We start from the raw sequence: 576716 nt of genomic DNA on the forward strand, positions 1-576716 counted from the left end.
ATAAAAGAAAGTTGTAAATCTTTGTTTTAAAACACTCACGAACTTAATAAATATACCTGGACGCTAATGCGTATGGCCACCATACCCAAAATGATCGCTGCCTAGTGGCCGCTATTTTTATAGTGGTTGTGTCCTCTTGAACGGTAATGACACGAACTTAATAAATATACCTGGACTGCCAATTCAATGAAAAGTAAATTACCACTATTAGGGGGCCGCCACTTTGCGTGATTGTGTCCTTTCGATGTTGGTCACTCTGACAAATTTTAGTTGTGCCAATTGTAGGGAAACAAAACAATTACAGTTTTTGAGAGGTTTTGTTCACAAAAATACAAAACAGAAAGTTACATATAGGTAAGAATTTAAGATAGTTGCGTTAGATCTGTAATTTTTCTTGTAATTCTTTAAGAAATCGTTAAAATTTATGAAAGAAAGTACTTCTCACCTAAAATGAGACAAAGTTTCAATCAACTTGGAATAGATGCATGGCACTTTAAAATATTTGTTTTATTATTCTATATATTCTATTCTATTTTAAGATTCCAGATTATTTTGATAATCTTGAATCTTATAAATCCAAATACCATGAAAATGATGATTTTCATTTAAATTTTTGCTTGTACTTACTTAATAAATTCAGTTAAAAACACTTTTATTTTCTTTCTATTTTTACTATTACGAGTTTTACTTTTCTTCCATGTACAGCGTGTTTCCACATTAATAGGGGAGAAGGGGGCACTTTTGAACATATTTACTAAAATTCAAGTCCTGAAAAAATCTAAATTCCAATATAAAAGTGAGAAACAGCTTTTCCAGATGTAGAATATATTTACTTTAAGCTCGGACTGAAAAAACTATTGAAATTTTAGTGTGTTTTGTTTGACACGCAAATGAACAATAAATGTCATACTGTTCAAATGTACCCCAGCTGTGGGGTATATTTGAACAGGCAAAGGGGCACGAATAAACACTACATATATATTGGTTTAAGTTTTATTGATTTTTATTACAAAAAATCTATCGTAAATTAAATTTATTAAATTGCAGCTTAAACAGCATTTGCAGTACCTTTTTGATGCGGAATAGGTAATTTCTTAATTAGACGCTAATCTTGACAGATAGTTACTCATCATGTGATAATGCCATATCCCTACAAGATGTAAAGACGATTCTAAAAATGAGTTGGAGCTGTCAAGGTCATCTGAGGAAAATGCAGATTCGTTAAATTTGTCGTCGGATGTACAAATTGACGATTATGTTGTAGTCCGATTTTGCACTAAGAAAACATTGGTTCACTACGTAGGAAAAATTATGGGACAAAAAGAATATGAATATATCATTAAATTTTTAAGGAAAAAAGGACGGAAATTTTATTATCCCGCAGTCGAAGATATAAGCACAAGAAGCTAGGCACACCGTCTACACCAGATATTAACTTATTTTTGAGTTTTTTACTCTCTTTTCTTAGCTTCCCGAGCAACTGCTTCGGCTTCAATGGCATCTTTAATCAGTGTGTAAGAAACAGAGACTTTTTTGTTTTGCGACTTTGGCGACGCTTTTTTGGAAGTCGAACAAATATCGGGAAATGGGTCTGACCACCTCAGGAGATATTACTTCAGGTTTAGTTAATAAGGTCGTGGAAGCTGATGCTACAGAAGTGATCGGAGCTGCAGATGAAGTAGATGGTACAGAGTCATTTTGTTCCTTTGGTATTTCAGCAACATCATTAGTAGATGCTTTTCCTGCTGCAACAAAGTCACTATCTGAAAAAATATTACTATTTAACGGCCAGATCCCTGTTTTTTGAAAACCAGATATTATGTTTTTTGGAGTGAATGATGCTTGAATAGCTATATTTGCCAGCCCAGCCAGGTCATGGATTGTTATGGTTTTTCCGGGATTCGAAATTAAATAATCATGTTGCGCTATTTTTAATTTAGCCTTAAAAGGAGCCATTATTAAAACGTCCAGTGGCTGAAGGCGATGACTACAATGAGGCGGTATAGTAACCACCTCCAAACCATTTTCTTTTGCAAATTTAATGGCATTTAGCGAGCAGTGTGATTCATGGTTGTCCATTATTATTAAAATTTTTTCATTTTGGGTGCATTTTGTAAAAGATTTTATATGTTCCAGAACTTTTATAAATAACGTTTTTGTCATCCAACCTCTAGGAGGATTGTTTATTAGTCCTGTGCTTCCAGCTGGAGCACCTGTAAAGAAACTGTCGTGATATCTAGCTCGTGGGAATAGAATAGAAACTGGTGGTAAACTATTTCCATCTGCACTCACGATGGCACACATAGTTAAAAGAGTGCCTCTTTCCACGGAAGTAACTTGTCCCACTTGCTTAGTTCCCTTTTCAGCAATAATGTTGGGCGCATCTACAATAGTGGTTATACCCGTTTCATCCAAGTTAAACATTTTATGTGCAGGAAAATTGTATTTTTCGTAACAGCGCACAAGATTATCTTGAAACTCTGTTAATGCAGTTTGGTTAAATGCCGTAACACGTGACATACTCGTGTTTTCAGGCCTTCGGAGACTAAGATTTTGATGGCGTTTCATAAACCCTTGAACCCAATCTAACCCTGCCATTTTGTTAGTATCCCAACTAGGTGGATATTTTATAGACATAGCTTTTGCATAATCAAATGCCAATACCCTCAGATTTTTATACGATAAGCCATATTGTAGTTTAGAACACGTTAAAATATATTTTACCAACATAAGTTCTTGATCATTATTAAACACTTGTCTGAATGTATGCTTAGAGGAAAATACCTGTTCCCTGGGTTGTTTTTTCAAGCGGTAAAACAAAGCAGTATGTTTTAGGCCGTAAACTTCTGCAGCTTTTCTTAAAGACATTTCTTTTTCTTTTACAGCCGCTATCGCCTTCTCCATGTCTTCCTCAGCAAACCCAATTTCCTTCTTCCTCTTATATTGTATTACCATCGTGATTTGCAAATCTGGAAAAACAATGCTACTTAGAAAAATTTTTTACTACTAATCTTTGAACAATGTTCAACAGTGTCCCATTTTAAAGTTCAAAGACACCCCTTGTGCTTACACTCGAATTCAACCACGTTTGCTAAAACTATCCTAACCTCAAAAGTCACATATTTTCACAAAACGATCTACATACCTAGTCTAGTTGACGACCTTGCAGATTAAATGTCCTCTTTGTAGTTTCGTGTTGAGCCTAATTTGTTTAAGTAGGAAATATTACAAGAAAAAAGTTGAAAAACAAGGTTTATTCGTATTTGCGATACAACAAGTCGTGGACGTTCAAACGTGCCCCCTTCTCCCCTAGGTACAACCATCTATAAAAATCAAAATATAGATGATTTTATGAGGGTTTGTAATTAACAAGGGTTTATATGTATAGTAAAAATATATTATTCTATCATCTAACAACACAGACAGACAATTTACAATAATTCGGTTTTGAGAATTGAGAAACAGTAAATAAAAAGGAAGATACATCGCCTGTTCCAGACGATCAAAGAGTAATTAAAAGTATTTTAATATTCATTTTTCTATGCAGACGATATACCTAAGCATCACAGAACACAAATATAGAGAAATGCGTGTAGCCTTATGAACAGACAGAAATTCTGTTGACAGCTTTATTGACGTTGTTGACAAAGACGGCGGCAACCATCTTGGGTGGCGTATGGCGGGAAATTTAAGCTTGATCTATTGCCTGATATTATAGGCTAACGAGAGAACAACAAACTCAAAACTACAAACTCCGCTGTATGAAGGCCTACTTTTTTAGGTATCAATCCCTTATCCACGCAAGTTTTTAAGGCAGCCGCCATAGTTTTGGAAAATACTTGTAGAGCCAATGAGCAAGACATTTTCTCGAAAGCATTGGGGTTTATATGCCTGTCCGTAATTTTGGGAAGTGTTCTAGCAGTCAGGGAACATTTGTCAATTTTGTACGTTTTTCTAATTACGTTAAAAGCTATGCTTTTTTGTGATGGCAATTTAAAAGTCCCTGATAGCAAATTATTTCTTACGCTTTTAAAAAGATGTTTGATGCCCAACAAAGCAAAAATTTTAGAATCATTAAAATGGAAATAGAGTTGTTCTCTCCTAACCTTCAATAATTTATATGCTGCCCTGTTCGGAGTACCTTGGTCACAGACTAACGCTTTTGGTATAAATCCTATTTCAGTTAATGTTTTAAGAATATACAAAATTAAAAGCTGTAAAAAAGGTAAAAGAGTAAAAACTGTGAATTTTGACTGGCGTACTTTTTCTTATGAACGTCTCAATTTTCGCGCATATTATAAATTTCTCTCTTTTGACATGATATTTTTTTTTAAGCTTCAAGGTAATGGAGAAGTTTTACTAGATTGAAGGTCGATATTTTCATCTATAAAATCAGATTCCTCATGTTCAAATATGATAGAGCTATTGCACGGAGTAGCGCAAGGACTATTTGATGTTATTGTCGGTCCATCATAATTCCTTGCGTTAGAATAAGTCTTTTTAGGAGTCAAAACGTGTAAAGTGCCATCATTATTTAATAAAGATTTATAATGGACAGGGACCGCATTATCTTTTAACCTATGTTTTTTTAAAGTTTTAAAGTCATGGTCAGTAAAATGATTTGCGCAAATATGCTTGTTTTTTAACAAGTCTTCGGTTAGACCCACTAGTTGTGAATTTCCTAAAAAAAATAGATCTAAACAAAGCAAGAAGTATCATCTTTCAAATAAAACTGCAAATAAAAAGTTTCTCTACATCACTTCAGATATTTTTTAACTGTTAGCAAAATTGATAAAATAAAGTATGTACCTACATATCGTTGCATTTAGAAGAATACCATGTTACTTCATTTCTAAAATTCTTAAGAGTCATCACATAAAAAAAAAGTTGAAAATTACCATAATATTTTTACAGGCTATTTTCGACACTTACCGCCACTTGTAACACGTAACATCTTCTGTAAAAGCTCGTCAAAAAAGAAAATTGTTGGTGTATCTGTTTTTGACATCTGCCAAGTACGTCAGAATTTTGCTTCAAATTTATTTAATTTTGTTTTTAAAGAAAGAAATTGATGTTTAATTAATCAATTTATTTTAGTTTTGTCTCTAACTAAACTTTTATTTAAAATTATTTGTAATAAACCATTTTAATTATTAAAAGGAAGGCAACCCTAAAATAAAGTTACCAATCGGCCAAAAACTATGTTTTAAAAAGATTAAAAATTATAAAAAATGCTTGTTTAAGGAGACACGGTACAGATTTATTTTCTTATATTTACTTATCTGATTTAACTTTTTTGGACCACCTTGTATAAAAAAAATTGTAAGATAAAATTTGCACCTAACGTATAATAAGAATAAAATACAAGGCTGTCCAATTTAAATATTTTTTTTATTTTTTTTTTTAACTTTTTACAATATTTTGTATATATCTAAAACTATGTGTAATAAAGACTATAAAAGAAATATGTCACCCCCTACATCTTTTACCTTTACATTTTTTTTACACGGTGACCAAAAATACGAATATTTCAAAAGCTGAAGATTTTTTTTAAAATCGTTAAGACACGTCAAATTAGTTATTGAAGAGTACAACTTTTTAATGAAAATTATGCCGTTTTTTCTTTTACACCAGGTGTTACGGTGTTTTACGGCCAGGTGTAAAAACTTTTTTTAATTAGTAAAAACCTTTTTTTTGGGAAAAAAATGTAAACGGCAACATAAAGACATACCTATGTATATTATAAGGGCCTTTCAAATAAAGTATGTCCTGATAAATTATAAGTATTTCTTTTATCCAGACTTTATGTCAGTTATATGAATACTATAGTTTTATTTATTTGATTTTTTATTTGTTTTTTTTTTTGAGTTTATATTTTGTTTTTATACATTATTTTAACAATTATATTTTTTATTATTTGTTGTTACCATATGTTAATTATTTTTAAAGAATTTTAGGTTTTATTTATTATATTATTTTATTTTGATAAACTACATTTCACTTAATACTTTTTTTATGTTTCACTCAAGAAGAAAACATTTAAATAGAATTTTGGGTTTTTCATACTCATTGTTCTATTTATAAGTTCGGATAAGTTTACTTATTACGAACTTTTTTATTATCGAACTAATTATTTATTTATTACAGTCTTTGGGATACAAACAAAACATGTTTATTAGTATACTACAATTTGTATTATATTATAAATTAACCATGTTAATTATATATTGTGGTAGAATACTTGAAATCTTGTATTTTTATTTTCCAGATGAATAAATAATATATTTTTGTTTACATAAAAGTTGTGTGTTTTATTTTTATACCCATAATCAAAATAAACTTTATTACTCATGAAATATTCTTTTTTGCATATGACATGTGTGTCAATATTACTCGACGACATTCTTTGAAGTAAAAAAAGAGTAAAAATATTTAATGGTACAGAGGTTTTGGTTCCAAAAGTTAAATTTACAAATTATATTACTTGCTCACTTATATTACTTGCTTTACTTATAAATACTTACCCAATTTAGGAAACTATATCAAATTGCACAGTCAACCGGTGTTCTACTTGATTGAAATAGATTTGTATAAGGGAAATTTGTTTTTTTTTTAATTCTTTTTATATTTTTTTGGAACTTAAAAAATAATAATGGAATATAAAAATATAAAAAAATATAGATGGATGTGTTGGAAAGAACAAGTATTGATGACAATTTGTTTTAATTGAGTGGAGTACCCGTAGGTTGTGACATTAAATAGTTTTCTTAACTTGGACTCGTCTTAGAATTCGAATTTTCCGCGCTATATTCAAATTTGGTAACGGATTTGATCACGCCTTCTTTCAAATTCGATTGGTTACAGGGGTTGTCAATATAGCTTATAAACGTCAAAATTAGTTACAAATTATTGCACCTTCAGTAGAGGGCCAAAATTTCTTCGCGTTAACACGGCAATCCGCACTTCTCTATATATTCTGTGATTGTTAGAAATATCTGGTAGTGACACACTGATTTTTCTTCATTTTTTTACGCGTTATAAGGGTAAAAAGAACTTGGGCCTCATGAGCTTTCATGAGCATCAAGTAGCTATTGTAGGATCCTACCTTCATGGATTTCAAAGACAGAAATAAAAAAAAAACGATGCATGGACTGAACTAAGTGCAGAATTAAGTCATAAATTCGAAAAAAGAATGCGTACGATTATTGGGCAATTCCAGCGGATGTTGAAAAAAGGGACGAGTGACGATGGAGCTCATACTTCGAACATTGAATGCCTACGTGTATTCAATGTTCTAAGAGCTTATAGTAACCTCCATATAAAACAAAATAGACTTTTTTTTAAAGACAATAATGAACATGAGTGACACTAAATTAAATTTATTTCCTCCAATCGAAACGTCCTGTTTTTTTCTACTTTCAATTCAATGAATAAAAAGGTTTAGAAGTCTATATACTTACTTTGATTTTTCCTTTTAAACAACTTCTGACACACTATTCGAAATACTCTGTTTAGAAAATTTGAGTAAACAGGTTACTCTTTGGTACGAATCTCCACTATTGCTAAGAATCTCAACGTAACCGCCAATCATTTTTTTACTGGTAGTGCATCTCGAAATGTCGTGTCTTTTTTTTTATTTTATGGCTAATTTGATTTAAAGGGTATTTGAAATCAGAACTTGTCATCCTTAGGAAGTTTTTGAATCTACCATCACATTTGTCTTGTCATGTTAATCGTGTCAATGCTAAATCCTTTAAAAGAGTTGTTCCCAAAATCTTCGGTTAGACTCGTCATAAATAAGCTGCTGCTGCTGCCCAAATTACAACTACGTTCAAGGACATTTGAAATACTACAAGTACAGCTGCCACGTAGTAAAATGTACACTCATTTTGTTTAGATTAGCTTTGTTTTACAGTCTGGACCCGGCTTTAGGTTTTTTTTGCGGCGAAGAAATTCTATATGAACAGTAGTAGTTCTTGAACCTCCATGGGACTCTGTGCCCATGGAGTCTGTGCCCAGTAACCCACAAAAACTTCCCAGTTGGGTGGTATCAGTTGGTACCCTACACTGCGGTCTGCTCTGTTGTAGTTTATACTGGCGTCTATTATTTGTTTTAAAACACATTGATAAAGCGACTTATGAGCATTTTCTGTTGCTTTATTTTGCTACTCTACTACTTTATCTTTTAAACCTCACCTTGAAAAATTTGGATGTAATGTTATAAAGCAATTGCTTGACTGTTTCATGACCCTCTCAAAAAGTTTGTATGGAATAGAGTTTTCATTTTACAATGTTCATGTTTTGTGTTATTTAAGTGTGAAGGCTGAACAGTTTGGTACTTTAGACCAGATATATATCGGCGTTTCCATTTGAAAACTTCTTAAGATAAATAAAAGGTTTAGAACAGTTATTTCGTCGCATATCAGAGGCTAATAATGACTTTCTTTTAACGAATCATGGCACAAATGAATATAAATATCATTTGCTACATAGTAATGGCCCTCTGTTCTACTTACCTGGCAATATTCATGAGTATAAGAAATTGGAGTACAGTGATTTTTTATTTATACTATCTCAGACTATTCCACCGTCGATTGCTCCTCTAGAGTCTAGACAGACAAGCTACGAAATGTATGTTTATTTCCTATTGACTCACCTGATACTACAAAATGGTTATCATTTACTTTGTTGAACTAATATGGAAGTATTGCTCCTACAATTTCAATTTAATCTTTTTTTCAATTTTCCTAATGTATATATTATACATTAGAAAAAACCAAATATATTATAAACTTTGAATTAATTAATTGATTGAAACTTTTGAATAGGTACTCGCTCATTAGTTAATTTAATAGATAATATTAATAAGGCATATATAGATTTATAGTTTATTAATATTATTGCCTAACTCTCAATTCCTTTAAAGGAGCATTTAATTAATTATGGTTAAGAAGCTCCTACAAGTTTGAGTCCCCTTACTGTTGCAATATACAGGTTTTATTTTTTTTCAATTTTTAAGGTTTTACTCTTATCCTTTTTAAATAAATTTTAATGTCACTGACACAAGTAGCAATTATATATTTCTGCTGGTTTCATGGTTTGAAAAAATTAATTGTTTGTACATAATACAATTAAATTCTCCTAGACATTGATTGACTATCGGCATCCAGTGTAAGTTAAGTTATACAACACTTTTTTGTTTTATCTTATACTATATTTTATTTTTGTTATTTTAAGGTAGAAAAAGATTGTTTTATGTTAAAATTTTTGTACCTTTGGCTTTTACACTTGTCTTCTCCCATTAAATTGGCATGGAGATTTAGATAAGTTAGGGTTTTTTAATGTCATTCAATTTTGTTTTATGAATATTAGTGTGATAGTGTGTGAATAGTTACAAATAAACAATATTATGTATTTTAGTAATTTGATTTCAATTCAAAATCTTATAAAAAAACTTCAGGTTAAAAGTCATATTTAAAATAAGGTATATGATTTTATTTTTAGACGACTTATTTAATTTTCCACTGGAATTAGCATTTTAAGTAATTAAATATAGTAACGCCAATTGTAAAAAATATGTTAACTGTTAACAAATTATGTCATGTTCATTTGATAAATAATCAAAAACTAGTAAGAGTATCAAAACTTAATAGTTTAAAACTAAAGAGTTTCAACTTCTAGCTATATTACCATTGGAATCTTGGTTGATATATACGGTGATACAAGAATGGTTTAATTGGAGTGAAGTGACTTAATTATTTGTACCATTTTATATAATATGTACTCAACCAGAGACAGTGTAGTGCAGGCGTAACTTTGCTTCAATTTGACAACCTTACTATATCCCATTTTTGAGAAAAACGGAATGGTGAGAATCATTTTGTATACGTAGATCAACCCTGACATCAACAACGCATCTATTCAACGTTGAATTAAAGGTTGAGATAAAAAAAATACGACGCTGTTGATTTACCAAACAGAAACAACGTTGACTCAATTATGACATTTTGCCGTCATATCAACGTAGATTCAACTGTTGTTACAACGTAAATCATCGTCGAAAAGTTTCGGACATTCAACGTTGATTCAACTATACTTTGCTACTTGGGGTGTGCCCCCATACATTTACTCTCACATATATTATTCAGTTCTGTTGCTTCTAGGAAGACCAGCATTTTGCTCAGTGTGATAGTTTTTATCCTTTCTGGTGAACGTGGGTTTGGCTTCTCCCTTCTAGGACTGTCACCTTCGTCTGGTTGAATGCTTCGCGGAAGCAAAGAATGTGAAGAGTGGTTCCTTCCTCTTCCTTCACAAGCTCTACATAGCGGTGCATCTACTTTCCCGAGTCTATGTAAGTGTTTCCTGCAGGGTGCGTGGCCTGCTGGACAGACCTGCTGCAGCTGTTGACTGAAGTGGCCCAGTATGTCCCTCCCCCTTCAGCTGAAGGGCGGGCTGCCCAAAAGTCGTTTGGAGAGTTCCAGCTTTGGCAGTTGTTCCCAGCAGTTTTTAAGCTCAAGTTCCAACCAGTGTCTGAAATGCATGTTGGTTCTGGGCCTATGAGTCTGTTGCTGGCACCCTTCATTGCATGTTGCACATATTCTGTGTTACGATTATCTCAGGCTTGTTTTGTTTTTTGGCTGGATTCGCGAGATCCTCCCAGCAGTTTTGTTTACTCTTTGACCTAGTCTGAAACTGTCGTAAAGTGTTTGTTACTGCTTCGTCTCCTGTAATAATTGCAAAGGTTTGCAATAATCTCTTCTCTCATCTGCTGGACACAGGTCTCGATACCTATTATATTTCTTTGTAAATATGTTGCCTTCCCCGTTGTCCATCCTCTAGGACGCCTACAGTTACCCCGATCTTCGATCGTATGGATGCAGTATAGACGCCTTGCCTAAGCAGGGTAACTTTTCTGTGCCCAGTGACCCTTATCACTCTTTAACTCCAAACGGTTTGTCTGGCTATGTGACCTTGGTTTTCTTATCGTTCTTAGTTATACGCCCAAGGTCCTGTATCTTGTTAAATAGGGCATTGTGTCCAACTTTTGTTAGGATCTCCTTGCACCATTCTACAGTAGCCTTTTTGCTCTTGATATTGCTTTAGCCCCTAGGAGTAGTGGGCTTAGCCCTGTCAGGTTTTTTTAGGGCAGCAGTTAGTCTCGTTGACATCGGTCCTGCTATTTTTTTTTTATGATAAACACAAGCACAAGAGGAAAGTCCTATGTCACTCTTGGAGTGGTGCTTGCGCGAAGATATTTGTGGGCATTTATCTTGAATAGCTGCAGGTTGTATGCGTCGGGAAATATGTTAGGTGGAAGCCCGTTCCACAAAGAAGATGTTCTCCAGATGAATGAGTCCCGATACAGCGACGTCCTTGGGGTAGGCAGGTGGACTCGATGTTGATGAGCCGCAACTGCTAGACGCGTCCTTCTTGCCGGAACAGCCCTGGGTGGAATCAAGTCTGCCAGCTCAGAGGAGCACTTACCGTGATAATAACGGTAGAATAAACAGAGATCAGCCACCTTTCTCCTGTGCTCCAGACTATCCAGACTCTTTGTCAGTTCTGGATTGTCGATAAGACGAATAGCTCTCTTCTGTATAGAATCTAGCAGCATTAAACTATGCTTGGGTGCAGAGCTCCAGACATGCGAGCAATACTCGAGGGAAGGGCGTATTTGAGCCTTATAAAGAGTCAGCAGCTGTTCTGGTGTATACAGTTTTTTCGCTTTGAAAAACACTCCGAGTTTTTTGGAAGCTGCCCTGGCGATCTCGGCAACGTGGTCATGCCAGGACACACTGTTGACATACTGTTTATTGATATCCAGACATACTGTTTTATTGAGTATCTGAATTCTGAAAGTCCTCCTTTCGGCCACATGCCATAATGATGATGGGTCGCTAAATGATGATGGTCACCTTCCTATGGTTTAGGATGAATATACCTCTTATAATAATAATAATAATAATAATAATAATAATAATAATAACTTCCAAAAGTAAACTCTTCAAAAAAACTAGGTCAAATTATGGAACTTTTAAACACCAAAATTCTTCCACCTTATCTTTTAAAGATTAATAACATGCAATCTCTTCACCTTTTAGTTTATAGCGCAGCAACTGCCGTTGCTAAAACCATGAAGATTAAGGTAAGGATCAACAATGACTCTGCAAGAACCGAGCTCCCGATATCGCCATGGGAGACCAGACTTCAACGAAAAATTCAGAGGTTTCGAAAAGATATCGGCCAACTAACATCTGTGGGGTACACGAACAAATAGACTAAAACAGAAAATTGATGAAATCTTGCAGAGAAACAACATCCACACTCGGCATGAACCAGAAAATAATACAGCTCAACAATGCCTGGATACTCTAAAACAGAAACTTTCCTTATTTTCAGGGCGCCTACGAAGATACAAGACCAGTAATAACCAAAAACGTGACAATCTTCGTTTTGAAAAGGCCGAAAAACAATTTTATAGAGAGCTAAATTCAAAATCAGATGGCTGTAAAGAACAACTTATTATCGACTCTGTCATCAAAACCAGGCATATCACAACAAGAAAAATATTTTTACTGCCTACGTCGACTATAAGAAAGCCTTCGACTCAGTACCACACGAATGGCTTATAAACATATTAAAAGTGTATAAAGTTGATGGTAATACTTTGTCTTTTCTACAGAGCGCTATGACAAGTTGGAGTAAGTACAAACAACATTCCAATTCGAACAGGAATCTTCCAAGGGGACTCACTGAGTCCATTATGGTTCTGCCTTGCTATGAATCCTCTTTCGAACCGTCTTAACTCTACCAACTATGGGTTTAGCATCCGAGATAATAACACCGAGATTGCAAAGTTAAATCACTTACTGTATATGGATGATTTAAAAATAATGGCTGCAACTAGGAACCAACTAAACCAAATGCTGCATATAGTAGAAGAGTTCTCCAACGACATCGGCATGCAATTTGGACTAGATAAATTCCGTACTCTCAATATAATCCGAGGAAAAATTCAGCCAGGAGAATATCAGATGCAGAATGTCCAGACCATCGAGGCCATGGGCGAACACGACATTTACAAATACTTGGGCATGAAACAATCACAAACGATTGAACAACAAACAATGAAATGCGAACTGACTAACGAGTTTGTGAAAAGGGTAAGACAAGTTTTGAGAACCAATCTCAACAGCAAAAATATGTTTAAGGCACTTAACTCCTACGCATGTTCAGCTCTTAGTTATTCTTTTGGGGTAATTAATTGGAGTAGGATAGACATAGAAAGGCTACAAAGAAAAGTGAGGACCCTACTTACTAAAAACGCACAACCACCACCCTCGAAGTGCCACTGAAAGAACAATGCTTCCCCGCCACCTTGGAGGAAGAGGATTAATAGATCTGGGTAAACAACTTAAAAAACAAATCACTAACTTAAGATCCTATTTTTACAGACAAGGAGAAAATTCCACGCTGCATCGCGCAATAAATCAAATAGACGATTCCACTTTTCTACAACTTAAGAGCGAGGAAGCGCGCAGCTACCATCATACGGACTAGCAGAAACTCCGCATCTGGATGGAGAAGCCCCTTCATGGGCGGCATCCTAATGAGATCAGCCAAAATCATGTCGACACTGCTTCGTCGAACTATTGGTTGGTATCAGGTTTCATGTTTCCAGAAGCCGAGGGCTTTCTACTCGCCATTCAAGATCAGGTTATACCAACAAGAAATTATCTCAAGCACATTGTCAGAGATCCGTCCGTACAAAACGACAAATGCCGGTATGGATGCCAAACATCAGAGACAATCCAGCACATAACAGGAGGATGTCAGGCTTTTGCTGCGACAGAATACAAAGAACGGCACGACTCAGTTGGGAAAATTTTACATCAAGAGCTGGCAATGAAGTTGGAACTTATTACAACAGAGAAGGTTCCGTATTATAAATATACTCCAGAACCCGTAGTGGAAAATGACCGATATAAGTTATATTGGGACCGCAGTGTACTTACCAATCAACATGTAAGGCATAATAGACCAGATCTTATTTTAATAGATAAAATTTCCAGGAAAACAACTGTAATTGACGTAGCCATACCGAACAACAATAATCTGCAAGAGAAACACACTGAGAAAATCGCCAAATACAGAGATCTAGAAATTCAAATCGGAAGGCAATGGAGAATGGATAATGTTCAGACCATCCCAATTGTCATATCGACAACGGGTGTAATACCAAAGAGTCTACTGGAATACCTTAAACAGCTAGGAACTGGCGAACATCTATATAAGCACATGCAAAAGGCAGTACTACTGGCCACTGCTCGCAGCACCCGAAAATTCCTACGAGAAAACTCTACATTTCGGGTCACTTTATTATTATTATTATTATTATTATTATTATAATCCAACAGGCAACTTGCCCAATAACAGGAAACAGTTGCAAAACAATGAAAAATATAGTTTAAAGAAAAAAAAACAAACCTAAAAGAATGAAAAGAAAAGAAAAAAGTAAAGTCACAATCTCAAAAGTTATCCAAAAAATTAGGACAAATAACTATTAATATGATATAAAAACCCAGTTATAAAAGTTTAACAAGATAATCACATATTCAACAAAATTGAATTAACTGCAATATACCTACTAACCATGATACTATTACTGAAAAGACAAACTCACTCGGCGACGTATATTTGTACGGCTTTGCGCATGACGTCACTCAATGACAAAAAGTCTGTTTGTCAGTTGGAAAAGCAGTGTTTTAAAACCTTTTTTACATTTTTTATTTGATATTACATACTTATTATTATTATATTTTGGTATATGATTTATATGAAATATGCTATGATTATTATAATAGTATGTAAAATATTTCCTTAATAGTATGTAGGATTCGTCGATCCGTACTAGGATAGTAAGCCTTTAAAAATTAGGTAAGTATTATAGAAAAGTTGATATAAATGCCCATTTGGTTTTGGAGAAGGTTTAAAAAACGATTTTTATTATTCAAGGTATTTCAATTTGAAAGTAAATACATATACACAATATGAAAAGTTTGAAGGCTTGATAATTAATAATAAATTAATAATAGTTTATAGCAAAAAAAACGGATGGTTTTTATTTAACTTTTTTTTACTTTAGATGAATGCCTTTGCCGAAAAATATCAGTGATCAGTGCGGTAATATGTACATATATTTAGTTATGTTGTAAAAAAACTAGAACCAAAAAAATAAAGGATTGACAGATATACAGCATATTGTGAGAATTAATTTTCATAAAATTGTATGCGCTAAGTATACATGAGTATCCAGAGTACCCATTTGTTGCTAGTAATAATAGTGTTGCGAGTAAATGCCAAAAGAAAACTCATTGTGCCATTGATGACATACAACCAAAGTTTTATTAATTCCACTTTAGTACCTATATACAGGGTGATTCGACTAAATTGAGTGCAAAGATTTTAAGGGCATATTTACCAGATAAAAATGCGATTTTTTTTTCATATAATCGTATATTCTAACCTAATTCGTTTCCTAGATACAGGGTGTATTTTTTTTTTAAATCTGTATTAAATTTGTATTTTCCGCTTGAAGCATTTTTATTTTTTGCTGAAGATCATCATCACTAAAAAAATGTTTTGTAAATATTATTATACTTCATTTTTATTAATTTATTTCCTACCTTGTTGTCTGAGTAGAAACAGTTCTTGTTTTCTCACAGAATTTGTCACCTCCAGTCTCAATATTTGGATATTTCAAGTTCTGTTTCTTTTTCAATATGAGAAATTCCAGGTTCTTGCTGGCTACAATAAATAAGAGATTACTTACAATAGCAATAGTCAAATTCAAGAAAGCTTTATTGTTATAAAACATAAATGTTGTTAACAAAGCTAAGTAATAAACAAAGCTAAATATAATCTGGCGACAATAGCAAAATCGAGAATTACAGAAGTGTTTGTATACAATCAGCCATTCTGAAGCTCCTGGACAGTCTTATCTATGATCAATTATATTTTTATTGTAAAGAGTTGTTACTTAGCGAACAACATGGATTTATTTCTGGAAAGTCTACTGTGACTAATTTGTTAGTGTTTCAGGAGAATCTGTTGAATGCCTTGGAGAGGGGATGTCAGATGGATGTAATCTACACCGACTTCTCCAGGGCGTTCGACAGAGTTGACCATAGTATTTTGGCAAAAAAATTGGATATTTTTGGATTTTCTAATCTTATGGTGAATTGGTTTGTAAATTCCCTGTCAGGGAGGACCCAGCAGGCACGAATAGGTAATGCAAGATCAAGCTATATTAATGTCACTTCAGGTGTTCCACAAGGTGGGCACTGTTCACCGTTGCTCTTTAATATTTTTGTGAATGATATTGGTGCCTGTTTTGAGAACAGTGACTTCCTTTTATTTGCTGATGATTTGAAGTTTTTTAGAGAGATTTTATCAATACTTGATCAGATTTTGTTGCAAAGTGATTAGGATAGATTGAATGAGTGGTGTGTTAACAACAATTTGTTTTTGAATGTAAGCAAATGCAATTATATAAGTTTTCTCAAGCGAACTAAAAAGGTTGTCACTTCATATAACATTCAAGGAAGTACACTTCAATATTGCAGCATAGTTAAAGATCTTGGTATCTCGTTTGATGATCATTTAAACTTTAATGCACACATAAACAATATTGTTCTCAAATCCTCTAAGAATCTGGGTTTTGTACTAAGGAACTGTAAAGAATTTTCTATAGAGACCTGTAAGAGGTTATACATGTCATTGGTTGTTTCATTGCTGGAATATGGCTCAGTGATATGGTTGCCCTTTTACATGAATAATTGCTTGTCCTTGGAAAGAGTTCAGAACAAATTTATTAGGTTTTGTCTCTATAAACTTCGAATAAGAATTCTGGATGATCATGTTTATGATATTGTTTTAGAAATGCTTGATATGAAGACATTGAGACAAAGACGGATATATGCAGATTTAATTTTTTTGTATAAATTATTGAATGGTCAGATAATTTGTCCAGAACTTCTGATGACAATACAATTTAATATTCCATCTAGGAATTTAAGGCAGTATCGTGTCTTTTCATTACCATTTCATAGCGCCAATCATGCATTACATGCTCCTATTGAAAGAACTCTAAGAATTGAGAGGAGGTTGAAATTTTGGGCATTTCCTTATCTAGATTTAAGAGTCAAATAAGAGAAATTGTTTAATTTTTTTTTTTTTTTTTAGTACAATACTGAATATTATACTTTAGTTGGGTATGTTTTTAGTATTTTTAGAATTCTGTTATATTGATTTAAGTTATAAAACTATTTTCGGTATTTTACATTTATAAGTAGGCTTTATTACTGCTTAATAGTTAGTATTTTACTGTTAAGTATGGTTAGGTTCAATTGATTTTTGTATTTAATTTACTGTTGTAATGGGGTTGATCCCGTAAAATAAATAAAATAAAATAAAATAAAATAAAATAAAATAAAATAAATAAATAAATAAACTGCGGTAAAGTAGCTTTACTGCCCTAGTGCAAAACATGCAAAATTTACACATATAAATGCGTGCTGTAAACGGCCTTTACTGCCCATGAATAGGTGGAACTACATATGAACGCCTCTTAACTTATTAATAATAAAAAAGGTAGCGACAAGCCTTATTTGGCAAACACCCTGTAGGTATCTACTTAAAGTACTTACGAATCTTTTATTAACTGCCTATTTTGCTCTTTCTTTATTTTCATATTACGATTTTGCTGAGTAGATGTTTGCACAGTTGGGGACTTTTCCAAATTTAAGGAAGGCACTGCATCTTTTTTCAATTTCCATTTATTTTGTGGTAATTCCAAAAGTTTTTCTTTAAAACAGTAATCGCTTTCTGCGAAATGTTTTGAACATATTGTTGCTGTTTTTACATTAAATTTACGTTGCTGGTAACATTTTAAAACCCATTGTCCACAAACTTGTTTGTCCTTTGGAAATCTAAAGAATCGGCAATCCGAAACTACCTTACTTTTTTTGTTGTTGTTGTTTGAACAACCCATTACTGCACAGTACACCATGATAAAAATGTTTAATTATTATAATTTAATAAACTCTGCCACATTTGTCACTAAAAGCAAACACAAAACAAATAAACCATGCCCTAACCCTAAATCCATCCAACATCTAAAGCACAGAACACAAATATATAGAGAAGTGGTGGTTGCATACAAACTGAAAGAAATTCTTCTGACAAATCAGCTAGCGGCCTCTCGCTTGGCAGCGGAAACTGTTGTAACTAACTTGACAGTTTTACGTGTCTAATTGGACCAATTGAAATGGTAGAAAGGCGTGGCCAAATTAAGGCGGGAAATCACATTCTATTTAATCTGACAATCTTATCATTTAATCGTAATATCTAAAGCAAACGCCTAATCAAAAAGGTTACTCATAGAGAAAAGAGCCTTTTTGTTTAGGTGTTAGCATCAGATATTGATCTGAACAAAAATAAAACTTTTCAGCTTTATTTTACATATCTAAATAGGTTAATTTACTGCAATAATCTACGAAAGTGTACTAACAATAGTGTATGACATATCACCAATTAGACAAATGGAAATAAAACAATGTTTTTTTTGCTTTAATACATTTATTATTTAATTTTCCTGGAAAAAAAAATACTTAAAATGATATACATAATATTCAATAATTCATTATAACAGACTTTATATAAATTAGAATTAATCTAAAAATGTTTAAAATTATTTTGTTAGCACTGAACTACCCTAATTTTATACAGATTAAAAAAGGTCAACATTTTTGTGCTATTTTCTCATAATACATCTAAAGGCATTCCCATTAGGTTAATAATATCCTCATTTTATTAACACATAGAGTCAATAGAGGATGAATTATTCTTATTTAATATGTACTTGTATCTGTTTCCTAAAGAAAAATTAAACAGATTTTAAAATTATTTAAATTATAATCTAAATATTAATTTTAAAAATTAATTAAAAATTCTATAACAGAGTATTATCGAAAGAAACAATATATCCATCGACAAAACAAAATAAACTCTTTCAAAATGAAAACAACTTTTTAGTATAAACATACAGGGTGATTGATGGTTGATGGTACCTTAGACGTTTACGGAAAACGGAAAATATTTTTTTTTGAAAATTTGGCAACATAGGTTTTAGCTGATGATCTAACGATTAAAAATATTTTTAGCGATGTAGCATTGCCGCTTATACCAAAAAGTAGTAGCAACTTTGTTATTTTAAATGGAATACCCTATATATTTTTTTATTTTCCGATCCGCTATCACTTTATGATTGGTTCTGTATAAGGTATTCCTATACCTATCTTTAGTGGTCTTCGAGAAATTAATTATTTTCTTTATTTTTTGACGAAAACATAGATCCAAATAAATTTGTATTACTACGGCACTGGAACGCGCAGAACCTTGAAATTATAAACGTAATTTATGGAAGTGTTGTACATTATTTTTCACTATGAAAATTTGTTCTACGTTATACAGGGTTGCTCTAAATTAGTGATTTTACTGCTAGATACAAAAATGGTAAAAAGTGTATTTTTTTAAATGGAACACCCTGTATATTATAACATATTCTAAAAGGAAATTAAAATCCCTGTCTAAAGAGGTATTATGTACCTGTATCGAAGTAGTTCGGTTTCGGAAATAAAAGCAATTTTCTGTAAAAATCGGAATATTTTGACATATTTGCTTTAGTTGGCCATGAAAGGTCATGATAAAACAATGCTATGCTATTGATGTTTGACAGTGACATTTAGTTGATTAATAGTAAATACGCTTGGGTGTTTTTTTAAAATAGTGACCTAAAAATTCATTAAAATGGAAAGAAATAGTTATTCAAATGAAGTTTTTATTAATCTATTTATTATTCATGGACAATGTGACAAAATTGTAGCAAAAACATGCAGAAAGTTCAAAGAAATGTACCCGAATTTACAAAAAATGGATAAAAGAGAATTTGTGCGAATACAAAATAACTTTATACAATTTGGTTCACAACTTAAAAATGATACAAGTTTGCCCAAGCCTGTAACGTCTGATGAGGACAACATCGTGAATGTTTTAGCCTACTTCCACGCATATCCACAAGCTTCCATCCGGAGTGCAGCAGATGATTTAGGCCTAACTTATTATTCTGTGCAAAGAACTCTGAACGACAATAATATGCATCCCTTTAAATATTCAAAAGTTCATCAGCTGAAACTGGATGATTACCAACGTCGCATTCAATATTGTGAGATACTTCTGACACGCACTCAAGAGGATCCAAACTTTCTAGAAAAAATAATATGGACAGACGAAGCAAAGTTTTCTAGAGAAGGTATTTTTAATAGAAGAAATCAACATTTTTGGACTAATCAAACCCACACATGGTTAAAATGGGGTTTCAAGAAAAATTTAGTTTTAATGTTTTTTGTTTACTAAAAGACAATCAAATATCTTTTTTTATTTACGACGGGTCATTAAACTCCCATAAATACATTCAGATTTTGCGCTCAGTAGTAGAACATTTTCTGGAAAATTTAACGCTTGAAGATTATCGCACTTGCTGGTTCACCTGCAATGCCTTGCTGGCACCTGCTCATTGCACTGAGGAGGTGACACGTGAGTTATTTGAGAAATTCGATGACCGCTGGTTTAGGCGTTTGGGACCATGGGACTGGCCTGCGAGATCACCTGATCTTACACCACTTGGTTTTTACTTTTGGGGTAATTTGAAGCAAATGGTATACAAGACACCGGTAAACAGTAAACAGGAACTACGTCAACGAGTTATCAATTGCATTGGTCAACTAGATCCTTCTGAAATACAAGCAGCGACAACACATGCTGTACAACGCAGGCTTTTGAATTGCTTAGAAGTCAATGGCAATCATTTTGAAAATTTATTGTAAATTGCTTATAATCTTGTATCATTTTTAAGTTGTGAACCAAATTGTATAAAGTTATTTTGTATTCGCACAAATTTTCTTTAATCCATTTTTTGTAAATTCGGGTACATTTCTTTGAACTTTCTGCATGTTCTTGCTACAATTTTGTCACATTGTCCATGAATAATAAATAGATTCATCAAAACTTCATTTAAATAACTATTTCTTTCCATTTGAATGAATTTTTACGTCACTATTTTAAAAAAACACCCAAGCGTATTTACTATTAATCAACTAAATGTCACTGTCAAACATCAATAGCATAGCATTGTTTCATCATGACCTGTCATGGCCAACTAAAGCAAATATGTCAAAATATTCCGATTTTTACAGAAAATTGCTTTTATTTCCTAAACCGAACTACTTCGATATAGAAACATAATATCTCTTTAGACAGGGATTTTAATTTATTTTAATATGTTATAATATACAGGGTGTTCCATTTAAAAAAATGCACTTTTTACCATTTTTGTATCTCGCGGTAAAATCACTAATTTTGAGCAACCCTGTATAACGTAGAACAAATTTTCATAGTGAAAAATAATGTACAATACTTCCATAAATTACTTATATAATTTCAAGATTCTGCGCGTTCCAGTGCCGTAGTAATATAAATGTATTTGGATCTATGTTTTCGTCAAAAAATAAAGAAAATAATTAATTTCTCGAAAACCACTAAAGAAAGGTATAGGAATACCTTATACAGAACCAATCATAAAGTGATAGCGGATCGGAAAATAAAAAAATATATAGGGTATTCCATTTAAAATAACAAAGTTGCTACTACTTTTTGGTATAAGCGTCAACGCTGCATCGCTAAAAATATTTTTAATCGTTAGAACATCAGCTAAAACCCATGTTGCCAAATGTTCAAAAAAAAATTATTTTCCGTTCTCCGTAAACGTCTAAGGTACCATCAACCATCAATCACCCTGTATGTCACTTACATAGAATATATTTGTTGGTCTCTTATAATACTAACAACATATCTTGGAACTATAATATTACTAAAAACTTAATTCAAGGATAGATGTTTACATAAAATAAAAAGAAACTCTTAAAAAAACATGTTGTAAGAAAAACATTAATTCTGATCCATTCCGGGTGCTCAGGTCTCTTAGCCGCTATACCTATGTCTTGTCTCAGTGAACACAGGAAGTGGTATGATACGAGCAGGAAATAAAATAAAAAAATAGACAGTGCAAACCTTATAAATCAATTTACTAAATGATTCATGTAAAAAAAGACAAAATAAATGTTTAAATAAATATGTATTGTAGTGTAAAGCCAGGGGTATCAGCATTATTAAAATTTGTGGAGAACTGATCAGAAGAAATTTTATAGCTCAAAGACTTAATAATATTTACATTGCATATCCCTCTCCATGTTTTTCTTGTAATATGAACTGAAGGAAATTAAAAAAATCTTTTATTACTGTTTCTCAGAAACATTTAAAATATACATACTCTTACATCAAGGTCAGGAAAATTGTAATCAATTGAATAGAATTGAATAGAAAATGAGAGGCCAGACATTTTGTAATATGTATTTATTATAATCAAGTTAAAAATTAAATACTTGAAAAGTGAAACTTCTTCATTGAAATCAACTGAATTTGATTTTATTAAAGACTAAATTAAATTTATCATCGACTGACGTCAGGCGTGCGAGGGAGATAGGCTCATCTCATGCGCGTGGGTTTATCTTCTCGAGTATTAGTATCATGCCTATACTAACTATAACTTTAAACACATGGGTCTTAATCCCAAGAGTAATGATCTACCAAGATATCGACAATCACATGAACCGGAGAGAAATTTATATCGCACATGTGACAGATCCGATTAAATATAGCGCATATTGTAAAAAACAGGATGTTAGTATAAGACCTTGGCAGAAAGAATATTAGGGGATATCTAGCATTAAGCCTAGGCACCATGAAACAAACACCAGAAAGAAGTACAGGACTATCAATTAATCCATTCAGTAACCCATGCAGGAATTTTACAGAGAAGATCATTCTTCAGAGATGTAATGGATGTAGATTGAAGCGTTCCAATAGTTACCGATGATCAAACTCTCTAACTGGATATATGTCATTCTGCCTGAAGGCCAAAAACTTAGCAAATCTACGCTGAACAGATTCAAGGAGACCAACATGATTCTGATAGAGCGGGTTCCATATAATGCAGCCAAACTCCAGTTTTGATCACACAAAGTAACAGAAAAGTAGTCTTAATGTAGATTCCAAAGTAAAACTCTGAGAACTTCTAATTATGAACCCAAGCCTTCTCAGGGCTGACTTGACTATGTTGTTGAAGTGTGGAGCGAATGCAAATTCAGAGTCAAAGGTGATACCAAGATCAGTAATTTGCTCTAATCTACTCAAAATAGTATCATTAATAAAGAAATCAAAATTTAAGGGTGTTTTTGATCTAGAGTAACTGACCACACTACATTTAGCCGCATTCAAGCCTAACCTGTTAACAGCGCACCATACCTCCAATGTATTTAGGCAGTTCTGAAGAATAACACAATCCTCCAAACTATATATATTTAAATATAGCTTCAAAGTTCAAATTATCATCAGTGAGTGACTCGATCAAGTAATTTATAAATAAACTAAACAGGAGCGGACCCACGTTCGAGCCGTGTGGCACACCCGACGTTACGTTAAAAAGTTTCGATTTAAAGCCCTCATATTCGACATATTGAGATCTACCAATCAAGTAGGAATAAAATAAATTAAATAATCTCCCTGAAAAACCATACTGAGTTAATTTATTCAGCAAAATATAGTTTTCTATCCGATCAAAGGCTTTTTGGAAGTCGGTATAAATAACATCGACTTGAGTATTAACATCAAGTGATTCACAGATGTGGCTAGACAGACAGGATAAGTTAGTAACACAAGATTGGCCGCTAAAAAATCCATGCTGGTCTACAGAGATGAGTTCTTTTGCGTGACTAAATAGCGACCGAGTAATGAGATTGGCCTGTAGTTCACGATTTGATCAGAGTCCCCAGCTTTTATAATAGGTATTATTTTAGCAGTCGTCCAAATTTCAGGAATCTGTTCTGTTGACAGTATTAAGTTGAAAATGTAGGTCAGCGGATCAGCCAGGACACCAATGCAATCTTTAACCAAGAAGCTAGGTACACCATCTACACTAGATGTTAACTTATTTTTGAGTTTTTTACTAGCCAAAATAATCTGGTAAGCATCAACGTTGGCAATGTCAAAGTGGAGCACATTATCAGAAGTCGACGAATGGTTAATGAAATTTGATTGCATAAATGCCTCACCAAAGAACAGTGCAAAAGCATCAACTATGTCTTGTGGGTCTTTAATTACCACGTCATCGGGTAGCCTCATCATACCAGGAATCCTGGTGCCAGCCTTCTTAGAACCAAAAAAATTCCAAAAGCTAGATGGATCCAAAGAAATATTCCTTTCGATGTTTGATATATACAACTTATATTCAATGCGAATTTGTACTTTGATAAGGCGTCTAAGAGAATGGAATTTATTTTGAAAGAATTGTACATTTTAAAGTCCTTGAAAGCCTTTTCTTTCCTATAAATATTCTTAATCAATTCTCGAGAATAATAATTTGGAAATCTTTTACGTTGCTGCGGAATTACGGAAATTACGTTGTTGCTGAGGAATGTGTGCGGCAAATATGCCATTCAATATATCATATAGGGCTCCACATGCATCATTAACGTTAGAGGGTAAATACACAGTAGACCTTCACAGTCATAGCTTCAAGGATCGAGTCATAAAGGAGATGGAAGTTGGCCTTTCTAAAGTTAAAAGAATGAGATAAGTTTTTATTAAGCTGAAAATTATGGACACGTTGCACAGTGTTGCGTAAGATAGGAGTTTTGGAACAAAAGTAATATACAACCTATGTTTTAAACATATTTATGTCTTAATGTATTAATATTAAAGAACAACCAAAATGCATTACAGAGACATGGCTAGCATATTTTTGGAAATTGCACAGGGTTTTTTTAATACGGGACCTCTCTTATCTTTTTTAATATGTAAGTTAGTGAGATGCCATAAAAACTAGAATAATTGTGGTTGTGTTAAGAAAATGTTTAGAACATAAACAAACCATATCTGGCTATCATGTAGGTGTAGGTATTTGTTTGAGCAAAATAAAGTTGAATTTATGTTTATTATAAAACCTATAGTATGTAAATACCTATATCTATAGATATAGATACAGCTTCATTTATACCTTTATATTTTTAAAAAGGTGTTTTTATAGGATTTTAAAAAGGTATGGAGTATAGGCGGGTAATTGAAATTATTTAATAATAAATACGTAGTTAAAAAAACTGTATTTTCGATATTTTTGAAAAAATGTATCTAGGTAATAAAATATATAAAAAATCAAATTATTTATTAACAAAAATAAAAATTACATATACCTATATAAAAACTTAAAGGATATTATTCTAAATCATTTTCCACTTAAAATTTAGTCTGAATTATCAGTTTCTGTTTTGGTATCAGTATCTAAAGCTTCCTTTAAATCTAAAAATGAATGAGAATCGTGGGATTCTTCATTTATCAGATATTTTTTAATTTCATCGTCACAGGCAGTTTTTTTGTTTTTAATTAAACATTGTCTATATGTAGATAAATGAGGATCCGAAGTTAGTAAAAGAGTTTTTATAATGTCAGTATTGGCATCTGCTTTTGAAGTTTTACGACTGTTACACAGCCGGATTTTTCGAAATTCCTTATGCCTAGCCTCTAACGCGTTCTCTGAAAGCTGGGCAATAGGTAATTCAAAAAAGTCAATAATGTCGAATGCGTGGACTAAGACTTTATGAGCTGAACTATAGGCATGTAATACCAGCTATAAAGGCTTAAGTACTAAAGGCGGGCCTCATTAAGCAAAACCCTAAATTTAGTTACATCAATTTTACGACCAGATGCCAATATTCTTAATATTAAATGAAACTTTTCAATTAAGCCTTTATCAATGCCTGTTATTTCGGCGCTTAAATCAGAATTCTGAAAGAAGCGCCTGGCAGTATTTCCATCATTTGTGGAGCCATACCCAGGTTTTGGTTTATCTACTATCAGACCCATTTTGCTTTTAACATTAGCTTGGATAACTTTTTTGGTGTTTTCTATTTTTTTTTTATTTTCGTCACCTTTAACTTGCCATACTTTCATTTGCAAATGGTGCAGCAAACACTCAAAAAATCTTATCCAACAGTGGAGAGTTGATATACCAAAGCGATAATTTTGTTCTTTGGGAGGTTTTTCCAGAACATTATCGGTGTTCATTTCTTTGGGACTAGCTCCACAAATGATACATTTTGCAGTGGAGTTTGTATCGGACAAAATATTTGCAACACTGCCGTCAAGCATTGTTAAAATCATTTCAAAGGAAACAAGAATAGTGTTTCCTTGAACGGGAACTCTATATTCTTTAAGCTCTCTTACTAACTTGGATATTTTTTCTTCTTCCTTACGAACAACTTCCGAGTTTTCTTTGGCAAACATAAATTTTATCGGCCGAAAGCTTAGAACATTGAAAGGCCTTTCAATGTTCTAAAAGGCCGACAGTAAAATGTAGATGACGGTTTTGGATTCTCCCAAATCACATTGCCGTGGTTGTCAAGGTCAAGTGACTTTAGCGGAACCATTGCTGTCAAAAACATATATTCATCCGTGTCTGTTGCCGATGAAAATTTTTGTTTGTAGAGACTGTGTCCCGAGCTACCCCACTTACAAACAAGTTTGAGGTGGTGGTCTTGAATATTATTAAAATTTAAAGTTTTGAAAATGCTATCCGTGGTTATTTCCAAAAGTTGTTGAAGGTCGAATTCAGCGGAGCTTTTAGTTACTTTAATTTTGTCTTGTAAATATTCTTTTTTCATTATTAGCACTGAATAGTAGCTCGGGAAACAGTCTGAATGAAGCGCATTTACAACTGACCGCAAAATGTTGTATTTTCTGACAGAAAGATTAATGTCGTAAAAAAGCGCCAAAGCCTGTGAGGTTGTAAGACATTTTTTATTGGCTAAATTTTGAGTGGAATATTTATTGTCTGATAAATGCATTGACCTATTAATAGCAAAAGATAATTCTTCCATGGAATAGCTTTTAAGTAGCGGTTCTACTTGTTTTCTTTTGTTTTTTGGACATAACTCTGCGAACGATTTTCTAGGTCTGCCCATCAACTTGGAGTCGTCACTCGAAGTTTTGGCTTCTTCTGAAGTTGAAGTTGTGGTTTTGAGAGTTCCCGTAATATTTCCATTAAGCCACTTTTCCTGATTTTTTTCTACTCTACTACGTGTTCGATTATATCTTTCCCAAAATTCCTTAAGCTTTAAACAAAAAATATGGCTTTTCTGCTGTATATAGCTCTCATTTTGCTTTAGAATGTCTTCGGAAACCTTTTCTTGAATTAAGAATTACTTAATTTTCGAAAAAATATTATGTTCCTTTTCGTTTGAAGGGCTTATTAGCCACTCTTCAAATAGGATCTTTCTTGGTATATTGTAGGACACATCTAAAAAAATTATTTACTAAGAGGGCGGCAAATTGGGGCAAGATTTTAATGTTTTATAATAAGGTAGAGTAGTGGGGCTATCATATTCCAAAAAATCGTATGGGTCATTTTTGCACATTTTTTAAAAAACATAATTGAATTTTGTCAAACTATTAATGTAATAGGGAAAGGAAGGAATACATACCTGTTAAATTACAATCCATGTTTGGGCACACTACTAATATAAATTGCACTTGCTGAAAACTTATAAAGAACCTGCTGCACACACAAATATTTATGTATTTAAAAATAAAAATTCTCGCTTTTATCAGTTTAAAACTATACAGTTTTTTGTATGAGCATTGGAATTTAAAATATTTGGCTTTTTTGTTCTTCAATCATTATACTTACCATTAATGGCTTTTCTTGTTTTAAATTGCGCGTTATTATTTTTGTGACTTTTGTACATTGGGGCACAGTAAATACTGTGCGTTGGCCTGAGACAGTAAAATTAATTTCCAGTGCAGGGTGATGCAAATCCTCCAAGACAAAAGGCACGTCTCTTGCAGCTATAGCATGATTGATTGAATCATATGACCCGTTGTCAAACAGGAATGACTAAGAAGGCTCCTAGGGAGGTTTCATGGTTCAAAGATTGCTCGACCCTCTGAATTATCTCGTGGATCGCTTATTCACAAGATTTACCTGTTTGGTAGGCATATTATAGTGTCGATGTATAGGAGGCTAGCCCGTAGTATGTACATCGTTCCTGTTATATACTTTTAGGAATTATAAACACAAGTTTTATTTTTTGACAAAACGATGTGTACTTAATATACAGGGTGTTTCCTAACTACGGTACGAAACTATACAGGGTGAATCGTTAGGTCGTTTTATGAAAAAAAGTTCCTATGAACGTATGTCGGGAGTTGCTTTGTTTCTGAGATACAGGGCGATGAAAGTTCATAAAAATAACGGTATTTTAAAAATACTATAACTATCCTTGCCGATGCCGGGTTAATTCCATAAGGTTGGTGAATATAATAATATTGTATTGTCATAAGACAATAACCCAATGTTTGTGTAAAATGTTGTTACAATCGGTTAAGTAGAAGTAGTTCAAAAGTCAAAAAGTTAGTGCAATATTTGAAACAATCAAAATGTACATATATTTTAGATACGGGCCAAAGATGAATAAAACTGTTAAAAAACAGATTTTATTAATACTAATATACCTAAAATAACTCAATTAACGTGTCACCAGTAAATCTATCTAAATCAAAACAACCATTTCAGCTTTCAGCCTCGAAAAACGTTTTATTTATTATACAGGTAATACAATTTCAGCGATGGCTTGATGGGGCCACGGGGCGATAAGGCGACGGGGCAATACCAGTGCGCTCTATCTGAAAAGTTGTTACGTAGACTCTTGTCTAATTGACAGCTGAATTTTACTTATAGTAATTCTATCACTGTCAGCTGGTCTCCAAAGCAGGTAGGTACAAAGGAGGTACTTGAATGGACTTGCCAATTATTTGTCATAAGAAGCAATGTATTTGCTATTTTGCAGTGGCGGCTCCTTCTTAGGGTCAATTGGTCAATGACCCCCCTAAAATAATCTCATAAAAATACCAATTTTATTAAAAATATCTTATCTAAAACTTCACTGTGAATTATAAAATTCTCTAAGCAGTCTGCATTGGCAAAACAAATAAATATATTACCAACGTCGCGCCTCGCGCTCATCACACAAGCCCGTGGTTGGGCCGTATTTTAAATTGTCCCTATACAGTTCTTATGGCTTATGGAGAAATGCATGTAAAATAGAACAAAGAGGGCAGATTCGCATTTCGTGAGCGGGAGTGAGAGTCACCTTTCAGTCCTATATCTCTAATGTAGTCGACGGCCCGACTGGATGAATGTTTTGTTTGCCGCCCGCACTTTGACGGTATTGCATATATCGTGGCGCGTGTACATTTCGTAATTTATTTTTGTAACTATTATCGGATTTTTTTTCTGATTGAAAAAAAAACAAGATGAGTGTGAGTGTTGTTGACGAAATAATTGCCTTAAAATCTGCTGGAACATTAAATTATGAACGGCGCCTTGAGAAAAAGGAAAGTGGTCGACCAAAACCAAATATGAATTTAAAACAAACAACAAAGGATAGGGGTAAAGATATTCAAAGATATTTTAAAGAATCAATGTACAATTTGTGTGATTGGATTTGTGGCTGCAGTGTGAGAAATGCATTTTTTTGCTACCCGTGTTTATTGTTTTCGAATGACGCTGTATGGGCGAAAAATGGAGTAACTGACATTAAGCATTTAAAAGTGAAAATTACAAAGCATGCTTCTTCCACTACTTATATAAATTCATCAATGAGTTACGCAAGTTTAGGACGTGTTAACATAAGATTGCAACTTGATAGTGTATATCGTAAATCTGTACATGACTTTAATGAGTCGGTTTCTAAAAATAGGTATATCTTAAACAAACTAATCGACTGTGTAAAATTTTGCTAAGTTTTCGAAATTGCATTGCGCGGTCATGACGAAAGTAACAGCTCCAATAATCCTGGAATTTTTCTGGGCCTTATCGATTTTGTTTCTGAACTGGATTTAATGTTTAAAGAACATATTGAAAAAAGTACAGTATTTAAAGGAATATCAAAAATAATTCAGAACGATATTTTAGAATCAATGTTAGCCATTGTACATACTCATATAATTAAGGAGATTGGCCAGACAAATTTTGTGGCAATTCAAGTAGATGAGACCACAGACAGCTCCAATAAAACGCAGATGATTGTCATATTGCGATATGTATTAACTGGTATTGTACATGAAAGATTTTGGAAATTTGTTAACCCTCCAGGTACCACAGCACAACATTTAACTAATGTAATATTGAAAGAACTTCAATTATTAAAAATTAATGAAGCACCTGAAAAATTGATTGCCCAAAGTTACGATGGTGCATCAGTCATGAGCGGTAAACTGGGAGGAGTACAAACAAAAATTAAAGAAATATACCCAAATGCACACTTTATTCACTGCCATGTCCATCAACTTAATCTTATCCTGCAAAAAGCGGCGAGTCAATATAAACCGATAAAAATATTTTTTGCAAATTTACACGCATTTTCGTCCTTTTTCGGCCGATCTCCAAAACGTACGATGGTTCTGGATAGAGTGGTTAAAGTAAGGCTACCTAAAGCTGCACCCACTCGATGGGCTTTCAATACAAAATGTGTTGAAATTGTATACACTTATAAAGATGATTTGAAATCTTGCTTAGAGGAAATTATTGATGAGGAGCAAGATGGTAACAATATAAATCAAGCAACTGGTTTAAAAAGACATTTGGAAGATGAGCTTTTTTTATTTTGGTTAAATTTTTTCCATAAAATAATGCCCCATGTTGATATATTGTTTAAACAATTGCAAATGCGAGATATTGATGTCATATCTGTCAAAAATTATATACTGTCTTTTAACAACAATATCCAAATAATTAGAAATACTATATTGGAATCAGAAGAACCAAGCACATCAACAGCAAAAAAAAGAAAAACTACTACAGCTACAGAAGATCCAAAGCGACGAACTGCACTGGAAATTTGTGATATTATTATATCTGAAATAAATCACAGGTTTGGTTTCAATGATCATCTCATGATTTCACAGTTATTTTACACAGAGAAATTTGAAGCATACACTACCAACTTTCCGCAAAATATTTTAAATATGGTGAAGGCTCATTATCCCACAGTAAATATTTCCAAACTAAAATCTGAACTTGAAGTCATATATTGTCGTGAGGTTTTTCGCAATAGTGCCGGTGCAGTAGCCATACTTCAGCTTTTTATTAACATGAATTTGTCTGAAACATTTTCTGAAGCAGTGAAATTATTAAATATTTTGTGCACACTCCCTATGACAACCGTGGAAAGTGAGAGATGTTTTTCTACTTTAAAAAGAGTAAAAACATTCCTGCGTAATACGATGGGACAATCTAGACTTAGTGCCTTGTCTATGTTGAGCATCGCAAGAAAACGCTTGTCAAAAGCATTCCAAATTTCAATGAGAAGGTCATAGACTATTTTACAGAACTAAAGGATAGGAGAATTGACTTAAAATATAAAAATATTTAATATAAGTTTCATTTTAATAAATTTACAATTTATTATATATGTAAGAAGTACCGACGTGACGACGACGTGACGCTAGGTCATCATCATAGATCGTCGCCCCAATATTTATGTTTTGGGATACTTATGTCGGCGGGGCAATAACTTATTATAAGTTATTTGTTAATTAATAACTATAGTTTATTATTAGTAACCTAAGAGTTATTTTTCTTTAGAATTTAAATTATGGTTACGTTAGTGTTTTTATATTTTTTTTACTTTTTTGTTTACTTTTTGGGACTGAACCGAGTTAGAGGGGACTCACTCTTTGCCTTTCTTTAGGAAAGCATGTATTTTTGTTGTTCGTAACGTCGCAGTTTTATTATTAATATAATTTTTAATTTAATTATCGAGTTTTCTCACATATAAATATTCCTTTATATCAGTCGATAACCTGTTTATACTCTTTTTCCTATATTTTTATTTAAAATATTTACTTTAATAAAAAGGCAAAGTTAATTTTCGGAAAACGATTAAAGCATTTAAAGTTATTTTTACCCTCTTAATAGGGTAAATATCTCGATAAATATTATTGAATTTTATCTAAGTCTGTATTTTCTATCTAAAATATAAATGCTAAAAGATCTTTCAAATACTTTAAAAAATCAATAGTTTGATTTGTTTTTTTTTTACTAGAGTAAACTAAGTTTTCAAACCAAAATGACCCCCCCGAATAATGACCCACGAGCCGCCACTGCTATTTTGTTGTATTTCAAAAATCTGATAATAAAAATCGTAGAAGTGGAATGTTTATTATCATAGTAAACAAGACACAAGAGACCAAAAAGTCGTGCATTGCAGGATGGACATTTTGCTCATGTACTTTAAGGTCGAAATTGTTTATCAAATTAATTGGTTTTTATTTCATGTTGTCGTCCATGGATAATTTTTAGAATGAGTTAAAGATACTTTAAATTTTTTTTTCGAAAACAAAGCCAGATATGAAGATAATATAAGATACGAAAAAGTTGTATTTTTAGTTGCTTAAATACAAAAATAAATAAAAAGCTGCAAAACAATTATTGGCTTTGTTTTTTTCTCAACAATAAGCATGTGGTGCCCACTGATACGCCACTGGACCTAATAATTGCAATCTAGTTACAGCTAAATAAGCGTCTTATAACTTCAAATAACTGCACCAAATCGGTTTAAGGATAGTTATAGTATTTTTAAAATACCGTTATTTTTTTGAACCTTCATCACCCTGTATCTCAGAAACAAAGCAACTCCCGACATACGTTCATAGGAACTTTTTTTCATAAAACGACCTAACGATTCACCCTGTATAGTTTCGTACCGTAGTTAGGAAACACCCTGTATACATACATACTTACAAATAAACATTCATTTAAATATAGAAAATGCCATATCTAATTATTTCAATTTTACATATTTGAAGACATGAAAAATCTCCAGATCTGGGGAAATTTATTCAGAAATGACAAGAGTAATGATCTTTTATTCGTACAGAGTTGTCAAGTTGATCAAATTTTTTAGAAGGTAATTTTAAGGTATTTTTCTCAAGGATTTAAAGTCGACACAATTATCCAGGTTTAAAAACTTGATATGGTCATATATTAACAATGAGAAACTGAATAAAGAAACTCTAACAGTTTCATAAAACCAAGCATATTATCTCACCCTTATCTACAACCTCTTGGGCGAGATCCACCCCTGAAACCATGTACCACATATATAAATAGCTTCGCACTATCCGCGGAGCTATTTACATCTGTGCCCTAGAAAGCCACATTTCCAAAAATTCCTGTTTGTCAAGGAAAATAAACACATTTTTAGATTTTTTAATTAAAAAAAAATTGTTCAAAATGTTTTTTCATTGCTACCGATATCTCTTAGGAAATTCTAAGCATGTCAAGCCCACATAGATACTTTGTATACTAAAAGATCCATCCAAACTTTTCATATACCTTTTTACAGGAAAAACTATGTCAAAAATTAATTAATTTCTCGAAGTAAGCAATGAGTTACATAACCTCGATTTCTTTCAACCTTTATTTATAATCAAAGTTACCAGTTAATGAATTTGTGTATCCTTTTTTTTTGTTACTTGAGCTAGTTTAGTTAGCTTGACCCGTTAATAAATAAATCAGTGGTATAAACCGCAACGCAACATAATTAGAATCTATAACCCAGGGTTGTCAAGCCAATTAGATTATCAAAGTTTTAAGATTTTTTCTAAAATAACTATAGGACAATAAAAAACTAGAAATGTCTTATTTCTAAACTTTATTAAAAACATGTCAAGGTATTTAAACCATCCTCCTGAGAAGCTCGTTGATTTTGTCTTCCCTATTACCAAAGTCACCACCTTCAACGTAGTGGTTGCTCTTCTTGCGCCATCCACCAGTTGGAGTGTTTAGCTAAAAACAATAACAATGATTTATTTTTTTAACAAAAAAAAAACATAAAATTCTTTTTTTATATAAGAAAATGTTGATTGTCCACGTCATAGTCAATAACATTTTCATGTAAATGACAAATATGGTAAGACAACACAATAATTTCCCAACAGTCTTTTAACACCCTACTATGAGTATTTTCAATATTAGTAGCATGCAGATCAAGTTGGAATCAATAGTGATAAATTAAAAAAAAATTAACTCTACCTTAAATGGCCACAAGAAGTTTGAGGCATATTTGAAATTAGGGCCTACAGTGAAGATTTCATGGATCAAATCTTCCACACAGATAATGTTCGATTTTCCCAATCTATCTTCAATGATCTGATTGCTGGTAATTGCTATCCTTTGACCATTAACCTAAAAATACAAATTTCACATGAACGACGTCAAATCATTCTTAAAAAAATCGTCTATAATAAATAAATAGTCTGTCGACATTTAATCTAATTTATATGAAGGGGAAAAAGTGAAGGAGGTTTAGGATATTTCAGCCTATATTTACGGTTCTGAATTGCTTTACATTTAAATATTTATCTATTTATTTAGCACAACTTCTAAAAAGAAAGTTCCAATTACAAAACAGCTACTAATCAACAATAATACTCTTATTTACTAAAACAATATATTATACAGGGTGTCCCGAAATTACATCGCAATATTTTACCAGCCGCATCTTTCTCTAAAAATAAGACAAAAAGTCCATATACAGTATGGTTCAAAAGTGCATCGTTTTTAAGTTACAGGGTGTTTTATGAATCATGTTAAAGATGGTTTTTGTTAATATATCCGGAACGCCTTGTTGTAATCTTTTGAAATTTTCAACATTTACTATTGGTTTTATTAAAAACTGATATTGCAACCATTTTTGCCAAAATGTATACAGGGTCGTGTAAAATAAGTGGTTGGTAAAGTTTAAATTGTTAAAATTTTTTTTTTAGCAACTCCGTGATAATTTTGGTATTAGAATTGAAAAGAACATTTTTACATAAATATGGTGCTCTTGTCTAATTTCGATAGGAGCTTCCGTTTTCCAAAAAAAATCAATTATTAATAAATCATGAATTGGTATATTAAAAAATATCTACAAATAACATCTTGTAAAATAATAGTTGGCTGTGTTTGTTGACAATTAGTTTATTTGTTAAATTTTGTTTAATGTTTTGTTGGTTTAGTTCTTTTTTGTGATTCATTTTTCAAAAATTATGAATAGATTTATAAATCAAGAGTTAGCTGACATGCATTTTGTTTATGGTTTGTGTAATGGCAGTTCTTTAGCGGCTGTCCGTGAGTATCGCCGAAGATTTCCCCTAAGACATGTTCCAGATCGTCAAGTTTTTATAAACACTCACCGAAATTTATGCAATAACGGAAGTTTTCAAAGAGCTCATGGACAAGGCAGACCACAAGAAGATTATAATTTAGAAAATGTTTTAATTGTTTTTGAAGAAAATCCGGGGGCAAGTATAAGAAATGTGTCAAGAGCCACACATATCCCTCGCTCTATAGTAAGTAATTAAAAAAATTACTTATTGTTACGATAGAAATTTAATTTTTATTAGATTGGAAGAATGCTAAGATTCCAATGGTTACATCCGTTTCATTACCAGCGGGTCCAAGATTTAGAGCCAGACGATTTTCCGTTGAGGATCCAATTTTGTAATTGATAATTGGTTGAATGGGTAATTAATAATCCAAACTTAATTCCTTCCATTTTATTGACGGACGAAGCCACTTTCACATGAAATGGTTCATTTAACATGCATAATATACATTTTTGGGCAGATCAAAATCCAAGAGCCATAAGGCGTAGTAATTTTCAAAGAAGGTTTTCGGTAAATTTGTGGGCGGGATTAATCGGGGACCAACTTATTGGCCCGATAGAATTACCCAATCGGCTAACTTCGGAGAATTATCTTCATATGCTGGAAAATAATCTTGTGGAGCTTCTGGAAGAGGTTCCTCTTATCTTACGCCAAAACATGATTTTTCAACAAGACGGAGCCACCTGCTCATTTTGGTCGCAATGTGCGTGAGTGGATGAATAACCATTTTCCTGAACGTTGGATTGGTCGAGGTGGTCCTACAAATTGGCCTCCTCGATCTCCAGATCTAACTTCGTTAGATTATTATTAATGGGGACACTTAAATGAGTTGGTATATGCCGTGGAGATAAATACCCGTGAACAACTGATGCAAAGGATTAATTGGGCTGTTAATGAAATAAAGAGAAATCCATTTTTTGTTTTAAGGGCTACTGCCGCTATAACGCGTAGGGCAAGATTGTGTCTTGAGCAAAATGGAAACCACTTTAAACATTTGTTGTAATTTGTGATTTTTTGTTTGGTGTTTTTATGTTTTTTTTTTAACGTAATAAATTAATTGTTCCTTTTTTTACCTATTCAATTACATTTAAAAAAAAAAAAACAATTGAACTCGAAAAACAATTTTTGATCTTAAATAAAGTATTTGTGATAGTCTTAGGTCATGTTTATCCCCAACGGATTTTTAAGATGCTTTTTAATTTTATTAACTGTTACCAAAATAACTTACGCGTTCTCTTTGCAAAACATTTACATCTAATTTTTTCGAAAACTGAAGCTCCTATCGAAATTAGACAAGAGCACCTTTTTTATGTAAAAATGTTTGTTCTTTTGAATTCTAATACCAAAATTATCACAGAGTTGCTAGAAAAAAAAGTTTTAACAATTTAAACTTTACCGACCACTTCCTGTATACATTTTGGCAAAAATGATTGCAATATCAGGTTTTAATAAAACCAATAGTAAATGTTGAAAATTTCAAAAGATTAGAACTAGGCGTTCCGGATATATTAACAAAAAACCATCTTTAACATGATTCATAAAACACCCTGTAACTTAAAAATTATGCACTTTTGACCCATACTGTATATGGACTTTTTGTCTGTCTTATTTTTAGACAAAGATGCGGCTGGTAAAATATTGCGATGGAATTTCGGGGCACCCTGTATATATGAATATATATTGAGGTTAACTCAACAGTAAAGGAAGTAAAGATCTGAAATAGATGCTTTTTAATTTCTGTAAGGTAGGTATTAAAAATAACAAAACCTCTGCAAACATTGTTATGAGTAGTGCACATGATATAAATAGGAAACTGAAGTCTTGATTGGAGAGGAACTAGGAATTTAATTTTGTTCAATAGCCAGGGACAGTTATTTGTTTAGTTTTTTAAATAAAAATACTTGTGAGAAATATTTTCTTCTGGTAAAAGTGATTGCATATTAAAGAATTTAAGTAAATCTGCTTCTAGGCATCCTTGAGGAGGATTTTTGAGTTTTAATGTAAAGCATCTTTAAAAACCTCTGAACCATCTCAAGGTTTCCAATGTGTTATTATATTCAAGTGACCAGATTATTGAGGCATATTCAAGCCTGGATTTATAAAAGAAAAGAAGACATTCGAGAGTAGGTACTTTAGTCATGGCTCAGCCTGGAGATAAAGCCAAGTGTCTTGGTTGACTTGGATATTATGGATTCAAAGTGCTTGAGGAAGGATAATAAATTATCAAATATAACAAATATCCCATATTAATTCCTAGAAGTTTTGTATTAGAGCATACAATTTTTATAAAGATGACATTGACATTCAGTCTGAAACAAAAAAAAAGTGGTATGATGCCTACATAAATAATTCTAAAAACCCAAAGGTAACTAATTAATGACTAATTCATCTCAATCCCACTCCAAATAGCAATATTCCTAATGCATAGACATATATAACTTAAAATTTTTTTCATTCATATTAACCATCAGAAGTCCACACAGATCAGTATTGTAACTGAGATAATAACTATTGCAAATCCAATGTTTTTTTTTTTTTAAATTGCTTTTGTTCTTTGCAAAGACTCCAATTTTAAGTCATTTAGCAGCATGTTGTACAATGACAGACCCTTATCAAACAGACCAAAAGGAGTTGATGATATTCTTACGTTTACATGAAAGTTATGCTGTTGCATTGACTGATAAGTATTCAAACTGTTGCTTTATTATATTAAAAATTAGTTTTTTTGTAAAGAGAGCCTATACAAACAAGACAAAAACCCAATTTTTTAAACCGCCTTTCCAATGACACACTCAAAATAAACAATTAAATCATTTTAGTACAAACATTTCTAGTAAAGATTTCTTCATCTTTTTTAGATTTTTGAATTATTATACCTTTTGATTTTAACAAATTATTAAATAAAGTTTCAATTTATTGACTCAGACAAGAAAAAACTAATGCTAACTCCTTATTAAGAGTTGTAGAAAGTAGGGTTGAGCAAAATTTCACTACCTGTGAATCATTCACTGTGAATAAAAAATCACATTCACGACTTAATGACAACTTGCAAATAAACTGTGAAATGTCAAAATGTGAATGAGAAAGGCGCGTTCACATAAAGATAAATGAATGCGCGTTAAAATTAGCCGAAAGAAGTAATTCATTCGTCAGCGATTGGCCGTCGTTAAACAGACTATCTCACTTCCATCGTCTATCCATCTCTCTCGTTTGTGGGGAAAAACGAGAGAAGAATTATTTTTTATAAATTACTTTTATTGTACATGCATTATATTTTATATTGTCATGCTTGTTTAATTTTTTTTACTGCATTTTTATTATGATAGAATATCTTAATTAATGTATTTCGGAGGAAGGTCGAGTATTAAAGATGTTTGTTTTCATCATTATTTTAAACTTTTAAAGACAATTATTTCTTATTAGGACATCGTGATATTAGCTTTAAAAATGTCTATGAAAATATATATCTTTCCAAATGTGACAACAATGAATCGTTGTTATTGTCAATGATATTGTCTTTAATTTTTATTTACTTTTAATATTTGTACCCTAAATATACCCTTAATATTTGTATCTGGGTAGGAACTATCCTTAACACAAACACAGAATAGTAATACTTTTCCTATTATTATGCGAATTCACTGCCATGATATTAAACTAAACGATAAGCAAACTCGCCAACCGGCGCTCAATCGTGAATTCACGTTCACAGGTTATATTCACAGTGAATAGAAAATCGTGTTAACAGTTATACCTGTGAATTCAAATTCACGACTTAGCTCAATCCTAGTAGAAAGGGCCTCATGTGACTTAGAGCTAAAAAAGATGACAGTGTCATCAGGAAATTGATGTATTTGTCGAAGTGTCAAGCTTCATATTATTATGTTATTGATATACAAGGCAAACAATGGTGGCTCAAGGATACTCCCTGTGGAACCCAGCAAATAGTTTACCATTACTCAGAAAAAAACATTATTACACTTGACTATTTGATATCTGTCAGATTCAAAAAAAAGATAAGACTATTCCATCAATACCCAGTTGTTTCAAAGGCTCATTTTGGGTCAAGAACACAACTCCAATGGTCTGACCATTATCCTTTATTATTTTTTAACATATTTTCAGTACAAAATTCTGCTAACTCTTCAGAAATAATTCATTCAACTAATTTTTCCATTGCTGGAAGCATATTTATAGGAAAATAATAAGCACTTTAGACATTGGTAAATGCCAATCTTTTGGCATTTTACCAAATTTCAGAATTGAGTTTATAAGATTCAACAATGGATATCCCTTAATATGAAACATAGATTTAAGAAAAATGAAATCTATTTCATCAGAACATTACCTTATTACCCTGTAGAAATACTAAATTTCTCAAGTCTAAGTGTCAAGTGTCTCTTAACAGAAATGACCTAATGACTACAATTTTTAATTTATCTTTAACACAGTCAATTTTTTGTTCATAAAAAAGTTTTTCTTTCTCTCTTAATACACACTTGAACCTATCCATATAAAGCTTATAATGTTCCCATGAATCATGTGTATTTAAAACTTTACATTCATTGCAACTATGGATTTTGAGCTTCTTTAACTTCTTGATCCCTATTATTAAACCATGGAAAGCCTCTGCCTCCCCATACAAGACTGTCATTGCATATTAAAAAAATAGTGGTATTTGGTATTTCACTTTAAGAGCATAAAAATGTATGTTTCCTTTACAATGCTTTAGCCAATCAGCATTACTAAAGCATGAACAAAAAACAACCTAATATTGGACATCATGGAAAGTGGTTTTAAACAAAATTAACTAAAACCACTATGAATATGTCCTTCAAAGAAAAACAAATCTAAATAAATCCTTACCTTAGCAAAACCCCTTTTGTAGATCAGTTCCCTAACTGATTTCAAGTTGGGGTAGCCCCAAGTAATGTAGGGCTCACAAATTCTCAGCATGTTAATGGTGGCCTTGTTCAACCTTACAAACACTCCATTGTTGATTTGAAGTAACCTGAATAGCTGGAGAACTTTACGGACTTTTGGGGCCACTTTGTTGATACCTTTAATACGAATAACAAAAGCTAACTTTGCTTCACCGGGCACATAGAAGTTGCCACGATTTTTCGCTTGTCTGATGAGCCTGATTTCATCGCGTTCCTTCAGCCGGTACTCCTTAACGTATTCTTCGGCCCTCTTGAAGATATCTTTACGTTTCTGGATCTGTTCCTTCTTTTTCTTGATTTCGGACTGAAGTTTCTTGGACCTGGAGGCCTCGCGCCTCTTACGGTGCTTCAACACCGATTCCGGTACTGCTGGCAGTCCCTTTACCGTTTTGGTTTTCTTTTCGACTCTAAAAATTAAAGTGAAAACTTACTGGTTTGTAGGTTACATGTAGGCACTTCAACAAAAGGTAAACACGGCAAGTTTCGAAGGGGATTTTAAGTATTTTTAGGAGCATTTTTAAAAAAATACCCTTTAGCGATTGTAAGCTGGTTTATTCAAAAATTAATTTAAATGTTTTTAAGGGGATTTAATTATTTATAGGGCCGATGAATTAAGATTTGTTTCAACAATTTTGGACACTTACGTCGGCGCCATTTCACGCAACAAAAAGGAAGAGCAACACGTTCGCCACTATTACTAAAATAAATTTCCCCATGTCAACGTCAAAAGGAAGTTTGGGTACTTTTTTTCTGCCCAGGTTGGTAGAAGGACGTTGTGGTGGTTTCTATTTGTTACATTAGGCTGTCTGTGCTTGAAAAAGTTTTGTTATCCACTAGTATTCAAGATTTTAAACTCAAAAATATGACAGTAAGGTACACTTTTATTATAATACTCCTATTATGAGTTGAATTTATATATAAACAGGAATAAACAGTAAAAACAAATAATTTATTAAATGTACAAGGAGAAAACGCTGCATAAATGACAGTGACAGTGACGTTGAGAGTTGACAAGCAATTGGCGGACTGGCGTACTTTCTGGATTCGCATTTAGTCAAATTTGAGATTTTTTGTAAATTTTATTTTTCCTTGAGTTTGTTATTTTGTTTCTTTATTTATTCATTGTCACAGTATACTTTTAATTCATTAGAAGTAGCAAGAAGTAGCTCTTGAGCCTTATGACCTGAATACTTCAAAGAAAATATCAAAATCACCAAACACAGGTAACAGTTAGCTTTTCCTTATACCAAATAAAATTTAACCCACTGTAAAAATAAAAAAAGCATACAGTTGCTTAAAACCATCCACTAACTAAACTGTTACATAGTTTTCTTTTTCAAAATTACTAGGCATTACAAAGGCATGTATCAATATTTGTTACAATTATTCCTTAGACATTGCCATTTATTCACAACACACATTTTAAATTGTTGTATCCAAGTAAGTTACTTTTCAGATCAATGCAAAACCTTTGCCTAAAACTTCTACTCCTGCACCTTGTAATGATCTTTGTAGATCTTTCATGAATTTTAGCATAGCATAGATCATGAAGTTTAGCAACTTCCTGAAAATAAACATAAGCAACTAAAATTATAGGCAAATCACTTAAAATGTGTGGAATTTTACTAGAAACAATATTCAAATGGTGAAAGAAGCTAATTTTAATTTTTTTTTCAAAAAAACATAAAATATACTTTGACTTTATATCTGAAATTATGGAAAAAACCTTAAAATGGGTTCCAGGTCCAATTAAAATGAATATATATTAGATTAAGTCAAATGTAAGATTATTTTTTTTGTTTTTCTTTAAATAATCCATTTGAAAATCCACTACTCCACCATCAGAATATTGTTTCTGTTAAGGTTACATACATTTTAAGCCTTTGCCCATAATTTTAGGTGAGACTCTCAGAAAAGTTGCTAAACTAGACAATATGTACTTAATAGCATTTTCTAATGGTAACTGTTGATATAATATTTAGAGCCTCGGATAAAAATAAGCATAGCATGTTGGTGTTGTTGGATTTTTTAAAAGCATTTGACCATTGCACCATTAACCATAATTTGTTACAAGCAAAGCTTAAATACTATGGTTTAATATTGGTTCATGCTTGCTTTTAAAATTACATTTATCCAACAACTTTTTTGGACAACAGTATGCAAAACTAGTAAGTATTAACCACCATTACAAAATATAATATAATTAGAAGAGAGGCAGTGCAAAAAAAAGTATTTATTTCCAACAGGTTTATTACCTGATGTTATGCATTTTATTAAAAAAAAAATCATCAAACATCTCATGTACTACCTATACAGGGTGTGTTTTTAATATTTTGACAAAATTCAGGGTCCAGCTGAAATCAAGCAAAAAAGTGCCTATGAACATATGTCTTAAATGTCTTAGATTTTACACTACAGGGTGGTAAAGTTGAAAAAAGTGAGTTTTCACTTTTTTAAATTTGATATTGTAGATATTTTTCTGAAAATTAGTACGCTGTTTCAAAGCATTGATAGGGATTTTCCTCTACACAATTTTTATATTGCCATTGGCATTCCTGAGGGGTTTCAACTGAATATCTTTTAAAGGGTAAACCACTGATTTAAGTCATAAATATTTTTGAATTCTTTGTTTCTTTTAAAGCATATCTGATTTTTTGGTAATTTTTCACCTGATGCACCATTTTCACATAAAATAATAGAAAGCTAATCATGCAAGTAACTTTTGATAAGATTTGGTATCATTATTGTAAACACATATATTCGAAATTGATATTTCATTAAGCAATTGAGGTACAATAGACCAAAGTAATCCAACTGAACTTAAATACTGACTGCAATAGGGATTATTTTTTATAGATAAATCCAGTGAAGTTGAAGCTCATTTATCTATTAGTAACCATTCAAAACATTTTAATCAGCAATCAGATTTAGCAGTTTTTTTTAATTTATCAAACTCTTGAAACTTTTCTCTGTAAAATCCGTGATAAAGTGTGATAACTTTCTGTTGGAGAAAGTTTTTGAATTTTCCCTCTATTTTTGTTGACATTTTGATTTATATGGTCTTTGTGTTTATAGGCCACTCATTAGAGATATTGGTATATTCCTGGACAAACTTGACTCTCTATTATCCCACTTGTCCCTACACTTTAAAATTATATTAGGTGGTGACTTTAATATTAACTTCACTTACATAACTTTTCTACATTGTACTTCTCTTTTAGAGTCTTACAACTTAAAACAGCATGTTCTTTCTCCTACACAAATAACATTCTCATGTGCAACTACTGTTGATTATTTGTGTAGAGATTTACATGATGTGTCATGTATCATACTCTCTTCCGGTATTTCTGACTATGAAATTGTTCATACTAAGAATCCATGGTACACTGTATAGACTTAACTCATTATATAGAAAGAATTTACAGCAGAGCAAAAGTCAAAGCTTTTTCTTCTGCTACAGCCTCGGTTAGTTGAAATGGCTCTTGACTCACTTACCTTATTTTTTTATGTGCAATGTGATAAGGTAAATCAGTGTTTTCCTAAAAAAGGCTGGACCAAAAATTAGATCCAAAGATCTACAACGGTCCGTAGAGCAATCATTTGTGAAGAATACATCTAAAAATATGTTTTGGCCGGAACATATTTTTGGATGTGGATATCAATCTTTCAGATTCAGTATATATTACGGTAATTAACCAATTTACAAAATAAATATAGTATATAAAATTATTCAACAAAATCAGATTTTATATCGCAATAAAGCACTTGAAGTATTAGTACTATCATTAAATATCTAGCATAAATAACAGATAACAGGTAACATCAATAAAATTAAATCAAATGTAAGGACAACAATGGTTTAAAACAGAGTAACTGCAATAGAAAAGAAGACACACTTTAAGCAAAGTCAAGATATAAAATTATATTGCACTTAAGCAGACTTTAAAACTCGTTGAAGTGAACTCAGAGAACAATAAAACAAATCTATACTGACACTATTTGAGTTAATCATCATTCTACCTATTGCACAGTTTTCACCATACAGTGTATGATGTTGTTCAAGGTAAAATAATCTAGTCCGTCTGAGCACTGTAGTAGGAGGAACATTTAAATTAAGCTGTCACAACAACTCAGGAGACTGTATTACATTGTTACAAGAATCTTGTATGTTGTGATAATATCGCAGTTTTTACGTCGAGTCTCCAACTTTTCAATGTTCAGCAATCTATACATTTCACTGTAATTAATATCAATGCAAGGAATATTAAGTTTTAAGTTAGTCTGCAATCAAAAAGCACCCCAAGATCATGTATCTCTGATACCTTCTCAATAAGTGAACTCATTAGATGGTACTGATGAAATGGTGGACTAAAACTCCTGGTAAATTGAATATATTTGCATTTTTTAGCATTTAGGACCATTCTATTGTTCTTGCACCATAATTCAAATTTGTGAAGATCAGAACAAAGTTCATGATGTGCCAAGTTACTGTCTATAATTCTAAAAATCTTAACATCATCAGCAAAAAGCAACACATTACAATAATCAAAACAATGAACAACATCATTAATAAAAAGATTAAATAAAAAAGGGGCAAGATGGGCACCCTGACGAACCCCAGAAGTCACTGGAAAAGGACTAGAAAGAATAAAAGTTATTTATCTTAATCTTATTTATCTTAATTAATCTTTTGGTACGTGCTATAAAAACCATACATTTGAGCCAGTTGTAAAGCCACAACTATCATCACAACAACTATAATGAAGCTGAGTTACTTATGAATGAGGATCTAGACTCATTTATAAGTAACTTGAGACAATTGAGATTTCAAGAGCCCTATACTGTATAATAACTGAACTATTTAACTGTTGAGTTACATAAGCAATTGTGTGAATCTTTTTTTTTCTTGTTTTAATTATATTGATTCAGGTTACAGGTTTTCTTCAGGTTTGAAAAGCCAATGTATCTATGAATGCACTTGTGATCACTCAAAAAGCATTGCTAAATATTTGTCTATTTAAAGATAAATATCCTGTTTGAAGAGGAAAGGAATTTTTAAAATTCAACGTCTCTATATAAAGCTTGTTAAAAACAAATATTTGTTCACAACAATAAAGCTTATTTTGATAAATTTAGTGATAACACTTATATGCAGTAATAAAATTAGCTAAAGTAGACCTGAGGTACTTACAGCAACAAGATATCAAACTATTAATCCTCCTTTCGCTTTTCTTTTTTTTAGGCTTTCTTACTTTTTTGTGTTTATCATTGTTCTCCTGTATGTTTATGTAAGTAGTTTATATTAAGTACTATTATTAACTAAGTTTAATAATATTTGAACACATGTTATTTTGTCTGAACTAGATATATGCATATTTTTTCAATGTAATCACACACACATTTACAAATTCATCATATTTCCAATTATGTTTATAACATTTTGTAAAATTAATTTTGAAATAAATAGGACTCTATTATTATTAACTTAAAGTAAACCATTAAAATATTGTCTAACTATTGAAGCTAGACTGTGTCAGTTTTCTACACTAAGTTTTCCTTTCTTTTTACAGCTTTGTATAAAACTTGTATTGAAAATAGAAGGCATTATTTATTTATTTTAACAAAATGTTTAATTTTAGGAAAGAAATGCCTGCAAATGTACGACCGAAATCCTCGAGTAGTAGCACAAGAGGTCCCCTGGTAGCCCCGATGTCGGAACGTCAACAGATGGCGCTCCTGATGCAAATGACCTCGTCGGGAGAGGGAGGATCCCGGAGTCCCAGCTCGGGCGGCTCAAAAACCAGAGACCGTAACGAAAGAGGTGAAACCCCCTTGCATTTAGCGGCCATTAAAGGCGATGTAGAACAAGTCTGTAGGTTGCTAGGGAATCGCGCTGACCCTAACGTAGCGGATTTTGCCGGTAAATTTACCGTTTAATTTGATTTCCCAGTTTAAAAAAGAATAATGAAACAAAAAACAAATCCTTTGCTTTAATATGTTTTGCAAAACTGGGGTAAGATTGACGATTTCAGTGTTGTTATTTGTCCGCCATGTTAAATTTCAGCTTTAGTTGTAGTGCTCTGATCCTCTAGTTTAATTTAATTAGTAGTTATTCCCTTAAGAATAAGCAACAATGAAAAGTTAAACAGGGTGTGACAACATTCAATACAAAATACAGGGTGTTTCGGGAGGAAGGGGAAAATATTTTGAGAACATGTTCAGAAGGCCAAAATAAAATGAATTAAACCATATGTTCGGTTCTGAAGTTTTTTGTAAGATTTTTTATTTTAAAAGCAAATAATATAAACAAAAAATGTTTTCGAAAATACCTTTTGTTAAGCGCTCATATTGAACGCTTAATTGCTTGGGGATTGTTTTTATTAATATTTGAAGGATTCAAAATTTGATTCTAGGGTCCTTTTACTGTTTCTACTGGTGTTTCGTACACTAGAGCTTTCATCCACCCCCAGAGGCAATAAATAATCCAGTGGATTTAAGTCTGGTGACCTTGGTGGCCAAACTTGAGGTCCTCCTCTGCCAATCCAATGATCAGGAAACCGATTGTCTAAGAAATTACGCACTTGGCGACTAAAATAAGGCGGAGCTCCATCGTGTTGAAAATCCATTCGGTGTCAAACAATTAGCAGAACATCATCCAACATGTGTATTTAATGGTCTTCCAAGAAGCGTAAATCTTCTTCTCCGGTAAGACGATCATTAAATACAAAAGGACCAAACAACTTCAGCATTCCACACCACACGTTAACACTGAATCAGTGTTGAAAGTTTCGTTCAAACGTGGCATGAGGATTTTCATCTGACCACCGATGTTTATTATGTCGGTTATTAATTCCATTCCGTGTAAAATGAGCTTCATCGCTAAATAAAATGTATTTATGTAGGCTTCGATTTTGTTGGATCCATTCGCAAAATTGATCCCTTAAGCCATAATCAGCCTCTTGAAGATGTTGAACCGGTTGCATATGGAAAGGCTTAAGACCGTTTTTTCTAAGTGTCTTCCAAACGTCCACATGGGGTCCGGTAAAGTTAAAGGGACGTCTAAAAAAGATTTTTTTTTTTGAAAATTTTTACATAGAATGTTGAGTTTATTATAAAGGATTTTCTACTTACGTATAATGCACAATTTCAGCCCGTTTAACTGCACTCTTTTAGCGACTAACCATCACGTTGATCATTATATACGCTATTAATTCAAATTTAAAGCCTTAATTAACCAAATTCTATAACTTAGAAGAATTTACATCACTTCTTTAGGTCATAACCACAAATTTATACAGGCGAATTCGGAATATCAAATATGTAAATACGGATTAATTCATAAATAAACAAAGACTGTCAAATGTCACGTCAACAAAATATTATTTTATTATTTATTGGGAGTGGCTACTGTACAAGTACGATTTAAAAAAAAAAAAACGTGTTTTATTTTGTATGTACACACGCATATACAAGCACACCCCTAATTGTGTATACACAGGCACAAACACGATAGTTCCTCTTTTCCTAACTATTATCCCAGTCCCTAAATAGGGCTCAAACGATTACCTAACCCACTATTTAGCGCCAACCCAAGGTTCTAATCCCTTTTTGCAATCCCAACTCCACATGTGCGCCAACCACATAGTCCTTACTATCTTACTTCATCCTCACTTTTTTATCAATAAAATGTTCAAACTCAATATTCTATGTAAAAATTTTCAAAAAAAAATCGTTTTTTAGACGTCCCTTTAACTTTAACGGACCCCAGAACATTTTCCTAATTTTCCACATTTAGTCCCGCCTCTCGTTCAGAATTAATTCTTACGCTTGGAAACATTCCTGTTTCCTGAGCATTTGCAAAAACTGGGAAAAAAAACTTTGGTGAGGGATTATGTAATGGAAACTTTGCTCTTTTCAAATTGAAACGCTCAGAATCAATCAAACTGACAACCATGCTTGTCAAAACTACCAAATCAGTCTGTTAATATCTTAAAATAGGTATTAACAGACAATAATGAAATACCTGCAACGTGAGTTAGAAATACAGAGAACGTAATTATTATTAAAAAACTTTAAAGCCGATTATTTCAGAAACAGTTAAGAATCGGATTAAAACATATGGGTTAATTTATCTTATTTTGACGTTCTGAATATGTTTCCAAAATATTTCCCTTTCCTCCTGAAACACCCTGTATAAGATGTGTTTATGGGGTCAAAACAAGACATTTTTCTAAACAATTTACTACTTCCAAGCTACAACCAACCTAAGTTGTGTAAAAAAGAATTATGTATTTAATTATTTAATTTTTTTATTTACACATCACTATAAATTACGCATTGGTTTTATTAATGTAATATGAGGATCAAAGGCTTCTGGTTTATTTGAAGAGCTTTTTTTTTAGGTGGTGCGCACGCTGCAAGATTCAATAATTCAATATGTGGGTCCCACTGTGCTTCCCTTTTATTTATTTTATTAAATACAAACTACAGAACATACGGCATAGAAACAATTTAAATTTTTATAGCCGGTTGGGAAGGGCGGGAAGACTTATCTCCACAAATAAAAATGCCAATCTTTCGTTAAGAGTTATGCATTTCGATGAGTTCATTCATCATCATCAAACTCTAACCCTACATAGCTGTGTAGATAACTGTGTACAACAAGCGAAAAAAGTCCTATTTTAGCCACATGAATATTTGCATTGCAATTTTGTTATGCCCTGTAGCCTTAGCATCAGTAATAACTATATTTTTAAATTATACTTTTATACAGATCTGTTCTGATCTCATCTGCCAGTCTTATATATATTTATCCATTCTCTTTTTATCCATAGACTCTGCCGCTCTAAGAAATTATATAAAACTCATTGTCTCTTTCTTAAATAAAATCACAAATGTGTAGTAGAGAACAATCAAATAAATATAATAATTTGAACTTACAGGCTGGACGCCTCTGCACGAAGCGTGTAACCATGGATGGTACGAAGTCGCTTTTCGTTTAGTGCAGGCTGGTGCAAACATTAATGCCAAAGGTGGTAAATTACCCTTAAATTAATTAAATACTTAAAAAAAACTCCTTATAAATGTGTTTTTAAAAGGTTTGGATAACGATACACCGTTGCACGACGCAGTCATCAACGGCCATCTGAAGTTAATCAAATTATTAATAGATAAAGGAGCGGACATCCACGCGAAAAACGCCAAAGGAAAATCACCCTTAGAGTTGGCGGCGCCCAGCGTACAACCATTTTTACTCAACACCAATTTGCCTATGCCTGGTAAGTAACTCATATAAGAAATTAAATCAAATGAAAAAAAATGCTTTATAATAATAATAATAAAACATCGTTTATTTGCCCAATTTACAATAAAATTTTATATCTTAACTAGATACAAAGATAATAAATATCATATGCTTTAAAATTTAAAAAAAATCTTAACCATAATATAGGCAAAAAGGAGGCTAAAGGCAATTTAAAAAAGTTTCGTGTTTAACCTTCCTCATTAAATAAGTTATAATTTCTTTTTTGTTTCTTTTGTTGCATCCAAAATAAATTACTAGGTATCCCCCAACAAGTGCCAAACATCCAATAAGCTTTAACATACCCAATACATACATATTTAATAAACGCGACGATCGCCAGATATACCCATTCTACCGCAATAAATATTTTTTGTATTTATGTTTAAATACGCTTGGTGATACATTTTTAAAGTCCTCCGGAATCTGGTTGTAAATTGAATAAATATTATAAAAAAATGACCTCTGATAAAACGTGGTATGCAAAGGCGGAGAAATTAGACCTCTATGTCGGAGATTCAAAGAATGTACACTGTGTCCCATTTTGGATGAGACTGCAGGGTATCTCTGTCATTTTTTAAGATAGAGCTTTGCGGTTTTCGCGACCCTGTATCACTTTTTTGTAAAACTTTTAAAGCCACAAACAGAAATATTCTAACTACTTTTGTTCCTGAAATACAGGGCGAAAACGAAAATGTTCACTTTTGGAGATGTTATTATTTCTCAGGCCCTGTATAAGATAGAATAAAAATGAAAACTGCTTATAATAGATATTTTTACATAAAAGTCAGTGGCGTATTTAATTTTTTTTCCCAATGCACTGTTTTTAAGATTAGGCACAAACTTGGTATTTTTTAAATGGAACCCTGAATTTTAACGTCAAATTTTTGCATTTTTTTTTTCTGAATACATTGATGTATCACAACCTAATCTTTGATAAATTTTAGCTCAAAGAATTAGAAAAATCCATATTTATGTTTATTTTTTTAATAGTAGGCCATGAATTCTTTGACACATGCATAAAAAAATGTTTTGTTTATTGCATTCATGGAAACTAAGTCACAAACAGACTCAATACAAATCAATAATGATGGCTGACGGTGAAAATATGGAATTCCAAAATTTTGAAAAGTATGATATTATAAAATGTTTAAACCTTTCTAACGAAAATGTCGAAGCGGCGCAGCAATTATATTTAAATAGGTAAAGCTCTAGCTTATTTTATTTTGTTACAAAATTCAAAAAATAAAAAAGATCTTATTAGGTTTCCAGAAAGACGTCAGCCATCTCGGGCTACGGTATTCCGGTTAAAATCTAATCTTTTAAATTATGGCTGCTATTCAAAACCTAGGCAACCCCATGTTGATAGAAATGAAGCTGGCGAAATTAATGTTTTAGCGTGTGTGGAAGCAAGACCCCAAATTTCCTGTAGAAAGATAGAGGAAGAGATAGGAGTTTCCAAAACAAAAGTGCAAAAAATTTTAAAAAAGCATAAATTTAAACCGTATAAGATAAATATTATTCAAGAATTGCATCCTGACGATCCGTTTAAACGACTGGAATTTTCTAATTGGTTTTTAACCAAAACTAATGAAGATCCGGATTTTGTAAAAAAGGTAATATGGTCTGACGAATCCCATATAAGCAGTAGTGGCATATTTAATAGGCAAAATACCAGACATTGGTATCAAGAAAACCAACATATTACTTTTGAACGACAGCAACAAGGCCGATTTGGTTTTAGTGTTTCCTGTTTTGTATTGGGCACTAAAATTGTATATACCATTTTTGAGGGTAGGTTAACTGCCCAACGATATCTAAATATATTGCAAAATAATTTGCCAGAGTTGCTGGAGGACATACCTTTAGCCCACCGACATCAAATATATTTCCAGCAAGATGGAGCGCCCGCTCATAATTCAAGGGTAGTTAGAGAATATTTAAGTGCCCATTTTGATAGACGTTGGATTGGCACACACGGGCCAATCAGATGGCCCCCGAGTTCACCGGACTTAAGTGTTTTGGACTTTTTTGTATGGTCGTACTTAAAAAATAAAATTTATGCCAATCGGCATAATAATATAAATGAACTCCGAGCGACAACTGAAGAAGCATTCATAAACTTACAAAGGCAACCCTTTATAATTTTAAATGCCTTAAGACGAATACAGATGGAATACGATACAGACAGAAATGGTTTTTGTATAAGACAAAATGGACAGCAGTTTGTACAGTTTTATTAAATTTATATTTGTTGTTTTTTTTTTGGTTTTTGTAATTAATTTTCTAATTTGATTCTTGTAATTACTAATTAGTTTTTAATGTTAAACCTGGTCCGATATATTTTTTTTGTTTTTAACATTTTTATGTTTATATTAATATTTTAAGTTAATGTTTAAAATATAGTTAAATAAACAGGTTTAAATCACATGGCGTTTTAAAAAAGTAATAATTAAATGCATGTGTGTAAGAATTCATGGCCTACTATTAAAAACAAAAATAAATATGGATTTTTCTGATTTTTGAAGCTAATATTTACTAAAGAATAGGTTGTGATACATCAATGTATTCAGAAAAAAAAATGCAAAAATTTGACGTTAAAATATACAGGGTGTTCCATTTAAAAAATACCAAGTTTGTGTCCAATCTTAAAAACAGTGCATTGGGAAAAAAAATTAAATACGCCACTGACTTTTATGTAAAAATATCTATTATAAGCAGTTTTCATTTTTATTCTATCTTATACAGGGCCTGAGAAATAATAACATCTCCAAAAGTGAACATTTTCGTCCCTGTATTTCAGGAACAAAAGTAGTTAGAATATTTCTGTTTGTGGCTTTAAAAGTTTTACAAAAAAGTGATACAGGGTCGCGAAAACCGCAAAGCTCTATCTTAAAAAATGACAGAGATACCCTGCAGTCTCATCCAAAATGGGACACAGTGTACGTCAGTTCTATAGCGTATTTTATTTAATAGATACGTCATTTATAAAGTCATTTAAAGGCTCTTATTGACAAAGCGGAAAAATCAAAATATGCCGATTACTATAAAAAAAGGTATTATCGAAAAGAAAACAATAAAAAAAGTTTATATTCAAGCACAATAGAATTTCGTCAGTTGTACGCTCTATTTGACTAGCGGGGAAGTCAAATAGAATTATAAACGTATTCAGCCTAAGAAATATAATAATATGTGGCCATCATCAGAGCTATGACTACAAAGCCAGCTGCTAGCTATACATTCGGATCTTATTAATCAGTGGGCGACGTACATTCTGGTTAGTGGATTTTTCCTGGAGTAAATTGGTTCTTTAAAAACAATAGACTTTTTATATATTTTTAGTTTTCTTTGTGAGCATCTCCAGAATTTGGTTTACGAATAGACGCCAAGGTAGTTCTAAATGTATTTCTTAAATCTTTCTATTTGTTTCTGACTAAAGTTCCTAAGACAACGAAAATGTATCTATGCAGATACTATAAAAAATATACTAATATTATACCATTAAAAATATCAAATATAAATTGAAACTAAACAGTCTATTTCACCTTACAGGTATTTATCAACTGGTCAATTGTTCAGAAGTTTGGCGTTTACTTTCCATATGTGAGTTACTATACAGGGTGTCATTGAAATGGTGTAAAAAAATTCGGGGGGTGATAGTACTCCTAAAAATTTTAAAAAAAGTTCCTATAACTATAGGGCGGAAAATGCATATTAAGGGAGTTAGGGGCACTGAAAGGGTAAATTTAAAAAACGGTTTTTTGAAATTGTAGGCTTAAAAAACGAGATAAAATTTCGAAAAAAAATCCTCTGCCATAAATTTTGACCCAAAATCAAATGGTGATACTGAAAAATAATTTGGAAAATCGGAAAGGGTAGTTTTTGCAAGGGTAGGGGGTTAATTCGTGAATAACTTTTTTTAGGTTATTTATTTCGCAACGTGGGTTCATTTTTTAAAAACTACATACTTTTTCCTACAAAAAAGGTACTCTTGTTGCACATCGCCCAGAACGATGGTTTTCGAGAAAATTGAAGGCAAAAAGTTTGCTCTGATGGGTTGCTAACTGGTTAAACAACATAAACCTATGAAAGTTATGGGGTTTCAAAAGTAAACACGTAGTTATTAAATAATTAATTGAAAAATCTAAATTTTATGATTTTTAAAACATCTTATTGCTTTAAAAAACGAAATAAACCAATTACCAAAATTCCTTATTAAAATAATGCATTTCTTAATTCATTCATAGTAAATGTTCAAAGTGACCACCATTCATTTCAATGCAGACATCTGCTCTTCTTCTCCATGATTTGCGTACCCTGTGGAATATCCCTATAAGGAATTTTGGTAATTGGTTTATTTCGTTTTTTTAAAGCAATACGATGTTTTAAAAATCATGAAATTTAGATTTTTCAATTAATTATTTAATAACTACTTGTTTACTTTTGAAACCCCATAACTTTCATAAGTTTATGTTGTTTAACCAGTTAGCAGCCCATCAGAGCAAACTTTTTGCCTTCAATTTTCTCGAAAACCATCGTTCTGGGCGATGTGCAACAAGAGTACCTTTTTTGTAGGAAAAAGTATGTAGTTTTTAAAAAATGAACCCACGTTGCGAAGAAAATAACCTAAAAAAAGTTATTCACGAATTAACCCCCTACCCTTGCAAAAACTACCCTTTCCGATTTTCCAAATTATTTTTCAGTATCACCATTTGATTTTGGGTCAAAATTTATGGCAGAGGATTTTTTTTCGAAATTTTATCTCGTTTTTTAAGCCTACAATTTCAAAAAACCGTTTTTTAAATTTACCCTTTCAGTGCCCCTAACTCCCTTAATATGCATTTTCCGCCCTATAGTTATAGGAACTTTTTTTAAAATTTTTAGGAGTACTATCACCCCCCGAATTTTTTTACACCATTTCAATGACACCCTGTATAATCAAAAATTGTTTCGTAGGTGGTTAAATCTATCTGGGAAATATTGCAATTATTACACATGAAAATTCCTAAAGAAGATGATTTAAGAAAAATAGCAGATGATTTTTATAATATTTGGAACTTTTCTAACTATCAACGGGAAACATATTAGATTAACTCACATAGCCAACATATATTATGTAAATGCTATACAGTGCTTTCATTTCAAAACGATCCACCTTTAATAAAGAAAAAAAAACACGTCAAATTAGATATACAGGGGGACGTTTAATTATGCATTTACTGAAGTTCTGTCAATCACCTCCTCACCTCCAGCTAACCTCACTTTAATATGTCAAATCGGAACGCCCATCGTGTGATACATCATAGTAAGAAGCGTAAAATTCTCTATTCAGCGGTACCAAAAAAAATGAAATCGGTAAATGTGTAAGCAAATAGTTAGCGAAAATTTCTAGAAATAATGAATATTTTATTTACGCCAAACTTTGGTATTTTAAATGAATACTTTTAGTGTGGTACCTACATCATTTTAAATTCTTACATTTTTTATAATAGATCATCAAAAAGAAATACAAACAATTTAGAAGTTAAAATGTGTGGTAACAAACAGCACATTTAGTTCAAGCAAATTATTTTTTTTTTAAGTAAAGAATGTGTACCGTTATTTGCGAAGAGTGTCTTCAAATTTTTTGCAAAAATCTTTGCAGTCTTATAACTTTGTATGTGTATTTATTTCACTTATATTTTTTGCGAAACCTACCTAATAGGTACAAAAAAGACTGCAATACCTTACATTTTTAAGGCGTTTAAAAAGCAGGCGGTTTATTATTGTTAAAACTGTCAGTTTGACGCGTGCAATTTTTCAATTTTAGTTAAAACAGTGAGTTAATAAAATGGTGTATACGCTAGCCGAAAGAATAGAAATAATTTTTCTTTATGGAGCTCAAGATCGGTGTGCTCGCAGAACCGCGAGAGCATTTAATGAAAGGTATCAAGATAAAAACGTGAGCCATAAATACGTATTAGAATTGATACGAAAATTTGAATAGACGGGATCGATTTGCAATAAGAAAAAATATGAAAATAGAGTTGTCGATGAAGCATGCCAAGTTGAAGTACTAGGACAATTTGCTATGGATCCAACTTTGTCTATACCAAAGGCCGCAAAACTAACAAATATTTCCACTGGTTCCGTACATAAAGTTTAAAAAAAAATAAGTCCTTTCCTTATAAAATTCACATTCTTCATGAACTCGGAGAAGATGATTTTGATAGGAGAATTCAATTTTGTGAAGTGATGTGCCAACGAATTGACGACGATCCCCGTTTGTTGAAGAACATTTGCTTCAGTGACGAATCGACCTTTTTTTTAAATGGCCTGGTGAACAGACATAACTGTAGATATTGGGATAATGAAAATCCGCATGTTTTTCGGGAAGGCCATACCCAATATCCCCAAAAAATTAATGTTTGGGCAGGAATTTATGGAAATGAAATAATTGGGCCATTTTTTTTGGAAGAAAATTTGACTGGCGAAATTTATTTAAACCTTTTAGAAAATGCAATATACCCTTCCATCATCCAATCTATGGAAAATCAAGTAGATCAACATGGTGCTATATTATTGAATGAATTTTTTTTTTTTTTTTTTGGGTCGGTGGAGAAATTCTTTATGAACACTGGTTACGCGTTTTATTAAATATACTAGATATTTAAACTATAATCAAGGGTTATATTCTATGGATGTTTCATAAACATCTATTATATTTTATGTATCTGTTACATGTATCTTATAAAATATACAAATACTTTTTTAATATTTCAGAATATGAAAATTTCCCTATATAGGTAAATATTTTTTCCATCCATGAAACATGTTCTGGATATACCATATATACATCATTTCCTAGGTAGCAAAATGACGTCTTGGCGACGTCGTTTTTCGTACATTTTGGTCTAAATGAAGAGTGATTTTGACGTTTTTACGATCTTAAAATGACGTGCAAATATCACATCCAATGGAAAATTAAATTCGTTGGACAGGGAAACCTTAAAGGAGGAAGAAGTAACATGAGGAAACATTCGGTACAAAAATACTGATAACTTTTAATCTTAATAAAAGGAAATGCGCGTCCATAAAATATGCCATGTTTTCCTATAATTTTTTTAAAATTTATAAACAAGGTTAGATCAAGATGACATGCTGAAAATGCTTTGTTTAAAAGTATACAGGGTGTTTCAGAACTATGGGATCAAACTTCTAAGGGTTGTTCAGTGCAACAGCAGAATCCATTTGAGTATAGGAACCCATGTCCGGAAATGTGTCACTACGCCACTACGGCCCTAAGACGCGTTTAAATTTAGAAAAATATTAATAACTGAAATAGGATCTGATGCATTTATTTTTACCTTTTGTATATGATACCATCACAACAATTGTTCAAAATGTCTTCCTCCAACCTCAATACACCGATTTAAACGCAGCACATGCTTTCGGCGGACTACACTAAAAATTTGATCCTCGTTTTGAATGATTTCAAATGCTGCTATTATTCGTCCAATTAAGTCTAGCTCTGATTGCACCTCTTCTTCAAATTCGACCGTTCTTACGATTCGAGCAACACCAGTATCATGCATCTTGGTCTTAAACATGCCTGTCTCAGCGAGTCGCCGGTGAACCGCAATAAACTTTTTGTATCCAGGATGCTGTCGTTCGGGATAACGTTCATGCTTAGAACATTGAAAGGCTAGAATTAGTAAACAACAACTTTGTTTGAGTCCAACATGTGCACAGGGGCAAGAGGGGTGTTTTGTTTACAAACATATTTGCCGATTCTCTGTTGTCAAGTCGACGCAAATTTCCAACGGAGGAAATTTTTAGCTATATTTTAACAACCATTATAACGTTAATTTAACTTATTTGTGTTGTATTTTATAGGAAAATTTAAAATAAAAAGTATAAATACTACAATTAACCTATTTTAAGAATAAATATAATATCCTTAAGCAAAAAAAAAACAAAATTACTAACATTGTTATCCCTAAAACTGCTTCTAAAAAATTTGAAGCGACAACATCGGAGCTTAAGCGTCTGAGCCATACGCGTAGTGTCATCTGTCAAACGGCTTTTTGTTTATTTTCGGGATTCGTGTATTTTCTTTAATTTTCGGTTTCAAAAGGAAAAAGGCCACATTTTAGTGTTTTTTTAAATTGCTAGGATGGGAAAAACTTGTGTCGTTTGTGTCGCATCATGATAAAAAGGTGATTCAAGCCGATCTTTTCACAAGTAAGTACCGATACTTTCATAACATCACATCATGGGGTAACCATCATCATAAACGTAGAATAGGGGATCTTATAGATAAACCTAATAAAAACTTGAATGTGAAAGTGTGGGTAAAATACCAAAATATTTATATTTTTAAATCTAAATATTTTTTTGAACATATTCATCTATCAATAGGCTATAAAAATATAAAACTAGAATTTTGTCCCTGGTTTTATTACAGGATTTTATGTTTTTTTGTTGTTGTTTTGGCAGAAAGAAGGCATACCTAATAACCATGTACCTATCTATGTATAGTTATGTTTTTTTAATATAGACATTAGGTAGATAGATGAAATTACTAATTTTTTATTGCCGTTAAAGAATTTTGAAAATTATTTAGATATTGATATCTATGTATAAAGTTAATTTTGTCTTTCCCTAAAATTTGGTCAATATTTTTTTTTTGTTTTACCATATTGCAACTTACAATAATATATATAGAAATTGGCACCACATATTAATTCATTACTGTAATTTTTTTTTGCTTTTTGATTAAATATCAAATACTTATTATAGATTGCCTAATATATGCCCAAAGGGAACAATGGATTTCATTAATGGAAATCAACAAAATTAAACAGAACATATTTGTTTGTTCAGATCACATCCTTAGAAGTGATTTCTTATATAAAAAAGATAATATTATCAGTAGCCAGACTTAGACCAAACAGATTAAAAAAATCAGCTCTACCTCAAAGGTAATTTTTTTTTAAATATATTTTTCTAGTATAAAAAAATTGTCACAAAAAGGATTAGTGTTACTCATATAAGCTTTATTTATACCTAATACTTATTAAATTAGGTATGTATGTAAAACTATTTCTTTACTAGGATTTCTGATGCACTGGTTAAAAACACAGCAGCTGATAATTCAGTTAATTTACCAAGTGATTTACCCTTCAAAGCTGCAGGAATAGCTTTCCTGAAGAGTGCAAAAACTTCTTTAGCTTCCAAAATAGTATATAGTACAAACAGTGAAGCTGATATAGACAAGTATGGATAATTAAAATAGATTAATATTCTAGATACACCAAATTTTGTATAATTATAGATCTGATCATTCATCATCAACAATAACTGCATCTGAGATTAATAGTTCTACAGTAACCGTGGGGTCTTGGTCAACAATTACTATTTCTCATCCAAGCCGTTTTTGTTTAACTGCTACATATTCCCTGACTCTGCCAAGGAAAAGGTAAAAATACACTCAAAATAGACTACTAGTTTTATGCCATGTATCATCCTATTCTATATATCTTATTTAAAAGTGATATAGTATTTTATTGTGTTATATTTGTTTAATTAAATGCAATTAATTGGTAATACTATATTTTTATGTATATTATTCTAGGGTAAAATCAAAATGATATCCTGAGGACCTAAGCACTGATGATTCCACCATTTCAAAAGCTAAATCACTTGTTACCAAATTATGGAAAAAAAATAAAGAGCAAAAAATTAATATTCGAAGATTGCAATAAACAAATTTGCCCCAAAGAAATTGAATTAGATGTCTCAAGTCATTATTAAAATACTTAAGAAATAATAACGTGATTTTTGAAAAAGCCCGACATACTACATATTTTATTTGACTTGTAAAAGTACTTGTTTGTATATTTTTACTAATAAACTATTTAATCTAATCTATTGTACATAGTCTTTATTCTTAGGTAAGCTTTGTTTTTTAGTATAAATTAATATGATATAATATTTGGTATTAGGTATTATACAGGTCACTGTTAAATGTCTCAAAACCATTGTACAGGCTAAATACTCATAATAAAAATCTTATAACCTATAAAAAACCTGCAACTCCTTCACAATTTAAACCTCCTTGTAGTTTTAACTCTTTCCGCTGAATCAATACTGTCCCTTTGAAAAAGTCAGCAGTATAGAAGTATATATTATGTGATGTAAGTAAGTGATGTAAAACTGAGTTTTGTCCAATATAACAATAACAATAAAATTTTGCAAAATGTTAATAATTTGTGTCTTAAAACATGATTTATTAAGAAATCTATAATTTTATATTAAAATATTTAATTTCCATAAAAATGCTTTGACAAAAATGGTGCCTTTTATTAGGACCTTCCTCTAACGAAGTCCGTTAAAAAAACACATAAATAGCTCATAAATGGTAATATTACTTATACTCAAACTCTATAATAATTAATAAAAATTTATCAGGTAAATATTTGTTGACGACGTCACTGGTAGAGAGTGCTTGTATGAGTGGCATAAACAATGGGATCGAGCGGCGTTGCGATGCCATTACCGTTTTCTCGTTTCTTCGTACTTTATTTTCATTTATTTAAAGTTAATATTGACTTCGATATAGAGTATTTTATCAAATTTATTTTTAAAAAATGCTTGATATTTTATTAAAGGGGAGCAGTAGTATTGTTTTGAGCCTTTGGAAACAACTGAAAATTTTTATGATATTATAAAGTGATTTTTGCCATTTCTGTATAAGCATTTGGCATCATTGCATCAGAGATGTTGCAAGCAAACAAACCTGTCCATAGTTCCACGGCATGCTACTTCTAGCCTTTCAATGTTCTAAGCGTTCATGATACAACCGCGATGCTGCTCGTGCATTGCAGTTTGTTGCTCCGTATGCCAAATGCATATCCGCCAATTCTTGATTGGTAAAGTTTTCCATTAGCAATAAATGTTTAAAAGTTGTAAGCTATAAAATTTTTAAACATGACATTGGGAATTGACATTGATATGCGTTGATTTTAAACAATTGTTGTTATGGTATCATGTACAAAAGGTAAAAATAAATGCAGCAGATCCTATTTAGGTAATTAATGTTTTTTATACATTTTAACGCCTCTTAGGGCCGTAGTGGCGTAGTGACGCTTTTCCGGACATGGGTTCCTATACTCAAATGGATTCTTCTGTTGCACTGAACAACCCCCAGAAGTTTGATCCCATAGTTCTGAAACACCCTGTACATTTCGGGCGGATTACTTCTTGACAAGATGTTTACATTAAAAATAGAAGTAAATATCACACTTTTTATAAACAGTAGTTTTTTACATACACTTTATACAAATCTTTAAAATTATATATTGTTCGTAAGGCCTACTAATAAAAATTAATGATTTTATTCCTTAACTTCAAATTCCAAACTGTCCAAAGTGTTATTAAATCAAATAACACACCGTGAAAAGGATGACTAAAGTTAATTGGTTTTGTTTTAAAAATCAAGCCCCCTTGGGTGCAATTTTACTTTAAAATTTTGATTTTTTTTGGTTAATGATTTACAAAACAAAAGAAATAAATTGATAGAATTAGATTAAAAAAAAATTCGATATTTAATAATATTAATACTAATAATAATGACTTTTATTAATCACATAACATTTTTACAATATTTTAAACAACTTGTTTAGTCGCCATTTGGCGCCGTCTAGCTAAAAGCTAATCTACTGAACCAAGTAAAGACCATGCGTAGAAAATTAAACTAAATATATTATGGCGCAAGTATAAAAAATCATATAATATCCTCTCTACCTGAGCCAATTAAAAAAAACAAATCACCAAATTATATAGAAAATTACAGTAATAAGAAATTCCTCAGCAAAAATTGTTTATATTTAGCCCCAAACTGTCTATCAGAAAGAGAGGCAAGATCAGCGGACAGGGCATTGTAGTATTTGACACCGTTATATGAAAGACTTCTTTGAAACATGGCCGTTCGGTGAAGAGGCATAGACCACTCAGAGCTATTCCACAGAATCCTATTATAAACTAAGTACAAGAAATTCACAATAACGTTTTTATTAAAAAATATGCCTTTTGAAATAAAATTTTAAGATGTTCTTTAAAACGTAAATTAGTATAGTAGCTTAAACGTAAGTTAGTTAGTATATCAATCTTATATCCATCAAAAAAATTTTCAAATGATGTTTCAAAACTTCTACTAGGTTTTTATTACCAAAAAACATAAGAAAAGACTTTGTAGGATTTAAAATTAAATTGTGGCCCTTAGATAATAAATTAAAAGTCATAAGATCTATATAAGAGCTTGAGTTTCTACAAACATACCAGCATCAAAACAACAGTATAACTGAATGTCATCAGCAAAAGCTTGAACTTTGCAATACTTCAGAGATCCTAAAATATCAAACCTATATACGAAAAAAAGTAAAGGTCCCAATATCGAGCCTTGTTATACTCTTTTGAGTTCTATTACACATAGTGTCGAAAGCCTTAGTAAAATCATTTGTCTGGGCTACGAATAATATTATCGAATACATTTACAAGAGCAACGTACCAAATTTTTTTCTAAAACCGCATTGTGCAATACGAATAATGTTATTAGAAATAAAGTAGTACAGTGTGACATACATTTGTGAATAGAGAACCTTTTCGAAAATTTTTGACAGTGCGGGAAGTATGCTGATTATTCTTAAGTTATTAAAAGTTTTTGGGAGTATCTACTTCTCCCAAAGGCTTTCCAATAAGTAACCAACTTTAAGGCAACAGTTGATAATATGAGTCATATACTTGTGTATGAAGGGGCCACAATATTTAAGCATAAATGGTGATATACTTAGAACATTGAAAGGCTAGAATTAGTAAACAACAACTTTGTTTGAGTTTAACCTGTGCCCAGGGGCAAGGAGAGTGTTTTGTTTACAAACATATTCATCGATTTTTTGTTGTCAAGTTTACCCGCATTTTCAAAAGAGGAAATTTTCAGCTATATTCAACACATATAAAAATGTTAATTTAACTTATTGATCTTAGATTTTGGATTAAAAATATAAACTACGAGGGTGGTCCCAAGTACCCGGCCTGACCTAGAGATGTCGGTAGTAGTTTGAAAAATATCTGTGTATTAGAAAGTATACAATCTATAAAGCATATGTTTCAAGTTTGAAGACGCTACGTTGTTTAGTATTTGTTTGGCAGCCATCAATAGTGAACGTTTTCAGTAAATTTGTGAAAATTGAGAAAATTGGTCATCGTTATGTGATGCAATACTTTTATTTGAAAGGCCTCAGCCCAACCAATATAAAAGCTGAACTGGATTCTACTCTGGGTGAGTCTGCTCCTTCGGTAACAACAGTAAAATATTGGGTAGCAGAGTTTAAACGAGGCCGTACGAGGTGCCAAGACGAGCATCGCAGTGGTCGACCAAATGAGCTGACGACTCCAGAAATTTTAAAGAAAATTCACAAAGTGGTACTGGATGATCGCCGACTAAAAGTTCGCGAGCTAGCGGACATAGTAGGCATTTCAAAAAGTGCGGTACATCGCATATTAGCTGAGAATTTTGACATGAGAAAGCTGTGTGCAAGATGGATGCCGCGTTTGCTCACACTCGAGCAAAAACAGTGTCGTGAAGATGTTTCAATTGAGTGTTTAGCGAAATTTTATAGCAACGAAGCAAAATTTTTGCGTCGTTTCATAACCATGGATGAAACATGGGTCCATCACTTCACACCTGAGACAAAAGAACAATCAGAGCAATGGACTCAAAAGGGAGAACCGGCTCCAAAGAAGGCGGAAACCGTTTCGTCTGCAGGCAAGGTCATGGCGTCGGTTTTTTGGGATGCGCGAGGGATAATTTTTATTGACTATCTTGAAAAAGGTAAAACTATCAACGGCGAGTATTATGTGAACTTACTGCAACGTTTGAGCGAAGCAATAAGTTCAAGCAAAACGAAATCAAGCAAAAACGGCCGCATTTGGTTAAGAAGAAAGTGTTGTTTCATCAAGACAATGCACCAGCTCACAAATCCGTTATTGCAATGGCCAAAATTAACGATTTAAAGTTTGAATTGCTACCTCATGCACCCTATTCGCCAGATTTAGCCCCCTCAGATTATTTTCTGTTTCCAAACTTAAAAAACTGGCTCAGTGGTCAAAGATTTTCCAACGATGAAGAAGATATTTCGAGGCGCAAAACAGTTCTTATTATAAAAAGGGTATCGAACTTATAAAACATCGCTGGGAAAAGTGTATAGAGCTGAAAGGAGATTATGTTGAAAAATAAATACATTTTTTTCCAAAATTTTCGTGTTTTCTTTCTTGGGTCGGGTACTTCTGGGACCACCCTCGTAGAAATAGATATATGTTATTCTAAGCGCAAAAATAACATCTTCAAAGCAAAAAAAAATTAACATTCTTATTCCTAAAAACCGCTTCTAAAAAATTTTAAATGGCAACACCGCAGGCAAAAGCTGATGTCATCTTGACAAACGGCTTTGTGTTTACATTCGGCATTTATCAAGTTCTGTGTTTTTTTCTTTAGTTTTTGGTTGAAAATTGAGACATTTCAGGGTTTTTGTGAATAGTGAAAACTTGTGTCGTTTGTGTCGCATCATGGAAAAAAAAGCGATTTAAGCCGATTTTTTCACAATTAAGTATCGATATTATCATAACATTATTCAAGGGACAACCGTCGTCATAAACGTTGAATAAGAAAAATCTATAATAAATATAAAATATTTAATTTCCATAAAAATGATTTTTATTAGATAGGTACCTTAACCCTAATGAAGTACTTAAAAAAACGCATAAAGAGTTCATAAACCGTAATATTTTTTATAATTTAAAGCATAATCTGTTATTAATAAATATTTATCATGTAAATATTTTTTGACGACGTCACTGGTAAAGATTACTTGTGTCGGTGCAATCAACAATGCGATCGAGCGGCGTTGCGATGTTGCCTTTTTCTCTAATATATGTTATCTAGATTCATTAAATGTTGACTGCTTTATACAGTATCTTATTATATTTTATGAAAAAAATGCTTCATACAGGGTGTTCATTTAAAAACTTCCCACCACGGATTTATCGAAAACCACTGTTTAAAAAAAACGCCAAAAAAGTCAAAAGGTTTGTCAAGGGGGACAACTTTCTAACCTAAAATTACTTCACTCTCTGCCCCCCAGGGTCATCCACTTAAAAATTTTAAACGGCAAGGGGTATCGAGTAATAGCTTGTTTAAAAGCTTTTTCGAAGTCTTTTGTTTTGACGTTTGATTTTTTTAAATAGGTCGATTTGTTTTCGAGAAAATTAGAAAAATCTTTGTTTATCTTAATTTGTTCAGATAGAAAACAAAAACATGAAAATATCAGTTTTTATTTCAATAAGTGTTCAAAATGTTGCCCGTTTTTGGCCAAACAATGATATAGGCGATGTTCAAATTCCTGACGGACATTTTCAAAAACATGTGGGATATCATGGCAGCTGTCGATGATGCGTTGACGAAGTTCATCCATACTTTCAGGTTGGGGAGTAAACACAATAGATTTCAAATTTTTTTTTTTTTTTTTTTTTTTCAAGTACTTTATTGTCGAAAATTTGGTACATGTACACGAATTTTATTGACAAAGCTTCAGAAAATAAATACAATCAAATCAGATTTTACAAAACAAATATATAAAAAATTTTATACAACATATAAAATGCCTAAAAAAAAAATGCAAGAGAAAATGTTACAAACAAAATCTTTATAAAATAAAATACATGCATGTAGACAAAGGTAGCAGAGATAAAGGGACACATAAAGATATGTTCAAAATTAAAATTAACAGATTAAAAGCTTAGCATCTACTACACAACATCCTCAGCCTTAAAAAAGTCTTCAATCGAATAAAAGGCTTTTAGAAGCAAATATGACTTCAGTTTACAACGAAACTGGCGCAAAGACTGAACACTTCTTAATTCCACGCTAATGTGATTATAAATCATTAAACCGCGATATATAAATGAATCTTTGATAGATGTAAAATGAGGAATAGGAAGGGGAATATTATTAATCTGTCTGGTAGGATAACTGTGATGTCGGATTGGAAAACTGTTCTTATTTTTGAATATTAAACATGCAGTTTCCAAAATAAATAATGATGGTAGGGTCAAAATACGGCTCTCTTTGAAAAGATTACCACAATGCATTTTAGAATGGGCCCTAAATAAACTTCTGACAGCCCTCTTTTGCAGCACAAAAACAGACTGAAACAGATAATTTGAACATGCACCCCAAAATGGAAGAGCATACCTTAAATGCGACTCGAACAAAGCAAAGTACACATCACGAGCAACATCTCTCCCCAGTTCATGAACGGTTGCCCTAACAGAGAAGCAGCCAGAAGCAAGTTTTTTATTTAACTTTATTATATGGTCAGAAAACTTTAAATCTTTATCAATGACTAAACCAAGAAATGCAGAATTGTCTACCATGTCCAATGCGTTTTCACCAAAATCAAGACTCTCAGCTTGAAAATTGAAACCAATAATGTGGGACTTTGACATATTTAAGCAAAGTTGATTGGAATCACACCATTGCTTTAATTTCAGGAGATCGGCTGCAACATCTCTGACAAGCTGCTTGGGATCTTTATTCGACCATAAAACCGTTGTGTCGTCAGCAAACAATGTAAAATGTCCACATATGCTAAGAGTAATAAGATCATTAATGTATACAAGAAATAGAAGGGGACCAAGAACTGACCCCTGTGGAACACCACAATCCACAGACTCCCTACCAGAAAAGTCACCATTAAGGTACACAGACTGCTCGCGACCAGACAAATAGCACTCAAACCACTTAAGTGCAACACCCCTAACTCCATAAGCAGAAAGCTTCTGAAGCAGTATCCTATGACTCACACAATCAAAAGCTTTGGACAAGTCACAGAACACCGCCGCAGTCGCCTCTCTTCCATTAACACCCTGGAGAAGTTTGGACAAGAAATCAAACATAGCGTCAGAGGTGCTTTTCCCTGATAGAAAACCAAATTGTTCACCTCGAAGAACCCCTTCCCCCAGAAGAAACTTTAAAAGACGATCCTTCATAAGTCTTTCAATTAACTTAGATAAAGTAGACAAAATTGAAATTGGCCTATAGTTGGATGGACTAGAACGATCACCACCCTTATAAAGAGGCAAAATTTTTGCTAATTTTAGGCAAAGAGGAAATGTGCCCAACTGAAATGAAATATTAATAGCATCAGAAAGAGCCTGAATAGCACTCAAAGGAAGTTTTCCCAATAAATTCACTGAAATACCATCGTCACTAGATGCCCTTTTCTTTTTCATCGATCCTATAGTGCAAAAAATCTCCCTGGGAGTAGTGGGGCTGAGGTAAAATGAGTTTCCACTAGTGGTAGGTAAAAATTTGAGAGGGTCATAAGTGGAAGAGAGACCCTTTGTGAGGATATCAGCAACCGAACAAAAGTACTTATTTAATATGTCAGAATCAATCCGCACTTCTTGAGAGCCATTACTCTTGGACACAACCTCATTAACAATTGACCACGCTTCGCGTTGCTCATTGGAGGAATATTTCAAACGTTTGGAATAATAGAGTCTTTTCGCTTCACACACAACTTTCCGGTAAACTTTTCGATATCTCGAGAATAGCGACAATACAAAATTATTTATCGGGTAGAACTTTTTTAAAATACCAAAAAATCTAAGATTACGACCGGAAATGCGAATACCAGGAGTTAACCATCTTTTCCGGTCCCTAAATCGATTTTTTAATGGGTGAACGGGAAAGTATCTATCAACTAACTTTGAAAGAGATGCGTGAAATGAAGCAAGAGCATCCTGCTCACAAAATATTGAGTCCCAATTAAAAGACCGACATCCTGCATCAAAAGACCGGAAGTTCCTTGTGCTGTAAATTCTACCCAAACCTCTGGATTTGTATCTTTTTCTGAATGGCACCTGAGTCAGGATGGCATTATGATCAGACAAAGCTGGATCAAATACATTACAAATTACATTCTCCTGTATATTGGAGGCAACATAGTCAATGGTTAGTTACTTATTATATTGGGTATTACGTCACTTATAGCAAAAATCAATTTAGAAATTTTTTATCTCACACGCTCAACAATTATTGAAAAGAAGAAGAAAATAGACTTATTCACGTATTTAAAAGAAATATGAACTTAAATCTGTAACGATACCGTTCGATATATTTAATTTAATTTAAGTTCAATAAGTTTTAAATACAATAATTTACTTGAGGTATAATAGATTTTTTTATATACCTAGGAGCTGAGGTTCAATCTATTAATCTCTGAGCTCGTTTCTTCTTTTCAATATCCTACCTAACTTCGTTATGAATATTATAATTAAAAAACGATAAAATACAATAAGAAGACCTACTTTTTTTAAAAAATACCTAATTTGAACCAACGTTTCGGTAGTTATATCTACTACCGTTATCAAGGTAATTAAAGTAAAATTAAATTAAATTAAAAATAAAATATACTTATCTTTCAAATTTTCAGTAATCCAGTCTCATCAAAATTTCTTCCTAATTCGAAAATACTTTATATACTTTTTTATATGATTTGACGGTTTATTAATAGTTTGACAAACTATTTTGAAAGATAACAAAAATTTTCAAAGGTTACTTTTTTTAAAAATTAAAGGGGTGTGATCTTAATTTAAATTAATCATAGAAAATACATGAATATCAAATATTTTAAATCATTAATTAATTTTGAGAATACCCTGATCTACCTCTCTCTTTAGCAAAGGAATCCATGTATTATGAAAATCAACCGAACAAGTAGCTAAGCATTTATCTTCATTTAACATTATAAATGCACTTTCCTTTATCTTACGTAATTTTGAAATTGGTTCCTTTGCTAAAATTGAGGAAGCATTCCAGTCTATTCTGTGGTTATTGTCGAATGCATGTTGTGTAATTTTTGATTTTTGAAATTCATTGTTTTTTATGTAAGATTTATGTTCATTAATTCTTTTTGGTAATGGTCTACAGGTTTCACCTATGTAAAATTTACCACAAATACAAGGAATTTTATAGATTACATTTTTATTAAATTCATTTTCATTGAAAGGTTTAGTTTTTGTTAATAAGTATCGTAATGTGTTTTGTGATTTAAAAATAGTTCTTATATTAAATTTTTTAGCAATTCTTTTTATCTTATCAGAAAAACCTGGAATAAATGGTAAAATAAGATTTGTCGTAAAAAGTGGTTGATTCAATTTTATACGTGGATTATCAAACTCTTTAAAGCAATTTTCTAAAAATTCTTTGGGATAATTATTTTGAATTAAGATATTTTTAATAAAATCTTTTTCAGTTGTTAAATATTGATTATTACAAATAATGTGTGCACGATCATATAAACTTTTTACCACTCCTTTCTTTACCATTATTGGATGATTAGAATTAAAATTAAGATATCTATTAGTATGAGTTGGTTTACGGTAAATTCTAGTTTCAAAATTTTGTAAATCCTTTTTAATTAAAATATCAAGAAAAGGAAGCTGACCATCAGCCTCCTTTTCAAGAGTAAATTTTATAGTAGATTCTTTTGAGTTAATGTAATTTAAAAAATTTATAAGATCTATTTCGTTATGGTGATATATTGAAAAAATATCATCAATATATCGCCACCATATTTTAGGTTTTTTATCAAATGTATTAATAATTTCAGATTCAAAATTTTCCATAAATATATTACTTAAAATTGGTGAAAGAGGAGAACCCATAGCCATACCAAAGTTTTGTTGATAAAATTCATTATTGTATTGAAAATAAGTAGTTTTGACACAATAGGTTAAAAGTTCTAAAATTGTATTAACGCTTAATGTTGTACGTTCTGCCAAATTATTATCATTCTCTAATTTATTTTTAACAATATTTAAAGTTTTGTCAACAGGAACATTAGTAAAAAGACTTACAACATCAAAACTTACCAATAGATCATGAGGGTTAAAAGAAATTGTAGAAAGTTTTTCTAAAAAATGTTGAGAATTTTTAATGTAAGAATCAGAATTATTAGTGTATGGAGTTAAGATATTTAAAAGATATTTTGCAAGAGGATGAGTAGGTGAATTTATGCTACTAACTATAGGTCTTAAAGGAACATTTATTTTATGTATTTTTGGTAAACCATAAAAATGTGGTGATTTACTATTATGTGGAGTTAATTTAAATCTATCAATATTAGAAAATTGGTTTTTATGCTTTTTAAGTAAATTATAAATTTGTCTTTCAATTTTTTCTGTAGGATCTTTAGATAATTTAGAATAATTGCCATCATTAATTATTAAATTTAATTTATTTTCATAAGTGTTAATATTTAAAAGAACAGTAGCATTACCTTTATCGGCTGGAAGTATTTTAATATTATTATCGGTTTTAAGTGTCTTTAAAGCTTTTAATTCTAAAGAGTTTAGATTTTGTTTAATTTTAATTGGTTTTTCAATTTCTATCTTTGCCCTAATTCTAAATTCATCTTGTTGATCCCTTGGTAAGTCTTTCGTTGCGTTTTCTATAGCTGAAATGATATTTAATTTTGGCAGAATTTTTGGAGTAATTGAGTAATTAAGACCTTTAGAAAGAACAAGTTTTTCTGTATCAGATAAAACTCTATCTGACAAATTAATAACAGTTTTATTTATAAAATCATTATTATTTGTGTTTAAAAGTTCTTGATTTATATTTTCATTATAAAGTAGATTTATTTTATTTATGTGAATTTGTTTTTGTTTTTGAAAATTATTTAAATAACTATTATTTATACAGAAACATATATGATTGAAATCATTTTGATTAACTAAATTAAATAAGTTATTTTTTAATTTTTGTATTTCATTATTTAAATTAATTTTATTATATCTATGAAATTGAATTCTTTCTCTTAATAACGCTTTACTTGCTCTTTCTAAGATTTTATATGTTTTATTATTTTTGTATGATGTGTGTAATCTTAAGCATTTTGGTATTAAATTATTAATTTTGCATTTATGTAAAAATGTTATACTATTTTCACTGTGAGATAGTTTAATATACATTTTTTCTAAACGTCTAAAAATATCTAAACAATTAGGCCCATACCTTTGATTTAAGTAAAATCTGTATTGTTGTGACGAATTCATAATGAGTTACTTATTATATTGGGTATTACGTCACTTATAGCAAAAATCAATTTAGAAATTTTTTATCTCACACGCTCAAATAAATAAATTTTAATAAATAATTATAAATTTATAAATAAATTATAAATTAATATTATAAATTTTTTAAATTACATTAACTCAAAAGAATCTACTATAAAATTTACTCTTGAAAAGGAGGCTGATGGTCAGCTTCCTTTTCTTGATATTTTAATTAAAAAGGATTTACAAAATTTTGAAACTAGAATTTACCGTAAACCAACTCATACTAATAGATATCTTAATTTTAATTCTAATCATCCAATAATGGTAAAGAAAGGAGTGGTAAAAAGTTTATATGATCGTGCACACATTATTTGTAATAATCAATATTTAACAACTGAAAAAGATTTTATTAAAAATATCTTAATTCAAAATAATTATCCCAAAGAATTTTTAGAAAATTGCTTTAAAGAGTTTGATAATCCACGTATAAAATTGAATCAACCACTTTTTACGACAAATCTTATTTTACCATTTATTCCAGGTTTTTCTGATAAGATAAAAAGAATTGCTAAAAAATTTAATATAAGAACTATTTTTAAATCACAAAACACATTACGATACTTATTAACAAAAACTAAACCTTTCAATGAAAATGAATTTAATAAAAATGTAATCTATAAAATTCCTTGTATTTGTGGTAAATTTTACATAGGTGAAACCTGTAGACCATTACCAAAAAGAATTAATGAACATAAATCTTACATAAAAAACAATGAATTTCAAAAATCAAAAATTACACAACATGCATTCGACAATAACCACAGAATAGACTGGAATGCTTCCTCAATTTTAGCAAAGGAACCAATTTCAAAATTACGTAAGATAAAGGAAAGTGCATTTATAATGTTAAATGAAGATAAATGCTTAGCTACTTGTTCGGTTGATTTTCATAATACATGGATTCCTTTGCTAAAGAGAGAGGTAGATCAGGGTATTCTCAAAATTAATTAATGATTTAAAATATTTGATATTCATGTATTTTCTATGATTAATTTAAATTAAGATCACACCCCTTTAATTTTTAAAAAAAGTAACCTTTGAAAATTTTGTTATCTTTCAAAATAGTTTGTCAAACTATTAATAAACCGTCAAATCATATAAAAAAGTATATAAAGTATTTTCGAATTAGGAAGAAATTTTGATGAGACTGGATTACTGAAAATTTGAAAGATAAGTATATTTTATTTTTAATTTAATTTAATTTTACTTTAATTACCTTGATAACGGTAGTAGATATAACTACCGAAACGTTGGTTCAAATTAGGTATTTTTTAAAAAAAGTAGGTCTTCTTATTGTATTTTATCGTTTTTTAATTATAATATTCATAACGAAGTTAGGTAGGATATTGAAAAGAAGAAACGAGCTCAGAGATTAATAGATTGAACCTCAGCTCCTAGGTATATAAAAAAATCTATTATACCTCAAGTAAATTATTGTATTTAAAACTTATTGAACTTAAATTAAATTAAATATATCGAACGGTATCGTTACAGATTTAAGTTCATATTTCTTTTAAATACGTGAATAAGTCTATTTTCTTCTTCTTTTCAATAATTGTTGAGCGTGTGAGATAAAAAATTTCTAAATTGATTTTTGCTATAAGTGACGTAATACCCAATATAATAAGTAACTCATTATGAATTCGTCACAACAATACAGATTTTACTTATAGTCAATGGTTGTTGATGTGGTACCTGTTACACGCGTAGGGCTGTTAACATGCATAGAAATATTAAAAAAGGAAAGCAAATTAATTAAATCCAATGTAGCCCTATTCTCCCCATCTTCAAAATCTATATTAAGATCGCCAGCAAGAATTATAGTATTTTTAGGAGAAAATTTTAAAAGGAATTGTTCAAGCCTATCTAAAAAAGTACTTATACTACTATTTGGGGAACGATACATACACACAATATAATAATTGGCTTTACCAGAATAAACAATTGAGAATTCAAACTCCTTTTCGACACTAAGATCATCAAAATCACCAAAACCAACAAAGCCGTCGCAAAAACATTGATGCACAAGAGCCACAGTGCCACCATATCCAAGGCCAGCCCTACAGAATTTGGAAGCTACAGAGTAGCCAGGAAGGGAAATTGGTTCCTCATTTCTCAACCAGTGCTCAGTAAGTAAGACAATGTTTGGAAAATTTAAACTGTCTAAAAGTATATACAAATCATCAGATTTACCGCGCAGTGATTGAATATTCAAAAGCATAATAGAAATGCATGCGTCAGAGTTGCCTACCCTAAAAAAGAAGAATTAACCAAGGTATCAGCTGAAGTAGAGTTAAGAGTAAGAGGAGAACTATCAGAGTTAGAGCCACTGGAATACTTATCAAAATTAATATTAGATAATGGAACGGGGGACAGTACAAAATTTCTTTTTAACGCATAACTAACAGTAACAAACAAAACCAGACGCACACAAAGAGCACTTTTACTAATTCTAAATTTATTATTTTGAGAGTTATTGCTGAAAATTCTTACTGAAGCCCTTTGGGACTTAATAAATCTCTTACAAATAGATACCACATGAAAATAATTAAACTTATTTGTATCATCGTAAGTTAAGCTTAAAGTTAAATTAGTGAATTTACCCAAACAAAGTAAACCATAAAAGGAGTGACAGTCAAAATAAGTTGATCCTAAATCTAAGCAAACAATAATATTATCCGTACTAACATAGTCAGTGGTTAATTCAAATATACGGTTTGCCATCTGGGATAAAGTATAGTTGGAGTGAACTTCACCGTAAATAGAATAGATCTTAGAGTCCAAAGAATGTGTCATCCCAGAGGCTACACCTCTTGCAGTCTGATCACCAAACACCAGGACCTGCTTTCTGCATACATTGACATCAGGATTACTTGTCACAAAAAACTCTTTAACATCAGGTACTGTTAAATTCTTGGTACTAGAAGGATTGTCAAGTTCTGTACTAAGTGTACAATGAGTGTCAAATTCGATATCCGAAGAATCCTCGATAACTTCCTCGCGTGAGTTAGAGGCTTTAAATACCTCCATGTCATTTTTGAGAGAAGCTATTTCACAAGAGTATGATTGATTTTCAGCTTCAAGAAGTCTAATTGAAGTAATCATTTTTTTGCATATCGAATTAGCTTCTTCTAGATCTTTCTGGAGTAAAGATATTTTTTCCTTCTGATCAGAAATAGAAATTTTCAAAAGCTCTTCATTCAGCATTAACTTATCAATCTCAGATCGCAACTTAATAACCTCTTCTCTTTTGTTATTTAATTCCTCAACCATTTTGCGCTCTGCTTCCAATATATCCTCCTCGAAGTCCTGAGTTAGTTTGCGTTCTTTTCGAAAACATTATCCCTAGATTCTAGTTCCTTATGCAAATCAGTCACCCTATCCTGTAGAAAACTAATTTCATCATTTTTAGATAATTCTAACTGTTCAATAAAGCTGTTCTTTTCATTGAGCGTGGATTGAAGCTCGGCAACCAATTTAAGTGCATTATCATGCTCAACGGATTTTACAGAATTAGGTGAGGAAGCAGTTGATTTGCACACATCAGAACAAAAAATTTTTGTTTGTCCTATTTTTTCATGTGACCGAAAATCCCTTTCCAGACAGCTTGGGTGAAAAACTCCCAAACATTCAATGCATAAATAATTATTAAATGTTTTATTAGCACAGCATTTAAATTTACTTTTTGGCTCCATACCATACATTTTGTGTGATTGTAAATAATTCTCAGAGAATGACCCCAAAACACCAATTTATTTCATGGAAGCAAGAAACATTCTAGTCTCAGAGAATCACCCAATGGTATTTGTACACAAAATCTTTATTTATATGATTGCATTCCAAGTTCTTTTATGGAAATGAAATCACACCAATTTGTCACTTTAATTTACAGTAAGTTAATTTGTTTTTACATCACGATTTAGAGCGCACTTCACGTAACATACCGACCAAAAATTAAAATTTTTCTGACCTTCTGATATCGTGATTATACACGTATTTATGATATAAGAACGCACAAGCTGCGGTACGACCGTTCTCTCATAAGAACAGGACATAATACTGAATTACCCCATAGAAAAAAGTCTAACGGCGTTATGTCAGGAGATCTAGTAGGCCATTCTATACCCTTCGCCCTATCCATTTTTTTAGAATAATATTGTTTTGCGGCTGTCAAAATATTTTTCAAATTTTTATGATATTATAAAGTGTGTTTTTTTGCCTTTTTTACATAAGCGTTTGGCATCATTGCATCAGAGATGTTGCAAGCAAACAAACTGCCCATAGTTCCACGGCAATGCCAATTCTAGCCTTTCAATGTTCTAAGGTGATATATCGTCAATACCAGTTGCATTGGATTTTAATTTTTTTAAAAATAATACCAACTTCCTCCACTGATTGAAACGAAAATAAATTATTATTAAACTTGTGACCTTTATAGAAATTAACCCTTTCACTGCAATCAGAAACATTATGAAAAAAAGAAGAAAAATAGCTATTAAAATCATCTGGATCAGGGAGGTTCTGCGGTATGGCATTATATTTATTTGAGCAAATATGTAAATTTTTTATAGATCTCCAGGTTTTTCTTAAATTTGTTTTTTGACCCATTGAATCTAAGTAGTTTTTTATCGGTGGTAAAAGAAAGTAATTAATTTGAAAGCCGGCAAAGTAGACATCATTATGTATGACGGATATGACAGAATAAACTAAGTAGAAAGTTACCAAATATATAATATATAGTAAAGTTACCAATCAGGACGACATAAAGACGTCAAAGCGACGTTCCCAAAATGACGTCATCTTGCTTCCTGGCTCTATGTACAGGGTGGTGCGATTTCGACTGTTTTAAGAGAAAACTCGTATTTTCCGAACAGATAGAAAAAAATTGACTTAGATGTCATGAGCTCAAATTTTGTAAAAAAAATTTTAAAGTTATCAAAATTTCACTATGTCAAACTGTTTGGCCGCTAGGGGGCGTTTCTTGAATTTGGTCGATTTTGGTAATTAGCCATAACTTTTTTGCTATTAAAGATAATTGACTTCTGAAAACACTTTCTCAAAGTACTTTTTAATGATAAATGAAGATGGGAATGGGAATGATGAGGGTGAAAGGGAAATAAAAGTGATTAGGTCGCAAAATGGTGATCAAATAATAAATCCTATAGAGATCGCTAATCATTTTAACAAGCATTTCATGAATGTTGGTTTAAACCTATCAAAAAGCATTAATACTCCCCCTCACCCCTTCACAATAAACAGGACATTCCCAAATTCCATGTATTTGAAACCCGTTACTCAGAATGAGATAATTAAATATATAAATTCTTTAAAAAATAATGGCTCACCTGGTAAAGATGGAATTTCTGCAAAAATCTTAAAACTGCTCCATATGCACATTTTACCACCACTTGTACATATTATAAACTTAATTTTTAAAACTGGTGTAGTGCCAAGTCATTTTAAAGTATGTTATATTTTTTTTTCTAAAGTGCAATAAAATGGAATGATGGTGGTGAAGCGATGAATGCCAAGTTAATCAAAAGAAAAGAAGTACTAAAAATAGAGAAAGGTTTATGGCCTTAAGAGGGTCTCCAAAAGTTGTTTGATGCCCGGAGGAACTTAACCCCTCTTACCTGAAACGCCCAGAGAAGGAATCCTTCACAATGCTGCTAGCTCAAGCCGATGTGGGTTCTAGCTTCTTTCTCAACCAAATGAACCAAAATTTCTTAGGTAGTAACTACCCAAGAGTTACCCAACTAAATGTCAAAATCAGTATGGCGCCACCAAGTTTTGGATTTTATATAATCCCAAAGGACGCCCAATGTTTATCAAAATTTATTTAGGCAAGTTCAAAACGAAACTTGGAAAACAAAATCAAAGTCAAATCAGTATACACTATTGTTTCCAAATTACCTATGATATTCCAACCTACTCAACTCAAGTGAAAAACAAATTAACAACAGAAAATAACAATTTATTTAAGTCTTGATTATCACAGTATATATAAATAACATAACATAATTCTGTTATGTTATTTATCGTTAAGAGGAATAATTATTTAAGTTGGTAATAAGGAACCACAACATCACACAAAAAATACACAATCAAAGTGTGGTTGTCGAAATAAAACAAACTATGTTACACCCAAACCTTTTGGGGAATGAAGCTTCAATTCAATTAAACTAATAACTTACATGGCCCGGTATATCCCGTCACGGACATTGACCTAAGCAAAAAAAAAATAACAACCCTAACTGTTGAAGCTTCCCCACTTAAAATTACCCTTTTATTAGTTTACTCTAATATTTACTAGCCAATCTGAGAAAAAATTGACATCTTAGGAGTAGTCTGAAAATAAATAATATAACCCAAGTATATACTCGTAGTACTACAAAGCCGGCTGCGTCTTACCTCACAGGAGTCACTTGTCACATATATATGTACTCATATCAGTAATATTCAATAATAAAATAGCATCGATTAAATAATGTCAATAAAATTTTAAATAAGCTTATGTATGTATCTCAACTCAAAAGATAAAAGTTGTGATAATAAAAATAAAATAAGTGAATAAAAAAAATGTTATGTTGTGTCACTTAGCTCCACACACAGCAGACTACTTCAGATTCTCTCCCAGACATCCAATTCCCAGTCAAGAAAAACTGCAGGCTTCCAAGCTTCACCTCTTCCACTTCACAAGCTCTGGTAGTGGTCTAGGTTAGACGTTAGCTCACAGTTGCTTAAAATCTCCTTCTAGATTAGAGCCAGTAGAGTACATAACCCCAAAACGGAAGCACCATGTGGCATGAAGAAATCAGGTCCGTACAAAAAAAATCCGTCCAAAATCCATGTTATGTAGCTTTGCTAATTAAATTGTCCCCTGCCAATGCCAATCAGAACCGCTATTTTGCCGATGTTCGAGGGCACGTGAAAAATTATTAGGTTTTAAATCGCCATAAAGGCCAGTAAATTCAACAAAACAACAAATTATAGCATTACGCCCTAAAAGTTGATTTACTATCACCACATTTAGTCAATTATATCCCCATATGGGTAAAATTCACACGAATTTCAAAAAGAACTAAAGCACTCTTCACTTCATGACGGCGGTCTGGGAAAAAGGAACGACCACAGAGGTCAAACCCGTATTTAAGCAATCACGCACAAAGTGTATTGCCAATCGAAATATATAACAAAATAACTTAACTTTTTTTTATAAGTACCATAAAACCTTTTATAAAAAATAAATAACAAAATTTGTGGCCCAAGGAAGTTGGCAATGAAAATATGTGTCACTATGACAATCAATTTCGATTTTGCCTAGACCAGCAACTTCTTGCTATCTTCCAAGAAAACTAATATTTACATTAGATAAAAAGAGACAAAAATTAGATAGGTCAGTCCGAGTAAAATCAACCAGCATATCTGGTATGGTCAAGCCAAAATCAGATATTGTACTATGAACAGTACAACATACACAATAATTGTACATGCCCAATTAATCATTATTCGTTATAAAATAATTAAATAATCAATATGGGATATAATTTAAATTCTAAAATATTTCTTTAGTCCAGAACCGGGTTTTATAAGAGTATAAATAAAATTTCATTAACAACCAGTACAATATGAAGCTGAAATGTACAAAACTAAATGTGTCCTTAAAAAAAAAGAATACTGTAATTTGAAATGGCTAGAGAACAGAACTATGGGTTACTTGGGAGGCTATTACAGAGAGGGCATTACTAGTATCAATCATTAATATTTGTAAAATATCTATTTTGAAAATATAACTGTAATCAGTGCTTTTAATAAAGAGTATAAAATGCCAATTTTAACCTGTAACAAGTATCTGTGGTGAGTCCAGTTTTTAAGTCCGGAAGTAAGGAATTGATGGATAATTATAGACCAATAAGTGTCATCTCTAACCTGGGAAAAGTTTTCGAAAAATGCTTTAAGGATAGACTGTTATGTTATTTTGACCAAAAAAATGTACTATCAAAAAATCAATTTGGTTTTACTCGAGGAGTCAGTACAATAGATGCTATATATGAGCCTGTTAGTGATTAACTAAAAGTATGGACAAAAATAAAAAGTGTCTTGCGGTGTTTCTCGACCTAACAAAAGCATTCGATACAGTATCACACCAAATATTATTACAAACATTAGAAAAATATGGTATCAGAGGCAAAGTATTACAACTTTTACAGAGTTATCTATCAAACAGAATGCAATACACCAAGATAAAAAATAACCTTAGCGATCCTGATATCATTAAAATTGGAATACCGCAGGGCACTGTACTAGGACCTCTACTTTTCAATGTTTATATAAATGCAGTGAATGATATAAAAACTCCTGGCAAAGTAATATCCTATGCAGATGATACAGGAATTATATTTATTGGAGACACATGGCAAGAGGCAAAAGTTAAGTTTCAAGAAGGTCTATCATTAATCAAAAATTTTTTCGACACCTTTAAATTGTCACTAAATCCAAAAAAATCTAAATATATAGCATTTTCCATAAACAGTTCAAATAGACCAAACTTTCAAAATATTATTGTAAACAATTTTAATGAACCAATTACACACGTAAACTCTATAAAATATTTGGGAGTCCATATAGACAAACATCTAAAATGGGATATACACATTGTTTATTTAACAAAAAATATAAAGGCACTCTTACATAAATTTTATTTATTAAGGGAAATTTTGTGCAGAAAACTCATTGTGTTGATCTATAAAGCTCTCGTGGAACCCCTATTAAGGTATGGGATATTGATTTGGGGTGGGGCATATGAAAACAATCTTAAAACAATACAAAACTCAATAGTAAAGATAATGTTAAAGAGACCTAGGTTATTTTCAACAAAGCAATTATATAATTCTGAAATACAAGATTTGAAAACTCTTTTTATAACAACCTGTTGCTCTTATGTTCATAAATTCTATGGTAAACAAAGTATAATAAACCATAGACACCAAACCCGAGCTAATAAACACCAGCAAATTGTACTACCTTATATGATTCGAGATTTTGGTCAACATTCGGCAGTATTTTTAGCTCCAAAATTTTATAACCTTCTCCCAGAAAATCTCAAACAACAGAAATACTTCAAAAAGTTTAATGAGCATGCCCTAAGTTATATATTAGGAAACAAAAGAAAATTTTTTGATTGATCATAAGTGCTTGTATCAATATTCTGCTTTTCACCAAACTTTTTATTTTCTTACTCGATAGCAATCACAACATAAATACATAAGGGAAAAAGAAAAAATCTCAGTATGGACATTTATTCAATTATTTATTTTGTTTCAAATATTATAGGTTTTAGGTACCAAAGACTAGAAAATTCTGTAAAATACTACATAATACCTTTGTAGGTAAAATGTATATGTGTATATAGTATATGAATCTTTTTTTTTTCTCTTTTTCTCATTTTTATTGTCTGGTTTTTGATTTTTGTTATGTAGTTTTGGGTAAACTTATTTAAAATGTTAAATATTGTGAACTAATTTATATAACGGCTAGTCTGCTAAGGGTAACAACATTGATATATTAGAATTTTTGAATTGTTTCTACCATAGCACATACAGATACTCTGGTATCTAGGTGCTTTATATTCTTAGAATTGTAATATTTTATATTGAAGTTGAATATATTGAACTTGAAATGTTTTTATGTTATATATTTTTATACAGGGTGTTTCATAAAGTTGATATTCCAAAAAAAAATTTTTTTTCTTATGGAACACATTTTTTTATAAATTTTTAAAGCCCTTGAAATCCTCTTTTCAAAAATATATAACACCATATATCTCATTTTAGCTGTTTCCGATATTACATTGTCATTTTTCCATTTCCCAAGTCTTTTAATTTTTATAGAAGTAGGCTTTGGTAAAAAACAGCACGTATGTCATATGTGACTGCCAGATAGAAAATTGTTTATTTCTCCTGTCAGTAACATATTTGAATTTTCTGTATTTAGAGCTGTATGGTCCTCAAATATTTAGAGAATTAAAAAAAAATATGAAAATTACGAAAAAGTTGACATGTTAAAGTGCTATTTTCTGTCTAATGAAAATTCCGAGGCAGCCAGTGAATTATATTTAAATACCTTTCCTGAACGTCGTCAACCAGATAAAAGAATATTTCCAGTGTTAAAATTAAATCTTATGAAGCACGAAAGTTTTAAAAAGCCAAGGCCCAAAACTTATGCTGTTGATGTTGAAGCTGACATTCAGGAACTTAATATAATAGGTGAGGTTTTAGATCATCCTAACAAGTCTCATCAAGCAGTAGCAGAGGAAATAGGTGTTGAGAAAACCAGAAATTTAAAAACGCTTAAAAAGCACAAATTTAAACCCTACAGGGTTAGGAAAGTTCATCACCTTTAGGATCGCGACTTTCAGAGAAGAATTGCATTTTGTGATTGGTATGTCAGTAAGTGCAGATTGGACGAGAATCCATAATAACATTATTTGGACAGATGAAAACCGAATAGGCACTTCAGGAATATATAATAGGTATAATTCCTATTACTGGACTACAGAAAACCCACATGTTGTAGTACGCGCGAACAGACAGGGACGGCTGGGCTTCAATATTTGGGTTGGAATTTTTGGAGGTAGATTTTTGGGTCCTCATTTTTTTAATGAAATTTTGACTGCCCTAGATTATGTAAATATTTTACAAACATATATTGCACCATTTTTGGAAAATTTACCATTAGCGAGAGTTCGAAACACGTATGATCAGCAAGACGGTTGTCCTTCGCACAACGCACGAATTACGACTGATTTTTTAAATCAGGAATTTTGGGATCATTGGATTGGTACTAGGGGACCTATATTGTGGCCTGCTAGGTCTTGCGACCTAACGCCGTTAGATTTTTTTTTATGGGGGAGATTGAAGGATTTAGTTTTTAAAGGAAGAACTAATGAAACACAAGAGTTGTAAGTAGCGACTAGGCAAGCTTTTCGTGCTAGGCCTCTTGAGTTTATAAACGCTTGTAAATCAGTTAGAAAAACTTTTAACCTATGTCTTCTAATCAGCTTATCAATAATCTTATCCTCATAACCATTGCAACCCGAGCAATTAATTGTTGCTTTTTCTTTATTAAATCTGCTATTACTTAGAGGAAATGAGACCAAACGAGGTACCAAGAAATGCATGCTAGCCATTTTATGTTGAAAACAATGGTTACAGTCAATAGTTATGTATCTAAAAGTATTTGTTCCTTTTCTATAAATATCAAGTTCTAACTTATTATTGTTTTTGATGACAAGAGTATCTAAGAATGTAAATTTAATAGATGGAAAGCAGTTATTGAGTTGTTCTACAAAATTATCAATATTACAATTGTCTCGTAATTTAAGCATCACACCAAAGGTTCCAATCATAGGACTATATAGATTTAGTTCAAATCGACTTTAAGGAGGGAGAAAAATAATAATGTCAAAATAGAAATAAACAATAAATAATAATAATATCAATAGAGGTCCGTTCGACTTGGTCAGAGTGACATCGGATCATAGATTTTTAGTGTATCGTGTTAAACAAAGTAATAGTAAAAATGGTTTATACCCCACAAGAGAGAAGAGAGATAGTGGAGTTATTTTTTGCTAAAAATCAAAATGCATTTCGAACAGCGGAACCACAACTTTCCGATGCACGTGAAGAAAACAGAAATGATGTACGAGAAAGTATGTCATAGAACTAATTACAAAATTCAGTGAAACTGGATCGGCGGCCAATAAAAAAAGGAATGTTGAGAAACCGGTAAGAAACGAAGCTGTAGGTATGGTTTTGGAACATGTTAATATGGATCCTACACTAAGCACTCGACGGGGAACTATGCAAGGGATTTTAAAAACTCATGATTTCCCCCCTCCCCATTAAAATAAAGCTGGTACATAAAATAAATGAAGACGATGAGGATCGGCGCTTGGATTTCTGTGACAGAGCGTCAAATAATCCCAATTATGTGTTTAACATTTGTTTCTCAGATGAATGTTCGGTTTTCTTAAAAGGCACTGTAAACCGTCACAATTTACCCAAGACGGACCTATTGTGGTGGTATTTGTTTTTTTGATCCCACAAGAGGGGTTTAACAAAAATCTCACCTATTAAAATATCCATATGACCTTAGAACATTGAAAGGCTAGAAGTAGCATGCCGTGGAACTATGGGCGGGTTTGTTTGCTTGCAACATCTCTGATGCAATGATGCCAAATGTTCATAGAGAAATGGCAAAAATTACTTTATAATATCATAAAAATTTTCAGTTGTTTCCGAAGGCTCAAAACAATACTACTGCTCCCCTTTAATAAAATATCAAGCATTTTTTTAAAATAAATTTAATAAGATACTCTATATCGAAGTCAATATACGTTAAATAAATGAAAATAAAGTACGAAGCAACGAGAAAACGGTAATGGCATCGCAACGCCGCTCGATCGCATTGTTGATCCCACCGATACAAGCACTCTCTACCAGTGACGTCGTCAACAAATATTTACCTGATAAATTTTTATTAATTTATATAGAGTTTGAGTATAAGTAATATTACCATTTACGAGCTATTTTTGTGTTTTTTAACGGACTTCGTTAGAGGAAGGTCCTAATAAAAGGCAGCATTTTTGTCAAAGCATTTTTATGGAAATTAAATATTTTATTAATATAATATTATAGATTGCTTAATAAATCATGTTTTAAGATACAAATTTTTATTATTTTGCATAATTTTATTGTTATTGTTATATTGGACAAAACTCAGTTTTACATCACTTACTTTATATCACATAATATATACTTCTATGGTGCTGACTTTTTCAAAGGGACAGTATTGCTTCAGCGGAAAGAGTTAAAACTACAAGAATGTTCAAATTGTGAAGGAGTTGCAGGTTTTTTATAGGTTATGAGATTTTTATTATAAGTATTTAGCCTGTACAATGGTTTTGAGACATTTAACAGTGACCTATATAATACCTAATACCAATTATTATATCATATTAATTTATACTAAAAAACAAAGCTGACCTAAGAATAAAGACTATGTACAATAGATTAGATAGTTTATTAGTAGTAATATACAAACAAGTACTTTTACAAGTCAAATAAAATATGTAGTATGTTGGGCTTTTTCGAAAATCATGTTATTATTTCATAATATATATTATAATTTCTTATATTTTAATAATGGCTTGAGAAATCTAATTCAATTTCTTTGGCGCAAATTTGTTTGGTGCAATCTTTGAATTTTAATTTTTTGTTCTTTTTTTTCCATAATTTGGTGACAAGTGATTTAGCTTTTGAAACGGTGGAATCATCAGTGCTTAAGTCCTCAGGATATCATTTTGATTTTACCCTAGAATAATATACATACAAATATAGTAATATCAAAATTAAAAAGAAAAAATTAAAAAAATGTATTATGACAATCCAATTGATCAATAAAATGTATGTTATTATAAAGAATCTTTGTAATATCATACATTTAATTAATTGCATTTAATTAAACAAATATAACACAATAAAATACTATATCACTTTTAAATAAGATATATAGAATAGGATGATACATGGCATAAAACTAGTAGTCTATTTTGAGTGTATTTTTACCTTTTGATGATTTTTTCATATTGGAGATTTTTTATATTTTGATGCACGGGTTGGTGATGAGAATGCAACATTTTTTAACACATCTGTTTCATCCAGTTTACCTTCGGACCTAAACTTCATTTGAGCAGCAAATGTTAGTTCTTCAGGGCTTCGATCTGCTCGCATCTGTTCAGTTCTTCTTCTTTTTGATCGGTCACTTAAATCTAAAAATCCAGTGAATGGCCTCCCTTTACTCGATAGAGTTGTATCCTGCATTTCGGCTGGTTGAGCTTCATTCATTGCAGAAGAAAATTCCAACTCAATATTTAACCAATCTCGATTTTTATTTTCAAATGCAGTTTTATTACTTGATGCTGATGACCATTTTGTGTCATATTTCTTGATGAATTTATATATGACTTTTGAAGACTCTTCTGACAAGCGTTCAACTCGCATGGTAGAGGTCACTTTTTCTGCCAAATAACGGCACTGCTCCATTCTTTTCTTGGACTGAAAATTCCTAACCAACTGACAAGTTGGCTTCTTTTAAACCAAGCAGATTTTGTTGCTGTCCCTGAAATAATAAGTAATTTAGTTAATTATTTTTCATAAGATTTTGCCATTTAAAATTGGTTGCCATATTGAATTTTAAACCCATATGGCAATTTTTTTATTTCTATATAAAATTTTCTATTAAATGATGTTTTATTTTATAAAAATTAATTTATTCTTCAAGTTAGTAGCAGAAAATTATTTCTTGCGTTTTGGACCTACAATAGCATTTTATACGAATTTGGACCCGGACTACAAATCTTTAAAAATATTTTTTCGTCAAGATCGCAAATTATCGCAGCAACTTAAGATTGGATCTTACAAAGGACTGATTAAGCAATAATTTAAAACTAATTTAAATTCGGGAAATTACGCGAAATCATACTTTTAGTTTAGCAGAAGATCAGAAATTTAAATTTTTTAAAAAAATTAACTGTTAACTTTTCAAAAAATCAGTAATAAAAAAAGTAAAGAAATAGTTTTAATTAATATAATTTTTAATATTCTTCTACCACTAGCAATAGGCTCCATTGCTGCTTTACAAAATTTTCACCCACACTTTGCCGAAAAACTAAATTTAAATTACTACTTTTTACAGGCGCTTTTGAATCACAATGAAATAGTCTCCACGAACATCAACTTTCAACTAAAATATTTCTGCAAGTGACAAGACGAAAAACAAAGGGGTAATTGTTTATTATACCCAGGTAACTAGATAATTGAATTATACTCAGAATAGGCCTTAATTGGGAAGTTGGTATTTCCGATTTATGGCCGGCTTTTCCCCGAATTTCGCCTGTTATTCGGGGAAAAGCCGGCCATAACGGCCTGTGACGTATCATCCCGGCCGCGCTGGTACAAGGAAAAAATTAAACATAGCGTATTTATTCGAACTTTGAAAATTAATTGTGAAGTAACTATAAATGCTAGAGAACTGAAATAAATTGCTAAATTTAAGTTGGAGCCTGCTCTTTTTTACTAAAAAATAATCGAATTGTCGTTTCCAAGCTCATTAATAATAAAAGTCCAAACAGAATATCTGATATGCGCTTCTGCTGCTAATAATTTGACAAATAATAAATCACTTCTGGAAAAGAAGGTTTTCCGCGTGCTCCACCCTGTTTTTTTTGCATTTTCATCAAAAACTTTTCCTGCCCCAACACACAGCTCATTAATCAATAGCGGGCATATGCTTGCTGGCCGCGACTCGATCGTCGCCGTCGAACTCTCCTTGGAAACGCACGCAGCAGGAGGCGGGAGGGAGAGGAAGGGAGACCGCGTTGCATTTTCTGTTTCGTTTTGTCGCGGCCGCGATTGTAACCTTGGATGGTTTCACTCTGTAGTTCCGCTTAAGGTTGTTTGTTGTTTGTGTAATTGTACTGAGGTTAGTACAATTGTTTTAATTTAATAGTATAGTTAGTTGTTTTAGTAAAGGTAGTATAATAGTTTTACACTATTAAAACTATTAAAAACAGTTTTATTTTGAGTGAACATAAATCCGTTATAAACGTGAAACAAAACTTAAAATAAAGTAAATCAAAGGTGTTCTTTTTTCGGAAATAGGCTCGATTAGTATTTAAAATTGCCTTTATTTTCATGTAAAAAAATATGTTATACAAGGATTCTCAAATGTGCGATATGACGTGATCGATTTTTTTTAATGGCTATAAGTTTAAAAAGTTATTTCGTTCCAAATTTCTACTTTTCACTACATTTTTTTAAAAGATATTTAAGAAACATTATACAGTGCATCCGTAAAGTAGCAAATAAATTCAATAAAAATGAAATGGAACGTTTCTGAAAAAAATGCCCGAACTCGTCGATTTTAATATTGGGTTTAGGGTTTTTCTACGTAAAAATTAAATATGCAGGGTGACTCAAAAAAAAAAATGATGTGATCAATGTGTTTTTTAAATGGAAACCACCATTTTTTAATGTAGAATCAGAAAGAACGCATTTTTTTACAAATGAATGAATGAAACAAATGAATACATAAGCAATTTTGAACGAAAAATTATGATAAAATGTAAAATTAAAGAAATACCTATCTAAATTAAATGTTGGTTTTTGGTTTTTTAGTTGTTGTTGTTATCAATGTGTAAAAAGTGAATGTATTTTGGTGCAACTATTTGAAGTATTTTTACATTTGCAAGTGGTGTTTATTCTTTTTGAGAGGCGAAAGCAGTGTCATCCTGCGATTTATTAGTAACTACACTTTATTATACCTACTGCTATTGTATGAAATATGGGAAAATGAACCGAACGTGAAAGAATCGAAATCTTGTACATGATTGGTTTCGCAGATATGTCGCGTACTCAAAAGGAGATGGTTCAGTTATTTAGTGAAACACATCCTGATCGGTCGCCTATTAAGCAAAGCATCGTAAGCAGAGTTGAAGCTAAGGGTAAATTCCGTAACCTAACCTTGGTGAATCGTCGATTACAAGCGGTATTTTTACGGTTCCTGAAAATATCGGTTTGAAATGAAACGCTCTGCTGCAGCGGTACTCTCTAACTCGATAAACATAGAAATAGACAAGAAAAAATATAGAAAGAAAATATCTTTCTATGCGCGATTAGCACTCGATAACCTTTTCTCTATGTCACTCGGCATCGTTGGGCTTTAGACATTCTTATACTACCTAATCTACAAACATTATAGCCTATTTTTATAGCTAATGGTATTTTTCACAGCCCACAATGTCAATTACAAATGTCATTCGACATTATCGATCTTTTAAGTAAGTATGATCTTTTAAGTAAGTAAGTATGCTTTGTTATTGTTTCTGTTTTCATCCTATATCCATAAGGGATGCCGATGAGGGAAAAGTTTTCTTATAGATTTTTGAAGTAATTTTAAGTATCAATAAGACGGCGAATTTTATGATGGATCCTCCTAATTTTCTCTTATCTCTTTCCTAGTGTGTATTTATAATAGCTTAATATATATATATTTTTTTTTATTTAAATATACTTACTATTAAATTTATATTTGTCTTAAAATATAGATTTAAGATAATAATATTATTAATTTTGCCTTAGAAATGGAAGAGAAAGAACAAACGATTGAATTAAGGATAAAAGAATTATATACAGTAGTGGCAGAAAGTAGAGCAACTTTTAAAAAAATAAAATTTCTTGACAACTAACAAAGGAATAACAATGATATTTATCCACAATACTTTTGGTCAAGTAGGTAGTCTTAAATCAGATAAGAATATTTCTGTTTATTTTTAAACTGATAAGAATTTGTGTACCTGGCAAAAAGTAGAGCAATATTTTTCTTAGAACTTACAAATCGAATAATATTAGTTTAATTCCAGCTGTTTACCGGTTGCATTAAAAGCAAAGTTAGTTTACAATGCCTAGAGGATGGCCTTTATCCGTTGATTTAAAAACACGAATTATAGACTGTCACAAAAATGGTGAAAAACGAATCAATATTGCAAGAAGGTTTAGTTTGAATAAATCTATAGTATCGCGAATAATTTCACGTTATGTGAAGCATGGACATGTTTTACCTAGAAAAAAAACAGGAAAACCAAGAAAAACCGATAAATATCAAGATAAACAAATTTTGAAAATATCTCAGAGTGATCCATTTTTGGGTTCAAGTAAAATAAAGCAGCGTTTATCAGAAGAATTAGGCGTTCAGGTATCTTCAAGGACAATAAGAAGTAGATTATGCGAGGCCAAATTATTTGCAAGACGTCCAGCAAAAAAGCCCTTATTATCTGCAAAAAACAGACGATCCCGTCTTCTTTTTGCTCGATGTCATTTGCACTGGACAATTAATGACTGGAAAAAGATAATATTCAGCGACGAATCAAAGTTTAATTTGTTTTAAAGTGATGGAATAGCATATGTTCGACGACCTGCAAACCAAAGGTTAAATCCCAGATACACTTGTCCAACAGTAAAACATGGTGGTGGATCAGTTATGGTGTGGGGCTGCTTTTCCGGTTTCGGAATGGGGCCACTTCATAAAATTGATGGGATAATGGATAGATTTATGTACAAAGATATTCTGGAAAATGAATCCATTCCATATGCAGACGAGAAAATGCCCCTTAGGCACATTTTTCAGCAGGACAGTGATCCAAAGCATTTTCAACATTGTTCTAAATATGTAAAGGCTTGGTTTAGACAGCAATATATTCAACTAATGGACTGGCCAAGTCAATCACCAGATTTAAACCCCATCGAGAACCTATGGGAAATTTTGGATAGGAAAATAAGGGAGAAAACTTACAAAAATAAGAACGAATTGTTCAATGCATTACACGAAGCTTGGATTAATATGGACCCAGTAATAATTTCTAGGTTACTGCAATCTATGCGCCACCGTTGTGAGGAAGTTATCAAAAATGATGGATATTTTACAAAATACTAAAATTGTAATTGTATTTCAGTTTTTACTAAAAGAAAAACATCAATTCTTAAAAAGTTGCTCTACTTTTTTCCGCCCCAGAATTAATTTTTGTACATAAAAAATATAAACAAAGAATATTAAGTTAAGTTGTTGATAGATTTATAATGCTTAGATCTTATTGGTATTATATTTCCAATATGATTGTATTTTCTTACTAAATAAAATAGATGTGTTTAAAGTAAAGAAGTTGCTCTACTTTCTGCCACTACTGTATATATAATATTTTCAAAATTTGTGAAGAGTAATAAAACCCATTTTATTCCCTTCTGTGGAATCACTGGGAATTTCCCAATTTCGGGGCGTAAATAAGCGTGGATAAACTATATGACCTTATAAGCTTAATGATCGTTTTAAACCTGAAAAAAGTAGTTAACAAATTATAGGTCACTCAAAGATATACTGTTGATCTTTTGACCGCAATAAAACCCTAATTATCTGTTGTAACCAAGTGATTTAAGTAAGTTATTTTTTTGTGGACTTTTATGGTTTAACATTTTCTAATAAAATACTATTCTTTATTTAATTAGTAAGTTTCATTTAGAATCACTTTCAAGCTGACCCTATTCCCTTTATCACTTCTTAAAAACGTTGGTCTTTGCACAATGGGGCTTAATGGTCTAATATGAAAATATGAGAATTCGTTGATTTTCAAATAATCTGCTACAAAAACATCCCCACAACAAAGATAAATACAACTTTTTTTCGATGTACTAAAAAGAGACGAAAGTAATAGCAAGACCATACAACCTCTTTCTATATTTCTATTCCGAAGGTTCTATTCTAACCCGAACTCTACCCGATCGAAGCCAGTTGAGATTGAGAGTAGAGTTTAGACTTTTTTCCTATAATAGAAAGAAATTTTCAGAGACAACCAAAGAGACGCGCAACTGTGTGTTAATAAAACATCCTATTATTTTCCATCTTTGTCTCTCTTCGTGAAAGGTAAACGTAGATGGCGCAGATAGCGTTTGCCGCCATAATTCAAACCTCGGCTGTTAAGCATTTAATGATTTATTAAAATCATTAAATTATTATTAAAATCATTCAATCAAACAAAAATTATTAATTAAAATCAGCCGTTATATCTCAGAACCTCATAATTATGTTCTGAGACAAAACGGCTGATTTTTAAATTGGGGAACTAAATAAACTAAATATAATTATGAAACATTTTCTATTGTGTTTTCAGTATTTGGTATAACTATAATACGTACATGCATTTTATTAATTATTTTCATAATTTATAATTTAAGACGGTAACAGTAACATACATATACAAAATGCAATTAAAATTCAGTAAGATTTTAATTATCACGGTACTATAATATTATTCCAAAAAATAGATCCTTTGGTGTAACACTTAAAATAAAAAAAGTTTTATGTTTTGCTGAAGGTGCTAATATCGTTAGCGAAACAGGTATCCAGAATAAATGAAATTGATTTGGTAAAGTGGTAAAACTGTTTTTTTACTAATTAGTAAAGAATAGATAAGTCTGTTCTATTCTATAATAATAAATATACTGTTAAATTTGTATGTGTATGAAATACATATACACATGTTTCATAATTTATGATGCAGTATTTTTTTAATCAATAAAAATTAATTAAAAGAATAAAACAGAAAGATTACAGCTAAATTAAAAATGGCAGCAAATAGTCAGCACAGATAGTTCTAACAAATGTTATTTGTTCGAACTTGTAATTATATTAAGTTTTATTATTATATTTAAATTCATTCATGACTATTTATGTTAGTTTTTTATTTTTTTTTAAATGTTTTTTTTTGCAAATCTCTTAATTTTTCCTTTTGAACCACCATGGAATAACCTATTTTAACTATAGCCTTAACAATTACCTTAATGAACATATTTCTGTTCCTAACACAAGTCAAAACACTAAAATCTGTATCCTACAAAAAACTACAACTACTAACTACTGTTATCAAGTTCATCTAAATCCGGTGGGTAATAAAATACGTAAAATTTAAGCACTCGTTCAAAATCTCAACTAATGATGTAAAACAAAACAAAATTAATCGGCAACAACAACTATTCAGCCATATTGAAATTCACGTGTTCATGTTGAGCAAGGATTGCACTGTTGCCGTACTTAATTATAATTTTAGAAATACTAGAGAATTGGACACAAGCTATCCCGTATTTTTGCATTCATTTAGACGGAGATGGAAGAATGTTTTCTCTTGAGTGCTCTGATAATTAAATACATATAGCATTGCGAAAGATTAGTATTGTGACGCCACCTTAGCTCGCCTTCCATAAGGGAAGAGAAAGACAACGAAATACAGTATATACAGATTAAAGAGAGCAACAACAATAGGATAAAAATTTAAATCTAGTTGCACGTCTCTTTGGTTGTCTCTGAAATTTTCTTTCTTCGAGTTAGAGAGTTCGTTCGCTGGTTTCTTGTTTTCGTTGGTTGATATTAGGTTATAAATTCCATTTTTGTGTTATAGGTATCTATTATTATTTATAATATCATTAATGAATGCAAATGTTGGTATATTTAAGCTGCTGCTCCTAAGCAGTGGTGAAAGCGCTAGTAATAGCAATGATGAATAAATGGGTCCTGTGCGTAGTGTTTTTTCAAATTTGAGGGTTTGTACTTTTTCAAAAAAATATATAAATACATAGCTCCATTACATCAAGATCAAGTCCTGGATATGAATTTTAGTCAACTGTATTAAATGCAATGAATTGAATGAAATAATCAAATGATCAAATTTCATAAACAGGAAAAAACCACGAAAAAATCAAACCAAAACTTCATAACATTACCACATGATTCCCGGATGTCGTAGATTAAACTCAGAATATAAGAACTTTAATCTATGACATCCGTAGGAATAATAGTACAGTCAATCTGTAACATTTAAAAAAATATATCCGATTCTCTGATTTTTGGAGGGTCAATAGTGGTTCATGAGAGAAGCTTAAATTCCAAAAGTTGAGAGTCCCTCCCTCCCTCCCCACCTGTTTTTTGGAAAACTCAAAAAAATTTGGATTCGCTTTTCTGGCTAAACCGTAGGTCGGACAGAAAAATTAATCAGACATAAAATGAAGAGAATCTTATTCTCTACCATTCATCTCATAGGCTCAAGCTTTTCAATGACAAATTGACTGTACTATGTAGATTTCTTAATAAGTTTTAAAGTAAACGTTATTATGACAGTATTGATATTTACTTGTAAAAAGATCGGTTTAAATCGCCTTTTTTCCATGGTGAGGCACAAACGGCACAAGTTTTTACTATCGTAACAGTTCACAAAACCACTGAAATGACTCAACTTCTCCTCTTTTAACCAAGAATTAAAGAAAAACCATAGAACTTCACAAATGCCGAATGTAAATACAAAACCGTTTGTCAAGATGACATTTCGCAAACTGACACTAGCTTTTGCCTGCAGTGTTGCATTTCAAATTTTTTAGGAGTAAGAATATTTATAATTTTTCTTTGCTTTGAATATGTTATCTTTGGTTTAGAATAACATATATCTATTTCTACTCTTTATTTTGGTAATTCTGCAGTTTAGCGGCTTTTGTCTAAACTAACGAAAAATGATGGGACTTTTTGTAAAATGGGTAGATTTAGATATATATTTTTCACTAAGAGTGGCGGAAAGCCAAATTTTATCACGACAAGGGTGTTATGACGCACTAAATCACTCACTATGGGACGTGATTAATCATTAGAATAACCCTCTATTCGATTCGTTTTGTCAACAAATAGGTGACAACTGAGGTGAGGTTAGGTGTGGTGTTGCCAGTTCTGTCGTTAACTGCGTTTTGTCACTCCGCAGCTTCAGCCTTGTCCCCAGTGTGGCTGACTCATGACTGCCTTCTCTGAAGTGGAGAATTCACTCTGTATTTTTTTAGTCACGTGAAATGTTAGATATTATGCGTAATTTGACAAAAACTGTTTTTACCTTTTCTTTTAACTAAATCTATTATTTTCGTGCAACATACATACCGAAGACACCCATAATGTATTATTATTTTGGTAATTTTTAGAATTTGATCCGAATTAAAAATAATATGATTCCGCAGTTTAGCGGCTTTTGTCAAATTTAGCGTATTTTCACCGGTTTTCTTTTTTAAATAGCTTAATTTTACCTGAAAAAAAAATTAAGTGGCCGAAGGTGTATTTTGCAAATAGTTTCTTTATAAACAATGTGAAGTACTCACAAATGGAGGTAAACTGTTTTTTTGCATTCAATGACAGTCACTATCTGTCAAATGGGTTGTCGACTCTAGGAGTGTGTGCAGTGTTTCGGTTTGTTCCGTTCCTCTATCACTGCGAGGGGAACATAAGGCTCTGCGCACAGACCATAGATACACCCAACCCAATCCAATCTAACCCAACCCTTTTTTTTGGGAGGAAAAATCTGTTAACAGACACCCCAGGCCTTGATGATCGGTCGCCTGAGGTAGCGTGGGGATGGGTAGCCATACCCGACCCACTAAAAAAACCCCTCTTCTTTTCTCTGGAACCGCCCAAAGGGCATTACATCAGAGAGCAACAATGTTCTCTAATTTTCGACCTGAGCCGCCTCAGTCTCTAACTCTATTTCTTTTTTTACTTTTTCTTTCATTTTATTTTTAAGTAGGCTCGATATAACGTTAAGAGTGTTTTCATCTTTTAGCCAGAGCTGAACCCAACCCATCCCGTCCCATCAACACCAAACGGGGGGCGTAAGCTCCCTGTGTGCTTAACATTGGGACATTAGTTGCCTAACAAGCAGACGGGAGGCGTAAGCCCCCCCGTGTGCTTAACATTTACGAGGGGTTGGGTTGGATTAGGTTGGGTTGGGTTGTCAATAATTTATTTGGTCAATAAATTGTCTTGAGTTGGGACGTCGAGCACATGGGCTTGCTAAACTACAGAATTACCTTTATTTTTTATTCTAAATCTAACATCAATAAGTTAAATTAACATTATTATGTGTTGATATATAGCTAAAAATTTTTGAAAAGGCGTGTACACTTGACAACAGAGAATCGATGAATATGTTTGTAAATAAAACACCCCCTTGCCCCTGTGCACATGTTGAACTCAAACCAACTTGTTATTTACTAATTCTAGCCCCTTAATGTTCTGAGGATAGAGCATTGTCTGTTATCATGGCTACCAAATTTTCAGAAAAATGCTACGTTCCGTTTTACAAATAGGGCGAACGTACCATCGCCGTCAATTACCCTGTATAGAAGGTCCGTTATAAACGAGTTTTACGGTACTGTCAAATTTTGCTAATGTCAAATGAATCAAGTTTCATGGGGCTAGTATTTTCTTTAAATTAGCCTGGACTCTCTAATATTCATTTTTCTCTCGAAACAAATAGTACAATTCCAAAAATATTCTTGTACAATTCAACATCCCTCGCGTACAATAAATAATAAACTCGGCTCACGCACCTCGATTCCTGCTTGCCTGCCCGACCCCGAGAGTTTCGCCGTCGTGTGTCGGCCTCTCCAACGACCGATTTACTTTCCATTTGAACACGAAAAATAAATAAATAAACAAAATCTCAGGTTATCGATAAAAAACCACTTTGCAAAAAAAAAACCCACCGGAGGTGGCAGTAAGTGCGAAAGGAAAACGATGAGACGAGCCACCCAATCGTCTCATAAAGGTGAGATCATCGTATTAAAATGCCCTTTAACGTTGAGTAGGGGGGAACTAACTCACTGTTCGGTATTGCAGTTGAAATTAAAAATAAAGCCAAAAGGCAAGAGAGTGAAGAACTTTGGTCGTTGGGTTTTCCTGTTTCGCTTCGGATATTATGCGATATCATTGGCGGAGGACCGCCGGCTAATCACAGATGGTTCAATGCCCTTATTCAGTGCGCTATTCCGCTACTTTATATTGTTATTGTTCTAGTCTTTAGGTGTGTGCTATGTCATGGTATACGCGAACGGGTTTCCTTGTTTTCTTATCTCGTCGGTCGTCACCTTCTTAATCGAGTGCTTTTTGTGTTTATATAGGTAATTAGTTTGTTTGATTTTCTGTTAATTATTTTATAAGGGGGTTTGATGGGATTTTTTTATTATAAGATTATATGTTGAACTGTTTAGAATATCTTGAAGTTATATTGGATCTAACTGAAAATAATGATGTTAATTTCCACCAGACATTTTAAAACGATAGCTACGTTTACAACGCGCGGATCTATTAGATTAGATCCATAGATCAAATGATAGACTATTTTTATTTAGTACAGCCCTGTTTACAAGGATTGGTTTTGAGTGAGTTTATCAGTTTAGACGAAGAATTATAGGACATAACCTTTAAATCTCTAAAAGTGTTATTGTTATTTAAAAATAATAAAAATAAACTAAATTGTTTTTTAAAGGCTTAAGCTTGTCCTTGTTTTGTGAACAAAAATAAAAACCTCCTAAGTTAACATCCAATAAAATGTCAAACTTGTCATTTTCGTACTTCAAAATAGGTCCCAGGTGTTTACACCGAAAAAAAATTAATCTACCCTGTTTGGGAAGCATTAAATTCACGTATCAAATTTTAAAGCGCTGCTATTTACACTGAAAAAAATATTCCTTATGACGTCATTTGATCCAAGTATTCAAATTTGGTACACGTGTTGTAAACGTAGCTATTGACGTGTTATTTGATAACCCGCATACAACTTGGCTATTCCTTATCAGTTTTCCTACCTTGGACTGATAAATTATTGCTTCATTTGTTTTCAACTGAACGAAACAATTTAAATATTAATTTTTTGCCTAATGAGAGATAACTTCCTGGTCATTCTCTCTCGCAAGCTGTTTACCACTTTTTATTTATTTTTAGACCCCCTATTTTATTTTTAGAAATTGTGACATTTAAAATTGGGGTTAAGCCATATTATGAGAGGAATTTCAACTTAATTATAATAGCTACGTTTACAACGGGGGTACCAAAAAGTTTGTTCTAGCAGGAAATTTGGGATGGTTTGAAATTAGTTTGATGTATATCGCAGTTGCGCATGACCAGACTGAAACCTCGTTGCAAACGGTTTCGGACTTATATGTGCTAGAACCACGAACTTAATAAATGTACCTGGACTGCTAATGCATATGGCCACGATACCCAAAAATGCCCACTGCCTGGTGGCCGCCATTTTTATAGTGGTTGTGTCCTTTTTATTTTTTGGTCACTCTGAACATTTTTAGTGTTGCCAACAAAAAAAATATTGAATAACGGTAATGAAGTTGACGACGCTGACGTTTGACGTCTGAGTATAGCGGATTGCCTAGTTTTTGGCGATTTGTAAACGACGCTTGGGTATATCGTCTGCAACAGGTGATAATTGTCCGTCTGTATTTATGATAGAATAATATATAGAGTTGTTTATTTTTTACTATATAAACCCTTACTAATTACAAACCCTCATAAAATCAACTATATTTTGAATTTTATAGATGGTTGTACGAGCCCTAACAACTATATGTTGGAACAAGCAGTTATTTTGAAATAAAATGCCCATTTAGCGAAAATATGTTTTTATAATTTATTTATATATTTTAAGTTATTTAGTATTTAATTACTTGGTAAATAATTGAAAAATGCTGACAACTAAATATTGGAAAAAGTGAGTTTTAAAAAAGGAAAATACAAATTAGTAAGGCGTAACGTCGCCCTTAGCTTGAATAACAGCCTGAACTCTATGAGGCATTGTACCAACTAGACCTTCACAAAATTCAGGGGTGAAACTATCCCATATTTCCTGTAGTTTAGCACGTAGTTGTGGCAAAGTACGCTACGGACTATTTCTTAGGCGTTGCTTCATTTTGTGCCAAAGTGTTTCGATTGGATTGAGATCCGGGCTGCTAGAGGGGTGTGACAAAACTTTCATATTATGTTCCCCCATCCATTTTTTGGTAGATTTAGCAGTATGACATGAGGCACCGTCCTGTTGAAAGATAAAATCTCCATCAGATGGATATAAATTTGCTGCACTTGGTAAAAGCGAATGTTCGAGAATGTCTTGATATTTTTCTGCATTTACTATGCCATCAATAAAGTGTAACGTTCCCAACCCTTTAGCTGACATACAACCTCACACCATGATGCCCTGTGGAAACTTTACAGTCCTTTTAAGACAATCCTTATGGAATGCTTCTGTTTTGTCCCGAATCACACGCTTTCAATAATCTCCGACACAGACATCAAATTTGCTTTCGTCGCTATAAATAACTTTGCTCCAATTTTCTTTGGTCTACGAGAGTTTTGATTTGCCCCAAATGTAACGATTCCTTTTTTGAGTCTCCGTTAACAATGGTTTTTCTTTGGCCTAGGCGAAAAAATGAGAAAAATGAAAATAATATAGCACAGAACAGCCTATTAAACATACCTTATAAAAACTAAGACCGCTCTTGTGGATATATTTGCGGCAGCATTCTCTGGAAACATTTATCCCACTTTCTCTATTCCACCTTGCAGTTACTTTGTAGCGTTTTATTTTTCCATTTCTTATGTTCATTAACGCTCCATTGATATTTCATTAATTTCAATAATTATATTAATAATTTCAGTCAACTTCTTTTATCGATATTTCTTTAAATTCACACTGTCAATGACACATTACTACTGTAACGCATCACTCTCCTGGTTTAATTATTCATGCTTTCTGTTGACGGTCCGTCACTCTTCTGGTTGATCTTGATTGATGTTTTCTCTGATTGGATTGACATTGACAGCTCAGGCGAGAGGTGGGGTCGTTACTTATTTAGTCGGTACCGCATCCATTTTTCGAGGACTTGTTCCCGTGTTGCAGGTAGAAGCACACGTAAAAGGCCAGTTTTTTTTATTTCCGAAGATTGTGAAGCAGGAAGTGGCCAATATGGTTTATAATTTATAGTCCTTAATCTTGTTCTTTTAGGGAACTGTTTATTGTTCATAATTCTGGTGCAGGATGCTTAAGATTTTAATGGATAGATAATGAAACTTAGCAAGGTGTGTTTGTCACATTTTGAGGGCCCTTCATTTTTATCGACAGTGAATACAATGGCAATCGTTGTTTTAGGGTTTTACTTTTTCGTTTTCCTCTTTATTCTTCTTCAATTGTTGATGGCTGCAGGATTTTGATTTCCCCGAGAAATTGCTGTAAGCTGTGGAGCTGGAGCCAGAGTTAGAGCTAGTATTAGAGATTCCCAGTCCAGATAGCTAAGCTACAAATGGCATACATTCACAGCCTCGGTTTTGAAGGCCAGCCGTTCATTTCTTGGAGGAATATACAGGCTAGTCTATTCCATTTATTTTCCATTCATTTCTAACCATAGATTTGTCGCACTTATTTACATTTTTATTAATGTATCTTTAAAATCAATTTATTGCTACAAATATTTAATCAATATCATAATTTAATACGTCGATTTCTTATCTGTAATTTTAGTTATTTTTTGTTCAGTATTTTTCAGTACCTTTTTTAGTAGTTAAGTAGATATAACTCGGTTAAGGCTAATATGCCTTAGGTAAAAAGGTTCATGAACTTTCCCTTGCCTACTAGAAATATATACTAAAAACTGTAATAATTGCAATTTACTTTCCAAGTGCTGAAATCTACCTAGTAGTGAAATCATAATTTAATTGTTACTTTTGTCAAATTTATTTTAATCATGTCAACATTATTCATATTTCAATTCATAATAAATTATTAACATTTAACAGATTAGAAAATGAGGTGGATACATATCTTTGGTGTAAATATAATTTGGTTGTATTGTTAAGATATTTTTTTTTGCCTCTTTAAATCTACTTTATCCAGGGTCATTTAATTGTTAATTTAAACCTATATACCAAGTGTTTTTCTTAGTTTTCTTTCATTTATAAAAAAAAAAAAACTAAGTGGCGCCCTCTTATTTAATAGTTATAATCAAGTTTATATTCTTCAATAGCCAGTCATAAGTGAACCTTCGAACAATCCCAAGCCTCCAATAATTCTGAGCTACCGTCTGCAAACTCTTGGCAAAATAGTAACACTGTAAAGTTAACGCCACAACTTCTCGTAGAGTATGTCTTCTTCCCGACTTATAAACTTTAATCAAGTTTCTTACATTTCTTTGAGAAACAACTTTTGGACGTCCTGAACTTTTGCCGCGAACACCAATACGGGTTCACCATATTTTTTTAATTATATTAAATATAGTAGTTGTTGCAACATTTAATTCACTGGAGATTTCTCGCATTGTTTTCCCTTTATGGTACTGCCGGATAATAATTTCTCGCACTTTTAGATCAGTAGGTTTTCCACAAGCCATTATTGTATTTTACTCGTAATAAAAATGACAGTAATTGATTATTAATGGTCAAGTGACGCATCAAAATTTTTATTGTTGACAACGCACTACTTACTTTTGTTTATTCAAAGCCATCTTCGCGTCATGCTAATAAAATTGGAAAAAATTGAGCAAAAGCAACCCATGTTCCAACATTTAGTTATCAACATTTTTTGGTTATCAAACAATTAAATAAATATTATTTAACAACCAAATTTTTATTAAACCTTAAAAATAATTCTCTAAAATATAAAAAATGTTATTAATTTATTATTTTTAAATAAAAAAAAAATAAATTAAAAGAATTACGGTAAACTGGAATTTTATTTGTAAAATGACTACTTGTTCCAATATATAGTTGTTAGGGCTCGTACCTATTAATGTGGAAACACTGTAGAGAGAAGGAAAGTAAAAGTCGCAATAGTAAAAATAGAAAGAAAATAAAAAGTGTTTTTAACTGAATTTGTTAAGTAAATACAAGCAAAAATTTAAATGAAGATCATCATTTCCATGGTATTAGGATTTATAAGATTCAAGATTATCAGAATAATAAAACAAATATTTTAAAGTGCATGCATCTATCTCAAGTATTTGTTTGTTAAGAGGTTATGTTTACAAATTTTGTATTTGTAAACATAACCTTTCAAAAACTTTAATTGTTTTGTTTCCCTACAATTGGCACAACTGAAATTTGTCAGAATGACCAACATCGAAAGGACACAATCACGCAAAATGGCAGCCCCCTAGTAGTAGACCATAAGACATGACGATGACATTTCGCAACTCAAAACCGTTATGTAATATGTTTGTTGGTTAGGCTTTGTGTTATTTATTTTGAACATCTAAATATTTTTCAATAAAAGTAATTATTTTATTATAAGCGTCATAAATATTATTTTTTAAAATGCATACCATTGATGCTAATGGTAATTTTACTACTTTGCTGTAGGAACCTTCTCTAAATAGCCAATATTTTTATTTGAGCCAAAAATTTATTATTTCACCATCGACAACAGTTTCTAACCAAGAAAACACTCAAACATCAATTCCTATACAACAGTCCCAGCAGTGTTCTTTTATCAACCCACAGCTAGGAAGTTCGCGACTTTCAGTAAATAAAATATCTTCATTATATAATAAAGATGACACAAACATTTTTCATGGGGTACCTATGCCAAGTTTGCTGATTCACCACCCACATTATTTTAATGCCAAGGCCGCCTTAAAACTTGTCTAGCAACAAAATTTCTGTGGTCACCAACATCCCTATTATCAATAATTAATCATTAATATCTTGATTATCGTCATCTTGTCCGGCATCATAGGGGGGGGTAAAGGTAGTTCTATGTTTATTTCAGCTTCGGCAATTAATTTTTTTCCCATTAGAGATAAATTGTATAGTACACAGCAGGCCAGAATAAAATGCACTATATTATCAATTTTGCCTAATTTGATATGGTACAATTGTCGCCATTTTTGCTTCAGGAAGCCTAAACAATGACATATCGATTTGTTGATAGCTTTAAATTAAAGATTCCTCTATCTTTATATGGAGTTAAAAGATTTCTTAAACACGGATAGCCACTGTCTCCCAGTAAATAAAAATCTTGACACCTCTCTACCAATTCCGCACATAGAGGAGAATTTTTAAAAACTCTGCTATCATGAACAGAGCTAGGATATCCAACCGGTATTAACAAATCATGATCACAAACCACTTGAATTTGAAAATAATGTTAAAAGGTTGAGTGAACAAAATAGTTGTTTAGGTCAAAAAATAGAATCTTCAGACTCAATATTCTAAAATTATATTAATCAAAAAATGAGGTTTAAGTGGTAAAACTCAGTAAAAACTATAAATAGGTATTTCTTATTTAACTGACCTGGATGGAGTAAAAATTCTTTCTATTTAAATGTCTGGATCATTCTCAGGCTTATCAGTCTTTATATGAGTACCATCAATAGCCCCAATGGCCCCTGGGAATCCATTTTCTCTAAAATGTTGCTCAATAGTTTTTCTTTAGTCTTTTCAAGATCAGATGGCCATTTGGTGACATTCTACTTAGGAAATGTATCATCCTTTTAAGAACGGAAAAAAGGCAGCTAATTGTGATGTCAAATCTGTCTCCAACATCTCTAAATGAAGAAGCTTCAGGGCCAGCAAACCACAAAAACATTTATGTTTGTTCAAAGGGCTGATAGCTTGCCATTTCCACCAGATTAAAAAACTCACTTTCTTCAAATTTATGGCCAATATCTTGAGCCACTTGTCTGCTAACTCGAAAATGCTCAACAAATTCCTGGTTATTGTACAGTGGTACAGTAACTTCGAGGTAGCCTTCGTTTTTTGGTCTCTTGTGGCCTTGGAACAGGATATCTACTGGTTCATCATCACTCGATACATTAGAATCAAATCCATGATTTGAATCCGAACTTGAAGAGTCTGATGACATTCTGGACTCTCTTAAAACCCGTAATAATAAAAATTTGGATATATTTATATACCCAATATATAATGTAAAATTACACAGAATTTTATTGAATTTTTTATATACCTACCTTTAGATATTTAATAGGGTAAAAGGAGGAGAGATAATCCACATTTAAAAAAATTAAACGTGCTTCTTTAATAAAAAAAATAACAAAATTGGAAAAAATATATATAACAGAACATAACATTGGTATTTCTTTTGGTATAATTAGGAATTAAAAATATGAATTCTAGGCACTAAAAAATATACATAATGACAGGTATGCCACAGGTATGACCACTAGGGGTAGGATAGACGGACCATGTTATACTTTCTTTTTTTTGGTGGCTTCAGTCTTTCCACACTTATTGCAAAGGTTAACGAAGCCAGAACAAGTTTCATGTAACCAACGTTTACAAATGATACATTGCAGCCATTCGTCTTTTTAGACGTATTGTTATAGTCACATTCATATTGTTATAGACACATTCATTTTCTAAATTACTAAAGTTTTCTTCACCACTGGAACTGTCATCAAGAGTAACGTCATCTTCAGACACTGAAGATTCACTCACCTTTCTCTTACTTTTTAATTTTCTTACAGTTTTTACGTTCTTTTTGAGTTGTGCATCTTTCTTATTTTTATAAATTCCTTAGCTGTTATCTCTCCGGATATTTTTTTACGAACTCTTTTCACTGCTGCAGATAAAAAAGCCTTTCCGGGAGTTATATCTTCATCAGGTACTGATGACTTGTTAGGGTTGATGGGTAAGGCTTTTAGGTTTTGAATTCCGGAGGGGCCTGGTTAAGGAGACTCAGCTCTAACTGATAAGTTAGTGTGTAATGTTTCTGTTTCAGGACTTTCAAGGGGTGTCTGTGTTAAAAAAGCATATTCCGGGATAATTAACGGATTAAATGGATAAATCCCAGTGGATTTAAATGCAGAGGCCGCATTTTGAACAGTTGCCGAGTTTTCCCATGCTTGACCTAACGGCTTACCAAATTGAAGATGATTAAGGACCCTGTTTGGGTTATTTTGAACCATAAAACGGCATTCAGCGTAGAAGTTGCTTTTAAGAGATTTAAAGAAGGCGCGATCAAGAGGCTGCAGGTAGTGAGTGGTATGCGATGGTAAACAAAACAAAATTATATCATTTTGCTCAGCAAATTCTAGTAGGTCCAGGTTAGTCGTATGGGACGTGTGGCCATCTACTATTAGTAAAGTTTTAACCCCAGGGCTTTCTTGGTAGAAAATGTGTTCGTAACCATTCTAAAAAAATCTCGCTATTAACGTAAGCAGATTTTTTCGACATTCTAATTTTAGAACCCGGTGGCATACCTTCATGCCAGTCTTCTTTTTTATTTTTTCCTTTGAAAATACAATATGGGGGGATAAAAGTGCCTTCTGCGCTACAACATGCTATGACACTAATTGTCTCACCCTTTTCCCTAGGGCTTACGCTTTGAACACATTTTGATCCTTTTTCGGCTAGTACCTGACCAGCCCTAGTGTTCAGCTGTAATCCTGTTTCGTCTGTATTGAATATATGCCCGGGCTTATCATAAAAATTGTGTTAAGTCATAATTCTCTGTAGATCCGAAAAGTAATTATTAACGGTTTCTCTTGACATTCCCAAAGCTCGCGCAATTGAGGTGTTCTCGGATTTTCTGATTGAAATTTCAGGTCTTCGCTTTAAAAACAGTTCTAACCATTTTTGGCCAGCTTTACCTAAAAAAGACGATAATAAATTAGCAATGTGGTTTTAATTTTTTTTAATATACCTTCTTTTTTATTAAATTTATTTGGAATTCCCAATCGTTCAGTTAAATTAAACGCCATGATTCTTACTTCTGTTCTGGTGGGTGCAAAGCCTGCCTTTTGCAGTTTTTTTATGTGACTGATTATTTTTGTTTCGATGTTCAAGCCCAAAGAACAATCTGGCCCCAGACGATTACAGCTATCTTCTTTCAGTGGTTTGAAACCAATTTCCAAATTGAACTTTGTTGTTGGTAGTTGACTAACAGCTGACAGGCAGTCAGAATCCCGGATTAGTTTTGCTAGAATGCGTACTTTCGTCTGCGCAGATTCCGGACCGCTTGTATATTGGTCAAACTTCTGCTAGAACAAACCTTTGAATACTTGGATCAAATGACGTCACGAGGACTATTTTTTTCGGTGTAAACGACAGCGCACTAAAATTTGATACGCGAATTTAAAAGAAATTATTAGTTTATTTTTATTTTATTATTTTTAAACAATAACACTTTTAAAGATTTAGAGGTTATGACCTATAATTCTTCGTCTAAACTCACTTAAACTGACATTTTGATCCTAGAGATAATCCTGCACTAATTTAACTCTCAAAATCAATCCTTGTAAACAGGGCTGTATTAAATAAAAATAGTCTATCATTTGATCTATGGATCTAATAGATCCGCGCGTTGTAAACCTAGCTAATGATTCTTGCAATAACTCTCTCCAGCTGTGAAATTTTGTTACAGTTATTTCATATTGAAAAAGTAGACCATTATTGCGATGGACTCATGAATACAACATGAGTAAGTTGTTATGCCCTACATGTTCCAAACATTAATTGTTGAAAAATCAGCATACATATTTATAAGCGAAAAAAAATTCAATAATAGTATGAACATTATTTTTGAAGGTCAATCTCTTAAGAATATTAACACTGATAAATACTTGTGACTTTTAATAGACAGCAGATTATTATGATCTGCACACATTGACATTTTAAGGAAAACAACTTCAGCTTTTATTGGCTTTTTATATAGGATTGGGTAGGTATCTGTTAAACCTGAATTTAAGAAAACTACTACATTATGCTCACACATATAGTCATTTGCATTCTCTTATTTTTCTATGAGGTACAGCTGCAGGAATGTTTATAAATCCGCTCAATAGACTTTTCTATATCCTGTGTTAAATTCCGGGATTCCCTTAAATATTTATGAACACCGCCTTTTATCAAAAAGTGTCCTAGATAAAAATTATAGATTTTTTTCTCTACATTAGGAAGTTAACTTTACATATACAGGATGCATCACAATAGTAGTAGAGACCAAAGTTAGCTTTTTTTAAAGGAAATTGTATATTTTTTATCCAATTTTATGCAGAATTTTAACACAACTTCACGTAACTTATGCTATACCTAACTTCACCACATTAAAAGATGCAATAGTTTAAAAAATTATTATGTAAAATTTATTATGAATAAAACATGCAAATACTAACTCATAAAAAAGAAACAATACAAAAAAGTATTCACTTAATAAACCTATTTAATTAAATATTGAAAATAGGCAATAATAGCTCCCTTGAGAGGTTTGACAATGTCCCAAATTGTAGTAAAAAGCATTTGATACGTTCTCTAACATATCGAGAGTTATCAATTTACATTTTGCTTTAATTCTGTAATACGTTAATATTTTCCGTCTTTGTCGAATAAGCTTGACTTTTTAAATGTCCTCCAGAGAAAGTCTAGGGGCGTAAGATGAGGTCTTCTTACTGGTCATACTTTGACCTCAAGTTTAAATACACACGTCTAAATGTAAACTTTTCCACTTTTTCTGATTTCGGAATAAAAAATAGGCGCATCCATTAAAAAAACCAAAGTTGACTTTGAAATGGTCTTGAAAAACTACCTTTTTTTTTTAAATGTTTTCTTGGAAAATGCGATCCTAGGATGTTACAGGGGGTAATGTTACTTTTGTTACACTCTATATAACAAAACCTCTCTTAATACCCTACTAGTTAAGTCGAGTATATATTTACCAATTTTTCCTTATATGTCACAGTTTAAATTCATTTACTGTTCAGATTAGGGAATGACGGGGTGAGCGAGCTTATAAATTTACACAACAGAAAACAGCAAGGAATAAGTACTGAACCTGTTTGTAAGAAATCAGAATATAACTCCAATTAAAGTTTATCTTATAATTGGGTAAAGATAGTATATCTTCTCAAAAATAATAGAACCTTGCATATTTATCTTCTTGAACCACTTGTACATAAATCAAATTTTTAAAACTGTAAAATTTAAAGCAGTTTCCCTGCTTAGTCATTTAAAGTTTTAGTGCTAAGCTACAAATCAGGTGGAAAATTGCATATGGATAATTCTAGACCAATTAGTGTAATTTTAAATCTTGGAATATTTTTTGAGAAACGCTTAAAAGATAGATTACCTCCATAATTAAATGAAAACATGATTTTATCAATAATCAATATTTATATATAATCAATTTTTTGTTACTACTGGGCTAAGCATACTGGTTGCCATGAGGTGGTTGGTGATGTAAATAATCATCTTGATACGGGTGCTGGTATACCTAGACTCCTAGTCAAAGGCATTTAACATCTTTTCATATGTAAATCTTGTTGAAGATACTTAAGAAATGTGGTATAAGAAGTGTTGAATCGAAAATGTTTAGTGATTATCTCATTCAAATAATAAAATCCTAAGTGAACCTTCTCGTCAAGATGGGAGTGCCAAAGGGCACTATATTTTAGGTCCTACACTGTTTAACCTACATATAAAGTCAATAAATTATTTCTCAAAGTTAAGGGCGTAAAATGATGTTGTATGCTGATGATACTGTCCTGATATCTTGTGGACCAATATGGGAAGCAGCAAATTACAAACTTCAACAAGACCTAAGTAAAATAAAAACTTTGTTGATACTTAGAACTGTTACGTGTTTAATAATCATGTAACAGTTCTATAGAGACAAGTGCCCAATTAATTTAAAGAAAATGGATTCTCCAATTTTAAGTTATTGAACTATATAATCTAAATACCATTTTCAGAGATCCTTTGGTAATCCACTAATAGGTATCATTTGGTTCAAGTCTATCCAGCAAGAGGTGATGTGGAACAGTGTCAAAGACCTTGGCAAAAAATAAAAACACTGTCATACACTTCACTTGTGCATTAAAACCTGTAACACTGTTATCCACTACACTGATAAGTGCACCTTCAGTTTCGCAGTTTTTTATTAAAGCCAAATTGCTTTAAGCTCCACTATTTATTTTTACAACTAAAATAGGTTCGTTTTAAATTTAAACATTTTTCAACATTTTTGCTTATACAGTGCGAGTCTGTAACTTGAAATATATTCGATAATAAATAAATGGGGGCGTGTTCGGAAAAACGCTCGGACACGTCAATTGAGACTGTTGCGCATTTTTTACAATAAAAACGTGATTATATTTTTGGATTCCCTACAAAATTTCAAATATTTTGATGTATCACATGCCATACCTTTATTCGATTGTTTTTAAGATACAGGGCGTTAAAGAAAACGTATTTCATAAACTTAAGCAGGGTCCTTTTAAATCTTTTTCTTTAATAAGTGTTCAAAATGTAAACCATTTACTATTTGGCAAAGCCCTAAACGTACTACAAATTCATTTTGAACGTTTCTTATGCATACTGGCGAAATGTTTCGACACTCTTGCCTTATTCTAGTTTTCAACTTCTCAATATTTGCCGGCTTGGAAAAAATCCAGCGGAGTCAAATCGGGCGATCTTGGTGGCTACTTAAAAAGGTCCTCTACAGATAGTTTCGAACAGGTCTTGCAAAATGGGAAGGCGCACCATCTTGCTTGATGTTTCTATTCGGCATATCAGCTTCTATTGGATCAGGCAATAGAACAGCTAGATTTGGAACTAGTTTTTGTAAAAACTGTAAGTACCTTGCTCCATTTGAGTTTTCTTCGAAGAAAATTGTGCCTATAACTTGCTGACCTAAAGTTCCTGTCCAAACATTTACTTTTTCTGGGTGTTGAGTGTGGCCTTGCCTCATCCAACATGGATTTTCTTGTGCCCAATAACGGCAATTTTGACGATTTATTTCTCCGTTCAGCATAAATATCGACTCATTGGAAAAGAGAATGTTTCCTGTAATAAGATTATCATTCCGTATTAGTTTCATAAATTATTCACAAAATTCAATTTTTCTACCTGCATCCTCCTCATTAAATTCCTGGAGAATTGTTAGTTTATAGGGATGACATTTTTTTGCTTCAAGAACCCTTACTACTGAAGACTGGCTCACTTCCAATTCGCGCGCTACCTGCCTAGTGGGAATATTTGTATTTTCTTCAATGGCTAATAACGCATTAATTTTGGTGTCTTCATTAAGCGCAGATTGACGCTAGTTTCTGTTCTTACGTGACCATTTTACCGAAACTGTTTTTCAATCCTGCTTATAGTACTTTGAGATATGGGTGGTAAATCAGGATACTTCGGACTGAATAAATGCAACACTTAATTTTGGATTCTTGTTCTATCTCCGTACCCAATCATCATTTAGATTTCAATCTTGTGCTTTTCACTTAAATCGCCCATTTCGTAATAAAATTAAAAGAAACTTAAATCTGATTATTCACAGTAAAGGCACGTCTTGTAGCAATGTCAAAATTTATAAAATGTCAAAATTATAAAAAATATCCCATTTTTATAGGACATTCATAATATACATTACGAAAAAAACTGTTTTCTGAAACGCATATTTTTTTAACTTAAAACATTTTAAAAATAACGAAACAAAACTTGCGTAAAAAATGCGCAACTTACAGTCTCAATTGACATGTCCGAGCGTTTTCCGAACACGCTTTCATTTATTTATTTATTATCGAATTTATTCCAAGTTACATACTCTCACTGTATTATTTGTCAGTGCAATAATAGGCCTATACTTCTGCAAAATATTTCTGGAGGAATCTCTCAGACGCACATTGTTAAATGACCCATAAAGACAATACTAGGTTGAATATTAAGCACACAGCAAATATGTTTGCTGAATACTTTTTCATTGATATACTCAGATGAACAATTGAGGCGTCAAGTTGCAAAACCCGCCTTATCCCACAAACTTGATTTAGAGATAATCGACAAAAACTATTTTACACAAAGTTACTAGCGGTACTTAAAAATATATAAGTTCATTGTGTGGAGTGTTCTATTTTGTTCAGAAATAATCGTATTTTTTTTAATTTTCAAGAAAAAACAAATGAACAAACCTGGATAAGGCGAGTTTTGTTGCAGTAGGATGCATATTGCGGGTTTTGCTACAGCAAGATGCGAATATAGCTGCTTTTGCTTCCGAAATTTTATATTTCTGTTTTTTAAATAAAATTAAATAAACAGCATTAAGCAATGGTTTATTAACAAAAATAGTTTTCCCTGGTTACATATTGTTATTAATTATAAAAATAATAAAAATTAAATGTTATTTAGGTATTAAATAAAAATAAACAATATAACAAATAAATCTAAATTCTTAAATCAGTTTCTTCTTCTTTTGCGATTGCACCTTCATTATTATCAGAATCTTCTTGAAAGTTTTCTGGGGCTGCCTGAATTCCATCTAGTAATTCTCGGTAGTACACTAGGATATTCTGATCTCGCCACTCTTGCCCATAGTGCTTATGTAGAAGATTTTCCACATCTTTGATTTTTTCTGGCTTAACAGGAATTCCAATAGGTAAACGTTCCAGTTCCATATTTCTATAACACTGGCCTTTTTTTAGTAAACTTCTATAGGTTGAAAGATCAGACTTATAATTAACTTCCCCTTTAACAACAATGTCACCTTTAATGTTTTTTTTTCAGTGACAATCTTTTACACTGGGAAAGTTTAAAGTGCCAGCTAGAAGTATTTTTCATGATTCACTTTTCCAATCACTCACAACACATTCTCTGTCACCTAGTTTTTGGAGCTTTCCTTGCTCTTCAAATAACAAGTAATAACCTTCTGGTTTAACAATTACTTCTTTTCTACGAACTTCCTTTTCGATTCTTCCAAACGACTCGATCCGGGGGTAGGTAAGAATGCCCAACTGGAAATGTTAGTTTTACTTCAGTAATAATAGGTGGTGCTTGCGTCTGTAACCAGTATCCTAACATGCAAATAGTCGTGGAATTCTTGTTTTGTCCAGGGCACCCATCACAAAACATTTCAACTACATTAATGTCGTCGCTGAAGGTATATATCGTTAGGAGATGATTTATCATTGAAGTTATCTCATTGGATCCCTTAGGCCCTTCATTTTCCAACCATGTATATATCCGTACAGAATTGCGTGTCTGTGTAGATTTTGAGGCTCCAATGCAAACGGTAAAGTTATAGCAGTACAGTTGCCTAGAATAATACGCTGCTTGATCTGGTATTTTTGGTAAAATCATGTTCTTTTGGCAATCAAAGGAGAACTTTACTGTGTTTGGTAATTCTTTTTGAATCATTTTGGTAAAGCACTGTGCTTTTAACTTATGCACTCTCAGTCTAACCATAAGTAGATTTTTTTTGTACCTCCGGCAATTTAGTTTTTAACATTTCTTTAAGGGACTGACATTCAGAGCAAACATCGGTGCTGGGGATTTTAAAACTAATATTATAGTCAGAAATAAGAACCACTCGAAAATAGAAAGAAAGAAAGAAAGAAAATGTGCTATATTACGTAAGAATAATCTTGTGTACAAGTATCCTACAAGCTAAAAAAAAACAAAACAAAAATACAATTTCAAAAATTGACAAAACAATGAACAAAATTAAACACAAGAAGACTAAACTTTTTGAACATACTTGAAATACTTTAATATATGACTATATTAAATACTTTACAAGATTATATATAGTCATATTATACATAATCTTGCAGTGAAAGATTTGGTTCAACAGAAGCACAGTACATCTTTCACAGCTTTCTGATGCTTAGTTCTGAAGGAATATATTTCCTAGTCGACTTATGTCTGCTGTAGTGGGATTCAACAGGCTGCAGTTTTTCAATAAAAGCTGTAACGGACTTTCTTCTATCCTCATATTTTTCTGGATGTCTATTTCCACCCCTTTTTTCTACTGGACCGTAGCCTGTTTCCAGATGTCTTTTGCAAATTAACTGTACCCTATCTTTTTTGATACCTAATATCGACAAAAATGATTTTTGACATACTTGAATCTTCTTATTGCCTGTACGAACTCTTACAAAGTATCTGACTGTCATTCCTTTTCTGGAACTTCCTACTTTCAGCTCTTGATCGTTGTGGTTGTTCCTGAGTTGTATAGCGCAGAATAAACTCGTCTTGTTGCATTTTCGTTTTGTTTTCATAAAATTGCTCCTGGAAGCGCCGAATATCTTGCATTCCTAATTCATTGCATTTTAAGGCATTTGGTTTCTTGTGTTTACATGTTGGTTTGGTTGGTAATGTTTTTGCAGCATACCGATTCTGCTTTGCTCGCTCACGTTTCCAGTTTTCTACATTACGTTTACGTTTTCTGCTAATGATGACTGTAGTTTCATCCATTATAAATATTATGGAACACACTTTCTACCCCGAATAAGAATAAACGATACTTAAAATGCTTTTAAAAAGCTAAAGACGACTGCTTTAAAATAATAAACGGATAATTCGGCGCCGGGCGGTTTATCTGCACGTGGCTGAAACAAATCTGTTTGAATTGGTTGGAAATTCTCCGTTTTCATGCAATAAGTACAGAATTGCCAAAATTATCAAATAATTTATCGCACACGTTATGGATAAGGCGGCAATAACATCATACTTGGGTAAGTTACCTATGGTATAAAGTGGGTATTGCAACCGTAATCATAGTGAAAGTATATAAATGGATAAGACGGATTCTGCCGCAGTAATCGATTTTTACACTTAATTTTAAATAGGAAGGAGCGACTTTTGCTGCATTTTGTGGCTATTTTGAAAATAGACAAGGCGAGTTTTGCAACTTGACGCCTCAATTCAATACTGTGTCATTTTTATTTTAAAAATTTAATTTGCTTGAGTCCTGTATCTTTGCTGGTAACAGAAGTATATGATCTTGCTGATCATTGATTATTTATTTAATGATGGAATCCATTTACATTGTAGTTATAAAAATAAAATAAGTTACATCTACATTTAGTAAAAAGTATAACTTATCATATTACATCTAGTTGGTTCATTCATGCATTTATTACTTTATGTAGAAAAATAGATCCAGTAGACTTTTTCTTGACGCTAGTGTATGCAAATTCAGACCATTCCTTAGCCACTGATATTCATATTCGTTCCTGTGATATCCACTTCTAAATGCAGCATAAATGTATTCTGGACTTCGGGCTAATGTAAAATAGCGATCAAACAACCGTACCATACTCCAAAATTGGCCGAACAAAGAGAGCAATAAAGCATTCTTTTTACATTGTTACATGATTGAGATGAAGATTTTGAGTCCATCTATCAGATTCCCAACACAGAAACTTAAATCACACCAATTAAAAAATTATTGAAGATCTACCCTCTTCTAGAAGAACAGCATTAGTCAAGGATACTTCTAAAGAGTTTGAAATCATCGGCAAACACTAGAATATTGCCATTTTTTAAATTTACACACAATCAATTGAGAAGAGGCAAAACAAAACAGGGCTACTTAATTGAAAACTTGTGATATCCCTAATGGTACACATATTTGATTAGATAATGGGTCTATTTACTGAAAAAAGATTAGCCTTTAGTTTTTCTAAGAGAACTCATGATGGACTAATCAAAAGACTTTACAGAAACCTGTATAGATCAAGTCAACCTAGAATCCACCATCTAAATTATTTTATATGTGATTATAATACAAAAGCAAATAGACATCAGCAGATCTATCCTTTATAAATCCAAATTGTTCCAGATTGAAAACGGTTCTAAAACTCCCAGTTTATTTTCCTTGTTAGTAGAAAAATAAGCTGGAGTTTTCGACAATCGAGTGATTTTGGTAACTGTTTAGGAAGTTTGAGCAGTATTTTTAAGAATCATGAGCCCAATACGGCTATACCTTCCAGGGAATTAAAGAATTTTCAGGAAGAGTGTTTTTGTCCAGAAATAATCTTTTGAGTAATGTTAAAAAAATTTTTGCCTATTAAAGATAACCAACGGATTTAAGACACAAAAAAAGGACAATCTTTACGTGGTTATGCCTTGGCAATACTTGAAACAAATTCTATTCTATAACATTATCAAATGTTCACTCTAATAGTAAAACCTAAAATAAACTTTTGAATCTCAGCCCAGTGAGTAAGAATTGACGGTTAACGATAAAGAATTAGGACGGTTTGAGGAGCTTTTTCAGGCATCTGAGCCATTGTATATCAATTTTCTGGCCAAGTCATAAACTTTCCAGAATAAATTTTCTTTAGGAATCCGAATCAGTTTAAGTACCTAGTTTTGCCTCATTTTAAATTTCTTCCAGTCCAAGGAAAAGAAAGGAAACTGAGTACATGGAATAATCTTGTTAGTATTCTGTGCAGTTTATTGAAGAAAATTGATGAATCAAGTTGTATTTTTGAATTTATTTGTCCCAAGATTGGGACAAATAAAAAAAAAGACATTTGACTTCTTATTCCAGGAAGTTGAGTTGCTGCATACTGAATTATATTGTTTATAGGAATTAATATTACTTATTTTTTACACACAAATTTTATTATATCCAGGTGTGGCACCTGTTCGCTTCAAAATTATTATGTGCTAATTAATAATTAATTATTGTATTAGTAGGTTTTCTATGTACTTTAATGTAACTTTTTGTAATTTATTGAATATTGAATTAAAAGAAATTAAAAATGACTAGACATAAGTGCCTGGATAAGATAAGAAATGAGGTATTAATAACTTCAACTACCTGAAAGGACTAGCATGGCTCTAATTGTCTATAAAAAAAGAGTGCTTATTAAAACGCCCTTTTAAAAATTCAAAAGTGCTGAATACTTTCGAAGATATTTGGAAGAAAACGAATATTCGCAAGTATTCGGAATTTTTGAAATGTCAAAAGGGCGTTTTAATAAGGACCAAATTGTGCAACTTTGCCTCAATTTAACCGATCTCTTCTACTTTACGAGATCCCAATGGTGAGGCTCGAATTTAGGACACCCAGTACTTACACACCAAGCCACGAAATAATTATTTTTTAAATAGAATTATCATAATGTTTCACCAAAGTTATCTTCGGTAATAAGTAATCACGTACAAGTAATATATTGCTACTTTTGTGAATATTTATATACATTTCTTTTAAGAATTGTATTGGAGTTAATAGTTCTAAAAAAAATGATCATAATTAATGAAAGACCTTTTAAGAATATTATAATTATTTTGTAAACATGTGTTAAGAATATATGAACCAAACGGATATATTTCTGATGTATGCTGAAATACTAAATATACCAAACATTCCATTTATTGGAAGCCAGAAGCTTCGTATATTATGAATAATTGAATAATTCGTTTCCTGAACGATCTGAATTTTTAAAATCACTAGTGAAATAATACTTTTATATTTCCAAGCTGACAGAAACTTTGTTTTTTTACACTAATGATTCTCTTACAATCTGGCATTTAATAAGCTGTAGACATCAACAAGGCGACGTGCTATTTCCCGAACTGTATCTGGAATAAGGAACATCCCAAAGAAGTTCAGGTGCACCAGGGACTTATCTACGCGTTTATGATTTTAGAGAAATCATTTATTTTCTACCAGTTTGTGACCTAGATATTTTTTATATGCCTTACTATTTATGAGATAATGATCTAATATCTTCTGAAAAGCAGAAACCATATTAATAGTCATCCTGTAAAAATATAAAATAATCCCACGCAAAGGTAATAGGGTCATCTCAACAATTTGCATTTAGAGCTTGAAACTAAAAGGAATACTGGTGAACATCCTTTTCATTATGTAAAGATTTTTTTTTAACTATATTTTTTATCTTCAATTAAAATTAAAAGGCCGTTTTTAGTACAATTTGTACTATTTACCACCCAGTTGTATATTTTTTTACATACTGATTACTGTCACTTTTCAAAAACCTTTATCCTAGTAGCCAAATTCGCAAGGAAAATAGAGATAGTTTGCTTCCAGGTAATCATAAAAAAAACTATAATTATATTGAGTTTCTATAATTAATGATGATAATTCCCAAAAGAACATATCAGCTATTTTAAAACAATTAACCCACATATGCCTTGGCTATTCCTTATCAGTACTTTGGAACAATTTAAATAGTAATTATGTGCTTGACAAGAACAACTTTCCTGGTGGATTCTCTGTCTCTCTCTCTCTCTCTCTCTCAACTAGTACTTAGCACTTTTTTTTATTTATTTTTAGATCCTCTTAGTTTATTTTTAGAAAATGTGACATTTGAAAATAAATCGGTTTAAGCCATATTACGAGGCAAATTTCAACTTTATTGCAATAATTCTCGACTCGCAGTTATCGCAAGGCATATAAACATAATATATTTGATGTTAATAATGGTATTTTTTTTCAGAAGGCAATTAGAATAAATATAGCTGCCGGTAATAAACGCGCAAACCTGTTATGTTTTATTTAATATCCTCATTAATAATGCGATTTGTTTGTTATATAAGCCAAACACTTTTAAAACCTCGGTTCAATAAGTATTATCGGTAATTTTTTTAATTCAGTTAGCCATATAACTGTTATTGTTATGAGCATTCCTCACGATTTCGCCATTAAAGTGATGGATATGGCACCTAAAAATAAACTGTAACAATTACAAGTTCAAACACATTTTAAATAGTAATTTTATTCTCTCAGAAACGAGTAGTTCCTCAACCAACCGTGTGCCTTTGCGATCGAGGGATGATAAGAAAGTATCTTCCGGTGGATCAGGGGATAAACAGAAAAGCAGCTCTTCCACCTCGTCCAATAGTAGCTCGGATAACATGGACCCCAAATCTAGTACAACCCCTGAAGATGTTTACGAATTCAAAACTGTGAAGGTATAGTATTATTATGAAAACGTTAATTATTTTCATAGGTTTTATAATATTTTTCTTGTATTTGGGAGTTTCAAGTTGGGGTCCGGTAAAGTTAAAGGGACGTCTAAAAACCAATTTTTTTTGAAAATATTTACATAGAATGTTGATTGTGGTTAAAATATTGGTAAAAAAGTGAGGATGATTGGAAAAAATACAAAACTTTGCAAATTATGAAGATTTTTCTGCATACGTTAAATACGTAATTATTGCCCGCTTGCACAAGGTATTTTAGCTCTTGATTTTGCTATAATTAAAAAATATATATATTGGGGCAATTTTGGAATTTTTTGGGGGCAAAAATTGTAAATGTATAGGTTTCTTTATCGCTTTGGACCCCTATAATTATATATTTTTTAATTTACACTCAAGAAAAATAAAACGACAACCTTATTGACAAAAATGGGGGTGGCTTCACTATGTCTCCAGTAGAATTTTTTGCTTTTGTCTGGAACACTTTTTAGTTGGATGGGTTGGCTGTGCAATACACGCTTGGCAAAATTGGCTTGGCAATACACGAGGCAGCCTCGTGTTTGTGCCTCTAATTCCCATTTCCTAACTATTTCCTAATATCCTAATATCCCCATTCCCTAAATAGGGCTCAAACAACTACCTTACTACCCGACTATTTAGCGCCAACCCAAGGTTCCAATCCCTTTTTGCAATCCCAACTCCACATGTGCGCCAACCACACAGTCCCATGTGCATATATAGGGTCTACCAATAATAATGATATAAGTTTAAATTGCTAAAAAATAAAAACGAATTGGTTAATTTCTATGATTGATGTTTCATGTTGTAGTTTATTATGTAACATTATGTTTTAAACAAAATATCGTTAAGATGTCCACCTCGGCTACGGCGGCAGACGTTTAGACGATGAACCCAATTTTCAATCACTTTTTCTAACAAGTTGGGCTGAATTTCGCGAATAACCCTAGTTATGTTAACTTTCAACTCATTGATGGTTTGAGGATTGTTAGAATACACCTTCGAATTCACATATCCCCAAAGAAAAAAGTCCAGGGGAGTAAGATCACAGGACCTTGGTGGACAGTTGATATTGCCATGTCGCGAAATTATTCGATCTTCAAAACGCTCTCTTAATAAATTAATTGTGGCTCGGGCGGTCTGTGATGTTGCTCCGTCCCGTTGAAACCAATTCTGTTCGTCCATCAATTGCAGGCCAAATAAAGTTTGTTATCATGTCGCGGTAGCGCTCTCCGTTGAATGTCACAGTACGCCCCCCTGCATCCTCAAAAAAGTATGGACCGATAATTCCACCGACATGCAAACCACACCACACAGTCACTTTTAACGGGTGTAATGGCACCTGTACTAATTTCTGGGGATTGTTCTGACACCAGAAGCGGCAATTTTGCGTATTGACAACGCCACTAAGACAAAAATGGGCTTCATCTGAAAAGATGATTTGTTTCCCAAAATCGGCATTTTGTTCCAACTGCAACAGGGCCCAGTCGGTAAACGTTCTTAGCAAACCATGGTCAGCAGGCTTCAATTCTTGAGTTAGAACCATCTTATATGGATGTAGGCCTAAGTCTTTCTTCAAAATGCGCCACAGAGACATTGGTGAAATGCCTAATTGCTGAGAACGGCGCAAAACAGACACATTGTTATTCGCGTCAACACTTTCTCTTGCAGCGGCGATATTTTCAGCGGTCCTTGCACTTTTTTGTCGCGTTGGTGGCTTATTATCCAGAAGAGTGTACTCCCGTTCAAACTTATTAATTGTGCGTCTTATTGCAACCTCAGAAGGCCGTTCACGATTGCCAAAATCTTCTCTAAGAGCACGATAACAGGCTCTAACCGATTGCGCATTTTCGTAATACCTTTTCACGATAGCTATACGTTGCTCTTGACTTAAAAGATTCATGATGAAATGTCAAAGTATACTTAACACAATTGACGCTTGATCAGCGTTTTGACACATACCATTTTGCGTACATGGCCCACTAAACTTTTATCACTTCTCTTGGAAGACCCATTATTATGATTATATAAATAAACAAATACTTACCTTTAATGAGACACGACAGAAAATTACGATAATCATACTAGTACAGTAGCCACTCCCAATAAATAAAAAAATAATATTTGTTGACGTAAGTGATTTTTGACAGATTTTTTTATTTATGAATTAACCGTATTTACATATTTCATATTCCTGATTTGCGTGTGGAAATTTGTGTTTATGACCTAAAGAAGTGACGTAAATCCTTCTAAGTTACAGAATTTGGTTACTTAAGGCTTTAACTTTAAATTAACAGCATATGTAATGATCAATGTGATGGCTAGTCGCTAAATAGAGTGTAGTTGAGCCGGGTGTAATTGTGAATTATAGTAAGTAGAAAATCCTTTATAATTTTTAAATATTTGCATTTTTTTACTTCATCCTCACTTTTTTATCAATAAAGTGTTTAAACTCAACATTCTATGTAAAAATTTTCAAAAATAAATAGACATTTAAATTCAAAGTCAATAAATTTTTAGACTCCCTTTAACTTTACCGGACCCTCAAGTTGATTAATTAAGTTTATTTAGGGTGCTTCTTACAATTGGTTTACTATTTTCACCTATGGTTTTTGTAGTTTATCTTGTTTGAGGGCCCCGATTTAGGTTATCTTATTGTAAATCCCTGTATTTTAAATTTTCTAGAATTTGCATATTTACTTGCTTTGACTATCAGCATTGTCTTGAAATTATTGGTCTCCATCGGCAAAAAAATGAATAAAATTTTAAACATTTCTAAATTGTTCCTCGGGTCTTTAAAAGGGACTGCGTTTCGTCACAATTCATTCAGTTTTAATTGTTTAGTCAGTTTTCACCTTAGAAATAATTAAACGATAGGTTAGAGTTTTTGACGTTGTCAATAAAAGCATGTTTCTGACTTTCGTTACAGATTATTTCCATAATAGGTATCACCTTGATTATATGATTTTTTTGATATTTTGTTACCTTCCTTTTACAGGAACATACTTGGTGATCTTATGACTTCAGAATTTATATATTGGTCTCCTTTTTTAATTCAGTATTTTTTTTTACAAGTAATTAAACTTCTTTCTCTTTAAGTTGACAAAATTTAGGTTTCCCGTGCTGTCTAAATGGCTATTTATATTTATATATTATGTCATTGCCTGTGATCTTATCCAGCACCTTGTCAGGTGTCGGGAAGTTGTTCAGAATTATTGCATTTTTAATTAACCTTGTTTTGTTATCACAACGATGTAGATTCGTCGACTTATTTAATTATGTTATGATTTCTAGATGATATTAACCAATACTCCCTAAGTGTTTTTCACAAAACAAATAACTGCGCAAATAGTATAGCATTCGATAGTATCATACAGATAGAGAAGAGTTGAACTTGTGGTCCATGGTTGTGTGCTTAGAACATTGAAAGGCTAGAATTAGCATTGCCGTGGAACTATGGGCAGTTTGTTTGCTTGCAACATCTCATGCAAAGATGCTGAATGCTTATGTAGAAATTTAATAAAATATGAAGCATTTTTCGTCATAAAATATGATAAGTTCTCTATAAAGAAGTCAACATTCAAAGTTAAATAAATGTAGATAACGTTCCTATATTAGGGAAAAAGGCAACAACATCGCATTGTTGATTCCACCGACACAAGTAATCTTTTACCAGTGACGTCGTCAAAAAATATTTACATGATAAATATTTATTATTAATAGATTATGCTTTAAATTATAAACATTATTACCGTTTATGAACTCTAAGCGTTTTTTTCAACGTACTTCATTAGCGTAAAGGTACTTATCTAATAAAAAGCATTTTTATGAAAATTAAATATTTTATAATTATTATAGATTTCTTAATAAGTTTTTATTATTCTACGCTTAGGATGACGATTTTCCCTTGATATGATGTTAAAACAATAACGTCATTTACTTGTGAAAACATCGGCTTAAATCGCCTTTTTCCCATGGTGCGGCACAAACGGCACAAGTTTTTACCATCGTAACAGTTCACAAAAACACTAAAATGACTCAACCTTTTTCAACAAAAACTATAGAAAAAAACACAGAACTGCATAAATGCCAAATGTAAATACAAAGTCGTTTGTCAAGATGACATTTTGCAAGATGACATCAGCTTTTGCCTGCTGTGTTGCCATTTTAAATTTTTTAGAAGCGATTTTAGGAATAAGAATGTATTTTTATTTGCTTTTCTATTTCTACTTTTTATTTTTAATCCAAAATCTAACATCAATAAGGTTAATTAACATTAATATATGTATTGAAGAATAGCTGAAAATTGCCTCTTTCGAAAATGGGTGTAAACTTGACAACAGAGAATCGATGAGTATGTTTGTAAACAAAACACCTCCCTGCCCCTGTTCAGATAGTGAACTTAAACAAAGTTGTTTTTTTAATTTTAGATGTTCTAAGATTGTGTGTATTGTATGAGGAGAAATGTTGCTAGTAATGACTGCATTGCATTACAGATGCTTTAACCAGTCTCACATATCTAATCAATTGCTAGGTTGATTATTTCCAGATATTTAAAAGGAAGTTAAGATTTGCCCGGTGCCAAAACTGGCAATCCTGTAGAAGTGACGGATTTGCGTCCAATCAGTCTCCTATCTGTTTTGTTTAAAGTATTGCAGAAGTGGTATCCTATTCACTGCTCAGGTATTCGGAGTGGCCACAGCACATCATCTGCTTTACTGAATATAATCGATAATATAATCAGAGCTCCTGACAACATATTGCTGTACTTTCTGTTTCATTGGATTATTCTAAGGCATTTAAGGTTCTGGATCATGATCATGTTTGGAATTTGACTCTGTGGCCAAACATTTTTTCGAGAGTTTTTTCAAAACAGAACTCACAACCACAACCTTAATTTATAATTTATATAATATTATTTATTTAAGATATGGAACAACTTTGATCCTACTGAGCCAGTAAGTGCAACTTATTTATTGAATTCTAATTTAGAGGGAATTATACAATATTCATAAGGTCAAAATTTGAAGTTAAACTAAAACCGTAGTGTTTTGCTCGAAGCGACAAAGAGCTATCTAGGAGCAGAGCATATGTCTCAATAAGGCCGGTCAAGAGCTACATTTCTCAAAATGTACAGAATGTCCCATTTTCGTATCTCTTATATCGTTTCTCGGTTATGAAAAGAGAGAGAGGGATGCGGTTTTCGTGACAGCGTGCTATTTTTTAATGAAACCACAAGTGCACTAATCAAATTTAGCATAGCTTTCTTCGTTTTTGTGCTACAGGATGATTAAAAAAAAAATAGTATTTTCAGTCATTTCTTGTAACTCTGTTATAGTCAGACATATTAAAAAACTGATATTTGTAGATTTTTTTGCGTCGAATCCATTGGCGTTGTCAAGTTTTCTAGAGGTCACAGTTTTTCAAATATTGACGTTATAATACTATTTTTTTTAATGGGACACCCTATATATTGTTTAGAATTTGTCTCTCTATACTTATTTTTATAAATAACTTGACAAAATGATTTTTGTTCTTTAATTTCCATTAATAATAGAGAATAGCCATGAGTAACCATGGTAATGAAAAAACAACAAAAGGACTAATGTTCTGTTATTAGCTGCATTTGATTTTATAAGTTTCTGCTTCTCGAAAATTTAGTGCTTATATTTATTGTTATTTGTTGTTTTTGCTTATTGTCATCGTTCTTCTTGTTGTTGTTATTGTTTAATTGTTTTTAATATAACTCAAAACCAAAATCTTGAAATTTTTGAAAAACATGATATGAATACCTGCTTCATATTATCTAAGGAAAACGCAGACCAGACATTAGAACTCTATTTGAACTGATCATTTAATCTTTACCTTAGGACTTATACTTTTTCAAATATTCTTATACAATTATAATAATTTATTTTTTATATATTTTTTTAAATATTTCCACTCAATTTGATTCTTAAAGTTCCTTGTTACAATTCTTACAACTTTGAGAATGTCACTTAGTTTTTTAGGGACTTCTGGACTTATTTGAACATGTTTTTCAGCATTCTGCACTTCAAGGAACTTCTGCACTTCTTTATAATGAAATTCCACTAAATTTGACCCTTAGAGTTCCTTGTTACACTTCTTGCAAGTTTAAGAAGATCTCTTAGACTTCTAGGAGCTCCTAGACTTCTTTCAAATGATTTTCCACTTAACTCGATCCTTCAAATTCCTTCTTGGAGCCCTTAGATGATTGAGAAGTTTTGTTACAATCTTTTGGGGACTTCTGAACTTATTTGAACATTTTTTTTAGCATTCTGGACTTTAAGGAACTCCTAGACTTCTCTATAATGATATTCCGCTGAATTTGACCCTTAAAGTTCCTTGTTACACTTCTTGCAAGTTTGAGAAGATCTCTTAGACTTCTAGGAGCTCCTAGACTTCTTTCAAATGATTTTCCACTTAACTCGACCCTTCAAATTCCTGTTTGGAGCCCTTAGATGATTGAGAAATTCTGTTACAGTCTTTTAGGGACTCCTGGAGATATTTGTCACGTTTTCTAGCATTCTGAACTTTATGGGACTCTTGGACTTTAGAACGTAATTCCACTCAATTTGATCTTTATAGATCTTTGTTAGAAGTTTGAGAAGGTCACTTAGGAGCCCCTGGAATCCTTTAAAACGATTTCCCATTAAATTTGACGCTTGAAGTCCCTTCGTGAAGCTCCTAGAAGATTGAGAAGTTCTTTTACAGCTTTTTAGGAACTCCCGGACTTATTTGGATATGTTTTTCACGCGATGTTTGGACAAACCTCGTCCCCAAGTTACAACAAAGATAAAGAGGAATCACAGATCAACGTTTTAACAGTTGTTCAATCCACTTCCGAAACCTCGGGCAGGAAAATAGATTACGATACTGGTGTTTCTAAAATAGAAGTGCAAAGGATTAAAAAAACATAAGTTCAAACCTTACAAGTATAAACGTATTCATCATCTGCATCATGGTGATCCTGAACGCAGGTTGGAGTTCTACTTTTGTTTTATAAATATAAAAATTCAGGAGAAGAATTTTAAAAAGAAAATTATTTGGTCGGACGAGATACATTTCACAAGTTCGGGAATTCTTAACAGACACAATTCGCGATTTTGGAGTCCACCATTTTTCTAGGGAGCGTCAAGGCAGGTTCGGGTTTAATGTCTCCTGCTTCATTTTTAACCAAAAAATAGTTAACAAGATTTATGAAGAAAATCTAAATTCCAATGGGTACCTACTTACAAATTTTACAAGAAAATACTATGAACATTTTATAAAATATTCCACCGGCTCAACTGAATGATATATTCTTCCAGCAGGATGATGCTAAAATAATACAAAACTGACTAAATGAACATTTACCCAGAAGAATGAACAATACTTGTGATTTTTTTAAATTAGGTTGCCATACAATTTTTAAAGTTTTTTTCTATATTATATTGTTATATTTATATAGTTTTTTTAGTATTATTTTCATAAATTTATTTAACGAGTGTTATTTGGCTTTTAAAATGTATTGAAGATTTTCCCAAATTAAATACCTAAGTATTGGCAGAACGTTAATCATTTTGCTTTTTTTGTTTTATTATGGTTACGGCTATCTAATACTATCTATGTAAATTATAAAAAAAATAATTTTGTCACATAAATGAAATACTAATAAAACTATAATTTATCAGTCCTTGCTTTTCTTCATACAGGAATCGGATTCTTCGTCAGAAAAGAACGTTGAAGGAGGCGATTCGGAAATGGAAGCTCCTGATACCTTGACGACGCCTACGAGTGGCGCAACCGACGATTCCAATAAAAGAACTTATTCAGAATTCGAGGGAAACGAGGACAGCGAAAAGGATGAGGAAAATAAAAAGAAGAAGAAAAGGAAGGAGGAAACCGGAAAGGAATCGGGGAAGGCCACACAAAGAGGAACTGGTAAGATATAATTATAGATAGAAAAGAATTTTTATACATTTAAATAGATATAAAAGAATATTTGTAAAAAAAATAGCATCCCTTTCATTATATGTTAATTCGGAGTTAAAATTGTAAAATGAACTCTTAAAAGGTTACATTTTAACTTTAAACAAGTTAGCAAAAATGTATACAAGTAAAGATTTTTTAAACATTTGACAGTTGTGGACGGGACTTGAGAAATCGCTTCCAATTTTATTTTTATTCAAAATTATTTTCGATTTTAAAAACCAGAAAAGGTTCTCAAATTTCGTTTCCATCAAAAAGAAATTAGTTGCTGGTAATCAAGGGTAAGCACTTAGAACATTGAAAGGCTAGAATTAGCACTGTCGTCGAACTATGAGCAGTTTGTTTTCTTGCAACATCTCTAATAAAAGGTAATAAAAATTTTCAGTTATTTCCGAAGGCACAAAACAATACTACTGGTCCCCTTTAATAAAATATCAAGCATTTTTTAAAATAAAATATGATAAGATGCTCTATATCGAAATGAATATACAACGTTAAATAAATGCAAATAAAGTATATTAGAGAGAACGGTAATGGCATCGCAACGCCGCTCGATCGCATTGTTGATGCCACCGATACAAGCACTCTCTACCAGTGACGTCTTTAACAAATATTTACATGATAAATATTTATTATTATAAAGTTTGAGTATAAGTAATATTACCATTTATGAGCTATTTATGTGTTTTTTAACGGACTTCATTAGGGGAAGGTCCTAATAAAAAGCATTTCTATGGGAATTAAATATTTTATTAATATTATAGATTTCTTAATAAATCATGTTTAAAGACAAAAATTTTTAACATTTTACAAAATTTTATTGTATTGAACAAAACTCCGTTTTACATCACTTATTTTATATCAAATAATATATACTTCTATGGTACTGACTTTTTCAAAGGGACAGTATTGCTATAGCGGAAAGAGTTAGAACTACAAGGATGTTCAAATTGTGAAGGAGTTGCAGGTTTTTTACAGGTTATAAGATTTTCATTATGGGTATTTAGCCTGTACCGGGGTACAACTAAGAGAGGTCGCCGGGCATATCTCAGTAACTAGTCATCCCACAGCATAGGGAAAAAAATATTTCTTATAAAAGCGGCAAAGAGAAATCGTTGGAAATTATTTATAAGTTCGTACGATGACCGCAATACAACATTGAAATAGAAAAAAATGGTTTTATTGAAAATATTCAAAGTGTATCCTAGAGAAGAATGATGCCATTTTAAAGCATGATAAATTCTAAACATTTTTTATTTCAAACTTTTTTTTCTAATCTGTCAAATAACAGCTGGGGGAAGGGTTGAATATTTATATCTAAAATTCTTGATAACTTTGGATTGGTCTAACGAATTTCAACGAGCTTACTTTTGTTTTCAAGAATAATTATCAGGCTTTTATGTGGTATAATTACTTAGCCGTTTTAGTTGTTTTGTTGAGCGCTAGAGGGCGGTTTGTGTTATTTTGGACTTTTTCAGTGATTTTCTGGCAAATATTAAATACAACGATATAATTTTTTTTACTTAAGCATGAAAAAACATAAAAACTGGCGCAAACCGCAACTCGATATCTTATTTTATTCCGAAATTATAAATTAAAATGTTTTTGAACAATGAAATATGTCGCCGCGCTGGCATTATTGCGTCACATAGTCAATAGTAAGCTTTGGAAACAAATAAATTTGACAGACCCCTACCTATTATTTGACAGATTAGAAAAAAAAGTTTGAAATAAAAAATGTTGAATTTATAATACTTTTAAATGGCAGCATTCTTTTCTAGGATTTACTTTGAATATTTTTTCAATAAAACCAATTTTTTCTATTTCAATGTTGTATTACGCCCCCTAGCGGTTATCGTACGAACTTGTAAATAATTTCCAGCAATTTCTCTTTGCCGCTTTTATTAAAAATATTTTTTTCCCTACGCTGTGCGATGAGTAGTTACTCAGATATGGCCGGCGACCTCTCTTAGTTGTACACCCGGTACAATGGTTTTAAGACATTTAACACTGACCTATATACCGAATACCAATTCTATCATATTAATTTATACTAAAAAACAAAGCTTATTTAAGAATAAAGACTGTATAATGCATACGATCTTAATCCGAACAATGGCAAAATTGGGGAACAGTCAATATTCCGCATCTATAGGTATTAAAATAAGAAGCGAAATATATGCGATTAGTCCTCATATATTTCGAAGGCGACGAACGCCGGGATTTTTAGCCACCGTTCAACAAGAAAACTTTGTCAGAGAGAGATGTGCGAATGCCGTGTAATAGACGAAGAGGGCAAGTGGCGAGTCAAGAGAGGTTTTGAATTGTGAACGGGCTGGAAGTAAACGCCAGTGTCTTGCTTAAAGGCGATTTTTACTTTTTTATTTATATTTCATATTCGTCTGTATAGCAGGTGTTTTGAAGTGTGCTGGTCGCGTGCCGTTTAATTCTAGTTTATGTATTTGTTGCTTCTCTTTTCATTTAGCGTTTTTTTGTTATTAAATTGTTGCTGCTGTTGTTGTTGTTCTTGTTGTTGTTTTTGTTATTGTTGGTGTTGTTAATACCTAAAATTATACTCTATTTCAGAAGTGTATAGAGCAATAAACTGGGGAATTCCGTTCTGTTTGGCTACATTTCGTGGTAGTTCATAGGCGCAGGTACTTATAATATTTATGAATTTAATTTTCACGGATTAAATGCCTTTATTTTGAAAGAGATTAAATACTAAATAAATACTTTTAATCCTTTTGTATAGGTACCTATCTTTTAACGCTTTGTAACATGCAAAAATGGGGTCAGGTCATATATACAGACTATAAATACTTTTAAATCATATTTTAAACGTTAGTAGTCACTGCTACGCTGTAGTGTAATCACAATATTATTATCCCAATATTTAAAAAATGGAGGTATTCAGTCCAACGAAAAGATGTACTAAAAATTCTCCACTATCGCTGAGTGAAAAAGTTAATATTTTAAATGTACATGATTGCATAAAACACGATTACCCTAGTTTTACTGTGCAAGAAATTGTTGAAAAATGTTCTCGAATGAGTGGAATTGGAAAGTCCACCATTTTCAAATTGTTGCGGGAAAGAAAAGTAGCAGGTCAAGTGGAATCTCCCAAGCAAAAGCCAGGACGACCTACAAAAGTCCTTGATGAAAATGCTAAATGTATAATTCGAAGAAAAGTTCACTCTTTTTATTTTAAAAAGGAAATACCCACCCTAGACAAAATTTTAATGGAGCTTGGCCGAGATGACAGTATTCCGTTGATAAGTAGAAAACTTTTATGGAAAACTTTAAAAAATATGGATTTTGCCTGGGAAGAGCATAACCGCAAAGCACTTTTACTGGAGAGCGACGAAATTGTTTGTTGGAGACGACAATACTTGAGAAGTATTAAGCAGTACCGCAGGGAGCAAAAGAAAGTTTTTTATCTTGATGAGACGAGGATTAACGAAGGTTATATAGTCCAAAAAATGTGGCAAGACAAAAATATAACCAGTTCTCACCAAGCTTTCATAAAAGGCCTGTCTACGGGTATTAAAGTACCTTCGGGAAAAGGAAAAAGACTTATAATCACACATATTGGAAGCGAAGAGGGATTTTTAAACGAAGGTCTGCTAACCTTTGAGTCGACTCGCACAGGAGATTACCATGAAGACATGAACTCAGACGTTTTCGAGGACTATTTTGGTGAAATGATAAAATTTCTTCCGGCTAATTCGGTGGTGGTTATGGATAACGCAAGCTATCATTCACGGCGAATAGAGAAGACGCCAACTTCAAGTTGGAGAAAGCAAGAAATTATCGATTGGCTGACTGCAAAAGGTATTGCGTTTGAAGCAAATTTGATAAAAAAAGAACTGCTGGCAATAGCAAACTTACACAAAACTCGTTTCATGAAATACGCCGTGGAAGATATAGCCGAAAAATATAATATAACTGTACTGCGCTTACCGCCATATCATTGCGAACTAAATCCTATAGAACTGATATGGGCGCAGGTAAAAGGATTTGTAGCAAGACAAAACACGACTTTTAAAATGAAAGATGTTAAGCTACTGTTTGATCAAGCCATTACGGAAGCGACACCAGAGAACTGGCGAAAAGCAGTCCAGCATGTAATTAAGCAAGAGGACAAAATGTGGGATCTTGACAACCTCATCGATCAGACAGTCGATCCTTTAATTATAATGTCAAGAGGTGATGACAGTTCGTCAGATGACGAAGAAGACTACAATCTATTATAATTTCAAATTGTTATACACTGTTCAAAAAGTGCCAGATCCAAAAGTGACATTTTCAACTGTTTTACTCTACATATTATGTTCAATAAATTTGTGAAAAAAATATATTATTCCATTTAAACAAAAGTAACTTTCTAAAGTAAAATAGCATTTAAGTACATTAATTATAAGGTAAAAAACAAGTCCCAGTTGCATGCCTTTGGCGAACCGTTTTCAATGTTTATCAGTGGGTAACAATGGGCAAAACTCATAAATTGACCCAAAACCGGGTGGCACTACCTGCAATCAACGAAAAGAAAGAATTTTACATTGAAACTAATACCCAACTAAGGTAGTGGCATAAAATATTGGTGGATCACCAGGTACCACTTTTGCATACCTAATGAGGTTTTATTGCTCTACACACTTCTGAAATAGAGTATAACAAGATGGCGTTGTGGAGACCTTTTGATGTGTCTGATGATGAAATGGAAAATTTGGATGCCAATATAAACCAAGATCAATCCGAATTTAAAAATAAAGACTTGCATGTTCAAGCCCAAAGACTTATATTAAATATTTTTAATTGTTTAAAAAGTGAAATGAGCGAGGCCTCACAAAATGACATTCTAAAAAGGATTTGTGAGCTCACTAAACTGACTCGTACCACCGTCTACACTATAATAAAAGCAGGGATTGTGATCGATCATTCGGTAAAACGAAAAAAAGCAATAACAAACTGAAGCAAATTGATAATACTGACAGAGATGTTATACGCCGAACTGTTTATCAATTTTATTCTAAAAACGCCGCTTCAACGTTAGAAGCAATTCAAAATAAATTAAATATGGATTATCCTGATTATAAGTATAAATCTCTTGATACTTTATGTAGCGTCTTAATAGATTGTGGTTTTAAATATAAAAAACTAGATAAAAGAATGGTTATTATGGAATCTCCTCGAATTGTGGCCTGGCGGCACGAATATTTAAGTAAAATAAAGGAATATCGTCAATCAAAAAGGGAAATTGTTTACCTTGATGAAACGTGGTATGACACACATGACCTTGTTAAGAGTGGTTGGGTTGATAATACCAAAATGTGCACACTAAGTGGACCTTGTTCTCGCGGCAAACGCGTCATTATTTTACACACCTGTGGTATTAACGGCTTTGTTCCCAATGCCTGCCAGTCTGTTTGAACAATGGTTTACTGAGAAATTGTTGCCAAATTTATCACCAAATTCTGTTGTGATGGATAATGCATCATATCATTCCCGCTTGCATAATAAAATTCCCAATAATTCCACAAAAAGAGAAGAAATTGCGAAATTTATAGAAATTAAATACTTGCAGATTCCTAAAAAGGCGACAAAAAAGGCGTTATTGAAAATAATAAAAAAATAAAATTTAAAAAAAGAATATGTCCTTGACAAAATTTGCGAGGCAAATGGTTATACAATTTTACGTCTTCCTCCGTATTACTGCGTTTTTAATCCTATTGAAATGATTTGGGCTACTCTGAAGGACAAAATACGGAAATATAATCATTCCCCAACTGACAGTGCTTTCGTCTTAGAAACCATAAGAGCAGTTGTTGAAGAAATAAACAAAACTGATATATGGAAGAATTGTGTCCGAAGTGTTGGAAAAAAAGAAGATGAATATGGCATTTTACCCGCTGTTGACCCTATTGTTATAACTCCAAATTTGGACTCAAGTTCAGAAAATTCTGATAGTGAATTTTAAGTCGTAGTATATTTTATATTTTTAAAGAAATGCAAAAAAACCGCATTCTAAGTAAAATTAATGAAAAATTATGTAGCTGTATAATTGCATATTTGAAAACATTTAGTGTTTTATACCAAATTTTTATTAAATTGGTATGTGATGTAAATTAATTATGTCATCGCCATCTATGTTTAGGTTAAGAAGGTTTTGTGACATTTGACCAGTATTTTATCTCTTTTACATACATTTTGTAAAATTTCAATTTATTCGATACATAAATAAAACTCTATTTTAACTGTGAATGTATTGTTCATCTCACCCTCGACATGCGAACCAAATCAAATTTAACCCTGATGATGGACATTTAAATTAGTTGAGAGTGATTGATGATTTTATTTCTAATTTAACTTCTAACTCCATTGCAAGAAGGGACTACACTTCTTTAATACAATTTTTTTATGTAAGTTCTTATTTTTACCCATTTTATAAGTAATAATATTTAAAAAAATTCTACTACACATTATCATGATGAAAATAAAAAAAAATTCAAAGTAGTATTAAAAAAACTATAATTTCGAATTAGCGAGTCTGGGATAATTTTAAAGTAAAAATTTACTGTACCTATTAACTTGTTATAAATTAATATACTAATATTTAATGTAAATTTATTTAAATAAAAAATTTGCCGTTGCACGCCTATGTCTCATAAAGAAGATGCCGCTTATGCCCACAGTTTTGTTTTTTTTGCTGTTCAGATTGATATCCTATTAACTATACAATAGATTAGATTAGATAGTTTATTAGTAGTAATATACAAACAAGTACTTTTAGAAGTCAAATAAAATATGTAATAAAACTTATAAATTACGGATTAAATATTAAAAAAAATAAAGTTGGTAGATATACATATAAAAAATATAAAATAGAAATATCAAAAGTTTAAAATTCAAATTGGCTATCATTAGAGGTAAAATTTGATTCAAAGTACTCCCCAAATAAAAAAAAAGCTTTTTCTAAAAGAAAACATTTCATTTCCTTTTTATATTGCTTCAAATTTAAAACCTTTGCTCTGGCTGGTACACAGTTATAGAACTTTACACATAGGTATCTGGAGCCGCTTCTGGATCTCTCAAATCAGGTACAAGATTGGTGTTCCTTGTAGGATAATTATAGATGATTTCATGAGAATTATATAGGTTGAAATTTTTATATTTTAGGTCCCCAGGATATCGTTTTGATTCTACCCTAGAATAATATACATAAAATATAGTATTACCAAAGTTTAAAATGTGTCAATTTTTTAAATAATTATATATGAACTTATTATATAAAAAAAACTTACTTTTTGTGCTGTGGTGATATTAATGTTATTGAATTAATATCTTTCTCTAAGCGTACCTCTACATCTCTAAGTCTAAAAACAAAGATGAAAAGAAAAAATAAAAAAGTGTATTATAATATTCCAATTGATCAATAAAATGTATAAAATAGACAATCTTTATATCATACATTTTAATAATTAATTGCATGTAATTAAACAAATATAACACAATAAAATACTTTTAAATAAAAAACTGATGATGATCACTCGTAAATATTTGTACAGAGAAAGAATTGAACAATAATTTTTAAATGTGATATATTGTCTATTTTGAGTGTATTTTTACTTTTTCCTTAGCGGAGTCAGGGTATGTGTAGCAGTTGAACTAAAACGGCTTGGATGAGAAATATTAATTGTTGACCTAAACCCCACGGTTACTGTAAAACTATTAATCTCAGAAGCAGTTATTGTTGATGATGAAAGATCAGATCTGTAATTATACAAAATTTGGTGTATCAAGAATATCAATCTATTTTAATTAACCTTACTTGTCTATATTAGCTTTACTGTTTGTACTATATACTGTTTTGGAAGCTAAATAACTTTCCTGAATAGTGCTAGTGCTAATAGAAGCTTTTAGGGGTAAGTCACTTGGTAAATTAACTGAATTATTAGATTTTTATATCAGAACTCCTAGCAAAAAAATTACTTTTACACACATGCCTAATTCAATAAGTATTAGGTATAAATAAAGCTTATATAAGTAAAACTAATACTCTTTGTGCCAAACCTGTATGTTTTACAAGAGAGGCCAAGCACAAGTTTTAAAAGGCTTGTTTTTTAGCTTACATAATTTAGTAAATAAAAGCATTTAAACCTTTATCAATAATTATATGGTAAAATATTGTCATACTCTATAAATATACTAAAAAAATACATTTAAAAAAATTACCTTTGAGGTATAGCTTTGAGGTATTTTTTTTCCTACTTCTTTCCTGATCCTTTAAGTCCTACTGATAATATCATCTCCCTCATATAAGAAATCTTCTAAGGAAGTGATCTGAACAAACAAATATGTTCTTTTTAATCGTGTTGATTTCCAGTAATGAAATGCTTTGTTCCCTTTGGGCATGGTCATTAGTCAATCTATAATAAGTATTTGACATTTAATCAAAAAGCAAAAAAATTACAGTAATAAATTAATATGTGGTGCCAATTACTATATGTATTATTGTAAGTTGCATTAAAGTAAAACAAAAAAAATGAAACGAATTTTAGGGAAAGACAAAATTAACTTTATACATAAAAAAATTAGTAATTTCATCTATCTACCTAATGTCTATATTAAAAAGACATAACTATATATAGATAGTTACATAGGTATTATGCCTTCTTTCTGCCAAAACAACAAAAAAAAAACATAAAATCCTGTTAATAAAACCATGGACCAAACTCTAGTTTCATATTTTTTATAGCCTATTAATAGATGAACATTTTCAAAAAAAATATTTAGATTCATAAATATAAAGATTTTTGTATTTTACGCATACTTTCACATTCAAGTTTTTATTAGGTTTATTTCTATAAGTTCCCTTATTCTACGTTTGTGATGATGGTAGCCCCATGATGTGATGTTATGAAAGTATCGGTACTTGTGAAAAGATCGGCTTGAATCGCCTTTTTATCATGATGCGGCACAAACGACACAAGTTTTTGCCATCCTAGCAATTTAAAAAAAAACACTAAAATGTGATCTTTTTCCTTTTTAAACCAAAAATGAAAGAAAATACACAAATCCCGAATATAAACAAAAAGCCGTTTGACAGATGACACTATGCGTATCGCTCAGGCGCTTGAGCTTCCGGTGTTGTCGCTTCAGTTTTTTTAGAAGCAGTTTTAGGAGTAAGAATGTTAATAATTTTGTTTTTTTTTGTTTAAGTATATTATATTTATTTTTAAAATAGGTTCTTTCTATTTATACTTTTTATTTTAAATTTTCCTCTAAAATACAACACCATCAAGTTAAATAAACGTTATAATGGTTATTAATATATAGGTAAAACTTTCCTCCGTTGGAAATTCGTGTAGACTTGACAACAGAGAATCAGCAAATATGTATGTAAACAAGACACCCCTCTTGCCCGTATGCACATGTTGGACTCAAACAAATTTGTTGTTTACTAATTCTAGCCTTTCATCGTTCTAAGGAGAAAATAAATAAATAAAAAGTCTCGATCTCAAAATATTTTTTATGTCCCGAAGGTTACATGTTTCGCTTAAATTAAAGCATCATCAGACCTTATAAACTAGTAATAATTCGCACGAGATGACTTGCTTAGTACTCTTGAGTCTTGTACTCTCTCTTTTTTTTCTATCAATAAGTTAAATTAACATTATTATATGTTTTGATATATAGCTAGGTTGGACGCGCATGTTGAACTTAAACAAAGTTGTTGTTTACTAATTTTAGCTTTTCAATGTTCTAAGGGTAAACTAGCAAGTCCGAAAAAATGATTTTAAAATAAATATATATTGAAATAAATGTAAGATATATAATATTTTAGGTTGCGGATGGGATCTCGTGGACGGGACACAAAATATTCTAAAAATTTTTAAAAATATATTTTTGTTTACAAATATTTTAAACTATTTTAAAGAGAACAATAATAATGTTTAAGTATTTAGCATATATTTTTTACCCAATTATTTACTCATATCTAATATTAGAAAATTTTTCTTAAATTATGTTGATGTGTTTAATAAATTTCTATTATTTTTTCTGCTAATGGCTTAAAAAATGGCACGATTAAAGACCTCGAATGGCCAAACAATTTTTCCATCGACTGGTTAACATTTCTTTATTTTTTTATCTCTTGGCTGGAGACATATATCAGATTTATAGTGATCTTATCTTTAACTGCATTTAAAAAATCTATTGCATTTTTTATTACCACTTTTCTAGTTTTTACAGTTTCCCAACCTATTCTTCCTACTCCATAGACAGCGCACTTTCCATAAAATTTAGCGAAGAAATTCCAATACCTAAAGATAATATCTTCTTTCATATAGCAAAAATTCGAAAGGGTGTATATATTTTTAGATTGTGCTGCACAGCCATCTATTATCTATTATAGACTATTTTTTAACCAGTGGGTGATTTCTTTTAAGACAATCCATACTGCAAATTTGTCATGAAACAGTTCATCACTAATAATTGCAAAGGAATGATGTGTGCTATTCGACATTGTGTAATGTAATCGCAGTAAAAGTGGTGACCTGTCTGTGACGCCAATGTGCACTTTGAATCTCGTCTTGACTTAAGTTTTTTTCCGGTGCTTGTCTACTTATATCATCTCTCGTATAAGACCCTTCTTTCAAACAGCTTTCTATTTTATTCCACGAAATTATTCTTTCTTTAGTTGTCACTGTGCATACTTTAGGAAATTCAGCTAGAATCATTTTTTTTTAAATTAAAAGTTGAGTCAAATATTAATTTATCGCAGCATGCGTCGCGAAAGGGACAAATAAAATAAATGTATTTTCATTACTTAACTATTATCCAATTTGAATCATATTTGGCTCTTATTACTAAATATCAAATGAACAGAAAATATAATTACAACTACACATACACTACTATTTAATTAGCTGGGCTAATTTTACAATAATTTTGGTTGCGGATGGCACAAATAAGTTTATTAAGGAAATTTGATCAGTTAATCTATTTACTTACCTTTATTTTAAATATAATATTCACTCCAGTCACCTTAAATTGTATGTATAACTGTTGTGACATGACAGTTTAACAACAAACCGTTTGTTTAATCCTTAGCCCACTATGCAAAATAAACAATTTGCCTTAAGGCAAGCACGTACAATATTCCAAAGATTAGCGCATGCATCATTCTCTATAAGAATTCAAATTTAATGATCTATTGAAACTTTCAAAACACTTAAATGACGTTTAATAAATATATGCTCAAAAACACATTTCAGAGAAATTTAATTCTTTATAGGAAAGAATCCAAATCCAAGTATTGAATTAATGCAAAATTAATAAATACTACCGGGTCACACTGAATTGATGTATAAAGTTAAATTGAGATAGTATTGATTTATGTATAAGTTGAAAAAAAATTGAGATTCCATTGACTGTCAGTAGAGTAAAACTTTATATTTATATTATTTTAACTAGAATGTCGTACATACAAAATTAAATTTATATCATTAACTAAATATTGGCTTCTTCATAGCACTTGTAGTACTTCTTCAAGTAATACAACGTTGTGATATAATAAATGATTTAGAAAAACGTAAATATTCACAAAACGTTTAGTAATGTAGAACCATAGATTTCTTGCCGATCTTGCCCTCACAGCAGTGAGATTTTAATTGAAATTGCCAATCCTTACTTTGAACTTAGCCAATAATAAGAAATTATTTTATTTTTATTACATAAATTTGTTATTTAGAAAATTTAAATTAAACGCCAATATCGTGCTACAAAAAGCTCGTTACATCTCGAACTGTTACGCATTCCCACGCTGAATCAATGTTTGTCAAGTATTTGAATCAAAATCTAAAAATAGTTTGCTATAAAAAGCAATATTAATCGGATACCAATTAAGAAGTAATTTAAAGGAATTTTTGTTTGAAATTAATTATTCAATTTTGAATGAAAATATGCAGAAAATATTTAAACAATTTACGTCACATCCCTTGAGTGACGTGGAATGGCGACACGGTTGCTAGCTTGTGATGATAATACAAAAATATAGGTTTTTTTTTAATAGGTTTTTTTTTAATAATAGAAATAGCATATTGCTAACAATTTACAAATCACATTGAATAGAAAAATGTCGTAGTTTGTTTTTTTTTAATTTATTTGCTGATTAAAATAATGACTAAATCAATATAATATATTTTTAGGAAAAATATATTTAAAATGTTTGATTATGTTTGAATTTATTTTAATGAAGAAGTGTATTATTAAGTTATTAGTAGAAGGAAGATTATTCTGACCATGGCTATAAAATACAGAGCAATACAAATAATTTGAGCAACAAACGCACTTAGCTATGTGAATCATTTTCAGAATTACTTGAATCACTATAATTTCAATTAATAATAAGTAATTGAGAATATTCAGCCTGTCAAGTACATGTTCTTTTTCGTACCATTTTCTTATTTCTTCTTCCACATTTATGGAGTAACAGTGCCAAGTGATTCCACATTTCACATATTCAAACAAGCAATCTCTGTACTACCAACTCGGCCAATATGCCTGTTATATAGTAATTCTTTGCAATCCCCCAAATAAGCTCGATTGGATTCAACACACAATGGTATGAAGGCAATTGTAAAACTTTATGGCCATATTTATTAGCCATGTCATCTACAATATATTTTTTTGGTGGTTTGTGTCTAAAAAAGAAAAAAATATTGAGTTAACTTAGACACTTAGAACTTTCGGCTTTTAACAATGTGTGATTGCATTCAATTTCATTATTGATTTACAATTCTTAAATGGAAGACTTATTCCATGAAGAATTGGGTGTTTTTTCTAGCAGCATGCTGTGATGGATAATGTCCCATACATTATCCATTACAATTTCTGAAGGCTGAGTGAGACTCATTAACAATTGGTTTTCGAACCAATTCAAGAAATTTTGCTGATTCATTTCTCCATGGTAATCACTTAATTGAGTTTTTGAACAAAAAATAGTCTCAGCACCCTCAATGAATCCATGTTCATTACCAGCATGAAGTATGTATGCGCAAAAAAAATTCTCTTATCTCTAGTAAGTAGATATAATAGATATGAACTTTTACCTTTTGCTATCCACTTTTGTGGATTTCAAACTCCTTTTGTCATTATCCTGCCAAGAGCGACCTTCAGTACTATTTTGGAAAATCCGAGTTTCATTAAGATAAACAAATTGATAAATGGATTCTTCTTTCTCTGTCATATATTCTTTCAGAAAGAAACAATTCTTTTGAAAGCCAAGTGGGAAAGATCCATAAGACCCCTCCTTCGTTCGTCTTTTTTCCATGGAAAGCCTATTTCATTTATCAAACTTCGTAATGAAGTTTTACAACCTTCAAATAGTTGCTTTTCCCTTAGTTTTATATATAAAGTTGCTATTAAGTAAGTAGTATATAAGTCACGTTTTGCTCTAGAAAAATAATTTCTGTTACTAACAATTATTAATCATTAAATTGTCAATACTTATCGTATTGACAATTAATGATCGCCAAACAATGTATCGCCCCTGTATTCAAAGTTTCCACCTTTGTAACCCTCTTAGCATGAGATCGCTTCTTTTTAGGTGATTTCAACAATTTATTACTTTTAACGGTTTTTGAAATTGCACTAACAGTGGACATATTTAGGTTAAGTGCATCAGCCACCCGCTACAAATTACAAAAAATGACATTAAATTCGAAGTCGCAGGATACGACGCAATTTGACCATCCTGACGATAATAAAATTCAAATTAAATGAAGTTGTGTAAGGTTGATCGAAGGAAAAATTCGCTGTGATTGAATGTGTTAAACAACAACATCAATATGTGTTCAACACATTAATTAAACGGCCAAGTTTTAAATTTTTTTGCAAAAATGTTATTCTGTCAGATTTGTGGACTTGAGCATCAGTTATATCCTGATTAATGACCTAAATTGGAAATTGTTTTGCATTTGCTATACGTCTTATAGGTTTGTAGCATTTTTATTATTTTTTTATTTATAATGTAATAATTTCATATTGTATGAAAATAGTACTGATCGCGACATCTAGTAAGGTGGTTAATGGCATTGTAAAACTAAGAACTCCTAGAAGATTCAGCCTATGTTCGGCCTACTTATAACATATCTAGATGGCATTAGATGTTCTTCGTTTTGAATTGTAAGCAAATTGGCATCAGGTTGTTTTTTCTCTCTCTTTGACTAAAGTGATTTCAATTTCTCGAAGTTGGGATTTGAAATCATGGTTACCTCATGGCAACACTAGCCATGTAATGTGAAAAATTACTTTAATACACTTTATAAAAGACCCTCCAACATTTTTGTGAAACTTTTTCTTATGGTTTTTAAGGCCTTTTTAATTTTGGTGTCTTAAGCCAAGTCTTAGGAGAAGTATTATGACTTTAGGGTCATCCCAAGCCATCTCAGATGTTCCCATTTCCCATCATAATTTAGAGCTTTATCAGGATTTCTGGCTTCTTCAGCTTGATGTCCTATGATTGACATTGGGTTACAACCCTTTAAGCCAGTCATGGCGTTATTGATGGGATCTTCGTCAGCTGCTGCCCTTGAATTTGCACAATGGGTTACCAGGTCAAACCAGATACAATAAATGTGAAAGAAATGTTACGATTTTTGATTTGTTATTGTTATTTGGATTTTGGGACTAGTTATACTCGCTAATTTATATTATTTAATGACTCCTTAATTTATTAATTATAGTCTAGTGATTAAAGTCCTTTCTTGGCAATTTACAATGTAATGTAATTTGCATATCTACCGAAATAATAATTATTTAATCCCTTTTAATTTCACTTTCCTAAATTTCATACAATATTATACAAGTGCGGCAAATGCGTTTATATGCAAATTTTAAATTTGGCCTGCATCATTAACAACCTAAATACTACTTTTTGGCCCATAGTCCATTTTGCAGAACTTCTAGTTTTTCTAAACTAAAATTAAATAAGCTAAATAAAATAAAAATAAAAAAGCTGCCATTGAATGCTTTATAGTCCTAGAATATTAATTCTACTCATAGCAATTCAGTCATTACAGTCAATTTAGTCATTACTTCTACCCATAGCAAAATGGCAGCCTTTCAAGATCTTATTTTTCGCATATTTATTTATTCGCATAAATGTTAATGTCAAAAAACTCTACAAGCAACAACACACCTACACACAAATTACACTAGAACAGGTGATTAGATTATCACATACTAAGTGTATGTGATATGTGGAGTCATCTGAGAAGAAAATACCTTTGGAGCAACGACACTACAACGGGAAGATTCTAAAGATCTGGACTGAGACAACATGCAAGCTTTTATTAAAAGGACGGGCCGTGAAGACCGCGCATTGGGATTTGGTGATTCTAGGGTTGGAAAAAAGGGACGGTTTAGGCCCACTTGCCTACTTCCCCACCCTTCCTGCTATTACTACTACTACTATTATAAAACATAATGGTAATACTATAACTAAAACTATCACTGTCATAACTAAAAATTTCACTGTCATTTATTAAACCATTGTAACATTTTCAAAGCTAACTAAGTAATTTATAAAATAAAAATGTTTAAAATTATCAAATTTCCCGAAAATACGTATTAATTTTTAAAACGCGACTACTTAGGTCTAGGAATGTGTTAATTAAAGATATTATTTTAATTCTTAACAACCCTATATAGTGCTGATTAAATCAAGCTATAGGAAGTTATTCAAGATGGTCTCTTAAGGTGATGTTTAAAATTTCAGCCTTTTAGGAACTCAAATAGCTGAGAAATAAACAATTAGTTATGCTCTGGTTTTTAACAAAAAATACGTAAAATAATTTTTTGTCTCGAAAACCGCTATAGATAGATATAGTGAAGTATGATTAAAAAAGATTCAAAACGAAAAAGGAGGCACTACTCCATAACCTTATATTCCACGTATTTTGTAATAAAACGAAAATATTATTTTACAATCACAATGATCAGCCTCATTTGTAAGCAATTTTTTTTTGTGTTGGTATCCTCAAAAAAAAATTTCAAGATTTTAATGTTAAGAATTAATATACCGGATGACACAGAAAAGAGGGAACACTTAATAACTTTTTTATTGAAATTTAGTTAATTATTATATTATTTATATTATTATTTAATTAATTATTACATGAAATTTGGTATATCGATAGAATAGTTATACGAGCATCTTTTGACGCATTCTATTGTTTTCCATCGCTTCCGGCTTAACAGGAAATGACACTAACTTTCTTATTTTTCAAAAAACTATTACACAAAAAAATTATTTAAATTTTTTCAAGTGGCTCCTTTTTTCGTTGTGAGTAGTTTATATCGGATGTTCCATTTAAAAAATCAAAGCTGTTGCTATTTCCCTTTATAAGCGCCAACGCTGTAGTGCTGAAAATATTTTAATTCGAACTTACCATGAGTACCAAATTTTCAGAAAAATGCTACGTTCCGGTACGGTTAACGTCCCATCGGTCATCAATCACCCTATATAAAGTATATAATTTTAATTATTTGTTTAGATGTAGATATTATTTGTTATGTTCTTTTTAAAGTTAAAAAAAAAAATTACTCTAGACAATATTGATACCGTTCGGTTTTTCTTTCTCTTTCGGTTAAAATACTGCTATTAGATAGATAGATATATATATATATATAACTTTTTTTCTTTAAATTTTGATTTAATAAAGGTTTTATTTATTTGTTATAAATGTATACACTGCTACATACACCCCAGAAAATGACACCCACTACTGTATTTTCTTGGGTCTAAACTTAATATCCGGCGGCGGATAATGTTCATAATAAAAATTGCAGGCTTCAGTGCGAAACGGTAGTCCGACCAGTTGCATGTCAAATTTTCTGCGGCAAGGATCGTCTACTACTACGGCTGTCAGGCATGGTTCCTGTGCCCATCTTCCCGAAAATGTTTGGACGGTTTCTGGCACAGGTATCGCCGGTGTCACTTGTGTTTGCTCGTCGACGGTCTTCCACCAAAATGGTGGAACCGCTTTGCAATCCAGAACCTTCATGGGCGGATGGCTTTCCTCATGCTCTTTTTTCTCCACACTTTTGAACAGTGCCTCGCTAATATTTTCCTCTTTTTCGCATTTGTTCCTTAGCTTTTGTAGTCTGCTCTCCTCAAGACACACTAGCTCGTATTTGTACGAACGATTAAATACTTTCTCCATATGCTTGTGAGCTGGATTGTAGCTGCCCATCGTCACATTATATTTCTTGTACATATCGTGAATGAAAAAATCATCTTTTCCGGGCTTCGGCACCCACCAGGCGCGATCGTCTTTAGCCCATTTTTCCAAGATTTTGGGGTTGGGGCTGGACAATTGCACTTTGGCCGGGGTTTCGCCCTCGGGATATTCCACTGGGGCACAAAATATTCCTAAAGATGTTTGAGTCACCCGGGGTTCAGAATCGGGAGTGAATTGTGCTGAACTTCTTGCGATTTTGGGTTGTTCTTTGAGCACATAGTCTTTTGGGGGGTAAGGGGGATAAGTAAACATTGTTTTTTTGAGAGGGAAATTAAGAGTGTTATTAGGTGAAAATTGTTTGATTTTGACATGTGTAAAATTTGCAAGCGTGTTCCTCTTTTCAAGAATTACCTACATTTCTACAAACATTTTTATTGTTACCAAATCAGAAAAGTGAATCGTTCGAATCAACATTTTTAGGTTCTTGAAAGTGGGTAATTCAATAAGAGTCTTAAAAGAAACTATACTTGAGCGTTAGCCAAACTTGAAAAACATGCTAAAATCTAGTATAGTTTCGCCTCCTTAAATTAATTTCTTCATAAATCGTTAAGGTTTAATTGCAGCTTCCTCACGCAGTAAAATAAAGACATGGATTTAACAAAATAGAAAGTCAGTATGAAAAGATCGATAGTACTTTCATTGCAGGATAACTTTTCGCAAATTTTGAACGCTTTTAAACCACACCTACTTCTGAATATAACTATGTCATTCAACGGTCCCAAGACATGTGTGCTTACATCTAAAATGCTTGTAACCAACCTGTTGTATTAATAATTGATGTACTTTGATTGATGTCATTTAAACTGGTTAAATCTTGTTATAACATTCGGATTTGTACATACATGAAAATTCGCATTACAAGATAGCTATTTTTTTTTTCAATTCCGATTAGTAAGGCTTTATTCTATATATTTTTAAGTATTGGGGTTAAATATAAATGGTGAAATTATATCATATTATGTTGACGATACAACATTAATCTATTCATGGACTTCATGGGATGAGGTCATAAGAAAAGCAATAAGTGGAATGGACGTGGTAAAATAATGGCTAGATTTAAATAAATTATCAATAAATATTGCAAAAACCAATTTTATTCCTTTCACTATAACAAATACCAACAGGCCAAATTTTAACTTTATTAGCCAAATAAGCCCAGAAATTAAAGCGGTATAAAATGTGAAATATCTGGGAATTGTGATTGACCAAAATCTGAAGTGAACAGAACAGATAGATTATTTGGCAAGTAAAATTTAAATTCTATATTCTTCGAAATTTTTTTAAGCAGAATTACTCATAGAACTATATAAATCTTTATTCAATTCAATCATTATTATCAATCTTATTTGAGACCGTTAAAAATAATTCAAAATTATATTTTAAAAATAATCTACAGAGAGAGTAGACTATAACCTACTAGTGAATTGTATAATTAAGAAATCCATAATATAATATATCATTGATATATATATATGGTTAACATGCTTATTTACTCATAAGAATTAAAACTTGTTGCCAGTTACGATAAGACACATAAGAATTCCTTTGTTCAGGTGCTTTGTCAATAATTGTCTCATTCAAGGAATATTGTTTTAGTTTGTTAGTTTTGCGTAAGTGTGTGTAATGTGGTGGCGCGTTTCTGTTAAACCAGGACAGAAAATAAAGACACTATTGCTGTTTCAAACCTCAAGACTACAGAAAGGTACATAAGGTTTCTAGGTACTTAAAAATATTTTTTGACATATAGCAACTGGAAACTGACTAAATAATTTAAAAGTTAAAAAATACAGTTGCCACTGATTTTTTTGGCCCTTTTTAATTTGACTGTGATACTAAATTAACATGTCTTTAATAAAAACTACATAAAAAAAACAACTATAAAATTACCTAATTTTTCTCCCTATAGGGCAAAGCAAGGGCCAAACGGCGAAACAATCGGCAACCTCTGGTGGTAAATATGCAGGATCGAACTCCGGAAAAACTTCCGGTGTTGCCGCTGATAAGAAAAGCCCGGACAGTAGTCCTAAGCCAAACCCCACTACTAGTAGCACAAGTGACGCTGAGGTAAGAGAGAAATTTCTACATTTTTAAATAGTCAAGGTATTTTAAGTATGCATTTACATCACAGATTACACGTGTTTTGCCCATTTGAGCATCACCAGAAAAAAACATAATAAATACTTTGGTTAATGATATATTTATTGATCTGCTGAAGACCAAATGAGCGTAATCTTTGGCACTCCAACTTTCATTTACATACTGATAAGTCTTGTTTTACAGTTTTCTTTATTATTGAATTGGTCCTGTTTTTATACCTTTAATTGATTAAATAAAAACTCTTTTAAGGCGGAAGGATCTTCAAATTCTGCGGACGGTAAAACGGCCGATCTTAAAGTTCCACCCCTCAAGATCGTGATACCGCAAAGTTCAACGAGCGAACAAGATACGGGAACAAGTAGAAATGGTACGTACCGCATTTATTTTGTTTTGTTTTAATATTATTACTCACGATAAGAGTGTCTCGTAATTCGTGGTCCAGATTTCTGACGGAGTGTTTTTGTAAAATCTCTCTTATTTAATAAAAGATTTTGACACACCTTTAGACTACTAAAAATGTACTAAAACCGCCATCACGCAACCCTCTCATTAATATACTCCTTATGCAGTACGAGCACATGCGCATAATTAAATTAAGTAATAAAAAATATCCATTTAATAATTATTTTTGAAATAAAGTGTGAGATTATTTTTATGACCCTTCAATTAACATTTTTCAAACCATACAAATGTAGAATGGCATATGCGATCATGTAGGCCAGACATGCGATTATTATATTTCTCTTCACTATTCTGGTATATCGGGATTATTATAATATTAAGTGGAAAAGTCGCAGACTCTTACTGTGCCTCAGCTTGTTACCCTTGTACTTTCATGCACGGTCATTATTAAGTCGTAATTGAAGTTATGTTCGAATTTCTATGTTTGTAGCAATAAAATAATAAAATAAAAAAAGCGGGAAGACCTACGCTGGAAATTAATTTAACTTAGACTACAAAAGGTAAATCTAGACACTTTGTTAGAAAGTTTAAAATGGAAATATATGCAAAAATAACAGGATTTATTTAGTTTTTCAACACTCGATAAACGCTGTTTACAACGCCAGACGCGTAGCTTTACCAGCGCTTCTACTCTGAGCACTTCTTAAAATATTTATATTTTAACGACCCGATGCGCTCTTCTTTCCCCCTGGGAACATGCCTTAGGGCGTTTTTAGTACAATTTTAATATAAAACTGAGTATTAAATAGTATAAAACATTAGCGGAATGTTTTAAAAAATCTTACGATAAATGACCTTGAGCATAGTCGGAAGTCTCACACCACCACATAATTGAAGACAATTCTCATGTATAAGGTCTTCCTAGTACATTTTTAAGACTGAATTCTTGACTAATTATGGTAAAGGTTCTTCTCAGAAGTTTGAACTACTAAAAATATATTAATACTTTCTCACCATTTTCGAGTATCTAGTAGTTTTGTATAGTCAAAAACAGTGTGAATTTCGACCTTGTTTAATTGATTTTTTTTTAATTAAGGTAAAAACAACTCTCAAAGGTCAAGTGCATTACCGTACGTCGTCCCGAGTTCCAACAGTAACGATGCGGCTGACAAAGAAGCCTCTCCGGCCGCAAATAGCCCCGAAACTGCCGGAAATTCGAAGGAAACCGATAAGAAGGAACCTCCATCTACTCAAGCAGATGAACAGGTAAGATGAAACCGTTTATTAATGATGACCTTAAGTCCGAAACAGCTCTTTCTACTCCAGAATGGTCGTGGTTTTTTATGCGATCAGTGGTCAAACGAATACACAAATTATTACTTTTAATAGCGTTTTAATTCCGTTACTCTCAATCATAATCTCATGATTTACATTGTAAAAAGCCTTAGCTAAATCTAAAAATACAGCCAGAGGCTTCTGACCACTATTTAAGCTCGTTTGCACAAAGTTAGTAACCTTGTAACTTGCATCTGTTGTTGAACACCTTTCTTTAAAACCAAACTGAGACTCAGAAATTATAAGGTGTTTTTTTTAATGTTTAATAAGTTGTATTTTCATAGCTTTTTCTGCAATTTTAGCAAAGTTAGTAATCAATGAAATTGGGCTATAATTATTCATATCCAGTGCGTTACTTTGTTTATGAACTCGGATAGACATCGATTCAGAGAAGTTTGGCCCACGCGCGTCACAACCTACGTCATCGTTGAGAAACGCGGTAGGCGTTTCTAAATGGCATTTTGCCCGATTTTCCAGTGTCGTAGAGTTTCTAGTAGATAATAAAATACGTATCCTATAAAAGGTGTGCTGTTATTTTTTCGTGTTTGAAGTATTTAAATACAGTGTTCATTTGTTACTGATAACGTAAAAACTAATTCAAAGTTCTAAATAGACAAAATGTGTTCAATACCAAAAACTCAATCTATTAGAAAATAGATAGAATGATGCTTAATAGTATTTGCAAATATTTATAATTAAGTAAATAAAAAGTTTGAATAAAGTATATAGATTTATTATAAATAATAGTTTAATATTAAGTGTTGTTCCGAATTTTTAACTAATTATTAAGGTGACTCTTGATTTTAAAAAAACTGCTCGATGAAACACAAATAACAAATTAAACCATCAATTTTCAAACAATAATTTTAGAATATATATTTCCCTATTTTACAGTATTCCCCATTATACCTGTTACCTGATTATCAAAAAACGATACCTAAATGTCTGCCTTTATCAATACTGGGAAATCCGACACTAAATGAAATTATTTGAATATTAAATTGAATATAGGTATATATATTATATAGAATTATTATTAAGAAATATTCTACTTATCCCGCTACCAATCTTGCGGAGAAAAAGGGCTGGTCCCGCTACCTGGCAACCCTGGTTGCTTTTTATAACATTAGCTTTACGGATGTGTACTCGTCATAGGTAGAACATTGTGTCGCAAACATACGGTACCGAGCAAAAGTGGAGAAACAGTTTATTTAATAAATATAAAGCCAGAGTAATCGACTATTGCCAATAAACAAATACTCACATTATTTCTTTAGGTTCAAAGGAATGCAAAAACATATTTCGTATTTATAAATTCTTGCAACAAAAACAATCTATTTGCTTATCTTTATTTTATGAGGAGCAAAATTAGAGAAATATTTTTAAAGTTCTTAGTTTATGTTTGCTTATTGAAAGCAATACACAATAATATTTTGTTAATTAATAAAGAATAACCTGTAAATATGCCTCGAGGTATTACTTTGGCGTTATGTATAAAACAGTTGATAATATCAAAATATCAATCGGATGTTAAGCAAGCAATCATTGCTAAGCACTTAGGATTAAACCGCTCAGTCGTTTCCAAAACCATAAAGTTACACCGCATTAGGAACTCATTAATAAGTCCACCTAAAACTGGTAGGCCTAGAAAAACGACGCCTAGAGTTGACGAGAATATTGAATCCTTAGCTCTTAAAAATCCATTTAACATAGCAGTGGATATAAAATCTCAACTAGACGATGTAAATATTAGTGTCCATACAGTTCAAAGGCGTTTAAGGGACAGTGGCTTGCCGGCAAGAAAACCATCCAAGAAACCCTTCATTTCGAAGAAGAATCGAACCGCCCGACTTCAATTTGCACATGACCATTTTAAGCTGGTCAGAAGCAAGATGGAATACAGTATTATTTTCGGATGAAATTAAGTTTAATTTATTTTCTTCTGATGATGGTATTTTATGGGTCGTGGCGTCCTAAAAATAAAAGAGTTGATCCAAAGTATGCTTTGGGCACTATTAAGCATGGAGGGGGAAATGTGCAAGTGTGGGGTTGTTTCTCTGGTATGGAAATGGGCCCCATTGTCAAAATAGATGGGATTATGGATAGGTTTAAATATTTAGAAATATTAAATAAACTGATAATATGTTGCCATATGCAGAGGAAAACATGCCATTGCAATGGAGGTTTCAACACGACAATGGTCCGAAGCATACAGCTAAAATTTAAAAAAAAAATTTTGAGGACAAAAAAATTACTGTTGTTAAGTGGCCAGCTCAGAGTCGTGACCTTAATAAAGAATCTATGGGATTTAGTAGACAAAAAAATTCGTAAGGTACATCCCGAAAAAATTAAAAATGGAGACGAGTTGTTTAAAGCAGTTGAAGCTACATGGCATTCTGTACCCAAGGCGACCTTAGGGATTCTGATTGGATCTATGAAAAGGAGATGCCTTGCAGTTATTAAAAATAAGGGATATGCAACTAAATATTAATTTGTTGTTATTATATATTTTCTTTAAATATGTGTTTCTCTATTTTTGCTCCCTGTTTTTTTTACATTAATTTACATATGGTTTTATAATAAGTAGAATTATATTGTTTATGTTTTATTTTTATTATCTAGTTTGGTGTAGTATTATAGGATAAAAAAATTTTAGTTAACTTTAATAAAATAAATTTAAAAATAAAAAAAAAAAGTTTCTTTACTTTTGCTCGGTACTGTATATAGATGTTGTTAGCTTATTAAGCATTGTAGTTTGTATGATAATTTGAATGTAATTTAGCTAAAACTAAAGAAGGTAGGCAATACGTGCTATTTCAGTTTAATGTGACGGTCTTGGCCCAAACTTCTCTGAATCGATGTCTAACAGTTGTCTTTTTAAATACGTTAGGAACAATTCCACCTAAAAACATATTATTAACAATGACACAATGACTTTACGATTACACTAGCTTGATTGTTTGGCTGGTTATATTGCCATATACTGGACTATTATGGTTTTTTAAAAAACTTATAATAGTAGTCCTATGGTTGGCACCTTTAGTGTGACACTCAAATTACACATAACACTTCTTAAATCTTCTCCCGAATTTTGTTTCTTTTATTATTTTTTTGTTTATGCGTATTGGTGACTTCATTCATATATTACCATGTTTCTTTGATGTTATTTTTAGAATTATCTAATTTTGTTTATCATATTTTGCTTTTGTATTTTTTATGAATGATTGTACTTGATTTTTGTCAGTTTATATTTATTTTTTAAAACTTGAGTATTTTGTTGTGTTAACTTTAATTTATCCCTTATACATACTAAACTTCTCTTGTTATTTTACATTCTCTATGTAGCAACCTAACAAAACGGGATAACTTTCAACGCGCATGACGTCATAACTCATAAAGGCGCGAAATTCAAATTTTAACGTTAAATACTACACTACACCACTTCGATTTCTTTCATATACATATAAGTTGTTTTTTTTTCAGACGACTAGCAGTACGGAACCGGAATCGAGTGCGCCGACTAACACGTCGTCGACTCCCGCCCCAGCACCACCAACTCCCGCTCAGCCCAGCAACGAACTCCATCCGCGAAAACGCAAAATGAAACAGAATCGGGAACAGCAGCAGCAGCAGGCGCAGCAGCAACAGCAGGCGGACAACGCCGAGTCGTCGACGGAGTCGCGCGAGGTGCATCCCCACGAGCAACCCATAACGAATTGCTACAAGTTGTTCATGAATATTAGGAAACAGGTATGGAAATAAATTGGTTGGAGAGCAATTGCTTAATCAGAGGATTATTGAGGTTGAAAGGCGAATTATAGCTATTTTAGCATTGTAAAACTATGGATTATAGGCAGTGTCGGATTTTATAAAAATGCTGAACTAAATTTTCTTGTGTGTTACTAATATTACACATTAATTGACTTTACGCAATTTAAAAGGATTTCAGGTAATTGCATTCATTTATTGGTAGGAATGGTAGGAAAATAATTAAATATTTTAAATTATATTGCTGTAAAAAATTTCTTAATCAAGTTTATGAGTTTCTTGCTGCAAACTGGTGAATTAAGTACCCCAGCGTTCAAGTAAAGAATATTGAGGTGTCGGATGTTGTTTTGATCATATTAAATATTTTTAATGCTATTAACGATCAGAACACTAAGTTGACATGTCTGTTGGATGAAATTAAGGCTATTCGGACAGGCGGCCTTGGCTCAGTGGTATCTGAGCTTAGATCTGAGGTCCAAGACCTTAAGTATGAGTTGGATCAATTAAAATCTCAGGGGGTAAATAAGACTAACATGGCTGCTGAGCAGACCCCTTCAGAGATTTACGAGGAAATGCACGAAAGAGCTACCAGATCCAAGAATGTTATTTTTTATGATGTCCCTGAGAGTAATGCCGAAGAATCTAAAGTTCGTTTAGATCACAAGAAGAATATAACTGAGTGCTTTCTAAGACTAAATATTACCTGTCCAAGTTTTAAAGCCTATCGTCTAGGCAAATTAAACAAAGACAAATTGAGACAATTGAGAGTGGTTTTCCCTAATAGTGACCTGGCATCCTCTGTTTTAAAAAATCGTAAATCACTTGATAATTTACAAATTAAAATAAAAGCTGACCTAACACCTATTCAACGTAAGCAAATAAAAAATGCTTATGAAAACTTACTTTGGGCTCACTTACAGAACAGAACTTATGCATACAATATTTTAATGGTATTCCTAAGGTGGTCCAACAAAAGAGGAATAATGTTATTAAGCAAACTCCAAGAAACTAAATGTATACTTTCATAATGCGGGTGGTTTGCGAACTAAAATAGCTGATCTGAATGCTGTCAACAGTTGCATATATGATGTTGTAATTTTGGTGGAGTCTTGGCTCAATACAGATTTTCTGGACTCGGAGTTAAGGTTCACTGACTTCAATATTTTCCGTCAGGATCGAAGTTACACAAATACGGGGAGGCAAAGGGGTGGTGGCACTTTGATTGCTGTTCGTAAATGTTTTAAAGCCAGGTTATTACAGACCAGTGATTCAACCCTGGAACACATCTTTGTACTAATATTATGCAGTGGCAAGAATATCATGAATATAAGAGTCTATAACATCTGCAAATGTGGTATGTAGTTGTTGAAACTATCTTAATCTTAAGCAGGTGAATGGCTTGCCAAATTTGTTTGGTACATTTCTTGATTTGTTTTTCTCAAGTTTGTCAAATGTTGAAGTCATATATGCCACTGAAAATTTATCACCGGCATCAAACCACCATTCTGCTTATGAAATAAGTATTGTGATTTTAGTCTTAAGTATGATGTTTATTATTATGATTTTGTAAACTGTGATTTTGTTGTCATTAATTTACCTTGCTTAGATGAATTGGGATATTGCTTTTAATCAGAAGGATATTAATAAATGCATTGATATTTTTTACAATGCTCCCTATTTTGCTATTGAGATGTTTGTTCCAATTAAACATTTTAAATCATCTAATTTTCCCACTTGGTTTAGTAGAAAATTACAGAATCTTGTTATTCAATAAAGGTTGCTCATACAAAATTCAAAAATAGGAAGGATCCCATGGATTATATTAATTTTTCAAATTTGAGGAATAAATGTAAAACTCTTCGTGATGAAGGTTTTAGGTCATATATTGAAAGATTAAATACTGACATTTCTCACGATCATTCTTCATTTTAGAAACACATTAAAAGATTACGTAGGTCTGATTCATACCCCAATAGCATGCATATGGAAGTCGAGGTTGCTGGTAATGGTCATGATATTGTAAAATTATTTGCTAGGTATTTTGAAACTACATACAGGCAACCTGTCCGTAAGGCTCCTGACTATAAATTTGATTACAGTCTGGATTTAAATTGCATCCCTTTTTCTTTATTGGACATATTTGCTGAAATCTTACGCCTTCCTAACAAAAATTCTTTTGGCCCTGATGGTATTCCATCTGTTTTTCTTAAAAACTGTGTGTGCACTCTGAGTAAGCCTCTGCATTACCTTTTCAATCTTTGCTTGACATCAGGCAAATTTCCTGATTATTGGAAGGTAAGCTTTTTAACACCAATTCATAAAAATGGCGATAGAACTGATATTTGTAACTATAGAGGTGTGTGTATTCAGTCTGTAGTTCCTAAGCTGTTTGACAGGTTGTTTTCTGTGCGATTTTCGGGGCACTGTAGGCGATTGCTTAGTGACCATCAGCATGGTTTTTGTCAGGGTAGATCTACGGTGACTAACCTGTTGACTTACCAATATGATTTCATTGGTGCTTTTGAGAGGTCTGTACAGGTCGATAGTGTGTATACAGACTTTTCGAAGGCCTAGGGTTGGTCATGAACATCTGGTTCGGAAGTATGGGTCTTGGTAGGACTTTGGTCGAATTTTGTCACAGTTTTTTGACTGGTCGCACACAGTTGGTCAGGATAAGTAATTATATTTCTAATGGTATTGAAGTACCTTCAGGCGTGCCTCAAGGTTCGCATGTTGGACCGGTCTTTTTTAACTTGTTCATAAGAGATTTGAGTGATGTAATTGTTCATTCAAAACATCTTGCTTTTGCTGATGATTTTGAACTGTATAAAGCCATTGAGTCATATCTTGATGCTGAGCTTCTTCAATTGGATTTAAATAGTGTTGCTGAGTGGTGTAATAGCAATAGTCTGGAACTGAATGTAAAGAAGTGTGTATGTATTTCGTTTGGTCGTTCTAATAAAATTATTAATTATCAATACAGAATCAACAATAACGAACTCAAGTCAGTTGATACCGTTAAAGATTTAGGTGTTCTTTTCGATACTTAGCTAACTTTTTTGCCGCATATTTTGGATATTATTAACAGGAGTATGCGTAGTCTTGGTTTTATCATTAGAAATAGTTTACATCTTTCACCTTACTGTTTCAAATTACTTTAATACTCTTTGGTACGTTCCTTGCTTGAGTATGCGTCTGTAATTTGGTCCCCTTATTATGATTCTCTCATTGATTCTCAACGCCTTGAGGCTGTACAAAGAAGATTCTTAAGATATCTTGCTTATAGAGCTGAAGTTAATATTTTTCGTAATTATTACATCGACTATAATGCTGTCAGTGTCCAGTTTAATATCCCTAATCTTGAAGTCAGACGGCATTATTCTGATGCTTTAACGTTTTATAAGATCTTAAATGGTTTATATCATTGTCCTATTGTCTTGGAAGCAATTCCTTTTAACACCGATCAAAGAAGGATCAACTCTTCTATGTTTCGTTTACCCTTTCATTCGGCCAACTATGGGTTTTTTTCTCCACTGACTAGGACTTTGCGTTTCTTTAATGAAAATAGTCTGGATCCATTTTCCGGCGGCTTACGGTCATTCAAATCAAAAATAAATAATCTTACACTTTAACCTACGTTCCTTGGATAGTGTTAAGTTTTTAGCCCTGTTGATAATTGTTTTTTCAGAGGTTTTATTTTGGTATATTTTCTTTTTGTAATTCTAGTATTGCATTTATATATTTATATTGTTATATTATCTAGTATTTTGTATTATCTATTTTGTTTTTTGTAAACTGGCTCTGCCGTATATTAATAAATAAATAAAAAATAAATAAATATACAATATGCTATTTTCACATTTGGGAATACAATATTTTAATCCATTACATACCCACTTATTAACGGGTTGCCTTACCTCTTGTAATTATCCCAAGAGAAGACAATTTAAGCAATTATGACAAATGAAAATTTAATTAATCATAGCCCCATTTTCGAAACCAAGACAAACAAATTATTAAAAAGTGAATCAATTGGATGAAAGTAATGTTTTGGCATGCATAGCTAATTCCATCTACATCTTATACTAGTCATTGAGTCTGAAGTCGGGGTTAAGAAAAGCAAGCCGCATTTGATTCTAGAAACCCAAATTTCACCCTAACAACGAAATAATTGTTCAACAGTAATTGGTGTATTACTTAAAAACAATTGAACATTCATTAAATTGGGTCGATTTGTAATATGGAGCAATGAAGCCTGTTTGTCATCAGATAGAATTGCCACCAAGAAAATCCTCATATTACTATTGAACGTCAATGGCAAGGAAGGTTCGGGTTTATCGTTGCATGTTTCATTTTGAGTGGACAAATTAGTTTTTAGAATATTTTAAGGAGTGAGGTAACATCAAGTTGGTATATAACATTCCACAAAAAGTAATTCCCGAATTTGTAACCACCTTTTATTAGATTTCTGTGTTTTTTTAAAATTGACTGATGTGGAGAATCTTTAGTAGAGTGGCACATGTGCTAACGGCAGCTTATCAGTCTGGAGAATACTAATTGGGTTAGAATGAATTATTCTAGAGATGCTTACCTTTTAAATTGCGGGCGTCATCCAGTTTGGTGTGTTTGCTAAAGTGCAGCTGTAAGAACCTTTAACTGGAAAATTGGTTCTTACATAAACAAAAGGATGTAAAGAAATATAACACATAGTAAAACACACAATAAGCCTCAGTTAACAACACCATAGTATAAAAAAATCTGCGAATACTGGTCAGTGTTCGTTGTTTAACTTTTCACTTAAATAAAAACTATGCATTTTATAAAACATTGGAAACATCAATAATTCTATAGTATGCAACTACCCTTTGGTCAAGTCAAAGTCAGCAACCTACTGCACAGTACACTCTACAACATGTAGTAGTTAGTGAAATTAAAAGATAATAAATAAATTATTATTTCAGTAGATGTACAAATTACATTACATTAAAGAAGAATGATGATCCAAAATCCAAATAACGATGGCAAATTAGAAATTATAACATTGCTTACATATTCCTCTTACCTGGTAACTCATTATGCAGATTCAAAGGCAGCAGCTGACTAAGATCCAATCAATAACGTCATGAAGAGGCAAAAAAATTCCGATAAAGCTCTAATTTATTTTGGGAAATGGGAACAGCACCTGAAATGACTCGAAATGGTCTTGGGATGGCCCTTAAGACTTAACACTTCTCTTAAGACTCGGCTTAAGAACTGACTTAAGATCTAGCTTAAGACCCTGCATAAGATCCTAAAGTTAACAACGTTTCACTTCAAAATGGCGGCCTTAAAAACCATGACAAAACATTTTACAAAGAATAGGAAACAAGCTTACCTCAAGATGTTCGAGGATCTTTTATAAAGCGGATTAAAATAATCTTTCACATTACATGGCTAGTCTTGCCATGAAGTCATTAAAATTCATGTTGAATTTGATCCTCGAGAAATCGAACTTGTTAACTTGAAGACCACACCATTTAAAAAGAAAACCAAAAGGGAATCTGTGAATACTTCTTCGATAGATAATCTGACGCAGGCCCAGTTTTACAAGAATTATGAATACAACGTTGCCCCACTTAGATTTAAGTTGCAGCGACTACGGAAATCAATGGCTAATCCCAAAAGGAAAAGTATTCAAATTACAGGAAAAACACGCCATCTAGATATGTTAGTTATAAGTAGGCCGAACTTATGCTTACTTATAACACAGTTTACACTAGATGTCGCGATCAGCACTATTTTCATACAATATTAAATTATCACATTATAAAAGCAACCGAAAAAAAAATTAAAAACTTATAAAAATGTTGCTTTGACAAATTAAAAAAAAATATTTTTACAACAAGATGTTGCACCAAAACATAATGCCAATTCGGTCATTCCTAAGAGGTTCGTTTTCCCAAAAATGGATAGGAACCAATGGTCCCGTAAGGCAGTGGCGGCTCGTGGGAAAAAAGTAGGTGAAGATCTGCATGGCCCAGAAAACAGTATTATAGTTAGAGCTGACTTACCTAGTTTATATAAATCAAGTCGATCCTTCGGTCCTTTAGAGAAGCGAATCAGTTAATAATATCCTCGTAAAACGGATGTTGCATTTGCATAAGTTCTTTTAATAGTTCTTTACGTAGTGAAATAATAGCCAAACTGGAAAGTCTTTCTTGTGAAATAGTATTTCTTGTAAATGTTTTTAGCCTTTTTAAACATGAAAAACTTCTTTCTACGGACACGCTTGTCGATGGAATGGTGAAAATTAGACAAAATAAATTATAAGCTTCCGTAAAAATGTCTTTAATTGGTTTTAATTTTATTATTAGTTCTTACAAATTCACATTTTTATAATTTTTATCGGCATACAGAAGGCAAAGTTCATTTTTTAGTATTTGTTGTTTTCTGAACTTTGTGCCATAAAATTCCAGTAAATTTTGGAAAGCGTCCGAAGGAAATGTTAAACTGTACGTTTCAAACTTTGTTGAATCTGCTAAGCATACAAATTTTAATTTCTCACAATCTTAAAAAACGTACATCCATTTCTGATAAAACACGGTCATATATTTCAAAATATAAAGCTCTATATTGTTTGATAATTTCTATTTTGTTCAATCCAGCTTCACATCTTTTCAATGTATTTATGGTAGTCAGGCTGTTGGCTTTATCAAAAATTGTATTAAAAACTTCTTCATTTCTTTTATTGCTTAACAATTGACGCGTTTCTTTTATTTGATTTAAACAATTATTAATTTCCATGGATTTTTTTTGAAGAACATCATATAAAATATCTGTTAAATTGAAAATATCGCTAAACACTGTTGCTAAAAAACTCAAAGTCATTAAACTCTCTTAAAAAGCCTTTAGCCAACTGAACTGATTTACGATCTGACTCTTCAGAATTCATAATATTGTCAAAAGTCTGTTTCAGTTTTTGCCAGTCATCAATAATTACGTTGATTAATTTTGAATTAGAAGTCCATCGTGTCTCTGTAATTGTTGGCATACGTTTAGCTGATGTAGATGCCAGAGCGTATGATCGTTTTGGTGAACTATGGAAAAATGATGGAATTCCTGCAATAGTTGCAAAAAAAATGCAGCATTTTGAAATCTTCCTAAAGCTCTGTTGTAAAACAAGATTAAGTGGGTGTGCTAGACAATGCACAAAAATTGCTTGTGGGGCATGTTCTTTTATTTTTTGCTGAAGTCCATTCAAATGCCCTGACATCACACTCGCTCCATCATAACACTGTCCTATTAGCTTATCTTTGTATTCTAAAGGTTTTAAAACTGTTTCAGCCATAGTGAACAAATGATCAGCAGTTTTCCTAGCACTAACATCATAAAATCCGTAAAACCTTTCTACTAATATCCCTTGAGAATTAATAAATCTTAATATTATTGATGACTGTGAGGTCTGAGTTATGTCAGTAGTGTTATCAATTTGGAGGGAAAAAAATTTGTATCCCTAATTTCAGATCTAATGTAGTCACTAATGTAATTTGAAATACATTCAATTATCTCATTTTGAATTGTTTTTGACTCCCCACTAAAAACAATTTTAATTTTGTTGTAGTGGTTTTTGGTTTCGACAGGGCTTACATCCATTAACAAATTTAATAACTCTTTAAAATTTCCCCTGTTTATTGAGTCAATTTTCTCGTCATGTCCGCGAAACGGCAACTCTTGTTTACTGAGATACAAAACTGCGTCGATAACTGTTTTCATACAAATTCTATTTAATCTAACATTTTCATTAAATTTTAATTTATATAGTGGAGCATTTTCTTTTAAGGCATTGGCAATGGTGTTTTGATTATTTTCAAAGTTTCTGAACATTAATTGGCATTTTAAATGCTCTCGAGAATCTGCATGTTTATGCAAGGACCTATTAATATTATTAAAATCTGTAAAGCCATCCCTATTCCATACAGATTGTTTGTTTGAAAATAGTAAACAGGGCTAGCAATATAATCTTTGCAGCACCGTGCTGCTACACAGCCAATTAAATTCGGTAAACCAAGAAGGCTTAAAATTAATATAAGACTTGCCTCTTTTCTTTGCTTCCTTTTTTAATTCTATGCTTAGAATATTGGTTGGTCGACCATATAACAGCACATCCCTTTTATCTTCATCCATCCAATGCCTGAAGGGAGTTTCCAGTATGTTGCACACTACGTCATTGATCGGATTCATTTTTATTTAGTTTATTATAAATATTGTCTAAAAAAATCTTAAACACGAACCAATCTCCAAATTCAATCTCCACTACCGCAAAAAATCCAACACCCTACTAACTAATATCCAAAATCCGAAAAATCCCAAACTAACCACAAATAAACGCCCGACACCGCGAAAAAACAACAGGTAAATATCAAGCTGATTGATCTGCCCCCGTCTCAGTTTCTTATGGCCGATTATGCGATGCCGCGCGAGGCTGACGTCACGTTGCCATGAACGGTGAAGGCGATCGCGGATATAACACGGGATCTTTACTTGGACATAAATTAGTATATTGGGGTTTTGCGGGTTGCGGCGCGGAACTGATTAATAGAATTTATTGTTTATTGGCTAAACTGATATATTATTTAATAAAAACTAGTTATTTTGGTATTTTTTGATTTTCTTAGATCAAAAAAAATACTCATATGTTGTTTTTATTTATATTTTCTGGTGAAGCTCACCTTCACCTACTTCACCTGACGAGCCGCCCCTGCCGCAAGGTGGCCAGCTAGATCTTCCGATGTTTCCATTTTTGGCTTTTTTGTGGGGCTAGCTAAAAAATAAAGTTTATATGGTGTGGCATATAAATTCTGAACAATTTCTGTAATCAATAATAACAGTAGCTATACAGAATTTGAGTGAGCGTTCCATTTTACTCTGAAATGCGATGAAACGCATTACGAGATTATGTCAATTTGTATAAGAGAAAATGGGAACAATTTTGATGAAATATTTGGACACAATTTTTAAAAAGGAAAAAACAAATAATAATTAATTAAAAATACAACAAATAATTATAGTAACTTTTTGTAAAATTGACAATTATATAATTTGTCATTCTGTCATGTCCATAAAAACAATACGGCATTGTTTCCATAAAGATGCTTGACCATGGCCTACTATTAAACTTAAAATTAGAGGTTAATTTTTTAAATTATCTCTTTATTAGTTATTTTTGGAAATTAAATTTTAGAATTTTTTTTTATTTAAAGCTATACAGGGTATTCCATTAAAGAAAGTATAAGTTTATTTTTTTTATCTCAAAATCCTAAATCATTACAATAAAATCGGAATATTAATCATGTTCTACGAAAAAACCTAACCTATATCAAAACCATTTTTTTAATATGTTAAATAATAACGGAGATACATGGAGTGTCCTAAAATCCAAAATTTTCAAAATTTCTCTGGAAATTAAAAATTATGTCAAATTTTTAACACAGGCCTATTTTGAAAAGTAGCACATTAATGCTAAAACCGCATGGCTCTACTTTCTATAAGAACCGAGATAACCTACAAAGTGTAGTTTAATTGTCTCCATAACCATGAGAGATAAAAAGTTGATTAGATGGAAGATAGAATTTATCGGATTTGGGTGGTCAATAACGTGCCGCTGTAAAAACTAAAAAAATTACAAATACAAAATCGTTTATTTGTCAAAAGAAATAAAAAAGAATACATTTTATGAAAAAAGAAGCATGACAAAAAGGACAGTTCATCGATTATAAAAAAAAACCGCTTCACATGCTCCTTATATTAAGGAAAGCATATGCGAACTATCCTATACATAAGAAACAAAACAGATAAATGATTCTAAATAGAAACTAACCTAAAAAAAAGAATCACTGCATGGCAGATGCAAGCATTTAGTCTATAAAAGAATTTAAAACGACTACACAAAATATAATGTCAAGTTATGAAAAAAAAAAACAAAAAATTAGCAATTAGAGAGGCAGAAGCGTGGGGCGACAGTAAGGGTAGCCTGGCCGCGGGAAAAGCGAAGAAAAAAAAGATTATTATAATATAATATGACGCTCAAGTCAGCATGTCGTGTTATTGATGACATGTATGATTTACTAAGCCTGAGAACCTTGTTCATAGAGTAACTTTAATCTGACATTCTTTGAGAAAGCCTTCTTGCTACGTGTTTTGATCTGTTCCGGCAGTTGGTTCCACAATTACGCAGCAACAAAAGAGAATGAGCGTTGAAATGATGCCGTATGACGCTGAGGGATTAAAAATTTGTGACTAAACCTAGTGTTGCGAATATGACTGGCAGGTCTTAAAATATTTCTTAAATAGGGAGGCTTATTATTATTTATAATGCGGTAAATAAAATTATACATATGAGGTTTTCTCCGGTTTTCCATATTTTAAATATTTGCTCTATTCATATGTAGTGTAATGTGTTCTCTAAAATTTATAGTAAAAGAAAGTCTTAGACAGGTATTTTGAACCTTTTGTATCATTCTTTTTACGTGTGACAGCAAATAATTCTTGTATATACACAATAAGTGTCAGTAATAGGCAGCTTTTAATTTTATTTTAATATAAGGCTCAAAAATAAGGGCATTATCTATAATAATACCGAGATTTTTTTGCTTGGTTAACAACTGGGAATTTATTATCTGAAATGCTAATAGTTAAATTATGTTCAATATCTCTTCTGATGTTTTTACTTCCAAGCACTGTAACTTGCGTTTTCGCGAAATTTAATTTAAGATTGTGGTCTTTTGCGAAGATTTCAATGCTTTTTAGATCGGATATGAGGGAGTTTTATGTCGTTTCAATATTTTCCTTATTTATTGGTATATAGATTTGCGAATCGTCAGCATATTGTTGTAAGGTGGCATGTTTGACTACCTTATACATATCCGCAACATAAATTGAGAATAATAAAGGTGAAATGACTGAGCCTGTGGCATCCCGCAAGAGATCGCCTGAAATTCTGATGCCCGCACCTCCGGGAATGGCCACTTGACACTCTCGACTGTTAAAATAATTTTTGAAAAAATTGTACAGTGTTCGCTGAGAGGCCAAAATAATGCAATTTCGCTACTAACAAGTCGTGATTTACCGTGTCAAAGGCCTTACTACAGTCGAGTAGAGCCATGCAGATGTCAGATTTCTGTTCCTCACTGGAGCGAACATCATTTAATATTTGTATAAGACAAGTACTTGTGCTGTACCCCAAGCGAAATCTTAAAAAATAATAATTTTTGAAAAAAAAAGTTGCCGAGTTGCCTGCCGAGTTTATTACAAAAAAATTTTGAAAATAAATGACACTTTCTCGTAGCCATTTTTCCGTCTATAAGATACTGTTATTAAATTTTAGATCTAACGTTTCGTCTTCAGGCCACTATCATCAATTTTTTGTACAAATACGGACCTGGTTTTTCTATATCAAATATTAAAAGTGCTTTTAATTCTGAATTCAAATGTTTGTTTTAGACCTTTTTTAAGCATTATTAAATATCTTTGATGCCTCAAACGAAAGTAGGCTTTGGAAATAAAATGTCATAGAGATGTTTGAGATTTGACATTAAGCTATGAATTATTTCATTGTACAGGGTGTCCCATTTTGGGTACTTTTGCGGGGTATCTCCGTTATTTTTAACGTTAGCGTGATGCGGTTTTCGCGACAGTGTGCTACTTTTCCGTGAAAATAACGATGCCGTTAACAAAAATTCCAAAGCCCTCTTAGTTTTTAAGATATAGGCCATTTTTGAAAATTCGACATTTTGGGGCCCCCCTTGTATCTCGGTTATTCTTTAACTTATCGAATATGTAAAAAAACAGTTTTATAGATTTTTTTCCGTAGAATGCAGTGGGGTAGATTTTTTTTTTATATTTACGGTTTTTGAGTTATAAGCCAAACAATGTTTTTTTTAATGGAACACCCTGTATATATATGCACTAATAAATTTGTCTTCTTTTTACCTTTTCAAAAATATATAATGGTATGCACTTTTTTTTTAAGAAACATACAAATAAATGGCAATTTTCTAAAATTAAGGACATAAATTTATTAGTCGGCCATGAATAACAATAACAAAGATAAAACTTAGACAAATCACTAACAAAGAATTGGATTCATTGCAAATACATTGGATGCATAATAAAAATATACCTATTGAGACAAAAGCATATTATTAAAAAAAATACACTACAACAGTATAGCTCCAATTTTTACAAGATAAGCTTGTTTTGTAGCATAAAGCAACAAAACAAAAAACTCCACTGTATTTAACAAAAAGAAAAAAAAAATAAAGGTAATGTTCAAAATGATGACCATTCTCTCGAGTGCAAAATTGGCACATTTTTGTGATTCTTTCAATGGCATTAAATAGAACCATTGGTCTCCTTCGCAAATTTTGAAAGGTTAAGTTAATTGCCTCTCGAAGTTCGGCAATTCCATCATAACATGTTTTATACACTTCATTTTGTAGATACCCCCATAAAAAAAATCCAAAATTGAAAGATCTGGAGATCGTGGGGGCCATCTTACAGGTCCATTAGTACCTATCCATCTTTGCGGAAAATTATTCTCAAGAAATTCCCTTACTAGCCTTGAATTATGACTAGGAGCACCATCTTGTTGTAAGTAAATTGCATTATATTGTGCTAGCGGAATATTTTCTAGCAGTTCAGAAATAACTTCCTCAAGGATCTCTAGGTATCTACGTGATGTAAGACCTCCTTCAAAAATCTGATAAATTATTTTTCTGCCCAAAGTAAAACAAGACACTCCAACTCCAAAACGTCCCTGTTGTGCCCTTTCGAACAATAAATACTGATTTTCTGTTTTCCAATTCCTGGTATTGTGACGATTCAAAATGCCCGCACTTGAAAAAAAACATTCATCTGACCAAATAACAAGTCTGCCGAACAAATCATTAGCTTCGATTTGTTGTAGATACCACCGGCAAAACAGTGCTCGGCGCTCAGCATCGCCAGGATGCAACTGTTGCACAATACTAAATTTATACGGATGATACTTGTATTTTTTTAGGATCCTGTGAGCATTAGTTTTTGACACACCAATATCTTTCTCAATTTTTCTGCATGAGGACGAAGGTGTTGCTTCAATATATCCCAAAACATCTATTTCTTTTCTTTCCCTATTCTCCTTGTTATAGGTTTTCGGACGCGGGCGAACAAAGGTTCCGTGTTCAACTAAATTTGCTTTTAAGCGAGCAAATGTCTCAATAAAGGGTTGTCGCCTCTCTGGATATCTAACAAACACAAACTTATAATCGTAATTTAAATTTTAGTACCCATTATCGCTACTTACCTTTGAAAATATAACGCCGAAGCTTCTTCAGAATTTTCGTTACTTTGTATAAAACATACCAACATATCATATTTTTCTTCATTTTCATACGCTGCCATTTTTCAAAGAATTTATTAAATAAAGAAAAAAACAAATACTTACAATACAAATATTTGACTTAAGAAACCGTAAAATATAAATATTTGACATTTAGTTGACTTTTGTTTTGTTATCTACAAGTCATGGCCTACTAATAAATTTATGTCCTTAATTTTAGAAAATTGTCATTTATTTGTATGTTTCTTAAAAAAAGTGCATACCATTATATATTTTTGAAAAGGTAAAAAGAAGACAAATTTATTAGTGCATATATATACAGGGTGTTCCATTAAAAAAAAACACAAGTTTGGCTTATAACTCAAAAACAGTAAATATTTAAAAAAAAAATCTACGCCACTGCATTCTACGGAAAAAAATCTATAAAACTGTTTTTTTACATATTCGATAAGTTAAAGAATAACCGAAATACAAGGGGAGTTCACGAAAAAGTAGCACACTGTCGCGAAAACCGCATCACGCTAACATTAAAAATAACGGAGATACCCCGCAAAAGTACCCAAAATGGGACACCCTGTACACTTTGTAAATATTTTTACTATTTTGTAAAAATATTTTCGAATGAAGAAAAATTTGATATGCTAGCTTGTTACATTTTAATTTATCGACATTTTTATAACGCGGAGCAGATGTATTTGAATACTTTTAATAATATCTTTAGTCTGAAAATTTGGTATATCTCTTATGTAAGATCAATGTTGGAGTATGATGTGTGGTCACCATACTTATTACAACTACGAATCATGTGAATGAACTAGAAAATGTTAAGCGTAAATTCTTAAAGTTTCTTTCATATAAATGTGACGGAGTGCGGTGACAGATTTTGGTCTTCCACACCAAGAAAGGTTTTTCAACATTGTTGTCAAATATTATGGGCATATTTTAGAAAAGATATTCATTGATATTTCTAAAAGAATTAAATTTATTATTAAATATATATATTAAATTTACTTTTACGTATTTTTAGATCGAAAAACGCCGTAAAGGTTTATTCCTAGTACAGCCGAAACCCCCACAGGGTTTCAAGGATTACTTGATGAACCGATGCACATATGTCTTAGCTAATACTTCTCCCACCACCCCGACAATCAATTACCCGGTCACCTTACCGTCGCAGATGAAGGATTTGTTTGGCGAACAGGAAAAGGAACGCTATAGATTGAAAATGCAGGTAATAAGAATTATTTACTTACTCTATGAATGTATGAGTTAATTCTTAATTCTTCTGGCAGCATGTAATAGAAAAGGAAAAACTGGTGCTCTCAGTCGAACAAGAAATATTGAGAGTCCACGGTAGAGCTGCCAGAGCTTTGGCTAATCAGGCTCTTCCCTTTTCTGTGTGCTCGATACTGAGAGACGAGGAAGTTTATAATCTCATTACACCTGAACAGGAGGAAAAGGATAGAAATGCCCGATCCAGATACAACGGTGGGAAAAATCTATTAAAATTAATCTTTTTATGATATTCTGAATTTAATTCGCCCAGGTCGTCTATTTTTAAGTTGGCTCCAAGACGTGGACGATAAATGGGAGCGCATAAAGGAGCACATGCTACTCCGACATCACCACGAGGCCGAGTCGCTACACGCGGTCCAAAAGATGAACTGGGAGTGGAAACTGAAGGAGATGAGCCTGTGCGACAGGAAATCCACCCCGAAGATTGATGAATTTCATGTGCCCGAGGTGCATGTTAGTGATGATTTTGATCTCTTACCTGCCTAAGGTATTTTTAAGATATTTATTGGAGTTCTATTAAAGAAAAAGATGAGAGATTTTGCTCCTACCTAACAATCATTAATTTCCTGAAGAGAGAATACAGTTATGTTAGGATACTGTGATTAATAACACGATTTGTAATAAAGTCTTTTTTTTTAATTTTTTTATTTAAAAAAAGAGTCTACATAAAATGTATATCAGGAATTCAATAATTTAAATGTTAAGAACAAAAATATATGGATATATAATGTACCTTTAACACATTTATTTTTTTACCCATTTTAAAATTAGCTAAATAGTTTTTAAGGTCTGTCGTAAGACTTCCACTGTAAAATCGGCGTCTTCTTTGGTGATGCACATTGGAGGTTTTATCCGGAACACCTTTAAAACATGGAGTAAAGAAAAGAGAATATGGTTAATGATAAAATTAAGGAACAGAGTTTCAACAGTTAGAAAAATCGCAACACAAAACTTACATTTCCATTTATGCCTCCTTTACCAACAATCAAGCCATAATCCAAACAACCTTCCCACACCTTCATAATCTTTTCAGAGCTTAAAGGTTCTTTAGTGACCCTGTCCGATACAAATTCCACCCCAATCATCAACCCTTTACCACGCACATCCCCGATATATAGACTTTCTTCCTTCAGCTTTTTCAATTCCAACAGCAAATAACTGCCCAAGTTATGTGCGTTTTCTTGTAGATTTTCATCCTCGATTATCTACAAACAAATTATTGGTGATTGGACATAAACCGCTTTCAAAATTAATTACGTCTAACACAGTCGATCCGACCACGCATGAAACAGGATTTCCACCAAAAGTGTTAAAATGGGTGGCTTTCGTTAAACTCTGAGCGATTTCCGGTGAAGTGGCCACAGCTGCTAAAGGAAACCCGTTTCCTATGCCTTTGGCCATGGTGACTATATCCGGTTCTATCCCGTGAGATTGAAAACCCCAGAAATGCTCGCCAGTTCTACCAAAACCAGTTTGAACCTGCAAGAAATCTTGTAACATCTTCCAAGTGTTAAGAAATAAGAGTTCAACTGCTATAAAGACAATTACTTTACCTCGTCTGCCACAAACAGTCCTCCCATAGAGTTCACCTTCTCTTTTACACCTTTAATATAATTTTTAGGAAACTGAACAGTTCCGCCCACCCCCTGAATACTTTCAGCAAAAAAAGCTGCGATACCGGTTTTGGGCGCTTCATAAGTGATATCATTTTCGAATTGCTTCAAGTAGTTTATTCCAGCTTCACACTCGTTGGTACAGTCGCAGCTTCGGTCCGCTTGCACGGGGCTATCTCTGCAACAATTTCCTCCCCATAAACCTTTATACACGTCAGGATTCATAGTCTAAAAATAGTAATAGTTGCCATTTTTAACTGTTCAATTTTTCTGACATTAGTGGCATTATTTTAATAGTCATCCATGTACAGAGTGGTCCAGATTTTAACGTAAGAGAGTCACGTGTGTCAGTCAACTGTGGCTGTAATTGATAACGCCCCCTACCACTAAAGACCAGTTAAAAACGCACCAATAATTTTCTCAATGAAAGCGGAAATGCAAAATGGTTACGGCTTAGAGGAATTTGGTATGATAAATCTATGTTAAAGCCACAATTATATAATATAATAAAGCTTCCCAAATCTAAGTATAAATGTTATGAATTAATTGTCATGACGTGTTACGATTACTACCGTATTATCCAGATCTAAAACCAGTTAGTTAGTTTGGGCTGAAGTAAAGGGATATGTGGCAAACAAAAACGTAAACTTTAAGAAATTTACTATTTTGCTCAAAGTCTGAATCACTTCAGAAAGTGATGCAAATTTTTATCAAAATATTGAATTGCCTGGAATAGAGGAATCTTAAAGTAGGAGGATTATGGATCCTAAAACTTAACCATCGAAGAGAACGAAACCTACTTTCCTCAATTTGTAAATTGTTAAATGTATTTCGTTTTTATAACCGGTTTAAGAAAAAATCGTTTTTTCCTGACGCCTAGAAAAGTTCAGCTTATTGACATTATAAAACCTTTGTATTTTATTTACCCCAATAGATAGACCTCCTTTTATTTTTACTTGAAGAAGCCAAATATTAAGCGACCGCAAAAAAATATATTGAACTCTGCCGCCGTCAGAGGCGTGCCGTTAAAATAAAGCGGGTGGGTAATATAATAAGATAATCTTAATATTTTCTATTTAGTTTTTTTTATAAAAATAGTTTTACTAAAAAAATTAACTTCAACTGCTTTGATCTGAATGAATTATTATCATTTCTAAATCTGTTTTTATGGTTGGATTTATTGCTTATGGTTTTGACGTTATACAATGTTTTAAGTTAGGGAGACCAAAAATCAGATATTTTTAAGAAAGAGATCCTTCTCCGGACATAAAGTTTAATTTAATATACAATGTGGTTTAAAAATTCACATAATATACAAGATGTCTCAGAGTTTTGCACTTTTATTTTATTTATAACTTATAAGGCTGTTCATATTAAATTGCCTACTTTTTCGCTACTAGTAGTACCTTTCACGAGATGACCTGCTTGGAACTCAAACTAAAACTCTCTGAGACACCTTGTATTAATATAAAATACTTACATATATACCTACCAATATTTCATATTCTAAAAGACTCTTTTCAGAAGATTGAGAAATATCTTTAGCAGACAAAAGTCACGCATTTTGAAGAAATCCTTCTGTACTGCCAGCATAAAGTATAATGATTCGTTTGTCTCTTGAGCATAGAGTATTCAAAACACAATACGTGCTTTTGTGAATACGTCCCAATATATGTTTCATAATACCTAATCATCATAATAATCCAACCCAAGCCAATAATATTTGATTACGTCATGCGTAAAACCACGTTTCATCTAAATATATTATTATGTCTATTCATAATTCACGATATAACTTAATCCTACGCCACTGTTTGAAATAATCTAAATATTAAAATATTAGAGTCAATTTTTTTACGGCGGCATGGGCATTGATCTGCTATTGAGGACCGATGCCGACGCACACCTGCATCGAGCGGTCTCTCTTTGCAAATCCGCCGCGGCAGAGTATGCTGCCGGTGTACCGCGATCTCAAGATAATTCTGGAAAAAAAAGTAGGTTTAAAACTGGCCTCGGTCTCTAGAAGCTCGGGAGCCACAATGCACTTTTGCTCTTTTGCTTGCGCACGCGTGAACAAGAACAGGCTGATTTTATATAGTTTATTCTGAGTGTCTGCCGAGGAGAAAATCGTATTTTTCGATTTAAAGAAGTTTTATTGCAAGTATTGGAAATTACTCAAATGACTCAATGACTCAAACTTGCCTTAAAACTGGTTGTAGTATTGGGGAATCTCCCTAATTTTCCATTAAAATAAAAACTAACCAAGTTTTTTTACAAAATATTTTTTTTCATAAAAATAATGGACTTTCCCCAATTCTTCAATAAATTTCAAGACATTTTTGTTAAACAGCCTATAGTCTCAAATAATTAGCAAACCTTCTAATCGAAAAATCAATATCGCAGTGTTCCGGAGTTCTCTTAAGTAGGAATCTTACTATTCGCTTACCATTATGGTAAATCAAAACATGCCTCTTATAGTTTGAGTATTTTGAGAATGGTTTAGAACATTCCCTGCAAAATGCCAAAACACCAAATACTTTTTTAGGTGCAATTTCAGTAGTTTTATCTAAAAAGTAAAAAATACATTAATAACCTACTCTATATACAGGGTGTTTTTTAGATATTGCGACAAAATTCAGGAACGTGTTCTTTGGACAAAAATTCGTAAAAAAGTTCCTATAAACATAGGTCCTAAACCTTTTAAATTTTGAAGTACAAAGTTTTAACAAAAAAATGAATTTTTTTCAATAACTTAAATACCCCTGTAGATATTTGTCCAAAGATTGGTATGCAGGGTCTGTGTATCCAGAGCCATTTACCAACATACTTTTAACATTTTTATGTTCTCCAGTGGCGTGTGTGCGGGTTTTTCGCTGAATACTTTTATAAAGAAAAATGGTACGCCACTGGTTTTACTTGTATTAAAAAATATTTTTAAATTCCCCGTTTTATTTGCAACATTTTTGTTCCCTTGTACTTTGTCCGTTAGATGCACGGTTTTCGCACAAAAAATTAAAAAATATTTTTCTACTTTGACTGATCGCTATAATTTAATGTAAATTTATTTTTTTTTGTTTAGGATTTATGTTTATAGGAACTTTTTTACGAATTTTTGTTCAAAGAACACGTTCCTGAATTTTGTCGCAATATCTAAAAAACACCCTGTATACCAGACTAGTGATGTAAAATAATCAAATAACTACAAAGTAATCATTGCTAGTGAAGAATTTAAAAAATGAGTCCCGATTTATGAAATGTAATGTTAATTTGTGTTACTTCTTTACATCAGTAATAACTCAGAATGTATAGGTAAAAATAAAATAAACTTTAGTAAGTTTGAACGATGAACCGCCTCGCCTGAAACTGACTTCCAAGTAACATTAAATAGAAATAAAATTAACGAAACATTTCTACTTACCAGGATGAAATTTTTTTACATGAGCTCGCAAATTAGAATTTTTGGAATAATGTTTATTGCAAACATTGCAAAATGTTTTAGTCTCCATTCTAAACACGTTATTCGACTTTAATACTTTAATCTTTGTATCACTTGCAAAAACGAATAATTAATATACATAAACGAAACGTAAACAATTAACATTAAACAACCGCAATACACAAAAGACAAACTGAGGTTGGGCTCGTGTACGTGCTACGTATGCGCAAGCAAAAGAGCAAAAGTGCATTGTGGCTCCTGAGCTTCTTGTGCCTCGGTCTATCGGTCTTTCGTCGTCATGCTTTCATCGTTTTTATCGTCATTCAAGTGAGAATAAAAGGACTATACTATAGTTATTTTTAAATATTACAAACTTTAATAATATTTAAAAAAACTATTACTAACTCGTAAATTTCACGGCTAAAATATGCCTAGTGTCAACTCAGTAAAAACATGGGAATTTACAATTTTGTATTAATTTTATCGTTTTCTGTCCCTGTTTCACATTGACTCTTTCGTCTGCGCCTCTCATCGGCCACTTAAATATGGTTGAGTTGTACTATAAACTAAACTAACTACCCTATGCTGCAGATTCCTTTTACCCGTAAAAATCCTGGATTTTGTACAACGGGATATCGATAATGACCAGAACAAGTGAGCGCCATAGTCTGATAAGTCATCCCGTGGTAACAATTCTTTAGGGACATGATTTCTTGTTTTTTCGTGTGGCATCTGGCCATCAGGATCGCCAAGTCGTTTGCCTCCGAGCCGCTGTTAACAAAATAAATAACCTAACGTGAAAATATTGGTTAAAAAAATATCATATGATCAATCATTTAAATCACACCTTTAAATTGTTTGGTAGTTTAGCAGCAAGTTTTTCCGAATATTGGTGAATTTGTGGGTGAAGATAAACGTTTGAGCAGTGAACAAGTGTTTTCATTTGCTCGTTTACTGCTTCAGTAATTCTCCTAAAATGTGTGTTTTTTTTAATGTTAATTTAATGTATAATTTTTTTGTTGACTCACGGATGTGAATGACCCACGGAGACTGTACAAATTCCACCGAACATATCCAAGTATCTTTTTCCTTCTAAATCGAACAGCCATTGTTTATAGCCCTGGTGAATGGCCAATGGTTTACCGTAATACGTGGTGATTATTGGGTTTATATGAGTTTTCCTAATTGATTTAATTTTTTCTAAAGAAGGGCCCTGACAAATGAATTTATTTGAATTCGTATTAATTACTTACAAGGGCACTTACTTGATATTTTTCTGGTGTAAACTCACATTTAGGCAGTTTAGGAAACGAACTGTACCTTCTGAAAATGAACATTTTGTTTTTTGATAAAGTGACCGAGATATACTGATAACCTAAAAAAAGTGCGACTGCTTGACCCCTGATTAACATATAATGAGAATAGGTCAATAAGTGTTTATTTGGTTTTTAAATAAACTCATTATATCCAAACTATACGAATACTAAAACAAAAATTCATATTTTCAATTTCTTTATTGAAATAAAATTTCTGTTTAAACGATAATATGTATACAACAATAAATATAATGGAACGAAGAGCGTGACGCTCAATCGCAAAAAAACAAATAATTGTTAAAATAAAAACATAATGGTGAGGATCACAATCATATTTCATTCTTTACTTGATCCTTGTATCGAACATTAACAAGCAATAAACTGGTAAATGTACAAAAAAAACCTTGTTACTTTAGAATAAAAACGATAATACTCTTAACTAATATTTAACTAAGGTAGACTCAGCAGCTCTTCTGTGATGCTGTGGGACCTAAATAGAGCTTTGCCTCCCATTTGGCTTGTGGATGACTGAGCTAATTCCTCCCGCTCCCCATGATATTCCTCAGAATATTCCTAATAAGAAGAGTATTACATTTTAATTATTTTTTTCAATAATGTTTCTTACTCACTTTTATTCTATGCCCCAAAAACACGTTTCTCTCGCGCTTCTTGATCATATAATCTGTCGGAAGTAACCATCGGTTTTCGTGACATTCATCTGGGGTGGGTCGATGGCTACAAGTAAATTTTTAATAACAAACTCTTTTAGCAAAAAGAATTACTTACTTTGGTTGTCTCTTGAATAACAACATAATAAACCTGGTGGCCTCCTGGGACACTTCTTGGTACAAGTGCTCAAACCGGTACCTCACAAATAAGATGTTTTGTCTGGTTTCTTGTTCGTCGGTACCTCTGAAGGGCACAGTACCTGAGAGCATCACGTATGTTAACACGCCTACTGACCAAATGTCAGTTTGGGGGAAGGCTGGTTCTTCTGCCAAAACTTCCGGTGCTGAAAAATAACACGTTCAATTTCGACTGAAAAATACGTAGATATTTTTTTTTGTTTGGAGTCCCCAAGCTTTAAACGATGTCAATTTTCAGGACTAAAAGGCTAACAGAAGATTAAAAAGATGTGTATACTTTTTCAAGAAGATCGAGGGTAAACTACAAATTAACAAAAGTGCGTGAAACAAAAATTCAAAATGCTCCACAGGTTTTCCATGTAATCTTCGGCCCTCTCACTAATAGAATTAACTATTCTTGTTAATTTCATTTAAACTTTTGAGAAATAAGTTGGTATTTTGTATCGAGATCATGATTTAATTGACTGAGAAGAATTTTTAACATCAAAAGGTGAATCCGTTAATAAAACCCTTAAGTATTTGCTGAAAAATTGGAAAAAAACATAAGAAGAGTGCAAAAATTAGAGGCAAGACGATCACTTGTAATTGTGAATTTTATCAGGATCAATGTAACATTAACACACTTAATATAGAATCTTATACTTACCAACATAATCGCGGTGGCCTAATACTGGCACTTTAGATCCCAATTTGGTAACCCGATGGGCCGAACCCAAATCCACCAATTTCACTTGTATAGAACGCACTCCGGCCATAACAACGTTGTCGGGCTGGAGATCCAGGTGACAAAGTCCTCTCCAATGCAGGTATTGAAGACCATCCAGAATCTTAGAACAAAAATATCCAATGTCTTGTTTATATTATTAATGACGTTTATATTTATTAATGCTTCTTGCTAACTCACTTAGCAATAAACATATTTAGATTTTTGCGTCACAAAAAACAAAAATTTATAATTTGGAAACTGACAGAGAACCTTTAATACAATGAATGGAATTTTTGGAAGACGTAAGAAGAAATTATGAAATGGAATAGGTTTTAAAGGAATACAAAACCTTTAAAACCTATGCAAGAACCAACAGTCAACTTGCAAAATATGAAAACCATAAGAAATTTCTGCTTCAATGTAAAAAACATGGGGTAATACTTACCCATATATATTAAGATCAATAAATTATTTACAAAATTTATTAACTGAAGATACTGCATTTAAAGGTTGTAATTTTCAATATAGATTAGTTAATTTAGAAATTTATGCACATTGGAAAAATAATAATCTGGAAAATATCATTAAAAAATGTTTATAACTTTGCCACAAGAACTAACAAATTTGATTTTACCATTATAAAAAAAATGCATTGTACCGGTTGTTACGTTAATATACCAAACGTATCATTTAAAATTAAAAAATTAGTGTCACTTCCTGTTAAACCGAAAGTGATGAAAAATAACAGAATATGTCAAAAGTACTCTTATAACTATTCTATCGATGTACCAATTTTCATTTGTTGATCTTCAAAAGTAAAATAGTTATTAAGTGTTCCCTTTTTACTGTGCCACCCGGTATGTATATGTACAGGGTGTTACAAAATTCGGTGCAAATATTTTGAGAGCGTATTGTAGGAGTTAAAATAAGACTTTTTTTTACTATAAACATGTGTTACTATAACCCGCACAAATTACTTGAAGAAAATCGATTATTATAAAAGTATTATTTTAACTCCAACAATACACTCTTAAAATATTTGCACGGAATTTTGTAACACCCTGTACATATACATACCGGGTGGCACAGTAAAAAGGGAACACTTAATAACTGTTTTACTTTTTAAGATCAACAAATGAAAATCGATAGAATAGTTATAAGAGTACTTTTGACATATTCTGTTATTTTTCATCACTTTCGGTTTAACAGGAAGTGACACTAATTTTTTAATTTTAAATGGGACGTTTGGTATATTAATACGTATTTTGATAGAAAATAATATTCTGAGAACAATGATATTACATTTGCCACTTTTTGTTTTATGTTTGTTTTACTCATAAAAAAAAATATTTTTAAAAATTTTTAATTTTTAATCAAGCAATCACAGAAAAATCATATTCATTGTGTTTTATTACTTAAATCTTTTACACGCCTATTTAAAATTTCCAAACAGTATTTTTGGCATTTACTTTATTATTGAAGAACTCGTCAAAACAATCCTTCTATGCGATTTCTATTAATGAAATGCGTTTATTTAAATGACTTAATTTTTTTCTTCTTATGAGCCTATTTATCAACAGATCTAAAAAAAATGATATCAGATTATTGGGTAAAAAAACTTATTTCAAAACTGGTTGTTCCCAATAACGAGCTATTTAAAAAAATAAAGTAAATGTCAAAATTACTTGGTTGGATATTTTAAATAGACGTGTAAAAGATTTAAGTCATAAAATGCAATGAAAACTATTTTTCCGATTAAAAACTTTCAACGCATTCATGGCACCCTATTTTAAAATTTAATAATTGATTTTTTCTAAGTATAAAATAAAAAGTAGAAAATGTAGTATTATTGTTTTCAGAACATTATATTCTATCGAAATGCTTAATAATATACCAAGTGTCTCATTTAAAATAAGAAAGTTGCTATCATTTCGATTAAACAGGCAGTGATCGAAAACAACTAAATATGTGAAAAGATGCTCTTAACAATTCCATCAATATACCAAATTTCATTAACTAATGAAATTTATTTCAGATCAACTTATCTTGAAAAGTAACAAAGTTATTAAGTATTTCCTTTTTCCTGTGTCACCCGGTATATACATTAAAGATTATTAATATATTTGCACTACTTAAACGGATATAACACACTTATTAAACAATTTTTAAAAATTAAACAAGTCAACTTCACAAAAAAATATATATATATATATATCTGTACCACAGAGCCAGACTATGTTAAGTGCAAATTAACAAAAATCAACCTTAATATGTTAAATCACATAACATTATGCCCCGCATCTTTTGATATTTTTAGATTTAACATATCTTAAAAATTACTCTAAATAGCCGATTTAAAAAAATGTTAAGTCCTCATAGCGCACAAACCCAAACAATGTTAAGTCGCATTAACCTTATTTGGCTTGGGATTTCGTATTTAGTCTAATGTATTAAGTCCGTAAATAATCATTTTTTTCGGGAGTGCTAAAAATTATTGTTCGATTAATATTGTTTTTAAGGGTGTATTTTTTGAGGAAGGTAGTAATGTCATCGACACCGTCAACTTCAACGACCCCATGGTCTTCTAGGACCGCTAAAATATTAGGTAAGGTGATACCTGATGAAGTACCTGGAAAGGATGAAAATCACCAAGGTCCAAACAGAATAAGATCAGGTACGTAAAAAATACTTGTTACTATAGAAGGCACCTATTATTTTAACAAACTAAATAACGTATTGTCCTAATTAATAGTTTTTTTTTTGCATTAATTAAGTCATAGAATTGACTTAGAGGACTCCTACCATTAAATAGCATAATAATTATTAGGACTTAACATATTTGTGTTAAATTTAAAAAAAAAGTGATAGGTGTTTTAGAAAAGAAATATTATTTTTCCAGAATTTGTCGAAGGTAAAAAAGATGATCCTCCTAGTGGGTGTAAACCTGAATATCCAGAGAACCTTCAAATGAATTTAGAGATAGGATTTAATAAAATGGAAACACCTGGTAAGTTTGTAAAGCACTTAAATTTTATAAACTATCTAGCTTAAATAATTTTGACTAATATTTCATAACATTTTATCCAATCAATCCAATAATTTCATCCTATTTATAATAAATTTATGTTTTTATTTTTCAGAAAACACCAGTCGTGAAAACGGGGATTCCCAAATAGGATGTGTACTTCCATCGCAATCAGCACTTAGTTTAAGCGCAGATTCGAATAATTCAGGGAGATTAAAAAAACATGTAACGACAGAAGATGAGGAGCATCAATCGCATAGAACTCCAGACCGAGAATTATTAGATTTTGACAGTGATAACGATGTAGCGGATCCTAATTATTTATCACCAGAATTAGAAGATGAATCTGATGATGAAGCTGAGCAAGATGAAGACGAAGGTGCATCTAATGCTGAACTAGATCAATGCGAAGTACAAGCTAAAGTACTAACCCGAAAAAGAAGACGAGATCCAAAAATTTGGAAAAAAATTTAACAAAAAGGAAACGGTATTCAGGATTAGAATACAAAACGGACAGTGGCAATCGTATTATGAAATCGAAATCTCTTAAGGAACCGTGTGGTGATACTTGCAAACTCTTATGTAGAAATAAAATTTTTCAGGAGCGTCGCCAAATTATTCATAAGAATTTCTGGAGCCCATCAAAAACAATAAATGTAAGAAGGCAATACATAGCATCCAACGTTTCTCAAATACCAATAAAAAGACGTAGGGAGGGAACTGGTCAAAGACGGGCAAAAAGAAATTTTACTAATAACTATAGTTTTGAAACAGCCGGAGTAAAAGAAAAGGTTTGCAAAAAGTTTTTTTTAAATACACTGAGCACCTCTCAGCAAACACTGGATACTGCAATTAAAAAGAAAAAGGATGGAGGCATTGTAACACCTGATAAAAGAGGAAAACACGTACCTGTCAACAAAATCTCAGAGCAGGTTCGAAACGCTGTTCGAGCCCATATTTCGAAATTTCCAGCTTACGAGTCACACTATTCCCGGGAAAAAACAAAAAAGAAATATCTCGGCACTCATTTGAATATAAGTAGGATGTATAATCTTTATTTAGAAGAATCTCAAGAGAATGGTCTTGGAGCAGAAAACATTGCAAAGGAGTGGTTATATTCAGAGATATTTAACTATGAATATAACTACTCCTTTAAGAGTCCTGACAACAACACCTGTGACCTATGCGATGAGCTTCAGCTTAATATCCGTGAAGCGGAATCTCTTGAATTACGGCAAAGCGCGCAAACTGACTATGACAAGCATATTGCAGATACCAACTATAGATCTAAGCTTAAATCTGAAGATAAAAAAAAGTCAAGGGATAATTTACGAGAAACAAAAGTTATAATGATTGATCTCCAGAAATGTCTACCAACACCAGATCTACATAACTCCCAAAGCTTCTATTCTCTTAAGCTGTGGACATATAACTTAACAATACAAGATGTGACAGATGAAAAAAGTTTTTGCATGATGTGGGATGAGAGCGTAGCTGGTCGCGGAGGAAATGAAGTAGCCGTATGCTTAATAAAATGGGTAGAGACACATGTTTCAGATGAGATAAAAGAGATAACAATTTGGTCCGATAACTGTCCCAGCCAAAACAGAAACATTTTAATGGTTATGTCATATTTTTACATCCTTCAGATTAAACCAAACATAAATACCATTAATCATAAGTTTCTAGCGAGAGGATACACTCATTTGGAGGCTGATGTTGTTCATTCTGTGATCGAGCGTGAAAGAAAAAAACTTCTGCAATTTCAGATTATGACTCCTTGGGATTGGCAGCAGGTAATTCGGCTGTGTGGAACAAAGCAGCCCTTTATTGTTGTCAACATGGAAACCTCTGACTTTAAGGAGTTTAAGCAACTTTTTAATAGCTCGACGGCACCATATATTCAGCAGAAAAATAATAACTTGGGAAAAGACTTTTTAATATCGCATGCGGTTCATATGCAAGCTAGAAAAGATAACCCTGAGATTTTATACTATAAAGCAGACTTTGGAAAAGAGTTTATGGAAGTTGACTTTAACAGAAGGACCAGACGAACAAATTGCATACCCATATTGATTGCCCCCATTAGGGCAGGGCCTAAACCACTTTCAGCCAAAAAGTACAACCATTTGCAAAAACTTTTAAAATGGGTGCCAAAAAGATTCCATGATTAATATAAGAATTTAGAATATGGCAAAAATGAAGAAAGTGAATAAAAATCTAAATATTTCTAATACTATAAAATTTTTGTATGTAACCCAACTTTTCTTAATTACAATTATTTGAATATTTAAATAAATATTTGTAGTTTTTTTTTTGAATGAATTATGCATTAACGATAAGTGGACTTAACACGTTCTAAAAATATATTAAGTCCCTTCTTTGGGACTTAAAAAATATAAACTAAATCCAAAAAAAATTAAAATTATCCGAAAAAGACTATGTTAAGTCACAAAAATCAAAAACAATAGGTAAATGCTAAAATCGCTTTTCTACTCTTTATTCTTATCCTTAAAGTAAATTTAAATATTCAATAAAAAATTATATTTTAAAAACTGGGTTTTCGTAATTTAAAATTTTGTAAAATATTTGGAATAAAATTACTCTACTGAAAAATTAACATTTTGGACTTAACATAGTCTGGCTCTGGGGTACAGATATTGATATATGATCCTTTTTTTTAATTTTTTATTGATATAACCGCTTATGTAGTGCAAATGTGTCAATGATGTATCTTGTTGTCTATCTTTAATTTTATTTTATTACAGTTCAGGAAAAAGAAACACTAATTATTTTATAATGTAAATAAGCACCAATTATATCCATTATAACGCCCTGAGGATGACGTGATGAATAATATAGGTCAAAACGTCGGCAGTATTAAAATCTAAAACCTGAGTTTTATTTGACCCCACATCCAACATACTTAGCAGAAAGCATAAATGATTTTTGGGTCACAAAAAAACAACAATGACTTTACTTACTTGTCCAACGATGGTGGCTACAGTTTGTTCGGTGTACTCATGTTTGCTGGCCAGATAAGTCAACACGTCAGCGCCCTGTAGTTTTTCTAAAATAAATACCGCTTTGTCTCCCGAATGGTAGGCGGCCAGCAAACTGGCTATCCTCTCGTGTCTCAGCGATCTCAATGCAGCAAATTCACCCTCGACGTCATCTTTGCGTTTTTGGTTGCCCATATCCAGAACTTTGGCCACTACCACCGAATCGTCTCGTTTATCTACTGCCTTTAACACACACCCAAATTGACCTACAATAAGAAGAGTGAGAACGATTTTTTCTCTTAATTAACGGAATTTTACCTCTGGCAATTTCGGAAATAAAGTTATAATGGTCTTGGATGCTAGAGTGTTCCCACTGAATCGGTTCGTTTTCGATGCTGTAGTTGTTTTTAAACGGTTTGTCTTCTTCTATTTCCCTTCCGCTGTCCGTTATTGACTGAAGGTGAGCCATCGCTTTGCTTAATTGGATTTTAGGGGAACCTACACAGGAGAACCATTTACATGGGGAAATATTTTAGCAAGACTTTAGTACCGTCAACTTTAGTGAGTACGGGAGCGGTTGGTACCCCGGAATCACTCCAACCAATCGCGTTTCTCGCTGCCAACCTAAAAATGTATGTTCTGCTCGGCTCCAGTCCAGTAACCAAATAAAACTCGTGGTCGATATTGTCGGCTTTTTTCGTCCATTCCATATCGTCTGCTAATTTGTATTCCAATCTGCATTAAATCCATAATTAAGAAAACTCCTACTATTTGATTATCGAATGAATACTCAATATTGGTCGGTCAATTTTGGACATCAAATGAATTACGGGTATAAGATATCTATTTGTTTTCTTATTTTCAAACAGCTAATAAGGCTGTTTGACACGACTAAATTTTTATAAGAATGCTCGGGAAGAAAGCTAAATACATTCATATTTTTTGACAAATCGTCTAAAACTTTTAGTTCATTGGGCTGGAATTCAAGCAGTTTTAAAAATGTTTAAAACAACTCGTCATACCAAGGATATTTTATCAAAACCCTATGGAAACTATTTGTTTAATATGTTGTAAATTTTTAGACAGTTGAAATTTTGAAAAATCTTGTCGGATTTGCATGCTCTAAAGCGTTTTTCCTTATTTTTCTCTCTGAAACATACATGAAGCAATTAATATATACTCGTATGTTGGACATTAATCCTAGATTCAAGATTAAGTACGTGCAGTAGTACTTACAGTCCTGCACATACTTGTAAGTAGGTTTTGTAAAACAGCTAACCGTTAACAGCCTTATAAATATCGACCGCCGGTCATTTCCTGCACTAATTATTTAATGAATTAAATTTTAATCAACTTAAACTTCATATAAAGTGTGAATGCCTCTTACAGAAGGAATGATGAAATGGTAGCGCTTTCAGTAATAGCATGAAGAGCTCTTGGAGTATCCTAGAAACCAATAAGGACCACATTTTAGCCCCTGTAAATCAAAATATTCAGTTGTCCATAAGAGACAAATGATTTTATTTTTGCCAGGCACTCCAGTAAGAAAAATATAAATATGATGATTTTTAATGCTTGGATTTCAATAATTATTTCAGGAAACTATAATAGAAATGATGGTATACTAATTTTTGCAAGGTAGATATTAAATGCAGACGAAAGTCTCATAAAATTGAATTTATCACACTTAACAATAAGCAGGATTTATTAAAATTATCATTATCAAAAAATTTTTAAATTTTTACAAGTGATATAAATATAAACACAAGGAATAATGATGTGCGACAGTAAACGAATACCTATTATTACCAAAATGGTTTCATTTCTTATATTAACTGATCAACAAGAGTCACTACGGACACATCATCCTGTATTGATCACTTGCTTATTAAAAGAAAACTAAAACTAAATAAAGTAAGTTTTAAATCATTCATTTTAGACTCAGACATAATAGACCATTACCCGTTAATACTAAATATTAACTTAAATCAAGGGTCGGACATACCAGTAGACAAAACCAAACACCAACATATTATGAAATTATTATCATATTATGACAAAATCGCCTCACAGGCCTGGACTCAAGTTTATGACACTGAAGACTCTGAACTAGCAACCGAGTATTTTATGAACATACTTAAGAAATGTTTACAACAAACCACAACAAAAAAATTAATAGGGAGGCCAAATTTAAGAAAAAGGAAATACTGGATTGCTGAGGATTTAATAGTATCTATTAAACGTAGAGATACATTAAAGAGAAAACTTAGAAATAATATTAGTGACGAGCTCCAAACCGAATATGTTTCATATATGATAAACAAACTAATAAAAAAACAAAAATATAATTTTTATAAAACTCAAATTGAGGAAAAGATGGGGTAACCTGAACAAAATCTATAACATTATAAATGCCGCTACCAATACAAAAAGTAAAAACAAACCCAAACAGCTGCAATTTCTCGATGTAAACAATGAAAACTTCTATGATAACAATGACATGGCTGATTTCTGCAACAATTAGTTTTTAAATGTGGGTTTACAAATGGAGAAAACAATAAAAATCCCGCAAAATAATATTAATTTTTTAGAAAGTATAGAAAATATACAATCATCAATATACTTGAATTCTGTTACAGAAAATGAATTTATTACATACCTCTCTTTATTAAAAAACAGTAAATGGTAAAGATGGCATTCCTGTAAAACTAATTACATGCGTGCATTTAGAGGTAGTTGAGCCTCTTACCTGCATTGCTAATAAAATTTTTAACACAAGTGTTCCCATATACAAAAATAAAATTACCGCTCTAAAAGCCTAATAACTAATTTTAGAAAGATTTTTTTTAAAAGTCTAAAAAGTAGACTAATCTTTGTTTCTTTGAGGGTAACAATGTGTTTTTAGAAAATCAATTTGGCTTTACTGAAGGGTTAAATACTATGGATGCCATGTACTCCTTAACCTCAGATATTACGAACAAACTGAAACGAAAAAGTCTAAACAGTGTAATTAAAACAGTCTTGACGGATCTCGCTAAAGGCTTTTGATAGTGTTTCCCAAGGTTTTCTATGTTTTATCAAAGTATAAATATACAAATAGAACAAAATATATCCATATTTTTTATCACTTACATAAATTCATTACTGAGGCTTAGGATATAGATGGTAAAATTATATCTTACGCCGACGATACAATCCGTGTTTTCACGGGAAATGCATGGAAAAATACAGAGCAAAAATGCATAGAAAAAGTTCTCAAGGGATTTAATATTTTCAGAAACTGGTTGAACTCGAAAATGAAGTAAATGAGATTAATGATGCAATTGTAGGAGTATCCAAGACTAAATAGTTTGGAGTGATTATAGATCAACATATCTAACAAATAAAATTGGTTTTTTGATTTCAAAATTTTATTTACTGAGAGAATTTCTCTGCAGAAAACTACTAACATTAGTTTATACATCTCTAGTGGAGTCGTTACTTAGGTACGGATTACCTTTATGGGGAGGCACTTATACAGGACCAAACCAACCTAAGACCTTTAAAAACCATCCAAAACTCCATTGTGAAAAGTATGTTAAAGAAAGATTTATATAATGCCGACATTTGTAAATGTATATGTTTGTATATAGTGTTTGTTCACACTTTCATAAGAATAATAAATTAAAAAAGGTGGTAAACCATTATCATGTGACACGAACAAATATAAACAGAATCCTAGTTATACCTAACTCCAAGAAAACTACGTACTTAAAATTTGTAGATTTTTTGCCACCTAAATTCTATAATGAATTTTCCAATTACATTAAATCTATAAACAAAGTACACATATTTAAGAAAAAAAGCAAAGCTTACTTAAACGATAATATTAATAGGTTTATGGATTTAATGACATGCTTGATACATAGTGAGTTTTAGTTTTTTTTATAAATTTGAATGTAATTAATTAATTCGGCAAAATTCTGATGGTGCAAAAAAAGTCTTTTAAAAAAAGACATTTAGGTATCATTACAATAGCTTTTAAGTGAAAGTTATCAGTCTTGAAAAATCTATATTCAAAGACATTTATTATTTCCAATAAATTCATTATTAAAAAAAGAGAGCCCTTGGAGAATTCTAGAAATCAATAATTACAACATTTTAGCCACTAGAAATCAAGTTTTTCAATTGCCGATAAGAGGCGAATTATTTTATTTCTTCCTGGCACTCCAGTGAGAAAAATAATCATTTCTTCATTTTTAGTATGGATTTTAGTAACTTTTTTAATAAGTGCTAAAAGTAGAGCTGATGAAAAGCTAACTGAAATTGCCATGAAATGGCGCAGACGTGCACACAATGGATAAAATGTAATAAAAAATAAATTGTACTTACTAATTTAAATGTTTTTCTTTCTTTTTAATTAAATTCTCAGTGTGCAAAATTGGGACAACCTTACAAGTATTATAAGACAAATAATGGATTTCAAATAGAAAAACAAAAATGTGTCTTTTGACTCTCCATTGAATATTCATTGGATATCATTTGAAGAATATTTGGTTTTCCATAGGTTAGCTGGTTTGTCCTAAAGAGGACATCCATTGAATATCCAATGGCTTAAAGGGTGCTATTTCCAGTTCCCAGCATTTGAAGATATTCAATATCTTACAGGTGGTTACATAATTCAACATTATAGCAATTAATTCAACTACCTGCTGTAAGATATTAACAATTACTCTTATAAGGGCTGAAAGGTACAACAAAAGTGCTTTTAAGGGTTCATATGAAATAAATTTTATCAATGCCTGCAAGTTGTTAAAAATGACATAGAATAAGACATAAGAAGTGAGTTTGACGAAGTACAGTAATAGAATATTAACCATTGGGGAAGTTCCTAGGATCGTTTTCACTACTTTTGATATTATAGCTCTATTAGAACTGTTTTACTGACCTATAACATATAACCGGAGAGTTTCCATCATGCTTCGGCTGTTTCCATTGCAGCAAAACTTCAGTATCAGATACGTTAGCAACTTCGGGACTATCGGGTTCATCTGGCACCAATCCCAGTAGGATTCTGGTCCTTGCAATGGTTTGTCCGATTTTATTCCTGGCGACGATTTTGTACAATCCCTGATCGAATGCCAAGGCCGGCGTGAGTCGATAGTGCGATCTGCCTTCTGCGTCCGTAAAGATCTTTATGCGATGTGATTCGGCTACGATGGAATCGTTTCTGCAACAAGTAAGTAAATTACTATTTGTATTAATGTTGCTTATATAGGAGCGCTAGCGAATATACAGGCACAGTCTAACACAGTCAATCACCCTTTTCGACTAACCATCCGCACCTGCCGACGCCGCCCCTCTCGCCTATCGGAGTTTATCGATCCCCCGCATGCGGGGAATTTATACCGGTTCGTCGACGAAATGCGGTTATAGGGTTGACTCGGTTCAGTTTATTTTCGACGTTTACCGAGTGTGCCAATATTTTTTGTTTTTGTGAATTTAATATTCTGTCATTTAGTGCTAGTTTTAGGGACTTTTACTTTAATATAATTTATATTAATAGTAGTTGTTTGGTAATGGCTTCTCACGGACAATACTGCTGTGTTGAATCTTGCAAAAAACATTCGAACGACCCAAGTGTTTATTTTTTTTGTATTCCCAATCATGACATAAACGCCCAGGTTTCTACATACCTACATAGTAAGTAAAGTGAATTTTGGGAAAATCACCAAACAAGTAAAGGATTAAATAAAGGGTGTCTAAATTAAGCGTCTGAGCCAAATGATTCCTCTTAAGTAACCAGGTCAATCAAAAAAATAAAGATAATCGGTACAACCCTACGTTTTTATTATTGAGAATAATAATGCTGGATTGAATAAAATATGAAATAAAATAAGAGTTCAATTTACACAAACCCCCATAAGGTATTTATACAGCAAAATAAAATAAGAAGTTGACCAAAATGCAACTAATATTTTATTTTTATTTGAAAACGAAAGTACGCACGGCGTTTTGGTCAGAAAACCCATTGAAAGACAAAGAGATAAAATTTACCTGGTATGTAATTGGTCAATTTCTTGAAATATACCTGGCATGTGATTGGTAATTCCTTATTTCTTATTTTATTTTGCTGTTTAAATGCATAAATGTCAAATAAGGCCTTATTTTATTCTATTTGTCTGTATAAATTCAGCTTAACTAGTCGGCAATTAAGGTATACATTTAGGTTTACACCCTTTATATTAGGTACACCTTTATTAAGATTAAAGGGTTTTTAGGGGATTCTAGTTTTCTTAACAACATTCCTAAGGTTTTGACTCAAATTTAAGCGTTTTATTAGTATTATAAAAAGAAATAAAAGCAAAGAAAAAATGGCGACTGGATGCATACATAAATATATTACCTATTACCTAGTTGTTGTTTATTTAATGTGTCATAATTAATAAGCGTCAAAACTCATCAAAATATTTTAAAATAAAAAAACCTTGATTTTACCCAATAATATTATTAAACTTAATACTTTCCTGATTGCCCCCCGTAAACGCATTTCTAATGTGAACTTTGTGGACGGACTTGTATCCTGTCATGCGAGGGGTGCCGGCGTAGTTTACAAGTGATTTACGACCGCTTATAAAAAAAGGCGGCATTTTGAGGCGATCAAAGAAGTGATTCTACTTGTTGAACAGTTGAAATGTATATACTTTGATACAGGTATGGCCACAGATGTAAATAGCCGTGCGGAGCAATTTACATCTGTGGTATGGCTTAGCAATGACCGGTCATAGGATTTACATGTAGTTGCGCCCCTCCAAATAATTATCGGGCATGAACGACTCTGATTGGTGCGACAAAAACAAGTTACGCCGGCAAGGCGCGGCGGCTTGATTTTGTCTTTGTCCATAGAGAAATGAATATTAATATTTTATGAATATTAATACTTTTAATTACTCTATGTCTTTGTCGAATCGGGATCATTTTACTTTCTTTCGACCGCTGACTGAGCGTAAGTTAGGTACTGGTTAACTGTGTTGCGTGTTAATAAACAAAACATGTCTACTTATACCGTTAAGCAAAAACACAAATTATTAAATGGTATTACTCGGGTAATTCAGCCGCGGATATTGTCGGTAGATTTGCCAATCAATCAGGCGGCCTTTTTAAGTACCCATTAAAATAGAAAACTTTCGCCGACATTTTTATTTATTTTATTTTTTCAGCAACAACTTCTAAAATAAATAAAAGACTTCATGCAGAATGTTTAATGTTCATTTTATGTAACAGAGTTTTATTTCGTTTTGCGGCAATAAAGATGGCAAAATAAGTTGAGTATTTGACATAGGCTAGCATATCGTAATTTTTCTCTGGTTAAGAAGGCATCAAACTGCACTTCCCCGTTGGTAGCGAGCGACTAAACCAAAGCAAAGCACCAATGCCAAAAATGATAAGATCAACGTCGGTTCTGCCGTCAGGTTTGTAGAGAAAAAGTTACGACTTCCCCTCAACGCGGCGCGATCACTCCCTATCACTGATATTTCCACTTGCCAGCCAGACCTGTGTAAGGGCGCCACATCTGATACCAATTTTCGTGTTTTTGGGCATTGAAAATTCATATTTTTGTCTGTATGGACAACGAAAGGATGAAATTTGGCATGTCGTCTCTCAATACATTGAGAATGATGGAACCGTAAAGAATTTTTTTCTTCGGTAGTTCGAGTTGAAGTAAAAAATTTGCAAAAAAATGGGTAAAATTCCTTTCCCCGACGAGATCTCAAATTTAAAACCTCTAATTGACTTGAAATTTTCAGGACATAAAGGTTCTTGAGAGTCATGTCTGTATACTTAATTTGAAGAAAAAAAGTGTTTGGGCGAAAATGCTTAGTTTTACAGGAGAAATGACATATTTGGAGCTTTTGTTTGAAGAAATCATCGTTACATACGGCCGTATGTAACGATGTCGTGGTCCCATATGTCGAAATGATCTGGAAAGGGTAGTGACGATATGCGGAAACTTTAAATTTTTCGAATATAAGCATATTTTTTTATCGAATCGTCTTTATTAAGTCAGGAAAATTCGCCGCGTTTTGTTTACATAATTCTACACGTTCAAGGGCAATGGGTGAAGTAAGGATAAAGAAGCGACTGAAAATTAATCGAACGTAGTTGGTTTGTACAGAATAATAAGTGGATACAGAATAATAATATGGTAGCGTGGGACCAGGAAGGTGATGTCTAGCAACTTATTAATTATAACTGCGTCGTGTTCGTCTCGTGACGTCATTGATTAATTATTGATATTATGGCGATAATTTTAAATGGGTTTTTTAACAAATTATTAGAATAAATGTAAATATTAATAAATATGTATTTGTAATATACAGAGGGTATTAAAGTTTAGAGACATTTATGAGGATAATAAAAGTATAGTAATAGAATTATACCGGGAGTTTTAAGGTTTAGGGCATTTATAAGGAAAAAATGATTTATAATAATGGTAATAGTTATATCTATGGTATTTTAAAGTTTAAGGGCATTTTTAAATAAATTCATATACTTTTTTACATTTACACTTTTTTTAAGATAAAATTAATTAATTTCCAAAACTGTGAATTTTAGGGTCACGTGACTTTCATAACTCTTGTTATTGATTTGATTGGGTTGAAATTTGGTATTTGGAGTTTATTTAGGATGCAATTAATAAATTGTGACAGATATTTATTAGTCCGCTGAGTCCGCTACCACTCGAGAAAACCGACCTAAGCGCCAGCATTAACTAACCTAGGTAAGCCCCACAGTACCGTACTCCGCCGCCGCCAGCTCCTTCACTCTGCCGCTGTTGCCATCATGTAAGTATAGTAAATAAGAAGGTAGGCAAATCCCTTTTTCGTATTCCTGATTTCCACAGGATATACGCTGTTGCATGCCGGACCGTTACGGGGTAACCCTGTGTATTTCTTAACAAAGTGGTGTGGGCTGCGTGTCGGACCGTTACGAGGTAGCACCCTGCATTGGATATTACCTCCTTATTCCTAATATCCACAGGATACACGGCGTTGCGTGCCGAACCGTTATGGGGTAATGCTGTGGACTCCTTAATAAAGTGCAGAGGGCTACGTGATAGCACCCTGCATTGGATATTATCGCGTTATTCCCAACCCGACAACATTGCCATCTTCTACCTACATAATTAAGACCGCGTCTACAGACATTTTAAACAGAGTTGGCCAAGGTTGCGAGCGACCGCATTTATTTTCTATATTAGACCGCTTACATATTCTGTGGGTGCTTACCAATTCGATTAATACTGACCGTTTCGTGCTTTATTTTCTTTGGGCTGTATCTGATCCGTTTATTCACTGCCATAATTAACATGTATTGAATATGTACCGTATTGAATTTGCCGTATGTAAGGTTTATTAAGAATTGTTAGCAAAGAAATTAGATGCTAGGTTTGGGGATAAAGAAATGTGATTTTGTTAGAATGTTGCCTATTGTTTTACTCACACAGAAGACCTGGATTACTTTCTCCACTGTTTAAAGGCTACCCGATAGGTTGTGGTCTCTCATCCACATTAAATTTGAGGGTGGCGCCCGAGATAATGGTTTGATAGCCAACTACAGACTGTGAATAACCCAGAAGAACGAGAGGGGATTAAAAAAGTTAGTAAGCGCCAGTAATATCATTACAAAACTGTATTTGACATATTGAATTTGAAAGTCACGTGACTTTCATAACTCTTTTGCTATTGGTTTGATTGCTTTGAAATTTGGTATTTGAAGTTTATTTAGGACAAAATTAATACATTTTGACATATAACACATTATATTGACATAGAACGCGACTATATAAATACAATATCGTTCTTTGAAGCATGATACCCCAAGAACTGGTGCTCTCTTTAGTTGGCATATAAACTTTGGCCTCCGACTGACTAGACTTAAGTACACCTGATAATTTGTGTTTTTTTTAAGATTTTTTTTATGGCTCTTCACAGATAAGACCTAAACGTTCTAAACTGGTCACCACAAACCAAAAGTATAGGCGCGAAGCGACGATGTAGTATCCCCTTTGTTTCATTATACCATTTTTAAGGAAAATACCCAAATGCAAGTACACTAAAATAAACATAGTTCACTTACTTGAACCATTGTACGATAGGTGTAGGTTCTCCCACAGCCAAACAGGTCAATTCCAAATCTTTTCCTTCGACCATCGCGGTTAATTGGGGTTTCTCTCGGAAGAACGGACCGCGCCCGTCTTGTTTGCTTTCCAAAAAGGCTTCAGCTTCTACGTAAGTGTCCAGACGGGAGCCCAACTCGTGCTTCAACCTCCTGATGTACGGAGTATCGTGGGCCCCGTACTTATTGATCCTAGCCTTGCGTTCATCGTCGATCTCTTCGTCCATTATATCGGTGAATCTCCGACGTTCACGAATGATTGGAGTCTAAAATATCCCCCATTTTACGATTATTACGTTATTAAAACAGAAAATTATTTCAGTTGAATTCCCACTTACGCTCCAATCATATCCGTTATCATCGGAAAGAATATAAGCGGATCCGGGACTCCGGTTCACAGCGACTTTCATGTATTCGCGAAGGCGAACCGGAAAGTCAACGTCCCTGAGTTGGAGCAAATAAGTGTCCGGACCATTTTGGTAACTAAAATCGGTAGTTTTTTAGAATTAAAAAAAATTGACATATTGTGTGCTTTAAAACTTACTGGCTCTCAGACTTGATAACGCCAATTTCATAATTAAGTGGAGACCTGGACGGAAGCTGGTCCTCCCAAGTTCTAACCCTCGGCGCTTTCTCTCTTATCGGGGATGGCCTTGGAGTATAAGATTCACCTGGGGGATAAACCATCTTGGATGGATGCGTGAAAGCTCCTTCCAAGGGACGACGTCTAAACCAATTCCTGCACGATGCATTGTCATACCTGTCAAGAAGATATAAACTTTACTGGCTGTAGTTTTTATGTTTGACAGTTATAGAGTAAAAGTGGTTTTTAAATATTTCCTGTATTTGTTGTTATTGTCATACCATTCTCTATAAAGAGTCCAGTAGTCTCTAAGGTATCTGCTGCTTATCTGGAATTCATCCTGGTATCTCTTATCGCATCTTTCTAGCCACGAGTGTTTCAACGCTGCTCTCACGTCCATTCTGCCATCTGGATGATAAACGAGCAGCCTGGTGATGAAATCTCTTGCCTCTACACTGATGTTGGTCCACCATTCGTCTTCGAATATCCATTTGCCTTCTCGGATTCTACAAGGAAATAAAATGAAATACCCTATGGTCAAATAGAATTGGTTTAGTGTTTATTTTAACTAATGAAATCTTTTTTTTTATTGGAATAGTTGATTTGTTGGGATCTGTTGATTTTGTGGAATTGTAAGATTCTAAAAAATTAAACATAAATTGTTACTGGTTATAGTGAAGGACCTATAGCGTTCAGAATTTGACAAAATGAAAACCGAGGTCGAATTGAAAATGAAGATAAGACTAAATACTGAAAACTTAATGGATGACAATGGTACCAAGCTGAAAAATGGAATACTATTGGGAATAAGATCAAATTTTGATTTATAGTTGATCTCACTGTTAACGTCTGCAATTTATACAAGGTGTTTTAACACAAAACAATTTTTGGAATTTTAGACAATAGAAAAGAGTTTTAGAACAAAACCCTGAGGTTGGTATTATGAGCAAATATTATTAGCAATTTTTTTAAAACTCCATTCTAAACATTTTAGCTTAGAGAAACATTAGTTATATTCGATAAAATTATACTTGCGTCCAAATCTTGATCTTGACTGTCTTGCGGAAAAGAGTTTATAATGAAGTGTATATTTACCGCTTTAAAGTTAAATTATGAATAATAATAGTTATTAATTTATTATGTATGATTCTAAGGGCATACAGCTTCAAAATAAGTAAGTCGAAATTGTCAATGTATCTCGACGTGTTTTAGAGAAATGGAAAAGATTTTACACAATTCTGTTTTCAATAAAATGCTGCTATAATTTTTCTTTCGTCCAAGATATAAAAAAAAATTATAAATTAACGAATTTTTGAAAATACTCAGTAATGTCTTTAGTAAATAGAAAAAATATCAAAATTTAATTTAGTTTATTTAGAACATGTCTACGTTATTATGTTTAATTTGCACTGTTTTGGCTCTCTCGGTTAGCAATTTTTTATGTCAAATTAAATCAAGAGTTGCAAGAAAAAGTTAATTTTTATTTTATTATGTGAGTTATTTATGATCTTAAAGAATTGTTTTATTGAAAGAGTTTCGAATTGGAAAGTTCGATAGGTTCTTTTCTAAAACTGATATTGATATTTTTTACAAGAATGGGTACACGATTTAGAAGAAACAAATTAAGATTACTTACGGCCATAAATATTTTTACGAAAATCTATCACTGCCATTTCAACACTAGAACGGAAGAGACGCAGTTAACCCAAAGCAAAAATACTAACTGTGCACACCAATTGTATGTTAAAATTGAACGGAGACACTTGTCAAGTCAAAGTCGCAAAATGGCCATGCTTAATAGAATTCAAGAATGATCATAAGCATACCATCCTGTCAGCGGCTGCACTTCGCTATAGACCAACAGGAAATACAGCCAATAAACGTTTTCTTGAATTATTCCAGTATGGTCATAATGCTTCTAGTGCCTACCATACTTACCACCTTAGTTTCGTAATGATGGATTTATATAGAAAACTGTTTAGCCAAATAAGAAAAGGATCATGGGATGTTATATTAAGGTTCTTCTTATTAAGTTGCGTCTATCGTGCAACTTAGTATATAGTAGCGCAATTATTACCTCAGACAAATAAAATTCTCCTCGGGGATTCTTCAGGTAACTGTGACGTAGAAAACCACAGTCTACTTTTTTGTAACACAGTTTTGAAAATTCATTACTATGGCCAAGAATGAAATTTTAAAAAATGATACTTAACTGTATTAAAGATTATATAAAAACATTTTAACGTCAAGAATATTGATGATGCTAGAATAGTATCACAATTTTTGCTGATTGTGTAAAGAATATACTTAATCGGGTTGAAATGTGGTGTTCACTCTATAGAAATGATTTCATAGTTCGAGGATATGACATAAACAATTATATAGAGGTTGTTTCATTAGTGATGTTCCGTTTGTTAAAAGATATGCTTTTGGAAAGATAGAAGATATTTAACTTAACGTTATAGATTTTAATATAACGAATATTGAATATTTCGAGCCTTATCTTTGACAGAGCTTCTAAAACTGTTGCAAAAAAATATTTTCTAAACAAAAGGGACAACGAAGTTTACAACATAACCAATATTGGAAACATGAAGTTTAGAGTGAACAGTTCAAGAGATCTAGAAACTTGGTACGACGTAGATTTGTCTGTTTTTGAATATTCATGCCTAATTGGATATAATAGCCACCATTGCAAGCACCAAGGGATTATTGCAATAAATATGATATATTTACAGCAACTACTATATTATTACTTTCCTCCAAACATATATCCTTTATGAAATGGCGTTGGAAAAAATTGTAAGTTCAATTAATTTTGATATAGTAAAAATTTTTAAAATTACAGCAACGAACTCAAACCAGAGATTCTTCTGTCTAAAAGCAGCAGGACCAGCAGACACATGTTTATGATGAAGCGAACAGTAATGCCATGGAACTTGCTGATAAGAATTTAATTATGTCAAAACTTGCCTTGAATCTTTTGGCCCTAATATTTGGAGAATTATAGTAAATATTAGAGATGAAACGGATAGTTGTTTGGCCGGATACCGGATACCGAATAATCGGCGGGCAGCGAGGCCGGAGGGCCGAATATCTGGCGGCCGGATATCCTGCCATCGAAATCGGGTTTATTCGACGTCTTTCGTTTAAAATTCGATTTTATCGACTGGGGGCATGTCGTGGCGTCGGTTCCATATTAGTTTAGTTTCTGCGTAGTTTGACCGGGCGCGTGTTGTTGGTGACGTTTCAAAATCGGTTTAGTTCCTGCGTAGAGAGTACAGATAGTTTTATTGTTTAGAAGTTCTAAATATGTCGTCGAACACAAAAAGGTCGCCAATATGGCAATATTTTGACATAAATAAGGACAACAATAGGTTGGCTGACTGTTTGCTGTGCCAGCTTCAAATATCTCGGGGCGGAAAAGGAGAAAAGGCTGGTAAGTGTGTGTATGTTTAGTTATTTTCGGCTAAATTTAGAAATTACCTACATATATTCTAGGTACTTCCGCCATAACTATCCACGTAAAATCATCCAAAACATCCCGAGAAGTTTCCTTTGCTTAACAAAGCTAAAGGCAAAGAAGAAACTACCATGCTTGAGACGTCTGGTGCCTCTAGTACAAGTTCGTTTTTGAGAACGACAGAAAAGCAGTTAACTTTATCAGAATGCGTTGAGAGAAAACAAGTTTGGAATGTTAATGATTTAAAGGCAAAAAAATATCATTATTTGATTGCAGAAATGATTGCACTACATAATGAGCCGCTAGGTATCGTAGAAAGAGTTGGATTTAAAAGACTTCTTCTACATGCTTTACCTCGCTATGAATTACCAAGTCGCACATATATAACCCAAAAAATTATTCCAGATATCTACAACAGAATTATTGAAAAAATCAAAGGAAGCATTTCAAATGCTCAAATGTCACTTCTGATATATGGACGTGTGCGCACAATAACTCTAGCTTTCTGAGTTTCACAGCTCATTGGGTGTCTCCGGAATTCCAACTTCAACACGGAGTTCTTGCTATGAAACCATTCTCCGGAGCCCACACAGGGGAAAACATAGCAAATGAACTCAATGCTATTGCAGATCGATGGGATATTCACCAAAACCAAATACATGTACTTGTTCATGACAGCGGTGCAAACATGGTGAAAGGTGTTTGCATGGCAGAGTATAGTTCTGCCAGATGTTTCGTTCATTCGCTTCAGAGGGTTGTTACTGAGTCATTAAAGATACAGCCCGAAGTAATCGAAATGATAAGCAAAGGCAGACGTCTCGTTACACATTTTAATCATTCGGGGTTAGCTCAAGAAAAACTGTTGGCAATTCAAAAGGAGTTGAGTTTACCCGAACATCAATTAGTGCAGGATATCAGCACGAGGTGGAATTCCACGTTTTATATGTCAGAACGCTTGTTAGAACAAAAACGTGCTATATCCCTTTATATTGCCGATTACGACATACTGACTAATTTAACGACTCACGAGTGTTGTCTGACGGAACAATGTGTCAAATTTTTGAAGCCATTCGAAGAGATAACTAAAATCACAAGTGCTGGTCTCTCCTGCATATCCGAAGTAATACCGCATCTAGCAGCATTGAAAAAATACCTATGCAAGGATAAGACTGCGCAACGAACAGCTGATTTACCTCATATGAGAGCTGCTTTAAAATCAGAATTGAATTCTCGTTTTAGCTCATTATCTACAGATCCGAATTATCTTATTGCAACTTTCTTGGACCCCAGATTCAAAACAAACTATTTAGGGACTCTCGAAGCTGAAAGAGCGCGACAAAAGATCTTGTTAGAGTTTTTAAAAATGACTTGCGACGAGTCCTCCAGCAGCAGTGATACATCGCCATCATCCACATGACTCGCGATTCCCACGACACCTTTTGGGATTGTTTCAATGAAATAGCAGATGAAAATAATAGTCAAAGTCATCAAAGTCAAAATCAAGCGAAAAATCCAATTGCAAGAGAGATTGACGGTTATTTGAAGACAGTTCGAATTGATCACAACCGGGATCCGTACGCTTGGTGGTCGGCTAATTTACAAGAGTATCCCAATTTGATGAAGTTTGCCAAAGTATACCTTTCAGCTCCTTGCAGCAGTGTTTTCAGTGAGAGGCTGTTTTCCGAAGCAGGTTTGGTTTACAAAAACAAGCAAAATCGCCTGTTGCCGGCAAACGCTGAAAATTTGGTGTTCATTCACCATAATTTACTACTTCTTAATTTTGACTATTAGGTATATGTATTTTTACTTTTAAAATATTTTTAGGTGTACATTTTAAGAATTCCTTTGCGGTTTTTTTAATATGTGGTTGAGTTGTTCTAGTCTAGTATACTTAAGGATTACAAATAGGGGAAGTCTTTATCTCCAAGAAAAATGCATGTAGGTCACTTAGGTAAATGTATTATGCATTTCGGCTGTGTAAACAGCCATCATCAGATACTAAAATAAAATAAAATACATGTAATTCAGGACAATTTTAAAAAAGAGCTTATTCGCTATAACAATATAGATTTAGAACTTACCAGAACATTACAAAAAACATATACGTTCATCAAATAAACCAAAAAATTACCCGTTATCGGGAAAAAAACAACAATAAATAAAAGAATTAAAATTAAAAACATAGTACAATAAGGACATCTACGATTTAAAATATAAAATTTATACTAAGGACGATACAGATTTCTACATATTAAAAGAAGGTACTATAAGGAACTATTGTATATTAGCGTTGCGTTAAAGAAAATATTTTAAATTTTGACTAATACAAATATTATAAGATAAGATGAAAGAGTTAGAAACAATAAAGGTAAAAGTTATTTTCTAGGGCTAATTGAATCAAAAAAGCGTAAACTGTCAAACTTGGTTTGCTCATTAATGTATGTGCAGTCTGGGGAGTTTATGGCCCTATTTATTTCAAATGCTTCCAACAAGTCCAATTGTAACCCTTACTCACAAACATGCAGAACCTTTGTGTTAGGTCCCGGATCAAAACTATGCCCAGACTCTAATATGTGGTTCGCAAAAGGAGAATTGGTATTGTTAATAAAAGTATTTTTATTTCGCGTGATAAGTCTTAAATGTTCGTTGACTCTGACTTCAGAAGAAAGGGTTACAATTGGACTTGTTGGAAGCATGTGAAATAAATAGGGCCATAAACTCCCCAGACTGCACATACATTAATGAGCAAACCAAGTTTGACAGTTTACGCTTTTTTGATTCAATTAGCCCTAGAAAATAACTTTTACCTTTATTGTTTCTAACTCTTTCATCTTATCTTATAATATTTGTATTAGTCAAAATTTAAAATATTTCCTTTAACGCAACGCTAATATACAATAGTTCCTTATAGTACCTTCTTTTAATATATAGAAATCTGTATCGTCCTTAGTATAAATTTTATATTTTAAATCGTAGATGTCCTTATTGTACTATGTTTTTAATTTTAATTCTTTTATTTATTGTTGTTTTTTTCCCGATAACGGGTAATTTTTTGGTTTATTTGGTGAACGTATATGTTTTTTGTAATGTTCTGGTAAGTTCTAAATCTGTATTGTTAAAGCGAATAAGCTCTTTTTTAAAATTGTCCTGAATTACCTGTATTTTATTTTATTTTAGTATCTGATGATGGCTGTTTACACAGCCGAAATGCATAATACATTTACCTAAGTGACCTACATGCATTTTTCTTGGAGATAAAGACTTCCCCTATTTGTAATCTTTATATACGCATTCTCCTACAAAATATGGACTTCTATTCAACTAGTATACTTAAAACTTTTAAGTAGCTACAATTTTCTTTTTTTAGCTTTTACTATTTTATAACGAATAATTTAGTTTTTCAGATGGTTTCTATTACTTTGTTATCTTCAATAAAAGCTATTACAAGTATAGTTCGACTATTTTTTGTTATTTACGTTACTGTTTAAATATCCGGTATTCGGCCGGATACTGAGCCAATATCCGCCATCCGGCCGGATAGTAAATGTAGACCGGATAGGCCGGATACCGGATAGTTACCGGATATCCGTTTCATCTCTAGTAAATATGCCAAATTAAATCAGTCTTTGATATCAGGCAAGCATTATGGTTTTAATCAGGGTGTTATTGAAATACCGTAAAAAAAATCGGGGGATGATAATACTTCTAAAAATAGGAAAAAAAGTCCCTATAAGTATAGGGAGGAAAATGCATATTAAGGGAGTTGAAAGGTTGAATTTAAATTATAAGATTTCGAAAAAAAACCCTCTGCTATCAATTTTGACTCTAAATCAAATGGTGATACTGAAAAAAAAATGGAAAATCGCAAAGGGTAATTTTTGCAAGAGTAGGGGCTTGTATCGTGAATAATTTAAGGTTATTTTTTTCCAACGTGGGCTCATTTTTTGAAGACCATATACTTTTTCCTACAAAAAAGGTACTCTTATTGCACATCGCTGAGAGCGATAGTTTTCGAGAAAATTGAAGACAAAGAGTTTGCTCTGATGGATTGCTAACTGGTTAATTAACTTAAACTTAATGAAAGTTATGGCTTGAGTTATGGTTTCAGAAGTAACCAAGTAGTTATTAAATAATTAATAAAAAAATCAAAATTTCATGATTTTTAAAACATCTTACTGCTTTAAAAAATGAAATAAACCAAATATCAAAATACCCTATTAAATGCATACTTATTTGATTCATTGAAGGTATGCGGTCTTATCAATTTATTTATTATGCATGTACGCAAAAGACATGTTTTCGTTCACAAGTATTTTTGTCAGTCAGTTATAAATTGTAATAATATAATCAGTATAAATGTATATTATTATGTAGAAACGGTCTTTTGACTAAACGCTTTTTGAAAGTGACTAGGAGAAAAAAAGAGTAAAAGGTTTTTACTTTACCTTGAAGAAGAAGAAGCCAATAAATTTGACACGGAATGTCCTATATATTATTATACTTACTTGGTAAGAGTTTCCCTATCATTGGCCCCTCTAAACGGTGATCTCCCAGAAAGCAAAATATAAGTGATGATGCCGACGCTCCACATATCATGGCCATAACCCACTCCTTCATTGTTGGCACATTCCGGACTGACATACTCGGGCATTCCATATAATAACGGATAGAGATGCGCAATACTGATTTGCCTGGATAAGCTGAAATCGGTGATCTTCAAGTCGTCTCCGCCTGGATGCGCGATCAACAGATCCCCAAGCTAAAAAAGAATCACAGCAAATAACCTTAGGACCTCCTGAATAATTTTTTTTTTTTGATTTTACATTAAGACCCAAGTGTCCGTAACCTCTTCCATGAATGTATTCCAGGCCCTGAAGCAGCTGTCTCATGAATCCGGCGATGTCGCTCTCGGTGTAATAATCCATCTTAAGCAAATAATCGGGAACCAGTTCTCCACCACCTCCCAATTCCATAATGATAGCCAAAGTGTCGTCGGTTTCATAAGCGTCGTGAAGAGAAATCAGCTTTTTGTGACGCAGCTGATTAAGAACGTCCAGTTCATTGTACATCCACGGACGCAGCTCGCCTCTGCCGTGCATCACCTTTGCCGCCCAATTGCGACCTGATAATCAATAAGTAATTGGTTTTTAACATCCAAGACAGAAATCAGACATAAATTATTCTTAAGGTTTGAAATTGAGAATAGACGTGAAGGAATCCCATAATTCCTTTTAGTCCCAAAAACTGACCTTATTAAGTAACTAAATTAAAAAATTAAGCCTTTAATTAAACTTAAATTGATCAAATACTTTTACCGTTAACTCTTTCGACACCGTGGTAAGTTATTCCTTGGGTGCCTCTACCAAGTTCATCTCCCAAGTCATAGTAATCAGTGTAAAGCCTTTTATGGGGTCTAATGGGAGAAATGTTGGTATAAGTTCTAATTCCGTATTCTTGGTCGTTATCCTCCACGTATAACATTGCGCTGGCCGATGCCGATCCGGCAACATTCCTGGCAGCCACGGAATAAAGTCCTTCGTCCTTATAAATGACATCGTTGATTGTGAGAATTGTCGTATCAGGTTCTTTAAAGTTGATCTAAAAACGTGTTTTTTTTTTGTGAAATTTCATGCGGTATCGTTGGTGCAAAAGTTACTTTAATACGGGTTGAAGCAGCCAAAGGTTTCCAGTCTCTGTACCATTTGATTTCTGGATATGGAACCCCAACGATTCTGGCTACGAATTGCACCCTGCCCCTCACCATTCCGTATTCGATGTCCGGTCTCTGGATGAAGTAAGGAACCTCAGCGATTTCCAGTCTGACTCTCTGTCTGGCTTCACCATGTTCATTTCTGGCTACGCATTCGTACCAACCTACATCTCTGTCTAACATTCTAAAAAAATTATGAAATTTCACTTAAATTCATTAATTTAGTTTACAATTTTCAGAGTAATACTGACTTGTTAATAAATAAAGTGGCTTGTCCATTCCTAGTGTAACTCCAATCGAACCTACCGCCAGGCTCAATAAGTTCATCGTTAAAATAAAAGTTAACTTTAGGCTTTGGATAACCATAAACGAACCAGAACAAGTTAGTGCTCTGGTCTTTCACTCCATATTGGGTGGGATGCTCCTGTCTCAAGAACACCGGGGCTTGAGCCATCCCATCGTGCGGAGGCCTCTCAATGTCGAAATCCTTAGGGAAATAGGGAGAAGTGTCCGGTCTAAAGTCAATTTCTGGCGGCAAATAAGGACGGAACTTCGGTAAATCTGGTTCGAGTTTTTGTCGGTGGGTGACGGCGTACGGTGACGGATCACTTACTCCATATTTGTTTTCTACACGGACCCTAGAAAAAATTTTAATGATTCATTTATATGATGTATGCTGTTTTAGTAAATTAGGCTTGTTATGTTTATCACATTAATAGTGAGTTTTAAGTGATAATAGTTGGCGCAGACGGTAGGATCTGTATAACGTTGGTAAAACAGGGAAAATTCAACTTTTCCACTGTTTTCTTTTATTTTGTCTGGAAATTGTCTCTCTAGCATTTCATTGTTAATTTGTCGTATTATACTGATTTTCAGTACTTAATATAACAGGGTGGTCCAATTTAAACGTCATTAATTTTAATACGTGATAGCGAATTTAAAAAGAAATAGACTTTCATTATACAATTTTTCTCAAAAATATTTAATAACAAAGATACAGGTTGTTAAACTTAAGAATAATTATTTGATTATTTAAAAATTTCAATTTTAAATAAATTTCACATGCAGGTTATTGTAGTGAATTGTCAATTACTGATAAAGCCAATTTTTAAAAAGATTGCCAGTGGCGTAACATACTTTGTTTCAAATCTGCGAGTTGATAAAATATTCTTTTATTCTCCATTTAATTTAGAAAAAAAGTTACTCTTGCAAAATTATGATTTAGGACACTGTTTTTTAAAATATCTTAGTTTAATTATACAGAAATGCCAGTTAAAATGCTGCAAAAACTTTGAAAAAAAAAAGAAAATAGCTTGAATCTTAAATTAAACCTGTCAAATGAAATAATGACTTAAGGTAACTTTTGATCATCTTTTATATTCAACTTTTTTACAAATCCAAGCCCGATTTCCTTTTTTTTATGAATTTTAGCAGGTATTTCTGAACAATTAAATTAAGATATTTTAAAAACAGTGCCTTAAATAATAATTTTTCGAGAGTAACTTTTTTTCCAAATTAAATGGAGAATCTAACAGTTGACTTTTTATAAAAAAATATTTTATCACCTCGCAGATTTGAGGCAAAAAAGGAACAAGTTCCTCCGTATGTTACGCCATTGGCAATCTTTTTAAAAAGTAGCTTCATCAATATTTGACAAACTTTAACACCCTGTATCTTTGTTAGTAAACATTTATGAGAAAAATTTTATAATGAAAGTCTATTTCTTTTTCATTCTTTTTTATTAAAATTAATGACGTTTAAACTGAACCACCCTGTAAAACCGAAGTGAAATACATGAAATAAATAAGACATGGAAAAAATAGGTGCAACTTTGTACTTACCTAAATTTATAATCTCTAAATGGTTCTAAATTCCTGACTCCACAGGTGCAACTCCTAATGCCGGTCCTTACAGTGAACCAGTCCCCATTGGGTAACTCGCACATTTCCAGTAAATAAGTGACTGGTTCTCGGGGTCCCGAGGGAATGGACGGTTTCCATGACAAAGTGCAATGTCGATCAGTCATCTGGGAAATGATCGGGGGATCCGATAGCGGTACCGGCGCCCCCGATCTTTTGTACTTGTCGAACTCCGTGTACTGATCGGTCATGGGCCGTTTGGGTTTGGCTTCTAGACCCTCGTCAAACTTCAGGGTGGCATGGCAAATATCGCTTCCGTGCTCGTTCACGATTTTACACGAATATTTTCCGAGGTCGTCCTGGTCTACGCCGAGGATGCTCAGCCTTAGTAAGCCGTTGGTGTCTTTGTCCATGCGAATTCTCTTTGAGGGATAAATTTTTTGGTCGTTGTGGTACCATTCGACTTCTGGATCCGGAATACCTGCAGCGCACGCGGTGAATTTGCCAGTCATACCCTTGAATAACTCGGTGTCTCCGATGCGTTTTAGGAAGCTCGGGGGTTCGATCTTTTGTTGAATTTTTCTGCAATAAATAAGTTAATAGTTATTTATTCCAAAAATAAATAAATTCACTCCAAAATGCTTTTTACTGTTTATTTAATTTTTTGTAGTGTTCTCTGTGCTAAAGATTTTATATTATGAGACTCCGAGAATAGTACTAATACGAATAAAAATTGTGCTGCTAATTTTTTTTTTAAATGTAAATAGAAAAAATGGGATCTACAAATACCTATCTACATATTTAATTTGATAAAAAAACACTAATTGCCAATAATAAACGTAATATTTTCCGAATAATAGAACCCAAATATTTATCGCTGAATTATTCCATTTTTTCGTGCTCAAATTCTCAAACAAAACGAAATAGTGAACCATATACTATTCATATTTTAAATTTAGGCAATTTATGAAAATTATAGCTATGGATGACAATACTTTTTAGGAACTGGTATCAAAAAAAAAAGTTTAATTTCGGAAATTTTTTTTTATAATGTATTTAAAAACTTTTTTTAAATACATTATAAAAATTCGACGCCTTAGAAAAACTTAACTGCCACTGGTCAATATTTTAAATTCCTGCATTTTAGAAAATAAATTCCCCTATGAATATAAAAAAAGTAATACTTATTCCTTTATCAAAAATACTTACACCTTAGAACATTGAAAGGCCTTTCAATGTTCTAAGACTTACACCAACGGATTTTAAAGATATTAGACCAATAAATATCTTCCCGCTTATCTCAAAAAAACCTAGAACGTCGCGTGTATAATGAAGTAGATGAATATGTTTATAATTTAAAAATTATGCCTGACTGGCAATCAGGCTTTCGTAAGTCTTTCAGTACTAAAACGAGTCTTATTCGTATTGATAACGATATAAGAGCTAAGGAGGATCTAAGGGAGATAATATGCTTAACACTTTTAGATCTAAGGTAAGGATTTGAAACCATAAATCATCAAATGCTTTTGACAACGTTGCAGTTTTTTGGTTTTTCGACAGATGCAATTAATTTTTATAAGTTCTATGTTGAAGATCGCTTATATTGTGTGCGACCTGTACATTACGGTAAATTTGAATTTTCCAAATTTTTGTCATTTAAAGTAGGGGTGCGTCAGGGTTCTATACTGAGGCCCTTACTCTCTCTGTATGTTGCTGAGTTGGACCAGCGCGAACAAAATTTTCAAATTACACCAATTTGCTGACGATTCACAAATTTATACTTCTTTTAAAATATCAGATATTCAGGTGGCACAGAATAGAATTATCTCTGACTTGCAGCATATTGCTGTATTTGCTGAAAGCCGTAACCTCAAACTAAGTGCTTCAAAATCATGTACAATGTTTTTTTCACAGAATAAAGGTTATCTGCAAAACCTCCACAAAAAATCTCAAAATTAATTTTAACGGAACAGTATAACCACTTATCGTAACTAACAAGAACATAAATCCTGACAATGACAATGACATTTATAATAATTCATCTTGTCAGATCCAGTCTATACTTAACAAATATTTTAACTTGAAATAAAAATTTTATCTTGAGCGCATTGAAAACTTTAAATGTAAATATCCCGAAAAAGGTTTATCGTAGCGAGACTTTTAAAGTATACCTTTTTTAAGCAACTATTTGCACAATGCATATTTGAAATAAAGAATTAAATTATGATAAACCTAAAAAAATTACGAAGTTTAAAAATAATAATTTTTAAGCTTTGCCATAAAAAACCCATGGACGGTAAAATTTATGGTAAAAATTCAAAAAAAATACATTAAGTTTTATCACCCTGTATCTTGGTTGTCTTTGACTTTCGGCTTAGGACAATTTAACTTAACCTCAATTCTTTTAAAGGAATCTGCTGTTACATTATTTACCATTATTTATGGGACAGCCTGTATAAATAATAATAATAATAATAATAAGCCTTTATTTCCAACAGACAACTTTCCCAATAACAGGAAACAGTTGCAAAATAATGAAAAATATAGTTTAAAGAAAAAAAAAACAAAAAAAACCTAAAAAAATAAAAGAAAAGAGAAAAAAGTAAAGTTATCCACAAAATTAGAACAAATAACTATTAAATATAGCGCATATTGTATATAGTGGCGATTTCAACAGGATGTTCGTATGAGGCCTTGGCAGAACGAATGTTAGGGGATGTCTAGCATTAAACCTAGGCACCATGAAACGTACACCAGAAAGAAGTACAGGACAATCAATTAATCCATTCAGTAACCCATGCAGGAATTTTACAGAGAAGATAATTCTTCTGAGATGTAATGGATATAGATTGAAGCGTTTCAATAGTTGCTGATGATCAAACTCTTTAACTGGATATATACCATCCTGCCTGAAGGCCAAAACAAGCAAATCTACGCTGAACAGATTCAAGGAGACATGATTCTGATAGAGCAGGTTCCATATAATGCAGTAGCCAAACTCCAGTTTTGATCTCACAAAGCAACAGAAAAGCAGTCTCAATGTAGATTCCAAATGAAAATATATCTATAAGAATACACGGATATATCCCGAAAAGAGATATTAAATAGCTAAAAGACGTTTTAAAAACACAAACTAATTATTTTTTACACATGAATTAGGTTACCTTTTTTAATGAGTTATCACGTATAAATAGTATATTGCTTATTTAAGAATTCTAGTGTAATTAACGATTTTTTTTCTAGTTATTGTAAATAAGTTAATTTATTAAAAACCTGTAGTCCACCTACGTTTACTTACATTTCCTTCACAACTTCCAAAGCAGCGGTGCATACAGCTTGTCCTTCAGGATTAGTGGCGGTAGCTCTGTACACCCCAGCGTCTTCAGCTTGGCAATTTTGTACATAGAGGCAGCACATATCCCCGTCTCGTTTGATGTGGTATTTGTCGGTCTCTTTGAGAGGCTCACCGTCTTTGGACCATGTAACTTCTGGTTGCGGTACCCCTGTTACTCTACATGGGAATTTCGCATCTCTGTTGGGCAACTAAAAAAAAAAATGATTAAGTATTCCAGGTTAAGTTTAAATCTATGTGCGAAAAAGTGAATTCTTACTTGTTGCAGATCAGTGAAACGTTGTGTGAACGCCGGAGGCTGGAATACTTTGCGGACGGTCGCTTTACCTTCTGTGCTCTCTTTTCCTAAGGGATTGGTTATGGTTACGCCATAAATGCCGGCGTCTGATGGAATCGCTTTGTCAATTCGAAGACCCACCTAAATTGACAATATACAGAGTGCGTCAACAAGGCGTACGGCAAAGATAGCGAATAAATGATGAGATATAGAGCATAAAGTACTATAGCAAAGGTTGCCAAAAATCTACAACCTAAAAATACCTACAAACGCAAAAGTGCACGCAAAAAAGTTGTCATAGAATATATATATTATTTCACAAAATGATTAGACATACAGAAAGCTTTACTTTGATACAACATTTTTAAAATTGGCGTACGGCGTTGCCAGGTAATTAATTTTTAAGGTCTTTTAGAAGGTTCGTTTAAAAAAACTCCAACTAATTACAGATTCAACCTAGACTTACGAAATTTATATCAGAGTTAGTCTAAGATACCTGTTAAAGACCGACAGTGATATTTTGTTATTACAGAGTGTTTATTAAAAATTTTTGAATTTACCAAAATTAAATACGCTATATGTCACTAACATTTTTAGATAAGACTTCATTTTTTGTTCAACATGTCTTATATCTGAACCATTTATTCTTTAAGATATCTGGCTCTGTGTAAGGTAGGCATAAAACGCGTATTTTGTGATTTTTTATCAATATTGCTTGGAGAAAAATATTGAATCATTGCAGTTAATTGCCAAAGACTACCATCGTCAATCGTTTTAATAGCAATTTTTATGACTAAATATGATTTTCTTCCCAAGTTAATCAATCTCTGATAAATATTTATTAAATTAGTTAAGATTTTTAGTTTTAATTATTCGTGAGGAATTTTCTGCATAAAAAGCTAATTAATATTATATATGCCTTGGAGGCTGCTGATTGCTGAAGGAAATACACTTTTAGCGTCAGAATTTAGAATCAACTGTATCATGAAAGAAGACATCTCAAACTCAAGTGTTTCAAAATCTAAAAGAAATATTCGAAAGAACGGGATATTTAATGTATGCAAAATATGAACGGATAAAGTTATGAAGTATTGTAATAATAATAATAATAAAGTATTAAAATGAAGATAATAAGATGACAGTAATATTAAATGTTATTGAGGGTCGCCAAAGTAAAATGAGGTAAAAGTCTTGTAGATCCTACTTTAGGACTTTATTTTTTTCACTTTACTTTTACCTCACATCTTTTCACTTTTACTTTTACAGCTACAGTCATAAAATAAACAGCATCTGACAGGCTATTTAATAAGCTTTAACATGATATAAGATATTTTAAAAAATATTAAAAGAGCTTTAATTAAAATAAGATAAAAGTCTGAAGATCTTTTGTAAGAAAGCCATTATTTTCTGTAGCTGTGGTAAAATTATAGCGATGAAATAACCTTAATCTTATAGGCCATTTAATAAGACTGTTTAATAAGTTGATATAAGAAACTTTAAATATTAATATTAAAAGGGCTTTAAAGTAGAAGTTCTGAAGTTTCAACTTCTTAATCAAGAACTCTTATAAGAAAAACATTATTTTCTGTTGCTGTGGTAAAGCTACAGTCATGAAATAAACATCATCTTACAGGCCCATTTAATACGCTTTAAGATATAGGAAACGTGTAATTTTGTTATTGTTGACTGTCAGTTTAAATTAACAAAATCGTTTAAAAAATTAATAAAATATAATAAAATTAACCGCCTGGACACCTGTTTTAAACCCAATAAATGTCCATAACGTTGCGGTTGATGGCTACTAAAACGATTGACGATGATAGTCTTTGGCAATTAACTGCACGTTAACAATGTCTTAAGTTCTTTTTAAGCATTTGTAATAATTATATTCCCACCTTTTTCCTCAGATCATAAACAAATGTAGTCCCTGCTACTTGGCTAAAGGTCACATGTTTTAAAGTCCTCGTTTTTTTTTTTTTGACGTAGGTGGCGCTGTTAGCGCCACCCGTACCATCCCCACCATACCTACTAAAATCATTTCTGTTTCTTGTGTTGACGCGTCAACAAGTCCTAAGTTTTCGTAAGTGCTTAAGTGATTTAAAAAGTGAAAATGACGTGGAAAAATTCGAATTGTTCAAGTTTATCAGATTCTTCGGACGAGGAAGCCATTGAAAGTGAGATTTATCTCTTAAAGGATAGACTGAAAGTGAAAATGCTGAGGAAGGTGAAGAATAAGGGGACGCTATCGTGTAGCGTCAAACGTGGCGGCCAAGCCGTGCCCGACATCTTTCGCCCCCGACGCTATCGATCAAGGATGGTTCGAGGACGACGACAATAACGATCTCTCGTTTCTTGAACAGACAACAACGAATCAAGATGGCGGCGGGCACGGAAGTAGTAGGTTAAAGAATTATTTTGAGCACAGTAGCTCAAAAACGAATTTTCATGACACAGTAGTCTGAAAATTCTGAAACAGGTAATATTATTCTAGCTAGGTCTAGAATCCTCTTCATTCACAGTAGTTTGAAGAGGCCGTTTTAAGCACCGTATAGTTTTAAAACGTAAAAAATAATGTTTAGGGCACTATAGCTCAAACAAACAATTTTGACATTGGTCAAAAAATTGTTCCTGGTACAGGAACGGGGCACCGTAGCCCTCAAATAATATTTTCTGACATAATAGTCCAAAAAATATCCGTTGAAGCCAAGTTCCAAGTTCAAAAATCCGCCTTTCTACTTTCTACGGAATACTGTCAAACAACTTAAGTACGTATGTCGAAGATAGAATCTTAACTACGACTATGATGATAATTATTCTGAAAGGAAAAAAAGGGGAGGGGGGGTAAACAGCTGTCACCGCTAACGACTGACGGATGAACCGTCAGTTGTCAATCTAGTACACAAATTTGAGCCATATTTTAGCGAGTAAGCGTCTTACTCGGTTGCCTTACAATGTCTTAAGCGTTACGTCATCATATGCTCAAATGACTTTCATCGATATTGCATTCGCTTTGGAGACTGACCTAAACCATGAAAACACCTATTTGTCTAAGTTTTCAAAACGTTTTGAGTCTAAATACTAAAGTAACTAAATCCGATCTCATACATTTTAAGGATCAGATCAAGAGGAAATACAATAAACAAAAAAGTTACTGGCGTAAACATAACCTCACTCATATTTTTTTCACACAGAAATAAATACAAATTAATCAAAAATCAATTTAAAAAAAATATCCGCGCAACCTCACCTTTACGTTCTTCACTGTATTTTTTGCAAATCTATTCGCTCTTTTGATAATTTATTATTTTCTGTATTTTTATTTGGTTTGGATGTCTTAACTGTTAATGTATATGAGACATTAATATTAAATAAATTAAAACTAATACTAAGAAATGTGATGCTTCTACTCTAAAAAAATATCAAAAAATTGATATAAATATTTATTGTTTATTATTGTTTGTATAGCTTCCCTTTGACTTTGACATATCGAGTTTATTATCGATCTCGGGAGACCGCTAATAAACGCTTAAAGCGCCTTATACGGTGACGTCGTGACTTAATCGCTCAAATCAGATGTCTTAAAGACGCTTATAGCCGCTTACTCGCTAAAATATGGCTAAAGAAACAAAATATTGTTTATTTATTAAAAAAAAAAATGCGGATCTGGACTTGAGCTCAAAGCAAATCAAAGAATTTAAGTTAATTCCTTTTTCTAGGTCAAACTGAAGCAATTCGCAAAATTTACTTGGATCCGTTGGTCTCAAAATTTTGGGAAATATTCTTTGTGAGGGACTGCCTGACGGGCAAGTAACAACATTGGCGAAAAAATATCCAGTGCCTGTTAACTGTCCATTTAAGATGCCAGAACGAAAATTAAATTGAATATTAATGATCTGCCATACAGAGGGACCACAACATTTTGAAAAACCAGTTGCAACTAAGCGCAGGTATTGTGGGAATTGGTAAGACTCTGTCAAAGCTATTAAATAGATCCCCTTTCTTCCAGGGGAAAAAATCTGGAACTGCTTGGTTAAGTAACTCAGGTAGAATTTTGTGCAATCTTTTCCATGGCCAATCTGTCCATAGGAAAACTTCCATTTTGCAATTGCAATGGGGGGTATGACCAAAAAATTAAAAGAAAATTTTAAATAGATTCTACAGGAGCCCCCAAATTAGCAAGTTGCTGTTTGGGGCTAACCTCTCCAAATGTCTGGAGCAAGCAAAGACCTTGGAGAAAAATAGCTCTGTTCTTGTCGAAACGAAGAATTTAAACTTCAAGAGCCCACCTCCTCGGAAGATGGTTTCGAAACCGATCATCTCCGGCCAAAGGGTCCAGCCTCGGTGGGGTGGGCACTCAAATGCTCAACCAAAAGACAGACAGCAGAGGAGCAAGAGCTGGTCAGATCCAAAGAAAAAGCAGAGCCAGAAGGAGAACCGGAAAAAACAATGGTAAGTAAATTTGCTGGTCAACTTGCCATGTTTAAAAATAAATGCACACCTTACTGTAATGATAAACATATTTTATCCTGATTGGAGGGGTATAAGATCCCCTTTTTATCCAAAGTGGTCCAAAAAACTCCTCCAAAAGAGAGGATTTGGTCTCTTAAAGAGAAAACTGGTCTGAAGTGGGCTATAGATCACCTCTTAAATTTAACATTGGTGCAGTGCAGCAGTGCACACTCTTATGAAATCATTTTCTCAAATATTTTTCTACGCCCTAAACCAGACGGTTCAAATAGATTTATTCTAAAATTAAAAAACCTAAATACACTTGTAAAAACCAAACTAGAATCAACCGAAATCAACCGAAAGTAGAATTTTAAGGTGGAGGATAGAGAGCTTGCAATAAATTTAATATAAAAAAATTGTTATATGTCCACTATTGACCTAAAAGAGACTCATTTCCTGATACCTATTAGTAAGAGTCATCAGAAATGTTAGGATTTTATTTTGAATTGGTTTTACGAGTTTACCTGCATGCCCTTCGGCTTGTGTTCAGCCCCCTGGGTATTTACAAAACTGCTTAAATCAGTAATGGCTCATCTTAGAAAGCGAGGGTATATTTTGCCAAAAAATATCTCTTTTGTAATATTCTTTTACGTATAGATAAGACTACTGCAATTTCCTACATGAATCGAATGGGGGGGAATTCAATATAAAAAATTAAATAAACTTGCTAGAGAAATTTGACAGTGGTGTGAACATTGCAATATAATTATATTTGCCTCCTATAACAGTTCCCAAGAAAACAAAGAGCCAGATTATCAGTCGAGGGTAGGTCGAGCTGAGGTAGAATGGTCTCTTAACCCAAAAGCCTTCTTCCAAATTTCAAATAAATTTGGTTTATCGGATTTAGATTTATTTGCTAGCCGTAATAACAATAAATGCTCCAAGTTTGCCTCTTGGTTTAAGGACCCAGAGGCATTTTTGGTAGACGCCTTTACAGTTTTTTGGGGAGATCACTTCTTCTATGCCTTTCCAAATTCCTATGACAAAAAATGCTCGAGGCATTTTTGTGGCACCCTATTGGCCTACTCAAGCATGGTTACCTAAATTCAAGGAAATGCTGGACTCAGAAATGCTAATTTTTATAATGAAAGAAGATCTTCTCCTTTCTATTGATAGATCCCCTCATCCTCAGTGGGGGCAGCTTTCATTGGTGATTGGGATGTTATGCAAGAAGCCTATCTCCGCAGGGGAGTGCTCCCTGATGTCATAAAAATAATTTTATCTTCGATCACCAAATCAACAAACAATACTACTCTGCCTTAAAGTTAAGGTGGCAATTCTGCGGGGATGCTTATATTTGCATGTATAGTTATTCTCTACTAGAATTGTTACAGTTTTTACTAAGTGCTTTGATGAAGGAAAATGTATGGTTCCTTAAATAATATTAGAGCAGCTATTAACTTAATTGTTCATCCTAATTTGACGGCAGATAATCGAATTAAGAGATTTTTCAAAGGTGCTTTAAATTCACAACCGTTGGAGCCCAAATACTCTTACACAAAGTTGGCATTAGTATTCTGTTAACACATTATTTAGAAATAACCCAATCTCATCGGGGAATATTTCAACACTCTTTAAAAAAAAACACATTAAAAAAAACCCTATAAGCCAGCTTAAACCTTGAGCCGTTGCATTAAAACAGTAATGAACAAGAGTGGGATTGATACTAACTAAAAAATATAGGACAACATTTGAGAATGCAGTTACAAATGTATAAATATTAAAATTATGTTTAAAACATTATGTCGTTGAATAATGTAAAACTAGGTTGTAAGAAAGTTATGTTTTGTTATTTTGATTAAAATAATATATTATTATTCATATTAAAATATAAGAATTTTAATTATAAAAACTTAAGCATATGCTGTTGCCTGCAACTAATAGGGTCTTTGAACAACTACATTTGTTTATGATCTGAGGAAAAAGGTGGGAATATAATTAACATATCAAACGAACTTACCTGTAAGTGAAGTTCGATATTATTATTATATGAACCACCTTTTTCCTCAAGATCATATCCCTCCCTTACAGGCAAAACGGCCAACCCTGTATGTTGAGTCTTTAGTTGCAGACATCTACTTTGAAGAAATGATTTTAGTAGGTATGGTACGGGTGGCGCTAACAGCGCCACCTACGTAAAAAAAAACGAGGACTTTAAAACTTGTGGCCTTTAGCCAAGTAGCAGGGACTACATTTGTTTATGATCTGAGGAAAAAGGTGGTTCATATAATTAATATCGAACTTCACTTACAGGTAAGTTCGTTTGATATGTTAAAAATATCTCGAGATATCTTAAAAAGTAAACTGTTTAGATATAGGACATGTTAAACAAGAATTATGTCTGGAACTGTGTCTCATTTGCCTCCCACAAAAATTATTTAATTTGGTCATAATGGCCTATGTTTCCAGATAATTTTGCATTCCAAATTCTCTGGAAATGTTCTTTAAGTTCGTCGATTTGCTTTATTTATGTGTGAACTTCACATTTTCAAATATTTTATGCACCTTGTATGAAACAATTATGAACGGTAAATATTTACTGTAGTTTAGATTGGACTCATGACTCATTAAATTAAAATTTTGTTGGAAAAATCCTATCGTACAACATTGATCTTTCTTGGACAGAATTTGTTGCGATTGAGGGCAGGAAATCAGGAAAAAAGGCACTGAAAAACGAATGATCTTCCTTCACTATAAAAAACGTCAATTGACGGTTTGCTATGGCGAAGAAAGATGCAAAATGTAATGCAATTACACAATGATCTGAATATAATTTATAAATTTATATTTATTTCCCTTAAGCTTCAAAACTTCTAACTTACCCTTCTACCATCACAAGTCATAAGAATTCTATCAGATGCCTCAATTGGAACTCCGTCCTTGGTCCAGTCGACTGTAGGAATGGGATTTCCAGTGAATGGAGCCTCTAGCACCAGCTCCAAGCCTTCATCGGTGGATACGTCCTTAAGTTTATGCAAAAATATTGGCCTCTCTTCTGGTTCACCCTCTTTTACTGATGACTGTACGGTTAGCGGTGCCGAGGTGTCTATTTCCCCTGCATCGTTTGAGGCAACTGCTTTGTAGACTAGAGCATCTCGCATTTGGTTACAGGCGTCGATTACTAGGGTGGACGTACCTACAGAATATTTAAAGTTTGAATGTGAATAGGAGGAAGTAGAAGGAGGGAAAGAAATAAGAAAAAATAGAATAATAAAAAAGAACAAGCTGCACATACAGGGCCAGACTACTACTGGAATGCCACAGCAGGCTCAATGACCGAGCAACTCAGAATCAGATGACTCTGATCTGGGTACCAGGATATGAGGGGCTCACCGGGAATGAGATGGCGGAGATCTACGCAAAAAAGGGGCTGAGAAAAACTTTATTGGACCCATCCAATGTTTTGAGTTCAACAAAGGTTGCCTTACAGAAGAGATCGCGAAATCGGCATCCTCCAGGATGATCCGACATTGAAGTGACACCAGTGGATTGATTCACTCTAAAAAGTCCCCAACCTTCGACACTGAGAGGACAAATCTAGCTCTAAGACTGGACAGGAAAAACCTAATGGATGGTCACCAGCCATTACAACTGAAAGGCCACCTATACAGAATGGATTTATCCGATACAGATATCTGCAGATTCTGCGGTAAGGTAGAAATAGTCCGATTTATATAACTTTTACATTAAATTAATTCTGGGACTCTTCTTAACATCTCTATGATTTTTTTATTCAAATTCTCGTAAATAACGTCCCACTAACATAAAACTAGAAAATTGTTTTAGGTTCTGTGGCCTATAACTTGTATTCCAATAGTCCGATTTATATAACTTTGCTTTAGATAAATTCTGGTACTCTTCTTAACATCTTTGTGAAATATCATTGAAATCTCTGAAATAACGATTTTTTTATTCAAATTCTTGTAGGTAACGTCCCAGTAACGTAAAACTACAAAAAATGTTTCGAGTTCTGCGGTACATAACTTGTATTCTAATAGTCCAATTTACATACTTTCTGCTTTAATTTAATTCTGAGACTCTTCTTAGTATTTGTATGAAATTTCATTCATATCTCCGAAATAATGATTTTTTTATTCAAATTCTTGTATACGTGACGTCCCAGCAAAAAAAAACTAATTAAATTATTTTAGGTGTTCTAGTCCATAAGTGTGCCCACAGAGTGGACGCGAGATTCTCGCTTACCGGTGACTCGCGTCATCTCGCGTTTATCGCTTTAAGAATTATTTCGAATGTTTATATGAACGTATACACAGTTAAAACCGGTTAAAGCAGGTCCGCTCAGATAACCTGCTAGCCAGCGTTTAAAGTAATAAAAATTTAGTTTATTTCCGCGCTTGACGTACGCGTGTCCACGTGTGTTGCCATGGATAAGGAACTACTTATTGCTGCGGTTTTTGAAAGGACAGCTATTTGGAACAAGAGGGATAAATTACATTGCAATCGCAATGTGATTGACAAATACTGGAAAGAAATAAGCGCTGAAATAAAACAAGATGGTAAGTACTTAAGAAGTATGTTTACTACACCATTATTTCTTAACATTATTTTGCAGTATTATTATTTAATAAGATTAATTTAGGTTTTCTATAATAAAGGATACTGAGAAAAATACGTCATAAAAACATCGCGAATGTTTTTTGCTTCATTTGGAGGTCTTCCCGTCGCCTTTTTCCTGGCATTTTCTGAGCCATTTCCAATAGATACTTCACTGAGATGTCTTTCAAAACCTTCCTTATCAATGATTGTGTTATGTAAAACGCAAATACCTTTAATAATATTGTCTGCTGTTGTAATATTGGTTTCAATGCATTTTGTACATTCTACACATTTTCTAACACGAGATAAGCGTTTATTAAAACATTCTTCTTCATTACTTAAATTTTTTCCACCAAAAGGTTTTAAGAGGAAAGGCAAGAGTGGGTATGCCTCGTCACTTATTAGTACAAAAGGCGCCTTTATTGTTGTTTGGGATAAATAAGATGGTGGCGGGACTTTTAATATGCCATTTTTTAATGGACAATATAGTTCAGAGGCCTGAAATGTACCACCGTCGCTCTGTTTACCGTAACCGCCAATTTCTACAGCAATAAATTTGTAATTAGCGTCGGCTACACCCTGTAAAACTACAGAAAAATAGTGCTTATAGTTATAGAACATCGATCCTGAGTTTTTGGGACAAACAATTCGAACGTGTTTCCCGTCAATGGCTCCTATACAGTGCGGAAAATTCCAAATGGTATTAAATTCTTCTGATATCCTTTGAAAATCTTTCTCATTTGGATATTATATCATATTATACACACTGTTTCTTGAACTATTTGTCCTACAGTTAATGCGCCGAGTCTAAATGAAAATGCAATTTGTATGAATGATGATCCTGTTGCCAGATATCTGGAACAAAATCAGAAAAAAGTTTAAAAAAATATTAATTGCTTCATTACAATTTGATCGACATGAATTTAATTTTTGTAGACTGTGGTTGTTATAAAAAAAATATGTCTATAAAAAAAGATGTAATAAAAATATATATAAAAAAGTATAGCTTGTATTTTTATTTTTTAGAGTCCAAGATCAGAAAGCAATGGAAATATTTGCGGGACCAATTTTCTGTTGAATTGGGAAAATACCCTCCACCAAGATCTGGAGACGCTGCTGAAGATGTGCCCACATCCAAGTGGCCATATTTCGAACAACTTCTTTTCCTAAAGGACGTTATCAAGCCGAGGGTAACCAGTGGAAATTTGTCGAGCACGCAGTCAACGCAGCAGACAGAATAGACACAGGAGACAGAACAAAATCAATCTTAGCGACGAGAATAGCGATAAAGAGGAATCTTCTCAAGCTAGTCAAAGTTGAGTGATACCACCTACTCGTATTTTAGGGCAAACTAATCCTATTTTGGCACCTAGTACATCACAGAGAAAAAAAAGAACTGCTACTGATGCATATCAGGAATAAATTTTGGAAATAGAAAAACGCAAAGTCAAGTATCTGGAAAATAAAGCCAAAAAAAGTTGCACTGATCAAGATGACGAGCATCTGTCATTTTTGAAAAGTTTGCTTCCACATGTAAGCATGTAAGGAAAATACCTGAAAACAGAGTACTTATTATCTTTTCGTTGCCGCGTGCAAGAATTAGTGGATCAATATTCCTACCAACATAACACTTTCCTTGTTCCTCTTTCATTATATTCTACATCGTCCCATTCTAGTTGGCATTCTTCTGGTGATCCTAACTATCATACCCTACATGAAAACACCCACTCTTCCATTCCCTTAAACCCATCAATCACGTTCCAAAGGCTTTCTGCTAATGTTCCTACACCTATTTATAATAACCAGGAGGAAAACTCAACTTATAATCCTTATTTCCATTAACAAATAACAGTATTCCTATAGGGCGTTAAGCTTATATTTGTTTAAACAAAAGTAATAAAACAATTTTATAACCTAAAAATAAGTTTGTTTTATATTGGAAATGTATACTACTATCTTCCATTTATACCACTAAATACCTACCATTTAAACTAAATATGACGAAAAATATACTATTAAAAGTAATTTAAATTTTTTAACAAAACTTACCTTAGGGTTATAACAAGTCTTTCTTCTGTTAAAATAGGCTGCGTACGTAGATTGCGCCAATTTTTGGTTAAACGACATTTCACTTTTTCTGTAATATAATTAAAAGTGTCCTGACTCATTCTCATATATTGGAAGAATCTTTCATTATCATTCTTTAAATTTGGAAATAAATGATGGTATTCCCCGTAAGTTTTTCTTTCACGATTAATAGAATGAATTCCAACTTTTTTTCTGTTTAGTTTGGTAAAAATAAACTCCGTAGCAATAAGATCATCATCAGACGACGACATCTTGCTAGCAGTTGTAAAACGAAACTGGCGAATTTTAAAACGAAACTCGCTTTTACCCGTATTAACTGTGTGTAATCTCCGGCTTTGAGTACCGGAAGCGAGAAACTCGCGTCTACTCTGTGGGCACACTAACTCCTATTCTAATAGTATGATTTACATGATTTTTGTTTTAAATTTATTCTAGGACTCTTCTTAGCATTTCTATGAAATTTTATTTAAAGTCCATGAAACACTTGATTGCAAATTATGGAGTACTGGGCTTCGGGAGATACAGGACTTTACACACATATACGCTGAGTGAAGCGGATTTGTTGACGCTTTCACTGAAGTAGCTAGCTGAACCCTTTTCGCGAACGTATTGAATAGAAATGAACAGGAGAAGCATACATCAATCTTAGTGCAAAAGGCCATCTGAGCAAGACCTCATTGCACTACATTTATATTAGATAGGCTTAATTCACGCGATTTTATATTATTTTCTTATTTCCTAATAGTGGACGTACCATCGGGTTGTTCGGTTATTTTCACGTGTTTGTTGTCAGATACGATTTCGGCTCCATTGCGGGTCCAGGTAATGGTTGGAGCGGGATATCCTTCGGCTTTCACTTCCATTTTCACCGGAAAGCCTTCTACAACGGTTTGGGGAAAGAGAGATTGCAAGAATTGCGGTCTAGTGGGTTTTCTTTCTGTTGTAATTAGGGCGTCTCCGACAGCTTCTCCCAATTTGTTTGTTACCTGGAATTAAACGTTGAATAAAATAAAAAAGTTGAATTGAACACCTATTTCTGCGTTCAAGCCTAATGTGGTTTTTTACCTTAAGTTCATATTTGCCGGCATTCTCAGGCTTCATAATGTCAACCACCAAAGCGACACGTCCATCGGGATGTTTCTCAAAGTGGATATTAGAGGACGCTCTGACTGGCACGCCGTCTTTGAACCATTTGATTTCCGGTGGGGGATAAGCCTCCACTTGGGCCTCTAGGCGCATTTCTTTACCGATAGGTACCTTTTGATCTTTGAAACATTTCAAGAACTTGGGACGTCGTTGCTTCGCTGCAAATAAAACGGGGATCATTTTAGGTAGTCTTTAAACTTGATGGTCGTACCTGCCACTTAGTATTTTTTATAAGGTTAAAGGCCAAAAGGTGCAAATAAAACTACAAAGCGCTCTGTTAACGAAGCATGTTATAATATATAATTAAAGCGGCTCAATCATCGTAAAACTTCTTAAGAACGTAAGCTCGGTACCAAAAGTACTCACGTGCAACTGCGACGGCGCATAAAGTGGACGCGTCACCATTTTGATTTTTGATCACCAACTTGTAGGCGCCGCTGTCCGATGCTTTGCAGCTGTCAATTGTCAGTTTGACGGTACCTTCAGGTAGAATTGTGGTTGTTATGCGTTCGTCGTCCGGGGAAATTGGTTCACCATCTTTGTACCACATAACCTATAAAATTGTGAGTGATAAATAGTACTGTATATTTATTAATAGAACTTTGTAGTTTTAGAAATTGTATTGTGTTAAGAGCTTGCAACACAATTATCAGAATGTATGTAATTAATTTAAAAAACTTTCGAAATTTCTTAATGATGTAAAGTTTCTGGTCACGCGTAAGGTGCTTTTAGTTTAATTTTTAGAAGGAAAATTTTAAAAAACTAGCAAGTAGCAAAAACAAGCAAAACTTAGTAAGTAGGCCAATTAGAGAAAAGAATGTAGGTATATTATTTTACACCAAATTATATTAGGTACTTAATCTACATCAGATAACAGCAACTATCCCATTCCACTTATACCATCAAACATTAAGTAACCTTAAATTTAACTATTGAACTATACAAATATCCTCTATAATATGATACATACAAATTGATCAATTTAATCTCTTTTTTTAAGAGAAACCTGCGGAAATTAAGTTTTATAATAAAGCTTCGTTATGTTGTAACTAAAATATCTTTCAAAAAAAGTTTTATGAAATCGCGAAGATCTAGATCATTATGTATTTCAGATTCAAACTTTATTTTTTAAAACAATAATAAGGATATTTTCTTGCAATTATTTTATTAAACAAAACAACTATGTGAAAGGTGCGCTTTTCATTCATTCGGCTTAGCGGAGATTACATCGGCAAAATTAAAATGAGAGAGTACTAAGGAGGCGCAAAGCGTTTTTGTCAAAGATTACGTAAGAAAATATCTATTTTTACATAACTGTTGTAAAGTACCGGGCCCAAAATGAGACCACATGGTGCTAAAAGCAACCCTGGGCTGGGACGTGATAAGAATGGTGGGAATCTACCCACATCTGTTATCCAACTGTTTTGACAAACTTTATATCTGCTAGAATGTATTTTAAGAAAGAAAAGCCCAGTAGTCTGGAATATATATTTGTCGTGAGCACTCGTGTCTTATTTATAAAATTTTGGTCGTTTACAGTTCAGGTGTGGGATAATAATTCGCGTGCTTTTCGGTCGCGCCACATTTTTTTTTTTTTTTTTAATTGATCGTGCATTGGACATTTTTGTATATACGTTTATTAGTTATTAGTTTGTTCGTGCTTTGTAATTTCTTGTGTGTTCCTTAAGTTGTAGTGTATATATAAAAAAAGGCTCAACAGTGGGAAAGAGATCCCACAGTAGCTCTGATTCCACTAGCTCATCAGATAGTGAGTATGAGAGTTACCGTTATATGAAATCGAGGCGTGATTCAAGAAAACGTTCAGTGGAATCACGAAAACGCGATGATTCAAGGAGACGTTCTGGACGTCACGTGTTGTAGAAACTCCTGAGCCGGAAACAACGGAACAACGTTTCAAACGTTTGGAGAAAATGATAATGAAAATGAAAACGAAAATAGCAAGGTCCGTACAATTTGACCTAATGTGAAGGCGGATTGTATTCCAGAGTTTTCCCTAAAAGACAAAACTGACTACCCAACAGTGGTTAAATAAGATTGACCAATTAAAAGATGTCAACCAGTGGGACAAGATTAATACTATCTATCATATGCAGTCAAGGCTTATAGGAATGGATAAAAACTGGTACCATACCCAAAAAAAAATTATAACCACACGTGGGAAGAGTGAAATGCATTAATAAAGTAAAGCTTTCCAGATCATATTGACTATGCCGTGAGTCTGCAAACGATGCTAAATAGGAAGGAAGATCCAAATGAAAGCATGACATCATATTATTTTGAAAAAATGGAACTGCTAAGAACATGCTACGTTTATGGAAAAAGAGCTGTGTCATGTTTAATACACGGACTCTGTGATAATAACGTACAAAATGGAGCCAGAGCGGGCCGCTACCAAACGCCGGAAGATCTATACGAAGAATATTTGTCAGTTCTTTATGAACAGCCGACAGCAAAACACTCAGTAAGAAATTATGTAAGCAAACCTGCACATCATCAAATTGCTTCCGACCTTCGAGCAATCATAAAAGATAAACGATCAGTTCATAACACTAACTTCCAGCCGAAATGCTTTAACTGCGGTCAACGTGGCCATTTAGTAGCAAAGTGCATGAAGCCACTTTTGGAATCCAAATTTTGCAGAATGCTTGGGCATATAGAGCAGAACTGTCTTAAAAATAGACAAGAAACATCCACTGGTAAGTTTAAACAATTATTATCTTTAAACGTAAAAAATAATTGTATAAAATACCTGCTATTTTATCGATTGTCGCATACATAATTCTATTTTTCGTGGCTATGTCGACACAGGTAGTAATGCGGTCACTTTACGAAAATCTGACGTTGCCTATTTAAGATTAAAACTTTACCCGGTACAGGTAAAACTAAGTGGGTATGCCGGTGGCTCAATAATTAGCCATTATAAAACGTTTATTAATTTAGAAGTAGATTTGGGTAAGGCCTTTGTCGAAGCACTTATTGTACCTGATACAGCCCAACAAGTGTCAGTTATTGTGGAACAGCCTTTCATTAATCTCCCAGATATTACAATGGCAGTGCGAGGGCAAGTACGTTTATTTAATGAAGATAAGGAATCCCTTAAAGAAATTAATTCTTTGCCTCCCCGAAAAGTTACTCTTTGGGCTAAAGAAGCCACAGTGATACCACCCAATCACATAGGTCATATACCTTTTAACGCGTCTGAAGTGTGTGACGATGTATTCGTAGATTTATAACACCGAAATTGGCCTAACCAAGATCATTTAATCCCTCGGTGCGTAACAAACGCAAAAGAAGGTGGAGTTTTACAAATTCTTAATATCTCAGGTAAAGAAATTACCTACCAAAAGGGTCGCGTAGTAGCAAGGGGTGTGACTTGTACAGCAGACCCGACGACAGATAAGGAAAATCAAATCGAGTGTCTCACTATTGGTCACGAATCTTCAATTAGTTTTACGGTAAATGATATAAAAAATGTACTGATAATAAAATCGAACTGAAAGATCAAATGAAACTTTTAGAATTACTTAATAAATATAGAGGCTGTTTTGCTACAAATTTAACTGAAGTAGGGCAAACAAATATCACACAAATGTCTATTAATTTAACTGATGACATACCTGTCACCGATATGGTTTATAACCATATCGTTTATCATTTTGGGAAAGGGATACAGTTAGGGAAAGAGTAAATGGCTTATTAGAGAATAAAATAATACGTGAATTTTCTTCTCCCTATGCGAGTACGCCAAAAGAACGGCGAAACTGGCATGTGTGTGTATTACTGGGCCTTGAATAGAAAAACAGTCAAAGACAAATATCCGTTACCACAAATCGATGATTTATTTGACAATTTAAAAGGATGTAATTATTTTACGAGTTTAGACTTAGCGTCAGGTTATCACCAAATACCCATAGAGGAAAATTCAATTCATAAAACAGCTTTCGTTATACCAGAGGGTCATTATGAATATATGACTATGCCCTTCGGACTTGTTAATGCGCCAGCAGTGTTTGAACGGGCAAATAACAAAATTCTTGGATCATTTAGGTATGCCACTGCCATGGCTTACATGGATGATATTCTGCTGCCTTCTCAGGATATATCTGGTGGGCTTGCACAATTAGAAAAAGTTCTAAAATTGATGCAAGAGGCAGGTATGATTTTGAGATTTGATAAGTGTAAGCTTTTAATGTCGAAAATAAGTTATTTAGGTCACGAAATTTCTCAAGAAGGGGTTAAGCCTGGAGAAGAGAAAATAAAAGCGGTAACAAATTTTCCAGAGCCTACCGATGTTCATTCTGTTAGACAATTTTTAGGTTTGGCTAGCTATTTTAGGAAATATGTTAAGGGATTTACTCTTATTGCAAAACCACTAGCAAAAATTGCAAAAATTGAAACAAAAATTAACAACTAGACCAATTCTAGCCATATACGATAGAAATGCGGTAACAGAGTTACATAGAGATGCTAGTAAATGGGGCATAGGTGGGATTTTACTGCAGAAACAGAATGATGGAGAATTAAAGTCAGTACATTACTTTAGCAGAGCAACGACGAAAGGAGATTAAGTTGTTTAAGACGGTTGTTTGCTCATTGAAAAAGTTCAGAGTTTACCTTGTTGGTATTACCTTTAAATTTATCACCGATCGCAATGCACTAAGAACAACGTTAGTGAAGCGAGACCTTATTCCTCGTATAGGTAGGCGGTGGCTGAGTACGCAGGAATGATTTTACCCATGAGTATAGACCTGGGACAAAAATGAATCATGTAGATGCTCTTAGCCGCAACCCTTTTTTAGAAAACGATACCATTGGTGCCGAAATTGAGGTTTTATCTGTAAACGTCACAGAAGACGACTGGGTTCTAGCTGCACAATTACAGGACAAACACTGTAAAATATACAAGAAATATTATCCAGGCCACCTATCGATTCTAATGACAGGCAAATTCACAAGGAATACGTGCTTAAGAAAAACCGAGTTTATAAAAAGACTACCGCAGGGCATCGCTGGGTAATACCTAAATCGGCACCAAGACGAATGCTTATCTATTATTATGACGACGCAGGTCATTTTGCCGTTGAAAAAAATTTAGATATCTTGTCAAAACGTTATTGGTTCCCATCCATGAGAAATTACGTAAAGAATTATATAAGGTCATGTTTGGGTTGCATGTATAATAAAAAGCCTTCAGGTAAAACGCCAGGTAGTATACAATATATCGAGAAGAAACCATTACCAATGGATATCCTTCATCTTGACCACTTGAGTCCATTTGTAAAAAGTAAAAAAAGGAAACAGTTATTTGATTGTAGGTGTAGACGCGTTTACAAAATTTGTATTTTTAAAAGCGGTGCCTAACACGAAAACTGGATCGGTTACAAAATGGTTAAGGGAGATTATCGAAACGTTCGGTGTACCCCGAAGAATCATTTGTGACAGAGGAACTGCTGTTACCAGTCGAGAATTTTCAGATTTTTGCTCTGGAATGAGTATAAAACGTGTGTTGTGTGCGACAGCTACCCCTCGAGCCAACGGGCAAGTTGAAAGGTATAACAGGACAATCCTTTCATCGTTAAGGGCTAGCATATCACATGAACAAAATTGGGAAAAGTCCCTAGTTACTGTCAGATGGGGCATCAATACAGCGGTAAGCTCGGTCACCGGGAAATCGCCTTATGAGCTATTTCTTGGTTATCAGCTACGTGGTATTAATGACGCTTATCTTACAGCTGAGGTTTGTGACGAAGAACCCGTTGACCTGCCGACTGTGAGAGCGGAAGCGTCAATTACTGAAAGTCAGCAAAACAAAAGGAGTTGTACAACCAAAGACATGCCGGCATAAAAACTTTACTGTAGGACAACAAGTCCTTGTCCAAAGAACAACAAAGTGCTCAAATGATGGATAGAGCAAGAAAATCGAACCACGTTATCAAGGGCCCTTCACTGTAACGGCAGTGTTAGATAACGATCGATACGTGGTTGAGGATCTAGCGGGTGCAGCCGCTGTAAAACCGCATATAAAGGGATATGTCCCTCTGATAAATTAAAATTGTTTTCTACAGTTGTTAGTTCTAACGAGTCCGACAGTGACTGCGAGAATTAACAACTGTAGCGAGAAATAGTTTACTAATTAATGTTTTTTTGTTTTTTTGTTATAGGTAATGCCTACGTAAGAAAAAAGAGCCTTCACGAGGGCGCTAAGATAGTCAGGAATGGCCGACTGTAATCTACGGAAAAGTACCGGGCCCAAAATGAGACCATATGGTGCTAAAAGCAACCCTGGACTGGGACGTGATAAGAATACTAATGAGCCTCCGAACTATGGTGGGAATCTACCCACATCTGTTATCCAACTGTTTTGACAAACTTTATATCTGCTAGAATGTATTTTACAAAGGAAAAGCCCAGTAGTCTGGAATATATATTTGTCGTGAGCTCGAGTCGTTGTAATTCATATATAATATTAGACCTTGAAAAAAGTGTATTGCGAAATCAGTAATAGTAATACTATTGTTAAGTTAAGTTAAATAAATGTCAGCCAACTTCAAATTGTGTGAGCGAGTTGTACTAAAAAGAAACACCTTGGACTTGAGATCTAAGCAATGCTTCTGAGAAACTAAGAGTTGACCTGCAGATTTCAAAAGATGGTCTGACTTGAAATATTTGTTAAACTGTGTATCGTCTGCATACAATGTATGGGGCAAATTGTTTGTTTTTCGCCATCTGGGATGTGTATAGTGTGAAAACTAAAGGTAGTCAAGTAGTCAAGAGGATTAAACTAGACAGTTGATAATTTTCTATATCCATCATCTATTCAAAAGCGCTATTCAACCACTATATCCTGGTAAAAATTGGGACTCTATTGTTGGCTAAATTATACCGTCGAACATTTCCCCTTATATGATTATTGAGGATTCGTTTTAAAATTGTCGATAAAGTTAGGAGAACACTAACTGGTCGTCTTTCAACTTAAGTGGATTATTTACCGTCGGTAGAGGGAATCCATGGGAGCATGTCTATTTGTCAGAATGGTTTTATAGAAAAAATTTCCAGCTGTATAATTATAGGAAGTATTAATGGATTATTGGACAACAATATAGTAGGATGTCAACGTCGATGGCATTAGATTTTATTAGAAATAAAGAATTCTTAACTTTTTTTTGTAATTTGAATTAGAATTCAACAAGTGTGAGTCCGGAGCAACTTTATTCCTCAAGTTAATAATCTTAGAAAATAGTTGTTACCTTCAGTGACTATTGGGAATATTGTTATTACATTTTCCATAAAAGTTTAGATCTCTCATAAGCTTCGAGTTGTCTCCAGATTCATTCACTCGAATTTGGCTTTCAAGATACTCCTCCTGTATCCCCCGCCCCGCCCAGTAGTTCGATCTCGCATCAATATCTGAGAATCTCATTTCCAACATAGCCAAGTTTCCAATTAAGCCACATTTATTGTTATTTAAAATTTATGTCTTAGTATTATTCTTAAATTTTGGAACCAGGAAACAAAATATTAATTTGTCCTAATAATTATTTAGTGTTGATAATTTTTTTTTATTACTCACAAGCAAGCAGGATATCTAACTATAAATATAATTTAAAAAAAAACAAAGGAGTAGAGTAAAAATATTTATTGATTGCATGAATATATCTCTCCTCACGTCGCGGCAGCCTAGGGAAGAAGTCGTGTTTATGTTTGTTGCAAATTATTTGACAAAATGATAGTTTTTCGGCTAATTAATTAGAAGCTCATTGTTGAAGATGCTTTGTACTTATAAGTGTATTTACGGTGATATTATTATACGATCGTGGTAACAGTTTTTTGGTTCCACTCATTTTGCCTGCTGCTGTGATTGATCTAGCAAAACTAACGAGTCATCTGTCCGCATTGCCAATTGTAGTTATTTATCACATGTTTTGTATATTATATTCCCACCTTTTTCCTCAGATCATAAACAAATGTAGTCCCTGTTACTTGGCTAAAGGCCACAAGTTTTAAAGTCCTCGTTTTTTTTAACGTAGATGGCGCTGTCAGCGCCACCCGTACTATCCCCACCATACCTACTAAAAGTACTAAAATCATTCCTGTTTCTTGTGTTGACGCGTCAACAAGTTCTAAGTTTTCGTAAGTGCTTAAGTGATTTAAAAAGTGAAAATGAAGTGGAAAAATTCGGATTCTTCAAGTTTATCAGATTCTTCGGACGAGGAAGCCATTGAAAGAGAGATTTATCTCTTAAAGGATAGACTGAAAATGCTGAGGAAGGTGAAGAATAAGGGGACCCTATCGTGTAGCGTCAAACATGGCGGCCAAGCCGTGCCAAACACTGCGGCGTGGTATAGGGCCCCTCCGCCACCACCGCCGCCGTTACCACCACAAGACCCGCAGCCATCGACATCTTTCGCCCCCGAGGCTATCGATCAAGGATGGTTCGAGGACGACGACAATGACGATCTCTCGTTTCTTGAACAGACAACAACGAATCAAGATGGCGGCGGGTACGGAAGTGGTAAGTTAAAGAATTATTTTGAGCACAGTAGCTCAAAAACGAATTTTAGTAGCTAGGTCTAGAATCCTCTTCATTCACCGTAGTTTGAAGAGGCCGTTTTAAGCACCGTAGCTTTAAAACGTAAAAAATTATGTTTAGGGCACCATAGCTCAAACAAACAATTTTGACATTGGTCAAAAAATTGTTCCTACGGGCAAGTAACAACATTGGCGAAAAAATATCCAGTGCCTGCTAACTGTCCATTTAAGACGCCAGAACTAAAGTTAAATTAAATATAAATGATTCTGCCATACAGAGGGACCACAAAATTTTGAAAAACCAGTTGCATCTGAGTGCAGCTATTGTGGGAATTGGTCAGGCTCTGTCAAGGCTATTAAATGGATCCCCTTTCTCCCAGGGGAAAAAATCTGGAACTGTTAGTGGTTAAGTAACTCAGGTAGAATTTTGTGCAATCTTTTCCATGGCCAATCTGTCCATAGGAAATTTTCCATTTTGCAATTGTGATGGGGGTATGAGCAAAAATTAAAAGAAAATTTTAAATAGATTTTACAGGAGCCACCAAATTAGCAATTTGCTCTTTGGGGCTAACCTCTCCAAATGTCTGGAGCAAGCAAAGACCTTGGAAAAGAGCAAGAAAAATAGCTCTGTTCTTGTCGAAAAGGAGAATTTAAACTTCAAGAGCCCACCTCCTCGGAAGATGGTTTTCAAACAGATCACCTCCGGCCAGTCCAGCCTCGGTGGGGTGGGCACTCAAATGCTCAACCAAAAAACAGACAGCAGAGGAGCAAGAGCTGGTCGGATCCAAAGAAAAAGCAGAGCCCGAAGGAGAACTGGAAAAAACAATGGTAAGTAAATTTGCTGACCAACTTAAAAGTTTAAAAATAAACACCTTACTGTAATGATAAACAAATTTTATCCTGGTTGTACGGGTATAAGATCCCCTTTTTATCCAAAGTAGTCCAAAAATATCCTCCAAAAGAAAGGATTTGGTCTCTTAAAGAGAAAACTGGTCTGAAGTGGGCCATAGGTCACCTATTAAATATTGGTGCAGTGCAGCAGTGCACACTCTTATCAAATCATTTTCAAATCTCAAATATTTTTCTACGCCCTAAACCAGACGGTTCAAATAGATTTATTCCAAAATTAAAAAACCAATATACACTTGTAAAAACCGAACATTTGAAGGTAGAGGATAGAAAGCTGGCAATAAATTTAATATAAAAAAATTGTTATATGTCCACTATTGACCTAAAAGAGACTTATTTCCTGATACCTATTAGTAAGGGTCATCAGAAATTTTAAGATTTTATTCTGAATCGGTTTTACGAGTTTACCTGCATGCTCTTCGGTTTGTGTTCAGCCCCCTGGGTATTTATAAAACTGCTTAAACCAGTAGTGACTCATAGAAAGCAAAGGTTTTTGTCAGTAAATTATCTTAATAATTTTTTTCTTGGGCAGACTAAGTAGAAAAGTGTTATAGAAATATAAAAATTACATGTGATTTACTTACAGAACTAGGTTTTCTTATAAATTTTAAAAAAGTCTTTTGTGACCAAGTCAATACTGTAAGTTCTTAGGCTTTAACTTTGAATCTATCAATATGGGGCTTAGCTTTCCTTTAACAAAAAACTGTTGAAATTTATAGTTTTTTACAAAGGTTCGTTTTGACAAATCTGTGCAGCATAAGACAATTTGCTAAACTTTGTGATGTTTTAGCATCAATATGCATGCAATGGGGAGGCCGTGCGATATAAAAACGACAATCCCACTGCCCTTGCATGCAGAAGCAAAATGGTGGATGGAAAAGTTAAAAAATCTCTTTTGTCCTTTTCCTACCTTCGAGTATAAAAATAGGAATTTTTTCAGATACCACCACGGATGCCTCGGGCATTTTCTATAGAGAGGAAAGCTCAAGGGGTTTTTGAGCCCCAAGGAAAGATTTGAAAGCATACATTTCTTGGAACTAATGAGCACTTTTATTGGGTTAAAATATTTTGCCAAAAAATCTCTCTTTTGTAATATTCTTTTGCGTATAGATACACCACTGCAATTTCCTACATAAATTGAATGGGGGGGATTCAAAATAAAAAATTAAATAAACTTGCTAGAGAAATTTGACAGTGGTGTGAACATCGCAACATAATTATATTTGCCTCCTATATCAGTTCCCAAGAAAACAAAGAGGCAGGTTATCAGTCAAGGGTAGGTCGAGCTGAGGTAGAATAGTCTCTTAAGCCAAAAGCCTTCTTGCAAATTTCAAATAAATTTGGATTACCAGATTTTGATTTATTTGCTAGCCGTAATAACAATAAATGCTCCAAGTTTGCCTCTTAGTTTAAGGACCCAGAGGCAATTTTGGTAGACGCCTTTGCAGTCTTATGGGGAGATTACTTCTATACCTTTCCACCTTTTAATTTGATACCAAAATTCTGAGAAAGATTTCGACCTAAAATGCTCGAGGCATTGTTGTGGCACCCTATTGGCCTACTCAAGCATGGTTTCCTAAATTCAAGGAAATGCTGGACTCAGAAATGCTAATTCTTAAACCGAAAGAAGTTCTACTTTCTACTGATAGATCCCCTCACCCGCAGTGGGGGCAGTTTTCATTGGTATTATTATTGGTATATTTAATCGCTTTAATAAAAATATATGCCAACGGTTCTTTAATATGTTCAGCATTCTCTTTAAGGATTTCGACTGTAAATCCATCTGAACCGGGTGATTTTTTATTTTTAAGTGTTTGTATTGTTTTTGCTACTTGTACTCCTTAAATTAACTTATGCCTATCTATTCTCATATCATCAAATTGTATATCTATGTCTGTTTTAAACTTATTTGCAATTTTATATTCATTCTGTAGTAAGCAGCCCCTCTTATTTTTAATTCGCTTTAGGCTATTTGTTTCTATCTTAAAGAATTTTGAATTATCGCAATTTTTGCATTAAAAGTAAATATCTTTAGTAGTTTCTTAGCGATACTCGCCAAGCATAAGGCGTTTATAGTAGAATTTTAAAAACACTCCTTTAGGTTAATGTACAAATTCATTTAAAAAATGATACCACAAAATCACACACACAAGGCGTTTTCAGTACAATTTTCCAACAGGTATACGTTTTTTTTATCAATGTGTACTTTGTAGTATTTAAAACTTTGTACTGAAAACATCTTGTGCGTGGCCAGAGGCTTCACATCACCATATGATTTTCCCCATTACCAGAATTTTTGCATATAAGCCGAGACACTTCAAATTATCCTTAAGTTTCCCAAAAACGCAGAAAAATTATAAAGCAAAATACCCGAGCGTGGCTCACCTTTGGTTTTGGACTACCTCCGATTTTCGCTCTAAGCACCAAGGGCTCTCCCTCGTTAAGATCCAGGTTTCTATCCAGTTTTTTTAGTATGGTTGGGGCAGTTTGGATCATGGTGATCTTTCCAGTGGTATCGGCTTCTCCTACTACATTGACTGCCACTGCTTTATACTACATTAGAAAAAACGATTATAAATTGAGCAGATTAAAGAAGTTATAATGCCTACCAATCCGACATCGCTTTCACTATAACCCTTGACCGATAAAGTGCTGGTTGCTTGGGCTTCAGAAGCACCCTCAATCTTATGGCGATCATCTTCGACAATTTCCTTATTGTTCAGGAACCATTTAATTTCCGGTTTTGGTAGTCCGTCGGCTCGCACCATCACCGTGAATTCCCCTTGGTCCTCGATTTGATCGTCGTTGAGGCCGGTGATGAACTTTGGCCTCTCAGCTAAGAAAAGTTTACCAGTTAATAATGGATAGTAAGTAAATTATCACGTTTTTTTAAAGCGGGTTATATTTTAAGCAGCTTCAAAACAAAAGCTATTTTATGTAAGCTGCTATAAATCATAATAACTTACTCGTGGGTTCAGCTTCTTCTGTAAATCAGGGAATATTTTGTTAACATATGTATTTTATTTATGAAAGTCTGAATAAGAGAGTTTACAGGATAACTTACTGATTGTTTTTAATCTCGCCTCAGAGCTGTTTTCTCCCAAGCTGTTCTTGGCCACCACTCGGTAATATCCTTCGTCTGCCAGCATCACTTGGTGGAACACCAATTTGTAAGTGTCCGTCGCACGATCTTCTACTATTGAAATCAAATCGCTGGCCTGTACAACTTTGTCATCCCTCATCCAGAGTATCTGGGCTTCTGGATTGGCCTATAGGAAAGAATAAATAATTTACTTAGAGTGAACTTTAATGAATTGTAGCCACAGAACCTGTACGATAACGGTGAACTCAGTGGCTTCGCCTGGAACAACTTTTACATCCTCAGGACCCTCGATTTCTGGCTTCAGAACCACGGTGAGCTGAGCGCTGTCTTCCAGTTCGCTCCATTTGTTTTTCGCTTGTATGGTGTACTTGCCTTGGTTAGAACGCTCGCCTACCATCATATATTTTAATTAAAAAAGAACTAAATAAGTAGTAGAGTAGTTCAATTTTCATACCGAAATCTCCCGTGACATAATACAGGGTGGGGCAATTTTTTTACCCTTAATTTTTTTTCAGAACTTCATAAAGTAAACCTGGGAGATTAATTATGGAAAAAAATAGCTTTAACCGACGGATCAAAATCATTGATTTTCATTTTGAAAATCATCGATCCATAATTCAGGTTCAACGAGTGTATCGTCGTTATTTCAATGTACGAAATCCACCCTTCGAAGCCATAATTCGATGGTTAGTTATTTGCGTTTCCAGGCACAAGGTTCAGTTGGGGATCTTCCACGAAGCGGCAGATCTAGGTCTGCAGTGAATGCGGCAAATATTCAACGCGTTCAGGACAATGTTGATGGGAATCCTGAAACATCAACTCGAAGGTGGTCTGCTGAGCTGAAGTTATCGCGGAGGACTTTAGGCAGAATCTTAATAAGTCATTTACATCTGTTCCCATATAAGATACAGTTAGTGCAAGAGTCCAGGAGACTCTCAACAAAGATTAATTTATGCAATTCACTTGCAAGAACTGGCTAGAGAGCATAACGGATTTATTCGTTCAATGTTAATGAGCAACGAAGCCCATTTTTACCTGAATGATTTTGTAAACAAACAAAACTGCAGAATATGGTGCATCGAAAATCCAAGGGTGGTTCATCAGCGACAACTGCACTAAATACACAGTATGGTGCGGAGTTACGTCTCCACGAATAATTGGACCATTTTTTTCGAAGACGGCGATGGTAATGCATTATTTGTAAATGGCGAGCGATATCGGGATATGCTTCAAAATTTTCTACGACCAGTTGTTGCAGACACACCAGAAATGTGGTTCGAACAAGATGGGGAACACTGCATGGGACACTATGCAAATTCTCAGAGATTTTTGGCGAAGAAATGATTTCCAGAAATTCAGAATTTTATTAGCCTTCACGTTCGCCGGATTTAACGGCCCCTGATTATTTTCTTTGGGGATTTTTCAAAGACAGGGTATATATCAATAAACCCAAAATCCTGCAGCAACTAAAGGAAAGTATTCGAGTTAAAATACGCGGGTTGGAACCAAATATTCTGACTCGCTTTATGGAAAATGCTCTGGTAAGAGCTTAACTTTGCGAGATGGAAAATGGCGTGTGCGGGATGTAATCTTTCATATTAATTTTTGTAATCCCCTCACTTTTGCCCCACCCTGTATAATTGTAAAAATTAATGTAATACTCACATCTTGGAATAGTCATGGAAAAAGTGCATTCTTTTAGACCATCCTCGATTTCCCGATCTTCAGTTTCCAGAATAATTTTGTTCTTTTCAAACTCGGTGTTGGAAATCGGTTTGCCATCTTTAAGCCTAAAGAAAATTAACTCATTGTATAAGTACATCAATCCAGTAGTAAATAATCTTTACCATGTAATTTCTGGCACAGGATCTCCTATAATGACGGCTTTGAAGGTGCCTCCGTTCTTCTTAGTCACTGTTTGGTCCTTTAGGCCTTCTTTCAGTTTAGGTCTACGCAGCTCCTTTTCAGCTAAAATTAAAACTAAAGTTTTAACTCTATTCGGAGCACTATATAACCCTTAAAACTCACGAGTTACTTCTAATACAGCCTGCTGCTTGGTACTTCCCACAGGATTGGTTAGGATACATTCATAAACTCCTGCATCTCGCATTTCCAACTTTTTAATTTCCAATTTGAACTCTTCACCGTTTTGGCTGGCCGTCATCCTCAGGTGTGCATCGGGTTTGATCTCTTTGCCCTATGGTGGATTATTTTAATAATTGTTATAATGTTTTTGCATACGTTTGCATACGTTTAAGGTCCAGGTGGCTGTAGGTGGTGGATTAGCAAATCCTCTGACGATATAAGTGATATCCAGAGATTCTGGACGTGAACCGTCTTTCATGTTGGTATCGAGAATGATTGGTTCGGCTAAAAATGTGTAGTTATATTGTAAACAGTTATATTAATAGGGTTAAAAAGATAATATTGGCGATGAATTTAGAGCCTATTAAGGTTAAAGAAAATTTATTTTAATCCTAGAAAATAAATTTAAATTAAAAATTAAAAGATGAAAAAAGACACTGGAAATTACAGCAAGACAGAAGTTAAGTGAAATACAAAGACTAGCTTCTCTAAGAAGTAGAACACATAAAAACTATGGATTATTCAAGACATATATATGAAGATAACACATAAGTAATTATATCGGATTACATGGTTCTACATGAAGATATAACATCGATTTACCTTTCGAAGTTGTATATTTAAGAAGAGAAGCGTAGAACGACAGTGATCGTAAGATTCGATCTGGTACACAAACGTATCAAACACTGATCCAGATATTCAAAGTTGAATTAGAGTTGTAGATAGAAAATTTTGCAATACTCCGATTTGTAAAAAAAAGATCAAGCAGATCCTAATTATAATTATAACTCAATGGCTTTAAGTCAAATTGTTATCCCACACTAAGTGGTGTCCCTCAATGAAGCAATCTTGCCCTATTTATTTTTTCTACATTTGTCAATGATATCACTAGTACCGTTATGTCTGAGTGTCTTTTATTTGCAGATGACTTAAAAATATTTCGCTTAATAGAATATAAAAAGGATTGTCATATATTGCAAAGAGACATTGATGCTTTAGCACACTGGTGTACAATAAATAAACTACCGCTGAATATCAAAAAGTGCAAGTGTATGTCAATCTTAAATATTCACAATAAAATTAAGCACAGTTATAGGTTAGGTAATTCTCCCCTAGAAAATGTCAACTCTATAAGAGATCTAAGGGTCATTAAACTGACATTCAACAAACACATCGATAAAGTTGTTAAATCTTCCTTGAAAACTTGGTTTTATAATCAGATCAACAGGAGAATTTGAAAAGTTGGACAGTCTTGTTAATTTGTATGTAATAAATGTTAATTTGTGGTCTAATTAGGTCTAAATTATTTTATGCAGCAATGGTATGGTTCCCTAACTCTAATGTCCATATTATAGACGAACTAGAATATGTGCAGCGCAGGTTTTTTGAAGTGTCTATGCTTCAGAATTGATGGACTATACCCTCCAAGGGGGTATGTCCATAAACTATTTCTAAAAAGATCTAATTTTTTATCTCTGAGGCACTTCGCTATTCTGAGCAGACAGCTTTTTTTATTTAAAATATGCAACTATAAAATTGATGTAAAGTCCAGTGCAACGATATATTAGAATGGTCACCCGTCAAAACACCAGCATTCCACCTGCCAAACAATGTCATCCACCTTCTATTTACATTGTTTGAGAAGTAAAATGCTGATGTTTTGACGGGTGACCATTCTAATATATCGTTGCACTGGACTTTACCTTATCTTTTGAGGGACTTTTTTGTTCCCCCATACACACTAGAAAATACTTTCGTTTTATTTAGAAAATAGACCTTACTTACTTAGCAAGAAATGCACCTTTATATCGAGCTTGCTCATGGTTTAATATTTAACATAGCAATAATGATGTAGACCTGTTTAATGGCACTACAGCTATATTCAAACGCAAAATTGCTCCAGTGATTATGACCTTATAACCACTAAGTATTTCTATATATACAGAGTGTTCCTTAAAGACATGCTAATATTTAAGGGGTGATTCCTGGACCCATTTTAAGAAAAAAAGTTTCTATAAACATATGTCCTAAACGTCTTAACTTTTGAGATACAGGGTGTTAAAGTTTTCAAAAAAAAATCAGTTTTTTAATAATAATTTAAACAATATTATAGACATTTTTATGAAATTCAGGACATGTATTCTATGAATCAAGACGCATGTTTTAATGTGCAAAAAATTTTTTTTTCGCTGCCAGTGGCGTTCCTACAGGTCTTCTATTGAATATTTTTAGTTTAAAAAATCTTACGTCACTGCTTGCGCCGCGTTGCTATGGGCAACGAGCTGGCTTTTTAGGGAAGTAAAATTGTTTTTATTTTTTTAAGCGGAAACCATGCGTCGGACAAAAAAACCAAGAGATCAAACAAAACAAAATTAAAAGCACAAAGTCACGGTCTTATCAAATCCATATAATTTTTTAAAAGCTACACGTGTTTCGCACCTATCGGAGCATCATCAGGCCTAAAAAATACATTAAGATATTTCTCACAAAAAGAACGCTCATAAAACTCATTACCTAGACCTACACAGATCACATTACAACTAACAACAAAAGAAAAGCTAGGTTAAGTTAACAATTCCTACCATAGATAAAAATATATGCTTAAAAAAAAATAAATAAAAAAGTAAAAATGTAAAATGTCACCAGTGGGGAACGATCCAGCAACCTTTAGATTCACAGGCGCGCGTATAACCCATAGGCCACCAAGTAACATGATCAAAAATGGGGAACAATCCGAACTATACTAATAGGTGTGAATATAAGTAAACAATCTTAACAATAAAAACTAAAAATATCTAAAATCGAAAAAGAAAAGACTTTTTAAGAGAGGTTTTTATAAATGAAGTGAGGTTCAAACGAAATATCGAAAATATCGTTCACACACACAAGGACAGGGCTCTTCTTAGACCCATCAAAATTAAACAAAAAAAACCATGGTCTACTAAAGGCTTACGCTTGTCTTCTAAAAATATACGATCCTTATCACACTTAAAAAAATTCTCAGACAGTGTGTTCTTCCACGATTATGTAAGGTTGTACAAAAAAATTTACCATAAAACAATAAAGGCAGCGACTTGGTCTATTGTTAATGAATTAAGGGATAAGGCTTCTCCATCTATCACAATCCCCACTTTACCGGATAACTTAAACAACTACTTTATAAATGTAGCCAAAAATCTCATGAATACCGTAACTCCTTCCCACGATCCTCTCTCATATCTCGCTAATGAGAATTTACATAATTTCTTTCTTACACCCATAGCATTAGAAGAACTACGCAGCACAATAAAAGACATTAAAAACAAATCTTCATCTGGGGCTGATGGTCTAACGCTCAAAATGTTTTTAAATCTCCCGGATATCACTTTAAACCATCTTACCAACTTGATTAATATGTCTCTTCAAATTGGAATCTTTCCAAGCTGCCTTAAAACGGCAATTATTATTCCTTTACATAAAGGGGGCGAGAAGGATCAATGTTCGAACTACCGCCCAATTGCACTTCTCCCAACATTATCGAAGATTATTGAAAGACTGGTAAAGAAACGACTTTTATCCTTTTTGCTTAAATATAAAATTATAACCCCGCATCAGTTCGGATTCTTGAGTAACAAGTGCACCAATGACGCTATGTTGTCCCTCTTTAATAATATATACTCCAGCCTAAACAGCCATCTCTCTACAGCAACAATTTTCTGTGATTTCTCTAAAGCTTTCGACTGTGTAAACCATAATATCCTAATTAATAAATTGCAGCACTATGGAATTAGAGGAACACCTCTCGAGTGGTTCATGTCATACCTGAACAACAGGAATCAGTTTGTTAGGGTTGATTCGATGACGTCTTCGTGCAAGCCAATAAATGCGGGGTACCTCAAGGCTCAGTTCTAGGCCCTATTTTGTTTCTTCTATTTATACATGATATTGCTAATCTGGACATAAATGGTAAAATTTGTCTCTTTGCGGACGATACTAGTTTTTCTTGGAGCAACTTAAATATGGTGCCTCTTCGTAGAACCATATCTCGTGACCTAGTCATCATTAAATCGTGGTGCGATTCAAATCTCTTGTGCCTTAACGTCTCAAAAACTAAAGTATTATCATTTAGCGGTGCGTTGCAACCTTTTGTAATTAATAACAACAGAATGGAGGTCGTTGATTCCGTAAAGTTCTTGGGACTGATAGTAGACAACTCTTTAAAATGGGATATCCACATCGATTCCTTATCCAAAAAATTAAGTTCTGCATGTTTTGCTCTGAGATCAGTATCCAGGGAGATAAGTTTGGCAACGGCTATAACAGTTTATTATGCCCTGTTTGAGTCGCACCTCCGATATGCCCTTCCGTTTTGGGGTACGTGTGGTGCGACTCAATTTGAACGCATATTTAAGCTACAAAAGAGAGCTATACGCTATTTATTAAGACTAAATTACAGAACTTACTGCCAGGAATATTTAAAAACATTTAAAATACTAACTGTTCCTTCCTTATTTATATTTGAATCCGTCTGCCTAATCCGCAAGCACTTAGCAGATATGTCAGAAAGGCCATCTCACAATTATCCTCTTAGAAACGCAGAGCTATATCTACCAACCCCACGATCAGAACTAGTTAAACGATCCATTCTTTACAATGCAAAAAAAATGCACAATCATCTCCCATTTGAAATCAAATCAATAACAACAAATTTCGGAAAGCTCTGAAATCATACTTGCCGGAAAAAAATGGAAATGTGACCTCAAACAATTTATAAAATTGTTAAGTTTTTTGTTGTATTTTTTATTTTTATATATTTGTATTTTTTGTTTTTTCTTTGTATATATTTTGTTTGTATGATTTATTTAAATAATAGCTTTGTCGACAAAATTTTAAATTTTATGATAATAAAGCCTTTTGAGCACTCATGCAAAATATCCGCTCCCTAAGTTAAAGAAAAACCATGTGAGGAGGCCAATAAATGATTTGCAAACGCCGATTTAGTTTCGATCATGTCAGTATCCCTATACCTGTCCACCAAACTTGTATGTTCCTTTATTCTGGTGGAAATTTTTCTCCCCGATTGCCCTATGTAAATGGCATTACAGTCATTACATCTTAATGAATATACACCTGATTTTAAAAAGAAATCTGCCTTATCTATAGTACTAACTAGCTGACTTTTTAAACTGTTTGTAGTTTTAAAAGCAATTGTAAGGTTTGTAGACTTAAAAAACTTTGCAAGCTGAAAAGAAATATTACCAAAAAATGACATTGATCTAAAAAGGTGACTATTTTCATTATTAAGATGGATTAAGTTGTAAGTAAGCTTGTATTTATTATAGAATTTAGAATAAAGGCGATTAATGATATCAAGTGGAAACCCATTATTAAAAGCAATATGTTTAATTATATTTAGTTCATCAAGGAAAGCTTCTCTAGAAAGGGGGATGTTGAAAAGGCGATAGAAAAGGGAATTAAGAATATCTATAAACTCTTTTTACGCAAATATCTCGTTTACCATTGAAGAATAAAGAGATGAAAAGTTACCTTTTCTTCATGTTCTTATTTCAAAAAGTACCAACAAACTTGAATTTGAGATCTACCGCAAACCCACCACTATGGACAATGTCATCCAATACTCCTTAAACTCCCCTTATTCCTACAAATTTGCTTCTTTTAAACTTAACCTAGCTTTTCTTTTGTTGTTAGTTGTAATGTGATCTGTGTAGGTCTAGGTAATGAGTTTTATAAATGTTCTTTTTGTGAAAAAAATCTTAATGTATTTTTTAGGCCTGATGATGCTCCGATAAGAGCGAAACACGTGTAGCTTTTAAAAAATTATATGGATTTGATGAGACCGTGACTTTGTGTTTTTACCTTTGTTTTGTTTTCGTTTGGTCTCTTAGAGAAAAAATGGATGATACGTTTCTACAAGAGATCAAATTTGCTAAAAAGTAATTGAGGATTTTAAAAATAATTTTTATTTTAAGAAAAAGCAGTGGCGTATTATTTTTTCAATAAAAATATTCAATAGAAGACCTGTAGGGATGCCACTGGCAGAGAAAATATTTCTTTTTGCACATCGAAAAATGCGCCTTGATGCATAGAATACATGTACCACAGTTCATAAAAATGTCTACAATATTATTTAAATTATTAAGAAACTGATTCTTTTGAAAACTTAACCTGTATCTCAAAATTTAAGACGTTTAGGACATATGTTCATAGGAACTTTTTTTCTTAAAATGGATCCAGGAATCACCCCCTTAAATATTAGCACGTCTTTACGGAACATCCTGTATATAAACTGTCCATTTAATTGTCGTATACTCTGAAGTTGTGAGATTGAAATTTCGGCTGTTTTTAAGTCAAATCAAATTTTTGTAGACTATTAAATTTTTTATGCTGCTTACCCAAGCTGCTTAAAGTATTTAGTTTTTTTCAGTTTATTGGTTGTATATTTACTTTTCATTTGTTAAGCATATTTTATCTTATTGTTAGGAATTTCCTGTTAGATAATGTTTCGTAAATAAAATAAATAAATAATATCGTACAGTCTAAGAATTACGAACCTCTAGTTATTTAATTACGAATCACTGTGTATTAAAAAATATATATAAAAACTACTCCTCTATTCCCATGTTTAAAAATTTACATGGGGGCTCTGGCGAGTGAGGAGATGATATCAGAGAAACAAAATTTCAGTCAATAAATATCGCCCTCAATAATAAATTTGCCGTGATGGGTCATTTTTGGCTAATTAATTTATTTTCAGGATGGACTACTGTTCTGTCTCCTCATATACAGGGTTATGAACATCGAATTCACTGAAAAGAACGAGAAGTGCTTATGAAATGGTCCATAGTCCGACACATAAAACATAAATTTGTAAGATTCTCGGCAACATTTGGAAATCACACACTACACTTGGAAGAAGATCTAAATACCACAGCATCAAATTTATAAATTTTTCCATAATAATTTATAAAATTTTCCATATGTTACTTACACACAGGTGCCAAGTAGGTGCTATGATTTATTATATCAATAAGTTTATTATTATCATCTTACCTGTTTATTAGTAATAAAGTGCTACTTACCATATTAGTAATAATTTGCTGATAGCGGTTGTTCTTATGAGCTAAAGCCAAGCAACACGAGGATTAAAAACAAACGTGTAGTTTTTTTGTTGATAGTGTATACCTTGTGAAATTTTTTGAGCATTTTGACATTCTTGTAAAGTTTCTCGTTCGAGTTTTTTGGCGACTATTTGCTCTTGGTCTCGCTCTACTGTGACAGCATCCTCAATAGTGGCCCGTCTGCCTTTTCTTATCTTTGGTTCCTCGTTATCAGTTTTCACTTCGTACTTGGTAATAGTTTCTTCGTCTTCGGCCGATTCGATTGTGGCTTGTCGAGCTTTTTTAGGCATTTTAAGGCTCGCGTCCGCCTCTTCTGTTATGGGGGTGTCAGGTGCCTTTTTATTGACTGTCACTTCTTCAATTTCCTCCGTGACAGCTGATTTGGCTTTCTTGAGTTTCACTTGAACGTCCTCGACTTCCGGTGATTTTGGAACGGGTTTCTTCTCGTCAACGTTGATTTCTTCGATTTCTTGGATTTCTAGGGTTTGTGCCCTGCTGGATTTTCGCTTGGGAAGGTCTCGGGTGATGGCGGTTTTTGCCTTGTGAGCCTCGTCGAGCTCGTCAAAGAATTCCGCTTCTTCGACTATGGCCGCGATTCCTTTTTGGTTCAGCTGCGGTGACGACGGTTCTTCGATTATTGGCTCGGGAGTTTTTTGTACTGCCGCCCTCTTCTCTTCAATAATTCCTTTTTCGGCTAGTTTACCTAGATTCGTGTAAATGATATGGTGTATCTTAAGATAGTAGGCTGTCAAGTAACTGTTGCTTTACTATCTTTTATGGTGACATACAGACAAAACAGACATGTAAAAGCCTATTTTCTCTAGAAGATACAGTTTTAATTTTGCATGGGATATTCTTACCTTGCTGCTTGGGTGGCTCGGGTTCCTCCAAGTCTTTGCTTATAGGTTTCTTGGGTGGCTCAATTGTCTTTTTTTCAATTTCTTCCTCGACTGGTTCAGGTTGTTCAGGCTTTAGAATTATTGGAGGTTCGGTCTCTTCGACAGCATCAGTATGAGTGACTTCTACAATGGTTAGTGGGAAACAAATAGAGACAAACAAGGTACTAAACAATTTAGAGTGTCCTAAAACTCTCTGGGACATATACAGTAAAAATCTACTAAACTGGTAACGATTGGGGCGGAAGAGGGGCATACCATAAAACTTTACTTACATTATTCTTCCAAAGTTTAAATCAAAGAAATCATCCGTTTTTCTAAAATATACTGACTTTGGTGACTTTTAATCGATTCTATGGTTCAAGAATTCCCTTAAATCAAAAAAATAACGAAATGACTTACTGTGTACTGTGACAAAGCTCTTGCTGCTAACTGTGCCCAAAGAATTGGTGACGATCACCTCATACTCGCCCTGCTCCTCGTACTTAATCAAATTTACGGCCAAATGTAGGGTTTCGTAACGTTTTTTGTCTCTGGTGATCTTAATGCGGGCATCGGTGGTCACCTCCCGGCCATTCCTCAGCCATTTTACGGTGGGCGGAGGACATCCGTCAACCTCAACTTCCAAGTGTAACTCGGCTCCCTCTTCCACGGTGGTGTCTTTTAATTGTCTGATTATCCTTGGAGCGCCTGCAATTTATTTTTGTCTTATTTATTACTAAAGATTACGTTAGTCTCAAAAGGTAATAATAACAAAATTATTGATGTCTCAATTTTTCACACTTAAGATAATAGCAATGGAATTCAAATAGCCATCAATAAAAGGGTAATACGTCTTATACGAAATCCAGAGATAACTAGAACCTTGGACAGTTTGGCGTATAGAAGGAAGGAGGCGGATCTGACTCTGTTTTACCGATACCTAGAGCTATGCACGGAAGATCTACTCGACAGGCAAATGCGACTTAGAGAAACCTAGGACATTGCTACGGAAGTGCAAGGTTATGAAATCAACTCTCAAAGCACGTACAAGCAAACATTACAGAACTTTAAGAAAAATATCCAAAGAAATCTTCATGGCACTGGCGCTACTTGTTATATGCGAGTACTTTTCTGCCCTTTTGTGCCAATGTATTTCGTAAGATTTAGCAAGATTTCTGAATTTTCGATATAGAAAATGTTGTGAAAGAGCCCTAATACCGTATCGAGCATAGTACGAAATATAAACGTGTCTTAAGTTTACATCTGTCAGGTTGCTCGCGTACATATTATGTAAAAGTTAGTTGTGTGTTAGTTGTGTCTCGTCTCGTCTTGTGTCTTATATCTTGTGCTTTGGCGGTTTCTTGTAGTTTTATAAAATGAAAGTCTTGATAAAGAAACAGACGTATTTGTTTAAATACATAAAAGAAAACATTTAAAACATGGAAACCTGAAATAATATATTCAATCACTGGATATCTAAAAGACATGAAAATGGCATTAGAGATACCAAAAAAATAATGTGAAATCCAGGAAAATGTAAAATCTCAATTCCTCGAATAATAAAAATTTATTTTAAATAACTGAAAGGTAGGGGAAGGTGTCCTAAAATTACATAGTATGTAAAATGACATAGCGGTATTTATTCTCCAACTGCTGGCGCCATCTAGTCAATAGTTTGCTTGCATGTCACAAACCAAGAACAGATATCATGTGGGCACTCTATTTGTTTTACATTTATGAAATGTAGAAGATAACCTCAAAAAATTATTTTTAGCGGTGTAGAAATTTTGCATGTGCTGTTTTGAAAGTCTGTTTTTATTACGAAATTGTGCTGATTTTAAAGTAAAACCAGGGTTATTATTTAAATGTAAGTGTATACTTCAGATTCACGTGCGCGGAAATGTCGTTTAATATGAAATAAGATTATTCTGCATTAACAAAGGACTATCTGTTACTGCGGGTAAAACGACACAGATAGGCATGAAGGTAAAATGGCATACTATGTCATTTTACAAACAAACATCAAATTAATTAAAATTTAAGGAATATTGTATTTTTTGTTTATTTTTAGCTACATTATGGTGGGAAAACGTGAAAGAACATCAACTAGACAATCGTGGGATGAACAAGCAATGCTAAGTGCAATTAACGCTGTAAAAGGTGGACAAATGGGGTGGCTGAAAGCATCGAAATTGTTCAATGTCCCCCAAGCCGCATTAAGGCGAAGAGCAAATGATACAAACAAAAGAGCTAAGGGCTGTCAGAAAGTTTTGGGTCGGTTTCCAACCACATTTAATGAAGACGAAGAAAGAGAGTTAGTTAAGCATATACTATTACTTGAGTCTAGATTGTTCGGGATAACAACAACAGATATAAAGAAACTTGCGTATGAGTTTGCCACTAAAAATGGCATTCCAAATAGATTTAAAGATCGTAGCGCTGGACGAGAGTGGCTGAGAGGATTTCGTATGCGACAACCTGAAATATCTCTAAGGCAGCCTGAAGCTGTGTCTGCGGCTAGAGCCATGGCATTTAATAGGCCACAAGTGCAAAATTTTTTTAATACGTTGGAAAATACCCTAAAAAAAGAAAAAATTGATGTGCATCGGATTTACAATATGGACGAAAGTGGTTTGTCTACAGTGCAAAGGCCTTCAAAAATTTTTTGCCAAAACTGGAAGAAAACAAGTAGGATCATTAACCAGTGCTGAAAGAGGTCAGCATGTAACATGTGTTTGCTGCATGAATAGTGTAGGTAATTTTGTGCCAACTGCTTTGATTTTCCCTATTTTTTTTTTGGGGAAAAATAGAACTAGAGAAACTTTTAGATGCTTTACCTCCAGGTTCTTTAGGATTATTTAACGAGACTGGATGGATGACATCTGATTCCTTTGATTTGTGGTTAAAGCATTTTCAGACTTTTGTTAAAGCTTCTCCCGACTCAAAAGTTTTATTACTTCTGGCTGGGCACATTAGCCACAAATCATTAAATGCCTTGACGTTTGCCAGAAGAAATTGAATAATCCCCTTATGCTTTCCTGCCCACTGTACCCATCAAGCGCATTTTTAAATACGAGAATTTACCCAGTTAATCCACATATTTTCCCAGACGAGTTTTTTGAGCCGACTGAGGCAACAAATAGATTATTAGAACCGACCATAGAAGAGGGAGCATCCCATCGCCCAGAACAACTATCAACAAGCAATGAAATAACAGTAATTGGTGTTACAGAAGAAGCAATGCGACAAAAACAAGGCAAACGTGTCGATAAAGAAAATGAACCGAGAGGTGATCAGACAGAAAGCAATATAAAACAAAATCAACCACTAAGGAAAAGGTTTTCTCTACAGGAAATTTCGCCAGTGCCTGTAGCAAGAGGAACCAAAAAAAGGGAGACCAGACAAACTATAACCGGAGTCTTAACAACTACTCCCAATTTAGAAGAGTTAATGCTAAAGGAAGAAAAGAAATTGCGAAAAAAATGTACGTCAATTTAAAAAGAACGTTTCAGGTGAGACAAGTTTTGTTGCACGAAGCGAAAGTGAAGAAGATCCTTTTGCAGCCGAGGATTATGAGGATGAAGTGGCATGCCTGTATTGCAACGATCTATTCAAAAATTCTCGATCCAGGGAGTCTTGGATTAGTTGTATGAAGTGCCACAATTGGGCACATTGCGAATGTCCTGGAGTTTCTCCAAAAGTCAAAAAGTTTATTTGCGAGATTTGCCAAGACTAATTCCTCATTAGCTTACTTTCTTTAACTATATTTTATAAGTTCTATTTGTGTTATCACTTGTTTTAAGTATATGTCATTTTATACCCCACGACTGTGTCATTTTACAATATACATGTTTGTAAAACGACATAGTGTAACGTTTTTTAAAATGCATTTTCTTACAAGTTTTAAATAGAGTTGAAATATTTTTGTTTATGTTTGTCAATAAAGTTTATTTAAAGCAACGGGGTGTATTATTTTGAGTTAATTATCTTAAATGGTTTTTGCATAAACAAGATTTAAATAAAAAGTATGTCATTTTAGGACACCTTCCCCTACGAAAGAAGAGATCAAAAACCATTTTCCGTACATGAGAACACAAAAAACGTCGTCAAATGCCAGAAAGATTTCTTCGTCCTTTCCCACTTGGAAACTAGGAAGTAGTTTTTTATGTCATGTGCAGAAGTTCGATTACTTTACTTTCATATAGAACGCCTACAATAAAATCTAGTAGAAGGTCTGCAGAAGGTCTTCTTTCCTCTTTAAGTTTTCTAATTTAAAAGCAATGTAACATTTTGTGATGTCTGCACGCATTCTTCAATCATTATTTTTATGACGTGCAAACAACAAATTAAACCACCAAGGATGTCAAACGCTTCATTAGTAGACAAACCTGACTTCTGGAAAAATTCTAATATTTTCAAAAAATATACCTAACTTAACAATCTGTCAACGTCGTGGTTCAATATGCTATCTACACCCCACCAATTGCCAAATGATGAATGAGTAAACTTTCGGAATATTCTAATAGATTCAACTACTTTAATTTTTTACAATCAACTTTATTATTCTAATTAGAACGCCCCATTTATTAATACATTTTTGGATTTTTTGATAAATTCTAAACACATTTCATATATTGTAGCATTTTATTTTTTCAGAGTAGTTTTTGTAAATTGATTTATTTATTTATTTTCACATTTAAATCCTTTACAGCCATACTATTATCTCAATGTCCAAACTCTAACCCCAACCCGTACTACTGGTCCAGTTTTGCGTCTGTTCCACTTAATGCAAATCGATAGAAAAGTTCATGATTTACTGATTGTTGTCACGATCACTGACTGTAGCCACTGTCCCTCAAAGTCACACATGCCTTGTCATTTGTCATTGGGCTGAATAACGTTTTAACTTGAATGGTTTTAGTTCTTTCTTACTTTGGGGGCAGGTGAAAGGTACATTTTCGAAGACCTTTTCGGGTCTTTTCTCTAAAAAAAGCTCAATTTTGGAGCTTTGAGGCATTTAATTTAACTCCGTCAAGTGAATTTTCCTTAAAAATCTTTTTAAATGCAGTTATAAAAAAAGCAAAATTCGATCATCACGTGACATGTATTCTCGAAACCTCTTTTGTGCAAAACCCTTATGATTGAGGTAAGTCTTTTGATTTATTTTCATATAAAACCTTTTTTATATACCCATAATACCGATAATTATAGAAAGACTTTTTGTCCTTCCAGGGTTTCTTTGTTTATTGCAAGAATTTTGAGACTGGAATGTTGACCTAATCTCAACTGATTTTTTTCTCAAATTTAACTATCGCTACTTGCTGGATTATGTGTTGACTGGCTATTGACCTGGATCACTGATCGCCGACAACTATACCCTGGTTTTAGCTAATTTAATTCACTAAAACTCAAAGTTAGCGCTTAAAAAGCAAACTTTCGAAGTGACCACATAGCAATCACTTGGTTCCAGTCAGTGGATTTTTCATACCAGTTATAATTTTTTAATATTAACATTCTGTTTAAAATCATTATTCACCCATTTATTTAAAACTTTTCTATTATTCGATTTACTTTTTTATATAAATCATCAAATACTTAACTTTCTTATGCATTAATTTATAAATCTTAACATTTCATGTAAAACGATTCTGATTTTTGCCTTGTATATATAGTGTATATAAACATACAGTATCTATTTAATCTTTGGCCAAATACAATTGATATTATACGATACAAAACAAAATAAAAAGGGTTTCAATGCATTTTTAATTTGGTTCTTACTTTGGAATCAGCAGAGTTATTTTATATGTTGTGTACATATTTATTTGAGGATTCTTGTAATAGACGTGATTATAACCTGAAAAAAGCTGTTCTATTTAAAAAATACCTTTTCAGGTATTATGAATACTTATACAGTGAGTTAATGTTTCCTAATTCAAGTGCCTCCAAACAACAAAATGTATTGTAATTTAAATTGAGCGGCGCATAACGTAATTTTAATTTATGGCAATGTGGTAAGTATTTATCGACCTACGACCAAAGACCTACCAATATAGAGCTGCCGGTCGCTGTGTGGCAATATTTATTTTTCTATAACATCTCTTTATACAAAAAAAGAACGCTACAGCACAGATGTAAATAGCTCCGTGCGGAGCTATTTACATCTGTGGCTACAGTATAACATCCTATATCAACCTTGAACTGTTTTAGAAATATCAACAGTTAAAAATAAAAAACCTATTTTAAAAACGTTAGCAGGCTTTAAAATGTAAGTTATTCAACTCTCGGTACTTTTTTGTGTCACAGGTGACAGGTGGGACACTTGGACTTTGACTGACATCTTCGCTTTAAGTTTAGTATTGTCCGAAATGGCTCACTTAAATGAAAAAGATAAAATCACATTAGTAATGTTAAGGGTTTATGGAGATCGTGTTAGACCATACGAAGAGGTCGCTAATTTAGTTTCAAATCAAAATAAAATTACTTTATAAACTGGTCAGAAAATAGTTTTGGAAGTTTTACAATGTTTCGTAAAACCGCTCAAGAAATTGGCATGCCTACATCATCGGTTAAAGTAATTTTAAAAGAAAATAAATTCCGTCCATGGCAAAACTAAGCCAAGAACAGAACTTATTAAATAACATTGTGTTTTTGGGTAAAGCTACGTTTATCGTTCATAGCATTTTAAATGGTCAAAATTGCAGGTACTGGACCGGTGAAAATCCACAAAAAGTTAACGTGTGGGCTGCGATATGGAATTTACGTAATTGGTCCATACTTTATTAAAGAAACCTGAAAAAGTATTTCGAAATGCTTCAAAACAGCATTGTTCGAAATTAGACCTTTGGCTGGTCCAAACTATAAACATGTATGGTTTCAACAAGATGGAACTCCTGCGCACTATAGTTGAGTGCCTGATTATTTAAATTTTACTTTTCCATTTAAATGGATGGGCAGCTATCATAGAATGGCCATCTAGGTTCCTGTAATCTTTAGATTACTTTTTTTGGGGCCGTTTTTTGGTTATTGACAAATTACAAACAACTTTGCGTATAGTCAGCAAGTGCAAGAAGCGCATTTTGAGCATTTAATTAAATAGTTTTGCTTTCTACCAAAGTTTTTATTACAATATCTTTATTAAAAAAGGGCGTTATTTGCTTGACATTTTGAAACTAGAGATTTGTTTTTTTTCCTTAAGTTTCAGTTAAATCTAAAATTATTGTTAAACGATAGCTTATCAAAAACTAAGATAGGAAAGTTCAACCCGTATTTCTCCATGTTAAATCATTTAGAGTTTACAGCTTGGTTAAGTTTTAAAAAATTTTGATTTTCAATTGTTGATATTTCGAAAACAATAGTTCAGTATTGATATAGGGAGTTATACCGGGTGGCGTATTGAAAACGAAACAGAGCCAATTACGGGCAGTCCATTAACTTTAAAAAAAAAACGCTCGGACCCGTCGATTTTATTTTCGAGGGGGACACTTAATAATCACAAAATCACTTTTCCACCTACAACCCCCTAAGCGGGGGTGGCACTACCCCTAAAATCTTAAATGGGAAGGGGGATCGAGTGATACCTCATTGGAAAGGTCTTTTAATTCTCTTTACAAGGGTATTTGGGTATTTGACGCAATTTAAGTAAGTACTTTTTAAAATTTTCGCATTTAAACCTTAAAAGGTAATTTTCAATATTTTTACTTTATCATAGACTACTAAAGGTACTTTTAAGAAAAACAATGCCAGGCAGTAGGACAAAACCATCAAGTATTATGAAATTATGAGACAAAAAATGAGATAGCTCTGTCATATTACAGAATATTTTGACCTTAAGTCTAGACATTTAAAAAATTATCGCAAAAATACATTTAAAAAGAATTTGCTTTACTTCACTATCTTAATCACAGACCACGTTGGTATTAATATTAATTTATTTACCACAGGTAATAAATATCATTAGAATAATACGGATGAACTAGAGAACGGGTCAGCCAAAAAATTTTACAAATATTTGTAAAATTTTCTTGTTGGCCAAAACTAAAAATTGAATTATTCTCAATTTATTCTAAATGTAGTACGCTGTTAAAAAGGTGATTTATAGTGCGGGACTTTGTTTTTTTTAGGTAATACCTATTTTTAAAAATAGAAATGGTGCATACAACGGCAGAAAGAGTTGAAATATTTGAATTATTTTTTTGGAAATAATCAATGTGCTAATAGAACGGCGGAATTACTTAATGAGCGACATGAAAACAGCAAGGTGCAGCGAAAGTATGTATTGGAGCTTGTTTCTAAATTTCGAGAAACTGGATCAGTGGCGAATCGCAAACGCAATATTGAAAATCCCGTAAGGAATGAAGGTATGGAAGTGGCTGTACTAGGGCATATTAATCTAGATCCTACATTAAGTACCCGTCAATTGGAAACTGTCACAGGTATTAGTCGACGTAGTATCCAAAGAACTCTAACAGCTCATAAGTTTCATCCGTACAAAATACATCTTGTGCAAGAGCTGAAAGAAGATGATTTCGATCGGCGATCACAATTTAGTGAAATTATGAGGGAACGAACTATTGATGACCCAAATTTTTTTTTAATACGTGTTTATCTGATGAAAGCTCTTTTTTCCTGAATGGCTTGGTCAATCGTCATAACTGCCGATATTGGTCCGACAATAATCCTAGAATGTATCGTGAGGTACACACCCAATACCCACAAAAGTTAAATGTCTGGGCTGGTATCTTTGGTGATAATTTAGTTGGTCCATTTTTTTTACTTGGAAATCTGACAGGTGAAATATACTTAGAGCTATTACAACAGGCCATTGATCCAGCATTGACAGCTATAATTGAAACTCAAAATGACAGATACGATGAGGATAGATTAATGTTTCAGCAGGATGGTGCCCCACCACATTATACGTTATTCGTGCGAGAATATTTGGATCGGACGTTTCCAGGACCATACCTGGAATGGTACCATACAATGGCCTCCACGATTGCCCGATTTATCACCTCTAGACTTTTTTCTTTGAGGTCACTTAAAAAGCAAAGTTTATGAGACTGAACCCACTTCGTTAGAAGATTTACAAGGCAGAATTGTAAATGAGTGTCTTCAAATCACGCCTGAAGTATTGCAGAACGTGCGACAACGCTTTGAGCAAAATCTTTTTTTTTTGTATAGAGAATAGAGGTGACCATTTTGAACATTTATTATAAGCTAACACTTTTTTTTTAAATCTATTTTTGCGATAATTTTTTGAATGACTAAGACTTAAAGTCAAAATGTTCTGTAATATGATAGAGCTATCTCATTTTTTGTCTCATAATTTAATAATACTTGATGGTTTTGTCCTACTGCCTGGCATTGTTTTTCTTAAAAGTACCTTTAGTAGTCTATGATAAAGTAAAAATATTGAAAATTACTTTTTAAGGTTTAAATGCGAAAATTTTAAAAAGTATTAAAGAGTACTTACTTAAATTGCGTCAAACCGAGTACCCTTGTAAAGATAATTAAAAGACCTTTCCAATGAGCTATCACTCGATCGCCCTTCCCATTTAAGATTTTAGGGGTAGTGCCACCTCCGCTTAGGGAGTTGTAGGTGGGAAAGTGATTTTGTGATTATTAAGTGTCCCCCCCCGAAAATAAAATCAACGGGTCCGAGCGTTTTTTTAAAAAGTTAATGGACTGCCCGTAATTGGCTGTGTTTCATTTTCGATGCGCCACCCGGTATATCAAATGTGTTTAGAATTTATCATAAAAAAATGCATTAATAAATGGGGTGTTCTATCAAAAATAATAAAGTTGACAGCTGTACAGTCTTCTTCATCTGAAATCTGAAAATATGCCAAAAACAAACGAGAATTTACGTGTCCGAGCGTTTTTCGACCAAGTAATTATTTTTCCTATAAAAGGTATTTTTGCAGATTTTTCGACACACTGTATATGTGCATAGAAACATTTTTGCTTGATTTCGTCCAAGGAATACGCTCCTGAATTTTTTCTCAATATTAAAAAAAAACGCCCTGTATAACTACATAACCCATGTATCGAACGTCTCTGAAAGATGAGGCAATGCTGCGGTGCAATATGTTACCGGAAAAAATCCTAACGATCAAGCTATACTCTATTTCAGAAGTGTATAGAGCAATAAACTGGGGAATTCCGTTCTGTTTGGCTACATTTCGTGGTAGTTCATAGGCGCAGGTACTTATAATATTTATGAATTTAATTTTTATTTTGAAAGAGATTAAATACTAAATAAATACTTTTAATACTTTTGTATATTTAACGCTTTGTAACATGCAAAAATGGGGTCAGGTAATATATACAGACTATAAATACTTTTAAATCATATTTTAAACGTTAGTAGTCACTGCTACGCTGTAGTGTAATCACAATATTATTATCCCAATATTTAAAAAATGGAGGTATTCAGTCCAACGAAAAGATGTACTAAAAATTCTCCACTATCGCTGAGTGAAAAAGTTATTATTTTAAATGTACATGATTGCATAAAACACGATTACCCTAGTTTTACTGTGCAAGAAATTGTTGAAAAATGTTCTCGAATGAGTGGAATTGGAAAGTCCACCATTTTCAAATTGTTGCAATAACCGCAAAGCACTTTTACTGGAGAGCGACGAAATGTTTGTTGGAGACGACAATACTTGAGAAGTATCAAGCAGTACCGCAGGGAGCAAAAGAAAGTTTTTTATCTTGATGAGACGTGGATTAACGAAGGTTATATAGTCCAAAAAATGTGGCAAGACAAAAATATAACCAGTGCTCGCCAAGCTTTCATAGAAGGCCTGTCTACGGGTATTAAAGTACCTTCGGGAAAAGGAAAAAGACTTATAATCACACATATTGGAAGCGAAGAGGGATTTTTAAAAGAAGGTCTGCTAACCTTTGAGTCGACTCGCACAGGAGATTACCATGAAGACATGAACTCAGACGTTTTCGAGGACTATTTTGGTGAAATGATAAAATTTCTTCCGGCTAATTCGGTGGTGGTTATGGATAACGCAAGCTATCATTCACGGCGAATAGAGAAGACGCCAACTTCAAGTTGGAGAAAGCAAGAAATTATCGATTGGCTGACTGCAAAAGGTATTGCGTTTGAAGCAAATTTGATAAAAAAAGAACTGCTGGCAATAGCAAACTTACACAAAACTCGTTTCATGAAATACGCCGTGGAAGATATAGCCGAAAAATATAATATAACTGTACTGCGCTTACCGCCATATCATTGCAAACTGAATCCTATAGAACTGATATGGGTGCAGGTAAAAGGATTTGTAGCAAGACAAAACACGACTTTTAAAATGAAAGATGTTAAGCTACTGTTTGATCAAGCCATTACGGAAGCGACACCAGAGAATTGGCGAAAAGCAGTCCAGCATGTAATTAAGCAAGAGGACAAAATGTGGGATCTTGACAACCTCATCGATCAGACAGTCGATCCTTTAATTATAATCTCAAGAGGTGATGACAGTTCGTCAGATGACGAAGAAGACTACAATCTATTATAATTTAAAATTGTTATACACTGTTCAAAAAGTGCCAGATCCAAAAGTGACATTTTCAACTGTTTTACTCTACATATTATGTTCAATAAATTTGTGAAAAAAATATATTATTCCATTTAAACAAAAGTAACTTTCTAAAATAAAATAGCATTTAAGTACATTAATTATAAGGTAAAAAACAAGTCCCAGTTGCACGCCTTTGGCGAACCGTTTTCAATGTTTATCAGTGGGTAACAATGGGCAAAACTCATAAATTGACCCAAAACCGGGTGGCACTACCTGCAATCAACGAAAAGAAAGAATTTTACATTGAAACTAATACCCAACTAAGGTAGTGGCATAAAATATTGGTGGATCACCAGGTACCACTTTTGCATACCTAATGAGGTTTTATTGCTCTACACACTTCTGAAATAGAGTATAGTGTTTAAGACTTGCTCGGCTATACTTCATTGCATTTTTCATTCTATTGTACTTCCTAAGTAGTTTTAGTTTAGCTTTAATCTTTTCTTGAAGATGCTAGCTATCATCCTTAAGAAAACACGTGTCGAGAATTTGGAATTGATAGAGAATTTGAAGTTTAAAAGATTTTTGGTTAATGGTAAAACTGTCTCGTGATTTGGGTGTCACACCAAAGGATTGAACCCTGGGACTAAGACATAATTCATTATCATTTAGTCATGGTTTTACAACATAAAGACCGGTAAATTTCAAAAGATTCTTACAATTCACAGTTAACTTGGCACTGGTCTCGGCATTTCCACACTCGTTGCTTAGTTTACAAGTATACTGTCCAGATAGTTCGCTGCTGACCTCCTTGATAACCAGCTTCACTCCATCGTCCGACTCTATCCTGGTAAACTCAGCTCTGGTTTCCTGGATCTCCATCTCATCCAAATACCATTTAACGGCCGGTTTAGGGAACGCTTCCAGTTTCACGTCCAAGGTGACGTCTTTATCGTGCTCGGTGACGGTCATGTCGCGGAGACCCTGGATGATTTTCGGCGCCTTTTTCACGTCCACTCTGACCTCGTCTTCGCCACTACCGTGAATGTTCAACGCTTTGAATTTGTATTTGGAGGCGTCGGTGGTCACCGCACCTGTAATTCTTAGGATGTACGTATCTCCATCTTCTTTTATAGTTAAATGTTCTGTTGATTGGATTTCTTCTTCGTCTTTGTACCTAAAGTAAAAGGTTACAGTGAGTTTGTTTTGGATTGCATTTTAAGTGGATGATTTATTTTTAATTGGATTTGCCATTTTATTTGTGGATAAAAGATTTTTCACTACAAAACTTTTCTACATTACATTAATCACACTTCAGAACGGACTTTGTCCTTAATATTTATTTCAATGTCTCTTATAGGTAAACTGTTTTTTAAAACGTTTGACCCACTTAATTAAGATCAAAATTATGTTTTTGAAGTACATTATGCAAGAGTAGTAGTGGTAATAGTAAGTTTTATGGCACTGGGTTACACCGAATAGCCAACATCTCTATTTTTTAACATATCTTAACATAACGTTTTTAACTAATTTTTTTTGCCACATTTTCAATTTCTATTTTTTAAAACTAGAAACTAAGTTATGATCTAAGCCTACATACCTTAGAAATAGCAATAATGGTTTCTTAAAAATTCTAAAAAGTTTGCTTCATATCATTTGATACATTGCTTTTTAAACGGAAATACTATTAAGCGATATTAAGTAATTATAACTTATTGCAAATTAAGCATACTTTTTTAATTTATAAGCTGATAAAAGTTACTATTATTTTTAATTCCTTTTTGGTTCATATAAACCTGATATAAAGCATGGAAAGACCTAAGACGAATGATGTTACTAATGAATTTTTTATTGTGTTTAAAAAAAACAATCTTTTTTATTTAATGATAGAAAATTGTTTTTGTATTTCATTCCTGTGTTTCTTTGTATAATTGCCAATCAAGGAATATTTCTTCTTGATAACTGGTGTGCTGTTTAAATATTTCAATTTTCTTAAGATAATGTTTGCGGCAGATCCGTAAAATATACTAGTAAAACTCAATAATTGCACGAGCAAATGATCTATAAGATAGAGTAATAACATAAATTTAAGTATGCTCTCCAATTTCTGTTAGTAAAGGCTCTAATTACATTTAAACAGTTTTCTGTTCTTTTTATAATGCCATTAATTGGATCTTTCTATAACAACTTTCTATCTAAAAAAATCCTAAATATTTAACACTTTTTTTTTGGTATTCTGATCCTTCCCAATTCAAGGCCCGGAGCCGAAGCTATACAAGCTATATCTATACTGATAATAGCGGATTAGTATAATAAATAATTATGAGAAAAGAAGAAAGGGAATAATATATTTTCAAGGTTCTTACTTAACTTTAAAGATTGGCAGACATAAAACAATGATTATAGCCTAATAGAAAAACACATTAAAAATAAATGTTTTGAGTTGAATGTTAAATAAATAATGATTTAGAACTTTTTGGTGTTGAGGTAGCTTATTATAAAGCCGCAGTCCTATTGACGCCGAACTTCTTTAACCTCCAGATGAGCTCATCATCTAAGTCCTAAGCATATCGGTTTGTCTTGTATTATAGTTGTGTACTTCTTGAGAGGTAGGTATTGTGATATTTAAGTCTAGATACGTGTGAATATTTAAGTCTAGTACAATGTATAAAACAACACGTTTAAAAAACATATAAAAGATATAGATTGATGATTATATTTGCCTTGTACAATTTAAAAGTGGGATGAACATGTGGGTGTGGAAACATTTTCTTTATGGCTCTGTTTTGTAGAGTTCTTAAATGTCTTAGGTGGCTATTTGAAGTATTTCCTTAAACTAGAGTGAGATATGATAGATGTGAGTGCATTAGAGCGTAGTAGACTATTTTACGTTTTTCTACATTGAGATATTTCGAAACTATTCCAAATAAACCCACTGCCGGAGCAATTTTCTGAGATACATGTTGAATATGATTAACCCAGATCAGCCTCTTGTCTATGTATAAGCTAAGATATCTTATGCAAGTTTCTTTCTTTAATATAAACCTCCCCAGTGAAAGTAAAGATCAAAGTAAAGTCTTTCCAAGACAATATTGTATAGATCTTTATTAAACCAAGGAGCAGGGCCGTTCCGACTCGGGGGTGCAGGGGGTGCGGGGTACCCGGGCGGCAGGTCAAATAAATATTTTTTTAATAAATATTTTTAAAATTTAATAATTTGTTTCAAAAACTATTATACACATATTATTTTAAAATATTATACATATGTAAATATTATTAATTATTATTTAATGTATTAAAGTTACTTTATAACATATTATTAGTTATATTTCCGATTCAAATTTAATAGGTATACCTAGATATACGCTTCAGTCCGCTTCAGATCGCAACGAGTTGGAAAAAATATGTCGCGACGAAGATTTTTTAGGAAAATACTTGTCTGTGGTCAAGGCATATAAATGCGTGCAGTGCGTGCACTTGTTTCATTTTAAATTTCAAGCGTGTAGCCTGTAGTCGTGAAATCGCAACGTTATTAAAAGCTTTTGTTTAATATTGTGGTAAAACAGACAGTAAAATTTAAAAAGGTAAGTATCTCTACACATACCTTAATTTGATTACATTTTTTTGAGCTGTCATATAAAATTTAAATATCGTTTTTATATTTTTGAAATATATAGGATATTTGGAAAATGGGTAGCCAAACGGAAATGGTGGATGATTGAACCTACTGCCTATTTATAATGCATAATATTTTTTTATTTTTCCTGCAATTTAAGAACTTTTTTTTCCTTTTTTTTAGATACCTATTACTCCTATTAGAAATCTCCCAACTTTTTTACTCTTGAGATTTTTAAAATTTTTGTTATATAGCCGAAAAATATAATATAACTGTACTGCGCTTACCGCCATATCATTGCGAACTAAATCCTATAGAACTGATATGGGCGCAGGTAAAAGGATTTGTAGCAAGACAAAACACGACTTTTAAAATGAAAGATGTTAAGCTACTGTTTGATCAAGCCATTACGGAAGCCACACCAGAGAATTGGCGAAAAGCAGTCCAGCATGTAATTAAGCAAGAGGACAAAATGTGGGATCTTGACAACCTCATCGATCAGACAGTCGATCCTTTAATTATAATGTCAAAAGGTGATGACAGTTCGTCAGATGACGAAGAAGACTACAATCTATTATAATTTAAAATTGTTATACACTGTTCAAAAAGTGCCAGATCCAAAAGTGACATTTTCAACTGTTTTACTCTACATATTATGTTCAATAAATTTGTGAAAAAAATATATTATTCCATTTAAACAAAAGTAACTTTCTAAAATAAAATAGCATTTAAGTACATTAATTATAAGGTAAAAAACAAGTCTCAGTTGCACGCCTTTGGCGAACCGTTTTTAATGTTTATCAGTGGGTAACAATGGGCAAAACTCATAAATTGACCCAAAATCGGGTGGCACTACCTGCAATCAACTAAAAGAAAGAATTTTACATTAAAACTAATACCCAACTAAGGTAGTGGCATAAAATATTGGTGGATCACCAGGTACCACTTTTGCATACCTAATGAGGTTTTATTGCTCTACACACTTCTGAAATAGAGTATAGCACAATTAATTTTATTTTAAAAAGTAATGTTGACTTATTTAGAGTCAAATGATATAATAACTACAAAAAAAATAATTAATTTTGAACTTGAGGAAAAAATGAAAAAATGATATGCGTTATGAATAGTCAGTAGTCGCACTCATCCACTAATTCCGTTTGGCTATACTCACCTTTCAAATATTAGTTATTTGCTTAATAAAAAAGTAGCATTTAATCTTAATATTTATTTTTTTTTATTTGAAATGTTAAAAATATATCTCTTTATTCATTCAGGCAAAATATAGGATAACTTGGATTTATTTTAATTTTGGATTTGATTTATTATAGATGTCTGATAATCGAAAAAAGCTTTCTGGAGCACAGTACGAAAAACGAAAGCGTGAAAAAGAAGAATTAACTAAAAAGGCTTGCAGTTCACTCCAAGCGTTTTTAATCCCAACAAGATCACATGACAAACCATCAAGTTCCCAAGCCTGAGATGAAAATGTGACGGAGACTATATGTATAATGGTCAATAGCGGAGAAGAGAAGGAGAACTCATCGAATACCAAAAGTATAGTGGAAGGTGATGTTTTATTAGCAGAACAAGGATCTGAAGTAAGCTTTGAAAATATTAATGTCTATAAGGATCCTGGCTATTGGCCAAATGTTTTATTGGATAAAATTAAATTAACTCTGATAGAGTTAGGGCCTACGCAACTAACGGAGGCTGATATGACGTTTCCTTTAAATAAAGACAATAGAGGATTCTCATCTATTTATTATAAAAAAAATGTGTAATGGAGAAATAATTCCGAGGGTTTGGCTAATATATTCTAAATCAAAAGATTGTGTATATTGTTTTCCTTGTAAAATATTTAAAACTTTTTCTGGTGGTAGTGGTTTGGTTGAGGGTTATAACGATTGGAGACATTTAAGTCAACTTATAGAAAGACATGAAAAGTCAAAGGGGGCATATTTGTAATAAAAATTTTGGCTTGATTTAAAACAATCAATTTCTTCTAAAACGACAACTGATTAACTAAACGAGAAATTAATAAACATGGAAAAAGATAGATGGGTTTCTGTTTTGAAAATTATAATTTATGTTGTCAAGTTTTTAGCCGGTCAAAATTTGAGTTTTAGAGGTGAAAATAACAAGATATACGAGCAACAAAACGGAAACTTTTTAAAATTAATCGAAACAATTGCCAATTTTAATGAAACAATATGCGATCACATTAACAGGATTAAAAGAACTCCATCAAATATGCCTCATTAATTTAGGTGTTCATATTCAAAATGAATTAATTTTCCTTCTGGGAGAGCAAATAAGACATGACATTATATCTATGTTAAATGCTAGTAAATATTTTTCAATTATTTTGGATACAACTCCTGACGTGAGTCATCAAGACCAACTAACTATTGTAATAAGGTTTGTTTTATTAAATAATACATCAAAGCAAATCGAAATTAGAGAGCATTTTTTGGGATTCATTTCAATATCAGATTCGACAGGACAAGGCTTAACTAATGTTTTATTGGATTTTTTGGAGACTCACAACATTTGTTTAGGCGATTTAAGGGATATGATAATGGAGCGAATATGAAGGGTCGCAATAATGGTTTACAAAAAAAGGCTGTTAATGACGCTGCAAAAGCATCTTTAGAAATTACAAGGTTCTTTGCTATTGTGCAGGAACTTTACGTTTTTTTGTCCGCATCAACTAAACGTTGGCAAGTTTTAAAAGATGAAATCCCAACGTTAACACTAAAACCTCTTTCTAGTACTAGATGGGAAAGCAGAATAGATGCTCTGAAAGTTCTTAGACATAATTTAGGAAAAATATATGACGCTTTATTTGCACTTTACTCTGATAATAACAGGGACTCCGATACCAAAACTATGGCTAATTCATTACTCTTAAAAATTAAGTCGTTTAAATTTATTTGTTCCATTATTATATGGTATAATATGTTAACAAAAATTAATATTGCAAGTAAAGTGATGCAGGAATCCGATGTTGCCCTACCTAATATTATTTTAATCTTAAAACAGACTAAAATATATATATCTAGTATTAGATCAGATGAAGGTCAAAAAAGTTGCCGAAGATATTGATTGCGACCCTTCGTTTCCTCCGATTAATATTGTTAGACCCCAAACAAAAAAGCGTTTATTTGACTATGAGTGTGTAGACGAGGCCCCTAAAAATCCAGTTGATCAGTTTAAAATTAATTTTTATTTTATTATATTAGATACTACATTATTAAAATTGGAAGAAACATTCGAGCAAATGAAGCAACATGATACGTTGTTTAATTTTCTTAACAACCTGCATAGCTTTCTCCAAACAGAAAAATCAATTAGGTTTGCAAAATGTGAAGCTCTTGAGAAAATTTTATATGATCCATCAAAAAATGAAAAAGATATTTTAGCTCAAGATTTATCTGATGAAATTGATAATGTTGCACACTATATTTCCCCTGAAATGAATGCCTTAAATGTTCTTAACTACCTATTTGTAAATAACCTCATCTATGTTTTTCCCAATTTAGTAATTTCCATTAGAATTTTCTTAAAATTACCTGTCACAGTAGCTAGTGGAGAAAGAAGCTTTTCTAAACTCAAAATAATAAAAAATTATTTACGATCCACAATGGGTCAAGAAAGGCTTTCTGACTTATCAATAATTAGCATTGAAAAAGAAATTGCAGAAAATATAGATGTGTCTAACATTGTTAAAACATTTGCATTAAAAAAAGCGAGAAAAGCAAACTTTGTATAATCATTGGATATGTTAGCTACCTGCCCCTTTATGTATACATATACATATTATAAAGTGCATGTTGCGTATGTAAATAATATGTATGTATGTATTTAATTACAACTTATACATTACATTACAAATAAATTGTAAATAAAATAATGATTTAATATAAAATAAAGTGTTTATGTTTCTAAAATGTTGTTTTTTTTAACGGTAAATTATTTCAAGTTATTTATTTATAAATGTTTATCAAAGGCCGGATTCGGTGGAGTAAAGGAGGGGCGGCAAAATTTTTTTCGCACCCGGGCGGCAGATACCCTAGGAACGGCCCTGCCAAGGAGCACTATTATTTTTAAATCTATTTTTATAGGTTTTTTTGGTTAAACAGTGTAGGTAGGTCCGTAAAATTTGATCACATAAGGGATTAGGTATCATTTCACTGTTGATTGCTAAGATTGTTTAGTGCTATGCTTGAGCAGTTCACTCTATGGTCACTAATGGCATTATCTAGTACTGATAGATTTACGTCCATGTTAAAAATATTAGTAATGCCAATTCAGTTTAATAGTATATTAAACTACTGGAGTAGTAATTCTGGTTAATATAGAGGTGCTTGTCAACAACAGAATGTAAACAAATAAAAATAAAAAATTAAAATTGAAGACAATAGTAATAAATAGAGGGTTTTTGATATATAATCAAACCCTGGGCCTGTTACCAATTTTAAACCTTTTACCCCCTAGTGTCCGAAACATATAGAAAATTTTAAGCTAACTAAATTTTTAATAAATAAGTGCAGGGAGACTAAAGGATTTTCATTTTACCTTAACCTACGACTCCACTGCAAGTATGGACTATTTCTTCACCACTGATATAGAGGTGTTAATGACGTCTAGCCCATTTGAGACAATTGTGTCTTGAAGAAGCATTTCTTGTAAAAAAAAACTTAGACAGTCAATGTTGAGATCACCAAATATGTATATTGACTTATACTTGCTAGCTCCAATGCCACGCATTATCTCATGAAGTGAGTCAATTAAAACCATGTAATTTATGTCCTGTGGTCTATAAATACCACATATTAACATATTATTTATTTTTCTAGTAGTAATAGTAGTAAGGGTGGGGGAGCTAGAGCTCGGCAAGTAGGTTTTGTAGGTAGATAGTCACTTTTCGCCAACCCCAGAATCTTCTCAACCCCATTTATTTTTCTAATTTAGAGTGCTGTTGAATCTTTCTTCTATGTGTTTGTTTGAACTCGTGAAATCATCGATGTTCAGCCAAATACGCTTTAGTAAAATGTTGCTCATAAATAAGACATAGGGTATTAATATTTATTTTAACGTGTGCTACGGCTTCATAATCTGATAGATTTTGAGATTTAAATGAAATAACAATCATTGTGGTAGGAATATACTATTATTGGAATATAAATTTTTTGGTTACCTCTTTCGCTTTCGTACCTTTGTAATACTAAATTTACAATTTATTATTAGTGTACAATTAAGATTTACATATACAGTGCATCCCAAAAGTTATGTCTAAATTCATTTAAAATTCAGGGGTGTGTTCGAAAAAAAAACGCTCGTATCCGTCGATTTTTATTTCAAGTTGCGCATTTTTGTACGTGAAGTTTGTATACACAGGGTTGCTCAAAAATAAATTACGACCATCAACTTAATTTTTTCAAATGAAAGCACCTTTTTTTATTTCATTTTTGAATTTCGCGTGGAATTCTACGTATGTTTCATGCATCATATCCTATACCTACCCTAAGTCAACAGTTATCGAAAAAAAGATGACCAAACATTATTATTGAAGTTCACCTTACGAGTCACCTTATCTCTGAGAATTTTTATACAGAGCAAAATTCCATTCATTCGTGTTTTTTTATTGTTGGCTGGTGACCGTGTATTTTCATAGAAACTGTATGACAATTGTACGCCAAACAGATATTGTAAAGTGTGAAGTGTACGAGCAAAGTTGCGGTTTTCACAATGTTAAAGTTAACGGATCGAGAAAAAATAGAAATTCTGTGCATGGTTGGGTTTGGTGATAGAACACGTACTCAAAGAGAAGCTGCTCATTATTCAATGAAATCCATCCTGATCGTCCTCCGATATGTCAAAAGGTGGTGAGTAGAATAGAGGCTACATTTAGAGAATTCGGTCATGTTACAGATCTGCTGAAATCTGGTCATCCTGCTCGATATGAAAATGAACAACTTGACGTTTTGCTTTCTTTGGAAGAAAATCTATGCACTCCTCTGTCGCAGATTGGGGCAAATTTACACATGGCGAAATCTATAGTTCACCGAATAGTTAAAAAGCATAAATATCACCCCTACAAAGTTATTCCTGTGCAACAGTTATTTGATAACGATTTCGATAGGGGAAATGAGTTTTGTGAACGCTTACAAAACATGTGCAATCTAAATAATAATTTAGTAACAAATATTATTTTTTCCGATGAAGCCACGTTCTGTTTGAATGGTAATGTGAACAGACAATATTGTCGATATTGGGCAACAGAAAATCCGCATTGGATGATGGAGGTAAACACCCAGTACCCTCAAAAACTAAATGTGTGGTGTGGAATAGTGCGCGGAAGAGTAATAGGTCCCTTTTTCTTTGAACAGACTTTAACGGGACAAGTGTATCTCGATTTTCTCCAATTCGAATTAGTTCGAGCATTACTAGCTTTATTTCCAAATCCATTGTACCCAGACTATCCTGACGAAGAACTAATTTTCCAGCAAGATGGCGCTCCTCCGCACTATGCTGCTACTGTGCGTACATTTTTGGATTGAACCTTTCCCAATCGGTGGATAGGAAGGAGAGGATCCATCGAATGGCCTGCTAGGTCGCCTGACCTAACACCAATGGACTTTTTTTTGTGGGGATACCTCAAGTCGAAGGTATTTGTTAATAGGCCAAATAATCTAGACGACTTAGAATAGAGAAGAGAGAATTCGCAGAGAAGTGCGCGCCATAACTCCGGAAATGATTGAAAATGTGCAACGAGACTTTATTGATCGCCTTGGATATTGTTAAGCCGTGAATGGCAACCATTTTGAACATTTAACTTAATTTTTGTTCTTTTTTTATTTGTTACATGAATCGTCTTTTTTTCGATAACTGTTGACTTTAGGTATAGGACATGATGCATGAAACATACGTAGAAATCCACACGAAATTCAAAGATGAAATAAAAAAAAGGTGCTTTCATTAAAAAAAATGAAGTTGATGTTCGTAATTTATTTTTGAACAACCCTGTATATACAAACTTCACGTACAAAAATGCGCAATTTGAAATAAAAATCGACGGGTCCGAGCGTTTTTTTTTCGAACACATCCCTGAATTTTAAATGAATTTAGACATAAATTGTATGATACCCTGTATAATACCCTGCTTTATTACACTTGCCTTTGGTATGTAGAATGATCTAGATTTTTTAAGTAAGATTTTGAGACAAAACTAGATTATCTGCCATTAAACCATCCTTTCAAATAATTTTAATTCTGTTTTTACCTATTGATTTTTTTTTAAATCTTATTGCCAGTTCTAAATGATATTCGTAAATAAAATCGCTTATTTTTTTCGGATTTAACTTACCCTTAAAATCGGGAACGCTATTTACTACCGAAACAATTAAAGGGGAAAAATTGTTTTTATCATATAAGTATTAAGGTTTGTTACCTTTTTATTAATTTACTTTTTCATTATTATTTTATGTTAATAATCCTGAGATTGCACTTGTGAGGTTCAGCGTATCCAGAAGTCTCTTCCCGTTAAATGAGCCCCTAATATTAAAACTTAAATATTTGATTTTAGAAACACTTAATAGTCCGAAAATGTCTATCGTTTGCTTTCTTATCGCTAAGAATATCTGTTTATTGATAATAATAGATCTTATCCGAACCCTATGAGATACCAATCACTACTCGCATATGCAAGAGATTTTATTCCCTATATACATAATTCCTTATAACCTTTTCCTATTACTTAAACTTATAGAGAGAATGTGGCTTCTGAGAAATTAGCAAAATAAGCATTTTCTTAATAAAACCCAATATTTATTTGTTTTTTTATACCATACCATTTCACGGTGGCTCTGGGCTCCGCCTCAATTTGGACTTTGAGTTCCAGGTTTTCGCCTTGGGAGACTACTTTTGACTCGCCCAACTTCTGGATCACTCTGGGTTTACTGTAGACGTCTACTTTCCAGAACTGGGAGACTTGGGCCAGCTCATTGCTGGCCACCACGGAGTACGAACCTGAAAAATTAATTTTGAAATAAATACATTTAAATTGTTGTGAGAAATAATACTATAGTAGTATTATTTCTCACAACAATTTATAAATGTAATACTAGGTACCAATAATCAAAATTAAAGAGTTAAAGTGCGCTGTAGCAGAAAAATTACTTTATTGATCAGATATGTATTCACTGCAGGATGAACATAGACAACTGTGTACGTGTATATAACGTGTATACGTATTTGATCCCTAGCACTAGGGTTAAATTTACTTTTTGTTACTTAACTTATACTTAACTACACTAAAGTGTGTATAAAGTTAGTACTTTCGGCATGCTTGTAAAAAAGGTATATTTTACAAGCGTAAAACTAACCTGTGTCAGTCAAAGAAGTTTTCTCCATCACCAAACTGTACTTTTCACCTTCTTTCACTATCTTAATCCGGTCGGTTTGTTTGATTTCTTTTCCATCCTTGTAGAACTGCACTTTCGGTTCGGGGATTCCTTCTATTTCCACGGTCATTTTGAGAAGGAGCTCCGCGTGAATCGAGATGTCTTCCATTTTGTTTTTGATTCTTGGAGGTGCTGCAATAATTGATTTATGATCAACATGTTGATTTATACGAGTTCATACACCGATTTAAGCAAAAATGTGCAATAGAAGGAATAAAAGTGGTATTAAAGTAGAGAGTTTCGAAATGGAGTGTATTGTTCGTGCATTTTACAACATAGAAATAGAAGTGTTAAATCTATAAGTTTCTGGTTATTTTTACCATTAACTTTGAATGTGCGTGTTTCTGTCTCAAAGTATTCTTCAATGTAGTAACTCTTTTGAGCTGTAAATAATTCATCAAACAAATAAAAACTGTATAACACATAAAAGGGAAACAAACCTTTTACAGTCAGTTTCATTTCGGCCGAGTCCACCCCCATTTCATTTTCGGCAATGACATTGTAGACTCCTGCGTCTTCAGATTTGACGTCTTTAATGATAAGAGACATGGACTCCTCGTCTTCATACAAAAATCTATAAATTTTTGAATAATTAATTAAAAATCACTTATTAAACCAAATGGAACTTACTTATATTTGGTTCCGGCTTCGATGGGTTTGCCCTCATGGGTGAACTTTACCTGAGGCTTAGGATAACCTTTCACTTGAAGCTCCAACATAGCTTGATTGCCTGCCGTCACTATTGGGTCTCGTTTTTCGATGATTAGTTGTGGTTTCTCCGGTTCCCTTTAATAAACGTGTTTAATGATAAATCGACTAATAAATAAATTATTAGGGGTTACCTAAACAATTGATTGACAGTACCATGAACTGTAAGTTCGGCGCTACAACTGATGTGGCCTCTGGAAGTTTGGGCGACGCAAGTATATAAACCGACGTCATCTGGTTTCACATGTTGGAACACCAGAGCCAAGGAATCTTCATCATCACCCATTAAAACTTTAAAGCGTTCATCGGGTTCAAAGGGAGCCCCATCTTTTTTCCAGTGGAAGTCGGGTTTTTCTCCCGGTGGGAGAAGTTCACCTTCTTCAAATATTTCTTTATTGTCTAAAATATTATTATCAATTGCATTCATTTATACACTATGCATTTCAGTCTTACCAGTGACGGTGACAGTAGCTTCAGAAGAAGCTTCACCGAATTTATTGGTGGCCACGCACTTGTACAGTCCGGCATCGGTTTTCTTCACCTCCGGTATGACCAGCTCGTAAAATCCTTTGTCGGAGTGCTCTCTGATAATTTGCATACGCTGCTCGGTTTCAGAGATCTTTTTGCCGTCCTTGAAGCTGAACAAATTATTTGTTAATTTTGATTATGGTGCATATTTGGTTTGCGGACGACATTGTTATCATAATAAATGAAAAAATGTTCGAAAAACGCTGTAGATTCTACTTAGACAGACCACGGAAAATAAGAGGAAGAATTGATTCAAAATGGTACAATATACAATTGCAAAATATTAATTTTTATTATCTTTATTAACAAATAGGACTATCCCTCGATTATACAAACCGTTACTCCATGCTAAACCTACGCATAACATGGATGAGAATCATGAATTGTATAACTAAAGTCAAAGTTAACCTTAGTTATAGTATTCATGGTAAGAACTCTTCAAATTGGCTTCTGAAGTAGGTTATCTATTTTTTTATCATTCTATATATAAAGTTATAAGTAGAAGCAGTTTTCTTCTATTAGGTATACTAAATGGGATGTAGATGGCGCTCGAGTAGAGAGAATGTAGTCTTTGTCACTCTTCAAAAATCCCCTCAAAATAGTGTTTTTAAAGTTGTTTTTTTTACAAGATAATACAGTTAGGGGTGAGCAGTAGCCTTTTCATACGATTGACTTGTTTTTGAGTGTTTGTGTCCAGTGTTTGTGTGATAGTTAACTGCATTCAAGGCATCCACTGTCATTTCCCGCCAAAAATGGGTTTCTCAACAACAGATGTGAGAGAAATAAAATCCGATGTTTTACGATAAATTTCTCTCTGAAATAGCTACGAAAGTAGCTGCATTAATAAGAGAAAAATTTGATGAACAGCTAGAAGCTCAAAACTAGGAAATCGCAGCCCTTAAAGTAGGGTTAAGTCGGATGGAGGAAAAGAACTGTCAACTTAGAACTCTACTAGACAATCAAGAACAAACAATGCGCAGCAACAATGTCCGTATATTCGGCATCAAACATGACCGAAATGAAAATGTCCGAGAAACTGTACTATCTATATCAAATAATAAGCTAAAATTGCAGGTTAACGGTAACAAAAATTCCGGGCCGTAAACCGCCGGCAGTGCTTGTATGGTTTTCTACTGCTGATGTCCGATTGAAGCACTAATTGACATTTTTTCAAATTTTAATAATATAACGTGTCTAGGTGATTTTAATATTGATATATCTAAATTACAGTCATGCAACTCAGCTTATTTATTTGTGTGAAACTTTCGATTTGAAGCAGCTTATAACCGAGCCTACTCGTATGACCAACAACAATAGTTCAATTATAGATCTTATTTTTATAAATCATGTTGGCATTTTGAAATCTGGCATAATAAGCTCTACATTTTCTGACCATTTTGGCGTTTTTTGTGAATTTAATGTCACATAGTCTATTGTACAACCGCACATTGTATCTTATAGATCCTTAAAAGATATAAACCTAAACAACTTCCAAGAGGATTTGGAGGCTGTTCCATTCCATTCAATATATGAATTCGAATCCATAGATGATAAGATACATTTTTTAAACAATAACTTACTCAAATTGTTCGACAAGCATGCTCCTATTAAAACTATAGTTTTTCGAAAAAAAAAGATTCTCCGTGGCTGACAGATAATATTAAACTATTGCAAAAATTAAGAAATAAGGCATTAAAGGATTTTAAAATAACTAAACTGCCAGCTAAATGGAATTATTAGAAACAGCTTAGAAACTATACCACAACAGCGATTAGAGCGGAAAAAGGGCTTTTTATAGTGATAGATTATTGTACAAACAAGGACAAGTGGCGTAAACTAAGAAAAATATTGCCATCAAAGCAGAAGCAAATATTTAAATCTTTTGTAAGTACCTACTAACAATTTTAATTCATATTTTATAGATAGTACAAGAATGACAAATATTGATAATTGTGATGAGTTAATTAATTTTTATGATCAGAATGCATTACCAACCTTAAATAAGTTTTCTTTTCATCCCACTGATTATAATACTATTTCTGCAATTATATTACGTATTAAGTCTAAAGCATTCGGGGTGGATAATTTTAATATTACGTTATTTCAACTATGCTGTCCTTTTATTATATCCTTTATTTTACATATTGTAAACGAGTGTATTAATAAAAACTACTTTCCCAAATGCTGGAAAGAAGCCTTTGTTGCCATTGAAAGTGCATAATCCAACAGATTTTAGTCAATTTAGGTCTATCAGTATTTTACCAACGTTTTCAAAAATTCTCGAACGCATTCTAGACTCTCCAATTCGTAGTTTTCTTAATAATAATTATATTTTACCACCTAAGCAATCTGGATTTCAAAACAAATTATAGTTGTACTTCGGCTATGGCGGACGTTATTGATGACGTAATTCGGGCTAGGGATGATGGTAAGATTTCTGCTCTGGTGTTGTTGGATTATACTAAAGCTTTTGATTTCGTTAGCCACTCAATTTTAAAGTCTTTGTTTCATTATATTAGTTTTTCTGATGCTGCTATTAATTTAATTGCATCTTATTTAAATAATCGGATTCAACGTGTTAAAATAGATAATAGACGTAAAATAGACGAAATATCTGATCCTTTGGAAGTTGAAAGTGGTGTGCCTCAGGGTAGTATTTTAGGACCCTTGTTTTTTATTATTTACACGTCTAGATTTTATCTTCAATTAAAGCATTGTGCTCATCATTTTTACGCAGACGACACGCAGTTATATTATTCATTTTTACCAGGAGATTTCAAAATGGCTGAGTTTAAAATTAATCAGGATTTACAAGCTATTTGTGATGTTTCTTCAAAGCATTTATTAAAATTAAATCCTTCGAAGTCATCTATAATATTAATAGGTAATCGAACTAACATAAATAATATTTTATATGATATAAACATTAAATTGGGGGACGAAACAATTCCAGTTGTTGAAAAATGTAAGAGTTTGGGCCTTATAGTAGATAATAATATTCGTTTTAAACATCACGTGTCTAATATTCTTAAAAAGGCATATCTTGCTTTAAAATTAATTTATTTGCATAGACACTATTTAAGTAAAGATATTAAGAAGCTTTTATGTGATTCATTGGTCCTTTCACAATGTAATTACTGTGTATGGCTGGTGTCTTGATTATGAGGATAGGGGTAGACTGCAAAAGCTCCAAAACTCTTGCATTCGACTAATATTTGGCATTTGCAGGAGAAACCGCATTTCCCATAAACTTCACGAACTTGGATGGCTTAATATGCATAATCGAAGAATTGCTCATTCTTTAACATTTTTTTATAAAATTTTGATATGTCGTAGTCCGCCCTATCTCTATCAGAAAATAACTTTTAGAAATGACGTACTCCATTTAAATTTAAGAAGAAATACTATTCTCATTCCAACACATAAAACACAGTTGTTTAAACGATCATTTTCTTACAATTTTTACTTATCAAATAAATTCTTTAAATTTGGATCCGGACCGTAGAAATTGATAATCTCTTGTAATACTTTTCGTAATAGGATGATTGTACATCTAATGAATCAGCAGTGTATATAAGGGTATAATATAATAGGTATAATTTAGGTTCTTCTTTTTTAACTTTTTGAATGGCTGTTTTCTTGAGTAATTTATTACAATTTTTGATATTGGGATCTTTTTTTTTATTTATTTCCTGTCTATAATAATTTTTCTATTTTTTGTTATTTAACAAAAAATGTAATCTGTTTTTAGGGTGTTTGCAAAGTGTATTGTTTTGCTTGATGTTAAACTGTCAAATTTAGAATTTAGAACTTTTATATGTAGGTTTATTAGGTATATGATTAAAGAAAAAGTATTTAATTAGTTATTAGTTAGCGTTACTGAAATTACCATTTTTTTAATGGTAATTACAGTAATAAAGTGTGGGGCCACAATGTTAAAGACCAGAATCTGGCAGAATTCTAAATTTGTAGGCCTTTTATTTGCGTAAATTTATTACTAGATTTTGTAAACTTAAATTCTCTAGTATTATAAACGAAATTCTCATACAAGAATTTTGTACTTTTTATATATTTTTTTAATATATGCAGAGCTATCATACACTACATCGCCGTAATCAAATAAAGACAAAATGAGATCATCACATAGAAAATATTTTTGTTTTAAATAATTTTTTTAAGCTTAAATAAGCAATATTAAATTTATTTTTTATATGACGCTCAAATGAAAGAAAACTATTAAATGTAATTCCTAATTTTTTTGCTTCGGGTACAACTGGAATTTAAATATCATTTAAAGAAATTTGAATGCTATTTCCGACTCCTCGCCGTAAATTTAAATTGAAACATATAAGAACGTTAGCCTTTTCAGCATTTCATTTAAGTTTATGGTCTTCTGCTTATTAGATCGGAGTGAAATTCTTGGCGAAATTTGCTAATATCGTGAACATAAATAGGGGATATAGACTTGTTTTTTACCGTTTTATTCATATCCACTAGATAAATTGAAAATACTAAAATAGTAAGGGTAAGAGTAATTGAGGTACTCCGCGGTTGGATATTATAAATTCAGAGAACTATTTTTGGGATTGCTGAAAGACCATAATACACGTTTGTCTATTAAGAAAAAAGTCTTTTAAAAAATTAACTCCGCTTTCCGAATATATTACATACATACATTAATTTAGCAAATAACAAGTCTAGCAGTGCCACACACGTACGGTGATTTTGTTCCTTGTTCTTTTTAATATCATTCAAAATTGAAGCTAAGCTTGTTGACGTACTGAAATTTTTCCTGAGCTGACTGGCAATCAGGTATTATATTGTTTAACTCAGTAAATAAGCAAAGTTTATTATAGAGGTCTTTTTCAAAGATTTTGATAGTGCGGGCGAAATGCTAATAGGCCTCAAATCATCATACTCTTTTTCACGGAAATTTTTGCTATTAATTTTAGAATTGCCGTTTTCCATGCATGGATATTTTTTTTTAAGGAGACATTCGTTAATAATTTTGAATTAAAGCCAAAAGATAATTACTTTTTAATGAAATCCCGTTGAATCCTACCGCAGTAGATTTTATTGAAGAAACTAATTTGATTAAACTACTTTCATCAAGAAGTTGAAAAGTACATTTTTGATTATTTACTACATTATTTCTATACCATATTTCAATAGCTAGTTGTACAGTACAGTGCGACTCTTAACTGCCCCCCTGCCCTCTTATCTTTTGAATGCGTTTATATAAAAATTTGAAATTTGGTACACATCATTAGCAACCTAAATACAACTTTTTGGTCCCTAACTCATTTTGCAAAACTCCAAAATGGCGGCGGGACGCTATTTTGAGAAAAAAAAAATTAAATAGAAATAGAGGTTGCTCTTGAGGTAAGGTAGTGCGCGGAAATAGAGTCTAACCGACATGACATTAGTCTAAATTAAACTTAAACGTGAGGTGCGCCTGACAGTGGCACAAATGTAAGAACAACGTGTAGAAAAGGTTAGGTTAAAAAAGAAAGAACTTTAGCCTGTCCAAGTGAGGGGTAGTTAAAACCAAAAGTAAATACCGCTTCATACAAGCGATATTTGATATTTACCGACAGGCGTCAAATGACGTCATCGGTTTAACCCCCAAAACAAAAGTAACTCAAAAAGTTATAGCGATTGACAGCTGACAAATAAAAAAATTCAAAAACGGATTGTATAAACAAACAAAAACTACTATATTATTATATACAGGGTGTCCGGAAAAAGGAGCCCAATCCGCCAGCCACATATAGGGTGGACCGAAATAATGCGACTTTCGTTATGCCATTTTTTAATTGGGCGCTCGGTATTCAATATGTCAAAATAAGAAATATAAAATCGTTTTTTTAATGTAAGTAGAGTGTTTCATGAGGTTACCCAATCTTTTCTTGTAAAAAAAGTATTCTTAGTAAATGTCGGCCTGATAATCCGTTTATTAGATATCTTAATTTTAAAATCTAGATATTTCTTTCACAATCAAATTGGCTGACCTCGGGCACCAGTAACTTTTTACGTACTCTCAAAGTGACAAATTTAAACGCTTCTGACGCTCTTAACATGCTTCTCAATTACTCCTAAAATAAATCTAAATTTTTTAAACACATATTTGTATTTGGTGTTTTCTTACAACTTATAAAACCATAATGGCTCATAGACCAAGAAATCTATTCTTTTCCGAAATGGCGGATATGGTTTTGATGTATGGTAAGTTTTAAATATTATTGTAAATAGTAAATACCTGTGAATTCTTAACTAGGAAAATGTGACTCCAATGTTAGTTTAGCAGCTAGCACTATGCCCAGACATTCCCAAACCGATTTTATCCCAAAAGAAAATATTTTTTTTATTTGATTAACCGCCTAAGGGCCAAATTATAGACCGGCTGGTAAAGTGTCTGGGAAAGTTATCCTGCTGGTAACATTAAAAATTGAGTTATGAACTTCTTGTTTGTCTTACCAGCGGGATAATTCTTGCTTACCAGTAGAATAAATTAACAACAGGACAAAGCAGCGTTAGGTTTACCAGGAATTTTATAACCTCAAATTTTTCAAAGAGTTGGAGCTTGCATATTTTTGCAAGAAGTTTGTGTATAATATTCTAAATTTTGTTCTTCTTTTGTATAAGCATTTTGTGAAAATGAATAACCATCTTGTTAATAGCCAATTTTTTCATTTGGATGTGCTGTCAGATGAGTCGGATGAGGAAGAATTAGAAGATTTTATAAACATTATTTTTTTAATAAAAAAATGATTTACCGCTTGTCGCATGAAGTTGAGGGACTTTTTAAAACTTTTTAAAATGACCCCCCCCCCCCAAATTTTAAGTAATTTCAGACTCTCTTAAAGGAGAATATGTAAAACTTCCAGATGAAGAAGAAACAGTGGGAATTGTTCAGGGATTTTTCAATATAGCTGCTTTCCCCTCAGTGCTTTTAGTGCTAGATGGAACACATATAAGAATCCAAAGCCCAGGTGGTGATCAAGCGGAGTGGTTCAGAAATCAAAAAGGGTTCTTCTTAATAAATGCCATGGTTGCTTGTGATCACAATATGAAAATAAGAAATGTCGTTTCCAGATGGCCCGTTTCTGTTCCAGATGTAACAATTTTTAATAATTCACCTTTAAAGGCCCACTTTAAAAATAATGAACTAAATGTTTTATTAATAGGAGATAGTGGTTATGCAATTAAAAAATATTTCATTACTCCCGTAGAAAATCCAACCAATAAAGCTGAAAGATTATTTCAAGAGTCGATAATAAGAACTCGAAATATTATTGAGAGAACTATAGGAGTATGGAAAAGGTGTTTTCCTTGTTTAGCTATAGGACTTTGAACTAAAATTGACCTAACACAAGATGTTATTGTTGCAACAACTATTTTACACAACCTGGCAATATTAGAATATTAGGAGTGGCCACCAGAAAATGATGAAGAGATAGAGGCTCTTATTAATGATTTACAAATGTCTGATGATGTTAATCAGCCTCATGGAAAACAAAATGATTAACACCGAAGATATTTTATTAATAATAGATTGCATTAACTTTATCAATTTAGGATATTAATTTTAATATATAAATTATGTTATTATAAATTTTGTTTATTTTTCTATTGCACAACAATAAAACATATAGGATGGAATATACAATATATATATTCCACAAAAAGCAGTCAATTTTAATAAACATTTTTACAAGTAAACAACGTAATAAACTAAAATGCAAATACCTATTAATACTAGTACTAACAGAAGGAATATCGGATTTGGCACAAAACAAGTATACAAGTATCTATAATTATTATTAAAAACCAAATACGCCCATTATTTTTATTAATTTTCTCAGGACCGCAGATTCATAATCTTCATTTTTCTTTTTTTCTTAAGATTACTGTACTGGCCACAACAATTACGTTGTTGCCAAACTGTAAACCTTCTGTTACTTAACAACAGGTTAAAATTTGGTTCATAATTCCTCCTACAGCTACCGGTAGGTTTACCGAGAGGATAGAATTTATCTGGCTGATAACACACAGGAACTTTACCAGCTGGTCCGTAATTTGGCCCTAAGGGAGACTGGAAGTTTCAGCGAAAGACGGTTCAACCAGGGCAAGAGGAAGAAATTTTAAGAATTGTCGAAGAATCGCCAAATATTAATACTAGGGTTTTAGCTAAACGGGTAAGAAATATTGAGAAAACCGAGACACATAATATTTTACGGAGTCAACAACTTTACCCATTTCATCTTCAAAAAGTACAGGGTCTTTTACCCGACGATCCTGAGGCAAGACTTGGTTATGTGAAATGAATAATAGAAATGTGGATTTTATAAGGGCGATTCTGTTTACTGACGAAGCCACGTTCACGAGAAACGGCATGACAAATATCCATAACGCACGCATGGGCCAAAGAGAATCCTTGGGCCATAGTTGAGACACATCATCAAGTAAATTTTAAAGCCAATGTGTGGGCAGGTGTTATGGATAAGTTTCTTTTAGGACCTGTCAATTTACCAGATAATTTGACTGGTGATTCATTTCTGTTCTACAAATTTAAGACAAAATCTTTGGTTTCAACTCGACGGTGCTCCAGCTCATTTTGCTATAAATGGGATATAGGAACTGTTTACATCAAGTATTTCAAGATTGGTCGGGGTCGAGATGCTCCTGTTCCGTGACCACCCCGTTCGCCCGACGTTACACGACGTTTCCGATTTTAAACGAGGATCATTTAAGGGAAAGAATTACTGCAGCTGGAGAGCATTGCAAGTTGAAACAAAAATTTTTCAAAGCCTTAGATTTTCTTTAATAAAGAGGGCTCGTATGCGTATACAAATGAACGGAGGTCACGTAGAACAAATTGGGTCATTATTCTATAATTTTTATTATAATAAGTAATTTAGCATTAATTTCGAAAAAATTATTTACATTTATTTTGTTAACTTCTTAAAATGTATCTAGATTTTAAAATTAAGATATCTAATAAAGGGATTCTCAGGCCGACATTTACTAAGAATACTTTTTTTACAAGAAAAGATTGGATAATTAGATTTTTTTACTAGAACTTTATTATACAGGGGTACGAAAAAGAACAACAGCCATGTACCCAATACAGCGCCACAGAATATACATGTAAAAAAATAACCGATTGACCGCAATATTAAAACATCCTATCTAAGCGATAGCCTTAACCGTGGCGTCATTTGACATTTTTGACAGTAACCGTTGGTTCTCACCAGACTAAAGCATGGACAGGCTATATGCAAGTTAAGCAAACAAAAGGGTAAAAGTTGTCGGAAAGTTTTTGTAAGTTTTAGGGCCCTAAGAATGTTATATTTGTAATAAATGTATATAGAAGATAAATGCGTGTTTGAATAAAAGGTAAACTAAGAAAAGACGCAATCATCCACAATTTATGAAAAACTCCATCTATAATAGATGATATAATATCCAAGAAAAATATTATGTAACAGTGAAAAATGATTGATCAGACTGTTTTAGATTAAAAAGTCATTTCTATGACAAATATTACCTCTTATAAAAACAAAATAAACTAATAAAAAGAAAAATAAGACACAAAAATAAATTTTTAAAAAAGATAAAATTTAAATAAGACATTACATGCTTTCATAGGTTAATTAGGATCCAGATCCACCAGAGAAATTATTGGCCATAACTATTGGCTCACAATACCTACGCAAGAATAAAGAGACAGACAAAGTATACACTAGATGGGAAAAACACTAAATATGCTGAAAGAGGATTTAAAAAAGCTAAAACTAAAAAAGAAAGAGTGAGAAAGCATATAAAAAAAATATGCGAAGGATCCGTTTAGAGAAGCAAGTCTAAGAAAACTCTAACAAAACTTATAGTGTAATCAATAAAATATCTAACAGATCTATAGGAAATAAGAAACAAAATATAGAATTATAGATCAGACTCGAGAAACTATAGAAAATCGGCATTGAATTTGTAGAGAAATTTAATAATAATTTTTTGAAAATCGGGCAAACTTAGCAGCTAAAAACACAATACTAATGTACCTAACTTCAATAAGTAAAAAAAAAATAATTTTCTTGCAGCTTACAGACGCGATCAAAGAAATATTAAGTTTAGTGATCTAAAGAATAATTGTTCACCAGATCTTGACAGTATTACAAAAAATGAATTGATGGAATTATTAAAAATCATTGGAGATTGTAGAGTTGAAAATTGGTAAGAAAAAATCAATTTAAAAAAATCAGAATTTAATAGCTACAGGCCTATTACACTATTTTTTCTCAAAAACCTTGGAAAAAAATGATTAAAATAAGACTTTGTATTTTCACTGATAAAAGTTTTGGATTTTGACATCAACCAGTATGGACTTCAGTTTTTCAGAGTAAAAGCAGTACACTTGGAGTGAAGGGAATTAAACAAAAATTAACTTCGTCATCATGGTCTTCATACTGTAAACATATGTATACTTAATGGTAAATAATTAAGAAAAAAAACATGCTGCAGTCCAAGTGAAGTAGAAATTGTTAAGGTTGGAGTAGCATATAAGACCAGTTGAGTACTTACTACATATAAATAGTTTACAATATGCCCGACTAGCGTTAAAATACTTCATGTTTGCAGACGATAGATCTGTTAGTCATCGGAGAATACTAATATATTACATCAAGGTGTAAATAGTAATAATTTAAAAACATATACAAACATAAGTTGGCTGAATTGGCTGACAAAAGTAAGCAAAATCTTAATGTTACACTTAATTAAATAATATCGATTTAGGAGATTAAGTCGCTCAGTACAAATATTTTGATTTCACAATAACTAACGATAAATGTTAAATAATTTAAAAATCATGGACTGCAAAGGTACCTACTCTGAGCTGCTAAAATCATAGTTTAGAAATAGTATTCAAAAATTACCAGTTAAAAATTATGTAAGTGAAGTAAAAATTGTTAAGGTTGGAGTAGCATATACGACCACTTGAGTACTACATGAAAATAGTTTACAATATGCCCGACTAGCGTTAAAATAATTCATGTTTTCAGACGATAATTCTGTTAGTCATCGGAGAATCCTAACAGATTACATCAAGGTGTAAATAGTAATGATTTAAAAACATATATAAGTTGGCTGAATTGGCTGACAAAAGTAAACAAAATCTTAATGTTACACTTAATTAAATAATATCGATTTAGGAGATTAAGTCGCTCAGTACAAATATTTTGATTTTATAATAATTAATGATCTGACTTTTAACAGACATGTGGGCTTACCCCAAGGATTGGCAGCATGAAGCGTTATGCACATCAACTAAATGAAAAATCACGTTACTTATTGTATAATAGTCTAATTAACCCACACTTGTGGTACCTAATACATAAGTTCATAAATTACTTTTTTAAGACTAAAAAGTGCCAAAACTCTCTGATTTTTAAATGCATGCATACACACAGTCAATTGGATTTCTGCAGAAATGACAAACAGTAATGTAAAACTATATTGTAGAAATCTTAGGATATATGTTAAAGAACAAAATTAATAATATTATGCAGTGTTTCGTATAAATTAAATATCTAAGATTGCTTCATATACCTATACTCAAATTTATTATGAGATATTTTTTATTTTTGTTAACCTTGGTACCTGCGTAACATGTGCTGATTAGAGATCAGAAATAAATTCGTCAACAAAAAAAAATATATTTTTTTTTAATTTCATCTTCCAAAGTGAATTTTTCATTTTTTAAATTTATAAAGAAAAAATTTTGAAATAGGTCTGCAATAATTTTTTAGGAAGAATCTGTGTTTCAATTGTCAAACCTCTAATATTCATTTTCAGTGATGATGATTTCGTCCCATGGATTTTTTTAAATGCCAACTTCCAAGGCTTATTCTCCATTTTTAAAAATTTTTGAAAAATGGAAACTGGTAGTATAGATATCCAATAATTAATTTTTTTTAATAATCCAAATATAGATATTTAATAATTTTATAAAAAGTATCTACGTTGCAATTTTTAAATCTCTCACTTCAATATTTCCAGAGGTAAAAACATTTTGTCCCAGGGATTTTTTTTTTATTTTTTGAACTTCCAAGGCCAATTTCTTCATTTAAAACACTAAATTGGGGTCCAATGATTTTGTAATATAAAAACAGCGACTAAATAAATTACTGATATTATTTACTTACAAATTAATTTCGGGATTGGGCTCCCCGACCACTTTAACCATAAACCGTAAATAAGTGTTTTCGATCAGCTCGGCATCTTTCATGGACACCAAAAACTCCGGATGGTCACTTTTGGCTCGTTCTTCACGTTCTTCAGTCGACACTAAAAAGGACCGCATTAAAACCATAATCTCAACCGATAAGTTTCCTATGGGTAAAACATGGGAGGGAAATTTGATTAGCCAATATATATATTCACCAATTTGGTTACCAATAAAGTTGTTAACACAGTAAATTCAACAAAATATCGTTAACGTGAAACACAAATAATAAGTTTTTGAGGACGTCAAACCACATAGAAAAACCAACATGACACGGTTGCTCTACTAACGTTCGTGGACCACCAGTTGGGCAGAGCAGGACGCCTTGGATTTATCAGTTTGGGCAATAGCAGTATATATACCGCCATCTTCGTCTTTCACTTGTTTTATGACAAGTTTATATTCGTGTCCTTTTTCATCTACGATAGTCTGGATACGTCCAGACATGCTGCCGTCCTCGTTCAACGGTTTACTGTCTTTTAACCATTTGAAATCACTGGGTTTATCTTTGAGAAGCACTTCGAAAAATGCACTCTCACCAGCTACATGGAACTTGTTAGAAAAGTTGATTTATAATTTAATAAAAGATACTTACGTTCGATACTTGTTCCCCTAATAGTCTTAATAAAATGCGGCCTATTACCGTCCAGCTCCTCCAGCTTCTGCTCGGCAGACTTTTCTTTTGCCATCGCGGTTGTTTCAGAGGTTTTACTCTGCAAATTATTTCCAGAATACATGAGCACGTGAGTTTTGGCTTCCGCGGATTCGCTCAACATTTGGGCACCAGAAGCACGTCTCGCAATTAACGATGTTAGTTCAGCAATGGACGACTTTCGTCTTTGCGATGTTGTTATTTCGGTTGCAGATGATTTTCGGCTAGTAGCAGTAGATGAAGAAGCAATTTTGGATTCTTTAATTGAAACTTTACGCTCTGATGATTGGGACATTGCGACGCTTTCGGAAGCGATTTTAGATTGATTAGCAGTAGCAGTGGCGATTTGCGATGTTGTTGTAGCGAGAGAAGCGATGGCGCTAGAAGCTGTAACTGTTACCTGTGATTTGGTTTCCGAAGATGATTCGATTTTCGATTGTTTGGAGTATGACTCCTCTGATGATTTGGCCGAGGTTTTGATTGCTGAAGATTCTTCTATAAAAAGGGATATTGGGATTTAGTGCAATAATAGAGGTTTTAGATCTGATTTTCTGAAACCGATCCCTCATAAATGTGTGAATTTTTGCAAAGTAATTAAGTTAGGAGACAAATGTTATATAGTGCCTCCAGAGGAGATTAATTATAATATATCACAAAGTTATGATTTAAAATATGGATTTTGCTGGAAAAGAGCACGTTTTTCATTAGAAAAAACCAACTCGGAAAATTGAGATATTTTTATTTATATACAGTTTTGTTTCATTTAGAATTTATCTATATAACAAAATATATAAAAGTTCTTATATATAAAAGAAAGTTGTGTTAGTTACTGAAAGTAAAATTGGTGGAGAGGTAGCTTAGAACCAGAAAACGGACATAGGATACTTTTTATCCTGTTTGACCGCGTTTCCCTGAAGTCACTATAAAGCGCGGTATAATAAAAACGCATCTGACTTGATGAAAAAAATGCAAATCACAGCTAAACGTAATTTTATCTATGGTTAAGTAGAGAGTGTTCCTGGTTATCCGGATGTGCGTTCTACTGATGCTCTTGGTCGTATGTATACAGTTCATCCAAAGAATGATGACTGCTTCTACCTTCGGTTGTTGCTGGTAAATGTGCATGGGCCAAGGTCATTTGAGTTACTACGGATTGTTAGTGGTACAATATTCCCAACATATCGTGCTGCCCCTTAGAATATTGAAAGGTCTTTCAATGTTCTAAGTGCTGCCCATTGGGATACGACAATCGTTAAAGCCATTATCTCTGCATCTCCAAGTCAGAAACGCACCTGATTTGCTATCATGAGTTCGGCATGCTTTCAATCGAACCCATCTAATCTGGCAAAAATACAAGAATATGTCAGACAATATTTTACATCAAATTCGTGTCAAATCGAGGACTTTATTTAATATGAGGGCAAACAAAATCCCGGCTTAACACTTTTCCAATCTGCCTACTATAATTGCCGAAAAAACCACACATTTCACTAATTTTAAACGCACGGTATAGTAGAGTAAAATTCTAATTTGGCGCCATAATCAAATTTTAAATTACCCGCTATTATGACGTCACAAGCCCACTTTCACTTTCGGTTAGTACTACCCCTCGACATTCAGAGGGCGCAATAGTCAATTGGCGTTCAGTGGTCTATTGGCTCTTATGGAACTTTCTAAGAGCCTTAAACCTCTTTAACCTATCTAAGAAGTATTGATCTGTGGTTCAGTTATGGATTATAATTAATGACTAGACTGAACCCGTCGATTTCGACGCCCCATCATTAAAGAAAAAATTAGGTTTTTTTCTAATATAAAGCACTTCATTGTAGACAATGTTCAAAGTAATATAGCCCTTGGGTACTTGCGTATTATGACGAAATGATCGGGTACTAGATATAGCTACGTATAACTATAGCTCAAAACTGATTTCGGTAAATAAAAACCAACCCGTCCTAAGGTTTGTCCTTGAGTATTGTTTATAGTTAAAGAAAAAATAAGATAAATAAGGAATTGGCGTCTTTTAAAACTAAAAGAATGTAGCGTTTTATTTTTTTTTTGGTTGCTTGTATAATATAATAATTTAATATTGTATGAAAATGTACTGATCGCGAAATCTAGTGTAAAGTCGGGTAATGACCTTGTAAAAAATAATCCCATTCTAGATGGCGTTAGCTGTTCTTATCGTTTTGAATTTTAAGCAATTTACTGGAATCGGGTTGTTTATCCCTCTCTCTAAAAAAAGGCAAGGTGTTATGCAGGATCTTATGCAAAGTTTTATGCAGGATACTCAGCTGCTGTTTCTATTTTCCATCATAAATTGGAGCTTTATGAGGATTTATTTCTTATTCATGCCCTTATTGATTGAACCTTAGTCAGCTGCTGTCCTGAATCTGCACAATGGGTTACCAGGTCAAACCAGATAAAAGAAATGTGTAATCAGTGTCATGATTTCTGATTTGTTATTGTTATTTGGATTTTGAGACTAGTCATATTGGCTAATTTATATTATTTAACGGCTCGAACGAAAATTGTATATCCACTGAAATAATATTTTACTTAGTCCCTTTTAATTTCACTATCGTCACTATTTTTATACAGTATTATATGTAAGCAACCGCTCTGAAAGGTATGTTTAGTTTTATTTGATTTAGTACATGTAGAGTGTACTGCGCGGTAGGTTACTGACTTTGGCCAAAGGGTAGTTACATACTAGCGGGTTATTGCTTTATTTAACATTTATAACGTGGGTGTATAGAGTTTTGGTTTCAAGGGTTGTATTTTTAACAAGAAACTGTCTTATAATTTTTACAACAATGATTTATTTAAGTAAAAGATTAAAACAAGGAACACTGGCCAGTATTTACAATTTTTTTTTATATTATAGTGTTGTTCATTGAGGCTTATTTTGTGTTTAATTTCTTCACATCCTTTTAATCATATGAGAACCAATTTGTCAGGTAAAGGCCTGCAGTTCATTCAACTGCACTTTAAATAAACACATTGAAATGGATGGCGCCCACATCATAAAAGGTAAGCATCTCTTGAATAATTCATTCCAACCCACCACCAATCAGTGTTCTCCAAACTGATAAGCTGATGTTAGCATATGTGCCACTATATTAAAGACTCAACATCAGTCAATTTTTATTAAAAGCAAAAATCTAATAAAAAGTGGTTACAAGAAAGAGAACTATCTGAATGCGTAAAAGCTGTTCGAGGAATTAATACTCTTGGTTCTGTTTTAACTCCTGTAATAATTTCCAAATCTACACGGTTATAATGCATATATTTTATTATTAATCTGGTATCATTTAATAAGACTTAAGATACATTTGAGTTTCTTAATAGCATTACAATTGCTTCAAACTTTTCAAAGTTTCAAAATATCTGGAGGCAAACCACTTAATTCTATTTAAAAAATTAAAAACTCTAGTGGAAATTGTAGTAAATTCTAAGGCAATGAAACAAATAGTGTTGTGAGGCATCAGTAACCACAGGATCATTTTAAAAAAAAGTTCATGTCAATTGGTGCAGTACAGATGTCTCACGAACTAGCCACAAATTTGGATTGCTGTTTTAAATATATAGATAGCTGCGAACGTAAACGGTTGCGTGTTTTAGAGAAAAAGTGACATATTACTAAACAGATCAGAGTTTTAAAGATTTAGTGGAGAAGTGACTTATTATTCTTAATACAAACTTCACTTCAAGGTATGTATTTGTTTTAGTAAGAAATGACAGTTTTCACATAGGAAAATGTGTCTTTTTTTGCAAAACAAAATGCTCTTTTACGTAAAAAAGTACTTTTACGTACTTTTTTGAGATGTCATTATTTTCTTCCAAAACATTCTATTTTCGCATAGAAATTCAAGTTGTATTTTATTTAAGAAAATCATCAAAGTTATTAGAAACTTGTGAATCTTACTGTTGCCTCTGACGCAGACATTCGCATGTTCAAAATGGTAAAGAAAATTTGACTCTCCGAAATATTACTATTGAAGAAAAGTATTGAGAATGAAAGCTTTTATTAACATTCAAAGTATTTTCTTTTAAGAAATACTATTTTTAAAAGTAGTATGAAAGCTAATGATTCGAAATATCGATATACCAAAGTGGGCGCTAGTCGGAAACCAAATATCACTCTCTATTTTTCCATCAATGGTCAGCAGATAAGAACATGTATATTATTTTTTAAAGCTACTTTGGTTATAAATGATACCAATTCAAACACTCTCGAGAATTGATTCAAACGTTCTTAAAATAGAGCAATTGTAATTGACAGTATAGACATACAAATTTTACCCTTTTACATATAATTTTAGTCTTTTAAAGTGATTTTCATCCCCCCTCTAAGAAGCACCTTTGATCTATAGGGCTTAAAGAACTTAATTCCACATTTCCTTACAGATGGTTTCAGTTTCAGTTTCATATAATTCTGAGATTATTAAAAGTGCATGCTGCAATAACTACTTCCAAACCCTTTCAAGACACTACAAGCATGCTTATACTAGTTGATACATGATATTGATATAGTGACAATTGGGTCGCGAAGATAGTTGTGTGAATTGTTTATTTATATTGAATTAAAACTCACCACGTTCAAATCTGCTTAACTCCTCTTCGTGCTTCCGGGAATATGACTTACTCTCAACGCTTTCTTCCTGGTTTCTCAAATACTTTTTGGCATACTTTTCATATGGGTCTTCTTCGGGAATTTTAGGATCAACAGATTCTTTTCTGGAGAGTCTCCTGGCGTACTTCTCCTCCTCGGGCTTCGCCTCTATTGATTCCGTTCTGGAGTACTTCCTGGTAAATTTGGCGTAAACATCCTCCTCCTCCTCTCCAATATTCTTCTTTTCCAAAGCCTTCTTCGAGTACTTATTAATAAGTTCTTCAGTGTCGTCACCCGCCTCTCCTCTCGAAATTGATCTAATGCTATAGCGGCTACCACTCTCGCTTCCTTCGGCAGATACAGATCTCCTGGTGTATTTGGAGCCAATATCTGTTCCTAATAATCTTTTGCTGCTATAACTTGAGACCTCATTTAGGTCACTTGGTTCGATTCCGGTGCCCTCCAAAGTACTCCTCACTGATTTTTTAACTGTATAGTTATCATTATCGCCTTCCGCTTCCAAGGTACCGCGGATGGATCTCTTACTATAGTAACTTTCAACTGGTTCACCCTCACTAGTGATTGTTTTACTGTATTTTTTGCTGTAAGAGCTGCTATAGTCACCATCATCATCGGTAATCCCACTTCTGATTTTCCTGGAATAACTATAGGAATCACCATCGTCTTCACCTAAAGCCGACGATCTTAGTGCGGAAGATCTCTTGGTGTAGCTGCTCGTGTAATCGTCATCACTCTTTCCATACTTTGAGGTAATCGAATCATATTTTGAGGAGGTGTCATACCTGGACGGCGAAGTGTCGTATTTACTAGTGAGAGAATCATATTTGGAGCTGCCTAAAGCATCCGATCCGGTGCCATATTTGGAAGAGGTTTCGGCGCTGTATCGAGAAGAGGAGGTCAGTCCCGCAGCGTCTGTTGAGTAGGAGGATCCTGTTTTGCGGCTGTAGGAGGACTCGTATCCTCCCTCTGTGGAGATTATATTTAGTTTTAGTGTGGAGGTTCGCGAGTGTTTATTCTGCCACAAGAAGGCGTTAAAGCAGTTAGGCGTGTTGTTGTTTAAAGATGTTGATGTCGAATGATTATTTGGGATGCTTCTTCTTGCCAAGCGTTTAAACTCATATAAAACTGTGTAAATGGGTTAGTTTATGCATATAATGCGAGTTAATATGGTTACAAACAGATAGGAAAAATTAAAAAACTCGTGTTTTTTTTTGTCAATTATCAGTGGCTAATAAGGAGAGATTAGAAACGGAAATGTGTTTGCTGGGGAATTCAATATACTTTTAAGTTGTTTTTTTTTTGGTAAAGTAACTGTATGTGTCGGTGTCTTTGGTACCCTCCAACTTTGTTCTCTTTCACTCCTCCATATATTCATTCTTATATTTACATAATTTGATAATAATAATTGAATCTTATTCAATCTATTCGTTCAATCGTATTAATGAAAATAAATGAATATAAATTATATTTAAAAAAAAGTTGTCCCATTTGAAAAAAAAATTAGGGGTGGTTTCTCAGGGATGAATTAGTTAGGGATGGTTTGAAAAGAGCATTGTGTCCTATAAAAACGCATTTTGAAATTTTTTGCAAATTTTTCTCTTTAAAAATGGCGATCTGTGCTGTTAAAAGCATTTCGGATACCCGGTATACAGGGTGTCCCACAAAAAATAGTTAATATCTTAATAGATTTCTTTTAAAAAAATGTTGAGGTTAAGTTAAATTTTCCAGTACGAAAGTCAAAGACAATCAAGATATAGGGTGAAAAACTTAATGTATTTTTTTTAATTTGGTAGAAATTCGGATTATGGTTTTCTTTTTACTTCATTATTTTTAATAGGAATCTGTTGTAAAAATATTTACCGTTATTTATAGGACATCCTGCATAAACATCGTCCGAAAAAAATCTGTCGCTAGCGCCCATGTTATTAAGAATTAACTTAGACAAGCGTTGCGAAATCGTAAATAAGTTATAATGACGTTAGTGTTATTCTGGCATGCCGTCAACACCAAACCGTTGCCAATATGCTTTAACCAACTGTTAATCAAATAAGAAGACACAAAAATAACACTTTTGGTTAAAAAACTAAAACCCTAACCTCTTGTAGAAGTATATCTGCGGCTCATACTTTTATCGTCTGCCACCTGAACATTAAACTCCACTCCGACTTTAAAATCGGTGATGACGTGGTCGCCGCTTCCCTGCGACTCGATGCTACAAACTTTAGTCAAGGCACTACCCGGTACTTTTTCTGGGGGTGGTCTCTGATGGTACTGGACCTTTGTTTCCGGCACCCTCGGTTTGTTGATTTGAATTAGCGGTTCGACTGCTTTAATCCTTTTTAAATGTCCTAAAAAGAGTATTGGTCAATTATGTTCAACTCTCGTCAATGCCTCGCAACCTTCTTCTACTTCTTCCTCCTCTTCTTTAGCTTGATTAAAGACCTCAGGAACTAAAGTTTTATCACTGGAAGAACTGGAAGAATCCCCTTTTGGACTGTTAATGTGCCGTAAAGGTTCTACGGCCTCGATTCGTTTAAGGTGGAAATCTGATGGTTCTACTGTTTCAGATTCAGGTGTTAAGATGTGTTTTAAGGTATCCGATCGGAGTACGTCAGTTGTGGTTGTGGTAGTGGTGGTACCTAAACATTATAAAAGTCCAATCCAAGTTCAAGCAGGTTATTATTACTTACCTAAAGTAAATGCTTCCTTTTGCTCTTTTAAAGTACTTTCGCTCGAAGTGCTTTGCTCTTTTGATACCACTTCCTTCTTTTTTACAACAGTTTTAAGTTCAGATACTAAACTGTCTTGTTGAACTGTTTTCTTAACACCTGCAAATAATGCGTTTATTCCCGGTACGAAAATAGTAATAAATAAATTTTAAAAGTCAGTAAGTAAGTAAAAATACGTATGGTATTCTCACAGATACTACTGCACTGAAGTAGTAAATTCTTTGACCCAAATGCATTCGACTTTGTTTCAAAGGCTTATCGCTCTTGGATTCAAAAATAAAAATTGCCAAATATTGACTACTAAAAAGTCAGAAATTATTTTCTTTCTTACAAGCACTCCCACAATAAGTTCTCCCCTACACCTCTAAAATGTTCGTATTTTTTATGCATTCTGAATTTTTAGTTAATTTCCTTACTTAATTAAAATAATAAATTCTCTGAAAAAATTTTAATTTTATTTGGAAAGACTGGACGTTGTGACAAATGAGTTTAACTATCTGGAAGAAATTTAAATCTTTGTCTAAATATTAAAGAAACGCGGAAGAAAGGGATAATTAATGATTATTTTCCAAATTGCATTTTTTCAACTCTCTGGAAGAAATTTTATATTTCTTTGAGGAAAGACGGGAAAATTTGTCTAGGAATTAAAGAATTATTAATACCGATCAGGAAGCATATAATTTTCCGTGAGAAACTTTACAACCTGTTTATGTATAATTTTCTCCAATATTTTAGACACTACAGGTAGTAGGCTAAAGGACCGAAGGTTCCGATGGATTGCTCGTTTTAGAAATGGGATGCACAAGCGCCATCTTCCAGAACGTAAGAAATGCACCTTTTTCTAAACAAAAATTCACCATATAACAAATTTTTGGTAATACGTGAGGCATACAGTGACAGAGATAGATATAGAGAGATACAGATATTCATACTTCGTTGGGATTGTTCGATGTCGTCTGTTATTGTGCGCAGCTTTTTGTTTTTCTATTCCAGCCTACTGAGTCTATCCTCCGAGGGTGAACAATCATTTTTTAATGAGTTAAGTTTCTCTTTAAACTGCTCCTCGATGCGGGCAACTTTTTTGTCACAAATTTCTTCCATAAACTTATCATTAAAGATGTTCACTATTTGTGATTTTATTTCGCGCAAATCCGTCGACGATATAAATAATTTATTTTATATTAATTCAACACCAATTTTACACTATAGAGGGTAGTTTCAGCAAACCAACGAACAACTATAGTGAAACCACAATAAAACTTTACACTTTAAGTAATAACTATAATTAATTTCGGTAATGACAAAAATATTGGAGCCTGTTTTTACTACATATCCACAAGCTTCAATTAGAAGTTCTAAAGATGATTTAGGTTTGTCTAATTATTCAATTCAAAAAAATATTAGCCAATTATGAAATGCATACAAGTTTACCAAAGTTCAGGCTTTGAAACCACAAGACTATTACAGAAGGGTAGAATTCTGTGAAAACATTTTAATACATATTGATGAAAAAGCTTTAAGAAAAATAATTTGGACTGAGGAAGCAAAATTTTCCAGGGAGAGAATTTTCAATAGAAGAAAACGCAAATCCACATGAGAAATGGGTTTTGAAAAAAAAATCACGTAAATTTTTTAATTTGTGATGAACCACTAAATTTTGCCAAATTTGTAGGAATTTTAAGAAGTGTTGTAATTTTTAAGAAATCTTGTAAGTTATTCTTTGGAACATCTGCCATAGCAAGATTATCGTACTTGGTTGCAACTTGACGGAGCACCGTCTTACTGTGGAGACAATGTAACAAGAAAACTGTACATGTTTGGTGATGGATGGTATGGTACCATGGAATTGGCCGGTGAGATCGTCAGATCTGACACCCCTTGATTTTTATTTGTGAGGTAATATAAAAGAAACGGTGTACACAACAGCAGTAAGCAGTAAAGAAGAGGTACGCCAGCGAAGTTATCCACCAGAATATGATTTTATAAATGTTTAAAAAAATATGTAATTTCAATTAGAAAAATAATTAAATTAAAAAGGCAACTTATGATTAATCCACCCAGTAACTACCACTAAATATAAATAATGCAGAAATACATTGTGAAATATAATTAAATGTGCAAAAACTCAATATTGGAAAAATAGGGTTTCAGAACAGTTTAAAAATCTTGAAAAACTGTGAAAGAGATTACCAACTAACTCTTACCAAAAAAAATACATCAAATCAATAATAAATCAAAATGGTGAAGAAATTTCAGATCCTCTTATTCTGGCAGAAGGCTTTAATACATTCTTTAGTTCGATAGGTAGCAAATTGGCAGGCCAAATTCGGGTTTCAGCAGTGAAATTAAAAGATAAAATAATAAATGAAAGTTCTATGTTTCTTTGCCCCATTACAGAAAATGACCTAATTAAAATAATTAGTTCTCTTAAAAATGTCTCTATGGAGTAAGGATGGAATTTCTTCAGAGATTGTTAAATGTAATCACACTTTTTTAATAAAACCATTAAAGCACCTAGGAAATAGTATTTTGCTTTTCATTTTCATTCATTGTTGTAGCTATGGTGTTTACCGAACGATTTTTAAAAGATAGACTATAATACCCATATACAAATCAAGTGACAAGAAAAAACAAATTATAGATTGATTGCACTGTCATTGTCATTTATTAAACCATTGTGACATTTTCATGGCTAACTGGCTGTAATTCACAAAATAAAAATGCTTCAAATTATGAAATTTATAACGAAAATAAGTATTCATTTCTAAAATGCGGCTTACTTAGGTATAGAAATGTGTTATTTTAAATTAAGGTATTTTAAGTGTCACTCTATTAAAATAAAAAGTAAAATATAGGGAGCTCTATTTAAAAAAAATGGACGTTTCACCATTTTGGTAAATGAAGAATTTTAATTCAATTTTCGACGACCCTGTATAATGCTGGTTCAATTGCATTATGGAAAGTTAATCAAGTTAGTTATCCCTTGGTTTTTAACCAAAAACACGCAAACATTTTTTTCTCGAAAACCGCTAGAGATAAGTATAGAGGAGTATGTTTAAAAAAGACTCAAAATGAAGCATGCAATCAAAATATCTAAAAATTTATGTGTTCCATTTAAAAAATCAAGGTGTTGCCATTTTTCTATTTAAACGGTAACGCTGCAGTGTTACCAAATTTTCAGAAAAATGCTACATTCCGTTTTCCATATACGGCTAAGGCATCGTTCGTCAATCACCATGTATAACATGGGTCCACACTGGCTTTGTTTTCAAGCTAGAGCATATCAGCACTAAAATAACATATTTTATTTTAATTACGTATGTCCTGTGATGAATACCCCATGATTTACAGAGTTGCTTTTAAACCCTGCACGAGCGTAGATATGGAGAATATTATGTAGCATTTTTTGAAAAAAAAGCACGACATTTGTTTTCGTTATGCATTTTGATAGTGCTCGTGTTCAAAAACAAAGCCGTTACGAACGCATGTTCATATGAACATTTCGTCTTCAAATTGATCAAGTATTCGATGGTTAAAGTTTATCTAAATATTTTATTAATACCCTGTATATATGCTTTGCTAGCATCTATTATTGAATTTACATACCAGGTATTTGCTTAGGTTCCTTCTCCTCCTCAAGCTTGGGTTTGTTCTTGCTGGGCTGTTCCTTCTCCTCGGATTTCTCGGAAAATTTAACTGTTTCCTGCTTAGACTCGTTGGGTTCAGCAGGTGGAGAAGCGATCTGGAACTCGTCGCTGGTCGCCTCCTCACTTTCGCCGTAGTTCTTCGCGTATTCCCTGATCTCTTGCAGCCAGATCTTTTTAATCCGATCCCGGTGGGTCTTAAGAACCAAAGATTGCCCCCCGGCCTTATCAACTAATTCGAATACGTGTTCGCTCTCGGGATGGTCTTTTACTTCGACTTGGGGAAGCTAAAAGACGTTTGTTCATGATATAAATCGACTGAAACTCGTGAAACGTTCGTACTCACCCGGATGATATCTTTAAGTTGAAAAATGGAGCGGTCCTCCGAAATGCGTCGGACTTTGCAAATAAGCACGCGAGCCTTGAAAAGAAATAGATATCTCTCCTTGGTGACCTCGCCGAAAGTGACGCTGAATCTGTCGTGGGCCAGAAGACGGCCCAATTTGTGGATGCTGCCCTTATAACCTTCGATGCTCGAAGTGAATTTATCGTCCTGTGCCCTGTGGGGGACACTTAGCATCAACTCGAGGGCCTTTTGGAGGTCGCTGTTGTTCTCGCCAAGACACGCGCTATACCTTACCAACTCCTGTTGAAAAATTGTCTATTTATTTATTTACTACACTGCTTAATACGAAAACCCCAAATACAAAAAAGCAGAAGAAAAATCTAAATATCTATTTTAATATCTATATTTAAAGGTATTAATCCATTAACACTAATTCACTTATTTACTAAAACAAAAACTAACAATATTTATGAATATGCATGAGTGTTTCAGAACTATGGGATCAAACTTTTAGGGGTTATTCAGTACAACAGTAGAAAACATTTGAGCATAGGGACCTATGTCCGGAAAAGTGTCACTACGACCCTAAGACGGGTTCAAATTTAGAAAAAACGATGAATTATCTAAATAGGATTTAATGCATTTAATTCTTGCCTCCTTTACATGATATCATTACAATAAATGTTCAAAACGTCTTTCTCCAACCTGAATACACCGATTTAAAAGTCGTACATGATTTTGGCGAACTTGGATAAAAGTTTAAAACTTTAATACTATAATTCGTCCAATTAGGTCTTGTTCTGTTTCTTTTTGAGTTTCGTAAATCAAAGATTACATGTTCTCACAGAAAAAAACTAGCGACGTTAAATTAGGCGACCTAGGAGACCAAGAAACTGCAAAGTAAGTCGACGCTTCATCATGTTGAAATTTCATTTGCTGTCGAACGTTTATTGAAACATGTTCAAGAAATTCTGGAAAAACTGCGTTCAAGAAACGCCGGTAAATAGGTCCTGTTAACAGTTCCGGCAGAAGGTATGGCCCAAAAAAATAATCATTAACAATCCCTGCCCATACGTTGACAGAACAACTTTGCTGATATTTTCTACGAAAAATTATGCTAATGATAGTGGCTGCAGTAAAGTCTTGAACTCTCTGGAAGTGGTGAGGATAAAGTTGTTGTCCGCTAGACGGAAGCTTTACTTGTATTCATATTTCGTGCCGATGAATAGCAATAAACTTTTTGGATCCCAGATGTTGTCATTCGAGATAACGTTCTTGATAAAGGATTAATTTCTTGATATAGGTAACGCCATTAAATCATAATAATGAAATATATCTTCATCTACCAACGCAAGTTTGAATATAAATACTATTTGGAAATCTTTAGTAAAGCATTCTATCTGCTTTCTGCTGTTGTAAGCTTTATAATAGTATAAATGTATTCATAATTAAGCAAAACGAGCTCATTTATTAGTCGAATTAATATTGTATGAAACAAAGAATTTTGTCAAAAACAACGAAGCTGTTCGAACCATAAAGAAAACTACTGCGTTGAACGCCCGGTAAGTGTTTTTTTTTTAGATTTTATAATTTGGAAAGAAACATAATGTTTTCTATTATATGATGATACCCTCAACGCGAAATATGTCACCATAAATACTCTTTCCAAGATTAGTTTCCGATTTAACAATATTGTCCCTTTGAAGAAGTCAATCACCATGTATATACAGGGTTTTTGAAAAATAGACGGAGATATTTCAATGGGTGATTCCTTGTGAAAAAATATGAGAAACAGTTTCTATAAACATGGGTCCGGAAATGCACAGTTTTCAAGATACAGGGTGATATTTTTTTTTTAATATTATTTTTTTATTAATATTAAAAAAAAATTACTTGATTCTTTTGAAATTTGGCAGTATTACTTGTTGTATTAAGAGGCTAACTTAGCCCTAATTAGATTAAAATTATAAGGTCCAGTGGCGTCCCGGAGGAGATCAAATGCACACCACTGCCTTTTTTTCAACTTTAATATTTGTTGTTTGATTAAGCATTTAAAAATACAACTTTTTCGGCTCTTGTATCTTTTTCGTATCTCACTTCGTTTCCGACAAAAAAAATAAATACCGTTTTATTGCACGCCACTGGACAAAATTGGTTTATTAATTATTGGTAAAAAAGTCACAGGTGCCTTAAAAAACAAAAAATTTGCATGGTGATTTGACATTGACAAGTGTCCTAGAACAATAATTAATATTAATAAAAAATTAATATTTAAAAAAATGTATCACCCTGTATCTTGAAAATGTGCATCTTGAAATATCTCCGTCTATTTTTCGAACACCCAGTATATGTGATATTTGTTTAATACAATAAAATTATGCAAAAGGTTAAATATTTGTATCTTAAAACATGAATTATTAAGAAATCTATCAAATATTTAATTTACATAAAAATGCTTCTTGTTAGGTAAGAGTTTGTTTTAAAAAAAATATATTTTTTTTATTGAGGATGATTGTTTTGTGTCAAATTTAGTGACAAATTTTTATGATATATAAAGTGTTTTTTGCAATTTCTACATAAAACCTTGGCATCATTGCATCAGATATATTGCAAACAAACAAACTGCCCATAGTTCCACGATATGCTACTTCTAGCCTTTCAATGTTATTAAATTGTTCTAAGTTCTAATTCTGTTGTAATCACTTTTGGGCTATGCTACATATAAAATCTAAAATCTTCAAAATTATAAGTTGTATAAGTTTGAACCCAAAACAAACTACTGTAGAGCATACTTTTCTAAATATAATACTAAATATTTTAGCATTGTATCGCAGCCCATCTGGAAATTATTACATCTTCTTGGAGTCTGTTGAGGGGCTTTTAGGTAGTCTGGATACAGGTAAGCCAGTGATGCTTTAATGTTCGCTTTAATACAATTCAAACCGAAGCCATACGCCTGTGTAACTTGCTAACGGGCTTTGGTATAAAACAAACAATTTTTAAACCAACACGAGATGACAAATTGTCTGGACAATATCTTTGAGAGCGCTGACATAGATGTTGTTATTAGCATAACTTTATCTGATCATAAATCACAAATAATAGAGTGTATGATCCCAATGACTGTTTGTGTGGTGGTTTTGATCAGTCTTGAAAGGTGTATGGTATATACCAATAACACCACAGGGGCTTAATACATTTTATAACGTTGTAGATAAATTTTCATGGGATTTGATTGGGGAAGAAATTGACGTCAATTGCACCTTTCAACATTTAATATCATTGCTTGAAAATGCTTATCGATCAGAAAAATCTTACATCGTTCGTTCTGGCAACTCTTACGCTATTAACTGGATTAATAAAGACCTTAAGGGAATAAGCGAACACTTGCAGTTTTTGGAAGATCTAAACCATCAATATAAACTTGTAGAAGCTAAACAAGAACTTAGTAATTACAACAAACTCTATAAAAAAGCTATCTGCTCCTCTAAAAAATCCACCAAAAACTGTGGCAAATAATAAAAAGGCACTGAGGTAAAAGTAAAAATTCATTAAATTATAATAATAAAATATTAATTAAACCTAACGACTTTAATAATTTTTTTTCCAGCATAGCTAGCATTTAAAAGCTTCCTAGCGCAGAGCACAGTGGGAGATATCCCAATTTCAAATCATAATCCACTTGATTATCTTACAGAGAGATTACCTCCATTTTCTTTTTCTATGGTAACCTTTAATGAAGTAGGGGATGTAATTAAAAACAAACAAACAAGACTTGATATACAGATCGTGTTTTCGTTCGTTACTTTAGGAAACCGCATAGAGGCGAAATTTTGCAACGCCTGCGACAGAGCACCGCCGCGGCCGGCTCGAGGACGGGATTAGTAAACATCTGACTTTCGTGGGAGCTGTGTCGTTTGGCGACAAAATGTCCCAAAATATTACGCGAAAATCCAGGCATTTTTAAAATATTTATTCTAATGCGGGTTTTACAGACATGACAATGTGTAAAACCCGCATAGAATTGTAATCTTGTTTAATGTGCTGTGTTTTGCATAATAAAAATAAATATTTTGCATAAATAAAATAAAGCGTTATTCTAATAAAAAATAAAATATCAACTCTGATAAAAATATAATAAAAAAAAAGAAATAAAACTCTAATAAGCAAACTTAACAACATATCATTTTTTAAATAAAAGGCTCAAATAAACCGCCTTCTTTCACTAAACAAAAACTTAACCTATAGTAAAAGCTATTTCGAACCTCCAAAAGAGTTTCAGGTAAAATGGAATTAGCACCTTCAACAATTTTATTTCGCAAGTCGTCTAAATTTGTTAGCCTACTAAATTCATGCTTGTAAATGGTCTGCTTAAGGTAACCCCAGATAAAAGTTATTTGGAGACAAATCTGGATATCTAGGAGGCCATTTAATATCGCCAGTCCCACTTATAAGGCGGTTAGGAAAAGTATTTGTTAAAAATTCTTTTACCCTAGCCGTGTTATGAGCAGGACAGCCATCTTGCTGGAAATAAACCGATCCCAGGTCTACATCAGGTAGGATTTGAATGGCAGGAAGAACTTGGTTTTGCAGCAACTAAAGGTACTTTTGGGCGTTTAAAGTGCCATCAATAAAAAATGGCCCTATAACATTGTAGCCCAAAATACCTGCCCAAACATTCAATTTCTGAGGATACTGGGTACGAAACTGAACACTTCTGTGCTCGTTTTCCTGAGACCAATAACGAACAATGGAAGGATTGTGTCTGCCATATAATTGAAAAGAAGATTAATCAGAAAACAAAAATTTTTTAAAAAATATATTTTAATATTAAAATATTATTTAATTTAACTCATGGTTTCACAAAATTCTATTCTTCGCCACTGGTCTTCAGGAAATATTTCCTGAGTTTTTGAATACTTGAAACATTTTGTACCCATATTTTTTCCAGATACGAGCAACAGTTTTATTGCTCATTCCCAGTTCCTCTCCAACACTTCTAGTGGACCGTGTCGAATCAAGTTCTAGGGTACTGCAAGCGATTTCTTCCCACCGTTCTATATCCTGGACCACTTCAACAGGTGGTTCTTGACGCTTTGTGTGGCATTTTTTACAATCTTGAAGACAAAAAGATGTCTCAAAATTTGTAACCACATTTAAAACCGTTTTTGCACAAGGAATCGGTCTATTCTCAAATGTCACTGAAAACAAATCTCTACATTGTACTGCCGAATTGCCTCCATAAAACCATTTAATTAGTTGAACTCTTTCGAAAAGGGTATAAACAGCCATAGTGAAAAAAACACGAAAATAACGCTCAAAAATTATTAATGCAACGTGCAGTAACACAGCAAAGTGAGGTCTGCTGACTCCCGGTTCAAAAAATAAAAACGAAAAATTCCGCCGCCTGCAAGCCGCAACCAAGCGGTGTTGCCATTATTTTGGGTAATACGTAGCTCACGATAACACGATCTGTATATGGATTAAATACGAAAATGTTAAAGACCATTAAAAATTGCCTAATAATTCCATTGACTAAGCTAATAAATCTTTGTTTTAAACAGAATACTTTTCCTGAAGTTCTCAAAGTGGCCATTGTGGTACCAATTTTTAAAAAGGGTGATCCTTTTAGCCAGAAAAGTAGGTCAATATCACTTTTGCCTATAATATCTAAAATAGTAGAAAAGTGCATGGACATTAAAATTGTTGAATTTTTTGAGACGAATAGTATCCTCTCCCAGTGCCAGTTTAGGTTTAGAGAGCATAGGATTACTGTCCAAAGCATCCTACATCTTGTCTCTGATATAATAGAGGCATTTCAGCAAAGCCTTTGACTGTATCGATCATGACATCCTTCTTCAAAAACGTGAATACTATAATTCAATCATAATAGTATGAAACTCGTTGAGTGTTATCTTTAACGTACATCTCAGGTAGTAGGGGTCACAGCTGTGACAATCAGAGATCAATTCTGGGGTCCATTCTTTTCTTAATTAATATAAATGACCTTCCTGAAGGGGAAACTCTTGTGAAATTCACTCTCTGTGCCGATAGCACAAGTACTTCCTATGTTGCAGATTCATATGAGGAATCGCTTTTTGGATCCATGGCGGCACAGATAAAGGCTGAAGATTGGTTTTGCGCAAATATACTGCTTTTTAATAGCGATAAGATACATCGGGTGAAATTCTCTATGAGAGATCTGTCAAATGTAGAAAATGCATCAGAAGTGAGTTTTCTTTGCCATTTTTCATTCCCATCTTTCACATGCAATTTTTGCCTGGGGCCATACATCAGAGGTAAACAAGTTTTTTGCTTACAAGAAAAAGCGGTAAGAGTGATATCTGCCATAGGTTACAGGGATGATTGCAAAAATGTTTATGTTAGTCTTTGTCTCTTGACTGTGCATTGTTTGTATGAAGTTTCAAGCTCACAGCCCAACTAGCAAATTAAGTTCTATAAGGTCTGTATAAACAACTATAAGATATATCTTTTAGGATACTAAAACTCCTTTAACGTGCTACACAACAATTATATAATCCTTATACAACCAAAAAGGGCCCATTTTTATAGAACAGTTTGGTAGTATAACAGTTCTATTAAAAGTGTATACAACTCTTATACGACTGTTTTATGTACGTTTATACAGTTACTATAAAATGGTTTTATAGTGTGTCACGTAGGCACACCTATAAAATGGGATTAAAGCGGCACAATAAAAGTCTTATAAAATGGTTGTATAATGCATTATATTTTTTTATAATGCTGTTTTTTCGAACACAATGAAAACATTTTATCATTTAGCAGCTTAAAAAAGGCATTTTATTTTTTAGTGCAGAAAATTAGAACCAAATTATATTTTAAGCGTGTTATTGTGAATAAATCTAGAGGTTGTGCATTGCATTGTTGTAAAAATGGAGACTTGGGCGGATATCGGTCGTAAAAATATGGCGGGGCAGTTATAATATAGCATATTTTATTAAATCATTTGGAAGGTTTGAATTGCACAAATTTTAATGCAACGCAAATTTTATTGATAGATTGTAGGCATGTGTTTGGCAAAAAAATGAAGCGCTTTAATTTTGGTTAAGTTTCACGTAAACATTTAAAAAAATATAATAATTTTTTTCTTAAAATTCTTTTTTTTTAATGATTTTAATGGTTTATTACAGCATGTATTACAACATCAATTTAGTTTCATGTTTCCAACTTAATTGTTCATAATGGCGGAGATACAAGAATTCCTTATTTAAACATGGCGATTTATAATACAACAATTTTATCCCGAATAACTGCCTTAAAGAATGTTTCATTTAAAAATAAAACGGTATACGATAAAACTGTTTTATAACGAAGAATATATAGGCACTATACAACTGTTTTTGACAAGTAATAATAATATTGAGATTCACGAAAACTAGGGGTTGCCAGATCTTATATGGTACCTAATAAAAATTTAAACTTTTAAATCAGCTGATAAATATTTAATAGTAGGCGTTCTCGGAAACACTGATCCGGTTGACCCAATCATCAGCTGATATCACATATCTTTTTTCAATAGTGTTCATTAAAGAAAGATGCAAGATAATCAGCTGATGATTGGGTTAATCGCATCAGTATTTCCGAAAACGCCTAGTAATAGTAGAGCGCTCCATAGTAATATCAAATATTTATTATAGCTAAAGGCAAATAGATAGCTCATCTAAATTGAACGCCGCCGCCGTGAATCGCTCGGAGATAGCAATGCCGGTAACCCTCGTGACGTCAAAAACTACAGTTCTAATAAATGGGAATATCCAATTATCTGTCACTTGTCAGAAATATCCAATTATCACTCACTATTACGTCATGTAAATCTAGCATATTGTAGTTTGTGACGTCACAAATCGTACAACATTGCTGTTATGAAAATAGGCCATCCTCTTAGTTTTAGTATAATGTCCTTGGTATTCACCTCTACCTTATTTCGCGCATGCGCTTCATAGGTTGAAAACGTTAAAATTTAAAGCAAAAAAAGACATCCTCATATCAATCAGCTTGTCGCGCGGGCCTATAGAATATGAGGGAAGTGTTCTTATTGGTTGGATTTTATAGCTTCAAAATATGTGGAGAGTAGGAGAGTTAAATAACTGATTCGTTTTCGGTATAATCTGTGCTAACTACTTACTATACCTACCTATTTTAAGAAAAGAGTTTTATAATTTTTTAAAACGCAAGAGAGAATAGGGGTTTACATTATTCTAAAAGAATATCGTTGACGTCATATATTTTTTTAAATACAATACAGGTAAAATTTTCTTCCAACTATAAAATTTTTAGGTCAACGTGACAACCATGCTCCAAAAAGTTCAAAAAGGACAAAGCGATATCATGATCATGGCATTATACGGTTGTTTAAGGTGGTTGTGTGGGACTGGCGGCACTATACAACCTTAATAGAATCTCTTACATCCTAACCTCAAAAGTGAATGTATTTATTATTGTTATTGTGTCGCCTGAGATTTGAATTTTGCCTTTGTGTATAATAATTATTTTTTATACAATATAAGTTATGTTTAAAATAGTCGAGAAAAATATTAAGTAGGTATATATTATGTGTATCATCACTACTATTCACCTTTAATAAATGCTCTGGCCGGAGAATCACAAATAAAACATCGAATTTTGACTCTTATTGTTTGATTGCCATAAGAACTTTTAACAACAATGCCGTCATTCAGTAGTTGCTTTGATTCGTTAACAAAATTTTGAAGATATGATTTCAGTGGAGGTTTTTCGGTACCACAATAGATTCCAATAACTAGGGGTTTAACTTCCGGAATTTCGTGAATGTTGCATAATATTGGCCAAAACTCGCACCTGGAACTTTTATGTATTGGCAGGCCGTCAATGTTAAAGTTAAGGGAAATCGATTCTATGTTAGAAATATTCGGCAATGGCTTCAGTGCCTCACTAAGTACCGAGATAAAGCCATTGTGCCAGTAAGTGCCATTTTCTAAGGAAACTAGAACTATCGATTTGGGAGTTCTCAATATTGGTCGGGAATCTTTTGGTAGGAAATTTGGAATAGCTTCATTCCATATGGTAAAAAGCTCCCTTAATGCTGAATGTGTAATATTATAAGAGGTTGCCCAAGTAATAAGCCGCTTTCTAATTTCAATTGTTTTCTCAGTTTCAGAAAGCAATTTTGTATTTTCTTCGTCATCAGTAGAAATCGGACCATCATTTACATTATCAAAAGAAGTATCCTCAGATTCCAGATTTGGAATATCCATACTATTACTATTATTGTCTGGTTTGTCTTGTGCGATCGGAGGAATTATGTTCTCAAGCTTTGTGGTATCAGGCCTACTTCCATTAAAATTAGAACAAACAATCTCTGGATTACTTGCAAGAATTTGTTGATATTTTTTCTTACAAGCTCTTTTAATATTACCACTGCGTTTGTAAAATTTTTTTCCACTGAGAATTCATTATTAAGTATTATTATTTTAATTATATTTGTCACCCATCAAAATAAAATATTTTAGTGCAAAAGTGAGGTTACGGCATTCACTTCACTCTTATAATGCAGATCTTAGAACAAATTTATTTTGTCAGACACTGTTTTATCCTATAAGGCATTTATAAAGGAGAATGTCGTTTAGTATCTAAAGTTCACGTATAAAAGTGTTTTATTATGCAGTGCAATTCAGTGCTATAAAATATTTATTATGCAACACTATACAGCTTTTATAAGACAAGCTTAAGTAACTATTTTATTGTGTTCTAATGTAGTATATTATAGAACTTTTATACAATAGGTATACAGGTCTTATAAAATTATATTTTTGATATTGTATAAAACTTGCTTATAACGTATTATATCATTTTAAAAGAAATTATCGTATATTGCGTTATAGGATATATCCTAAAAGCCACTATAAAACCATTTAATACAACAATTTTATTTATAAAACAAAATTATCGCAACAAAAGGCTTAATAAAAACAAACAGTCCCTAAAACAACGCAATTCGATTATTATACAATAATTCGATTCTTTTAGAATTCCATTTTGCTAGTTCGGGGGGATGTCCATGACTACAAGGACTACAAACACTTATGCAAGGAACAGTTTGGTACCTGCCTATTGGCGTCTGGGGAGATGTCATAATGGTCCAGAGCTATTAATTTTTTTAATGTATTATCAGATATGACTAAGGTTTTACCAATTAAAGATTTTAGGCAAGGGGTGAAGGATTATCAAATAAACAATGCGTTCTATTCTTTTAATGAGTATTTTAATTCAGATTTTAACATGTTGTAAGTGCCATTGTTTTTAATCTTTTGTTTATTTTTTAAATCTTTTTGTTTTAGCATGCTGTATTAACAAACCTGTTTTAATTTCTTTTTATTTAATATTATTTTATCCCTTTTTGACGTATGTAAACTATAAATGTGATAGCATGAATAAATTATTAAATATTGAATATGGAATGTTCTCCTCAAGCATCAATCCAAAAACTACAAAAAATGCCATTAAAGTAAAAACATAATATTAAAATTACATCACTTGGTCACTTAAGCTATCCGAACTTGTATACTAAACCTTTTCTGTAATAGATAAATTTTCCTTTAATTAACTCTATGATGACGAATTTGTATATACTTTATAATATAGTCCGATAACACCATCAACTCGTTAAAATAAAATTCATGTAATTTTTGCAGTCGTTTTAAAACGATAGAAAATTTCGTATATTTAGAACAGAACGAAAATAGCGAAATGCTGACCCACTTCATGAATCGCGCTGGCCCACCTTCGCAATGTCAAAATATAAATTACTTCACTCTCATTCGTTTTATGGCAGTTTTTCTGACTGTACTCCCTTATTTTTACCTGGCAAGTCATCGCACCTTCCTTTAAAAGGTCACGTCATATTTTCATAAAAAATTTTCATCAAAAAAATTTCAGTGAATTCGTACCAAAACCTTCATTCCAATAATGGAATTTGATTTGTGCATCTACTATTTGGGAGTACTAGCGCTTATTTTAGTGGTCATTTACTTGTGGAGACGCATATAATAGATGACCTGGGTGATTTGCGCCCAAATGGGATGCATTTTTGAATCTATTTATCGGCTGATCACTAGTTCCAGTTTTATATGCTTACTGGAGTTCGTGGTGCTAGTATTGATCGTGTATAGGATCTTCCTAGTGATCGATGAACGATACTTAAGCCCCAATGGAGATTGATGACTGTCTTTACTACTTAGGATTGCTGACACTCCTGATGGTTTTGGTGCATATTTTACAAAGGTTTCATCTTTTATAGCAGAAAAAAATCATTTTTGGTCATGTAACTAAATAAAAGAAAGGTTTTTAAAAGATATTTCTTTGCTTACCTTTAGCAGAAGTTGATAGTCGTTTATACGTTGTATCGGAAGTTTTAAGTGTTCGGATATGCTCTTGTCATCACCAAGACGTTGTGATAACTCCTAAAAAGAGAAAATACGTTATAGCATATAATATTTAAGTGCTACTACTCAACGTCAGTTGGAAATAAATTGAAGCTTAAATTGTTATTGGTTTGGTGGCCAAACTAATTTTCCTGGATATTTTGGCAGCCAGTTGGCCAGTACATGGTTAATTATCTTGATTTAGGTTTTTTTTAGCCAACACACGTAGTATTAGAACTGCTTGATTAAATTGTATAATAATATAATTGCAAATTGTAGATAGAAATTAGCCCTACTTATGCCAAAATAATAATTTCAATCCTCACAAGTACAACTCATAAATATTTTTTTTCTCGGAATGTTTAGCCAAAACTTTGAAATTTAGATTAATAAAATCATCACAGAAATATTTCGGATTAATCGGTTGGTGTGTTCTTGCTAAACAGACATTCGACGCTGTTTATATCTTTGAGACAAACAAGCTCATTGCCAAAAATCTATTAAAAGAACGGATAATGTGTTCGGGAAAAAATTCTTGACTGGAAATTAAGTTAAATTAAATCTTTTACGAGTAAATAAAACCCGATGGACTGGAGTTAAATGAAACTGAATTTGGGTTCGGTTGCCATAGAGTGGTCATGGAAGAAAGTGAAATATCGGCCAATAATTTATTAATTAGTAGCAAACACATGTTTTTCTAGAATCTCCATGAAAACCACTATTTGGTGCAATATTTTTTAAAATTACAACTTGAATTAAAGCTCTGAGTAGAGAATATTTTAGTAATTCTCATGTTTTTTGTTTCCCGTCAAAGCATCAAGTAGTTTGGAAGATATTCGACTTGTAAAATTCACCTTTAGCATCAAAAATCACTTTTGAACCCTAATATTAAAAAGTTTCTACGATAAAAAAAGATAAGAAAGAAGAATAGAAAGAAGATAAAGATCTACGAAATTATTACTTGAACAAGGTTAGACTCATATGGTTTGTTAAAGATCATAATTTTTATTTCATGAGAATGAATCAAGTAGTTTTGGAGATATTGGGCTTGAAGTAAGCGATTACCTTGAGCATGAAACATCACTTTTGGACACCATTACCTAAAAAGTCTAATATCTACGAAATTATTGCTTCGACAAACTTGGAGCCTAAACATTATTTCTACATTTCTACAAGTCCTTAGTGAATATCTTGTGAAAAAAACTACTTAACGGATTCTCATGAAATAAATTTTTTGTTTCATAAGAATCCGTTAAGTAGTTTTGGTGATATTGGAATTTGGTAATATTGAATTGAAGTGAATGTTCACATTTCTAAAATTATTACTTGTACAAGGTTTTAGACACAAAACATTTTTTGTATAGTATACTTTAGTGAATATCCTGCTTTTGGTTTCGTGAAAATACATTAAGTAGTCTTGGAATTATTGGACTTTAAAGTAAGTGATCGCCTTCAGCATGAAAGATCACTTACTGGTGATGAAAACGAGATTGGACCCAACACAACATTGTTACTTAAAGAAAGTTAGACCTGCAACAACATATGTAGTTTATACTTGTCGTTTGGTAAGAATGCATCAAGTAGTTTTGGATATATTAGATTTTAAATAAAATGACCCCTTTGAGCATCAACACCACGGATTGTATGATTTGGATTTTAATAAATAAAAAGTTTAATATCTCCAAAATTGTTACTTGGATCGATTTGGATCCTAAATTGCATTAATACATAATGCTTTGAGAAATCTTAAGCTTTTTGTTTCAGAGAATGCATCAAGTAGTTTTAGCAATATTGGACTATGTGTGTTATCAAAGCCATTCTTTCAGTATTAATTACGCACCTTCAACATTAATTACTTTTGTACCCTAATATATAAAAAAGTTTCATATCTTTAAAATGATTACTTTAATAGGTCTGGACTTAAACTGGTATATGTATAGTATTCTTTAATGACTATCATGTTTTTCGATTCGTGAGAATGAATCTGAAGATATTGGATTTTAAAATGAGTGATCATCTTGAGCATTAAACATAACTTTTGTACTCCAGTACATAAAAATCTCATATCTACCATATTATTGCTTTGATAGAATTGAACCCAAAACAACATTTGGACAGTATGGTATAGTCAATATCTTGTTTCATATCTTTCGTTTCGTAGATATGCATCAAATAGTTTTAAAGATATTAGACTTTAAAATATTCACTTTAAGAACCAACATCATATATAAAAAGTTTAATATCTTCAAAATTGTTACTTGGATCAGTTTGAATCCTTAGCAAATTTGAACACAATACTTTAAAGAATATCATGCTTTTTGTGTCAAGAGAATGCATCAAGTAGTTTTGAAATTATTGGACTTTGAAGTGAGTGATCACCTTCAGCATCAAAAATCGTTTGTGGACTCTACTTGATATACAAAATTTTAATATCTACGAAATTATTACTAGAATACAGTTGGACCCAAGACAATATTGGTACAGTATGCTTTCGTGAATATCATGACTTATATTATGTGTGAATATCTTAGGTAGTTTAGGAGATTTTTGATTCTGAAATGAATGATTAACTTTTGAATCCTAATTCATAGAAAGTTTGATATCTCCAAAATGATTGTTTGGAGAGGCTTAGAACTTAAACACTATTTGTACATAATACTTTAAAGAATATTATGGTTTTTGTTTCATGAGAATGCATTAAGTAGTTTTGGAGATATTGGACTATGAAGTAAGTGACCACCTTGAGCATGAAACTTTACTTTTGGATACTAGTACATGAAAGGTCTAATATCCAAGAAATTGTTGCTTCGATAGATTTGGACCCGACAACACACTTTTACAGGAAATTTTAAAGAATATCGTTCTTTTTGTTTCATAAGTATAATCCAAGTAATTTTGGAAATTTTGGATTTTAAGGCAGGAAAAGAATACCCATGACCGTGAATGTCCTTGAACACTTAATACTGACTATAATTTCGCATCAATATAAGAATTTACGCTTGATTACTTCACAGCATTACCACTGACACACGATTCCATTACATTATATGACCCAGACAATCCCGAAGCACTATAAATCAAAAACGGTCACTAAATATTATCCAACATCCTCAATAAACTCGATCCAAGGTGACAATTGAATCACTACTACTTAACTCGCACCACCACTCGGATTACGTAAAGCGCGGACGGTAAAACCAGTGACGTCACTGGTAAGCAGCCCTAGTGTTGCATATAACTATGATCGAAGGACGGGATACTTTTAATTTTAATATAGAAATGGTGACGTAGACGGAGGTTCGTTGTTCCTACCTGTGGATTGGAAATCAGGAGAGATGCACTTACGCTCGACGGACGCCGTTCGACTGAGAAGCGGAGCGGGCGTCGCGACGTACGAGCTAAAGATAGGCATTGGATAGACGACGCCGACGACGGTGGCGGTTTTAATTTTCGTCCGGATGCAACGATGTTGATGCTTGAGCTTGGCTATTGCGGTTCAAATGTCCATGATACGTAATTGATTATATTGGCATATATTACAACTCAAGAAGAAATAAGAAATTAAAAGTTAAATCTAAATTTAATTTAGAATTGTTAAAACTTAAAAAGAAACATTGGAAATAATACAAATCATGATTCTACGAGATTGTGGTCATTGTCTTTTCGGAGAACTTAATTGGAATCTTGTGGTGTTCGAATGGAGATGGTATGAGGCGGTTGTCCGATATAAGTAAAGTATGGCGAATCCTTTTGCACACTATTTTTTTTCTGTGTTTAAAGCCAATTCTATAATATTTTAATTTTGCCGAAGTGACCGACGAGTTTGAAGCCTAAAAAAGCCATGGATTCTGACTTTTTTAAAGTTTTTATTCAATCCTAAGTCTGTATTCAAATCTCTCACTTTCAGGCTAGGACATTTTCCAGACGGTCTAAAAAAATCCATTGTTACACCTAATTTTAAACATTATAAAATTCATTATCAACCCATTAGACTATGAAATAGTCTGACAAGATTTTTGAAGGATTCTACAAAGATCAATATTATCACATGGATTACACCTGTCTGAGTAGATATTAGATCCTCTCAGATCGTAGATCCACTGTTACAAACCTCTGCATTTTTTGTGAACATGTATCACATGCAATCTTAAATAAGCAACAGTTTGATGTAATCTATACTGATTGTGCAAAGGCATTTGATAAGATCGGCCACGACATTTAAATATTCTAGATCATGTTCTATTTTATATGTATATTAAGAGTAAGTTCGCATTTTTAATGATTTTCTATTGGCAATCAATATAATACCTAAGGCATCTGTTCTATAGAAGTAAATTTGCTTCTGCTGTAACTGTAATTTATATACAGGGTGTTCATTTGAAAACTTCCCACCAAGGATTTATCGAAAACCACTGTTTAAAAAAAAAACGCCGAAATACGTCAAAAGGTTTGTCAAGGGGGACAACTTTCTAACCTAAAATTACTTCACCTTCTTTCACCCTCTGCCCCCCAGGGTTATCCCCTTAAACACCCTGCATGTTTTCCTGAGTACAAGATATAAAAAGACCAGAAAACTAATCAAAATTGTGTAAGATGATGGTATAAAATCTTTTATTTGATTTTTTAATCCAAGGGTAAAGCATTAAAAAATGTTATAGCCCAACATCTTGATCCATCTTGATACCTTTCAAGTCGCCAGTAAGATTGAAGCAGATTTTGCTTATTTCTAGTAAAATAATTATGAACATCTTCGTGGGTTGTGAACTGCTGGATATTCTGCTTTACGTATACCAAACATTCGTACACAAATACACAAGTCACAGTCATCAATTTCCATTTTATAAACACCTCCTTTCCTGTACCTCAGACCCGCCATCATTCTTACTGCTCTTCTCTGGAGCCCAAATACTCTCTTAACCTCCGCTGAATATCCCCAAGCAATAATGACATATGAAATATGCGAGTGAAATAGAGATAAATAGGATATGCGAAGAACTTCAGCAGGCACTTGTCAAGTCAAAATAGGTTACAAATAGATTTTTACCCAGTTTGCTTGCAAGAGTACTTATGTGATTTCCCCACTGCAGCTTAGGGTCCAAAGCTATATCAAAGAAGCTCATCTCAGCTTGATTTAAAACATTACTTTATCCCATAGAAAACATCATTTGTTTTGTCTTGGCTGCATTAAGTAGCAACTTGTTGGTCGAAAACCACTGTTGAGCTCAAGTCCGGGCATTCCGACAGAGTTGAAGGACCTTCAATAGCGACTTAGCGACTAGCTGTAATTGGGAGATTAGTGTCATCAGTGAAGAGTGTATATATTGCTATGGTTGCAAGAAGTGGTAGGTCATTTGTATAAATAAGAAATAAAATAGGTCTCAAGATAGACCCCTGGAGAACTCCTACAGAAATAACACTCTTCGCCGAGCTACCTCCATTAAGTTCCATCTGTTGATGCCTATGTTGCAGATAAGATTGGAGAGTTAAACAAATGAGAAGTATTAAACAAATATCAATTTTACATAATTTATTTTAGATCACATCAGATAATTATGCTGACTTCTTTAAAGGGATAGTATTGCTATATCGGAAACTATTCTATTTAATGCCTTTATTGAAAATACATAATAACTATAGATAGGTGTACATAGATATTATGCAATTTTTCTGCCAAGACAAAAGCAAAAATGAAATAAGTCCTATTAGTAAAACCATGGACAAAACTCCAGTTTTCTTTTTTTTAGTCTAATAATAGTTAAGTATTTTCAAGAAAATATTTAGATTTAAAAATATATTCTTATTTCACTTATACTTGTATTTCACACACACAAACAATACATACATTTAAGTTGTTATTTAGGCTTATTCCTAACATCCTCTATTCTACGTTTATGAAGACGGTTTCCTCATGATGTGATGTTATGAAAGTATCGATATTTACCGAAAGTAAGTCTACAAATTCGAAAAGATCGCCTTTAATCGCCCTTCTTCCATACTACGGCTCCAAAGTTTACTGAATAAAATACAAGTTGCTTCACTCGGCGAAAAACCTTTTATCTTTCGATCTCAAAGGCAGGCCGCCGAGCTCCTCGCCCACGGGGAACTAGCAAAAAATGTAAAGGGGAATTCTGGTAAAAAATACCTATTATTTTACGAGTTTCGTCTAATTCGAACTGTAGGGGAAGACGGAGCACGATTTTATAATAACTTTATTATCTGGCATAAAATTATTATTTAATGTACCTACTTGGGAAAAATATGTAAATTGACAATACTTTAAATAATTTGTTTTTATAGCCACCAAACTAAATAAATTTTACATTATCAAAGTTTACGTAATTCAAGAACTAAATGGTTATTTTTTTTGTATCTAACTCTTATTAAAGGTTGTTTTGGTACGACCGGTTTCATTAGGATTTATTTTTAAATCAAAGTCAAAAGTTTGTGTGAAAAAATGCATATATTACTGTTACTAAATGTAACAACTAAAGATAGACATAACTACTAAGTAATGACATGTTTGAATTTTTAATGATTGATTACTACTTTTTTGACGTTTTTGTTATTTTGTCAGACTAATAATAACATTACCAAAGACATTATAAGTAATAAACGTAATATTTCATTCATAACCAGCCCAAAAATGTGGAATTTTATTGTTTTAAAATTAGTAGTGAGAGAGAAAAGAATGGAGAAAGTGCTGTTAGTACCCCTTGGAAACAATGCATATTTTCAATTAATTTTTGTTTGGTTTGTTGCCAGTGGGGTAGAGCTTATGCACTAGTGCAAATAATATTATAATAATCGACAAATTTGTTATTTTCATTTTCCCTCCCTTACAAATCGGGTTAGGATTGTGTACTGTACAAATAATTTTCTATATCTATACGTGTTGTTTTCGTCGCTCCTGTGCAATTTTAAATAGAGGCGAAAAATGTCATTACATAATTAATTAACCTTAATATTTTTCATGTGATGACGCTGGTGGTATAAATACAAAAGTCTTTTGCTGTTTAAACGTAAACAAATAAACTTACTGATGAGACGTTAATTTGGATTTTAATGCTCTACTCTCTTTACTACACAAGAATGCACCATGTTCGTTTTTTTTGGCATTAATTTTCTCCAAAAAAGTACGAAAACAACAAAAAACTGATAAAACACACTCTAAATACAAAAGACGCCCTTAGACTCAATAATTTAAAGCGTTTATTTGTTTTAATTCCTTGGCAACATCGCTCGGGATTCATTCATTCATAATTTTTGACAGAACTCGAAAAATAGTAAAACCTGCGTGAGACTGTAGCGCAACGTTGCCGAAGTGACTAAATTTTTTAATGCTCCAAGATATTTTTGTTTTGACTGCTGCTTTTATTAATATTTTCGCTTTTAAATTAAGTCGATTTTTCTATGAATTTTATTAATTTTCGATTTGTTTTTTTTCATTATAAGTTATGTTTCCGACTCAAATAACCTTTAAAAGGTATTACATTTTTTAATACTTAAAAAGCGGATAAATAGCTCTGGCAAAAGTGCAATATTGTAAAAGAAGGACAAAAGATGGAGAGGAAAATATATTTTGCCATTTTAAAATGTAAACAATGTAGTCTCTTAAGCTGGATTTATACAGACAAATAAAGTAAAATAAAAATAAAATAAGAGTTAAATGTACAAAAGTTCCATAACGCATTTATATAGCAAAATAATATAAGAATAAAATAAGAAGTTGACCAAAATCCAACTTTCATATTTTATTTTATATGAAAACGAAACTGCGCACGTTATTTTGGTCACAACACACCCTCTCAAGACAGAGAGGTACTATAACCTGGTATGTAATTGGTTACCCTTATTTCTTATTTGTTATTTTATTATATATATATATTTTATATATATATTTTCATTTTTCGGACATTAAAAAAACATTAAACCACTTCCACGCTTTGTAAAACAACTGTCTACCGAACAATAAGTCGACATTTTAATATAATAATATAAATATTTGTTTACAAAAATTTGTGCGCATGATATCTAATAGTTAAAATCCATAAAATCTCTACTCAATACTGTATATTTTAGATAACACTGTATCCACCTATGTGTCTGCTATTTGAAAAGCATATAACTGAGGTATATCCGGGAATATTTATTTCATTCTCATTTATAAGTATATGATGTCACGTGTGTTTCACAAATACAAGTAATTAAGGGCCTTATATATAAGTATATAGCCTATATATTATATATTATATATTATTATAGCCTTAGCTATATCAGAGAAAAACAAACCACCGAGAAGCGACAAAACCCGCATTTACCGTTGATTTTCTGGGGTCCAATTTTGGTGCCCTTGAGCGGGCTTAAATGACTGGCCCTACATATAAAGTAACGGAGAAAAATCGTTTTGGCAATTTAATAGTTCCGTACACGGAGAGAAATCCGACAATTAATAGACTAAAAATTTTATTGGGAATTTAAAATCAAAACTATTACATTATTATACTGTTGGTATAGTTAAGTTATAGGTATACCTAAACTATACCGGGTGACACAGGAAAAAGGGAACACGCAACAACTTTTTTATTTTTCAAGATAAACAAATGTATGGAAAAATAAACTGGGTGTCCCATTTAAAATAAGAAAGTTCGCGTCATTTCCGGTTCAACCGGAAGTGATCAAAAACAATTGAATACGTCAAAATATGCCTTTATAACCATTCTATTGACATACCAAATTCATCATTTGTTTATCTTGAAAAATAAAAAAGTTATTGCGTGTTCCCTTTTTCCTGTGTCACCCGGTATAGTGCCAACTATAAAAATTACCATTTAGGATGAATAATGAAAAACTAAAAATCTTCTAAACAAACTTTTATTTTTTGAGGTAATAATATTGGCCCATTGTATAATGAAACACAAAAATACATTGGCAATAATTAAATTAAACCTAGGTACATTTATACATTCCGCAAAATTTTTAGTTTTCGAACATTTTTATCTTTATTTGTTTTTAAGACCCTATTATTATATTTAATGGTGTATATTTTCAACCTTATAAATAATTTTAAGATAAAGGTTTTTGGAAAATGTGCACAAGGGTGTTCATAATTAATAGTTTTCCACACACCTGACTTTGAATGACATCCACGAAAAGCACAGGTATAAGGCATATTATAAAAGTTTTTAATAAAATAAAGAGACACAATGACAACACACACAAAAAATAAAGACAGAGAAAAATTCAGGCAACACTTGACTAGACTGAACCATAGATAAACAGTTTATAGGGGTTAAACAGTTTATAGGTGGACTGAACTAGGCGTCGAATATTACCGGACTAACCGACGGCTGGCAGGGGACCGGCAATAAGACAGGTATACCAAATAAGCTCGCACATGCGCAAGAAAAATAGGTCCCGGCTTTATCCCTTCTCGGTGGTTTGTTTTTCTCTGGCTATATCTCCAACATTTAAAACATCCAAATACGCCTAAAATATTCATGCACTGAAAATGTATTCCAGCCTGCAAAAATTCTTTTGATTTGTATGACATCTTAAAACCATCAATGATACTTCCAGCGTTGAGTTATAACACAATCGTCGCAATACCAAAAGAAATTATTGTTATCAATTTCTACAGTACATCTCTTACCGATGGTATACAATACATCAGTGGCGGATTTGCCGGTGAGGCAAAGGAGGCGACGCCTCACCTTGCATGTAGAAAAAAAATACGGTATTAAATTTTGTAGCATTTGTTAAAAAAATAAAAATCAATCATAATATAAAATCTTTTAAAAATTAATTTCGATAAGATAGTAGTACATTAATCCGGTTGAAGCAACAACGAACGCAACCGTAAAATCTATAACTAACGTCTAAATCCTATAGTCAGTGGTACCTTCCCGTTCCCTCATAATTTACAACTTTATGAACGTGCTTTCTGAGCTTTACCCGTCCATACAATTACAAAATAGAAAATAACTGTTGATTGAATATTTGGGGAAAATTGGGTTGAAAGAGGTGGACCAATTCAATGGCCACCTCGCTTCCCTGACTTAAATCCAATAGATTTTTATTTATAGGGACACCTTAAAAGTTTGGTTTATGCTAGTCCCATACAAACAATAGAAGAGTTTAGAAATAAAATTGTAAATACTGCGAAGAAGTGAGAAAAAGACCTCGAATTTTAGCTCGAGTGCGTCGTTGAATGATTCGTCGAGTAAGAGGGTGTACAAAAATGTTTTCCATGGCACCTGTGATTTTTTTACCAAAAATTAATAAATCAATTTTGTCCAGTGGCATGCAATAAAACGGTATTAATTTTTTTTTGTCAAAAACGAAGTGAGATACGAAAAAAATACAAGAGAAGAAAAAGTTGTATTTTTAAATGCTTAATCAAACAACAAACATTAGTTGAAACAAAGGCAGTGGCGCACATTTTTTTGCCAATAATATTTGCTAAGATGTCTCCCGGGACGCCACTAGACCTTAATTGCAATTTTAATCTAATTAAGGCTAAATTAGCCTCTTAATAAAGTAAATATTTTTTTTAATATTAATAAAAAAAAATATATTAAAAAAATAAAATTATCACCTTGTATCTTGAAAACTGTGCATTTTCGGTGCAACCCATGTTTAGAGAAACTTTTTCTCATATTTTTTTACAAGGAATCACCCATTCAAAAAACTCCGTCTATTTTTCGAACACCCTGTACAGGTCTGGTATAGAGGTTAATTTCTTCTTTGTTTTTGCATGTATTATTTACATTATAATAATAAATAACCGTATACAAGTTGTTTTATTCAGAACTTTAATTCTTTAAAATGCTTTGTTTCAAATTAAATCAAGGTAAATAGTGCATAATATTTGTTTTTGCCAAAAAACTAATAAATTTATAATAAAAGTTTTGTTGGAATTACACTATCTAAAAATAGCGGTTTAATACAGCATTATTTTGCAATAAGGAGTTAAAATATTCAAATAATTAGAATTGAATTGTTAGGGTCCATTGTTTTTAAGTAATAGAACTTAAACATATATTATAATTGAGGTTGAAGAAGTAGTCCATATTATAATTCCATAAGAAAGTATATTATAATTACTTTCTGGGTTTCGCCTCACGTACCAAAACCCTCCAGATCCGCCACTGCAATACATGTGTATAACACGGGCACCTTTCTATACTAGAGCAATGGCTTCATATAGTTCATATAGTCAAAGAGTAACAGTTGATAATGCCTTGTTTAACATCTATGTCTACATCGTGGATATCCCAGTGTGGTAACTTGAGATCACTTCTTTTCCTGATTTTTATCAATAATTTGGAGTTTATGTTTGGGTTTAGCTTTGCAGATGATTTTAATTTTGATAGTGATGTGGCTTTGTTTCAAGGTGACTTAAAGTTGGCCCTAAACTGATTCAAAAACAATAAAATGGTTGTTAATGGCGGGAAGTGTCGTATCGTTTCTTTTTTCTCGAAAGGTTGATGTAATTGTTAGGGATTATTATGTGAACAACTTGGACCTTCAAAAACGTGACGTAATTAAAGATTTGGGGGTTCTATTTCAGACAAACTTTCGATTTAATGGTCACTACAATAAGGCATATAAAGTACTTGGTTTATACGAAACAGTAAAGACTTTAGTATAGGAACGGCCATACAACTTTACACTAACGTCGGAAAACCGCATTTTGAGTATGCTTGGAATATTCAACATGGAATTCCGTAGAACCTTACTCTTGAAGAGAGTATTATACTTAATCCTAAATAATGTATTGTTGAAATTAGCGAGTACCTAAGGTATCCAATTTAGTGTGATATTTGCTTTATTTTAGTCAAGCCCTTTATTTGTCCTTTTATTAAGTTTAATTTATTTATTCCTAATTTTAATATTTCTTTTGTAACCTTTGTATGTAATTATCGTTTAGTTGTATAAAATACGACTAATAAAATCTTGTTAAATATATTTTTAGTTTTATCATCATACAGGAAAAAAAAAGAGAATCATCAAAAATAATTTGGTTTTTGGGGTCGAGTGGGAGGATTTTGACGCAACACGGCGTTTTAATGTATTTTTAGATTGGGAAAATAACTTTTTGCTTGTATGAAATGATAAGATTCAATAATAAAACAAGTCATAACGTATTATGTATATGATGCAAAAATCCAAAATTTTGGAATTTTGTGCTGAGAATCGCTTTTAGATATTTCCTTTTGCACTTTTAAAGAGTCTGAAACCTCTAGAATTACTGGATGCCATTAAAAAAGTCACACCCCTTATAGGTTTTTAGATATAGCCTTGTAAAGTTAGGGAAAAATACTTTTTACGTGAAAACTGTATTTTGCAAGATTGATTTCTTTATTTTTACGAATTTGAAAAAAAACGCCGACGCAAAAAAGAATCTGTGACCTAATTTTCAGATGTCCAATTTTCATATTTTTAGAGACATGTATGAGCACTTGTCCCTGGAATATTTATTTTACTTTTTGATTTTTTCAGCATTTCAATTTTTAGATCTCTAACTTTCCTACTTCTAGCGATATCAGAATTTTGTCTCTGATTTTTTTGCTTGAATTTTCCAACTTCTAAGACAAATATTTTCTTTTTAATTTTTTTTTTAAAACACTAAAATAGGTTTTTAACGGCTTTATGACAATAATGATATTATTGCATCAAATTTCAGATATTATTAAACAATTTTTAGATATTAGACTTCAGAGATATGAGCATTTTGTCTCACAAATGATTTTTTTTTTAAATTTTCAACTTCTAAGACTAATTTTAATTTTTTTAAATGTTTGAGAAAAAACGCTGAAATAGGTGTCCAGTAATTTTATGAGAAGAACCTATGTTTTTACCTTTAACTTTGTTGCTTTCAGAGATATAAGCAACTTTCCCTAATGTCTAACTTCTAAGGCAAATTATTTAATTTTAAAAATTTTTATAAAAAACTCTGTAATAGGTATCAAATAATTTTAGGATAAAATTTTATTTTCAGAGACATGAGCACTTTATCTCTGAATTGTTATTTTATTTTTTTAAATCTACGAGTATGATTGATTTTTCTATTTTTCAAATATTTTAGAAAAGACGCTAAAATAGTCGTACAATATATTTATGAGAAAAATCTGCGTTTCAATTTTCAGATCTGTAACTTTCCCATTTTCAGAGATACGAGCATTTTAGTCTCAAAAATGGTCAACATCCAACGCTTATTTAATACACACATAAATTGCAGAATTCACAAAAAAAATTCACTTGACTTTCAACAAACTATTAAAGTCCTTGAATTTTTTTGTTTTTTTCCCTGGAGTGCAAAAAATAATCTTTCGTCTTATTTCTGGAGCAAAAACATCAATCCCTTAAATTCTTGCAAGTTCAATAATTTTAAATAGGGATTCGGTATTATCACAATTTCTTCTTTAACTTTCCATACAGCACTTTCGCTATACCACATTGTTTAATCACAAACTGCAGAATTAATGAAAAAAACTTACCGCAAAATAATTAAAAGCAGCATCAGAACGATCCAAGAACTCTTGCGCCAAATGCTCGTCTCTGCAGTAGCTGACGTGCTTATCGAAATCTCTTTCTAGTCGAAGGAAAGCTTTTCCTAGTAAAGTCGGTTCGTTGGCATAATACTTTACCCCATCCATTAAAACACTAAAAAATGTTTATTAAAATTTAACCAAAGTTTCACATGCCATACGTACGTTCTATGAAACTCAGCAATCTCCTTAAAGTTTCCAAAAAGTACATCAAAATTATCCTTAATCAATTTCGGAGTTCTTCCGGACTCTGATGGAATCAAATAGTTTTGCACCACGTAATCCAGGTCTCTGACAAACTCTTGTTCTGTTTCCACTAGCTCCTTCACCACTGCCCTAAAGATCAACCATTATTATTTAATATTTTAATTAAGAGGCGTCCGGAGCGACCCGTGTTTACAATTCGCAATGAATGTGCAAGAAAACTGTATAAAACATTGAAAAAGAAGAAATTAAACAAAAATTAAATATTTTTTTTACATATTTTTTTTAATAATTTGTTTTTGCGAATAAATTATGATTATGGCCAAATAAATAAATACTTAAGACTTTTTTTGATGTAAAATACAATTAATTATTTGATAGAATTAAAAAAAAATACATTATTTTTTTATTTAAAAAGCTAAATAGATTTTTACGATGCTACTTTTTATAATCCGAAGTATGCCATTGTTAAAAATGAGAAAGCTGTCCTAGTTTATAATCTACAGCGTAATTTTAAAAATCTATGATCTTGCGACTATAACGATTGATTTTTGTATCTCTGTTACTATTTAAAATTTGAAAAAGTAAAAAACAGTTTTTTTGGGTTTTTCCACAGAACACGGATATGTTTTATTATTTATGTATCTGTTTTATTGTAGAGTTTTAGAATTTTGAGATAAAAAAATTAAATTTGAATTCCCTTTTGAGCAATGTAACATACTCCACGTCAGATAAGCGAGTCTAGTATACTATCCAGAACCCACTAATCTGATGTGCAATATTTTCTATCAGAATTATATGAGATGAAAAGAATCTTATTTACAAGGAGAGCATCTCTCTTCCTTTTATAAGTTCTTATGGGAAGTACACGAACCCCGGCCATATCTGTCAATCTATCATTATATGCTTGTGTGATATATCGGTAAACAAAGAATTAATTAATCTAGAAATTCAAAGATGAAATTAAAAAAAAAGGTGCTTTCATTTGAAAAAATGAAGTTGATGGTCGTAATTTATTTTTGAGCAACCCTGTATATACAAACTTCACGTACAAAAATGCGCAACTTGAAATATAAATCGACGGGTCCGAGCGTTTTTTTTTCGAACACACCCCTGAATTTTAAATGAATAGAGACATAACTTTTGGGATGCACTGTATAATGTAATATAATTTTATTAATACTTCCCTATATCAGCTTTTCAATATAAACTAAAAAAATTGTCACATTATTCTAGAATATTGTATACTAGTGGCCACTGAAATATTGCCAGTAAGGTCCCACCACGAACTTAATAAATATACCTGTTTATATTTTATGCACTGTTATATTCCACCTCATGCGGCAGTAAATAACTATCTAAACTTTTTATCTAAACTAGAAAATATTATAAGCACTAATATTTATAGTTATTTTTTAATAATGGGTGACTTTAATCTACCTAATTTAATATGGTCACAAAAACCGAATGTTAAGGATTTATTGCCTATCAACGCCACTGATCCTTACAGCAAAACATTTTCTGATGCTTTTTACTTCAATAATCTAAAGCAATTTAAACACATCTTTAATGCTCGTGATAAAATTCTGGATCTTATTATGTCTAATTCTACAAAAGTTATTGTAAATAAAAGTATGGATCCATTTATGCCTGAAGATAGCCATCACATGTCTTTGGAAATCAATGTTAATTTAATATCGGAGAAAAACATTGTTAGTAATTCATATACCAAGTTAAAATTTAATAATGCCAATTACGACAGTATCAATGAAATTATTAGTTCTACTCATTGGGACAAATTATTTTCATCTAAAGATGTAAATGTTAACATTGCATGTTTTTATACAGTTTTAGATAACATTGTTATTAACCACATCCCTAGAATTAAGATCAATAAGGGACTATACCCTCTATGGTTTTCTAAACACAATCAATCTAATTAAAAATAAATTAAAGGCACATAAAATGTGGAAACTGTATCGAAGACAATCTTCGATTACGATCGAATTACGACAACTTTTCAAATTTACGCAAAACAGTAAAGATTAATATACGCAATGATTACAAAGATTATATTTATAAAACAGAAATAAACATTGTCAAAGACGTTAAATATTTCTGGTCATTTTTCACAACAAAAAAAACACTAAAAGCTTACCAATAAAAATGAAATTTAATGATCAGCAAGCTTCGAATTGTGTTGACATTAGTGAACTCTGTTCTAAGTATTTTAGTGGAGTATTTGAACCTTCTGATACACCAACTTTAATTGAGCCTAGTCAAGAATATTTTGTAGTTAACAATATTGATATAAATGACATTAAATCCGCACTTATATCTATGGATCCTAAAAAGGAACCTGGCCCAGACATATTTCCTTAATTTTTTTTGAAGTGCTGTCCTAGCTTGTGCAAGCCTTTATATATTATTATTAGCATATTTTGTATAATCAATGTTTATCCAGCGGCATTTTTCCTAATATTTGGAAAACAGCTCATATTGTGCCAGTATTTAAATCTGGAGAAAAAACTTATGTACGAAATTACAGGCCTATTTCCCTACTTATTCACTTTGGTAAACTTTTTGAATCTTTGCTATTAAAACAATTATTCTTTAAGGTCAAAGAAGCTATTGATGTTAACCAACATGGCTTTTTCCAAAAAAGATCGGTAATAACCAACTTAATACCATTTATTCAGAATATAAACGAAAGCATGGATAAGGGTCTGGAAACTTGTGCCGTGTACACCGACTTTTAGAAGGCTTTTGATAAGGTACATCATCCTACACTTTTCTTGAAGTTGGAGAATTTCGGTGTGCACGGAGCCCTATTCAAACTCATTAAAAGTTATCTAATGAATCGCTCTCAAGACGTTGTCATAAATGAAATAAAGTCTTCTTGTACAACCGTAACTTCAGGAGTACCGCAAGGCTCTCATTTGGGGCCGATTTTATTCTTAATCTTTTTAAATGACATTGGTCAATGTTTCTCTATCTGTAAATATCTTGCATACGCAGATGACCTAAAAATCTTTACAACAATGAAGAAGGTATCAGATTTTCGTGCCCTGCAATCTTATTTTGCCAATTTTGAAAGGTACTGTACCTTATATAAATTATTTATTAATCCAGAAAAATGTCATTCTATACTTTTTAGCAGAAAACCATCTCACACACAAAACAAATGTGATGTCTATCTCGGGGGCACTATCTTGAAGTATGTAGAGTTTATTAAGGATTTAGGTGTGACGTTGGATTCCAGACTGCTCTTCGACGTTCATATAGAAAACATTGTTCAGAAAGCTCTAAAAAATCTCGGTTTTATATCTCGAATTACAAAGGGTTTTAGTAATCAAACATCATTAATATTATTATATAATGCATTCGTTAAACCTACTATAGAATATGCGACAGTGGCTTGGAATCCGATGTATCACAAATATATTGACCAAATTGAAAGAGTACAACGCAAGTTTGTAAATGTAGTAAATTTCCGCTTTAATAGACAAAGACATTTTTTTACTTACTATGATAACTTAGTTTTATGGTATGAAGCCCTTAGAGAGTCGTAGAAGCAATTTTGATTTAATATTGATTTATAAAATTATTAATAATTTAATAGACTGCCCTTTCTGTCTGGAAAATTTACATATTATCAACGATCCTTATATTTTGCATAATAGATCGACCTTTAGCATCTATCTCAAGATATTCTTCAAACTATTTGTCTAACTCTCCATTATTCAGATGCGCCCGTAGTTTTAATAATTTTCAAGAAACTAATTTGAATAATGATATATTTTTTTCCAGTATGGCTTCATTTAAGCGATACTTAAGAAATTCTACCTAATTTCGCAAAGAACGATAAATATTGTCCTTTTTTTCTTATTGTCATTATTCATATGTATATATGCTTCTTTATTGCTTATAAGAGATACTATAAAATAAGTTAGTTAGGTTTATATTGCTTGGTATATTTGTTAGGTTTGGTGAAAATGTAATGTTTGGCAAAGCGCTTACTTGTATTTAAATTCATAAGATACTTTGTGCTTTCCTGTTATTGGATTGCTTAGTCTATTTGTAGGAGAGCCTTGTACTTAAATAAATAAATAAATAAATAAATACCTGGACTGCTAATGCATATTATGGCCCCCATAAGGTTGTGTCCTTTTGATGTGGTCACTCTGACAACATTTTCAGTGTTGCCAACAAAAAATATATTAAATGACGGTAATGAAGTTGACGACGCTGACGTGTGACCTGTCACGAATTAAATTTATTTCTATCGTTGACATTGTTTTTACACCATCTAAAATCACTACTCGACACGATCACTCGATATAACTGATTCTAAATAACATTGTCAATTGTGAGTATTGCGGATTTATATTGGGTAGTTTTTGGCGATTTGTATGCATCAGGCGATGTAGCTTCCTCCTTATTTAATACGTGGATAATGTATCAGCATTCCTATTTAAACGTATTTGGTTCACTGTGTCTCAAAACTGAATTATTGTGAATTGTCTGTTTGTGTTGTTTATTATAGAATAATATATAGAGTTGTTTATTTCTACTATATAAACCCTTGCTAAATATAAACCCTCAAAAAATCATTTATATTTTGATTTTTATAGATGGTTGTACCTAATAATGTGGAAACACTGTATATAGAAGGAAAGTAAAAGTCGTAAATAATACTAATACGTCTAGTGGAAGCGGTACACATGAATAACTACAAAAAAACCGCAAATTGTGATACAAGCAAGGCGTTTAGTACACATGTACTATAGACTCAAATAATCATTTTTACCTGAAGTTCCTATAAATACATCCCTTAGGGGAGGAGTGGAAGCACCATTCTGACCCCCCTCAAAAGTCAGATGTATTTATTCACCAAATGTCAGTAAACCAGCTTTCATTCTGTTTCAAAACATTGTGAATTACGATCAGGTAATAGTAATCTTTAAAAGCAGTCAAAACAATTATTAACCCCTAGAAGGGGGTGGCTACCCTCTGATTTTTTGAAACTTTAGCGCAAAAGATAAATGTTTAAGTTAGTACATTTTTATAAAATAAATTTGATGCAAATAAAAAAACTCTTGCACCCCTACCGCTCAACTTACAAGAAACAAAAAAAAATTGTTATATACCATTGCGATCAATATTCTAGGACAGTTCTTTTTTAAACAAATTGTACTTGTGACTTTTTATGCCCTAAAATATTATTTTTAACGTATTTTCCCTAAATTTAATTATTTGCAGAAACCAAGAGCACGCCACTGCATTACACGTCTAGTTGCGACGGATAGGAAGTAGCAAAGTCGAAAACGCCTATTTATTTTATACGTGTTCAGTCGGTTGTTATATGCCGAATAAAACTCCTCTTCACGATGTTATTAGAAAGGCTAAAGTCAGAATATTCTCAGAGCCCAAATAAGCTTGTCAAAAATCTAATGTCTTACGATCTTAAAAATCAGATGTACAGTTATTTATGAGACTCTTTATTGTTAGTACAGCTCGCGACTTAGACTTAAAGAGATTTTTTTAAATATGAAAATCAAAAATATCCACCTGCACTCTCTCTATACGGTGAAATTCGTCCTGGAAATAAAGCGGATCTAATGAGCATCCTTGAGAAGCACACTACATTATCTGAACATCCAATAAAGTGCCAAGGATTTGTAGTTGATGTTTCTAATTCTAAACAGTTAGTTCCTGCTCTAACAAAAATTGCTAACAGCGTAAGTGCTCTTAGATTAGATGTGGCCTGGGATCTTTACTGCAATATGAGTCTTAAAGCGACCACTCGTGATCGAAGAGGTGCTGGAGTTCGCCAGATAGATATTCCCGAAAGAGGTAAGAAAATTTGACACAAATAACTTTTTACCAATAGTATTTGCCATTATTTTTTAAGGATTGGATATTTCCCAAATGGAGGAAGCTGACGGCAGAATACTTCTTTATGTAAAAGATATAAAAGAGATAAAAGATATAAAAGATGTAAAAGAGAAGTGCCTGGTCTACTTGGAAAGACCCAGACATTACTTCAGCTTTTAAGTGTTTGTCCTACCCCTCCAGCATCAATCAGCTGACTGATGCACACATAAAAGCTCTAGAAAAATTTACGATTGATATGTACGATTGATATTTGTCACTGGAGAGAAGTCCATCTCAGGGATACCTCCTACCGCTGGTGCCCCTTTAGAGCATATAAAACGCATTAAGTACCAAGCTGGAGAGATATGGGGACGTGCACTGGAAGGCTCTATATCTAGCCGACCACCCCCAGAACAATGGGGGTGGAAGAGGCGGAAAGATGGATCCCTTGAGCCAGTTTGGTCGCAGCTAGAGTGGATATAGGCATCAGTTAAAGAGCTGGATAGGTGTGGTTGTCGGTCTGGCTGTGACACAAATAGATGCTGCTGTAAAAAATATGCAATCACATGTTTATAACTAATACGTCTGTCTATAAAAAAAAAATGTTAGTAAACTTCCCTTTAAGGCGTTAAAACTTATTTTTTACTCCCTTTGAGACTACTAAAACTACTGTCAGTGTCTATTTACCAACCACAATACTTTCTAACAGGATAAATGCACGCTTACCTACGATTTGTAAAGAAATCTATTTAAATTTTCAGTAAGGGGTAGTTATTCTCCCCATTCTTCCCCTAAGGGAAATTTTCGTAGGAACTTCGGGCCAGAATGATTATTTGGGTCTATAATATACATGTACCAAACGTCTTGCTTGTATCACAATTTGCGGTTTTTTTCTAGCTACCGCTTCCACTAGTCCTTTTTAACTAATTTTGTTAAGTAAATACAAGCAATTTAAATCAATATCACCATTTTCATGGTCTTAGGATTTATAAAATTTAAGTATATCAGAATAATAAAACAAATATTTTAAAGTGCATGCGTCCAAGTTAATTAAAACTTTGTCTCATTTTAGGTGAGGATTACTTCCTATCATAAACTTTAACGAAATTCTTAAAGAAGTACAAGAAAAATCTCTGATCTAACGCAACTGTTTTAAATTCTTAACTTAATGTAACTTTCTATTATAACTCCCAAAAACATTATTAATTATTTTGTTTTCCTATAATTGGCACAACTGATATTTGTCAGAGTAACCAACATCGAAAGGACACAATCACGCAAAATGGGCGGCCACTAGTAGTGGTTATTTACTTTTCATTGAATTGGCAGTACAGGTATATTTATTAAGTTCATGGGTCGTTAAAATTAAATCGTTGTTGCCACTTATTAGTCACTTGAAAAAGGTAATATTCCTTTGTTCTAAAATTTCTAATGTAATGTTAATAATATTTAATTATGTATTTTTCGACGTTGATAATTTTGTGTTACAGTTTACTTGATTGTGCAGTTGTTTACCGCTTTACAGGCTAAATCCCGTCAAAAAAGTAAACATGTAAATTTTATTTTTCTTAAATATGAAATTATTTTCCTCCCCTCATATTATATTCCCTGCTCCTGCAGGGTTCAAAAATGTTAATTGTTTTAAGTTGAAAATATTTAAAACACTTTTAAGGTTCCTTGTACTCGCATTTTCACTTAGTAAATTAATAAAATATAATCGCAAAGCATCATTGCTTGCGCAATAGTAAAGCATCGCGAATAAATCGCCCACTCCGCCACTTACTTTAAGGAGGATTGCTGCTTATGAAGCGAGATGGGTATAAATGCGTTCTATTATAAGTGAAAATCTAATTTTTCATTTAATAGAAAAATAGGTAATTTTTTTTACCCGTCCAAAGTTCAAATGTTTTTCGTCTAAAAAATAGGAAGAATATTTGTTCCACAACTTCTAACTTATAAAAAAAAATGGACTTTTCAATATTCTTTAGATAATTTTAAATAATGTGATCAAAAAATAAGCATTGACCATTAACTTCAATTTTTTAAATGGAAACATCTATTTTTTATTCCATTTTTGAATTCTGCATAGAATTCTAAGTAAATTTTATATACCATGCATATACCTAATACTAACATTACTAATAAATTTGCAACTGTTTGGGTCATTTGAGCATATTCAAACATGTTTTTCCATAGTTTTTTAAAAGGTATATTTGATTTTTATTTATTGACACCTTGTCACCATTTAATCGCATGGAAACAGTATGTATTACTTTACGTAAATGTCAGTAAGTATCAAGTGTAGTTGCAAAGTTTAAAAGTATGCCGCATTTAAATGAAAAACAAAGAATTGAAATTTTGATGATAGTAGGAGATGGCGACAAGACTCAAACACATGTCGAAGTTTGCAATCTGTTGTGTAGCAATAAGTACCCGAAGACGCCTATTACACGTTCGGTAGTAAGCCAAATTGAAAATAAGTTTAGAGATTTTGAATTTGAATATCGACTTGGTTACTGTCAGAAAGTTAATGGTCAACAGTTTGAACATTTATTTCATTTTTTTGTTTTGTTTTTTTATAAAGTGTAAAGCAAAAATTCATGGTTATTTATAAAAAATATAATCGCAAATTTCTTAATGAATATTGAGGTTAGGTATAGGACATAGTATATAAATTATACTTAGAATTTTATACATAATTTAAAAATAAAATAAAAAATAGGTGTTTCTATTTTAAAAAAAATAAGTTGATAGTCGGAGCTCATTTTTGGTCCACCCTGTATACATAAATTCATCATCAAAAAAATCGACAAAAAATAAAAATTAACGTGTCCGAGCGTTTTTTTTTCGAACACACCCCTGAATTTTAAATGAATTTGTTCCAACTTGCGCGTCCTCACTGTATAGTTTTTTTCTCAATAATAAGCATCCGAATGAAAACGCATTTTGCGGGTGTCTGGAGGCCTCTTAAGCAAAAAAAAAAATCTACTCACTGTCTGCGGAAATCTGCATCTCCTGGTAAACCGGTTTTTCCCACTGTTGGATCGTCTGCTGTTGCCAGGATCCGACAAGGCACCCATCCTTGTTTTTTGCTTCCGTTTACCTCCCTCACTAACCATCTAATAATAACAACAAATTAATAACGAGGGGGTATGAAATAATAATAGAAAATAATGGTTTGTTTTACCTCGCATTAACATTTAATCTAGTAGGGGAATGTCTTGAACTGGCATGGGTACGTCGAGGTTTTACGGCTAGTTTGTGTTTGGCGGCGCTACTGTCTAGAAGTTGACCGGAAACTTTGTCCAAGTCTGGATCCAATTTCATCCGTCTGAAAGTCCAATGACTTTTTTGAATTTGCAATTTTTACCGTTGATTTTCTTATTCTTAGGAAGGGTATGGAGGAGAATGCTCAAATAGTTTTAATCTGCTTAAAACTCAGTTTTAATCATCTCCCGAAGCTGCTAACTGCAAGTAACAATTTGTAGTCCTAAATCTAACCTAAGTTGAGATTACTTTTATTTCCACTAGTTGCAACGTTGCTTTCAGTGCAAAATTTAGTTAGTTTTGCAAGGACATTTATTTTCGACCAAATTGTGTTGCAACTGTTGTAGAACTCTGCTGTTTTTACAACCTATTTTTTTACTATAGACGGAAGCAGTAGTAATTTACATCTAAAACAACGACATGCAGACGTGTACAATTTTTCGAATCAAAAACCCAGTGTTGAGCATTTTGCGCTGTAAAGGAAGCTTTTTGACACGTTAAGAATTTTAGGAAGTTCGAGAGAATAATAAGAAGAAAAAATATTCAATTCAATATAACATACTTAATCTAGATTTTTATTTTTATAATTCATTTTTTGTTTGGAATTATTAGCATTTATTATTTTCATTTTGCTTTAAAAAATGAAGACTTTAAATATTCTGCAACTTACTACAGCCGCAAAAAAAAGTTGCAATGAAAGCAAAAATGCCTACGTACAACTAGCTTACCTGAAGTTGATAGTAGAATCAATGGAAGTGGCGGAAGATAGCAGTAAAAGGGTTTGTATTTATGTATGTTTCTTAAGTAACCAATAAAAGAAATTATTTCTTTTTTTTTTCGAAATCTGCTATTCATTTAGAGCGCGCGCGTTATTTAGGGCTAAACTAACATTTTTTCACAGTAAACTATCTTCCATTTATAAATAAGTGCTTGTAAATCCTTCAAAAAGGCTATTTTAACCGTATAATTCATTATATTGAACTACATACAAAAAAATATTAAGGACTGTTCAAAAGATGGAATTAGAAGGTTTTATTTTTGGAGTAGCTGCCTACTGGAGTTATTAGTTTATTGTTAAAAAAGTAATTAATTTTTTTGGCGTTCTGGCGTCCATTCGTCCAAAAACCAGTCACTCTAAAATAATGTAAAAACGTTTAGAAAGTTAACAGGTAGTTACTCCGTAACGTTGAGACAACCAAAAAATATCTTTCAAATTGGTGTAAAACGGGGTTGTCTTTACGGTTAAGACAACGTTGCGTTGAATTTGCAACGTTGTCGCGTCGCAAAATTGCTAATTGGGACGTTGGAAACACGTGTCGAGAGTAAAATACAGAGTTTTACTTACTGTCTCGTAATCTTTTTTTTTCATCATTCATAATAAAAAATTAAAAATTCCAGACATTTGAGCCGAAGTACAAAAAACTGTAGGAAACAAGAATATTCAGGCAACAAATGTTGATAAAAAGATAATATACAATACAATGGTTTCCAGCACTGTGAGTGTATAGGAGTGTGCCTTATAATTTAATTACTTAAATTAATTACTAATTAAACAAAAATAAAATAGTTGTTTATTTAATTACTATAATAGTATTTAAATAAACAATTTTTAAGTAAAATTTACATAATGGCGTTATTCAAGACTCTTGAAATTGAAGTTAGGGACTTAATATCACAGCTGAAAAACAAAAAAGGTAAATCAGTCCTTTTTTTCAGCACTTCTGTTCAATCTCATCTTATTAGAAATAAACCATTTTTCTGGAATCCCAGGAAACCCAATAGAGAAGCTTTAAATGTTTTGGCAATAATCGAGACTGAAGCGGCAAAAATTATGCAATATTCGTAAGGGTCTACAAGTGGCGAATTATAAATATAAATTAAAAATATTATTGGAATAAGAACTGAACTCTGGGAGACTATACTACCTATTCCTATTTACTGCCTTACGAATACTACATCTTTGCTTTAAACTCTTTGGTACCTGTTTGTTAAGTAAGTTTCTATAAATTTAACACTATTTTTAAAGTTCTAAAATTAAATTTGGTAATCGATATAGTCGAAGGCCTGCTGAAATCACAGAACAACGCCATATTATAGCACCGCTCGTTAAAAGTCAGACCCATATTTCCTTATTATCCCAAAAATCTTCGAATTATTATTGAAAACACCAATATGTAATTACTTTGTAATTAAGAGATAGTTTTATTTGTGTCAGTATGGTTTTAGGAATGAGAGTCTTGATATCATGTCTAGATCTGACTAAGGCCTTTCATTCTACCTAACTTGACGCACTAATTTATATTCTGTAATGGTAATTCTGGTCAACATTCAATCATCTCTTGGCAGTTTGTTTTTTGTTCCTTTAAGTCAGATTACTAGATGTATAGCGTGAAATTTTGGCATTTTGGCTCGATTATCGCTTATGCCATCTTTTATTGTTGCTCGATTATTGAATCGAAGAGCCGTTACCTTAGAGTCTTACTGTATCAGAGTATAAACAGGATTGTAGGAAATAAATTTGAAGATTAAACGTTCTTACATTACTCTCCCTGTATATCCTAAGGTGTCTTATATTAGTTATTATTATTATTTACACTTATTTCTGTACACAATTGTAGTTATATTTACCCATATTAAATATGTAACAGTACTATTATTGTTGTACCCTATTACCAAATAAAAGTACAACTATTTATAAATAAATTTTGTGTACAAAAATATGATCGTATGAAAACCTATCTTTAAATTTGATAGCTGAATTTTGTTTTTAGGGTAATTTTTCCACAAAAATTCTTGAACTTTTTACTTGCTGCCTTTTGGCGTAAGAAATTGATGCCCAAGAAAAGGGAAATTTTTTAACAAAAAAATTGATATATGAACCATTTTTGTAACCTTTATGCCAGCCTCTCCTAAATGATTCAGTTGTGGATCCGAATCTGCTCCTGCCATATTTGTTACCTCAAATAAATTTTATTAGTAGTAAATGTCATTAATTTTAATGTGCTCTTCTACATATACATTTTAATTTTATATATAGTTTTAATGGAATCACAACCTGAATCTACCTCTAGATATATTTACTCAATTTTTCATGCAGATGTTCAATATCAAAAATTCATTAAACCGTCGGTTCGAATCATTGATGAATTAATTGGCATAAGATAATAGAAGGAAGTTGATATTTATTAGATTATCTTGAACAACAACCCTATCTAATAAAAGGGATGGCCATAAATAATACTTTTTGGTTGTAGCTTAGAGCTGTCTATATAGATTTGCAGAATGTACATCCTGCGAAAAACTCCGATTATTATTTAATGTCTTCCTGGGATAACCCATCATAAATGTTTAAATGTTCACTACAAAATTTATCTCTTTTAAGTCCTTAATAAGTCGTAATACTTAAAATAGACGTTTTCCAGATTATCAAAGATTAAGTGACTTTTCCAGACAATTTTATTTGATTTCGTGAAGAAAGTTACGGGTTTCTCTGAATGCCTGGGCGAAATTTAAAGATTCTTCATTAGAAATCCGGAATTTTTAATTCCGAATGATTTAAGAAGAGCCAAAATACCATTCAAAATACTTTGAAAAGGACTTTCAAAAAATTAAAGCTTTGAAGCTTAAGCTGATTAATAGCTCTGAATACAAAATGGTTTCAAAGTGGTGGCAACTATCGCGGGCGATACACGCCAAGATCCTGGTCTGCAAAATAAAGTCGAAAAATTGTTTATACAATGTAATAAATCAGTTAAAAATAGTGTTCAATGTAATCATTGCTCGGGACTTTTTCATCCTGCATGTTTAAGACAGGCTGCAGCAGCAAAATGTGTCTCTCAAGGGAGTCAGACACTGAAATTACCTTAATAAGGGTACCAGTTGATGAGCTACAAGGTAAAAACCGCATATTAGAAGAAAATGCAGTGCTTCTTCGTGAAAAAATCACTTATCTTGAAAGAAAACTAGATGAAAATCAAAAATCTGCTACTGAATACTCAAGAAATTTTGGTAACTTTGACAACACTGTAAAGAGGTCGTTTAAAATTTCCGTCAATCGTGGTTTACCAAAAACACCGAACACTTTGAATTCTGCTCCGTGTCCAATCGAATTGCCTCAAATGACAACTGGCAACGTTGCTAAGCTGTCACCAAATCTGTGACCTCATATGCTGTGGTCGCGTCAAAATCAAATAACCTCACAAATGAAAATTCGAATGTAAACAAAAATAAACAAAATAAAATAAGGAAGCAGTAAGTAAAGGCTAGTTTCTTAAAGGCACAAACTACAATCAAAATGCATTAAATACAGAAACTAAGTAGTGATAATGATGACGATGCACCATTCATATCGCAAAACAACAGAACGAACCGAAGACAACGAAGGTTTTTGGTTGGGAGAAATGAAGAAGAAAAGGTGGTTAAAACAATACTAAAACTAGTTTCTTTGCATGTAACTAGACTAAAGCCTAATACTTCTCCAGAGGCGCTTAAAACTATGCTTGAGCCTCACTTTAACGGTGTTCAATGTGAGCAGCATCTTTCCAAATATATGATTCTTCAATGAAAGTAACGATACACCAAGATCAGTTTAGGTCAGCCTGGAAGAGTGAAATATGGCGGGCTGGCACAGTTGCGCCAAGATTTTTTGTAAGGAAGAGGCAAAAGAAGAAAAGAAGGCCTCAAAATGCACAAACTTAAACTTACATCATAAAACTAACATGAACAAAAAGTCTATCTCTATGTATTACCAGAACACACGGAACAAAAACTGGGACCTTTTATACTAATAACTTGTCACAAGATTATGATATAATTGCTGTAACTGAATTACTGATGGAACTAATAGTTCGGTACTTTAAGTGCTTGACGACAGGTACATTGTAATCAGAAAAGATCGTCAGGTGAATGATATTAAAAAAGCATGGAGCCACCTAGAAGAAATAGAAAACTTCTCCAATAAAGAAATCTGAATTCTGAATAGCCTTAAAAGACTCAAAATGAAAAAATTCAGAATCAATCAAAATACTCTGAAAATGATGCTTAATCTTTTCAAAACTAAATTTAGCAAACTCTGGTCCAGACGTATATTTTTCAATTTTCTGAAAGAAATGACTGATTTCTTTAATTACCTAAAAGACATGTAGACATTTTTGATCTTTATAGCTTAACAAGTTGGATAAAATTTAAAAGGCAACCAACATTTTTGCCATTTTCAGGCCTACATCTAGGTCTCCAAGGATTGTACCACAAATTATACTAACCCAAAATGAGCCAAAAACGATTTAAAAAAGATCAAAGTTTAGCTCCAATAAAATGAAAAAAAATACAACATTGTAATTTTTTTCATTTTTACAAAAAAATTTTACAAAAAATATATTTCTTCTGCAACCCAATCCATGACTACTACTCTCCATACCGATTGAGAAATCAGTGATGTATCACTAATTACAACACCATGTTAATCATTTCTAAGAGTTCAGTAAGAATTGCTTAATTTTTCTTGTCAAAGAATTATTTGAGAAATATTTAGTGGAGGTTCAGTACATCAGTACATTATTTTATTTTATTTGAGCTTGCGTTTTTGAGCCATTTAAAGACAGTGGCACTTTTTTAATTTATATATTATATACTTTTATAATTTATATTGTTTTACTTTATTTCTCGTTCAGTCTTTCGTCCATCAACTGGCATTATTTATTCTCCCATTTTTCTTTAGTTTAGTATGTCGTGTTGTGCCATAATATACATTGAAGCGTAGTAACGGGTGTGACAGGTAGACCTGCAGTTTAAGGTGAGTAAAATATTCTTTCTTATAATGATGCAATGCAAAATTTGTGCATTTAAGTGTTGCACACACAGAAAGTACGACTGCACCAGTACTTACACCGTAACTGGTCTGGTGTTGTATTTTATTGTGTGCATCATGGATGCAATATGATATTTAAAACATATATTGGCTTTAAGCAGCATATTTACAGACAACATCCTTTAAATAAAAATCAAATAGTTAATAAAATGCAAGAAGTTATATGTTGTCCTTTAAAATCTTGCAACTATTTCACTACAAATATAAAAGAAATGTTCATGCATGAATATAAACATATAAAAAATGGATTAACAATTTATTGTCCTTTAAGACATATTTGTATATATATCCGGTTGACGAGGAAATTCTGCCTCATGTTTCCTCTGAAATCCTTATCCTGTTATCTAAGGATGAAATATGGGTACCCCAAGAGGCCAGTTTTAATATACATATATCTTTTTTTTAAATTGTACATTTTTATTTTAGACTTTAGAGGAAATAAATTTTGACGATATGCCACTTACACCCTGCATTATTGAAATTAATGGTAAGCATTTTTTATTGTTTTGTTTCGTTTTAATGTGCATAAATCTTTTTTAGATTCAAATGCAGAGCTTCCATCCACGTATTTTGTATAAGTACTGCGAAAAGGAATCGCTGAATCTTGACCCATATAAGACCTTTGAAGATTCTTTTAAAGTGTGCATGGCTATTTACTTTATTTATAATATGCAGTATCCAAAATTCCGGATCAAAATCTAAAACAAATTAGCCCCACAAAGAGGAAAGTTTTTAATTTTATGAACAAATTTAAAAAATTTTCTATAACTAAATAGTAACATCTTCGTATGAGTACTATTTTCTTCATTATAGAATAAATAATAATATTTAGTATTAGGTCAGAAGATTTAGCATTTTTAGGATTTGCATTTTTAGTTCTTATTTCTTATGATTAAGAATATATGTACATGTTGTTTCTTATTATATGTTAATATAATTACATGTATGTTAACGTTTTCGTTTAGCAATATAGTTTATGTTATGTTTAGGTATCAAAAGGTTTGTTAGGTTTGTTATACACTTGAGACATAATTAAGTCATCAGGATATTTACCAGGTCGTTTCTTAAATCAGAGCTCTGGCATATTTTAAAATGATTGACATCTATAAAAAGTGTTTCAAGAAAACTGTGCAAATAAAAATATATAATTTACATTATATATGTAAGTCATCTAATTTTTACTTTTAGTACTCTATATATATTTTAAGTCAGTGATATATTAGAAAAAATATATTTTCATTTTCAATACTTTTTGAAAATCCTGACGTATGTATGACAATAATTTTAAAATGTGCTTTTTTATATTCTTACATAAGTAATTTGTTTCATTTGTATATACATATCTCCAAATAGAACTCCGCATTAAGAAAAGACCACCTCGTATCTATTATTTAAATTTTATATTTTAACGGTTTTTGAAGTATACATAGTTAAAAAGTGACTTTTGAAAATTTTTTGATACGTCTAATGTTATGTGAATGTGCCTTTTAGAAATACACTTATTTTGTTAAATATTTTACAGTATTTTATTTATATTGTCATATTATTATAATTCGTGTGTAATTTTATATTACTTAACGAAAAATTTCCAAAAAAATACATTTACTCTTTAATTTTACCTGGAAAACTACGTAAATTTACAGAAATAAGCTTTGTGTAAATTCACATAGCGTACATATGATTTTTAATAAAGAAATTCGCATTTTAATACTTACTTTTACCTAGCCAGCTAGGTAAATTTACATAAATTTATTACGTAATTTATATCGTAAGTTTGCTTTAGAAACGTACATAATCTACTCTATAAATGTCTGCATAATGGTTAGTGTATAATCACATCAAAAAATTACATTGTTTATTGTGTACGCATTTAATATTTACATATGGAATGTAATTTTACACAATATATTATGGTAACAAAATTGCCAACGTAATGTTATGTAAATTTACAATGTGCGTTTTACCAGTGTAGTTCAAACTTTCTTATGCCGTCGATGTAACTCAGGCAATACTTTATATCTGATGATTTTACGAAGAGAATCTACATTCTTGGTTCGAGAGATGTGAATCTGATATGTGAATTTTATCCCTACAAATTTCATTAAAAAAATGATAAAATAGACATCAAGTAATTTTAGTAAGAGAACTTGCATTCCAATTTTCAAATCTCTAACTTGCTTGGTTCCAGAGATATGTACATTTTGTGCTTACAACTTTCGTTAAAGAATTTCCATTTTTCTTAATTTAAATAAAAAGATTGAGAAATATGCTCAAATAGGTATCAAATGATTTTATTAGAACTTAGATAAGATATGTAGATTTTGTCCCCAGAAATCTTAGTTAAAAAAAATTGTGTTTCAGCTTCTATGGCTGATTTTTTTCTGTCAGAAAAGTCCAAACAAGATAAGTAAATTACATTGCAAAAATTAAAATGACTTATAAAGAATCAGTTCATCGTGATATCCAAAAATATACCCAGATATTTGCAAATCGTCTCACAAGAAAGTGTTTCAGTCCCTATGCTTATTCTATGAGGGATTATGCCTTTTTAACAGTTTGACTCCCATGAGTACCAAATGTGGTACTCATGGGAGTCATGGTACTCGTGGTACTCATTTATGCTGCAGCTATTTTGAAGCATATTGACATATGAGGCCAGGACGATTTTTTTAAATTATTTTAATGTTGGCTATTGTAAGAACCTTTTGGGGGTAAAATACTATCTTTTTAAGTATTTCACACCATTTTTTAACCTGATTACCTATGTTGGTACTCATGGCCCCATGATAGGTGTTTTTCTCAGGGGCCATGAGAGCCATCTCTGGTACACTGAATAAAATACTCTAATTTTGATATTTACCGACATGCAGATTTTCGTTTTTGTTATTGACGTTAGATGTCGACCAGCTTAGAATGTGACTGTAAGTGTTAAATGCGTGGCAGTAAAATATATCCTTATTTTAACCTTACTACGTTATTTGTTGTTGGTTTCCGAAACGGTCGCGAGTGTAAAAGTGTACATTGTAATAATGGATTCCAAAGAAGAGAAAAGATTGTTGCATTTGTTTGACACTGTAGACCCAGAGAGTGGATCATCGTCTGTTTCAGACTCTTTTGACAGTAACGCAGATCCAGAGTATGAACCAGGAACCAGGTAGTGAAGATTCGCACAGTGAGAATGAAATTAGTGAAAATGAAGTTTTAAGAAATGAAGAGTTAAATATTGAGCAGGTACCAGCATCTGAAAATTTTGCCATATCTGACAAGTGGCAAACACCTGAATCAGATCAGATCAGAAAAGATCAGAAAAGGGTTAAAAACATAAATTATAATACGAATCCCGAAGAAGTAGGCATAAACCCAGACCTAATAGAAACAATGCAAGATGCCAGTCCATTTGATTTCTTTTCTTTATTTTGTGATGAAGAAGTGGTATTCCTGTTGGTAAATCAAACAAACATTTACGCTCAACAATGTATCCAAAGGCCCAATATAAAGAGTAGTGCCAGAATTAAAAGCTGGGTGCCAACTAATCGATAAGAAATGCATACCTTTCTAGGCATACTTATGTGGATGGGTTTGGTTGATATGCCCTCTCTGGCTCATTACTGGAAAAACACTCAGTTATATAACAGCAAGCTGACAAAATACATGGCTAGAAACCGATTTGAGTTGATTTTGAGGTACTTTTATAATATTATGTTTTAATTATTAAAAAATATATTTATTTTCAGCATGTTTCATATTTCGGATAACTCGGCACAGGTGCCCGGAAATAGGCTTCACAAGGTTCAGCCCCTTATTCACTTGCTAGTGGATAAGTTTAATCATTTTATAATTCCGGAAATGTCACTATGCATAGATATGCATAGAGTCCATGGTACCGTTTCAAGGGAGGCTAAGTTTTAGGCAGTACCTGCAAAATAAAAGGCATCGGTATGGTGTTAAAATTTTTAAGCTATGCACCGACCCTTTTCACACTTTGTAATATAAAGTTTATGCTGGAAAGGAAGCTCAGCCTGGCACGTCTGTATCATCTAAAGTTGTAATGGAATTAATGGAGCCATATTTGGATTTTGGCAGAATGTTCCATATCCGTTGTTTATTTACATTACACCGCATAGCTGTATTATTATTTGTTACCTTTTTTTTGCCGGCTCGAAACCGACGGCATTTATTGTATCTCCCAGGCAGTCGAAAATATACTCTCATAAATTAAGGTTGTGTATTATTTCAAATTAAATACATACACATCATTGGCGCAGTCGATCTTACGGACCTAAATTGTTAAAAGTAGTCGGTGAAAATGTCATCTTTTCTCGGAAATTTAAGTACGTTTGATCCGGAAAAGTCGGATTACGCGATATTTTCCGAGCGGCTAAAACAGTTTTTCGTGGCAAATGGTATAACGGAGGACGATAAAATGCGTGCGACTCTTCTAAATACATTAAATGAAGATTGTTACGTGTTGTTAAGAAATTTGTGTGTACCGAAAGTGAAATTCCAGGATTTGGATAAATTGTTATTAAAGCATTTTGCTCCAGTGCGGTCCTATTTTTCGGAGAGAAGTAAATTTTACTCTGCTCAAAGAGAGCCCGGTGAAAAAGTGTGTGATTGGGCAGCTCGTGTGAAAAATTTAGTTAGTAATTGCGGATTTGAGGCTACAATAACTCTCAGTACGCTAATGAGAGATATTTTTGCGATCGCTATTAATGACGTGCGTTTTTCCGATCGTTTGTTTGAAGAAAATGCCATCAGTAGGGACTGTACGTTTCAGTTTATGGAAAAAATTGCTTTGGCAAAGGAGTCTGCGGTCGCTGATCATGAAAAGCGCGCATCCAAGGAGTCTCAGGCCCCGATTAAAACAGAACTAGAGGAAATATATTATAATTAAAATCCAGGTACTTCTCGTCAAAATCGGGGTAAGTCAAAATCTAAATATACTGTTAAAAGAGACCATCAAGAAAAACGGGCTCTACCAAAATGTTCGGTGTGTGGGCGTGCAAATCACGTTTTTTCTAACTGTGCTTATCGTAGCTGTTTCTGTCACAAATGTGGAATCAAAGGCCATTTGGCACCTATGTGCAAGAAGCTATCAGGTCATAATTTTTTGCAAGAAAACCTTTTGCATGACTCATCCGATGAGAATGACGAGATGTGCTTTAACATTAAGAGTAATTCTTCATCATATTATAATAAGTTGCGTTATAATTCTAAAGGTAACGAAAGGCCTATAATTATTAAGCTATTAATTGATGGTTTACAATTTGATTTTGAAATTGATTCTGGATTTGCTCATGCGGCTATTTCTGAAAATTTGTATAAACATTATTTTACAAAATATGATTTGATTCGTAATGATCTGTCTCTTAAAGATTATGTGGGTGTATCATTTAACCCCTTAGGTTATCTTAACCTAAATATTATCTATGACGACAACAATTACATTTTAAAAACATATGTCATTAAAAATGGAGGACCTCCATTAATAGGTCGTAACGGCTTAAAAATGTTGAACATTGGTTTATGTAAAATAGATAGTAACAATAGTAATAGGTTGTTATACGTAAATTCGGAGACCAAGCTTCAATATTTATTAAAACATTTTGGTCAAATTTTTGATGGTACTCTGAGCACTTTCAACAAGTTTAAAGTAACCCTTAAGTTAAAGGAAAATGCTATTCCGCGATTTTTTAAACCACGTCCTGTTCCAATCGTGCTTAAGCCAAAAATTGACGAAGAATTAGATCGTTTAATTAAAAATAAGGTATTAATTCCGACAGAATTTTCTAAATGGGCCACCCCTATTGTTCCCATATTGAAGAAAAATGGTGGTCTAAGAATTTGTGGAGATTTTAAGGTAACCTTGAATCCACAACTGGAATTTCAACAGTTTCCGCTTCCGCGAATAGAATATTTATTTAGTCGGCTGGAAGGGGGTTTAAAATTTTCAAAAATCGATTTGTCAGATGCATACCAGCAAATTCTTCTGGATGAAAATTCTACAGAGTTGGTGACAATCTCTACACATAGAGGTTTATTTTCTTATAAGAGGCTACCCTTTGGCATTCATTGTGCACCCTCCATATTTCAAGTTATTATGGAACAACTATTTAACGGTATACCGGGCGTTATAGCGTTTCTTGATGATATTTTAATAACGAGAAAAAATGACCTTGAACATTTAGAGAGGTTAGAACGGGTTTTTACAAAATTAAGTGAATGCGGCCTTAAAGTAAAAAAAAACAAATGCAGCTTTATGCAAGACTCCTTGACGTACATGGGCCATCGAATCGATAAATTTGGGCTACATAAAACCCAAGAAAGAGTAGAAGCCGTCATTAAAACTAAAAATCCTTCAAATATTACAGAACTGAAATCATTTTTAGGGGGGGTAAATTATTATGTTAAATTTTTACCAAATGCATCAACAATACTCTTCCCCTTATATAATTTGTTAAAAAAAAACGTTCCTTGGGAATGGAGTACAGAATGTCAAAATAGATTTTCTAAAATCAAGGAAATGTTAATTTCTCCATCGGTTCTGGCTCATTTTGATCCCAAAATACCCATTAAACTCTTGGTGGATGCTAGCAGTGTAGGGCTTGGAGCGATTATTAGTAATTTTTATCCAGACGGTTCTGAGAGGCCAATCGCTTTTGCTTCCAGATTATTAAGTAAAAGCGAATTAGGTTTTTCACAAATTGAGAAAGAGGCTCTAACCATCATTTTTGGAGTAAAAAAATTTTTTCAATTTTTGTATGGGACAAAATTTACCTTGTATACCGATCACAAGCCCCTTTTAGCCATTTTTGGAGATAAAAAGGGGCTACCGGTTTTTGCAGCTAATCGCCTACAAAGGTGGGCGTATATTTTATCATCATTTAACTTTGAAATTAAATACGTCAACACAAAAAAGAATTACTCGGATTTTTTATCTCGACTAGGAACTAGTGTTGAAAATATTCACTATTATTATAATAGTAGTTCCATTGTGTTTTCATCAAGTGACAATGATAAAGTGTCATATTTAAATTATATTCAAAATTCCGATTTTCCAGTAAATTTTTTGAAAATTAAAGAGCAAACTGGTAAAGATCCAATCCTTAGCAAAGTTTTTTTTTATGTTAAAAATGGCTGGCCTAAAACTTGTCCTTCTGTAGACCTTAAGCCATTTTTTATAAGAAAAAACGAAGTATCTATTGAACACGGTTGTTTAATGTGGGGGTATCGTTTAATTGTACCTTCAAGTTTTCAAACGAGTATTTTGGAAGAGCTACACTTAACCCACATTGGCATTGTCAAAATGAAGGCTTTGGCTCGCTCATACGTATGGTGGCCAAAAATCGACGAGGCTATAGAAAATATTGCTCGGCGATGTAAAATTTGTTCAATGTATGCGGATAAGTCGCCTAAACCTTCTTTGATAATGTGGGATTGCCCTAAAAATGCCTGGACTCGTTTGCATGTAGATTTTTTTGGCCCATTGTTTAATAAAACATTTTTAGTTGTTGAAGACGCCACATCCAAATGGTTGGAATGTTTTATTGTGCAAAATATGTCTTCTTCTAAAACAATACAAATACATAACCAGCTTCTAAGGAAGTTATTTTCTCAGTTTGGATTGCCCAAAGAAATAGCTACAGATAATGCACAAACTTTTATGTCTGTTGAATTTAGTTCTTTTCTAGAGAGTTTGGGTATTATCCACAAGACGGGTGCTCCTTTTCATCCAGAGACTAATGGATTGGCGGAGTCCGGTGTTAAAATTTTAAAAAGAGCGCTTATTAAAGGTTACAAAGATCATAAAACTGATCTGCAACTTATTTTAGATACGTTTCTTTTTCAATATCGCAATACGCCTCAAACAACCACTCAAGAATGTCCATCCAAAATTATTTTTGGTCGCTCTTTACGCACTAGATTTGACTTATTGCTTCCTTCCACCAAAAATGTAGTTAAAAATAAACAGCATAAAATGGAGAAAAATTTTAAAAAGGTTCGAGACATATCATTTTGTATTGGAGAAAAAGTGTGGGCTCAAGATTATCGTCCAAATGCAGACAAAAGTAGGTGGTGTCAAGGGGTTGTTCAAGATATTCTTGGTCGAAGAACTTACGTAATAGAGGTAGATGATGGAATAAAATGGAAGAGGCACCTGAGCCAGTTAAAAAAAAATTATGTAACATTTCAGCCTGAACATAATAAGACAAATACAACCATAATTCCAAGATCTACCTCGATTGATAATAATAGTTTTAGCTCTAGTGAAGATGAAGTGGTGGTTTTATCAGATAGTGATAAATCTGATTTAGAAAGTGATTCGGGTACACGTGTGTTGCGTCGACGTAGCAAAATTAAAATGCCGGATCGTTTGCAAGTGTCTTAGTTTAGAAGACAGTTAGGTTTGATGTTTGACTGGTTGATTTTTTTTTTCTTTTTGTTATTGGGGGAGGGTGTTCCATATCCGTTGTTTATTTACATTACACCGCATAGCTGTATTATTATTTGTTACCTTTTTTTTGCCGGCTCGAAACCGAAGGCATTTACGGCATTTATTGTATCTCCCAGGCAGTCGAAAATATACTCTCATAAATTAAGGTTGTGTATTATTTCAAATTAAATACATACACATCACACTATATGCCGACAACTGGTATAATAGTGTTACTTTCGCAGAACAATTACTGGATAGAGACACTTTTTTGGTAGGTACCCTGCGGGCCAATAGAAAACGCAATCCAACTGATGTGACTAGAAAAAAACTGAATAAAGGTGATATTGTTGCAAGGCAAAATGATCATGGTGTAATGGTTTTAAAGTGGAAGGATCCGCGATGTATCCACGAGCGAGATGTCCTAGCTATAAGTTCAAAGCATATACCTTCTCTGGTAAATGTGACACAAAGAAGAGGAGACAAAATTAAACCACAGGTTATGGTAGAGTATAATGCAGGAAAATCCTTTATAGATGTATCGGATCAAATGAATTCTTATAATTCATTTTCAAGGAGGTCATTGAAATGGAACCGAAAAGTTGCATTTGACATTTTACTGAATGTTTCCGTTGTAAATGCTTTTTCAGTTTGTCACTTTATTCAAAAGTAACAAATAAAAACATAAAAATAACTGAATTTAGAGAGGCTGTTATCGAAGATATGCTTGCTAAACGAAATCGTGTAATGCCTACTATTAATGTACACAATTTCATAAAATGTCCAAAAAGAAACCGCTACAATCAATGTTATAAGGATATTGCTATCAGGAAAGCAAGAAAAAAAGCACAAAAGGAGACTCCCCGAGTGTGGACAAAGTGTTCTACTTGGGAAAAATATTTTTGTTCTGAGTGTTTTTTTAAGACACATACGTCTAAATTACAATAATGTTTTTATGAGCATTTATGATAATTTGTTCACTTTTTTTGTACTATTTGTTACCTTTACGATACAATATAAATAAATATTTAAGTTAAAAAAAGCGTTTTTATTACATTTTGGTAAACGACCTTCTTAAAAAACTAGGCCACTGAGGCCACAACTTTAATTTGTCTATATGAAATATACAATGCGAGCGACTGCTGGGACACGGCATGCAGTTTTGTAAGTTATACCGTGTACCAAATTTGGCCCTCAATATTCGAATTTATCTTCCGGACTGAGTACCATATATGGTACTCTAATCACTCTTTGGTAAGGCAGGGAAAAAGAGGCTGGCAGTCAACCTGTTAATGATTTGGCAACAAACATAAAATCATCGTCAAACATTATTTACACAATTAGTAGATAAATATTTTTTTGTATTATAGTTACATGTTTTGTTTAATTATTAAGAATTTTTGAGAATTGTATGTTCAGATTTAACTAAGTGCTAAATAAGCAATTTCTTCCTTCCTGGAATCCCAATAAGGTTTTAACTTACTTTGAGGCTGAAGATGGATCATTGATGTCCAGTAGCTCCACCAGATCGCCTTCGTTTAAGGTAAGTTCATCGTTTCCACTCGCTTTGTAGTTCTGCCAAGCCACGAGAGTTTCTCCAGGAGTCTACAGAACAATAAGAAAAATGTAACCACAGAAAATCACAATATTTTGAGGAGGTTTATTAAATTAATTAAGCAAAAAATTCTGGATGGAGATATTGAAGCCTTTAGTGCAGCTTTGGTGAGACTTAAAAGCGAACAAGAGCGCATTTTCTAATGATTTTTTTGTAATGGTACATACAGGGATTCGCAAAGTAAAAAACATCGGGTAGGCTCCAAATATCGTTCGAGTTCCTTCGGTTTTTTTCGTAAGTGCATGTACAAATGTGTCAGTGTTATCGTATGTCTCTATAAATACAGAATAAAAAAAATTGAAAAAATATTAAACTAATTACATAAATTATTAAACATAAAATGTTCTACTTACGTTAGTCGTTTCTTTATGGTGTGTAGCCATCACTCATCTTTGGCACCTGAAAAGTTGTACTATAAAAATACTTATTTGGGAAATATTTTAATTTAGTAAAAAGCGCACTAAATATGCACTTATTTTTTCCTGATGACGCACGAACATACCAGAAAAAAATCCGAAACTCGGGAGACTTTCGAAGGGATTACGACACTCAACACGACTAAGAGAAGGTATCTGGCAATGCAATTGATCTATATAAAGAGTGGGTCAGTCAATCGTGCGAGTAAAATATCAATTAATTGGTATCCTGCCAGAAAAGTGTATCGTTTGATGGGTTCGGTCGGTTTAGGACCCTACTTTGGACCTTTAGGTTGGACCAGCTTGTTTTTTATTAACCTTAAAAGGGCGATTTCAGGTTAAAAATGTGTTTTTAAGGAAAGTTTAAAATTCTAAGGATAAAATGACGTTAATAATAAAGTTAAATAGATTTGAATTTTGGAAGACAAAGAAATGGAGAAACCAGCCTTGAAGGTCAGAAAAACGTGCAACATAATATTTGCTGCATTTATTCCACACTGCAATGGATAATTAAATAAAAGCAATTAAAGCCAATTTTATTGGCATCAGATAAATACAGACAGAAAAAAATAAACCGTGTGGGTTGCTATGAACAACAAATAGACGCAGCTCAAAACAAAATTCCAAAAGGTCCACAAATTTGCAATTCCTTTAATTTATTTTATAATTAAATTTGTTATGCAGAGAAAAACTAAGACAAAACATCATATTCATAGGTTTCATCACATATTCATTTTGCCTAGAATATTATTAAGATTAATAAGGAAACCCAGCTATAAGATTTTTAAAAAACTAGCAACTAATAGGACCTGATTATACCAAGGTGATATTCAAATGGGTCACACATAAACCGTTTGTCATATTAAACTGGAATTTAACGAACCGATATGTAGTTATCTCTTGGATGCACTTGAAAACAACTTTTTTTTATTTCAAAAAATAAAAGAAAACACTAAAAATAAACTACACTCGTCCGAGTTTGCGGACGGGGACTAACCGTACATTTCGCATCTAACATTAGATTTATCCTCGTGCCGCTGCTGCTGCTACACGTTAAAAACCTAATTGAACTTATAATACTTTGGGCCTATAAATACATTTTCGGCTTGTTGATTTTGTTGATTTGCTTCTTGGTATACGACACTGGGCAATCATTTCTGATATTTCCGTTTTTTTCCTTTTTTTCTTAACTAAGAAAATAAATTTGTCTAATCTGTGTGCAGAACGCACAAATTAATTTATTTTTCGATGTGTCACCCCCTAAACCTAATAACAAACATTTTTTATATTCAAGATTCGATGTATCGTCGCAGACGGATGATATCCGTTACGCCATTGGATATCCAATGACGGTCCCCTTTTGGATCTACTGTCAATCTTATGGATATCCAAAAATGATCCCAATGATATCTAATGATGGGCAGCCGAAGGACACACTTAATATTTGGACTCCCATAATGGACACTTAGATATTTGGACCAGTTTTGGACACATTTTCTCAATGGGTCTAAAACTGAGAAAAAAAAAATTAATGGCTTTTCGTATCATATTTATATTTATTAGCAGCAATGAAAAAACACAAAGAGAGTAGGTATTAAACAAACTACAACAAACTTATTTTAATAAATTTAAATAAATTAATTTGCATGCTTTTTAAATCCATTTTCTCCCAAGATAAACCCTTTATCATGACAATTAGTTTCACTGTGTACTACATGCACATTTGCATGTAAGTTGCTGTGTGTGCACTATTTACATTTTATATACCGGGTGGTGCGTCGCCGAGTGGAACATAGGAAATCCCATGTAAATTTTAAGGGGGTCAATTATTGGCTTCCCTTTACATTTTACAAAAAAAAATTAACATAACTTTTTGAAGAGACCAATCTGGCAAACCCTCGTGCAAAGTTTCAAAAATTTTAATAAGCGAATCTTAAATTATTCAATTAAATGTAATTGCAAAATTACCAAATTTTCGGTACAGATATAACCAAACACCAGCCACCAGCAAACAATTTGTTATAAGCCTTTGTCAAATCTGACGTACAGCCGAATACAAGAAATGTTTTTTTTCTTCGTTTTATCAATCTCACAACCATACATTCAAAATAAGACACTTTAACATTACTTTTTTATCTAAACTTTTATTTAATATAACGATGAAGTTAAACCAGTAACAATTATTATTATCGATTATTAAAAAAAATAATTTTATCATACTTAGAATTTAATTAAACCAATAGCTGAATCTGAAATATTTTCAATTTATTTTCCCATCAAGCCTATCTGGTCCATTTCAACCATTAAACCTATTAGTAGTAAATTCGAGTCCAAAGACATTGCAATAAATAACTGTAAATGTTTAACTCAGAAGATCGAAAATAGATCCGAAAAAAGAGAGAGCAGAAGTCTTAATATTTTATTAAGTGTGGAAAAATAAAATAAAATACAATAACTTTTTTAAAAATAATAGAGAATTACATAAAAACATCAATTAATCAAATATTCAAACAACCCCCATCAACAGCTAGACAATATCCTAACCGATCATAAAATCCATTTCTAACGTTACTAAGTTGATATTGGGAAATTTTCATTCTAACGAAATAGCGTTTTGTAACTGGTCACATAACATAACCCCCCTAGAAGAATATCTAAAATATTACCAACTGGCTATGATTTTCAGCGCCATCTTTGACTGAAATGAAAACTAAAAAATTTTCCTGATTTATGGCGAATGCGCCATTTAATATTATTCCTTTTGAATATTTTGATTTTACTTCGCTAAAGTGGTAAACAGTCGAAATAAAAGGTAATTAGAGTTAAAAATTAGTGTCTTTCTAACTCTAATAACATTTTTATTACGACTGTTTACCACAAAAGCAAAAAAAGCTAAAAAAAAGAAACAATACAAAATAAACAAATACCTATAATATTATACTAACAAAAACATATTATTTAAAAAATTGTAATTTATTAGATTATAATAATAATATTATTATTGTCTGTAAAAACATATTAGGCTATACATAGGTGTACATATATATAGGACATAAAATTAAATACAAGCATATATTTATAAAAATTCAGAGATAAGAGGGACACAAAGTCAATGGTCTCAAAAGATGTTTATTTTTTTAAAAAATGATTATACGTGTTTCGCCCTAAGGCATCGTCAGATCTAAAAGAAAATAGAAAGCAACCCTAGTACAAAAACAACAATGCATTGACACAAATTACAATATAGAGATTTGACTTACCGGTAAAGCTATTGGATTAACACCACAAACATTAATAGTTAAAACAAAAATAAATACATACAAAATAAAAATAATGTTGACGTTCACATTAATTTCGGTGTCAAAACTAAATAAAATAAAAGTAAACAAAACAAGCAGAGTCAGGTTAAGTTGAACGGGAGAACGGAAAAAAAGCCAAAATAAAATAAAAAGTGAAATATGACTTGGTCGAGAAATGAACCAGCGACCATCGGGTTCATAGGCAAGCGCTTAACTTACGTGCTATCCAGGTCGTGATAAATATCGTTGAAAATTAAATGCGGTTCGAAGGTAAAAACATCATTCACACAAGACAGTACAGGACTCCTTTTTGCCCTTGTGATCTCCATCTTCTCTAATAGGTCAAGCTTCTTTCCCTTGGGGCACTCATGAAGGATTTTTACATTTTCCGGGATGGAAGGAAAGTGTTTTGAGGACAATAAATCACTTGCAAAAGCCGATTTAGTCTCGATGATTTCGGTATCTTTGTGTTTATTATATTTTCTTAAGTGTTCCTGTACTCTCGTTTTTATTTTCCTTCCAGACTGACCAATATAAACGGCATTACATTCCCCGCCGTTAAGTGAGTAAACTCCCGATTGGGTTAAGGGTTCTCTTTTATCTTTCATGTTTACGAGCTTTTTAAATAATGTGTTGGAAGTTTTGAATGATATCTGTAAATTATAGTTTTTAAAAAATTTAGCAAATCGGGAGGAGATGCTACCAAAGTAAGTGAGGCAATGAAATCTAGAATTTTTAATGCTGGTGTTATGGATTTAATTATAGAAGAGCTTGTATTTATTATAAAATTTGAAATAAATTCTATTAATTATACTTAATGGAAACCCATTATTTACTGCAATCTGTTTAATTGTGGCTGAACTCTTTTTGAATAACCGGTAGAAAAAGGAGTTGAATGCAGCAAATTTATGAGAATACGGGGAATTAGAATCAAACTGGATAATGTTGTCCGTCGAGGAAGGTTTTCTATAAATATCAAAGGTGATTTTGTTGTTATTTCTAGTCAGCAAAAGGTCTAAAAAAGGAAGCTTACCGTCTTTTTCTTTTTCTAAGGTAAAAGTTATGTTAGGATGTAGAGAGTTTAAAAAATACAAAAAATTATCCAGTCCGAGTTCATCCCCACTCCAGGCCAAACAGACATCATCCACATACCGTTTGTAAAAAACAATGTCCTTGGCAAAAGTACTGCACATTATCCTACTCTCCATGTTATGCATAAAAATCTCACTTAAAAACGGGGACAGACAAGAGCCCATCGCCAACCCATTGGTCTGTTTGAAGAAACAATTGTTAAATTTAAAAAAGTTTTGGTCGAGAACAATCGATAACAAAGTGATTAGGTTGTCTATAATTAGTTTAGGTAAGGAGGTTTTATTTAACAAATTCAAGACAAGATCAACGCAATCCTTGGGAGGTATACTTGGAAAGAGGTTTTTAACCTCTAAAGATATTAATATTGTTTTTTCAGATATTGGTGTATTTTTAAGGGTGTCAGCAAAATCTATACAATTTTTGGTGAAGTAAATGTTATTAAATGCTGTAATATCTCTTAAGACTTTATTAAGCCACGAGGATAGTAAATAGCAATGAATCTAAAAAACAAACTACAGGACGAATGGGATAGCCAGTCTTATGGACCTTGGGCAAATCGTAAAGTAAAGGTGTTTTCGGGTTCATGGGGTATAACTTATACTTATTAGTGTGGAAGAAGTCGAGAGTGAGTGCTGTGTTATCTAAAGTATTTTTGAGTTTATTAGGAATAGGTACAAACTCATTTGAATTCAAAAAATGCAGAATTTTTTCGATATAATGACATCGCTTCATGAGTACCTAGGCAAATACCTATATTTGCCTTCGTGACAATCAAGTCGTGAACCGTGATTTTGTCTTTAATTGTTTTTAGGATTTTCTGATTACAGTTCGGCCGTTTTTTGTCACGAACGCTTGAATTGACGAAAGTAATTAACTTTGATCTTAAAATATTTTTCAGAGAAATATCTGTGTTTTGAATGATGCTTTCGGCCTCTACTGCTAACGTCTCCCTACACTGAATATTAGCATTATGAGAAAAATTAAATTTTAAATTTCGTTTTAACACATCCTCTTCCTCTTTAGAAAAAACAACGTCGGAGAGGTTTAGAAAGCGGTTATGAAAGTTAAAATGACATTTACCTGTTATGCGTTGCTTTTCTTCGTAGGTCATGTATTTAGTTTTTTCTCGCTTTAAATTAGTGAGTTTTCTGCCAAGCCTGAGAAAAGTTTTCTCCCCGAATGACTCAATCTCGTCTCTAAACTTAGAATCTAGATGAACAAATTCTATAAAAGAAAACATTAAAGTAAGGGTAAAATACAAGTATTTAAGTTTAGAATTGCAGGTGTTTAACTTATTATAATGGCACTTAACTTTTTCTTTAAGCCAAATTGTCCTGGCACTCTTAAGAGCGGTTTCGGATGATCTGTTGTAAGTTTTGCAACGGATATTGATAAATCTTGGTGTCAACTTGAACGAAAGGCATTGTTGAAGGAACCATACTTTCAGCAGCAGATTTTTCCGTGTGAAGAGGTTGCTTCTGTAGAACTGGACTAGTTTAGCCTGACTGGTATTCTCAAATTCAAAAAAGTAGTCCATTATTCTCAAAGAGACCTCTTGATAATAAAAATTCAGAGATTAGAGGAACACAAAGTCAATGGTCTCAAAAGATGTTTATTTTTTAAAAAAATGATTACACGTGTTTCGCCCTAAGGCATCATCAGATCTAAAAGAAAATAGAAAGCAACCCTAGTACAAAAACAACAATGCATTGACACAAATTACAATATAGAGATTTGACTTACCGGTAAAGCTATTGGATTAATCCCTCTAATCTCTGAATTTTTATTATCAAGAGGTCTTTGAGAAAAATGGAATACTTTTTTGAATATATTTATGAAGTAAAAAAATATAACTAAAGCATACAAAACTAATTCTGTAGTATACCTAACTAAATAAAAGTAATTCTGTTTAAAAGACCAGGTTTTTATTTGAGGAAAGCTGCTAGGTAAGTACTTTAGAATGATGAATATAAAAAAAAAAACAAATAAATTTAAAGCATTTCAAAACAAATTAATGATTTTTAATTTTTCTGTCATGTACCTATGTATGTGTTTACACAAAAATATTTTATTGATTTTTCTTTTTTGCCTTTTTTAAAATTTATTATAGGCCTTTATTTTAATGGGATCAATAGAATTGTTAGGTTTTTTTGATCTCAGATACTTAACAAATTTTGCATCCTTTCTCTTCGATATTAAATTAACTTTCTTGCACCAAAAACAGAGACAACATCTAATCATATACTTTAAAATAATATTACCAGTATTATTATGTTGCTGACAATGTAAACTAAAAAAGTTCAATTCTTTTAACAATATATCTTGCAAAAGACAAGAAATTTTGGACATATGACAAAGTCTTGGTATTAAATAAAATAATCGAGATATGGCTTGACTTATTAAAAAGCTAAAATATGAACCTGGCACCGTCAAATGGCAATTTATGTATTGACGAGCTTCAATAAAATCTAAATCTGCCGAGTGTTCCCTAAACGTCATATTTTGCCTACACTCGGTACATTTTACAGTTTTAAAGACGTGTTTCAAAATAAATCCGGATACATAGTTAAATACACATCGAGAAATTTTAGAACGCCTTAAAGGAGGGGGAACAATTTTAAGATCAACTTTTAATGTTTCCGAAATTTCGTTAGAAATATCTAGCTCTAAATTACCATCTCTTAATAAAAAAAACTTTAAATTTTTCAAGGGTCCCTCACTTTCGTCCTCCTCACAATTAGCTCCTGGTGAGTGACTGGACATGAAATTGTTTGTCAGTAGTGCCTTAAATGAGGTAATAAAGTGAGAGACACTTGGAGTATTTTCCCTAAAACTATATCCTCTTATCATTGAAAAAAAAATTTCCAAAGTATCTTGCTGGATAACTTTAGTTAAAATATAGGTTTTTGGGTAAATATTTAACAATTTTCGGCATAAATATATAAATCCCTTTAGGGTGGTTATTAAATTTTTTACTGATGGCACTACAACAAAAAGTACTACAACAACTACAACAAAAATTACATAATACAAAAACTACAACAAAGTTTTTTCAAATTTTTTCTTGAATTTGTGGTAGCCTTTTCAGGTTGAAGTACCTCATATTTCATAGTTTCCAAAATTTTGAGGGCGTCATACCAAAACGATATATGGGTACTTTCCTTAGTTACACCTGCTTTAAGTGGCTTCCCTGGGCTTCCAAATTTCTTGCTCGAATTCAGACTGTCGAAGAGTTTGTCGAAAAATAAAATTAAATTGGCAGTTCCTTCCGCTTCTCGTTCAAGATTAACTGGGGCATCTATAAAAAATTAAATAATATTTTAATTATTTATTAATAGGTATGAATGTTTTTAGTACTTACTCCAACTAAGGATCTTTTTCATATACACTCCGACCTGATTGCTGAAGACCTGTGTACAGCAGCTTACTCGCATTTTTTTAATTTTATTCTTTAAAACGTGTTCGTCAGTTAATTTAGGACATAATCGCAGTTCTTGGTCTTCAGTGTCCAAGAAATATAGCTGCTCAATATGGGACCATTTTGCTACAAAAGCTTTTCCAGACACTTTAAAATGCAGATCTTTGGTGAGAAAATTGTTTCTTAGTCCTTTAAAAAGATGTGGTGTATCAAACAATGGTACAACCTCTTTGCCATCAACTAAAAAACCTTCATATCTGTTTTCTATTCCCATTCTCAAACAATATTCCTTAGGGTCCTTTTTCAATCGATTAATTGCCGTCTGGTTTGGAGCTCCTTGATCACACACCGTTGAAATATTCAAATATTTAAACCAATTCTGTGACAATTCTGAATTATTTTTTTTAATGAAATATTTTAAAGTTTCCGACTTTGTTGGTCCTTCACTAAACGTAAAACATATTGGTTGCTTCCATTGACGAAACATCCCCTTTATCATAAAAACGCTAGCATAATCTGCTATTTTTGGACATCTTTTTCCACTTCCAAAATCTGCCAGACCCTTAATCTCATCCTCCTTACTATCATAGGATAATAGACTTCCAATAGATACTTCATCAAAAATAAGAATTGCATTTCGATCAATGGGTTTCATATTGTTTACTGTTTTCTTCATATTTTCAAATAAATGTTTATTTATCCCCGGTCTCAAGGGAATCCTATTAAGCAATTTGTTTAACGTTTCCTTAGCTGGCAATGACAAAATTTTTGAAAGCAATCTGTAGCCTTTACCACTAGCCTTTAAAATTGTCAATGCAAGTAATTTTTCATCTATTGTAAACCTTCTTGCTTTTGGCTTTTGTTTTTGTGTTCGCACTTGCGATATAATGAAATTGTATGTTTGGGTGTTAACAGACTTTAGTAGGTTGTGAAAGTTAGGAGATTGAGCTAATTTCTCTGCCTCTGCCAACCTATCCTTAAATAATTTAATTTTTTTGCTCATTCTTCCAAGCTTATTACTAGAGCCTATGACTTTCTTGTAGAGATGTTTGGCTTTTGGTGTTAATAATTTCGCTCTTGTAACATTGATTTCATTTAAAATTGTTTTTTTCTTTTAGAAAATTATAATACCTGTGTCTGTAGTAGGTATGTATAATTTTATGTGTTAGCATTATACAACTTTGCATAATATAATACAACATTTTAACACCCGACAATTTATTACCGAGGCGCGTCAATTTGAATAAATTCTGACGTATTTATTTTCATTTTTTGTTTTTAAATCTAGTCATAATTTGTCATCGGCAAGAATTTCCCAAGTTTATGTTCATAGGTTAAAAATCACCCTGTATATACTTAAAATACTGGCATAGATAAAAGTACCTATTTAAAATAAATTGACTGTAGTACCTATTTAAAACTAAGTTGATTAAATCTTTCTATGGCAACCTAAGCTAAAGCTAAAGTATTAGTTTATGATTTTAGGTAGGTACCTAAAACACCCTGTAGGTATATAATATATTCTTATAACTAGTATAAATATTATTGTATAATATGTTTGTATGTATATTGCCATACAGACAAAAAATTAACACTTACTGTTTAAACCTAGATGTAATGAGATTTTAGTGCATGGTGTCCTTGGTGGTGATTTAAGATTTTTATCAGCTAAAATAACTTCATTTTTATATATACCTAATTTTTATTACAAAGTTGACTTACCAGGCTGAATTTCCAATGGGATGTTGGTGTCATTTTGGGTTTCATTCAGGAATTTCTGACCTTTTGTGTTTGTTAAAACATTAATTGATGGCTTAACTGAGAGTCCTACTTCATCAACCAAGGCTTCTTCTAATAATAAAATTAAAAATACATATTTAATGCAGTCAAGTGAATTAGATGTGCAAAATGCACTTAACTGATACAATAAGTTTAATTCTTAGAACATTGAAAGGCTAGAATTAGTAAACAACAACTTTGTTTGAGTCCAACATGTGCACAGGGGCAAGAGGGGTGTGTTGTTTACAAACATATTTGCCGATTCTCTGTTGTCAAGTCGACGCGAATTTCCAACGGAGGAAATTTTTTGCTATATTTTAACAACCATTATAACGTTAATTTAACTTACTTGTGTTGTATTTTATAGGAACATTTAAATTAAAAAATAAAAATACTACAATTAACCTATTTTAAGAATAAATATAATATCCTTAAGCAAAAAAAAAACAAAATTATTAACATTCTTATCCCTAAAACCGTTTCTAAAAAATTTGAAGCGACAACACCGGAACTTAAGCGCAACTTAAGCCATACGCATAGTGTCATCTGTCAAACGGCTCTTTGTTTATGTTCGGGATTCGTGTATTTTCTTTAATTTTTTGGTTTCAAAAGGAAAAAGGCCACATTTTAGTGTTATTTTAAATTGCTAGGATGGCAAAAACTTATGTCGTTTGTGCCGCATCATGATAAAAAGGTGATTCAAGCCGATCTTTTCAGAAGTAAGTACCGATACTTTCATAACATCACATCATGGGGTAACCATCATCATAAACGTAGAATAGGGGATCTTATAGATATAAACCTAATAAAAACTTGGATGTGCAAGTGTGTGTAAAATACCAAAATATTTATGTTTTTAAATGGATTTCATTAATCGAAATCAACACAATTAAAAAGAATATATTTGTTCAGATCACACCCTTAGAAGTGATTTATTATATAAGGAAGATAATATTATCAGTAGCCAGACTTTATTAAAAAAAATCAGCTCCACCTTAAAGGTAATTTTTTTAAATATATTTTTCTAGTATAAAAAATCGTCACAAAAAGTATTAGTGTTACTCATATAAGCTTTATTTATACCTAATACTTATTAAATTAGGTATGTGTGTAAAACTATTTTTTTACTAGGATTTCTGATGCACTGGTTAAAAACACAGCAGCCGATAATTCAGTTAATTTACCAAGTGATTTACCCTTCAAAGCTGCAAGGGTAGTTTTCCTGAAGAGTGCAAAAACTTTTTAGCTTCCAAAATGGTATATAGTACAAACAGTGAAGCTAATATAGACAAGTATGGATAATTAAAATAAATTAATATTCTTGATACACCAAATTTTGTATAATTACAGATCTGATCATTCATCATCAACAATAACTGCATCTGAGATTAATAGTTACTGTGGGGTCTAGGTCAACAATTACTATTTCCCATCCAATCCGTTTTTGTTTAACTGCTACACATTCCCTGACTCTGCCAAGGAAAAGATGAAAATACACTCAAAATAGACATCATTATAGCACATTTAAAAATTATTGTTCAATTCTTTCTCTGAGTACAAATAAGACTTTTATGCCATGTGTCATCTTATTCTATTTTTTTTATTTAAAAGTGATATAGTATTTTATTGTGTTATATTTGTAATTAAATGCAATTAATCAAATGTATGATATTTCAAAGATTCTTTATAATAACATACATTTTATTGATCAATTGGATTATCATAATACATTTTTTTAATTTTTTCTTTTTAATATTGGTAATACTATATTTCTATGTATATTACTCTAGGGTAAAATGAAAATTATATCCTAAGGACCTTTTAAAAGCTAAATCACTTGTCACCAAATTATGGAAAAAAAAAGAACAAAAAATTAAAATTCGAAGATTTTCAAATTTCCGCCAAAGAAATTGAATTAGATGTCTCAAATTATTATTAAAATACTTAAGAAATAATAACATGATTTTCGAAAAAGCCCAACATATTACATATTTTATTTGACTTGTAAAAGTACTTGTTTGTATATTACTACTAATAAACTATCTAATCTAATCTATTGTACATAGTCTTTATTCTTAGGTAAGCGTTTTTTTTTAGTATAAATTAATCTGATATAATAATTGGTATTAGGTATTATATAGGTGACTGAAATGTCTCAAAACCATTGTACAGGCTAAATACTCATAATAAAAATCTTATAACCTATAAAAAACCTGCAACTCCTTCACAATTTGAACATCCTTGTAGTTTTACCTCTTTCCGCTGAAGCAATACTGTCCCTTTGAAAAAGTCAGCACCATAGAAGTATATATTATGTGATTTAAAGTAAGTGATGTAAAACTGAGTTTTGTCCAATATAACAATAATAAAATTTTGCAAAATGTTAAAAATTTGTGTCTTAAAACATGATTTATTAAGAAATCTATAATATTATATTAATAAAATATTTTATTTCCATAAAAATGCTTTGACAAAAATGCTGCCTTTTATTAGGACCTTCCTCTAATGAAGTCCGTTAAAAAAACACATAAATAGCTCATAAATGGTAATATTACTTATAGTCAAACTCTTTAATAATTAATAAAAATTTATCAGGTAAATATTTGTTGACGACGTCACTGGTAGAGAGTGCTTGTATCGGTGGCGTCAACAATGCGTTCGAGCGGCGTTGCGATGCCATTACCGTTTTCTCGTTTCTTCGTACTTTATTTTCATTTTTCACGTATATTGACTTCGATATAGAGTATCTTATCAAATTTATTTTTAAAAAATGCTTGATATTTTATTAAAGTGGAGCAGTAGTATTGTTTTAAGTTTTCGGAAAAAACTGAAAACTTTTATGATATTATAAAGTGATTTTTGCCATTTCTCTACAAGCATTTGGCATCATTGTATCAGAGATGTTGCAAGCAAACAAACCTGCCCATAGTTCCACAGCATGCTACTTCTAGCCTTTCAATGTTCTAAGGTTTAATTATTTTCTTGTGGTATCTATTTGTAAGAGATTTCTTAAGTCCCAAAGGGCTTCAGTAAGAATTTTCAGCAATAACTCTCAAAATAATAAATTTAGAATTAGTAAGAGTGCTCTTTGTGTTCGTCTGGTTTTGTTTGTTACTGTTAGTTATGCGTTAAAAAGAAATTTTGTACTCTCCCCCGTTCCATTATCTAATGTTAATTTTGATAAGCATTCCAGTGGCTCTAACTCTGATAGTTCTCCTCTTACTCGTAACTCTTAAAATACCAGGTTTTCTCTTATATGATTGTGCTTGTATTTTTGCCTAACCGTTAACAGTTCTCTTTAATCTGGCTCTAAAACAAGAATGTTTCCCGAACCTCTGGAAGTCATCAAAGATAATTCCAGTACACAAAAAAAATGATAAAAATCTCATCGAGAACTATCGGCCAATTACAATTATCAACAACTTTTCTAAATATTTAGAACGTGTTCTTCATTCGGCCTTATTTCCTTCAATGAGGGGTCTTATAGATTATTGTCAACATGGATTTATGAAAGGTAGATCTACCACCACAAACTTAGTTGTCTTACAGAACATATATCTGAGTCAATAAATGCCAGGTCACAGGTTGACGTTATTTATACAGACTTCTCGAAGGCTTTTGACCGTCTGGATCATGGTATTCTTCTAAATAATCTTGACCAAAACTTCGGTTTTTCTTCTCACTTAATACACTTTTTTAGCTCTTATCTTACGGGTCGTCTTCAGCACGTGGAATGTTATGGCCGTGGTTCGGCTCAGATAGTTGCAATGTCTGGAGTTCCACAGGGCTCCATATTGGGGCCGCTCTTCTTCAACACATTTATTAATAGTATATCGGAACAGCTCACTGTAAATAGTTTGTTATATGCGGATGATACAAAATTGTATTATGGCATCAATAGTATCTTAGATTGTATGGAATTGCAAAATAATATTAATCTCCTCAATGCATGGTGCAAAAATAACAATCTTCCTCTTAATGCTGCCAAGTGTAAAGTTGTTTCTTACTCTTTGAAGAAAAACCTGATTATGTATGACTATACTATGGTAAGACTGTCCCGAGATCAACGGAGTTTAAGGATTTGGGGGTGACATTCGACAGCACTCTTTCCTTTCAGCCACATATTCAGGACATTGTTAATCGGAGCTACAGAATGCTGGGTTTTGTCATTAGGAATGCACATAGCTTTAATAATATCTTTAGTCTTAAAATTTTGTATTTTTCTTATGTGAGATCAATACTGGAATATGCTTCTTCTGTATGGTCACCATTTTATATGAATCATATACATGAACTAGAAAATGTTCAGCGTAAATTCTTAAAGTTCCTTTCATATAAATGTGACGGAGTGTACCCAGAAATTGGTTTTTCACATCAACGCCTACTAGAAAGGTACTCCTTTAGTAGTCTTGAGGAGAGAGAGATTAAATTTCTTAATAATAAAATTGATTCGCCAGACTTATTACGACATGTAAATCTTCATGTGCCTTGCATATCATCTAAAAATTCTGACACATTTTACCTATCTAGACCTAGAACGAATATTTGTAAATATTCTCCAATGCGTAGAGCATGTGGCACTTTTAATTCTGTTCAGGATCAATGTGACATATTCAACTGCAATTTGTCCGAAATTAAAAGAGTACGCTTTTCCTAGATAGTAGACATAAACAAAGTTATTTTTTATTCAAGTATTGTATAATATTGTTGGAAACTATTGCTATTAATAATGTATTCTTTTTTTTTCTCTAGTTTTGGATTGTAATTTGTATAATATTGTATTTTTTTCCCCCACTCAATAATTGGAATTTTTTCTGTGGAGTGGTGTAATTAAAATAAAAATAAAATAAAATAAAATAAAAAAGTCTACTTCAGCTGATGCCTTGGTTAATTCTTCTTTTTTAGGGTAGGCAACTTTGATGCATGCATTTCTATTATGCTTTTGAATATTCAATCACTGCGCGGTAAATCTGATGATTTGTATATACTTTTAGACAGTTTAAATTTTCCAAACATTGTCTTACTTACTGAGCACTGGTTGAGAAATGAGGAACTAATTTCCCTTCCTGGCTACTCTGTAGCTTCCAAATTCTGTAGGGCTGGCCTTGGATATAGTGGCACTGTGGCTCTTGTGCATCAATGTTTTTGCGACGGCTTTGTTGGTTTTGGCGATTTTGATGATCTTAGTGTCGAAAAGGAGTTTGAATTCTCAATTGTTTATTCTGGTAAAGCCAATTATTATATTGTGTGTATGTATCGTTCCCCAAATAGTAGTATAAGTACTTTTTTAGATAGGCTTGAACAATTCCTTTTGAAATTTTCTCCTAAAAATACTATAATTCTTGCTGACGATCTTAATATAGATTTTGAAGATGGGGAGTATAGGGCTACATTGGATTTAATTAATTTGCTTCCTCTTTTAATATTTCTATGCATGTTAACAGCCCTACGCGTGTAACAGGTACCACATCAACAACCATTGACTATTTTGCCTCCAATATACAGGAGAATGTAATTTGTAATGTATTTGATCCAGCTTTGTCTGATCATAATGCCATCCTGGCTCAGGTGCCATTCAGAAAAAGATACAAATCCAGAGGTTTGGGTAGAATTTACAGCACAAGGAACTTCCGGTCTTTTGACGCAGGATGTCGGTCTTTTAATTGGGACTCAATATTTTGTGAGCAGGATGCTCTTGCTTCATTTCACGCATCTCTTTCAAAGTTAGTTGATAGATACTTTCCCGTTCACCCATTAAAAAACCGATTTAGGGACCGGAAAAGATGGTTAACTCCTGGTATTCGCATTTCCGGTCGTAATCTTATATTTTTTGGTATTTTAAAAAAGTTCTACTCGATAAATAATTTTGTATTGTCGCTATTCTCGAGATATCGAAAAGTTTACCGGAAAGTTGTGTGTGAGGCGAAAAGACTCTATTATTCCAAACGTTTGAAATATTCCACCAATGAGCAACGCGAAGCGTGGTCAATTGTTAATGAGGTTGTGTCCAAAAGTAATGGCTCTCAAGAAGTGCAGATTGATTCTGACATATTGAATAAGTACTTTTGTTCGGTTGCTAATATCCTCACAAAGGGTCTCTCTTCCACTTATGACCCTCTCAAATTTTTACCTAGCACTAGTGGAAACTCATTTTACCTCAGCCCCACTATTCCCAGGGAGATTTTTTGCACTATAGGATCGATGAAAAAGAAAAGGGCATCTAGTGACGATGGTATTTCAGTGAATTTATTGGAAAAACTTCCTTTGAGTGCTATTCAGGCTCTTTCTGATGCTATTAATATTTCATTTCAGTCGGGCACATTTCCTCTTTGCCTAAAATTAGCAAAAATTTTGCCTCTTCATAAGGGTGGTGATCGTTCTAGTCCATCCAACTATAGGCCGATTTCAATTTTGTCTACTTTATCTAAGTTAATTGAAAGACTTATGAACGATCGTCTTTTAAGGTTTCTTCTGGGGGAAGGGGTTCTTCGAGATGAACAATTTGGTTTTCTATCAGGGAAAAGCACCTCTGACGCTATGTTTGATTTCTTGTCCAAACTTCTCCAGGGTGTTAATGGGAGAATGGCGACTGCGGCGGTGTTCTGTGACTTGTCCAAAGCTTTTGATTGTATGAGTCATAGGATACTGCTTCAGAAGCTTTCTGCTTATGGAGTTAGGGGTGTTGCACTGAAGTGGTTTGAGTGCTATTTGTCTGGTCGCGAGCAGTCTGTGTACCTTAATGGTGACTTTTCTGGTAGGGAGTCTGTGGATTGTGGTGTTCCACAGGGGTCAGTTCTTGGTCCCCTTCTATTTCTTGTATACATTAATGATCTTATTACTCTTAGCATATGTGGACATTTTACATTGTTTGCTGACGACACAACGGTTTTATGGTCGAATAAAGATCGCAAGCAGCTTGTCAGAGATGTTGCAGCCGATCTCCTGAAATTAAAGCAATGGTGTGATTCCAATCAACTTTGCTTAAATATGTCAAAGTCCCATATTATTGGTTTCAATTTTCAAGCTGAGAGTCTTGATTTTGGTGAGAACGCATTGGACATGGTAGACAATTCTGCATTTCTTGGTTTAGTCATTGATAAAGATTTAAAGTTTTCTGACCATATAATAAAGTTAAATAAAATACTTGCTTCTGGCTGCTTCTCTGTTAGGGCAACCGTTCATGAACTGGGGAGAGATGTTGCTCGTGATGTGTACTTTGCTTTGTTCGAGTCGCATTTAAGGTATGCTCTTCTATTTTGGGGTGCATGTTCAAATTATGTTTCAGTCTGTTTTTGTGCTGCAAAAGAGGGCTGTCAGAAGTTTATTTAAGGCCCATTCTAGAATGCATTGTGGTAATCTTTTCAAAGAGAGCCGTATTTTGACCCTACCATCATTATTTATTTTGGAAACTGCATGTTTAATATTCAAAAATAAGAACAGTTTTCCAATCCGACATCACAGTTATCCTACCAGACAGATTAATAATATTCCCCTTCCTATTCCTCATTTTACATCTATCAAAGATTCATTTATATATCGCGGTTTAATGATTTATAATCACATTAGCGTGGAATTAAGAAGTGTTCAGTCTTTGCGCCAGTTTCGTTGTAAACTGAAGTCATATTTACTTCTAAAAGCCTTTTATTCGATTGAAGACTTTTTTAAGGCTGAGGATGTTGTGTAGTAGATGCTAAGCTTTTAATCTGTTAATTTTAATTTTGAACATAGCTTTATGTGTCCCTTTATCTCTGCTACCTTTGTCTACATGCATATATTTTGTTTTATAAAGATTTTGTTTGTATAGATAGAAAAATTTTGTTTTCATAGTCATGGACATGAAACAAAGACTGGGGTAAAAACGAGGACAAAAACAAAATAGAAATATGTTATGAATAAATAAATGTTTATTAACCGAGCATGAAATCAGCCGAGGGACCAGCCATTTGCATAGGTACATACCTTGGTACATACATAGATATAAAAAAGCATATATAAGTAAAAAAAAGTACTTTATAAGTAAAAAAGGATCTTATTCTTGATACATAATATTATGCAATAAACATATAAAAACAAAATAGTAATAGGCCATATTATAAGTTACACAGTTCAAGAACACTATAGAGAGGTAACTTAATATCCATAGCCAGAAAACTTTGAATAAATTAAAGAATGTGTAGTCTACCATAAACTAGATATAATATATTGGGGTACACCCGAGGGTATGCCTAATTTATATTATTAATTATTATGCAATTTTGTACTTACCAATATTAGTCTCGGTAGGACTTTTTAGAAACAAGACAGGAACAGCTCTGTCTGAAATGCCTTTTCTACACCTATGAAGAAAATCTTTCTCAGAAAAATGCCTGTCACAAACACGAAATTTTTTATGAATTTCGTCGTAGCTGTAATTCCTTAACAAAGGGTTGTTAATGTTTTCAATCCACAGTTTAAACACATCCATACTAGGCTGGTCTTTTGGTTTGGGAAATTTAAACCGAGAACTAAATTTGCCATTGCAATTTAGCACACAACATTTAACATAACTTGGTGCTTTGTCACCAAAAAAAGACATTGTGAGAATATTTTACACTACTTCTTAATAAAACTAATAATAAATAATATAATCTTCGCACAAATAATATTTACAACACTACCTGCAATATGATAGGTACATTATACACTACAAAAAAATTATCAAAAAATTTGCAAGAAAATACAAAAATACCGTTCAGCCAGAAACACGTGAAAAATACAAACTTTTTTTGCGATTGGCTATTGAGGAAGTGGGGGAATACCATCAAAAGTAATTCGTTGGAAACGCCATCTAACATTTTTTATTACTAACTTTAAACATCGATTTTCGTTGCATACAATCTGCGGAACTAGCGCGGAACATACTTGTGGCGCCATCGTTGACTGAATAGATCGTTCTCAAAATATGTGTTTAGGGCTGGGATTCTAAAATCACGACTCGATCTCGATACGATCACGACTTCGAATTCTAAAGAGAAGGCAGAATTAGTCCTACTCAGATTTTGTCCTACGGTCGATCGGAACGGTTCGGCTTTTCCTCGAAAATCCTGGGTTTGTATTTCGATATAGAAGCAAGGATAGGAGGTATTTATATTTGACAACGCCGTATTTACGAATTTCGGCAGCTAAATAGCGACTGTGTCGCAACTGTTAATAGCTAGATGGCGCACGTGGGCGGCAACTGTATTATTGAGTTATATGGAAATATGGGGTATTCTGTATAGTGTATATGTTACGGTCAATGATGAAAATTCGTACATTAACGATAATGGCCGGGCAATAACGTAACGATCCAAGTAAAATAGGCAATATATGAGGTAAATCGAAGTTTTATGACCAATATTCTCTATTTTCTTAAAATATTCAAAACCTAACCCAACCTTGGGCCAACCCAAGTCACCAGGACGTTGTGTAGCCAATTAATTTTAATAATGCTTAAATTGATGTCCAGTCGTTATCATTTGATTAGACAAAGTTAGGGCGAGTTAGGTTGGCCCAAGGTTGGATCAGGTTTCGTATATTTAAAAAAAAATACATATACAAATACAAAATACAGAGCATATTGTTCATAAAACTTCGAGTTTCCTCATAATTATATTGTCTATTTTATAATAATTTGTATAAGTATAAAACTGATTTAATTTTAATATTAAAAAAAAAAAATATTTGATTACCAAATCCTTCCATCTTTGCAACACACACACACACAACAATAAGTTCTAGGTTGAACGGCCTTATTCGTTGTAGTTGTTGTATGGTTGGTATCACATTCAATATCACACAGTATCCCCCTCCCTGAACTGATTACTGAATTTCGGTCACATTGCTAAGAATATTTTAGAGTTCTGACAACACTGTTTTTAACCGTTCGGCCGGATTCGTAAACGTAGGACAAATTCCGAGTAGGACCAATTCCGATCGGAAAACAGGCAAATAACACAATGGACATTCGACACACTCAGAAGCTGTTTACTGTGCGCGACACTGAATTATCGGGGTTGGGTTGGGTTGGTTGAGGCTGAGCTGGGTTGGTAGTGATTTTTTTTTATATAAAAAGGCGCCGGGTGCAAAAAGGACCCCTTGGGTGAATAATCATTTTTCATAAGAAAAACTGATCAAAATCAAATGATTGAGTCTCCGACAACGAATTTATATTAAATACGACATACATTACATACATACACATACATTAACTGTTTAATTTTTTAAATTCGTACAAAAAAACGGCGTTCGATAGGATAGTAAACTGTTACGCCAGGGGTAATTATTTAATATAGTCACTTTTTTTTAAACGATTTAAAAAAATTGAAAAAATTGAAATTTTTGGTCTCCGATAATGAAATTATGATGAATACGACATTCACTATCTTATGTAACAGTCTTTTTTTTTTAAATCTTGAAAATGGGTAGTCGATAAGATAGTAAACTGTTACCGTAATTTGTATACATTCCAGCCCTGACAAAACTCAACAATATGAATGAAAACTTGGCTCAATCTAAATAAGGCTGTAATATATGATATTCTCTAAGAACCTGTTTCTTTTCTTACTTTTAAATATTATTAACTAATAACTCATTGCACTTTTTTACAACACCAATTCAGAAATAATGTTAGTCACAAATTACTTGATATCAATAAGTGTGTGTATAAGTAAATTAAAAACTGTATAGTCTATTACAGTCCTTTTGGTTATTCATGATCATGCTTCCACAAGATCAAAAACTTGCACTTTCCCAAGTGATGGTATGTTTTTTTGGCGTCAAATTCCTCTTCACTTCGCAATAAGTATAATATAGGTATATAATGTTCTAAGAAAAAGAATCACCGAATAGAAGGCCAAGTAGTAAATTACACAAAGTTAGTTATAGTGTTTCTTAATCAGTATCAGGAAGTATCATCCCAGGTCCTTTGTAGTTATCTTAAAGTTTCAAATATACTGAAGAACTCACAACTCACAAATTAATAACTTTTGGCAAACTATCGATAAATATAAACTAATTATTGTAAGCACGACTCGAATGTAAACAAAATAATATACCTATACCTAACCCTATTTTGTGTTAGATGACAACACTACAGTTATTTCGAATAAAAATTGGCTGACGTGTAAAAGACCCAACCGATAATACTCGAACGTTTAAAATATTTCGCGGGTATTGTGTCGAATGTCCATTATGTGAATTATGTCGAATGACGATTGTGTCGAATGCACCCGTCTCTTCCGATCCCCCGATTCTAAATTTCAATCGTCGGCTAAACTCATTTTATTCGATTTGATTTAGGTTTCTTGGTACATATTTGTTACATGGTACATTAACTTGGTACATTTTATTTTCCCTAATATTTGACAGATGGAAACGTCAATTAACACTACTACGTCAATTAATACAACAGTAAACACTAAGAATTTTCATTTATTTTGTTAATTTTTTTTCCTTCGTGTTTTTTTATTTAAATATATGTCTATATTATTTCTATAATATAAAAAAAAATTCGTTTAAAACCACCACTATCCATTGGAAAATAATAATTCAATTAATGGAAAATCACAAAAACTTGTGTTCATCCACTTTTGGTTTTAATATGGCAACATGGGTGCAATCAATAGGACCTATAACACCAGGGAAATTGGATCTCTCTATAAATGTTAATTTATTAATTTCTCTCATCTCTTATATTTGAAAAATTAATCGGTCAGCAAGGTGATTGTCAATAATTTCAGTAATTTTATGGATTTAACGACTTGCAGTACTTTCGCTAATCCCAAATTTAAAATCTTGTCCAATGCTTCTTTGGTAATAATCCGTGGCATAAAATCTTGACATACTAAAACTGCCCATTCAATGATAACTCTACTTCCTCTGCCTGTATTATTAACAGAAGGTTGTGGAAAATAGGGTCGAATTAAATCTATTAGTTTTTGTGTTTAAGAAAGCTTCTTGTTATACTAATGAAAACCAGCTGGTATGACTATTGGTAAACAATAAATGAAACAAATACGTTTAAAAAAAGATGCTGTCATATTATGCACGTATTAAAAAAGGAAGAAGCTATATCGTCTGGTGTATACCCAAGCGTGTCGTCGACAAATCGTTAAAAACTAGGCAATCCGCAAGACACTCACGACTGAAAATTTTATTTAGAATCAGTCATATCGAGTAGTCGTGTCGAATCGTGATTTTAGAATCCCAGCCCAGATGCGTCCATTTAAGAAAATCTTCTAAAGGGGTTATGTTTTGTACTAATACTTTAAATGTTTACTAATACTAATATCTTGTACTAATACCTTAAATGTTTGTACTAGTACTTAGATAAAAACAAAATATGGCCGCTAGCCGCTACTAACACTAAAAGAAAAGCCGACTTGGCACGTGTTAATGTTATAATTTCGGATTGGCCATTTTCACCACCCACTTTCCCCTTTATTCTTTATTGTTTTACTCTTTCGTTGATTCGTTCAGTACATGTTCTATTATACTAGTACTTTATAACATAACATCTGAGCGAGTTAGATGTGTGGGTGTGAAGTGTGTAGAGTGTAGTGATTTAAAATAAAAATGAGTAGCTATAAATATAAATCGGGTGCGCAAAAACGCAAAGGAGGCAAATGCAAAGAAAGCGAAGCTTCCAAAAATTACTTCTTTCTTTACTTCGAAGGCTTCTAGTAGAAATCAAAGTAAGTCAAAATGATAAAACTACGATTTTATTTTTTTATTTGCATTTTTGTGCTTTTCAGATGAAATTGAGGAAAATATCACACCATTGGTAGAAGGCCCTAGTAGCCCTAGCAAGTTAGAATTAGAATGCGAAATAAGTAGTGATAGTAGTAGTATTAGTGGAGAAGTTAAATCAACGGCTGTGGCTGAGGCAAAGCAACCACTTTCACACACTGATAAAGGATATTACGATCCTAGTACTGCATTAACGGATGAACAGAAAATGTTTTTAGTTACTAGTGAACCCTGTAGACCATTAGACCCCTTTCCTAAAAATAAACAAGGTAGGAGTTTTTCATCTTTTTACTACACTAAAACGAGTATGTCAGGAATAAAAACTGAGCGTTTGTGGCTTTGCTACTCGAAAGTCCTGGACAAATGCTACTGCCTGCCTTGTTGGTTGTTTGAGCAGGCTAACGATGCTCTTGGGGCCGGATCTAATGATTGGAGACATCTTTGACAAGCAGTCAACAGGTATGAGCAAAAGCTTAACCATAACGTTTCTTGCGCCGTATTTGATCGCTGGAGATTAAATAAAATTATCGATGTTGAGCTTGATTTGAAAATTCGACATCAAATTAATGTTTGGAGACAAGTTTTGGAGCGTGTGGTAGAAGTTACACTTACATTAGCATGTTGCAATATGCCATTTAGAGGTTACGACGAAACTAAGAATTCTAAAAATCCCGGAGTTTTTTATCTGTAATAAATCTACTTGCCAAATTTGACCCGGTTTTACGCAATTTAATAGAAAATAAGAAAAAAAACATTCTACCACTTACTTAAGTCCCGTTGATCAAAACGAGGTTATTGAACTGCTAGGTAACACAATTATACAAAATATAATTAAAAATATAAAAGCTTCTCCATTTTTTTCGGTTATTATCGATACCACACAAGATATTGCTAAAATAGACTAGCTAAATGTAATTATAAGATATGTAGCCACAAATTTTATAGAAAATAATCAATTCCAAATTATAATTTAGGAATCATTTTTGGGGTTTATTCCAGTAAAAAGTCAAACTGGTCTGGCTTTAAGCATAACGATATTAGACATTCTACGCAAAAATGAACTACCCTTAGAAAGACTTCGTGGGCAAGGTTATGACGGCGCGGCAAATATGAGTGACATATACAATGGTATTCAAGCCGAGATTTTAAAAGTATCACCAAACGCCTTATATGTACACTGCGCCGCGCATAATTTAAATTTAAAAGCCCTGGCAAAAATAATTTTAACCTCAATAAATAGATCATAAGTTACTGAAGCAAAATCTTTAAGAAAGCACATGGAAGAATTTGAAACAGTTTTTCTTATTATCCTTCAAACTAAAATATTAAAAGTTATTGATACTTTAGTTATTGATCAAAATTTTGACAAAAAAATGATCAAAATATTGAAGCTGTGTCCAAAATGTTTACGACAGCTAATGAAACCATAAATAAAATAAGAAATGACTTTGATTTTATTAAAACCGAAGCTGTTCAATTAGCAGGGCAATGGGGCACTACTAATGAATTTAAAAATAAAAGAATATCAAGACCAAAAATATATTTTGACGATAAAAACAACCATTATCAAGTTCAAACAAATGATGATTGGTGGAGAATAAACGTTTTTTCAAAACAATAGATATAATAACAACTCAATTAAAAAATCGAAGTTTTAAAATTTATTCCTATTTTCGTGTTTTAACCCCAAGTATTTTACGAGATCCTTCTTTTTCTGACATGGAAATTCACGAAATGTGTCAAACTCTGCACCTTAAATATTCGGAAGATATTGCGGATACAATTTCTTCCCAGGTGCTTTCTTTTAGAGAATGTTTTAAGCACGCCTTAAATAATTTAACGTCTATTTTTGATTTATTAGATTTTATTGTTGTTAAAAATTATTTTTCGTCTTCGAGTTTCAGTGAGATTGTTACAGCTTGCAATATTTTTTTGGCCCTTCCAGCATCGGTTGCATCAGCTGAACGATCTTTTTCAAAATTAAAGTTAATAAAAACATACTTAAGGAATTGCATGGCTGAAGAAAGATTATCAGCTTTAGCAATTATTTCCATAGAAAATGAGAAAGCTCGAAAAGTAGATATTGCTAATGTAATAACCGATTTTGCACATTCCAAAGCTAGGAAAAAAGATTTTTCTGGTAGTTTATAATTGTTTTAGTGGTTTTTTCTTTAAATATTGTTTTTTGTTATTATTTTATGTATCTGTTTTTTATTTTATTTTATTTTATTAATTATTGATTTTTCTTTTATTTTGATTTTGTGTTGTTTATATTTTTTAAAATTATAGTGAGTTAGTGTCAACTGTTTTGTTTGTTCGCTGTACATGAAGAATATATTTAAAAAATTGAAAACTCTTCCTAAAAAATTGTTTTACTTTTTTTTTATAATAACCTATAGATTTTTTACTTTATTTGGGGCCCGGCAAAATTTTCGCACACAGGCCCGTGGCTACTTTGTTACGCCACTGTTTCAAGCACTCTCTAACCATACTGGCATTATGGGCCGAGCAACCATCGATTTGGTAACAGATCATTTGATCTTCCTGAACAACTTCTTCCAAGGCGGGTCCAATTTGATTTTGAAATAAGTCCAAATAGGTTTCAGCTGTTACGTTATAGTCCATAAAAAAGGGTCCAATGATATGGTGTTCGATAATTTCCAGGAATACATTTGTTTTTTGGGGATATTGTGTCCGAGTATGAACAAAGCGATGTTCATTTTGTTGGCTCCAATACCGGCAATTCTGAACATTTGGTTCATTGTTGAGGGTAAATCTACGTACATTCATCGGTAAAACAAATATTTCTTTAAAAAATCCTATCATTATTTGAGGAGTGTTGAAGCAAAACCGAATAAATCCACTTTTTATGAAAAATGAGTTAGCGACGGATTTCAACTGACTTTGTTAAATTACACTTTATAAACTATCCGATGCGAGCAAAACCGAATAAATCCACTTTTGATTCAAAACCGAATAAATCCAGAAAATTTAATTAACATAAGATGGTACCAGGGTTGTATAACTTAGAATAAAAAAAGGTAATGACCTTTTACGGCTGTTGGCGGCATATTTTGTGTGTTAACGGGATAAAATAGTATAGTTTTAGCAGTAGTCAGTAGTTTCGAGTAATTTTCGCGGGATATTATTTAGATTCGATTGTTTTTGCTGTTATATAAGCACGTGTTGTTTTGATTTGGCCGATACCGAAAGGAGAATAATATGGATGAAAATATAATAGGTGAAACAGTAGCTGTATGTGATGCCAATGAAGGTAGCCGAATAAGAAAAAAGGTTGAGAAAAAGCAGAGAGGAAAACCTGGAAGGTAAGATTTACTTTTTAAAGGTGTTACTTAGGGTATAAAAGAAGGGGGTAATTTGTTTAATTCAAGAACGTGTGGCGTGTCATTTTTAACCCTTGTGTAACCAAGCAAATTGTGTAACCAATAAAATTGTTTTCTTTCTGTTTTAAAATTTAATTTAAAAAAATTAAATAATCGTGGAGATGCGCTAGATTTTTTATGATTTTTTATTGTTTTTTTCAAAAGATATTTTCTAGGCTGATTGGTACCTGAGTACCCAGTTGGTTACACAAAGGTTAAGGGATTTTTTTTATACGAAAATACATTTTTAGTTTTTTAAAGAGGCGAGGTGCTTAAGATTTTTTTTCTGTTGTTACAGATACCAGGATCCAGATCCAGACTTAAATGGTTTTAAGCGACCCTGCTGACATAATAACAAAACTTAACAATGCGAACAAGTAAAAATATCTGATATTAAAGTGACTAGAAGGAAGCTGTATGAAGTTCCAGATAAAAACGTACAAGATATAAAACTTGGTCATATGATTAGTGTTTGCGGTACCGTAAGGAAGAGATCTGTAAAAGAAAATCCTCGACAAAGAGCAAGAGCGGCGAATTTCTTTATGAAAATTAAGAAAAATCGATCAGCAGAAGTAGTTAAGGTTTGTAGGAGTTTCTTCATGGCTGCACTAGCAGTGAAAAATCACAGATTGTTTACCATTTGTAAGACTGTTGATTCAGGAGATATTCCCAAAGAACGTCGTGGTGGGGATCATGTTTCAAAAAAAAGTTTATCCAAACGGGATAAACTTCAAGAGTTTATCGGAAATTTAAGAGCTACTGAAAGTCATTATAATCGAAGCAAATCTAGAAGGATTTATTTCCCGGTCAATCTCAGTGTTAAAAAATTACGCCATATATATAATGAACAGGCCGAAAATCAGTGTAAAGTTAGCTACGCAATGTTTAGAAAGATTTTTGTTACAAAATTTAACATTGGATTTTCATCTCCAGCTTCAGATACCTGTTCTCAGTGCACGCGTCTAAATTATCGCATTAAATCGGAGAAAGACCCACAGAAAAAGTAGACTATATGACTGAATATAGAGTTCATAAGAAAAGAAGCCAAGCTTTTTATACCCATTGTAAAGAAGAGACAGAAAATTCTTTGACATTTTGCTTTGATTTGCAACAGGTGCACTCTACCGCGCACCCTATTTCTGACGCTACCGCGCACTCCTATTTCTGATGCATTTTATTCACACCAAATAAGTATGTATTCATTCTGCTGTGTTTTCATGAACTCAAAAAATCCTACTTTTTATATATGGACGGAATATCAATCTGTGGGAGAGGTGCTAGCGAAATCGGATCTGCGTTGTTGGACTGACTACCTAACAGCTTTGGACCTAACTGGCATAACTCAGATAAGATTGTTCTGCGACGGATGTGGGGGCCAAAACAAAAATTCCCACATCATTCATATGTTAATGTTTTGGCTCTTAAAGTACTCTCCTGATAATATTATTGAAATTATCATTACCTACCCTGTAAGAGGACATAGTTTTTTACCAGCGGACAGAGTGTTTGGACGCATGGAAAAAATATTTAGAAAAACTCCAACCATTGGTTCTAAAGAAGAATATGTTGGATACTATTCTGAAGTTGGAAATGTTAAGGTCTTAGGATCTGAGTGGAAAATTTTCAATATCAAGGAATTACAAGATTATCTTAATAAAGTTGCAGGAATATCGGATTTAAAACGAATTCGTTTACAAAAAAATCACATTAAAAAAACTGGAAAAATTAAGATATCAATCGCATGCTTCCAACACTACCGATTCGAAGCCCAATCAGAAGTTAAAAAATATCTCTATAAAAGAGGAAAGAATTTAAAAAAACTTTTCATTGTCAGAGGTCCCGCTGCGCAATACCATTCCTCAAAAAAAATTCAGAGTGTAAAACAACTGATGGAAAAACAATTTGTAAAAGAATGGGCAAGTGAAGAAAAATTTGGATGGTACAAAAAACTGCTGTGTAAAGACGAAGGTGAAAATAATGAGAACATTTCTCAGGAAGAGGATAATATTAGCAATGATTGCGACTGCTTGGAGGAAGAATACGCTCCCCATATTTAGGTTTTAGTTTATGACTGTGTTGTTTAAAGATTTTTTTTTGTTATTTTTATTTTTTCTTAATATATTGGATTAAATATTTTAAGAAATAAAGCTCTCTTGTTTAAAACAATGTTTTTATTGCTGCTTGGTAATAAAGTTTTGGACAAAATCAAATAAATCCATTTTTGGCTTTGTTATATTTCAAAAAATAATAATTTTTCAAAATTGTATTTAAGTAGAATGTATTATTAACGACGTCTCCATTAATATGTTCAACCAAAAAAAAAAGAAAAAGATAATACTTTTTGCGTTATTAAAAATTCGGGTTTTTCTCAAAATCATGTTTGGTGGATTTATTCGGTTTTGCTCCAACACTCCTCATTTGCTCTTTCCATCATTTCAAAACAAAATGCCATTCTTCGCTCTTCATCTCCTTCCTGCAGCTCTTAATGTTTTTCGAATTTATACGAATAATATTTGTGTTTTTTTAAAGTGCACAATACCGTTGTATGATGTTTATTTAGCCCTTGCCCAAGAACCCTCGTACTAACCATCTTGTTTTCCTCCACACTCAGTAGAATATTAGGATCTCTGTTCTCTCTTTCTTCGGCTCTATTTTCGATATCCTGAGTTGAACATTTACAATTATTTATTACGGTACCTTTAGACTCGAACTTATTGACAATACGTTTAATAGTAAAAATGGACGGAATGAGCTTGGTGGGGAAATAAACTGAAAACATTTCAGATACTGCTCTAAAATTGTTTCCCGTATAATGCCACTTAATTATGGCTATTTTTTCGTCGATTGAATAATTCATACTTGTTTTCAAATGTCTGTTTGTTGCTTATGCTTCGGCCTCCGTGGGCGTCATTAATAAGCCTAGCGCTGCTTTTTTTTACATTTTTTATTTAACTTATAAAATTACAAATTAAACATAGCGTTTACAACAACACAAAAATTTATCGAGAGCGAGGAGAGCAGTAAGTCATGGATGGCGGTATCGAGACGAACTAACTAACTGTCAGAAGTTCCGCTCGCGCGAAGGCGTTATCGATCTCTTCTTAACACACGGAGAGGCGTCGATGACTCTAACTAAGAGATGGCGCTAGTCGTCCTTTGTAGAAAATTAAAACATGGGTGTCTCCAACATGCCGCCCCCGTTGAAAGGAAAGTCTTTCAAAGGTCATCTCTATCGTCTTCAGAAGGAAGAAGACAAACTTTAACGATGGAGCGTTTGACGATCCCGTTGGAAGTTTTCACAGTCACCACTCTGATCTTGCCATCCCTTCCTGGATGCACCTGTGTGATTCGTCCAAGGGCCCATCGATTGGGAGGAAGGTTAGACTCTCGAAGCAGTACCATACTACCAACTTGTAGATCGGGGTTCTTGTCAAACTGCCACTTAGTTCTCTGCTGCATTTGCTGCAATTAGTCATGAGACCAACGCTTCCATAACTGCTGAGCTAATCGCTGCACATATTGATAACGCTTAACGTAGTTTATTTTGTTGTTCTGTAGATCTCGGGAACTGCAGTAAGAGGTTGGCCAATTATGAAGTGAGCGGGTGTTAATACATCGAGGTCATTTGGGTCGGAACTTAAAGGTATTAATGGACGGGAGTTTAACGCCGCCTCCACCTGAGTTATGAGTGTGTAAAATTCCTCGTATGTTAATGGGTTGGTACTTATTACGCGTTTCAGATGATGCTTAACGGATTTGACAGCGGCTTCCCAAAGTCCACCGAAATGGGGGGAGCGCGCTGGTATAAAATGCCAGTTGATTTGGTTCTCATTTAAATAACCCTGGAATGAATCGGTCTGAACTAATGATTTTAGTGCTTTCAGTTCATTATTGAGTCCAACAAAATTGGTGGCGTTGTCCGAATAAATATCAGAGCATAAACCTCTCCGAGAAACAAAACGCTTCAAAATACTGGCAAATCCATCACTAGACAAATCCGTGACCACCTCAAGGTGCAAGGCCTTTGTCGCCATGCAAATAAAAACACAAACATACCCCTTAATTAGTTTTCGATTTTTAGTTTTGCCATCCTTCAAATCAAAGGGACCTGCATAGTCGACTCCGCATGACATGAATGGCTTCGAAACTACTACGCGAGCTGGGGGCAAGTCGCCCATTTGTCGATAATGAAACGGCGGGTTTGACTTAAAACATGTTAAGCATCTTTTTATGCAAAAAGCAACCAATGACCTTCCCCGTATGGGCCAATAGTTCTGTCTTAGGTGTGACAAAGTACCTTGGATTCCCGCATGTAAGCTACGTTTATGCTCATGATCAATGATGAGTTTGGTAAATGTATGATTATGGGGAAGAAGTATTGGATGCTTTTGATTATATTGAAGTTGGGAATGTTTGAGTCTACCACCGACGCGAATTAAGTCATTTGAATCCAAGAAGGGAGATAACGATTTTAAATTACTTTTATTTTTTACTTCTTTGTTTCGCATTAGCTGGGAAAAATCTTCGGTGAAAGAAACTTGTTGCACTAGTCTAATCAGAGAAATTTTGGCATAATTGAATTCTATATTAGTAATGAAGTCGTATCTTCTACGAACTTTATTATTCCTACAGTTATGAACAAATCTGAAGCAAAGAGCTACTACTCGAATAAGTTTGTTTAGGTTAGAAAATCTGTCGAATAAATTAAAATCTTTAGTGATAACGTTAAAAATTAATTGAGTTCTAGATTTGTATTCGGGTAATTCGTCAGGTAAATTAGAAATGGTAGATTTTCCTTTGGGCCACTTTTCATTTGCTTCTCTTAAAAATGAGGGTCCGTGCCAATATAAACTAAATTCCGGCAATAATTGAACACTTATTCCTCGCGACAATATATCTGCAGGATTTTCACCGGATGGTATATGATTCCAGGTAACACCGTGGCTAAGCCTTTGAATTTCAGATACGCGGTTAGAAACAAATGTTCTCCAAGTGCCCGGTTCGCATGATAGCCATGACAGCACTACTGTTGAATCAGTCCAAAGGAAAATATCATTTATTGGTATTGACATCGCGGATAAGCATTTATCCAAAAGCTTAACAAGAAGAAGCGCGCCGCATAACTCTAATCGCGGAATAGAAATCACTTTAATCGGGGCTACACGAGTCTTAGTGCATAAGAGATTACATTGAATCTGAGACCCATCAGCATTAGTTGACCTTAAATACAAGGAACACGCGTAAGATTTTTCGCTTGCGTCTGCAAACCCGTGGATCTGTACAATATTTATTTCTTTAACTAATACATGTCGTGGAATTTTAATACTATTAATGCTACATAACTGCTTCCGAAATTCAATCCACTGAGTCCATAAATCCTGGGGCAATGCTTCATCCCAACCCAATTGCGCCTGCCAAAGTTTCTGAATTAAAATTTTTACCCTAATAACGATAGGTCCGAGTAACCCAAGAGGGTCAAATATTTTTGCAATAAATGATAAGATAGTTCGTTTAGTGACAGGTTCGCTTTCGTTAAATGGAGTTTGAACATTATATTCAAAACAATCAGAGGAGGCTAGCCAAGAAATTCCCAGTGTTTTGGTATTTTTGAATCATCGGTTATAACATAACCCTTATGAGTATCTTCAAGTAAAATGGAGTCAGATAAAACCCGAGAATCATTTGACTTTAATTTCCGCAGTTCAAAGCCATAAGAGCGTAAAATCTTGATTATATTATTTTTTAGCTTGACGAGATCTCCAACATTATTTTGACCGCTGAGAAGATCATCGATATAAAAGTCACACTCGATAATATTGCTTTCATTAGGAAACTGTTCGCGATTGTCCAAGGCTATTTGCTTAAGGCATCGAGTAGCAAGGAACGAAGCGGGTGCTGTTCCATAGGTTACCGTATTTAAAACGAAATGTTTTATGGGCATATCAGGATTCTCGCGCCACAAAATACGTTGCAAGTTGTGTTCTTCCGGGTGCACGAAAACTTGTCTGTACATTTTAGCAAGGTCACCGATTAAAACGAAATTATTTTTCCGAAAACACAAAAGAATCGAAAACAGATCTTGCTGAACCGTTGGACCGACTTTAAGTACATCGTTCAACGATAATCCTGATGTTGATTTCGCACTCGCATCAAAGACTACCCGAACTTTAGTCGTAGTACTGTCCGGCTTCTCAACTGCGTGATGGGGTAAATACGAGACAATAGTTTGGTTACTAACATCGGGTTTAATCTCGGTCATGTGTCCTAGCTCTTCGTATTCTTTCATAAATTCTTTATACGCATTAAATAAATTTGAATTGTTAATTAATTTTCTCTCTATTGCATACATTCTGCGGAGGGCCATGCTATGAGTTTCACCTAAATCTTGATAGTTATCTTTGAGCGGAAGTCTGACTACAAAATGACCGGTTTCATTACGAGTTAAATTTTTGGTAAAATGTGTCTCACATTCGAGTTCTTGTTTCGTTAAAATACTTTTACGAGAATGCTGAACCTCTTCATAGTTCCAGAATTTTTCTAATTGCCTGTTGAGCTCGAAGTTTGTCAACAATGAATTAGAAGAATAGTTATTGGAAAGATTGACTCTAACCTCATTTTGATCAAGAGGAATTTCACCGGAAATAATCCAGCCGAGTCGAGTCTTTTGTAAAACTGGCATATTTTTGCCTAACTTGAACTGGCCTATACACAAAAGTTCATAAAAAATGGCAGCGCCCAACAACATGTCAATTCCTTGAGAACAGTTAAAATGTGGTCTAAGTTAAAATCTGCCAATGTAATATTTTCGGGAACGTGTAATTTGGAAAGACTAAATGTGAATTGTGGGCTTTTATCGGTTATTTTGTCAATAACGAGAAAAGATAAATTGACTTTAAAATTGTTTGAAGTTGACGACAACGTGATTTGAGACTTCTTTGAAATAAAAGCTGTGGCCTGACTTATGCCACGCACGGGAATGTTGATCGAAGTTGTAGGCAAATTTAACCTTTTTAAAAACTCAGCCGTGACGAAATTGGATTGCGACCCACTATCGAGAATTATTCGACACTTTAGAGGCTGTCGATTAAAATCAAAGGCATAGACAACCGCTGTTGATAATAAGACAAAAGGCTCTTTAGACTCTTGTGAGTAATTCGCTAAAACAGTGTTACTCTGAGAAGTTACAGGACCGTGCTGTGGAACCTCCGAGTGGTTTCGAGAATCGCTAGTATTTGTGGAATGGTTATCATACGTATTTGATCGTTGATATTGGGAAGGTCGTTTATTTTGAAAATTATTAATGCGACGAGCGTTTGAGTTTTCATGAGACTCATTTGTAGCATGCAAGAAAGAACTGTGTCTTTTTCCGCAAGTTTTACAATTCTTTGACTTACATTCAAAAACCTTGTGACCTGCTCGAAGACAATTGGTGCATAAGCCTAGTGCACCCACCTTTTCTTGACGAGCCGCCACTGACAAATTTTTAAATTGTTCACAAAAATAAATTGGGTGGTCGTTATTGCATACAGGACACGAATTAAACTTATTTTGCGAGAAATTACAATGTTTATAATCGCCGAGTTTTTTACCGCCCCCGGTATACGATCTAGAGGGAAGGGACTCGAGCACTACACATCTTTGTGCAAGAAAAGCGGAAAAATCATCGATTTTGGGTTTAGCTAAATTTTTTATGTAATTTTCCCATTCTCTTCGAGAATTAAAATCAAGTTTATCAATTAAAATGTAAATTAATATTGCGTTCCAGTTCGTGACTTCCTTGTCTATTATTTCAAGAGCCCTGTAGTTTTTCAAAAAAGTATCTAGAAAACCCCGGAGTTGAATATAATTTTCTTTGTGAATAACGGGAAGTTGCATAATTTCTTTAATGTGCGCGTTTATTATAGCTTTGCTATTTTCGAAACGATCAATTAATAATAACCATGCAGTATCATAGTTTGAGTCAGTAATGGGTAACGACGCGATAACTTGAGCAGCATCTCCCTTAAGGGATGCCTGCAAGTAATAGAATTTTTCGATATTGGATAAAAGCTTGCTATTATGGACTAGTGCATGAAATGTGTCATGAAATTTACGCCAATCGCTATAATTACCGGTAAACTCCACTAATTTTAAAGGTGGTAATTTAGCATTAAGACTTCCAAGTGCTGACCCCGAGTTTGCACCTTGAACAGTCGAAAAAGCATTATTTGATGCACTAGAGTCTGTTTGATTTGAAGGATGTAAAGAAATTATTTCGCGTGCTCGTGAAACTAGATTACAATAGTTGGTTTCAAACTCATCTTGCTCTTTATATAATTCTTCTTCATCGACTTCTTGATTTTCAGAAATTAATAAATCTTCAATTTCAACTTGAGTGAATTTAAAATCATTTAAACACTTTATAACTGTGTCAAGACGAGTTTCCAACAAAGTAATCGATACAGTTTCATTGAGGCTATCTAAAAACTTTTCAAATCGCGTTAGTTGTCCCTTTAGTTGGCCTTTTTTAGCCTTGAGTTTCTTCAAGCTTATATCTGACATCTTTCAAGACAAATACACACCAACCTTGCTGAACAATGGAAGTACAGTACAATACACAAAAAAATATACAAATCAAAATAAATGGCAAATATAACACACAAGGTACAATAGATAAAAAATAAAACACCAAAAAAAATTATTTATTTCCAAAACAGAATGAATTAAACACCCTGTCTGTAAAATTAATAAAAACAAAATAATACACAGGTTTCCTCAAGATTACTCACCTGAGACCCAATCAAATAGCACCTTATGTAAAAACAACAAATTAAAAATCCGCTAGTGTACGAATACCTTTAACGTCTTATTAAAATAAAATACCCTCACATATAACAAAAGACAATAAACTCTGTCTAGATTGCCATAGGAGCTAATAGGACTTAAATTCTTAAAAAAATAAAAAATATATATCTACGTTTATCGAAAAGAAAATGCCAACTTGTATAAACAAATAATGTCGTCTGGAGAACGAAATTTAATGCCTTGAATTCGTGGAAATGTTATTACTTTACACTGCGATAACTCAAGTAAAATACGTGCAATTAAACGTGGAAAAAATGGATAAAATGGAATGGATTTTAATTTGATGATGTAAAAATTAATAATTGGAAAGGACTGACCTCGATTGGTTGCTGCCGCCAAGAAGTTCCAGCTTTCTCAGAATCCAGGTTCCATTGTTTGTTTCGATTTCGTTTTTCGTGTTTTCTTGGTTTATCGGGCTCGAAAAAGGACCATATGTTTGTTGCTTATGCTTCGGCCTCCGTGGGCGTCATTAATAAGCCTAGCGCTGCTTTTTTTTACATTTTTTATTTAACTTATAAAATTACAAATTAAACATAGCGTTTACAACAACACAAAAATTTATCGAGAGCATAGAATAATATTGAGGGGGTATACATATATATATATATCGAGAGCATAGAATAATATTGAGGGGGTATACTAGAATGACCACTCTCATATGTGCCGTGGATCCAAATTGAGGCGCCTCCTTGCGGCTAGGTATTGTATTAGAAAGAGTTTTCGCATACCCAATAACTTTTAACGAGCGTTATTTTACTTATGCGATAACGGTAACTGGTATTATATTTTTTAACGGCGAATGCGCCGGATAAAAATTAAAATTGAGTTCCCATGTAACCTAATGTAAATTCATACTTCCTCTTGACATAAATGCTGATTTTATTTGTTAACGGATTTTTAAATTTTTTAGTAAAATCCTTAATTTATTCTAAATTAGTGGAAACTTAGTAATAAGATATTTGACTGATATTTAAAGCTATAGGTATCACCTAAGGAATTATAATATGTAATATTTTATATTTTCACAAAACCGAAAAAAAGATTAAATGGACTGTTTTGGCCTCGTTTATTTTTTTGTGTACCAGTGTTTTTTTATTTTATATGTTCAATGACAGTTAAAGCAAACCTAAAATTTAAAAAAAGAGGTTTTGATGTTTTTAAATTAGAAAATTTTACCCAAAAACTGGATAAAGTTTTTTTAAATGCATGGTGACTTTTTCTTGAAGACACTGAAATTACATTTTTTTTTCTTTTGAAAATTATTTCTAACTTTCACTAGGCAATGGTTTTCTTATTAGAAAAAAGAAATAATTTTACTTCACAAGAATTGAATTTCGCATTTCCTTTCTCCAAAACAATAATTAATATTTAAAAAATAGAAATATTATTTTAATTGAATGTACTTTTGGTTTTTATTTCCTATAAATTATTAACTTTAAAATTTAAATTTTTAAATATTATTTCAGTTAAGTAAAAAAAAGACTTAACAAAAGTTGTTAAATGGAAGTTTTTAGAAAATTTACACACCTTTTATTCCAATTATAACTTTTTTAAGGAAAAAACGGCTTGCACAGTTTGGATTTTTAGGTCTGCTAATTAACGTAGAGTAAAAGGTATGAGAAAAAGCAAACTAGGTCATAAAGGCCTTTTTTAGTGAGACAATCCTAAAAGTTTGTAATTTCAACATAAAATAAATAAGAATGAGGTGATACAGTCTTAAATAGAACACATTGTATAGTTTGTTTGAAGGCATTAAATATAATATTCTCTCTAAAATCAAAGAGGTATACAATAAACACAGTTTATTGTATACCACTTATTTTGAGGCTTAAAAAAAAACACAACAAATTGTAGATTAATAGTTTATTTTACTTTTTGTAATTAAAGCGTTTTAATTGTAGTGCTTTAGCATTTTTAAAATAGGGTGGACATTTTACAGGGAGGCACTTTACATTTTTACCTTTAAGAATGTTATTAATTTCCCTAATATAATTAAAAGTTACTACATTAACAAAATATTTAAAAATAGTGTTTGATATTAAATGATTATGCATACAGGATGTAAGTTTTACTTTTACTAAAAGTTCTTTTAAAACATATTGTAGAACTCCCTTCTTATGCAGATCTGTGTTTAGAACATACTTGATTATGGAATATGCCTTACCCAACTTAAACACAAACTCTTTATTGACATAATACAATCTTGTTTTATTATCTGTATATTCCCGTTCTATCATGATATCATTGTCAACATTGTCCTCTTCATGATCTCGAATTAAAAACATTTTCATACAGAAACAGTTTTTAACACTAATTCTCGTTTTCAGTTTTTTAAATAAATAGCCGCAAACATATTTTAATACTTTTTCTACCATAGGTGTCTGTCTGGCTGGCAATGAGCTTGGAATAGCAGTATATTCAACTGGATCTTCTTTGTTATCATCTTCGGGCAGTCCCTGAAAAATACATATAATTTTAATTTTTAAAATTATTAACTTAAAGCAAAAAACTTACTTGTGACACAAGTCGTTGCAATGTAAGAAATATCTCGGATTCATCATCTTCGCAATTTGCTGACATAGAATGTTTAGATGTAAGATTTTTTACTAAAAGTGATTTATAAATAGGGGTGAATGCTTCGGCTGTCGGGTTAATAAATCTAAATGCCCGTTGTCGTATTTGACCGAAGAAGTTTTCCAAAGGATCCTGATTGAAAGTCCTGGGCATTAAATAAGTTATTTCTGAACTGGCTAATTTATCAAAAATAACTTTAAAATTTTCGATGGTGAAAATTAAATTTTTAAAAGATGGAGGAATACAAAGGCTATTTTCTTTTACACATCGAAATGTTTTTAAATTGCTTACTGCAGCTGCCCAAAATTTAAAATGTGCAGAATTTTTAGTTAGGGCTGATCTTAAAATTTTCCTTTTTCCTGGATGAAACGTACTTCCATTTAGGCTATCAAAGAGCTGGTCCATAAACTTTACAAAAACAGCTGTACTTTCTGCCTCCCTCGGCATTTGTCGTATCTGCTCATTATAGTTTACTTTCATACCTGGAAATAAATAATACATTCAGTAACAATTAAGAAAAGCGTAAATACTTCAAGAAAACAGTACATCTTAAAACTAGCAAATCAATCATATTGACTAAAAAAGGATTTTTTTCATTTATAAAAAATCTTACCACTACGAGCAAGTACATTCAATCCAACAGCCACTGAATGGCTTAAAACCTGGCTGCAAATGGATACTTTCATTTTATTAATTTTTCTTCTGTTTACATGGATATCGCTTAATTTGGGACACAGTTTAAGCTCTCCGAAAAATGAGTCCATTTCATAAAGAGAAATTAGATGATCCCATTTTGCTTCTCTTTGAAGTCCATCAATTGAAAATAGTATATTATATTTTAAAAAATTATTTCGTACTCCTTTAATTAAATGTGGGACATCATAGATTGGTACAACTTCCAAATCATTAATCTCGAATGTGTTCCTTGTCCACTCCTCACCAAATCTTACATGTTTTTCTTTCGTATCAGCAATTAAAGACCGAATTGCCGAGACGTTATTAGTTCCCTGGTCACATGTTGTTGCAATAACTGTTAGGCCTATTTTGTGACATTCAGAAATTATTGTTTTCAAAATGTTTTTGATGTCATGAGCTTTTGTGGCCCCATAACAAAAGTTATAATAAATCGGTTGTTTCCACTTCCTCATGACACCTCTCAAAACATAAACCTAAAAACAAAATATAATTTTTACATTATAGTATTACACAATAATAATAATTACAAACCTGAACATGATTTGCAATTTTATCGGTTGTATAAAAACCATAGTCTTCAAAGCCAACTATGCTGCCTTTGGTTCTGTCTATAGATAAATGAGGTTCAATGCTCATTTCATCAAACATGAGAAGACAAATTTTATCCCTAGGATCCTTAAAGTTTTTAATTTCAGCCTTTAATATAGACAAAACTTCATAGTTAATGCCTGGTTTAACAGGAATCCGATTTAATAATTTTCCAATGGTTTGTCTTGATGGAAGGGCAAATATCCTGCTCATAAATTTGTAATTTGCACCACTGTGCTTATAAAATGCAAGAGCAAGGACTTTGTCCTCTAGCGTAAACCTTCGACCCCTTGGCTTTTTATTGGAATTCTCTATCTGAGATTCAAAAAACCTTTTCCTGATCCTATCCATGCTCGAAATCACCCCTTTAAACCCAAATGGATTAGTCAAGTCTAGAAAATGCAGCTGCCTTTTAAGTGACATTTTTGATCTTCGTAACTTAGTTGTCCTCTTTTTGAAGTACTCAGCTTTTTCATAAAAGTATTTAGCCTTTGGGGTTAACTGGACTTTTCTAGTTACATCAACTGCTCTTAATAATTCAGTTGCTCCTGAAAAAAGGTATATTATAAAATCATTGTGTATTGTTTAAAAACAAACAAATATATTTGAATGATTTATAAAATATACACATATTAGAAATTAGAATATAATGAACTTACTAGGTGCCAACCGAGTATCTTCCACTAACGGGTTTTCTGTTTGTTCTACCTCAAACTTTTGCAAGCCACTGGGCCCTGGATTGGAGGTGACACAACTTTCCACCTCATGTTTTCTCTTTATTCCTGATATGCCTGGTTTATTAATTGAAATATTATCTTGTTTTGGAAAGTCTTCTTCTGGCATTTTAAACTTAATATTGAGTAAGGGATCTACAACACAAAAAAAAAGTTCATTAATTTTTAAAAACTTGATAAACCTGATAAAAACCGTAGTGGCATAGACTGAAAAGTTTTAAAGTGGCATGATAAGTAATAATTTTTATAACAGATTAAAAGTGGGTTAAAAAAACAACTAGTGACAAACTGTCTTGTGGGGGACAAATGCTCTGTTACCCCCTTGCTCATGGTCTACACCACTGAAAAACTATGTGTAAACTGACCTGGTAAATTTAATGATGGCACTGATGTTTTTAAAAGAACCTGGTTAGGCCCAAAGTCACTTGGTGTAAAATGGTTTGAGCACATTCGGTTACCACTGTAAATTTTGTTGGGATTTTTGTCCAACAAAGCCTTGTTGCCTGTCAAGCTCACCCATTTCTCAAATCTAAGATAATCCACTGAAGGATTGGGGAATCTATGATTCTTAGTTTTTATTAGGCCACAATCTTTAACTGCACAGTAGACAGACATATTGTCCTAAAAACCATATTAATTAAAGTTAAAAAGTTCTTAGAGAATGAGTTTAAAAATTATATACTCATATATATGTTTTAAAGAAACTTTACTCACTACATATATGTATGTAGACCTTTATTCAGGTTATATTGCCCATAACTATTAATGTTTCCCATATTTTGATTACTTTTAGTCTTTAAAAAAATAAAAGATATTGCAAAAATTGAAAAAAAATTAAAATAGAGTGTCACCCAGGATTGTTGTATCCCATATTAGACTATCTTAAATTTGTGACTAAAATGTATACAAGCAAATACTTACTACATATGTATGTAGAATGCGATTTTTAGAAAAATCTGTATTTTCTTCCATGTGCATCCTGTTATTTTTTTTATCTGCAAAAACACAATAATTATTCTGTTTCAATTCAAAAATATCCCTTTTATATAAAATATATTTTCTTTCGATGATAGATAAGTAAAACTGAGGTTATATTTTTCAGCTGAGATATTCAATGTTAAAAATTTTCAAATATAAAAACATTAATTTTTTGACCATGTAAAATATTAAAAACTATATTTCAATAAAAGATTGATTGGTCTTTATTAATTTAAACTTTTACAATAAAATTTAGTTTCATAGTGAATTGGCCCCAGCTGTTATTTTTCACTATGCTTATAAAAATGTTATGCTTTTTGAAACAAACCAGCCAATGTATTTTTTTTAATAAAATAATCATACTAAAAAAGTAAGATTATTTTTTTGCAATTGGACATGAGAGCTTTGTAAAAAAATGTAAACTATGACAGATAGAAAAATTATTAGTTAAAAGGACAAATTTTTAAAGAATATTTTAACTCTTTGTAAGTAAGATGCCAGCAGCATACTTTTACCTTTTTTGGTTTTTGAGATATTTAGGAAAAATGCAAATCAGCATTTTCTTTAAAGCTTATTATATCTGTAAAAATTTTAAAATCTGCAAGAACATATTCAAAACTATTTTTTATGGTAAAAACAATTATTGCATTAGTTTTTAAATTTGATTTGTCAAACTTCGATCAACTTCATGTATTTTCTTATCTAGACACTTCAATTATTTTCTTATTGAATTATTACAGTTTAAAATAGCTTTTTTAATTACCAATTCAACTATGTGTCACACTTTGACATACCGTTAATTTTCTCTCTTTCTATAGAAAATGATATATCTCTCAATCTCATGTACAAGAGAGAAAAAATTTTGGAAAAAATAGAGCATCTTTTTAAATTTTTATTTATAAAATGTATGTATAATTATCAAATTTTTTTATTAGGCATAGCTTAGCAAATTTAAAAGCATATAAATCTAAAATACTGTCACTTTCATAATTTTTTTTATAATTTCATAATTAATTTTTCGGGTGGAAAAAGTGGAGCCATTTTTTAAAATAATATATTTAAATATACCTGAATACAATTAAAATTAATTATTTTATAAATATCTAATATTTCCAATTAGTTCTTGTCAAAAAAGTCTTTATCTGACTGCGACCATAGATGATATTAAAGATATTAGGTACATATAAATATGTAGTTTAAATGTTGATCTGCTATTATATTACAAATGGTGTAATATTATTCGACTCTAGTCAGATACTCGGTGAGATACTAAACTGGCTATACCTGGTCTGCAAACACTATATTGACTCTTAACTATAATAATATATCAAAAATAGTCACATCAAAAAACTTGTGTGGCCCCTCAGTGCTTCTGTATATAGGTATAACAAGTTTACTAATTGATTGTAATAATAAAATTTGAATGTGAAATTTAAAATGCTCATATTTTATATTATCCAAATAATAAATGCCCCAGGCATGGTTTATCATAACCCTAAACTATCTATATTATTATTAGCACATCTTATAATAACAAATAAATTCGATTTAATAAGTTGTGTACTTAGTATGTCAATATGTGTAATTAGTATGATCTTACCTGGTTACTTCCAGCAAAGCCTTCAGAGAAAAAAAAGTTCTTAAAACTGGTATCAACAACCACTACACAATCAAAAGAGTACACAAAACACTGAAAAACAAAGCAAAACTTAACACACTGCGAACAGCCGTAGAAATAATTAGAACAACCCTGTATCTCGGAATAAATAGAAGACTCAGGTATCAAAATTACAGGTAGTTATTTATTATCTTTTCTGGTTATTTTATTCCTAAATAATTTTTAACCTGACCGGCGCCGGACCATAGATAAACAGTTTATAGGGGTTATAAACAGTTTATAGCGCCGGACTGACTGGAGCCCGTAAAATATTTTATTTTCCTTCTTTCTCTTTTCTATGTCTTTTTCGACCTGAACGTGAACCTATGACCCCCCCGCCGCACTTTGGATCGATATTTACTTGTTTCTCCATCTAGCGGTGAGGTATTGCTTTTTAGAGGCGGGTTCACCCTTTTAATAGGAGTGGACAGGCCGTATCGAGAGCGAGGAGAGCAGTAAGTCATGGATGGCGGTATCGAGACGAACTAACTAACTGTCAGAAGTTCCGCTCGCGCGAAGGCGTTATCGATCTCTTCTTAACACACGGAGAGGCGTCGATGACTCTAACTAAGAGATGGCGCTAGTCGTCCTTTGTAGAAAATTAAAACATGGGTGTCTCCAACATGTCGACTGAACCGAAAATTTGCAAATTTTGCAATTACATTTAATTGAATTGCCAATGACACATTTCCGGACATGGGTTCCTATACTCAAATGGATTGTACTGTTGCACTGAAAAACCCCTAGAAATTTGATCCAATAGTTCTGAAACACCCTGTATTATGATCCTAAAAATTTCCTTAATGTAAGAGTATGTATATTTTAAATGGTTCTGAGAAACATAGTAATAAAAGATTTTTTTAATTTCCTTCAGTTCCCATTACAAGAAAAACATGGAGCGATAGGCAATGTAAATTCTATTAGGACTTTAAGAATTTAATAATGCTTATACTGCTGACTTTACACTACAATACATATTTATTTAAACATTTATTTTGTATTTTTTTCACATGAATCATTTAGTAAATTGATTTAAAAGGTTTGCACTGCCTATTTTTTAAATTTTATTTCATGCTCGTACCATACCACTTCCTGTGTTCACTGAGACGAGACATAGGTATAGAGACTAAGGGACCTGAGCACCCGGAATTGATCAGAACTAATGTTTTTCTTACAACTTGGGTTTTTTTAAGAGTTTCTTTTTATTTTATGTAAACATCTGTCCTTGAATGAAGTTTTTATTTATATTATAGTTTTAAGATATGTTGTTAGTATTATAAGAGACCAACAAATATATATAATGTTTTATAAGTGATATGTTTATACTAAAAAGTTGTTTTCTGTTTCAAAGAGTTTATTTTGTTTTCTAGATGGATATATTGTTTCTTTAGATAATACTCTGCTATAGAATTTTTAATAAATTTTTAAAATCTGTTTAATTTTTCTTTAAGAAACAAATACAAGTACATATTAAATAAGGATAATTCATCCTCTACTGAATTTATGTGTTAATAGAATGAGGATATTATTAACCTAATGGGAATGCCTACCTAGATAGTAGACTAGACTAGGTAGATAGTAGACTAGTACTACACTAGACGTAATAAACCATTTTGCGACTTCTAAGCAACGTAGGCTAGAGTTAATTTATAAGCATGTTTAGCTAATAAGTATAAATCAAAAAAACCAAAAAAATATACAAAAAATAAAAAAACCAAAAAAATTATAAAAAATTAAAAACTAAGAAAAACTATAAAAATTTAAAAAAAATACAAAAATGTAAATCTCCTATGATGATGGTTGGTACATATTTTTATTACACTTTTCTGAGGAATTTTTTTTTAAATACCTGCCGCTACCGACCTCATCGCATAACCCACGAGCCGCCACTGTTAGACTGTAATGTCAAATAAATTATTTTAAATTTAGGAGGTAATTTTACTTTCAGTTGTAACAGTCCAAGCGCGTAATTCTGTAAAAGAAATTTTTAAAAAGGATAAACTAGAGCGACATGTCGTTTAGACTGTGCCTTCAAATTTACTTATTTGCATTTTTAACCGCAATCAAACATTTTTTCTACTACCGTGGGTAAATTATTCAATTTACACACTTCCCATGGCTTAGAAAGGCATTCGTCTATGGCTCAGGCGACAGATACCCCATTCATAAAAAAAAGGATCATTTTACAAACTTGTTACGTAAATACCTATTTTTTAAATCTTTTATTTTTTATGAATCAGTTTAAACGCAGGCCGCTTTAAAAAATTTTAAGTAATAAAAAAATTTCTAAACATAGCATTAATCAATAAATATTAAAAAGACATTTACGAGACACGTGACATATTTCATTAAAATCAGTTTTTTCAATGTAAAAACCCTTATATACATGTCTTTATCCCTTCGCCTCGTCACAACTATATTGATCCTTCTAGTGTTTCCATCATCGGAGGACGATCAAGAACTATGGGAAAGGGCGAAACGTGAATTGGCAGAACGTACTCGGGAATACATAAAGAACAACCCCATAAGCGACGAACTGCGTTCATTCATAGAGGAATTAAGCAAAACCGCATCAGAGGACAGAAAACGAAGATTTTCAAGGTCTAAACTCGATAACCCATTTAAGCAAGCCGACCATCAGCGAAGAAAAAGGCAAGAATATAGCAATTTGTATGCGATTAAAGATGGAGACGTAGTTCCTCTATATAAGATCGAGGAAAATTTAAATACCGCCTCGAATTTGGGTGATAATTTTACAGTAGTACCTCTCATTATACCTATTCCTTTGGAGAATAATATTACACTTAAGTAGGTTTAAATTCAAAATCACCCAAAATCTCTCATTGTTTTAATAATAGTAACTTAAAAATTCCATTTTAGATCAACCTCAGTCGAACCCACTATCGAATCATTCGGTGGTGTTGATGGTGGAAAAGCCATACTGGGGCGAGGTCAGGCTTTGGCAGCTGTCCATGCTGCCAAAATGAATCAAGCTGCTATTAATAGTGACGGAAAAGAAGCAACTGAGGAGACTGTGGTGGACAGTCTTGTGGAGGACAAACTGAAATCTACTAAAGGAGATGATAGTGTGACGGCACTCAGCAGAGTACTTGAAGATGTTCAGAATTTAATCAATGCTCAAAGCAAAGGGAAGAAATCTAGTAAAGAAGGTAATAAAGATGATGTATACACAGGGTCCAACGAGGAATTTTGGCGATTGATAATAATAATAATAATATCGTTTATTTAGCATAATATCTATACAAGATGTCTTCTATAAAAACCGCCAAACTTTAAGAGGTGATTAACCAAGTCATTTGCAACAAAAAAGTCGTATAACATTTTTTCAAAAACTTGTTAGTTCTTCTGGTATTTAACCTTTTTTGATTTAATCAAATTTCTTGTTTTTTCATATGAATAAGAATATCTCCGTTATTCTTACTACCACATAAAATTTAGATAAACCATCTAAAAAAGAATTAAATTTGCTATAAGATGGATATATTTAAGTTTTTGAGTAATTTTTTATACCGTTTGTTATCAGAAGTCAAATGTAACATTTGGAAAATTAGTGTTATCTTCTTCGTTGTAGTTTTTCTAAAATTTGGTAAATGGCATGTTTTTTTAGCAAAAACTACTGCATTTAATATGCTTTCCAACGATATACTTACTTTTGTAATAGCTATTTGTGTTCACAGCAATATCATGGGCAAAAGAAAGAAAACCACAAAAATTGAAAATTTTCAAATTTTATATTTCTTGATTGACCAAAATTAAAAATTCAAAATTTCATTAAACAAACCTAAAATTATAACAATTGTTCAAAATGTCTTCCCTCTTGTTCAATACATATATATTGATGCATCTTCTTCTGACACTATCAACAACCCATTCAAGTTCAACGCGTTTTTGTCGCATTTCATTGCAACACACACTAATTCGATTAATTAGTTCGTCTCGAGTATTAATGTTAATACTATAAACATTAGATTTTAATGCTCCCCATAGCATTGATTTAAGGAATTTTGCACAATTCTGCCATTATGGGCTGGGCATCCGTCCATTTGAAACTAAAGTTCCTGTCTAGCGGCTAAGGGGATTTCTCCCAGAAAGTCAACAACGCCATTATTTAATAAATTTGAAAACCTTTCATTAATCCTATCCATACGTTGACCCTTATCTCATGCTGAAAATGTGAAACAACAGTCGCATGAGGGTTTTCTGTATGCCATATATGGTTATTTCTTAAATTTATTATTCCGGCCCTTGTAAATGTTCACAATCATCTGTCCAAAATATTTGATCTGTTCCCCACTCTTGCAACCTATTCAAGTACTACCTACAGAATTGAAGCCTCACCTCACCATCCACTGGAAATAAATCCTGGACTTTTTTCAAATGAAACGGATGCAAATTATTTTTTTTAAGAACTCTATGTACAGTGGAATGGTGAATCCTTAATGCAGCACCAATGCGACGAGTACTTCTAGATCTATCTTCTGTAACAGCTCTTATAATCGCAGTTTCTTGTCTCCAGCGTTGAACATTTTGACCACCTTCTCTAATCCGCAAGCCTCGAAAGAAACCAGGAGTGGGACTCTGTAACGCAAATAGCGATAGATAAACTTTTTATTCTCTATCTCTACGGTATTTCGTACTCTGTAACGCCGTTCGGGTTTTTTCGTTACAGAATGAATATAGACGATCTCGCTTTCTTAAGCGATAACGAAAAGGTCCTTTCTATTGTAAAGATATTATTTTCTTCCTTTTTTAGCGTGTATTGTGGGAAAAAATAAACTATTGGCTTAATTATTTGGATTTGGCACCGACTCCCCGTCCGTACGCCGTGAACGGGGAAATTTTATTAGGAGGGAGAAAAAATTTAATGTGCGATGGACGGGAGTCACTCAGTGATTCACCTGATTTTTTTAAGTGTTATGTCATGATTTATTTTCAGTTTTTCGTTTTTTATTTGTATTTGTATTCTATGATTTAGGGTAAAAGGAAAAGGAGAAATCAAATTATTTTACTAGGTAAGTACTCATCCATTCCCTCAAGTAAATAATATCCTATGTAAAATTACACTTTGCAATTGCAAATCATTATAGATAAAAAGTAGGTATACATCATAATATTATTTCTGTTAACTTCCTATAATACCTATTATATGCCTTTGAATATCTTAGCTTCTTTAGAAGAAACTATGTTTGGAATAAACTTAAATTGTTCCAGAGTAGTTTTTAATGCCATTTTTAATAAATAATCAACTCATTATTGTTGTTACAGATATGGAGAATCAAAGTAGAGCACCTAAAACCAATCCAGCTGGCCCAATGGGCTGTGCTGGTAGATTTTTTATTACAACATCCAGAAATGGTCAACGATTTTCTTGCATTCGCTGCCGATTTTCTAACTCGTTAATTAAAAATCTTTGCACAGGAAGCATTTTAGGCGCTAGAACCAATGAAAATTAATGTAAAACAGTAAAACAAAGCCAAAAAATTAATTCTAAGTTTCACATCACAACAAACTTTTGACATAAGCAAAATAAAAAAAAGTCAAAATGTCAATGTCATTTTCTTTTTCTTCTTCTTGTATTCACAGCTGGACTATGCTCAATTGTCTGATGTTTTTAAAATAGATAATTATCGAATTCTCTATGCCCGCGCAACAACGAAGTTTATAAGGAAATGTTTATAGAGTGCCAAGGCATTAAGCGATCTTTGTCTCTTCGCTTCCTTATTCGCTTCGTTCTCTAAATAGAGAAAATTTACAGAGTCCCACGCCAGTTTCCCCACAGCGTCTGAACATTTCTGCAATGTACTTCTATGGGGTTGTCATCTATTAGGAAAACGAAGCGCATACTCCCTTGCTGCCTTCCGTGAGTTTCCATTTGCGACACCGTAAATAAATAAGATGTCCCGATATTCAATGTTTGTGAAACTATATGCATTATTTTTTTAAGTACGTTTAAATCAAATTGCTTATTTAACTACTTTAAGTCGAAGTGAAAACTTAATCACAATTCTTGTCAAATTGTAAATATCTATGCTTTTATTTTAAAATCAAGTAGTAATACATGGTTTGTGAATTTCCTTCTTTTGCGGATTCATTGCCATTTACAAAAGAAGGAAAACCTGCCTTTTTTTCTTAAAGAATGAATATCCCGCTATGTTATTTGTTTACGGCTTCTCTAACGGACATTTGTGGAGTAGTTATGTTAGGGAAGCTAGATCTACAAGTACTCACCGCATTGGTGCTCAAAAGATCAAGAAATATAAAATTTTCAATTTTTCTGGTTTTTTTTCTTTTGCCCATGATATTGCTGTGAAAACAAATAGCCATCACAAAAGTAAGAATATCATTGAAAATGCAGTAGTTTTTGCTGAAAAAAACATTCCCTATTTACCAAATTTTAGAAAAACGATAACGAAGAAGATATCACTAATTTTGCACATATCGTCACTTCCTGCGGTATATTGTCTACCAATAATTTGTCAGACCGTGAGTTGGTATTCTTAGAAATTAATTTGAAAACATGTAAGCCGCCACCAAAATTCATTAAATATAGGTGTTATAAAAATTTCGATATACGCCCATTTGAACATGACTTACATGGAGCAATTTGGTTTAAAATTTTGAAAAAACTCTAATATCGACGAAAAAATTAAAAAACTTAATGAAACAATTTTGGCCCTTTTTGAAGTCCATGTGCAATTAAGGCAGGTTAAAGTCTCAAAAAAAGCGGCTGCCTGGCTTAATAACGAGGTCGTAACGGCACAAAATAAACGAAACTTAGCTTTACAACAATTTAAACAAAACCGCTCAAATGAAAATCGCCTCTTCTACAACCAATTTCGTAACAACCTAGTTAAAATAGTAAAAAAGGCTAAAAAACAATACATTGAATACATCTGTGCTCGAAATAATCCATCTAAAACCTGGAAATCTTTATCCAATATTGGCGTTATACGACTTCCAAGAGCTACAACTTGCCTTCTCATTTATTCAACCCTGATTCTATAAATAATTATTTTGGATCATTTCTACAGAATGTTTCTACCAAAGGTACTGAAAATATCAACTTTTACAAAAATAATACATGGAACGAAAACTTATCTTTTAATTTTATCCTTTCCACTACAGAAGCTATCCATAAAGCTATACACTCAATAAAAATAAATGCGCAAGGTACGGATAATATACCTGTTTCCATGTTAAAGTTATGTAGCCCCTTCTTAGACACATATATTCTACATATAGTCAATTGCTGCATTGAACAACAATATTTTCCCAATTCTTGGAAAACGGCAATTGGCAAACCATTAGCGAAAATTAGGAATCCTGCATCTTTATCAGATCTTCGAATTGTAAGCATTTTGCCAGCACTTTCAAAGGTATTTAAAAAAATCTTATACGGTAAGATTTATGCGTTTGTGACCGATCATCATATTATTCCGGATAACCAATGTGGCTTCCTCAAAAACTCTAATACATCTACTGCCCTAGCATCGGTTACAAATAGCATTATCGAGTCAAACGATAAGGGACTGGCCAGCCTTTTGGTCTTATTAGGCTATTCAAAGGCTTTCGAAACTTTGGACCATTCACTTCTTTGCGCCAAACTTCACTATTACGGGTTTAGGGATGAGTCTGTAAACATAATTTCTTCTTTTCTGAGTGATCGATCCCAAAAAGTTTCGTACAATACACGTTGCTCTGAAACTATAAAAAATCGATCTGGTGTGCCCCAAGGATCAAGTCTGTCTCCGCTACTTTTTATATTATATACTGCTGATATTCTTCAATCTACTAGTTACTGCACAGTCACTGCTTTCGCTGACGACACACAGCTTGTATACAATTTTGACACATCTAAGTATGTCGATGCGGCACAGAAGGTCAATCTGGACTTGAAAACTATTAGAACATAAATCTTATCAGCATAATCTGCAACTTAATTTAAGCAAAGTAAAAACTTTTATGTATTGCTAATAACAAAAACAGCAACATTATTAAGAAAAACGTTGAAAACTCCCCTATGTTACTTTAGGTAAAAATCTTGGATTAGTCCTCGATCAAAATTTTCGTTACAGCGAGCACGTTAAGCATTTGAATAAAAAATCTTTCCTTTCTCTTAAATTAATATACAGCCAAAGACATTCGCTTAACTTTAGATTTGAAAAAATACTGTGTAATAGTCTCGTCCTGAGCCATTATTCGTACTGTGATTTTATATACATGCCATGTCTTCGATTAGTAGAAAAAGAAAGAATCCAAAAAATGAAAAATTCTTGTTGCAGATTAATATATGGTATTAAAAGGAATGAACATATATCATATAAAATAACACTAAATGGCTAAACATGTCAAATCGGTGCAATCTTCATTTAGCAAATTTTGTACACAAGATTGTTACAGTACCAGTTTCAACTTCTTCAATAATAAAACTAAAAAATAAGTTTATCCCTAGGGGTAAAGTAGATAATTTGAACATAAGAAATAAAGGATTCTTCACCATGCCTACATTTAAATCTACTTTTTACAAAAAATCTTTTCTGTTTAATGCTATTGAATTATATACCTAATGAGTTTAAACTTTTAAATGTAAATAAATTTAAATATAAATTTCGGGAATATCTATTTCAAAAACAACCGTAGGAGGGCATGCCATCATGTACATTGTACATACAGTCCTTTAGCCTTAGATTTTATATGAACAAACAAGATTCTTATTATTTTATAAAATTTATTGTTTAATCATATTTGATTTTAAATGGGCTCCTGCATCTAAATGGTGTTTTTTTTAGACGCGGAGAACTTTCATTTGGCAACACTGTTTTTTATTACAGTAGACCTGACAGTTCTGGGTTATTTTTAGATTAGTTTGGTTTGGCAATTCATCATGACCAAACTCACGCCGGAGCAACGTTTCCAAATTGTTCAAATTTATTTTGAAAGACATGGTTCTATTCGAGAAACACATCGGGCATTACGTGAGTTTTATGGTGCTCATAATCGTCCTTCAGAGAGATTAATTCGAGAAACTATTGATCGTTTTCCCAATACTTTTACTCTAGTCGACAATACGCATCCCGTAAGACGCCGTACGGTGCCGCACGCAATAAGCGATAGCTGCTGTGCAGCATAGTGGTGATAATGATCCAAATGTGTCAATTCGTCAACAAGTGAACTTATGTCCATCCACTTTATGGAAAATTTTGCGCATAGATCTCGGATTGAGAGCATATAAAATTCAACTTGTCCAGGAGTTGAATTGATATGATGAATGAAACCCCAGCATCATCTTTTGCACCGTACATTAGCTGAATGGCACCAAACTAACCATTTGGTGCGCTTTATGGGCCGGTGGAATCATTGGTCCTTATGTCTTCAGAAATGCTGATGGTCAGAACGTTACAGTAAACGGTGAGCGATACAGAAACATGATAACCAACTTTTTTGTGCCTCAATTGGCAGGCGTTGCAGAAATGTGGTTTCAGCAGGACGGTGCCACGTGCCATACAGCGCACCAAACAATTAATTTACTGCAAGAGACATTCGAGCAACGAATAATTTCAAGGAATGGACCTGTAAACTGGCCAGCTCGTTCGTGCGACTTAACGCCATTAGATTATTTTCTTTAGGGCTATGTTAAGTCGCATGTCTATTGTCTACGCTGATAAACCCGAAATACTTGAGCACTTGGAAGCCAACATACGACGCGTGATTGCCGAAATATAGCCTGCAGTACTGGACAGAGTGTGTGAAAATTAGACCTCTAGATTACGCCACGTACGCGCCAGCCGTGGGGGTCACATGCCCGAAATCATTTTTAAATATTAATGCCAAAATCCGCCTCTAAAAAAAACACCCTTTATAACTTTATATATTTTTCATATAAGTATTCTTAATATTAAATTAAAATACGTATTACTTTGTTGATCTCTCCCGGCAAGACTCTATAAACCTCATTATTGTTATGTTTAACCTATAAGTATTATATTATAGTTTTATGAAATAGAATTTTAATTTTATTATTGTTAGTTTATGTAATTAAAAAAAACCATATGCTATTTTTTCTTTTTGTTGTTAAGTTAGAGTAGCCTTTAGGGCTAGACTTCTCCATTACTTTAAAATCTTGTATTTATAATGTATATTTATTGAAATAAAAGTCTTTATTATTATTGTTATTATTATTATTATTACATTTCCCAAATGTTACATTTCACTTCTGATAACACCCGGTATAAAAAAATACTCAAAAACTTAAATATACCCATTTTATAGCAAATTAAATTATCTTTCAGATGGTATATCTAAATTTTATGTGGTGGTAAGAATAACGGAGATATTCTTGTTTATATGGAAAAAAAATAATTCGAACAAAGAAATTTGATTGAAAAATCAAAAAATGTTAAATACCAGAAGAACTAAGAACTTTTCGAAAAAAATGTATACGACTTTTTTGTTGCAATAGACTTGTTTAATCACCTCTTAAAGTTTGGTGGTTTTATACAAATAACTGGTATTAAAAAAGACTATAAAATATACAAATTACAAAATACGAAATATTGCATGGAAAAAAATACAAAAACCTTGAAAAGCACGAAAAACTAAACAAAACTAACCTAAATTAAAAATAATAAAGACAAAAAAGTTTAAAATTGTAAATTTAATTTTAAAATTAAAATTAAATGTCAATATAAAATGGTAAATTAAAATTGTAAGCTTAAAATTAAAGTTAAAATGGTACATAAACAATGGCAATGACATAATATTACAACAACACTGACGAAGACAAGAATATAATAAATATCACAATATTTTAACATTTATTTAAAACAAATCCTCTTAGAAGCCGCTTGAACTGGTTCAAATTATCACAACTTTTGACGTCACTAGGTAGTTTATTAAACTCAATTAAGCCCTTGAATATATCAGTGTTGAGCATTTGACTGGTTCGACATCTATTTACCAGAATAAAATCTATACGATTTCTTGTATTGTATTCATGTATGTACATCAGCGAATACTCTTAATTTTTGACAATATATTCGGGTAGTTGACGTTTTTTTATTGTAAAAATAAACAAGTACACATTAAACATATTTCCTTGTTTTACAGATAATACATATTTAGGACATTTAACATAGGCGCAACAGGAGTATAACGATCACATTTCAATATTAATCTCATGTCTCTGTTTTGAATTATTTTTAGTTTGTCCACTTTATACTGAGGCAAACCAAATACCAGTGCAAAACAGAGTTGTAAATGGATTATTGTGATTAAACAGATTATTGTGAATGGTGGAAAATTTTCGAAAACTTTTCCCTATTCACAATAACCTGCACATTATTCATGTCAGCTTGACAAGTTTTTGATTTCTTTGCAAAGACACAAAATTTAGATTTTGTATTTAAGCTTAATTTATTTAAATAGAGCCATTCGAATGAATTACGAAGGTCACCGTTCATGTCTGCCTGCATCTCATGTAGGTTCCTTCCTACTATATACGACATAGCGTCATCTGCAAATAAACTTATTTTACACTTTTTTATTGCATGTACCATATCCTTGATATAAAGGATGAACAATAATGGACCTAAGACCATTCCTGGGGAACACCATATTTAACATTAAGAATTCCTGACATAACATTTTTATATTTCACTTATTGGACCCTATTACACAAATAGGATTTTAACCAGTCTAAAACACTCCCCCTAGTCCCTAACTATTTTAACTTGTTACTCAAAATATATTTATTTATAGTTTTAAAGGCTCTTCTGAAATCTAGGAATACCGCCAAAGCCATTTCACCAGTATTATCCTGAGAAAATTATCACTCGAACAAACAATAACTGACTCACATGAGTGAGAGTCCCGAAAACCCGATTGGTTTGGTATTATCAATTTATTCTTAGTGCAAAAATCAAGAAGCTGCTCCTTTACACATGATTCTAGCAACTTTTTACAAATGGGTACTGGTCGAAACTCATCGTGATTTTTTGTGTTTGACACCTTGGGAACTTGTTGATAACTTCCATGATTCAGGAAAGATGCCAGTACTAAGAGATGTATGAATCACGTCTAAGAGACGCCAACAATATATGCGGCATCACATAGAACCTGTTTCGATATTCCACTCTCACCACCTCCTACATTTTTTAAACTTTTAAAAATGCTTTTCATTTTTGCCAAGGATATTATTTCAAATTTAGAAAAAACTTTATAGTCGTTGGAAATTTCCAAATTAAGAGCTATAACTGTTGCTGGGTGTGGAATATTTTGGATAATACTAGCAATACTACTAACAAAATATTCGTTAAATTTGTTTGCAATTTCTGCTTCTTGCTTTCAAGAGCTGAGGTCTTATCTATCTATCTCAGAGCTCGTTTCTTCTTTTCAATATAGGTTAATAAAGTTAGGTAGGATATTAAAAAGAAGAAACGAGCTCGGAGATCGATAGGTAAAACCTTTGCTCCTGGGTATATATAGAAAAAAATCTCAAGTAAACTTATTGGACTTAGATTAAATTAAATAAAACCAAAATTATCATTCAAGATTTAACTTCATATCATTTCTTCTAAATACGTAAATAGGTCTATTTTCTTCTTCTTTTCAATAATAGAGCATACGAAATAATATTTTCTAAAATGATTTTTACTACAACAGAGACTTAATACTTAATAAAATAATAAATAACAGTAGTTAAGAAGGAGATATGAATTAGTGGACATAGAAAGAGAAAGAGTTATTGTTCGTGTATTACACCTGTTCAGGTGTAGTAAAGATCAAAACTTGACAGGGGACCTTTACTTAAACATGTTGAAAAGTGCAATAGAACTACTGATCCTTGAGATTATTGAAGACAATCCTTATGAATTCGAGTTGGAAACACAACACTGTTTCAACAAGATGGGGCACCGCGTTACTTTAGCAGAAATGTTAGAGAACATTTGACTTGTACTTGCCTTATTCAAGGAATTAGTCGAGTCATTGCATCCGTAAGCGCCATCTAGGAGGAGGGGGTAAAACAGATAGATACTATTAAAGGTTCGTGTATTACAGGCTTTTATCTTGAGCGCCATCTAGTATGTCGGTGGATTGGTCGTCGAGGGCCTACCAAGTGGCCAATCAAGTCGCCCGATCTTACACTTCTGGCCTTTTTTTCGTTTCTTTTTTTAAGTTTTGCAAAATGAGCTAGGGACCAAAAGTTAGTATTTAGGTTGCTAATAATGTGTGCCAAATTTCAAATTTTTATATAAACGCATTCAAAAGATTCAAAGAGTTGAGGAGGGGGGGAGGATAATTAAGAGCCGCACTGTATATCTGACTAAGCTGACTAAGATCGAGGTTCAGATAAACCCTGTTACTTTCTAAAAATTCCAGAGTTTAGAATAGTTTTTTAGCAGCCTTTTTTTTAATTTGGTTTTATCAAGGCAGATTTTTACTGTATTTTGCATATCTTTATTTTTTAACGTCTTATAGCTGTAAAATAATTACCTTCTAGGCTATCTTTTGAATTACATAACTTTTGGTAGGTTTTAATGGACAAACCAACACATAATCTATGTTCTATATGAAGCATCCGTCACAAAGAAGACCTTCCTTATCATCTATAACAATTTTGATTACTTTTACAAGACTGCAACACAAACCTTCTCCTGAAGATTTCACCCTTGATCGACGAAACCAAATTTCCAGTGCGAATTTTTTCAGAAATCGGTCGCCACACTTTATTGCGAGACCCTGTACATGACTTGGGAATAATAACTTTTTCTTTAAAAAGGTAATTTATGTAACGTTACGGGATATTGGGATAGTGAATTGGGCGGGGTGACTTTCCATATAAAAAAGAAAGACAATGGTACAGCTATATCTATGAAACCAACGGAGCCCCCTAGCGAAGAAGGTTTTATTGGGGAACAAAAGTGGAACATCAGTGCCAGAATTCCGTTTCCGCAGTCGGCACAAGTGATAATTACCCTTACGGCACACAAAGGGAGAAGAGTGGCGTTGTTTTTGGGTAAAAAACTTTAAATAAGTGCTTTTTTTTGAATCATTTTTACAAATTTTCATGTTGAAGGTGAGTGCAGAGTATGCGACGGAAGTGAAACGATAACTGGAGACTGGCTGGTGGGAAGAACATCGTCGGATTGCAAGGACCAGAAGGCCTCTCATTCTTTCGTTTCCGACGTAATGCGGAAGAATAACGTGCAAACTTTGAGGGCGGCTCATTTGGCCGCACTTACCAACTTCACAAGTAGCAGTACTACCGAAATGGACTAGAAGAAATCAATTCGGTTATTAGATTTATGTCGTTTTTTTATTTACCATTATTTAAAACTATTAATAAATGTGTAAAAAATACTTTTTTAGTAAATTCTAGCTCTAGTCCTATGGTTGGAACCTTTGATGTTACAATCATCTCACAAAATTGTCTCACATTATTGAATCACAACTAAAAATACATTACGTGAACTCCCCAGATGGCACCCAATATCCGCGGAGTATGCCACAAGAATATTCAATTTTCACATCTGTTAGATATTCCAGCAGCAGATTAGTTTTTTTAATTTTTTATAAAGTATATATTTAAGTTTCAAAATTTCGTTTGTGACCTATATTTAATCGAATATGTATTTCTTTTTTGCAGTTATTATACCATTTTTAATATGATTATTACTTAAGTATTTTGTTATATTTAAAATTGTTATCTTCTGGTCCAATACAATGCCTATTAGTATTTTCAACTGAAATTCGTTTATTTGTTGAAAAACAAAACATATAACTATATATTTCATCAACCAACTTTAAATCGTATAAACAAATCCTATAAAATCTCGCTGCAGCGATTCCGATCTATTATTCGTTCACTGTCTTTCACTCTCTTTAGCTGGGTCTTTGTGCTGTTAAAAACATTCTCTTTTACTAAGTACACTCTAGTACTCTTTTACAACTTTCTCTTTTACTAAGTAACGATACAGTGTTATAATGATACACTGAACATTGTAAACCAATTTAATATTTATTCGATAGTTAAATTTGTATTATTTAACACTTCGTTAATAATGCAATACAATATTTTATTGAATACATCAGGGGTATGAAGGTTGCACATGGCTGGAGCCCTGGTTTCCTCAAAAGCGGTACCGATAAGTTGCGGCCGCAATAATGCGTTGAATGACGACAGATTGCGGTGGAAAAATCAGGGTTATTAATTGCGGCAAATAAATCTGTAAACTCAGAAAGCGTCGCCAGTACCGTTTTGCGTTAAAAACAATCGACATGAACGATCTCGATGTTGCTCTTTTGGTAGTGTTAAATGGAGAGGAATTAGATGAAGAGATACATAGAAGGAGTGAATCTGACCTTTTTAAGAAAAGAACTACAGAGGGTGCTTACAAAATTTTGATTTGTCGCCATCTATATACTAACGAAAATAAGTTCAGGGAATATTTTCGTTTGACACCAGTCTTATTTGATTATGTCTTGGGATATATAAAAGATGATCTTTCTTCAAAACCAACAAATCGTGTTCAAAATCCATTGATTCCTGAGCAAAAATTATGCCTGCTTCTAAGGTATGTATTTCATTAATACTAACTACATCAAACACAAATACAGTAAAGTAAAGTAGCATGTATGTTTTGGTAAATACACATGTTTTGATAAATTTACAAATTTATAAAATACTCTTGGCTGGGCTCCGCCAATACTAAAGTAGCGGATGCTCCTATTGGTGTTACAGAATCATCGGAAACAAATGTACTGTATGATGTTTTGAGCTACCTGCTGATAATGGTCCACGCCCATAGTCAGCACTTGGCAATGGTGATAGATGTTCTATCTCTACATTTCCAACTAAATTTCCACTTTGCATTCGAAGCCTAGCCTGAACGATTTTTGGCAGCTTGCTAGTTATTTTTGCTATGGATGCAAAAAATAAATCATTTTCATCCTGCTTTTCCATTTTGTTTTGATCTTGCCTTTCAGCTATTTGTCTTAATATCTTCAAACGTTCATCAGCAGGTGTGTATGTAGTTGAACATTTACGTTTAGTAACTTTTAGAGTTTTCTCAGTTTCAGCTTCATTTTCTGGAATATCTAAAATATTGCTACTAGTGTCGTCTACAGTAAGTAATTCAGACTGTTGTTGCTCTATGTTGTTGCTCTCTTTACTGCAATGAGCTGTGCTATTTTTTACACTCTCCTGAGGTTCAGAATTTTCTATGTTGCTGAGAGTGCTGAAAATATAATAAAGTTTGTATTATCAGCAAAATAAGGTAACATAAATTTACCTTCTCTTGCCTAAAGAGATACTATCTAAAAATGACAGCTGCTCAGATCTTTTCTTTGCTGCTTCCCCAGACGAACCCGTGCTAGGTTTGCCTCGTCTCTTTATGTAATATTCTCTTACATATCCCCATCTCTTACTGCAGTCATTATCTATAAATATAAAAATAAAAACAAAGAGGCAAGTGTTCTAAATTACTACATGTTATTTTTTTAGGTTTTTGGCTACAGGAGAATCATTTCGATTCTTGGTGTTTCAGTTTAGAATATGCCATTCGTGGATTAGTGTAATAATAATGCAGGTTGCTGAATCCATTGTTGCAAGAATGCTTACTTTGGTAATGCCACAACCAACAGAGGAAATGTTCAAAACCATCTCTACGAAATTCAGATCTCTTTGGGATTTTCCGAACTGTGTTGGAGCAATTGATGGTAAGCATATTCGGATAAAGGCTCCAAAAAATAGTGGATCCACTTTCTTCAACTGCAAGGACTTTCATTCTGTAGTGATGTTGGCACTTGTAGATGCAGATAATAATTTTGTTGCAGTAGACATAGGATCGTACGGCAGAGAAGGAGATGCAGGTAAAATGCAAACAAGGAATATAATTTATAATTTTTCTAATAAAATAAATTTCATTGTAGGCATATATTTAAAAAGTAGATTTGGAAAAAAATTCTGAAAAAAGAATTTAATATTCCACCGCCACAACCATTGCCTGGCATGAATATGCTGGTGCCCCATGTTATTCTCAGCGATGAGGCATTTGCTCTTCATGAGCATCTCATGAAACCATATCCACGAAATCAATCAGTATCTGATAAAACTAATATATCAAGCAATCTATAATTACCGACTTTCCCGAGCTCGTAGGACAACTGAAAATACCTTTGGCATTCTTTGTGCATTTTTTCGGATATTTTTTCAGCCAATTGCTACGCGTCCGGAAACCACGGATAAACTTATAATGTGTGCCTGTATTTTATATAATCTTCTGCGTGAAACAAATATTCTTCCGACAGTGACTAATAGGACAGAGAAATACTCACTTCCTACAGAAAATTTACTTCCACTAATTCACAACAACGTACGCGGGGCAAATATACCAGTTCAAATTCGTGAGACATTTAAAACGTATTTTAATGGACCCGGTGCTGTAGCATGGCAGGAACAGCATTACCGAGAAAACTAAATCAATCACAACAATGTAATATATTAAAAATATATATATATTTTTTATGGTAATGAGAAGTTGTATTATTGTATTACCCCTTATTTGTAGTATATGGGCTATATCCGTCCATAAACTCTGTTTTAATTGAGTTTTTCTGTAATCTTTACATTGAACATTATATAAACATTCATGATTTCTAACAAAATCTATCAATATTTCATCCTGCTCACTTGTCCATTCATGGTGTTTTATGCCAGAACACATTACGCTAAAAAAAACACCATTATATAACGTTAACTTTGTAATATAAAACATAAATACCTATTTTATCAGTTTTATAATAAAAAAATAAACGAAATCACAACAAGTCACAACACATCAACACAGTAATAAATCGTCAACGAACTGTTTCTCGCCGCAATGGCTGCCGCATTCATTATGCCGGTACAGTCATATTGCGTTGCGGCGACCATCAACGCATCCTTAAGGCTAGCGTCCACTATACGGATGGCATCGGGCCTCATCGCAACGCAATAATACTCTCACGTGGAAACAAATAAGAGTGCGTCCACTCGAGACGCGTCGCATCGGGGCGGAACGCAACGGATTTTTGTTTTGCCTCATAGGCGGATTATTGCGGACGGCACGTTGCGACCCGTCTCAAGTTAACGTAGAGCGATAGCAACACAAACGCATTTTAGTATTTTTGGTTAATTCTTTATTGCTTTGCCGTGGTAACTAGGAAATTAATTAAACAAATTAACTAGGAAATTAATTAGAAATGGACGAAGAATTGCTAATATCATTAGTGTCCCAGTATAAGGAACTGTACAACACGGGAGATGCGAGGTATCATGACGAACAGAGGAGAAACAATATATGGCAAGAAATTGCAGATTTAATGAAATTAAGGGGTAAGTACATAGGTATTTCATAGGTACATAGGTATAAGTACATATGTAAAATAGACGGTAGCGAAGTATATATTATTCGACATGACGAAATCCTCGTCTTACGACCTGTAATTGCCAAGGTAGTGATCCGAAATTCGATACAAAATATTGTTTAAACTTGTTCCGAATACTGAGAGCAAGTTGGGTTGCATTTCCACCAAAGTGTGGTAAATTCACTAATCCTTCCAATGTTTCATTATTTTCTTCTAAATCGTCTTGTAACCCCACATTGGTAATTAAAAAGTTATTAAGTTAAAAAGTCATGGATAATCGTCTTTCGTATATTCTAAACCTTCTGCATAGTATGCCAAACGCATTTTCACTGACCCGTCGTGCTCAGCTTAGCCTATAATTAAACACTTTCTTCTCTTCAGAGGCTAAAGTCTGGTTACCAGGATATGGTCTCATTAAATGCCTTCCCAAAGGAAATGCTGCGTCTCCAATGATAACATGAGGCATAGCATCTTCAGTGCCAGGAAGTGGTTTGTCATGAGAAATGTTTAGTCTGTTCTCTGCTAGCGCTTTTCCGAAATTGGAATTCGAAAAAATATTTCCATCGGAGTTTTTCCCTAGGCCGCCAATGTCGACCACCAGAAATTTATAATCGGCGCCTACCAAAGCTAATAAAACCACACAAAATGTTTTTTTTATAGCCAAAGTATTCCGATCCACTTTTTGCGGGACATTCTAAACTGAAAGCAAGTGATCGAAAAGAGTTGCCAGTCGCCAAAAACCTGGAAAATAATTTAATTATTAGTGTTTATACCCGCAAAAAAAATAAATATTGTTTATTTAATATATCCATACATTTTCTTTTTAGCATCCGAATGTCGAGACCGCTGGAAAAGGCTAAGAAACAACTTTAGGCGCGCAAACAATTTGCGAAAAACCAAGAGTGGACAAGCCGCTACAAAGAATAAGCCTATTAAATATGAGAAAGAAATGCAATTTCTAACTTGTTATTTGGAAACTCAGGAAAAATGTTTAACAAACATTTCGAGACAGTCGAGTGATGATGAAAATCTGTGCTTGATAACATGTCGACACCATCTACACCAGGGTCCCAATCCCAAATGAGTTCCAATTTAACTGCTTTATGTTCAAAAAAAAAGAAAGTACAGGACGAATATGACCAGTCCTCAACCTCGGCAAAAACACTGTTTCAGTCCTATATTAAGAAAAAGTATGACCAACCTCGCCAAGAACCTGACACAGTTGTTGACTTTTTTACTAATTTGGGGCGTACAGTGAAAACTTTTCCTGAAGACATCCAAATTCGTGAGAAAGGTTCCGTCTTTAAAATTATAAATGACGCTGAATTGGAAATGTTACAGCGAAAAGCAAGCCATGAACAATATTTTAATCGGCCTACTGTGCGGAGCCATTATCAAGAACCAGTCCGAATGCCAGTGTTACAGACAGGTCAAATTGCAACGACTGGATCAAATACTATGGTCCAAAGCAATGAACTTAGTTATTCGGTAGAATCGCAAGTTTATTCTCCAGTTTTACCTGGACAATCCTCACCAGTCGCACAAGCTGGACCAGCTGATCACGCAAACAAGATATATATGCAAATGGGAGAATTTCTAACGTTTCCTGAACGTTAATGTTAGTAGACTAAAAACTTAATACATTTATATGGAAATTAGAATAAAATGTAGTAAGTATAAAAAATGAATGAATTAAAATGAATTAAAGTTTATCATCGCAGAAATAATAGTTTTTGATTTCATGCCGTGGAACATTAAAAAATGAGCTATGATCATTTTGCATAAAATTATTCTGATGCATGTTTCTTAATAAGAATACTACTTACCTGAGACAGACAGCCAGTCGTTCATATGGCTCGTCGTTATTTAAAATATGCAGTAATTCTTCAAATTTTTGTTCTGACATACGAAAAAACTTCCTCTTCCAGCAATATTTGAAACAGGACAACTCTTCATCAGACGTATCTATTTCCATTTCAGGACTTTTTTATCAGTTCAATGAACACAAAAACGACTAAACTGAAACTGGCTAAACATATAGTATACCTAAAAATATCCGTCTTGCTACGTCTATAGTGAACGCAGTTGCAAGAAATGCGGCCCGGTCCGCCCCGCCGCGATCCGTCTGAAGTGGACGCTAGCCTTTAAAAACCATTGCTAATGATGTGCATAGTACAGTTTTCTATGACGTCATTCAACGCATTATTGCGGCCGCAATTTATCGGTACCGCTTTTGAGGAAACCAGGGCTTGGGCGGAATAGTCTGCCACCCAAGATGGCCGCTTGATTCTGATTGACTAATTTTTGACGTATTCCAACTATGACAATAATGATGTTAATGACAATATAACTGTAGTATTTCACAATTGTTTTTTTTTATGTTCTTTTTATGTTCGATTTTCTTCAAATTTAAAGGAGCAAGTCGCTCGCATTCGATTAGTTCGATTTCGCAAAAAATAAATTTTTAGTGAACAAATTCGATACCCGAAAAATTAAAAAGCCCAAGGAATGGAGCATCTCCCTTTAAAGGAAGATATCTTGGGCACTAGCGGGAAAATTCCAGGAGTTTTGTTTTTTATTTTCATCATTCCGAATCCAACGAGACCATCTTAAAGGTCGTAATACTCATAAATTATTATAAAATATAATAATCTTTATTTAGCAAAAAATGCTACATGACATATCAGAATTAAATATAAAAATACAAAGCTTGTTTAGTTTAATTTACATCCATACACACACACACGTAATTCCACAATCGATGTTTGATGTTTTGATTTGGTTGCGCTCGGGTCGGGTTGCGGCCTTGTTGACTCAGCCAAAATAGTGCGGTCCACGCTGTTTCCATGGCTGCACGTTTTGTCCGGGTCACCAGGACAATGACGACATCCCGGCAACATAGAAACACACCACCCTAGTGCGTCAAACCATGACCTAGATATGGATGCATACAGACTAAATATTTAAAATTAAAGACAATTTTACAGTATAATTAAGAATACAAAAATAATCATTTACATATTACCTATTTATAGAAAATAAAAAATAAAAAATAAAACAAAAAATAAAATAAAAATCTGTCATAATCGGGATAAATTACATTTTTGTGGTTATACTAACATTAATATTTTGTTAAGACGTATTCCCTTAGTAGCCTTTTGAAGAGGTTAACCCTATTACAAACTTTTATATCATTTGGTAATTTATTAAACTCACTAAAGCCTTTGCAAAGAATAGAATTTAGCAATTGGTTGGTATTACATCTATTAACTACAATAAAATCAGTACAGTTTCTTGTGTTATAATTATGGACGTCTCGAAAAATTGATAATTTATCAGTTAAATATTTTGGCAAAAGACCTTGTTTTAATTTAAATATAAAAAAATTAACATTAAAAGCAATCCTTTGTTGAACAGATAACATATTTAAAACATTTAACATAATTTTAATAGGTGTGTATCGGTTGCATTTTAATATCGTTCTCATGGCTCGATTTTGAATTTTCTCAATTTGGTTGATTTTATACTGAGGCAAATTATACAGGGTTACTGGTAATTCGATACATTCCTTTGGAGATGTGATAGGGGAGGGGGTAAGAAGTAAATTGAACCCTAATATGTATTATGCCAAAGTTGATAGTTTTCGACATATTTAATTTTTTCTGTTTTTCTTCAAAATGTAGACCTTAGTGGTTTAAAAGGCAGTTTTCAGAAAATCCGCTGTATATTTTTGTAACTTTTTAGGCAAAATACATGCTCAACACAATAGTGTTACGTTTCTAATGGCAAAAGTCCCGCAAATAGTTGCAACCATAGGTAAATTCTCGATGCAAAGTGTAATTTTTTTTTCTTAAATAAAATACTACACTTTCTAGTGGATATTTTTTGAAAAAAAATTATGCTACATTCTTCAAAATTTCCTTAAAACTTTCTTATTATCTAAGCTAGCTCACAGGATACAAATGCTTAAAAGTTAGGTGACATGGTTTTGTATTTTTATTATAAATTGTAAAGTAACGCATTTATCAGTATTTACCTTCACAAATCTTGTTCAAAATGAGAGCCTCTATTGCGAATACAGGCTCGGCAGCGCCTTCTCATTTCAGTCTTTGTTGTTCTAGTTGTTATGGTATTCCTGATCTGCTGGGCAGCGTTGGTTATTCTTTGGATAAGATCTTCCCGGGTAATTATTGGGGTTGCATAAACCAGTGCTTTCATTTGACCCCATATGCTATAATCAAGCGGGGTTAAGTCAGGGCTTCGTGCTGGCCAAGCTATTGGACCTGACCTACCAATCCAACGATTCGGGAAACGTTCATCCAGGAACTGCCGAAATGACCGCCGAAAATGAGCTGGACAGCCGTCATGTTGAAATATCATTCGTCCTCTAACGGCGAGAGGAATATCGTCAAAAAGATCTTGTAGGTCATGTCGTAAAAAATTTTCATAAATATCCCCGTTTAAATGGTCTGGGAAAAAATGTGGTCCTATTACATCCCGGCCAATAAGTCTCATCCACACATTTACAGAAACCTTTCTTTGAAAACTGGTTTCTCTTGTTAAACGGGGATTTTCTTCGGCCCAAAAATGAAGGTTATGAAAATTTGTAATGCCCTCATGACTAAACTTTGACTCGGCCGTCCACAAAATGTCGGTTAAAAAAGTTCTATTGTCTGCATCAGAATTTATAATAAATCTGCAGAATTCTACCCTTCTTATCGGGTCCCCTTCTTCCAATCCTTGGACAGGCGTATAATGGTAAGGATGGCTTCCCATTTGCCGAATCGTGGACCAAACTTTCCATTGCGATGATCCTGTTTGCTGCGCTACGGCATTAGTGGATGTGGTTGGATCGTCTTCAAAATGTCTTAATATTTCCTCCTCATCTTCTGCTCGATATACGCGAGGAGCGCCAGCGTCACCTCTTCTTGATTTTACGGATCCAGTTTCAGCGATAGCTCGGTAGGTCGAAGCGAAAACACGGACATTTGGAATGCGGCGGTTCGGAAAGCGACGTTGGTATTCTCGGCGAGACTCCGCGGCATTACCATTGCAAAACCCATAAATAAACATAATATCTGCATATTCAGCGTTAGTAAACGTGGCCATAGCGCAGAAACCAATAGAATACCTTCTTTGAAAACACGAGAAAAATAAACTCGAAACTCGTAATTTAACTACTTTCCACAACAATTATTGCTGTCAGACTATCTACACATCAAATTTTTAACAATAAAATTAAAAAAACAAATTGTTGCTATAGTACTTAAATACCATAGAAGTAAATACCACTTGGCATTTTTCAAGTGCGTTCTTACTATTAATAATAAAAATACAAAATTCTGGTAGCATTTATAGCCTATGAGTTAGCTTAGATAATAAGAAAGTTTTACGTAAATTTTGAAAAATGTAGCATAATTTTTTTTCAAAAAATATCCACTAGAAAGTGTAGTATTTTATTTAAGAAAAAAAATTACACTTTGCATCGAGAATTTACCTATGGTTACAACTATTTGCGGGACTTTTGCCATTACAAACGTAACACTATTGTGTTGAGCATGTATTTTGCCTAAAAAGTTTAAAAAATATACAGCGGATTTTCTGGAAACTGCCTTTTAAACCACTAAGGTCTACATTTTGAAGAAAAACAGAAAAAATTAAATATGTCGAAAACTATCAACTTTTGCATAATACATATTAGGGTTCAATTTACTTCTTACCCCCTCCCCTATCACATCTCCAAAGGAATGTATCGAATTACCAGTAACCCTGTATAATAATGTTGAACAAAATTGTAAATGAGGAAGTGCAATGGCATTGTATAAAGAAAGTTTAGCATAAAGTTATACATTTTGGCCTACTCTGTTTATAAATCCGACCTTTCTTGAAAACTTCCTCATAATGTAATCAGCGTGTGAATGAAAATTTAAATTTGAGTCCAAAATTGTTCCCAAGTACTTAATATTTTCGTCGTACATCAATCTTTCACCGTTTATTGTTATAGCAATGCTTTGGACATCTAGTGAACTTGTTTTAGATTTTTTTGCAAATATGCAGAATTTAGATTTAGTGGTATTTAAACTTAATTTGTTTTTACAAAGTCAGCAAAATAGATTTTTAAGTTCATCATTTATGTCCTCTATAATTTGTTTTAAGTTTTTACCAATAATATATAACATGGTATCGTCTGCAAATTAAACTATAGAACATTTTTTTGTCATTTATGTACAACAAAAACAGTAATGGGCCCAACACTGTTCCCTGCGGTACGCCGTAATTAACTATTAGATATTCAGATATTAGATTTCAGATAAAAAACGTAGTTGTCAGAATCTATAGCTTTAAGAAATTCATCACAAATATTTACAACTGCAGACTCACAAGAGTGATTTTCACGAAAACCTGATTGGTTGGGCACTATTATTTGGTTTTTGTCACAAAACTGCACTAATTGGTCTTTAACGCACATTTCTAGTAGCTTTTCGTAGATCGGAATAGTGTTAATAGGTCGAAATTCACTATGTTTTTTTGTGTTTTGCACTTTGGGAACTGGAACACTTTCCATGACTCCGGGAAAACACCACTACTCAGTGATGTATTGACAATGTCCAAAAGTCGGTCACCAATAACATAAAATGCATCAGATAGAACTTGTTTAGTTATTCCACTTTCACCACCCCCGACGTTTTTTAAATTTTTAAGAATTTCCTTCATCTTGGCCATAGATATTCTTTTAAAATCTGTAAAAAAATTATTAGCTGTTGGAATCTCGGGGTTTATCTGAGTTATGTTGGGCTGCGGTATATTTTGAACAATTAGGTCAACAAACTAATGGTTGAATTTTTGTGCTATATTTTTTTCATTGGTTACTCCTTCTGTATCAAAAATAATTTTGCTGGGTAACAATTGACTTTTTCCTGGTAGGAGAGTTTTAAGATGTTTCCATAGCTCCTTTGGGTTATTTCTATTTTGGTTAATGGCCTCTGCAAAATATTTTTCCTTCTTTTGTCGGATTTTATTGACTATGTCATTTCTTTTCCTTTTATATGCATTCCAAGTAGCTTCGGTTTTACTAAAAACAGCTCTTTTATATAAAACGTCTCTTTCGCACATCATAACTCTAATATCGTGCGTAATCCACTTCTTATCTACATATTTTTGTTTAATGACATTTTTTACCACGGCACATTTTATTTAAAATTGTACAAAAATCCATGACAAAAGACTCTGCCAGTAAATTTACGTTGGAAATATTGTTGTTCCAAGTTGTTTGTAATAAATCTTGTTGTAAAATAGCACTATTATAATTACGCATGGTTCTCTTGTATGTGGTTACATCAACATTTTTCTGCCTTTGGTGGCCATCCGTTACAGTCAAAATCGAGTGGTCACTAATTTTTGGAGTTAAGTGTACCTTATGCTGGAGATGTTTGTCATTTGTGATAATCTAGTCAATTAGTGTCTGGCTTCTATTTGTGATCCTGGTGGGTGTTTTAGCAATTTGTGTAAAACCGTAGGAAGATATGTCGTTTTTTATCTTATTTGCATAATAGGAGTACTTAAGCAAATCAAAGTTAAAGTCACCTGTGATAATAATTGTCCCATTAAATTCGCTTATCTGGTCCAGGTATTCATTAAAAAATTTAATTAACACTGCGTCTTGTTTTTGCGGTGGGTGATATACAACACCACATAACAGTTTATTACTGCCTGAAGAAATCTCCAAAGATAACAACCACACATAATTGTTAATGCATTGTGCAGTTTTAACTCTGTATTTAATATCACTCCTTACAAGCGCCAATACTCCGCCAGTTCTATTATTATCTATGGTACATTGCTCTATTTTGTACCCCTCTATCTTAAGTTCACAAGGTTCTACTTCTGACACATGAGTTTCACTTAATAAAAGATTTTTTTAATAAATTAATTTTAGGTCTCCAATCATTCAGTAATAAGGTAAGACCATCTTTGTTGTTAAGATAGCCTTGACAGTTAAAATAGACTATATTAGAATTTAAAGCTATATTTAGGTCTAATTGCTATTTTATATACCTTCTGCTTTGGATCTCTTCGATTCTCTTATATGACTCACATTTAGCTACATCCCATGTCACGTGACCAACATCCAAATTAAGGCCAAATTTCTGGTTTGATAAGACACAATTTACGCACTTAACCTTTCAGCGTTACATTCCTTACGTCATGATTGCCACTACATTTACCACATACTTTACTTCGTTGACACTCTTTGGCCATATGTCCATACCGACAGCACTTAAAACACCTCTTAATATTGTAGTCATTAAATACCACGCAACGATTCCATCCAATATTAATTTTTTCCCTTTCAATGAAAAGTCCATAGTTAATTGGGTCAACTTCCAGGATTAAGTTAAACTTTTTATTTACCACTATTGTTCTTCGTAGTACTTTAATTTTTGTATCAGGACGCCTCTTTCTCTTATTTTTTGGCACATCTACAGTGTTCTTGTCGCCCATTTTCTGCTGTATTTCAGTCCTAATACTGGTAAGGTCCTTTTCGTTACCAGTGGCGTATCCAGGGGGGAGCAAAGGGGGCAATTGCCCCCCCCCCCCCCCCCCGAAAAGCTAGGGAGAAAAAACATAAAAAACATATATTGAGTTCTGCTAATAAGGCAACATATTTAAGTAGTACAATACAAAACGAAATAATAAATGCATGTAACACAAATATTTTACGAAAAATAATAGCAGAAGTAAAATCTCCAAAATATATGCAATCTTGGCTGATGAGACAACTGATATTGCCAAAATAGAGCAGTTTGTTCTTTGCGTTTGGTACGTATGCGATAATTTATCTATTAAAGAGTCCTTTCTTCAATTTATTCCGGTAACTTCAACGACTGGGCATAATTTAGCAAAAACAATTATCGAAAATTTGACAAATGGGTTTAGATTTAAATAATCTTAAAGGCCAGGGTTACGATGGGGCAGCGGCAATGAGTGGTCAGTTTTCTGGGGTACAGGCTATTAAAGGAATATCCTACAGCTTTATATGTTCATTGCGTCTCACACTCCCTTAACCTTGCTATATCCGATGCATGTTCTGTCCAGGCTGTACGAAATTGCATGGGTGTTATTGAAAATGCTTACAATTTTTTTAATACTCCCAAACGTCAAAATATTTTAACTAAAAAAGTAAATGAAATGCCGGATAATGAGAGATCAAGACGAGACAGATTAAAACAACTTTGTGCTACTAGATGGGTTCTAAGACAAGATTCAGTAAGCGTATTGAGAGAGCTTTTAAATTCTGTGGTATTGGCTTTAGAAGAAATAGCTGAGTGGCCAGACAAAGAAAAGTCTACTTGTAGCAAGTTGTTACTAAACACCTTAAGTACATTAGAATTCCCCATTACTCTTTATGTAATTGAACATGTTTTTGCATTTACCACTCCGTTATCAAAGTTGCTGCAATCAGTTAATATTGATTTAGGCAAAGCAATATTACTGGCTGAAGATTGCTTAAAAGAGCTTAAAGATTTACGTCATAAAATAGATAGAAGTTTTGCAACTATTTTTGCAGAGGCAAAAAAAATATAAACAAATTATTTGGTTTAGAAATAACAAAACCACGCATAACTAGCAGACAAAAAAATAGGGCAAATTTTGAAACTAACACAACTGAAGAATATTTCAGAATATCAATATTTATTCCGTTTTTAGATTGCGTCTTATTACAATTAGAAGAGAGATTTGTTAAACATAAAGATATATTACAATCATTTAACTGTCTGAGATTCCATCAGTAAATAAGAAACTTGATAATCAACCTTAAAGTCTTAAGTATTTGGTAAATTTTTATAAAAATGATTTAGAAAATTGTTCATTTAGTATGGTTTCTGCTGAAAACTTTGGTATAGAAAATTTGAAGCCTGTGCACCAGAAAAATATCCGAGCTCCGCTCTCGATGCCCTAGTAATGTGTGATCAGGATATATTCCAATATATTTATACTGTTAAAGATTTTTTGTACTTTACCTGTAAGCACAGCAACCCCTGAAAGAAAATTTTCTACACTTAAATTGTTAAAGACTTATTTACGAAATACAATAAGTGAAGACAGATTAAATGGTTTTACTCTTCTGTATGTATATCCAGAAATCTCAGTTAGTGCCGAGGAAGTACTTAACGAAATGCAGCTTAAATCGAGGAAACTTGATATTGTTATTTAGTTTTATTTGGCTTTTTTTGGTGTTTTATATAGATACCTAATTGAGTTTTGATCTTGTTTAGTTTTTTTAGGAGTCAATTTGTTTTTGTTACTTTAGAATAATTTTTTGTTTGCCTTGTGCCTGTTTTACTATCCATATATTATATTAGTATCTTTTATTTTTCTTTATTTTTGTAGCTTTTAAATTAATAAAAGCATTTCAAAAACATGGTAATTATTTCTCCCTTCCTGATGAATAAATACCATATCTCCGATGATAGGCCAAAAAAATTAACTAACATACACATACATACATATGTAAGTATATTGTATATTAGATGGTGATAAACCATGTTGCCCCCCCCAGGAATGAATCATGGATACGCCACTGTTCGTTACCACAATTGACTGTAATTCCACCGTTCTTGGTGGCTTTTCCTAATGACAATCCCGCCCCTATATCCGTTGGGTTCACCTTGCTTCTAATGTCCTCCTTCACTTGATTTACATTTTTTTCTGCCTTTTTTTGTTTTACAACCAAAACATTGCTGTTTTTTAAGGCACTGGCATACGATGTACCTGGCTTTCCATTAGTTAAAACAGGTGTTGGTCCTTTGATCCCCTTTAATGATGTAATTTCATCCTTTTAAGGGGTAAGGCTTTTATTTTCTACTAGTAACATGTCTACTTTTTTGGTAAGCTCCTTGGTCTTTGCCACCAAAAACTGCAAGGTATTGCTGATTTCACTGGCAAAATCCTGATCCAGAATATCGTCAACACGGCTTCTTTTTCTTGTACGCTCACTTTTGCTACTTCCCTCACTTGACCCTACTTCACATACTTCACATTTCCAAGTGGCCTTTTTCATGTGAAAACCGCGCATATTAACATTTCCACACTTCCCATGGTAATACTTTTTACACCCCGTACATTGGATAAAATTTTTATATCCTCAAACTGTTGTTTGCATTTTACGCAAAAACCTGAGGGATCTCCATCGAAGAACATAGCCCCACCGGTCGTTTTTCACTATTTTTACCAAAACAAAAATTTTATACAACAAAAGATTAAAATACGTTCACACCTCGGTACATTTATATGTTTATAAAATGAGTATTTTTGTACGTGATTGGATAAACGACAATAGAAAAACACAACTTTAGAATGATAACAAAGATATTAAAGAACTGAGAGAGGGATATGTCCGAAAAAGTCGAGATTTTGGCTCTCCTAAGACTTATATCATGGACGTAGTTTAACAATAAGCAAATATTAATTATAAAATGAGTATTCTCATACCTTTCGTACCTGATTGCATAAGCCACAATAGAAAAACATAATTTTAGAATGATACCGAAGATATTAAAGAACTGAATACAGGGATATGTCCGAAAAAGTCGAGATTTTGGCTCTCCTAAGACTTATATCATGGGCGCAAGTTAACAATAAGCCAATAATTATTATAAAATGAGTGTTTTAGCATGTGATTGGATAAACCACAATATAAAAACAGAATTTTAGAATGATACCAAATATTTTAAAGAACTGAGACAGGGATATGTCCGAAAAAGTCAAGATTTTGGCTCTCCTAAAACATATATCCTGAATTCAGTTTAAAAATAAGCAAATAATTGTCATGATATAAGTGTTTTTCTCTCGTAAATTATCTAATTATACCCGAAAAATATCATTTTATTCCTTTTCTAATTTTCAGATTAAGACAATATATAAATGAGAATTCGACTTTTCCACCTATTTTCTATATTATCGTTTCATATTCTAAATAGAGTTTGAATCTCCTGGAATTTGTGTTTTTCTTTCCTTATGTCCCAGACACATAAGGAAAGAAAAATCGATATACCCGAAAATATTTTTATGTTATCATATTTTATTCCCATCCTCTTATAATTTTCAGACGAGATAAGGAGATATAAATGAGAATTCGACTTTTCCACCTTCTTGTATATCATCGCTTCATTTTCTAAGTAGTGTTTGTATCGGCTGAAATTTGTGTTTTTCTCTCGTAATGTGTCTAATTATTATATCTGAAAAATATCATTTAATTTCCATCCACTTCTAATTTTCAGATTGAGATAGGGATATGTGAATGAGAATTCGATTTTTCCATTTATGGAACAGACAAATCAGTAATATTAAAATTTATACCAAATGCAATTAGCATTATCACGCATTTGTTTTTAAGATATCTTAAAGAATGGTGAGATCTTATGGACGAAAACAATGTTGAAAATACTAATGAAGGTGGGAATTAATTTGGAGTTAATGGTGAATGTTCTGGTTGACATTGAAATAAATTAAAAGAATGAACATTTGTGAAAAACGTGAACATTAGAGTTATAAAAAAATTTCTTGTTATGTTCTTAATTTCCGGTTGTTTTTGTGTTTTCCAAGTGTTTATTATTTATATGTAATACTGTTCCGGGTGTAATTTTTTCATCTCGTTCAGGGATTAAAATTTTTTTTGTTGTCCAAAATTTTAGAATGAATATTTTATGTGATCAGATCAAAATGGTAAAAGTTCTGGTTCAAATTAAAAATTAATTATACAATGGGTATCATGTATATTAGGGTTATGCATAAACCTATTGTTATTTTTCATTACTCATTACGGTTACTTTTTGTTTTTTAAGGATTTTTAATTTCATTCTTTGCATTTGGTCTTATCACAGGGTTAATTTTTAGGTGTTCCGTGAATTTTATTTTGGAGGAAAATGGTGGAAATTCTGATCGAAATAAAAACCTATTAAAGCTTATGCATATATTTATTGTTTTTTTTTACTATTGTCTTCTATCTTTTTATATTATTGTAATTTATTTTTAATTAATTTTTTAAATTTTTTTTTTAATTTTAATTCTTAATATAGGCTTCTGTAATTTAATTAATTTTCTAAAAAGGCAGAAAGAATGTAGTGCTAAACAACCAATTAGGAAAAAATGTTCTTTTTTGCAAAAAAAATGAGTGATCTGTATGACGATAGGTGTGACAACAAAAATGAGCAGATACTGGCATTTTAAATTAAAAAAAAATTAATGCACATTGTGAGTACCTATTTTCAGCTATTTTTTGCCAACTGACACTTTGCTGCAATCAAAATTGCCAATGCAGCCATTTAGCTAAGGAACATCCTTTCGTACTATAAAAAATGTTTTTCGTTAAACACAAAGTTTCGCTTGACTCTAGTCATAAAAAAGTAATAGAATACTGCCAATCTAAATTAGTAGCCACGGTAAGGGCTCCAATTTTTAATTCTTTTTTATATATAAATTATTTCTGTTGATATGATAAGGTTAGTTAATTAGAAAAATATAAAATTTTCTTTACTACTAATTAAATAAAAGTTCAGAGACGTTTTTTTTCTTGTGCTTTTATAAAATTACATTTGTTATTAATTTAAAACACGCAGTTTTTAAAGTTTTGATCAGCAGGTCACATTTTCATTATTTCTAATACACAAATTCTTTCAGTAGCCTTGTCCGGTTAAGTAAAATTAAACAAATTAAAAAGACATTCAATGTCTTTATTAAATAACAATCTACATGCATCATTCTTCCTAAAAAAAATGTTAAGCCAGAAATTTAGAAATATTCTAGAAAAGAGGAAAAATCTATTTAACCGTCAAAAAGACTATATTATCAGAACATAATTAAAATTTTATATTCGCATATCCATCCTACTAACAGATTCGTTTTTTGTCTTCAGATAGATTGAAAAAACTTAACAAATTTGCATTGATTTTGTGGGAATTGTCGCCACTCTCTTTCCGTTTTGTATTTATCCCTGCTTGACATTTTTGACTGTTGACAGTTGAATAAGAGGAAAGAAGAGAGACACGTTAAGTTCACGATAATTTTTCCTTTGCCGATCTTGGCTATTTTAATGTGGAAATAAAGGTGCTAATTAGGTTTCCCGGTGGCGTATTCACCGACCATCTAATGTTAATACCGGAATGAGGATTCATCGACGCTGATTGGTCAAATTTAATTTGAGATGACGTATAAGACGTATGTCGATACTTAAAACTCTTAAACTCGAACTCGTGTTTCGTGTTCGTGGTTCGTCTTTCGTTTGTTCGGCGTTATAGGGTGTTGTTGTTGTTGTTAACAAATGTAATTACGAAACTAAACGAGACGTTTTGTGTTGTGCTAGAAAAGTCCGAAAAAGAATGTGCTACTTTGTGGACCAACGTTAATTCTGAAGAAGAGGTTAAAGCATTTTTGTCGGTATTTAGCGACATAGCCAAAACAAATTAGATCGTATCATAATGTACCTTCTCCACAAAGGTAGGTGCATTATATTATTTCTTGTCTATGGGTAGGTGCTTGACAGCATACGAATTAATTTGGCTTTTTGTATTTTTTTAATGTTTTTTTTATACGAATTCCTTACCTTACTAATATCCTTTTAGAATGGTGTTTCACAAAGGTTATGTCATCACAGTTGTAAACATAACTCCATCCACCAGAAAACAGAGAGAAATACTGGATATAGCGCTGCATTGGATATTAAAATCAAATTAAATACTGTTAATACTCGCCGCAGTGATAAATATTTGGCTAGATCTCCACCACTATGTGCAGTTGTGAGATTAAAAAATAAGCACAACCACAATATTCATACAAGTAGTGCTTTAAGATTAAAATAGCTATACCTACTTAGGTTAATTTTATTTGATATTTAATTTTTTAGACCATTTCTATATTTGAAAGTTACTTTGTTAGTGGCCTGTCGGCGTCTGAGGCTATTTCAATGCACGAAAGTAAATTGCTTCTAGAAGAAAAAGATTATACAGCATTAGCCGACTCATCTGTTAACCCAACGCATCGACAGGTTCAAACACTTCACGATAATTGGAGAAATAACAATTTTGGGTCATATATGGATCCTTTTGAGAAATTAAAAGAAAAATTGCCAGAGTATAACAAAGAAGAAGTTATTGTTTCGTTTAAAGAAGAGCCTCCATGATGTGTTCTCATAGCCACTGGAATTATGCAAAGAGCGCAAATCTTACATACATCTCAAGAAATTATATTTTGTGATTCGTTTGCAAGCTGTGATACAAGGCAATCTACAATAACTATTATGACGGCACCTACCAAAGCAGAAGCAGTACCCATCGCCATCTTGATTCATGAAAGTCAAACGGAAACATCCTACACTAGTGCATTTTCTTTCATGAAATCCACATATCCTACATGCTTCGGAGGCCAAGAAGTAATATATGTACTACAATAATACTGTAATTTTAACTTAATATTATTTTTTTAGTCACCTATGTTGTTTATGACTGATGATGGAACAGCTGAAAAAAATGCACTGAAAACTGTCTGGCCTTCTTCACAACAGTTGTTTTGCCATTTCCATGTGGGTCAAGCTGAATGGCGATGGTTACATTCAAACACCAAAATACCAAAGGATAAAAAGCAAGAGTTAATGCTAATGTTCAAGAAGGTAAATATTGTTTAAAAGTTCACTACTTGATTCACTACATTTTTACCAATACCTCTTCGAATACCCCTAAAAAATACAAACTTATATACCTTTCTTAACAGTAGCATAAAACTTATGTAGGTACCTATGCAAAATTTCAGCCAATGTATGTTTAGTATTTATTAAAGTGAGGTAGGTAAAAATCTAAAGCGACAAACAAAAAAGTCGTAAGACTTCTTGGGATTTTTTATTTGACACTTTAAATAACTAAGGTCAAAAGTCAAATAAGAAAACCCTAAGATTTCTCAGGATTTTGTTTGTTTGATGCTTTAGCTTTTTACTTCACTTTTATAAAAATTAAACATTTAAATTGGCTGAAGTTTTGCGTAAGCTGGCTGTAAAACGTGTTAATTTAAATAAGAGTTGAAAACTCTAGATATGCAAACGTTTTTTTATTATTGCTAAAAAGGTAGTTTAAGTTTGTACTTCTTTGGAATATCGGTAAAAGTGCTAAAAATAATTATTACTTGGTGTAGGTCATGTACACAACTGAACACGAAGAGTTAACTGAAGCTGTCAACAACATTCAATCATTGCATGGAAACTACCCTGAATTTGTCAGTCGTTTTGACAAATTTTACGTTCGATGTGAAGGATGGACACTGTTTGCAAGAAAAGGAAAATTGACTCAAAATAACAACACAAATCACTTTGCCGAGACAACAGTACGAATAATCAAAGATGTGGTTTTGGGACGCACAAAAGCTTTTAATGTAGTTGCACTTGTAGATTTTCTGGTGGTAGTATTTGCAGAATACTTACACAAAAGAATATTAAGCCATGCTTATAATCGAAAAAACAAATCTGTTGTAAATTTTCATAATCTTTAAAAAAAAAATGGAAGGTGTTGGTGCTGAATGCGTAGAAAAAATTGATAATTATTTGTACAAAGTGCCAAGTGCGAAAGATTTAAATTGTAGTTATATAGTAGATCCTAAATTAGGTATTTGTGAATGTCATTTTGGTGCACAAGGTCGTTTTTGTAAACATCAGGCTTTTGTGTATAATTGTTTTCAATGTAGTTTGCCGAATTTGCCTTTAGTGTCTGCTAGTCAAAGATATAATTTAGGACAATTAGCATTGGGAGAAAAATGTCCAGAACTTTCATTCTTTTTAGGTTTAAGCGAGGACATCCCTAATAACAGCGACGGCTCTTCCATCTCATCCAGTAACCGCAATCGAATAAATATAAACCAAAGTCAAATTTTGGAGTGTGGAGAAAAAATGGCAAAACCGAGTGAAGTTTCATCTGAATATTATGAACAAATTTGTAGTGAGGTTGTAAAATTCATACCATTTCTACACATACAAATAGTTAATCATGTAATGGGCACAAACACTTTATACGGTACTAAATTGTTTTATTTATAGTTTTTTTGTTTTTTTAATTGAAATTTTTCACAAAAATTAGTCCAAAATACTTAAAATTCAACTATAAAAAACTTAAATTAGATGTTCACTCCAAAATTCATTTGAATGAAAACAGCAAACAAAAAAAAGCTGTTATACCTACCTAATCGATACTCAAATCTTGACCAATCAGCGTCGATGAATCCTTATTACGGTCTTAACACTAGATGGTCGGTGAATACGCTTCCCGGTGTATTATTTGATATAACAACGTGGAGACAACCCTGTGGACCCCACATTTGGTGACCCCGACGTGATCGTGTCGTCTTTGAGCAAATTATTGTGACGAAATTTACACCGGTGAAAGAAAGGACGTATTGATTGTATAGCAGCTGCGATGCCCTTATGGATTTTCAGTGTAACAGGAGGGAAGACATTTTAGTAAGAAAATAATTAATTGCATAGTCTTCATAACCCCAATCACACCTCGTGCTTCATAACCTCAATTACACCTCATGCTCGACTTCCCGCCATTTTGCCTCCAACCATAGCATAGAGTAATTAAAAGTATGAGAGGGTTCAATCCCATAGTGACAAGTAGGCAGGCATCATCTTTACCCTAAACTCGATTGCAGCGTACGGTTGCGGTCTAACTGAACTAAAATAATTGACATTTGTCACAGTCGGTAAAATAGTCTACTGTAATACCGATCCGTCATAGAAATCTGCCTTTCATTTCTATGACGGATCGGTATTACAGTAGACTATTTTACCGACTGTGACAAATGTCAATTATTTTAGTTCGGCTATTCAGAATTTTAGAATGGCGCGAAATTTAAAATTATTGACCCATTAAATCAATTTTTAACAGCGTAAAGGCTGTGAATCTCGATCACAAACTCTAAAAAATTATGAAATAGTGCAAGTGTAATAATTTAATTTTTGAAGAGGCTAAGAGTGATAATGTTTGTAATTCAAGTTTATTTTATACATTTTTTAATTGAATACGTTAATGTTTTGACATTAAATTCATCAAATTTACTTTTAAGCTGTTAAGTTAATGCATTTAGGCCCTTCAAAAAAATAAATTGTTAATTGCACATTTTCACTGATTTTTAGAGAATGTGAAAGAGATTTTACAGCCCAATACGCTATCAAAAAAAGATTTAATGGGTCAATTATGTAAGACAGTATTTTAGAGATTAAGTATAATATATTTAGTCCTATTTTGAGAATTAAATGCTCGATACTAACAATGTTAATTTCACTGTTATCAACAAATTAACAAGGGTAGGGGTAGAATTTAAGTCAATTGTAAAGTAAGTTTATAATTTATTGTCTTAAAAGGGATCCTGATACAATTTGTTTTTGTGCTGCTTTAGCACAACACTGTCCATGGTATGTATTTTGCTTTTTACATTTTGAGGATATGATACAAAAATTACAATTTATCAAATTTATAAATTAATTATTTATAGACATAAGAACTATAATTCTCAAAAATATGCCCTAAAAATTTTACGTTTACTACCTACTTTTTTGTACAGAGGGTACCCGAAAATGTTAGGGGCGTGGTAATATATAAAAACTAACCCTGTAATTAAAATATTCTTTATGGAGAGTATGATATTAAAAATTAGTTGACACTGATGTATACCCTTAATTCTAGATGTCATCGGTCCTTTTTCTTAAATATTCAATGAGCATCCCTGGATCTTACTCCCATCTTATCGAGGTGAGGTACCTTCTTGAGTAGTGACCTGGTAGAATGGAAGTTGTTTCACTTATTGTGCTTTTGGTACTTCCTAGCAGCAAAGCACTGATGATACCTTTCGTCAGACCTAGTAAAAAAAGTTTAAAAAAACTATGTTAAAAAAACTACTATATACAATATATATAAAATGTTTTGAATTGATCAGGGAGTTTTAAAAGAATTTTGTATTCATATTAATTGGAATCTAAAAAAGTTTTGATTAAAAAAAATATATTTGAATATGATGAAGTATATATTATGTAATTGCCAGACTAAATATTATTTTAATTTATAGCTAAAAGATAGAGCAGTTAATAAAGCAATAATCAAGAAGAGTAAAAACCCTATGGTTGTTTATATAAAAGTATGGACCCGGTCGAGTATTTTCTTTTGAAAGTTGTTTTATGGTAGAGTGGTTATTAGATGCCTGGTCACATACTGTACATAAAACTGTAAGTCCAGTTTCCTCAATTTTGGCAATCAACTGTTTTATTAAAACTTTCAATTCTATTGTAAGTAAGTCCCTAGTAAAAAAATATGCAATTGGTTGCTTCCAAGTTTTGTGGAGGCCATTGACCATAAAAACTAAAGCATGATTTGCAAACTGATTTCTTCTACCCATGGGCCCTAGGTCTACATAGCCATCAACCATATCATATAACCGATTGTACATTAATTGTTCTGACAGTGAAATTTCATCAAAAATTAATGAGCAATACCTATCAATTGCTTTCATTTTATTCATTCTTAATTTTAATTTACCAAAAAGCTTATCATTAATGCCCGCTTCAAAGGGTGCACTTTTTAAAAGTTTTTGTAGGGTGGATTTACTTGGTAAAGCTAGACTGCTTTTTAAAAACCTGTATGATTTTGGACCTCTTTTGTAGAGTGCTAGGGCATATACCTTATCTTTGGTTGTCCATGTTGGTCTTTTTGTTCAATCCATATTTTGCTCTAATTCTTTAAAAACTTGGGTTTTTGACAACTGATATGCCGCTTTCAATTTTTGTTTGCTCAAAAACAGTTTGCTTTTTAATTTGCAGATTCTGTTGCTTTGGGTTTTGTTTAGATAATAAATTTTTTTTTCTAGGAGTAAGATTTTTAACCCTTGTTTCAGAAATTTGACTCAACATACTAAATCTCTGTTTTTTTGTGCCATTTTCTCCGTCAATATGCCTTATGCTTCCCACAACCTTTCTTTTCGAATTACGGTGAATGACCATTGGCCTAGCATAATTATGTTCATTCTGAACATTATATTGAGATTGCTGGATTATGACAGCAGGTAATATAGTCAATGTATCTTCCCAAGGTACTTGTGCCTCAACCAGTACTGGGGCATTTTGAATAATACTTGGGCCAGCAATTGGGAGAGCACACTTTCTTAACCGAGTATGTATAGTACTAGTAAATGAAATATCATCAAAATGGTCTTGACATAAATAACACCTTGTTGAGGTTGCGCTTAAACCAAGTATTTTAAACCATTGGGACCTCCTAATAATGTCACTTTCAGGAAATTTAAAGAAAATTTTATTTTTGTATGAATCTTCAATAGGACAATAGTATGTATTAGAACAAGTGGGTGCCTTGCATTTAAAAATTAATTTTCCTGGTGATGACATTATTAGGGCAGTTTTAAAATGGTAAACAACAATTTTAGGTGACCTAGAACATGGTGAAAACTATTTGATAAAAAAAATTGCACTTACCCCATCCTAGGGATCTGAAACCACACAATAAAACAACAAAAAAGCTTCTGCCTATATGATGAAATTACACTTTAATGACTTTAAGCTACATTTTTAACTATTTTTTTGTTGAGAAAAAAACAAAAGAACAAACCCAATGGACGCCCAAATAAAAAGGAATAAGCAATGGGGACGATCGATGATGCGAAGGTGGGTGATGGCAAGGAAGGAAAGAAAATCGATAATCTAATGACAATTATGACAGAAGTTGGCCCTCGATGCCGTCTAACCGAACTAAATATCTTAGGTTAAGGTTTAAAACTTTATGATCAGTTTAGGCTACCTTTCAAACACTCTTAATATTCATTTCTCTATGCCTCCAACGTTTCTGACACGTGACAGCTGATCGATAGTGGCCGGTAAAACAGTAATCTGCAACCCACGTGACGAGCGACAGCGGGTTGGAAGCGGCCGATAAAACAGGAACCTGCAACGTTTTTGACAATTGGCGATTACAGAGTTCTGCAGCATACCTTGATTTTATGGTGAAGGATATTTAATCTGTTTTAAATGTTTGGCATTTACTTGGGTAAATTATTCTTAGTATGTTATAGGTTGAACATGCATGTTGGATCTAAGTTTAACCACATTTAAAGCACTTACATAAAAGTTTTGTAATTAATATATAATCTTAATTAATAATCTTTAATTTAATAACCATATTATTCGGTTTTAAGACTTTTGAAGCGTTTTATATTTGCGACTACGCTTTGAAAACTACTAGTTTTGCAAATTAATATTATTTTTGTTAGCATCCGTATAAAGGTACCATTTTCTCAGTTAATTAGTAAATCTAGAGTGCCGTATTTTTTATTTTGGTAGCAATATGTCTTTTACAGAGGAATAAATTAAAGCAATCATTCATGAGTCTAAAACCGCCCAAGGGCGTGTCGAACAACTGGAGCAATTGGTAACAGGTGGTCTGGCGGCGCAGGCGGCTCAGCGGGTTGTTAGCTACCGAGTTCCAAAATCCCTTCATTTTTTCGCGCTGACCCTGCTCTATGGTTTATGCAGGTAGATATATCTCTGCGAAACGCTCGAATCACGGCTGAAAGTACTAAGGCCGACATTATGCTGGCTGCGCTTGATGTAGAGGTGCTTGGTAGCGTCAAGTACATAATAGCTTTATCACCACCTCCACCTGACATTTTTTCCAAACTTAAAGAGCGAATCATTAAAACCTTTGCTGTATCAAACGAAGCCAAACTACGACAGCTTTTAAAGGGGCAGGTTTTGACGGACGGTAAGCCATCCTTGATTTTAAGTCGACTCCGTAATCTTAATGTTAACAATGCGGTGGATGACTCAATTCTTAGATTGTTGTTTTTAGAGCAGTTGCCCGAGCAACATCGTGGTATTGTAATATCAAATGCGGCGAGCTTAGATGCAATGGCCGAATTGGCTGACCAACTCGCAGATATTTCTAACTTGTCCGCCAGCGGTCATCAAATTAGTGTTGTCAGTGCTGAATCATCCGCTTCTCGAGCGCAAATCCAGTCACTGATTGAAAGTGTAAATGAACTTACCGCGAAGGTAGATGCATTGGAACAAAAGTTGCGTACTCGCAAGTCTAGAAGTAATTCTCGCGGGCGAAATAAATCTGTGGACAAACCAAATTTGTGTTACGCCCATCAAAAATATCCGGACAATCCGACGTAGTTGGTGCACGGAGTACGCGAACTATAAAGAAAAAAACTAGAGGTACCTCCCCGCGCGGAGACAGTGGTGGAGGGTGCCAATTCATCTAGTCGTCTCCATATTCGAGATAGAAAAACGGGTCAATATTTCTTAATTGATACCGGTGCGAACATTTCTTTAGTCCCCGCTGATTTAAAGATTAAACTTGCTCCGGCCAAACTTAAACTTTTTGCGGCTAACGACACGCACATAGATACCTACACATACGGCGAATCTTATCGCGAATTAGATTTGGGATTGCGTCGCCCTATTAAATGGAATTTCTGTATCGCGGCGGTGCCTTGTGCAATAATTGGAGCCGATCTTTTAAACCACCACGGATTATAAGTTGACTTAAGAAAGCGCCGAATTATCGACTCGACAACCGGTAGTTTTTCACTCGGAAATTATACTTCTACATCCACATAATCGATCCATTGTTTCAATCCGAATATTTCTATCTCTCATTTATTATCTAAATTCCCTGAAATTACAGGTGCGGGCACGGTATCACCTCCAGAAAATCGAAGTGTATTCCACCATATTTTAACCAGCGGTCCACCAATTGCGGAGCGTGCTCGTAGGCTCACTCCAGAGAAATTGAAGCATGTTAAGGCCGAAATTAATTCACTGGTTGAGGCGGGTATTTGTCGTCCGTCTAGCAGTCCTGCACAAATGGTTATGAAGAAAGACGGTACCTGGCGTTTATGTGGTGATTATCGACGGCTTAACGCTGTTACAATTCCCGATAGGTATCCTACTCCCCACTTACATGACTGCTCCCTAAATCTGAGTGGTAAAATGGTATTCTCGTCCTTGGACTTACAGAAAGCTTACCAACAAATTCCGATGGCGCCTGAAGATGTGGAAAAAACTGCCATTATAACCCCATTCGGATTATTTGAGTATTTGTTCATGACATTTGGTTTGCGAAATGCTAGCCAGTCTTTTCAAAGATATATAAATCGTGCTTTAGGTGATTTAGATTATGTTTTCATCTATATTGATGATATTTTAGTCGCGTCATCTTCTCCTGACGAACATTCACAACATTTGCTTGTCGTCTTTGAAAGGCTAAAAAAATTCCATCTTCGCCTAAACGTGGATAAGTGCGTGTTTGGTGTGCCGGAATTAGAGTTTTTGGGTTACTTGGTTAACTCACAGGGCATCTGTCCCACCTCCTTAAGTTCTGAAAAGTGCAATTTTCAACACCATGTGAAAATAAATTGATAGCAGTAAATGATTGTTGTTTTGTTAACAATTACCGGCCTGATATACTGTAGATGTTAAGTAACTACATACATATATATGTACAGGGTATTTTTTATATAAGTTGATTTTTTTAAATGAAATACTATATATATTTTCTGCCAAATCGAAAGACCTTTTTTCCTTGATTTTAAAAATGTATAGGTTGGTAATATTTGGATGAGCCGTTTTTAAGTTATTTAAGTTTAAAATTTTTATAAATTAAAATCGTGATCGCCGATCATGGAGTGCCGATACGTTCCGCATACTTCAAAGTGACATATTAATTGTTATTATATCGATTTAATTCAAATTAAAGTTCTTACCTTGGAAAATCACGACTAATTTAAATAATTTAACTTAATTTTAATTGACTTCACTTTAACTAATTTAATTTAATTAAAGTTTCTTTTAAAGTTCTCTAAAAACAAAAAACTACTTAAAGTTTTTCCTTATTAATAACCCATTTTCTTATGAGTTGGGTTGGTCTAAATTAAAACGACACATATGTCACGTTGACGTATGCAGAACGTCTCGGCACTCCATGATCAACTTGGCGAACACGATTTTAATTTATTAAAAATTTTAAACTTGAATAATTTAAAAACAGCCCTTCCAAATATAAACAACCTATATATTTTTGCAATCAGGGAAGAAAGGTCTTTAGATCTAGCAGAAAATATATGTCTTATTTAATAAAATCAACTTATTGCTATTGTTTTATTAACTTTGCAATGCGCTTTTGTTTTTTTTACAAATCTAAAAGATACTTAACACATTACGTACATAAAACACATACATAAATGTATGTGTTTATTATTAGCCTTATTTAAAATCCTGTTTTTACAACTAAGAATTTCCATTTTAAGTTCCTATTTGCGTTCCTAATGTGTATTTGTAATACTACTACTAAAGTTTTTTTGTTTTGTTGTGCAGGTTATGTGTACTTTTTTAAAAGGTATATTTAAATAAAAAAATGTTTTTTTAAAACAATTGATTTTTTTTACCCTACCTATGCAACTAAAATTTTTATAAAACATAAATGTTAGAGTGCTTGGGAAAAACAGTCAATATGGAAAAAAAGTCATAATTTGCTTAAAATTAAATAAGTAAATTAAGTAACAAGATGGGAAAAAGTGGGGCCTAACGTTTGATAAAAAGAAAATAAGTCAAATTAGGAAAATACATATTCAATCTGTATTTTTCTAATATGACTACTTTTCTTACCAAACGTTGGGCCTCACTTATTTCCCATTTTTTACAAGACTTATTTTATTTTAATCAAATTATGACCTATCCTGTTTTTCCCAGGAGCCCTAGAATTCATTATTACACAGATTTATGACGAAATTCACTAAAATATATTTTACATTTTTAAACAATTTGTTTATTTTTTTCATAGAAATATATTGATTATTTTAAAATTTTTATGAATATAAATACAAAATATTGCAATAAAAAACTCCAGTTCTTATGTTAATTTGATATACAAACCTAAAATAAGTAACCTACACTATATTTAATTTTATAAAACAATATATAGTATTATTATACACAATTTGTAATAAAATTTTATAGTTAAAATAAAAGAAAATAAAATATATTGTAAAAACAACCTACACTAACGTGTGTATTTAAAATGCACAAATTGTGTTTTTTTCCTGTACATACCATGTTAAAAAAAAACACTAAGAGTTTGCTTATTTACTGAACAATTATATTAAATAAATATAAAATATTGTCGAATTTAAGTACACAAATAGTGTACTATATATACAATAAAATAAATCAAATTGATACACAATTTGTTGATTATAGAACCACAGTTGTTTTAATTGATTCTGTACCATTTCCAGAATCAAATTGTGTGTAAAATCTATACAATTGTTGAATTTTTATTCACCTATTTTTAAGAGTGTTGGAATATTGAATTTCTATCGTCGATATTTAGCTAATGCCGCAACTATTCTTGCACCGCTCAATTCTTACCTCGCTGGCGCAGTTAAGAATGATAAACGGGAAATAATTTGGACCCCGGAATCCTCGGAAGCGTTCGAACAAGCAAAATACGTTTTGTCAAACGCGACCTTATTAGTTCATCCTCGGATGGGTGCGGATATTAGGATAGTGACAGATGCGTCGGATTTTGGCATGGGCGCAGCATTAGAACAATCCTCCGGTGATGACTGGGAACCTTTAGCTTTTTATTCTCAGAAATTCTCACCCGCTTAGACCAAGTATAGCGCATATGATCGAGAACTTACCGCAGTTTACAGCGCTATTAAACATTTTAGATATTTTTTGGAAGGTCGCGAATTCAAAGTCTACACCGATCATAAACCATTAATATTTGCTTTTAATCAACGCAGTGATAAAGCGTCACCTCGACAACTTCCGTTTACAACGGAATTCGTCCATTTGGCCGGTTTGGAGAACGTTGTAGCTGATTCGCTTTCTCGGATTGATGCTCTTCGACTGCCACAAGAATTTAATTTAAACGAACTTGCTGAACATCAAGCAGTTGATGAACAACTAAAAGTTATCAAAACTACTCAGGATCACCCATTAAAGCTTAAAACAATTCAGTTTAACAATTAAAGTAAACAATTAAAGTTAGATTGCGAGATCTCGGGTGAATCAATTCGACCGTTTGTGCCCTACGTGAAAGAGTTTTTCGCATGGTTCATCATCCATCACATCCCAGTGCCAAAGTCACCGATCGCCTCATTCGCCAGAGATATGTCTGGCCAAACATGCAACGAGATGCAAGAACATGGTGTAAAGTGTGTATGGACTGCCAGGCATCAAAGGTAACTAGACATGTAAAAACTTTTCCAGATCAATTCGTCTCGCCGGATGGTCGTTTTGACCAAGTGCATATCGACATCGTTGGACCATTGCCATCACATGACGGTTACACATATTGTTTAACCATGATCGATAGATTTTCGCGTTGGGTGGAAGCTACGCCAATTAAATATATGTCGGCACAAACAATCGGTCGTACCTTTTTCGATACATAGATTTCCAGGTACGGATCACCTAAATGCATAACGACAGACCAAGGTTCCCAATTCGAATCGAGATTGTTTCAAGCGTTATTAAAGCTCATAGGTACGCAACGAATTCGCACTACCCCGTATCATCCTCAGTCAAATGGCTTAATTGAACGGTGGCACCGAATTTTTAAAGCGACTTTAATGTGTCACGCCAAAGAAAACTGGGTAAGCACACTTTCCACGGTATTGTTGGGTCTACAAGCCCATATTCGTTCGGATACCGGTGCTTCTCCAGCAGAATTTTTGTTTGGAACAGCATTGAGACTTCCAGGTGAATTTTTCCTTCCAGAAGATCACACCAGACCCCAACTTCTTCATTGAGGAGTTTAGGGAGTATATGCGACAAGTTCGACCGGTTCCCGCAGCTCATAAAAATAAAAATAGAATTTTTTATTTTAAAGGGTTGCATGACTGTACACATGTATTTCTACGTAACGTTGCCAAGAAAGCCCTGGAACGTCCTTACTCGGGACCGTATAAAATTGTTCGGCGCGTTTCTGATCGAATATTTGAAATTGAAGTGAATGGCACGAATAAGGCGGTTACTGTAGAATTGTTAAAGCCTGCTTTCTTTATTCCGGACGATATAGTTGAATATTCAGGTACCCCTGCATCCAACGATCAGCCGGTGTTAAAAACTTACTCGCGTAAGAATAAAAAAGTCACTTTTGCTTCTTCTTAATACAGATTGTACGTCTGTGTAGCTAGACTGCTGTTAGTGATTGCTCCATGATTATAATTTTTTCTTACTCTGTTTTAAGTGTTTCTATTTTGATTTATTACCAGACGGTTATCCAAACTGACTAACTTAACAAAATGGTCTAGGTTTTGGTAAAATTATTTTTTGTAGCGTATCTATATATTATTAACTCCTATATAACTTACAATAATCTTAATATTTTCTGTGTTTGTGTGTGTCCATGTGGACATTATATAATACGATGTGACTAGTATTAAGTATTCTTTATTACTGTAGTAAGTTTATCTTATTGTATCACTAGGAGGGGAGTGTATGGGAATTGTCGTCACTCTCTTTCCATTTTGTATTTATCCCTGCTTGACATTTTTGACTGTTGACAGTTGAATAAGAGGAAAGAAGAGAGACACACGTTAAGTTCACGATAATTTTTCCTTTGTCGATCTTGGCTATTTTAATGTGGAAATAAAAGTGCTAATTAGGTTTCCCGGTGTATTATTTGATACAACAACGTGGAGACAACCCTTTGGACCCCACAATTTGGCCTCCGTAACCGCCATCTCTTACTAGCTTTCGTAAATTATTTCACGTTTAACGATGCCCTTACTACATCGATTGTAAGCCATTCAGTGATCCACTGAATTTAATAATTAGAATGGATAGATGGACATGTTGGGAAATGCTCTTAATATAAATTATTTGAAAATTCTTTCTCCAGATCCCAGCAATTGGACCAATAAACATAGTTAATTGTCTTAACTTTTCTTATGTTAGGGATTATGTGCACCCATTTTTCATTAAAAACATTGATCTCCTTGAAGACCTAAATAAAAATAATAATAAATTTAAATTTACAAAATATAACTTAATTGAAAAACTTCATTACCAGACTTTGTTGTTATAACTCACGTCCAATTAATATTCCTATAGTGGAACGTTCTTTCTGAGGGATCTCACTAATTGTTGATCATTATCCTTTCGTTGTACATTACGGGATAACACAGGTCCTCTGCCTGTTTACTTCCATAAAATTTTAACAAAAATTCAAGCGCTCTCAGTTATTTTTTTTGTTCGCTTCGTCCAATCAATATATCAAGAAACAAATTACCCCCTGGAGCATAATACCATTCATTTCAATTCCGTATATATAAATAAGCAAACATCAATCGAAAGCCCGTGGTGCTAATCCTACTGTAGCAAATTTTAGAGGAACTAGTTGTAGTGTAAATTCCTAAATTAGCATACGAATGTTCACTTGAAACCGTATCGAAGCGAGAGACAAACCCACCCACTCTCCCAAGCTATTTCTTTGTATATTATGCACCCCCTAGTTGTGACGCTCTTACCTCGGAATTTATTGAAGGTCTTTATTAAATATTAAATAAGTATTAAGTGGAGGGAGAATTTTCGTATGGGGCCATGATGAAATTTTGCGGTGAAAGTTGTAAATAAATGGGGGTTGAAATAGGGTGGACACTTCTTTAATTAATTTATATGCTAAAAAGGGTTTTTAGGTATAAATTATCATATAATATATCGTAATTTGCAATTCAGAAAACACTCTTTTTAAAGTACAAAATAAGAGCAGATGTTAAAAGGTGGGTCGAGCCAATCAGAGTGAGGTACACTTTCGAGCAACAGTGCCGACGTGGCAACTTTCTGAAACTTCGCTCATTTTTGAGTACACACTCTTAGCATATATATCAATGTATCAAATAATATGTAGTCTCCTTGAGTAAAACAGTCCAAAAACTATAAGAGTATTCAATGCATTTACATTTTGACAATACTGCTATCTTTTCAAGACACCTTCATGTGACTTAAGTTATGATAAGGCACCAGTCAAACGACGTTTACAACTTTTTTGTTATCGGGTGTCGCTGGAACTGGTATACCACGTGATTCATTCCGGTGATTACATGAAATAATCCTTCCCAATTCTTTTAAAGCTTGGCTGACTTATTCTTCGTCCTCCGTGAATTATATAACCGGCTCTGCGCCCAGGATTAAAATCTGTAGAACTCGCCTGTATCTCACATAGTGTCATTCTGTTACGAAAAGTTTATCCCGTGCTTCTTCATGGATCATTTGCATAAATGCTCTTGCATAAATTCAAAGTACTCCTGAAGAATTTTAATCCTGTTTGGTTTCTCAGTAATACTGTTCAAAGTTAAACAATGTTTATTAAACAACTTTTGCCGGGCCTGTTTTAGGAGATTAGTAGATAGAAGACCTTAATTACGGCAAATATAGCTACTATTACAAATTTGTGTTTAAATGATGGAACGGCTAGATTGGGCTCGCTTTCCAATTATGGCAGAAATTCTAACTCGAAATAATATTTGATTGGGTAAAAAAATTACCCTTCTCGGAAATGGAGAACGGAAACTGCCAATTAGCAAATCTATACTAACTGTGTTGGAACGAACATATTGGAGGCACATATCCTTAACAATATAATTGAAAAATCGGAGTGCAACTCCGCTACAAGTGCTGTAGCGTTTTATTTTTCTACTCCTTATGTTTACAACGCTCCATTGATATTTCATTAATTTCAATAATTACATTAATAATTTCAGTCAACTTCATTTTTATTCATATTTCTTTAAACTCACACTGTCAATGACACATTACTACTGTAACGCATCACTCTACTGGTTTAATTATCCATGCTTTCTGTTGACGGTTCGTCACTTTTCTGATTGGTCTTGTTTATTAATTAATGTTTTCTCTGATTGGCTGATATTGACTGCTCAGGCGAGAGGTGGGGTCGTTATTCATTTAGTCGGAACTGCGTCCATTATTCGAAGACTTGTTCCCGTGTTGCAAATAGAAGAATTGGCAATTAATTCAAGTAGGGTGATATATAAAATGTAATAATGCGTATAATAACATAATACAAGAAATAGTAACATGTAACATAAGATATACATATGTATATAATATGCTAATTTTAAGTGGAATGCTCGGAGATTCTATTTTAAAATTCGGTTTTTAGTTTTATTTTTTCTTTTCCGTATCATACATACGTATATTTTTTGATAGCCTAGACCGATGCACGCATCTTGGGGTTATTTTTTGGAGTCTTTTTTTGCCTCGTCTGTTCTCTCTCCTTGCGCTCGTCCGTTTTCGCACTGCCGCTGCCTGTCTTACGTTAATTAATTGTATATCTTACTTTGCATTCCTATACAGGGTGTTCCGTTGATCATGTTACAAACTTCTAGGGCAGATAGAAAACGTCAAAATAAAAATAAAAGTTCATGTAAATATGGGTCCGGAAAAGCTTCCTCAGGGAGCTAGAGCTCTTTGAAAATAACCTTTAAAAACTAGTTTTTTTTAATAGCTTCGGAACTACTTTAGCTACCGCAACCAATTTTGGGAGGTAAATTATTGTTAGTACGTTTATTCTTTTGAACCTACTAAATAAAAAAATATTTACCAGGGACTTCAGAATCAAGGAGGTATTTGGTAATTTTAGGCCCATTTCTTTAAGACTTTAATTTCTGCCTGTTTGGGCATTAGATTATGATGTTCCTATGCTTTTTACATTACAATTACATTACAAAGGTGCTCTTAGTAAAAGTCGGTAAATATCACCGTTTTTGTGGAAATTGACTAAAACCAAACTAAGATACAGCACCTGAATTAATTATTTTAATAATAATAATAATGCTAATTCATTGCCACTGTCATTATTTTTTAAATTTGTCACTGTCAATACTTTTTACATGATATTAATTCCCTTTTTATTACGGTTAAGTAATGGAAGATTACACTTTTGCTGAATACGCCGATATGCTTTTAATTTATGGGGAAGTTCGATGTAATGGTAGAGCTGCTTCTCGACTATATGAAGAGCGGCTTCCCGAAAGGCGAATCCCAGCTCACACACTTTTTGAAAGGGTCAATCAACGGCTCACGGAGACTGGCTCCGTTAAAATAAAACGCCAAGATAATGGCGCGCAAAGGAACATCCGAATCCCGGATTTTGAGGAAGAAGGGCTTCAGCGATTTAAAGATAGCCTATCAGTAAGTACTCGAGCAGTAGCTGATGCGATGCATGTAAATCATGTTAGGGTATGGAACGTTGTTAATGAACAGCTTCTTCGGCCCTACCACCTGCAAAAGGTGCAATCATTCGGACCCAATGATTTTATGCCCCGCGTGAATTTTTGCCAGTGGTTTCTTGACCGGTGTACAGAAGAACCTCAATTTCCAAAATATGTCCTTTTTACTGACGAGGCTTTATTTACAAAAGAAGGCATTTTTAATTCTAAGAATAATCATGTGTGGAGTGAGAAAAACCCTTATGGTATTGATTTTAGGAGCTGGCCTGTGGCCGGCATTGTTGAAGAACGCTTAATTGGTTTAATTATGTTGCCTCCTCGTTTAACGGGAAATATTTATTTAAATTTTTTAAGAAATGTACTGTCAGAACTATTAGATGATCTGCCCCTAAATATACGACAGAAGTTATGGCTACAACACGATGGAGCGCCAGCTCAATTTTCACTTATTGTCCGCGAGTTTATAAATGAAAATTTTGGAAGGCGCTGGATTGGCCGCGGAGGCCCTGTCACCTGGCCAGCGCGCTCACCTGATTTGACACCCTTAGATTTTTTTCTTTGGGGGCATATGAAAAGTCTCGTATATGAAACTCCAGTCGAGTCAGAAGAAGACCTGGTGGCCAGACTTTCCGCAGCTGCTGAAGTAATCCAAACCACGCCTGATATTTTTAACCACGTCAACCTTATGCTGCGTAGATACAATAAATGTATTGATCGTGGCGGCCGGCATTTTGAGCAATTAATATTTTAAGTTTATTTTTGTAATACCAATCTTTAATAAAATTTGTTTACGTTTCTAAAATTGTTAATTTGTTGGTTTTTTATTACACTTAAAATCATTTAAACATTTTATGCCTCAAGGTAATTAAAGTGACAGTTAATTAATTTGAGTACCAATTTAATAAAGTGGCTACCTTAACTTTTTTTAAACATTTATTTTTTATTTACGCCAGATTTTTTTAAATTGTTTATTAATAATAATAGGTAATTCATTTTTGTATCTCATAACTTGCTTTTCGTCAAATTTCACAAAAACGGTGCTATTTACCATTTACCGACTTTTACTAAGAGCACCTTTTTTATGTAAAAAGCATAGGAACATCATAATCTAATGCCCAAACGGGCAGAAATTAAAGTCTTAAAGAAATGGGCCTAAATTTACCAAATACCCCCCTGATTCTGAAGCCCCTGGTACATTTTTCTTTTATTTAGTAGGTTCAAAAGCATAGACGTACTAACAATAATTTACCTCTCAAAATTGGTTGCGGTAGCTAAAGTAGTTCCGGAGCTATTAAAAAAAACTAGTTTTTAAAGGTTATTTTCAAAGAGCTCTAGCTCCCTGAGGAAACTTTTCCGGACCCATGTTTATATGAACTATTGTTTTTCTTTTGACGTTTTCTATCTGCCCTAGAAGTTTGTAACATGATTAACGGAATACCCTGTATAAGAACGTTATTTTTATTTTTGTAAAATTGTTTTTGTAAATTGTAAAGGGCTTTTTCATCCCTTCTTTGCTTGTGCTTACTACGGAAAACGGTTTTATAATCGAGAGAATAGTCCTATTTGTCAATATAATTTTTTTTCCTTGTAATTTTTATTGACCTATAAAACTGTAAATTTTGACAAATAAACCATTTTGATTTGATTTGAAAATAGGAGCGCACGTAAAAGGCCAGTTTTTTATTTCCGAAGTTTGTGAACCAGGAAGTGGCCAATATGGTTTGTAATTTATAGTCCTTAATCTTGTTCCTTTAGGGAACTATTTAATTCATAATTCTGGTGCAGGATGCCCAAGATTTTGATGGATAGAGAATGAAACTTGCAGCCAGGTGAGTGTGTCACATTTTTAACGCCATAATTTTTTATGGACAGTGAATACAATGGCAACCATTGTTTTAGGGTTTTACTTTTCCGTTTTCCTCTTTATTCTTCTTCAATTGTTGATGGCTGCAGGCTGTTGATTTCCCCGGGAAATAGCTGAAAGCGGTGGAGCTGGAGCCAGAGTTAGAGCTAGTATTAGAGATTCCCAGTCCGGATAGCTGAGCTACAAAATGGCATACATTCACAGCCTCGGTTTTGAAGGCTAGCTGTTCATTTCTTGGAAGAATATACAGGCCAGTTTATTAAATTTATTTAAATATTACTAACCATAGATTTGTCTCACTTATTTAAATTTTTATTAATATACCTTTAATTTCAATTTATTGCTAAAAATATTTAATCAATATCATAATTTAATACGTCAATTTCTTATCTATAATTTTAGTTATTTTTTGTTGAGTATTTTTCAGTACCTTTTTTTGGTAGTTAGGTAGATATAACTCGGTTAAGGTTGATATGCCTTAGGTAAAAAGGTTCATGAACTTTCCCCTGCGTACTACAAATATATACAAAAAACTTAATAATTGCAATTTATTTTTCACGTGCTGAAATCTACCTAGTAGCGAAATCATAATTTAAATGTTACTTTTGTCAAACTTATTTTAATCATATCAACATTATTCATAATAAATTATTAATATTTAACAGATTAGAACATGAGGTGTATACACATCTTTGATGTAAATATAATTTGGTTGTATGGTTAAGATTTTTTTTTTGCCTCTTTAAATCTACTTTATCCAGGGTCATTTAATTGTTAATTGAAACCTATATACCAAGTCTTTTTCTTAGTTTTCTTTCATTTATAAAAAAAACTAAGTGGCGCCCTCTTATTTAATAGTAATAATCAAGTTTAGATTCTTTAATATCCAGTCATAAGTGAACCTTCGAACAATCCCAAGCCTCCAATAATTCTGAGCTACCGTCTGCAAACTCTTGGTAAAATAGTAACACTGTAAAGTTAACGCCATAGTGGAAAATACGCGATTGTATTTTTTGTTAATGATCTATCAGATTTTGCATATTCTTAGAACATTGAAAGGCCAGCCGTTCAATGTTCTAAGTGCATATTAAAATTAAAATTGGTTTAGTTGCTATTTGTCTAACCGACATTTTTAATTTTAAATTTATTAATTTAAATATTCTATTTTTTACTTAAGTATATAAAACTATTTATATCAGTCTTAAACTAAAAATTCGTGGTAATTTTCAAAACTAAGATGTTTTCTCTTTATAATACTTCGTACATTCCCAATAATGAAACCTTGCAAATTGTTTTAAAAAACTAAACAGTTCGTGATTCGGGTGACAGACCTATGTTTTTATAAACTATACTACGCACCTTGATGGACTAACATAAATAGTTTTATATACTTAAGTAAAAAATAGAATTTTTAAATTAATAAATTTAAAATTAAAAATGTCGATTAGACAGACATCTTCCCCGCTCTCTCTGCTACTTGCTGTAGGAAGATTTAAGGGACGGAGTTCTACCATTTCGGTCTCTCGGGTCTTATGTCTGGGTTCTCGTTGCTTGTATTGTCTAATTTTAATAACCCATAGGAATACGCAAGACACTAGGATGATGATCAGTATAGTACAGCCTCCTGCAGTATAGGAGTGGAGTGTGACCTTTTTCCATATCTTGCCTTCCAGCTGCTGGCCTAGTCGCTGCTCGTCAATCGAAAGGTTAGTCAGATCATCTGATACCTTAAACACGGCTTCTCTCGAAAAACTGCTGACTGTGTTTGTTTTTGTATGGTGTAGGTCGCTGACATTAATAAATGTTGATGTTTTTGTATAACTAGAAACAACAGGAACAGTATCAAATCGGTTTGCAATTATATTATTTTGTTTTGTTTTTAGAATGCATGCTTCGGTTAACTGAATTATACCAGTGGTGTTTAATACCATTTCTTCTCGTATGCCATTGCACGTGATTGCGATGCTTATGGGATTTGTAGAGATAAACATCCATGTATTTGGAGTATAAAGCTGTTTCCAAATAGTCGTGTGGGAGTTATGTTTTGTTATGTTGCAAGAATTCCCTTGATGTCGTTGATATATTTCGTCAATGACGCAATTTGGACTGGCGTCTATGTTCCTAACTGTTGTCGGCGAACACAAATAATGGCTGCTTCGATGTGTACATGCTGTTAATTCATTGTGTGATAGCTCAAATTATTGTTGATTATTGTAGTCTACAGCCAAAATGTCATTAGGAATGTCCAGAGACCAGTAGGAATTATTTTCAACGTGTAGAGCTGTAGGATATACCTTCAGGAGGTTGAAATCGGAAATATCTTCAATGGCAAAATGTGTAAAAATTTCTGCCCATTGTCTTCTCTCTTCTTGTAGCGATGTCTTTATGGGTACCTGTCTTATTTTTAAATGAGATGGTAATTTTTCGTTCGCTTTCTGAAGAATTTTGTGTACATGGGCTGGTGATAAGATGGTGAAAATCGATCCTTGTTCAAATCGTATCTTGAAGAGTTTTAAATAGTAGCCACTTATTTCAGCTATGAAATTTGATGCCAGCTGATAGACCATAAGGATATGAATATTAACTTCATTACTGTCTAATATGCGCTCGAACCCTTTCATCTTATTGATGATTTTCATACTTTGGGTTATTTTCTCTTGGAATCGATTGATGTGCTGCTCCATTTTTACCTCTGTTTCATTGATCTGCACGATAGCAGAGATCATTACTTTGGTTTGGTGTTTGGAAGCCTGAATTAGTTCTTTTTGGTTCGACTGTAAGCTGTCGATGTTTCTATAAACTTCATCATTTACTCCAAAAACCGATGTTAGGAATTGGCCAAAAAGTCCTCTTCTTTTGCGGCGAACTCCAAATAATCCAGTGTTAAGCAACTCTATCTCTTTTTCTTTATCTAGAAGATGGTGTGGCAATGTTTGACAGTTTGTTGCTGTTGAAAGTTGTTTTGCTTCCTCACATAGGCTTTGGAATCGACTTATTGCCTGTGAGACCTTTTTACTGTCATCATCAATTCGACTTTTGTTGATATTGAGTTGAAGCCTAAATTCTCCTCCCTCGATTCTGGATGTTCCCAGATGCTCAATAAATAGGCCTTTCGCGGGTTTCTTGATTGTATAGTTTGCTGTCCCACTTGTTGGCATAAAAATAGTGAAACATAGCAGGATGTCTAATAGCGTAATTCCATGTTTTGGTTGTCGGCTATGCTGAAATTTTGGGTCGTTCCTTAGGATTGTTACATTGCTTTTCACTGTCTGTGCGGGTTGATGATAGTCTTGTTCCTTTTCGCATGGTAACGGGATTAAATTTATTACTGCCCTTTTTGTTTCCGTATTTCCTTTTCGGAGGGTGACTACTCGAACTTTGTTGTTATCACTTGGGTGCACTTTGGTTATTTTCGCTAATGGCCATCTTGCTGGGTTAACGTTGTCTTCTTTGATAAGCACTACTGTCCCTATTTTCAAATTCTCTTTGTCTTCTTTCCATTTGTACCGCATTCGTAGTCTACTTAGGTATTCTGTGGACCATACTTTCCAGAAGTCCTTCTTCATTTTTTTAATTAACTTCCATCTCTGAAGCATAGAGCCATTTATGTCTGTCTTTGACCATGCAAATGGGCCTACTAGTGGCCTTCCAATCAAAAAATGACCTGGCGTGAGTATTGTCTCATTGTCTGTAGCGTCATTTATTGCACACAGTGGCCGAGAGTTCAGGGACGCTTCAATTTGATATACTAACGTTGATAATTCTTCAAATGTTAATGTCGTTTCTCCAATGATTCTTCGTAGGTTATGTTTTGTTGATTTAACCCCAGCTTCCCACAGTCCTCCAAAGTGTGGTGAGGAGGGTGGAATAAAATGCCATTTTGTCCCTGTGGTGCTAATTGCGTCTTGTACTTCTTGTGTTTCAGTTATTTTTAGTACTTCGTCTTCTATGTGATTTGCTGCTCCGACAAACGTGGTTCCATTATCACTGTATATGTCTGTGCATTGTCCTCTTCGTGAAATAAATCTTCTATATGCTGCCAGGAAAGTCTCTGTGGTCATGTCACTTACTATTTTAATATGAATTGCCTTGGTTGCCATGCACACAAAAATCGCTATGTATCCCTTATACGATTTATGACCTCTTCCTCACCAATTTCAATAGTGCTTTTTTCTTTTAGCTCTTCTGGGATTTCTTGTAGAAGGTCTTTGGAATTGCTGGACCATTTTCTCAGTGAAAGATTACCGGATTTTAGTAATTTTATTAGTTCATTTTGAAGTTCATGTACTTCTGTGACACTGTTGGCACCCGAAAGTACGTCATCAACATAAAAGTTTTCCAGGATAATCTTCGATGTTTTTTTAAAGTTTCTTTGTTCATCGTGAGCTAGTTGGTGAAGAGTTCTTATGGCTAAGAATGGTGTCGGGCCTGTTCCGTATGTTACTGTAGTTAATCGGAATTCTTGTAGTGGTTCATCTGGATGCTCTCTCCAGACAATCCTTTGATATTCCTGATCTGCACTATCCACTTTTATTTGTCTATACATTTTTTCTATGTCTGCTATAAATCCAACTTTGTGTTTTCTCCAGCGTAGTAGAATGTCTGCCAGGTCATTTTGTAATCTGGGTTCTGGGTCCGGTATGCATGTTTCCGTTTAAACTTTGTTTGTTGGTTGTTAAAGGGCATAAAAATTAATGTAATTTAGAAGAGAGGAGGGCACCTTTCAACATTCTCAATGCTTTCAATGAAAAAGCAACATTCCTTACAAAGGTCAGTTGTTGAAGTTAAAATAAAATTAATTTAAAAATTTAAAAATTTATTATACTTTCAATACTTTTAATTTGGTTTGACAAGGAACGTAATTTTTACGTTAAACTCATTTCTTATCCTTATGATTAACTAGCCTAGTTCACTTGCGAGACTGTCCCCCGCAGTGGTCCGTATATACATAAGAGATCTTTCAACTCCCGGTGACCTTAAAGCATAGTACATACTTGTTTAATGCTAAGGTACTGTTGGGTAATAAGGCCGGGTTAAGAAAAATATTTTTGTTATAACCAAATAAAAAATATTTTTATTACAAAGTAAGATACAAAAGATAAATCAACATGTATTCTTTTAAAAAATATAACTAAAAAATGAAAACAAGAATTTTTAAACATTCATAATGCAAAAAAATAAAAACAACTCTTTTGGCCTTATTACCAGCATAGGCAGGTAATATGGCCACGGAGTAAAATTTGTAGCAGGTAATAAGGCCGATTTTTAAAATTTCCTCAGGGCATGCATTCAGGGCAAATAAATGCTTCTTTATCTTCAACTGTTAGTCCAACACATTCTTCGTGAACCCAAGTACCACAAGATGAACATGCTCTCATATCGGCTACAAAGTCAAGCAGGCAAACAGAACACATCCATACAGCTGAAAGGCTCGTAGTTGGCGTATTGGCGGACTTCCTCTTCACAACAGAACCCTTTTTTGAGATATTGGTAACCTTTTTACCAGAACTACGATCCTTAAATATGTGCCTTTTGACCTCTTGAGCACGATAATTCAAAGCCTTTCTTCGATTGGAGGTTTTTATTGGTGCCATATCAGGTGTAACTAAAACTTCAGAGAAAGAGTTTTGATGTAAAGTTTCTCCTTTTTCAGCTAAATCTTCTGACTGAGTTGATTGAGACTGAGACTGATCTGCAGGGCTGGTACTGGAATGTACTGTTGAATTATCCTTAGTTGTCTTAAATAATGTTGCTAATGGAATATCATCTTCCAAATCTCAAAGTTCTTCCCTTACTATGGCACTTTCCTCACTATTTTCAGCTGCAATATTTTGACCACGATGAGTTGGAAGACTTGGGGCGAATGCATGTTCAGGAATGGCGTTTCTACTGAACGGGTAGATACCAGTTGATCTAAAACCATTGCAGATGTTATTAATAGTCATGCACTTTCCCCAGACTGGCATGAATACATCAGAAAATCTCTCTTTACTCAACCTTCTATCAGGATGTTGACTCCAATATTCAAGAAGCTGTTGATCCCAGTGGGATTCAAAAGACCGGAAAACGGATTTGTCCATTGGCTGGAGCTCGTGAGTCGTATTACTGGGTAGGCATAAAAGCTCAATTCCTAAAGTTTCTGCCTTTTCAGCAATGGACTCATCTAGGTGACTTGACGCTCCATCAAAAATTAAAATTGTTGGAGGGGAAGACATAAATTGTGAGAAGTGCTCCAGCCATTTGATAAATATCTCAGTCGTCATGCTGCCCTTTGCGGTCATGTGTACAGCTGAGCCTGCTGGTAAACCATCAGAATAGCAAGGTTTTCCACATTGCCCTTTGAATAAAATCATAGGTGGTATGACATGGCCTAGGGCATTTGCACAAGCGACTACTGTGACGTTTTCCGCATGTTCAGGCGCCACTAAGTGCACTCTTTTGGCACCTTTTTGGGCTAGTGCTAGCTGCTGGTGATGAAGGGCTAATCTGCAACCCTTCTCATCCATGTTGTAAATTTTTTCGGGGCTATGTTTTAATCCGGTTCTACACAGCAGAACATCCAATTTATCAAAATAATCATTTACAATGAAATGATTCAATTTCTGAGCTCGGGCAGGATTTAATTGCTGTGCTTTGCGTTGAGCTATTTGTGGATGACGTCTTAGAAAGGCACGGTACCATTCTTTACCCGCCAATTTTTTTTCCCGGTTAAATTTATGTTTAACGCTCATTTTCTCACAATAATTGAAAACACTTCGGCGTAAAACTTTCGAAGTTAACGGAAAGCCTCTGCTAGAAAATCTCAATATTTTCCTTTCTAAGTCCGTTTCCTGTTCCATATTTAATACTGGTTTTGCTCCCAATGACCTGTTTGAAGAACCGGATTTAAGGTGATTCCTTAAGGTACGACGCGGAATCCCAGATTGCTGTTCCACCCATTCTTGAGACCGACCACTCTTTAATAGCTGAAGGGCCTCTTCCATCATTTCTTCGGTCCAATTTGCTCGTATTCCTCGATTTTTTTTCCCCATAACTGAAAAATAAAAAAGTATTTTCTACTGCGTATGTAGGAGACAGATAATATGGCCGGAACATTATAGCTACAGCTATAATACTTACCTAAGCTAGAAAACTGCTCCGCGCTGTAACTGTTGCTGACACGTTGGTATAAAAAACTATTTTCTAAGACTTCCGCAGGAATCCTACATGGAAAAACAACTTTTAGACCATCTTGTAATAGGCCTTATTACCTGGCTAGAAACTTAAAGGTAACCATTTCGGCAGGCAATAAGGCCGGGAGCTCATTGCATTGAGATAAGGTGGGAAATTTCTTTAAAAAAATATATAAGTAAGTAAAAAATATATAAGTAATGGGATTATTTTTTTAAGACTTTTGCCAGCGTAAACAATTAAGATAAATTTACAAAAAATTACGCATTATTTTGTAGCCGGCTTTATTATCTGCAAACAAATTTAATGGTAAGGCAGGTAATAAGGCCGCGGCCTTGTTACAAGTCTGGCATCCATTTTCTTTTTGAGGTTAGATGTAACAAAGAAAGAGTAAATAAAACGAAACAACTATGTTAAGTTAATCTATATACCAACACAATTTGGAAAATATAATGCAAACAATACTCTAATCAAACTACCAAAAAATGTTACTCACCTTTTGCAGGTATTTTTTACAACACGGGCACGAAAACACTTCCAAATTTTTAAACACGTGCATGTAGGTAAATGGAGGAATGTATACTAGCTCGCAAAGCGCCAACTGTTTTGTGTTAGATCTGTCTACACCTAGATGGTGCCACTAGGACCACAGAATATTAAGGTATCCGTTGGGATAACTTTGGCTTTATTACCTGCCCGGCCTTATTACCCAACAGTACCTTATATGTTTCATCAGTAGGGTAAGTAAATATTACATTAGCAAAATTTAAAACTTCTTTTGACGATGCACTTTTTTTTGTATTTAATAATATGATAAAGTTTTTGGAGGATAATATTAAACGGATTAATGTTGCCACTCCATGGGGTAACTTACCGGCAAAATAATATGCGTAAAATGAGGCTAGTGTCTGGTGAATATCCAGCAACCAAAATTGAGAACACAGCATATGTCGTTTACCAGTAACCTGTATAGAGACCGCACTTACTGTTATTTAATCGAAATAATGCTCCTAGATGTTAAAAAATATAAACGGCTATTATTCCCGGATATAAAATAAATAAATAAATTAATAAACCTTTTATTTTATAAGCCAATAAAAGCCAATACAAGCCAATAAATGGTATGGAAAACATCAAAAGAGAGAAAGAAAAATGAAACATACTTATCAGCATTATACATAAGGTACTTCATTTTAAAATTTTTAGAAAAAACATTTAATAAACATTTAAGAAAAGACAATAGAATGCAAGCGAGAAAAAAATATATAAAATGCTTCAAATGCAAATATTTAAGTCAAGTGATAAATACGAACGTTGAACGACACGGAGACTTTTTAAAAACAATTTTATTTCTTAAAATACAAATTGACAGTGTAACGTGCAGCAACAGAAACAATGAGATAAAGCGACTTAAAATCTAAGGTTTATATAAGGTAAAAAGTACTGATGTAGCCAACCCCGCAAGTGGGTAGATTTACACTGGAGAGTCAGCTCTTCTTAGGCATATAACTCCTGCCTCCTTAAGAGGCAATCATAATGGAGTGTGTTTGCTCTTCTAGCTCTTCAGGGTTGGAAGTGGCAGGTCCAGGTTTTGGCTTCTGGCATCTTGGAAGCAGCTTCTTCTGGGCAACCACTAGTAAAGTTATGTTGATTAGCGAACTGTGGTGTTTGATAGTACTGTTGTTGATTGGGTTGTGAATTAAATGAGTTATTGTAATTTTGTCTGTTATATGACTGAGGGTTACTCGGTGGTTTACTATTCCTAAAGTTATTATATACATTATTATTAGCATTGTGACTAGATTTTTGAAACTTATTTGTTTCGAAACTGCCATAAAGCCTTTCGAACGTTTCGAACTCTTTAATATAGGCCATTGCGTCTTCAAGACTGGCGGGCCTTTTTAAATGCATATTATTTTTTTGAACGCCTGTACAGCCTGCAATAAAAGTGTTTAGGGCAGTTTTTCCGTAATGTTTAATGTGGCATAGTTTTTCATTAGTACTATAGCTAGAATCATTACCTATTTTTTGAGCAATATCACTTCTTAAAAGTTGAAGCCTATTACCAAAACTTAACAAATGTTCATTTTTGTAAGGTCTAGTTCTAACTAACTCTTGAGTTAGCCAATCCAGATCTCTACGTTCTGAAAAGAATTGTATTAAAGCATCACGTAAAGTAAACCAATCAGTTATTTCGGCGCGCTTACCGACTAAACTTTTAGCTTTATTAATTAATTTTTCCTGGATACATTCCAATATATGCTTATTTAATTCCTCGTTGTTGAGGTTCCTATAACTATCAATAAAGCTTTCGCACCTACTAATAAATTTATTAAGCTTATTGCAATCACCAACGTAAGGCTTAATATTGCTTAATTTAGATCTAAAAAGATCCCAATTTACTTTGGGGGTAGTGGATGGTGGAGTCATTTCTATAAGTTTTTCTATTAAAGATAAATTACTGAGTGAAGTACTTAGTTCTTCTATATCGTTTATAAGAATGATAAGATGTTCTAAAAATGGGATCCATACGCTTGAGATTAAAATTAAATACGATCAATTCGCTGAAACTATCAACTAAAAATGCATTCAATGTGCTGGAAATAAAATCTACAGTGTGTCCCACTTAAGGGTTAGCCACCCCTCTAAAATATTTGTTTCTTGACCAATTTTCAAAAACTTTTTTTTGTTGGATAGATGGTCAAAAATGGCACTTATGAGCCAAGTTCGACATTTAGACAAAGCAGGTCATGGCCTACTGTATTCAAGTTTGAAGTGCGAAAAATCGAGAAGTAGTATTAGCGATATTTATTTTTGAAAAATGGTACTGGATTATTGTTCAGGACCACTTAAAAAATAAGTGTACCAAATTTGGTTATGATAGTATACAGGGTGTTAAAATAAATTGGAGTCAAATTTTTAAAAAGCGCAATAACATTCTTAATCAAATACGAATATTTTTTAAATTTTTGGCTAATTGGCATGCGTCTTGAGAACACAAAGGTTGGAAATATCCTTCAATAAACAACAATCGATCATATTATCATACTATTTTGGGCTTCACAATAATACAACTTCATTTATAAATTTTTTAGTTTTATTTCATTGTTAGGTTGCAATTCACACTTCACTAGTTACTTAATAATGTAATGTAGGCTAAGCAGCAAAAACGGAAAATAATTACCTTTAAGAATTACCTAACACCAAAGATAATGATACTACTAGTATTTTATCTTTGCTCAACACTCAAATTTAAAAATTAATGCCACAAAACTAAATATTAGTTCCTTCAATATGTCCTCCATTAATTCTTATATATTTGTCTATGCGTCTTCTGTTGTTTACCACTACCCTTCTTAACTGTACCCTGCTTATTTCATTACACTCTTGTCTAATGCGCTCACAAAGAGCATGTAGAGTTTGCGGTCTTGATTTGTACACTTTGTTTTTAAGGGTTCCCCAAAGAAAAAAATCTAAGGGAGAAAGGTCGGGGGAACGTGGTGGCCACTGAATTAATGGAGTGTTTCGTCCTATCCATCGATTCGGATAATTCTGATTTAGCCAATTCCGCACTACCACTGCATTGTGGATATAGGCGCACCGTCAAATTGTATGTGTAAGTTTCTTGTTTCGGCTAACAGCAAATCATCGATTACGTCACTAAAATCACCTTCCAGGAATCGAAGAAAATTAAGTCCATCTAGATTTTCATTAAAGAAAAACGGCCCGATTATACGTTCTTTCAAGATACCGCACCATACGTTAATTTACTGCGAATACTGCCTTTTACATTGTATCACCCAATGGGGATTTACGTTACTCCACATTCTAATATTTTGAGTTGACACAATGCCGTTTGTAGTAAATGTTGCCTCATCGGTGTATAAAATATTTTTCAAAAATGTAGGGTTAGCCAAATACTCGCCTTGTAACCACAAACAATATTCCATCCTGCATTCTTCGTCCCCGTGTTCCAAAGTGTGAAGGAATATAGGCTTGAAAGGCTTCTTGTTATTTTTCTTTAAATACATCCATATGCAATTTTTGGAAATATTCAAGTTGGCACTAGCAACTCTAATGGTAGATTGCGGATTAGCATTAAAGTATTCAAGAATTATTTGGTTATTATTATTTGCTCGATTACGATGTAAATGAGGACGTACTCCGCCTACTGAACCAGACTGATCAAACCCGTAGTTTATTCTGGCTATTGTTGAATAGTGGATGTTTTTACCAGGATGTCTCCTGTTAAATTCCGCCGCAGCTTCACGAAATGTTCTAACTCCATCGCCAACTAGCCGCACTACTTGAACTCTTTCGTTTAAATTATAATCACCCATAATTGTTCGACAAGCAGTCAAAATGAACTAAATGCATGAAAACTTTGACAAACTGACAGGAACATTTTCTTTCATAGCATACTTGAGTAAAATTCCCACAAACTAATTTTTAACCAGACACAATCATATCTTTGGAATTTAACAAACAAACTCATAAAAAAACAAATAAATTGAGCCCAAGATAGTATGATAATATGATCGATTGTTGTTTATTGAAGGATATTTCCAACCTCTGTGTTCTCAAGACGCATGCCAATTAGCCAAAAATTTAAAAAAATATTCGTATTTGATTAAGAATGTTATTGCGCCTTTTAAAAATTTGACTCCAATTTATTTCAACATCCTGTATACTATCATAACCAAATTTGGTACACTTATGTTTTAAGTAGTCCTGAACAATAATCCAGTACCATTTTTCAAAAATAAATATCGCTAATACTACTTTTCGATTTTTCGCACTTCAAACTTGAATACAGTAGGCCATGACCTGCTTTCTCTAAATGTCGAACTTGGCTCATAAGTGCCATTTTTGACCATCTATCCAACAAAAAAAAGTTTTTGAAAATTAGTCAAGAAACTTGAAAATTTTAGAGGAATGGCTAACCCTTAAGTGGGACACACTGTATATGCGTTTAATTCGCGAAAATTCTTAAATATCCCTATAAATTCCTTAAACAGACGATTTATAGAGGTGAAAGGAAAAGGCACTTACTGCGTGACTTCTTCCTCCCGTGATCTCTTGAATCTGCCTACAGAGGTCTCAGGTGTCGCTGGTTCTTCTGGATTGCACTATTAGTGTTGGAAACACTTCTAGAAGTCTTTGTTTTTCGGAACGATTTCCGTACGGTACGAAAATTTTGTAGACCGAATTTTCTAACGACTAGGGCACAATCCTACCGACTGCGCTAAATACGGACGCTGAACGATACATAGATTTTTTAAAAAACAATTTTATTTCTTAAAATACAAATTGACAGTATAACGTGCAGCAACAGAAACAATGAGATAAAGCAACTTAAAATCTAAGGTTTATATAAGGCAAAAAGTACTGATGTAGCCAACCCCGTAAGTAGATTTACACTGGAGAGTCAGCTCTTCTTAGGCATATAACTTGATCGAGCCAATCCATTATTAAGAATTTTTTAAAATTATATGGTGCCGAAGCTATTAAACAGTTTTACACCCATATAACGAGGATTCTTTTCAAGCAGTGCTAGATCGTCATCCGGCACGGGCAAATTAGTATTAAATTTTGTGTTATATTCGTGAATGTCTCCTATGGACACAAAACTGTTCAAATTCTTCTTAACATAAATCAATATTTCTAGTATGTACAGGGCGGGAAGAGTAAGAATATTATATTTTTCAAATAAGTTTCGGCAAGAATGCCCAATACCTACAAGAGCAATATTTCTTAAGGCTTTCTTTGCATGCGAAACACTCTAGTCATACTATAATTAGATGCCTTCCAAAAAATAAGCCCATATTTTATGCGCGATACAAAGTGAGCAAAGTAATACGACAAAACAGTATTTCGGTTAGAAAGGTCTGTAAGACAAAAAATAGCAAAACAAACTGTGGCAAGTTTAGAACACAAGCTATCTATGTGATAGTTCCAGTTTTAATCAGAGTCAATGTGAAATCCTAACAGTTTAGCTTCGGTTACTTTAGCGATAGTTTTTCCTTGATTTTGGGATCTAACTAAGAAACTTTCATTTATTTGCGATGTTAGTGGTATAAAATGAATAAAAACTATTTTATCTGCATTAAAACGCATCTTATTCTTAAGAAACCAACCTTCAAATGCACAAAGCATGGCGCTCTTAATATTACAGAATTATCATTTAAATATAACTATTATCATCGGCAAACATAACCAAATCTATTGGATTATCCACAATGGTAGGTAAATCATTTACAAAAATTAAGTATAGTAAAGGGCCCAGCACAGAGCCCTGCAGGAAGGCAAGTTGATCTCTGACCCTTAATCTCAACAATCTAAGATCCATTACCAAGGTAAGACTTTAACCAAATACCACCAACCAAGCCTCCAAGACCATAATGAGTGCATTTCAAAAGTGGGAGTGAATGATCTATTAAATCAAAAGCCTTACTCCATAAAAAGACCAATACACTTTTTGTTGGAATCTAGGTATTTATAAAGTTGTTCCAAAAATTGCAATACTGCAGAGCCAATGTCTTTACCCTTTGTAAAACCGTGCTGACAATCCGTAAGAACCTCACACAAACCCAAAAAAGAATTTATTTGCTCAAAAACACCCCTCTCAAAAATCTTTGAGACTACCCTTAGTAGAGAAATATGGCGATAATTATCCTATATACCTTTTTTAAGAAAGGTAATGACTCATGCTGTCTTAAAAATTCCCGGAAAGGTGCCCGACTCAAGAGACATATTTATCAAATAAATCAGTGGTTCCGTTATTAATTCTGATGCAAACTCAATAATAATGATGGAAATACCGTCCAAACTCAAAACATGTAATTTTTTTAGTAAACGTATTATCTTTAAAACATCAAGTTTATTTACTGGTGAGAAGAACATATTTTTGGTATTGTGTGGAAATAAAAATCGATTGTCAGCAGGTTGGTTTAAGTACAATATTGAGAAACATTTACAAAAAAACTATTTAAGCCATTACATATTACATTCAATTCAAATTATTTTTTTAAAATTACTTTGAGTTTTAATTTTAAAATTTTCTTTAATAAAAACATTTGTAAGCAAACTCCATATTTTTGATTAGAGGAAAATCCACCCCAATACCTAAAAAGAATGGTCAGATAAATCATTAAAATCTACTTTTATATACTACTATATTAAATATAATCACTAGCGGAACCCCTCCCTGAAGCATATCTAGTAGGAACTTCAAAGTTCATTTCTGTAGACAGAATGCTCTAGAAAGTTAATATTTATGTCATCGCATAACACAATTCCATTTCTAGTATTGATTCAACATTTGATTCTAAGAATTTCTGAAGCTCAGATAGAAATAAATCTATATCCAGAGATGGAGACCGATATACAGAAAAAATTCTTAAATGACATCTGTTATGGAGAGACATATTTACATCACAAATCTTAAAAGATTTTTCTGTACTACTAATATCTTCCATATAACAATCTTTACCAATAGAATAGAAGCAATCCTTAACCAACAGGGCAATACCTCCATTTTTATAGTTAGACCTGCAGAATTTACTAATTAATGAATAATTTGGCAAGCTTATTGCTTCAAGTTGCTCTTTTGCCATCCAGTGCTCAGATAAATACACAATGTCTACGTTGAGTTGCAGAAGGTGCACTGCCAGAATATCGATTTTATTTCTAAGACATTGGATATTTCGATGAAATATTTTTATTGTATCAAATGAGTTAGCCTTAAGATAACTATTATGTTGCGGTGATTGCTATAAATTATCATTTTCTAGATTAATCTTATTTTTCTCAACATTTAAGGCTCTTTGGAAAACTGCATATTTCTCAATATCGAAAACAAAATTTATTTATTTATTTATTTATTTATTTCAATATACGGCAGAGCCAGTTTACAAAAACAAAATAGATAATACAAAATACTAAACAATATAGCAATATAAATACAATACTAGAATTACAAAAAATATATATATATATACCAAGATAAAACCTCTGAAAAAACAGTCATCAACAGGGCTAAAAACTTAGCACTATCCAAGGAACGTAGGTTAAAGTGTAAGATTATTTATTTTTGATTTGAATGACCGTAAGCCGCCGGAAAATGGATCCAAACTATTTTCATTAAAGAAACGCAAAGTCCTAGTCAGTGGAGAAAAAAACCCATAGTTGGCCGAATGAAAGGGTAAACGAAACATAGAAGAGTTGATCCTTCTTTGACAGGTGTTAAAAGGAATTGCTTCCAAGATGGTAGGACAATGATATAAACCATTTAAGATCTTATAAAACGTTAAAGCATCAGAATAATGCCGTCTGACTTCAAGATTAGGGATATTAAATTGGACACTGATAGTATTATAGTCGATGTAATAATTACGAAAAATATTAACTTCAGCTCTATAAGCAAGGGATCTTAAGAATCTTCTTTGTACAGCCTCAAGGTGTTCAATGTGAGAATCATAATAAGGGGACCAAATTACAGACGCATACTCAAGCAAGGAACGTACCAAAGAGTAATAAAGTAATTTGAAACAATAAGGTGAAAGATGTACACTATTTCTAGTGATAAAACCAAGACTACGCATACTCCTGTTAATAATATCCAAAATGTGCGGCAAAAAAGTTAGCTTGGTATCAAAAAGAACACCTAAATCTTTAACTGTATCAACTGACTTGAGTTCGTTATTGTTGATTGTGTATTGATAATTAATAACTTTATTAGAACGACCAAACGAAATACATACACACTTCTTTACATTCAGTTCCAGACTATTGCTATTACACCACTCAGCAACACTATTTAAATCCAATTGAAGTAGCTCAGCATCAAGATATGACTCAATGGCTTTATACAGTTTAAAATCATCAGCAAAAGCAAGATGTTTTGAATGAACAATTACATCACTCAAATCTCTTATGAACAAGTTAAAAAAGACCGGTCCAATACGCGAACCTTGAGGCACGCCTGAAGATACTTCAATACCATTAGAAATATAATTACTTATCCTGACCAACTGTGTGCGACCAGTCAAAAAACTGTGACAAAACTCGACCAAAGTCCTACCAAGGCCCATAGCCCCAAACTTCTGAACCAGATGTTCATGACCAACCCTATCAAAGGCCTTTGAGAAGTCTGTGTACACACTATCGACCTGTACAGACCTCTCAAAAGCACCAATCAAATCATACTGGTAAGTCAACAGGTTAGTCACCGTAGATCTACCCTGACAAAAACCATGCTGATGATCACTAAGCAATCGCCTACAGTGCCACGAAAATCGCACAGAAAACAACTTGTCAAACAGTTTAGGAACTACAGACTGAATACACACACCTCTATAGTTACAAATATCAGTTCTATCCCCATTTTTATGAATTGGCGTTAAAAAGCTTACCTTCCAATAATCAGGAAATTTGCCTGATGTCAAGCAAAGATTGAAAAGGTGATGCAGAGGCTTACTCAGAGTGCACACACAGTTTTTAAGAAAAACAGATGGGATACCATCAGGGCCAAAAGAATGTTTGTTCGGAAGGCGTAAGATTTCATCAAATATGTCCAATAAAGAAAAAGAGATGCGATTTAAATCCAGACTGTAATCAAATTTATAGTCAGGAGCCTTGCGGACAGGTTGCCTGTATGTAGTTTCAAAATACCTAGCAAATAAGTTTACAATATCTTGACCATTACCAGCAACCTCGGCTTCCATATGCATGCTATTGGGGTACGAATCAGACCTACGTAATCTATTGATGTGTTTCCAAAATGAAGAAGGATCATGAGAAATTTCAGTATTTAATCTTTCAATATATGACCTAAAACATTCATCACGAAGAGTTTTACATTTATTCCTCAAATTTGAAAAATTAACATAATCCATGGGATTCTTACTATTTTTGAATTTTGTGTGAGCAATCTTTTTTTGAATGACAAGATTCTGTAATTTTCTACTAAACCAAGTGGGAAAATTAGATGATTTAAAATGTTTAATTGGAACAAACATCTCAATAGCAAAATAGAGAGCATTGTAAAAAATATCAATGCATTTATTAATATCCTTCTGATTAAAAGCAGTATCCCAATTCATGCAAGCAAGGTAATTATTAATGGCAACAAAACACAGTTTACAAAATCATAATAATAAACATCATACTTAAGACTAAAATCACAATTAATAGGAACACTTATTTCATAAGCAGGATGGTGGTTTGATGCCGGTGATAAATTTTCAGTAGCATATATGACTTTAACATTTGACAAACTTGAGAAAAACAGATCAAGAAAAGTACCAAACAAATTTGGCAAGCCATTCACCTGCTTAAGATTAAGATAGTTACAACAACTACATAGCACATTTGCAGATGTTATAGACTCAGCCGTCTCAACATGCAGTCCGTTCACAGTGTTCCTCCATACCGCATGTGGCAGATTAAAATCACCACAAAATAGAATATCACAACTAGTATGAATACTCACAAGATCCATGGATGTAGAGGCAAATTCCTCATAAATTGATAAAGGAGAAGCAGGAGGGATGTAGACAGCACCAAAAATGATATTCTTGTCACTGCATGATACAAGCACAAAGATGTGTTCCAGGGTTGAATCACTAGTCTGTAATAACCTGGCTTTAAAACATTTACGAACAGCAATCAAAGTGCAATTTGCCTCCCTGTATTTGTGTAACTTCGATCCTGACGGAAAATATTGAAGTCAGTGAACCCTAACTCCGAGTCTAGAAAATCTTCATTAAGCCAAGACTCCACCAAAATTACAACATCATATATGCAACTGTTGACAGCATTCCGCAGATCAGCTATTTTAGTTCGCAAACCACCTGCATTATGAAAGTATACATTTAGTTTTTTGGAGTCTGCTTAATAACATTATTCCTCTTTTGTTGGACCACTTTAGGAATGCCATTAAAATATTGTATGCATTAGTTCTGTTCTGTACGTGAGCGCAAAGTAAGTTCTTCATAAGCATTTTTTACTTGCTTACGTTGAATAGGTGTTAGGTCAGCTTTTATTTTTATTTTAATTTGAAGGTTATCAAGTGATTTACGATTTTTTAAAACAGAGGATGCTAGCTCACTATTAGGGAAAACCACTCTTAAAGGTCTCAATTTGTCTTTGTTCAATTTGCCTAGACGATAGGCTTTAAAACTTGGACAGGTAATATTTAGTCTTAGAAAGCACTCAGTTACATACTTCTTGTCGTGATCTAAACGAACTTTAGATTTTTCGGCATTACTCTCAGGGACATCATAAAAAATAACATTCTTGGATCTGGAAGCTCTTTCGTGCATTTCCTCGTAAATCTCTGCAGGGGTCTGCTCAGCAGCCATGTTAGTCTTACTTACCCCCTGAGATTTTAATTGATCCAACTCATACTTAAGGTCTTGGACCTGAGATTTAAGCTCAGATACCACTGAGCCAAGGTCGCCTGTCTGAATAGCCTTAATTTCATCCAACAGACATGTCAGCTTAGTGTTCTGATCGTTAATAGCATTAAAAATATTTAATATGATCAAAACAACATCCGACATCTCAATATTCTGTTTGTTTACTAGACGATCTTGAATTTTCTCTCCTAACTTCGAAAAGTCGTCAGCTGTTTCAGCGAATTGATCCTGTGCACTGTTCGAAGCATACGGCTGCGAAACACGTTTACGGGCTGTAACGAAATCGCTGTTGGCGATCGCAGGCGACGGCAACAAGTCGGACTGATGACCAGGGGCCGTATTTTTGAAACCATTCGACGTTGATTCGCATACGAAATTAGAGGACTTCGCACGAAAAATCGATATTCGTATTTTCGACCGCTTCGTATGCGAAATTTTTCGCATGCGGTGTCTCGAATGGGTATATACCATTCGAATTTCAAAGTTCGTGTGCGATTCTGCCACTTGTCTTGTTTTGATTTTAAACTAGCTTTGTATTTTTTTTAAATTTGTGAGTTGGTTAAGTATTTTCATAGTGTTTTTTTGTTATTTATTGAAAAAAAAAAATTATAATCAAATGGCAAGATTAAACAATCTTGTGCAAAGAAACGTCGTCGAAAGGAATATGATGTACTCTTCATTTCTTAACCCATTTGAAATGTATTCAGATGCTCAATTTAATAAATTATATAGATTAAGCAAGACTATTACGATAGAATTGATGTGCTCTTTATGTGCTCCAGAGAGTGTAATCTGTCCGCTACTTTTATCCACAAGGCTTGTGCAGTTTTAGCTGAAACATTTTGGGTGAATTTGCCCGACTTTAATTCCGGGTGCTCTTCCATAAATGAAATTAGTTCTTTCTTTTGCTCACTCCACACAAAACCGCAATATTTTTTATTATTTGAATTCATTAAAAAAAAAAGTCAATTTGCAAAAACCCAAGAAACGCATGAAAAAACCTCAAAATTTCCTGATGTTTTTAGAGTTAAATTTTAGGTTAGGTTAAAAATCCATCCCGGTTGACACGGCCTCCAATAGCACTCGACTTTGCTACGTTGCCACTACATTTCATGTTCGCATGCGAATGAAATTTCGAATGCTGTTCAAAAATGCACTTTTTAATTCGTGTGCGAATTTTGCCGCTCGACTTTATTCGCATTCGAAGATTCTCGCATGGTTTCAAAAATACGGCCCCAGACATTACTCGACCCGACAAAGATGCCTGCTGATCTTGAACCTGATCCGGGTCACTCAACAGATTGGATGGCGCCAACGATGCACGGCACCTAACCTTAACGGCAGCACATTTTTCACAACACCAATTGTGTGAACCAGTCTTCCTAGCTTGTGCGACAACTTTATTAAAACTGGAAACCGAAAGGCCCGTGCAGCCCCTATGGAACCAAGAATTACACAAACTACACTCAACTGAACTAGAGTTTGATGAAAACCCACGACGACATTTACAACCACTACTCACGTCGGCCATCTTGGTGTTATAGTTATCTTGGTGTTATAATGTAATGTTATATAATATAATGTTATAATCTTGGGTTATCTTGGTGTTATAATTGCATATATCAAGCGACAAATTTAACCTATTGTTAGCATTTAAGCAATTATTACATTTAGGCACATTAGATGTAAAATTACTAGTTAAGTGATCCTTAGATAAAATGTTTCCTTTGAGAGTTAGTTATAGATGTTTATATTTTTTAGGTTACAATTCAATAATTCTTTACCAAAAATTTTCGTTTGTAGAGGTTTGAAACAATATTAAATCGTTTTAGATATTTATTATAATATATAGATGCAAAATTATTTAAATTCTATGGGACTTTTTAATTTAGTTATTCGTTGTTAATATCTGAACAAAAGTTTATAAAACTTCCTTGAGAATTATAGGAGATACGGGCGCGGACTATAAATAGATTTTTGGCAAGCGACATATGCTGTATTCTCGATTTACTTCTGGAAACCGATCGCTTCACAGTCATTCAAAAATATCTAGAAAAAAACACACAAAGTGGCAACATTGGATACTTGTATTGTAAAGATGTGAGGTCTTCTACGTTGCTTTTTGTTAAGAATATTGTATTGTTCTAAAAAAGTTTGTTGATTAGTCTCAAAGTTATATTATTAGTTCGCAAATAAAAGAAAATTATAAAGAGTATATTTTTTAGCTGTTTCAAAATACAACACATTAAATAATTCGTTATTCAGTGTATTAAAAAAAATATACATACAGTGAGGGACAAAAGTATTGGCACATATTGATTTTTATTAAAATTCGTATCTGTCCTCTTAAGCTACTAGACCTATTACATTTACATATTTTCTAATTTAAAGTGTATACCCAAGAGCATTCGTTTCTTAATATTTAATATAAATTTAATAAATAAAGGCTTTACAAAAGAACCCATATTAAAATTCTATCAAAAATCCCATGGACAAAACTATTGGCACACATGTTTACAAAGTGTTTAAAAATAGGTGCCTTGTATGTGACAATTTTGAAGCAGTTTTTTTACATTCTTTAACAGAATATTTATATAAAGTAAAATATTTCTTTAGGTTTAGTGCTTATTTTAAGTGCATACATTGCAAATATGGGTCGCAAAGGCCAAGAAACGACGGAATCCGAGCGAAAAATAATTGTACAGCAGCGAAAAGAGGGTAAATCGTATTCAGCGATTGCCTAAATTGTGAAGAAAAGTCGATTTACTGTGCGTAGTGTCTTAAAAAGGTTTGAAACTGCAGAAAATTTCAAAAATAAGCCTAAAACTGGACGTCCGCCAAAGTTAACGGAGAGGCAAGAAAGAAAAATTGTGAATAAAATTAAGCAAAATCCTCGAACTAGCGCTTCTGAAATTGCGGCTATATTGACAGAAGAAGATAGCATCAACGTGAGCTCAAAAACAGTACGAAGAGTTCTTCATAGGGCTGGATATAGTGCCAGAGTAGCTCGGAATAAACCATTTATTAATAACGTTAACCAAAAAAAGCGTCTTGAATTTGCGAATGCACACTTTCATCAAGATAATATATTTTGGGACAAAGTAATATTCTCTGATGAAAGTAAATTCAACATTTTTCATTCAGATGGGAAAGTGACTGTGTGGAGGAAGCCCAATTGTGAACTAGATGCACAAAATCTACATAAGACTGTGAAACATGGTGGTGGTAGTGTACTAGTGTGGGGCTGTATGTCATGGGGAGGGGTCAGAAATCTGGTTTTTATAGATGGTATTATGGACAAAAATGTATATTTAAATATTCTAAAAAAAAACTTAAGAGCTAGTGCGGAAAAACTTAATTTGGCAAATGATTATTACTTTCAACAGGACAACGATCCGAAACATACAGCCTATATAGTCAAGCAGTGGATTGCGTTTAATGTCCCTCATACTTTAAATACACCTCCTCAATCTCCAGATGTCAACCCGATCGAAAATCTTTGGAGTGAGCCAGGAAAACGAATAAGGAAACACCATATTTCCAGTAAGGAAGAGCTTAAACGTGTTTTGCTGCAAGAATGGAATAGTTTTGAGCCTTCCTATACGCAAAAGCTGGTCCATTCAATGAAAAGGAGGCTCAATCATATTATAAAGAGAAAAGGAGATCCTACAAAATATTAGAACTGGGATTAAATTTTATTTTTATTTGGTGTGCCAATAGTTATGTCCATTTTAAATAGAATGTAATTTTTATTTTTTTGTTATGCTCTCGTTATGTTATAGGAAATCTGTTTTATTTTTCATTATTATTATTGTACTAAATCTTTTATATGTTTTTAGTTAGATAGTTATTATTGGGTTACATAAATATAGTAAACATTAATAAATTACTTTATAAAATTATGGTGTGCCAATACTTTTGTCTCTCACTGTATATTATATGAAAAATTCGAAAATCAATTTGATAATATTGTTTGAGAGTGGTGAAGTTAATGGTGAACTCAAATATGTCGCCTAGGGTTTGCAGCTAGGCTTATTCTAAATATTCAATGTTCTAAGCAAAACCCAGAAAAATGGGAAAATTGGCCCAACAATAAGTATTGGTATTCCGCAACGCTCAGTTTTGTACACTAGTACGTTGGTTTTTAATTATTATACTATAGACTTATATGATATTTGGTATAGGAAAATCTCATGTGTGCAATATGTTCTTGACCTTATTTATTCTGTTCATGATAAGTCCCATGACGTTTGCATTAGCAAGGTAAATTATATATCTTACGGGTTGCAACGCAATTGCTTAGATAATGGTTTTGAAATTTCAAGTATAAGTCGGCAGTAGTATACAGGGTGTCCCGGTTCATGTGGGAAATCTCTCGGATTCAGGTAGAACATCGAAAAATAATACCGAACGTTCCTATAAAAAAAAATCCTACAGGCCTTCTTTACGAAGATACAGCCTCCTAAAGGACGCTGCTGGAAATTGGTTTTTCATAAATTACTTTTAAACTACCCGGTAGAATTTAATAAAAATTTTAGGTGATGAACACTATTAGGGACCTCTTAAAATGACATCTTTAAAATACATTTACCTTATTTACTTTACCAGGGGCGAACTAGGTTGTACACTTTAATGCGTATATTTTTAACACCCTGTATGTTAAAGTCTAAAAAAAATAAATTTGGATACCTTGAACCCTAGGCTAAAAAAAAGGTACGCTTGTTCATTATCGATAAAATGAACCGTTTTGGAGAAAAAAAAAATAAACGAGCCAATGTTTTTTTTTTTTTTAATTTTTCTTTAAATGAGATAAGTACGCTAGTTATTTAAAGAACAGAGAAATTTCGATGTAAGTCATTTAATTTAAAATAATACATGTTCCTAAAAAAACAGTAATATCCTAAAAAATACTTTTACAAAATAATAAAAAAAAACCTATGATGAGTGTATGTTTTTAAATTAGAAAAAACAACTTACAAAAACATGCCAAAAACCAAATATGTAAACAAAAGTTAAATTCTTCAATACGAGCAATAAACAATTAATTGTGGGGTATAAATGCAAAACGCGACATGCCCATTAGATTACAATTTGAGAAAACTTAAAAAAACCTTTTTCGAGGTTTTCATTGCTTTATTGAAATAAGTTTTAATTATTGTTTAAAACTGAATTGTTAAATATGTCTACCCTACCATTTTGATGAATGCATAATCATTAGGCTTCTTTTAATTTAGAGCTATATTTTGGACATGTCGCATTCTGAAACTAAGGCTTGGACATGTCTTATTTTGCACACAACAATCGACCAGAGCAATGATAAACCCAACTTACTAAAATTATTAGCTCCCGTTTTTTATTAGGAAAAAAAACCAAGTCACTTAGAAAAACTTTATTAAAATAAAAAAAACTTTTACAAAAACTTATTTTTAGATATTAATTTCTTCGTCACTTATTATTTCATTTTCATCGGCATCAACCTGCCTTTCAAAATTATTTTCTACATTGCTGTCGAAAATATTTTTGAAATAACCTAATGCTTCGTTTGATTTCCATTCATCCCCGTAGTGAGTCTTTAATAAGTTTGAAATGCTTTTAATTTTATCTTCTTTTATTCTCAGTCCAACTTGGAGTGTTTTAGGCCTTACTGCTTTAATTCGCTTCCCTTTTCTACAAATACCTTTTGCTTGTCCTAAATCACTCCTGTATAATGCTTCGCCTCTGACTAAAACTGTGCCTAATTTATTTTTGGTTAGAACGAATCTTTTTGCTGGTTTAAATTTGAAGTGCCATTGTGTAGTAGGTTTTAAAGTTTTTTTATTTCAGTTTTCCAGTCGAAAACCTGAAAATCTACACCCATTTTAAAAACTGTTGCCCGATCTTTTATCATGTTCACGTAATGAGAAGGTTCTAGGATCTCCGCAGTTCTTCGGACTACTTTTTCGATATTGCCGAAAACTCTGTCAGGTGGCATAAAAGAATGACCTACTACAGGGAAAAATACTTGTATCTCTTCAATGTTCGGAGGCGCATTGGAATTAAACCAGTTGCAAAGCATTCCGATAAAAATCGAATTCTTATTCTGCCCCCCACAACCATCGCAGAAAATTCGAATGATTTTGTTAGTAGCTTTAAACTCATACGTACTTAGAGTATGATGAATAGCAGATGCAATCTCATTGGAGCTCTTGGGTCTTTCAACTTCTGTCCATGTATAACACCTTACGTTTTCTTTTGTTAATGGTGATTTTGAACTTCCTATGACAACTCCAAAATTAAAAAAGTTAATTTGCATTGAAAAATAGGCCTGCTGATCGGGTAATTTCGGTAGGGGTAAATTTTTTTGACAGTCAAAAGAAATATTTACTACTTCATCGGAGTTTTGTTTGAGAAAAGCAAAGAAGCTTTTGGCTTGAAGAGTATGGACTCTGTGATTTGTAATAAATGACTGCTTTTCCTTAGGATCCGTGCATCTCCTAATTTTTTCTTTATATTGAAGACAGGTTGAACAAAGATCTGTTTGAGGTGTTTCGAATCCAACGTTGTATTTCCTATTAAAATATTTTCGAAAGTAGCACTGCTTCACTTTTTGATCAGGCTCAGCTTGTTCGTTGTAGACATTCCATAGTTTTTTTATGTTTAAGTCGCAAGGCAAATAAACACGATGTGGACTATCAGAGCGGCAATAGTGACTTTCGGTGCACCTTAATGATTCAATGAATGTCTTCATGCAAACCTTTTTGTCATCGTTTTTCCCCATAACACGATCACCGCCACGATTCTCCTTTGGCGCTGTTCCTGTGTTTATAAACTTTTTCACCAGGCGCAATATTCTGTCCTTTTTCACTCCTAAGATACCCAGAAATGCCTCCCTACATACTTGAACTGCTTTACCGTCTTGCTGTCGTACCTTATAGGTTAAAGACACTGCTTTTGGCTTACTAGCAGCACGCCCTCTACTTCTTTTTCTTGCAGGCGTGGATCTTGAGCAATAACTTAAAAGAAATGCATCTTGGTCAGCTTTCTTCTTGCTTGAATAAAAACTTCTATGAAACTCCTTCATATCGTTCATGGTAAGATGCCAGCATAGAAATGGTCCATTACTTTCCCTATGTCCACATTTGGGAAATTCTGGTAAAGATTTAGGTGAATATCTGAAATAAAAAAAAAAAAGCTCAGCTTGAAATAGCTTTGCCGATTGCTCGATTTTTTTTATGAATTTGTTTCTATAGGTTGGAATAGTCGTAGAAAATATGCATTACATTATTAATAATTTAAGCAATTTTAATTATTTCTCAAACAATAAAAACTCGGCAAAGAATTAAACAAAAACTTCAGCAACATTTTTAAATATTATTAAAAGGGCAAATATTTATGAGAAAAATATTAATATCACAGTCATTTAACGTATTGTAAACATTTATTACGTTTCTTAGTTAACTATTTATTTATTTTTATACTTGGTCTTAACTTACCTTGCTACTTTAGCTTTTTCTCTTTTCCATTCTTGTGGTTGAAAAGATCTTTTTCGAGCTCGATTTTGGGTATCCGGCAAGAGTTTCTTGTTGTTATCGGCCATTATATTTATAATAATTATGAAAACACACGCACAGAATATCAACAAATTTCACCCTCGTGCTTGCATGCTTTTAAAGAAAAAAATAATAATACGTTTATACCAAAACATACGATTTATCAGGTGTTAGTAAGCTGCTCGCTGATTGGTCGTGTGGACAACGTCGCATTTTCAATCTCAAATGCAGGTTGCGATGTCGCATTTTGCGTTTAACTGAAATTTTTAACGAGCGTTTATAAGCGTAAATGTCGTGGTTTGCAGGCAAATATATTAGTGGCAGATAGAGAAATTTATACACTTTCTGGGTGCACATGAAGGTCATTTTCGTTGAAAAATGGACATGTCGCGTTTTGCGTTTATACCCCACAATTATTAAAAACTTCATAAGTAGGTTCGACGTGGGCTCCGTGAACTCTAACACATTCGCGAGCACGACGAATCGAGGACTGCTGCACTCGCCACAATAACCCAAGATTGTTTTTTATATTATCACAATGAAATGAAATTCTTTGGAGCAGTTCTTCCCGAGTATCGATTGGGGTGGAATACACTAAGGTTTTGAGGTGACCCCATAGATAAATGGCGTTAGATCGGGAGACCGAGGAGGCCAAGCAACAGGTCCTCCTCTACCTATCCAACGGTTTTCAAAAGTATTATTTAAGTGGTGTCTTACAGCAAGGCTAAAATGGGGCGAGGCTCCATCATGTATAAAATACATATCTCGGCGGGTTGCAAGGGGCAAATCTTCTAATAAATCTGGAAGATTGTTCTGGAGGAACTCCAAATAAAGTTCTCCGTTTAAACGTGGTGGCAGTTCAAATGACCCAATCAAAAAATTACCAATAATTCCTACCCAGATAGATATTTATTGATTGGAATTGATGCTGATGATGAGAAATAATAGTATCACGGGGATTTTCATCAGCCCATACATGCGAGTTATGTAAGTTTTCAATTCCATTTTTGGTAAACCCTGCTTCATCCGTAAAAAAAATCGTGCTGATAAAGTTAGGGTTATTTCGCTGCTGATCTAACAGCCAGTTTGCGAAGTGTATTCTAGGAGCAAAATCTCTGGGCAGTAGTTCATGCACTTTTTGTAAGTGATACGGGTACAACAGTTGTTCTTGAAGTACCATATGTACACTGTGTCCCATTTTGGATGAGACTGCAGGGTATCTCTGTCATTTTTTAAGATAGAGCTTTGCGGTTTTCGCGACCCTGTATCACTTTTTTCTAAAACTTTTAAAGCCACAAACAGAAATATTCTAGCTACTTTTGTTCCTGAAATACAGGGCGAAAACGAAAATGTTCACTTTTGGAGATGTTATTATTTCTCAGGCCCTGTATAAGATAGAATAAAAATGAAAACTGCTTATGATAGATATTTTTACATAAAAGTCAGTGGCGTATTTAATTTTTTTTCCCAATGCACTGTTTTTAAGATTGGGCACAAACTTGGTATTTTTTAAATGGAACACCCTATATATTTTAACGTCAAATTTTTGCATTTTTTTTTCTGAATACATTGATGTATCACAACCTAATCTTTGATAAATTTTAGCTCAAAGAATTAGAAAAATCCATATTTATGTTTATTTTTTTAATAGTAGGCCATGAATTCTTTGACACATGCATAAAAAAATGTTTTGTTTATTGCATTCATGGAAACTAAGTCACAAACAGACTCAATACATATCAATAATGATGGCTGACGGTGAAAATATGGAATTCCAAAATTTTGAAAAGTATGATATTATAAAATGTTTAAACCTTTCTAACGACTATGTCGAAGCGGCGCAGCAATTATATTTAAATAGGTAAAGCTCTAGCTTATTTTATTTTGTTATAAAATTCAAAAAATAAAAAAGATCTTATTAGGTTTTCAGAAAGACGGCAGCCATCTCGGGCTACGGTATTCCGGTTAAAATCTAATCTTTTAAATTATGGCTGCTATTCAAAACCTAGGCAACCCCATGTTGATAGAAATGAAGCTGGCGAAATTAATGTTTTAGCGTGTGTGGAAGCAAGACCCCAAATTTCCTGTAGAAAGATAGAGGAAGAGATAGGAGTTTCCAAAACAAAAGTGCAAAAAATTTTAAAAAAGCATAAATTTAAACCGTATAAGATAAATATTATTCAAGAATTGCATCCTGACGATCCGTTTAAACGACTGGAATTTTCTAATTGGTTTTTAACCAAAACTAATGAAGATCCGGATTTTGTAAAAAAGGTAATATGGTCTGACGAATCCCATATAAGCAGTAGTGGCATATTTAATAGGCAAAATACCAGACATTGGTATTAAGAAAACCAACATATTACTTTTGAACGACAGCAACAAAGCCGATTTGGTTTTAGTGTTTCCTGTTTTGTATTGGGCACTAAAATTGTATATACAATTTTTGAGGGTAGCTTAACTGCCCAACGATATCTAAATATATTGCAAAATAATTTGCCAGAGTTGCTGGAGGACATACCTTTAGCCCAGCGACATCAAATATATTTCCAGCAAGATGGAGCGCCCGCTCATAATTCAAGGGTAGTTAGAGAATATTTAAGTGCCCATTTTGATAGACGTTGGATTGGCACACACGGGCCAATCAGATGGCCCCCGAGGTCACCGGACTTAAGTGTCTTGGACTTTTTTGTATGATCGTACTTAAAAAATAAAATTTATGCAAATCGGCATAATAATATAAATGAACTCCGAGCGACAACTGAAGAAGCATTCATAAACTTACAAAGGCAACCCTTTATAATTTTAAATGCCTTAAGACGAATACAGACTGTATGTGGTTTTTGTATAAGACAAAATGGACAGCAGTTTGAACAGTTTTATTAAATTTATATTTGTTGTTTTTTTTTTGGTTTTTGTAATTAATTTTCTAATTTGATTCTTGTAATTACTAATTAGTTTTTAATGTTAAACCTGGTCCGAAATATTTTTTTTGTTTTTAACATTTTTATGTTTATATTAATATTTTAAGTTAATGTTTAAAATATAGTTAAATAAACAGGTTTAAATCACATGGCGTTTTAAAAAAGTAATAATTAAATGCATGTGTGTAAGAATTCATGGCCTACTATTAAAAACAAAAATAAATATGGATTTTTCTGATTTTTGAAGCTAAAGTTTACTAAAGAATAGGTTGTGATACATCAATATATTCAGAAAAAAAATGCAAAAATTTGACGTTAAAATATACAGGGTGTTCCATTTAAAAAATACCAAGTTTGTGCCCAATCTTAAAAACAGTGCATTAGAAAAAAAAATTAAATACGCCACTGACTTTTATGTATAAAAATATCTATTATAAGCAGTTTTCATTTTTATTCTAATATTTGTGCTTTAAAAGTTTTACAAAAAAGTGATACAGGGTCGCGAAAACCGCAAAGCTCTATCTTAAAAAATGACAGAGATACCCTGCAGTCTCATCCAAAATGGGACACAGTGTACAATTGTTTTGGACGAATGAAGCTGAGCGGCTAATTTTCGAGTACTCGTTGTAGTCAGCTACGAGTGTCAGCTACAGCGTCTAAAACATTTTCTTCCAATTGCACTGTACGTGCTGTTCTCCTCCGACCGCCATTATTCTTTTTTTTTTCAAAACATCCTAAAATTGCATTAGGGAAATTTAATAGTATTACCTCATTAAGTGAAAAACACAAACCTACCAGTTTCCCTTAGACGTTGATCAACACGTTGAAATATTTTCTGATCCGGAATAATGCGATTGGGAAATCTTTCTTCGTACAATCTTTTTGCTTCCAATGCATTGCAAGACGCCAGACCATACATAAGATGCATATCTGCATACTCAATAAAAGTAAGCTCCATATTTTGACGTAATTTAAATTAAAAGTTACCAAAAAAATACAAAAATTAAAAAAATATTATCAAATAAAGGATGAATATGTTGACAAAGATTAGGTTTAAATGATAGGTATTTGCTAAATTTGGAGTATAGCAACGTTTGTAACAATAATGCGTTCAAAAATGCAAAAATTCCGATAAATAAGTCAGGTATTTATACAGTTGGTTTACATTATTTTTTTAGTTTATTTTTTTTATGTTTACTTTTTATCTTAAGAATAACAAAAAAGAAATAAACGTATAATAAATAAGAAATATTTTGTAAAATTATTTTTTAGGACACCACTGTATTTTTAGGAACATGTATTTTTTTTAAATTAAATGACTTACATCGAAATTTTCTGGTCTTTGAATAACTAGCGTACTTATCTCATTTAAAAAAAAATAAAAAAAAAACATGGGCTCGTTTATTTTTTTTTTTCTCCAAAACGGTTCATTTTATCGATAATGAACAAGAGTACCTTTTTTTAGCCTAGGGTTCAAGGTATCCAAATTTATTTTTTTTAGACTTTAACTGAGGGTGTTAAAAATATATGCATTAAAGTGTACAACCTAGTCCGCCCTTGGTAAAGTAAACAAGGTAAATGTATTTTAAGGATGTCATTTTAAGAGGTCCGTAATAGCGTTCATCACCTAAAATTTTTATTAAATTCTACCGGGTAGTTTAAAAGTAATTTATGAAAAACCAATTTCCAGCAGCGTCCTTTAGGAGGCTGTATCTTCGTAAAGAAGGCCTGAAGGAATTTTTTTTTTATAGGAACGTTCGGTATTATTTTTCGTTCTTCTACCTGGATCCGAGAGATTTCCCACATAAACTGGGACACCCTGTATAAGGAAAAGATCTCTGCAGGTTAATAACAATACATTAAACAAAATCAAATTTTTCACTATTACTGTAGCTACAAATACTTAGGAGTTATTGAAAATGTAGACAAACTACCAGGATTTGCAATAAAGTAACCTAAATAAACTCAAACAAGACGAACTACCAAAAACATGTCCCTGTTATAGGTGTATACAACAATAAACTGAACGTAGGCGTAGGTCGAACACAACTACCTAAATGACTTTAGGCTGCAAAAAACGAGAAAACATTTTATATTTTTATACTATATTTAGTACAAAAATCGCCTCAGGCTCTTCTTTAATTAAATAACAAATAAATTTAAAAACTAAACACCCTTATGCCGTTTTAATTTAAACTTAGAGAACAATCAAAGAAGAAGCAGAAGAAGCCGATGTTAGGAATACACAAACGACATGTTTGATTCATTACTTCGGCAAAATCCAAGTCGGCTGCGTGCCCTATGCCGCCTTTGATCCCGTTGACACGTAGACGGTCCCGAAATCAGAATATACCGAATCACTTAAGTGAAAAATTACCTTTACAGATGGCGCACGTGACTTCTAATTTGAATAGGCAGCACAGGATGCTTCGTTTAAGCTCTCGGAAAGCACGAAGAAGCTTTTTGGCGTTTTTTGCTCCCATTTGCCTTTTGTGGAAATGGCACTTCGATTAGGCTTGGATCAATTAGATTTATTGCTAAGAGAAGCTGAAGCTGATTTTTTTTTGGCATTTGATGAGACTGTACAGTAGCTAGACTTAATAATTTTTAAAAGGGATGGAGAATGGGATTTTAAGACATCATTGCTCTAGTTACTAAAAATCTAAGAAAAGCTTAAGGTAGACACTTTTTTTTATAAATAAAAATGGGTTTTTTAAGAACCAACGCGTTTTTATTTAAGTGGTACATTATTGATGTAGTTTCAAAAAATTAACATTTCTGTAGTCAGCTTTGTGTGTTTTTATACTTAGTTAAAGCATTCGACACTTTGTTGGACACTTTATATAAGAGAGATATTAGAGGAATTCGAGGATATTGACGACGTGACCGTTAGATCAAAAATGGCAGTCACTATTGGAGTACCGCGGGGGACAGTTTTGGGCCCATCTTGTTTAGTCATTAGGTACATTGATTAAAACTAGCACTAACACTAACATTGGAGTGGTTTCGTTAAAGGGACTAACACATTTTAAATTAAAGTTCGTGAAGAAACAACCAAATTTACTACATTGCTTTCCTAATCACTCTTAAGTGGATAATGAAAATGGCGAAACCAGTAAAACCCACGAACTTAATAAATATACCTGGACTACTAATTGAATTGAACTGGCAGTTACATTTAAAATTTCTTAGAATTTCATTTCTTTCTGCAATCAAATCATTTCGCCGTTTCAGTTCTTGTAGCTTCTCTTTTTCGATTTGAAGCTTTGCGTCAAAATAACCTTTCTTATCTTGCCGAAACGTTTCAATAGTGGTAAGTTTTTTTAGGGGGGGGGGTCGGACCCTCCTTGGTGTGAAAGATGATCCTGGAGTAACCTTCACTGGGGCCACCTTTGGGGCTGTTTCTGGAGTCTCTATGGATGGTTCCTCCGCAGAAGTTGACTCTATTAAAGAAGCCACACTCTCAGAATGTAGAAAGATTAGAATAGAAGGAAACAATAGAACTAGATTTTTTAATTACTTCCATCAAAATAATTTTTACCAAAAAAAAGTAGTATGAATAGTCTGGTTTTATATACAGTCTATAACATAAGCACAGTATCCACAAGTGCATTCAAAACTGAAAATCAACAAAATTGCATAATTTAACCTACTTATTTGTAACATTTTATTACCAACCTGTTTTATTTTGGTTATCGACAAATTTCTTATAATTTCTTTCTAGGACCCTCCAGCGATTCAAGCAATTATTAGGTGTAACCTGTATCCCTAATTTTTGTAGTTTCAATGCAATTTTCTCCCATAGCATTTTTTGGTTTTTTATCTCAAAGGTCCAAATTTTGTTCTTATATTTACTATAAAAATCAATAAGAGTATTTTACTATCATTGATATTCCATTTGTACTCTGGTGCCGGCATGGAGTTCTTACTGGCAAGTTTAACACCAGATGTATGAGGTTGAGGTTCTACCCTAGGGTCTGATGATTGTATTGAACTTAAAGGCTGTCTTTGTTCCAAGCATTCTTTGTTATCTTCATCAATTAGTATGAATTCTTGCAATTCTAAAATGAAGGTGCAATGTGAGAATGGTTAGAGCAGGTTTGTTTTGTATATAAAATATTTAGATATTGAAAACCTTGGGACAAAAAATGTATAGGTAGTATAGAATAAATCCCCAGAAAAAACCCAATACAATTAAGTCTTGGTTTTAATTTACCAATGCTATAATATGCAATACTCAAACAAACGGCGTATATTCTCAGTAAAAAGAATACACTTACCAACAAATACTTGATTGTGATTGTCCATGTCCATAGCAATAATGTTGATAAATTCTAATCAAAAAGGTTTTTCCTCTGTTCTTTTATCAAAAAAGTAAAGAATAGTAAATAAAAAAGTAGGGTTATGTTACACACCAAACAAACACAAAAATCTGTAGACGTTTGACAGTCCCGAAGGAAAGCGATACGATCCACAAAGCGATCCAACCTTTGATATATTTGTACCGTCACCAAACTATTTCAAGTCCGCGCATGCCTACAAAGCACAATATTACGAAACATAAACGGTTTCGAAACTATCACAGAATCGTTGTTGGAACAAACTTAATGCATATGGCGACGATACCCAAAAATGACCACTGCCTGGTGGCCACCATTTTTATAGTGGTTGTGTGCTTTTGATGTTGGTCACTGTGAACATTTTCAGTGTTGCCAACAAAAAATATATTAAATAACGATAATGAAGTTGACGAGGCTGACGTTTGACGTGTCAGTATAGCGGATTGCCTAGTTTTTGGCGATTTGTAAACGACGCTTGGGTATATCGTCTGCAACAGGCAATATAGCTTCCTCCTTATTTACTACGTGGATCACCATACTTACTTAAACGTATTTGGTTTACTGTTTCTCAAAACCCGAATTATTGTGAATTGTCTGTCTGTGTTGTTTATGATAGAATAATATAATTATAGAGTTATTTATTTTTACTACATAAGCCCTTGCTAATTACAAATCTTCATAAACTCATGTATATTTTGATTTTTATAGATGGTTGTACCTATTAATGTGGAAACACTGTACATAGAAAGAAAGTAAAAGTCGGTAATATTAAAAATAGAAAGAAAATAAAAGTGTTTTTAACTGAACTTGTTAAGTAAATACAAGCAAAAATTCAGATGAAGATCATCATTTTCATGGTATTAGAATTGATTCAAGTTTAAGTTTAGATTTATAAGATTCAAGATTATCAAAATAATAAAACAAATATTTTAAGTGCATGCATCTATCCCAAGTTAATTGAAACTTTGTCTCATTTTAGGCAAGGATTACTTTCTTTCGTAAATTTTAACGAACTTCATAAAGAAGTACAAGAAAAATCACAGATCTAACGCAACTATCTTAAATTCTTAACTAAATGTAATTTTCTATTTTGCATTTGTAAACATAACCTCTCAAAAACTTTGTTTTGTTTCCCTACAATTGGCACAACTAAAATTTGTCAGAGTGACCAACATCGAAAGGACACAATCACGCAAAATAGCGGCCACCTAGTAGTGGTCATTTACTTTTCATTGAATTGGCAGTCCAGGTATATTTATTAAGTTCGTGGTAAAACCCGAGCATTTAAGACAGATGTCAAAAGTACTACGATGCTGTCAGTATGGCAAACATAAAGATATTTATAAGAGAGATGGTAAATTGTAAAACAATAACGGTGAGAGAAAAGCAAAACAACATTGCATGTCTGATCCCACCTGCAATGACGCAGACTCACGGGAGAGAACATAAATCATATAATGAAAAAGTCAAAGTTTATATCTTGGAAGGGTAACATTGGGGACTATATAAAACTTATTTTGATTATAAATTCTCAATATAATTTAAAGGTCTTATTAAATATTTCTAAGGAAAGAACAAACACGGGAAAATTTTAAATTTATAAAGAAATTTGTGTGTTTAGTTATTAATTTGCGGCTGGCCTATCTAGAAATGTACTTTCTAAGTTCTGTCATATTTTTAGAACATTGCAATAGATAATACTGAGATTTTGAGTATCACTACGTTTATTTATGGTGTTACTTTCCATATAAATACGTATAATTTCTATGAAAATTCTTTTGTGATAAGAACAATTTTTCTCCTAAATCGCAGCTCATTCCAACCTATTGTGTGACTGGTGTTGCTGGTATACTCAGCTAATCGAGATCTATATGTATATTGTGGCGACAGTCACTTTTGTGTGATGTAATAGTACTTTTTAGAGTTCTAGAAGCTTGTCCTATGTAACACTTTCCACAGCTGAAGCATGGTATTTTGTATACAATATTAGAAATTTCTGATTTATATAGAGGTGTTTTAAGATTGGTGAATTAGTATTTTATGTTGCTTCTTTACTATGTGTATTATTAAATATTTTAATTAGTTTATTAGTTAAGTTTTCAATATAGGACAAAGACTGAAACTTGTGTGAGACTGCGTCAACGTTTTCATAACTGGGGTAGGTGGTGGACAAAAACTTTTGGTTCATGCCCCCAGGAGGGTCATCAGGTAACACGGGTAACCAGGAAATCCCATGGAATTACAACACACACTGAAGAGTGCTATGGAGGGATGCATTAATCAATATTAGGAAGGAAAGGAATTGTCAACTATAATGCCTCTTAGTTGCTTTAATGATATGTTTCTGAAAGGTATAGGTTTCTTAAGGTAAGAAAGTCCACACGCTTTAAGCTTTTTTTTTTTTTTAACAGGTTAATGTTAGTTTTCATTGAGTGGTACGAGTGAAAACTGATGAATCTATTTGAGCAGTAAGGATTTCTATATGATTTGGTTTTCAGAACTTTGTCATGTTCCGGGTCACTAATATGTCTAGAAATGGGAGACTATTATGGAACTGTAGTTGTTAAAGACATTCAGTACTGTCTCAGCTTGTCCCTGTGCAACCGCTAGTAAAGTGTCATCAAGAGATAGTCGATCCCATGGGAGTACCAAAAACCTGTTTATAATAAATATTAAATATAAAACGGGCAGAGTAACGAGATTGCTTAGTTGGCATATCACACCATATTAGAAAAAGGACTGATTAACTTCCGGCGGTTGTTGCTATTGCGGCACCGTGGAATCATGATCTGTTACATAAGGTCAATAGAATCGCATGTAACAGCTCCTTTTTTACTAATAAGTTAATACCATGTATTAGGTTTTTCTTAAAATTAAATTAAAATGCGAAAATAAAATGATAAAATTGATAGCCTTAATATTAGACTTGCTTCATTGTCTTCTTCGGAAAGGATTAATGGTCTTCTTTTTGCTAAGATTCGACGTAGCTTCAGACGGCGACGGTGACGGAAAATCATCATCTATTGGAGCCATGGAAAGGCTAGGTAACAGCCTCCTGCGTCGACGACACTTTGTCAAGACATAAAGACTAATTAGGACTAAAATTAGAATGATTAAAAAAATTAAATAGTTTTCTCATCATTTTCTTTTGTTCTTCTAAATACTGGTCTAGCTCGTGCTATGCTATGATAAGGTCTTCTATGTCTAGATTACTTAACTTTATCGGTTTCAGATCTGGAATCTTTATTTTCTCGGGAATATTTTGACAACATTTATAAGGAACCATAACTTGGTGATTTTTGTAGGTGACATTTTGATTCCTATCTGTGATTCGTTTTGTTTGGATTCTTGTGACTTTTCCGAAACCCTTGCAGTAATGTTAAAATGTCAGGAGTGAGTTGATTTAGATTATAGTAATCTTAACTTCTTTTCCTTCACACTTTATCGTTATTGGTAACGGACTGTACAAACATTTTTTTTTCGACCACAGAATGATCCGATTCGAAATCGGTTCAGATAAGGAGGAACAGCCCCTCAAGAGAAACCCGAGGGCTACCGACTGGACCAAATTTAAAGAGGGTCTTGTTCAGACCAGGGGTACTCTAGGTGGAGCCATATCCTCCAAAGAGAAACTAGATACAGAGGTAGTACGGCTAAACAGTATATTCATCAGTTTTGTTTTGTTGTTCTTTTTTCACGATTGCCCTAGTGGAATGATACTTTGGACCGTCTCAAAAAAGACGTAAGAAGGTCGCACCACCGCGCTCTTAAGCGGGGAACTCAAGAGAACTGGGATTTATACTTAACAGCTAGAAGGAAATTCAAAAACGCAGTCCGACGATGCAAAAGAGACTGCTGGCGCAAGTTCTGTGGAGAGATGGAGTCTCTCCCAGACACAGCCAGTCTTCTGAAGCTACTGGGCTCTGACAGGAAAACCAAGATAGGATGCCTGAAGAAAGGTGAACTATGGACCTCAAACAAAGAAGAGACCATCGAGCTTCTTCTTAAAACTCACTTTCCTGGAGAAGGAAACGCTGCACCTTAAGGCGAGGAACCAGATCCGGAGCCAGACTGGAACCTCGCCAAAAACATAGTAACAAACAAAGCCATAGCTTGGGCAGTGGGTGAGTTTAGTCCATATAAGGCTGCGGGACCTGATGGAATCATACCCATGTTGTTGCAGGTAGGCCTCGAAATCACACTGTCTTACTTAAAGAGCGTTTTTGAGGCCAGCATTGCAATGGGGTATGTTCCACTAACGTGGAGGGCGGCAAATGTGGTCTTTTTTCCAAAACCGGGCAAGAAAGACTACCGTCAGCCAAAGTCCTTTAGGGCAATATAAGCCTGACTTTATTTCTACTAAAGACTATAGAAAGGCTTATAGAGAGATATATAACAGAGGAGATTCTAATAGAATCGCCACTACATAGGAATCACCATGCCTACATGAAAGGGAAGTCGACGGAAACGGCACTTCACTCGGTAGTGAGCAAAGCTGAAAAGGCCATAGAGAACAAGGAAATAGCACTTGCTTTTTTCTTTGACGTGGAAGGAGCATTTGATAAGGCAAAAACAGATACTATCTGTCAAGCCCTCCTGACCAGGGGCACTCCGGCCCATCTTGTCAGGTGGGTCAAAACGGCGCTGGAAGACCGGAAGATCAGTGCTACACTGGGAGACTGTCGTGTCGAGACCAGGGTGAAAGGCGGCTGCCCGCAAGGCAGTTGCCTTTTGCCACACCGTTGGTGCCTGGTAATCGACAGTCTCCTCAGGAAGCTAGAACTTGAAGGATTCTATGCAAAGGCATACGCGGACGACGGACTAGTAATGGTCCCGGGTAAATTCATAATTCATGAACACTTTATTATGTATTAGACTCGCCTAACTTTGAGGCAGCAGATCAAATACTTGGGAGTTACAAACAAACGAGAGGCATTGGAAGGTAACGGGGGGATTTGCATCTACTTTGATAGTTAAGCTGTCCTCAAGGCGATTCAGAGACCCAGGGCCAGCTCAGCGCTAGTCCAGGAGTGCAGAGACGCATTGGAAAGACTTGCAGCACACATCGAAGTGAGACTAAAGTGGGTCCCAAGACACCAAGGTGTCGAGGGCAATGAGCGGGCCGACGAACTAGCAAGATAAGGTTCCGTTAACCCCTTCGTAGGCCCCGAACCTTGTCTCGGTCTTCTCTAAAGCAAGGCGACTGCTAACAAAGACCCGACAAAGTATCAAAGACTTGGTGGGAATCCTGACCGGGCACAACAGTCTAAACAGGCATCTACACATTCTTGGCATAAGAAAAAGCCCACTCTGTCCGAATTGCGATACAGAGACAATGATCTGGACTGAGACATTGTGCAAGCCTTTATTAAAAGGACGGGCCGACTCAGTGAAAAAAGCGCATTGGGAGTGGAGGCGTAAAGGTGGGTGATTCTGGGGTTGGCAAAAAGGGACTGCTCAAGCCTACTTGTCGAGCTCTAGCTCCCCCACCCTTACTACTACTACTACTACTAACATTTATTTTTTAATATGTATCTAATACTTCGGCACTTTTAAATTAGAGTCCAAACTAATAAAGAAAGTTTTATCTTTCTTCTATATCTCTATCTTTCTTGTGGTGACTTTGCAGTCACCAGTCACTTAGAAACGAAAATACCTTAATAAAAACAAATACCTTCATTTAAATCAAAATAATATCTGGAACCGAAATATGAAGTAACAATTTTTTTTTTAAATATCAAATATTCGTCTTTTCTGGTGTGGATTTAAGAGAGATTTGGAAAAATAAACAAAAATAACAAAATTGCCTACTCAACGGAGGATGTAGAAAATAAATTAAACAAATCTAAATCATTCAGCTATAACCTTTTCAACAATGTTTATAAAAAGTAAAGATGCATAATAAAATAAAATAGACATAGGATATAAGTGTAATAAATAAAGAAGCTAATAATTCGAAACAATTAACTAAAAACTTCATAAGAAGATTCAACTTGGGGTCCGTGACGTCTGATATACTCGTGGGTACAACAAAACAACCCTAAATTGTTCCTTATCGCATCACAATGAATCCTAATTCGCTGAAAAAGTTCGTCCCGAGTATCGACAGGAGTTGAATACACCAAGGTTTTAAGGTGACCCATAGGTGAAAATCCAATGGCGTTAGATCGGGAGAGCGAGGAGGCCAGGCAATGTATAGGCATAAAATACATGTTTCGGCGGATCGCAAGTGGCAAATGCTCTATTAAATCCAGAAGATTGTTTTGAAGGAACTCGAAATAAAGTTCTCCATTCAATCGTGTAGCGGTAATACGAATGGCCTAATAAAAAATTGCCAAAGATTCCTGCCCAGATATTAATTGATTGGAACTGATGTTGATGATAAGAAGCAACGGAGGCATGAGGATTTTTATCAACCCATACAAGCGAGTTATGTAAGTTCACAATACTATTTTTATTAAACCCTGCTTCATAGGTAAAAAGAATGATGGTGATGAAGTTTGGATTAGTTCTGATCTAATAGCTAGTTCGCGAACTGTATTCTAAGAGGAAAATCTTCAGAAGTTAATTAATGTACAGGGTTGTCTTTTATATTTAAACAGAGCCTGGCTCGGTTACTATACGAGGTGGAAAAAAAAGTTTGATATAAAAGTTATAGAGTTTACCTTAAATCGCCAGGAAATGTTATAAAATATAATACAGGGGTATCGCAAAGTTAATAAAAAACACAAGGTTAATTTTTTTTAAATGGAACCTCTTGTATATTTTTACTTTAAATGAAAGACATTTTTTTTCTAATTTCAAAAATATATAAGATGTTAATATTTAATTCATCATTTTTAAAAAAATTTGGTTTTTTGAAAAAAAAAACCTTTGAGCCTTGTTTCTTTAAATATTTACAAATGTTGTATATGGCCGCCATTATTTTCAACGCAGTTTCTTCATAATCTTTGTCCAGTTTTAACAGAGCATTTGAAATATATTCAGGGTGTTCTTCATTTAAGGAGTTTATACTTCTTTGAATTTTTTCCCTTAATTCCTCCAAATTTTCACTTCTTTCCTTATAAACTTCATTTTTAAGATACCCCCATAAAAAACTATCTAGAGGAGTCAAATCAGGGCTGTTTGGTGGCCAGTTAATGGTACCATGGGTTCCAATCCACTGAATAAAACGATTATTTAAAAAAATCCTTACTGGCCTAAAGTTATGAGGCGGGGCGCCATCTTGATGCCATATAATATTGGTATATTCTCTTAAAGGTATTTCTTCTAATAAAGCTTCAATCTCATTTTCTTAAAACCGCAAATACCTATTTCCAGTCAAAGATCCTTGAAATATAATGGGTCCAATTATTTGGTTTCTAAGGATACCACACCACACATTTAATGACATTCTGTCCTGTTTTTTTATTTCGACGTATGCGTGAGGATTTGCTGGTGCCCACATGTGAGTATTTTTTCTATTATACATCCCTGCTGCTGTAAATACAGCTTCATCCGTCCACAAGATTTTATTAAAGATATCGTTATCTACGTTTTTTATATCTAACATCTGATTACAGTATGTTAGCCTTCTTATTTCATGATTATTTGTTAATTTTTGTACTGGCATCAATTTGTAAGGATGATATCCATATTTCTGAAGAACTCTTTGAATCTTAGATCTAGAGCATTGAAAGTGTCTACTAGCATCGCAACTATCGCAAAAACGCTATCTAGTCTTTCTCACAAGTCCTTTCCTTTGAGACCTCTTAAAAAGAAGCAACATAATCCCTGGTCTACCCAAGGCTTGCGTACATCTGCTAAGAACATGCGCTTATTATCTCATCTTAAGAAATTTTCAGACAGCGCTTTTTTTCATGAGTACGTAAGACTTTACAAAAAGATTTATCAGAGAACTTTAAAAGCCGCCAAGGATATTTACTATAATAGGAGACTGGCTAAATCTAAAAATGTGGCTAAGGAAACATGGTCGATTGTTAATGCTTTGAGAAATAAGCCTTCTTTGTCGAATACTATCTCCACTTCATCTGAAAACCTTAATGATTATTTTGTAAATGTGGCAAATAATTTAATGAGTACCATAATTCCTTCCCATGATCCACTTTCATATCTTCCCATTGCAAATGAGAATTTCCACAGCTTCTTCTTTACGCCCGTAGTGTTACCAGAGCTTTGCAGTTCAATTAGGGAAATCAAAAACAAAGGCTCTTCTGGAATTGATGGAATTACTCTCAAAATGTTTTCAAATCTGCCCGAATGTACATTATGTCATCTTATTACTCTAATTAATCAGTCTTTTCAAAAAGGTGTTTTTCCTAACTGCCTTAAGTTGGCGATAATAATTCCACTACATAAAGGAGGAGACAAAGATCAGTCTTCCAACTATCGCCCTATTGCTCTTCTTCCCACACTTTCAAAAATTATTGAAAGATTGGTTTAAAAAAACTTCAATCATTTTTGCTAAAATATAAAATACTTACTTCCCATCAATTTGGATTTTTAAATAACAAATGCACAAATGATGCTATGTTTTCTCTTTTTAATAATGTATACTCTAGCTTAAACAACCAACACCCTACAGCAACAATTTTCTGTGATTTTTCTAAAGCCTTTGATTGTGTTAATCATGACATCTTATTAAAAAAGTTGCAATATTACGGGTTCAGAGGAGCGCCTTTTGAATGGTTTAAGTCGTATCTCAGTAACAGAAGTCAAGCTGTGAGAATTGATTCGACTATGTCTTCTTGCAAGCCAATACAAAGTGGAGTGCCTCAAGGTTCCGTACTTGGCCCTATTTTGTTTCTTATCTTCATCAATGACATTGCTAATCTAAATATTAACGGTAAAGTCTGTCTATTTGCTGATGATACTAGTTTTACCTGGAGTGATCCGGATATTTCTAAACTTCATAGAACCGTATCAAGTGACTTAACTACTATCAAATCATGGTGCGACTCTAATCTCCTTTGTCTCAACATTTCCAAAACTAAAATGTTGTCCTATAAAAATACCTTGCAATCTTTTGTACTTGGTAATGCAACAATTGACGAAGTTGATTCTGTAAAGTTTTTAGGGCTAACTGTTGACAACTCGTTAAAATGGAACACACATATTGACTTTTTATCAAGAAAATTAAGTTCCGCTTGTTTTGCGTTAAGATCAATTTCTAAGGAGCTTAGCCTGTCTACTTCTAGAACAGTTTATTTTGCCCTTTTTGAATCGCACCTTCGATACGCCCTTCCATTCTGGGGTACATGTAGTGCAACTCAATTTGACCGTATTTTTAGACTACAAAAGAGAGCTTTACGTTATACACTGAGACTTAAATACAGAAGTCATTGCCAGCATTTCTTCAAAAAATTTCAAATATTAACTTTTCCATCTTTATTCATATTTGAGTCCCTTTGTCTAATACGCAAACACGGTTCAGCATCTGATAGGCCTTCCCATAGTTATCTACTTAGATACACGGAACATGATCTATACCTGCCTACCCCACATTCAGAGTTGGTCAAAAGTTCCATTTTATATAATGCAAAAAAAATGCACAATCATCTGCCATTGGAAATTAAATCCATCACATCTTTTTTTGCATTTCGTAAAGCATTAAAAGCATTCTTACTGGAGAGAGCTTTTTACACAGTTAACGATTTTTTTTTTGTAATCATTGATTTGAAATTTCGCACTAGCAGATTATGTATTTTTACTATCTGTACATGTTTAGGTATACTGCTTTTTGTAGCTATTTTAGGATTTTTTATAATTTTTTACTTTTTTAAACATTTTTTACATTTTTTTTAACGTAGAGAGATTTTTTAATGATCTTTTTTTTTGACATTGTATACATTAAATTGTATATTTTATAATAATATTTTTGACTACTTACAATTCCTAAATTGTATTAATCTGTATATATTGTAGATAATCTATTCTATTTATTTATTTATATTTTTTTTAAATTTTGTTTTGTTTTTCTTTTTTTTTAATTGTGTTTTGTTTGCATTTTTGTGTCTTTTTTGTTTTACAGCTTTGTCTACAAATTGTAACAATTTCTTGACAATAAAGCATTGATTGATTGATTGATTGATTGCATCTACGGTTGATAAATATGGTTTTTCTACAAAAATCAAAGCATAAATTATAATTCTTATAAGGCTCTTAAATATAAAATAACTTTTTACCTTGAAAATATAATAAAATTTGTAGTTCTTCATCCACGTTAGCTAAAACTGTTCGTTTTTTTCTTTGTAGATTTTTGTGGTTTCTCATACTCCTTTCAGTGTAATAAAAAGTGGACCTAGCAGGAACTCTCATTTCGGGATGAATACGGTGATATTCAGCTTGCGCTCGAGCAACATTATTGTTGTTTTTGTAAAACAACCTCATAATTTCAAACTTTTCTTTTTCGGTATAACCCATATTCAAAAGAAATAGCAGAAACATTGACAGTGACAGCCCAACAAATAACATTATTTATTTTATTGTTACCGATAAACACCATAGCAACGGGGATTCGGGTAAACAGTTGTTTTATTTTTTAATTTTTTAAAGATAAATATTGGGAAAACGGCTAAACCAAATATTAACATATTATATATTTTTGAAATCAGAAAAAAAATGTCTTTTATGTAATGTAAAAATATACAAGGGGTTCCATTTAAAAAAAATGAACTGTGTATTTTTTATTAACTTTGCGATACCCCTGTATTATATTTTATAACATTTCCTGGCGATTTAAGGTAAACCCTACAACTTTTATATAAAACTTTTTTTTCCACCTCGTATTATAACCGAGCTAGGCTTTGTCTAAATATAAAAAACAACCCGGTACTTTTTTAGATTAAACAACTTAAAATGGAACTTCTCTTTTGTTTGAATAACTGTTGCATCGTTGAAACAAAGAATATGTCATGGTTCTTTTAAATTAAAATAAAACAGTGATTCCCTTACCGTAAACTTAAGTATTTAAATGTCTCCATTAAAAAAATAGGTGGTGTCAAATCAGGCGACCTAGCTGGCGATATTCCACATCCTTCCAATGCAATGATCGGGAAATATCTCATCAAGGTATTGCCATACATTAAGCAGCATAATGTGAAGATGCTCCATCTTATTAGAAAACGACTTGACCTTCATCATAATCATTTCCGTCTTCAATTACTTCTATTTTTCTTGGATTGACCGTATTTTCCAAGAGATCTTGATACATTTCACCACTTAAATTTCCGGGTAGGACAGTGGAGTCTACAGAGATTCCCGCCAAAACATTAAACTTCATGAAACTGGGTATGAACTTCGCAATACTGTTCAGGATTGGGATCTGACCAGTAGCGGCAATTATGACAATTTACTTTTCCATTAACTAAAAAACGTACATTCATCTGAGAAGCAAATGTTTAAATAAGACGCGGAGTAACAATGATCAACTCACTAAGGATTTAACAAAATTGCACTAGAATAGCAAAAGGTCCTCATTTAGTTCTTGGCAAAGATGAATTTTATAAAGATGGTGACATAAAGATGACACTTATTCCTGGTTCGACATACAGTTGACCTAGGAGAGCTATTTGCATTTTTTCAACAGCAGCATCTTGGACCTCACCCTCTTTATTTAACACACTTCCAGTTCCTTAAATTTAGCCCCTAATTCCAGAAAGTATTTTCTATTAACCCGTTTTTCTAGATGAAGGTCATTAATTATTTGTACCGTTCTATAGACATAATTGTTATGTTGAAAGAAAAAACAAGAATTATCTCAACTCTCTCTGCAGTAGAATAAACCATAATATTAAGAAATTTTATAAGAAAAGATTGCAGGTATAAAGGTTTATTTTCGCCTATTTTTAATTTAAAAGCATTTGGGAGTATTCCCTTTTCTTATAGTTAATAAATTAAAAGCAAAAAAAATCCTTTAAAATAAGATATTGGGGGTGATTTCACCCCCACGTAAAGGGTTGCAGGTATAAGGATAGCCCCTTAATTAATAAGTTACCCCTTCGAAAATGAGATTGACTTGCCCTTTAAAGAAAAATATCCAAAACAAAGCCCAAGCCAACTTTTTAATTTTCGCTGTTTTTAGAATTTGGAAAAACTCTCATATCCAAAAGAATGACAGCAGGCACTTGATTTTTAAGTCATGGCACTTTGGCAGTTATATTCAGAATTAAAAGATCTTTGGAATAAACTATCCCACGATTCAACCCCTATTTCTATTTAAGATTTTCGGGAGATTCCACCCGCACGTAGGGGGTTGTTGGTTTGAGAGTGCTCATTAAACATTGTCCCCCTCGAAAATAATATTGACGCGTCCGAGGTTTTTGAAATCAAAATTGACATCCTTGTACAATGTGAGTGTTATAAACACACATAAGTATTTAATTACCTAAGTAAAACTTTGGAAATAAATTAGAATAATAATAAATACCCTATATCCAGCAATTAAATATAAGCAAAAACAAAATTTTTCATCGTTTTTTTCCCTTCAATGACGCATTTCTCCCAAAGGTCCCGTGTAAATCCCGCAGGTCATCATTGTTTGCAATAGAAAGGTGTAGTGCGTGTGACTTTTGGGCTTATCGCAAGAACGAGGGCCAGACTCTAAATCAATTAGGGCATCCCCGAACAACGTCCGCTTCACTTCTGGAAAAACGGAACTGTCCTACGGGAATTAACCTCCCGGAGGTTGGTTTTTTTTGCGTGTATCAACGTGGTTTACGAGATGATCGAGCATTCGAACTCGGCTGTTTACTCACTGAATTATTTAGGTAATTAGAGTTTTGTTTTATTCGATAAAAGGAAACATGGAAAAACACTGGACAAACGGCAAGGGAACTGGCAATTTGATGGAGGAGAGTTTAACTTCGTTACGTGATAATGAAATTCTTTACCAATTCTAACTAAAAATATTAGTTTATTTATCGAACAATATATAAACTCTATATATTTTTTTAACCTGACGTAAAAAAAAACAGCAAAATTCAATTATTTTAAAGCTGAGAAAGGCCTCGCCGAAGCCGGAAATTTGTTGGTTATTGCACTGTTTCTCGCACAATGCCTAAATGTGGGTTCCAGGGTTATGATTATTAGCCTTTATTAGGGCACGCAAAGAAAACGCAGCTTTATATCGTTAAACCCAGCTTTAGTATTGAAAGATAAATCAATGTCATAATTGACAACTAATTTAATCTATAACCTCAATTTAAAAAAAATAAATACAAAAGACAGTAATGGTTTAATACTTAAGTTATGATTATGAAATTTAAAATTATGAGAAAGAAAATAAAGTATAATTTAGCACTTAATACTTATTCAATTGTACATCTGACAATACCTCGCATATACGTATATACTCAGTTCCCAATTTCAAATCAAATCAGTGATGGTGGTTATATAAACAATTTTACTAAATTGAATTTAAATTCTGTGATTATTTCTACATATTAATTCAAAAAAAAAATAATCTATAAATTGCGACGAACCGATAAATCAATACCTGGAGAAACCAAGCCAAAAAGAAAAAGGGACTACCTGAAATTCTGAGTATCTCCGACTGGTAGCAGGGCCCACCTGATCTGAATGGGGCTCCTTTGTTGGCAGCTATACGTTTGGGTCAAAAGAGGCAGCAGCAGATCGACCAGTTAGGATGCTTCCAGAATGTCTAGCAGGTAGTGGAGGGCAATCGGTATTAGGTGTAGCCGATTGGAAGGAATGCAGGTTCCGGAGGTGATGATCCAAGCGACTTGATGTGGTAACACGTGGAGTAGCAAGTGAGGTGGAAGCAGTAACAATAAAAATGCAGCAAAAGCAGAAGCAGAGGATAAGCAGAAGGTACAGGAAGGCCTAAAAATGGGGACCACACATGAGGTTCGACATGGCTGTCAATTTTATGGCATTTTTGTGTGGGTAAGTAAGTTAAATTTTATAAAATTGCTCTCTGAAAAGTTGGATGCATTGATGTTCTTTTGAGTTAAACCGAAAAGCATGCAAATAAGAGATTAATTAGATGAAAAAAATAGGAAAATGACTTAGGCATGTAACATGTGCTAACTTACCGAAGATGGAATGTGGCCTTTTCTGGGGTTTATTTAACACAACAAAAACAAGGAGCCCTATAAACTCTTAGGCCTACTTAGAAAATCAGCAATTAAGCTATCCTAGCACATACTAGTAACTACAAAAAAAAAATTAGGCTAAGATAGGGTCTACCTTTTCACATCCGCATTAAGCGAAACTATCTGTCATACTCTAGAACCAGATAAAGAATGAATCTCTTAAAAATAGGATTGTCAGTTCCCTCCAAATTTTAAGGAATGCATTTATCTGTCAAGTACCTAGGTGTTGACATGCTGGGTTTAACTACTGGGTACTATCTGGTACCAACATTGGTTTAAGTAATTTGCAACTATGGAGCAATCTATAACTTGAGGCCATGGTTTAGCAACAATAATTTACAAAAAAAAACTGACAGACCAGATTGACATCAACATTCTTATCACTATTGATCCTTATGATTTGAACAAAATAAACAATTAGTTAATAAGTGCTCAGTATTCATTAAAATCTAAAATAGGCCAAATTGACCTGCAAGGTAAAATCAATGCAAAATCAATGGCAGTTCCTAATTCTATTCAATCAACAAAACAATGAAACAATATCCCATATTATTATTTACTTTCCTCATCCAATAATGGTTTTCCTTGCGTTTCAGATCGGGTATGTTAGGAGGGACCATCTTAACGGTATCATATCTGTGTAGTATGTATATTTATGTATGATTTTTAAATAAATTATTTTATGAAACTATGGTTGCGATTTACTTTATCTTGGTAAAAAAATTAATAAATCAATTAATATATCTGTTGGAGATTAAACCTGTAACACACCCCTCCTTCCTGAAAAGGAAGTTTACCTGAAACTTGCAATGGAAATTCAATCCCTAATAAAGAAAAACTAATCTAACTAAATAACTAATAAAAGAAATCCTAACTTGAAAATACTTAATATAATACAACATTATAAGAACCCTCAAAATAACTACAAAGAAACGAATCTATTATAATAATTAATTTACGCTGACTTATAACTTAGATACTAACATTAGATTTGATCTTGAACGTTATTATCAGGTGGATGTGCCTTTAAATCTTTAGCATGCCAAACTCCACGACAACGGCCTGTCAAGTCCGAAACTTCGTAGGTCCATGGAGAGAGAATTTTGCTGATCTTGTAGGGTCCAAGATATTTAGGCGCGAACTTTGAAGTAAAGTTTTTGGCAGCATTAGAGATAACATAATTTCTCTGCCATACCTCCTGACCAAGTTGAAAACGCTCATCGCGATGCCGTAAGTTATAACGCCTACTACGTTGCTCGCAAGCCCTTTTCAGTCTTTTCTGAACATCGACAAATACCTTTTCCAATGTTTTCGATCGCAAAGTTGGATCGGAATCATTAGGGTTAGATGGAGAAATTAAAGTCGGGGTGGGACACAGAAATCGAAGTTCTCTACCAAAAATTACAAAGTTTGGGGTTAGACCCGTAACTTCGTGTCTTGCTGATCGGATTGCACAACCTGCCTTAGCCAAAATTAGATCCCACGTCCTATGATCCTCATCAACATAGCTTGAGATGATGGTTTTTAGAACACGGTGGACACGCTCTACAGGGTTAGCCTGCGGGTGGTAATTAGCAGTATAACGTATTTGGATACCATACTCTTGCATTTTATTTTGGAAAGCCCCACTACGAAACTGAGGTCCATTGTCGGCAATGATTCTATCAGGGATTCCGTAAACCAAAAGTACATGGTCCTCGAGCCATTTTAATATACTGCTGGCGGTAGCCACTCGTAAAGGAAAGAAGAGAGGATACTTACTGAACAAATCATATACTGACAATACGAAGGAATATCCAGAACGAGAACGAGGCAAGGGACCCACAAGGTCTACACTGAGGATTTGCCAAGGTCTAGTCAGGGTTGGTTGTGGACTAAGAAGGTGGCCAGAAGAGACTTTTTGAAGAGGTTTAGTCCTTAAGCAAGTGTGACATCGGGCAATATACCTAGCTACGTCACACTTCATATTTGGCCAGTAATATTTCTGTGAAATACGGGAAAGAGTCTTAAACACTCCAAGATGACCACAGGTGGGAGGATCGTGATGTGCCTTTATGACATCAGATCGTTGATTTCGTGGTACAATCTGCAACCAAGCATCGTCAGGATTATCTAAAGCGGGGTATTTTGACTTAGTGCGCTTATAGAGCTTATTATTAGAAATCCACCATAGTGGGTACTTAGATGGTTGCTCTTTAACGCGTTTTAGCATGCGGGAATACCACTTGTCGATCAGGAAAGAAGAATCGTTCGTTGACATGTCATTCAGAGGTGCTACCTCATCTACCACTGGTACCGAACGAGATAATGCATCGGGGACGATGTTGTCTTTACCCTTACGATGAACTATGTCAAAATCGTACTGTTGTAGCCTTACAGCCCATCGAGCAATGCGACCAACAGGATCTTTGATTGAATTAAGCCACTTCAGACTATAGTGGTCAGTTACCACTGTAAAATGGCTACCTTCCACATATGGTCTGAGTTTTTCGATGGCGAAAATGACAGCCAAACATTCCTTTTCTGTTGTGCTATACCGACGCTCGTTTTTGGTAAGAGACCTACTTAGGAAACAAATAGCGTGCTCTTCGTCACCTTGAACCTGATAAAGGACAGCTCCAAGTCCAAAATCGGAAGCGTCACATTGGATAATAAAAGGAAGATCAAAATCTGGACATGATAAAACCGGTGCGCTGACCAGTTTCTCTTTAATAGTATTAAAAGCATTTTCACATTCAGGACTCCATACAAACTTTACGTTCTTCATGGTCAATGCGGTCAAGGGAGATACTATCGTGGAAAAATTAGGGACAAACCTCCGATACCAAGATGCGAGTCCAACAATTCTTCTAATATCAGTAACAGTCTTGGGGGTTGGTATACGCAGAATAGCTTCAATCTTATCGGGGTCCACTAGTAGACCGGAAGAATTAACAATGTACCCCAAATATTTTAACTCGGGTTTACAAAAGGTACACTTCTCTCTGTTAAGAGTTAGACCTGCCTTAACGATCCTCTGTATGACCTCACGTAAAACACGAATATGTTCCTCGAAGGACGGGGTGGAAATGATTACGTCGTCAAGATAGACGAAGACGTATGGCTCCAAGTCAACACCAATAACAGAATCGATCAGTCTTTGCCATACTGCAGGGGCATTAGTCAACCCAAAGGGCATACGGGTAAATTGGAAAAGTCCTCTAGTAGGGACTGTAAATGCAGTAAGAGGGCGAGATTCTGGTGCAATAGGTATTTGCCAATACGCGGACTTAATATCCAACGTACTAAGGAACTTGGCATCTCTTAATTTATCTAAAGTGGCAGAAACAAAAGGTATGGGATAACTGTCTTTGATGGTCACGCGATTTAAAGCGCGATAATCGACACAAAAACGCCATTCGCCAGTTTTTTTCTTAACCATTACTATTGGAGATGACCAGGGTGAAATAGATGGTTCTACAATACCATTGGCAATCATTTGTTCCAATTCAGTATTGACATCCTTTTGAAGGGCACGGGAAAGAGGATAATAGCGCTGTTTGATAGGTGCTGAATTTGTCCTGATTTCTAGCTTGACCAAATTAGTACAACCCAATGTTGAACTCATGTTGGAAAAGACATCCTCGATAAGTCGATCGAGAGTTTCTTTTTGTGTTGGAGTCAGAGTATCAACGGATTGAATTGCGGCAGTTTCGTGACAGTAGTATGGAGCAACATCTTTGAAATGCCATTCCCCAGTGTTAAGGTCAGGTATGATCCCCATACGAGTCCAAAAATCAATACCTAAGATCAAGGAATGGGGTAGGGAGGGAACAACCAAAACATCCATAAGGACTACGCGAGTGCGAAGCCTCATAGGTAAGGTCACAATTCCTTTTATTGAACATTGTTGTCCATTGGCTACAGTGCACTCAGTGGCCCCAGATTGTTTAAGGGTGCAATAAGTAGACAAAACAGACCATCCGGCAGAACCAATAATAGTTCGAGATGCTCCACTATCAAGTAAACCTAATAGTGATTTTCCAAAAATGTCTATGTGCAGATAAGGACGCTCATCACCTTTGGCATGTGCCAAGACGAAATCAAGGACGGCAGAAGTACGAACATGTTTGGATAGACTAATAGCCGATTGCGATTCAAAAGATAGGCAAGAGGGACGGCCTATGCTCTTGCCGATGCCTCGTTTTTTGAGCATGTTGGACAAGTCTTTGCACTAACGTCTCTCTTTCCGCATCGGAAACAAAAGAACGTTTTGGGCTTAGAACATTTACGAAAACGATGTCCGCTGTCACCGCAATTCCAGCAGGTTACAACAGAAGAAACTGCATCTATAGAAGTTGAATAAGCCGAATGATTATTAGGAATAATCGGCTTAACATCACTAGGCTCTGAATAAGACTCAATTGACGCTACGTGATGACTGGGTTTTCTGTAGGCAAGTTCAGGTTCTAATAGCTGTCTAATGTTTGTGGGGGGTGGGACAAATCTCTGCACTCTGGCTTCGGTCTCTTCAATTGCTCGACTTAACCTAGTCAACTCGTGAAGATCATGGATTTCATGGGTAGCAAGCCTACTTTGAATATAAGGAAGTAAATTTCGACGAATAAGATTAAGTTTGACTGATTCGGAGGGACTTTCTGAAAGTTTTCGAAATAGACTCTCCATTGCGACAATAAACGTAAGGACGCGTTCTTGTGATCCTTGGGTGCGCCTACGTATTTCATCCCACAAACCATATTCATAGTCATAAGGCCGAAAGGAATCTTTCAATTTAGTTACTAAATCATCCCAACTGGCAAATTTATTGGTACGATACCAAAGAAGGGCATCGCCAGTAAACAACTCTGGTGCAGACCGGAGTAACTGCTCCTTAAGTACACCTCGAGATAAACGTATTTCCTCAACTCTCTCTAGAAAGTCGTTAACACTAGTCTGTCCATTAAACTTAATATTCCATCGAAACACATCATGTGTATGGTATGAGGGATGCGATAGTTGTCTCGGCTCACGCCCGTAAGTTCGATTCGATGTGTCCGTCGGAGAAAAATTGACTTCTTCCAAATGACGAACTAAGTCGTTGATTGGTATGGACTGGGACAAGTTGTCTCCATGAGCAGTGGAGTTTGCTGGAGGAGATGCATGAACCACGGGGGGTCCAAAACGAACCTGTGATTGACGACTCATTGATTGAGACTCATTTGCTGAACTCACTGGATAACAGTTAATTTGACTTACAGGAGGTTGTGATATAGGATTCGAAGATATTGAGGACTTTGCATTAAGTTCATTTCCGGAAGACTGAAAGACTCTGGATCCGTCGCGCTGCATGAAACGACCATAAGAAGGTCTTGACTCAGATGTACTTGACGTTCTCTGCTGAGGATTAAAATAAGGACAACTGCTTTGAGCAAGCTCCAATAAATCCTGGAGTGGAAGTCTAGACTGTTGTGTCAAAGACGGATTGGAAGTAGTCCCATAGGGTACTGCATCGCTATGAGATTCAATCTGAGGCAACTCCCTATTAATAGCTGAATGTGCAAAGGACGTAGAAGTACCAGACTGGAAATTATTCAAATTGTTCGACTGCTCTGCAACCTCGCATTGTGAAGTCGATGCGGCAGCAACATTGGAATTAACACGTTCCGCTTCAAGTTCTTCAACAGGTGTAGATTCCTCATCACTCAAAACAATTAAGTCATTTGAAACTACTAAGTTGTCTCCTGTATTTAAGGATTCATGGGATTCGTGAGATGGAGTGGCTCCTGTTACGGTAATGGCTGGTGGTTTGTTGGCATAAGAGCAAGAAGGCATGATACCTTGAGAAGCAAGATTAAGATCACCAAAAAGTTTAGTGCATGAACTTACAATCTCATTTTTTAAAACCGACTCTACTTCTGACACAGCATGGACTCGATTGATACGCTGGTACAAATGCAACAAGAGGGTATTAATCCGTTTGGATTCTCCATCACAATAATCCTTTCCGAGAGTCTTAATATCCCGTTCAATAGATATTAATTTACTGCGACAAAGGCAAAGCTCACTATCTGTGTCGAAGGCAGTGGAACTAGGAGGATCAATGTGTTTCTCCCGTTCCAACCGCAAGGACTCACGAAGACTGGTCCGTTTTTGAGCGAAAGAACCGGTTAATGGGAGACCTCGAATGTGTAACTCATATTTTAGTTCCTCACCACCTAGATAATTAACATCCATTTCAAATGTCAAAATAGAGGGACAAAAAAAATATATGTATTTATAGATATATTATATATAATTTAATAACGTTAATTAAATAAATAAGCTAAAAAAAAAAATTAAAAGGAAAATATGATTAAGTATCCGAAGGACACCCCCACCCTTTCCTAAGAAAAAAAAATTAAAAAAAAAAAAGGAATCAAAGTCCAACAGCAAATACACTACGTATAAGAGCAGTTAAGACTATAGTTATATTTATCATTCAGACCTACTAATAAGAAGTAAGAATAGTCAGGTACTTCAAAAAAAATAAATAAATAAATTTAAAAAAAAAAACCAAAAGAAGTCTTAAAAATCAATCAAAGGTAATACCAGTAAATAAGCTTATTATACACACTTACTACAGTACTGCGCATGAACAGATTTAAAAAAAAATCAAAGAAAAAAAATATTAAAAAAAAAAAACAAAATATTTAAAAACTTTTCGATTATGTTAATCACTCATAATTACTTCAACAAATAGATGTTCGCATTAAAAAAATTACATAATCAAAGTTCCAACAATTTATCTAAAGCAAATCAAACTATAATAAAAGAAAATGAAAAAGAAAATATATATCTCTATGATACTTTATAAAGTACTACTTCTTCTCGACAATACCTCTATTCAAGAATTAAAAAAAAATGTTTTTCCTTTTCTTCCCTTTTCTTTCTTTTTCCTTTCCCTTTCTTTTTTTACCTTCACACCACCCTGTAATCCTATAACACTTGAATCATTTATCCTTCCCTACAACACCTGAAGATATTTCCTTGGTTTTTGGTAATTGGTCACCAACCTAAATAAAATTTGATAATTCTCTTTTTTTTTTTAAAATGAGAAGAAACACTGAACTGATGAAAACGTCAAAAAAATAAGAATGGTAAAGTCAACCTTCTAAAACAACTAATCAAAATTAACTGCTAATGTTTAATATAATCAAAAGATACTAGAAAAAAAAAATTGGTAAAGCATGAACTGACACGTTAGGCGCCAAATTTATTGCACTGTTTCTCGCACAATGCCTAAATGTGGGTTCCAGGGTTATGATTATTAGCCTTTATTAGGGCACGCAAAGAAAACGCAGCTTTATATCGTTAAACCCAGCTTTAGTATTGAAAGATAAATCAATGTCATAATTGACAACTAATTTAATCTATAACCTCAATTTAAAAAAAATAAATACAAAAGACAGTAATGGTTTAATACTTAAGTTATGATTATGAAATTTAAAATTATGAGAAAGAAAATAAAGTATAATTTAGCACTTAATACTTATTCAATTGTACATCTGACAATACCTCGCATATACGTATATACTCAGTTCCCAATTTCAAATCAAATCAGTGATGGTGGTTATATAAACAATTTTACTAAATTGAATTTAAATTCTGTGATTATTTCTACATATTAATTCAAAAAAAAAATAATCTATAAATTGCGACGAACCGATAAATCAATACCTGGAGAAACCAAGCCAAAAAGAAAAAGGGACTACCTGAAATTCTGAGTATCTCCGACTGGTAGCAGGGCCCACCTGATCTGAATGGGGCTCCTTTGTTGGCAGCTATACGTTTGGGTCACAAGAGGCAGCAGCAGATCGACCAGTTAGGATGCTTCCAGAATGTCTAGCAGGTAGTGGAGGGCAATCGGTATTAGGTGTAGCCGATTGGAAGGAATGCAGGTTCCGGAGGTGATGATCCAAGCGACTTGATGTGGTAACACGTGGAGTAGCAAGTGAGGTGGAAGCAGTAACAATAAAAATGCAGCAAAAGCAGAAGCAGAGGATAAGCAGAAGGTACAGGAAGGCCTAAAAATGGGGACCACACATGAGGTTCGACATGGCTGTCAATTTTATGGCATTTTTGTGTGGGTAAGTAAGTTAAATTTTATAAAATTGCTCTCTGAAAAGTTGGATGCATTGATGTTCTTTTGAGTTAAACCGAAAAGCATGCAAATAAGAGATTAATTAGATGAAAAAAATAGGAAAATGACTTAGGCATGTAACATGTGCTAACTTACCGAAGATGGAATGTGGCCTTTTCTGGGGTTTATTTAACACAACAAAAACAAGGAGCCCTATAAACTCTTAGGCCTACTTAGAAAATCAGCAATTAAGCTATCCTAGCACATACTAGTAACTACAAAAAAAAAATTAGGCTAAGATAGGGTCTACCTTTTCACATCCGCATTAAGCGAAACTATCTGTCATACTCTAGAACCAGATAAAGAATGAATCTCTTAAAAATAGGATTGTCAGTTCCCTCCAAATTTTAAGGAATGCATTTATCTGTCAAGTACCTAGGTGTTGACATGCTGGGTTTAACTACTGGGTACTATCTGGTACCAACATTGGTTTAAGTAATTTGCAACTATGGAGCAATCTATAACTTGAGGCCATGGTTTAGCAACAATAATTTACAAAAAAAAACTGACAGACCAGATTGACATCAACATTCTTATCACTATTGATCCTTATGATTTGAACAAAATAAACAATTAGTTAATAAGTGCTCAGTATTCATTAAAATCTAAAATAGGCCAAATTGACCTGCAAGGTAAAATCAATGCAAAATCAATGGCAGTTCCTAATTCTATTCAATCAACAAAACAATGAAACAATATCCCATATTATTATTTACTTTCCTCATCCAATAATGGTTTTCCTTGCGTTTCAGATCGGGTATGTTAGGAGGGACCATCTTAACGGTATCATATCTGTGTAGTATGTATATTTATGTATGATTTTTAAATAAATTATTTTATGAAACTATGGTTGCGATTTACTTTATCTTGGTAAAAAAATTAATAAATCAATTAATATATCTGTTGGAGATTAAACCTGTAACATGGTGGTAGATTTCATTTCGCTCGAATTGTCTTTCCTTTATTACCCAGGTTTGATCACCGAAAACCTATTATATAAAAGACCGTATTTCTTGAATGACTTCGGAAATTACAGAGGGCGCTTTGTTCAAAAACCATTGTTCCCTACGTCTGGAATAAGACTTTTCTTCGGATAGTTTGCCCGTTTTACTTCTACGAATTAAGCCATTCAAGCCAGCTATTATATAAAACGATATCCTCATGGCTTATTAATATTTAATATTTAATAGTGAATATTTAGAGAAATTGCATCGTTTTAATTATTACCCGAATTATTTCAATCGTTTAATTTCTGCGGTGTTTATCATGCATATTACCTTCTAAGTTCATGTAGGATACTGAAGCAATAAAAAATTCCAATAATTAGGCCAATATTACACGAATCAAGGCAGTAAATTCCAAAGTAGCTAATTGATATTCCGTTTGCGGGCGGCCATAATTAATGGAATTACAACAAATGGCGGGAGCATTAGGCGTCGTTCGTTCGTTTTTGTTAATTTGTGGTGCTGTTACCCCATATAACCGCCATTTTAATTCCGAATATACATTACGACCGAGGCACTAACCAAAGAATTATCGATATATAGTGATAGTAATGGCGTGCGAATAAATGCATTTGTGCGCCCGCGTTTTGAATAGTCTTGTTTGCGCTTAATTAATGTACTCTCATTAGTGTTATCATATATACGTATACGGTATTACGATCAGCTTATTTTTGGTACGTTTACCGGTAAGCTGTAGTAGTGCACATAACAAAGTTCGGTAAACACGTGCATAATTTAGTGCAACAGTTTAGGACAAACACAAATTCCAAATGGAAGGGGGGGTTAAGGAAGTTTCGTAATTCCCAATAAAACTTTAATGATAATGTACAGTATAGTTTGCGGTTACTAAGTAGTTTGTTTGGGGATAATTTGCGTCTTGTGTAACTGTTTATATATACATTGTCGACCATTATGGTTTTAAAAAATTAAGTAATTTTTTTCCGATAAGACTCAAACTTATTTTTTCCAATGTGTGCTAAAAACACCTCCTAGAAGAAAAAATTCACCAAAAATTAAAAAAAAAATAGAGAGATTTAAGGGGCGTTTTCAGACAATTTCAAACACAAATTTTTCTGAAAAACTCTGTAAATAAGAACTTTAAAAAAAAAACAGGGAAGTAAAGAGGCATAAAGACAAAAAACAAATAATATTTCAATATAATTAAATTTAAAAAAAAACTTAATTATTTTTTTAACCTTGTCAGTAACTCTTAAAAATAAAATTCTCTTTTAAATAAGTGTGGCCAATGACTTCGCACCATCATGCAATTTTATTATTTATCACAATTTTTTACATTTTGTTTTAAAAATTTTTGAAACTGCTTAGAGATGCGAGGCCTCTGGTCACCCATAAAGTTTTTTTAGTACAATTTCTAATATTAAACTGAGTAAAAAGATGCATAAAATAATAACAGAACTTATTACTATTTAAAATGTTTGTGCTAAAAACATTATAAATCAAAGCGATCTGCAGCACTTTTCCAGCAAATTCTCTTTTAACCACGTGTAGCAAAATACTGTGGACCACCATGCAATTCCATTAATTATTACAATTTTTCATTTAAATTCAAACATTTTGGAAATTCCTTAGTGATACGAGGCCTCTGGCTACAATTTTATTATAAAAACTGAGTAAGAAATTATACAAAAAAGTAATAGAACCTATTAATATTTTTAAAAAAAAAATCTTACACTTAAAAACTTAAAAGTCAAAGTGATCTTCCTGATAAGAGGATTTTCCTGAAAATTTTGAATACAAACTTTCCTGGAAAGGCGTGTAAACGAGATGTTGTAAAGATCATCTCAGTGAACGGCCAAATATGACTTTTCTCCCAATAGACCTAAACCAACCAGGGTAGTAATAAAGCTTTAAGACCTAAAAGCAATTATTATTGAATGCATTTTAATTTAAAAAAGAAATTTGTTTATTCAACTCTGCTTAGAAATTAAATGACTTTTTAGTTACGTGTGGCCAATGATCTCGCACCGTCTTACATTTAAATTTAAAACATTAAAATTTTAATCTTACATTTAAATTTAAAGATTTTGGAAATTGCTTTGAGATGCGAGGCGTCTTTTTAGTATAAATTTATTATGAAACTGAGTGAAAAGTTGTACAAAATAATAACAGAATTTCACTATTTTAAAATGTTGTGCTAGAAACATTTTATAATTCAAAGCGATGTAAAGAACTTTTCCATAAAATTTGGAATACAAACTTTCCTGGAAAGATAAATAAATGACAAATTTTAAACAATATCCCTGTCGGAGGCCAAATATGACTCATTTCCCAATGGACTTAAATCAACCAGGGTAGTAAAACAAAATATTTTTTAATGCATTTATATTTAAAAAATATTATTTTTTTCAATAGGGTTTTCATTTTCAGAAGAAATTTTAAAATATTAAAAAAATCCTAAAAGTTAGTTTTGTTTATTGTTTACTTAATTTTTTAAATTATTTACCAAAAGTTAAAAAAGTCACTATTTACTTTTTGTTGGTATTTTATGGGTTAAAAAACAGTTTTCCAATAAAAATAAAATTAAAAAAAAGTAGTTTTTGAATTTTACCACAAACAAAACAGGTTTTGGAAATGTGACAAATCAAAAAGAAAAAAATTCAGACTGTTTTTCACAAATAACTCATTGCAAAATATACCAGATTTTGCTTGAAAAGTGTCTATAAGTATAATAATATTATTATCAAAATGTAAATACGTTAATTATTCTCCTAGTTTTTGTACAATTTTATTAGTATTCTGTAGTTAAAGTTGATTCGTAGGGTTTCGTTAGGGTTCTACTTACGTTGAAGCGCTTGCCGCGAATGTTCGAAAACGAGTTTATATCGTACATAGGTACACATTGTCATGATTTTTTTTGTTTTTATTATTTTATTAAAGAAAATGTTATTCATCCTCCAATTTTTTTTGCTTAAAATACTCCAAAGAAGATTAGCTTACTATTTCATATTCAAAAATGTTAAAATTCGGAGATACCTAAAGTCGACTAGAACCCTTGCATACTTTGACTGTCAGTATTGTCCTAAAATTATTGGTCTCTTTGGGCAAAAACAATGAAGATAATTCTAAATATTTCGAAACTGTTTTATCGGGTTTTAAAAAGGACGCGCTTCGTGACAATTCATTCAGTTTTAATTGTTTAGTCAGTTTTTACCTTGAAAACAATTAATCGACAGTCAAGGCGAGTTAGGTTAGTGTTTTTGACGTTGACAATAAAAGTGTGTTCCCGAATTTTGTTACAATTGGTGTCAGAAGTAAAAGATATTTGGAAGCTCATTTTAGTAGATGCCTTTAACAAGAAGTCAGGCCAAGGTGGAGACCGAGAAACTGATGGAGCTGCTATTAAGGAAGTCTGACGAGCAAAAAGTAGAACAAGAAGAACGAGAGCGTAAACAGAGGAAAGAACAAGAAGAACGAGACCGCAAACAAGAAGAGCCAGACAAGAAACAGGAAGATTTACAAAAGACATTTACATCTGACCTGAAGAAGGAAAATGAAGACCTGATAAGGACCATGAAAGATGACCTAAAGAAAGAAAATGAAGACCTGATTCGAACCATGAAAGATGATTTACTTAATTTAAAAGATAATCTTAAAAAGGAGCAGGAGGAACGAGACAGAAAACAAGAGGAACGAGTTTTACAACTTAAAGAAGATCTGGAGAAGAATCAGAAACAATTAATGACTAACTTTGAAGCAACGGTAGAAGAAGAATTGGGGCAACTACAAAAAAAGATCCAAGAACTAGAGATTAAAGTAAAACGGAGTCCTCTTCATCCCGATCCTGGAATGCAAACAATGATGAAAGTAAAGCCACCAAAATTTGACGGCAAAGAAGCATGGAATATCTATTTGAATCAATTTAAGGCCGCTGCTAGGGGAAATCGCTGGGATAACGAAGAAAAGGCAATCAATCTCAAGAGGAGAAGCTACAGAAATATTAAAAATGGTGCCATCTGAGGATCAGCTCAATTTCGACGTACTGGTGTTTACCTGAGAGATGAGATACGGTGAAGCCCATCTACAACAAGTCTACCGGGCTCAATTGAAATCTAGAAGACAATAACCCGAGGAAGGACTCCAACAGTTTGAGGCCAGATGTTGCTCGATTAGTAAATCTGGCTTACCCTTCAGCCCCAACAGAGTTCCGAGAACAAATTTCTATAAATTGCTTTATTGACGGAGTTCGAGATCTAGATACTAATCACGCTCTAAGGATGCTCATCATAAAAGTATATCAGAAGCTTTGGCCCATGGACTAGAGTAAGAGGCAGCTTTTCAAGCAACTAGAAGGCAGGCACGAATAAGACAAATCAGAACTTCGGAAAGTGATCTCGAAGACCGCCTAAAGAAGATTGAATCATTATTAGCGAGGAAACTTAAAAGACCATTGCAATGCTGGAATTGCAATGAGGTGGGGCACCTTAAACGTCAATGCCCCAAGCTTTTAAGAGATCCAAGGAACCAGGAAAACTTCAACTAGTCAGCTTTATGGGGCGCAAGCTGGCTGGGTGCTACCAAGCCCCACGTATAAGACTAAACCGGCTGCCACATCCTGGAGAGAGTTTAGTACCGGGAAAAATATGCGGCCGTGAATGTGAGATGGCAGTGGATACAGGATGAAGTCATACTATCGTGAAGCCGAACATCGTAGCTGTTAGCGCACCGCTAAATCATAATTGTTAAAATCTATTAATCGCGCATGTACTACACATATTTGGTATATTCTGGGCACTTTTACCAGCAAGTTAAAAGCAGAGACAATTGACTAGCAATCGGGTTAAGAACGACGTGAGTGCCGGATCTAACAATTTTACGAAACCTAAAATAAGGACCTTTTTAATTAGTATTTGGTTGTGAGAGCAAGGCTTATGAAGTTGGTAGTTATATAAAGGGACGTCTCTATCTACAGTGAAGACAGAAGACCATTGGTAAGTGCCCTTTACTTCAAACATTTAAAACCAAGTGTGTATGTAACGTACAATTCCTTTGAACCATATCATTTACTAAAATACAGTCCACTATTACATTTTCTTATTATATCTTCATGGTAGTGCGTTAACATTTTGGTGCCTTCGACCGTATAAAATAAAAAAAAAATAATAATAAATTAAAAAATTAAAAATAATAATTGTAGTCTCCAAAACATATAAACAAGTTTTTTTTCAAAACTATACTCGTACTTGTACTACTCGGTACTCGTCATTCGTTCGTTTCCGATCCTTTCTGAATGTCTCTCAAAAAACCGATCACCGCTCGTCAGTGACATTGAAATTTATTTTAGACGAGTAAATTATCATCCCGCGGCAGAAATTGTCCCGCGTTTTACTGCATTTCACAGTCTCGACTCCGGTCAATTCGCACCGCGAGGCTCTGAATTTAAGCTTTAGTATAGTGTAGCAGATTTGATCTCAAAACTTATTTATTTCCTTTTCGCGTACTTTTCAAGTGACTTATTTTTATTATAGCCTTAGATTATTGGTTTTTATGGTAATTTAAGTAGGTATAGCTATCAAAAAAAAAAAAAAAAACTAGGGAAAAATTAAAATAAAAAATTTTTATTAAAGAAAAAAAAAATGTCTTTAAAAAAGGCAATTCAGAAACGAGATGTGCTTACTAATAGCATAGCTGAATGTCATCGTTTCGCTAAAGAGTCTGAAAAAAGTCCGCAATACATGGAGCACTTTAAAGTTAGGTATACCGATTTGGATGAAATTTATGAAAAATTTGGAGAGTACCATAATTCTGTCATTATGGCAATCCCAGAAGATTCTGATGAGGATTATAAAACTCAAGACAAAATTCAGAAAGATGTTGTGAAGAATTATTACGAATGTAAAATGATTTACAACAAACTTTGCTTGCAAACCGATCAATCTTCTTCCAATGTTGTTCGAGTTGAATCAAATGCTAAATTGCATAAATTAAGTGTGCCTACCTTTAAGGGTGATCCGAAATTTTGGCCAACATTTTTTGATTTGTATAACCAAATTGTTCACGACAATGATAACATAGGCAATGTTCAAAAACTACAGTATTTATTTTCTTTTCTTGAAGGAGAGCCTTTGAAACTGTTAACAGGCATTGCTATCACAGATGATAACTATAATATCGCATACAATAAATTAATCAGTCGTTATCAAAATAAACGGCTTATGGCTTCTAATGCAATTCATGCAATAACGTCAGTTACACTAAGAAATGACAGCTCGAAAGAACTAAGAAATTTGATTGATACATTTTCAGAGTCTTTAGCAGTCTTGAATGCTCTCGGATTTCAAACAAAAAACTGGGACTTTTTACTGTTTTTTATTCTACTAGAGAAGATAGATATACCTACAAGAACAAGTTTTGAAATAGAATTTAGTCAAGTTGAAATTCCAAAATATGAGAATTTATATTTATTTTTGGAAAATAAATGTAAAGCTTTAGAGTCTTTGCAACATTCTATATCTAATAAATCTAACAAATCTTATTTTCAGCCAAATACCAAACAAAATATATACCCGAATTTCAAATCCAATAATAAACCTGCTATTGCCTTTTCAGCCTACGTATCTAATAACAATGCTTTACCTAATCCTAACATTAAGTGTTTTCTTTGTAATGCCTTACATGTACTTACAAAATGCACAAAATTCGCAGAACAAAATTCGCAAGATCGCCTTTCATTTGTTAAGCAGAAGAAACTTTGTTTAAACTGCTTACACCCATCTCATTCTGTTCAAAATTGTTCTTCAACATATCGTTGTAAGACATGCAATGGTAAACACCATACATTAATTCATATGTCTAAAAATATTTCTGAACCTAATGCTTCAAACCTACCCTCTTGTTCTACTACTAATTCTGCCACAACCCACCAAACTAACGATAATCTAAATACCCATTGTGGTAATACCTTTGCTATTCAAGGTACTGTTCTTCTAGCTACAGCTGTCGTAGAGATAATGGATGGTAAAGGGAATTATCAACCCATAAGAATTTTAATTGACAATGGCAGTCAAAATTGCTTTATCTCAGAAATCTGTCTTCGCCGTCTTGGTCTTCCAAGGCGTCAATTTACAACCTCAATTTTTGGTTTAAATCAAATGTCATCCTTCACTTCAAAGGGCATAACTCACTGTACCATAAAACCAAAGTGGAAAGTTAATCCTTTATTGTCCTTTGAAGCCATTGTTGTACCACAATTATGCTCGAACATGCCTTCATTTACTTTACAAAACGATGAATGGAAACACTTACAAGGGCTTGAACTTGCTGATCAATCCTATTATATTTCTAGTCCAGTTGATTTACTATTAGGGGCCGAAGTTTTTACTGAGATACTAAAAGAAAAGAAAATTGTTGGCCAAGTTGGTCAGCCTACGGCTATTGAGACCGTCTTCGGTTGGATTGTTTTGGGTAAAGTAAACAATAACTCTTGTCCCTCGAAAACGACTTCTTATTTTCTTCACAACTCAGAAGCTCAACCTCTTGAGTTAATAATGACCAAGTTTTGGGAACTTGAAGAAATCCCTTCCGCTCCTTTAATTTCAGGGGATGATCAAAGGGCTGAGTTGATTTTTAGCCAAACTGTCAAACGGACCTCTACTGGTCGGTTTATGGTATCCCTTCCTTTTAAAGAATCGGAACCAGACGTAGGAAATACTTATCCTCAAGCCCTCAGAAGATTTTTACTTCTTGAATCCCGACTTATAAAAAGTCCTGAATTATACAATTCTTACTCAGATTTTATAAATGAATATATTCATCATGAATATATGACTCTTATTCCATTTAACTTGCCCAAACCAAATATTTCGTGTTATTTGCCACATCATTGTGTACTAAAACCGGATAGTATTAGCACTAAACTCCGTGTTGTTTGGGATGCTTCGGCAAAGGGTCCTAAAGGTCTTAGTCTTAATGACACTTTGCTACCTGGTCCTAAATTACAAAACGATTTGAGTTCTTTATTACTTATTTTCCGTCTTTATCCGATAGTTTTCATAGCCGATATAAGACGCATGTTTTTACAAATCCTGATAACCCCGGAACATAGAAAATTTCAAAGAATCTTGTGGCGATTCTCAACAAAGGATCCAATTCGCGAATATGAACTCCATACAGTTACTTTTGGAGTGTCTAGCTCACCTTTTCTTGCCATAAGGACCCTTAATGAACTCGCAGAACGCGAAAAGGAAAACTTTCCCAATGCAAGTCGTATTTTAAAACAAAATACATATATTGACGATGTTCTCGGATTTAGCCCTTCTATTTCTTCAGCCCTTGATCTTCAAAGGGAGCTAATCGACTTATTGAAATCTGGTGGATTTCAGTTGGCCAAATGGGCCTCAAACTGTCCAGAATTATTAGCTGCAGTCCCTGAATCTGACCGCCAAATGTCTCTTTCTTTTGACAAAGAACAACCAAATTTTATCAAGGTTTTAGGCCTTCAATGGCATCCAAAAAGTGACATATTTACTTATCAATACAAACCACATGAATCTGAATGTACAAAACGTACTATCTTGCAGGTCATAGGAAGAATATTTGATCCTTTAGATCTTCTTTGTCCTATTTTATTATTAGCTAAATACATTATGCAACAACTATGGCTCTTAAAAATAGATTGGGATGATACTCCTCCAGAACCTCTAGTAAAGTTATGGACCGAGTTAAAATCTGAACTTCCCCTGTTATCAGAGTTTAAACTTCCAAGGCAAATTAGTCTTGCAAACAGATCTTGTGACATCATAGCCATATGTGATGCGTCTAACAAAGGTTACGCCGCAGTAGTTTATTTTCGGGTAGAAGGTGGTAATCAAATTTCTGTATCTTTGGTTTGCGCAAGGTCTCGAGTAGCACCAATTTCAAATCGTCAAACTCTAGCTCGATTAGAATTACTAGGCGCGGTTCTTTTAAGCAATCTGGTGAGTTTTGTCATACACACCTCTTCTACTCATATTACCATCAATAATATTTATGCCTATACTGACTCCCAAATAGTTCTTGCCTGGTTAAACTCTCCTCCAGAGAGATGGCAGACCTTTGTGGGAAACAGAGTAAATCATATACAAAAATTAATCCCCTCTTCATCTTGGTATTATATTCCATCAGCTATTAATTCAGCTGACTGTGCTTCCAGAGGCTTAACAGCTTCTAAATTGATCTATCATGATTTGTGGTGGAAGGGCCCTGCTTTTCTTTGGCATCCAAAAAGTAGTTGGCCCGATAGTGTAAGGGATCTTCCAAAAAAGGATTTTAGCACTGTAAATATGGAGGAAAAACGCAAGGTTTTTACTACGACTGTTGAGAATCATACTTTGGATCTTCTTATCAATAAGTTCTCGTCATTACCTAAAATTCAACGCATTTTGTCATATTGTCTCAGAGTAAAAACGAATTTTAAGAAAAATACTACAAAATTGTATAAAAATCCGAGTCCAGATGAAATGTGGAAGTCTTACTCTGTCTTAATTAAACATGTCCAAACTTCGTCATTCCCTGATCTTATTTCTAAACTAAATAAAGATGTTCCTATTCCAAAACCTTATCGAAAACTTTCACCATTTATTGACAAGGAAGGAATGCTGCGTGTGGGTGGACGTCTTCAAAATTCAGACTTACCCTACTCTGCCAAGCATCCTCTCCTATTACCAAAAGTTCATCCCTTTACTAACCTAGTTATTGAGTATACCCATAACCAACATTTGCATCCAGGCCTAAAAACCCTCCACCATTTATTACTACAACAATTCTGGATCATTTCTGCTAAACATGTCATACAAAAATTATTATCAAAGTGTTTACTTTGCTTTAGAACAAAACCAAAACCATATCAGCCCCCTCCAATGGGAAATTTACCATTTCATCGAATCAATCAGTTAAAGCCATTTTCTCACATAGCAATCGACTTTTGTGGTCCGTTTTATGTAACTCCCTATCGTTACCGCGGTGCAAAGGTTTTTAAGTCATATGTTTGCTTTTTTGTTTGCACAATATACAAAATTATTCATCTGGAACTTACAACGACCTTATCTACAGAAGGATTTGTATCGGCTTTTCGCCGATTTATTTCACGACGTGGCACTGTAACTGATTGCTGGAGCGATCAGGGCAGTAATTTTATAGGTTTTAAAAATCAACTTGTAGAATTTTCCAAGGAAGCTTCAGAGAAACTTTTAATTCGTTGGCACCTTGGGCCTCCTCTTTCACCTCATTTCAACACGTTGGCAGAATCGGGAGTTAAGAGTTTTAAATCCCATTTTTTAAGAGTGGTTGGAGACCAAAAACTGACTATTGAAGAAATGTCAACTTTAATTTGTCAAATCGAGGCCATTTTAAATTCACGTCCTCTTACGGCACAATCTACAGATCCTAATGATCTCTTACCCTTAACACCTTTTCATTTTCTAACACTCGAGCCTCTAAACTCTGGAATCCCAGACCCCGATTTAAGTCATTTGAATATAAATAGACTGTCTAGATGGCAACTTATACAAAAATTACACGCTGATTTTTGGAAGAGATTTTCTTTCGAATACTTAAACACCCTGCAACAGCGCCACAAGTGGTCAAATCCGTCTACTCCAATAAAACTTAATGCTTTAGTTTTGATTCAGAGCGATTTAAAATCGCCACTAAAATGGCCTCTCGGTCGCGTTATTGAACTGCATCCCGGTGAAGACGGACAAATTCGCGTTGCAACGGTTAAAACTTCAGTGGGTAATTTTAAGAGACCAGTTATTAAACTGTGTCCTCTTCCTGAAAATTAACAATTTAATTAGTCTATAAGTCTTACCTATTGAATTTGGGAATTTAATAGGGAATTTTCAATAGGTAATTTCAGAATTTTATTTTTATATTTTTAGTTTTACATGGGTATACAATATGCTGGTGTTTGTTGTTTATTTTTCTGTTCGAGAGTATATTTTTTCCCACTGAAAACACTGTGTGTTTTGGCGGCCGATAATGTTAGCGCACCGCTAAATCATAATTGTTAAAATCTATTAATCGCGCATGTACTACACATATTTGGTATATTCTGGGCACTTTTACCAGCAAGGTAAAAGCAGAGACAATTGACTAGCAATCGGGTTAAGAACGACGTGAGTGCCGGATCTAACAATTTTACGAAACCTAAAATAAGGACCTTTTTAATTAGTATTTGGTTGTGAGAGCAAGGCTTATGAAGTTGGTAGTTATATAAAGGGACGTCCCTATCTACAGTGAAGACAGAAGACCATTGGTAAGTGCCCTTTACTTCAAACATTTAAAACCAAGTGTGTATGTAACGTACAATTCCTTTGAACCATATCATTTACTAAAATACAGTCCACTATTACATTTTCTTATTATATCTTCATGGTTGTGCGTTAACATGGTTTACACTGTAGACTTTCAGCACCACCCAATTTAATTCTGGAGTCTGCAAATGGAAAAAGGATCCCGATTCTTGGATTGCATGAAGCTACAGTCACCATTGGCTTAACAATACTCCAACAGCCAGTACTAGTGGCAGAAATCATGAACGATGTCATATTAGGATTAGATGTTATGAATGCTCAGCAGTTTAAAATGGATATATATAACCGGATATTGACGACGAGAAATGAAGAGATTTTTATGCATCACCTATATGAAGATAAAGTAAATACCACAGTCGTCAAGTTATTCAAAAATGTTACTATACCAAAAAATTCAGAGGTGGTGATTTATGCTACAACTGGAGGAAAAGAGGGAGAAACTGTTTTGATTGAGCCCATGGAAAACTGCAAACTATATGGTCAAGGAATTTTTCCAGCCAAGACATTATCTACGCAGAAGAAATCTACTATTTTGGTTTGAATGGTAAATTTAAAAGGATATGATCAACATCTGAAACAAGGAGAGAACATTGTCCTTATTCAAATAGACCTTTTCCTGTATTTTTACAAAACCTATTTGAAGAATCTTCTGCCAATTTAACCATGGACCAGTGTAGTAAACTGCGACGTCTTCTTGATGAAAATCAAGATGTGTTTTCCTTGCACGATAATGACCTGGGAAGAACTGATTTGATGCAGCATCGAATTAACACTGGAGACAATGCTCCGATTAAACAAGCACCTTGAAGAATTCCGATAGCTAAACAAGGAGAAGTTTCCTCAATGCTTCAAGAAATGAGCACATAAGGAGTGATAGAACCTTCTCAGAGACCTTGATGGACATCTTCAATTGTGCTAGTGAAGAAAAAGGATGAATCCACTAGATTTTCTGTAGACTATCGGCGACTGAATGACATTACCAAGAAAGACAGTTATCCCCTACCAAGAATTGACGACACCCTGGACACGCTATCAGTTTCACAATGGTTCTCAACACTCGATCTAAAGAGTGGATACTGGCAGGTAAAGATGCACCCAGAAGATAAGGAAAAGACCGCATTCTCGACTGGAACAGGACTTTGGCAGTTTACAGTAATGCCCTTTGGACTCTGCAATGCTCCAGCTACCTTTGAGAGACTTATGAAAACAGTTTTACGTGGAATGACTTGGGAATCATGTTTAGTTTATCTAAATGACGTCATCATACTGGGAAAAACATTTGAAGATCATTTGAAGAATATTCAAAAGGTATTTGCTAAACTGCGAGAGACCAACCTGAAGCTAAGTCCTAAAAAATGTTGCTTATTTCAAAAAGAAGTTCGATACGTTGGCCATGTAATATCAGAAAAAGGTGTCAAGACTGATCCAGATAAAGTAGAGGCAATCCAAAATTGGCCACGACCCACTGACACAGTTAAGAAGCTTTGTGGCCTTTGTACCTATTACAGAAGATTTGTAAGAAATTTCGCTAATCTTGCAAAGCCTCTACATAAGCTCACGGAGGACAAAATGGTATTAAGTTGGTCAACAGACTGTGAAGCAGCATTTCAACGGTTAAAAAGAACACTATGCACATCTCTAATTTTAACATATCCGATTCCTGGACAAACTTTTATTTTGGATACCGATGCAAGTAATGGAATTGGGGCCGTTCTATCACAAAAATATGAAGATGGCGAGCAAGTGATAGCTTATTTCAGTAAAACGTTATCAAAACCAGAAAGAAACTATTGTGTCACCAGACGAGAGCTATTAGCAGCAGTAAAAGCTATTGAACATTTCCATAAATATTTGTATGGTCAACGAATTATCCTTAGAACCGACCATGCTTCGTTGAAATGGCTGTTTCAGTTTAACAACCCCGAAGGACAAATAGCAAAGTGGCTTCAACGATTACAAGAGTATAACTTTACAATAGAACATAGGAAAGGCGAATATCACCAAAATGCCGATGCTTTATCGAGAAGACCCTGTATTGAAACTTGTCAACATTGTTTTAAAAAGGAATGAAAACAGCATCCAGAGATATTTACTTGTAATCGTATTGGCCTTCACAGTTCTAAAGAGTGGGATGTAGCTAGTTTAATCCAAGATCAGTGTGATAACCCAGTATTTGGTCTTATTTACGAACTGAAATCTCGAGAAATTTCAAAACCAGAATGGAAAGACATTTCTGACAAATCTCCAGAACGAAAAGCTTATTGGTCTCAATGTAATTCATTGGTTATAAAAGATGGATTGTTAAAAAGAGTCTGGGAGAGCGTAGATGGAAAAGAAAAGACATATCTGACAGTCCTTCCTCGAAAACGGATTCCGGAAGTTCTTGAAGCTGTTCATGGCGGTGTCGGCGGAGGACATTTGGAGTTAGTAAGACCTTGCCAAAGTGAGAGAACGGTTTTACTGGCTGAACAGTCATCAAGATGTTGAACGCTGGTGCCGACAGTGTGAGCAGTGTTCGTCAAGCAAGGGCCCAAGAACTCGGACAAAAGGAAAGATGATGCAGTGTCTTGTTGGTCCAACCTTTGAAGGAATTGCCATAGACGTAGCAGGACCCTTTCCTACTAGTAGCTTTGGAAACCAATATGCTCTTGTTGCTATGGATTACTTTAGTAAGTGGCCCGAGGTTTATCCTATTCCAAACCAAGAAGCAACGACAGTAGCTGAAGTGCTGTTCCAGAACTGGATTTGTCGATTTGGTGTACCCAGAGAGATACATTCAGACCAAGGACGGAGCTGTGAGTCACAAATATTCCAATAAGTATGCCAGTTGCTGGGAATCAATAAGACCCGTACAACCCCACTACACCCTCAATCTGATGGAATGGTTGAAAGATTTAACCGCACATTTGAAACCTATTTGAGGATGGTGGTAAACTCTAAGTAAATCGACTGGGATACCTGTATACAACCATTCCTTTTGGCATATCATTCTTCTATCCACAAGTCAACTGGAAAAAGCCCGGCAAAAATTGTCTACGGTGATGAACTTCGTTTACCTTTGGACATTATTACTCGAAGACCCCATAAGTCTGAAACCCTTGAGGAGTACGTCGACCATTTACAAGAGCGTTTACAAATTGTTCATGAACAAGCACGGGATAAACTTTATTTAGAAAGTAACAGAATGAAATCACGTTATGACATAAAGGCAAATTCTACAGGTTTTAATCCTGGGGATAAAGTCTGGTTATACAATCCACGGAGGACGAAGGGCAGTCACCAAAGCTCCAGAAGGATTGGGAAGGTCCATTCAATGTAGTCACCAGAATCAACGACGTGGTGTACCGTATCCAGCGACATCCGACAACGAAGATGAAAATTGTAAACATCGTCCGGCTAGCACCCTATCATGATTCAGGTGGTCCCATGTTTGGGAACTTGAGAGGGGAGCATTATTATGAAAATTTAAATACGTTAATTATTCTCCTAGTTTTTGTACAATTTTATTAGTATTCTGTAGTTAAAGTTGATTCGTAGGGTTTCTTTAGGGTTCTACTTACGTATGGTTTATTTTTTATTTATATAGATTATTTGTATCTATAGTGTTTAGTTGAGAGCCCCATTTTGGCCTTAATTTAGGTTATTTAGGTTATATTATTATAAATACTTGTAGTTCTACTTTTCTAGAATTTGTATACTTGCTTGCTTTGGCTGCCAGTATTCTCCTAAAATTATTGGTCTCTTTGGGCAAAAACAATGAAGATAATTCTAAACATTTCGAAACTGTTCCATCGGGTTTTAAAAAGGACGCGCTTGGTGACAATTATTTCAGTTTTAATTGTTTAGTCAGTTTTTACCTTGAAAACAATTAAACGATAGTCAAAGCGAGTTAGGTTAGTGTTTTTGACGTTGACAATAAAAGTGTGTTCCCGAATTTCGTTACAACATAAACAAAATAACAAAAAACATTTTTTTGACTTAGAAAGCCTCTAATACAAAAAATTATACTAGTAATTCTTTCTCTTCAGGTATTTCAATCGCTGCTTCATCTTCATCTACTTCGTTTTGCGTTATTTCCACATGTGGTTCATCTAAGTTATTTTCCTGTATAGTAAATTAACGTAATATTTAAGTATCGGATTTTCAATATCCAATCTACTCCAAAGTAAATTATTTAGAGGTTTCTAACATTTTGTAATTTTTTTCGCCTAACATTTTTTTCCACGCTTAATTCTGTTAATTTTATTAAAAGAGCAGATATTTCATAAAAAAAAGATAGTTTTAGATCTGCAAAGTAAATTTATAAGTGAAGTTTTGGAATTTTACCTTATTTTAAGATCCAATTTTTATAGGAAAAAACGATTTTCGGTATATGATATTTTGGTAGATTTTAGTATGTAATTTACTCAAAAAACTTAAATTTCGATAAAAAAATTACTAAACGAATCTTAAAAATGTTATATATGTTATGTTATTTAAAAATTTTATTCTAAAAATACTCATAAATCAGAGCGATCTAAGGAGCCTACTCAGATATCTTGGAATTTTTCTGGAAAGGTGTTTAAACGAGACACTCTAAACATTATCTGGACTGAATTATCTCATGGAGGATGTATGATATTAGCTAACAAAACGTTTTTAAAGGTAAGCTCTTTTCAAAGAATTGATAAATTTAACCATCTTCTTAAAAAATATGTGTTTAAATTTACCATAACTTTTTGTAAACTATTTGTATTTACCCCACTTACTGATAGTTCTAAATTCTGTTTATGTTTGAAATTCTATTGCTCCTCCAATGTTCTACTGGCAGGTGATTCCAAAGGAAATTATAATGAGGAGAGCTCTTTTGAAGCACTGATACTACGTAACCTACTAAGTTCATTTAACCTTAAAATGCATGTTGAATCTCCGACTCGCGTTACTCAGATCTCATCCTGCACTATTGACTACATCTGCACTAACTATCCTAAACATGCGGTAAATTGCACCGTTGTAAATTCTGGCATTTCGGACCATGAAGCAGTTATCTGTGAAATTAGTGAAGAGGGGATATGCTCCAAGACTGCTCCATGTTCTTATGATCGAATTGTCAGCAGAAAGAATTTCGGGGCATTTCATCATGCATGTGTGGCTGCTGGATGGGACTTAAATTACTATTAAAAAAATCTTATATACTCAGGCTTACTACTCAGTGCTTGAATATTTCAATGACACTCATAATGTAGCTAACTATCTAGTGGAGAGATGCTTATTGTATATACTTATTTATATCTTGTCTGTTATATCTTATTTATACAGGGTGTCCATTTGAAAACTTCCCACCACGGATTTATCGAAAACCACTATTTAAAAAAAAACAAAAACGCCGAAATACGTCAAATGGTTTGTCAAGAGGGACAACTTTCTAACCTAAAATTACTTCACCCTCTGCCCCCAGGGTCATCCCCTTAAAAACAACCTGAATTTTTTCCACATTCTTTTCATCAACACAGATATCCTGGGCGAACTGTATTTATTGTTATTCCTGCTTAGTTATTTATAGTTGTTAAGGAAAATAAAGAATTTATTTTGCCGTCAGTTACATTTGTGACAGTCTTGGAACAGTGAAAATTTATTTGTTGAATTGAAGATTTTACTTCCAAAATGGTTTACACACTAGCCGAAAGAGTGGAAATTATTTTAATTTATGGTGCCCAAAATCAATGTGCTCGGCAAACTGCCGTCACGTTTAACGCCAGACATCCGGAGAAGATAACTTCGCATAGGTATGTTTTGGACATTAATACTAAGTTTACTGAAACTGGATCTGTTGCAATTAAAAAACGTGATCATCGGCGAATTTTGGACGAAGCCGCAAGTTGAAGTTTTGGGTCATTTTAGAATAAATCCTAATACTTCATTACGCAAAATTATTGCTGCCACTGGTATTTCATTAGACTCTGTTCACACAGTTACCAAACTTCATAAACTCCATCCATTCAAAATGAAAATATTGCAAGAGTTAACCGAAAAAGATTTCGATAGGCGAGTTGAGTTTTGTGAAAAAATGACTGAAGCGATTAATGATAATACTATTCATTTAAAGAATATCTGCTTCAGTGTTGAATGCACATTTTATCTTAATGGATTTGTTAATAAGCATAACTGTAGATATTGGAGCAATGAAAATCCTCATGCATTTGTAGAAGGGCATACCCAGTACCCTCAAAAAATTAATGTATGGGCAGGCGTTTTAGGAAATAAAGTGATTGGGCCATTATTCATTAATGGAAATTTAAATGGAGACATTTATTTGGATATGTTGGAAAATACCATCAATCCACTTATCACTGAATTTATTGAAAACCAAATCGATGATGATGGAAACCCTATACTTAATGAGGCTGAAATATATTTCCAGCAAGACGGCGCTCCTCCTTACTATATTCTTCCCGTTCGGCAATGGCTAGACGACGAGTTTCCAGATAAATGGATAGGGCAAAGGGGGCCTATAGAATGGCCTGCTAGATCTCTTGATATAACGCTGTTAGACTTTTTTCTCTGGGGTCATTTGAAATCTATTGTGTTTACTCCCCAGCCTGAAAGTTTAGATGAAGTCGCATTATCGACAGCTTCCATGATATCCCACAACATGTTTTTGAAAATGTCCGTCAGGGATTTAAACATCGCCTATATCATTGTTTGGCCAAAAACGGGCAACATTTTGAACACTTATTGAAATAAAAACTGATATTTATGTTTTTGTTTTCTATCTGAACAAATTAAGAGAAACAAAGATTTTTCTAATTTTCTCGAAAACGAATCGACCGATTTAAAAAAATCAAATGTCAAAATAAAAGACTTCGAAAGACCTTTTAAACAAGCTATTACTCGATACCCCTTGTCATTTAAAATGTTTAAGGGGATGACCCTGGAGGGCAATGGGTGAAGTAATTTTAGGTTAGAAAGTTGTCCCCCTTGACAAACCTTTTGACGTATTTCGGCATTTTTTTTCAAACAGTGGTTTTCGATAAATCCGTGGTAGGAAGTTTTCAAATGAACACCCTGTATATACTTGCTGCATATTTAATGTTCAGTGTTATGCGACTTTTGTATATTGTGACTTTTTTTAATTGTAGTATTATTTTATTTTATTAGACTCAATAAGGCTTTGTTTATGACATTTTCTTTGTTGAGAATAATAAAGCATATTTGAAATTTGAAATTATCTCAGTGAATGGCCAAATATGAGTCATGTCCTAATAGACCTGGACCAACCAGCGTCCTAGTAGTAATAGGGCCTAAGAACCTAAAACAAATGATTTTTGAGTGCATTTAAATAATTAAAAAAAAAAAAATTTAACCCTTAAAAGTTACTGGTAACTTTTAGGAATAAAATGACTTGTTAACTACGTGTAGTCAACGACTTTGTACTATCGTGCAAATCCTTTAGTTATCACAATTTTTGCATATAAGTAAACATTTTATAAATTGTTTAGTGATGTCATCGCCTTGCATATGCAAAGTAACTTTTTAGCGTTTCCAGAAAATTTGGAATACAAATTTTTCTGGAAAGGTTTGTAAATGAAAACTTCTGAAAAAATCAAGGAAGTAATCAGTGATGGTTCATCTAAGTTATTTTTATCCTATAAAGCATTTATCTGATATTTAGGCATTGGATTTTCCTTCGAATTCCAATTTTCCAACATTCTTACAATTTGTAATTTTTCTCGCTTAATATTTTTTCCCACACAATTCTGTTAATCTGATAGAAAGAGCAGACATTCATTTCTTAAAAATGCTAGCATTTGTTCCGAAGTCATTTTCGCAAGTGTGTTCACCTCTTAATATAATAGTGCCTGCATTATTACGCTATAAAATAAAACGTCTGGTTGGTGCCAATGAAAAGTGCCAGCTTTAAAGGGTTTTAAAAGCCTTTTGAGACTTTTCCTTCCAATCTGACACGGTAAAATCCTTTGAAAGTTGTAATACAGTGCCAAATCTTGCAAAAATATTTAAATATTCTTCTGGATGTAGTATGGCTTCTTCTCTATTTAAAATTCGTTTAATATTTCCAAATACTTGATCTGGTGATATAAAAGAGTCCTAGTTAGTTAATTTATGTATTTCATTAGTAACTGTAAAATTACGGTGCAGTATATTTTATGCCAATAAGGCAAGTTTTGGAACTTAAACTGAAGTTTTAAAATTGTACCTTATTTTATGATCCAATTTTTAATAGGAAAAAACAATTTTCGCTGAGACGCAATTTTATCAGTTATCACAATTTTTGTACTTAATTGTTATTTTTGAAATTGTTAGATGATAGACTATCTTAGTGAAAGCCAAATTTTCCTTTTTTTCCAAGAGACCTGGATAAATCAGGATAGCAATAAGGGCTAAAGTCCTAAAACAAAGGATTTTTGAATGTATTTAATTTAAGAAAAAACGTGATTATATATTTCAACAATACTAGTAACTTTTAAAAATAAAATTCCGTTTTTACTACTAACTGTAACTAAAGTTGTTTTTAATATGGGCATTGTGTACGATTCTTGCTTCTAAGGTCTCTATTATGATAATTATTTCTGAATACAAATTAGGTGCTTTTAAACTTAGTTAGATCTTGTGGCCCTTGATGTCAATTTGTCTCGGATATGTTGTGGGAAATAATCATCGTTTTTGATACGGTATATTTGATACGGCACGTATTCTACATTTTTATATTCTTTCTCCGTAAACAGGACATATACAATAAGCAGCTAACAACAAAAAGAACAAAATAATAATATAACTTATTAAAAGTGTTCCACTGAAAACATCTTGTGTGTGGGAAGAAGCCTCGCATCACTACTGAATTTCCATCAGTTCTTACAATTTCTGCATTTCAATTTAAATATTTTACAAATTTAATATCAAACAGTGCAAAAAGTAGTTCGACATAATAAAGTTTAACGAAGTTACTAAATTTTCTGTAATTCTTTTATTTATCTATAGAATTACTCGGTTCTTTTTCCAACTTAAATTAATAATTTTTAAGATTCATATTGACAACTAAGCTTTGCCCAGTAAAGTTAGGAAAGTTTCTATTTTGTTAATAAACGCGCGACCGCGTTAATTATTAATTCATCATCGCGTTTAATACCTCAGCACCGTTTGTGTCCGTACCACCACTACTGTTACCGCGTTTACTAAGTACCGCGCATGTCCGTGCTCTATATAACGCGATGCACTGGCCGGCAGTCGGGAGTCCGTTGAGTGGGAGTCCGTTGAGTAGCAGTCCGACCGAGAAGACCGACCGAAGCGCCAGCAGTAACCGACCGAGGTAAGCCCCACAGTACCGTACATCGTTCCGCCGCTGTTGTCAGCATGTAAGTATAATAGGTAAGAAGGTAGGCAAATTCCTTATCCCATTATTCCTAGTGTTTACAGGATACACGGGGTTACGTGCCGGACCGTTACGGGGTAAGACTGCGTATTCCTTAAAAAGTGCTAGAGGGCTACGTGTCGGACCGTTACGAGGTAGCACCCTGCATTGGACATTATCCCATTATTCCTAGTATCCACAGGATACCCGGGGTTGCGTGCCGGACCGCTACGGGGTAATACTGTGTATTCCTTAAAAAGTGCTAGGGGGCTACGTGTCGGACCGTTACGAGGTAGCACCCTGCATTGGACATTCTCTCCTTATTCCTAATATCCACGGGGTTGCGTGCCGGACCGTTACGGAGTAACACTGTGTATTTCTTAATAAAGTGCAGAGGCCTACGCTAAATCGGTTTTAGCTAGAGTTGCCACGAGACGAGACGAGATTAAGAATTGTCTCGTCTCGTCTCGAAAGTTCGAGACAAATATTTTTCGAGACGAGACGAGACAAGCTTATGTCTCGTCGAGACAAGACCTTATCTCGTCTCGTCTCGTCTCGTGTTGTCTCGAAAAGTTCTGATACCTATGTAAAAGCCCAGGATAAGACCCCAATAAACAATCAACATATTATAGGTAGTTAAGTATGAAAGTTAAAAAAAATTATATTCGATTTTTAAATTAATTGGGCAGGTAGGCATGTTGGGAAAGATTTTTTTAAGATTTAATAAAATATTTATATGAGCACCCCATTAGTCATGCAAAACGCATTTTCCAACAATCTATAGTAAGCAATAATATAAAGCAGTCATAGTGTTTTTATAAAAGCGGCAATAGCGGAATATTGAAAATAATATTTTATATGCATTTAAGCTACCGTTGTCAACATACCTATTAACAGCAGAAAAATATCAATAAAATATTAGAAAGGTAGGTATTAAATTATTAAATAATATTATTTTTAATAAATTTAATATTGATTTGTTATTCGTTAAGAAAAAGTTATGTTATGGTTGTCACAAAACTAAGTATTAAAAAAAAACTATTAGTAACAATATTTAATATTTGGTCATTATATGCAGCCATAAACATATTACCCTTTTTTCCCTAGATTTTCAAGTACTCATCAAGTATATTTTACCCAAGAAGGTTCTTTTTTATCATTGCCATATGTTACACGCCATATGAAAAAAGCTGGCTTGGTTGTTACGAAACAACGGAATAGACTCAACGCAGAATTGGCTCGTTCATTGCTGTGCTTAAATTCATGGTACACTTGTAGATTAAAAGATAAACTAAATATTGACTACTGAAACTTAGCTTTTTATTGGGTATTTATTTATGCCTTTTGGTATTTATTAGCAATTTGATCTAAACATTTTACGTACATAGATAAATTTGAACTAAATGTCTATTCTAATTAAGTTGATACTAATATCTTACTTGTCATGTTATATTGTTTTTTAAATGTATTTATTTGTTGTTGCTGTTTATAAAATATATTTATTTAACGTAAACTTAATTTGTTCTCGTATTTTTAATATTTAAGTTTCAGAATTTATATTATTTCTTTATAAAGAGTGCAATGTAATAACTATAATGTACCTATTAAAATATTAAACATAAATTTGTGTATTTGTTTGGCTCTATATTTTTTTATTCTAAAATTTATAATTTATTATATTTACTTTATTCCATAATTAAGTAAGTAATTTATTATAAAGGGTATACACAGCCTTTGAAGCATGGCTTAAAAGGTTATATAGGAATACTTATTTTAAGATAAAAATTCCAATAATCGTATCGAACATATTACCTGTAGACGTCGACATTTTTCATAGACTTTTTTAACAGATGACAAAGTATCATTCGATTTTGTTTGTTCGAGACGAAAGATAGGTATTAAAAAACATAATATGTATGTGAATATATTATTAAATAGGAGCCTCTTTAAATAATAATTAGAAAGCAAATTGCAAAATGTGGCAAAATCAAAACTCTAGGGACAAATCGACACGTTATGAATGAAGTTAAAGTCCAGTGCAACGATATATTAGAATGGTCACCCGTCAAAACACCAGCATTTTACTTCTCAAACAATGTAAACAGAAGGTGGATGACATTGTTTGGCAGGTGGAATGCTGGTGTTTTGACGGGTGACCATTCTAATATATCGTTGCACTAGACTTTAACTTCATTCATAACGTGTCGATTTGTCCCTAGAGTTTTGATTTTGCCACATTTTGCAATTTGCTTTCTAATTATTATTTAAAGAGGCTCCTATTTAATAATATATTCACATACATATTATGTTCCATTTTTCGGAGGGTTTCGATAGTTTTTCAGTTTTGTAACAGTGACGCAACTGTTCCGTCCGGTGAATGCAGGTAATATTCTTAAATGTTTGGTAAATTCAAAAAATATAATAATATATGGTGTTTGTTTAAAATAAGAAAGCCCACCGTTTTATGACACACCTTGTATAAAAACGTTAAGTTGAAAAAAAAATGCACAGCTAAAATAAAAACAGACGTGACTGGTCCAAGAGATTTAAATAAACATACCCCTAAATTCTAAGGATATTTTTTCAAATCTACACACCACCTGTTACACAAATCGTAAGCCCATTAGTATAATAATGGGGAAATAAAAAAATAATCAAAACCTATTCCGTGATTCTAATGACAATTTTACCAATTATTACTGGAAGCATTTTACATATATCGAGACGTCTCGTCTCGTCTCGTCTCGTCTCGCCTTGTCTCGAACATTTTTATCTCGTCTCGTCTCGTCTCGAAATTCGAGACAAAATACTTTCGAGACGAGATAAAATGGCTTCGAGACGAGACGAGACGAGACGAGACATCTCGTGTCTCGTGTCTCGCGGCATCCCTAGTTTTAGCTCAGAAAGGTTCATAATTTATGCACTTTCAGGCTAGGCTACGTGTCAGACCGTTACGAGATAGCACCCTGCATTGGATATTATCCCATTATCCCAACCTAACAACATTGCCATCTTCTACCTACATAATTAAGACCGCGCCTACCGACATTTTAAACAGAGTTGGCCAAGGCTACGAGCGACTGCATTTATTGTCCATATTAGACCGCTTAAATATCCTGTGGGTGACTTACCGCTTACCGTTTTCATGACCGTTTCATGCTTTATTTTCTCTGGGCTGTATCTGATCCGTTTATTCACTGCCATAAATTACCGTACTGCTTTTACATTTTGCTTACCGATATGGGTTCTCTTCATTGCACCCCTCCTATTCCCGCACCGTACCGTATTGAATTTGGTCGTATGTAAAGCTTATTGAGAAGTGTTAGCAAAGAGATGACATATTAGGTTTTGGGATAAATAAATGTGATTTTGTTACAATATTGCCTATAGTTTTACTCACACAGAAGACCTGGATTACTTTCTCCACTGTCTAAAGGATATCCGATAGGCCGTGGTCCCTCATCCACATTAAACTTGAGGGTGGCGCCCGAGATAATGGTTGGATAACCAACTACAAACTTTATAAATAACCCAGAAGATCGAGAGGGGATTAAAAAAAAATTAGTAAGCGCCAGTAACACCATTAAAAAACTACGACATTACAGAACTACGATGTGGTCATGTTCCCGGTCGATACGGTAGTTGCTGAAGTCATGTTCTGGGACGTAGTCGGTTGCATGTTGTCGCTAGGTATTCGAAGAAGGGTTTCCTTTCGGTAAAACTGCGATGGCGGTCAGCGATTTAGGCGTTGTTAATCTACTGCCTTCGGTTAATCTGTCGAGAAGTCGATAGCAGGATCTTTAGCAGGAATTTAGTAACTTCGTTACAAAAGCAATTTTAAAAAAAGAGATATAAGAGGTGCTTTTATTTTTCCCCGGGAGAATACCAAAGAACACGTTGTGCTTTTAATGCGTCTTAGTAAGTTTTTAGTTCTACAACAAATAATATAATTATAAATATATGATTGTCTGGGCTATCCATAAGAAACTAAAAGCTTTTATTAACATCTCATAAAAAAAAGTATATAGGTACGTTACCTCCGACGCACGTATACTACAAATTACCCCCATACTAAAACGACAAATCCACGTAATAAATATGGATTTTTGGTTAGTTGGTTTGCGGCAATGCAGAACGCACAACATGCAACATGACGGCCTTATCAGTCTCTTATTTATTGTCCTTATCTTTGAAATTTGCATGGATTTCATTTGAAACGGTAGTGGACATTATTGCTTAGTCCCGGACACTGGGAGAGATTAAGGGCTTAAGCATTTACGTAATTACGTAAATTGTTTTACCGTTAACTATTTAATTTTAAATAACTCGTCATTCGATTACTATTTTTTAAGTTATTACGCTACGATAAAATATTCAAATCATATCGATTTAACAAATAGGAGCACATTATTCTTGTCCAGTTTTCTATACTTAATTTCGAAAAACCCTGAAAAAAAACCAACACATATGCTATAAATGATCCGTCCCGAATTCTAATCCGTATCGGAACGGACCAGTTTGATTTATACGCGAACACATTAATGAAAAAAAGTCCAGTTGCTGCATAAAAATCCCGTAAATTTCCCGGATAGTCATAAATTTGTTAAGGAACAGCTTTGTTGCCACTCCACTCTACTCTCCGCTCGCTGGTTAGCCACAGAATTTTGGGTTTAGACCAGGGTCAAATGGTATTTTACAACGTTTTCTCTAAATCATTCGTAATTTGGCTAAATTGTATTATAATAAAAAAACGTGTATCATGTGTATTTAAATTATGCATAGGTTATTAAGTTCTTGAGTCGAAAATTCGAATTTTTGTTTTAATGACGAAATGACTGAATTTCAAAATCCTAACGGTATACACACAAACAATATTTACAATATGAGCGCGTCGAAAGGGCAATCAAACCGTGACCGCCACTATACTAAATAAGGTTATCAACGGGCGTGCTTTTGTCGTATTAATGTGTCCAGGGGGTTGGGGAGGGTCGAAGGGGGTGCCTTTAGATGCAAAATGAATTGACACTGAACAGCAGAGGGCGAAACGTCGATGCGATGTAACGAGCTGCTTTTAATCAGGTCATTTTCACGCGCTTCTGTATTGGCTTCGGTAATTATCTGTTTATATGCAACGGTTTGATTGGTCCTCCCCCCGTCCCTTTTTTGGGATTAAGAAGCTATTGTTTTAAAAATTAATTTATATCTTGGTTTAAAAAAAAATCTTTCTACACAGAGCAGTAAAAGAACTAAAAAAGTGCAAATTGAGACTGAATGGTGCAATTTTTTACAAACAGTGTGTCTATTTGTTCTATTTAAGAATCCGGAAAAAAAGTTTTGCCACATGTTCAGGAATTTTGCAAATCGCGAAAATAATAAAAAAACAAGCGTTTTTCATGTGAACTAATAAAGGTAGGTGGTTCATTTTGTAGTATTTTGTAGTTTATTAAATTCTGCACAAAAAATGCCTAATCATATTTTTGTTACACACGTCGGTAGGAGGAGCTAGCACAATAGGTGAAGGGGAGGAAGCACAATAGGAAAGAGAAGCCGGGCTGCTTATGTGGGTGGAACAAAAATGAATTTACTTGCCGTGCAATCAAAAGTTTTTATTTATATTCTGTGTACGGAGTGTTACAAAATGTTAATTAATGTATTAAAATCGGAAGCAGAATTTAAAAATTTTAGTTATTATTGTGTAACTCATAATATATTTAAAATGACGAAGACGAAAATCAATTATTAACAAAAAATAAAAAAATGTATCGGTCAATTTTTCTTATAATTTTGAGATTCAATTATTTTCTATAATTTTAAAAGTCATTGCAATTCATCCTTAATTACTGCGAATGTAGCTGTAATCTAATTTTAAAGTTTGCACACTTTAAATGTGTTATTTTTACAATCACTATTAGTATGGGCCTTATTTTTGTCGATGTTCTGATTTAATTGTTAACTATCATACTAAATTAAAACTAAACGTACTAAACGTTCGCCATTGCATTATTATTCTGTAGCTGGTGATCAAATTTCTTTGGTTTTGAATATTATAGCTTTGTTTCGTATTTGTTTGTTATTATATTATACATATTATTCTTCCTAAATCAAGTTACTGCGTCGATGCTAATATTGAAAACAATGGAAATAAATGTGTCTTATAACGTTGTCAGGATATTAATTTTTTAATAAAGTGTGCTGCACCAGCTGGCTCTTGGTGTTTTGATATTATTCAATAGTGCGTATCACTTTCCAATGCTGGCATTTTGTGATATCTTTCTTTGAAATTGAACTTGCAATGTCTAAAATAGTATTTTTTACTTACCTCAGTTTTAATCTTCTCTCGAAGATGATAACACTATTAGCGAAACACGTGTCGAGAGAAAAGTAAAGAGTTTTGGTTAGTGATAAAGCTATCTAATTAAAGTATATATTATTTAAAAGGCAGATCTCAAATAAAATATTTTATTATAAATCGATAGGTTTTACTATTAACGTTAACACCATGTTCCAAATATAAGTATTTTTATTTATAATAAACATTTTTTCATAACCTGCCATATCAACAACAGCCTTATTAGCGTCTAAACTACCTAAAATTGCATAACATTCACTTAAGGAATTTTAAATTTACGAACTTAGTGACTCTACATCTCCAAATTAAGAATTTTACACATACGATTTCAACATCAAAATGATAATAATGCTCAATAAATTTGAAATCATAATTTCTAGGAGTTTCTAATAATGTTTGGGCATCCAATGTTAACCCTCTATAACCTGGTCTTAGAATTTTAAAACGATGATTTAATACAACATGAGAAATTTTATCAAGAACCATCTCCATTTGATAAAGATTCAGATAACGTACGTTCTATTGAAACTTAATTGTATTGAGTCCTCAAATCAGCTTCCTGCTTTTCAGTCGGCAAAAGTTGAGCCAAATCAAGGTTCAAGTTACAATTATCAATGTCACTTGTTTCACTTTCATCACTATTGTCCCCAAGACCATCCCCATTAAACCCGCTAATACTGCTACTACTAGGGGTATATGATATTTCATTAGAGACACTGGTACTCCCACCACTACTGAAAGGCTTTTCTAAATAAACAACGTCTGAATATTTAAAATATTTTAAATAAATAGATTCTCTAGTTTTGCGGTAATGTTTATGCTTGATTTTTGATTTATAAGTGAGTATTATTTTGGTTTACCTTTTGTAGATAATTCAAAGGTGATGGAAATTCAAGCACTATACAGGGTGTAAATAAATTGATGCGAAAAAATTAAGGGGCTGATACTTGGGTAAATTTTAAGAAAAAAACTTTATATGAGCGTATGTCCTAAAAGGCGTAACTTTTAAGATACTGGGTAAAGATTGAAGAAAAATATATGTTTTTTTTATAATACCGGTAAAAGCCCTGTAGATATTTTAAAAATAATTTGGTATGCATTTTCTATGCATCAAAAGGCATTTTTGGAGGCTTACTAATTTTTTTTAGTTGTACCAGTGACGTTCGTACAAGGTTTAAAGTAAATATTTTTGATGAATAATATGGTACGCCACGTTTTTTATTTTTCTTATTCTCATTTATTTCTGAGCAAATTTGATCTCTTGACTTTCTTTTGTCCGAGGTTGCGTATTCAATTAAAAAAATAAAATCCATTTACCTAAATGTATTACGTGTTTATTATTAATGTTTAGATGTGATTCTAATTTTTGTTTTAAACCAAATGAAAGAAAATAAAATTAAATAAATATAAAAAATATTGAAAAATTACCACCTTCTGCCACTACAAAAGAGTCTATACTTCGCCGCATTTGTCGACGAATCCGATGAAAAATTCCGAGAGAATTTTGAATTACGGCACATGAATTAATGATTCGATTTTTCAAGTCATCAATATCCAGTACCGGAATCCTGTACACCAAAGTTTTTAAATGATCCCATGTGGTAAAATCTAGTCGATTCATATCTGGTGACCGAGGTGACCAAAACTGAGGACCGGCTAGACCTATCCAACTATTTGGGTATGTTTCGTCTAAATAACGACGCGCTAATAAACTAAAATGGGCAGGAGCCCCATCGGGCATAAACCGCATTACTCTTCTAACATCTAGGGCAGTGTTACTCAAACTTTTTTCGTGACGGAACCCTTTTAAAAACTAAATTTTTAACGGAACCCTAAACTTTAAACTAAAAGCAAAAGCAGTTATATGTGAATTGTTTATTAATAATCATACAAAAAAAAAGATACAGTAACTAGTGAGTTAGTAAGCAAATGATAACACTAAGTTCATTTAATGCGAGGCATGTAATTATTGTTTTTTATTCCTCATCAACTGGGTAATGTCAGGCTTGATAGAAGAAAGTTGAATTCTCATGTCTGGTTCGGCATCCAGTCTATTGCGGTATTTTGTTTTTGTAGCTGTGTATGCTGAAAATCCCGTTTCACATAAATACGTTGTTGGGAACGGCAGAAGAACATTCAAAGCTTCTGTGGCAAGTTGTGGATATTCATCACAATCATTTAGTAAAATTATTTTAAACAATGATTCCATGCTTGTATCCGATGTCATTTCTAGAAATGATTCATAGATCTGATTTGACATATTTTCAGGCTTCTGCAATTTAGATGAAAAAGGATTTTGAATCCATGAGTTTATTTTCAGTTTTGTATTCTGTTCTTCAGAAAAGTAAGATTCAAAAGTCCCTTGCAGATCATTGAGATATTGCACCAATTCAAGAAATATTTCATTTTGAAATATTTCTGTATCACTATCCAGTAATCCAAAAATCCATCGGTACAAATATCAATGAAATCATTCCAATCGAGTTGGTTTTCTTCAAAAAATATGTTAATCGTGTTAAAAATTGCTTCTCCGGTTGTGTTAGAAGGCAGCGATGAGCACATAAGCAAGTCTTCTTCGAGTGAATGTTTATATGGATATCGCACAATTACTAGCAAGATGGCCAGTCCAGCAACATCAGTCGACTCATCCATTTGCAAGACGAATCTGTTATTTTGAAGCCGTGAAACCAGTTCTTGTTTTATGTTTGCTGCGATATCCTTCGAAAGCGGCACTGTAGAAAGATGCTTTACAGATTTTTCGTCGAGCATACATTTTGTTATGTCTACCACACATGGTTTTATTAGCTTTTCAGCGATAGTATGCGCTTCTTCTGCTTGGGCAATGCGGTAGCTAACCAAATACGATGCCTCCGTCGCCTTTTCATTCATAGTCTGAGTCGCATACGTCATAGTTTTATGGCTTCTTAATAATTGTTCTTTTTTACGTAGAAAAAATTCTTTACTTTTGTTTTTAAAGTCGGGATGTACAGTTTCTAAATGTTGGCGCATCTTAGCAGGTACCAACGAACTATTAGGAAGGAGTTTGCTGCACAACATACAAAGAGGTGAGCCATTGGAATCAATAAATCCAAGATTAATGTATGATTCGTCATACTTTCGTTTTTTCACCTTTAGTGTGTCATGAGATGTTTTACTACTTGAACTTGAAACCATAAAACTAGAACTTGACGCCGTCATAACACCTTGATTTGCATTTTAAGCATCATCCAAGCAAACCACATTTTATGCAACACCTTTAAGCCAGCGCTCCATTCTTCTTCAACACTAATTTGATTTGGTCAATTTTATGACAAATAGTATCTCTCGACGCACGAAATATAAGATTTTTCAACCACTACGAACAACAACAAGACAAGCGAACATAAAATACTGAGCGCGGTGTGAGTAAATTTTGCGATACGTTGCTTGATTAATAAGTTCTCCGCGCCAAACAATTCTCCTTTATATTATACCAGCAACCATCGAATCATCGATTTTCTCCGAAGTACGCGTTGACGCACGAGCACGAGAAACAGCGCGACGAACCGAGGTCATTCGATTGCTTATAGTCCGGGAGCGAATGGTGGCGTACGAGTAACGCTGTACCACTTCGGTGTAATGGGTCGGGCATTTGCTTAATAATACATATATTAAATTTTCGTATATGTACCAGTAACACCTATAAGTAGGCGTTTCGTTTTGGTTGTTTATTTTTATCTTAGGTAACTTTATTCTTATAGGGTCCACTTTAATACATGCATTTATTAATATATACATCATTACGACTGCTGGCGAAGCCCTACCGGAGGTTTCGCAGAGCACCGGGGCTCCGCGGAGCACACTTTGAGTAACGCTGATCTAGGGGTACCGCCTCAAGAAGTCCTGGAAGTATGTCTTGGAGAAAACGAATATATGTTTCTTCATTCAATCTCTGAGGTAGGAAATGTGGGACAATAAGCTGGGCTCCAATGCATCTCAACCCATACATTTAAAGATTGTCTCTCTGGAAAAATTAGCTTCTTCGGTAAACGGAATTTGCCCTAAAAACTGAGGGTTTTGCTCAATGACTTCTAACATCCAACGAGAAAATTTAAGATGCCTAGGAAAATCTCATGGTAATAGAGCCTGGACTCATTGCACGTGACATACATATAATAACTGATCCTTTAAAATAGTCCACACCGTCATATGATTGACATGTAGCTGCAAACCAATTTTTCTAGTACTGGTATCAGGTTGTTCATCAATTAAATTTAGTACTGCTTCTTCAAATTCCGGTGTTCTAATATCGTGTTGGCGACCACAATCATGCTTTCTTGGTTGAAAAGTTCCAGTTTCTCGTAGTCTTTGATGAAGACGTGCAAATAATGTATGATGAGGTGCCATTTGTTGAGATTACATTTCAGCATACATTCTAGATGCTTGCCATGAATTTCCGTTAGCAAGACCATAAACATGTATCGGTTATTTCTGCATTTGGGTAATTTACCATTTTGACGAAATGGATCAAAATTACACAAAAAAGTTTCTACTTTAAAGGAGGCAAGAACTGACAATCAACTAACAATCATCAGCAGACATTTAACAAGTTAATATAGATTAATTAGTTAATACATTGTTTGAAAGGTTAAGTAAAAAACAAAAAGGTTAAGTAAACAGTGGTGTACCGTATTTTTCATCAAAGATATTTACTTTAAACCTTGCACGAACGTCACTGATACAAATAAAAAAAATGAGTGAGCCTCAGAAAATGCTTAGAAAATGCATAGCAAACAGTACTAAAATATCTACAGCGGTTTCACAGATATTGTAAAAAAACATATATTCTTCTTCAATCTTTACCACCCGGTATCTCAAAAGTTAAGCCTTTTAGGACATACGTTCGTATAAGGTTTTTTTCTTAAAATTTACCCAAGAATCAGCCCCTGTATTTTTTCGCATCTATTTATTTACACCCTGTATGTATAAGCACACTTATCACTAAACCCACCATCACTTTTAAAAGTAAATTTCAGCCGAGATTTCAGCATCACGAAATAAATTGTCTATAGATAAATAATACGTCCGGAAAATATTCTTAACAATAACAATCTTAAATGCACATTTTTAACGTTCAAAGTTTAATCAATTAGACAACGGCAAGATGTATAAAGTAAACAATAAATAATGTATAGAGTTTCCAAATTACATTTAACATTGACATAATATGACGTAAAGGAGTGGTCCAATATTTATCGGTCTATTATAAGAGGGTATGGTTCCTCATTATAATATATATTGTAAAATGTTAGCTTTACGTTAACAATAGTGGAGATGTTTGAAACATAACTATAACTAATCGTAAAATAAATCAAGGATTTATATCATTTTTCTATTTTAGACCTCCAAAATTCCAACAAAAAAGTAGTAGTGTCAAACGACATTTAATTGCTATTTGAAAATAATTTGAAATATCCTAATATAAAATAGCAATTAAGTATTTATTTTATTCCGTTTTTGAGTCCGTGTTTCCAACTTCAGACAGTAATAGCCAATAGGAATACATATGGATGTTCTAAACCAGTTATCCATTGGATGTCTAACATTGGCGATTCATTAGATAGCCGTTTTCTGTTCTTGGACATAATAAATAATGATTGGACTAATTCTGGATGTCCATTGGACATTCTGTGATCTGAGTATTTTCAGAACTGCCATATTTTAAACTAAGTTAAAATTTGTACATTTATTTTAATAGTTTTAGTGTGTAATATATTAACCTATGGGTTTTACTGTTTTATTAACTAACTTCTATATCTAATAAAATGTGCTTTTTGAAGCACAAATCAATCATGGATATACAATTCTTAACTAGTTCAGATGGAAATAAGAAATGTAATATTTCCTAAAGGTAAATGTCCAATCCGGCCATCAGGTTTTATATAATGCTGTTTATTTTTTGTTCCCTTTTCGTGCTCCCTTTCTTTTACATATTTTCCATACCATTAACCCTTTTTACTCCACGATTTAAAGCGTATCTCAAATAAGCTTAGAAATAATAGTATACTTCCCAATAAAGTGCTAACAAGCAGAGGCGCAAGACGAAATCCCTGACGGTCGTTTCGAAGGCTTAGCTGAGAAAAAAAAAGGGAAAACACAATTTTCATCCTATATAGTCGAAATATAGGGTAATTTTTATTCAGGGCCTGGCAGCTTAAAGGGGGTTTGTACTAAGTCGTAATTTTTGCTGTGTTTCGTGTATAGCGGCTCGTTTTTGTTTTTTTTTTTATATACATTTATGTTCTCTGGCAACTAAACCATTAAGTAAGTTAGACGTCCCCTTAGAACATTGAAATACTAGAACCAATCAACATTTTTGTTTGAGTTCAATATGTGCTCAGGGGCAAAGCGCTGTTATTATATTTAAACTTAGTTATGGTGTGTTACACTTATTTGTGTTGAATTTTGTAAATAACATCTTGAAACCAAAAAAAAAAAATTAACATTGTTATTCCTAAAACCGCTTCTAAAAAAATTGGAATGGCAACACCGCAAGCAAAAGCTGATGTCATTTTGCGAAATGTCATCTCGTCAAACAGCTTTGTGTTTACATTTGGCATTTCCCCTCCATATTCTCATGGTGCGACGCGATGGCCTAAGCCGGCGACGAGCAGCAGTGCATTATAACACGTTACATTTTTATAAGCAACAGACTACACAAGTCCTTTTGTTTAACCAAATTTGTACCTTATTTTAAATAAATATTAAAAATTTTACCAGTGCCTAATTAGCATTCCACTAGACGAAACATTGGTCCTTCGTACACGGATTTTAATCAAGCTTTGGATTTGAATTTGGTATTCAAGACGGAAAGATTCATCGAAAACAAAGGAATTTGGATCCATTGGCATCTCCTACCCAACACGATAACCCTGACGTGGACAAAGCGAAGCAGTTAATTTTTGCTTATGGCAAAACGATAGGAAGATGTTAAGACTATTGGTCTATTATGATTTATTTTCGGACGGATTCACGGAGCATCGATACTGAAGTGTGCGTGAGGTAAAGTCTTGCATTTTAGTACGTTTATTTATATTTAAAAATTATTTGAGTATTGATTGAATTTCTAGGAATCGTAGCGTTTGAAACACAGTGATCTTAGTAGTATTAACACGGTACAAATATTTTTATTAGTATTTGTTGATTTGATATATTGCACTGTTTCTCGCACAATGCCTAAATGTGGGTTCCAGGGTTATGATTATTAGCCTTTATTAGGGCACGTAAAGAAAACGCAGCTTTATATCGTTAAACCCAGCTTTAGTATTGAAAGATAAATCAATGTCATAATTGACAACTAATTTAGTCTATAATCTCAATTCAAAAAAATAAATACAAAGACAGTAATGCTCTAATACTTAAGTTATAATTATGAAATTTAAAATTATGAGAAAGAAAATAAAGTAAAATTTAGCACTTAATACTTATTCAATTGTACATCTGATAATACCTCGCATATACGTATATACTCAGTTCCCAATTTCAAATCAAATCAGTGATGGTGGCTATATAAACAATTTTGCTAAATTGAATTTAAAATCTGTAATCATTTCTACATATTAATTCCAAAAAAAAAAACAATCTATAAATTGCGACGAGCCGATAAATCAATACCTGAAGAAACCAAGCCAAAAAACCTGAATGGGTACCTGAAATTCTGAGTCTCTCCGACTGGCAGCAGAGCCCACCTGGTCTGAATGGGGCTCCTTTGTTGGCAGCTATACGTTTGGGCCAAAAGAGGCAGCAGCAGATCGACCAGTTAGGATGCTTCCAGAATGTCTAGCAGGTAGTGGAAGGCAATCGGTATTAGGTGTAGCCGATTGGAAGGAATGCAGGTTCCAGAGGTGATGATCCAAGCGACTTGATGTAGTAACACGTGGAATAGCAAGTGAGGTGGAAGCAGTAACAATAAAAATGCAGCAAAAGCAGAAGCAGAGAATAAGCAGAGAATAAGCCAGCTTTTCTGAGGTTTATTTAACACAACAAAAACAAGGAGCCCTATAAACTCTTATGCCTACTTAGAAAATCAGCAATTAAGCTATCCTAGCACATACTAGTAACTACAAAAAAAATTAGGCTAAGATAGGGTCTACCTTTTCACATCCGCATTAAGCGAAACTATCTGTCATACTCTAGAACCAGATAAAGAAATGAATCTATTAAAAATAGGATTGTCAGTTTCTCCCAGATTTTAAGGAATGCATTTATCTGTCAAGTACCTAGGTGTTGACATGCTGGGTTTAACTACTGGGTACTATCTGGTACCATCATTGGTTTAAGTAATTTGCAACTATGGAGCAATCTATAACTTGAGGCCATGGTTTAGCAACAATGATTTACAAAAAAAAAACTAACAGACCAGATTGACATTAACATTCTTATCACTATTGATCCTTATGACTTGAACAAAATAAACAAATAGTTAATATGTGCTCAGTATTCATTAAAATCTAAAATAGGCCAAATTGACCTGCAAGGTAAAATCAATGCAAAATCAATGGCAGTTCCTAATTCTATTCAATCAACAAAACAATGAAACAATATCCCATATTATTATTTACTTTCCTCATCCAATAATGGTTTTCCTTGCGTTTCAGATCGGGTATGTTAGAAGGGACCATCTTAACGGTGTATCATATTATCTGTGTAGTATGTATATTTATGTATGATTTTTAAATAAATTATTTTATGAAACTATGGTTGAGATTTACTTTATCTTGGCAAAAAAAATTAATAAATCAATTAATATATCTGTTGGAGATTAAACCTGTAACAGATAGTTGATTTGTCGTCAATTGTTAAACTCGCAAAACTCGTTTTATTGATTTGATTAGTAGCATTATTTTAAATCGTTTAAAACAATGACAGAACAGGACACAGATAAGGCTCTTAAAGCTCTGATAAAAAAACGCGGCTCATTAAAATCGAAACTTACTTTGTTTAATAAATTTTCAACGTTTGATGGCTTGGAAATTCAAGAAAAAACGCGCGCAGAAGTAATTCAGTTAGAACAACGAATTTTTAATGCGGAAAAAATATTATGCGAATTTGATTTGATTCAAAATAAAATCGAGGCCCTAGTAGAGGACCCTGAAGAGCATTATAAAGAACGGGAAGACTTTGAAAGTAAATTTTATAGTGCTCTGGCTCGTTCTAAATTTCACCTTGAAAACTTTACTGTCAAAGATAATGACGTCAATTCGATTAACGGCTCTGATGGTCATACCTCTCACGCAATTAATTCATCACTCGAAAGGGTAAAATTACGCGATAATGAGTTACCTAAATTTGATGGTAGCTATCATTTGTGGATGGAATTTAGGGATACATTCGAATCTTTAATTCATACGAATTCTCAAATCAGTAACATTCAAAAATTCCATTATTTACGGGCTTCATTGGTTGGCGCCGCACCGTAGGAAATTCAATCCTTGGAATTTACTGCAGATAATTACGGTATTGCTTGGGATACCTTATGCGATCGGTTTGACAATAAACCTTTACTAGTACAAAATCATCTAAGAGCTATTTTTGATATGCCTAATATTAACATTGCTTCAGCAACAAAAATTCGAGATTTATACGAAAACCTTTTTAAACATTTAGCTTCACTTAAGCAACTAAACGAACCCACTGAATCCTGGGACACTTTAATTATTTTCATAATCGCGGGTAAACTTGACAAGGTTACGGCTCAAGAATGGGAAAAGCAAAGGTCAAACTTGACAACAACGCGTGCTGTTACTTTAGCAGATTTTAGAGATTTTCTTAAAAAACGTGCGAATTTATTGGAGACTGTTGAATTAAACCTTGATCCACATTCAAAATACCATGATCGTAAATCGAACGATCCTCAGGATTTAAAGGTGTATAAAAAAATATGAAACCGAGTTATTATTCCAGAGGGCTCTTAGTTCAGTCTGAAAATAAGATTGACGGTCAGCAATCTAAATATAAGTTAATTTGTATTAACTGCAAAGGAGAACATCATTTATTTTATTGTCCCGACCTTCTAAGATTAAGCGTTAAAGATAGAACAGCTAAAATAAAGACTTTAAATTTATGTTTAAATTGTTTTAGACGAAATCATTCTCCCAGAGATTGTACTTGGGGTGGATGTAAAATATGCGGTCACAACCACAATACAGTGCTGCATGAAAATAAAGGTTCGAAAAATCAACAGGGGACTCAGGGCAATCAAAGCCTTGAAATTCATACTGATAATGTTCAAACTAGCTCACCTAATACCAGCTATCTAATATTCGTTCAAGTGTAAATCAATACACCATTTTACCGACTGCGAAAGTGCATGTTCGAAACAAATCAAACACTACGCAAGTAGCAACAATTCGTGCTTTACTCGACTCTGGTTCTCAATCCAGTTATATTACGGCAGACCTTTGCAAAAAACTAAACCTTGAGAAAATTGGTACTAATTTGGCTGTTTCAGGTATTAGTAACTCATTAACTTATGCAAAACATAAGTGTGAAATCCAGGTAGAATCATTGGTTAATTCATATACATTCAATTTATCTCATTTTGTCCTAGATAAAATCACATCAGACATTCCTCATATGAGAATTAATATCAAACAGCTTAACATTCCATTGGATATTAAGTTAGCTGATCCTGATTTTTTTTTAACCTCAATCTATAGACCTTTTAATAGATGTTGACGCATTTTGGAACCTTCTTTGCGCAGGTCAAAAAAACTCAGGAGAACATGCACCTTTGTTACAATATACACGACTAGGATGGATTGTTGGTGGCTCCATCTGTACACCTCGCGAAATGTTACATTGTCACCTAAGTTTAAATAATTCTTTAACTGATCCTTTGTAGCTTGACATAAAAAATTCTTGGTCAATGGAAGAACAAGCATGTGAAGAACATTTTAATAACACCATCAACACGTCGATAGAGGGTAGATACGTGGTTACATTACCTCTCTCAAAAATTCTCCAGGATTATTAGGCGACTTACGCGAAACAGCGTTCAAACAATTTTTAGCATTGGAACGAAAGCTTATGTTAAACCCAATTCTTAACAGTTTTATTCCAATTTTATGAAAGAATACGCATGTTTAGGCCAAATGACTGAGGTGAATGGAATATGTGATAATAAAATTCATTATTTTATGCCCCATCATGGTGTCCTAAAGAAGTCCAGTTCGACCACTAAGTTGCGAGTGGTATTTAACGCGTCCTCTCCAACTAGCACTGGCGTGCCATTGAACGACTTACAAATGACAGGCCCTACTATTCAAAATGATTTGCTCTCGATAATTTTACATTTTCGTAAGTGCTAAATCGTTCTTTCTAGTGACATCAAGATGATGTATAGGCAAGTGCTTTTAAATCCTAATGAACGTAGCTTACAGCAAATTTTATGGCGTAATGGTCCAGATGAACCAATTAAGACTTTTCAATTAAATACCGTTACATACGGTACAACCGCGGCTTCTTTCCTAGCTATACGAAACGATATGTACGTCGACGATTTATTATGCTCAGTGGATACAAGCAAAGAAGCAAAATATATATGCACCAATATATCTTCAATTTTACTAAAACCAGGATTTGGACTTCATAAGTGGAAGTCGAACGATGATACGATTATTTCAGATTTAAATGATGATAGTGAAAAGATAATCGATTTTTCATTGAATAAGGAGCACGATTCCAAAATATTAGGCCCTTCTTGGCATTGCAAAAGCGACATATTAAGATATAAAATTTCAAACCTTAATTTTTCGTCTGATGATACAAAGCGAACTATTCTTTCACGAATCGCGACTATTTTCGACCCGTTAGGTTTATTAAGTCCTTCGATCATTATTGCAAAGGTACTTCTTTAAAAAATGTGGTCGGAAAATCTTACTTGGGATCAATCTGTGCCTCAGCACATTCTTCGGGTGTGGCAGGAATTTTCATCAGAATTAATCATTTTAAATGAATTAGAAATTCCAAGAAAAACAATTTGTGATAATTGTACTCAGGTGTCTTTGCATGGTTTCGCTGATGCCTCTGAAACCAGCTAGGGAGCATGCGTTTATCCAAAAATTCAAAAAATAAATTATATTCTCGCTCATTATCCGTTAAATCACGTGTTACACCTTTAAAACCTATCACTATTCCTCGACTTAAACTTTCTGCTGCTTTGATGTTAGCTCAATTGGTTTCGAAAATTATAGATTCCATTTCATTAAAATTCGAACACGTTTATTTATGGTCAGATTCGACCATCGTTCTTGGTTGGGTAAATGCCAGCCCCAATTTGCTTAAACCCTTCGTAGCAAACTGGGTAGCAACAATTCAAAGGCTCACCGATGGATTTGTATGGAAACATGTTCCTGCAGAACATCCAGCAGATATTCTTTCACGCGGTCTTTTACCGAAGAGGCTCATTGAGTCAAAGAGGTGGTTTCACGGACCCTCTTGACTAGTATACGAGACAAGGGATTGACCAAACAGCTATATTCCTAAAAATTTAGACTTTCCAGAAAGAAGAAAAGTATGTTTAATATCAACTAATGAACTTAGCTTTCCCTTTGAAAGATTTTCAAATCTTCTTAAAATGAAACGAATATGCGCTTACATCCTTAGATTCATTTCTTACTGTAAAATAAGTAAGATAAACGCGAAGTTGAAAACTTATCCGCTAAAGAATTAGATAATAGTTTCTTACGACTAATTTGGATTGCTCAAGCAGAATCATTCTCTAGCGAAATTAATATTTTACAAAAAGAAGGCTTTTTACCCAATAGTAGCAAAATTTTAAGCTTGCACTTGTCACTTAAAGCGGGGGAGTTTTGGGAAGTAATTCCATTTACTTTTTTGATTTTCAAACGCTGCTGATTCGTATTGAATAAATACTTAATTCGCGACCACTATCTCCAATGAGTTCAGATCCAAATGATCTGACGGCCCTTACTCCCGCACATTTCCTCATTGGAAGAAATCCTACGACACTAATCGAGCCTCCTATACTCGATGTAAGCGAAAATCGTTTGACTAACTACCAGCGACTTCAAAAACTCTATGAACATTTCTGGAAGCGATGGAGTACTGAATATATTGCTGAATTACAGCAAAGAGTCAAGTGGAAAAATCCTCAGGAGCATTTGGAGCAGAATCAACTAGTGCTTATTAAGGATGACAACTTGCCTCCCTCAATGTGGCACCTGGGTCGTATTTTGGAACTGATACCGGGAAAGGATGGCGTTTCCAGAGTAACGCGCATTAGGACTGCAGATGGAACCTTGACTATATTGAGCTATATCGAGATTGTGCCCATTACCTGTTGTCAGCTGACACTTCCAAGGCCGGGGGCATGTTTGGGCCACTGCATGTGATGCATGGACCGCTGTATGTCTTAGGGATCCATCATATTCTCACGGTGCGACGCGATGGCCTAAGCGGGCGACAAGCAGCAGTGCATTATTACACGTTACATTTTTATAGGCAACAGACTACACAAGTCCTTTTGTTTAACCAAATTTGTACCTTATTTCAAATAAATATTAAAAATTTTACCAGTGCTTAATTAGCACTCCACTACACGAAACAATTTTATTAACAGGACAGATTTTATGTTTTTTTGGTTGGTTTGGCAGAAAAATTGCACACAGCAATGCTAATTCTAGCCTAATCATGTTCTAAGGACATCCCCTTAAAAACAATTACTATATTATTACAATACTAGCATGTACAATTACTTATTTAAATGTAGCGTGAAAATTCATGTTTCTTTTTTCTGTTTTATTTCCCTCCCCATTCTTATCGGAGCCATCAGAAGCCGAAATAATTCGTGGTCGTCGGACACTTATTATTTCAACTCATGAAATGGTCGAAATAAAAGAGAAATATTACCGACTTATTACAGCACAAAGTCATCTGCCAGAAAGGGAAAAGGGGCCTTTTGAATTACGCCGTGTAGAGTGAAGGGTGGTTTTAATACACACAAGGGACGTAACATACAAACTACAATGTGAGATAACTTTAAGGGCTAAATTATCATATGACTAATGTTGCGAGGAGTTAATTTACCGTAGCGCCTAATATCCCCAGGTTAAACTAGGAAGTTTTAGGATATTGTTATTGTCGGTTGTTTAAATATATAATTTGTTAATAAAAAATATAAATACAAATTAGTCTCGATCAAGGTATTAAGAGCCTTTGGCGAACGCCACTGATGCCACAGATTGCTTTTCCATGTCATTCGATATGGGATTCGATAGGGGGGGGCTGTCCTCGATCCCGGACAGCCAGATAATAAGATATGATAAACGGACGCTGCCTATAATATACCCTCAATGCTCAAAAAGAATATCACTCACTCTTTTTCCATTAAAAATAAAAAACCTGTTTACCTTGTTGTAAAGCTTCTAATTTAATGGATAAATTTGCTCTTTTTCTTCCGTCTGAGATATATAACATTAAAAATACATCAGAATTGGCTTTTTAGCTTTTAGGGGGAAGAAGAAAACTTGATATTTATTGGCATTAGGAAAGCATTGGTTTTTTTCTTACGAAGGCACTTTGTCTTTACGAATAACGTGAAGGAAAAAAACATCAATACGGACAGGTATATTTAACGCCTTGACCTTCTGAAGCTCTCCATTTTCTTTCAAAATTAAATAACTTCTGGTTTTTTTTTTGGCTCTAGGCGCATAAACTTGATATACGTGATAGTAAATTGGGTCGGACATAAAACTAGATTTTCCCAGTGACCAAAAGACACGACAAACTGGGATAAATATTCCGAATTTATGGACGTATAGCACAACATGCCTCACTAAGTCACGTTTGTAGGTAAGATTAAAGGATTTTTTAAGTCAAATTGTCAATTTCTTCAGGGTTCATGCAGAAACGCTTTAGCCAGAAAAAAAATTAATAAAAAGGCCCTGAATTAATTGCACTGATGCTCTTAAATTATGTCGGGGAGCTCCATTTATTGGATTACCGGGAAGTAGTAAATTCAGGTATATACCGGCTTTTCTTAGGGCTGATAGGGCTCGAGAGGAAGAACGAGGGTTTCAATCGTTTTTATACGACCGAGAGTACATAATTTTTTAAATTATTCAAGTGTTACTGCATAGAATTTGAGCAGATACACTTAAAAAAGAGGGCTCTTTTTAATGGAAATCCGGCAATATCCAGAACTTAATTTAATAAACAACTCGAAAGAATAAATCGTTCGTTCTGGTGCGGCACTGAAAACACATAAATCACGCTGCCCTTCTGCTAATATTAATAAATGATAGATGGCATTGCCTATGGGAGAAACCACTCGATTATCTCCCCGTAGCCTCACGAAAGTCGAAAGTCAGGTAGTTTCTTGCGGTTGGGGGGGGGCTATGAGTAAGAGATAAAGCAAGTAGTATTGGGTTATAATAGGGTCTGGGTAGAACTTAAAAAATTACAGGGCTTTTTAAGATTTAGGCATTATCAAATTTCGCCTTTTTAAATGATATTTTTGATCCCAAATTTGATGTATGAAAATGATAGACCTTGGAAAATATAAGGGCTATGAGTTTTTGGCTAGTTTTATTGAATTCAGAAGGGCCCAAAATTATGAAAATCGAGTTGGAATTATATAAATAGTTAGCCCATAGGTTTTTTGTGATCGACTGTTAAACTTTGGGATTTTCATTTTTCAGCATAAATTTTATTTTTTTTCTTATAAAAACAGCGGATTATAATGGGATCTGTGCTAATCTATAGAAATGAGACCACTCTTTTAAATTCTTAAAAATGCAGATTTTATGCCACAAATCGGCCTTTAAAAATTCCATATCTTGCTAAATATAATAGTTATAACTTAGTGGATGATCTCACTAGATTCACAAGAATAAAAATATTTTAACGAAATTCGGGGACACACTTTTATTGTCAACGTCAAAAAAAAGGTAATTCTGCAGAATTACCGTGTTTAGTTTTTAAGTAGTTCATCTTGTTCGAGAGCCCCATTTTGGCCCCAATTTAGGTTATTTAGGTTATATTATTGTAAATCCCTTTAGTTTTAATTTTCTAGAATTTGTATACTTACTTGCTTTGACTCTCGGTATTCTCCTAAAATTATTGGTCTCTTTCGGCAAAAACAATGAAGATGATTCTAAATATTTCGAAACTGTTCCATCGGGTTTTAAAAAGGACGCGCTTCGTGACAATTCATTCAGTTTTAAAGTCGAAATTATACCCATTTGTAATGACGTCATTTTTGTTTATCTTTGTTTAGCATATTCCAAACAGCGGCGACAACAAACTTTTGAAAAAAATTGGTGTCTGATGATTATTCATCTTTTATATACTAGGTTATGTGAAATATCCGTCACTGTCAATCAAAAATAGTGGTTTGTCAACTTGTTCTTGAAAGTTATTTCGAAAAGTGTTAGATAATGCCTAAAAAAAAATATAATAGGTATAATGAACAATCGCAGCTGATGATTTTAAATATATTGGCTTTTTTTCTACTGGAAAAGGAACGGTGTGATACAGCGAGCCGCAGATGCAACAAAATTAAGCACAACGATCGCAAATATAAAGAAGAATGGAATAAAATCAGATCAGAATTATGCAGCCCGTATATCTTCCAAGCAAAAGACAGCAAAAATCAAAATTACAACATATTTGAAACCACCATCCTCAAATAGGTTTCAAATGTGCAGTTAAATCTTTTAACCATTCCATCAGACTGAGGGTGTAGGGGGGTTGTACGGGTCTTATTGATTCCCAGCAATTGGCATACTTGTTGGAATATTTGTGACTCAAAATTCCTTCCTTGGTCTCAATGTATCTCTCTGAGTACACCAAATCGACAAATCCCGTTCTTGAACAGCACTTCAGCTAGTGTCGTTGCTTCTTGGTTCGGAATCGGATAAACCTCGGACCACTTAAAGTAATCAATAGCAACAAGAGCATATCGGTTTCTGGAGCTACTAGTAGGAAAGGGTCCTGCTACGTCTATGGCAATTCGTTCAAGGGATGCGCCAACAAGATACTGCATCATCTTTCCTCTTGTCCGGGTTCTTGGGCCCTTGCTTGACGAACACTGCTCACACTGTCGGCACCAGCGTTTAACATCTTGATGTCTGTTCAGCCAGTAAAACCGTTCTCTCACTTTTGCCAAGGTCTTACTAACTCCACAATGTCCTCCGCCGACACCGCCATGAACAGCTTCTAGAACTTTTGGAATCCGTTTTCGAGGAAAGACTGTCAGATATGTCTTTTCTTTTCCATCTCCCAGACTCTTTTTAACAATCCATCTTTTATAACCAACGAATTCCATTGAGACCAATAAGCTTTTAGTTCAGAAATATCTTTCCATTCTGGTTTTGAAATTTCTCGAGATTTCAGTTCATAAATAAGACCAAATACCGGGTCATCACACTGATCCTGGATTAAACTAGCTACATCCCACTCTTTAGAACTGTGAAGGCCAATACGATTACAAGTAAATATCTCTGGATGCTGTTTAGATTCCTTTTTAAAACAATGTTGACATGTTTCAATAGGACATTTTGGTGATATTCGCCTTTCCTATGTTCTATTGTAAAGTCATACTCTTGTAAATGTACTTTTTTTTAATCGTTGAAGCCACCTTGCTATTTGTCTTCTAGATGACGTCATCTAGATAAACTAAACATGATTCCCAAGCCATTCCACGTAAAACTGTTTCCATAAGTCTCTCAAAGGTAGCTGGAGCATTGCAGAGTCCAAAGGGCATGACTGTAAACTGCCAAAGTCCTGTTCCAGCCGAGAATGCGGTCTTTTCCTTATCTTCTGGGTACATCTTTACCTGCCTTATCCACTCTTTAGATCGAGTTTTGAGAACCATTGTGAACCTGCGCATAGCGTGATAGCGTGTCCAGGGTGTCGTCAATTCTTGGTAGGGAATAACTGTCATTCTTGGTAATGTCATTCAGTCGCCGATAGTCTACACAAAATCTGGTGGATCTATCCTTTTTCTTCACTAGCACAACTGGAGATGTCCAAGGACTCTGAGAAGGTTCTATCACTCCTTGTGTCCTCATTTCTTGAAGCATTGAGGAAACTTCTCCTTATTTACCTATAGGAATTCTTCGAGGTGCTTGTTTAATCGGAACATTGTCTCCAGTGTTAATTCGATGCTGCATCAAATCAGTTCTTCCCAGGTCATTATCGTGCAAGGAAAACACATCTTGATTTTCTTCAAGAAGACGTCGCAATTTATTACACTGGTCCATGGTTAAATTGGTAGAAGATTCTTCAAATAGGTTTTGTAAACATACAGGAAAAGGTCTGTTTGAATAACGACTTCTATCAGCATTTTTCATGACTGCCACTACTTCAGAGCATACGCCAATGTTCTCTCCTTATTTCAGGTGTTGATCATATCCTTTTAAATTTACCATTCGAACCAAAACAGTAGATTTCTTTTGCGTAGATAACGTCTTGGTTGGAAAAATTCATTGAACATATAGTTTGCAGTTTTCCATGGACTCAATCAAAACAGTTTCTCCCTCTTTTCCTCCAATTGTAGCATTAACCACCACCTCTGAATTTGCTGGTATGGTAATATCTTTGAATAACTTAACGACTTTGGTATTTACTTTATCTTCATATAGGTGGTGCATAAAAATCTCTTCATTTCTCGTCGTCAATATCCGGTTATATACATCCATTTTAAACTGCTGAGCATTCATAACATCTAATCCTAATATGACATCATCCATGATATCTGCCATTAGTACTAGCTGTTGGAATGTTGTTAAGCCAATGGTAACTGTAGCTTCATGCAATCCAAGAATCGGGATCCTTTTTCCATCCGCAGACTCCAGAATTAAATTGGGTGGTGCTGAAAGCCTAGAGTGAGATACGATGTTCGGCTTCACGATAGTATGACTTGATTTTGTATCCACCACCATCTCCAGGATGTGCTCTCTCCAGGATGTGGCAGCCGGTTTAGTCTTATACGTGGGGCTTGGTAGCACCCAGCTAGCTTGAACTTGAAAGTTTCCTGGTTCCTTGGGTCTCTTAAAGGCTTGGGGCATTGACGTTTAAGGGCTCTTATTGCAATTCTAGCATTGCAATGGTCTTTTAGGTTTCCTCGCTAATAATGATTCAATCTTCTTAGGCGGTCTTCGAGATCACTTTCCGAAGTTCTGATTTGTCTTATTCGTGTCTGCCTTCTAGTTGCTTGAAAAGCTGCCTCATAGTCTAGTTCATGGGCCAAAGCTTCTCAAATACTTTTATGATGAGTCATCCTTAGAGCGTGGTTAGTATCTGGATCTCGAACTCCGTCAATAAAATAATTTATAGAAATTTCTTCTCGGAACTCTGTTGGGGCTAAAGGGTAAGCCAGATTTACTAATCGAGCAATATCGGCCTCAAACTATTGGAGTCCTTCCTCGGGTTGTTGTCTTCTAGATTTCAATTGAGACTGGTACACTTATTGTAGATGGGCTTCACCGTATCTCATTACTAAGGTACGCACCAGTACGTTGAAATTGAGCTGATCCTCAGATGGCACCATTCTTAATATTTCTGTAGCTTCTCCTCTAAGGCTTAGCTTCAAATTGAATACCTTTTCTTCGTTATCCCAGCGATTTCCCCTAGCAGCGGCCGCAAATTGTATTAAGTAGGTACTTCATGCTTCTTTGCCGTCGAATTTTGGTGACTTTACCTTCATCATTGTTGCCAAGATCGGGATAAAGAGGAGTCCGTTTTACTTTCATTTCTAGTTCTTGAATCTTTTTTTGTACTTGTCCCAATTGTTCTTCTACTGTTGCTTCAAAGTTAGTCATTAATTGTTTCTGATTCTTCTCCAGATCTTCGTTAAGTTGTAAAATTCGTTCCCCTTGTTTTCTGTCTCGTTCCTCCTGCTCCTTTTTAAGATTATCTTTTAAATTCGGTAAGTCATCTTTCATGGTTCGAATCAGGTTTTCATTTTCTTTCTTCAGATCAGATTTAATTGTCTTTAGTAAATCTTCCTGTTTTTTGTCTCCCTCTTCTTGTTCTTCCCTCTGTTTACGGTCTCGTTCTTCTTGTTCTACTTTTTACTCGTCAAACTTCCTTAATAGCAGCTCCATCAAATTCTCGGTCTCCATCTTGGCCTGACTTCTTGTTAAAGGCATCCACTAAAATAAGGTTCCAAATATCCTTTACTTCTGACACCAATTGTAACGAAATTCGAGAACACACTTTTATTGTCAACGTCAAAAAAAACCAACCTAACTCGCCTTGACTGTCGTTTAATTGTTTCCAAGGTCATAAAGCGCGTCCTTTTTAAAACCCGATGGAACAATTTCGAAATATTAGAATTGTTTTTGCCGAAAGAGACCAATAATTTTAGGAGAATACTGACAGTCAAAGCAAGCGTATACAAATTGTAGAAAATTAAAACTACATGGATTTACAATAATATAACCTAAATAACCAAAATAGGGCTCTCGAACAAGATGAACTACTTAAAAACTAAACACTATAGATAAAAATAATATACCAAACGTAAGTAGAACCCTAAATAAATCCTACGAATCAACTTCAACTACAGCATACTAATAAAATAGTACAAAAACTAGGAGAATAATTAACGTATTCACATTTTCATAATAATATAATAACAACCTTTGGAATTATAAAGATAGAACCCACAAAATTTGGGAAATCATCCTTCAAAGTTTGAGATTTCGTGTATCTCCAAATTGCTATGAATGCGCCTTAATATGCGTATGGGGTATTATACGAAATACAAACGTACCTTAAGTTTACGTCTGTTTCTGTCAGGTTGGACTTGAACTTGCTAGGTTAATGGCTCTGCTACGAGGCAATCTGCCAGCACGATTTGGAGAGTCGGGAAAACCATCAGGTATGTACCTTGCTCCCCGAATCGATAATTTTCACAATTTTTAATACTGAAATGAACAGTAACGCTTCCCCCACGATGCATTCGGCATCTATTAAGATTTTTTTATTAAGATTTTTCATCATCTTTTAAGATTTTTGTGTTGTGCTCTTTATCTGTGTGATTTGGGATTTTTTGTGAATATCTTGTGTTCCTCTAAAACTAGAAACTTATGCCTAAGAGCCAATATAAGGTTAATGCTTTATTCACATCAAAAAATGTAGGTTTTGTTTTATTTAAAAAGATATTTGGAGGAAATCTGGTAAGGAATACCCATAGTATTAGTAAGTATAGGTAAATCTATTAGTTTTAGTTATATATAGAAATTAATTAAAGAATTTTTTTGCCTTTTGAGCCATGCCAAGTCTGCTGTGTTCCCGGGTGTAAATTTAATTACAAAAGTAGTTTAAGAGCAGGGCAGGTAAGTATTTCTGTTTTTGGCTTCCCCAAAGATGAACAACTTAAAATTAAGTGGCTAAAAGCCATACCTAGAGATAATTGAGCTCCTACTCAATATTCTGTAGTTTATGCCAAGCATTTTCACTCGAATTATATTAGCCGTGAAGATGATTTTTTTACCTGGTTTACTTTCTAATGGCACACTCACTAAGATTAGAGTTAAAGCAAGATGTGGGGGCTAGCTAAAACTACCCGTCTTAGCTGCTTTATCCACTTAAAATACTCGGATACAGATCAAATGATAAACTACGAATTCCTCGAACTCAGAACGAAATTTATTCATACTTGAGTTACAAATGATAGAGAAAACAAATAAACACTTCTTACACAGTTATCGGGAGTATTTAACAAACATTAAACTTAAAATTTACATGAGTAACCACATGATTACAGAGGGCCAAAACACGGCGGCCGCGCGACGTCACTTAATCGTTACCGAATCGATGACAATAGACGACTGACTTATTGTCCCGGGCGCGGAAAAATAACAGCGCGTAACTATAAATAGATTGACAGTTGCGCCCTGTTGCCACTACACTTAAACTAATTATAAAATTAGGGGAAAATAATACTGTCCCGAACATTCTCCCACCTGAGAAATATTTTCATATAAAGATTTCTCACACCTCAGGAGAGACAGTCAGCAATGAACTATTATTATACTACAGTCTACTTACAGTCAGTTAACAAAATCACAAATACCTCGCAGGTATTTTGTTGACACGTCCACACCGAGTCACTTTCACTGCCTCAGCCGACCTGTTAAACACATCTTCGGTTATTCCACTCGCCTCCTTACTGTCTTGGAACGCTTCTGGTGTAGTGGATTCAGGACCAGAAGTTGCGTCCACATCTCGCTCCATAGTAATACACTTCAGCGGGTAAAGTCGTTGCAGGGGTCTCAATATTTCACCTCTGGGAGTTTCTAACCGCACTTAACGCACTTGACCATCTTTACCCGGTAAAAGTTCACTAACCTTACCCATTGGCCAGTCCATTCGCTTAGAATTGTCATTACCAATTAGCACTAAGTCTCCCATCCGGACTGGACTGCACTTTGCTTTTTTGGATAGTAACTTCAATTATCCCATATATTCAGTGCGAAATCGCGCGCGTAAATCGTCTTGCAAACGTTGGAAAGGCATATCGAGAGGCTTTACGAGACAAGGAAGCGCGGTCAACAGAATCACAGAAAAACAAAGATGGAGTAAGAGGAGCCAAGTCCGTGGGATCCTTGGAACAATATGTTAACGGTCGAGCATTGACAATAGCTTCACAGTCACAAACCAAGGTTAATAATTGTTCAAAGTCCAAACACGCGTGACCCAACATTTTCCGTAATAGTTGTTTGAGAACTCCAATCAACCGTTCCCAAAACTCACCCCACCACGCCGCTGTCGGGGGGTTAAACTTCCAAACGATACGTTGCATACTGGTATCGCGTCAAATCGAGTCCCAATTAAGAGCCGATAAAGCGTTTTCCGCAATAAAATGAAATTAGTCCCGTTGTCGATATAAATCTTTTTAGGTCTACCGCGCCGAGCTACAAAACGACGAAACACTTGCAAAAACCCCGCGGTCGAAAGTGACGTGCATAACTCCAAATGAACCGCGCGGTACACCGCACATGTGAAAAGACACAACCACGCTTTTTGTCCAGTTCTTAGGGATAATAACGGGCCAGCAAAGTCCACGCCGGTGATCTTAAATGGAACTGCCAAACGCCCTTGATCCAAAGGTAACGGTGGTGATTGAACAACCAAGGGTTTTCCATGCTGTCGTTTGCACACTACACATCTGGATATGACACTTCGAATACTACGTCTTCTTCCCAAAATCCAATATTTTTCTCGTAAGAGACTCAGTAGACCTTGGGTTCTAACATGGCAAGACTTCGTATGCTCGAACCAAATCAAACTCTGTACTAAAGGATGCTTGGCAGGCAAAATAACGGGAAATCGGAAATATTCAGTATCTTCCCTGTTAGACACTCTTGATTTCAATCTAAGCACTCCTTTTTGAAGAATGATGAAATGGTTGAAGATTGCTGATATTTTTATCATCTTCTCCCGAAAAACACTCTTGCTGGATTAATTTAAATGCCAAGGTCTCGGCAGCCGTAAATTCTTCAGCACTCAACTCGCCACTTTTCTTATTGTCTAAAAGCGTGATGTTATAACAAAACCGGAGAATCCAACCAAGCATCCGCATTGTCTTGTGATAATTCGAAAAGTAGGATAAATTCAATTCACTCTGGATATTTAAATCTGCAAGGGCCTATACCAGCTGTTTTCGTCGCTCCTGTAAAATCACCTCTTCATTGTAGTTTGGGTTTTCCAAAGGCCATTGGTCTGGTTCCTGATAGAGCCACGTAGGTTCCTCCCACCATTTAGCTTCAAATAATTGCTTTGAAAAACAAGCCCAGGAAGGCAGATCTGCAGGATTACAAACCCTTGGTATATGTCTCCAATGTTCCGCTATGGTTAGCTTTCGGATCTCCATAACCCTATTCTAGACAAATGTTCCCCATTGGTACTTTATTTGTATCTACGATATTACCGTAGATTAATCGCTCCAAAAATAACAATTTGCGGTAGTATTAAGATTTTTTATGACATTCTTAAAAAGCCTTGCACATATTACTGCGGCCAAAAGCTCGAGCCTTGGTATCGTCATTTTCTTTAGTGGTGATACCCTAGATTTGCTTGCTAACAAAAAAACATTGACTTTGTGGTGCACAGCCACTCTCAAAAAAATTGCACATGCATAGGAATCCTTGCTAGCGTCACAAAAGGTATATATGCTAACATCTTGTATTGCACCCACCAGTCAAAGTCCATCTTGTAATTCGTATTTGCATCAGATATGGTAGTTCTCGCACCCATCATTTAAAAACTTGTGCATTCTCCTGATCCACTGTTTCATTCCAAGTCAGTTGCTTTACCCACAGTTTCTGTAATAATAATTTGGGAAGCAATACTGCTGCTGATGTAAATCCTATGGGATCAAACACTTTCTGAGTTAACGATAGAATTTCTCTCTTAGTGACCACTAAGATGTCAACATCAATTTATAAAAAACCTGGATTAAGAGTTAGAACATCTTGGTCGGGATTACAAATTAAACCAAGTACAGGGCAGGGAACAGATTCTTTTTCCAAATTACCAATTCTCGTGTGCTCCCACCCTCTCAATTCGAATTGTCCTTTTGCCATGATTGCCACAGACTCGCGAATAAAGAGATCTAAAGTGTCACCATCTGGCACACTTGTGACCCAATTGTCCACATAAAAGCTGTGCCGTAATCTCTCAATAGTGTCTCGTAAATAAGAACTGCTGCAGTCACCTTTTCTGAGGAATTGCTTAAGATGATACTCCAATGTCACACCTAATAGAAAAGGACTGCTATTCACTCCAAATTCAACTCTCCTAAATCTAAAAACAACCTCATTGTGCTGATCATCTTCCCACAGGAACCTTAAAAAATCACGATCATTTCCATGCACGCTGATTTGCAGGAAAGCTTTGCGGATGTCCGCTATAACTCCTAGTTTATATTCTCGAAATCTTAAAAGCAGCGCCGGTATCAACTCCACAAGATTCAAACCCTTTTCTAGACAATTGTTAAGTACGGTTTGTTCTTCTCATGCGCAGACGCATCGAATACCGGTCTCAACTTTATGGTCATACTGCTGTCTTTGATTACTACATTATATTATTATTACACCTTTATTAACGTGCACTTCCGGGTTAATCCGTTCGATAATTTTCTCTGCTTCCCACTCTTTAAACACTTGGTCACACTGTTGAAAAAGTCCATCTCGTCTTAGTTTGCTAATATTGGACTTCAACCTCTTTTGAGCCAGACCGTAATTAGACGGGAGGGGAGGGTGTCTATCAACCCACGGTAATCTAACCTCATATCGCCCTTCATCATTGATGCGAACTGTTTCAAGAAATAGCTCCTTGGCTACCATCGCCATTTCTTCTTTAGTTCTCTGCTCCGTTGGCTCTTTAATACCGAGAGTATCCAGTTCCCAAAGTTGTTCTATAGAGGCATCCTTCACAAAGAGATTTAGAGTTGTCATAGCAGCACCTATATTTCTCTTTCCATTAGTTACAACCTTTCCTATGACTGTCCATCCTAACCTAGTCTCAATCGCTATCAGACCACAAGACAAAGACTTTTGGTTTCCCGTATACAAAACACCAGCTACATCTGCTCCTAACAATAGCTCTATGGGCTCGGCATCTTGGAAATCGGAAAGTTGAATACCTAGGTCTGCCAATTCATCTGACCATTGACCACTTAATATTGGAGGTATATTACTACATATAATAGGCTGATCCAGAACCTCCTTGGAAAACACAAAGTTTTCACCACTTAACGTAATATCATACCATTGATGGTTATAACCTGCCTCTCTACCTCCAAATAAACAATAAATCACCTTTTCAGAGAGCTTGGATTTATATTCGAGTTGAGCAGCTGTTGACTTTAAAATATAACTCCTCTGGGAACAACTATCCACTAACGTCCTCACTGACTTGTACCCATTTAAACATTTCAGTTGGACTCGAACGGTTTGCAAAAATACATAGGTGTTAGTGTAATTCGCCAACGTCTGATCACGTACAATAGTTCTCTCTTCTCGGACGTCACTGCTTTGACCACCATTATAGCATTTTTCCTGTTTGGAAGCGACTTGATTGACTGACAGACTAGGACACATCAAAACAAGGTAAGATTTTTCACAAACAACACAATTGAAACGCCCTTTACACCTTCGAGATTGATGACCCACTTTCAAGCAACGGAAGCAAGCTTTCTTACTGGACAAACTATTTTTCTTTTCCTCTAGTGACATTTCATTGGCTTTGAAGCAAGAGGTATTTTCATGAGATCTACTTTCATGAGATCACTTCTAACAGCCTTTCTTTTCTTAAAATTATCATCATAAGAACACAATCTGACACCTGACATACGTTCCATCAAACCAAAACCGTCTGCGGCCAAACTAATCCTCTGTTCATTCTCCACCTCACTACTGAGGAATTTCATTAAACCTTTTAACCTCAACTCTAACACAGAACCACCAGGATCATCGGCGACATCGCTTGGAATACTGGTTACTAAAAAGGGTGAACGTTGCCAAACTCGAAGCAAATCTGGAGGTATACATGACTCAATCAACGGAAAAAGTAAAGCTGAACAACTTTCCGTTGTAATACCCAAAGTCTCAAGTGCCCGCAGTTGTGTCTCAATTTTATCATGGAGCATAGTAATGTCCATCTTTTGTTTTCCAGTAGCGCTACCCAAAATTCATTTAAGAAGTTCCCTGATATAGACCTCAATCTGCATGTCTTTATTGCCGAACCTACTTTGCATACAATCAATAATTTTGACATAATTCTCGCTTACAACTGGAAAACTTTCAACAAGCTGTCTTGCTCGACTTCCTGGGATTGTCGTCTACCACAAATACTCGATTTTGTCATGGTCATCAATGTCAGAGTCACTATGAATTTTCTGGAACTGGCTCCAAAAAGACAACCACCCCTGAACACTACCATCATAAGGTTTTAACTCAATGCGAGGTAATTTAAACTTTCGCTTACCTTGGGTTTCTCCTGTCATCGAATTTACACTAGGCACAATACGGGTACTAGACTCTAAATCGATATCCACGAAAAGTTTTTCACACCTTAGGTTCAGTTCAAAAAACCGTTTGATATACATATCACAACTGTCCACCTCGGTAGAATGTTCATCTTCCGATGCGTCCTCCAATAACTTTTAAAAATCGCACTATCCCGCACTTTCAAATCTTCTGCTTTCGGTTTTAAATTCTCCCATAAAACACGAATAGCCTCACTATTGTCCTCCGAACGGGAGCCATCTAACAAATTCGCGAGTTCATTGGCTGTTCTCGTGAAAGATCCACGGTAAACTTTTCGAGCCTTTTTCTGAGCTTTTAGTTCCTGATCCATGGTAACTAGTCAAAACCACGTCTCACACGATATGTGATTAACCAAAAATCAATATTTCCCGATATACAGAATCTTGATTCAAAATCCAAACGAACTTATCCGTACTCTTAACTGTGAAAACTCAAGCGTCGATTTGCCACTGTAAGCCGAGGTCCTGTCACGGTCGCCAAAATGTGGGGGCTAGCTAAAACTACCCGTCTTAGCTGCTTTATCCACTTAAAATACTCGGATACAGGGCAAATGATAAACTACGAATTCCTCGAACTCAGAACGTAATTTATTCATACTTGAATTACAAATGATAGAGAAAACAAATAAACACTTCTTACATAGTTATCGGCAGTATTTAGCAAACATTAAACTTAAAATTTACATGAGTAACCACATGATTACAGAGGGCCAAAACACGGCGGCTGCGCGACGCTACTTAATCGTTACCGAATCGATGACAATAGATGCCTGACTTATTGTCCGGGGCAGTGTTGCCAGGTGGCTCGAAGCTTTTTACGGTAGGTAGAACCGGAAAAATACGGTAGAAAACGGGAGATATACGATGAAGATTGAAGATGTCAAATTGGTTGTTTTTACATGAAGTGACGGTCTGTTTAAATGACTTTTTATAATTGTACGTTCAGTTGTAAATACGTTTTACCAGAAAATAATTACAAAACAAAAAAAAAAACATAATAAAAAAAAAATTAATGCAGAAAAACTTCAAAAACTAAGCCTAAATTAAGTGAAAACAAAACTAAACACAAAAAATAAAGTAACAGAACCACTTAATTAAAAAAAAACGACTATAAGATCTCGTCATTATCAGAGTCCTGCTCGTAAATGTCTTTAGTTAGCAGTTTTCGCACATCATTTTCAACATTAAAGCTATAGCAACTTCCGTCGGAATCAACTAATCTCTTACTATGTAATAGTCCCTCAATGGTTTTTGTGTTTAATCTATTTCTCTGCTTATTTTTTAATATATTGACAACCGAAAAAATTCTCTCGACATTTGCACTAGAATGCGGTAAGGACAATATATTAAAAACAAGTAAGGATAAATTGCGGAACATATTCAATCCATTTCCATAATTTATCTTACTTACTTCAGACCAAAATTCTAATATGTCGTTAGATTCAGGCAACTCGGTGTTTCTTAATAGTCTCCACTCATTATCTAATTGAAGATCGCCCTGATTTATCCCAAAATTACCCAATTTTAATGAAATATTTGCAATGGAATTAATTTTTTTGCTTCGCACGCAATCAGGATTTATAAACTATAAATCTTCCAGGATATTATTTTTCAAAGGACACCTTTTTAGTAATTGGTCCAGGGCCTCTATATAAAATTCTAAACACTTTAACTTTACAAATTCTAAATCATTTTTATCTACAGTAGAAGTAGAAATGTCAGAACCAAAATACATCTCTTCAATGGGCAACATATTTCTCGGATTTTTATAGTCTATATCGAATATTGCAGTTTTATCAATAATGTCTCTTTTTATAAAACAGTCCAAAATAGTTTTTATGACGGATTTGATGTTTGAATATATGTAACTAATTTGTGGTGGTTCTGACTGCATTTTCAGGTTTAAGTTATTAAAATATGGAAGAACATAATTTAAAAATTGTAAAAAGAGTTTATTTTTTTGATTTTTCAGAGAGGTTACAATATTGGAAGCTTTATCGTCTTTAGGACTATTGTAAGAGATGTCTGTAAAAAACAATACAAGTGCATTATACTGTTCTAGAACCCTACGCATAACAGCAAGTAATGACATCCATATTATTTGAGATGGATGCAAAATTTTGTGTATTTTAACTTGGGCGAACTCCTGAAATTGTTTTAGTTCAGATACCCGTTTTGGGCTATTACTAAAATAGTTATATATATCCCTTGTTAACTGTTCAATATAATTTGGAATTTTTGCACAAGCATAAGACGCAACTAAATGGAAACTATGACATATACATTTTAAAATAAATAGGTTAGGTATAGATTCCGAAAATCGCGCTGCAACTGAATTGTAACGTCCCATCATTACATTAGCTCCGTCAGCTGCAAAACCGATCATATTTTGGTTGTAATCGATGTTATTTTTATTAAAAAAATCTGTAATTTGATTAAAGAGGCTCTCGGCGTTTGCATTTTCGACTTCTAATAGACTTAAGAAAGAATCTTGAATTGCTTTATCATAAAACACCCTAACTACTAGACATAACTGTTTTGTACAAGTACGGTCATTTGGCTCATCAATTATTAAACTAAATTTCTTAATTTTTAACATGGAAATAAGTTTTTCTTTGGGAAAACGGCCTAGTACATGTTTAATAATGTTTGTCGTTTTAGTACGAGCACACTTTATGTTCTTGGCTATGTTGGAGTCTGGAAAGATTGACTGCAATGAATTCGGCATGTGGTCCATAACGCGCATGGGTAAATTGTATTCAACAACAAAAGCACACAGCTTAATTTCTGCATCTTTTACTGCATTATGCGTAGATGCATGTCCTAAAAAACTAGTCAAGCTTCTCTCAGTTTTTTTGCTTCTACAGTTATCTGAGTGCTTTTTTCCAACAGCATGCCTTTCTAGTTGTATTTTGCCTGATTTAATATCTATATCAACGTGACATGCAGAACAGTAAGCAAAATATTCTCGCTACAAAATTCTTTGCTATTTTTACATAAAAAAAAATTCTATAAGAATCATACCTTTTTACTTTTTTCAAGCCAGCCTTTAAAATTACTTTCTTCTTCCCATGAAATCTTATAAACTTGGGAATATTTTCTTTTCTTTACAACTTTGGCACTAGTATGACTGGTACTGGAATCACTGTCAGACATTATTATGTTAATATTAATAAATATTCACTCAATAATATAACGCAACATAAACCACCAACCACCAACTGGAAAAGCGCATACATTAATACCGATTATCGTCTCGGGTCTCGGCAGGGTCAGGCGTCGATCGGATTGGATTATTTCACCAATGTCTTTTTGTGTGAATCCCCGCAAGCCCAACTTGCAGCTCGCAGTAATAATCCTAGCTGCCACGCTGCCAGTGTTACCGTCATAGACGCGCGAATATATGTTTTCACATTTTCTTTAAAAAATCATCAAAGACAGAGAAAAATAAATAAGCAAATATTTATTGTTTTATGTCATTCATCCTTTAAATTAAAAATGCGGTAGAATCTGCAGTTAAAACGGTAGGGCGGTAGATCGAGGTGGAAAACGGTAGATCTACCGTAAAAACGGTAGACCTGGCAGCACTGGTCCGGGGGGCGGAAAAATAACGGCGCGTAATTATAAATAGATTGACAGATGAGCGCTGTTGCCACTACACTTAAACTAATTATGAAATTAGGGGAAAATAATACTGTCCCGAACACAAGATTAGTTTACTCAGCAGTGCCTCAAATTTTTCCAAATTTACCTGCATATTTAACAAAAACATCCTACTAGAAAAAGTCCAGACGAAAGAAATAGTGAACAACAAAAATATAAAGAACTTGCCAATGAAGCCTCTGAGCAACTTGGTTTCATAACAAATTTTCAAGATCTTATAAGTTATTATTCCCAAAAAAATCTATTATCTGACCTGTGAATGTAAAAATTATTGGGGATATAAAACTATATTTCTATACTTTAAACTTGAATGATGCTTGTATAAATATTATTAATCAAATATCAATAGATAGCGACCTACATGTTAAAGTCTTTTTAAAAAATAATGAGTTGTCCAAAATGACCTAAAATGGATTTTATCTTTCAAATTGAAATTAAGTAGGTGGTCTTAACTCGAAAATCTATTAACTAAGTATAAGTCTTATGATTATTGTGAGCTTAATAAACCATACTCTTCATCTCTAGAGAAGTTTCATGAGTTCATTAACCAAAATTCAGATTTCTTAAAACAGGCGTTAAATTTACTGGAAAGTTCTGATTCACACAACTTAGAGGATGAAAAAGATAGTGACATTTAAAATCGAGTAATACTTTTAATAGACCAAAGAACTTTACAAAAAAGCAAAAATGTTATTGCTCATCAACTATAGTAATGTCTTTTATGTTGTATATTATATCCCCTTGCGCATATGAATTGCTTAGAGATTATGTTATTCTACCCACCAAGAGGTACCTACAGTATCTTTCTTCTAGCTTTGATGTGTCACCAAATTCTGACTAATAAAACTAACGACACCACTAATTATTTAAACATTGTGTCCCCTTCCTTAGCACCGACTGAGAAAGTTGTTAATTTATTAATTAATGAAATATATATAACTAAAAGACTAGACTATAGGGGAAAAAGTCTAATAATGCATTTATATAATTATTAACGGCGCCTATACATATTTGAATCAATAAATCAATTACATAAATAAAATATTCTCATTTGTAATTAAAGCAAAATCAAAATTGAACGTCCATCTAGTGATGCGAAGAGTCCGGATTAATCGTCCGTTCAATCCGAATATCAAATTATTCCGAATCAATCCGGATATCTAAATCGTCCGGATACACGCCGCCCGTTCGACCGACAATGAAATAAAAGCTTGCACGAGGCCCACGGAGTGACACGAAGTTCCACGTTTCACCGGCTAAGAGAATCCGAATTAAATCGTCCGGACAAATAACCCGGCAATCGGCAATAAGGGTCGCCTGACCTTCAGAAGTTTTTTTGTAAACAAAGAATTTTTGTATTGATATTTTGCATCGTTTAAAATACACTTGATTTATACACAATGTAATGTAATAATACAATGTAACATAACTTTTTGAAGAGACCAATCTGGCAAACTATCGTGCAAAGTTTCAAAAAATTTTAATAAGCGAATCTTAAATTATTTAATTAAATGTAATTGCAAAATTACCAAATTTTCGGTTCAGGTAAAACCAGATACCAGTCACCAGCAAACAATTTGTTATAAGGCTTTGTCAAATCTGACGTACAGCCGAATATAAAAGATATTTTTTTTGTTTCTTTTATCAATCTCACAACCATACATTCCAAATAAGACACGTTAACATTACTTTTTTATCTAAATTTTTATTTAACATAACGATGAAGTTAAACCAATAATATTTATTATTATCGATTATTAAAAAAATAATTTTATCATACTTAAAATTTAATTATATATATTATACATAATTAGCTATTTTAGTTTTAACATCATGTAGAAATCCGTAAAAAGGAAATGTCTAATGGGTTGCATGCATGATGGTTACCTCATATTCGAAAAACAGGTATAAAAAATAGTATTTTTATTTATATTTTAATTTATCGGACGGCCGAGCATCGAGCCCGAAACATGGCATAAATTGCCGAACGGGCGAGACATCGAGCGGATGAATTAATCCGGATAAAAAACCGAATTTTCAATTCATCCGAATCAATATTGTCCGGATATAGAATTAATCCGGATTTTTACAACACTACCGGTCCATCTCAGCAGAGCCGCGGTTTTAAAGAGTAAACGGATCCACCAAAACGGATCCGAATTTTCTACGTGGTGCGGCGTTGCCAACTGTTATTTGGCGGCTTGAGAAAGTCGTCTGTACTATACATATAAAGTTCCTAACACGCGAGATGTTGCAACGTCGCCGCCGGAACTTTCAAGGAAATTTACCGCGCGATCCTTGGCCTTCAAAGATACCTTAATCTCATTTTCCCAATATTTGAGGTTAGGAACGAGATTTCTAAGTGAGAATAAATCAGTTTTCACTGGCTTCTTTGGCTGTTATTTGGCTTGGAAATTGAAACAAAACGCAATTTTAAAATTTAATATAGCAGTTAAGCCATCTGTTATCAATCATCATCAATAATTGTTACGATGCAAAAGATCACCCAGGGCTGGATGCACATTGCGCTAGATTACTACATCTGTCGCATGTTTTCGCCCCATATATCCTGAAAACACATCGAAAAATGTATCTATGGTGGGCTCTTAGCTAATCTGTCTAATCAGGAATAAGAGCATTTCAAAACATCTCAAAATTGCCATTTTTCAGAAATTGACATCTAAGAACACGATTTCTTGGCAAATAGGGCAGCTACAAACTTCGAGACATCTCAGTGAATTAGCACAGGCAAGAATATAAAAAATCCTATAAAATTATAGAGTAATATCTCACAGTTTTTCACAAACATCTTCAATACTTAAATTAGATTTAACTTTTATTGTTATTTCGATCTTCCACCATACAAATTCTTAGTTAAAAAAAAGATATATTATAATTTCCCTGCAAAATCAGAAAAATATTGTAGCATTTTTTTGATTTAGAAATTTCCAAACTCGTAAACCTGCTGTCACGTCCTATAGCGATATAGCGAAAAAGGCAAACAACCTGAACAATCCCGATAAGGATTCCGTAATTGCGGGTTTCCCACCGGTAATCAGTCAAAATTGAAATTAGCGAGTTGTAACAAACTTAACTATCGTGATGACTTTAAGTACTTTGCTTTTTCTTTCTTTCTCTTTCCGTCTTATATTCGATCCTTACTGCCTTAACTCGGCGTTGACATGAAAGAAAAATCCGATTTACATGCAAAGCGTACATGTGGTTTCCCCCAGTCGGTCAAAGTTCTTGTTAAAAATGATTTATTAATTCGTGTTTCGGCTTTATCAGGGGAGTAATTGCATACTTCAGGTGTAAATAGGTATATATACGATGGAGGAGTACTGGATAAAATTACCATTTAAAAGAAATAGATGCCTGAAATAAACCCTAATTCGTTAGAAATAATTTTTTTTGAAACATACATTTATTCATTTATTTAGGTACAAGTAGATATTCACAGCATTAACATTACAAATTACTCACAACCTAATTTTTCACCTACTACTAAACATTTTTATGGAAATAAAATAAAAAAAACTTAATAATAACACATTCTTAATCAAATCTGTATACCACAACTCAAAACTAAAATATCACATAAATGCCTAAAAGAAAAAATAAGTTCAATCCAAAGAGATGCTTGTATGTTTAATGGGTAAGGCATATTATATATCTTAGGACCTATAAAGCTAACATGTCTTTTTGCAGCAACGTGCTTTACAGACGTCAAGTAATGATTTTGAAGCTTTAAACATAATTATTTATATTATTTTTAAGCAATGTCTAAACTATTTAAGATATTCTTACAGGCACTTCCTCAAACAATTATCAAGAGAAAACTAAATTGTTTTTGTAGTAATTTTAAATTCTGAAAGTCAGGTGTTTTGTCACTTAATGCAAAAATAAAAAAAAATTGTCTTACTAATATTTAATGACAATAAACTATTATCTCGCCAGCATTTTATTTTTCAGAGTATGCCATCAAAATAAACCTTTAAAAAGACACGGGACCAAGGACAGTACCCTGTGCCACACCATACTTAACAAAGACTGAATTACTTAAACAATTTTTGACTTTAACTTTTTGTGATCTTTTATGTATAAATAACTCTATAAGGTTATTTGCAATTTCCCTAATTTTGTTTTGTTCAGCCTCTCTAGTAGAATATGATGCGTCACAGTGTCAAAGGCCTTGGGAAAATCCAAAAACATTCCCAAGACCCTCTATCCAAATTACTCACAATGGACTCTATGGCTTTTATGCAACCGGTTTGCTTAATATTTTTGTTATAGCAGTGTGCCTATAGTTTTGCTATAACTATAACTCTATATTTCCTTGTTAAAACATAGGTACTACACTTGAAGGATCAGGGGAAAAAAGCAGGTAAGTCAATTGTTCACGAAACTGAGAAAAACACAATTTAATGTCAAAAACGGTACAAAATCAGTATGAGAGCTTATCAAAAGACTGTTTATAAAAATAACTACAGTATTATGTTCTAAGAAAGTAAAAAGCGAGTTTCCATGATGTCGGTTGTATCCAGATTGATCCAGACCTGAAAAAAAAACCAGATTAATGTAAGGTGATTGTAATAAATTATATTTTAACTTGCATTAAGTTTTTTTTTTTTTTTTTTTTTTTTTTTTTTTTTTTTTGGGGTCAGTGGATAAATTTTTTATGAACACTGGTTACACGGTGCCGCCCCCAGTAGTGTGGGACTCTGTTTCGTCCTGTACCCACTAAAACTCCACCGCTGGGTGGTGCCTGGTGCCTTGTGGCTCCCTACACTGCGGTCTGCTAAGAAGCAGTCCTATTGTGTCCCATATGTTTAGTCCCACAGGTTCAATTCTGTAGCTTCAAGGAAGTCCAGGATTGTGCCCAGCGGTAGATTTCTTATACCCTCTGGTGAGGGTTTCTCTTCCCCCAGGAATGTTGCCCTGGTTTGATTAAATGCTTCACAGAAGCACAGTATGTGAAGAGTTGTTTCGTCCTCCTCATTGCATCCCCTACATAGCGAGGTAACTGATTTCCCTAGCGTATGCAGGTGTTTCCTGCTGGGCGCATGGCCTGTAAATAGCCCCGCGACCCTTCGCAGTAGTTGTCTGGAGAGGCCCAGTATGTTCTCACCCTTCTTGAAGGGTGGGCTGCCTATAAGTTGTTTGGATTGTTCCATCTTTGGCAGCTGTTCCCAGTAGAATTTGTTCTGGTTTGTTAGCCAGTTGACGATTTCCCTCTTCCAGGTCTTATCGTTGACACAACATGTTGGTTCAGGGCCTACCAGGCTGTTGCTGGCTCCCTGAGTTGCAAGTTGGATAGCCCTTCTTGCAGCCTTATTGTTGCCCATATTCTCTGCTAGGATTATCTCTGGCCTATTTTGCGCTTCGGCGAGATTCCTGAGATCCTCCCAGCAGCTTTGCACAGTCCTTGACTTAGTCTCGAACTGTTGTAGTGCAAGTGTTGCAGCCTGGTCTCCTGTGAAAATTTGCATTAAGTTAGTCATGGGGTAGATTGAGAAAGAACTTGACAGCAGAGGGGCTACAAAACTTCATTAAACTTTGCAAATCGTTGAATTTGCCTCTGGAAATTGGCAGGAGGCCTAAAAAAATAAGATTTCGTTAAAACTAAGTAATATTTATTTATCTAGCTAGTTTGAAAAGTAGTATTTTTCCACGCGATGCTTGTAAAAAATATAATATTTAGTAGAACATACCATTGTAAGCTGGAGAGGGAATCTCAAACAACCCCTTTGGCAATGATTGACTATGCCGCGGTGCTCTAATAATGCCTGTCAGCATTTCTTCAAAGTACGTCGTGCGATATTGTAACAAACGGCTATGGCTAGAAGAAGCTTGTATGACTTTGATAGGCTGCGTTTTAAAAGGGCATTTAGCGGCATACTTTGATAGCAACATTGTCTTCCAATCCAATACAATTCTTTTAGTAATACTGACCACAGTAAAAGGGGATGGTTTCGATCGTAATAATTTCACCATTTCTTCGAAATCTTTTGGTATTTCCATTGGTGCTTTTATGTTCCATAGACCAACATTTTTATCGCACTCCAAGTATGAGTGTCCACGTATAGGAAATGTAATTTTAATGTCTGTGGGGCCATGGATGCGATTGTTCGTTAAGTAATGAATGAATGTAAATATCGTGTAGTTTTTGTTCTGCCGTCCTGCAGAATCACAGAAAATTTCCAATTCCTGAACTTCGTCATCCAAATAGTTCATAATAAAATGAAAAAGGAATGAGACCACTTCGTTCGGTCCTTTTTTGGCAACACTTTCATCGTACACGTAAAAAATGGACTCACCAGTTGCAAGAACGTGGACATTGAAGGAGTACATAGAAAGTTGACGTTTATAATATACATCGTTGGTAGCTATCTGCGGCAAGGAGACAGTTTTAGCGAAATCTATGCAAATAGCTTCTTTCTTTTTATTTTTTCTTGCTTGGATTTTGGCTTTCTTCTTATGGTTGTAAAAATATTCCGCCCTCTTCTTATGAAGAATATTGTTTGTTGTTAGCTATTGAATTTGTTGTTTATCAGTTTCCGCAGATAAAGCTTTAACTTTTGCTGTATATTCATCATAAGTTGCATAAGTGTCCGTGCGGGGATACCCAAAAGAAATATTAAATTTCGTGTTGAAAATCATCCGGTAAGTATCGTAAGATACCACTGCTGCAGGGCGTAAGTGTGCCCACAGAGTAGACGCGAGATTCTCGCTTCCGGTACTGAAAGCCGATCTGCGCCGTTTTCTCGCGCGGAGAGATACACACAGTTAATACCGGTAAAAGCGAGTTTTGTTTTAAAATTCGCCAGTTTCGTTTTACAACTGCTAGCAAGATGTCGTCGTCTGATGATGATTTTATTGCTACGGAGTTTATTTTTACCAAACTAAACAGAAAAAAAGTTGGAATTCATTCTATTAATCGTGAAAGAAAAACTTACGGGGAATACCATCATTTATTTCCAAATTTAAAGAATGATAATGAAAGATTCTTCCAATATATGAGAATGAGTCAGGACACTTTTAATTATATTACAGAAAAAGTGAAATGTCGTTTAACCAAAAATTGGTGCAATCTACATAAGCAGCCTATTTTACCAGAAGAAAGACTTGTTATAACCCTAAGGTAAGTTTTGTTAAATAATTTAAATTACTTTTAATAGTATATTTTTCTTCTTATTTAGTTTAAATGGTAGGTATTTAGTGGTATAAATGGAAGATAGTAGTATACATTTCCAATATAAAACAAACTTATTTTTAGGTTATAAAATTGTTTTATTACTTTTGTTTAAACAAATATGAGCTTAACGCCATATAGGAATACTGTTATTTGTTAATGGAAATAAGGATTATAAGTCGAGTTTTCCTCCTGGTTATTATAAATAGGTGTAGGAACATTAGCAGGAAGCCTTTGGAATGTGATTGATGGGTTTAAGGGAATGGAAGAGTGGGTGTTTTCATGTATGGTATGATAGTTAGGATCGCCAGAAGAATGCCCACTAGAATGGGACGATGTAGAAGATAATGGAGGAGGAACGAGGAAAGTGTTATGTTGGTAGGAATATTGATCCACTAATTCTTGCACGCGGCAACGAAAAGATAATACTCTGTTTTCAGGTATTTTCTTTACATGTGGAAGCAAACTTTTAAAAAATGACAGATGTTCGTCATCTTGATCAGTGCAACTTTTTTTGGCTTTATTTTCCAGATACTCGACTTTGCGTTTTTCTATTTCCAGAATTGATTCCTGATATGCATCAGTAGCAGTTCTTTTTCTTCTCTGTGATGTACTAGGTGCGAAAATAGAATTAGTTTGCCGTAAAATACGAGTAGGTGGTATCACGCAACTTTGACTAGCTTGAGAAGATTCCTCTTTATCGCTATTCTCGTCCAAAGATTGATTTTGTTCTGTCTCCTGTGTCTGTTCTGTCTCCTGTGTCTGTTCTGTCTGCTGCGTTGACTGCGTGCTTGACAAATTTCCACTGGTTACCCTCGGCTTGATAACGTCCTTTAGAAAAAGAAGTTGTTCAAAATATGGCCACTTGGATGTGGGCACAACTTCAGCAGCGTCTCCAGATCTTGGTGGAGGGTATTTTCCCAATTCAACAGAGAATTGGTCCCGCAAATATTTCCATTGCTTTCTGATCTTGGACTCTGAAAAATAAAAATACAAGCTATACTTTTTTATATATATTTTTATTACATCTTTTTTTATATACATATTTTTTTATAACAACCACAGTTTACAAAAATTAAATTCGTGTCGATCAAATTGTAATGAAGCAATTAATATTTTTTTAAACTTTTTTCTGATTTTGTTTCAGATATCTGGCAACAGGATCATCATTCATACAAATTGCATTTTCATTTAGACTCGGCGCCTCAACTGTAGGACAAATAGTTCAAGAAACAGTGTGTATAATATGGGATGTTTTACAACCCATTCATATGCCAACTCCAAATGAGAAAGATTTTCAAAGGATATCAGAAGAATTTAATACCATTTGGAATTTTCCGCACTGTATCGGAGCCATTGACGGGAAACACGTTCGAATTGTTTGTCCCAAAAACTCAGGATCGATGTTCTATAACTATAAGCACTATTTTTCTGTAGTTTTACAGGGTGTAGCCGACGCTAATTACAAATTTATTGCTGTAGAAATTGGCGGTTACGGTAAACAGAGCGACGGTGGTACTGTTCCAACTTGGAAAGACATTACAAGCCGACAACCTCGCTTTTTTACTTGTGACGACACCCAATCCGGGAGCGAGAAGGGTTGGTGGGAAGCGAGGTCCGAAGAAAGAAAGTGTGAGACAGAACGACTCAAGACACCGACGCATACGCGTATATTTTAAATTTCTTTGTAATTTTACGTTAATTTCTATTACCCAATATTAAGTAATTAGTTATATCTAAGGCCGATGTTCTTTGTACAGTTTACTTACATCGAATATATTCATTTGTTTTGTCAAGCTAAGTGTTTGACTGGTCCTTCAAATTACCGCAAGTCACAACAATATTTTGGTCCAATCGAGCGGATGTCGAACGAAGAAGCCTATGGAAAAATCCGAACTAGAGAACATTGCTGCAGATAGGACATAACCGTTGGGTAAGCCCGTTTCAATTTATTCGTTGAGGCTAGGGAAATTGAAATTAAATAAAAAATAACGTTTACAGTGTCTAAATTTAGAGTTTAAGCATGTTCTTTGTTTGATGAGTATACATATCGATATTATGCATGTGTTTTACATTTACCGTTAATTTTTTAAATCGCATTTTCACGTAGGTATGCAAGTGTATACATTTTTAATCAATATAATTTTTCTTTAATCTTTTTCTCGAAAGGGTCTCTTAGGGTACTTAAGTTATGCCTTTTTATTACTTTTGAAAATAAGCTCTATGTTTAATTTATGTATCCGAGTTTTACTTTCGGAACCTGTTTTATTGGTCCTTTGCACTAATAAAAAATAATATTAATTTAAACATTATTTATTTCTATAAAACAAAATGCCACGAAAAAATAGACATCAATTGGATGTTAGTTCCGCGGATCAGAATGATGAAAAATCGGAAGACTTACACGCAAGATCGGTAATATCGGAGAGATTAGAAAGGTTTTCAAAATTTTTAGAAATTATATCGGGACAAAATGTAGAAGATATCGATAAGTTTCAAATCGAATCTCGTTTAAAAAGCATTGAAGAAGACTTTTCAGATTTTGACAAAATTCAAACTCGTTTGGAATTTTTAATTCCCGAAGAAAAAACATTTAAGTTAGCAACGGAAACGAAATTTTACTCTAAAATATCGAAAGCAAAACGTTTGATCGTAACTTGTCAAGAAACCGTAGCCACTCCCATATTGCAAGCGTATCCCTATCCACAGCAGCCTACTAATATAATCGCGACGTTGCCAGATTTGGGACTTCCTAAGTTTTATGGAAAATGTGAAAAGTGGTATAGTTTTTGGGATCAATTCAAAGCGACTGTTGACGACAGATCGGATATAAGCGAAATTAAAAAGTTGATGTATTTAAAATCGTGTTGTCAAGAAAGTGCTTTAAGTTTGATTGAAAACTTAGATTTAATCGCAAATAATTATACAATTGCTGTTGAATTATTAAGAAAACGGTATGAAAATCGAAGAGCCATAATAAACGTGCATATTAATACTCTTTTGTTTAATTTGCCTTCAATTAATAAAGAATCGTCTGTTTGTTTGAGAAAATTACTTGATTTGGTTCATCAGCATTTAACTGCTTTAAAAAAGTTACAATTGCCAGTCGAATACTGGGATGCCTTGTTAATACCTATCATTTTACAAAGATTAGATGAAAGAACTAAACGGGAATGGGAAGGCAAACTTAACGATCAATATTTACCAACTTTAAACGAATTAACAGAATTTTTAACGAGAAAGTGTTTTACTTTAGAAGCGGTTCAGGCTAGTAATCAAAACAATAAAACTTCAAATTATATAAATCAAAATCAACATTTGAAACCTTTACAATCGCAAACTTTTAAAAAAGTAATCGGACACATTCACACAGAACCAAAATCGTACACTTATTTTAATCAAAACACTCAGTCTTCTTGTGTAATATGTAATGAACCACATTACATTTATCGTTGCCCACAATTTGCAAACTTAACTATATCAGAAAAATATAACGAAATAAATAAACACAAACTCTGTTCTAACTGTCTAAGACCCGACCATCATAAATAAAATTGTTTTCTAGTGGATGCAAAAAATGTAATCGAAAGCATAATACAGCTTTACATATCGACAATAACGATTCTCTTAACAGGCAAAATCAAAATTCAAATCAACATAATTTTAATCGAAATGAAAATCAACGAAATAGATTTAACGTAAATTCCGGCAACACCGACAATCGACGGCGCACTATTGAAACATCGCCTCGGCAGCAATCCCAGGAACCACGAAGTTTAGGAGAATCGAGTGGCCAGGCACAATTCCGAGTATCGAACGGCGGGCGGCAAGTAACGGGTGCGACAGCATTGTTGCTAAACTGTGAGAATAATGTAAGTGTTTTAAAGGGAAATGATTCGAATGAATTTGATAATCCCGGATCGGAAAGCTTTGTTTTAAATCGAAATGTATCGCATACTTTTACGTCAATTAATTCTAATCAAATTTTGTTATCAACGGCTACTGTTTTAATAGAAAACAAAGATAAAAATTGGGTGGAATGTACCGCTTTGCTAGATTCGGGGAGTCAATCCCATTTAATTAGTCAATCTCTTTTTGATAAACTTAAATTAAAAAGTGACAGAATAAATATTCCTTTAAGCGGCATAAATCAAATTGAAACTCTCATAAAAAATAAAACAACTGCAAAAATTAAATCGCGACATGAAAGTTTTGAAATAGAATTACATTTTTTAGTGATACCGGAGATAACAGAGAAACTTCCACTACAAAAATTTAATAAAACTGAATTATCGATACCTTATAACTTAAATTTGGCTGATAAACAATTTAATATCCCCAAATCAATAGATTTATTAATCGGAGCGGAATTATTTTTTGACCTACTCAAACAAAGAAAATTAAAGTTAGGATAAGATTTACCAACATTACAAGAAACGGTATTTGGATGGATCGTTACTGGGAATCTTAATTTAAACGAAAATATGATTAACAATAAACAAATTTGCAATTTTAGTAAAATTACTAATAAACAACTTAACGACAATTTAATAAAATTCTGGCAAATAGAGGAAATTGATACAAAAATTCCGTTATCTAAAAATGATGAGTTTTGTGAGGAATATTTTAAATTGACAACCACGCGAAAAGAAAACGGAAAATTTGTTGTCAAATATCCCTTTAAACCTAATTGTACAGAGCAGTTAGGCGATTCTAAAACTTCAGCACTTAAGCGATTCAGAAGTTTAGAAAATCGATTTTTAAAAAATGAAAATTTAAAAAACTCAATATGTTGATTTTATGAAAGAATATGAATCGTTAGGGCATATGTCATTTGTTAATACTTTAGAAAACGATAAATCACTAAACATTACATCTTTTTTCTTACCTCATTCGGCGGTAATAAGAGAATCAGCGGTAACAACTAAGTGTAGGGTTGTGTTCGATGCGAGTGCGAAGACAAGCACACAAGTTTCTTTAAATGATTTATTATTAGCAGGCCCTACAATACAGCCCGAATTGTTATCAATTTTACTCCGCCTAAGGTTACGGCCATTTGTTTTAACAGCAGATGTTAAAAAGATGTATCGTTGTATAGAAATCGACCGTAATGAAAGACAATATCAAAAAATTCTTTGGCGAGAAAATCCGCAAGAGGAAATAAAAGTTTACGAACTTAATACCGTGACCTATGGTACCTCTAGCGCTCCATTCCAAGCAACTCGGTGCTTAAAAGAGTTAGCCATTTTAAATAAAGATACATACCCGCGAACTTCAGAGATAATAGAAAAATGTTTTTACATAGATGACTTACTCATTAGTGTAAATTCTAAAGAAGAAGCAAAGCAAATCTATCATGAAATTTCCAAAATTTTATCAAGCGCAAAATTTGAACTACATAAGTGGTCCTCAAATAATTCAGAAATATTAAATTACATTTTAAACAATACCGATATTAAAGATGAAAATTTGATATTATTTCAAAAAGAAAAAGAACTTAAAACTCTAGGTATCCGATGGGATACAAATAACGACAATCTAAAATATTTTATTGATATTAACATTAATGAAAACAAAGTCACAAAACGCGTGATACTTTCTGTTATATCGCAGATCTTTGATCCGCTGGGATTAATAGGTCCTGCAATAATCAGAGCCAAACTAATCATTCAGAAGCTCTGGCAACTTAATTTGGATTGGGACACGGAAGTTCCTCCAGACATAAAAAATCACTGGTTACAATTTTATTCTGAAATAAATTCCTTAAACGAAATAGTAATCGACCGTCATGTTTTATTGCCAGATACTAAAGAAATTGAACTTATTGGCTTTAGTGACAGCTCTGAAAAGGCATACGGTGCGTGTGTCTATATAAAATCTATGTCAAATAGAGAAACCATTGTTAAACTTTTAACCGCCAAGTCACGCGTAGCCCCGTTAAAAAGTCTGTCACTGCCTCGTTTAGAGTTATTAGCTGCAACTTTATTAGCCGAACTAATGCATAAAGTTAAAAACACCCTTGACATTCATATTTCTAAGTCTTTTTATTTTACAGACTCTACCATAGTCCTTTCGTGGATAAAAATAGAGCCCTGCAGACTCAAAACTTTCGTAGCAAACCGAATTACACGAATAACAGAACTTTCAAATATTGATGAATGGAAACATGTTAGGACAAATAATAACTCGGCAGATATTATATCCCGAGGTTTAAGTCCAAAGGAATTAATAAATAGCAAAATTTGGTTTAATGGTCCAAAATTTCTTTATGACAAAATTAACCCGGATGTTACAAATAACATAGAAATAATTCTTGAAAACTTACCTGAAATTAAACCAAATTCTTTATCATTAATTAATTGCCAAGAAAAAATTGAATCAAAAAATCATTTAAATATTTTTGAAAAATACTCTACATTATCCAAGCTGGTTAGAATTGTTGCTTACCTTTTAAGATTCAAAAATCGTTGCTTAAATAAAAAACGTATAACAGAATCATTAAGTTCCGAAGAACTTAAAAACGCTGAATTAAGGTTAATAATATTATCTCAGTCTGAATCGTTTAAACAAGAAATTAGTGAACTAAATAAATTTAAATCAATTAAATTTAATCAAAGTAAGATTCTTAATCTAAACCCTTTTATCGATGATCAAAATGTCTTAAGAGTAGGAGGAAGACTATCAAAGTCAGAACTAACTTATAATCAGCAACACCCCATAATTTTGCCAAGCAAACATAAACTCACTTATTTAATAATTTTAAATTTCCATCTTAAATATTTACATGTTGGAGTTCAGAATTTATTATCTATTATAAGGTTGACGTATTGGCCTGTAAATGGTAAAAACGCCGTAAAGCATGTTTTAAAATCTTGTATTCGATGTTATAGAGTAAATCCGAAACCGTGCAAGTTTTTAATGGGTGACTTACCTAATAGCAGAGTAACGCCCAATCGACCATTTACTAATTGTGGCATCGATTATGCCGGGCCAATTTTAATTAGAGATGGAATTTTACGTCGGAGCAATAAGAAAGTTAAGACTTACATTTGCATATTTGTATGTTTCTCTACTCGCGCAACTCATATCGAGTTAGCAACTGACTTGACTTCTTCTAGCTTTTTGAACGTTTTAAAACGATTTTGTTCGCGAAGAGGTAAACCCCTAAATATATATTCGGATAACGGATTAAATTTCGTGGGAGCTAATAACCATTTTATCGAATTGTATCGTCTTCTTAACGATGTTAAACATAAGGAAACTGTATCTAGATTCTTAAATGAAGATAAGATAAATTGGCATTTTTCTCCTGCGCGATCACCCCATATGGGAGGCCTCTGGGAACCGGCAGTAAAGTCGACCAAATTTCACCTCAAGCGTGTCTTAAGCGAATCTTCTTTAAGTTTTGAGGAGATGTATACCTTGCTCGTACAGATTGAGGCATGCTCGAACTCGAGGCCGTTGACACCATTGTCAAATGATCCCCGAGATTTTATTTACCCTAACCCCCGCGCATTTCTTGATCGGGAGCTCCTTGGCGAGTCCTCCAGAAGAAGATGTCACGGACATGAAGACCACACGTTTAGATCGGTATCACCGACTTCAGCAGTTGAGGCAGCAGTTTTGGCAGCGTTGGTCCAAAGACTACCTCACCCAGATGCAGACACGCTCCAAGTGGCAGCACGACATTCATAATGACTTAAAAGTGGACTCTTTAGTTGTATTAATCGAAGACAATACACCTCCATTAAAGTGGCCTATGGCTAGAGTGGTTGAACTGTTCCGAGGGTCTAATAATGTGGTGCGTGTAGTATCTTTAAAACTTCCTAATGGCAATGTGATTAAGCGTGCTATTAACAAAGTGTGTTTATTGCCTATAGAAGTTTAATGTTCAGACTGTTCCCATTAGACTTCTATTTGTTGAAAAGAGACTTTTCAAGGCGGGCGGCATGTTCCAACTTGGAAAGACATTACAAGCCGACAACCTCGCTTTTTTACTTGTGACGACACCCAATCCGGGAGCGAGAAGGGTTGGTGGGAAGCGAGGTCCGAAGAAAGAAAGTGTGAGACAGAACGACTCAAGACACCGACGCATACGCGTATATTTTAAATTTCTTTGTAATTTTACGTTAATTTCTATTACCCAATATTAAGTAATTAGTTATATCTAAGGCCGATGTTCTTTGTACAGTTTACTTACATCGAATATATTCATTTGTTTTGTCAAGCTAAGTGTTTGACTGGTCCTTCAAATTACCGCAAGTCACAACAGGTACATTTCAGGCCTCTGAACTATATCGTCAATTAAAAAATGGCATATTAAAAATCCCGCCACCATCTTATTTATCTCAAACAACAATAAAGGCGCCTTTTGTACTAATAAGTGACGAGGCATACCCACTCTTGCCTTTCCTCTTAAAACCTTTTGGTGGAAAAAATTTAAGTATTGAAGAGGAATGTTTTAATAAACGCTTATCTCGTGCTAGAAAATGTGTAGAATGTACGTTTGGTATAATTACTTCAAAATGGCGTATACTCTCAAAATGCATTGAAACCAATATTACAACAGCAGACAATATTATTAAAGGTGTTTGCGTTTTACATAACACAATCATTGATAAGGAAGGTTTTGAAAGACATCTTAGTGAAGTATCTATTGAAAATGGCTCAGAAAATGCCAGGAAAAAGACGACGGGAAGACCTCCAAATGAAGCAAAAAATATTCGCGATGTTTTTATGACGTATTTTTCTCAGTATCCTTTATTATACAAAACCTAAATTAATCTTATTAAATAATAATACGGCAAAATAATGTTAAGAAATAATGGTGTAGTAAACATGCTTCTTAAGTACTTACCATCTTGTTTCATTTCAGCGCTTATTTCCTTCCAGTATTTGTCAATCACATTGCGATTGCAATGTAATTTATCCCTCTTGTTACAAATAGCTGCCCTTTCAAAAACCGCAGCAATAAGTAGTTCCTTATCCATGGCAACACACGTGGACACGCGTACGACAAGCGCGGAAATAAACTAAATTTTAATTACTTTAAACGCTGGCTAGCAGGTTATCTGCGCGGACCTGCTTTAAACGGTTTCAACTGTGTATACGTTCATATAAACATTCGAAATAATTCTTAAAGCGATAAACGCGAGATGACGCGAGTCACCGGTAAGCGAGAATCTCGCGTCTACTCTGTGGGCACACTAATTCTTTGAATAGTTTATACATTTTCTTTATGTTTAGACTTTCTGGCAAATAAGTTTTACCTGAATCTTTAAGGCTATAATGACTCTGACGACTTTTAAAACTTTTGATATGGTTCTCAACCAGAGCTGCAGTGACCCTATTTAGCTGTCTGTGTTCCTTAGAATGCTAACCCCTTCCAGCCTCGTTGGTGACTCGAACTCTATACGAAAAACTAGCATCACGCCTCCTCTTCTTTCTTTCGAGGTCGTCTCTGTACCACGTGTCCTATAGTAACTAGCCCAGCCAGGTACATATTTTGTTCATCGTGGGATTGTAACTGGTTAAAGTAGCGTAATATCTCTTTTCTGTTATGTTCAGAGATTGAATCATAACACTTAAGTCGTTTGCAATGGCAAAGGGGACCAGCTCCATGTGTCGCAAGTCTTAATTTTTTATTTACATCAGACATCCGACCAGTTTTTTTCCTTTTTTTTGGCTCACTATGAAGTTTATCACTTTCGTCTGAGCTTGACGTTACGGTATAGTCACAAACACAAAGCTAAACAGATGATACAAAACTAACGAAATATATATATCGGCTGACTAGCCTGCTTTTTATCCAGTTGAAGTGTTTCTAAAGATACTTACGATAATTATGAACTGAATGCTCCCAATATATCAAAAAACTTGACTTACCTGCTTTTTTCCCTCAACCCTTCACTTGTCTTTTTGACCACACTTGGATACATTTCACCTGTAAAAATGTAGTTGACAATATCTTAGAGAGGTTTTAATTAATGTCTATGATTATGTTTAATGGCCTCAGGAGTAATTAAATCATCTCCACTTGCTCTATTGGTTTTCATGATATAGATTTATAATATCAATTAACTTGCATTAAAAGGACTGAAGTAAAAGGAATTTCAGTTTTTTCCTTTCCATATAATTTGGTCTTCACTTTTTTATTTTACTTGCCAACCTTTGCCCTGTTTTACTTAAATAATTATTAAAATTTTCTATTTTAATAATTATTATATTTTCATCGATAATCTTTTTTAATCAAGGTTTTTCGTTGTGTCAATATCACTTTCCAAGTCGTTTTTAGATCATTATTGCAGTTTTGAATCTTTGCTCTGTAGTAATGGTAGATTTCTATAGATTTTGTAGCTGTTAAGTAAATCTGTGTTATTTTAAGTTTGTTTTTTTCTCTCAGAGAAGTTAGTAGTCTCTGAGTGATACACGGCCTTACTCTTATATTTTTACAACTAATTTTACAATTGTACAAAGTACATGTCTCAATCATATTTTGCAAAATAGTTACAAATTACAAAGTACAGGACTCGACATCTGAATTGGCTAATATGTTATTCCTATCTAATTTGGATAGAAGGTCTTTTAACTTTCCATAGTCAATTTTTAGGATTGCGTTTTTTTTTAGTACAAAAAACCCACATTCAACACCAATATTCAATAGAATGGGATACTGGTCTGTGAAATCTCTATTTAAAATAATGAATTTATTTCATTAAATATGCCACTTTTGCATTTAACAAACAAGTGGTCAACAGAGGTTGCCGAGTTCCCCTGTACTCTTGTGGGTGAATTTATCATACCAGAAAACCTAAAATAGCTTAAATAATTATTTACAGTACCCCTATTAGTGTTTAAAATATCCAAATTTAGATCCTCAGTAAAAAAAAACAGGCCTTAGGCTGGGCATACACATAACGGTTTACCGGAGAGGTTTCACCTGTTCAGGTAAACCCTAGCGTGTATGTCAGCGTTTGCAGGCAAAGGTACACAGGCGAAGCGACCTGAACAGGCTACCGTAGAAGAATGAAAAACACAGAACACAAAGAGGAAAATAGAAAAAAACATAAATGGGGATTTGCGCGGTTGCGCCACGGGAAAGGTTCGGATCGCGTCCACTTTAGCGCTAGTAACACTGTCCCATTTTATTTTCTGTTTTCTATTTTGACTGACAGATGGCACCACTATATGCAAAAATGTGTGCTTACTTTTCGTTTCCTGGTAGTTGGCTGGGAATTACAGAAAACCTTTAGAATTCATATTTTTGTGCGAGTTTATGATGTTTATCCGCATAATAGATTTTCTTTTTATGTGAATAGTGATTAGTTTCTTATTATATACTGTTGTGACAATTTGTGTTGTGTTTTATTATTAAAAAAACAAATTAACAGGACATTATAGAATAGATTATAGTGCTGTAACCTGTGGTAAGTTTCCAGATTAGGGTTGCAATTTACAAAACTATTATTATTTGTTTAATAAAGACCTAGTTTTCAGGTAAGATTCTATATACTCTCTTTTAATTTAATATTAAGGTTTTAAAATTTTAGTTTCTCTATAAATAATCATGTTTTCTACTGCTCCACAATCACCCCCAAAAAAGTGTCGTATAGCTGGGTGTCTGAATCAGGATGGTAAGAGGCATAGATGTAAATAGCTCCGCAGAGTGCGTAGAGTGCTCCGCAGTGCGGAGCTATTTACATCTGTGGTAAGAGGCATAGATTTCCAAAAAAATGATCCAGAAATATACAATGTATGGATTTTCCTTATTAATTAGCATTGTTTATCCTTGGAATAAATCTATAATCGTTTTTATGTTTGCGATTTTCACTTTGAAGAGTACTGCAAAGTGCCAACCAGTAAGAGAGGACTCAAAAGAGCAGCAATACCTACTCTTAACATTGAAGGTAAGTAAATGAATGAATTACCTATTAAAAGAATATCTATGTAAATCTTATTTAGTAAGATTTACATAATATATACTTATGTAAGTTATTTTATTATCTTATTTTTTTCCTTAAATTGTTGGCACAAATTGGTTGCAAATCTAAAATATAAACTCATATTTTTTTTTCAATGAACAGGGTTTTTCATATTGAATTTATTGGAATTAAAATTTCCACGTTTTACTTATATATATCTACATATACAGGGTGTCTCACGACGAATAAACGCGATCGATATCTCAGAAACTAATTTTTCAAAAATTTTGAAAATTTCGCAACATGGCACAGTCGATGGGGGCACACAACTAAAATATTTTGACAGTTGTGACGTTTCCGGTTAGACCGGAAGTAGGTGTCAACTTCGTTATTTTAAATGGAACACCCTATATGTATAATGATATTACTATTTTATTTTTTAAATAAAAAATTATGTTTTACTAGCAAAAGATCTTTCAAGTTCTTAAGTTCAGTCTTCTTACCACTGGGGGCTTTGGGTAAAAAACATCCACCATGAAAACTGTTTTTTTTTCCTTTTTATACTAATAAAACAGAATGCTGAGTTATTAAAAATAAATTTTTGATTATTGGGCATTAAAGTATTTTATAAAAAAGTGAAAATTGCTTGTATCTTGTACTTAATATTACCTTTTGGCTGAGGGAACAAAATAATTTGATATTTTAAACCCCGCATCTTCAACTGGGGGCTTACATAATACATACTTACCTCAAATTGTTGTTTCTGAGAGCAGCTTTTCAAATATTAAAGATAATGGATCTGTCTTTAGTTGATTTTAAAAAATATGAAAAGCTATAGATTTTAAACTTGAAAACAAATGATAAAGCATCAAGTAAGTACTTTATAAAAAAATGAGTCATATCTTTTTGGAGTGATATGACTTAATCCTGAGTTTGAGATGTGGATTAAAACATTTAAAACAAAAAAATTTGGTTTAGGTATCAACTTTATATAGGGATTCATTAAATTATGTTAGGAGAGGTTCAAAATATCATATTAATTTTTGAGGCTTAAGCTTTAATAGAATCATTTTAATTTGCTTTAAAACATTTTTTTGCAAGATTTTTTATATATGTAGATCTTATTTATAAAAATAAATTAATTTTAACATCTTGATTTTCTGAGAGTAAAAATTATTTACATTAATTTATATCATCTGGGAAGCAACTTTATATTTAAAGCAATATTTATTTTTTAGGGTATGGTGCTTATACAACTTATGCTGAGCTATTATTAAGCAATAAAGGACATATAATAAATGGCATATAATATATTATGTAAAAGGTAAGATTTCTTCAAAATTCAGAATATAATATATTTATATACATTTTTGATATTTTCTGCATATTTTTTGTCGCTCCTTATATATGAAATGGCTTAAATATATTGTAGCGAAATTCGGCAACACACTTTTATTGTCAACGTCAAAAGCACTAACCTAACTAGCCTTGACTATCGTTTAATTGTTTCCAAGGTAAAAACTGACTAAACAATTAAAACTGAATGAATTGTCACGAAGCGCGTCCTTTTTAAAACCCGATGGAACAGTTTCGAAATATTTAGATTTCAGTTCGTAAATAAGACCAAATACTGGGTCATCACACTGATCTTGGATTAAACTAGCTATATCCCACTCTTTAGAACTGTAAAGGCCAATACGATTACAAGTAAATATCTCTGGATGCTGTTTTGATTCCTTTTTAAAACAATGTTGACATGTTTCAATACAGAGTCTTCTCGATAAAGCATCGGCATTTTGGTGATATGCGCCTTTCCTATGTTCTATTGTAAAGTCATACTCTTGTAATCGTTGAAGCCACCTTGCTATTTGTCCTTCCGGGTTTTTAAACTGAAACAGCCATTTCAACGAAGCATGGTCGGTTCTAAGGATAAATCCTAAGGATAAAACACTTTTATTGTCAACGTCAAAAGCACTAACCTAACTCGCCTTGACTGTCGTTTAATTGTTTCCAAGGTAAAAACTGACTAAAAAATTAAAACTGAATGAATTGTCACGAAGCGCGTCCTTTTTAAAACCCGATGGAACAGTTTCGAAATATTTAGAATTATCTTCTTTGTTTTTGCCCAAAGAGACCAATAATTTTAGGAGAATACTGACAGTCAAAGCAAGCAAGTATACAAGATCTAGAAAATTAGAACTACAGGGATTTACAATAATATAACCTAAATAACCTAAATTGGGGCCAAAATGGGGCTCTCGAACAAGATGAACTACTTAAAAACTAAACAATATAGATGAAAATAATAAACCAAACGTAAGTAGAACCCTAAAGAAACCCTACGAATCAACTTTAACTACAGAATACTAATAAAATTGTACAAAAACTAGCAGAATAATTAACGTATTTACATTTTCATAATACTATGTTTTACATAATGATTATTAACTAATGATGACATTTAACGAATTAATGTTATAATTATTGAAATATTTATTTTTAAAATTAACGTTGAGAAGCGTCGACCATGCTTTTAAATTAATGCATTTTGATACTTAATTATGTTTCAATTAGATTTTGATTTTGTTTATATTTTAATTAAAACATTTTCATTTTACTTAACATTTGTTAAAATAACAAGTACTGCTTATTGCCTTTTCCCAAAAGTTTTTTTTAGCACTTCCCACCAAAATATTATTAGAGCTTCATATGTATCTAAAAATATATAATAATTTTTTTTAAAGGTTCCGTCGATGGGTCCATATGGTCTAAAGTTACTAATCTTTTAGAACCTATCAGCCAAACTAATGTAGTAGAAAATATCTTAGAGGTACCTATGGAAATAGCTGATGAGAAACCCTCATATGCTTTAAATCAAAAAGATATTATCGAAAATACCTCATCTTATATGGAAATAATTGCTATAATAGAAAATTTCAAAAATCAAATAGATATTGAAAAAGTACCATTACAAATTGTACCTAATGCCTCAAGGAAAAAGGAATCTGCTAAGAAACGTGAGTATACTTACATATGTATTTATTATATCTATTTTATATAATTCATTTATTATTATTATTATATTTATTTATTTTTTTCTCCTCACTAGTTCTTATTCGTTTTTTTTAATGCCAATTTTATTGATATTCCTTTAAACAAATGCATTATTAGAATATTTAAAAAATATGTTTTTAGATCTTGAAAAAAGAAGGTTTTCATTAAAAAGTTTAAATGTTCATCGTTCCATTGAGTTGACACCAAAGGCCAAAAAATTATATACCAAATTAACATCTTGGAGGAGTGAAATATATGCAATGGAAAAAAAATTAAATCTTACAAAGAGAGAATAGGTATTGCCGAAAAATATGTCAATTCCACAGATTTTAAAAACCTCTTAAAACATATTAATAGTCATACTGAGTTACTTATTATATTGGGTATTACGTCACTTATAGCAAAAATCAATTTAGAAATTTTTATCTCACACGCTCAACAATTGAAAAGAAGAAGAAAAAGAAGTGAGCGTGTGAGATAAAAATTTCTAAATTGATTTTTGCTATAAGTGACGTAATACCCAATATAATAAGTAACTCATTATGAATTCGTCAGAACAATACAGATTTTACTTAATAGTCATACTTACAAGTTCATTATAAAATTATGTATATTATTATATCTATCTTCACCAATAATAAATTATTATTCGTGAAATCACAGAAACGTACATGTATCAGAGACAACTATTTTTTTCTGCATGTATGTTATTTGGTAGTATGTTATGTATTTGGCATAGACATAATGCAAAATAGACATTACTTACAAAAGGTCGCCAAGAAATGATAAGTCGAAAATTCATCTCCATATTTTTAAATTTAAAATATAATACCGTGTAAATGCTTATTATTATGTAGTACTTATTGATTTTAAGATTTTTACTTGTTTTAATAAATATTTTGTTAGCTCTATATTTGAATTTTATTTATGTTTTTAATAATGTCTTTTTCAGATCGTTGATTGAAATAATAATAGGCAACAAAAATTAATTTTTCTATAATATTTCAATTGATGTTCGGAGGTAAACTGGAATTCTAAAAGAAATGTAATAATATTTCTTCAGGTTACCTGAATATTGATTGAAATATTATAGGGAAATTAATTAATATTGTCTATTATTATTTCAGCAGATTTTTAATGTTCATTTTTCCATATTTGGTGAAGGGGCCGGTATACATTTTTACATCTTTGCTATTTCGAATCGCATCCACCGTTTTTGTGGCGTTTTGTTCCGCAAAACTTTATTTAGAGGTTTGTCTTCTTTCCTTGGTCTGTTTTCTGTGGGGATTAGTAAACATCTGACCTTTGTGGGATCTTTCTGGTTTGGCGACAAAATGTCCTAGAATATTACGCGAAAATCCAGGCATTTTTAAAATATTTATTCTAATGAGGGTTTTACAGACATGACAATGTGTAAAACCCGCATAGAATTGTAATCTTAAAATGTTTAATATGCTGTGTTTTGCATAATGAAAATTAAAGCGTTATTCTAATAAAAAATAAAATATCAACTCTGATAAAAATATAATAAAAAATCAGAAATAAAACTCTAATAAACAAACTTAACAACATATCATTTTTTAAATAAAAGGCCCAAATAAACCGCCTTCTTTCGCTAAACAAAAACTTAACCTATCGTAAAAGCTATTTCGCACCTCCAAAAGAGTTTCAGGTAAAATGGAATTGGCACCTTCGACAATTTTATTTCGCAACTCCTCTAAATTTGTTGGCTTACTAAATTCATGCGTGTAAATGGTCTGCTTAAGGTAACCCCACAAATAAAAGTCATTTGGAGACGAATCTGAATTTCTAGGAGGCCATTAATATCGCTAGTCCCACTAATAAGGCGGTTAGGAAAAGTATTTGTTAAAAAATCTTTTACCCTAGCCGCGTTATGAGCAGGACAGCCATCTTGCTGAAAATAAACCGATCCCAGGTCTACATCAGGTAGGATTTGAATGGCAGGAAGAACTTGGTTTTGCAGCAGCTCAAGGTACTTTTGGGCGTTTAAAGTGCCATTAATAAAAAATTGCCCTATAACATTGTCGCCCAAAATACCTGCTCAAACATTCAATTTCTGAGGATACTGGGTACGAAACTCAAAACTTTTGTGCTCGTTTTCCTAAGACCAATAACGAACAATGGAAGGATTGTGTTTGCCATGTAATGGAAAAGAAGATTCATCAGAAAACAAAATATTTAAAAAAAAAATATTCGTTTTCATTTGCCTTTTCCATCATGGTTTCACAAAATTCCATTCTTTGCCACTGGTCTTTAGGAAATATTTCCTGAGTTTTTGAATACTTGAAACATTTGTACCCATATTTTTTCCAGATACGAGCAACTTTCTTGCTCATTCTCAGTTCCTCTCCAACACTTCTAGTGGACCGTGTCGAATCAAGTTCTAGGGTACTGCAAACCATTTCTTCCCGCCGTTCTATATCCTGGACCACTTCAACAGGTGTTTCTTGACGTTTTGTGTGGCATTTTTTATAATCTTGAAGACAAAAAGATGTCTCAAAATTTGTAATCACATTTAAAACCGTTTTTGCACAAGGAATCGGTCTATTCTCAAATATCACTGATAACAAATCTCTACATTGTACTGCCGAATTGCCTCCATAAAACCATTTAATTAGTTGAACTCTTTCGGAAGGGGTATAAACAGCCATAGTGAAAAAAATACGAAAATAACGCTGAAAAATCATTAATGCAACGTGCAGTAACACAGCAAAGTAAGGTCTGCTGACTCCCGGTTCAAAAAATAAAAACCACAGAACACAAATATAGAGAAATGCGTGTTGCCTAATAAACAGACAGAAATTCTGTTGACAGCTATATTGACGTTGTTGACATAGACGGGGGCGACCATCTTGGGTGGCATATGGCGGGAAATTTAAGCATGATTTATTGGGCGATATTTACATTTAAAGTAATTTGCAGAATTACAGAAGTTGATGCGTTAACTGATGAGTGATGAGAGATATATTTAAATAGAATTTTATTTTAAAATTATCAATACGTTTATCAGTTTGTTTCAATGTGGATATTTTATTAAAAACAATTTTAAAATACCCACATTTTATTAAAATTATACCCATTTAAAAAAAAAAAAAAAATATTAAATTTAATATCCATTTTTAATTAAAAAGTGTTTTTTTTAAATTTAAGTTGGAAAAAAATAAATATTGTTCATCAGACATCCATCCCTCATCACTTTATTCAAGAATTAACACATCAACTAAAATACTATTTGATTAAAATTTAATTCTCAAGATATTGTTTATTTAGGACATTTAAGATTTTTAGATATAGATACTTACCAAGAATTATAAATTGGCACTATATGGGAGCAAATTTCAAATTAAAAAAAAAGCTAAATTGTCTTTTAAATATTTTATTTTAAGATGGATTAAAATAAATTTAACAAAGGGTTTTAAAATGCATAAAAATAGTTATAATAAATTATAAATTAAATACAGTAAACTGTAAGTACTGTATTAATAAGACCTATTATGTAAAAAATTGAATTGTTGCAGGTATAAAGTATGTTTTACCTGAATATCCTAATAATTTTTGGATTTTCAGAAAAAAGTACCTGCTTTTTTTTTTGTCTCCTTAAGTGTTTAAAACATTATAAGAAACATGTATAATATAACAAACATACCTAAATAAAAAATTAAACATATATATATATATTTTAACCATCTATACAATTGTAACAAAATAATATATATCCACATATTATGGAAAACAAAATATAAACTCTTATAACAACAGAAACTGTACCTATTTCTTCAAATAAATCTGGCTTCTTATTATGAATAAATTAATTAATAATGACTAGATATAACACAAATTCATATGTACAAGTTAATATGCATGTTTTTTTAATTTTTTGAGTATAAGCAAATAAAAACAAAATATAAACTGTAATAAAAAACTTAACTTAATCCGTGACATGATATAACTATGTACAGCATGATATAAATACCATAATATGTTTTTTTTTATTTTTCTTTTTTTTTACCACAAATCAATAAAAACAAAATATAAATTCTAACAAAAAAAATAAATAAAATAAAAATGTCTAAATGCAACTTCAAAGGTTTCCATTGTTGCCAAATACCTTAAGCTTGATTTTGGTTAGTCACAATCGGGTATAGATGTCAAAAGTCAGTGGGGTTGTTTCCAGTAAGTATGGAACATGAAATATAATAAAACAGATTAAGGCAGTATGTTCTGTATACAATATTATATCCTTATATTCTAATCGGGTTAATTAATTATCCTAATTAGTATTTCATCCTAATGATCCAAAATATGAAAGTCTTTATTATTAGTAAGTATTTATTATCACAGTAGTTATGATCACAATTAAGGTTCTAAATAATACTTTAAAGGGTTTTATATTAGTCTATAATTTAGTTTTAAGCAAATATTATGATTTTAATTAATCATTCAATAAATAAAATAGTACTATAAAAAGCAAAGCATTTACGATTCTGATAGTGTATCATGACAATATTTAAGATTTTTGTTTTTTTGAAGGCATTTTAGATTGTTGAAACTTTTTCTGTTTTTTAGAATGGCCAACACTTAAAAATTGTGGTTGTGAAGTTGGCTTTTGATTTTTATCCTTTAAATATTTATAAATTATTAAGGAAGTGTTACCTTGGACAACTTGTTTAACAATGTCATGCTGGTCACAAAAAGAGAAGTCCTTAAAAAAATGTTTATAAACCAACCAAAACTTTTTCTCTAAATTGACTAAATGACCATGGTTATCCAAAAATTTGTATAACTTAAGGTGCATTAAGTCAACTAGGGAAATCAGTTTTTGAGAAGGATATGTCAATCTGGATGTGTCATCATTTTCCTTAAACTGAACAAATAGGTGATGTGTTTCTACTTCAGGTGAATATAAATTTTTATAACAAGTGGCACAATTGTCTAGATCCAACTTTTTCAGTATATAACCAGCCACATATGCAGTAGCATAATTATTCTCTAACAAAATTTCCTCCTCATTGGCAATATCTGGATCTTCAAAGATACATGGCTGATTATTGCAATTAGACACTGGGTACATAGAATTATCAGCACAAGAACTTTCAGAATACTTTTGTAGAAAATCCCCAAAGTTACCCAGAGATTGACAAAAGTCATCTTCACAATTAGAGTTTTTTGAAATAGGTGAACTTAAGTTATTTATGACCAATGTTTTTAAAGCTCCAACAAATTGTAAACAGGTTGGATTTAAATTGCATATACCATGTTGCCTAATTTGTCCAAACAAGTTTTCAATTGGGTCTTGATTTAGGTTCCTTAAATTGAGATATTTTAGACCCATCTTACTTAAGTTTTCCCATAGAAGCATTACTGCCCTTATTGTAGTTTGCCAGCCCTTTACAAATTTATGTTTATTACTCTCTTTCCCCTTTTCCTTATCAATAATTTTCCAATTCCTAATTTTAAGCAACATGGCTGACCAAAATTCCCAATGAGGAGAATCAGCTGACAATGCACAAAGGTACTTTTTGCCACTACTGTTTTTAAACTGCGAGCTATTGAGTGAGTCAAAAAGATTGTCAATCATATGACAAAATTCAGCAGTATAAATTGCTTCTGATGTTAAAGCACCAACAGAACAAAAAGTTTCAATTGCTGCTGCCATTGACTGACTCAATTGACGAGCAGCTACACTAACTTTCATAACTAAAAAACTGTCCTTAAAATTGAAATGATGTTGCTTCAGCTTGGGAAGACATTTATATGTTCTCATGGTATTATCTAACTCAAATGCTCGATGGATATAGTCCATAGTGGCAAATTTCCCTTCTTCAAATTCAATCCTATTTTTTATGAGTGAATTTCTTGTATTTTTTAATAAATGTGGTACATCAAAAATGGTAGTGATGCACTGTCCATTTACAACAAAATGGTAGGGAGTTGGCTTATCATCAGAATATTCTATAGTTAATTCCCTTAAGGCCGCAATATTTGTGCTACCCTGATCACAAATGGTTGTGCAGACTTTCAAACCAATTGATTGTAAATCTTTTATACAAGATAGTATAAGTTTTTTTAAAGCCTCAGTTTTAATAGTGTCCTTAGTAAAAAAATAAGAAACAGGCATCTTGTAAGGTTTTCTTAGGCCCCTTACCATAAAAACCAAAGCATGATTTGCCAGATTACGGGTCCTGCCAAGCTCACCCAAATCCTCAAAACCAGAGATTCTTTGCTTAGATTTTTCATAAAAAAGCCCAGAAGTTAAGGAAATTTCATCAAACATGAGAGCACAGCAGCGGTCTAGGTCACTCATAGACTCTGCCTGCAACTTAAGATGTTCAAGAATAGGCTTAATGTGTCCACATTCAAAGGGAATATTAGAAAGTATCGATTGAAGAGTACGAGGTGATGGTAATTGAAAAAAATGTCTTAAATACTTGTACAGTCTGGGACTACGTTTAAAGATGGAGAGGGAAAAAGCTTTATCCTTAAAAGACCATCTACGACCAGAAGGAGGACGGTTTGCATTTAAAATTTGGCAGTTTATAAAGTCCTTTGTTACCTCATTAAGATTTTCCTCAATAAACTGAAACCTACCATCATTATATAGTGATTTTAGAGATGCAACATGAGCTCTTTCATTCTTGAGAAGAAACTTAAGCTTAGATAACTTACACATCACAGACTTATGTACATTATACATAATTTCTTGCTCATTTGTAAGATTATCCTTAGACAGTCCTGCCTTGGCAAGAATGCCCCTCTTTTTCTCAAGAAGAAAAGAGTATTTGTCACTATGGTCTCTCTTAGTTTTCAAACTGGAGAAATCAGAGCTGGACGATATGGGAGTATTATCCAGATTCACAGTGTCTAAAGAGATGTTTGGTAAATTAGAACCGGAAAGATTTGGAACCATGATTTTTAAGGATTTTTGCTCTTGAAATGAACTTAGATCTTCTTTACTAACGGAGTAAAGATGTTCTCTGTCAATCTGAGCAACATCAATGAATACATCTTGAGACACACTTTGGGACTGTGTTGCAAATAGGACTTTTTTTTCATTAGGGACCTTTGAATAATTATGATCACTTTGCATTTCAATCTTATGTGGTACAGCATCCCATCTAAGTCGCACAGGATTATTTGGGTTATTAAAATCAGAACCAGAAAAGTGATTGGAGCAAACTCGATAATTGGTGACACTTTTAGTTGGACTAACATGACAGATCTCCCTCCAAGATTTTTGTAAGGATGAATTCAATGGAAATTTAAAGAATCTATGATTTCTGTGACTTTCTGGGCAATTACTAATATACAAACTACTGCATAAAGGATATTTGCACGAATATTTTAATCTAGATGAAGACAATGAAAAGGAAATACTAGACATTTTCCCCGTGGAGGACCAAGAATTAAAACTGAATTGTAAAAAAAAATTTAAATTGAGAATACTGACATTGATATGTCCAAAATAGGATTGAATCTATAATTATACCCTGGAAAATGATAATACATCCAAAATGCACCTTAACATTATGAGAAAACACTTAGGTACCTATGTCATAATTAAAATTTACCTGTCTCCTGCACTATGTAGTTGCACGATGATTGGATGTTGGCACGATTGTGAAATATTTTATTAACCCATTACTTAAGAAAACTAAAAAAAGCTATAAAATTACTTAAAAAACTTTACATTGGAAAAAAACCACGAGGCTTGGCTTGTTTTCCATCCAAAAGAAACTGAAAATAAACGGTCATCAAATACGACAGTTAAAAAATGTCACTATTGTCATGTTTGATGTACGTCAAAATCAAAAATTAGAATCAATCGGCCATCTTGGGTGGCAAACTATTCCGCCCCGCCACATTCAACTTTCATACCGGTGATAAAAACCAAAAATTCCGCCGCCTGCAAGCCGCAACCAAGCGGTGTTGCCATTATTTTGGATAATACGTAGCTCACGATAACAAATCTGTATGTTAAGTGTCACTGTCAATGTCAGTTAGTCCGGCAAACAACTGTGTTTGTTGTCTCTGTCCCCTATATAGTTCACCGATGGAGGAAAAGAGGGACTAAAGGCGAAACGGCGAAATTATCAAAAAAATTCTTTTTATTTTGTTTGGCATGGCGAGTCACGACTGCTTACGTGCGAGAACGAGAAACATATTTATTAATTTATAACCTTAATTCATCGTGCTGTGGGTGTAATTACTGAATTTAATATTTATCCAGGCATGTATCTTTTTATATAAAGTTTGTGCTATATGACGTATTTTTTGTATGTGGTGTTTGGTTATGATGTAGGAAGAAACGTGGCCTGTTTATTGACATAAACATAAAACCATAGAAAAATATACGCTGTGCGAATTGTGTTCTTACATCTGTGATAGAACGTAACTTATATTATATGCTTTTTAAAGGATTATTTTCATTTCCCCATCTATTTTGTATCTATTTATGGTAAAAGGTTAAAATAATTTCTTTCATTCATTAATCTTTCCATATATTCTCTTTGGTTTCTCGATATACAGTCGAAAAAAGGCATTAACTCTAATAAAACCTAAAAATATATATAGTGTGGAAAGAATTCTTTGCCTGGGAAGTTATTTTAAAAATATTTTGAATGGTAAGCAAATACTGCGTTCTACGTCAGGTTTTGTCTAATTTGTTAAAGGTTGGTATGTTTGGTATATATTGTGTAAATTTTAAAAGATACCATCCCAATTGGCTAGGTGAAATAAGACAACATCCACTCTGGATGTCATATGCACTTATGACTTTCACCAATTTGCCAAACTTTGGATGTACCTTATTTTCAGTTTTTATTTCAGTTATTTCAATTTTCAATGTAAATATGTGCTGATTTTTTATGATTTAAATAATTGTTGTTATTTATGTACATTTTGATATGTTTGTTATGCCTAAATCAAATCAGGACATAAAAAACCCAGGCACACCATCTTTTAAAGTTCTT

At 33.2% G+C, this 576716-nt stretch overlaps 8 protein-coding genes and 9 long non-coding RNA genes across 38 annotated transcripts; 8 read left to right on the forward strand and 9 right to left on the reverse strand.

The window, feature by feature from the left end:
- Positions 1–15374: 15374 nt before the first annotated feature.
- Positions 15375–18202, reverse strand: LOC126737928 (uncharacterized). The gene is made up of 3 exons (XR_007661166.1): positions 17709–18202; positions 15687–15807; positions 15375–15629 (listed from the first exon to the last, which is right to left on the reverse strand). It is a non-coding gene; the product is annotated as an uncharacterized LOC126737928 (long non-coding RNA).
- A 15725-nt stretch (positions 18203–33927) lies between these two features.
- On the reverse strand, positions 33928–41186 carry LOC126738708 (60S ribosomal protein L7). The gene is made up of 4 exons (XM_050444151.1): positions 41030–41186; positions 40309–40792; positions 34325–34477; positions 33928–34078 (listed from the first exon to the last, which is right to left on the reverse strand). The coding sequence occupies exons 1-4, from the start codon at positions 41038–41040 to the stop codon at positions 33968–33970; spliced, it is 759 nt and encodes a 252-aa protein (XP_050300108.1). The 5' UTR covers positions 41041–41186; the 3' UTR covers positions 33928–33967.
- A 225-nt stretch (positions 41187–41411) lies between these two features.
- On the forward strand, positions 41412–164376 carry LOC126735170 (ankyrin repeat domain-containing protein 12-like). Of its 5 annotated transcripts, none has more exons than XM_050439120.1 (13): positions 41412–41608; positions 46025–46305; positions 49328–49420; positions 49484–49663; positions 115877–116061; positions 123804–124032; positions 143296–143453; positions 143736–143853; positions 144985–145154; positions 148707–148973; positions 163376–163579; positions 163641–163836; positions 163895–164376. In XM_050439120.1, the coding sequence occupies exons 2-13, from the start codon at positions 46032–46034 to the stop codon at positions 164128–164130; spliced, it is 2310 nt and encodes a 769-aa protein (XP_050295077.1). In that variant the 5' UTR covers positions 41412–41608; positions 46025–46031; the 3' UTR covers positions 164131–164376. The 5 variants fall into 5 exon arrangements, with proteins under 5 accessions (XP_050295077.1, XP_050295084.1, XP_050295093.1 ...); XM_050439127.1 differs by having other exon boundaries at positions 49328–49417; XM_050439136.1 differs by having other exon boundaries at positions 41413–41608; positions 46025–46206.
- On the forward strand, positions 55052–59514 carry LOC126735231 (uncharacterized). The gene is made up of 3 exons (XR_007660350.1): positions 55052–57909; positions 58468–58649; positions 58783–59514. It is a non-coding gene; the product is annotated as an uncharacterized LOC126735231 (long non-coding RNA).
- LOC126735218 (uncharacterized) lies at positions 107379–108663 on the reverse strand. The gene is made up of 3 exons (XR_007660348.1): positions 108244–108663; positions 107976–108180; positions 107379–107913 (listed from the first exon to the last, which is right to left on the reverse strand). It is a non-coding gene; the product is annotated as an uncharacterized LOC126735218 (long non-coding RNA).
- LOC126735208 (uncharacterized) lies at positions 140795–141705 on the reverse strand. The gene has a single exon (XM_050439163.1). The coding sequence runs from the start codon at positions 141639–141641 to the stop codon at positions 140871–140873; it is 771 nt and encodes a 256-aa protein (XP_050295120.1). The 5' UTR covers positions 141642–141705; the 3' UTR covers positions 140795–140870.
- LOC126735200 (alanine--glyoxylate aminotransferase 2, mitochondrial) lies at positions 164368–170116 on the reverse strand. Its single transcript, XM_050439155.1, has 8 exons — positions 169959–170116; positions 169722–169906; positions 169541–169664; positions 169296–169484; positions 165198–165485; positions 164902–165123; positions 164601–164849; positions 164368–164505 (listed from the first exon to the last, which is right to left on the reverse strand). The coding sequence occupies exons 1-8, from the start codon at positions 170103–170105 to the stop codon at positions 164416–164418; spliced, it is 1494 nt and encodes a 497-aa protein (XP_050295112.1). The 5' UTR covers positions 170106–170116; the 3' UTR covers positions 164368–164415.
- Positions 170117–170188: 72 nt separating this feature from the next.
- On the reverse strand, positions 170189–338776 carry LOC126735097 (obscurin-like). 15 transcript variants are annotated; one of them, XM_050439052.1, is made up of 62 exons: positions 338648–338775; positions 337702–337747; positions 337217–337338; positions 321354–321497; positions 321160–321285; positions 312251–312421; positions 312035–312200; positions 298482–298574; positions 287095–287394; positions 286711–287035; positions 283066–283203; positions 282775–283014; positions 282472–282723; positions 280337–281341; positions 276143–276237; positions 275686–275803; positions 275381–275632; positions 275011–275152; positions 262733–262917; positions 262414–262678; positions 262202–262357; positions 262012–262145; positions 261892–261954; positions 261494–261703; positions 260960–261137; positions 250210–250667; positions 238374–238661; positions 237936–238097; positions 237140–237778; positions 230124–230242; positions 229901–230069; positions 229720–229840; positions 229538–229662; positions 228099–228262; positions 227834–228038; positions 227736–227753; positions 227379–227605; positions 227155–227322; positions 215677–215863; positions 215230–215468; positions 214919–215150; positions 210342–210655; positions 202993–203151; positions 202680–202924; positions 199364–199963; positions 197774–198160; positions 197469–197706; positions 197128–197410; positions 196636–196934; positions 196318–196571; positions 188631–188855; positions 188311–188526; positions 188105–188249; positions 187728–188032; positions 182536–182817; positions 178159–178343; positions 177927–178106; positions 177591–177874; positions 171522–171702; positions 170796–171021; positions 170639–170744; positions 170189–170582 (listed from the first exon to the last, which is right to left on the reverse strand). In XM_050439052.1, exons 2-62 carry the CDS (start codon positions 337729–337731, stop codon positions 170460–170462), a joined length of 13668 nt encoding a protein of 4555 aa, XP_050295009.1. In that variant the 5' UTR covers positions 337732–337747; positions 338648–338775; the 3' UTR covers positions 170189–170459. The 15 variants fall into 15 exon arrangements, with proteins under 15 accessions (XP_050295009.1, XP_050294956.1, XP_050295015.1 ...); XM_050438999.1 differs by having other exon boundaries at positions 275686–276237; positions 338648–338776; XM_050439058.1 differs by lacking the exon at positions 275381–275632.
- Positions 206339–214919, forward strand: LOC126735224 (uncharacterized). The gene is made up of 3 exons (XR_007660349.1): positions 206339–206957; positions 207017–212036; positions 213103–214919. It is a non-coding gene; the product is annotated as an uncharacterized LOC126735224 (long non-coding RNA).
- Positions 338777–345154: 6378 nt separating the features above from the next.
- On the reverse strand, positions 345155–346228 carry LOC126744516 (uncharacterized). The gene is made up of 4 exons (XM_050451954.1): positions 346021–346228; positions 345517–345762; positions 345254–345453; positions 345155–345163 (listed from the first exon to the last, which is right to left on the reverse strand). The coding sequence occupies exons 1-4, from the start codon at positions 346226–346228 to the stop codon at positions 345155–345157; spliced, it is 663 nt and encodes a 220-aa protein (XP_050307911.1).
- Positions 346229–381896: 35668 nt separating this feature from the next.
- LOC126742385 (uncharacterized) lies at positions 381897–394336 on the forward strand. Of its 3 annotated transcripts, XM_050449045.1 has the most exons (5): positions 381898–382382; positions 382455–382744; positions 393373–393609; positions 393670–393886; positions 393973–394336. In XM_050449045.1, the coding sequence occupies exons 1-4, from the start codon at positions 381961–381963 to the stop codon at positions 393870–393872; spliced, it is 1152 nt and encodes a 383-aa protein (XP_050305002.1). In that variant the 5' UTR covers positions 381898–381960; the 3' UTR covers positions 393873–393886; positions 393973–394336. The 3 variants fall into 3 exon arrangements, with proteins under 3 accessions (XP_050305010.1, XP_050305002.1, XP_050304995.1); XM_050449053.1 differs by having other exon boundaries at positions 381897–382226; positions 393670–393978; XM_050449038.1 differs by having other exon boundaries at positions 393670–393978.
- Positions 394337–395865: 1529 nt separating this feature from the next.
- On the forward strand, positions 395866–397125 carry LOC126742464 (uncharacterized). 2 transcript variants are annotated; one of them, XR_007662575.1, is made up of 3 exons: positions 395866–396464; positions 396525–396749; positions 396809–397125. It is a non-coding gene; the product is annotated as an uncharacterized LOC126742464 (long non-coding RNA). The 2 variants fall into 2 exon arrangements; XR_007662573.1 differs by having other exon boundaries at positions 396525–397125.
- A 16442-nt stretch (positions 397126–413567) lies between these two features.
- LOC126742480 (uncharacterized) lies at positions 413568–415028 on the forward strand. The gene is made up of 3 exons (XR_007662581.1): positions 413568–413664; positions 414180–414368; positions 414821–415028. It is a non-coding gene; the product is annotated as an uncharacterized LOC126742480 (long non-coding RNA).
- A 48915-nt stretch (positions 415029–463943) lies between these two features.
- Positions 463944–464712, reverse strand: LOC126742472 (uncharacterized). Its single transcript, XR_007662580.1, has 3 exons — positions 464493–464712; positions 464117–464273; positions 463944–464066 (listed from the first exon to the last, which is right to left on the reverse strand). It is a non-coding gene; the product is annotated as an uncharacterized LOC126742472 (long non-coding RNA).
- A 13603-nt stretch (positions 464713–478315) lies between these two features.
- Positions 478316–479357, forward strand: LOC126742444 (uncharacterized). Its single transcript, XR_007662568.1, has 2 exons — positions 478316–478457; positions 479263–479357. It is a non-coding gene; the product is annotated as an uncharacterized LOC126742444 (long non-coding RNA).
- Positions 479358–486629: 7272 nt separating this feature from the next.
- On the forward strand, positions 486630–487671 carry LOC126742437 (uncharacterized). The gene is made up of 2 exons (XR_007662567.1): positions 486630–486771; positions 487577–487671. It is a non-coding gene; the product is annotated as an uncharacterized LOC126742437 (long non-coding RNA).
- Positions 487672–552825: 65154 nt separating this feature from the next.
- Positions 552826–561944, reverse strand: LOC126742406 (uncharacterized). Its single transcript, XM_050449061.1, has 2 exons — positions 561609–561944; positions 552826–553728 (listed from the first exon to the last, which is right to left on the reverse strand). Exons 1-2 carry the CDS (start codon positions 561739–561741, stop codon positions 552908–552910), a joined length of 954 nt encoding a protein of 317 aa, XP_050305018.1. The 5' UTR covers positions 561742–561944; the 3' UTR covers positions 552826–552907.
- Positions 561945–576716: the final 14772 nt, after the last annotated feature.

Source organism: Anthonomus grandis, chromosome 1 (genome assembly GCF_022605725.1).
Source record: "Anthonomus grandis grandis chromosome 1, icAntGran1.3, whole genome shotgun sequence".
NCBI lineage: Eukaryota > Metazoa > Arthropoda > Insecta > Coleoptera > Curculionidae > Anthonomus > Anthonomus grandis.

Coding starts and splice junctions, on each gene's coding strand:
- LOC126738708 (XM_050444151.1), bottom strand. Junction 34,478..40,308: donor ACAAAAGGGGTTTTGCTAAG/GTAAGGATTTAT, acceptor TTGTATTTTTAG/GTTAATGGTCAAAGGATAGC. Junction 34,079..34,324: donor ACTTCTTGTGGCCATTTAAG/GTAGAGTTAATT, acceptor TATTGTTTTTAG/CTAAACACTCCAACTGGTGG.
- LOC126735170 (XM_050439120.1), top strand. CDS start 46,032: ATGCCTGCAAATGTACGACCGAAATCCTCGAGTAGTAGCACAAGAGGT. Junction 46,306..49,327: donor TAACGTAGCGGATTTTGCCG/GTAAATTTACCG, acceptor TTGAACTTACAG/GCTGGACGCCTCTGCACGAA. Junction 124,033..143,295: donor GGCCACACAAAGAGGAACTG/GTAAGATATAAT, acceptor TTCTCCCTATAG/GGCAAAGCAAGGGCCAAACG.
- LOC126735208 (XM_050439163.1), bottom strand. CDS start 141,641: ATGTTTACTTATCCCCCTTACCCCCCAAAAGACTATGTGCTCAAAGAA.
- LOC126735200 (XM_050439155.1), bottom strand. CDS start 170,105: ATGTTAATCAGGGGTCAAGCAGTCGCACTTTTTTTAGGTTATCAGTAT. Junction 169,665..169,721: donor TCCGTGGGTCATTCACATCC/GTGAGTCAACAA, acceptor CACACATTTTAG/GAGAATTACTGAAGCAGTAA. Junction 169,485..169,540: donor AACTACCAAACAATTTAAAG/GTGTGATTTAAA, acceptor TTTTCACGTTAG/GTTATTTATTTTGTTAACAG.
- LOC126735097 (XM_050438999.1), bottom strand. CDS start 337,731: ATGGCTACACACCATAAAGAAACGACTAAC. Junction 262,358..262,413: donor ACTGTCAATCAATTGTTTAG/GTAACCCCTAAT, acceptor CGTTTATTAAAG/GGAACCGGAGAAACCACAAC. Junction 188,856..196,317: donor GATAGGGAAACTCTTACCAA/GTAAGTATAATA, acceptor ATTTCCTTGTAG/AATCCGAGAAGGCAAATGGA.
- LOC126744516 (XM_050451954.1), bottom strand. CDS start 346,228: ATGAAACCCATTGATCGAAATGCAATTCTTATTTTTGATGAAGTATCT. Junction 345,763..346,020: donor ACCAATATGTTTTACGTTTA/GTGAAGGACCAA, acceptor ATCTTTTTAAAG/GACTAAGAAACAATTTTCTC. Junction 345,454..345,516: donor GAAAAAGATCCTTAGTTGGA/GTAAGTACTAAA, acceptor AATTTTTTATAG/ATGCCCCAGTTAATCTTGAA.
- LOC126742385 (XM_050449045.1), top strand. CDS start 381,961: ATGTCTTTATCCCTTCGCCTCGTCACAACTATATTGATCCTTCTAGTG. Junction 382,383..382,454: donor GAGAATAATATTACACTTAA/GTAGGTTTAAAT, acceptor ATTCCATTTTAG/ATCAACCTCAGTCGAACCCA. Junction 382,745..393,372: donor GAAGAAATCTAGTAAAGAAG/GTAATAAAGATG, acceptor TTCTTTAAAAAG/GTAATTTATGTAACGTTACG.
- LOC126742406 (XM_050449061.1), bottom strand. CDS start 561,741: ATGGATAAGGAACTACTTATTGCTGCGGTTTTTGAAAGGGCAGCTATT. Junction 553,729..561,608: donor CGCTGAAATGAAACAAGATG/GTAAGTACTTAA, acceptor TTTATTTTTCAG/AGTCCAAGATCAGAAAGCAA.